At 37.0% G+C, this 576716-nt stretch overlaps 1 protein-coding gene across 1 annotated transcript; it reads left to right on the top strand.

Moving 5' to 3' along the window:
- Nucleotides 1-202094: 202094 nt before the first annotated feature.
- Nucleotides 202095-551887, top strand: LOC139692459 (alkaline phosphatase-like; the record flags this gene model as incomplete). The annotated part of the gene is made up of 7 exons (XM_071590674.1): nt 202095-202274; nt 224160-224334; nt 334467-334645; nt 337065-337272; nt 338696-338836; nt 340843-341037; nt 551339-551887. Coding segments are annotated over 7 exons (1620 nt in total), but the record flags the coding sequence as incomplete, so codon positions are not given.
- Nucleotides 551888-576716: the final 24829 nt, after the last annotated feature.

Here is a 576716-nt window from a genome sequence, read left to right as displayed (position 1 = left end):
ATGGTGTTTGAAATGAGATACAAATATCCATCAAGGGTAGCTCACTCCAGTATTTTCCTCCGTCAGGTCCCTTTTAAGTCTATGTCGGAGGAGCAGTCTAGTGACTGGCCTCCCGCGGTTTATGGTAGCACAGCGTGAGACGCCTACGCAGGAGAGCCACCTGATTGGATCTCATAGACGCTATCATCCCTGTGCTTTCGCGAGCAAAGGTCCGTTCACCAAGATTACTCGCAAGTGAAATTTCCGGGTATGGAGAATCCCATCAAACGGACGTGAATAGGAAGCCGTCCTTACAAAACTGATTCGAGATGGCCGATTGACAGATCGTATGGACGTCGAGTTGGCCACGTCCTAAGTCACTGGAGCGAGTTTTCTGTAGTCATTTGTCGTCGAGATGTTATTTTCCTTCCTCAAACTCACTCCAATTGAACTTTGATCGTTACATACAGAGGTTGAGGCACCAACCTATCGCACATTCTAAAGATCAATTAAGCCTTGTCTGCTGAGTCACAAGTAGTTAGAGTAAATAATGGGGCGTCAATTTTACACGAAAAATGAGATGTCTTCTGCGATAAAGAGATTAGCTCTTAATTTGTTTGACGATGAGTTCAAATTCATGTTAAAAAAAGCGGTGAAATCTGATTTATGATCAAATAATCATATTAAATAATGGTAATAAAATCCTAAATATTTTTTCCTCTGCCGTAGTATTTACTTAACATAGGTGTGTATATTAAAAAATGTAACATAGAACATATGACGTGCCTTTTTGCTCGCTTGTGATTCGCATGGATTGGCAACTAGAAGGTTAATTTTAGCATTTAGATCATATTTACTTACAAACTAGCTCGAATAATTTTATCCTTAACGTCTTGTATGCTTTTGATTTGATTGTCATTTCAAATCAGGAACTTAATACTTAATGTAATGCTTAATGTGTAATCTGATTGTGGTCGGCTGATCCTGGAAAATAAATGCATTGGAGAATGAAATTGTGCATTAAATCGCATGCTATAGGCGTCTTGATGGGTCATCCGAATTATAAATGGTTTCACTTCGCAATCAATACATCGCCTCGTGGTGGCTGCGGGGCCCCACTAAGTGGAGCTCCAGAACCCCGATTCCAATTCTCCGATTCCGGGAAATCAGAGAAGAGGACTTCTCTGCTCCCCAGACTCTCTTAGCTCCCTTCTACAGCGTTCTGCAACGGTGTTTCAACACCCCCACCTCTACTCAGTCTCTCCTACCATGGGCGGCGAGAGTGAATCGACGGTCGTGGGAGGAAAAACGGGAGGAGGGTCGTGGTGCTTTCACCCGATACGTTTCCCCTCAAATGAGCATAGGTCTCTTTCTCCGTCAATGCCATGCTCCCCTCCACATTAACCTCCCTCCGTGGCAACGGGATAAAAATAGATATTTTGTATTCATACAATGGTTGTATCCTAAGCCTTATGTCGAAGCCTGATAATAGAAAACTAAACCTAAACTTGTCACTTCTCATGCAATTTTAGACTTTACTAATTTTCGTTAATATTTGTTTATTCGGAAAATGCTGTGTGCTGCTAAATATATGTAGACTGGAGATGGTGAATGCCCGAAAACCATTGTTATCTCAAAGCAATGGACCTTAATGAACCGTTGGGTGGGATGGTTAAACCGTTTGAGCTGCTATCGTATTTATTTCTATCTCTGGCGAGAACTTCAAAGTTTAGCCGTTGTTTCATTGGTATTGTGGTCCATAATTGGATTTTAGGTGCTTATTGTTGTCTGTAATTGGATTTTCGATGCCTATAACATTACGTGAACTTTGGACTCAGAAAGTTACAATACTATTCAATGAAACTCATGTATTTACGGCAAACCAAGTAAGCGCGAGAGTGTTTTTAGAGGAATCCAACTGCTATGAATATCGAATGTAACCTTAAGTTTATCTTTGTCCTTTATATCTTCTGAAGAAAATATGGCATCAGTAGATGTGTCTCTGCAACAAAATTTTCTTGAGTTATGAGGAACGTATAAGCATCTCGGATTTTTGTCTGATAGAATAAAAATATTTAGGTATCATACTCTCGGGTGCAAAACCAATAAAAAAGGATGGTGAATAGAAATGAAACTCCCAGTAAAATATTCAGTAGTCTGACTTGTATCATTGAAATTTTTACACTAATGAATGTCGATAGTATAATTTCAACTGAAAGTAAAAGCAGAGTATAGTGCATGCACCATGTCGTTGGCCAAATATTTCCAGGTTTATTAAAATACGTTTGGTGATTAAATATTGAATAATCAAAAAATAAGATAGAGCACACAAACGAGTTTATCCATAAGAGAGAGTCGTTTCATTGAGACGTTGTTTTGGATAACGAAACACATATACAAGTATTCTTGTGTTTAGAACACTCTTCTGCCCATCCAACATAAGGGGTTTATACCATGCACTATTCCCGCTTGTGGCCATTTCAATAATTATTTTTATTTATTCAATAATTATTAAGGTCACCAAAAATGCCTTTCCTTTCATCCCTCTTAACACTATCCATTCTTCATCCATAATACTAAGCATTTCAATACATATTAGTATCTTTTCCATTCAGTTTTCTCTCCATTTAGCGAGCAAATAGAGGAGCGCCAAATTCGATCGCTAAAACTCTATTTGTCAGAGATGATATGAATGGACTCTATTTTTGAATAGTTAACGCGAGTTTCGATTTATACCTGACTCTCAAAGGGTCTATGTTTTAAGATATTAAATTAACCATATGTAGGATTAATAACTCATTTTAAAAATCTTTTGTATTGATTATTTCTCAATGTATAAAATTTATTTGTGATAAGCATTTGGAAGGTAAGGTACTGAGAGTAATTCCAAGAGACCAATATGCAGATAAAATAAAGAGAAGGAAGAGCTATCAGGCCGGAAAATGAAGTTTCCTCCTCAGCTCAAGAAATCTTCTATTACGATCTCATGGGCCGGCTAGTTACCTTTGTTTGTTGAGGAAACGTTCGGATTGGTAAGGTTCGGTGACTCGCACCATTTAATTAGCCTCCCAGTTCTCTTCCGTTTACCAGGGGCGGATTGCGTGGAGGACGTCTTGTTTTCTCACACACTTTCTGGTCGAGTGAACGTACTCGGCGAGTCCATAGTTGTCAGAGGTAGTGTTCATGTATCCTAAAATGCACGTGGCAGTGTAGTTTCATATGCTGTGAGCAGCCAGTGGATATAGTATATCATTCCGCAATGTGAGTTTAAGTCTATTGGTAACGTCTCTTTGTGTAAGCATTTTGGAGAAAATGCTTTTTATGTTTTTATCATTAATCTCGTTAGCGATCGTTTGAGGTATTTCACTAGTTTTTCGACTCAATTTTCTCTTGTTTGAATTCCACATGTCAGCGTTTAAAAAAAGGTATAAGAAATATATCTTTCAACGTAATGCTAATCTTTATTGTCAGGTATTAACTAATTACGTGATTTTTAACATTTCAATGCACATTTGTCGAGCATCATGGTTATACTTTTCCAGATAATTAGTGCAGGTTTAAACTTTTAACCATCCGTGAAATTTAATATTCGTCTAAACTCTTGAGCTTATGGGAAAGTGGTAACTAATTATCGTTAATTCTTGTAGGCCGATATTTTGAAAGGAGGCTGTTCAAATCGGTAACCTGCTGACTTACCAACAAACAGTTGGTGAGAATCCCACGTTAGGTTGGATAAAAATGTTAGTCCTACTCGTAAAATATGTGACCCGTAATAGATTGTATGTTGTAGCCGTTGCCCCTAGAGAAACTAATGTTCTGATCTGTTGTCACGTTGTTAGTTCACGTTATCTAATTCCACGCTTAGATGCATTCTTCGTGATTGTTAATACATATTTTTACACTCTAGATAATTTTACAGTGTAAACATCAGAAAACTCACCTGCGCTGGAGACTCACGCATAAAATATTGTTATTTCAGAAGGAACCCTGGCATTAAGTTTTCATGGTTATCGCTATTTTTTTCGATAAGACAGCGCCTTAATGTAGTTTTTTTCCTAAATATCAAAATTAAAAATGTTAGACAATGGAAGTTTTCGTGTTATCCCTATTTTCCTCGGAAATTTTGTGCTTATCCTTAATGAATGTATTTTTGAATTCTCCGTATCCTTATTTTTATCATTTCATTTCTTAAATTCATGAATTTAAGTAATTTCCCATAAAGTCATGCTGAAATGAAAAGGATGGCTTATTTCTTATTTCACCGTCCGGTGACGGGGCACCAGAATGAAGTCGGATAAATAGGTATTGTTTCGACACTGAATTGGTATTGGCATGATTCAATTTTAGCAGCCGAAAACGACCATATGAACATCGTTTAAAAAAGTGTTAAAATTCCCATTTGTTAAAAAAGTTACTAGTTTCAAAATGGGCAAGCGAAGTACATATAAGAGTATTTCATAGGTTGATGTTTCAATATTATATAATTTATATCCTTACATGGTTAGTTATAATACTTTTGAATTTTTCCGTTCCAGCCAAACTTTGATTCATGAAATACTATAAAAGAACAAAGCCGTAAAATCCGTCAAGTTAAGCATGGGCTATGAACCCATGAATGAAACAATACCACTCGACGGTTCTTTGAGTCACAGCCAAGTCTCATGGCTTTTCTTATCTGCAGATCCTTTAAGTGTTGGGCTGTCACTTCTTGCTTTGCTTTCATATTTAGTTCTGAAGTTATGACCCATTTCGTATAAGATATAATTTGAAGTTACCTACTTAAAGCTGAACGTCTATATGAGAAGTTTAAATTGCAATTGCCATAGCCAGGAATCAAAAAGCGTACAGGCCTCTTATGAATCCGCTTGCTAAGATTGAAGTCGACGTTAAGCAATAGTAACTCCTTCGCTGAAGTGTTGAATTCACAACTGTACCTAAAATAGGATTTTGCCTCCACAATGAGGTGTGGTCCAATAAGGTTGGTTGAATCATAAGATTCTATCCAGCTAATTATTTCAGTTTTAGCTTAAATACAAGGTGAGCCATGTATATTTCTTATTCTTTCTTCGATCGAGATAAGGGGAACAGAAAGGTAATGGGATAATATCTTTGTAAATTCATCTCAAAATCTAAGAGCCTCATGAAAAGTCATGTTATCCCTATAAATACTTTTAAAGTATCGTCAAAAATGTCGGAAAAATGACAATATTTTAGATGGACTAACAATAAATTCGTCATGAAAAGTGTTTATGATTAAATTGAAGATTAGAAAAAGATTAAAGGTGCGCATTTAAATGCATATAATAGCCGTCATTATTATTTAGGCCTTTTTTCTGTAACTTGAAAAGATCTTTTCGATCGAATGAAATATTTGTTCTGCGTTTGAATTATTCTGCAGTGCAAGAAGGCATATATTGATGAGAATAGAATTCTTGGTATTTGACCTTTAACTTTCCCAAAATGTTTTCAATTTTTGTCAATTTTCATTTGGTTGGTTGTCAAACAGTATATTAGCATGCAACAAACATTTGGATAAAAGTATGAAAAAGACTGAACGGAAACGAAAGAGGTATGAAAGTCTTCCTTCTCTTTTTTTTATTAAAGTCATCTCTCATATCCCTAGGTGCGGCAGAAATGTTGACTGTCGTTTTCACGTAAAATATATATTATAATTTCAATCAAACTATTTCAATACTCAAGTTAATTTGTTTTTTGAAAATTAACGAATAAGATATATTTTTAACATTAACACCGTAATACTTTCATTTCCTTTTCCGCTAATTCATTCATCGGGTCTTGCACGAAAAGCTAATATCTAATATTTGATTCTGAAATTTGTACAACTAGTACACATGTTCAAATATTGAACGGTTTGTCGTAAAGTTAGTATTTTTGTTATTTCAGGATATGTGTATTAGTTCACAGTATATTAATATGAAACTAAAAAATGCATAAGATTTGGTACACAGAGAACAATCTCAATATTCATGTACATTTTGAAATTACACTGAAAATCAGGGTTCGGTGGCACAAGACGTCATTTATACATTTTCCAAGAATTAACTGAGGGAGATAAAACCTCTATACTTTTCACTCTAAATTTAGATTATTTTGTAAATATTAATCTGAAAATATTGATATTTCTAGGCATCTCTAAAGGCACCCAATATTTTTTAATTTCCGGAACACTTTCCAAAATTATTATTCAAGCAAGCAAAGTTGGGTTTACGTATTATATTTAAAAAATATCAAAAAGAGATTTTGAATGCCCATTATTTTAGGTAATAAAAATTAAATAACCTAAATACTCGTAATGAATGTTGCATCAAACTTTGTGAGTAAATTTTTGACTTATATGCACAATTCTCGCTTATTTTTTTGCGCATAAATGAAAGATTATTTTTTATGAGGGCTTGAAAGCATATTTAATACACATCATCATTATTTTCTTCCTGTGGCACTCTTCAATATAGCCCTCTATTCTTCACAATGTAATCCTATTTACTCTTGACACATTATCTCCCTCAGCTGATTTTGTATCCACCACATTTTTTATACGTATTTCTCCTGGTACACCTCTTCAAATTTGTAATTGTACGCATATATCTCTGTTTTTAGCTTAATGTGTTATGTTTTCAACAAAACTATTGCACTTGAATTTGAGCGCAATACATTTGGTTTTTATTTATTTACCCATTTGTACGCCTCCTAGTTTTTCAATTCATCCACCCATATAATTTTCAGAATTTGTATCATGCACCATAGTTTTGGATCTGATTTTAACTCTGTTTTCGTATAATGGTCCTCAAGCAGTCCATATCAATAATAGATAGAATAACACTTTCTACACGAAACTGGCACGAATTCGTCTCCTTTTTTTAAACGAAATTTTATGCCATTTAGTTTATTTTAATAAATATTAAGTTTCATCTATCAAAATACAAACTCATGATCATCACCTATAATTAACAAACATTTTGCACTCAGTTCTGGCTGCTGCCGAGTGAGGTGAAAGATTCCACCCGTCCTAATTTTCCTCCTCGCAGAGTGGTTTCGTCTTCCTTCCTTGCATCTGTTCCGCTCACAAGGATGTAGCATAACGCGCCGGTGATTTAATTTAAGCCAAGCGATTATCAAAAGAAAGTGCAGCTACTTAGCGCATCTCTTATGGGCCTTTTGTTAGAGTTTTAGACGGGTTTCCCATCTCGCCCACCCACCCACCCCCCTCAGCTGAATACCTTCCTCCCGCCCTCCTACGTAAGATGAGTTGGGATTTTGCCACGGCGGTGTATTCGTGGAATAAAATTATCATAGATCTAGGCTGTCGAAGGGAAATTCGATTACGTCGTTCGGTACTGTTTTGGTCCTTGGGAGAACTCAGTTGCACTCGAAACAGATTAATATAGTGCCAGTGGAACTGTGTTTGCCGAATTATTCAAGAGGAGATTTAAAAAAAACACATTCAATGTTCTCTGCACTTAGCAGGCTAAAAAGGGGATTAGCCAAGGAAACAAAGTGGTATCCTAATATTGTGTAGATATTTATTTTTTATAATGTAACCTTCCCAATATCTGAAAAATAATCCCAAGTAGGGGCAATATTTTTCTGCATGTGATTATATGATATATTAAATATACTAAGATACACACAGACATACACACATGTACACCTTATTTGATGAAAAATCAAGTGGCTACAACACAAAATGCATATTGATTGCATTATCTAAATATTAGAGCCATAGTATTATACCTATTTAACGTTAGGTTTTGTTCGGTCCCCAACGGCTGTTTATTTCTGATAGCTGCGAGAACTTCCCCCTTATTTCCCTTTCAATTTTTTTGTGTGTTAGTTTCGTCCGCTTGACTCTATCCTGTCTAGGAAGCGTACTTTCTTCCTTTCTCAATCCCGCTTCACCAACGTTAAACCCTTTTATCACAGTATTCAACATACACACTACCTTAAGGAATTTCCTCCACCCACTCACTTCTTCTGCCTTTTAAATTACATCCAGTAACTTCTATTATTCGGCAAATCAATTTTAAACCACGGCATTTGTCATTCTTTCTGTGCCGCTTATTACGCTTTTATTACCCTTTACCTCAGCTCATCATTCTATATTATGGCCAAGTCGACATTTCTCGCCCTTCATATTTCTCTGTGTCAAATAATCCTGTAATCCCTGCTTTTCCTCCATCTCACCCTACAGAAACCTAATATTTACTCGTACCCTACTCCATTTCTATTTGAATATTTCCATCTTCTAGGATTTCATTATCCTTACTTTAAATTTACCTATCCTAATCGTTGGGGGTCATCTTTTGGGTTTTTTATTACTTCTGTTAAATTGGTTCAGCAAGGATTACGTGAAGTTAACGACCTCGGGCACATACCTTCCCCGCTTCCGGGAACGGCATCCGACCGAGTGGGCCAAGTCCTACAGTCACCGCGATATATTATCTCAGTGTTTCGGTCTATCACGGGAGATATTCTACAATTGAAACTGTTTCTCAATTTATTCTTGAATGCATTTCAACGTTACACCGTCACTAAAATTGCCCCCTTATTTGGGTCAGACTTCTATTAGAGACACCATACTGAAGGACAGACGCATCCGTTTGTAATTATCTCACCTATCTATTCGGTCTATCTGGCGTGTGTGATCAATCCAGGAGTAATTACCATTGCCTCAACCAATACAGCTTGAGGAATCGACTGAATGCGTAAGCGCTTCCCCTATGTAAATGTTCTAGTTCATGAGAGGGTATTTAAATATAACCGCGAACAGAAATGGGCGATCAAAGATATATTTTGTTCCGACAATCAGATCATCATTGTTGCAGTTAGATGAATGAACTTCCAAAGAAACTGCGGGAGATGCCGCAACAGTAACTTTTGACGGAGTCATCCGCTAATGTGCATTGATTATGAATTAACTTCTTGAGATGAAAGTGAGAAAAGTACGATTTAGGAATGTGAAAAGAGCGAAAGTGGAGGATTGCCTCGGTGGTGATCGGGAGGTACGTGTTGGTGTTTATTGGGTCTTAGTACGCATGGTGTGGACTGTAATATTCAGAAGCCTTTGCATCCAAAAATATTCAAAATCCCAAGTTCATAATTCAATGCTGCTGCCTTGCTCATGAAAGACTTCAACAGTGTTTTAGACGTAACATCGTCACTGAAATGACTCCACTGGGATCGGACGCCTTTCGCATCCACCTCCCTCTGTAACAGATGCTCAATGACATTTGACTGTTTTCTGCCGTTCGATTCCACTGGCATAAGAGATCTTATCAGGAACAAGTGTTATTGCTATAAACAGTACTTTCAACGAAATCTGGAAGCCCCTACACCACAACAAAATCTTATTCCGTTGTCCTATTATTTTACTGTAAAACTACAGTAATCAAAGAATTGCTTGTGGGTAGTGGTGAGGTTAGGAATACAGAACTCGAGAAATGTAGGGGGTTTTGTGGATTGACGGTGATTTTTGATGTGATAGGGAGACAGAGAGTGGTGATGCATTCACCAATGTATTAAAGGGAGGATAGTATATGATACATAATTCTCTACTTGAATTACTTGACGATAAAGCGAAAACCGTATTTCGACATCCGTCCAACAAGCAACGGAAATAAGAGGTATGTCAAGGATACGCCATATGCCATAAATACCGCGTTTTTTCGCTTTTCCGGGTCAACTGTAGTTTAAGTTGGGTGAAAGATAAGATTGCGTCAGTTTGAAATTTTTTTATCAAATTTCAGTTTCATTGGACGTATTTTGGACATTTTGTCGCATTTTTACTTTTCAAAAGTCAACATTCTTATATTGCATATTAGTTTCATGTGAAGTGAACATTTCATAATTACTGGTGAGTTCGCTTCCCCAACGTTCATACTTTTTTTCTACGTAGAGCTTTTAATTTCGATGACACGTATTATATATAAAGTCTTCAATATTTTAATGTCATCTATCAATCTAAATGAATTTTTCATTTTTATTTTAAATGTCTATGTAGCATTGAATTTGTTTGACTTTTAATTAATCATCTTTATCTTATATATGTATCTTTATCAAAAAAAGTTCATTCTTAAAATTTCCATCCTTACACAGTTTTGATGGATTGATAATAATGGATGAACTGTCTCTTCAATCTCGGGGTAGTAGATATGAGAAAATAACTTTAATGTAATTTAGCCTTTCCTAAGTTAAAAATGGAATTCTACAAAGTTAAGGCCTCAACCATTCAGTGCACTTTAATGTAATATTTTAATAATTCCCCACGTTAAGATGTATTTTTTAAATCGTAAGGTATTTCATTATTAAGTGCTCAAAACCTTATTGAAATTGAAAAAGCAAAGTTTTACTGATTTATTTGCAGGAATTTAGCTTATCAACCATAATAATTTGATAAGAAGGAAAATGGTATTGTATTTCATAGGAATACAGAACATTCATCTGTCCCTCCTTGTCGTGCCACGTGTGCAGACATGAGTGAAACGCGTCCTAAGCAAACCGCAACTACCTAAGTGGATAGGTTATTGGATGCATACTATCCCTTAATCCGGTGCCCATCGATTGCTCGTACTACGTACAAGATATTGCCATGGACTGAGTGAGATTATCAAGACTAATGACCCTGGTCATGGCACTCCATTCACGTCTGTACACCCTTAAAATTTCCGTAACGATGGTTCAACTTGGGTCCAAACACTTCAGGGTATATTATTCGTCTGATTTAAAAGTATAATTCTTTCTATGCAGTCTTTAGTTTTCTGGTAAATTACTCTCTTAGGCCACTGGGAATATCTAAGTGATATTATGGCCATCATATGAATGAGTCGTGGATATATCAGAATTTTTTCTATGATTAACCAATCTTCCACTGCTGAATTTACTCAGCAATTAATTATAGCTACCCTACGTTGAGTACCAAACTGATAGATACAAGTTTATTGATGGCTGTAATTATTTATATTCGGGATTTTATCTGCGCATAATATTTTTTGACTCAACTGTTTCACCAAAGTCCCATGCAGATTCCAGTTTTTCGAAAGGAGTAAACCAGGACGCTGGATAAACCTTCATGTTTTCAAGAGCTTCATACCCAGAGGATCCCACAAACATAATTGTTTTCAATTTCATTCTGTGGGAACTTTCACGAAATTATAACTCAAACATTTGAATGAAGCTAATGTTTACCTCTTTATGTGGAGAGTTAGTATTCATCGTATCGGTAAACCGATTCCAGCATATGACTTTCATGCTAAATCGAATGAGAAGAGGAGCTATATGATTTTTCACAGCCACTTCTTTTGAAGAAATTACCCAGCCTGGTTGTGGATAATTTATTATCCAAAAAATATTCTGTCCTCTCCGTACACGATAAAACTACTGCATAACAAAGGTAATGTGATATTTGCGTTATCAGCATTGGTATAATCAGGTGAATTCATCACATTATTTAATGGTTAGTCTTGTTTTGAAAGCAGTCAAAGTACGAAAATTAAGTACATAGCTTAAACGTTTAGGCAGTTACAAATCATTCGATAGCCCATACGGAGGGATAATTGGAGCGCCACATTATACTGATGGTTGAGACCACAGGTGGATGCTAAGGGAAGTTTAGTATCGAACCGGTAGATATGAGGAACTAATTTTTCCTCATACAATTTGTAAGCACAAGAGTTGGAAGCAAAGGGGACAATTTTTCGAACGCTCTTATTCACCAATCAACCTGATGATGGTGAGCTTGCCACTTGCCACTGATAAAAATACACCTAATTAACAGAATATAATAGCGGAATGCTGTCTTTATCCTCTGAATTCCATATATATCTACCAGGTTACTTCACATGAAGATCAAGGATGAACGCCTTTTTGCAAGTCACCTGCATGAAAAGGCCTAAGAATCAATTTGGGAAAAATTCATTTACACAGGGTTTTCTTTCCTAATAATAGCCGTGGAATTGTAATATTGAAGTGAACGACAGATTCAGTTAAAGTAAAAATGGGAAAAAATTCAAATCGCCTTCTCCGTAGGGTTGTTGAAATATTTTCTATCTCCTACGGAGGGAAACCTCTCTGCGCAAGAGTTCTCTGATATGTTTGCCATGGTTGAGCAAACGCAGGGCCATTTTTTCTCTTCGTTTTGTTAATATCTCCTACGGCTACGCAGTGAGAGGTTTATTCCATTGGAGAATGGGCCATTGACTGGAAAGATTGAGTGAATTCCGCTCCGAAGCGAGGTACTTCCGTGAACGCTACCGAGGCTCGTGTCGTGGAGCAGTATTGGTTTAAATTGCGGCAAGAACGTCTCATGAACTCTTTATGTGGCTTAAACGTACGGACCGTGAGTATCAGAACCCTCAATGAGAGGATAGATATCCTTATCCATTCGAAAGAAATATCAATAGTGGAATAAATTCTTTAGAGTTGAAATTTTGAAATAGATATAGTGAAGGCAGTAAGAGTTTCTCACTTTAAATGCACCGTATTACAGCATGTTCCATTACAAATTTTGAATGAAGGACCATGCGTAAATAAATTGGAGTGTTGTGATTCTACGATCACGTACTATCAAGGAGGTTACAAAAAAGAAGCAACTGTATAATCGTAACTGGAATGCTAAATACTAAAATGCTATTTATATGTGGTACAAGTTCTCTCAGAAGTTATTTGTTCAGAAATTCAAGAAAAACATGACTTTTAATTATACTTATTTAGGTTATCTAAAATTTTCTGTATATGTAAAGTACCTTTAAATTGTTGAATATATCAAGATGTAACTGAGAGTTTTAGTATTTTCTATCTTAATTTGTAGCCTGAGTCAACTTCTAAGATTAATTGATTCTAACATCCTCTTCTGAGATTGAGTTTCCAATTAAATTGGTTGAAGAATCATATATCACATCCTTCCACTATCCCGTAACCACAAGTTTCAGTCTACACGTGGAGTAGCTCAGTAAACTTGTGCTATAAGCTGGTAAATATTTTGCGAAACAAGGTGTAAATTTTCTTCTTTCATGAGTCCCCCTCTGTTTTCATGTAAGTAGCGAGTAAATATTGAAGATAAAAATCCCAATTTCTCATTTTAGGAGGAGGAAAACATGTGGTAAATGTGCGATTAATAATTAGGGTTGGCCCTTGCGGGAAATGAATAAACAAATTGTAAAATACTAATGTGATTTATTGCAGCAAGAGCGACCGCTTTGACAGGAAAATTGGTATAAATAAAAAAATAATTGATATAAAAAGATATGAAATTGTGGAAAAAAGTCATTGTTTTCGCAATAAATGTAGTTAAGTATTTAATAAGCATTCCAACCCCTGGACGTGGAAGTGATAATAATAACTTTTTTGCGTTTTTCATTAATTAAACCAAACACAAAAATGACAATTAAATAAGACTACACGCTCAGAAATGTGGGATGAAAGTAAATGCAATTAGAGGCTGTATATTGACGCAAAGCTTTCTGATACTCATGTTGTGGAGACTAAAAAAATACCCTTAAGTATCTTCAACCAGAAATGAATTTATCGTAAAAACCCAAGATTTTTGTGTTTTTTCAGATAAGTTTACATACCTTCTTTGATAGATGATTTCAGAATTTTATTTCAAAATTACAATTGTATCAACTTAAAAGTCAATCCGACGGAGTTACGCCGATAACTGCGGATGCACTTATCACGGAATGCACATTTCATTCGCAAGAATATACCAATCCTGAAAATGTGCCCATAATACCATTAGTGATATCAGGAAAGGAGTAAGAGTAAGTAAACGAGTAAGGCCTGATTATGTATCAATACATAATGAAGCCTCAGCATTTCAGGGGAGAGCGGCTGACGCATGGAGAGATAGAGGAGAGAGCACGTGGGAGGGATAAAATTCATTTTGGTCAAGGGTAAATCCTTGTGGAAAGGAGATGGAGACGAACGGAGGAGGAGTAATGTGATTCAAGCGAGAAGGACGCAAATATGTACAGAGGCTAGGATGGGGGAATGGTCCGATTGTGATACGGCGAAGGCTTTCTTCAGTAAAAGACCCCCCCCCCACACCGGCGTCGGAGGTGAGGGGTGAATGCAAGGTTTTCAAATCCTCGAAGAAGGGAAAAGGAGGAGATGTGAGCGGGGTTTACCCTGGTGAGGGGTAGCGGGTAGGACGGGGATAAGGGAGGAAAAGAACCCAGAGAAGGCGGGCGCACAGGATGGATGAATTTCCACGGTCCCCATGGGATATGGCTGCTAAAAATAAGGAAAAAAGGAAGATTCTTCCTCGGGCCGTTTTCCGAAAAGCGTTACCATGGAGTGGAGGATGAGAAGAGGTCAGGGAGAAGTGATGAGCGGTGGGAGCAAAGGAAGAGGAAAACGGGAAAGGAGTCATGAGGGAAGGATGGGGCGTCGTGTGTTTAAAAGCGGATAAGGGAGTGAGGAAGTGATTAAATGGCAGAGGCAGTTAGCGTGTCGAGGAAAAAAAGGAAAGACTTGAAGGAAGATTGGGAAGAGATGGAATAAGGGTAGGGCCGTAAAGAGGAGTGAGGGGGGACACTATGAAAGGTGTAGGGTGTGGTGGATTGGGGGCAAGGTGGATGACTTCTGCGATAAGGCCAACCACCGTCCTCCTCCCGCGAGTGTCGTGGCTAAAAAATCATAATTTCTGAGGAATGCTTAGACCCGCACACGGCGAAAACTTTCCCCTGATGTGCTGAGCTACGAAAGTCAGCCTCCTACCCATCCTTGCTAGGGCCGCCGCTGAAATTCCACAATTTTTCTGAAAATAGAAGTCTCCTCGTGGGCGTTTCAGTTCCCAGGATAGAAAGGCCGGCGTTCGCTAGCGTTCAAAAAAGTTACATAATTTGGCGTAAAATCCTTGTCGTGCGAAATACCCGTCATTCAACGTATTGGCTAAATTAGAACTGGGCCATTCATTAACCGGTGTACAGTCATCATTCAGCATCAAATTGCTATTATATTAAAAAAAAAAAGACTGACTGGTGGTTGCCGTCACTGGGGAAAGGATGCCAGTGGCACGAGGTCTATCCTGGACGAAATGATTAAAGAGGGAAGATGGAAAATGAGGGAATGAGACGAAATATGTGACTGAATTGTGAATGGATAATCATTGTATATTAAAGAGAAAAAGGTAGGGAGAAATAATTGTGAGAATGAACGGAATATACATACGAGTGTACAACCCTTTTCTTTTCTAAATGTTGTTAAAAAAGGTTTATTTCTTGTGTAAATGTTAAAAACTTCCCTCCATAAAATTTGCATTGCAATGAAAATATAAATGTATGCATTTTTGTAGCTACAGTGTTACAGTATACAACTTATATGTATTTCAAATGAAATCGGGAAAAGTAGACAGAACATTGGATAGAAGAATTACTGCAGCAAATTATGTATTTTCAAAGAATAGTATTAACGATTTTGACATCAAGGGCATTAGAGCAATCATAAGAGCATAAATATGAAGGTATATATACGTAGTATAAACATGTTTGCGCCAAATAATTCCATTTAATAATCTAAAACACAATGCTGATTGACATATATTTGTAAGAACAAGCGTATTAAAAAGTCGTGAATACTTACATAATATAAGGAATTGAGTGAAGAAAGACGTTTTTGGAAATTTTCAATTAAATAAGTAAATGAATATTAAACAAACTGAGACTTACTGTGATGTTTAAGGCTTCTATGACGTGCATTTCTTGATAATTTGCAAAAGATCAGGACATAGTATACATTTTTAAAAGCCCAAAAGTATTGGGTAGAAGAAACGGAAGGAACTTAATGTTAAAAAGATATGAATGATTTTTAAAAGTTTTTTGAAAGTTCTATCTAAAATAGTTTTTACTAATGGAAGACATTTTAAAAGCGGTTTATGAAACAAAAAGACGCATTGGCACTTTGTATCTATTTTCGGTTCGAAATTATTATTTCGTTATAAGAAGATGGCTTTCAAATGGTAGCCTGTTGCTTAAGACGGACTTATTTTTATGGTCATTTATGAAACGCTATTCATAAGGTACCCCGATATTTTACAAAAATGTGGAACAATGGAAGTATTACCTGAGCTTTTCAGATTTCATCCTAACAAAGTACGAGTACTTTATGAAAGCACTAATTAACTTTGTATACGTATCATTTAACAGCAATTCTGTTATGAGTTCCCTGGGGAAAGAAGATACTTCTTCTAATTTCAGAGATCCTTAGGAGACTCAAAGAGCTGAAAAACACATAAAAAGGCATGTAAACACTAGCCTTATTTGCACACAGTGAGGTAATGCAAATTACAAAAAGTGACTACAAACCTTACTTAAGCTGAATTTTATTGACTAGGTAATAGTGACTTTTCACTATTTGAAATTTAGCAATGCCTAATTGCTGAGGGTTTCAGTTCAAAGCAAATTACACAGATATTCTTTCAGAATTGCTGATATTTTTAAGCGCCACATTTGAATTAATCATGCATCAAAGAACTCGAGAAATCATTTCTTTTGAATATCTGTGATTCCACTTGTTCATCTTACATTTTTTCTTTTGCAATTTGCAAGAGTTGATCGAGATTAATTACCCCATCATCACGACACTTACTCTATTATTTAAAAATCTCCACAAACATTATTCAAGGAGAATATTGTATTTTCCAAGGTAAATTTTTTTCGAATAAGTTGCTTGATTAAGTGCGAGATATCTTTTTCATTTCAGTGTAAGTGTAACTCTATACACCCTCAAAATTATCTTAATATTCACTCAAATGGTACACCTAGCTACTATTAACTCTTCCCATTAATCATTAACAAATATATCTCCGACTTTAATCTTGGTTAGACAATATTTTCACTTAAAATATCCATAATAATTGCTTGTGAGCACATCCTTATAGTCTTGCTTAGTTAACCCTCTAAGGACAGTGCATTCATGAGTTTACCAAAACCAGTCCTAGAATTCGATTACCCTCGACGGCTCCAATTTTCCCTGTTGTTTCCCCCTCTGCTTAGGTATCTTCTGGAAAATATTTCAAGTGATTCATGCACATCATCTGCCGCATGGGACTTGCAAACGGAAGAGTAAGTTGAGGATCTCGCGGAAGCATGCCGTAACAAGTTAATGTTCAATACCCTCTTCTCTCCTGTGTAGACTGCTGAACAGTTGTAAGATAGGCTTAGTTGCTATTAAATTCTAATGGTAGCAAAGTTTTCGTCCATCTGGCTCATAAGTTTTGTGCTTATAGCCTTATATTATAACTTTACTAATGTAGTGGTTTTTTCATTGACTTTTAATCTTGACTTGAAACCAATGATAAAATTCAGCATATAATTCAATCAAAGAGTTTTATGACTCAAAGTTTGCAAATAATTAATCGATCATTGAAATTAAGGAAGGATAAAATGGGTTTGGGTGGAAGTCGAAAAAAATTCAAATACCTGCGGGAGATGTGGTGACAGCCGCTTATAGCGGACCCAACCACTTGATATGCATTAAAATGAAGGATTTCAGTGAAAACATCATTCGCGGTCGGACCAGCTCAGGGTAAATGATTTTTAAACTTGTTAAACTGTAAAATTTTAAATTTTAAATTGTTACATTTTAAAGGATATTGTAGGGTTTAGAAAAAAATTCTGTTTTTTTTATATGCATGTGAAAATCTATTAGAGAAGTTTCAACTAATGTTGTTAATATTTTAAATTGTAAATTTTATTTTCTCCTCAAGATAACACTTACGATTTACATGTATTATCTTAATTGCCTTTATTTACCTTAGTCCTTGGCAAAATAATAACACGATGGTCGATGAAATTATTTTTGTGGCGTTATTTTTATAATTGTAAATGAATTATCATTATATATCTGTCCAAGATTTCCACGGAAGTATTTTTCACCATTATTATTATTCGTGATTTTATGCATTTATTTGTATAAAAATGCTTTCGCTTTCATATGAGAGCATTTCGAGCAGATTAAACAAACGCTTGAATCATTATGGTGACTAATTTAAAGTCATGAATATTTTACATTCTTTTGCTGTAGCAAAAACTAAAACTTAGAAAAAATTAGGAAAAATATATTGCTATTAATTATTCATTTATATTTATACCTGATAAGTTAAAAGTGGAAGTGATACTTAAGCTAGGTAAGGAATCTCTACCAAGCTTATTAAATTTAAAGAATATTAGTATGGTATAAAAAAGTAAAATCAAGGAATCTGGTCTATTTGTGTGCATGTGCTAAAATAGCAACCGTTCTAAAGGAAAAATGAAAAATGTAAAGGAGGAATATATAGTGCAGAGTATTTCAAGCATGAAAGGAAAGAGGAAAATGTAAACAACCTATCTCCGGCCTGGAATTATCCTAATAGCTCAATGTTCATCTTACCAATTAATTAGCAAGCAAATGCTTACCTATGTAACGTACTTTACTTTATTTTTAAACTGCCCACTTATTTTGACAGACTCTCTATTTACTCTCTAATTTATCATTAAGCAACATATTTCATCAATTACTCCTTTTACACGAAATATTTTGAAATAATTTAAAACATTATGGCCATTCTTGTTTTGATATCTTTTCAATTATGCTTACAATATGTTTACATAGTCACTCTTATTCTCAGTAAAAATCCGAAGAGAACATTTGATTTTAAGTACAAAGAGTAGTAAATGAAACCTTTATTTTTATCAAATGAACAGAGGTGATAATTGCTCAAAACTGTTATTACCCTTAGTTCAAATAAAAAAGACTTCAGGCATGGAGTAGGACATAGGAGTACATTCCGTTTTTAAGAGAATGAATTTATCTGAACAATTTTTCCTGGTGAATAATTAAAGGAAAATAACTCAAAGGGAAATTGCTACCATGCATTATGTTATCTGTAAGTATTATATACAAGGGAGACAATTTCGCGGGGTCAGAATATTGGTCTTTGGAAAAGCTAATGTCATGCTCGTGTAAGGTAGTGCTCTTAATCCTAAGCTCGTTTGATATTTCGATTGCATTGGTAATTTGGGCAGCAAAATCCGTACCGCGCATTGCAGAACGCTAGGAGAAAGTAATGTACAGATGTATGCGCTCGTAATTAGAGTAATTTTTTAAGAAAATGATATGGATTGGTCGAGAGATTCAGCGTTGATTAAAATACTGAATTTCCATTAATTTTTAAAAGGCTACCCAGACTCTAACTCAATCCGTTTAATCTGAAGTCAAAGAAATTGTCGAATTTTCCAAGTACTCGCATTGTGGGTACTATCAGAAGTGAAAACAGATTTTCTTTTAAAATAAGTTGAATTACTATTAACATAGACATGCATCATAGATTTATATTGCATTTTTCACACAACAGTCGAATACAATGCCATTGTTACTCCGATTATGACACGCGGTTGGATGACGAAAATATATGATCTCGACCCAACGTTAAGTTACTCTACGGTGCACCAAAAGTATTCATTAGCAGGATGCTTTCTGTTCGGCATTGATCTTCGAACGGTAAAGTTCGACTTTTACTTATTTAAATTTGGTTTTGTTTGCAAAGAAACGCCTTTTTACATTTTCTATAGTGGAAATACTCTGCCTGGGTGTTTTCCATTTTTCCTTGCGAAATATAGTCGCACGCATTATTTTGCCTTTTATGCAATTTACATACATATTTTTTAGCAAAAATGTTCTTTCATTAACTTATTCAAAAAATTATTTTTTTAAATCTGCCATATGCTTTATTTTCCATTTCCTAAATGTTATTTCCGCTGTTTTCACAATAACAGAACTCGCGTAATTCTTTCCAGAATTGCATACCGTTATATTGTTTTTCACCTAAAAATATTATGAGTTTTTGGTAGCTGTGGGTTCTGTTTTATATGTTTTAGAGTATTCATTTAGGTGAATTCCAATTTTTGTGTAATATTTTGACTCCAACCCAATTTGCATATGATAATTTTTTTGTGCACGATTATAATAGATGTGATTTTAATACGATATACTATTACCTGTTTCTCCAATTCCTTTCCGATGAATATCATTTTCCACATTATTTCCTCTTCTTTCTATGATTCCATGGAATATTTCCTTATTACTCCCTGCAAAAGATTGAATGTGGTCTTTAATACCTTTTTCTCTTTCCCATTTTTCAGGTTTCCTTCCGGCCCCTTGCCGAGAGGAGGAGAGGCGTAGTCCACGGGTGCTGGCGCCCCAAACACTCCCTTCTTCCACTCACCCACTCTCAGCAACACCACGAGGGATTCCGTCCCCCGCATATTTAAGGAAGTCGTAATCCCTCCTCGATTCCCGACAAGAATGATATAGGCTCTCCCTTTCCGCCGCTCCTTCTTTGCTCCTCTTCACGCTTCTCCCAATCTTACTTCCCCCTTTGCAGAAGCTCTGCGCCACCTCCGACTCCTCCTTTCCGGCGACCGCAAGACTAAACCCCGCGTAATGCAGAAAAACACCTTTGAAGGGGCTAAGGGAGAGATTCATCTTCCGCTCCCCTTTTTCCGGATGCCAATAGCAAGCGCGTTAAGTTGTTTGTGAAGGATGGGAGAAGAAAGATGGCGCTCGAAGTTGAGGCAAGAAAGAAGGAACTCTCCAGGAAGCCGAATAGTCCCGAGAGGGGAGGAACGCCACGCATTAGAAGAACCGACGAAGGCCGAAGGTCGTGGCTTTAATCAAGATTAGGCTCTCTTCTTGGTTACTGGTAGGGTGAGGGAGTGAGACTCGGGCGTGCAGTGAGTGAGTAGTTAAAAATCATGCGCCGTTAAGACCAGTAGCAAACTCATGAGCTGAATTGGTGACACCAGCCTGGGAGGAAAAAGTTTCTCCAGCGTGAGGTGTTCGAATAAAAACTTTAGTGATTCCACTGATTACATTAAACCCGTGGTTCAGCAACTCTTTTCCACCACCCAGGTTAAAGATGAAGTCTTTAGTGCTCCATACTACTTCATGTACCAGGATATCTGTCCACGTACATGAGACTGCGTCTAAAAGGAAGAGAATGGTTTGAGCTCTTCAACCCCATTTGCGTAATTATAAATGAGCGTGATGGTTGAATGGGAATGCGTTTTAATCATCGAAAAATAAAATCTGTTGACAATCATATTTATACTCTTGAGCCTATCGAATGCGAAAAATGCTGTTCCGAAGGAAGACATAACCAGCGGTATAACCATGTAATCATACTGGATTTTTGCGAGAGTGTTATATTATATCTGTTTGCTGTAAATGAAGGATTTAATTTGAATATAACGTAAACTAATAAGAGTTAATTGGTAAAAGTTAAATAGCTTCGTGAATAATTTAATTTAGGTTGGCACTTTACCGACCGGAAGACGATACAATTGTAAATGCAAAAAGGGGGAATGGAAATTGATTCTAAACTAGTAGAGATTGCAATCTCTAGACTCGTATGACTCTTTTAAACCCATCCATTCCTAACGTTTAAAAGTCGATGTTTAAAAAGTGATTCGCATCTTTATAAGCAACGTAACCTGTTTTTTTAATGCCTCTACGTTTGCGTGTGCATCTTTGTGTCTGTCCCGAGCTTTGTATAAAAAGCCAAAGGAAGTTTTCGGGCACCCGTCCTCCCTTATAGAATCCACACAGCCGTGGGGGACACTTGAACCTCCCCTCTCATCACGTATCGCCTCAGCGTTCTGACCCGGATTCTCGAGGACCGGGGTCGAATCAAGGACGGAATGGCTTCTTTCTCCTCACCGCGGGCCAATGCGACTCCAAACCACAGATCACCAGCGATCACCGTCTTGCTTGCCACGCTGATTTTGACGTTCTGCGTTGCCAATGGGGAGCAAGGTAGGTACTCTTTATTCTTTCTTTTTGTTTCTATGCCGATTTTGATTTCACAAAATTGGACTGTGAGAATATCTCTCAAGATATACCTTAATATGCATTCATGTTATCAAACCGGGGTTAATTTAATTTTGTGGTTGAAACTCCATTGTTTTCGGATGTAGATGACTAAGTTTGTACAACCTTCACTTAGGTGTTGACACATATGGCGCTCAGCTGAAGTAACGAGCACCAAGCATTACTGAGTAAAGATGAAATGATCGTCCATCGATTTAGTTGCGAAAGATTTATCATTTTACAATGCTATTTTGAAATAATGTAATAGCAATTCTAAAACCCGTAAAAATAATGATTTAAGAAGAATCGGAACCAAATAAGGCATCATAATTAAAGCATAGGCGATTTATAAGTATTTTTTTTAACATTAGTGTATGTACCTATGAAATGTATTATTATTTACCAGCAAACTTTATTGCGATTGGCATGAAAATACAGGAGTTGCCAGGTAGCGGAGATGTCTTTTCTTAACCTGATGACCCTTTTTCGGAGTCTTTCCAGCACACCCATGTAGTAGGCAGCGTTAACTTATGGACCACACCTTTACAGTCGAAAAAGACAATGAGCATTGCTTTCACTTTTGATACGCTCATTCTTGCCTTTTTGGGCTTGGAGGACTGGTCTGTGTGCCATTTGCAGCATTGACTTTTTGTTTTTGGGTAGAATTCAAAAACCCAGGTTTCATCACCAATGATACGTTTTCCATACAAAAAAGGTTAATTTACAATATGTTGCAAAAGTTCACTTAAATTTCCGCTCGGTTGGTCTTTCGTCAAACGGTCGGCGCACAGAGTTCTACAATAACTAACATCCTGCCGCTTTCATAGATTGGAGAGCACTGAGACTGGTTTTTCGGCAAAGTTCTGCGTTTCCCCCACCAACTTCAAAAGGTTTCATCTCACTCAAACTAATTGGTGGCGACGTGGGAAATTTAATTGCGTTACATTTGGAACGTACTCCATAGTATTAGTCAAATTACTCCTACGTTTCCTTTTAAAGTATTTTAAATTTTCATCCTTTTTCTTTTCGTTTTGATTTTATTTATTTCCTCATTAAAACCTCCATTTCTAGTTTCTCGCTAACCGAAATCGTTATACTTCTATTTATTTCTTTAAGAGTAGGTGTCAATGAAGAATTTGATTTCAATAGAAGTTGCACTAATAAAAACAAAAATGTTGATTTGAAATAGCTAAATAGTTTGGTAGATTTAATTTATCTCTCTATTTGCAAACTTTATGCATCTGAATATTTACACATATTATGATACCCTTAAAAATTTCAAATGCCTTCGAAGGTTTTTTTCTGAAGACAATATCGAACTCAAAAATTCCTCTATTTAAATGAAACTCTAAGGTCTGTTTTTAAGATAAAATTTAACATAATTGCTTGCTTTATAGAGGATATAATAGAATAGGTTCAATTTTTTGATTTACACAATATTATTTTCATACAGGTTGGAATTTCTTAGTTTTATCATATCTACAATCATTTCCTTCCTGTTACCTAACATACTGCTTTTTAGTCGATTTCATAGGTTTTTCAATAACGTTCTCCTCTGTAGATAAGCATTTGTTTTGGTCAAGCGAACACTCCAAGGGTTAAATAAGCATTGGAATATCAAATCTGTCTAATTTAATTAAATTATGAAAAAGCAATGCATTCAGCCATGTTAAAACAAGTAATTGATTGGAAAGGATAAATTGAGCTTCTTACGGTTCTTTCTAAGACTGACTATATTAAATAATATTTCCTTGAGCCATTCAGGGAAGCGCGAAAGTGTGTCCCTTCCGTTAGCATTTAAAATCCTAGGAATATAAAGAAACCAACTTCAGTTTTAGAGGAAACTCTTTAATAAGTTGGCCATAAATGCTGCTCACATATATTTATTTACTCATATTGATTAACGAGTCTAATCACTCTCTAAAATGGTATCTTCCTATGGATATATTTAAGACTCTAACATATTGGTTTAAAAGTGCATTTTAGTTCCACCTTCAAAACGTTACTTCAATGCGTCCGTTTCTTCTCTTAAGAGTATACAGACGTGATACCGCAACATCTGCCTTGGGTGAATTCCACTATAGTATTTATTCAGTATTTTTCTGAAATACATTAAATGTTAAGGTGGTTTATTTTTACGTTTTTTTGGTTACCTGTTTTCTCAGAAATTTTCTATCCTTTTTCCATTCACATTACGGTTCCTAAGCGCCTAAGTAATCGCAGTGAGTCGTTCTTCCTGGCCATTTACTCTGTCTTTGTATGAGCGACAGTTTCATCTCACTTCATGTCATCGGAATGATGCCAAAATGTTTCAGGGTCAAGTCTAGAGAATTAGCGAATCAAACCTGGAAAGGGACGTATCCTAATTATCCTAAAAGGACAGCCACTCATTTATTATTAAATGTAAATTACTTAAATTAAATCCATCTGATAAAAGTTGTAACCATATAAACTTCTTTATTTTCTGTTTACCACTTCATTTAATGGACACGACAAATGTGGCCGGGCTTTAATAATAACTTTTCAAAAACCCATTTGGTGCACATTATGTTACGCCCCAGGATTGTGAAGTTAACACGAGAATATAAGACCATTTATCTATCTTAATGAATGCACGCACTTGTCGCACTTCTAATTGCAAAGCTTAAAGAGTCTACATTGCAGCTTGGAATATCAGGTCAATATATTTTTGCCAATATTGTAACCTTTTTGAATGAAGCACAGGAGTAAAGAAGTTGTCCCTAGCCGCTCATACGGGAAAAAATCATAGCGAAAGATGGAATAACTTTGATGAGATTTTATTCATTATGCAATATATATAAATTTTGAATATAGTAATGGAAAAACTCAATCTTTTAATTTGGTAATATACTAATCGTATTTATTTCCTTGCCAATATCAATTTATGCTAAATAATCACTTAAACGTTTTATCTATTAAAAAAGGGTAATTTTTATTTTATCCCATTGAAAAACTTAATAATGATGAAGATAATGATGATGGGGATAGCTCTTTAAAGCAGCGGATAAATGATTTCATTTTATTATTTTGACAAAAACTTTTATCCCTTCCTTATTTATTTTCATCGCATCAACTGATTTCTTACACCAAAGCCCTACGATCTCAATTGGTATACTACATTGTGTTTGTCTCAGTCCGATGACCTTTAAGATTAATCAAGAGGTCAAACACTGACCCCAGGCGTAACATTTACGACACCGGATGCATGCAAGAGGAGTGAGAATGTTTGTAGAGAATGTTTTGGTAGTGCGACAAATATGCAAGGTCTTGTCTCAGGTAGGAAGTTAGTAGGGAGAGAAGGACATGTAAAGGACTGGAATTCGCCTTTCGGTGGGTGGTTGATGGACTCGGAGGCGTTTGCTACGCTCTGTCCAATGTGCTCAAAGGAGCCTTTGAAATGCTAAGGGGAACTATTAAGTGGAGAATATCTAAGATTCTGCCCTCGGAAAATAAGCTGAACCGTCATAAAGAAGCATTGAAGCTTCAAAAGTAAGGTGAAATTACCATTACCATTCCATTCATAAAATATTTAGCTGGCATCACTAGTGATTTCATCGCAAATAAAGTCCTCAGCGTACATAATATTGAAAATAAACCCTCACCGAAATCCTTAATAAATTAAAGTTGCGTGATCGATTACGGTCCGTGAATCACGATTAAGTACTTGCCACAAAGGCCTAAAAACACATTATTGGAAACGGGCAATTGTATTTGAAATAGATTATCACCTCTCCAACATTTCGTCAAGAATTACGAAAATTTATCTCAATTCCTTGAGTTTATCTTTCCGCGTCATCGGAAAGAGATAAATTACCGTCCATTCGGTGGAGATTCAATCCGCCAAGTCCATTTAAAGCTCTTAATATCCTAACGACAATGGCCCTTTTATTTCTCTTGGAATTCGTCGAACGTCCTTGATTCTCTCTCATTTATTTACCATTAAACATTACATCAGAATATGCCCATCAGTTACATTCTCCCTCTTTAACAGTGTCATTATCAATTCATCCGTGTTTTCGTAATATGCGACCTTGTTACTCTTTATATTTATACTCAAAGTTACTCTTTATATTTAGAAACTTTTAGTACAACAAATATGCGCAAGTATTATATGAATAAGTATTTCTCAAGCAATACTTATTCATCAACGTACTGGCAATAAAATAAACGTGAATTAATTTAAATTAAGTTTTAGGGTCCCACGATGATAGACTATTCTCCAGAGATGCGTTTTATCATCCGGTGAAATTTATATTATTCCTGAGCGAGGACAAAAAATATAAAAAGTTTTTGATCTTTAAATCCATCATATATATGCTATCATATATATCATTTAAGTGCAAAAACCTGCGTTACTTGTCGAATAGTGTTATAATAAGTTGTAACGAGTAATTCTTCTTTTCGTTTCCGGCTTCGAACCTGCTTGCTCAAACTGCAATATGATAATTTTAACCCATTCCACCCGAGGGAGGAATTATTACTGCTTTGCATGAAATACTTAAATGCAAGAAATTGGCAACATTATGTTATAGCGAAGTAAATTGACGATAGGGAAAAAAGTTAACTGAAACAGCATATGGTGACTTGCCAGATCCCAGGCTGCGCATTTGTAATTCGTCTGTACTCTCTGTAGGGACTTCACATTTCACGTTTTGTTGCCCTGTCTCTGCTCGGAATTGAAAGAGGTTTTGGCACTCGGAAACATTGGAGAGAGCATCCTTAGTTTCATGGAGAGTCTTTGTAAGTGAAATGCTCCTCTTCTCTCCTCACAACCTCCTTACCAAATGACGAATCGTTTACCCAGCCGTGATAAACTAGCCGGAACCCCATTTTTTTTATTCCTTTATCAATGGGGTTCTCGTCGGACGGAGGAAAATCCGGAGAGAGAAGCGAAGTGAGTTACAGAAGAGGGAACGAGTTTGCGAGTGATTGAGATTTTGGATTAGAAGCGGGGACGGGGCGGGGATAGGAAAAGAGATGTTGAGGCATTCAAACCGTTGAGAGCAAAATCTTCGTCGAGGCCGAGGCAATGGGCGAGAGGGCAGAAAAATAGACAGCGAAACAACTTTTTATTGGAAACGAGTTGAGATTTTCGGTTTCCTGATTTTGGATTAAATCTTGATTCCAGGGAAACGGAAAGAGTTCTTGTGAAACTGCAAGAAGATATGAGAAAGGAATTAACAAGTAATGATAAAAAATGTCACAAGCAGTGATATTGTTCAACCTTTTATTGGTTTTCTGGCATTATTAGTGAACACACTGTCTTGCTAAGATTAAATCCACATAAGTGAAAGAGAAGGGTACATGAGACATTTTAGGTTAATATAAATCAATGTCTAAATAAGTAGTTATATCAGTTGTCACATAGGTTAATTTAGTTCCTCAGGTATATAAGTTTTTCAAATACAATTTTTAATTTTTAAAGAAATGATGTATATAAGTGCGCAAATTTTCTCTTTCCTCTTCACCTGTTCTACACTGGAGGTTTTGATGTCTTATATCATTGACACTTTCAGTTATTGTGATTATTAATGGCATGGTACTTTTTGTGTCAAATTATGAATGAATGAAATCAGAAATTCAATGGTTTATATAATATTTTTACCATGATGTTAAATTTAAATTGAAAAAAGAATAAAACTGGTTCTTAAAAATATGGGAAAATAGATTGAACGACGATATAAGTAGTAAAACTATTCACAAGTGAAAAACGATGGTTCTTTTTAATTCAAGAACAATGATTCAACTCAATTCAAATCGATTAGTTCATTGAGTTTTCAACTGAGTTTATCTTGGCGAAAATATAAACAACATTAATCAAGCATGAACAAGAGGTTAGTAGACATTATTTTTATTTCATAAATTTCCTGTATTTTCTAATTCAGTTGTCTACACGTCCATTTCTGAGGGTTCAAAAGTGCTAAATTCTCCTTCTTTTGGTTTCTTTTGGAAAATTATTGATGAACGAAATTAAATACTCCAAAAAGCTTCAAATTTGCAATTGAATCCGTTAGCTTCCCATTCTACTTTTAATTAAATAGTTGATAAGAGAAAACTTGCGGAGGGAGGCTGCAAAAGAGATTTTTGATGAATCACGCGGTTAGCGAATATTATTGATTGAAAATAGTGCCATTGAATCAGGAAAAGATAGAAAATCCGGGCAACTTATTGCCTTAACCTCGCTAAAACTGATGGAGTAAATTTTTTATTAAGTTCAAATTGTATTCTGAAATGTAGGAAAGTAGTATCAGAAAACAAAAATACGTACTTTCTCTTATAAATACCTAATTGTATCAGATTCCCTTTTGGGTTTTGCTTCTATCGCATAGAGAATGTGGTTAGTGTAAATAGATTAACGAGTTGAATTTTTCCAATAACTCTAGCGGTTCCTAAGTTCATTTCCGCTACGTTTAATTTACGAAATTCGCTGTTCGGCTCTTAGGAAGAGAGTGAAAGAGAGACAGAGTGAGGAGCATATTTAATGGAGAGTTAAATTGCTGTGGTTCCGGCAAGGCCCTGTCAACGCTTGCTCTCATTCCAGACTCTATTTGAGCAGAAGGAATTCCGTAGCAAAGGGAGCAGCGAAAGTGAGATACACTAGGCAGGAAGGAAGCCGTGAATCACGGAAAATTCCTTCTCTGGCGGTGCACTCAATCAAAAATGACGTCCTCGTGTGGTGGAGTGTGCGGTCACGAAACCCCTTGGGGTTGAACCTTCTCGTCTACTACATTGCCGCTCCGCTGGCTTTTCCTACGCTTTGATCAACCGAAAGAATGTACCATTCCCTAAGTCCTCTTCGCGGACTAAATAACTACCAGAGCTTTAGGCATAGCGCCTGAATTTTCAACTGAAATTGGTTGCCACCGTTCATTTTACCTTTTAAATAACTTTTGACTGAAAGGATGTACTTTGGTTAAAATACTTCGTCTTGATTCTTGTAACTCGTATAATATAATCTTTCAAAATGTTTTGCATAAGTTCCGATGCATGTTAAATGTATGAGTTAAAAATTGCTTCATGTGTAATGCAGCTGGGGGTATCTACTTTAAAATTCATAAAATATATACAATGGCCTATAAAATACTGCCATAGACTGTGCCTTAAGCAAAATGTTTTGTCTTCGTTTATACCTGTTTTGGTTTAGAGTGTTTTTCATTACATTCTGGAATATTTAACTTTGAAAAATGGTTGGATTATTTTGCTTTTTACATTTCATAAAAGAAATTGATTTTTATAAATTGTGGTATAAGTATATTTTGGCATAGGAAATTTTTTGAAGTGGTTAAAAGTTGTCAACTTTATCAAAATATAGTAATTTCACCCAAATGTCGAAATAAAATGGAAATGAAGTCGTTCGGGTCATTCGAACTATCACTTGAATGCTGTTTCTTTTATAGGAAAAGTTAACGTGTCAGTGTTAATTTGACCAAAAACTGCGTTGAACTCTCAATTTATCATGCTTACATTTTCACTGGATAAATAAAATAATGCTGATAAATGTAGATTAAAATAGTCGCATCACTATTGAATTTGCTCAATAAGATTATTTCCTAAACTAATTAGAAACACACGCTAAAATATTTTTGGAAAAAATTGATTTTAATGTTGTACAAAGCCGGGATAAAATATATCCTGGCATTTGTTATTTTTTGAGATACTATTTTGTCATAGCGAAATTAAATATCCTTTGATAACTGCTGCTGGATTCTTTCTTGGTATCATTTCTAATTTTTCATGACCTTAGCGTGTGCTTGTTGAACATTGCGCTCGACCAGGTGCTCGATATTCATGTAACTCGATACCAACCGAGGCCGTCATGGGCAGTAGACAAAACGCTTGTACGAATAGATGGTTCTCAGTCTGACTAGTAAAGGAAAGCGTAGGGAGATGAGTTGACGCTCCACTGAGGCATTGGCCGCTAGAGCGATGAATGAAGGACACGAGACAGAAAGGTTAATTGGGGAGACCTGAAAGGGTTGAGGAGGGAAGAGATGGCAAGAAACTACGGGCTTTTGTCTTTATGAGCATTCTAGGAATGGGAAAGGTATATTGAGTTCAATAGAGGATGGAGGGAAGGGGTGGAGACCGACGGCTTTTCGCGCGTACGCTTGTGCTCGTTCGCGCATCTTCGGGTCCGGGAAGTGTGGATTCAAAAGGGCTTGGGGTTCACTTTATCGCTCTCCGGGATTGATCCAGGGTTGATGGGAACCCATCCATCCCGGAAAATAGGAAGGACCGATCCGGAAGATGATGGGACGATGAAAGAGGCGAGAGGAGAGGAGGAGAGTCTCGTGAGGAGAGACGGCGGTCCGGGTGGGCGGAGGGATTGGCACAGTGATTTAATTACACGCGACTAATTGTGCGACGTGCCGTCAAATATGTCGGTCGGAGCGAGGCTCTTCCCTCCGGAAGGGGGTGAAGGGAAGCGTCGGTGGCTTGGGTCCGGATTTTGCCAGCCTCCGCCCCCGAAACGATGATTGGGTTATTTCATTCGAATTGGGTCAGGCCCAGAGCTCTAGGGGTACTCTTTTTCCAATTCAAACACACGGCTGTTGTTGCTCATTATCAACGCCCCTTTCAGCCCTAACTCTCGCTCTCTGGGGAGTGCATGGTACCGTCGTACTCCTCTGGGAACCTGAGAGAGTAACCTTTGTAAGAATTTGAGCATATATGGCATCCCACGACGACTAAATCGAAATTTTTCTTCAGGAGTAAAACAGCATCTAATTTAACATGGTACGAAAACGTCTTCCCAATCACTATGTAATCTTGGAGCGAATATTAAATAAACCGATTATGATTATTCCTAAAATAATCATTGTTCCTTTAAAGATAATTTTGATGTAATTTTCGAAACAATCTTGTTTTATTGTTGCTGATTACTGTCCGATTCCTATGAATTTCATTGAAAGTGTACACACATTAATAAATAGTCGATATAATTAATTAGGGCACTTAAAAAAACTTCTATATTCGTTTAGGATAAAATACTTTCCAGCCGGCATTTTGTGATACTAATTTGACGCAATTTGATAAATTTCAGCGAATCGGGTAACATATCTCTGACAGAAATACTTCTGCGGTGGCAATCAAATGTTCAGGGTAGTCTACAGTATGGTGCGTTTTACTTTAATCGCAAACAATGCAATTTAGTTGGAAGCATTTACTTTTACTCTTATGCATTCTCTTCAGGTAATTCTTTCTTGTGTTTTATGAGGAGACCACGTTTTAGAGGAAGACGGTACTTGATTCTTCATCACCACGCCTATGCACAAAGTCCAAATCATTCAAAATTGGTCGTAATCCACCTCAGTTATATCATTATGATCTGCTTCTGGTAATTATTGTGTAGATCAATTAGCGCGCCATCAAATTACTTCCTTGAGAGCTGGTAAAAACAATCATTAAATTTGAAGGCACATTGAAGTGTGAAGTTTACAGTCATAATTGTAATTTTTTTCAAGCGGCCAAATATATTGAAGCTTAGTTTTTACGGAAATTCTATCCTCAATGGGAATTGGTTATTTTTAAAATATAGTTTCGCTTCAGGAAAGATTCCAAAAAATAAATAAGACACTGTTTCGAATTAAAATATTCAATAATAAGAAAGAAATTTATCCGACACTCATAATGCTTGAAATTGTTTCTTAATATAAGAGATGATGAAAATATAATTAGCATGAAGATTCGTAAGAGTTAGGAAAATCATTTGCATACCAAATGATGTTTATGCCTCGTTGTTTTGTATACTCACTATTTTAAAACGTTTTTTCCCCTATAAAAACAGAATAACGTATTTTAAATTCATATATCTGATGCGTATTTTTTACTTCAAGTTAAATATTTGTACTTGTATTAATTTATAATTGTGCTCATAAGTAGCGTATCTCTTTGCAGTCACATACAAATCATGGGGAAATATGTACTAATAATTTATGACGCTAGTGTCTCTACTTTATCTTCCTTTCTTATCATAACGTATGATTAAGGAAAACAATATTAATCATTAATTGAAACCGGGTCCTAATTGATTATGATACCATATTGTAAGTGACATTTCCCTATATAGCCATAATATTTATAGAAAGTATATATATATATATATATATATATATATATATATATATATATATATATATATATATATATATATATATATATATATATATTCAGAGATGAAGAGGGACCTGATGTAGAGTAGGAGGCTGGATTTTGTGTTCTTTTAGGAGTCACAAAATATTTATTTAGTACCATAACAAATACCTCAACAACCTTCACCACTCCCTCCTCCAACGAGGAGACCCTGATTCTCTCCTCCATAAAAAAATACTTAAACATTCCTACACCCCCAAGCCTGTCTCAACCACAGACTCCCAGCCTCTCTCAATCTGTACTACCTACTTCCTAGGCATTCTGTCCCTCAAATTCATCCTCAAAGACCTGTCCCCATCCTCAAAAATCACAACGCTTCCTCCACCCTTCTTCCCAAATGCCCCTCTATCACCTTCAAACCCAACCTAGCAGATATCCTCAAATCCACCAAGCCGCTCTCAAAATCCCCTCACCCCCAGAGCCATACCCACTCCATGGCCATCGAGGAAGATGTAAAACCTGCCCTATTTTCACCACTCCACCCCACTTCATCCAATCATTTAAATCTCTCCCACCCTTCCCCCACTCCTCTTGCACTTCCAAGAATGTTGGTTTTCTTCCGACCTGAAAAATCTGCCCGGCCTTTTACATAGGCCAATTTTCCACACCCCTGAATCTTAGGATTAAAAACCACCGCGCTTTGTGCAATCCCTCCTCCCCGTCCGCCGGTCTACCCATCCCTAAACATGCTTCCCATCATAAAACCCCCTTCAACCAGTGCTATAATGTTTCCGTCCTAGCGTCCCCTCCCACATCCGATAACCCTATAGAATTAAAAACTATTGAAATGCATTCATTCGGCTCTGTATGGCCTATCAGCATCCGGGCCTCAATGTTGTTCACTAATGGGAATTGCTTGAATTGTCACTTTGTGGAAGCGATGCATATTGGAGACTTGAATACTTTGTTTTTCCGCATGAGTTTTGGTATGCGTGGCCTTAGTTTCGACATGCAAGGTCTTGATTACGAGTTTGTAAGTTGAAACCTGGGTCTCGGATGTTGCAATAGTTGCTGTGAGCAGATTGTTTTATTTTCTGATTTTGTGCCAATTCCACCTCCTCCCTCACCCTCCTTCCCAATCTCCGCTCCCCTCTAGCCTCTCCTCTCCCTTTCCTCTCCCCCAACCATTCCTCTTACCCCTCCTTCGCCTCCCGTTCTCCCCTTCCCCTAGCCCCCTTCCCTTTCTCTCGCACCCCTCACCTCTACTATTCCTGCAGTCATTACTTCTATATCTTCCGATGAAGACGGAACAGAATTCCGTCGAAATGATCAAGAAACAATGTGTAAGTGATCAAATTTATTATTCAACACTTCCGTGTTATGTCGGCGAAATTATATATATATATATATATATATATATATATATATATATATATATATACACACATATATATACATACATAGATATATATATATATATATACACATATATATACATACATAGATATATATATATATATAAATATATGTATGTATATATATGTATATGTGTGTGTGTATGGTTTCAATATTAGGCACTGATGGCGCAGACCGAGTGGGTCGGCCCTGCATTAGTTGCCACACCTGCGGGTCAGGGTGAAGTGCATGATATCGCCCGCGGTACTGCAATGTGGAAGGCAACGGAAATTCTTACATTATTCTCCCTAGAATCTGCAGCCTTGCATTCAAATGTTACATGATGACTTTCCTCACGGTAAAATATTCCTGAGGTAAACTAGTCCCTCAATCGAATCTCCGGATGGGGACTACTGGGAGGGGAACATCAGCCAAGGTGGATAAATGTAGGATAGGTTTATGGAAAGTGAGACTATTGGGAGTATGAGGGAATTTGGAAAATGCCAAGATGGAGATGAATAGATTGGGAATCGACATCCTAGGAGTGAGCGAGATTAAGTGGGCCGGGGCCGACGACTTCTGGAGCGACGAATACAAGGTTATATATATATACTCAGGAGACGAACCAAGAATTGCAGGAGTGGGCATTATATTCAAAAGTAGTGGGAAAGAAGAGTCAAATCGTGCTTTCAATACAATGAGAGGATCCTGATTATAATGCTGGAGGGAGAGCCTACAAACACAGTGATATGCAGGTGTATATGCCAACACCCAGTCATTCAGAAGAGGAAATAGAAGAAGTATACGAACAACTGGAAGAGGTTCTAGGAAGAGTAAAAGGAAAGAAAACCTTATAGTAATGGGAGATTGGAACGATGTGGTCAGTGAGGGGCGAGATGGAAGTAGCTTGGGATACTTCGGATTGGGAAAACGAACCACGCGGGAGAGTGACAGATATAGTTCTGCAACGAGAAAAACATGGCAGTGGTAAATACCATCTTCGATCAACATACGAGAAAAAGATACACATTGAAAATGCCTGGAGATAAAGCACGATACCAAATTGACTATATCCTTGTCAGGAAGATACAAGAGAACCAATTTAAGAAGTGTAAGAATTACCCCGGCGCAGATATAAATAGCTATCACAACCTTGTGATCATGGATAGCAGACTGCGATACAAGAAGATGAAGGAAGAGACACAACAACCCAGATGGAACACAAAGATACTGGAAGAAAAGAGCGTAAGAGAAAAATTCACCGCGGCCGGTGAATAGGGAAGGGAAGTAGAATGAAATAATGGTAATATCAGCACTCACGGTCGATGGTAAGAAATGAAGAATATAAATAACAAAGCGACAGTTGAGCTCCTTGTGAGTAAGGCGGAAATATCTAAGAAGCCATAATAAAACAGATCAAATAGGAGGTCTCATAGACGGAAAAAGAAAATACAAGAATCCAAGAAATGAGAATGAAAAAGACCCCTATGAACAGTTGCGGAACCAGGTCATACGAGATTGCAAGAAGGCAAAGGAAGAATGGACAGAAAGTTGCCTTGAGGAACTTGAAAAAGGCAAATAACAAGATGGCTTATATACTAGTGAAGAGGCGATTCGGGGAAAGTAAAACAAAATCACAAAACATCCAAGCCGCTAATGGAAAAATACTAATAGATGATGACGACATTCGGAATGGATGGAAAGAATACATTGAAGTACTCTATCAAGCTCCTAAACCCCTAGAAGATGGCTTAGTAAAAGATGAAAACATGAAAGGTGAAGACGATCGGGGTCCGGAGATATTGAGAAGCGAATTCGAGAGAGAGTCATGGCAGACCTAAGAAAGAACAAAACACCAGGAGTTTACATAATAAACCAAGAAATAATGAAGGCACACGGGGTCGAAGCGAATGAAGCCCTCAATGGAATAACTGACTGACGGGAGGGCCAGGATTAAATTTCCAGGCAAGCATCTCCGGGCACCAGCAGCTCCACCCAAGCCATGTGGTTTTTCGGGTACCAGGCCTTCCTGGGAAACCAAAGCCGGCACAGGGAAAGAAACTGGCCCCCCCTACCCTGATGTGTGAATTTCACACGCCGTTGGGCTTAGTACTGAGTGAACTTTATCATCTCCTACCAAACCGACCTTCGGGTTAATTGCTGCGTTTACGGTTTATGTATGTATGTATATATATATATATATATATATATATATATATATATATATATATATATATGTAAGTATTTCTGCTTTAAGCCACATGAACAGTCGAAAATTTGGCGAAATGTATGGAAAAATATTGCTGAATAGAGCTATTAAATATGCAGCCATAAAGTCTGAAATGGTTATTCATAATCTTGGAGATAAAAGTTTAACACTGTTTCCAACTAGGCACCTACGAGTCACAAATTCTTCCAATTGTATCGCCAATCATAATGCGCATTAGGTTTAAATCAAACATGTCGTAGTTGTACCTTCTTAATTAAATAATCAGATATTAGAGAAAGTTACAATAAACACAATTTATATATTCTTACCCAGTTATCGCAATTGATTCCTAGAATACTATAAATTATATATTTAAACTTCAAAACGGAAATTAGGAGGTAAGAATGCAAACTATGAAAAAATAAGAAATTGAGGGGTCAATTAAATGATGCCAAGACCGAAAAAAGCGCGCCAAGTTCGATCGAATGTGAACGTTTTGCTTACGGTTTTCTTCGATTGCAGGGGCGTGGTGCATCATGAGTTCTTGCCACAGGGTAGAACGGTAAATAAGGAATATTACCTGCAAGTTATACGCAATTTGCGCCAAGCAATCCGCCACAAACGCCCGGATTTGTGGAAGAACAAAAATTGGCTTTTGCACCATGACAACGCCCCTGCTCACACATCATTACTTGTGCGCTAAGTTTTGGCCAAAAACAACACATTAATGATGCCGCAGCCACCTTAATCCCTAGATCTAGCCCCCAGTAACTTTTTCTAAATCTCGAATCGTAATAGGCCCATGAAAGGACGACACTACGCTACCATTAACGAGATAAAAGACTGCATCGAAGGAGCTGAACAAGATCACGAAATATGATTTTTTGAAGTGCTTCGAGGATTGGAAAAAAGGAGGATTGGCACAAGTGTATAATATCTAATGGGGATAGCTTTGAAGGGTAAAAATAGACACTCATGAATAAATAAATAATTTTTGAAAAAATATATGTCGTGATAGATTTTTAAAATACCTCGTATAATCTGACACGTTACAAGTTGCTACTCACATGAGATATGATTTAATGTCCTAATTTAAAGCAGTAACCGCTCACATTAACTATATTATTCAAGTTATATCCCATGCATTTGAACGCATGCTAGCGTTTGACAAATAAGTATGAATTAATCAATTCGAAAATACTAAAAATGCCAAGTGTTGTCGCGTGGAATATTGCATCTAACTTTAACGTGAACCTATGAAACGTTGGCGGGTATTGGTCACCTGTCCCAACCGTAAGCTCAACGATCTTTATTCCACTTAAATTCATGAAACTGAAAATGGCCTGCCAAAGTTAAAAATGCGTGCGTAATGTGAAAGAAGAATGTGTATTGAGGCAGCTATAGCCGTTGTCACATTTTTCTATTCAGAGGCCGTACCTTGCGAGCGTAAGAAAGTTAGGTTCGAGTGATGATGTGAGTAGCAACATGCCATGAGTGAAAAAGACTTTTTTAAGAGAGCAAAAAATGGATAAACATAACCTGAATAAGATACATACGGAAGATGCGGGGTAAGAGGTTGATGGGAAACTCATATCCATCTTTAAAGGCAGGTCGGTTGATTTGTTTTAAAATAATACTTGATGTGATTGAAGATCATATGGGCAAAATGTGTTCACATTTCTACAGACAAAAAATGTTTGCTTATTACTATTAATATTTTAGACGATGTATATTTACCTATTATACATATTTTGGTGAATCATGCAAGGACCGCAGGAATGAATCACAAAAACTAATTGGTTAGGTGTTGCATGATGTCACCGAAAATACTGGCCAAAGTATAAGTAAGTACTGAAGCGTCGTTTATCAACAGCATCATCTAATTTGCGAATTTACAATGTTGGAAGTAATTTCCTCGGTAACTTAAATCAATAATATTGGGAAAATATATCGTTAATAAAGCGGATATAAAAGGAAATATAGATACGCTCACAATGCTTAAGTGTTCTGAGGTGAGATACAAATTTGAATTATTTTCTTCGTTTATTTTCAACTACCCTCACCTTGATAGACATTTAGGCAGACATTTCTAGTTGTATATTTTACTGCTGAAATTCCTATGGTGATTTTTCGCGAGCAAATTCAACATTATTTGAACATGAGTGGGAATTCGACCTATAATTTGGGATGAAGAGCATTGATAATAAATGTATAAATGTACGTTAAGTTGTGATTTAAAGGTAACCAACAAAACAGTGGATTCTAGTTGATAAGTATGAGTATTTGACTATGATAATATATATAATTAATATCAATGAACAGTTGTGAATTTTTACAGTATTAATATTATTTTTCGATATAGGTTTTAATAATCATATCAACGTGATACATTCCACTTATTGGTCACTGATCGAACTCCAATTCCTCCACCTGAAGTTTGGCTCTTTAAATTGATTTTCAACTTTCAAGAGTTTTCATGTAACTCTTTCTTTAATTTTTTTATGGATATGCATTTATATTATTTGATATTAGGACTTTTTTATGAGCCAATCCTTCCTGGAGCGTCATTCTAATACTAATTTTCTCTTCATGATTAAAATAGATCAGCAACATTACCAACAAAAAGCGCTAGTATTATTTCCACTCATTGTAATTACTCATCGATTTAAACCTCAATTTGTTTTGACCGTACCCATATTATTTTATCCTTTCAGTAATGCTGCTCTAAGATGTCCTGGAAAATATGCTTAGATTTATGTACAGATGAATGTGACCATATAGGCATTTATGTAGTTTGCAGGTTAAAAGAATTAATTATTTGGAATACATCTACAAGATTTGTGGAAATAGCCTTAAATATTCTATGAATTCCTCGTCCTAAATTTAGAAGCAAAATATATATGACCAATACAAAATGCGCCCCTACTCGTACAGTTTTATTTTATCTTAAAAATTTAGAGCTGATATCTTTGAACAGGTGCTCACAAATCTATTTAGACTGCGCCATATTCCATATTATGTATTTATTAGCCCTCAGGAATAAACATAAATTGTGTTTTGCCTTCGACTTTTCTGTTTAGAACTCCACCTTTCTTGTTATATATTAATGAAATTAAATTCACAAATTTAATTAACGCTGCAAAATTAGATTACTTCTGGTTGATACAAAAATATTTTATCCTGATAGCATCAAAGGTTACAAAACTGTGTATATGTTAGTGCCAGTGTAATAGATGGGGCATGGACAGGGAAGCGTGATGCGGCATATGACTATGTATAGAAAAAACGTGTAGCTGCATGACCCAGTTATAGCTGACGTGTTTAAAGGTGCGACGCACCTCTCAAATATCCACTGCCGTTACTTCAGCCAGCAGCACATTCAATTTAGAAGTAAAATAATCCCTAAAGTATATGTACTTCTGAAGCCATAAACAAAAGTATTTACCTGGCTTAGAATGTTGTGCCAACCGGAAAAATGAGGACGCCATTGCGTGTACATTAACTTAATCAAATGATGATGTATAGCTAAAATTCATGTTAAATATTTGTTGTAAAAAGAGTGAAAATGCATCAATGCTCTTTTTTTGCTTAAGTTATTATTATCTTCAAGCAATGATTTGAAGAACTCCACATGATTTTGACAGAATTATAATTATCTGTGAGAAACGTCCCAGCTATTAAATCAGTAAACTCAGCACAAAAAAAGCATTTATGTGACGGAGAATATTTGCACCTTATAAATTTCTCCGTATGATATCATAATACATTTTTAATAATACCCTTTTGTTAATCATTCGCCCTAACAAATATTTCACACCAAGTCCACAATTAATGAGTGTATTTTATCGCGTGTATAGTGTGACCAACACACGTGAACCGGATTTGGCTTGTGGGCAGTTTTTATGTAACGAGATAGCTAACCATTTCGTGCATACTTTTGTAACTAAATAGCAAATGGGAGTTTAACAATTATTTTCCGATAAAAGACAAGCGTAATTTTGGGGTAAAACAACCATATTATGTTTTATAATTCATCCGATTTTTTATTTATCATTCCGGTGATCACATGTCGATTTATTCTCGAAAAAATCCCGAGTAATACTATTGTCAAAACACTCATTCTGGCCGTAAAAGTCATTCGCATTCATTCAATTCGTAAATTTGTTGTTCTTGGGCATGATCTTACGTCGTTGCTGATTCACCAAAAGGAGAGTAAAAATCATTCCAGCGTACCGCTTCTCAATGCTTTTTCGTCTCAGGATCCAAAGAAAGAGAAAGAGGTAAAAAATATCCGAGAAAACTTCTAGCGCCCATCCAACAATTTCCAGCGTTTCCAAGTCCAAATCCATTTTTCTCCGCTTCTCCTCACTCATTCCCTTTCTTCGTTTTTCACCTCATACTCCTCTTGTATAAAACCCTTAAAACCCCTTTTTTTTAATCCCACCATCCAGCCTCGTTCTCTCCTCTCTCATACCTTCACGCGTCGACCAATTTCGAACCGCTTAACCCTCTCCTCCCGATCTCAACTCGCCGAAAGCCTCCTCCCCCCACCCCCGTCTGAAACGCCCTCTCGTGTGCCTTCCTTCCCACCCCATTCTCCTCGGAATCCTTAACGACCAAAGGGGTAGGGAAAGGATCACGTGAAAGGCTCTGAGTGAGAAAAACAATGTTTGCTGCCGAGTTCAGGGCACTTGCACTTTTTCTCACGTCGCCCATTCGGAAGTGGCGGCACGGTCGTGGAGGCGGCCGGCCACCCCAAGGGAACATTTGGCATGGGGCAAAGGTGGCGAACTTTTCCGTACTGGCGTGCCAAAGTCGAAGGACGGCCGTGCTTATTTGTCAACCGGGAACAAAAATGTTTCACTTCATCCTGATAAAATCACATAAGTCGCTCAGTATTGCATAAAAATTGGCAATTCTATCAATGGTAATGGGCATTATTTTACTTTCTGTAGATAGCAGTTGTAATGATTTTTAAAGAAATAAGAATGATAATTATTTATCCCTTCACGTAGCAAATCAATACAGATTCTCATTTTTGCAAAATTTTGTACACTGCATCTGCCAAGTGTCACGTTATCGATCCCATAAATTGTCAAGGTTCAGAGCCAAAATGCCTATAAGATAGGTAAACGAGCTTAATTTTTGTCTTAGAAACGAAATCCACTGTTCGCATAATAAAAGGAGAGAAAACTAGAAAAGGGCCCCAGAGAGAAAATACTCATGCGCTTTAAGTGCTTCTTTTCTCTGCTGAGTATTACAATGTATATTCAAACAGCGACGTCGAAAAACGACCTTGAAATCTGATTTATAGAGCGAGTACAGTTGTAGGCCAAATAATTATCAGTAGTGGATGGCGTAATCATAGGAATGTTTTTCATTCCCAGTTTTAAACACAAGGATGGGCGGTGGTGTAATACAAATAAGTACTGAAACTAAAATCCACATTTTTCCAATCTTGGCAACAATTGAAAACAGCTGAGAATAGTGCGGCATTAAAGCAGAATATACAAGCGTGGCGGAAACATTTTTACGTGCCATCGGGGTGCATTGAATATTCTGAAAATCGCGATGCTTGGTAATACTATATGTGTGGGAAAAATTGCACGTGAACGAAAATGAGAAATACGGTGACAATGGCTATCCACGACACTTATCGCAGTATGAACTCCGGAACAAGAGTAAAATAATACTGAAGTCAACTTGCATTCAGATTAAAAGAGCTAAAACAACTCTCCACTATTTTCACCAGACATTAAACACATGTTTGCCTTCGTGTACTTTTGTAAATTTTATCCTAATTAATTGCAAAGACCGCGAATATATTTTTTTGCGCGGGCTTCCCGTTAAATGCAGTATTGTATCCCTAACGGTCCCAAGGCTTGGTATCCGTACCATTAATGATTCGGTTTGTTCTAAAAGCTATTACGATGTAGAAATAACAACTCCGATATGGCCGAAAATTCCCTGGTTCCAGATTTACTTTGTTGAACACTATTATGGTTTATCATTAACCAAATAACCAAAGACTTCATTCTTGTCGGCAGATTTATCTTCATGTAACAAATGCGGTTTAGTCCCTACGATTATAAAATAGCATAAAAAGGTAATATTTTTGCGTGCCCTTTACGCTGACCCAGCAGATCTATGCACTCATAACTGGTTAGAATCTATTGATTCCTCGTCGATACATATCTATATCCGACCACTGATATAATGCAAAGTTGGCTTTATTTGAATGTTTGTGGACCGCATCTCTTCGCGGTCAAAAAGAGAAATTAGCTGAAGGCCGAGTGAAAATTTTGTTGACGGAGGGTGGAATCCTATAATTGGGCATCAACACTGGGTCCATCACAATCAATAAGGAATGAAGGAAGTTCACGCTCTCTAGGTTGATATCCTACTCCCTAGCGCGTCTTACATTGAATATGGATCTCTCCATTATTTGGCGAACAGTCCATATGGTTTCAGCTTGGCTCATACCATTTTCTATACATGTTGTTCCGAAACAGAGACCACAAACATAATTTGACATTACTTGGTTATTAATTTAATGACAATACACACAAGGTTGATCACTGAAAGCTCTTTTCGGCTTGGAATCAAGTAATTGATTAGTATTGATTGTGATAAGCTCAACCCTTATTTGGAAAATAGGAAGAAATCGATTTAGGTAATTGGGAGTGATTGCTTTTTTTGTTGAGACTTACTACTAAACTTTCCACGAAAAATTTAGAGGAATAATGGATTCTGATGTAGGTATCTTTATTCTCCACTTGTAGATAGGAATTCAAAAAAATAACAACAATCAACCCAAAAGCTGGTTTGATAAATATCAGGAAAGCTCATAGAGTACCTAAGTCCGTTTGCTTAGCTTGAGACGGGATTAAAAATATCAGATTAGTAATTTTCTTCAAATAACCACAACGCATTACAGAGAAAATTTTTACTCGGTATTATGCTCAATCTACTTGATATTCTGTGTGAGTTCTGAAATTTGTTTTTCTCTCTCGAAACTTCTATGTAGATGCCGATGCAGAACCTACCCCCTCCCGTCCCGATGGAGGCATATAAGCCGATCGGAAATTTATTGAAAATATTTTTTATAGATAGGATGGCCAATATTATACTTTTCACAATTCTAAATCCATACTTATTGAATAGATTAAATATCTTTTAGATATCATACGTTTTTATTGAAAACTGGAAAAGATCGAAGAGGTTACGACAAAATTAAGAGGAATAATGGATTCTGATGTACGTATATTTATTCTCAACTTGTAAAGAGGAATTCAAAAAAATAACATCACTTCCGAAAAAATTGTTCATGACTAATTTCCAAATAACTATATGCGTTCGTACTGTACGGAAAGGACGAATGAGTTTTTATCAGATCGGACTAATAATCATTCTACGGAAGGCCTGTTCGGCTACTGGCCCTTGCTAAACTAGAGTAGAAAGCCACACATTCGGTTTCCTCGATTCACTACTTCGCCGCCTACCCTTCCCATAATTCCTTCAAGGACCCCAAAGCCATGCTGAACTCCCTCGGAAGGAGGGTAGAACGGAGCAGGAGACGGACACATAAAGGAAGGACGGACTGTTAAACCATTTCCACCCCTACAGTTGCCTCCCTAATCTTCTCCCCGTCGCCATTCGTTGTTCTCTCGTTTTTGAGGAAAAGGTAAAATAAATAACGGAATGCTCCGCTTGCTCTCCTCTCTGCCAAGTTCCTACCGCTAAACTGGCAATTAACTTTTTCCCTCATCCCTTCACCCGATTCCCTCCGTGCGAACTCGGGAATGCTGGCAAAAAATCGATTTTATAGGGGCTATAAAGGCTTTTTTGCTGCGCGCATTGGCCCTCTCAGTTTCTTCTCGTGCCTTCCCTTTCGTATCTCTCCTTCCTTCTCTTTCTCTCACTTCGACATCACTCTCTCTCCTCTTCTCTCCTTCCCTCCCTCTTCTCGTCGTCCCTAAACTCGGCTTGGGTCGCCTCCTGCCAATTCCCCTCTACAGCCCACACCCCGTTCATCCGCATGGGATTCGACACCACCTACCAATTTAAACGTCCCATTGTTTACCCGACTTGGGTTAATGGCTCCGTTTAGCGCTGGGAACAAACTTCTCCGCGACGAAATCAATTGATCCTGTTCATCCTCCGGAATTTCATAATATTTTGAGTATTTTTCCTGCATTGCGGCACATATTTTGTCTAGTGATGTGTTTTTTATGCTTTGTACAAATTGCTATTGTACTTAATTTTTTAATTTTCCATCTGCGTGCGTTTCTGATATCAGTAGCCGGATAAATAAGAATCGTAGAATAATATTTGGCTGAGGGATTGCAACTTTAAGATGATACCGGTAGACTTTGGTCATGGATATCCGGAATAGAGGAAACTCTCAAGATCTTTGATAGAAGAAGACATATTGAAAGTATCTGCTTTTCATGTCATCACCATGGGAAAATGCTATTATTACGGCTCCAAAATAAATTTACTTCCATGAAAATCTTACCGTTTAAACTCTTAAACCACGGCATAAAGAGTGTAATGGTTATTTAAATACCAAATGAATATTTAATTAATATATATTTGTTGAGTATAAATGTTTTATGTATGATCTGCAAAATAATGTGGTACTTGATAAATTTTTCATTGAAATAAATGATCTCCTGCACGAGTAACATTTTTCTTGATTTTGTACTTTGATTACAGTAAAGTGAATCCAGCAATTGATACTGTGCATTTTTCGGTCGTTAAATGTCGAATTTAAATTTTAAAATGTGGTTTTTAATTTTTTGGAGTGAAACGTGGCGTAGGAAGTATTTTTAGGAGAATAAAAAATGATCCTTTCTTTGGCCAATCGATATTTATCTCACTTTAAAGTATTATGACTTAAACAAAATACGAACAATGTCCTTCTTGAAGGAAAAAGCTCTCTATCTTCTCAGACGCTATCTATTTTCAAGGTGTTTATCATCCTTGCCTTCTCCTTCTTTGATCATGCCCATTCCCCGCTGCCCGTTATTTTAATGCTCTTACAAGGGTCAGCTCTGCCTCCAGCGAACGAATGGCGGCAGAAGATGGACCCGTCGATACCATTCTTAATTCCCATTTCCTACCTCCCAGTCCCCTGTTGTCCTGCAGTTAATCATCATTACGAATTAGATAAACCGAAGTGCTCTACCTCAGGGACGTATCAACCGCATTGCGTCTCAAACTGCACCAAACCTCTCACTTCTATCCGATACTAAATAGGCATCTCATAATTGATTGCATAAGCTGAAACCTCTACTTGTTGTATTTACAAATGGTTTTTACTTGAAATTTAAGTGATGATAATTTACATTTACTCTTACTCATTCCTGTGTTCATGTTAATGGCTTTGAGTTATTTCTATTGAATGTATTTCTGTACAAAATGAGCACACATAAACATTCGTAAAATGTTTGCTAAACTATAATTTCCATTGCTTTTTTAATGAGCCTCATTTTATTTTAATCAATAATAAAATAATGAATATTTTCCAGGCACAGATGGATAAAAATGTTCACTGATTTGGATTTCAAAATATTTTACGACTGTCCTTGCAGCAACCTGATCAACGGAGTAAAACCAATTCATTCAACCCCATTTTTGTTCGGTAAGAGATGAATGAGGAATTTTCGAATTAGATGCTATGAAGGTAGGTTTTTGATAAGTATTAGTGGAATGAGTTGTTACGTAGATTTTCCCAGAAGCGGATTTCGAATAGATCAATGAATGAGACTTCGATAGAGAGGAAAGTTCAATGAATCACGTGGAAGCAAACATCTGCTACATTTCTGAGGTCATAGCGAGAGCGAAAAATTTTAAGGATGAAGTTTTCCTTGGGCCTTAATTTGGCCGCACGTTTTTAAACTTCATTTAATAAGAGAAAGTCTTTTCATCCCTTGGTTTCATCCCTTGCATTTTCATGCCCCGAATTTGTCTCGTAATTTAATTCATCGTCGAAATAGGATGAAGATATTTTTAATAACGTGCGTCAGATTTTCTCATGCTTGATTATTTTATCCTTGAAGTGTTTCTTCGCTTGGGCGGGTTGCGATCATGTGAGCTTAATGTTCCTCTAAACATCCGAAATATGTGTCAAAGTTTTCTCATTAAATCCTCAGAGATTTTTTTCTGAGCTTTCCATTTTATTTTTTTATTTATTTTTCGAATCATCGGTTTAGTATCAAAAAGCAGAACTTTTTAAAGAATTCTCATTAAATTTTTGCTGTATTTCATCAACAAAAATCGGGCATAGATACTATAAAATCGTAATAATTTGTCAAAAAGTTGCATCCGTGTTGTTAAAATCTGAAATTTACTAGATATTTTACCTCACTCCTATCGCATTCTAATTCAATCACTCAAATAAATCTATTAATTAATAATTCAATGTTATATCGCAGGTATCTTTGTTTTTATAGGCAAAAAATTCCTTTTTAAAAAATTAAATGCTTCTGGTTTCTGAAGATGAAAACTGTTTTTGAGTGTCTCTATATTTTTCCACAACAATATTTGTTAGTTCAACAAATTGACAATGATTGCAACAAATTGAGGTATTACACGTATTAATGCCTCAGTAAAAGATTCATTAAATATAGAATAAATTTCTTAAAATTGCTTCTTGGTAGTTATTGAAATACATGGATATTATACTTTTTTACATATTTAAGTGTGTATCAACAAATAACAGTTTCTGGTGAAAATACAAATTTTCCAATGTGAAATAAAAACTATTCCCGGATTAGAATAAACTTAAATTATTGCGAATAAATATGTAGCCGTAAATTGTGTTTAGCTTATATATTGTAAATCATGAGGTGAGGTCAAGTTTTTGATTGCCCTTATATTATTTGTTTTTAGTGGTTTTTATATTAATGGATTGGAATTTATATTTTAAAAAATAGATTTTACTGGCAAAATCAATCATTTTTATTAGCGAAGCCCATTTTTTCCCCACAGCGATTTTCTTCCCGAACCTAATGGAAAGAAAATCATCCTCTGTGGATTTTGGCTCAGGAAGTCAACATCCCATGATATGAATCGAGGAACACCCGTTCAATATCGGATTTTTGCAGTTTTCCAAGGGGTTTTGCTTGTCGCGGTAATATCTGCGACTATCGGTGATGAAGATAGCAGAGTAGATAAAGATTGGATGGAGCGTGCGAACTACCTTTTGGAAAATTTGCACATAGCACCACAAATTGATTTGTACCATATGCGGATTGCGAAATGTATTTCATGACCATTGCGCTCATTACTAATAGGATTAAAGTCTAGTTTTATGGATTTAAACACATCTCTGCTTCAGTTACCAAACATTATTATTCTGTAATCGCCTTAAAACCTACAAATGCTCTCCTGTTTCCTAATATCCACTTAATCTGCCGAATACAGAATTATTTCGGGTAAAATAAGGAATTATTTATTATAGTTGTGAATTGAAATTTTTGAGTCAGTGGGGTGGATGTATGTTATATTTTTTTCCTTTCATGGCTATAGCAATATCAGATTGCGACAGTATCAATTCTAATTACTAAGAATCAATAACATACAAAACAAAATCTTACTTCGTAATTCCGTACACTGCAGTTGGGAAAAGACCAACCTAAAGAAAGGATTGCTTTTCTGCATGCATTTTTGGTCAGAAGCTTGCCAATGTTATTGTAATCGTTGGATCGTCAAAAGAATTAAGACAAGGAAAACCGGTAGGGTGACGAATTTTAGGCTGGAAACCCTCTACCAAGGACAATTTGGAAAACGACGCGGACTGATGCAGAAAGTTAAAATTGTTTACAAAGTTTCAATTACATTGTCAAGAATACTTTTAAATTAAGGGATTAAAAACTGATTAACCGATTTTTTTATTTGCCTTATCCTCAATGCACTTCTCTATGTCTTCCCGGTTATTCATGAGAGAAGGCTAAATTACATTAGATAAACGGTTTTGATAGGTTTGAATAAAATAAAAAATAGGAGTACATTGCAGTACTAATATTTATATGCAAGAGTCAGTAAATATGATCGATATTTATTCTTTTAGTTTTTCGATTAGAGTGCATTAGCTTGTTCACACTTTAAAGATATGTATTGCTCAAATATTATATGTTAGTCATATAATTTGGGCTACTAGATTCAGAATAAGAAAATGACTTTCCCTTAATACATCAATTTTATTTAATGCACATTTCATTCTATCCATCTCCGCTCAAAATGTTGGCTTATCCTTCAAACTAATGATATAGAAGGATAGAATGGAATAGCGGCTTTGCGAAACAACATAACTGTAGTATTCAAGGTAGATTTATTGCGTAAAACGCAAACTTATCATTACAAGTATTTCACCGTCAGATACACAATACAAGTTTTTAAGTCCAGGGTTTGTAAATGCTGTGCGAATTTGTGTCCGGCCTATACGGTTTTGGTGAGTTTACTAGGGTACTGGAGTGGGTATATGATGTGGTCCGGGATTATGTTATTCTCTGTGAGAGACTGCTGGAACGTAGGGTTATAGAAAACTATAAGAGGCAGGAATGCCTTAAATTCTAAATTTTTACTGATTTTATCTGCTACATGGACTCCAATTGATCCTGCACATCAAATTTACTGTCTCTAAAGTGAAAATGAAATATTTCGACAGCAAACTTGTTTGAATATGTCTCGGTCAAACGCTTTGCGTAGTAATGACGATGCATTTCACCGCATTTATGTGTAAAATTTCCATTAATTAGAAACCGCTACTGTTATTTATTTAGATTAATTACTGTTATCATCCGTACCATCTAATTCTTATGTATAGCATTCAACTGGTTCAAGTTGGTTCGGATGGACATTGGCTTTACCATGTTACAAAGATACATTTCCTTGCTTCTCCTTAAAAAAAAACATTTTTTTTGTTTTCCTCTCCGTCCATTTCATCTTCTCCATGCTTCTCCACACCCAATCTAGTGTCAAGAGTCCAATCTACGCGTATATCCTTGCTTAACGACGACTAGTTTTCCACGCCATACAACCACACGCTTCATATCAAAATGCCTCTAGTCATTTCTTGACGTCTTTATCCGGCGTCCTTGTCATTTATTCTATCCATCATATGGAATCTACCTTGGCTAACGCTTTTTTTCTAAGTCTGTCCGAACTACTTCGAAACTTTAGGTAAATACTTCCAAGATAGTTGAACTGTTCCACCTGCTCTAGTTAATTAATTTATGCGTTAATTGTTAAATTAGATTTCTTCTTTCTCAAAACCCTCATAACCTTTGCTTTCTTATTTCTCATCCCATATATATCGCTCTGAATTTTCAACGAGCTCAGAATTCATTATAACCGCTTGTCTCATTAAGTGACGTAGCTCTCCCCTTTCAAAACCCGTCTGATAACCCAGTAAGTAATGATTTGTTCTCTCCTCCTCTTCTCTATCCCCTTATTGATGATTCTGAGTACCTTTTTAGCTGGGAGTGAAATCAATCTTATTGTTCTATAGTCCTCATATTTCTGCCTTTATCATTTTGGGATGGAAATTAATACTCACTTGATGAATTCTTCCGGCCAAATTTCGCGCTCATAATGGTTTTGTAGTATTACTTAAAAACTCTTCCTTTCAAGTTTTCCTAAACGCTTCAGTACTTTTGTGGGATTGACCATTCTGTATTTCAATTCCTTTGATGTTATTTCTATCTCCCAATTAAGTACGTTTGGACCTCAGCTATTCTTTTCTATGTCAAATATTTTTTCTGTAGCCGAAACTGCTGGCAAATCGTTCTTACCATATATTTTCTCTATATTTTCCTTCCATCTCTCTAACGTGTTCAGTTAAAACGGTATGATTCCTTATCTTCCTATGAATGAAGATATTTTAGATATGTCATTTTTACATGTTGTCCTGCTATCCCCAAACCACTGTCAGAATCCATCACAATAATGGCCGAAAGACTTTTTTTGTTCTACATTAGAGTATTTCTGATCATATCTACAGTTTGTAATATCTCAGGGATTGTAATAAACCTAGTTATATTAAACAAAAGCTTATTGCATGTCTTCGTCGCATCAATAATGAACTGTAACGTAACAAATGCAAAGATCAGGGGAATTGTAATCGCAACAGTACTAAGAATGATTCTACCATCTTAATTATGGAATAGACTTTCGAGCTCGACCGAAGTTGGTGGTGATATTCGTTTGATTATTAAAGAGTTGCTCTCTTACGCTGTTCTTTGCTCATTTATTATTGTTAAGCCGTCTAATTTAGAAGGAATATTTTCCTTGGAATATCTTTCTGACATCAGTAACCTATATAGGGGAGATAAACACGTTGTTTGAAATTTTTCGACAAAATCACTGATCTTTAAAGTTCGCTGTGATTACATATTAACATTCTTTGATAGTCAAAACCTTCCATCCAGAGTGTGGTAGGGTTTCAGGAAGAGCAAATCAAATGAAACAAGGTTCTGCCTTTTTAGAAATTCATATGCGATTTTGTAAAATTGGGGAAAGTGAGTGGAAATTAGATTCCATCTTTATGAATAAAAAAACTGTCAATAAAATCGCGCGCGTCGAATTGAAACAGGAGCCGCAAGAAAATGTACTTAATTATGAAAACTGGGTGTATGGTTTTCTCTCAGATCGTTAAAAAATTTGAACAGATACCTCCATTTGCATTCACGTAAAAATGATTTCAAGTTTGCCTTATGAATGAAGCCGTCAGCCATTCCGTTATAGACTTTCCCTTTTCATACGTGCGTTGTAACCTCTAAAATAAAATGGAAATATAACAGCATTGCAACATAAGAAAATTGCCAACAAAAATGTAATTGAAAGATAAATATCGAGCAATGCGTGGATAAAATGAAATAATTGAAGTTTGGTATTTAACCCTTCGAGGAAAGATATAGACGGAAGTTGTTATGTACGTATATATCACTTAAAATAACTGTATTTTTTAACTCGATTATTTCCAATTTTTTATTTCTCAACGTATACTTGGGTCTTAAAATCTCCTCAGAGCTATCATTGATAAAACAAATATTCGATCTCGTACTGACCATTTTGATTGGTAAAATTGATAATCTTGAAATATACATATAGTAATAAAGTAGGAGAGGTATTCTTTTTTATTAATCAAACTACACATTGGCTAGTATTGCAGTATCAGTATTTGAGTCCCCATGTAAAACTAATTATGACCTGAAGAGATACAGAGAACCACGAAACTACCACGGAAGAGAACAAAATATTAAGCAATACTTTACTATCGTGGATGTGGAACCAATTTAACCACGACGACTGAGATTAAATTAATTTCAAGAATATTAGCCATGCTTTTTTACTGACGTGGATGGAATAATCCCAGCGTTACAAAAGGCCGAGAGGTGAGGTGATGTTGACACACATATACAGATGCAATAACGGATAGGTAAGGATTCAAGTTCAAGGATTGTTGATTCAGTCTAACGCTTCGTGGACCCAATGTCGACAACGACACTAATAATTCAAAGAAAAAATCCATATATATATATATATATATATATATATATATATATATATATATATATATATATATACATATATATATATATACTTTCATAGACGTAACACGGAAGTGCCGAATACATACAATACACAGTAACACATAATATAGAAACACAAACAAAAAAGAGAACACTCACACGTATTTTCTTGATATTTCGACGGATTGTTTCCGTCGAAATATCAAGAAAATACGTGTGAGTGTTCTCTTTTTTGTTTGTGTTTCTATATTATGTGTTACTGTGTATTGTACTATATATATACATATATATATATATATATATATATATATATATATATATACATATATATATATATATACACACACACACATCTAAAATGTCATCTCAATCCGCCGCAGGAAGGTGTGATCTAGGGTATACACTAGCCATGTATACAACATTTTTATTTCACATCTTTATTTGAAAAAAAAATTTGCTTATGAACAAAAAACTGGTACTCATTCACGCATAGATGTCTATATACAGCATAAAATACACGACTAATTCATTAAATATTTGTCTTTAAATAAATATATTTTGATGTTTGGGTTGGATTTTATTCGATTCTGTATCTCGTGAGGGAAGAACGAGTATTTGAGTCTGTCGGTGGTTAGTGTCTCTTATATTTTTCCTCAGTGGCCGAATCTATTGATATATTATGTTGCTATAATAATTTCCAGGGTGACAGTTGATGAAAACCTTATTTCCCAAACACTTCCGTCTAAGCCCTTACCCGTAGCAAATTTCTACTTATCTGTCGGATTCTCTCTGAATCATTTCCGATTCCTTAATGAGCACTTTCCCTCGTGGGCCCAGAAAGCTTTCCGTATTTTCCAAATGAGGTCTAACTGGCTAAAGTAAGGTAATATTTCTCTCGCAACTTTTTATTAAATTTTCCTAAAACCTGTTAAACGAAGCATAGCTCCTTTGAACCTGATATGCATGCTCGTATTCTTATTTTGTAGTCCAGGAAAGTTTTTAATGTTAGTTTTACAACCTAGTGTTAGACTTTTTCTCAGAACTTACTGGGTTCGTCCGGAAAATAAGTGTACTGAGCTCAGGAAAAAAAATTTATTACACTTTTACATATCTTAAGCTAATAAGCTAATATTCCTCAAAATAGGACCCTTGTGAGTCGATACACTTGTTCCAGCGGCGTTCCCATTCCTGGAACGCTCCCGCGAAGGCATCATCGGGAACCTCTCGAAGACTCGTCGTCGACCTCTTCTCTGCCCTCCACGAACATCTTGTGCCACCGAAAGATCATGTTTCTGGACATGGCTGACTCCCCGTAAGCCTGGTTAATCATAGCGACAGTTTCGGTAGACGATTTCCCAAGCTTTACCGCAAATTTGATGGAATAACGCTGCTTCGGCATCGCGTTCCGTGACGTGGGTCGAGCGTGGAGGTTCGCGTTAACAGAGCTCCTCACTACACCACAGCTCAGAGCCGACTGCCTTTTTCAGCGTCGCTTGCAAACATACCCCCCTCCAATAGCAGCCCGTCAGAGCGGTGCTGAGCGCCTGGAGCGGCGGGAAAAAATCAGTACACTTATTTTCCGGACGAACCCTGTAATTCGGTCTTAGCTATTTTAAAATTTACGTCTTATTCCTCTTTTGATTATTCCACTGCATAATGGTGGCACATTTTCTGATATCTAATTTTAACCTCCATTCTCTGCAGCACGCCGATATCTGGTTTACTATAAATCACTAGACAGTAATCCTCAAACTTTCAGTGTCATTTTTTCTCTGTAATTTACTGTGTCGTCGGAAAGGAATATTATTTGGTACTAACATTGACAATTAAGTGATAATGTATCCAGAATAGTATGCGCCTTACATAACTCTTCCCGATGGCACTCCTGAAGTAACGTCGGTATCCAGTGAGCGAACGCCGACTACTGCTCTTTGGTTATGGTTCGATAAGAATTCCCTAATCCAGTTGGTTGCTTTCTCATTAATATGCAATGTATTAATTTCTTGCTTGGGACTTCACCGAAGGCTTTATTGGAAACTAAATATTCAGCATCCACTTCCCCGTTCTCATGATATAATGAGTTAAAGTTCCCAATTTTATTTCGCATGATTTGCTTTTCCTAAATGTTCACCTTTGACGGTAGATTATACTCCTGCACCCAAAAAAGGCCATTATACGACGGTGGTCTAAAAATTTTTCGACCTAACAAAGATACAAGATTTTTTTCTGAAATTTTCTGATGTCGGAAACTTTTCAGACCACCCTCGTATAAAAATGTGTTTCAAGGTTATTCAGAATAAATATGGTGGATAAATTGGTCTATCATTAATGGGGTAATCCCCATCACCGTTTTACAGAGGGACACTTTCGAGTCGCTAGGTAGTGAAAGATATTCTGTAGACTTGTAAAAATATGTTTTTAAATTAATGTACCACGTCTTCCCAAATTTACTGTAATAATCGGGCAAGAATTGTTTTAGCATGTCAGGAATTGTTTTTTTTTATATTTCGGAGATGTTTCTCTATTTCTACCTGGAACAATAAAATATCGCTTACGAGACCTTCAAATGCGTGAGTACCCTCTGAAATCGTATCCTCGTTTTTTACTGATGACTTGTCATTCACTATTTTGAGGAGATTTCGGCATTCTCCTTTCGATATTTCAATATTTTCAGGAACTATAGTCCATCCAAAGTTCTTTTCTACCTTCCAACCTACAGTACCCCTACACACAAAATTAGTAATCTAGTAGAATTTTTGCCCATGTTTTAAACTCATTATCCACTCAAAATTCATTAATATCTAATTTATTAACAACTCAGCAAGGTAAAATCTTAGTTTGACGTCGTCAACAGCGTACGATTCAAGTGAAGCGACAGTGCTCACGATGAACTATAACCCTTACAACCGTCTTAAATTTTCAAAAGTGGCGCCTAACCCTTCGCTGCTCAGCAGGGATCCTTCCCTTACGAGACTTGAAGAATCGGGTTGCGCAGTATTCTCTTAATGAAATGCGAAGGCGGCAAAACTCTTCGGAATAAATGAGCAACGAAGAACTTTGTTGAATAAAATTACGTAATGGAGGCTGGCTTCCGTCCTTTGCATCGTTGGCTCCCCTTCCGCGGCACGAGAAATGACGACCGTTGGTGGGCTGGGTTCTACATAGAGTCACTCAAGGGGGATCGCTCTACCTCCACCTGCACTGCGCGGTGGTGGATAAACCGTCGGCGTTGGGGGGAAAAAATAATGTGAATGTTTGTGCAGTGGAATGGGCTCCGACAAAGCATAGTGCAGCAGTGAAAAGATACTAGAAAATGGAGTGCCGCAGTTGCATGGGAAATCAGAAGGCTTGCGCGGCGTGAGACAAGGAAGTAGTTACCGGAAAAGGAGTCGGGAATTCATCATGGCGCTGCAGCGCAGCGTTTCATCGGGGAAGTGGCGGAAAGCATAGATGGCGGAGGCATTAAAATGCGAAGAGCACTGAGGCATAATATACGCATTCCAATTATTCAATAACTGCTTCGTTTATCCTTTAATTTATGCGTTCTGTTTGGGTTAACGCAGGCCCTAGAGCTGTGAGATTGAGAAGGGGTTGTTGCTTTTGTACTGACTTTTTTTACTGCAGTGGCCGGGGTTAAAATTGTGGGAGCTGAAGTGAATTTTCATGTGACATCACATATTTCTAGATCTATGTTCGAGATCCCGTATTGGCATTTTTTTTGGTTTAAGATGAAGGTTATTCGCCAACCATCAAGGAATTTTTGGTAGTTCCGAATATCATTAATCTACGATTGAAAGCATTTCATCGGTACTCTACATTAATATTAAAACGCTAGTTACCATTACCTTTGGCTTTCTGATAACAGCGAATGATTCTCGAATTCATACAGGGACACCTTTTCCCGAGTTGTTTCAAAATTGATGATACTCCTGAAAATCATGTAAAGGTTTTGCTTTTTTAATATTAAGTATTTTTTAATATATTTTTAATATAAATTTTTTGGTCCAAGGAATTATACGAGTTACCCATTTGGGCGTTATACGTTTTCATAATTTCATTCTTAAGTATCACCAGTGTTGGACTAATTAAGGCAGATATACTGAACAGAAAAGACAAGTGGTATAAGATTTCTTCAAGCAAGATTAGACTATTAAAATTCTGCTGTAGATTTTTCAGAGTAAGGAGAATTTTCTTTAATTGCGTATGAAAGAATGATTTCATGAGAAATTGACGATAGACTCAATATTGAGGATATGAATTGAGGCAATGGAAACTTAAGATCACAGGCTAGAAATGAAGGCTAAAAAAATTATTTCAACCACCAATAAAGAGTTCCATAGATGATATAAGAAACTACGTTTGTTCAAGACGCTGAGCATTAGATGACTCTAACTCATGGGGCGTGCTAATGACGCATGGCGGCCTCTTGATGGCAACAAGAAGGAATGAAGAGCAAGAACTACCGATTATTAAGGATCGTGGGCAGTGAAAAATAGTAATGATGGAAGATGGAAATATAATAAATAAGGAAGGAATGCAATGCTAATTGAAGAATGACTTAATGGGAAATTTCAGTAAATCTTTATTTGGAATGATGACTGCTATTTCTAATAATTTTAAAATTGAAGATCGCGCTGAATTAATGAACTTTGGTCAATCAGTCTTGTAATTTATATTGGTCTTAATACAATAAAGTCCGTTTTGATTGGGATATCTTAATATTTGTCTGTGGAATGCATATTTTTGTCTATTAGTTACAGATAAACCCAGAAAACCTAAAGTAGGACAAGCTGATTCTACGAGTGGCAATTCTTTCCGTAATTCTGCCGTATCTCAAACTCTGATTTGCCCTTATCGATAATATTCAACCGTTTAAAATAAAATTTGTATTCTCAGACTTATTCCGTTGGGGTTTCGAGCATTTCCAAAATTATTGCTAAAATTTAAATCGAGGATTAACTTCATTTAAAAATCATGTCTGGCACTTTACTCACAGCTCTGCATATCATTGATTTATAGCTAGAGAGTTTGCATTTGGAAGAGAGGACTGCGGAACTGTTATTTTCCGACAACATAATAAATAATTGTAAATGTATATCCATCACACATTTTATGATCTTGTTGCTCGAATTAATTAAGGGATCTGTTCTCCCGCTGGAGTACAAAATTCTTTGGTAAAAGATTCCGTCTGCCGCGTACGTTTTCAGCCAAGGAGCCTGCAAAGGTTGGGAGGTCGGGTGTAGGGTAGGAAGGTTTTCTCAATGGGACTTGAGCTTGCAAATTTCAAAATAAATCACAAATATTCATCCTTAATGAATGGCTTGTTATCTGCATCGCACTTTTTATTTTGCCACCGTATGGCTTTTTGACCGGGTGAGCCATTGTTGTGACGCGCCTACAATCGGAACGAGCGAGGGGACCGAGTGCCTATAGAGCCCATTCACCCCACTTGGAGGACATTTTTTTTACCCGCGAGGGGGGGAAGAGGTTTGAGTGTGGAAGGGGATTGACGACAGAAAGAAAGAGACGGCGAGGCTCATTGAATGCCATTTGAATACGCAGGACGCTAATGAGGGAAAAGCAGGTACTGGGGTAGGAGCGGCGCTTCGAGCAGGGTTACAGGCAAAAGTTTCCTTCGCCTTCGTATTTTTTCTAAATGTTTTACTTCACCGGCGCAACTCTCGAACAACCCGGTGACTCTGAGGTGAGCCATCGTCGGTTGAGAGTTGTTCCGTCAATATTTTCTTCTTTCTCCCTCCGTCTCTTCTCTCTCTCTCTCTCTTGATCTCACTTTCCCATCGTCTTGCGTCTCTTGGGAGAATACGGAACAGATTTTCAATGGATGGAAATAGTACCCCTCTTTTGGTTTGAGTTCCTGGAAGGTTTAGTTAAGCCAAGTGAAAGCTAAAACGCATTACTCTTGTAAACCGTTCCGCGAAATTCATTATTTTAACCTTTGCCCCCCCCCAGTCACCGATTCAAAGTTTTTTTAATTAGGAGCGAATCCTCATGAATCTTTTGAGGTTTCCCTAATGATAATTTTGTCTCCCTAAAACCTTCCTTGTTTAGTTCAGGTCTCCTTCCGTTACATGTTCCATGAAAGAAAACTGGTGCGTGTAAATAATCTTTTTCCGAAAGTGAGTAATTTGATTGAAAGTGATGGGAAGAAATAAAGAGGGTATTTTAGAATTTGTCAAATCATCAATGTATTTCCTTGAGAATTTATGCCTAATTCATGTGCCTCCTCATTTAATCCTCTCCGATTACAAATGTAGATGGTAAAAATATTTTTTTAAACAATCTATTCGGATAGGTTACCTTTTAAATATATTTATTTTTCGATACTCAAAGAAGTCATTGGATAAAATCGTTTCGTCTCTTGATATTCCCCAGCTAGAATTAAGGTTGAATATTAAGCGGTGCTTAAATATTACTCAATTCAGACGGAAATAATGTTAAAATATATTTTATACAACATTGCATTTCGGTACAAAATACTTCTATATTCCAGGTTAACTGATATTAAGAGAGAAATATAATGATATAAATATAACGTTATTTCCCCACGCTGGTTTACTTAGCTTATTTTCTGAACGCCGATAACATTTTAGTTAATACGCTATGATTCCTCATCATTCTCACAAATGAAGACATTTCAAATACTACATCTTTATGGTTTATTTTTCTTATCTCATTTTCATGATTTCTTGTGCCGCGAAAAGATGTTTTATTTAATATTTTAAATGAAATCATTACAAATAATGTGCCGGTCTGAATGAAATTATGTAAAAGATTTAATCGGTATTTTAAAATTCTATGATTGGTTGGTTAACAAACCACGAGATATTCCAAAATACACATTTTACAAACTACGTTGTTTTCCCAATAACATGAAGACATACTTGAGATACTTATCTAAACAACGATTAACATAGCCTGCACACAATCTGTTTCGGCAGACAAGCTGACTTTATGATGATCCTATATGTATAACAAGTATAGTATATTCTAATTATGTCTAAATAGTGGACGATAAAATCGCTTTATAACGCATTTTCTTTAGAACGCATTTTATAACGCTGTTTTCTTTCTGCATTACTCTATTGAATAGGGATACTTTTCTGGTGTATTGACTATCTTTTCGCCAGATGGTCTCACAAGAGAGATCAGGAGTAAGAGTAACACCGGAGTATTCATTTGAATTTACAATTGCTTAGTCGGTAATTTTGAGGCACTAAGTGTTCTTGGTCGAAAATCTCAAAGGCAAAAATCATCGATTTTCTTCAGCCAAAGCCAGTGATATAATAAAGAGCTAAATGAAAATTAATGGATATCAACTTAGCCCCCTAATATATAAAATTTAATTAAAAAATTATTATAACTTTTTGTCCAACTTTCTAAAACACTCAATAAAATGAAAACTCAATGAAATTTTGGTGACTTAGTATTCTAGAACTGAAAAACTTTGAAAAATATGGGATTTATGAATTTAAATTTGAATACAGTTGTAAATATAAAGAACGAAGTATTCACCCAATAAGTGCTTGGTTTAGAGCACGCATAGCCTATATTCCAAAATTCTATTACGAAAAATCATTTTTCCTGACATATTTAGGATATGGCCCTAAGGTAGATGTAAGTTAAGGCCCTAAGGAAAATGTACCATACAATTTCAACTTACATTGTGGCACATCCGTCTATATTCTGGGGATGGAGGCTTCTTAATTCCGACATAGCACAAAATGAAGACAGAAGGACTATAACAGTATAATAGGCCAAAAATTGGGTTTGGCATTATACTTTTGAACTCTAAGGGAAGCTCTACCTTGAACCGGCTTCCCGTTTACCCACTCTTGCCCCACTATAATGTTTCAGTTTCAATAAATCATTTAGTCATACCAAACATCTCTGTTTTCGTAATCGTCTGCATCTGCTCAAAAAAGGATCTACTCATTTCTTCTTTGATAATATGGATTACCTTTAAGATGATGTCATAGATTTGAACCGCGCGTAAATACTAAATGTAATTACCAATAAACGTATGCAAATGAAGATCGAAAAAAAGAGGAAGAAACTTGACTCTCCCGCAATTTTGACGGCCTAGAATTAGTTTCTAACCCCCTTTTTGCTTCAGTTCGTAAGTGTTATCATTACATAATCGACCAAGCTTTAAATGGTGGTGTATTTAGTACTATAGTTTTTCTTTATTTAACTACGCAAAAGCTGTGAACTCCAGGAAAGAATATGAAATTGTCCACACCTCACTCAAAAGCAAAATTTTGGGTGATACAACTCCAGATCAAATATCTACATCGCGAAAATTACCAGAGGGGTGTATCTTATCGTTGAAAACCATGTTTAGATTCTAATTAGGTTATATACGGAGCCACGGGGGGTAGCAGTGAGGCGATATACACAGGAACCTTGTTGTTGTTAAATCGATAGATCCCTACTGATCAAATTCCGCTCTGACAGTCGCTGATACCCACAATCAAAAATTCTCTTTGCTCTTTAATTTACTTTAGGCCTTTGGGGGAGAGATTGGGCCATTTCATTTTCCTTGCTTATGGGAGATAGGACACACTTCTGGGGGATCATTACGTAAGTTAGATTGTTGTATTATTTCAGTCATTGGTGCTGAAGAAAGAATTTTAATTATCCTTGATCACCACAGACAAAATGTTGCTGATTCTCGCTGATGAATTTTATGCCCTCGAATTGTTTAAGTAATGACCATCTCGTGAGAAGAGCTTTGAAATATATTTTCAGTCTTATATATGTACTCTAACAGTATAAGAATTTTAAATAGTCACTGTCGTTCAATGTAATGTACTTTTTCCTAAGAATTACTTTTTTTTTTAAAGGGAGTTGTTCATTATACTAACAATATCGCTTTTATTTACGTAAGATGAGTTGTGAAATAATTTAAAATAGGCTTACGTAATTTAAAAATAGGTCCTTTGGTAAATACCTTGCACCAATCATCTAGGTGAGATAAGAACCCTGTTCTCCAATTCGGTATTGCGAATTTTCATCCATCATCGTGCGGAAAATTGTTATATATTTTTAATTTGATCCATACACACGAGTTGCTTAACATTTTATATATACTCCTCCTGTCTTTGCGACTTTTTATTATTTTAGTCGGCGTTATTCAAGAAAATTTTTTTTGGTCACATGTAACTTTGAGTGTATTTTCAACTAATACCTTAGTTTTCCGGTGCACAACTTTAACAAGGCGATCCTATAGTTTTTTCTTTTAAATTGAAATAAAAAACCGAGGAGCAAACTTTTTGCGCCAAAACATTCAGCCCATCTACGCAGTGGCGTGTGGGAGTGAATATTTTGACTGCCGATAGATAAATGTGGCAGTATAACTTGATTCGTTGCTTTTTCGAAGTCGTGACTTCTTGAAAAATACCCTAGTAACCCTTTGACATTGTACGAACCTTTCTAATGTCGTCATTGTTTTTCGTCCTACGGCTGTGTATTGAGACGTTAAAAGTTTCATAGAAAAGTTAACTGATTGTCACAATTAATGCCGCTTTTAATAAATTTAAGCTAGTTTAAAAAGTTGTAATTAATTGTCAATTTGTGTGTTAATTCGTAATTTTTCTCTATTCTGGTACATTTTATTTAGATTTATTTCAATTATTTTTTCTATTCTTTCCTATATTCAATCCCCATCAGTCACATTGTGCGCATAGGGGGGGCCATCTTGAGAACAACAATTTTTCTTTTAAAGTGCCTTACTCATGTTATCCCAAGTAACTGGCAAAACACAGGTATTTTTATGGCCATCAAAGCCCATTTGCACATCTCAGAGTACGTATTGGCCTATTCTTCCGTATTTCATCTTTAGCCCACTCTCTTTAGGATTAACGTTGTCAGTATTCAAATGCAGGGATTCCGCGCTGCATTTGAGAATTCTTTCTCCAAATACTCTTAATTTAATATTAAGATGAGTCAATGAGTCAAATAAAGTTGCACGTGAAGTACCAAAGGGCGCCTTTATACAACCCTTCCCTGGTGTATATTAAAATGAAAAACTCGACAGTTAGGAATGTTTTTAAGAGCTCACTATTTGCTTAATCGCCTGACATATACAATGAGTTAATATCTTCCTCATTAGAACCAGGTAGAGTGGGGCACATAGGATTTTCTTGTAATCTTTTATGCCAATCGGTTGCCTTGACGCTAGCGGCTCTACGACTATTCAACGAGACTTTTGAGTGTCACCATTTCCTTCTCGAGCTGCTCAAATTGTTCCGGCCTCGTAGACATTTTTTATTTTCTATTTCCATTTCCAAGTTTGCTGTGTCTTGCGTAGCTACAGGATTTCCGACCCTCCGCAATAAATCTGTATCAGAAATTCCAGTCGTTCGCGTTTTGTAATACTCTCGTCAAATAGTCGCTACTTATCTATTAGGGTAATAAAACAGGAGAGAGTCACAGATTTTCATATTGTAGTACACTCCGTTCTTGATTATTCGACGCATATTGCTTTGTTCCTCCTCTTTCGTCGGTACTACATTTACGAAGCCCATAAGAATTCCCTTCACCCAGGGCGTACACATAGTGGATTTGATTCGGTCGATATTTTGTCAGTCAGTGGAGTGAGTATATCTCCTAGAGTCAGTCTTTGAGTAAAGATTATACCGTCTTTATTAGAAACTAAATAATTCATATTTTTTTGAAAGTATAATGTGAAATATTGTTACCTCTTCTCTAATAGTTATATCCAAAAATACAAAAAAAAAGTAAAATTTCATTTCTGTGATGGCAAGTATTTGTCATTAATATATAGGTAATTATTCACGCAATTCAAAATGTTTGTATTGATGAGATGAACACACTTATATATTACTAGGGAATTCATTTCACTTTTTGATACATTTTGGGAAAGCTCACTACTTTTAATTAAAATTATTTTAAATTCAATGGGAGGGAGTATAATTTTTCCCCTATAATAAATGAATAGTTATGCTGAAGTCAGTCTAAATGGACTTTGAACATAATCAAGTTTTTTTCTTAATCAATAAACGTCGGTATGTGTACTTAATGTGTAATAATTTTTTCATATAAACTGTTCAATCCCCGAAAATCAGGAAAACATTGAATTGCTCAGTCTTGAAGAGCCGTTATACGACGCTCCCAAACTTTTTATTACTGGCCGTAAACCGCAAATCAGCTTGCAAATTTTGTGTATGCCCTTCTATTTGGCTTTCAAGCGTCTCTTATAAATACACGTTAACGTTTATCCAATGAGGCTCCAACCGATATCGCAGGTCGGAAAACTTTTAATTGCGGGTACACTCAGAGCAATAGGAATATGTGTATATATATATATATATATATATATATATATATATATATATATATATATATATACACACACACACACACCGCAAGCTCCAAATGGTGCATATGGCGTATTTGAATTCGCCACCTGGCATTTGCGGCGAGTAACGTCACGGCGATGATGTTGCGGCCGAACCATACAATGGCCAGAAAACTAGGAAATCCTGGCGTCCCTCAAATCCGTCACGAATGCTCCATCTGCTTGGCGGCAGACAAGAACATGCCAGTTTCAACCATGCGCTGCCTCACATATCCAGATGGAGGGGAGGGGTCTACCGCGCTCGGCTGCGTCGCGAGTTTTATGGCAGAAGTTTTCATGGCTAGTTTTATCCTCCCTTCCGTGCCCCTGGTTTTCATGGTTCCATTCGTTTTTTCTCCATTCCTCATTTTTCGCGTCTTTCTCTCTAAGTAATGGCTTCCTGCGCCATTTGAACACTTATGACTGAAATTAAACATGATTAATCAATTATCCTATGCTCCTGAAGTATCTTTTTATACTTAATTATGTTTATACGACTTTCCTGCGTCTAGATTTCAAATCTTTGGTGCAACATTTACCTGTATTGACGAGGTTTGAAAATAAAGCTCATTTAATCCTAAGACGCAGTATTTTAACTGCATGTTCATGTAATACGTGGTATCTTAAATATGCATTTGTGCATGTATTTCCATTTTTGCTAATCCTGAGTTGGATATAAACTTAACTGGAATTCCATTTCTTTGGAACCAATTTAATAATCATTACGGGAGACATGACGTTTTTTAAGCCTTTTTCGTCTTTAGGAAAATTGAAAAAATCGTTTGCTAAAAAAGGGGTTTAACATGAAAAAACATGTAAAACGTTTGTAGCCGGAGAGAATACATTCTACTAGCGGTATATGCAGGAATTTCAGTATCAGGAGTAGTGAATTTTATTAATATTCGGATTAATTTAATCGTGAATGTTTACAATATTTCTCAAAAATAGTAATGGTACATCGAAGATAAATTTTGACTCACAATTTACCTGTGAACACTATCGGTACTATGCATGCAGTAAGATTATTAATAAAAAATCAAATATTAGAAATCTATCAAAATACTAAATAGAGATTGAATCCATTTCCAACCTTCAATCTCCTCCGCATGTAGAGACCTTCCCATCCCCACTCTACCCCTATAACCGTCCCATGCATAATTTGTCAACAACTCTAAGGGATATTTATTTTGATCAAGTGTATAAGTCTGGCTTTGCTAATTTGAATTCAGGACATATTTGAACTATCAATTGAAAGTATTTCCGCCAACGGTTACGATTGTATTTCATTACATTTTGGTTAGAAGGTAACAAGGGAGTTTTATGATAAGTTTGAGTTACAAATTGTAAGCAAAACATCTAGAAAAGAGCTATGTATTTGGGGGTCTCGTTATGGACCACATAAATAACCTCATACGGTGAAGAAACGGAATTTCTCAGATATCCCACGGCAGGAAGAAGTACTTGTTACGAAACGGGATATTTTTAGTTTGCTTGAAATGGGAATGGTAGAATTATTTACATGTCGATTAATATTTAGTTGAATGTTAGTCATGACACAGAAAAGCATATGCATTAAAAGGTGCATCCTTGATTCCATCAGAGTTTCGAAATAACCTTGTTGGGATATCGATATTATATTCTTCAAAGTTTAATCATTGAATAAGATAATAATTGTACCAATTTTTCCTTTGGAGTTCTCAAATTCTTCATCCATATTTTGGCCTGAATAAAAATAGAAACATTAATAAGCCGGAAGCTACGGAGATACGCACTTGAAATTAACCATCGGAATTGTTCTAATTATAATAACTTACCGCAAAAGATCGCATATGTGTCCGCATCATAAAAAACTTTTTCCAATTGAATCTATGTCCTTCCTATTAAAGCTATTCGAATTGGAGCAGATATTTAAGCGTATTCGCATTCTATTAAGTCAACAAATTTTTTCTCATTTTACGGGCATGTGCACGAGCTTGTAAAAAATAAAACTCGTTTATGTGCATTCTATTTTCGCAAAATCACCATGAGATATTTCACTACATTAGTGATAGGTGAATTAAAGTACTGGCATGAGAAAATCTTAGAAAAATTCATCGGAATGGAAAAATTAAATTAAAACTCAATAGTAAAATTTTTAATGCAAATGATTTTTTTAACCCTGCACCTTGCTAAGCTGCAGGGTTTTCTTCTGCTTTACTCAAGATGTTTTTCAGATATTCCGGCTATCATATCATACTCTTTTAGCTACGTTTTAAAATAGTTTAAACTTAAAAATTTATCCAGCGTAACTTTATGAAATTTATATAATATATTGCAATAACATTATTGAATCTGTATTGCGACACACTTAAAGTGGAAAGACCTTTCCCTCCCTCTCTGCTTTTCGAATTTTATTATTTGAATATAGCCTTTCTCTAGGTATTTCTATCGACACATACGAGTACGGGGTTTTGGAATTATAAAATTGAAGCGTAATGGCTGTCTAAGGAACTCAAGGATATCTCTTCATTTTACATAGTCAAATAAAATATTAACCAAATGTTAAGATTATTATTTGAATAGCTGCTTTAAAAAACGTATCCGCTCTAGCTGGGGTAATATTACACAATCTAGATAACTTTTCAATTAACTTCAAATTTTGACGTTCATATCGCATCTTTGCCACACATTTCATCTTAGACCGTAGGCTTATATGTGGTTTAAAATATTTGGTAATCGATTGAAAAAATAAGTTGCAGCAAGTTTTTGGAGATCACTTGGCGATTATTTCAAACTAAAGGAAAATGTTTTGGCTATACTTTATGTGATTTCCAAACCTGGATATCTTCCATCACACGGAATTAGGCAAGTCATATTTAAGAATTTTTCTCTTTTTTAGATATTTTTTTCATCCAAGCAATGCACGATGACTCGTATTACCAAAGGTCCCGTATTACCGAAGGTCTCGTATTACCAAATGTTTCATATTATTGCCAAAGAACTTTTACTGAGCATGTAAAATTAGGAGTCATAAGTTTGAGGAAACCTGAAAAGGATGATTTTGGTGTCACTTCTATGATAAGCATGCCTTACTTGACCTAGTAGTGAAAATGAATTTGATGATAGGAAATACAACCATCCATCTTCAAATCGCAAATTACTTTCATTCAAATATTTATCAAATTGAGTGGTCCCTCCAGTATCTTTTACACTGCAATTCGTCTTAACATAAATGTAAAAGAGAGATACTATGATTGACAATTGTGATTTCCAATATAGTATGAACATACAAAGTTATTTACTTAAGTTATAAGAAAATTGGGAAGATAAAGATTCTGGAAGAATAGCGTGAAATATGAACTCAATAGGTGTGTTTTTAAGGAATTATGTTGCTATAATAAATGAAAGCATATTGAACCGAAACACCGACGATGTTAACATGTATACCTCGGACTACTAATGATACAATCATGGGTCGGCTTGAATGCTCAGAAGCGCAAACAAGATAGGAAAATAGCAAATAAGGGATTTGGGTGGAAAGTTGCCAATCAAGCTAGTGGTAAGACGGACATGTACGGACGATAATAACGAAGAAGAATAAATAAATCTGAGCGAGACCACCCTCTTCAAGTTAAGTGTGTGTATGTTGTCTGATGGTCTCGCAAAGCAGAGGGAGCAGTTCGTTCCGTTTCAGGAAGGCAGTGCATACCTATATGACTGATATAAATCATAAGCCCTTCAATATGTGGAGCATGACGGTAGCGAAGTCGAGGTGTGCACCGCACATGACCTTACCATTGTGTGAGGAGGAATTGTCTCCGAGGAGGAGGATGGTATCCGGGTCGCCATGACTACGGCTGAACCGAAGTGAGCGATATGAGGAGGAAGGATGGAATGGGATGTGATGTTCGGAATGGGAGCGAGAAGGGGTGGGGGAGAAGGGACATGCACGAGCTGCATCGCTCGGCTCCGCCTCACTCTGCCCATGTGATCTTGGGTAAGTTGAACTCTTTTGTTCCCCGAACAGTACTACAGTTTCGTGCTCCTAAAAGATCGCTGTGAGCCGAGGTGGGAGATATTTTGGAGCTAGCGGAAAACTGGTTTGTCGTCCTTCCTACAGTGCACATCGCCCGCGTTGGCAATTTTAGGAAAGTCTAGTTTTTTCTTCTTACCCACGTCATTATTATTGTTATTATCTACTTTTTATACTCTTTTCCGGGAGTAATCTCCAACGGTAGGCGGGAACATGCACTACCATCCTCGCGAACACACGCTTGGGTCTCCTGGGAGGGGAGGAAAAAATCTCGACCGCGAAATTCGACGATGGAGATTAGGTACAATGGAAAGGCCTTATTTTTTTTCCCACTCATTCTCTGCCATATACACTCACGTGAAGCAAAAATCACGCCCGTTTATGAATTCCCAGGGGCTCAAGAACTTAAGTAGGCTCCGTATTTTTGTCCCTTGGTTTCTTTTTGGCGTAACTTTGCTAGTCTTTTCTCTCTAGTTTGAACGTTTAGTAATACCTTTTTTCCAACAGCATTTTAAAATCTTGAATGTCATTAGTTCCTGGAAAATTTCATCATCCTCCCGTCCAAGTATATTATTTTTCAGTATGCACATAAGTACTTAGTGACAAGTATTCTGTTAAAATAAACCTAATTGCTGGATACCTTGAGTACGGGAATGATTTCTCTGATTTTTACATTGTATTTGCTCTTTTCATAAGCCTCAGATGATTTCCATTTGATTTATCGAAAATATTATACATTTGTATGAAAGCAAAACCTTTTTGTTTTGTTCGTTTGTTTCCTTCCGATATAGGCATATGTATATATATATATATATATATATATATATATATATACATAAATACATACATATATATATATATATATATATATATATATATATACATAAATATATACATATATATTTACATAAATATATATACATATGTACAAATATTATGATATTTTATGTTTAGTAACATTCCCTAGCATTGGTAATCATCTTGATGTGAGCAAAGCTTTGTTTGAATCGCGCAATTTAAAGTTTATTAATTTAATATATACTTGCTAAGGAATATATTTTATGTACTGAAAGAGGATAAACCTGCAACTGTTACCCTTCATAAGTTTTACATGTTGAATGATGAGCATTTTGAAGGCTTTTCATGAACGATATGTATGACATGATACGTTTATGCCGTTTTTGGAACGTAGAATTAAGATTGACATTGTCCTTGTTTGTGGAATGGACTTTTTTCTCAGAGTTTGTCACTCTAAATTGTGAACGGTAACAAATTGCAAGTTTGGGAATGGAACAAGAGCATTTTTTAAATTGTTTCTCTTATATTTTACTTTCATGCAGAAATGTTTTTCTGAAATGTTTAGCAAAATCCTCAAGCACTACCGTGACCCGGCTAATCTTGAGAGTAGACATCTACAAATTACAAATATTGCTAGGCACCTGTTTAAACGCTACTATTTTCTTTTTATTGGTATTAGTTGAACGTTCTGCAACATTGGAATGGGATTCCAAATGGCAATCTCCATTCGCGTTTCGACTTGAAAATGTTTTGTGGCACTTTCGACTAAATAATAAGTTTTGCACTTCTCTTGGACAATTTTCCACATTTTTAGAATTTTGTCAAATTTTCTCATGATTAATTGATTATTTTATAATTAACCTATTGTTGCAAAATATTACAAGAGAAAACACTAGTAAAAAATACATAATTAAATACTTTAAAAAAATGTTTACCAAAAATCAAATAGAACGGAATTTATAAAATTCATGGTAATAGGGAATGAGAAGTATGATGGTGTAACTAAATTTTAAAAAACCCTGACAGAAGGAGGGCAAAGATTTAAGACTCACCGTGAGGGTGAGTTCAAATATTTGAGGGAAAAAATGTCCTATAGGAAAGGTAAATCAATTAAACTGATGAGGGATCAGAGGCAAAGTAAGAGCATTCATCTATATCGTAGCCAAATATCAATGGCGTTTCAACGAAAAAAGCTAAGCGATCAAAATTTTAACTGTCAGTTTCAATAATTTTAAAATTTATTCCAAATGGACTATGGTCACAGTTGCTAATTTCCTATACCAGGCATTACCCATTAGAATAGACTAGAATAGAATAGAATAGAGAACATACCAAACATTTACCCATATCAGTGGCCAGGGTAAAGTATTTTCCAATTGTTAGAGTATTTTTTGTCAGGTAATGTCGTACTTTAACTTCATGTGTTATAAATATCTTAGTGTCAATGCGTATCTCCAGGATTTTTTATCAAGTATAATGTGATTGATAGCTATTTGAAATTCTAGTTTCGTTTTTCAATTAATAATATAGAATAAGTAGTACATATGTTATGATGATTACGTGAAAAATGTAACGACAGAGTAAAATGTTTCTGTCCTTTGACTGTCCCTCAATTTTCCAATACTAATGTGTCCTTGCCTGCTATGCGGCTCGAGTAAAAATGTAATTTATATTTTCTCCAGTTAAAAATATCCATCGAATCTCCGATGCATTAATAAATATTGAAATAGGTAGCAGGTAATTCTTCAGTTGGAGTTCCTTTTAGATTTGTAAGGTTTTAACATATACCACCGATCAGGCTCAAACCTTTTCTGCATTCTATCAAATATTTTGTCCCGAAAGTTTAAAATCGAAAAAAATGTCCACATTTTGAAATTGGGTTAATCATTCAGATGATTAATAAGGAAATATTTTAATGGAATCGTTTTTACCGAAAGTATCCATCTTGCAGTCATGTGAGCATTACTGCAACTTACCATAGCCAAACATACGCTGATTTTTCTCTGTTAAGTATAATACTCACTTGTGTTTTAATTTTTGACGATACGAGATAAATATTTTAAAGCGTAAAGTATAAAATTCAGTGAGGGTAAAAACGTATGCGGTTTTGTTTCATATAAACAGTCATTTTCTGTCTCGAATTTCGAATTCTCTCGTCTTTTATCCACCAGTGTTACGATTCTGCCTTCCACTGAGATAAAATCACCCTGCATTACCCTAGATGCATAGACATTTTCCGACTGCACCCAATTTTTCTTCTCTATTCGCTTTGGAAACGAGAAATACACAGAAATGATGCATCAGACAACGGACGGAGGTGATGTTCTGCTCTTTGGTTCCATTGATGATAAAACGAATCCAGAGCGAGACTCATACAACATGATGGAATATTTGCATATTTTTGTGTTGCATGTATGCATGAACGGGTTTTCTGCTTTCAACCTTTCCACGCGGACTCGCATTGTATTTTAGCATATTTATTGCGTAGTGTGTGCGCTCTCTCTTCGACCGTGTCAAGGGAAATGCTGGAGAATTTGTCAACAGGTTGGCTCCTGTGCTGGGGAATGACCTCGGGAAATCCACCGCGGGATAGCCATTCGAAATACTGCTTAAAATTAGACAGCCTACCCGTGCTTTTAAAAATAAATTTTGTATTTGTCTATGTCTCGGACTTCTGTGCTTGAGAAGTTTTATGTGATAATGAATCATTACACATTTGAACATTTCGATATTATAAATTTCCGTGATGTATAATTGAATATAAATATGTATCGTTTGCATCGATATCGCTCTCTTGTTGTTTCGTATGGTATCTAGGATATGAATATTTAGTCGGTAAAACAATTACGAAGGAAAAAACAGCTTCCTATAAAATTTGTAATGAAACACGGAGAAAACTAGGAAAATTCTCTGTTCTAAAATGAGGAGAATCAATAAACTATGCATAATTTGTTAATTTTTCCACTTAAAAAATGCGAGCAAGAATTGGTTGGTTCAATTAGAAGTTTTATTGACTATTTCTTCATTGGTGGTGGAAGATATATATGAGATAAGAAATACGTTTCCTCAAAATATCATTCTACTGAAGAGATAAGGTTAGAATTAAAACAAAAAACTTCATTCTTTAATGGAATCCTGTCCGTACCGAAACAATTCAGTTTCCAGTCATATAACATTCCACCGGTCCTCTATTTCCGAGACTTCTTGCCCTTTAATATTTAGCTGCAACGCCTGTTCAATTTTTCCTATGACACCACTGTGTAATTTAACGGATGTCTTACCACTATGGTGAAAAATTCCTGAAATTCTATAAAAAATATATTTTCGCCGTGTTCCAAATTTGTTATTTTTATTTCATAAGAAGCGGAAATTTGTAAAATAGTAATTTGAGCTTTTAAAATACTCTTAGCGTTCATACGATTACCCTTAACCTAAACATTCAGTTTTGAACTCCGACTCGATAAACTACAGTCCCATAAATAGAGGATATGCCTACAGAGTTACGTTGATTTTTGTTAAATAACTTATTTCAGGTATCGACTCTTCTTTGAAACAGACTAAGACAGATGTAAGATCATAAGCCCCATGTTTTAAATTCTTGGGTTTGGCGGCGGATATATTTCCTACTAAGACCTGGCTAGGTCCTGCTCTTGGAACGGAAACGCCCTAAAGAGTGGACTAAAACATCTTGGAAATACGGCTTCTCCTCTGAATAACTATTGAGATTCGTGAAATTCTGTTGAGTATTTTGTTTTGAGGTGTATTCCTAACCTTCCGACTTTAAGCGAAATGGGTGAAATTCACAAGTCTCCATAAGGAGCCCCAAGATATAGTTTCCTTCTCTTTCATCTTTTCATTCATTCTCCATTCCGTTTCATCCTTCGGGCTCACTCTTCAGATCCTCTCAATGGTTGAAATTCTGAGAAATCTTACTTATCCCCTCCTTTAACCTCTGGAGTAATCCAAAGCTACGAGGGTCATCCGGAAAGTAGTACCCGTTCGTGAAATAAAGACACAAAAGTAAATATTAACAAACATAAAAAATTTTATTTGAAAGAGGATACTTTAAACTACTTCTCAACATAATCTCCAAGCAAATTAAGGCATTTGTCATAACGTGTGACAAGTTTCTGTATTCCTGCTGCATAGTCCTTCGCCGCCAGCTCATTGAGATACGCGAGGGACCCATCTTGCACAAATTTTTGCATAATGCAGATGGTGTTTAACAATTTCATGAACAATTGTTCGAGAAACATTGGGAAAATGCTCACAGATGTCATCAATTGTGACGCGCCGATCGTTCCTCACGAATTCGTCAACTGAGCTCACCAGTTGGTCTGTAATGACAGACGGTCTCCCCGAACGCTCATCGTCGTGTGTGTTCCCCCTCCCCATGTTGAAGTTGCGACACCACCGCCGAACAGACGACTCGTCCATTACATTGTCTCCATACACCTCCTTTAATTGGCGATGAATATCACATGGGCGAACGTTTCTTGCATTGAGGAATTTAATCACTGCCCTCACTTCACAACTGGCGGCGTTCTCAATTTTTTTAAACATTGTAAACAATCACAGAAACAACACAGGCAATGCTAGCGTCACGCAACTTGGCTCAGAGAAGGCAGACAAGCCACTGAAGCTATCTGACCTCGTCCAGCGGCTACTCGCGTCGTCAGCACTTCATGCGGCACGAACGGGTACTACTTTCCGGATGACCCTCGTACTTCTCTTTCGCCCCTCTCGTCATTTGCACTTCCAACGTCTGAATCGTAGAGCTTCTTCGTGTGATGTTGGACACCTAAGTTATATCCTCTTTTCGTGCTTACTTAATCTTAATCTACCTCAAAAATTTCATGAAAGTAGCCCAAAAATGCTGTAAAGGTCTCTTTACTCTTCATAAAAGCTTATTTACCGAACCATGTATGAAGTTATATATTTTAATGAATAATATTTTCGAATTTTTAATGCACTCCAATAAATACTCATATTCATAAAACTTTGTTGACGTTTGTCCTTTGAGAATATATTATAAAGTGTCAAAATTCTCTTATTGTGCTGACAGAAATTCAAATTGTAACTAATTTAGAAGAATTGGCATATTTGCAATGTTTTGAAAAAAATTTTCCGCAGTTTTCCGGATGTTATTTTGTACGTTGTGACAAATCTCATAGCCAGTACCAACTTAAAATTATTTTTTTTAGTGAATTTAAACGTCTTGTCATTCAACTCATAATTCTACTGAGATTCATATATTATATTGCTACTCTACATGAAAGTATAGATACAGTAAGGTAAACAAAATTTTTAATGTTACTGTTTTATAATCGTCCGTTATTATTTACTGATATTTCGAATGTCGATCGCTATCTGTATGAAATTTTATTGGACTACTAATCTGGAATATTGCGTAAAAAGCTATTTTTCCCGTTAGTGTCAACTGGCAAAATTCCATTTCCCTAAATGACATATGCACAGTTGACAGTAAAATACCTCAGAAGAGCAAAAAGGCGATTGTGATTTTTTACCAAAAGATTACATAATATTCCATTAAATTTATTTCCTGGTTTAATTTTGCAATATCTAATGTTCATGTAGTTTCAGTTTCAGTTCAAAAAGCTACTACTTCTAAAAGATGTTATTTTTTGTTTTTAAAATTTATTACTTGAAAAAATTGATTTTTTAATCATATTTAAAATTATCTCCTCATTTTTTGCTGAACGAAGCTCAAAACGAAATAAATCATACCTCCGACAATGGAACGTTAGATCATGGGTTTTAAACTGGAGTATTTTTTATGTATCCGGAAACTGAAATGGAAAGTGATGTTGTTGAATTCAACCAGCCTGGCGGATTCAGTCATGCTCTTTACATCATCTGTAATAAAAACATTGTCAAAATATTGTTATTTCCAAGTGTATCACCATCTGTAATTTAAAAACAAAGTTGGATCCCAAAAGGAATGGGTGGAATATATTCATAGAATATAAGAATAAATAGTTCTTTTTCAAGATGATGGAGTGTAGTTGGCGAAATTTGAAGTACAAAGAAAAATTACCCGTAAAAATGTTATTTTTATAAGTGATGCCATCAATACAAACACCATGTAAAAATTTGAGGATTTCTCTGAACTCTTTGCCATCTGTCTATATCAATTATGTTTTTCAATTAACCATCTTTCTTCGGGATGTTACCATTAAATTAGTATCTTCTTCTTGCTAGACATAAAGCCTTCCCTTCATCTCCCCCTTCGATGTTATTCATTGGTCGCTCACTCTAACCTTCTCATTTTCAGTACTTTTTCATCACTACATTTTTATCGCCACCAATCATCTTTTCTGTACCTCTCTAGTCACCAAAGTCTCACAGCCATAGAAAATATTAACCATATACATATAACTCTTAACGTATAACTTCCTTATATCTAAGTTAGTAGTACTGTTTGTCATAAGTAGGTGATTCTTCTGATAGAAACTCTTTCTTTTAATCAGCTTCTTCCCTACTTTCATCGCATCGATTCACTTCTACCTTCCACTTTTATTAAGCGTGGATCAATTACCTGTCATTGTATTTCACGATACTTCTCTGCAATAAGTATGACGGCAAAAATACAACCCCCATGTCCCTCAGTTACTTCAAGATCTAACTTAATATTTAAGGTATGTCGTAGCATGAAAAAAACACTTTCAAAAGATAAATGAAAGATCAAGGCGTCAAAAATTTGCCAACAGGAGAGGCTGAAGTCTTTTATCACCCCGAGCGGAAGCGCCATCTTGACCCCTCTCCCATTCTAATGAACAGTGGTATTTTTTTGATGAAGCTGAAATTTTGGCCGGAAAAAAGAGAAGAAAAACTAAAATGAACTCAAGTGTTCTAATATGCACACATTCGTATAACTCTAGGTATGTAATAAATTATTAGAGGCCATTACAACACATTATATTAAAAACCGACCTAGACATTTATGTAAACAAATTTAAGAGAGGCGACACAAAATTTAATATGATATATATTTGTAGTCTCGCATGCAATCACGCATTGTATGCGAGATTGCAGTGATACATTGTAATTTGATGCAGTAATTTTGAACCTAATTTTAAGGAATGTTTCCGTACAGCACTTCAGGCAGAAAAATTATAGAAAATACAACGTTTTATCATTTTTAATGTACTGGAACAATGATAATCATTCACACTCCTACTATCAAATGCAGTTTATCTTATTTCTGTTTAACCTATGAAAATTTCGCATTCATTATATCTAATTTATGATTTTTTTGTAGCATGGTTTAAGAGGGACTTTAACATCTATTACATATCTAATTTCGCATTAGTTTTCATCAGCTTAAACTCGCGCTAATCCGTAGTTTTCTATTCTTAGTTCTTACAAGTTTACACCTGCCTTTATGCTGTAGAAAAGTCCAATATCCTACATGCGGGTTTCCCGCATATCCAACCTTCTTCCTTTCTCAAGACGTTCAACATCCCATTTCTTCCTCATATGTCCTCCATTCAACCATTATCTGACTCCTCAGAATTTTTGGAGGAAGACTTCCTTTTTTCTCTTGTTATGCATATGATTTTCTCTTTTATGGTCTCACTTCTTCTCCAGACAATAATAAAGTATTTTCGTATTCGTAAAGATAAACGTATCTATAATATCGAAAGGTCTTTGCTTTAATGACTTATAAGAGTGAAAAATTACGTGACTTTATCGTAGTTAAAACCAGTGAGCCGAACTTTTTCGAGGACTTGCCATGGACAAGATGAACACTCATTTCTGCTGACGACGACACCGCACGAAGACGCTGAAATTTTGAAGGGTCGATCGTTACCACCTTCGCCCCAAACTTCCTGGAGGAAGGAATAGGTTAGCAGCCACCTCCACTTGAGCGCCTTGAAGCATCCCTGAATTTGTTTGCACTGCTCCCTTTCACCGATCGACCTCTGCCGCCCCAACCTCATACCTTCCCAGTCATCTCTTCCGGCCATGCCCCTCCTTGGTCAATCTTTATCTCGATCATCGTCTCCGAAAATAAAATGCTCATTCATTCCTGACTTCCAACCAAACCTGTAGACTGAAAACACATTTTCGGTATTATTAGATTGACAAAATTGATGATATTATTTGACGTTAAAAATAAAATAAGGCAATTAATATTTCAAAATAATACACATGATTAATATAAAATCAGAGACGGAATCCAGGGATAGAGCTAATTCTCACCCCTCTTTGGAGAACATTTTTGGATAAAATGATATTGAAAATGATATTGTTAATTTTATTGAATACCCGCTGTTACTCATCTATAAGATAATCTACTTAAGATAATCTACTTTCTGCGTGTTTTTCTAATTAATTGCGATAATTTTCAAATTTGCATTATAGGAAATGGGTCTAAAATTATTTTTCTTCAAACAAGAAAATATTCCCATGTAGAGGGTATCTAGTGTACTCTTGTGTTAAAGTGCAATAAAATATTTTGATTGCCAATTTTCTTTGTTACTTTATTAGGAGATGTGGACATGGATAGCCATTTTAACGTTTTAAAGGTTTGTGCTTACGGCTTCAATTCCGCGTATTTTCTTTCTTGTAATTTTCCTTTTATTGCCTGAGGATCTGGATATCCAAGCTTAATTATCTCTGTTGGTGTATGATGTTTCCACGGGTTACAAAGGATCAGGTAAATGAATTCCATTTGCGATAAAATCAGTTCACTCGGAGTAATATTTTCTAGACAATCACGAGCAAAGAAAAACTATTTTAATTAATGACTAATAAATAACAAATCATAACATTTCAAAGTAAATGTCGGGCCCCTTTATAGTATATGGATGAGAATAGCCAATATATGTGTAATTAAAGTACACATTTTAAGGTACACGATTGTTTTAACTAAAGCCAAAATAATGATGACAGTTAAATCTCAATTTTTCAAAGTTCACAAAATATTCATTAAATTTTCATTACTGATTTTTTCTGAAAAATACAATTCCATTGTCAGTAGTAATTAATGTAAAGGTAATAATTTTAATTAATGATTGGTTAATCTTGTTGTAATTGCTTTCTTCAAGCTCAATTATATCGGTAATGAATATTGAAACATTGGAAAAACACTAGCGATTCTCTTAAAAAATATTGAAGTAATAGTTAACCCTCGACATTTCTATCCCTTCATGCATATTTGAACATAAAAAATGCTATATCAAAATGAAATTCTTGAGTATTGAATTTGAATTAAATCACTGCTTGTATTTTTGAAGCTATTTCAATTAATTTTAATTTATTTTAGCATATAATGTGCCCATTCTCTCCGGTTGAATTGAGAGAAACATTACACAAACACCTTGCATTTTTAAACATAATACAAAACTTGGCCAGAATACCTGACATTTAAAAAAAATGTTTTATAGTGCAACATCAAACGTTCATAATAAATTGCCATACCTGGAAGGCGCCACTGCTACTGACATTATCTTCCTGAATTTCTCTGCGGAGGTACATCTGTTTCCTCAAGTAAATCATATATGAACTATCTCATTAACCATTTCCATCTTCTGTTTCTTACTTGAAGTTCTTCACCGAATGCATGCGCTTCTGAATGATTCCAACCGGTTTTCAGCTTTTCTTGTTGGTGGCTTCCTTAGGATGCTACATTAATCCACTTTTAAAAGAGGGAGTAATTATCTATTTGTTCATTCTCTCTACTTTGTTTTTACTCTACTGTCAAAAAATGTTTAAACGTGCGTGACTATCTTTTCCATTCTGATGCTACATTGAGTCACATAGACATATAAAGTACATTGTTAATTTCACTATTATTTGTATCACTACCCGGTGAACAGAGAGATGCAATTTTAGGCTTTTTTTATTTCCGCCATTCAATCACATTCAAAATCAAAACTTGTAAAATGATGTTGCGAAATTTCGACTTAAATCACACCGACACATTTGGTTCCCATATATTTATCTACTCATGTAGGAGCTATGTTAAACTTTCGCGGGCTATCAATTTTTATACATTCCATTCGTCTTAAAGTTAATTTTTAATTTTATATTGAAATTGCCTTAAATAATTTCTCAGGAAAAATAAACGAACTTGTTTTTAAAAATTCCCCAAACATTTGAATAATACGTTTGTATTTTGAATGGTAATCGTTGGTAGTTAAACGATGGCTCGTCTAAAGATATAAGTATTATATCTATATCAAATCATAAACTTTTCTTCAGTTTCTTTTTATTTGTGTAAACTAACCTCATCTCTCAGAACGCTTAAACTTAAATGTAACAGCTATAAATATTCCTATTTACAGTCCTTAACCCTTTCTGTTCCTTCCTATTCCATGTTAATATTTTTCTTGTATTCACACTTCTCGGGTTTCTCTGATTCGTGCCCGTAAATAGTTCTTAAAAATATATTTCCTACGAATGTACTATCTGACATCAATTCCAATCCATGTTATTTATGTATAAATATTTATGTTGAGCTTTCCGCATAGTATTCTATTTTCTGATTTATTCAAATTGTCTATTAATTAAATTGGCTATGACAAATAGTTTCCTTAAGAATACCAAAATAAGTCACTATCTTCTATCATCCGATTTCATATAATTCTATCTTTAATTCATATAGTCTCATTTTCTATGCCTTTCAAATATTTACATTTTAGTTTCTCTAATTATATTTCCTATCTTTCGTCATACTATTTTCATAATGTGCTCTACAAAAACTTATCTGTTATGTTACTCAAAAAAGGAGGGCAATTATATGTTACACATATATATTTGTAATGCAATCATTAAAAATTGGAACATCCATGTAACACTTTCCCGTTTAAAGGTATTTTCCTTATTATTATCTTCATGTCTGAGATATGTTTGCAATTCAGGTAGGCAGATATTGAAAATTTTCATGTATAATATACTTTGTGTATGATTTACTTTAAACGATCGGATAACATGAGAAGAGGAAATAGGTTCCTCTAATTTGCACGAGAGGCACATGGAAGTTTCTCATATATTGGAAAAAATAATTCGGAACATTTGATGGAAAATATTTGCTGTCCTTCAAAACAGGTATTATTTAATTACAGTAATGTAAGAATATAGTTCCTCTATACAATAGTTTGACTCTGGATAACAGTTACGTAGAGCACCGCCGCACAAGAGTTATGTCTCCTAAATAATGATCTACCCGCTTGAGAAGCGCTTGAATCTCGTGCAGGCTTATATGACTTTCAAGATGGCCTCTACCCACCTGACCTTGACTCCCCTCTCTCTCTTTCACTCCCCATATATTATCTCCACTTCTTTCCAACAAATTAGTCCACTTATGATTCTTACATTCATTGTTAAATTCCTTTCGTCTTCAACTGGAGATAACCTTGCCCTTGAGTTATTTTCATAGTGTTGGCATAGCTTTTAGATTATTTATTTGCTTCTGTTTTGCATTATTTGTAAACCATTACTGTTAATGAGTGGAATATTATCATCATTTGAATACAGTCAATTTTAAATTTATTTGATGATATTATTGCATGAGACACGAATTCATTAGACACTACAGGTAAACTACCTAAATTTTTGCTAGTACCTTTTGACATCTACCTTTAATTTGACCCGTTTCCAACGGCTAAATATGTGACAAACCTTTTTTTTCTGACGGAAGAACAATGAAAACCTTAAAAGTAAAGCATATTTAGTCGGTTGTTAATAAAAATAATATTAATAATTTCGTAAAGGTGTTTATTATTATTTATTACAATAGAGTGTACTACATGAATGTACTTCCTTACATCATGTTTTAAACGAAATAAAATGTGTTAGCTATCATTACATATTTCTGCATGTTAATCAAACTCCATATTTTGCAAGCATTACTTATCCCATCTTCCTACTAATCTATCACTATAAATACATTTTTTCAAAAACTTTACCGTATATTTATAAATTTATTCTATGTCTCGCTATGATATTTACCATTCGGAATTCACCTCTATAACACGTAATATTTTAAAAGAGACGAGACCCAAAATATTATCGCAGCAGGTGCAGGTGTTTTCCTAAAATTCTCAAGCTCTGGAGAAGAATGGAATGCGTGACAGCACTCCATCCAATGTAAAATTAATGAAAAACTAGAGCCCGCGGCGTACTCTTTCCATGAAAGTTGCAAGTTTGTCTCTGCTGGAGAATCTATAGCTGAGATTTGAATATTTTCTCTCTCCTTACTTACAGCGAGGTAAAGCGTTATATACTCAAGCAAGCGTCTTTTCGATAAATAAGCTATTATTGCTCTGTAGAAAGTTGCTCTTAAAGGTTTCTTCACGCATTCTACCTGTTTCATAATTTATTTTTGCTTTAAGACTTCTCGACTATAAAGCATATTTTAATTAAATTAAGGACTCAAATAAAATCACCTTCTTAACTTAAAACTACCTATTTCGACCAAATTAACTATATACACGACTGCTCTTTTTTTAGCAGGCACAGAAACAATTAGCTCAAATTTTTCTGTTAAATATCATTAAGTAGTCATCATTTATTGCTTCCCTTCTAATAAATAAAGCAATCCCTTATGCTAACCTAGCAATACTGATGATTTTTCATATAAAAAACTGCTCATAATTAGAATTTGCATGCGATCGAGTAATAATTTCAATCCTATGCGGTAAAGATCGATATTTAATGCTAAGAAATTTATCAAAAAGATTACGACAAAATCGTAAGTTTAAAAAAATATATCGATATAAAAACACGTCTTTAATAAGTTTTCCATCGATTAGGTTCACCGGCAACAATACATATTGTAATATTACAAAGGTATATGATAGACAATAATGTATACTGGCCTTAAAGCTTTGATTGGAATACAGTAAGACTTTACTCATTAAAAATGTAGGGGGTCTTGGAATGGAATCTAAGAACGAAATATATACATGTATATTTACCGCAAGGTCGAGCTGAGAAATATCTGGAAAGAAAAGAATTCACGGGTCATTAAATTATGGAAATTCTTCGAGTCACGTGGGTAAGAAAGGGACGGAGGTCGAATTCAAGAAAGATATCACTACAAAAAAATGATAACTATTCCCTGGAGTATGTATTACACCTTTCGCCGTTTCTTGCGCCGCTTGGTTTCTTTTTACTATCTCCATTCAAAATTTCAGTCCCGCTTCCTCTTCTCTCCGTCACTCTCGTCCATTTTATTATCCGCTTTGTCCGAACACTCCTTCCTCGTATAAATCCAGGAATCCATATCTTAATGAGATGCGAGAATTCCTGGAAGCTTAAAAGAGGAGCAAAAATATATTTTTCACGACTTTTCAGCAGTTATAACCACCTATAGCTCACGGTGTCGAAGAAAGCCTCCCTTTAAATTAAAACTAAGTTTTTGAGGTGTGGTTGGTGGAAAAGTCGACATTTTGGATTTCCAGCTATCATTGTATTTACGCTATTGAATGTTTTTAGTTATATTAATATACCTGCCAATTTTTGAGTTTCTAAAGATTTTTAACTTTTTGCATCTAGTAGTATCAGCAATACTGACGTTTTACTCTGGTCCGTCTCTGGGTACTACTATCAGTGGATAACATGTGTGTTTGTGTATATATATATATATATATATATATATATATATATATATATATATATATATATATATGCATATACATATATATAGATATAGATATATATAATATATATATACATATATATACGTATGTATGTTTATATATTTATGTGTGTGAAAGTATGAATTAACCGAAACTTAATTTAATGAAAAGTATGAATTTAAAAGTATTAGTAGTCTATGAATTTACGCTATTACAATAACGGATTTGTGAGCTGGTGCGTTGTATCTATGAAATAACACTTTCTTATTAGCCAAATGCAGCCGCTTTTCCTTACTTTCTTCGCTCAAACGTTGCAATAAGTTCGCATAATACTCGCCGTTGATAATTTTTCCTTTTTCAAGATAGTCAATGAAAATTATTTCAAACGCATTCCAAAAAACCGGCGTCATACCCTTGTCTGCAGATGAAACGATCTTCGCCTTCTTGCACACAGCTTTCTCATGTCCAGGTTTTCCGTTAATATGCGATGTACCCTTTTGAAATGCAACCTATATCTGATAGCTCGCAAACTTTCATTCGACGGCCAAATCAAATATCACTTCGTGGATTTTCTTCACCGTTTCTCGAGTTGTCACCACATTTGGTCGACCAATGCAATACTCGTGTTGACAGCTCTTGAGACCCCGTTTCTTACTCTGATACCGAATCAATATTTTACGGTTGTAAACGAAGGATCAGATTCACCCAGAGTAGTAGTATTTAGGGGAGGCGACCGACAGCTGAGGTCATTTGCGCCATAGGGGATTGACAGGACAGGATGAAGGGTGGAGAGAAACCCGGCGTCGGCATTAGCCTACTCTTTAAGAAAGGCGCCAAGGGGTCCGTAGCTTAACGTCCCATCCGACGGACGGCGTACTCACTCAAAGTGCCCTCCTAAAAGCACCTCAAGTACGGATCGAGATGCATCTGATAAATATTCAACATCACCGGGATTTCAACCCGGGCTCTCAGAGTGAAGCCAGTACACTAGCCGCCGCACCATCTCGATCCCCCTACCATTTCAGAGTAGAATCCATTTCAGCTTTTATATTCGGTGGGCCGAGGTCTTTCAAATAAAAGTATTGTATCACGTATATATATCCGATTAAATGAATATTTTTTCACCAAACACAAGAGGGTTCTCCCATAAGTACCCGGTCTGGCATAGAGATAGCGATAGTTGTTTGAAAAATATCACTGTACTAGAAAGTACTCAGTATATGTATATATATATATACACATATATATATATATATATATATATATATATATATATATATATATATATATATATATATATATATATATATATATATATATATACATATACTATATATATATACACACACACACATATATATATATACACACACACACATATATATATATACATATATATACATATACATATATATATATATATACATATACATATACATACGAGGGTCATCCGGAAAGTAGTACCCGTTCGTGCCGCATGAAGTGCTGACGACGCGAGTAGCCGCTGGACGAGGTCAGATAGCTTCAGTGGCTTGTCTGCCTTCTCTGAGCCAAGTTGCGTGACGCTAGCATTGCCTGTGTTGTTTCTGTGATTGTTTACAATGTTTAAAAAAATTGAGAACGCCGCCAGTTGTGAAGTGAGGGCAGTGATTAAATTCCTCAATGCAAGAAACGTTCGTTATATATACATATATACATATATACATATATATATATATATATACATATACATATATATATATATACACACATTCAAACACGAAATCCCGCCAAACGGCGAATAAATACTCATATATACAGAAACATATATAAGGAAAAGGGATAGGAACACGTATAAAGGACGAACACAATAGAGGTGGGGAAGGCGGAATCGAACGGATCACAAGAGTAAAAATATCTCCTCAACCGGGACTCGAACACCGGATCTTTCCACTTGCCGGGCGGATGCTCTTAACCACTTGAGGTATCGAGGATATGTAATTTACCCTGAGATCCGTGGGTCTTATATGTCGCCAAGCGCCCCGATTCTTTAGCCAAGAGATGGCGTCAGGGCGTTTCACCCACCAAAGGAGAAATAGACAATACACAAGAGGAAAGGCCAGTGGTTAGAATTCATACAACATCATACAGGAAAAGAACAGTGCGTTTCGTGGCACGCATAGCCAGAAGAAAGAGATGAGCCACATTGGCCAAATACACATTCAAACACGAAATCCCGCCAAACGGCGAATAAATACTCATATATACAGAAACATATATAAGGAAAAGGGATAGGAACACGTATAAAGGACGAATATGTAATTACATATCCTCGATAGCTCAAGTGGTTAAGAGCATCCGCCCGGCAAGTGGAAAGATCCGGTGTTCGAGTCCCGGTTGAGGAGATATTTTTACTCTTGTGATCCGTTCGATTCCGCCTTCCCCACCTCTATTGTGTTCGTCCTTTATACGTGTTCCTATCCCTTTTCCTTATATATGTTTCTGTATATATGAGTATATATATATATATATATATATATATATATATATATATAAAAGGATAAGGGATAGGAACGTGACGAGTAACAGGACGAACACAAGTAGGGAAGGCGGAATCAAGCAGATTACAAGCGCAAAAATATTTCCGAGACTTGACTGGGACTTGAGCATCGGGTCTTTCGACTTGCCGGGCCGATGCTCTAATTGGAACTATTGAAGAAACATCATTTAGTAGGCGTATCTGGCCAAGCGGTAATTGGCTTCTTCACCCCGATATCGCGCCAGCGCATTCATTGAAACTTTTGCAGCAATATTTGGCTAAACACAAGGTTGTACAGCTTTTCAGTCCCGACGTAGCTCCTTGCAACTTTTGGATGTTCCCAAAATTGAAAATGATGCTCAAAAGAAAGCGATTCGACGACATTGCGACGATTCAGAGTAATGCAACGCGCTAGTTGAAGGCCATTCCAAAATTTGCGTTCGAGGACTGCTTTAAAATTTTGAAGAACCGCTGGGAGCGTGTCATTCAGTCAAAAGGGGATTACTTTGAGGGATGCCACGCCCCGGATGACGAAAAATGGCACCACTGCGGAGACATGAACACAAGTCGGATATTTTTTGGACCCGCCTTCAGCATTTTAATCTAGCAAATGAAAAATGGCATTTTGTTCAATAAATGTCGTTTTCAAACAGTCCGGCGTTCATCCTGTTTAACATAGTGGTCGAAACATTGCACATCCGTTTTAACATGCCAATTTCATCGTTAATTCAATGTTAGAAGCTGTAATCCGCGGTCCTAATCACCATTTTTGGTTTTGTACCGAGTTGACTTCTATGTTCAATACCATATTGACCTTTTAAAATATTTTGTAGCAAAAATAATTGCATTATATTTTGCCACACATCACAGGTGCACGCTGAGCGTGTGAATACTTCTATGTGTGGTCTAACGCTTTCATATTCTCGTGTAATGATAATGAAGTGCATTTACTGAAAAGGACAAGAAAATCATCTTTATTTCTGTGCATGACGTTGAGTATTTAAATTTGTAGATGTCCAATTAACTATTAGTGCGCTTTGTGATTCCTTAAAGGTATAAGAGAAATATAATCGGCGTTGGATGTTTTCTTCTGTAACTACGCTGTAATACCTACTTAAAACATGGCGCAGTTGAACACATTCCAACCACCCTCGGTTTTCTTAGTACCTGAATCGTAACCCGTGCTCTTTGCCGTAAGATCGGCATGGTGTTCTGCCCTAGATATGTTTTCATGAGCTATTCCATGATAATGACATTGGATTAATACCAAACCCGCACGAGTTTATCAGTCCATCTGTAACGCAAGCCTTTACTGTGTCTAAATTTTACTTGAAGTTTTGTCATCGTAACCGTAACAATAATCGGGATGGCCGTCGTAAACACAAGTGGAGGCTGAGATGGCTGTCATGAAAGCTGCGTCGTGTTCCTCCTATCGCAATTTGCTCGCGAGTTGCGAACTACGCCTCGTGGCGCACATGAGACCTCTTTTCCCCGGTCGTGCCGGGCCGTCTGTGTTTTGACAACTCGCGATAATTGGGACGAGGAACGCGGCCCGCAAACAGGCCAACCGCATCGTTTTTGAGCAACAACACCGAAATAAAGAGCATTGGGGAGCGTGGAAGAAAAAGCGACTCGCCTTTTTATTGTTATCAATGGCGGACCCAGGAGCGGAACGGACGATAAATGGGAGGAAAATACGAAAGCGTTTCATTGCGAGCGTAGTTGGCACCGGATTGCCCTCTCCCCTTTCTCTCTCCGTCAACCCTTGCATTTTTTCCTGATGTTCCACACTAAGCACTTTTAATGATCGCGATTTATTGTTGGTGAACAAAAAACGATTGGTGGTGTGGGAAAATTACCGGGAGGATTTTGAGAACCCTCTCCATCAAGTTCTTCCCGTGCGGAATGTTTAAAAACAAATCCGTTGGCGGACGTGAATGGATTAAGTGTCATGATGTATTTGCATTTCCGGCCGGATGTGAACAATTTGCCGGGCATTCTGAACGTGAATAAAGAAGGAAATAAAGATTCCTTCTGATTCACCTCTCCCCCAATCCCCCTTTTCCACCTCCGCGGGGCACTAAGCGTTACCACGGACAAGAGGCCATTGGTACTTAATCAACCCTCCTCCGGAATGTAGGAGTACTTTTAATGAATAAACGATCAGTTGATTTTGTTACACTCGCTGCTTCTAGCCAGTCAAAGCCGTACTTTTCTGAAAATCAATGTTTCAGTCACCTGTCCTAATGACATATCTCCTAAAATCTGACTAAGTCATCCGTGTGTTAGGAAGTTATTTTAGCAGGTTTAGAATGAAAATTTATTTTTGACGTTTTAGTATTTTATTACTACAATCTCGAAGAGAAATTATCGGATAAGGCAATTAGTCTATTTATTGAATTGATTTAACTCTATTTAGAGTTGATTTTGAAACTGTCTGTCAAGTCATTTTATGCCAATATGTTAATTTATTAATAATCTTAATGTATGATGCGAAAGATACATATCAGCCGATTTTTCGATACCATCATACTTTTCTTTTTGGTCTAATAATTTTTAATTTGCAAACATTTAATAAAAATATTTGTATGATTCAAAAACGCTTGCATCAACGAGCATGGTAGTTGTCATTTATATTTTTTTTCAATAATTGGCCAAAGATATCCCTAATTCATTCAAACTGTTGTAATCCTAATTTATACATGAGTGTTTATTCTCCACGTATATGTTTGCGTCCCATTTTCAGGAGACTTATTCCCAGAATCCAGTTTCGTATAATAACTTAGATAAATTAAATGTCACTACCTGTTGCTCTTATTTGTCATTCTGAAACAATTTGAAAAACATCTCGAACATATTTTTTAGCAATCGGCATGCAAAATTTACATACGCAGCTTGTGATATACAGGGTTCGTCCGGAAAATACTGTACTGTTCTGTGTACTGACTCCTGGGCTGGGCGTGCCGCTCCAGGCGCGCCCAGCACCGCTCTGACGGGCTGCGATTGGAGGGGGGTATGTTGGCAAGCGACGCTGAAAAAGGCAGTCGGCTCTGAGCTGTGGTGTAGTGAGGAGCTCTGTTAACGCGAACCTCCACGCTCGACCCACGTCACGGAACGCGATGCTGAAGCAGCGTTATTCCATCAAATTTGCGGTAAAGCTTGGGAAATCGTCTACCGAAACTGTCGCTATGATTAACCAGGCTTACGGGGAGTCAGCCATCCAGCCATCCATGTCCAGAAACATGATCTTTCGGTGGCACAAGATGTTCGTGGAGGGCAGAGAAGAGGTCGATGATGAGTCTTCGAGAGGTTCCCGATGATGCCTTCGCGGGAGAGTTCCAGGAATGGGAACGCCGCTGGAACAAGTGTATCGACTCACAAGGGTCCTATTTTGAGGAATATTAGCTTAAGATATGTAAAAGTGTAATAAATGTTTTTTCCTGACCTCAGTACACTTATTTTCCGGACGAACCCTGTATATGTATATATATATATATACATATATATATATATATATATATATATATATATATATATATATATATATATATATATATATATATATAATTTGTGCCCCTGGAGACTGAAAATAATTTTATGTTCGGCAAGAGAAATCAAGCTGTAATGAATGCTATTGACGTCAAATTACTACAGATACTTAATGATTCTGTTAAAATTGTTTTTGTAGATTATTAAGTGAACAACTAATTTATGGTTAATTTCTAGTAAACATTGCTTTAATTGGATTGTATTTAAATACAAACTTAAAGTCTTGATTAAATTAACAAACAGCAAAATTATTCCTGTTATTTATGAGTTTGAATACGTAATTTTTATTGTTATATATTCATATATGGTTTGTAGAGCAGATAAACTGAGTTAATCGGGGTCATATTTTAGTTGAAAAATGTGAGCGTTACTGCGGATTAATCTTATATACAATTATTTAAAACTCCATGGTGGTATTTCATGCACGGGTTTAAGACAAAGTGGGTCTCGTGTCTAAATTATGGCATTTCATTCAATATCAGTGAATTAAAAAAATTGTATATTTCCTAGTAATTAGCTTATTTTAATATTTAATGAAATTTGGCTAAATATTTTGAAATAATTCCATATTTTAGAAAAAAATAATTAAATCATAATAAATTTGAATACATCTTCATCTCACCACCAGTTTGGAGTCATCATAATATTTTAATGATCAATGTACTGTCACATCTATCCTTTTAAATCTGGAATATTATTAAGAAGTAATTATTTAAACCGTTAACAAAGGCTTATTCATGCTTTTGTAATCAAATTTGCTCAATATTTTCAAACGAACTCGAGAGTTATTAAACTTTGGCTACTATATGATGGAACCAATATTTGCTGGCAATGTACTAGTTTTCATGTGTCAGACGTTAATATTGATGACTTCCACGGAGTAACGCTTAAATTTGTTGATTTTCTGGATTTATTTAGGTTATCAGGAGATGGATGGCTCAGAAATATCGCGATTTAACTGAGGCCATCCTCTATTTAACTCGCAAGTGTGAAACAGTGTTTGCCATGAAATAGAACGCATACGACGAGCTTTAGAGTTACTTTTTATGTATTTTTTTTAATTCTCGCATACTAAATGGTGCTGAGTTTAATAAAACTCTTTCGGCCTCGATTTGTAAATAAATTGGTTTTGACCGTCGTAAATAGATAATCCAGTTTTCCTGGTATTTCCTGATTTTTCCGATTTCCCGTTGAAAACCCGTCTTTTCTCTTCCATGCCCCTTTTCCGAAAAGTACGACATTGAAACTTCTGGTGGTCATCTCCGTCAGAAGGGCGTGGAAAATATAATAGATTTTTCACCAGATTACAGCGTGTAATTTGGTATCGACCTTTCTTCTGCTATTTGTGCGCTCAAGTGATAAAAAAACTAGGATTAAGGCTGTTTTCCTTCTTAGAATTACTTTTATAATGTTGCCGATCCCGTGGCATGGACATTGATTATATTATCTTCTGGTATATAGGAAAATAAAAAGTATTGTGTCGAAGAAGTGTCATTCACCAACAACATGTGATGACTTAAAAACTGAGTGATTGCCTTCGCAAGTCCTCAAACATCGTAATTACAGCGGTTAACAAAATCAAAGCCTATACAATTAATGATGGACTCTTTCAAGAGTTGTGTGATGAGAGCGACGAAGGCTTCTATCCTATTCCTATCTATCGAAGGAAGGATCCTTTTGTTGGAAATTCCAGACGGGAAGATAATTCCATTTGTAATCCATATTGAGGAAGTTGGAGTATTACAGGAAAAATTCAATGATCTAAAAAATGGTGCTGAATTGAAACAAAAGTTTAAGATAAATTATCTAGAGCTTTGATTACAGAAGAGGATTTCCGATCGTTATCCTGCATTATGGATGGTGGTTAAAAAACTTTTTCTTTCATTCCGACTTCATTTTTTGGGAAACGTGGTTTCTACTGTAGTAATTAAGCTTATTTTCATGCCTAGAAACAGACTTCAAGTTTGTGGACGCGTTGATTCAAGACTCCTGCTTATTAGCATTAAATAGGGCGTTGGAAAACTGGTATCACATCATCAGGCCCATTAATCCCATTTAAATTATTTTATGGAAATATGTAATTAAATTTGGCAATAGAATCTCCTGAAATAACTTCTAGACCATGAAAAACTATTATCAATAGTCTTTTAAGTGTTTAACTAATTTTAACAAAACATAATTGGTTATTCTATATTCATAATTGGAAAATGTTCATGCTATATAATTTCTTAATTTAAGTCGAAAAGGTACATTTTTTATTTTTTTAATTTTTAAGGTAAAGTTTTTTTTTAATATTTATCGTGATAATTTCTTTTTGCGTAAAAACTATATTCTCACCTAAGTTCCTTTTACAGTTTCTGCATTGTGTATCAAGTCTTTTCCATGAATTTGATATTGGGGGCGGTTGATCGAAAAGGTTTCCGTTAGAGTTCCATTTTTATTAGAAAATGTGGTAGAAAATGTATATTATGATATTGAATGTTACAGAATAGGCTTAAATTACATGTGTGGTCCTTATAAAACCATATCAATCACGATGCTGATTTCCGTGTTCGTTCCCAATGATATTCAAGGCATTCGTTATCTAATCTACTACTTAGGCTACCAGCACACCTTTTCTGTATTGTGGTATGAGTACCGTTAGGGCGAATGTACCGAAAATCATTTTTCGGCCCTTCTTCAAGGGAAACCAACCGTAAGTGCTTTCTTTCTTTCGTTTTTCATTTAATCACAGAATTAAAGCTATTATTATCAGATAGGTTTGTGTAAGGTTCAAATAATGATTATTTTCACGAAATTCTAACATGACGATTGATATACCTTATTAATTAATGCCGTACGGTTGAATGCAATGTGTATATAAAAGTGTTTTCTATAGTGTTCCATATACAGTGTTTTCTAATACTTTAGAATAGAATTTGTAATGTCAAAACTATATCGAATTGTTTTAATTCGCAAACGCTTCCGCAGAGGCTACTGGGTATTCATGGTCCCCGAGATGACATTCGGATACTCCCACAGATCCAGCTCGGCGACCGAGGGAACTGCCCCTCTTCAGGGTGACCTATGTCCCTTCCGTGACGGCAGCAGTAACCACTTTTCGAATATGAGTTCCGTTGCCATCAAGAGCATCTATGTCGATCCATAACCTCATTTCCCACGGTCTTTTGAAGAATGACTGCACCCACATGGTCTCTTTCTGAGCAAGAGCGGTGGTCGTCCTCCCTCACGCGTTCGAGCCACTAAATCAAACTACGGAGGCTTTTGAGGTGGGGGAGATAGGGGAAAAAGGAAGAGGAGAATATTGCATGGGTTTGTTTTGGGGAGGAGCCTAGGGATAAATATAGTTGCGAGCGACGAGGAAATATCGCGGCAGAAAATGAATCCATCCGATAGTTTTGCCATGGAGCCTTATGAACTCTGCACTTACGATAATAACAGGGATGGACTTTCTAACAAGCTCGTTTTTATATTTTGAAAATGCAGAAAATATTCGCTATTCATATGCAAAGGAGAATGAGGCGGAATGTAGGGAACAAATTCATCAGTCATTCGAATTTTTGTGCAATGGTCAAAAGTTTTAAGTAGTTCTTTGGTATTTTAGCTAAGTAAAAATCGGAGTAGAAGATGCTGTCATTTGGAGAATCTTAAAATCCACCAGTCGATTATCTTTTGATGGGAAAATTTTAACCCATTAAAAATTATAATTTTAATCAACTATTTACAAATAGTCTGCGCACATAAATATCTTTGATTTCAGAAGACGCTGTCAATAGACCCAAAATTGTGCAGATTTTTCTTTGGGAAGAATAGGTTTTAAATTACAAAAATCGTTCACATTGATTGAGATATTTACGCTTTAAAATTGTTCCATTATGATACGCATTAGCAAATGCCTCCATTGAAAGTTATTGCTGCGGTATCTCCCATAGTTTCTAAGAACAGCATGCTTGTTCATTTGACTTGATATGAATGTTGATTAAAGTGATTGCATCTACGAGTTATAAACAAATGTAAAAACTCATAGTAATATTAATATTTTGAAATATTTAATTTTTTAGAATTAGTTTTCGATACCGACATTTAAGTTTTTTAACCACTCAAATGAAAAGAGTTCAATAGCACGGATTAGACGTAACTTTCAAACTCGTAATTTATAATTAAATATTTATTGAGTAAGGTAGCTTCTTTTAAAATTAAATTATTAAATTAAAACTATTTACTAAAAAATAACATTTTAGCTCCTGTTTGTAAATTCATGAATCCCGCTTCCCAGTAAATAAGTTAATTAGGATGAAAGTGTATTGCCTAAAGTTCTGCGGGTCTCCATATTTCGATGGCCTTCCGAGACACTTCTTCATCTCGTAATAATTTTGATTATAGCATGGTTGGTAACGGATAGTAAATATGCACTGTTCAGTTATTCTTTTATTATAATAAATATTAACGGTTGAATCATGGTTTAATTTGAGTCGTTTTAATGGGGATTATTCCCATTTCAGTAACCACCTTTACGCTGCTCACAATTCAAAATCTGATGAAAGTCAAACCTGACAAGTTTCCAGTACTCTTTGCCGTATTGTATATCCCCTTGGCATCCAGCCTCTCTTTTGCCCAGCTCAGGATATCTGAGTAGTGTCCTGTCATTAATCCAGCGTCGAGAGAAGTAATGTGATCCTTGTTCCACTGCTCTTATCTCTTTTACTTGTACTGAATAACATATTTTTTTGTTACGGGTCGACGTAAACAATTCGCGTGATAGGAAAATTGCAATTTCAAACAAATACGTTTAATAAATCTAATACACTAAAAATATCTGATAAATGTTTTATAATAAATACCGTAAATTTGAAGGAATATTAAATATTGCACTTAAGATATTTTTATAATATTGTCTACATCTTACAAGTTGGCATGGTTCTTCCATAATATATGTCCTATTCTTTTAGCAATCACTTAACATAGGTATAAAACATTCATCATAATATAAATTTGTAATGATATTCTGTAAAAATGTATCTTGTAACTATATTCTGTAAAATTGATAAAGAAAAGGAGAAATCATTCTTCTTTTGTTCAAGTTTTTGAAAAAAGCCTTTTTACTTTTTCGAGCAATGGTAAAAAATACAAGGGCAATTTTTAATTACACGGACAGCCTAGATCTTAATCGTTGACTTCAAAACAATTTCTTCTGGTTAACCTCGCGTCTCAACAATTTTTCCACGCTAAGATGACAAGTCTTCTTTTATCCGAAGAAAATCGTTCGGCTCCCGTCAATTATAACCACCAGATATTTCGTGGTGCACTTATATATTACGCGGGGCATTTTTTAACGTTTTTGTTTTCTTTTAAAGATTTTTGCGTTCTATCAATGCTTTCACAGACTGATTTTCTGCGTTATTTTCTACTGCTGAATATAAACTTCTGTCTCTAAGGCTTTCCGTAATGGTGCTCGCGGGAGCGCGCAGCCACCGCTAATACGCCACCGACCGCCGTCGACGTATTGCTTCTGGGAGGCTCCGCGCGCAGCAACCCGTTATTCGGGTCAGACAGGATGTGTATAGAGCCCAGGTTACATCCTACGAATGTGGATTATTAAAAGCGTCGCAGTATAAAGGTCATCTACAATCAGAGTAAAACTTTTCACTACTCTTTTTTGGATAATTAAAGGTCGAATTCAGTTTCTTGTGAGAAATAATTATTGGTAGCTGATTATTGCTTCAAACCGATGTTTCTATTTCAGCGTATGATTGACGGCGATGATTTCACCTTTTTAAACAAGTTTTTTCAAAAGTTGTGTGTGTTGCCTTTTGTGTTATATTACCATTTCAATCACTAACATGAGATGGTGAATTTTGCTGGATTAGGTTACCTTCATCCTGAAGTATTGTAAAACTCCAGCACCCGACGTCCTCCGTAGTATGTTACTGCAAGAGCAAGCATTTTCCTTGCTGCAAAAACTCTTTTCTGCTCGGAGCTCTCGTTTGGATACAATTTTTAGCAAATCTTTGACGCCCAGAAGTTCATCATACAAAAATTTAATGTTAACAATAATTTATTCATCGACCTGATAAAACAACATTATTTCTTGAACTTAAAGTTATGATAAACATGAATTTAAGAAGCACGAATGTTTTTGCTGTTGCTTTCTTGATAATTTAGTGAAACTCGAGGAGCAATTCGAATTAAAATAGTTATCTATTTCATTTAAATATTACTTTTAAAGCTAAGCATTAAGGCAAAAATATAATCGTTATTTTATTGCTGTCACACATATATCCAAAGGGTAAACTATAATTGCCATAACAACTATGGTTTGTTAAATAACGTTGAACGTATTTGTGTATCATCCTTTCCATTGTTTTGCATTCTCAGACCAGGGCTTTAAAGCTGAAAATGAATTTGACTATGGGAGAACAGTTTTGAAGAAGATAATTCTATTTCGATTTATAGTTTTCAGGTATTTCTACTATTATACGCTGTAATTTTGATGAAAAAATAAAGCATCAAACTGAAAAAATAATCACAATAATAATCGTGTGCTGTAAAATTGTGATACCTCACAATATAAAGAATAATACCTCCAATATATTCTTTTATGTTATATTGAGCGTATGACATTATATGATATCAAATCTAATAATCAATAATTTTTAGTGGTTTACCAACGGTGACCCGATAAACTTCCATTTGTATTGCATTTTAAAAAAGAGTTAAATTTTCTTCTAATATGTTTGACTATAGTATGTACCCGAATTGTTTCTGATGGCCTCGTCAAGATTATATAGATATATTTGCTATGCGATTATCAAGACTCAATTTTTATTAAAGTATTCATTTTAGACAAAGAACGAGCATCATCCTTCGATGAGAAGGTAATCTGCCATAATTACACTGAAATAGCTCAGTAATACCTTAGAAAACAATCAATTTTTCTCTTTCAGCCGTTAATGAAGCTACATTTGCAAATAAAAGCTAAGATATTTTTACTATTTTGAGTAAATCATATTTATAAAAGTTATTTTGGATTATTTAAGAGTTTCCGAAATCGATTTCTGACCAAAATAACGTCATTCCGACTTTTGGCTGTTAAAAAGACAACAAAACTTATAATGGCTACTGATCAAGAAATTGTTCTCGAGGGGTTAAAATGCGTCCCTCTTCTCCACACCAAACATTTACATGACTCTATATTGAATAGTTAAGTAAATGTATTACACAAAAGTATCTTGTTTCCTTTCTATTCTATTCGTATTTATTCATTTCCCATTGTGATTATTACCATAAGAAGTTTTTTGTGTATCTCTCCTCTAATTTCCAGTTGCCAAGAGAAACAAAGGAATTATGAAAGTTTTTATCTTCAGAGGAATAACAAAGCATATTTTCCCCTTAGGTACCAGTTTTTGAAAATTTAACTAATTATCCCGTAGAACTGAAAGCTATTGTACTGTTAATGAAAATATCATTGTCGCTTTGTGCTGGCATTTATGTTTTTGCTCAATTTTTTACGCGTGACAGATTAAGTTCACCAATTAAACGCAGTTAAAGCAACTTCTTTTTACTTATCTTAAGACTGCTGCACCTTAGTATGTAATGTAAATTTTATTTTAATAGTGAAAACAATTTTGATGGAGCTCTAATATGTTACCAAATATTCGTAAGAAATTAGCTCATGCCATCGGCAATTTTTACAAATGCGAAGAAAGGCCGATCGGGTGCGAACAATTTACAGAGCACTTTTGCCCATCATTTTTATCCTATGCTTTTTTGGCAAATATAACTAAAATTTACAGTTGATATTTCAGGTTTTTAACTAATTAAAATGAAAACATTTTACGCTTTTGATTTTGATCTCTCGAACTCTTTGAAATAACCTTTTAGATTCATTTTGTCCAAATTAACCCGGTATTTACCTCATTCCCATTTGCTTTTGCATCTGATGCATGATTTGATTTCTCTTTTTTTACGAAAAAGATATATTTTTAAAATCCCTTTGATTGATTTTCTCCGATAAACTGAAGGAAAGTTTAAAGTGTTATGTTATCGTATTAAGAAGGCAATAGCGGTATAAATAGTTAAATAATTCCGGGAATAAATATTGGACATTTTTATTAAATTATTGCACTGTCTATGATTATGTCGTAAATATTTTTAATTTTCGTTATATTCAGATGAATCAAATATTCGGAACATTTAGGTATAAAATAATTTAATCAAATAACATTCGAAAGAACTGACTCGAATTGTACTTCACACTATGACGCATTTTCTGTTAGAACCTATGAAAACTATCTGGATTTTTTCACTGGGGGACTTTGAGTCAACAGCTTATGTAATTATATTCATCCGACCATATACTAGGGTAGGAATCCGATAGTCGGTTTGCAGAAAGCAAATTTTAGGATAGGAATGGAAAGGGGACAAATAAGGGAAAGATATTGTTGAGCCGATTGGGAAAGCGTTTTTTTGATTTCATTGCGGGATGTGTTAGGGGAGCACGAACGAAGTGCAATAAAAGGTTTTATACCACAGAGAACATAAAGTTTCTGCGGAAGATTTTTGTGACGCAAAATAAAAAATTTCATGTTTAAGCGAAATATCGAGGAGGAAGAGGGAGAGGAAAATGGGGATGAAAATAAGAGGGGAGAGGGAGAGAAAGTTTCACTATTTGGCATGGAAAATGAAAAATATTGGAAATAAAAATGGGCCATTTATCGGTTTTGTTCGCGTCCGCGACGAAGAGGTTCGGTGGAAGACCGAATTCCCACCCACCCTTTTATTACCACTCATCTTTTGGAGCAATGGAGTGGAAAATAAAATTTTCAGGTCCAAAGGGGAGAGAATATAATATGTAGTATCAAAGATACTTAAGAATATTTCAGGTTCCATAAATTTCTCCGGAAAACATTTCTTCGAATATAAGTGTATCATCAGCATCATTCGTTTATACAAGCATGGTATTATGATGAAATTTATGGCACGTTAATGCTCGGAACTGAACGACCACATGTTTAACTCGATTGACCTTCAAAACGTTGCTCATTTGTGACACATTACATCAGTATGCGATGTAATGCCATGTCAAAGAAACGAAGCGGTACATCGTTCCAGAGCCTACAAAAAGATGTAAAAGAAAAGTTAAATTATTCTTCGGAAAATTAATTTTATTATAATGTACAGAATTGGATATACCCAATAATATAACATATGGTAATGACAATAAAGTGAAGTCAAATTATGGTTAATGGTGTTCTCGCTTGTTAATTAAGTTCAAAAAAGCGTAGAATATTATTGTAAGTGTTACCAATGCCCTATTATAGAACACCATAGTAAAATTTATATCGCGCTGAGGAGACATATTGAGCAAATATATCCATGTAGATAAACTATTACCGTAAATATGTATATTTGGATGCAATGAGCATTGTATGTCATAAAATATTATATGTAGATGATGATGACCGCAGCAAAAGTAATTATTATTTTAGATAAATTGTTTTCTGTACTGCCATTAATTATATTGCGTCTTTGTAATTGATTAGCACCCGACTTTGATACATAATTTGAAATAATTTACTCTGATAAAGCAGCTATATAATTTTTCAAATTTATAGCTAAACTAGGTAATCCAATAATGTCGTGTTTGCTGATTAATAAAGTTTTTGGAATTATCAAAATGACATTAGTTATTTAGAATTTTATTTTCAGTATTTATGGAAAATTTTTAAATTGAACTAACTAAATGGTATCATGACGCAACGGTTCCAATTACCTCCTCAGGTGTTTGTTTATTTATCTGCGCGTATGCGTGATATTAATGGCTGTATTCACGTATATGAAAAATAAACGCTTTTTAATCATTCCGTCTTCATCAGGAGAAACAGAAGTATTGACTGTTTAAATAGGAGTGGTGAGGCCCCCTCCTCACCTCACCTCTCCTATTTAAGTCTTCAGTACTTCTGTTTCTCCTGATGAAGACGGAGCTGAATTCCGGCAAAATTATCAAGAAATAACGTTTAAGTGTTCTTCTTTTGTGTTTTTATATTGGTTGTTGCTGTCAAGAAAGTTTTTCTGAATTTTTTGAGGTAAAAAAAGCTTTTGAAAAGTGCTTGTTTAGGAAAAAACAGTTGTCTTTTGTTAAGAGATTTTTATCGGCACAGAAAATCTTTCATATCTGAAAAACATTCGGGAAAATATAATATTTTTTTAACGTCCACATTTGACATTATTCTTGGGTAATTTCAACATTTCTTCTTGAACGTTCTGGTGACCCATGATTCCTCTATTTTCTCTTAAGCCAGTGATTGTGATATTTCCCACGGACCGAAACGTTAAGACTTCACATCGCACTCGTCCAGGAGAGGGTATCGAAATCGCTCTCAACGGACCAGTGGGCTGTCACAACGCTCGCTAGAACAACCAGATTGCATTGAAATGGGCGCTTATTCGATTTGGGCAACGTAATTCATGCGTAACCTTACTAACAGAACGAGGATGTTGATTTCTTCTATTTCCAAAATGGGTAGGTACCCACGTTCACTTTGAATCGAATTACCGCTGTTGTACCGGCGTAATGGGAACAAGGTCAAAAAGCAATTTGCTCTTCCTTCCTATCGATATTACCCCGAGAGATCGAATATATTAAGACCAGATTCAAGCACATGGTATAGAGTGTGTGAGACAGAACTTGAATTCCTCCCCTACTTCCTAATACGTAAAAGCTCATGAAGGTAAATTCGGCTCATCGAGGCTCTACATGTCCATGTTGCCATGCGGTACAATAATTAGTAGGAAATCGTCTTTGCTTGGAAAAAAGTGATTTCAAACTAACAGAATACAAAGAAAACATAATATCTGTGAACTCCTTCAGAAATCCTTCAGTTTTTATTTCTTCTCATTGGGCAAGAAATTAATGAACGTAGAACTCAACCTGAATATTGGCTTAGTAAATGAAGATAGGGTTCACCCAAAACGAAGCCAAACGGCAAAAGGAACACTAAATGAATTAAAATAATAAAACAAATACAAGGAAATAATATTTTGGAGCTGATTTAACTCTTAAATTAACAATAAAAAGAGACGTTTCAGGCGTGATATGGTGGAATATCATGATTAATTACAAATAGCAATTTTCCACAAAAATAAAATTTAATGCGACCGGTTTCAATGTTACTACATCATCATCAGGTCCTGATGATGATGTAGTAACATTGAAACCGGTCGCATTAAATTTTATTTTTGTGGAAAATTGCTATTTGTAATTAATCATAAATTAACGATCAGGCAATTGGAATTGTAAAGAGTTTATCTGAGAAAACATCTTCAGAGAACGGCAGATCATATTGTTTTTTTTGTTTAAGTAATATATTCTATATTTTATACAGTGCATGAAATAAGTAGCATAAATAAGCAGTAAACAGTACGTGACGGTGCTGCCTTACAACCTGATGTACTGATACCTTGCAACAAAACCATGGTCGTAGGAAAAAAAATTTAATTGGAATCTACAACTTTCAATCCTTAATTTACGCTTAGTAGGAATACTTCCAACAAGCTACGCTAGAAAAAGTGTGTGGGTTCGTAAATTAACTGTAGTATGTATTTTATATAAAGGATAATTTATAAAATTCCGTCATGTTAATTCGGATTGTGGCAGTGAGTACCTGTATGAACTTTTGATAACCTATTATTCCTGGGAGATCACACATATCATCGGGTTTATAGCTGCTTTCCCTTCCTAAAATATGAACTTAACATTTTTTGAAATTCACTTTCAGACATTATACTTAGTATTAAATGAACTTTGCATTCACCTTAAAAATAACCCAAACGTTAAAAGTAACTCACCTTAACATATTCATTGCGTGCTTTGGGGTCAACATTCTTCACCATTAATGAGAACTTTTTTTTTGGAAGAAAGCAGTATATATTTTCATCGAAGTCAAGTTTAATTGTTGTGTCAGAATTCAATAATAAATCATGTATTTGCCATCTTATTAAATCATAAATATAATATTATCTGGAATCAAATAAGCATCATACATCTGTGTTTTAAAACCACGGAATCCATCAACAAGTTCCAAACGTTTTTTAGTCATGACGCCAGTATTTTCCTCACAACTGAATATTCAAAAATATCGGGAATGAAAACAGTGATATCTCATCAAATTATTCTCAAATATATTTCCACAAAAAATTCATTAATTTTATCCAATAATTTTTATGAAGGGAATCTTCATATTTTAAATGATGTATTTATGGCAAGTATCAAACTCGTCCGTATGAATCACTGGTGATAATGGAGAGCCCTGCCTTACAACTCTTCCTAACACTGCCCACCCGGACTCTCCATCCCTCGTTCGCACCTTAGCAGTCTCAGACATATACCGATTGCGGATTTATCCACTGTCCCTGAATGATATAAAAAACTATATTTTTTGGCCTTTTACAGAAAAAGTTACTTCCACCAGCGTTTTTATGAATCGGATCTTTCATTCAAGCCCTTGTTTTGAGTATATTTGAGAGTTAATCGATTGCCAAAGCCAAAAATACAGTAATAATCATATTAGGTTGCGTTTTATGTGTATAAAAGTATTTTTAATTGTAATCAAGATTCAGTTTTCCTATATTAGTCAAATTATTGCTGTTAAGGGCATAAAATATGCCTTGCTTTGGGATGACTTTCATCCAAAATTTCCTCTATACTGGCGTATGCATTGATATGGGAATATTATTTAGATGACTACAGATATGCTGAAAAATTTTTAATATTTTCAAAAAAAATAATGCGTCTTCTACCTTTGCGACCCTTGTTTTTTGTCTTTTTCGATAACGATGAAAAATTATATTCACCAAATATTCAAAGCTTTGCTTAATCCGTGAGCTTCACTCAGTGTGCATCTGAGGTTAAATGCTACCGCTGATTTGTGACTCGTCTATCGGTTCAAGTTTTCTTTATTCTGTTCCCATATAAAAAGCTACGGGGGTGGAAGGGAACGCGTGGTACATTGGGGAGGGCGATAATCAGTCCAAAGTCCGGCGTTAATGGGCTTAACAGTGAACCCACGGGTTTGGGTCGCGAGGTTCTTTGGCGTCTCCGGAAGGACTTTCCGAAAGGAAGTTGCCCCGGTCAACTTGTAAGCCGAACGGCCGAATAAAAATCACCGTAGCGCTGCATCGATCCCCTGCGCCCTTCTCAGAAAGGTGGAAGTTTGGAAAACCCTCGGTACCACTCCACCAGCTAAGCCCCTCCGACGGAGGTCATTTGGGGGGAGCGGAAGAGAGAGAGAGAGGGTTGAATATGGACGAAGGCTGAGATGTCTCATTTATTTAGAGCAAAGTGCTGCCTCCGACTAATAGCCTTTGTGATTAACCTCACACCACGTACTGGGCGTAAAAAAGAAAACAAATGGTTAAATCCCAAGGAATTTATTCGGAACATCCCGGATATCAAAAGAAAACATGTCACTATCAGGTTCCTTCTCCTGATCGTCACACCATTTTCCATGAAGCTGAGTTCATGCCAATTAAGAGTATTACAATTGCAAATACAGTTTTTTCCCTCTTTCCCAAAAAAGAGAGATTTCACTTATAATCTGGTTAATTCAGAAATAATATCGGATACTTTTCAAAGTTTATCAGCCAGAGAGTAGATGCTTGGAAACAATCGTGACATTAGTAAATAAGCCGTCTGGATGGCATAACCCGCAATTTCCTTAACTTTATAGTAGGCAAAAGGAAAAAATACCATGAAATAATACGTGGTATTCATGAGGGAGGAGGATTTCATTATATCAAGTAAAAGCCCTCATTCCAAAAAATTAAAGACAGCCAATGTGGAGGATTATCGAACAATCGAACTAGGTTTGATGCCACCAGCAGCTAAAACGGTGTTCATCCACAAGAGGATGGAGAGGAGGGAATTTGATAACTTAGGAAAAAATAAGTTTTGAGTTCATGAAGGAAAGAGTCACGCGTGATACCATCAAAACAATGCTGTCACAAATAGAAAAGAAAATAGAATACCATGAGGATGTATTTGTTTTTTTTTAATAGAATTTGATGTTTCCCATTGAGTTGATTGGGCTGAAATATAGAGTGAATTTCAGAAAATAGGAATAAATCGGAGGGGTTGTGGAGTTATCCGTAACATGCACATATCTTATAATTAGGTGCAAATGGCGTATGGAGTGATAAAATATGCACTGTTAAGAGAAGGGGTGGGACAGGGGGGTGAAACATATCTATTGCCAGCAGTCATCTTCATTTTTGTAAAGGGAATGGTCATGAAAGATGAGTGGGTAGAACTGGAGTACACTACTATCAAGTAGACCACTTACCAAGGTTTTACTTAAATAAAAATGCTTATTGCTGATTGTTTTTAAGCAGTGAATTCTTCTCGGGATTTCATCCGGGTAATCTCCTCCATCTCCATCGCTGCCGACGTTTCGATGAAATCCTTTTCCATCGTCATCAGGGCCGATGATGTCAGTCTGAAGGTGCCGGTTTATATATCCTCGGTGGTCATGTTGGGTCCCTTCTGATTGGCGGAGGCCGAGCACGTTTTCCCGCCTTTTTCAGGATTGGGTCCCATGTCCTGCTTAGGTCATGTTGGGTCCCTTCTGATTGGCGGAGGCCGAGCACGTTTTCCCGCCATTTTCAGGATCGGGTTCCATGTCCTGCTTAGGCTGAAACCCTCGTCTCTGTTAAAGTTATTCTTAGAGAGTCGTATTTCAATTGCCTCCTTGGTGAGGCGGTCCCAGTAGCCTTTGGAATGGTGGAGCATTTTGGTTTCTTCCCAGCGTATCGCGTGGTCGCAATCAATGGCATGCTCCGCAACCGCCGATTTTGATGGTTGGTAGAGTCGGAGAACATAAGCGTCATCTCCGACTCTACCAACCATCAAAATCGGCGGTTGCGGAGCATGCCATTGATTGCGACCACGCGATACGCTGGGAAGAAACCAAAATGCTCCACCATTCCAAAGGCTACTGGGACCGCCTCACCAAGGAGGCAATTGAAATACGACTCTCTAAGAATAACTTTAACAGAGACGAGGGTTTCAGCCTAAGCAGGACATGGAACCCGATCCTGAAAATGGCGGGAAAACGTGCTCGGCCTCCGCCAATCAGAAGGGACCCAACATGACCTAAGCAGGACAAGGGACCCAATCCTGAAAAAGGCGGGAAAACGTGCTCGGCCTCCGCCAATCAGAAGGGACCCAACATGACCACCGAGGATATATAAACCGGCACCTTCAGACTGACATCATCGGCCCTGATGACGATGGAAAAGGATTTCATCGAAACGTCGGCAGCGATGGAGATGGAGGAGATTACCCGGATGAAATCCCGAGAAGAATTCACTGCCATCATCCGCCGGGAGAAATTGAAGTCCTACATGATTGTTTTTAACTCCAACACTATATAGGAGCCAACAATTGCTGAATTATACTATGTACTTATATCTTTTTAGCGTTAAGACTTTGTAACAGATGGAGAAATATGTTAGGGAGAAAGACGTGAGACTTCTATCTGTTGTTTCTCATTAGCACTTATCTAGTGCCTTGAATATATTGAAGCCACCGCTTGATTTTCAACAAGACATTTCAAAAAGTCAACACCTGGGAATTGATTCCATTATTATTTTGTCAGTATCCTTAAGTTTTTTCAACCAGGACGCAACGCCCAATGCAAATGATTGAAAAGTCTAATCCTTAGTACATAAAATCGACGTCCACAGAGATAACAATAAAAATTACAGATAAATGGAGAGGAATCTTTTCGTGATATAGAAAAGATTCTATGTATTTCTTAATTGGAAATTATTGGATCTTTCCACTTCGTTCTTCTATCAGAAATGTTATTACGACATAAATAAATACATTATCCATATTATATAACTCTAAATAGTAAAAATCCTAAATCAGATGAATCTTTACGAAACAATTCTAATTTTTATGAATGTTTGTTACATAGTGTCATAATAAAACTAAATGTCCGAAATAAATCATACTCCAAAATCACAACGAAATCTCATTATTTTCAGTTGTATTTTCTCAGACGCTATTTTCATTAACGTTGTCTGGATATCTGAATATATAGACAATTTATCTTGACCCCTTTCCAATAATATATTAATACTCCTGAACTCCAAATCATCGGTATTTTAAAGAGAAATCGGCGTTGAATTGGCTCGATTTATACACGGAGTATTTCAATTTACGAATTACTTCAGTAGATATAACAGCTCATGTTCTAATGCTATTATAATAATGTACTCATAATTTGAGGTATTTCTCTCAAACTAATATTGGAAGGACCTTTTCTAAGTAAACCAGAGAAAGGGAAGTCGATTCCTTAACAAAGCAGATCGGAAAAATAAGGATACTTTATTTATTCAAAGCTTCGTTTACGCGTGTCTCTAGACTGAAGGGATTCACAGAAAAATAAATATTTAATTTTGTGATCGGCATAATGGAGGTAACGTTTTTTCGAGTAAAATTAACAGTTTTTGAGAGAACCACTCAATCATTTCGCGAATTACCATAAAGAGTCTATTTTTTCAAGCGTAGGTTGTTCATGGAGCATAATTTTTTTTAAGTAGTTCCCATGCCATTTTTGCTGGAACGATTGCACCAAGATTCGATTAAATTCTCATTTTCTTGGGTGCGTGTCAGAGTTGGCGGCCGCCATCTAAAAAAGCGATCACAATTTCCATTCCTCTTATCTAATTTGAAACGTTATAAACTGCAAATTGAAATCAAATGGATCCAGAAGAAACATTTATCTCAGATATCTGACTCCGTTAAGGTCTTCACAAGAAACAGAAAATATTATATATTTCTCTGGACGCCGCAGTGGCCCGCAAGTCGACTTTCTTTACGAGTAGGAATCGTAGGATATACAATTTTATTTCAGCGCCACAGTTTTGAGCTAATATCCAATTATCTCGTAAGGTGGGAATAAAGAAACTTTTTTTGTAACGCTAAATCCGTTTCAAGTTTTAATTCCTTCTTTAGGAAGTGTTTTACTAGAAAATATCACTCTGATTTTTACAGCCAAAATTATAATGAGAGTAATATTTTGGACGGCGCAATAGAACACAAAAAATAAAGAAGTTTACATTGAAAAGGACAAATATATATGTATAATATACAAACAACAATTTCAGAGTGCAAGAAGCATTCGCATTGACCGGAATTCATACCCGGATTCCTGAATGTCCGGTCGAATGCTGTAGCCAGTTAAGCTATCGAGGCGTCCGATTACACATTGAAGGTATACACAAACATGCATACATACCCACATTCATCCTAGGGGCAGTCAAATTAAAACCGAGCACCCGCCATAACACAGTCTGCATGGAAGATAACAATACTTGATACGGTTCAGTACTACCATTGCTGCGGTAGATGAGCTGTAAAAACTGCATAGGGACAACTAATAGGCGCGCGCAGTTTTTGGGTCCGTGTTGTCCGTGAAGTCCGTGTTGGTGTGCGGACTGTTTGTTTTAGCAGGTGTTCGGAGGTCTTTACTCATATAGTAGGAGACCTTTTAACTCTCCCAATTTCCAAAAGAATTTTCAACCAGAAAAAAAGATGAACGAATAAGTTTGTGTAAAATCCATGGTAGTCGATCGCATTTCTGGTAGGATGAAATTAGCACACGTTAATGATTGGCATGTCTCCATAAAGTACCTTACTAGAATGACAGATGAAATATGTCAGTTTATCTTATACAATACATCAATACCATCTAACACTTTATCTTGGATTTGAATTAATTCGTGCTTGCCAAAGGAATGACACAAATGTAACTATCGCTAGTGCATGATCAAATAATTGTTTTGTCTTATTTTTGATGTATATAGTTTTCCCCATGCAAAGAAGGTCATCAATTTAATTATCTCTGCCTGTTCCGTACTTCACAAAGACTCTCGAAATACCTCTACAAATGAACATTGAATTTTTCAAACAAATATTGTTAATTCGATGTTATTCTTATAATATATGTTGAATTTATTAATGGATTAATTAAATGTTACCGTTAATTGAATATTCCTTCGTTACAAATCTTTTGCGATCAACCTATGTCATCCCGAAAATAAACGATTTTCATCACAATATTTTCCTTTTATAGATATGATCTTACCTTGCGTGTGTATAGTGCAATCTTTACCTTCAGAGGCATCACATTTTTTGCTTCAGACTTGGAATCCTGCGGTAATCTGCAATTGCAGAAAAAAGGAAGCTCGCAGGCGTTGATTAGTAAAGAGAGAAAAATTACTTTTGGTGGTTCTCGGTGCATGAAATGGGGTCACAAGTTGAATTAAGTGTGGAAAAATGCAAGCAATTCCCGCCAGAAGTAAAAATAAAATGACATCTGAATCGGGACGATGAAGTGATACCGTTTAGAGGTGATGAAGTATGTCGGGGAACGACTTCAAAAAACGCTGAGACTGGAAAATTGAATGAAAATTTGAGAGGAAACTGAAGCAGCTAGAATTAATCGCGTGCAATAGAGTTTCCCCCTGCATCCAAATCCTCCGAGATTAAACCCGTGTACGACGTAAGAGCACGTGTGAGTCACGTTCAGGGTTTTTGGAGAGGAAGAGTTCACTATTGAGTGGTAAATGGCTGCGGATAAATTCCTGGTGTCATCCCTAGTGGAAAGGGACCAGTTTTTACTGTGAAAAATCTCTTTTTTTCTAATGAAAATGTCTACGATATTCAAGGAGCTTGACATCCAACCTTCCTTTTATATTTTTAATCAGATTAAAATTTTGATTTCCAAAATGATGTTTCAATTTTTGCCCCTGGAGCTTTTATTTCGATTAGTTTCAGTGAGGATTTTCGAAATTTCCCCGGCCCACGTCTTTTTCATCACATTTAAAAATAATCTCTGCTACCCAAGAAGTTTGCTATTCCGGTGGCAATCAAACATGTAAGTGCATCCTGCTTATCTAAATACGAGGCCGTACTCTGTAATGCGTTCGCCAGGAGGCATTACCTACGGTTTATTAAAGCAGTTCTTGAACGATGATGTGTTTACGAAATATTGGAAGAGTATTCGTTTATATAAGTATATGTGTATATGCATTTACATGCATATATTAACAATTATATAAGCAAACATATTCAAACAGGAACAATCCGCCATATGATGAACAAATATTCATTCACATGGATATAGATAAACATAAAGAAAATAGATAGGAACACTCATAAAAGACAGACAGGAGTGGTGGGGAGGGCGGAGTCGAGGAGATCATAAGAAAAAAAATATTTCCTTGACCAGGGCTTAAACCGCGGATTTTTTTTTAATTCCCTTTAGATGCTCTAACCACTTGTGATCTGCTTGGTTCCACCTTCCCCACCTCTCCTGTGTCTCTCTTTTGCATATGCTCCTATCCCTTTTCCTTATATCTATATCTATGTAAATATATAACATATACATGCATACACACGCACATATATGTATATATATATATATGTGTATATATATACATACACATACAAGGTTAGTCACAGATGTGGTGATATTGTAAAAAATGTAGAAACACAAAATAAAGACTCTCAGGATTTTGGTTTTTGAGTATTTCATTTTCCCAACCATCTTTCTCAACGGAAGGAAAAAAGACATGAAGAATGTTCTCTTGAAAAAGAACCGTTTTCATATTTTTTCACCATTAAATATGGAAAATAATATTCAAATCGTGTTTATTCATTCATAGCAAATGTGCTTTCGTTTCAATATAATCTGCGTCAAATTTGTGCCTACTGCCTATGACGTTAAATATTCATACGTAAGCATGTCGAAATAATCAATTATTACTCATCAGCCCTTGAACAATAATCATGTTGCCTTCATAGCAATACAGTACCACGCGTGAGCGATTACGCTATTACACATAAGATTGAATGACCTTTTCCCACACTTGCCCTCGTTATCTTCAAGGGAGGCGACAAATCGTTCAAGTGTGGATTAAGCGGACCGAACAAAGGTGCCTCGGATCTGTCACCCGGCCCATCCCACGGAGGTTAAATTTTATCTTTCCTTTTTTTGTCAAAGATACTTATCGCCCTCCAAACCCCTTACGTCCGTTTACTGAATCGAGTCCGGCGTATTTATCAAAGTCAAACAAAATATGTCCAACTTAATCTATCGACCTCCATCTCTCGGGGGAGTCATCTCCACGTGGACGAGTATTTTTTTTTCTTCCCACGCTATTCCATCCCTTCTCTCCTTCACGCGATGGATGAAAAAAGCAATCAGCTTTTCTGGGCCGTCACTTTTTTTCGGACATCGTCGTTCAGGGGAGGGACATTGCAATTGAGAGGGAGAGGAGATGGCAAGATAGTGGGAAAGAGGCGGAGGATGGAAGAATGGTTAGGCGAGGAAAAGAATGGAATGGCGAAGGGCGTAAACAGCTTGGAAAGGAAAGCAAAGGATGAGGGGGTTATAGTGGGGTGGGGTAACAAAGGAGATGGATGGAACCTTATTACTCCCATAGAAAATGAGAGATCCTCGTGAGATAGGACCGCGAAAAACCTTGGATTATTATTCACGGAGGCGTGCGTGAGGGGTTTCCAAACGATAGGAAGGGTATTCTCACTTTCCTTCTCTTCTCCCGGGACCCCTTTCCCTCCTAGGGTCTTGGCCGAGGTTGAATTTTCTATCTTTTGTCGCGGGGCCTTTCTTTAGCTTTGACTCCTTTATTTTCGGGCCGCAGCGGCCGGGCCTCGGTGTTTACTCTTGCCGGAGTCTTTTTTTTTCGAAATGGACTCGCGAGTTTCCGCTCCCTCACTTCATTACCCCGGGGCTTCTTTTCGTCCCATCTCGGTCTTTTTTAATCAAATTCTTTAGTGGCGAGTTTCGTTTGTCTTTTTAAAAGTATTTTTCTTTCGTTTGGTGGCGCAGAGGATGGGAGGGGGAATGAGGTCTAGGGACACACGGTCGGATGTGAGATTAGAGTCGGGGTGAGTTTGTTGGTTGTTCTGTTTCCTTAACTTGTACTGGTAGGTTTGGCCCGCAGGTATTCCCAACTTTTCCATTTGTGCCGCATCCTACACTGCTTCCCTTCCCTTTTTCGCTTTTTTTATACTTCGGTTGACAATCATTTTTGTTAAATTCCACGTTTTCCTCCCCATATGTAACGTAGCTTACAAAAATATTAACTTATGGTAATTAAGAGCCTTGGACTTAGTTTTCATTGAATCTCCCTGGATTTTGCCGTTCAATATTGAATTAACCGTTTCTGACCTCAAATAATCATGATTCTTCATCTCCTCTCCTACTTGACCCACTTTAGGAGGTATAAAAATTCAACCTGCTCCACACATATGAACATATTAAATCATTTAAAGGAAGCAACGGACAGCTTGGATTATAAGTGTCTTCTGTTTCACAATGAAGATTTCCATATGACATTTAACTATATACACATGCATAATACCCCGCAAGGGCGTGTGGCGGGGGGTGTTAGGTCACCACACGTAACAAGGAACAATACTACATGCAAAATCAGCACTAACATGCAAGACTACCCCTACAGCGGCGTACACACTCATACAAAATTGTAATGGTTTGAGGCACCACTTTGTGGAAGCGATTCATATCGGAAAAGAAAATACTTTGTTTTTTGTGATGATACCTGACGATGACTATGTAAGCCGAAACCTAAGTTGTGCATAATAAGATATATGTGGAAGAGCAAAGTAATTTCTTTTCCAAAATTAAATTATGTATTAATTTGAAGTTACAAACGACAGATCAATAAAGGTTTCAGAAAAGAAACTGGTAGAAAATCGATCAAAATCTCACAAACCGATGCGGTAATTTGCTATTAACTTTAAAAGTTATTGCGATTAGATTATTTGGAGGCTAACCTGAAATCGATTCGGTCTTACGTCTGGAGAATACAAATACTTAAATTTCTAATGGGTAGGAAATAGCGAAAGGCTTAAAAATAGCGCATAAAAGGTTAATATCATAACATTCTATTTTAGGATTTATGCAATAATAATTTGTGCACAAAAAGAAGTTCCACACATGCCTGACAAGCTTATGAGCGACAAATTATCTTCGAAGAAATTAGAATAAAAACATGTTCTTCGAGGTATAAAAACAAGCAAAGCCTCAGGTATGGAAGAAGTTGCCACTGGAATACTTAAGGCTACAGCCAAAGACATCGCATCTTATTTAAAAAGAGATTTTTTCAAGCCCATACAAGAAGGTTCAACACCTCGCCACTCAAAGGCAGCTCACAAAACCAAACTCTACCAAGGCGGAGGCGGGAAAACTTTTGATAAGATCCCTCACGGGATATTGGGACATATAAGATAAATATACGTGTACAAAAGGTACATTACAATCTAAAAACTGCGTAATAGGTGTGTGGCAGAACTATTATGTCACCAGCCTTCAGTAACTAAACGCATTGTGTAACTAAAGTGTTTAGCTCAATGATTCGTAGATAGAATTATAGAACGTAGGGTTTTCGCCATTAAGGTTTTATTGTTGCGATCGTAAGTTATAATATTTTAATGAAATCGTACTTCAATCTAGTATGCTAAAGACGCTATCATAATACATCGCATCTTATTGAAATAGAGCTTTTCACAAGCCGATAGAAGAAGGATACCACTGAAAAGCTAGCTCACTTAACCTCTCGTTACAAAAGCAGTGATATGCAGGACCTCCAGGGCATAGTATTGATGCTACTCTATACTTACTAAAGAGATCTTTATTATAATCAACTAACCAGATAAAAGTTGTAAGAAATCTACTCACAATATCCCACTAGTCGCCATATGATTGTGCGAAAGGGGAGAGGTTCAGAGCACGCTATCTCAAATGTCCAAGTATTATTTCATAAATGTGTTTGAGTATATATTAGGTCATGTGCACAATTAACTTGTACACATTTATACATACCTATGTAAAGAATGCAATAACTTGCGAAATAATTACACATTAAAAAAATTGTTTCGATTTTGTTCTGCAAACATATCGCACGAGGGAAGAACGAGTGCTTGAATCTGTTGGTATTGCAGTCTCATATCTCTCTCATATTTTACTTCGCTGATGGAATCTATCCATACGATTGTACTATCTTGTACAACTTGGTGTCATTATAATTTCCTTGGCATCGCGAGACATCTCAGGTGTCCTATATTTCTCTAAATCGTTCTATCATCTTCATTAAATATGCTAGAATGCTTCATTAAGAAATCAGGCCCCTTCAAAGATGCCTGGCGTATACTTCTGATGTGCGTGCCCTTCGAAAGTTTTGATGTCAGTGTAGCCTAAGCTCATGTTAAGTAGCCTTGTGTGGCCATCTGGCCTTATTTTATTGGTATTTTCTGCAGTTTTGCGTACCTAATTAGTATACAAATGTATTACGCTTAAACAGCTCAGTTCTCTTATCTGTTTTTGTCATAATAGGCATATTTGAATTATTTCATGCACTTGTTGTTGACTAACAATTAAGACAAACTTAATGTTTGATGTTACATGCCTGGTGTTTAATTATCCCTTACCCCGCATCCCTTAGCGGTAACTTTCAGGATACTGTGTACATATCACACACAAGTATTTGACCTGTTTTAAGATGCTTCATTTTATTCCAAGTTAGAGTGGTGGGTAATGTTTTGGCTATTTCCATACTTTCATAGCAGTTTTTCTCTAACCGGAAAGAGCTTAATATCCATTTTTATAATCAATCTAAGGCTCATAGTGCTCGGAGCATATTTTACAATTATTATAGCTAATATAAAATAGCATTAGCATGCATGTGACCTCCCAAGGGATGAGGTAATAAATAAACTTTGAGGCTATTTTATCGGAGATATACATAAAAAATTAAAATCCACGTGAATAGCCGTAATTAAAGTTAACCATCAATGATTTTTACTCAGTTCACTTGTATTCACACAAGAACATTTTTACCTGCTCCATACATATACCTTTACGCTGCTCGATATTACTTGTTAGTTGCATGTCATTTTCACATGAAGTAAATTCTATTCAGTTTTTTTCTTTGAGCAAATACCCTGAAAATTCTCCCTACTCTTAATCCCCTCGCCAACGTCACAGTGCATGCACATTCCATTTTATTCTTTATTTTACATAGCATCAAATCAATTATAGTCTCCACAAAAGGTGTGTTGCAGGTCTGATTATTCCGGCAGATAACGCATCTATGGGATTGTTCAGATCATTATGCATTCAGATCATCCCTACTGTTATAGGATACGTGGATCGTGAAATGGTCCTTTCCGTCTTCGGAATGAGACATTGTTTAGTATACTATAGATCTTGCGAGACTGACTGACCCAAATGACCCTTTTCGTTCATAATATTTTGGTCTCGGGAGAAATTAACGTTCACGTGGATGTTATATTTCTAGATTTTAAAAAGGCATTCGACAAAGTCCCTCTTAAGAAGATGTGCCAAAAGTGTGGAAGCAACAGGATCAATAAATGTTTAATAGACTGGTGTAATAACTTTTTAACTGGCCGCAAGCAAATGGTCGTAATAGACGAGAGTATTATCCGACACAGAAAGCGTAACATCGGATGTCACACAAGGAAGTGTTATCGGTCCGGTATTGTTACTTTTATGTATTAATGACATTGGTTCTCAGGTTTCCAGGAAACATCGTCCATTTGCCGTGATGTATAGGGAAATATCCAGTCATGAAGATGGATTATCATTATCTGACAATCTAAATGAAATTCAAAAGTGGTGGTAGACATGGGAGCTAGAATAAAATTGAAATAAACGTGTTTCGATAAATTTTTAAAGGAAAATTATTTCACCAGAAAACACACTACAAAAGGAACCAACATAACACACGTAGAATTGGTGAAATACTTGGGTGTAACAAAAACAATGGATATGCCCTCGAGAAAACACATTTGTGGAATATCTAATAAAAATTTAGGATTAATAAAAGTAATGCTTGGAAATTGTAATGAAAGGGTTGAGGAACAGTTTTTTTTCGTGTTAGTTAGACCCCACCCTGAGTGTAGTGTAAGTCTATGGTATCGTCATGACTTAGGCTTAATGTTTGAACGAGATCGAGTGCAACGTAGAGCAGCTAGGTTTGTGAAAAGTTTTTTATGGACAAGGTAGTAGTGTCACGACACTTTTGGAAGAATTAGGATAAGAGTTACTATTTGACTTTAGGCTTCAATACAGATTAAATTTACTAAGCACATTTGAGGTAGGTTACTTCTCTGAGGATGTTAAGACATATTACTGGCTCCAACTTACTATGAAAGATCAGATCACCAACGTAAAATCAGGAAGATTTAATGTAGAACGGATAGATTTAAATTGTCTTTTTTTCTTCGTACTATTAGACATTAAAATACTATATATATGACAGCAGTCGTGTAGGAGATAATTACAATTGGCAGCGTATATATTTGTCGATATTATGCATGTTATTTTTTTATGTATCCATCTTTTTAACAGTTGTACATTATGATTTTAATATACGTATCCTCTTGTTGAATACTGTTTCATATACATACTTTCTTTCGTGTGATTTAGGTTTATCGATTCCATGATCAAACTAATGCTTGTGTAGAGTTAACATGATTTGGTTTTGCGTGTGGTTTTATTCTATTTTACGGGTGGTGACGAAACACCCCCGACACACGCCCCCGCGGTAGCTTGCAGCGTATCATGTAGATTCTGATGGAGATTGTTCCTAATTCCATTTCAATATTGAGTGGAAATAATGATTGCGAGTGAAAGGTTGTGAAATTGCAACGTCCGCTTGTTGCGTAGATTGTAACATCTTCCTCAAAGTTTATTAAATTTCTTAGGTGATTTGAATCCAGTAGGCGATATTTTGCCTGTCGGGATTTTGTAGAAAACAACCTACTGTCTTCATCGGTGGTTACTATTGGAAGAGATTACATATCCACCTTAATTGAATCCTTTTTGTTCTCTTCATCCCCAGGAGTCTGTAGGCAACGACTGGAGAACCTTTCAACTTCTAAATAAGTCTTCACTACCGACCGCGGCAGCTTAAAATGCCTCCGTGGACGTCTCTTAGGAGTAATCCATCCAGAATACTCAGACGTCTGTAGCCATGTGGTTGAGGAATTTGTCTCCTGGTTAGGGGTGGTGAGTGATTGATGCTAGGGATTTCCATATGGAACATGTTTTTTTTGACTCGGCAAAAAATGTCATGAACTGGCTATTCTCTGCACTTAATGTGGCTGAAAAACATCCTACGTCAGCAGTAAATTTTTTGGAATTAAGTAATGGTAAAAAATTGCGTTTCTGTGGTAAATATACGGATTAAAACTCCTGGGGATTACGGCATGTTACCATTCAGCGTAGACTCTTTTACAATCGATAATTTCTGGTGTACCAGAAAAGCATATTTAAAAACAATGAGCACATATTGTGAATATATCACCTCAGCACATAAAAATGGGTGTTTCCTTAATAATATGGAAGGAGTGAGAAGAGCAAAAAATCATTCATATTGCAATGGGGGTAATTCAGCTACCTGATAGCCCTTTTACAAATGTAATTTCATCTAACTTTCTGAAAAAAATGTGGACTCTTCGCACAGGGACGAATAATTTTATTTTTCCATCCTCTGTATAAGTGTGAATCTCATAACTAGAGGCGAAAGAAGCGTAGATTTTTGGAGGATTTACTGCCCGTTTCAGGTTTTAATTTAAAAGACATGGGGACCTTTGATCTCATCCCTTGATACTTCATACACCAGGGTCTCCATTTTAAGAATAACCTGTGGCTGAATTGACGAGTATGGAACCTAAGATAGGCGGCATAATATTAACACCTGCCCTACTGCTAAAATAATCTCGGTTAATGGTTGGCCAGATGGTGAAAACGGGAAGACATATATTTTCTGTGTATAAATATGCATGTGGGTGTGTTTGCATGTATATTTTTATATATATATTATATATATATATATATATATATATATATATATATATATATATTATATCTAAATATATACATACTTTATATTTATGCATATGTAAACATGTGTTTGTATGTGTGCATGTATTTATGCATGGTAATGTAAAAAGGTAAGGTTAGAAACGGAGAGTGCTGCAAGAAGATAGTGTGAAGAGAGATATCCTACGTCCGAATTGATGCACGACCCCTTTTCGCGGTCAGAAAAAGAACTATCGGATCCAGGCCATCGGATAAATGACACAGGCCTCTTTCCCTAAGTCATGCTGGAAGTCAGAGGATCCTTATCGCCGTTCCACATCCCTGTTCCTCTCTCGCTTCTCCCTCCCCAAACTTAAGTCTCCTATTCCTTCAGTCCTATCTGTTCTCCCCTCCCCCTCATCTAACCCCTGCCTTCTGTTCCTCAGCTCTCATCTTTCCCACGGGTGGTTCTATTTCCCGCCGACCTCCCTGAGCACTTTCCCTCCCTCCAACCCCCCAAACCTTCTTTCCCTCTCATCTCTTTTCCTTCCTCTCCCTTTCCCCTTTTCCCAGAAAACAAAACCCGTATCCCCGGACTCACTAATGCACTTCGGTTAACCGCATTTCAACCTTCCTAACTCTCCGCCGTCCTCCTGAACTCTCTCCCGCCATTCCCAACTCAATGACTTGATTACTGCCCTTTCTAGATTGGTATTTTTTTGTCGTGTGAACGAAATATTTTTCCATTGATTAGTTTTTTTTACATATTTGGTGAGTTCATTTCAAGGACCCGTTTTCAGCGTTTTTGAGTCTGAGCACTGTTGTATATTTTACAGCTGTATATTTTACGTTGCGTAGAACTTTGCGGGAGATCAAGCCTTTTGAGTCAAAATTCTACGTTTTTCCAAAATGATGTTTTGTTTGTAGGATCAACTAAGGAAGATCATAGAGTATTTGAATTAAAATACTTACAGAGGTTAACATTATTGTAGGATATCTCTAGTGTTCCATAACCAGGAAACCTTTTAATTTCTTCTCTACTTGAGTAACGTAGTCTTGACTTCAAAGAAAATTAATGACTGCTTTGCTTTATTCAACTAGAAAAACGGACAATCCTTTTTTAAAATGTCCTTTCTTTTAACATAGAGTCTTATAATATTCATTTCTAACAAGTATTTTAATATACCGTAATTCCCTTTCCCCTTCGTGTTCCATATCCTCCCTTATCATCTACCCTTCCCACCTGGTGCACGCACCCCCTGCCAAACACCTTTTTGGTGGATTGCGGGGTATTTATATTGATGCCGATGCCGATTATTTCACTGTGCTCTAATTTTATTGATGAATACTTCAGTAATTGTTTGCCCATCATATCAACTGTTCCATTGACTAGTTAATAAAGATCCCAAATTTAAAAATATACGGATTTTTGAGATAGCTGGATTCTGTCATTTTTGCCCGTTATGAGCTGGAGGCAATGCACAGATATCTAAATCAAAAATGCCTATTTAGGTATTCGAATGGGTGAAGACATATTAAGAATATATCTCGCTTAGGATATTGGTTTCATTCGGCATAATTTATACTTATGCCTTCTAGAATCACTTCGGATAGGTTATAATAATTTGTTATTCTTCATTATTCTAATTTAACTAACACATTAAAGTAAAGACTTGAGCACTTAAATTCAATAAGCGTAAGTATTTAAAGAGCCTGTGATATTTGATATTTCCTGTCTTAAAGTCATCTGCTCTTTGTACAATGGTTTAAAGATCTTTCGAATTAACATAAAGATCTCAATCATTAATTCCTTGAAGAATGATCTCTCACCGCTTTACTCTGTTAAATGTTTCAATTAATATTCGTCTGAGGGTTTTAACAATACCTCCATTGATTGCCTGCTCCGACTTGAATGTGAGTTGCCAGACTCCTTCTCACGAAAGATTCCCCCAATGTTTCGAAATAGGAATTAATATTAAAGTTTGGTAGTCTCCCGTTAACGAAGGCTTTGAATGGACGCTCGCATTACATCCCCAAATATTACTCAGCCTTGACCAAAACACAACTTGGCCCCACATTTCAATAAACAGTTCTTCAATTTCGTATGGCCACATTATTCCTCCGTTCGTTATAATTCCGTCCAGCCTTCCTATTCCTTTCCTCCCACTTCCTCGCTTGCCAAACGCTCTCCCTTTATCGCAGACTTTAGCATCACATTGCCAATCAAAATGCTTTGAATTCACCTTCCGTGTCTCATTTGGGTATCTCCCAAAAACCGTCTGCACTATCCAATTATGCCTAGTATCCATTATTATCCTCTTATTTTGGTTTTCTAATCCACCCATCTTACTTTTCCCGTCATTGTATACACCCAAATTTCAAAAGCTCAACTGCAATCTCTGCCGATTATTTTGCTTCAATGACTAACAGGATTCCGCCCTGTAATCAAACCACGATACAAATGAAGGCAAAAATAATGGCGAAAGCCAGAAGTTCATGAGATAAAGACTTAAGTTGTACATTGATTAAAGGACTGTGATTCGTATTGACGCCCATCCTGATAATAAATTTTTGATTAAAAACGTTATCAGTCTAGGTCATTTTCATTATAAAGATTGTGAGGATTTACAAAGTAACCACTTTCATTGCAATATTTAGAGTAAATTTCCAAAAGTTACACCCGAAACAACAAATTAAAAAAATTAACTCATCAGTGTTTGCAGTGATAGTGGTTTGCATAGACATTGACCGGAATCATTTTTTTGTTTTGATCATAAATTATGCAAGGAAAATCCTTGAATCCCTTGATCGGCCCATCTGCCTTTTGTGATCCTATTGGTTCGAACTGCCGATAAAACGAATGACCTTAACGTATTCTGTGGGGTCATAAGTTAAATCGACTGTCCCGTATCTTTCTAATAGCCTGAATATCGAATTATCCCTTCGTGCTCAGAGATACTGATTACCAAAAATTACCTACTCTTTTACCCGCATTACGCTCGCTTTTTCATTGCAGAAATTCTTTAGAAGCGTATGGACCCTTCTTTTTACCCGTTCTAAGTCCTTGATCAAGTCTTTCTTTGACAATTCCCAAATGCTCAATTCTGTCAATCAATGTTTTTGCCTTCCATACTATGTCTGAATTTAGATTCAAATTTTACCTTTAAATTTAAATTCAAAGTCCCGCTTTAACTATAATATTATTTCCTCGTTGGAATTCTTCAAGATATTGGAGTTACTAAATGATTATTCATAAAAAGAAGTTATTAATAAAAATAATCTTAATTAATCCCATTCTAAATTGTAAATTACGTGTTTTATTGCCCCCAAAATATTTCTTTAACTGCAGTGTATTAAATATCTAATGTATATGCCTTTCTGAGACCGAAATGACCGCTGCATTTCACATTACTCTTCATTTATTTATTTTCGTCTACGTTTGTGTCATGACACGATGAGTACCACTAATGTATTTAAAATATTACATACTGCACAGTAAACTGTGAAAATAGCCTTTTACTTTGTATTTTCTTTTTATCCTTCTCAATGTTCTTACATAAGAACCACGTTTGGAAGTTCTTTGGCAATCCGGCACGGGTTTACAACCCTTTTTCACGGGCGCGCGGGATCTCCTTCACCTCCATACTCTCATCTCCATTTTGAAGTTCGTTTGCTTTTATCTCCTTCCATTCCTCTTTTCCTTCGCCGTTGAAAAGTCGGTGGTATTTCTTCTGGAGGTCCTTACCGTAAGATTCTCCCTTGCGATCCCTTTTGAAGGTACCAAAAGAAGCCGAAAGGAGTCATCTGAGACGTCGAAACCAAATTTGAAGTAATGTTCTGTCGTTAAATTATTCATACCACGTTTGTGGTTACGTATGCTTTTATCATCTATCTCCCACTTCTACGTGCAGGGAGATGTTTTCGGAACAGCTACTGTGGGCACAAGATAGAGAACAGAGTGGATTGAAAATATTTCGAAGAGGTCTGATAGAAAATATTTTAGAAAACTGGAGAATAATAAAATTGAGACGGAGTTTTTTTAAACATTTGCCATCTTTCCCAGAACGTTCTGTTACCTGCGCGGATGCTAGCAACTAGTCTGAGCCGTAATTATCTGCTAAGAGTATATTTACGTATCTTGGATACCTAAAACAAAGTAGCCCAGCAGTGAACATGCTCGGATTTTTATTTAGTTCTTCATTATATCCATAAAGCTTTTAATTAATAATATAACTTCAATTATGATGTTCCTACCATCACTACAAGTTCTAGAACCTATTTGCTCACTTCATTCATAATTGACAAAAATTATTATTAAGACAGCTTAATATCTGATGAATAAATTGTCCATTATAATGGTACTAAGCTTCGGCAAGTGTTGTTGTTTATCACTTAAAGCTTTCAATTTGCTTCAGTTAAAATGTTTTTTGGATAAATATTTATTTTGTGCCTTAGTCTGTCAATTTTTACAAAATTTGGAGCCCTTTTCTCTGAATGGTAGTTCTAATGATTTTTGTATTTCCTAATACTTTTAGAAATAGATATAATGCCTTTTTTCTACCTGTTTTTTAGACATTTCACTACAATTAATAATCATCCAATGGTGTTTTTTGTACCTTAGATACGTTATGAAACTTAATAGAAGAGCTTAAATCGGGTTACTCCAAGTTCAAAACTCACATTAATGTCATTAATGTTTCTATCGTGTTATTCAAAGAAGCTGCCTACCATATTTTCAAATTGAAGACATGTTACTATAGCGAAAAACGTCAATAACGCGTCGAACTCATGCAAAATTTACATTTCCCTGAAATATTGACGCAGACTTCACGAAATGAGGGAACCTTCTTCCTTTACTATTTTGATAATTGCACTTTCTTCCTAAATCATTCGATACTAAGCAACTGTTTAACTGAGTTGTAATTTTATTTTAAAGAAGTAATTGTTTTTTGACTTGCGTAATTAGCAATTATTCCAATTACAAGTTAACTATGTGAATATAAGGAGGAGCGAAGGAAATATCGATCCCTGATTTTTCTCATATTTCCGTAATTTTCCAAACAGTCGCTGGCTTGTTTCCAAATCTCACGTCACAGGTGAATAATCGTGGCCATTTGGGCGTGGAAATGGGTCTCGGCGGAGCACAAGGAAAGAAAGTGGAAGCCACTAATGTATGGGGAAAACCAGTCTTCCTGCATTTAGAGCACAGAAAGAGTCTTTAAGGCTTGGCAATCAAGTCAATGGTACGGCAGTGTGTCTCACGTGGAAACTTTTTGGCTAGAGGGATTAGTTAATAATCAATGCATTTTGAATTACATATAGATCCCCATTTACAAATCATCAACTTTTCTCTCAAAACTACTTTTTCTAAGGATTTTCATACCGTAGCTTACTTTAAAAATTTTGATTTTACACAGGAGGTTAATTAATGTGTGCAGGGGAAATGTGTGACCTATAATGTAATTTTTAATTTTAGTTTAGCGGCTGTCTTGAGTTACAAAACTAGAAATGTAATTATTTATTATCACTGTTTACGTGTAATATGTACTATAAATAATAATAAGTATAACTTATACCTCTAAATTTCATAATTTTGGAAAATGTTTACATAATGTGCAATGAATGTAGAATTATAAACACTAAGTAAATTTTCATGAGTTATCAACGCGTTTATTATGTATAACTTTTGAATTTTAGTTTAGTCGGTGGGAAACCCGAGAGAACTTCCTGAATTTTGAATTTTAGTTTGATGTATTTATTTCTTTAAGCATCACTGTGGAATTACAAAATTAAGTCGTCACCGGTCAACTTTATCATGCGATGATTTCCCTTATTTAGAAAAATATAATAATTAAGAACAATTAATGACATCAGTTCTGACAGTTCACATATTTAATGTCATAATCATGGAATACTTAAATTATGTTATTTTTAACTCACGTGTATAGTTGAATTAAATTTAGGATATTCAGAACTAATTCCTGGATGTTACACCACTTTAACTCGCATGAGTTCACAAAATTGATTAGATATGTATTCCTCGCATAATTATTCAATTATAAAAAAATATTCAATTATTTCTACTGATTTTTGATAGAATTATACACATTTATGGGTCACATCACTAAACAAAGGTTTAGAGTGGCAAATAACCGTAATCTAAAGTTTCAGTCTCAGTGATGTCCTGAATAACTAACATAAAATCCAAAGGGTATGTTTTCCTTGGTTCTAGAATATTGTAGGAAACCGCATGTGGCAGGAAACAGGGAAGTTTCTCTGCTCTAATGGACGGGTGATATTTAACGGGTCGCGGTAGGTGTTCAGTTGCGGAGCGGTACCTTCAAAAGTCAAAATATAGACTTCCATTTGATTACTGTGTCAATGCTTATAAAACTTTGTGCCCAGCGTTCCTTTTGGTGTCATTTATCGATTTATATATGCAGTTTTATCGGAATCATTTGTGTTTTACTCATATTTGAAATGCACATGTCATCATTTTTTCAATAGCCTGACAAGGAGAAAAAATATTGGCAGGCGTGAAGGCCAGTATATTTGCTCTCCTTTGAGTGAAGTGTTTTGGGTAACTCTCTCTTAAGGGTATGAACAATGTACCATGTGGTATGCGCAAAGATAATTGTTCTCTTTTAAAGGTATTTCTTATTTCAAGTAGTTACCCTGTTTTGCCGTCTTCAATTCTTCTCGTTCGCTGCAGTCGTACTCTTCGTCATAACTCTGTCCACTTCTACTCTCCATCTTTTTCTAGGCCGTCTTGTTTCCCTCTTCCTTTTTGTGACCCTTCAATGAGTCCATCGCTATTTTTCCTTCTCCATTCCTCAAAAATTGCCGGCCCCGGTGGCGGCAGGGTAATGATTTTGCCTACCAATCCAGAGGTCGAGGGTTCTAGGCCCGGGTAGGTGGGTTTTCCTCCACCTAGGGTATAGTTATTTGTTCGTCTTTATTGTAACGTGTAAAGCATAGGTGGAAGACGTTATTTTTACGTCTCAATCTCGCCCAAATAAAGTCGTTATATAAATAAAACTTGTAAATGCTATTTATTCATATATACTCGTACTCTGCAAGCCACCACCAAAGTGTGTGTCAGGGGGTGAATACTCACCAGAATAATTTTACCCGAACATCACCCTACCGTGCTCAAACAATGTTATTATGATCCCCTATTGTTCTTGGAACAAATGACATCTTAAATCTACCTGCTCTACGTTTAATCGTTTTAATTTTATTTGCATGATCTTTCCTACCGTACTACGATGGGGGTAATAATACATTTTCAACCTTACTGCTAAAGAGACCTTCCAATTTATGCAAGAGATTCAATCTTTAAATTAACCCTCACTCCGTAAGTGATTCCAAGCCTAGCTGATCTAATATTTTGGATACGCTACTAAGTTTATCATAACAACGTTTTACAAATCTAGCTCCTCGACGCTACACGTGATCCGATTTGGCAATTAACTAACTTCGTGAGTACCCCATATACTTGCAGCATATTCTAAATGAGGCCTAATTAACGGCAGATAACATTTCTCTTTCACCTTTACATTACATTTACCAAGTACTCCTCTAATAAATCCTAAATGTTCGTTAGCTTGTTCATATATTACCTGTATGTGTTTCACCCAGGAGAGGTCTAGGTATTTAATTAAGTCTACAAACTCCATTTCGGTGTTCCCAATGTAGTAGGCGTTCGGGTGGGAATTTATCTTGTTCCAAATATTTATGACTTCGCACTTTTTAAAGTTTAATTCGAATTGCCAAGTAGCACAGCAGCGTTGTATGGCATTCAGGTCATCTAATAAGGCCGCTGTGACCCCAAAATCCCGGATATCACGGTAACTTACTGCATCATCGGCGGACAAACGCAACTTACTTGTGACTTGGGAGTCAATGCTAACGTTAAGTAGGAATAAATCAGGTCCGATGACACTTACCTGGGGAACACCTGAAGTGACCTTTACTGTATTCAAGCTAACTCCTTCTATCACTACTCTTTGTACCCGACCATTCAAAAAGTCGTTAATCCTACCCCGAATATTTTTATGCATGCCATGTGCTTCTAGCTTGGTGAGTAGTTTACTATGAGGTACTTTGTTGAAGGCTTTCTTAAAATCTAGAAATATCGTGACCACTGGAACATTGATCTCTCCCAAAATAAGAATCTCATGAACAAAAATCGCAAGTTTAGTCTCGCAGGATCTGCCTTTTCGGAAACCGTGATGATTTTTCATTTACAACATCTGATCATCGAAGTGTTTCACGATCGAACTAGCAACTATATATTTCATAACCTTGCACAAAATGGATGTGAGGGAAATAGGTCTGGAAATACTTGGTTCCTCCTTGTCTCCATTTTTAAATCTTGGCGTTACGTTAACCGTTTTCCAATCGCTATGAACCTTGTGATTTACCAGCGACTTTTTAAATATGATTTCCTGATACGGCGCAATTTCCGAAGCTTGATTCTTAAATATAGGAGCGGGTATTTCATCGGGATCGGAGGATTTATTACGCATAATATTTTTCAGCAAATTTCTATTCCATTAAATGAGGTTTCAATTATGGGCATTGGTTGACGGGCACAATTTGGTAAGCTATCGGGGGTATTCTGTGAGATATTAGTGAAGATGCTTCGAAAGAAGTAATTTAATAAGTTAGCCTTTTACAAACTACTGATTACTCTTTCGACTTAATAATTTTTGGGTGAATTAACAGACTTGTTTCCCTGTACTTCTCTGGCGTTTGACCAATATGCTTTTGGATTCTCTTTCAAATTTTCCGCTAACCTTTTCCAGTTTAATTCCCTTAACTCTTTCCGAAATCCATTATTTAATTGATTCATGTCCATTATTTATCTAATATCTTAATTTTGTTGTTTCTCACTCAGATCCATTGGTTCTCATCCAATCCTCTCCATATTTAAAGCATGCATTTTACTTTTTAGGCCTTTATTCAAAGTCAAGCTCTCTGCTTCATGGCTGTAAATACCGTCTACTATTGATTTCAGGACTATCTTAATATCACTAATCAATGCATCCAGGAAATTTTATTATTAAATTTGTCACCAAAACTTATATTATATGATATCAATACAATTGTTTTAACTTAAACAAATATGATATATCAATCAAATAAATGGGATATATTTCATTCGTATAATAATGGAAATTAAGGTTATGAGTCACAAACGATTATCTTCCCTGTTCGTTAAATCAATTAATGTGCATAAACATCAATGTAAAAAATAGTAATTGGAAATTCTCTGATGCCAGGAATTTTTTTATTTTTACTCTCCATGCTCTTCACGCTAAGCAAATCGCTACCGAAATCGATATAACGTTATGAATATACGAGGCACTAACAAAAATTTCTGAAATGTAGAAATAAATAATATTACAGAATGCCTGGATCTTATTCATCGCCGTCAGCTTGAAGGTAGTCCCCTAGGGATAGAAATAACGATCCCAGCCTTTTTGCCACGAGCGGAATACATTATGGAGGTCTTGTTTTCTTAATGTGTTCAGCATCGCCTGCGATCAGCTTGAAATCCTCTATCGTGTCAAATCCTTTCCCCTTCAACTTGATTTTCATCTTTGAAAAGAGAAGAAAGTCACTAGGAGGCAAGGTGGGCAAGTGAGCTGGATGATGAATGACGGAAAAATTATTTTTTACCATAAACATATGTATGATGAAAGTGGTATACAGACTCTCATTATCATTCTGACGTATTCAGTCATTTCTGCGTCATTTTTGTGGCGTTTTCCTCTTCACACTCGTCCTTATCCACCTTTAGACACCACGGTGAAGTACTGCATTAATCATCCGGCACGCAGGAACGAACTCTTTGTGAATAATCTCTTCTGCATAAAAAAATCAGATCAGTTACGACTAGGTGTTTCTTTCGACTTAACGGACTTTCTTTGGCCAATATGACAGGCTTTCGTTGTTGACCTTAGACAGAAAACTTGTGCCAGCTCGAAACTTTTTTTTTCAAGCCTCTTGCCGCTATTCATTTAATTTTAAAATCAAACGGTAAAATTCTTTGGCATTTGCGATAATGGGTAATTTCAAAATGTTGCAGATGCCTTTGAAGACCTATATAGTATACGATCATTCATAGCTGCATTCCGAACGGATATGAGATGTTCTGGTGAAATACCGGTTGATGGTGATCCGGAACGTTCATAGTCATCAAAATTAAGTTCGAGCTAAATCTCAAGAATTTGTTGCCTCCGGAGTAACTTAATGAAATTGTCAAAGCATATCTAAATGAAATAAATAACCTTGTAATTGCACACACACTTATTTAGAGCATGCCATAGGTTTCCAAGTTTGACGTCATCATCAGATGGCCCTGACAGAAGCTAACATAGTAACCTTCGCGAACCCAACACCTTCAGAGAGGGGGAGGAGGAGGGACGATCATTGTGGGAGGGAAAGGGAGGAAGGAGGGGTAAAGAGAATGAAATATGGATGGAAGGGAAAGGGAAGCACAGGAGTTAATGGGGGTTTGTTTGAGAGGGTGATACCCTTTCTGGGGAGCACTGAAGGTTTCACGTTACTGTGTTTCTTACTATTATGATTCGTGATTGCCCGGGGAAAGAACAACTATTTGTATCTACCTGTACTGGAATCTATCTCCTTTATCTTATCCACTCGTACATAGCCTATAGCTAGGGCATCACTTATCCATACACAGATAATCATCAATATCCAAATATTCTTCGTTCTTGGCATTTCCGTAACCGCCGATTTGGCTGGCTGGAAAAAGTTCAAAATACTCTTCTATAGTCTAAGATATATCAATATAATTGTTTCAATAATATAGGGTTAATATAAATCCCAGAATTGCACAAAAAATACGAATTCCTACCTCATTACTCGAATTTGTTTCCTCCAAAATTAATTTTCTCTCTCTTTCAATGTGGTAAATGTTATTTCCTCATATTACATTAAATGTAAATTTTTCATTGTAAAGATATTATTAGATAATCTACCAATTAAGGTAGGTTTTGGATGGACACAACTACCAAATAAATAAATTATTTTATCTAGCTAAAAACAACCCAAGCTCTTGCATAAATGGAAAGTCTCTTAAGCAGTGATATTTAAAATGTATTATTACCCCCATCGCTCTACGGCAGGAGAGATCTTGCTAGTAAAATTAGAGAGATTAAGTGAAGACCAGAAGTGACCAAATTAAGATGTAGCTTTTTCCACGAATGATAGGGGATCATAATAACATGGTTCGACTGCGATTGGGTCATGCTTTGGTAAAATGATTCTCATGTGTATTAACTCCCGGACACACACACACTATCGGTGACTTTCAGGGTTTATAAATAAACTAAAAATTAACCCAACATCATACTCTACAACTGGACCCTCTTCATTTCTGTATAGCTCCTTCCTCCCTTCATACCGTCCAGCAATCCTACACTATCCCTGTCCTTTCCTTGTTTGCCTGCCAGTCTCTCTATAATCACGGTCTCCAACATCTCACTACGGATCAATATGCTCGTCATCCATTTTTCCTACCCCCTTATGATTTCTCAAAACAATTCCCTATCCTCGGAGCACCAATGCCCAGAACATTCTCATTTGCTTGCCTTTCAGTCCATTTCGCTTTCCCCTCCTTCTTCACACCCACATTTCCAAAGCCTTCATTCTACTTCCATCAACATATTTCACTGTAATGTTTCCGTGTTGTAGTTAACTACGCTCCATATCAAAGTTTTTACGAGTCTTTTCTCAACACCCTTACTCAATGTTCTTGTCATCAACTCCATCCTCTTTGTGAAAGCTCCTTTGCCCCCTGCAATTCTTCTCCTTACGTCCCTACTACTTCGACTTTTTTGGTCAAAAATACTTCCGAGATACGTAATCTGTTCCACCTACTCTAGTTTTGGCCCTCCGGTTTTAATATTGAGATAAGCTTTTCTTTTTCTGGAAAATTACATAACCTTTGCTTTATTTTTATGGATTCTCATCCAATATCTATTACATTGAATTTTCAATTCAATCAGCGATACTCGCAACCCCTTGGCTGATTGACAAACTAGAGCTTGGCTATCAGCAAGCCTAAATGATTTTACGAATACCTCCTCCCCCAAATTTCCTCCCCAAATACGTTGAACAGCACCGGTGATAATGGGCAACCCCGCTGTACACCTCTTCCTAACAGTGTACATCCGGGATCTTTGTCCCTCAACTCGCACCTGAGAAGTCTTTAGCAAGTACAGGCATCGAATTAGCCTCCTGTCCCTTCAATTTATTCCTTTCTTCTGCAAAGTACTCATTCATTTTTCCCAATTCACCGTATCAAAAGCCTTTTTGAAATCTACGAAACTAGCATACACGTCCTGATGGTATTCTATATTCCTCTCTGTTAGTGATCTCATTACTACAATAGCATCGTCCTAGTCTCTTCCCTTCCTAGACCCAAACTTATCATCCCCTTTTTAATCATTTGCCCTGCTCTGAATCCTTTTGTTGATGATCATGAGAACAACTTAAGCAACGTGGGAAATCAAACTTATGCTTCTGTAGCCCTCACATGATATAGCCTTTACTTTTTTCGGAATAGGAACTAACACTGATCTCACCAAGTCTTCCGGCCAGATTGCTTCCTCATAGATACTAAGAGTCAGACCATATAGCCTCTTCCTCCCAATTTTTCCTAAACCTTTTAGTAGTTCCGCTTGAATGTTGTCAACCCACACGGCCTTATTTGATTTTATCACCCGTAATTCTCATCGTCGAGTATGCCTGGACCTAAGCTATCTTCATCTACGTCATATTCTCTTTCTATGTCTAAGCTTGTTGGCCTACGTTTTTGATCATAATGTTTTCCTCTATATTCCTTCCATCTCGGTTGGATCTTTTCTGTTACAACTATTATCTTACCCGATTTAACTCTTCCAGTCAACACAGATTTTCCCTTATTACTTCTGAGCAGTGTTTTGACCTTCTTGTATAGCGCACTGATTCCACCCTTCCTATGCAAAGTCTCCATACCCTCGCACTGCGTCTTCCACCATGCTTCCTTTGGCCCCATTGTTAACCGTCTCAATTTATTATTTAATTCTAGGACTTCCTTCTGCCTAAATCTGTGTTCATATTTTCCATTTCCTTCTCTCATCTATCTTTCTAATCATCGCATTCGTGGCAGATGATTGCCTTGTCATTTTCCTAAAAACAGTTCCTATAGTTTATTTTGCAACCTTTGATATCCATTTTTCAATATATTTTCATCTTTCCTCGGGGGTACTCAAATCTTTCCTTCACTCATGGTTTTCTCTGCAGCCCGCATCCACTCCCGGAAGCTGTGCGAATTGACTACGCTCTCTCTAAATCTGTGCCTAGCTATAATATAATCTAATTGATGCTTTTCTGAGTCACCTGAGATTTTCCATGCATACATGCGCCTTTTGTGGTGTGTCTAAACCAAGCGTTGGTGATAACTAACCCCTGTCTCCTGCAGAATTCAATTGCTTTCTCCCCGCGGTCATTTATCGTACCTACATAAACCGTATTCCCCAACCTCATCACCATTTCTTCCTTCACCTACCGTCGCATTCCAATACTCCATCACTATCAAATATTTCCATGCAGGAACACACGCAATTATGTTTTCTAACTGATCGCATACCGTAACTTCTTCCTCCTAATAATTGCTTGGTGGCATGCATACCTGAACAATGGCCAAGTTCGTCGGCTATGCTTTGACCTCTACTCTTAATATTCGATCCGTTTCTTGTTTTATGTGGACTACTCCTCCTCCTACCGTTTTATTCAATATAACGGCAACCCCTCGTTGGCTCTCGTCCCCTCCGCTGTATATTTATTTATGAATACCGCTCCATTGATCCCCGCATTCCTTCCATCTCACCTCGCATGGAGCTAAAATATCCATATTTCCTCTTTCCATCTTTCGCTTTATATTTTCTTACCTGCCCCAACATCACGCATGCATTCCAAGACCCTATTCTTACTTATTTTGTCTTCTTCTTCGGCGTCATCTGTGCTGCCGCTCCTGGTTATACTTTGCAAGGTTTTCGTGAGATGACGACCACGAAAGCCTTGCCTCTTTCGCTGCCGGGCACGACATAAGGTCGATTGGGCTGAGTCCCGTAGGTAACAGTATTCATTTTCTCTATCATGTTCATCATAAAAATTATGAGATTATTCATTGAGGTGGCTGCCCGTTGTCTTCTTCAATAGGGGTTTTAACGTGACACCATCACTCCATGACCGCCCCACTGAGGACGGACGCAATTGCAGTCGCTTCACTGTTTCATTCGTTCAATACCATGCGTTTCTTATGCGTAATGTCCTATAAAGGTGGAAGGTCGAAATGTTTATTGTGCCCAAACGGTCACGTATAAACCGTCCTAGTGAGTAGAGTCTCACCTTTACCGGTCATTATAAAGGTGTAACCGGGACGGTTTATACTTGCCTGTTCGGGCAGTCATGAAAGTTTCGGGACTGCCTTACCTCTGGCTCCTAGTCTTCGACCTATCTGGATTGGGGGACACTGCTGGGAGCAATCATCGATGCTCCCGCCAGCTCTGCTCTAGGTGCCATCGGAGCTTACTGGCCCTTCCACCACGTCAAGGTTGTAATGTAGGCGATTAATATATATTAGCTAATATACATTTAAATGGAAATTGATATGAAGGAAAGGAATACGAGCACATTCAAGGCGAACACGGGAAAGGTAGAAAAGGTGTAATTGAACAGATTCTTAAAAAAACTTTCTTGACTGGTACTTGAATCGTGGATTTTCGACTTTCCATGCCGATGCTTGAATCAATGAGCTATCGAGGAAACGTAATAACATTTAACTCTGCGGGGGTGTCATGCAACTCATTACCCCTGTTTTTTGGCCAGAGGATGGCGGTGGGGAGCTATTTCAACCTACAAAGGAGAAAATATGTAAGAATTTTGCTAGTAAGTATTGTTTTCAACTTTCAGTTTTTCAAAGAGTTTTTAAGCGAAAGATAATAAAAAACCAACAATTATGGCTTGTAACAAAACATGGAATTCACAAAAAAATTTTAAAATATTCCGAAATCAAATAACGAAGAATTGAAAGCAAATGAGTAGTCGATTTGACGATGCATCAGTTATATTTAAACATATTGTCAATCATTTTGTCAATCGCACGCTTTCTAACTTGGAAACGTATCACAGATTTATTACGTATAATATAATTAACTCATTTAAAATCATGCGAATATTATTTCACACTTGAGAGAATTCACATGATATCCGTTGCTACAGTAATCAGCCCGAAGATTGGTTTTATAAAATATTCACGGCTCAATGAAAATATATGAATTATTCGGACGTTTTGTGCGAGAAATTGCAGTTTAATTATGTAATAAAAAATTCATCCCATAAATACCCTCAAAATGCATTAGGAATTTTGTGTCAGAATAATGATTGACAATGAATTCGAGGTGGGAAGTCCGAAAAATGCCGGTTATATTTGTTGCTTTCTTTTCAATTAACTTGGATTTTTTCCTTAACATTTGGCTTTTCTTATTTAAGTTTTCATTAGGTATATGTTTGCAGGGAAATGCCACGGAAGTGTAGATAGCGAGCTGAAGATGTGTATTGCAAAGATTTATGTTAATAAATTCGGTATTACTTGATGTACAAGTACCCTGCTTCTACGCGTACTTCAGTTGGAAATCTCATGATTTGGATCACCGATACTGATATGCAAACGCTCTGTGAATTACTGTAATGGATAAATACTGTAATATACTAAAGCTTAAACGAATGCGTGTGACACTCATAGGATATGAATGAAAATTTAGATAAAAATATGAAGGATATTTTATCCGTCAAATTCATAGTTTTTTATATGATTTATCATTAACATTTTTCAGGGTTATTATGTGAAACATAGAAATAAAGAGCTCATGTTATAATATTGCTAGCCAATGTCAAGAATTGCAAACTTAATTTAGGAAATTATTCATTCTCGGAATTTAGTCAATAATTTAACCGTTCATAGCACTGAAGTAACTTTCACACTCTAAATTCCAAAACTTCAAAATTCAAATAGGCATCACGGCGTTTTAACTTTCACTTGTTTTTGAATAAACACACATCTTCCATCACCAACTAAGAAAGGCATAATCGTGGAGTTTCACCGCAAACGTGAGGAGATCGTAGGTCATAAAGTGGAAAAGTCTCATTAGAGACCCCAAGGCTGTTGAATCCGCGGAAAGATTCTCTCCATCCTTTCCCTCTTCCCCTCCTCCTGACTAAAGCATCATAATTCAGCCGCGACTATTTCCCCGAAGCGATGCGAATGACTCGATAAGACTAATAAATTACACGAATTCGCTCGATAATGACTCCATTTGGACCGCGTTAAGTTACGATATGACTTAGGGAATATTTTTTTTTCATCCTTGATATTTTTATCATCAGAGGGATAAGTGCGCAAGGTAATTTTTGGCTTTGGCTTGAGTAAAAAAAAGTATCGCGTCTACGAAAAAAAACCAACATCAAATTTGGAGGTCTTTGTTTCGTTCATCCGATGCGTGGCTAAACACGGTATACCGAAAGAGAAGAGATAGTGAGGGGAGAGACAGAAAAAAATTCGGTAAATCAAAGCGCGAGATATATCTGAGCGGAAAATCAAGAAACGAAATCGGGATGGAGTTGGGGAAATGCGAGAAGTTTTTGGTGGAATGGAGGGGTGGGAAGAAAAGAAAGTGAAAGCTAATAAAATGAGTCGTAAATCTTGCGGACGGAGAGGATATCTTTCCTTCCACCCCAAACCCTCCTTCTCCTCCGACGCCACTTCCTCCCTCCCAACAAACCCAAGACGTTTGCCCAAGGATCGGAAGAGGAGGTTTACCCTCGAGGAGTAGGTGGCTTTCTCACCCACCAACCCTCGCATTTCGGAGAGCGGTGGTGGGAAAGAAGGAGAAAGGAACCATCAGAGAAGGAAGTGTATGAGTGTTCGACAAAAAAAATGAATGGAAAATAAAGGCTTGGAATGGAGGATAGCATGCGATTGAGAAAAAGAAGAACAGAGAAATCCCTTTTAAGCCATTGAAAGCAGAAAAAACGTGCTAGGAGAGGGAGAAGGAATGGGGTGGAAAGGAGAGGGTAGATGGGCGATGGTGGAAGAGAAGGGCAATGGGAAGGAGTCGAAGAGCGAATTGAAATGTATTCGATGGGAGATATAAGGTTACGGCGGATGGAATTCCCTTTCGATGGGCGCAAGCGAGATGCGTGGAAGAGCCTCTCACCGCGAACTCCTCGCTTCGAGCGAGGACGCCTCGAAGGGGGGAGAGGATACTCGAGATGGAATAAGGGAAGAATCCAGCCGTTGTGAATGAGCGTGGGTGGGAAAAATATCTTTAACACTTATCTCTTTCGTTTGAGCGCAAAGAACCGAACGGCATCATTTCCTTGCCTCGTATTTGTAACACGATGGACGAAAGGAGAGGGCCAACGGATAGAAAAGGGATTTGTTGAAAACCTGTAGGTGTATTTGCGTACCATCCATCGTACTGCTAAATAAGATTAGTGCAGAGAAGTCTTCCTTGGTATGCCAATCTATCAATGAAATGAAAAATCTAAGATTTTGGTCGTCTTGCAGAAATAAAAAAAAATAACTCCAAATTTAGTTATGGCAAAATTCCATGTTTATGCGAAGAAACAGGGTTCCGAACCTTAAACGGAGCACGTTCCTTTTTTTCCATTTGCTTATTAATGATATACAAATTAATTAATCGATTTTATGAATGATTTTAAATCTTTCTAAAAATTTTATCTACTAAACGTTGTAGTTCAAGTTTTCCTTTCATAATTCCTTTATAGTGTGTAATACTCGTGTCTATATCGTAGTAGTCCGTAAAAATCTTTATCCTGGACCTAAATTCAATCTATGTCTTCTTTCAACCTCAAATTGATTTTCGTTCAGCTTTACCTTTTCGTGATAATAGCCATTTGCTCAATTCCTAGCATAAAAATTGCATAGGAGACTATAAATACGTAATTAAGTATGAGATTTTAATGCAATATTCAAATTAGGAAAGATACGCACCACAATGAGCTGTTTTAGCAGGGAATCTTGCAATCTTATTTTTAATAATGCAGTAAACGATTCGCAAGAAAGGTGTCCGAGGATTTCTTTCTGTGCACTTGAGCATATATTGACAAGGCTCAATTTTTCGTTTACTTTTGCAATTGAGATCCTCGTCACGAGCTAAATGAACAGTATGCTTTATATGTCCTAACAATTTTCGCTAAAACGGCCGTCAACAGTTTTCGGTCTTGCTGTTTTTTTTAATATAAAATAGCCAGCAGTGATTCAAAACTTCCTCATTGATAGAAATCGCTGTTAGCAAAGCGAAGATGTGATTCTTATTGCGGATTAAAAAAATTGAGTGCCGTGAAAATTTAAAGTCTTCACACATAACTTTCGGACTAAAGTACGCAATTACCTAAACAAACTAGCATTTATTGAAGTACTGTTCATCCAATTATTATTTTCATGTGGCCATTTATTCATAATAATTAGTATTTATTAAAATAAAGCTACCAATTGAAATAAAATATTGGAATCCATATTTTACCTTTGCCAATTTTCTCTTAAAATAAATTTTAAATAAAATTAAAATAGCGTTAAAATGCTCTTATACAATGTTATATTCCTTTGCTTCGATCCAAGAAACCTATAGTACATTAGAAAACAGGCTTTTTTTGATTTACAATATGGTTTGGTGAAATTATTTTGCTTTTTCATTGTAAAATTGAATAATAATACAAAGATGGGAGGAGACTACTCAGCATGATTGCCAATTAAACAACTAAATTCCTTCGTATTTATTTGATTAGTGCTTTACAAAAATTCGTAAAAGCTTTAGAAAACAATTGTAAGTTCTTTATCTACATTTAATTATATTTTTTTAAGCATCGATATTAAAAATTAGTTCTTAAATATTTTGCTCTTATTTACGGGTTTTTAATAGCACTGGCTCACGTAAAAAATAATACCAAAATATTATTTTATGTTATTTTGCAGAAACTGTGTCGAATTCTCTAAGCCATTATATTTATCTATATTATTCAAGGATATGGTTTCTGATGCAAGTAATCGCAGTCAGTTCTCTATAATTGGTAAGTCAAAATTCTGCCGAGAAAAAAATGAACCAGGGGCAGGAATGTAATTTTTACCGTGCTGGGCCCATTCGATGCCATACGAGAAATTTAATTTCCTATATTAGTTTTCAAAGCAAAGTTTATTTTAACGGATTTTTTATTTATTTCTGTTCTAATATATACGTTGTGCCTCCTAAAGGAACCCTTTTATACATTTCGTTTATCAATGTCAGCATGTCTAACTTTTATAGGATCTCAGATGTGCAAGATGGGATGCTTTGTCAACGCCATTTTTATGCACATTTTCTGGTAAATGAAAATGATATGCTCATTTGGGCATTGAAGTCTCATTTAATGAATTGAAAAAGCCATTCCTCGCAGGCTCTAGGAACATGAGGAACTTTTGACGCGAAGTTTTCCCATTACCATTCCCGGAGAAAAGTGCACTAGTTCCTCTTAAATAAGTTCTTCGCCTTAATTGCGATATAATCAAAGTTTGGACCGCAACCAACAGAGTAATCATTTCTGTGATGTTAGCGGGCGAAATATATTCCCACTCCACTACAGACAAACAGCTTCAGAAGAGGCTCTTAGATGGAGAAAGATAAAGTAAAATCCACGTGGGACTTCTTTGAAGCATGCTGGAGATAGGTAGACGAAGGAGGAGCGCAGAAGAGTCGAGATGTGATACCAGACGGGGTCCAAAGTGAGAATGGAGAAATTTTGGATAAGAAAGAGATGAGGATCCAGCATGTGCGACGGAAGATGTTGGCCTCCCGCGATTGTAGGCTTGGAAAACGGCGCCTCAAGTGTTTGAAATTATTTGCGCATTTAGCAACAGCCGGAGTGTATCATTTCCACACGGAGGCATCTCCGTACTACTTACTCTACCTCTCTCTTTCTCCCCTTAGTGCTCATTTTGTCTTTCTCTCTCCACTTAAGTTTTCCGTTTCATTTTAGTTTTTTCATGGTTTTTACAACCAAATGCATTCGAAATCAAAGGTCTGCTCACGCATTCGCCGGCGTCGCTCGTCGACAACCCTAACGGTGAACTGGAAAATGAGAGTACACGTTGCTCAAAGTACGTAAGGCCGGTGGTAATCATATAATATTATTAGTATATGAAAAGGTAACTGGCAGGGGAGAGTCACTGAGAATGTGCCGGGAAATGCCTGTACAAAGAATTCAATTAGGTAACTTATAAAAACATAGTAAAAGCAAATTTTTTTGTTTCAAAAACAGAGAAAACACATGCTTGTATCGTCCGCAGAGTAGTGTTTATTTTGCCTCTTATATTCGCCCATTACAGAATCTTCTGGTACCAAGGCAAAACGTATGACGGTGGCAGGCATATTTAGTGGTCGCTCAATTTTATCAGTGTAAAGAGAGGAAGGGATGATAGGGAAGAAAGCAGTATCTTCGCAGTGGAGGGAGATTATTGAAGGGACGGTTAGATGTCAAGTAGTAGAGTATGAGAAAATAAGGATATTTCATTCGCTTGGATAGCCATGCCAATTTATCAATAAAACTAGTGGATTACCGCTTATTTCCCCTTCCTTATATAGCCTTCCACAACAGTCTTAAACCACCTACTCGTTTTCTGGGAGAGTAGGAAAACTGTGTGATCACAAAATTTACCAGGCTAATTTGATACATAGTGATCCTTTTTACAAATATTAATCCCTTCACTGGGCGGAAACTTTGCACCAAGGCCAAATTTAATTTAAGTTATGAGAAAAATTCAGTACAAGTTACATACATTCTTCGTATACATATTAATACGGAAAAAGCTAGGGAAAAAGGATAGAAAACTCATAAAAGACGAGCATAAGGCTGATGTAATTACGAGCTAATGTACGTATGTGCTAATGTTTGTCGTATATGCATATGTGTGTGTGTGTGCGTTTATGTGTAATGCCCAGTCCTCACAACATACTTATGGAAAAATGAAGTCTTAATCCGTTTCAATCCATAAATATCTTAAATATGAAGAGGAAGGTTTACAAAATATAATTTTTCAGTTGAACTTGAGACCATTTTGTTAAAAACTCTTTCATATTCTGTTTTCACGATTTATCTGTTATGAGATCCTTTTTATGAACGAATTTTTCAACTATCCAAAAGGGGAAAATTACTATAACAACTGCATTTTAAAATTTGCTACTTAACCTTAATTGCTTTAGTTTTCGTTAAGTAAGTAAACGGTGTTTGTTTTGCAATGCACCCTGCCATCAACACAAGCAACCAGTTTACTTTGAAAGGTGTAGCTTCTGGTACACGCTACTTCTCCATAGGCTGCTTACAAAGCGTTATGCGTTACTTTCATGCGTGAAAACAGGCGTATGCAGTTACTGGAGCTGAAAATAGTATCACGGGGAGTTCGCTTAAAGGGAGGAAATATAAGAGCGGTATATGAGCGGAAATGGAGGAGATAATTGCCTAGGGAGAGAGGATCTTGGAGGGTGACACGCATGAAGAGTAAGAGCAGAGCAAAATATATTTCTTTTGAAGGAATGTACTAACCATTTCGTTTATAAGTAGAAAGGTTTAATGCGAATGAAAGATTGGCATCTCCGAAATGTTCGCGCTACTGAAAGAAACAAGTTGACAGGACCCGTTAGCTCGTATCTATTTATAAGCGCGCTAAAATCCAATTTTTGTGTGCATATAAGTATTAATATATACTTTCTTTACTTATTTAAGATGAAAGTAAGGATGCTGCTTGTTTATTTCGAGCGAAAATATATAGATATATGGCTGAAAATCTTGAAGAGGTGATTTGTTGGACATTCCATCGAAGAATAATCGACCCCGAAGATGTTTGAAGAAATGAATCACTAGGGGCAATGTTTTCTAAATATGTATTCATTTAAAATTTCACGAATGGTTTACTGTCTTTCCTCTCAAGATCAGACCTCCGATGTAAAATAAAAATTCGAAATTTTTAAGTCTAACCAAACATATTTGATGCCTCGTCTTCCTATTGAGTTTAAATTGTATTACAAAATTCATCTATTTAAAAAATATTTCTTCCCGCATCAGTAAATTAAAGCATTGCTTCTTTAAAAAAACAATCTATTGAATCAAAATCAGTTAGTACAAGGTTACGTTTTCCTTACACGGAGTTTGAGCGTATAAACTTTATATGTAGTTATTTGTTCCCCAAAATACTTGTTGTGTTTAGGAGCCATATAGATTAGGAATATAAATGATGAAAACATTTATTTTTTTGTTTTTGCACATAGTGACGTGGACTCTGGGACATAAAAATCATTATCGTCTTGTCAGGCACTATTTCTAGTAGAGTCGCTATCGGAAACATACTGGAAGGTTACCGTTGGCGGCACCTTTCCAATATCACCCATTCAAACCTAAATGAGTGGCTTGGAGAACATAAGTGTCCGAAATTAACATATTTTATTGAAACTATAAAACGTTTTCCAGTATCTTTTAATGATGGTTTGCCATGACTGAATGCCTCATTTTGTCGTTTTAAACACGTATATATTTAAACTTTGGGGACTTTCACGGTTCTGTTATGTCCAGCGCTTTTTTGTGCAATAAGATTGGTCAGCATGACTAATTTCGGAGCCAAAATAATTTTTCCCGGGAAATCATATTTTGGACGTGCCAATTTTTTCAACTTATTTAAATTTTTTTGCGACTTATCTGATCCTATTTATTGGTTCTTATGAAAAAAAACTTGAATCAAAGAAATTTCTCTCAGTTTTACTAAAAATTGGGGTACTTACGGGCTTCTTAATAACCCAAGCTGTTAATAAGAAATGAATTCACTCATCCGTGGTCCCTAGTCCTTATATAAAGCTTGGATCGGGGAAATAGTCCGTGTCCGTACTTCGGGACCTTTGCCCTAATTACAACCTTCCTTCCAGATGAGATAATGGGATACTCTGAGTGAAGTAGTTTCAAAGGACGCGTAACAAACGGAGAAACCCTTGTGTATGCGTGCGTACGTGTGTGTGTGACGAAGGGGGCACTCAACGCCTGAGGAGTAGAGTGAGTGGGAAGGGAGAGTGGAGGTTGAAGGGATGAGATAGAAAGGTTAGCGAAGGAAAGGATAGAAAGATGGTAGCTCGCAAGGGAGAAGGGCAAGGAAAAAATGTCTCTCTCGATGTGGAATATTGCTGCTGGATGACGGGGTCCTCTAAGGGTGAAGGGACGTGCGTTTGATGGGGAGTCTGTGTCGGTAAGGTCGCCATCTCTTCAGGATTCGACGGGGATGGTTCGAAGTATGACCTTAATCTACAGATTCTCCTGGCTTTCATTTTGACGTCTGATTTTCCCCCATTCACTGTGTAGTTGATATCAGTATTATTAGACCAAGAAATTGACTTTTTCGGAAGAAACAATAAAATATAGACCGACGAGTGCATTCGTTTTACACGTCAAAATTCATGGCTCTCATTTTGTACGCTACCTCGCCGCACCTTATGCATTAAGGGGAAGCGTTTTGATTAATTATTAAAACTATAATCTTATTTCGTTCAAGTGCTTAACCGCGGGTTTTAGTTCATTTTGATAAATATTTTAATCCACTTTAGTTATGGACTAAAATTACGCTTACGGAGGAAAAAGAGCATAAATATCCTGCAGAATTCATACGAATATAATTATACGATGGAATCTAATTTATTCAGAAAGGCTTAAGATTTATTTATCCAGGAAACTATAACACCAAGTCTTCTATAAATTTTTCCTATGATTTACCTGGAGGCAGAAATATTTTCACCTTACTTTTCATTTTTCAGCCCTCCATACTCAACAACTCCGAACTGACAAACTGTGTCATTTAATTTTCTCTGCTTATCTAGTATTTTCTATTCTCTTATATCTTTTTTATTCCACCATCTATCTATACGATTGGTTCGCGATTGGCTTGGATGTGTATAAATTCTCTATCCATTTTTATGCATCCAAATTTTCCCAAACAAATTTTTCTCTTTCCTTACCACATCAAACAATACTTATGGTGGCTCCCCTTTTTTGCCCAACTTTTTTTTCCCATTTTTCTGCTCAATCGAGAGGGAAAATCCTTCATTCAATAATCTTTGTTCTTTCCCGAAATTCAGAGTAACTATTATGGAACTTTTCCCTGCATGGCTCCTGACTGACGATGCCAATGTTCAGGTTTTAGTTTGTATTTACGCTTATTACAATATTGTCAAGTCGATAGAATCAATTTGAAGTTCTTTATCGGGTCATTAAACGATACGCTAATCATTCTCCCACATTCAGAACTGTGTATTTCCGAATTTGGTTTCAAAATAGTATTTACAATTTCATTGTTTCATAATCTGCATTGAAACTGGGTATTGGAACATTAAGTTTCAATAAGCCAAGATACAAAATGTATTTTCGTAATGGTCGTGCTATACATCAAGAGACATTGAATTCTGTTCATATTAGATGCAATTTGTTCACTTAACCTTTAGCTTTGCCTTCTTCCGGTTATTTTTCACTATGTCGTCTCTCATCATTCCACTCCTTAAAATGAAGCCAAAGTGCGAATAGAGTAAGGTCTTACAGGAGGAGAAACAAAATCCGTCGGAAGGTGTGAGAGGAGAGAGAGAATACGCGGCTTATTACTACGCCACTGTCCACTACAGCTCAATTAAGAATTCATATTTTATTCCTAGTTTTAAGTTTCACTTTCTCGAAAACCGCACTTCCACCTCAGCCATATTTCTTTCTTCAATTCCATGCGTTTCTTATGTACAATGACCGGTAAAGGTGGGACTTCACTCACCGGGACGGTTTATACTTGCCCGCTTGGGCAGTCAATGAACTTTTGTGTGTGTGTACGGGCAATACGTAAATGAGCGATTATTGTCAAATATAAGTGTCATTATAAATTGTTGAAGAAGATTTATACAAAATAATGTGTGATTTAAGTCTTCCACAATGGTAACAGTACATTACTTACTCTCTTTTAATTTTCAAGAGTCTGTCGTCTAATCTGACTATTATAAGAGTAAAACGGTCCGTATATCCGCTCTTAGATAATTATGCGTATCCAAAACCAGTTCATTGATGCAAAAAAAATTATTTATTGATAGAGGAAATAATTTTAAAGAATTTAAATACAGTGGTTGTTACAGGACTAGCAAAATAAACTGTTTTTTGGATTCCTTGATAATAAATTAGCAAACGTGGGAAAATGTAGGGATTTTGTAAGTTATGAGCATCACTTAATAAAGAAAACTAAATAAACTGAGAAAATAGCACTTTAGAAGTATAATTTTATTTTAAATAGATTTATTGATTCTAGGGTATAAATTCCTTTACGACAAGGTCAGATATCATTTTAAATTGGAGAAATACTGTATCCAATGCTTCTCATTTGTGTTTATGAATGAGAAAATTCATCAAGTTGTCTCAGCATTTCATTCTTTTTTGTTAGATCAACGCTATTATCAAACCAAGAATGCTTTGAATGTTATATCCCAGTGCTTATTTACGAATTTATTTGAAAACGAGCTGAAATTCCGCCTTCTGGCAAGTTTTTTTTCAATTCTTAACGTATACCGATATTTGCAATGCACCAGCGTATCTTATGCTATGGATCTGTAATTTCAAAATTCAAAAGGTTACAGAGTAATACCCTCCCCGGACTACAACCTTGACGTGGTGGAAGGGCTTGTGCGTTCCGATGACCCCTAGAGCTGTGCTGGCGGGAGTAATAATTATTGCTCCTGGTAGGGTGCCCATGCCAGATAGGTCGAAGGTTAGGAGCCAGACGATAGGTAGTCCACGCAGCGTCTGTTCCTCAGTGAGGCGGCTGCAATGGCGTCTGACCCCAGTGGGGCGGCCAGTAAGTGATGGTGTCACGTTAAAAACACTATTGAGGAAGGCAACGGGAAACCACCTCAATTATCATTCCCTAGAAAAATATGATGGACAATAGAGATAATTTGAGTCCTGGCAACCACGGGGCTCGGCCCAATCGGCCGTGTGTCGTGCCCGGCAGCGGGGGAGGCAAGGCTTCCGCGGTCGTCATCCCACGAAACCCTTGCAAGGGAAAACCAGCAGCAGCAGGACAGAAGACGCAGGAGAAGAAGACCACATTAGTTAGAATAGGAACGTGGAATGTTAGGACAATGATGAGGACAGGGAAATTGGAGAATGTTAAGCGAGAGATGGAAAGGGGAAATATAGATATTTTAGGTCTATGCGAGGTGAGATGGAAAGATAGCGGGGATTACTGGAGTGATAAGTATAGAATAATATACAGCGGTGGGGACGAGAGCCAACGAGGGGTTGCCATAGTATTAAATGAAGAGGTAGGAAGAAGCGTAGTCAACATAGAGCAGGTAACGGATAGAATACTACTAGTGGAGATAAAAGCAGAACCGACGAACTTAGTTATTATTCAGGTATACATGCCACCGAGCAACCATAAGGAAGAAGAGGTCGATAAGATATACGATCAATTAGAGGACATGATCGCGTGTGTTCCAGCAGGGAAACATTTGATAGTGATGGGGGATATGAATGCGACGGTAGGCGAAGGAAGAGATGGTGATGAGGTGGGCGACTACGGTTTAGGCACGAGGAATGACCGCGGGGAGAGAGCAGTTGAGTTCTGCAGGAGACAGGGGTTAGTCATCACCAACACTTGGTTTAGACACAACAAAAGACGCAGGTATACATGGAAAATGCCAGGTGACTCAGGAAGATATCAGCTAGATTATATCCTGGTTAGACACAGGTTTAGGAATAGTGTGATAAATTCCCACAGCTTTCCGGGAGCGGATGCGGACTCAGACCACAATTTAGTTGTTATGAAATGTAGCGTACGTTTCAAAAAGATAAGGCAGGGGCGGCGAGTTAGAAAATGGAATGTAGAAGCATTAAATGGGTTGAAAAGGAAGGAATACAAACAGGCGGTAGAGAAAATAATGGAGGATGGTAAAGGGCTTATTACTATCGAAGAAAAATGGGAAATGATCAAAAAAGGGTTGTCTAAAGCCGCAAAAGACACTATTGGAACCGTTAACGCTAAAAGGACTAGGAAACCATGGATCACGGATGAGATGATTACAAAGATGGATGAGCGGCGAAAATGGAAGAATATAAATACAGATTTAGGCAAAATGAAGTACAAAGAATTGAACAATAAATTGAGGCGGGCAACAAATAAGGCAAAAGACGCATGGTGGAAGACGCAGTGCGAGGATATGGAAAGTCTCCAGAGGAAGGGCGAAATCGGTGCGCTGTACAGCAAAGTTAAATCGTTATCGGGAAGTAAGAAAGGAAGAGCTATGCTAATAGTTAGAGATAAGGCGGGTAAGGTAATAGTTGACGCAGGAAAGATCCAAGAGAGATGGAAGGAGTATATAGAAGAACTGTATAGTAAAGAACTCAGACCAAAACAGTTAGACATTGAAAAAGAAAATGACGTAGAGGAAGACAGCTTAGGTCCAGGCATACTAGACAATGAGATAGAAAGGGCATTAAGGGAGATGAAACTAAATAAGGCCGTGGGGGTAGATAACATTCCCGTGGAACTTTTAAAATTTTTAGGAAAATGTGGGAGGAAGAGGCTATATGGGCTTATCCGTAGCATTTATGAGGAGGGAATCTGGCCGGAAGACTTTGTGAGAGCAGTTTTAGTTCCGATTCCGAAAAAGGTAAAGGCCACGTCATGTGAGGACTATAGGACAATTAGTTTGATATCCCACGCAGCTAAAGTTGTTCTCAGGATCATAAACAAACGGATAGAGAGTAGGGCAAATGATTACTTAGGGGATGACCAGTTTGGGTTTAGGAAGGGGAGAGGTACGCGTGATGCCATTGCAGTAATGAGATTATTAATCGAGAGGAATATAGAACACAACCAGGAGGTATTTGCCTGTTTCGTAGATTTCGAAAAAGCGTTTGATAGAGTGAATTGGGAAAAACTAATGAGTATATTGCAGAAAATAGGAATAGATTGGAGGGAAAGGAGGCTAATCCGCAACCTGTACATGTCTCAGACTGCTCAGGTGCGGGTGGGAAACGGGGAGTCAGGATGGGCAGTGTTAGGAAGGGGTGTAAGGCAGGGTTGCCCATTATCACCGTTGCTGTTCAACCTGTATGCAGAGGAAATGATCAAAGAGGCATGGGAAGAACTAGAGGTAGGAATGAAAGTGGGCGGGGAATTCGTAAAATCAGTTAGGTTTGCTGATGACCAAGCTTTAGTTTGTCAGTCAGCCAAGGGGCTGCAAGCATTGCTGAGTGAATTGGAAATTCAGTGCGACAGGTATGGGATGAGAATCAACATTAATAAAACAAAGGTCATGCGATTTTCTAGAAAGAAAAAGGCCAAGCTTAACATTAAAATAGGAGGGCAAAAACTAGAGCAGGTAGAACAGTTTACGTATCTCGGTAGTGTTTTGGACCAACACGGTCAAAGTAGTAGGGACGTAAGGAGAAGAATTGCGCTAGGCAAAGAGGCTTTCACGAGGAGGAGGGAGTTGATGACGGGGACTTTGAGTAAGGATGTTAAGAAAAGACTCGTAAAAACTTTGATTTGGAGCGTAGCTATGTACGGCGCGGAAACGTGGTCATTGAAGCAGGAGGATAGACGTAGACTGGAGGCTTTTGAAATGTGGGTGTGGAGAAGAATGGAGAAGGTGAAATGGACAGAGAAGAAAACAAATGAGGAAGTACTTGGTATGGTGGGCGAAGAGAGGGGTTTGTTGGGAGCAATCCTATGGAGGCAGGAAAAGTGGATGAAGGGGGTGTTGACCGGCAGTGGGATGTTGAAGACTGTGATAGAGGGTAGAATGTTGGGCAAAAGAGGAAAGGGAAGGAACAGGATAGGGATGTTGGACGGGATGAAGGGAGGAAGAAAGTACTCAGAGATGAAGAGGGACCTGGTGTAGAGTAGAATTTAGGGTTGTGTTTTGTTAGTAGTCACAAAATATTTGTTTGGTAGTTGTGTCCATCGAAAAACCTACCTTAACCGGTAGATTACCTTAAAAAAACAGAGTAATATTTAACCAGGTTCTGGTCAAAGGTTCAACATTTGGGATACCTACATCGCCCTTATCGCTTACGGTTGGGAACAATTTCTGTCCATACACGTGTGCATAAATTTATCGAAATTTAAAACAACCTTAGCAATTTGAGTCACAAGTATATAAATCCGTGAAAAGTGCTCTTTGAAATTTGAAATGAGAAGCAGATTTAAAGAGAAATGACGGAGTAGGATAGTAGGGTTGCAGGGGAGGAGGAGGCATTACAGTTGGTTGTCGAAGGTGTGAGCGTATAGTGGAAGGCGATGGACGCAAGGGGGAGGCAGATGGAGGGAGACCTGTCCTCCCCCTTCAAAGCCCCTCACTCCCACCCCCGCAGGGAAGGAGGGCGTTAAGTGCTTGATCCGAGAGATTTCACCTTCGGTTCACTCTCGATGGAGCTTAATTGAGACGTATTAACACGCAGAACATCTCTCATTCCCTCTCTTCCTCTCCGCTACGTCTTCTCCGTTTGCCTCCGACAATTTAATGGCTCATTCCTCCTTCTGTCAAGCGAAAACAAAATCGTTGATTTTCTTTGCCTGCGTTTCAATAGACGTCATCTCGTACATTAAATGTACTACCTATATTCTTCCAAATGAGTATATTTTCCAGGTTTTTTTAACGAACTTCCTCCTTTTTTGGCGCGTACTAACAATTAATTATTTTAATTTACATTTTCCCTGCTTTGATATGTCTTCCATCTTTGATTAGTGCTTCATAATTTATTTTAATTGATGACAGCAGTTATATTATTTTCACTCTTTATTTGCTGTGAACTATTTTATTTTGCATCTTGAAGCAAATAAAATAATTGGAATTTATATTGTTGGACCTAGAACTCTAAATTCAATTTAAATCATAACCTGCCAGCTAGATAAAATAGCTCCTTTGTATGGCAAGACGTATAGCTATAAAAAACACGGAAGTCCGAGTAGTGACAATTTCATAGGTAAAGATATTTTCCGCTCTACTCTATTGCGAACTTGTAAGTGTAAATCCTTTAAATGTGAATTATAGCCATATTAATGAATATATATGTAATAAAAAATCACAAACGTATGACATTTTGAAGGGTCCCATTTCCAAATCCACAACCGGGAGATGCCGCAGTACTTCCGTTTTGTTAGGTGCCTGTATCAGTAACTTTTAACAGAGCCATCCACTTATACATGTATGTGTTAAAATGCTGGATAAAGGCGAATGATTTTTACACTTTGAAATTTATACCTTTTAAATTTGGGTGCTATTTATTTGATCACTCCTGAAGATAAAAGAAAACCTCTCAATGTTTGGATATATGTTTCGATAATTTTTAATAAATATTATTTAGCTGTAATTGTCATCAAATCAATGTCACATATTATCATATACTGTATGTGAAGGTAAGTAACTAATGGGCTGCAGGTAACCAATTTTGATGTTTTGGGTGCCAATTCAGTGCAATCGGAGAGTAAAAGTGCATTTTTTATCAAACATTTCAGATTTATTTTTCATATGACGAAGAAATTAGGCATAATTTTTAAATTCACAGACATAATAAATAATTTTCAGGGAAATTTCAGGGAAATCCTAGGGTTTTTAACCCGATTAGAATTAATATCTCTTGAAATATTTCGCATCGCATACTCATTACCTATATGTCACTCTTTGAGATTAGACCGTTGATAGTGCTTTTAATGGTAAACATAGCTGCGTACGAATTTTTACAAAAGTGCGTTTGAATTAAGTTATTTTTCTCATAAAGATTTTTCATTTCCAAGGTAAAAATCATAATAATTTCTTGCCTGACTGATCTGATCTGAGTCTGATCACTTACTAGCTAAAGTAATTTTGGCAGTTATTTGACAGGGATAAATTTTTAGAAAGATTTATATTCACCATTTTTATATATGGTTCCGTGTTTTCCTTTCATTTATTTCCCTGAAATATTCCATATTCTCCCAGATACCCATCTCGTAAGCGCGCGCCCTCATCTGGTTTGATTTCCGCGCAGGATATCAACGGCATCCGCTTGCTAGCCGGCGTCCGGGGCGAGTGATCCATCATCAGCTAGTCCATTGTTATACTAATTCCTTTGGCGCCATCCACGACACAATGAATCTCGCTAGTGCCCAAGTTCACTAGAGAAAATTTGATGCCATTAATCCTCGGCTGTTACGTGCAAAAAGGGGTCGACCTCTGATACTATTACATCCAAGAGCGCACGTTTCAAAAATTATACATGGAATTATTCAAAAGGATTACGGATCGTAGGGTTGACAGCAAAGTTGAATAGGGCCATTAGCATCTTTAGTTTTTTCAGAGGGAGTAAGAGTTTGTTCGCGAGATCACTTTCTTGCGGGTTAAAATTGTCCGCTGGACATTTTCTACGCTATTTCCCGATGAATTTGGAGAAAATAGATCCTATCTGTAAACTTTTAACGCTGGGTAACGCGCAAGCATAGATATTAAAATTAAAGCGAAACATCGGTAAAAACTGCAGCAGTAGTTAGAAAATATAGAAAAATACAGAAGTCTGCTCTTTATAAGTGAATTTTCATTATTTAAGCCTTACGTATCTTCGCCTAGCGTTTTCTTCAACTTAATATAATTTATATTGAATATGTTCGTGACAAATTTAACCGTGCCCAAAGCAATAATCAGAAACGCTGGAGTAAATATCATCGCGTAGAGAGAAAAAGTTAAGTCTATACTGATTCTGAAGCTAACTCTGCGATTAAAAATTTCGTGGTGCTAAAATATTTTTGCCACATCTTAAGCTATCATTTTTTGTTTAACTAAATATTTGAAAATCGACTAAATAGCATTATGACATCCCTGTATTACTTTTCTGAATTTATTTTCTGTTAAATATGGGATATTAAGATTTATTGCCATAATATCGATTACCTGATTTTTGGAACCCCAAATTCTCATCCATTTTAAAAAAGTAATTTTTGTCGACGGCATGCTCTAAACATCGCCATGGGTAAATCGGTGATTAAATTCATTAATTCAAAGATGAGGTAACCCTCGATTTACCCCACATATTTAACCGCGTCTTAACTTTGTTAACGTTGTGTGAGCAACAATTTTGAATGATTACCTGGTAGAGAATCGCCTTAAGTTTGTAGGGATTAATTCGATGGATCACCATGCGATTAGCAATCTAATTGGAACAGGTGAGAGAATATATCTTTGGCAATCTCTGGTGAAATATAACTTTGGGGAAGAATCGTTTTAATCCGGCAAAATAGTACCAAAAGGCATAATCTTGATTAAAGATGAGCAATGACGTTTTTCAAATAGAATAAATTTGCATAGCTATTCCTTGAAATCAAAGTTGCATACGAAAATTCGAACTTTGCTCATATATATATATATATATATATATATATATATATATATATATATATATATATATATATATATATATATGAATATGTATATGTATATATATATGAATATGAATATGTATATGTATATATATATATATATATATATATATATATATATATATATATATATATATATATATATATATATATATGAGATTATTTGAATAATTTTGGCTTGCAGAATATTTCACCGTAGCCAAAACATTTTTATGCATAAAAGATACGTCACATTAATGAGTATATCGAGTATTGAGAAATTATCTCCTCTACTGATCGATGAAATATAATTCTTGAACAATCTAAAGTGTAACGGTGGGATTAAGAAATATTGAATTCCAAATTTAGGAAATTCTGACATTTACGATGCAGGAGTGTACTGCTTCAAAATTGCATCAATTTTTATTTCCCCCCAAAATGATTTACTTAAAAGAATAATGGTATCTTGAGAAATTGTTGTTATTACGGACACGAATCTCAGAATTTTAAGCATTATTTTAGCTTATATTTATTACAGAAACTTATAGTGGAAAAATCTCAAATGCAGCAGCATTTGCGATTAACCAGTTGAATCATTTGACGAAGACTATTTCTTTTGTTATTAACTCATTAATATGATATTTTGAATGCCATGGTTTATTTATAAATTGAATTGTTCTTTTAAAATGATTAAGATTATACTTCATTGTTTTTCAATTGAGTACCTTAAGACGGATAATCAGCTTTATTTAAAAACCTCTGCACTTGAAAATATTTGCTTAAATTTTATATTTAGATTATACTTAAGTTCCGGTATGCATGTTTTATTATTTATTTTAATTGATAGTATTTTACACAATCAGTTATTAATACTGAATTTTATTTTTGTCAACCTTAGGGAGGTAACACTTATCAGATTAGAATAGCCCAAAATAATGACTTGTAATTAACAGGAAGTAAAAACTCTTTATACGACACAATTGAAAACTTCTAAAAAGTGAAAATTTCTCAGAAATAAGTGTTCCAGCGTTAATTCCTCCTCCGTGTACGTTTGGTATAAATTGTAAGAATTGTGCGCGTTGTTACGATACCAATAAATTTTACATTTTAGGTCATATTTCCAAGAAAAGCAATTATTATACCAACCAGACCCGTCTTATTACATCAGTATCCGTCATAGAGTTCATGTTATCAAGGGCTTCAACTTTGGTTAAAATATCGAACCGGAAACTCCGTAAAGGTAATGCAAGGGCCGGCAATAGAAAATTAATAATTTACGAGAAATTAAAACTAGCGAGCTTTGGGTTGCCATATGACTATTAGTATTCAGTTGTACGATAAGCACTATTGGTCGAATGTTTTTATAACTCTCACTGTTTAAAATTGGGTTACAAATGTACATGCAATACCTTCTTACTGCGCCCGTAATGGCACTCGTAATGATATGAATATTTCGTGCAAATCCAATACAGTTAGCAAACATTCATAGCTTAGGAGTTTTCAAAAGGCCCTCTTTCTCTCATTCTCTCCTTTAAAGAGATGATTTATTCCTCCATAATCCCAAAATGCCTCGACTCTCTATCCCCTTGTCATTCTGCCCCTTCGGGGCGGTTCTCGATCTAGAAAAGCTCCGTTCCCCTCGCTTCTACGTACTATCCTTTTTACGCAATATTTTCTCAATTTATTTATCATATTTACAATTCTAAGTAATCTCACTTATGCTTTTAGCTTCAATGTACCTAATTTTTCCAATATTCTGGTTTCTTACGCTTCCATATTTACACTTTCATCTCTAGAACCTTCTGTATTGTCGTGAAGAACATAGATTGTGTTTGTTAGTACAAAACGATCGTCAGTATAATATTTTATACAAGGTAGGATAAAATACTTAAATAACCTTAGATCCTAAATAAATTTAGACTGAGTACACAGAAATTCAGATTGTAAAAGATAAAAATTAATAAAAGTTTAATCAAGGGTATGCTTTTCATTAAGTCTTGACAAATTGAGTTCAAAGAGTGGCCTTAAATTTTCATTATGTATTTTCAAATAGCTTTACTACACCGTGAAAATATTACCGTCAGTTCTCCGCTAAAAATCTTCATGCATTCCTCGTCAGTGTTGGTTTCCGTTATTTCATAACTATTATCCATTATTCACGACCTGAAACTTGATAGAATGAGAGGAATATTAAGAGAACATTCTAATGTCCTACGTTTTTATCACAGAAACTCCTCAAGAGATACCCTGAATTGAGTATAACCTATTCCCCGTCGCCATCATTACTCTAAATATTATGTTAATTGAGCTTCATAGGTGCGTATCTTGTTATTAATAAAGTGCATTATGACTTAAATTTTCTTTTGAGGCATTCAACGCAATCATCTATCCCTTACTTCTTTTGTTCTAAATTACCTTGCGACTTTATCCTCCTAACTTATCTTACTCACTTATCTTCCTCTCATCAAATTTATATTTTTAGAGCTTTCTCATGCTTGCTTTAATCAGTCGTCTTTTATAGCGATCACTGTCAGGTAAACCTATTTAAAATTAAAACTATGGCTTTATATCGTAATTGATACGCATTCAGTCTTCTTCAAATGCCCCTGTAAAATAGAAATTGAATTGAAAATTATAATCATTTGCGTAAAAAACATGTAGAGCTTGAAAAGTTTTCACCGTAAGAAAGATATTTTTTACCCTGAATACCTGATTTTGCGCTTGTATTTGGGTATCTTTTACTATTCCTGTAAACTAAAGAGACTTTCCTCTGCATTGCTAAAATAAAGCATGTAGTATATTACAATGGACGATGTGGTAGTCCAGGGGTAGAGCTTTGAAATATTTGCAGGAGGTCCCGGATTCAAGTCTCAGCCACACCTTCCTGAGTACCCACCGCTTCACCCGAGCTGTGTGATTTTTCGGGTGCCATAACTTCTTGGAAAACCATAGGTAGCCCAGGGAAAGGATCTGGCCCCCCTACCTTGGTGTTTAAATTTTACATGCCATTGTGCTTAATGCTTGGTGGATTCTGACATCACGTATTAAGCCGACTTTTGGGTTGATAAATGCGTTTATATTTTTTATATTAAATTATAAGACTGAAATAGAGGACAAACTTTAGGCAAGCGAGGAAGAGGCAAGAAAAGGTTAGGAATTTGGACGGAATCAGCGGAAGAAGGAATTAAGAGGGATTGAGGAAGGGGTTATTGTAGTGTTGGACGTCATGCAGCATACGGACAGTCAAACCTTTATTGTTATATTCAGCTTAAATAAATAATATCTTCATAAGTTTATTTTTTTCCTTCACAAATGAAGAGAATTTTATAAATATAGTTTCGCACAAGCTCTGAATATATATTCAATGAATTTAATTTTTTTTTTAATTGCTCTCTGGAATCGTATTTTCTCTTTAAAATATGAATAATGACCAAAATAGAACGTAGTCTCTCTCATGACAATAGTGTTATGTAATGGATACAAAATAATTTCTACCCTCCTAGTATGGAAAAGATTTGCTAAAAACATACAGGGTGACCTCTAAACGTCGACTCCGAGTCTTAATACGTAGCCCAAAAGTAGAATAAGCGGTTTGAGTCTCAAATTTCCTTTTTTAACGAGATATCCTATTATTTTTATTGGCGTTGAAATTTCACATTGGAAAACAAACACCGAGGGAATGTTTCGCTCTCATTTTTGTCACCGTGTTTCGCTCTAGCTCATTCTCAATATTTCTGTTTGCCAGCAGCTCTCGGCCCCTCTATTTATTCGGCCACCAAACACTTTCTTCCTCGTATTTCCCTCTCCTCCTCTTTTCTACTCCCTGGCTAATATTCCCCCCAATCCTTTCCGCTCCCACCCCCCCCCCCCACCAGTAAACCTCTTTATTCCTCTCGGCGTCGTTAACGCACGCTTCGGCCCAATCCACTTGTCTTGTTTGCTTCCGAAGTCCCTGGTGGCCGATCTCGACCTCAATTACGTCCGTGTGCCAATCGAAAGCAATATTGATCACGCCATAACAGAGGGCCTTGATCATACATATCTTCACACACACACGCAAATAGGCCGCACACCTCAACGACGATCTGGAATCGAGAATTGCCTCTTTTTTTAGAACAACGACATAAAAAATAACATCTTTGATTTCACCGTAATTATGTGTTTGCGTAAAAAGAAAAGATGAAAGGTGCCGCTTTTGTCTTTAATATCGTGTGAAAATTACCTCTTACATGGTTCACTAAGAATTACGCCCAACCGAATCGAGTCCTTATGTTTTAACCTGGGATTCACTTTAAAGCAGCAGTGTCTATATGTGTGGTGTAAGTCGTTCTTAAATCCCAAACTAGATTATTTTTATCCTAAATTAACTGTTGGTCAGTATCAATTATTTTTTCATTTCATATTAGCGTAGCGCAAACTCTCTGCCACATTCTAGGAATGAACTCGTCACTACAGCGCGTCGAGCATGATTTACGAAGCAGACGATGAGTGAATGGGGCGAAAAGTTATTAAAACTAATTCTTTGTCCATTACTTCAATAAAATGACACAGCCGGAAATAAATCCGTTGAAACTGTACCGCTATCAAAAAAATTAAATTTCAAACTGCATTAAAAAAGAAATTAAGCTCTACGGCCTCGTAAATCAATAAAATGAAATGAAAACTCCTTGAGCCGTAATAAAATTAATACGGCTATAAAGGTTTTCATTTTATTTTATTGAACTTCATTTTTCTTTCTTTTTAAACATGGCCGTAAGCAGGTTGACTTAAGTTTAAGATGCATTTTCAATATTCCAGAAGACAATATATGAATTAATTTTTCGAGTGTTCGTACTGTCAAGTATGATCACCCGAATAATTACTCTTATATGCGAATACTTTTAGAAGTATAAACAAGTAATTACTCGTATGTACTATCGATTTGCGCATAAATGTCACCTAAAGATTTTTGAGAGAAATGCATCAGTTGATGCAATTTATATGTTAGTTTTAACGTGAACTGATGATTTCAGGCTTTATTTGTGAAAATTCAATGTCACTTAATAAGTTGACTTTGTATTTCTTCACCAAAACTTGATTACACTTCTACCAATTCCTATGCATAGGCAACATCATTAGGTTTTTGCCAATGCATCGTAACCGTTAATAGTGTGATAAATTCTTAGTGAGAAGTATGCGAGGTTTATTTATTCAGTGATACTTACCTTTAATGAACTTTTGGAAAATATATGACGATATGGAGTATTCCAATGAGAAGCTTAGCGCCTAAAAGAAATGATCACAAAGGTATCGTCGTCAACGACCTGCTTTATTCTTGTGGAGAGTTTTCTACATAGCTAGAAGTTGAAATGAAGCATTTTACCTATGCTCTTCCAGCGAATTTTTCTTTTATAAGACAAGGTGTTCTTAGAAGTTGTAGGAATATATTTACAATATAAATTATCAATGATGTAATGGACAGAATCAAGTCTGCATAACAAGTGATGGCATTTATTTGTATTTTCAGGTAGAGGTAAAGTGATAGTTTAAGGAAGAGTTGAAGCACCTCTGGTATTTTTTTTCAATGGATTTCTCTTTTATAATATTCATTTTCGCTATGTTACTAATAGTGAATATATATAATAAATGCAAAACTCAATTCTTCTTATGTGCCTTAAAATACAAGTTCAACATTTGTGCGTTAGTCAAACGTTGTTTAGTATGCTTGAGTTTTTAAACTTTATGGTATAATTATCCTTTTAATAACCCACGCCTTCCCCCCTCCGGTCATTGATACGAATACCGGTTAAGGTTTTTGGTAGATGTTACGAGGGCCCAACCCATGCCAAAATTCTCAAAATTGCACAATTAGGGAAAGAGTTCCTTTCCCCATTTAACATTTTAAGTCAGGCGAAGTTCTGGTGAACAGAAAATATCACAATTTGGTTTTAAAAGGCCCTATCTAATAGTCACTCTAAGTTTTGTGCCTGGGATACTCTTGTCCTCAACTTACGTTTTACCTTCTATTATACCACGCCGTCATGTTTTTTGATCTTCCACTCACTTCATTAGTATTTTCTGTGACAAAATTGAGCATCGCCCTCGTGGTAGAAGTCTTCTGGTAATAGTTTTTAACTGCAACAAAGGTAAAATTAACCGCGCAAGAGTGTTAATTGAATCTTCGTTGAAGGAAAGAAACTTTTTTTGAAATTTTGGCATATCCAGTCATGATAAATATTCATTTGAAATAATACTTTAATATTAATAGTATGAAGCATTGATTTACGAGGCGCAGTCTTCATAATTAATAAATTGATCAATTAACCGCAACCACATGTGTTTGAATGTTTTTGCGATAGAAAGGAAAATAATATTTTAATTTTGCAACGCTGTTACTACCTCCTGTGGCTTATTTCAGTTCTTTGAAAAAATGGTCTTATCTTCTAAATTTGATATAGTTATTATCATTGTAGAAGTTTGTAACTTAGCTAAATATTTATAAAATATAGTGTATTTTATTTATTTGAAAATATTTCAAGAAACATTTTGATAAGTCTCAGAGAATGAAAAATACAATATTTTATATTGCTAGTCAGTTTTAAGCTATGTGTATGAATTTGTTCTCTATCCTATTCAAATCAATACGTTTTTCAAATAGTAGTTTCTACAACAAAAATTACAAATAAAATCATATATATCCGAATAGGAATACAGATTGGTAGTAAAAGTTTCTCCAAAATCGATATTTTTGCAATGTGAAATAATCGATGATTGAAAGTTTGGCGATAAAGAATATTCTATTTCATCAAATTACGAGAAAGATCAAGTAAGTTGTGACAACTTTCGTAAATCCAGACTAAATAGTATAAGTACACAATTTATTTATTATGCACCTCGTTGACTTGTCATGTCAACGACAATCATCTACCTTCTGTCTATTAATTCTGTTTATAATATTTGTTCACCACCATCAGATTTCTTGGACTTAATCCCAAATTATTCTTCTTGCTCGGTGTCTTTACTTCTTTCCTGAAGCTTTATATTTTCAAATTACGCAAATTAGTTTGATCCATGACACGTTCAAAAAATTCAGCTTTCCTCAATTATTTTTAGTAGCAGTATCTTTATTAACTATTTTAAAACCTTAAAAGTCCGTTTTGTTTTCAATTCAATGTACTTTTTCCAATCCAGCATTAAGCGTTCGCAGTGTGCCTTTTATATAAAACATCGGTTTATTGTAAAATTGCGTATACTACTTAATATACCCTTTTCTTTAATATTTAGATGTTGAACAAAAGTGTCTATGGTGGTAATTTCTATTTTTTTCATTAGATCAAGTATTCCCTGCCATAGTTCTAAGTAGTCCATTGAAAAGGTATTCTAAATACGTTCTTTGTCGTAAATTCCATATTTTTCTAATCAGATGATTTCTTTCACAATTAAAATTCTATTTATCATATTTCCACCCTCCCTGGAATTTTTTTTACCATATGCGACTGTTAAGCCACTATACACAATTTTTTTCGCATTTCCATTCTCTGCTTATTAATTTTAACGCTTGTTCAAATGTTAATTTATGCATGTGGTTTTCTTATTCATTTTCTACTACCTCGGTGACTCAGATGTAAACTACAACGTACTTCCAATAGATTTATCTTCTTCTGAATATGGCAGTACTCTGATAAACAATTTAGGTGTAAAAGAAATGAAATATCAACATATAGTTGCAAAGATAAGTATTTCAGCAAAAAAGAATACTATTGTAAGGATGTCTAGTTCTGCGGTGTTTGAAAAGCTGACTTGGCACGGCGGAGATTTTGACGGCGCGTCAAGTCCGATTTTTTTTACGCGTAGCAATTTTTTGCTTTGGCAGACGTTTTTTTATACGACTTTTGGCCATACTGCAGACGGTGAGTCCATCGGTATTCGGCGGAGAGGGTGGGCGCAACAGTGCGTCAAAATAAACCAAGCACCATGAAAAATATGGAAAGGGTGCCATTATATCTTCCTTTAACTAAATGTAATGTTTTTTTTATGAAGTGTTTCTTTCTATATTTCTTGGTTGCAATGATTGTGATAAAAATACGATGTCTTGAATATTTCGATGCTACAATTGACCGGTTTTATTTTTCCTATTATGCTGTTTTGCCTATTATACTATCTATTCCGCCTACTATTTCATCTAATCTACCTATTTTTCCATTTATTTTTATACTGTCTTATCTAATGGTAAAGTACCTAATAATTGCTATGACTAGTAAAACTACAGGAATAATAGCTTTAAAGTACGTTTAAAAAAGTGATGATTCTTTGAGACACCAGATCTCCCACTATGGTTATTTTTGTCATTTCATGACGCTATGATTTGCTTTGTGGGTATTTTTAGGGACTTTATGGCCTTTATTCGTGAAAACTGTGGCATGTTTTCATGCATGCATGCGACGCGGAAAGTTGGTCGCTGGATCCCGAACGTTGACTGAGAGTGACTGTCAATGGAATGCCGAATACTGTGATAGAGGAGATAACGTTAGGCAGCAGAGGTAGAGGGAGGAAAAGGATAACATTTTACGTAATGGAGGGAAGCAATGCGAAATTGAGGATATTTATTGCGATATGGGGCGCCAGATCGTGTCTGTTGGTCCAGGCTATATTATATAAAGGTGTTAATTTTTCATCCACTAAAAACCTAGCTTAAACGGTAGACTAGCACGGCACTATAGAATATCATTTAATAGTATTTATCAGTGTACGTTTTGTTCTTATTTTACATAATCATTTCAGAGATACCAAGTACTTAAAAATATTTGACTTGGGAATTTGAGTACCACATCTTCCCAATATCCACTTGATATATTCTTACTTCTTCGAGGAGAATCCGCTTCTTTTCTATAGGTGTTCTATTAATTTAGGTGGAGGGAACATGGTCCAGTGCACATGTAACGCTGGCGTTGGCCACTTAGTTGGCTGTAGAAAGAATTTTTGAGTTTCATCCATAGTATATGGAGTCTTGCGGGAAGAGGAAGTATTTCACTACCGTAGGATGAATTTAAATATCTATAATAAAGGGAACACATGCCATTGGAAAGGGAATTTTGAGGTTAGAGGCATTATTCAACAAAGATTACTTGCAGTAACAAGCCAAATGGGAAAATCAATACATTTTAATATGTTGCTTACCGATGGATATCCATTCGTGGTCATTAATTACTTCTCTGAGGCATCAATCGAGAGGAACATGAAAAACGAGGTAAGTTTATTTCTGACCTTGAACTGGATATTACCAGGAGAAGGAAATATGGATTTGCATCACATGTTTTAGGCAATTAGAATCTGAAACACTGTTGCATATCCTCAGGCGTATTTTTTGAAAACTTTTATCCTGAATACATGGGTTCTACATTGATTCTGGCTATTCTCTTAGTTGCGTTCAACGAATGAAGGAAAGATGATTGCTCCCACTTAAAACTCTGCCGTCTGGGATAGATAACTTCACCTGCTATTCCTTGTTTTTCTTTCAATGATATCTCTTAATGAAAATATTTCTGTAAGTTCTGAAGTGTACGTTCTTTTTCTATCATTTTCCTTCGTATTTCTAATCTTCACCTTACCCATTCCCTTTTTTCACTAATTTCCGCTTTGTTTCTTTGCCATTATGAAGCGTTAACTAGTAGTTTTACTTGTAATCAAAAGACAGCCCCTTCATCTTCAAAACATTCTTTTTAAATTTGAATATGCCGCCTGAAAAGGCTTAAGGTATTACTTGTACTATAATTATATATTTCCAAAATATAAATTAATAATTTTTGTAGACATGAAAGAATTAGTTCGTTTTGTCAGATTTCTTAAGTAGGCTAAAGTCTTCCGTCACCATATCATTTCACTTGTACTGTGTCTGTTCCCGGAAACTTTTTTATTTTTACTGCATTATTTTAAACTAATTTTCACATACCTGCTGGCTTATCTCCGCAGAGTTTCTTAACTAAGCTCTTTTTACGCTTTCAAAATATTTTCTATCAATTTATCCATCATTTACAGAGGAAAACTAGGCTTCCTAGCGATTTAAAGAGGATATTTTACTTATGGATGAGATCACTGACATAATATGGTGAACCCAAGAAAATATCTCGTTCTTCATCGCATCTTGGCTGCACCTATTTGCGAACTGCACGTCTTGAAATCTCACTCTTTTTATCGAAAGAGGTAATTGGACGATGGTCAAATATGAACCTGCTGAAGGCTTGATTTTTTTTAGAAAAAGGAGAATTCACTACTCGGGGGAAACCGCCAAAAAAACTCGAGCTTTATGGAAAGATTAAGTTACAATGGAAATTTTTGGGGAATGAATTGTAAAGCTGCAAGATTGAGGTTCTCGAATTTTACCCAGAATAGGAATCCTGGAGGGAAAAGAGGTTTTTAAGTGGCTAGGCTATTCAACAAAATGCTGTCGTTGCAGTTTCCATCATTTGATGATAATTAGGTTTTCTTTTAGCATAGCATTTTACTGCATTTTTTGTGTTAATTTTCCATTAATTATCTTCGTATACTCCAAGGGTCTTAGGTTTCCGAATTTAACAGCCAACGAAGATTCACCGTGAATGATTGTTGCTAAAAGGTAAGACTTTGATGTATTAGTTACCATCCTCTCATTTTCCTACAGTAGTTTGAGTTTAGATTTCAGAAATTTCTTTTACAAATTAGGTTAAAAATATTGGTCGGTGTTTGTTGAATGGCAGCTAATTCACAGGGTCCGGTGAAAGGCAATTCACCCTCTTGCAAACCGTTATGTGAAGATAAATTCCTTTCTCAAGAGCATGCCAGTTTCATCTCCAATCTTCTTTTTATAAAATGATGAGTAGTTTTTATAGTAAGTAGTAATTCAAATTACCCTCAAAATTCCCTCTTTTCCTCTTGATTTTCGATTAATCCACAAGGCATTTCGCCCTAGACGGGTCCATTATTTTTTATATTAGCAATCATTTTTTTATTACCTAGCACCTTCGAAGACGAGGAAATTGATGACTTAAAATAAAGCCGTGAAATTCCTAAACTCTGTGTTTAAAGATATAAGATTGTGAATTTAAGTCTTTTGATGTATGGGCATGGAGATGTACGTAGAAAGCAAAATGCAAAAAGGGAAGACGGTGTATGAAGTGCTCGGAATATTACGGGAAGGAAGGATAATAAAAGGAAAATTGTAGGGCAGTAAAGTTTTACCTTGGGTAAATATTTTTAGTTAGTGGAAGATTTGCTGAATTCTGCATTAGATCGGATAAGCCCAAGTAATAAAGGCAAGGGGAATGTAAAAAATGAGAAGGAAAGAATGTTAAAACGAAATTCAAGGAATAAGTATTTGTTTAGCGCTTAATTATTGAATCGGCCTTCATATACCAATGTGATATAATTTTTAGGAGTTCACTGAAGTAATACTTCTGTTGGTTGACTACAGACATGATTCCATCATATAATAGTAGAATAAGGTGCGTTCCATTTGTTCACGCAGAATTAGAATTAGTATGTGTATTTAGGGAAAAAATCTCTTTCTGTTAACTGGCCATAGCTATTATTTGCAATATAAGAGAGTTTAATGCATCCTTTATTCTGTATTGACTTTAATGTATTGTCTGTAAGTGAAGGTGCATTATTTTGGGCATAACACCCTGTGAAATTCAGCGAACCAATGAAAATTTACCGAAGTATCATCATGCATAATTTATGAGAACGAAAAAGGAGGATGAATTGCATGCCCTGCCAAATTATTTCTGTACTAAAATTCTTCCTATAAAGTTGAGGCTATTTAATCGTATTACTCGTATGTACGAAGTGGCTAATTTTCTATGCTTGAATTTCGAATAGTTTTCCAGTAATAATAACCGGGATACCAATGCCAATGTAGGTAATGATTTTTTTTGTTTTCATTTCGCGGGGTTAAATTCCCATGGCCTAATTTAATCCCATTAGGCCAACGAAAGAAGTACGCGGAAATTCATCTATCAACTCGCGCTGGTCGTGGAAAAATCGTTCCTTCTCGCTTTGCCATTTGATTAATGAGCTGCTGGCGTTCGCTTGGATACCAGTTAAAAGAGTAATGTCTTAAAATTACCGGAAGCTCATCCGGATTGGTAGACGGTTGATAAAGCTGTTTTGTTTTGTATATTAAAAGTAATATGAATGAAATAATTTGCATAATCTGAAGCATTTAATATTCATCTGATCAATTTGGAATATCTCGAAAAAAAGATTTTTTTAGTCGACAGACCAGATATATGAATCTTTACAATGCGTAGACCTACCGATGGTTAAAATGTTTATGAATATTCACATATTTTCCGTTACATTCAATGTTCTGCTTCTTCTTTTTTATGTGTGAATTATTAAGGGACTCCCTTCGATTTTCTAAAAATTCGATATGAATTTAAACTCATAATTCATCAAGTAATACTAGGAGTGATACGAGTATTGTAAATTTGACCCGAATTACATATTAGAAGGAGTAAACTCCCTAATCAGCGTCTCAATTTTAGATCCCTTTCATCTTCATTCAATATTTTAGGTGAAAGAATCAGAAACTTGAATAATTAACAGGAGTTGTAATATTTCTATGACGTCAAATTGAATTTCATATTTCATTTTTCTGACTCATAAAGAATATCGAGTTTCTTTAATTACTCTTTGGAAGCATAATGTCTTAACAACTGTGAAATCATAGCATGAGCTTTTAAAGATCATTGATAGAAACTATTTTTGAACAAGCAAGGCATTTGGAAACTATAATGCTTCCAGCGACGATCTAAAATAACCAGATAACCCGAACACGGGTTGTAATTGACATTTTATATTAAATTAAAGGTACTGGAAATTGTTTCCACATTTTCTCAATTGCATTAACTAACTTCCCCCGACGCCATATTTGTTAACGAAGTAGTGAATAACCTTGAGCGTGACCTACTACGGTCTCTAAAGCCTTAGCTAAACACCCTCAAGCGCTCACGAGTCAATTTTCTCCATGTTCCCAACCAGAAACCGAAACCATTATGCTCCTACCACTGAGGGTTGTGCGATGGGATGGCTGACAACCCACAAGCGGAGGGCGAAATCCACCACCATCTTCCCCCCCCCTTCCCTCATTCACCTGCCGTGTTCACAAGCAACATGACGGCGCGACTCGACCCCAGGGGTTAAATGGCACCCCTCGCGGGCCAGGGTGTGCACGCGAATGAAGAGAAGGGTAGGAGATGTGTGTGCATGCGAAGCAGGAAAAGGTTAACCAAGGAGGGAGTAGGCAACGTGGGATTGCGCACACCTTGTGAATCTCGTCAAGGGTACACACTTCCCCCATCAGAATTTTATCCCTCTAAAGAGAGGTGATGTGTGCGAGTAACCTCTGGGCATCTGTGTGTGTATGTGCGTGTTTGTGCGCGAATCTTTCAAAATCCGCGATGAAAAAGTTACGGTGAGGAAAATGGACGGGTTTGAGGACGGGATTCATCCCTCCCTTCCGTTTCCATGCTCACGGACGCACGGAACAAGCGCCTTAATGGGGTGTGGATGGTTGCATGCACTGCTCTTCCGTTTGGTCCACCTGATTTCTACGGATCGCCTCTTTACCACCTCCCTCGTCCCTCTCTTCCGTTCTCATTCCCAGTCGCGTGTCAGTCTGCAGATTTTGTACTCTCTCTACCTCTCTCTTTCCGCTCACTCCCTGCCTACCGTTGCAATTTAGTTGCAGGGAATGTTTTCCTACCTGGATGGCAGAACGAAGGGTAACTGAGTTCTTCATCAAACTGTGACGCATGAAAACGGACTCAAATTGGTGATACGTGAGAAAACTCACGTAACATCGATACACGACTCGGAAGCTGTTTTTTTTTTAATCATTCGTCTTCGAAACTGGAAAGAATATGATTAGATCAATTGATTTAATTTTCAGTTTTGTTATCTATCCGGTACTCTCTGCCTTTATGTTGGATCGAGAGCTTAGTCATATGCTGCCAAGTATGTACGGTTGTAGTCTATTCGAAACATTTTACGTTTTTAATGTTTAAACATAGTATTCCCTGTTACGGATACTTGCTTTGTTTTTAAGCCGTGTTTCAGTTTCGATTAGAATGCTTGAAGCACATGTAAAACTAGTTTTACTTTAGATCATATTTTGCATGTTTTAATTACACGCTCATTAATGTATTTCCAGTTTAAATTTCGGTTTTATAAGTCTAAATGAATAGTTGTACATTGCGCGCTATTTAGTCTGGGTAGCCAATCCAAAGATATAACTTCCCGTTTCTTGATTATATATGAACAAATTACTATTGATCCCATCGCTCTCATTTAAACTTAATTCGTTTTACATTGCAGTAGTAAAATGTGATCCTCGGGGTCAATTCTTCCTTGCGATAATTTACATACGCGTGCACGGTAATCAGAAGTTTAAATCTGCGTTACATCCCCCCTCCTCTAATGCAAAGGTGCTTTAAACTCGAATAAAATAGGCCACAATTTTACGCGAATTAATATTTTATTAGCTCACCGCCAGTGTTAATAGTTCTAACGCCATTTAAGTACTTGAAGTACTGTCCTGGTTGTTTTGAAAATCATCCTCGCACGATATAGGAAATTGCTTTAGAGGACGAACTGGTCAAGCGTTTCACTGAAAACTTTAAGAGTTAATTAATAGCCCTCATATCTAAGAATTTCGGATAAAATGTCTGATGCCTTCCGGGCCCTCATTTTAACTGCTAGATGCCCCTAGTTGTTTTGGAGCATAGAGAGCTTGTGGGATCGGAATGATGATTTCGTCTCACAGAGTTTTCATCCACGCACGTTAAACGAAGGGAAGGTAGCCACGAGATAAGAAAGGGCTATTTCAATTTCATCCCATAGGGCCGTTCGTTTCACCACGACCTCCACCTAAACCCGGCTTAAAAGGACTGCATTCCTCCCCCTAGAGACACCTTCACATGTCTAACCCATGGGAGACCACTGACACCACTCAGCACCTATTTACCCCACCTCCAATCCCTTTCTCTCATCCTCAGAACGAAAAATCCCTTTTCCGAGCCCAGTTTCCGCCTTTACAGTAATCAGCCACATTCGCGGCAACGCTAGGAGTGCAAGCCTCCGCACTGGAATAATCCTATCTCTTTTTAAAAAATGGAGTGGATTGCAGAAAGATACTTTTTTTTACATGTTCACTTATCTCCAAAGTTCCCGGCGCACACAAATTCTCTCGGATGTCATGAAGAAAAAGTACATATAGTGAAGGAGTCGCTGCATAATCCAGAGATCCAGTTCTTCTGGTAGCAGGACACTAATACTCCGTAAGCTGCATGTAAAATTTAATTTGAGAGCGGTCGTATTTCTCTGGTAATTCCTAGCGTAATGGGTAGTTACAACTCCGCAAGAAATGGACGTAAACGATAACTAAATTTTCTTTTGAAAAATTTTTTTTCTTTTAAAAATAGCATAACTAAAAGTCTTGCGGAGTTTTCATAATGCTCGGAGTAAACTAAAGAGGATGCATGGCTGGCACAATTTCTAACTCATTTTATGCGAAACTGTAAATTTGAGAGAGAGTTGATGTCAGGTTGAAACTGCCCACGAGGTTTAACAAAACTAATAACATTGCTCGAGCTCATCTTACTACGGAAAATATCACTGAAAAAGATTTACAATTCCGTGAGCTGAAATTAATTTCACGTCCTACAATATCTGATTCTTAAATTTCAAAGGCCTGGGCTAAAATACCTAATATTATTATTATGATTATTAGGTGTCCCCAAAGTCTGCTAAGCCATGAGATTACTAGTTGGTAGAATATTCTTAATTGAGGGTATGGGAAATCTTAAAGCAAAATATTCTCAATTGTAAAAAATAATAGGGCAATATAGCAAAATGTGAGAAATAGAATCAAATTAATTTGGTCCTGAGAAGAAGTGCTGGGAAATTATTATAGGGAATACCTTTAGATTAGAGTGCAGATGCAAAATTAACACGTATTAAGGGAAGGGAATTGATGGTTTTGAAACTCAATGGTGCCGTAAAGAAACGATAAACAAAAATTCTAAATCGTGAAAAACTTGGATAATTGATAAGAGGAGTGTAAATTCAGACTATTGAACAATCGATGGAGAAGATTATGTATTGCGTGGAAAACGAAGCGTTTATTTAATGGAAGGAAGGAGGTAATTCAAGGAAATTAGCTATCATAGAGGTTGTTGATTAAGACAACTCAAGTTTGTTTAACGTCGTTGAATATGAAAGAGAGTTTAGTCGCGGAGATAAAGATTATAAATCAATTATTAGCAACTTATATATATTCAGTATACTTACGCTTCATCATCCTTAGTCAAAGGTCAATATGATTAGTCGTATACTCTGACTGGAATCTGTGGAAGAATATTCATAAACTCCAAATGGAAAACATTGCTAGTGATCGGGAGTGATAACGGATCCATTACTTAGAAAACTTTTAAAATTAGCCATCATTTTGTGAATTTTATCACCAAAAATGTTTATATTCAAGTCAGAGAGATGGAGATACTATTTTGAGGTAGGTATACGAGATAAAGATACATACTCGTAAATAAGATAAAGGTACTCGTTTTTGGTGATAGCCATGCTTATAACAGAAAAATATTATACATTAAAATCTGCTCCTCATCATATAATATTTTTTATAAGGTTTTCCTCTGCGGTATTAGCAATTGATTAAAAATAGCCATTTCATTCGAAATGCAGGCATTAATGCTGAAAAAAACCGTAATTTCCTTACTTCTTGGTAAGGAAAGGATATAGCATTCACTTTTAGAATCTTTGGTGTAGGGATCCAAATGACTTTTCAAAAGTATTTTATTAATAAAATTCAATTTTGATAACGAGTTTCGGATATTCCGTTTGTCGACCGAATTATACTGCACTTATTCCCTATGCTTGAAGGGATGTCATGGGCCGTCAATTTACAGAATAAGCAGTAAGTTTCTAGGCCGACTTTTACAATGAATTCAATTTATTTTGCCATGAGATAATTTTAGAGAAGTCAGCTTTTTGGTAGGAGTAGTGATATATACCAAAGATAAAAATTTAGCTAAGTATTTTTTTATAGGAAACACTTCAAAGAGTTTTACGATTTTTTTCCATTTTTGGCAAAGTTCCTTTCATCCTTCAATGCCATAAACTCCTTTGAGTGTCCCGAGAGGAAGAATTCTAATATGAATATAAAAATGTTTTAATATTTTGCGGAAATCCCTACAGAAAACAAAAACTTCAGTTATAGGTGACGTGCCCGTGAAAAAATGTTTGAAATATATTATACTGCATTTTTATTATTGAAGGTAGTTTTTAAAATACCCTATTAAATTTTCATTTTTATATAAACAAACGGGGGGACTCTAGGAAACTCCTAAGTGGATCCTTTTTTAATTAGACATTTTTCATTTTTATTTAGATAAACCAGAAAACCACCCTTTAACTTGTTATGTATTTTTTTTATTTTTTTTTACTTTTTGTGGGAAAGAAGTTTAAATAGATGCTATGAAGTGTTTATTAGATTCATTTAATAATAAATAAGAGAATAAATTAATCACTCAATACATACTCAAATTATTTTAGTTTGAATTGAAGAAAACCTCTTGTTAGATATACAGTATATGATGCGCATGAATAGAATGGTTTCAGGCGTCAACTTGTGGAAGCGATTCATATCGGAAAAGAAAAACTTCGTTCGTCCACATATATTTAATTATACATGATCTTGGTTTTGACTTGCAAAGATGATGAACCTAATGATGACATTGTAAGTCGAAACCTAGGTTTTTAAATAATAAAATATATGTGGAAGAACAAAGTTTTTCTTTTCCGAGATGCGCATGAAGTTAAGGGTTAGTTGATAAAAACTCTTTACCAGGGGGTAAGTAGGTGCTTCATTTCAATATTTCAAAATAAACAAACCACTCTGAGGAAAACAATGATCCTTTAATTTCCTCCAATAGTAGACTACGCAATCCAATCAGATAGCCAGCTCAGTGCAAAGACCAATCTGAACTTCATCAATAGGCATTCAGATAAAAAATATTGCTCTCAAACTACAAGATAAAAATCAACAAACAAACAAATTTGGGAGTGCCATTTTTAAAATTGACTTCTTATCGGAGTTAATTTAGGATTGAAATACCGAAATACCTGCAATTTCTTTTTAAATATAAAACGAATCCTTTTGAAGCTCTTTAAAACAAGTTCTTTAAAGAATAATTGAAAATATTTCTGAAGGATTTCTGTAATAACTGTTATGAGACATTTATTTGCAGTTATTTTCTCATTAATGAAATTTTAATTAAATTATCTGTTTAAGGAGGCGTATTTTTCACTCCGTTTCATGAATTTCTTTCGGTTATGTGACCGCCTCGTTGGTACGGGTCGTAGTAGGGAAATATCTTTGCTGTCCCAGGCGGTACGCGTTCCGTGCGACAGTGAAAGATGTTTCCGACGATGCCAGAGACTCGTGCGACATAGAGACAAGATCGCCCCAGCGCGCCCCAAGTGATCCGTCACTTAAATCCCCCCTCCCGATGTATCTCCAATCGCCCTCGAAGACGTTTCCTCGCGTGTTACGCGGTGACTCTGCGCAGGAGCCACCACGCCCGTCTTACCCCATCTTAACACCCATCGACCTTATCTCTTACGTTTTCCTTATCGCTGTCGCTCCCTACCTCTCTTCGCTCGTTTTCTCTCTTTCTCTTTCCAAGTATGCTGCAGGAAATGTTGTATGACATGCTTTAATAATGGTAAACATGCGAAGTAAACATCGGGTTTTGATTTATTTGCGAGAGTTATTAACCGTGCATCTACATTTCATTTTCTCGTGCGCATAGGCAAATGTCTAAAAGTAGAAAGAAATAGAAAGTCATTGATCAACTTATAACCATAAATGTTTATATAATATACACATATAATATATATATATATATTTATATATATATATATATATATATATATAATAATATAATCATAAATGTTAATAAAATCCTATTAAAAAATGTTAACGTTCAACAAATACATCGAAGGGTAGTGTTTCTGTGTTGCGTTAAGTGTGTATTTTTCTTTAAAACCTATACTTACGTAAGAATTGAAGTAACTTCCTTGAGGAAATTCATTTGTACATCTTTCTACATTATGTGGCTTATTTATGGGCTTGTTTCAGAATATTTATTATTGTCGCTTATGGCTAAAATACCAGATTTATTGTATTTATGCCTAACTACTTTACAGCAATATTCGTATAGAGATAAGGTACTTATCATTCATCTCTTCCAATAAAAATTTCTGCGGTTTCGCCTTTTTTCCGCCATTATTGGAAAAATAATTTTTAAACATTTTCTTTTGTTTAATTATTATAAAGTATGCTGCGTTAAAAAAGGAATGAAAAACATTCATTCAAGTATTTTCTCTCACGCTCTCCTGTTTCAGTCTCTTAATTTTCTGTCTTACTTTTCGATCTCTTCACTCTAAAATTAGGAACTCACTGAACAAAGGCGAAAGTTCTAACCCTATCACATGGCCGCCTACCCTTTGTCTGGCGGCCATGGCGAGAACGATTCTACTGGATAGCATCGTGGTCATTTGGTAACATTATTCCACATGCATTGGATGGTTGATACCGCATTAGCTATGTCATTATCTCTCGGATTTTTTTCAAAGTTAAAGGTAGAGGAGCTTCCAACATTGATAGTACATATCATCATTTATACGCAACCTGAAGATTGCCCGTAGTTGACCGGATCACTCGCTTTACGTAAGTGCGTGAATTTACCATGTTTTAGGACGGAGTACAAGCATTATTAATAATAATAAATGATGTTACGGGCACTAGTTTTCCGTGTTCAGAACACAGGTATAAAAGCTTGAGTTATTCCATAACTAATGTTTTTTTGCGTTTGCATAAAAAAATAATATGTCGCCGAACTAGGAAGTATGATTTTACTCAGTATCTATTGTCTAGTAGAGTGCGGAGATATATCAGGAAAATATCAACTGTTAACTATACGCAGCGTAGAATCATTTGTGCTCTAATTATTTCATTTAGCTGATTGGTTAGTTATGCTGATCATTGTTTCGAGAAAAAAGGATGGCACTTGTATCCCCTGATTACCATTAGAAGGGCATGGTAGTTAGGTGGCTAGCCGTTGGTTTATTTGACCGAAGGGTCTCAAATCAAATCCAGGTGAACTTGCGTACCATAACCTTTGCCCAAGCTTTCAGTTTCGTTACACTTTTCGTCCTGGGGAACTGCAGAAAGGTACTGGTCACCCACTCTGATATGTGAATTTCACACGGCGGTTGAGTTCGGAAGATAAATAGGTATACACGTATGAAAAAGGATACTCGGATCATCCACTGGACTCCTAGGCGTCATCGATGGAAGACCCGGTGGTAGACCCGAGTATCCTTTTCCACAGCAAATCGCCGGGATCATAGGTACACTTACATATCCAACCGACCTTCTGATTGATTTTTGTGGTATTGTGATTATATTTCAAGGTTCAATTGTCATTTACTGTTAAAAGAGTACTTATTTATTATCTATTTGTTGGACAATATAACCGAACTCTTCACAGTTACTGCCGTACACAGGTGTGTAATTCAGCTAATGGTCACTTTATATGTGGTCTAAATTTCATTAAGGGCGTAATATTTTGTTTTATTTACATAGTACCCTGAAAGTCACCGCTTCGATGTGTGGCAATGTTAGGTAAAACCAGAATAAACTCATCTCTTTCTGGAAAATTAACTTCTCATTCTTTTCCTCTCGCTCTTTTTAAGAAAATTCATTTTTGTCCTTGGATGTGTCGTTTCAAAAACCTTCGGAATAATGGAATGACATTTGTTAATGCAATTCTGATAATTTCAAGTTACTCGATTATAGATCACATTTATTTCACATTTTTGATTATTATTTGAATCAACATTAACATAAGATTAACTTGAAGATCAACCTTCTGGAAAAGACTTTTCCTGAGCCTTTCTCGACCCGTTCAGGGGATTTTCTGTACAAAAATGTACAGAAAGACCAACTACCAAACAGAATCGAGTGGTGACTTTCAAAATTAAATGATGTCTAGAGATTTATTCTAAGAAAATATTTAAAAGATGATATAAATGTGGAAAATTTTTAAAAATAAATCGTGAAAATGACTAAACGAAAGAATAAATTCTTTCTCACGATGATCTCGACGATGTCCGGCAAATAGGGAAATATTAATCCAATTTTTCAGCTCTACCACGATAATACTGAGGAAAACACCAAATAGCCAACCAGCTCGATTTCTAGGACAATTCTGCGGGTGCGTCGATTTCGGGAACGTTCTTCACCCAAGGAGTAACATTATGATGAAATGGATTACCCTCGTACAAATACAAGAACGTTTATACTACTGGAAAAAGCGTTTCACAATAATGTTTTAAACAAAAGATTATATTTACGTTAATTTAGGTTCACCCCTTTTTTATCAATGTTTTAAATACCAATAAGGAAAAACCAACTTCAAATTCCTTCTCTGTCTATTTTCACAATAATTACCAATTATCTAAGTATTTACTAAATACGGTGGAGTTGTGGTAACAAAGAGTTCTTCTCCTTTATTATGCGTTCACTAATACTCATTCAGTCCAACATTGACAAGCATACTAAAGCAGCATATTCACTTTGAATTTGCTTTCAAAAATAATCCCACGGTTACTCCATCGATGCTTCTTTTGTTTAACAAAATATTCATTTCTACACTGTTATTTGAATTATCTATTGTTTACCCTGACTATTCGCTACGTAAATTTAAAACGTTATCTGACTAGCTTCACGTGTTTTTCCCCCTCATTCAATGTTGCCCATTTTTTCAGTTCTCTTTAAAATGGAACGAAAAACATTTCATTCATTGTTCTATAGTCGAGCGTTTTCCGTGCTTTGTGCATAATTCAATAGCGGTTGGCACTACGTTTGGCAACCAAGGACAAATTTCCAATGGTGTTTTAATTTAATTCATTCCATTAATAGGTAAATATTTCATCTTGATGTTATTTTTACTAAAACGATCTAACGTGGTCAAAAATTATTTATCCTTTACGATGATAATGTTTATAAAAGTTTACACATATTACTACACGTGAGAGAGTATGAATACGTGTATATGCTAAATGTAAATTAATGAAACTAATGAAATTAGGTAATTTGTAATTGAATATATTTTCAAGAGTAGCATTTGTTAGTTATGTACAATATAACTTATTTGGATAAGTAACTTGTGATGAATTAATAATTTCAGAGTTCAGACAAAATTAAGTCAGCCGCATGTTTGTTGAAATTAACGATTTTTTGTTAAAATGAATAATATTCAAAATAAAATATAGTACTTTGACGAATTGTGATTTTTATGGTCCTGGTAGTTTAAACGGCAAGAATGTAATATAGTTTTGAGTAAAGAAAACGTGAAGACGAAACAAAAAGTGCTGAGGGCATGCCAATGAATAATACAATCGTATTCGTTTCTCAAATATATCGTTGCAAATAATAAAAGAAAAATTTTAAACTATTAGCCGGAAATTAGAGTGAAAAACATGTTCTCTTTCCACAATGTACCTAAAGACGTAAATATTTGGTGAATAAATTGCGGGAGAGGAAAAGTAAAGTAAGGAAATCTACGAAAAATGCATCATCTTGTAGTAAATTTCATTGGTCATTTACATGTATATATTATTATTCCTGGAACGTACAAGGAGCTAAAAGGCAATTCATAATAATGCATGTAGTTTGAATCGTTTATTTTAAAGTTTATTTAAGTCAATCCACATTGATTACATTATAAGAAAAAATGAAAGTGTGCAACGCTAAGCTTAGACACATTATTTCACTTAAAATTTTAGCCATATCTTATGGATTCGTTTTATAATTTTTCAGTAATTTAAACACATTTTTAACATAATTAAGTGGGTTTTTCACGCGGTATTTAAGGATTAATACTTGTTGTTACTAGCTTTTGCGGAAGACACAAGTTTCGTCTTCCAAAATAGTATCCATCCATTATGTACTTAGCAATTTAAACTCCTTTGAACATTGAATAAATATGGCTTAATTTTCAAAGCTTCGTGATAACTGCCACAGTGAATGGAACTGCATGTTATATTTCTTTACTAAGTATAGGTCAAATCCATGTGGAAATTCATTAAATTAGATCCATGATTGAATGCCTCGTGAAAGAATACCTGACCGTAAAGTAAATTTGTTAAATGTCGTTCATCACCAATAACCCTAAATTCAGGAGGTAAATTAAAAAAAGCGTATTTATTGGCACATAATAGGAGTCCTTGAATAAAGTTATTTCTCAGTTAATATGATTGATCCCATTACTTTCATTGCATTAAAGACGGCGAAAATTAAAGAAAAATTATTTAATCAATTTTGTTCATTGCTTACAGGGATAAGCGGACGATAACTTTATCGCTGAAAAAATTTAAAGTTCACATTTTGTTACACGCCGTACCTGTATGTCTGTGAAGTCCGCCTTACCTTGATCCCGAAAACCCTATGGCTTATCATATGGATTTTGCAGCAGCCGAATTGGGATTCAAACCCGGGACTTTTGAGTTAGCAAGCGAGCACCTTAACCACCTGACTAACCCCGGCGGTCGGGATTATTATCGCGTTTCGAGTCATTATTTACATAATGGCAGCGTCTCTATCTAATGCATTAATGACGTGCTCCAAATCTGCATGATTATATTGAATAAAAAACCTTGGTTTACTTTGCGGATTTGTGTCCATTTGAGCAGGAGTTCAATAGAGCCTGAAAAGTTGTTATAAAAATTAGCTAGTTTGGAGCTATTAAATTATTATTATTTTTAAAGCCTATAACTCGATATTTTTAGTGCTACCTTCCCATTGAAGATTCCCTTCAAATTAGTGTGAGTTTAGACGCACACATATTTAGACACACTCATACACACTTACGAGGTAAATGAGAACGAACATGATTAAATGCCTACAAAAACATTAGTATACAAAAATGATAATACAGGAAGATTTTGGCTAACAGGTAAGGATTTATTCACCTGAAAAACCGATATTGCTTGCAGAGAAGCTTTTCATAATTTACATTTGAAATATAAAATGTATCAATTTTACCCCTCTCAAGCGGCTACATCGTTGAGTTAGTCAAAGGGTTTGTGTGTTATGATGGCCCCTATAGTATTATTGCTGGTGGTAGCAATTACAATTGCTCCCGCCGCACCCATGGGGATCACTAATGCCAAATAGATCTAAGGGTAGGAGCCAGACGAAAGGTGATCCGTACAGGGTTAATTCCTTGGTAAGATGGTTGGAAAGTTTCTATCAATATAGAGAGTAAATCGTAAATCAATAGAATTATAAGAATAAGTATAAATGAAAATCAATTCAAAAATCTGTGTAAAATGCATATAGTGTTAAATATGTATTCTTAACTAGAGCCAATAAACGGAAGTGTGGATTGATGAGTAAGAATACTCGTACGAAATCCTCAAAAAATCAAAGGTTTTCCTGAAAGGAAACATTTGATAGTGATGGGGAATCGGGGGTTTGGAATACAACGGTGGGCAAATGAAGAGATGGGTGAGATTGTGGACTACAGTTTAGTAACAGGGAAATACTGGTCTGAACAAGGAATGAGAGTTCTGGAGGGGACAGGGTTTAATCATAAGGAACATTTGGTTGAAACACAACAATAAGCGCTGGTCTACGTGGAAAGCACGGAGGGATTCAGAAATATCAGGGAGCAGTTGCGGACTCGGGTCATAATTTAGGTCTAAATATTCAAATTCAGATTCAAGAGGATAAAACAAGAATGTTGGCTGCTGAAAAAGAATTTTAAAGCGTAAATCTGAAAAACAATAAAATATAATACTATCTGAATCGATTTATTTATTTCGTAGAATTCGATAAGGTGTTTTGAGAAGTTAAATGGGGAGAAATATGCAATGTATTGTAGATAATAGGAGTAGATTGGAGGTATAGGATACTTAACAGCAACCTGTTCATATCTTAGACTTTTTAGATGCAAGTGGTGGATACGGGGTTGGTAGTATAAGGAATAGGATTAAGACTTCGGTGTATATAAATAACCGTACTCGTCCACGTATGCGTGGAGGATATAGTAAAAGAACTTTGCGAAAAAATGAAGATAAATGGAAGGTGCTTTGTAATCAGTCAGTTTTTCAAATGATCAAGTTTCATCCATAACTAAAAAAGAAAGAAAGACTCGTACTTTCGTCAATCAAGCAGCTACTATCATTCCTGAAGCAATATAAAATCTTTGTGATAGATTTGGGGTGGGACAAAATAACAGTGTAAACAAAAAAAAGTTGAAGTGAAATGAAATTTCATTGAAGGGGAATGTCTGAATTTTAGCATAGTTGGTCATTAACTAAATAAGATAGAGCATATATCTATCTTGGAAATGTTTTTACCAAAATGGTCAAAGTAGCAGAAACATAGAATAACCACGTGGGACAAAAAGGTTTCATAAGAAGAAACATCTTTGCGACAAGGACACTCTAGATTAGGGGTCAAGAGTTGTTACCAAAAACTTTTATTTGTATCACGGCTTTTGTATGACGTGGAAAAATGGTCGTTGAAAGAAAATGATGGACGTATATTGGAGGCTTTTGATATGTTGGTGTTGACAGAGATGGAAACAGGGAAATGGACAGAAAAGAAAATTAACTGAGATTATCAAGTCAAGGTGAGGGAGGAGGGGGAATTCATAGCAGAGAGAATATATAGAGGAGAATCTTGATTAGCGATGTAATGCTGAAGACTGAAAACCCTACCAGCTGCTGATAAGAGTTCCGTCCAGACAATTTTTGTGTGTCAAGAGCCTTCCAACTGTTTTTTACCCCTTAATGAAGAGAAAAACTGGAGGAAGACGAGAAATTTGGGGAAGGCCAAACTTCTATCGTCCTTGGGTTTTTTCTGTCGATGCAGAGACACGGAGCCAAGTCCATCTTGTATCATGGTGATACACCGCTTATATATTACAGGAGCAAGAAGGAACTTTTACCGCACCATCGAGGCTCCCCTAAAAGAGATAATGCAAAGCACTTGACTTGCTCTCAGTCGCTGTAAAGAGGCCCTATATTATTGAACTAAATGTATTTGGAATAAATCAGCATACTGGATTCTTTCAATTTGGATACCATGGACAAGATAATAAATCTTCTCAAACAGCCTTCTTGTCTACAAGTGTAGACATCAACCTTACGGATTGTGACTTCATCGAAGCCACACTGTCCATTTTCACCAAAGGGCTTAACTTTTCTTTAGCTCCCGTAGGCATATCCATAAAGAAACGATCGACACAGGAGTAGAAGAAGCCATCCGCAGCCTCCCTAGGAATTTTGGTGATGAGATTAGAAAATATGTTAAGCGGGTCCAAAATACGCTGCCTATTTGACTGAATACCACAGAGGCTTAAAGAAAAGTACTTAATGATTTAAAGAACGACAAATATCTACATATAATCCCGGTAGACAAGGAGAACGTAAAGTTTTCATCTCAAAGCCTAACTAGTGACAAGCTTGATGCTATTATCAGCGTACACAACCATTCCTGACGTAGCAGGACACAAAGGAGAAAATCGACAAAGTACTCCAGCAAGATGAATTTGCGGCAAGTTTTAATTGTGCCAATCCGACAGACGATATCGCACAGATACCGAAGTACCCATCTCTCACTCTGTCAGTGAAACAGTCAGCCAGATATAGGGCAGCTGTGGGTAGTCCTAGATAGAACAAACCGGCAGATAAATTAAGTGAGACCTACAGGAACACCAGAAAGTCCTGAACACAAACAATTTAGCCGTGGTGAAACATGTCTGATTTGGAGCCTAGACAGAAGATAAACTTGGATTAAGTCAACTTGATCTCTTAAGAGCAACGTAACAGCCGCAAGCCTATCCGTGAGGCAAAACATCCTGATATTTCAATTGTGAAGACTGTTACCACAGCTCTCCAGCACGTGTAAACGGTTGTTCCAAAATTCGACCAATCGGACGGAGGGAACGTCATCAAGCCGCTTGACTAATTAGAGACATGCCAAGAAGACGTCTATATTAGGGTGTTCAAAATAACAGCATCATTTCAACATGAACATGCCAGCTGTAACGTTGGGGACACTGCTGTTAGCAGATAGCAACTGCCACAGTGAAATCCAAAGGATGTAGCCTTCTGAAAACATTATGCCGATAATGATAGCCCAGGATTAGGAATAATTGACTGCAAGATAGTGAAATTATTAATGGAGATTAAATTGATCATTGCTGTTAGAATAGAATTGCCAACACTATTTTTTCTTCCGAAACCACTCAAGACTATAGGAGAGAAAGGAAAAAGAGTTTTTATCGGAACATTTGTAGCATGTTTTAAGATTGAGTTTGGCCGGATGAATTCGTTAGATACTATTCCAAAAAAGGTGAAAGCAGTAGTTTTTAAGAATATTGTGAAATAAACTAGATTCTCGAATCGGTAATTATATTGCTTGAGACTATCAGCAAAATAAAGGGAAACTCGTAAAATCAAACGAGCAATTAAAAGAAGAATCGCTAGAAATTAGAAACAGGATGGTTACGCGTGATGCCATAATTACGTACTGGTAGAAAGTAGCATCCTAAAATGTTATCATAGTGTATTTTATGTTACGTATGTGTTAAGAAGGCGGAGTAAACTGGACACAATTAGTGAACATTTGGCCGAAGGAATAGTTAGAATGCAGAGTTATTTGATTTATATGGCAGCCGCATAGTTCTCAGACTGAAGTGGGAATAGCGTAGGTAGAGTCGGAATTTGCAGTGGTATACAAGAAGGTAAGACAGGAATCTGTATAATTACCTGTTTTTTTATTTTCTTGCTGAGAAAATAGTAATTGAGGCTTGGGAAGGGCTGAAAGTCCTATTAAAAGTGGATGGGAACTATTCAAATCATTAGGATGTGCAGATAATTAAAACATCTATTTAATAAGCAAATGAAAGATTCAGTGTGATTGGTATGAAATAAAATTTAATCAACAAAAAACAAATTTCACCATACTGTCAATAAAAAAGAAAAAAAGTAAACATTAAACTTAGAAATGAAGGATCTCAGGCTTTCCCGGCGAATAGTATTCAGGAATTTTTCTCGGGTTTCCAACCGGGTCAGGTTTCGGAGTACCTCAGGAATTTTTCTCGGGTTTCCAACCGGGTCAGGTTTCGGAAACCTGACCCGGTTGGAAACCCGAGAAAAATTCCTGAATTAAACTTAGAACACCAACTAGAACTAGAAAAACATTTCATCTACTTGGTAAGTGTTTTAGATTAAGGTTAGCTGAATAGTGCGGACATTGAAAGAAGAACTGTAGAGGGAAAAGAAGCGTTCACAAAGAGTTAGAAGTTTACTAAAGGTACCCTGAGCATGTATGTAAGGAAAAGACGAGCAAAAACTTAAGTGTAGAGGAAAGGTTTACAGGGTTCTGAAATTCTTTAGTTAAGGTAGGAGGAGAAGTGTAAATTGGATTCCTTTCAGATTTCGATATGGAGGAGAAAGGAAAACGTTAAAAGAACGGTAAGCAATCCCAACGATGAAGTTTCAGTCATGGCAAGGGAAAAGAGATTGGGAGAATTGCGAGCAATTGGCTGCACGAGATACTTAGACGCAATGGAATGCTGAGTATGATAATGGAAAAGTTTAGACATTTTTGATCAAAATAAGAGTACAGTGATGTTTGACTCTAGGGTTCACCACAAGCCTACACAAATCTGGTAGACCACTCCTAATAATTTTCATTAATTTTGTGATAATACTTCCTTTGTGTCAATGAAGAGGAATATGAAAATCCTATAATCATTATTTTCTTGCGAGGAGTGGCTGTTGAGAGTACTCTTAGATGAATTGGTTGATTTAAAATGGAAGAGGTAATTGATGAAGATAAGATTGGAAAAAAGCAAAAATTACCTCTCAAACACGCTTCCATGAGCTGTCCTTTGAGTTTATTTTTCAGGATACATCAAATCCCAACCAACTATTTGAATATCAAATTTCGTAATTAATAATATTTCCTCCCCTATAAAACTTAAAGAATCAAAGAAAAAATTTTATAATTTAAAAACCGAACCGAAATATTTTGTATAATGTGACAAAGGTATCGCTGCTATGAATATATTATTTTAGGCCAACTCTAAATAAATAATTTAAAGCTGTATGCTTATTGATAACATTTTTTCACTGTCGAATGCCCTAGGAATCTCAATAGTTTCAATGTTCAAATGTTCTCCTAAAATGCTATCACAACCTCTTTCAGATACTATCAAATTAGATACATTGCATTTACATCTACATAATACCCCAAAAGCCATCACAAGAGCGTGTGGCGGGGTGTGCTAGGTCACCACCCGTAAAATTGATCCAAATCGCAGGCTATATCAACACATCCATGCAAATATACACCCACACTGGCGTATACATTCATGTAAAAACCCTTACAACTACATGCATGCCAATACATATGCTATCAACCGAAAAACAAATGAACTTTAGAATGTAGCAAAAATTTATCCAACAACCCGCTGGCTAGAATTTGAAAAGTAAGAAGTCGAAATTCCACGACCACATGGACATGTAATAATGGTCTCCTCCCACAAGGACATAAGTAGCGAAAACGCTGCAGCCAGCGGGAGGGTCCCCTCCAGAGAGAGACGAGGCATGTAAGGGGAAACTTTAAAACAAACAAAGCAGATCTAGAAATACTGTAACGAGCTCCGCATTTTAATGGTATTCTAATACGGTCGTGCGGGAAGGGTTTTGGCAACAAAATCCCAGAGGTTAGTGTATTATAAAATCCGGCCAGTATTAATAATACTATTCGATTATTAATGAAGATCCCTTAGGTCTTTATTTATATATATTTGAAAATGTGAAATTTCGGTATTATACATAATAAATTATTTTGTTACCCATTTGAAAGGCAAGTGAATTCATTTGAAAATGAAGTAAATACATGCAATAAATGCGTAACTTTTAGTAGTCCCCATACATAAATGGAACAAAATAATACGAATGTCCTGAAATTGTTTATGGAACTTACTGAAAAGAACTTAAGTTGTAGATGATTTCAATTTTCAGGAAATCTCATGATGGTGAAAATAAAAAATATTGAGAAAATTATTGGAAGGAAAAAGTTAACGAAAATGTATCTATTAGGGGGGTTGTATATAATAAAGAATTGCATTAGTCAAAAGCTTCTATTTTCAGTGATAAGGTTTAGTTTTTAGTTAGTGAATTGAAAAATTATTAAATATGCTAAACTTTTCTAAAATGTTTTAAAATATTCTTATAAAATAAAAAAAACTATTTATCCATGCGAGAAACTGCTATAAGATTAATAATTTTTTGGTAGTACAGTATAAATACAAGAGTATGGTAAAGTTATCATGTTGAAATTTACTATTTATCAATTTTTCCATACTTTATTGATTGACATAATAAAAGGGGAATCTTTAGATGCGTAAATTTTGGGAAGAAACTGCGTTGTTCTTCATATTTGCTCTCGTATCTGCTTATTCTAACCATTTCTTTAGAAACTCTACCAACAACCATTTTTCGAGAGATTAAGTTTGGGAGGATATATTTATCATGATTGCAAAATAAAAAACCGAACTATGATTAATGATAAAATATATAAATGTACTATGCTAGTAAAGATGAATTAATCCAGTTATTTGTGTAAAATTATCCTATGTGAAAGTGAAAGTAAGAGGCACCTGGTGCGTGTAAGCTTTGACATTACGGTACGCATGGCATATTTCCCTCTGTGACGCAGTTTGTGATCAATGACCTGACTGAGCTCAAATGATTCGTGACAATGCCAAACTTGGGTTATGCACTGAAATGTGAATAATGGTGTTTGCCTTATCGCGATGCATTCCGTGTGTCTGTGTTTGAAGATCCATGAGCGTAAGAAAAGAAAGCCTTCTAGAAAAATGCACAGGCTTTCAATAATGTTTTTGGCGGAACTTCCTCAAGATACAGATTTAGAATATGAATAAGTCCAGGGTTTGACTAATAGATGAATATTTTTATGGATGTTTGAAGTTAAAAATTAAATAAAAGTGAACTTTTAATGATGATGATATAGTGAGAAAATATGTGGAATATTTTTCTGATGTTAAAGTCATGTTGGGTGTCAGTGTAAATGCCTATACGAGACCTACCTACCTACGTAGTACGGTGGAAGCTGCCGTCAAGGTCTTAATAAGAGGTACATCCAAACAATTCATTTATAGCACTGAATTATATATATATATATATATATATATTATATTGAATTATATATATATATATATATATATATATTATATATATATATATATATATATATATTATATATATATATATATATATATATATATATATATATATATATATGATGAGTTAAATGAGAGTAAATGGATGCATGAAACAAAAAATTACGGCCGTTGAAGCAAAGAGTTTAGGAGGGGAGAGAAGAACAGTAGACATGAGGAATCGACGAAGTGAGCTCTTAAAAATTGATCCTAGAATTTTTTATTAATGATGTGAAAAATATTTGGTGGCCCTTTTTTAAGAGGCACTTAGTCAGGTGAACAAAAAGTCTCAGGCACCTTTTCATCCTCCGATCGTCTCAATACTATTTCGGTACACCTGCCCTTTTTCTCATTTTTTGAAAATGCGTCCCATTATCCAACGCGGGTGAGAGTTGAACTAACCCTTAGTCATGGCGGACGGCGTTTTCCAGGGTGAGACAAAAGGACTTAGTCAAATGGGGAACGGATTATCCCCCCCCCCGCTCCAAAAAGTTCCCTTTCGCCGCGTGCCCTTTTATCACCGTTCGGAGCGGATGAAGGTGTTTCGACCTCTCTGAATACCCGGCTGAATGGACGCCACCACCACCATCTGGCCTCCCCTTCCTGTACTCTTTTGCGAGACAGAAGGACAGGGAAAGAGACAAATAGGCTCCAATTTCTCCCCCCTTTGGCCCGAATCCGTTCGATTTCAAAGCTTTCAGCCGCGATTTAATCGCAAGAGGATGAAGCTAAAGGGAAGCGGGTCCACTGGGAATACCGCGCGCTCAGTCAGGCAACAGAAGAGCAAGGGGCGCTCAGCGCTGAGCCTGTTGGCGATCCCATGGACCAGAGGTGCACCTCTCGACCTCGATCGACGCTGGTCGCGATGTGATTTTAGGTCGTGTCATGAAAAAGTACATTTTCTCTTCCTCCCAATGAAACCTCTACTTTGCTGGCACGCTATATTTTTACTCGCCTACTTGTTACCAAACGCGACCAAAATACCTAATCATTCTATTTAAATTATCTCTGGCACACCATAAATAATCATATCGTAGAAAATATATCGGAGCAAATAAATCAATGAAATCGTTTTCGTGAAGGATATTACCCGAATTACCAGATAATTAAATTTAGTGAATTTCTTGGGGTAATACGAAATAGAATTATGAAAAACTGTAGGCAAATATTTGATTAAAATTAGTATATATTGTTGGCATTTGAATTAAATGGTTTAAGTTGTTAAACACTTCCTACAAAACATCTGACGTAGTCAACGTATGATTGTCAATTATTATCTATTTAAAGCGAGAATTCGGTAATATTTTATATAAAAAGCAACTAATCGGCAATAACTTGCCAGTCTACTCCAGAAAAGAGTCATGAATTGCAATGTTTTCAATGATGCTTCGCAGATGGAAGTATATATGATAATAATATTTTTTTGATTTTATCTATTGTTATTTTTATCAATTTTTATCCATCATTCTGCAGTCGCTGAAAAAAGCGACCACATAATATTCTTTTTTCGTAATAGCGTTTCATAATTCTGAGATAAATCTTTTTAATAATTTCGCCACGTCATTTTTTCTAAATTAGTTATGCTTGCTTTGACTAGCAAACTGGACGGTCCACTGCCGCTTTTTAAAATATTTTCATGTACCAACTCCAACATTTTGAATCATTTTTTTACTTGATTTTGTCTAGAAATACTACTTCAATTGCAAACGGATTCTTTACATTTTTAATTTATAATGATTTCCAGTAATTGAGATTTTATTGATTTTTATTAAGCAAGTGGAGCCAACAAGTAGGAGATATACTTTGAATTACTTTTTGCTAGATTTTTGCGGGAAGTGTAAACCAAGTCATCAGTAGTTTGGTATTAGATCATCAATTTATTATAAAATTCCAAGTAAATATTTATAATAAATATACTTTTCCATGCAAAAGTTTTTTAATACGTTTTCACACGAAAATATTCTAATTTTTGCATATTTTTTTCTAAATACGTTTGTCAAACTTAAGGCATTTTTTTATCCTATATGAGGTACAAATTTTATATTGTCCGTTTAAAAATAACACTGTCATCTTGCCAGTTACTTTTTAAAACGATTACGACGTGACACGATATTCTCGTAAAATGCCTATAAATATTTTCCATGAGTTTTCAAGACCTCCGCACACACTTATTAGAGATGAAGTGGTAATTAGTGCCCGATTGAAAAAACTTGGTATTTCACGGTTATATTGTTAAAGCATCTTATAACGGAAATTAAAGGCCACGAAATATTTCTTCGAACGGACGTGTTTCCAAAGAGTTGAATGCAAAGAATGTACTCCTATTCCACGACATTTAGGGAATTACATGCATGTGGTGTTCTTTTGTCGACCAATCAAAGCAAAACTAATAAGGCAAGTAATTATTACAGTATTTTTATTTTTTTCTAATAAAATACCTTAAAATATTATAACGATAGTTTGCACGTCTTATGTAATTTCTTGAACTTGCCCATTTCGTGCTGCTTGAGGATGCGAGGATATTAGGACGTGCTCAGTTGTCAATTCTCAATGTGCGCGCATATTAATAACGGAAATTCATCGACAGATATCGGGCCCATATGTCTCATACGGTCTTAAGCGCGAAGGTACTTTCGAGCATTTGGCCGAAGGGATGGTTGTTTCGGCGCGGCCATGGAAGGCGTATTGAATGGCAGAGGGTAGGTGGCGGCAAAGGGTGCTTCAGCCGTGGGTCGTGGCGCTTCCTTGTGGTGAAGAGGATTTATATCGGGGATATGGCTTTAAACCTCACTAATGGAACGGCGAAATAGGGTTTGCTCCCGAAATGACAGAAACCTGATACGCGTAAGAGGGGTGAATGGGAGGGGCGGAGCCAGGGAGGTGAATGCCTGTTGTGTGTGCACGAGAGGGAGAGAGACGGATTAATAATACATAATAGGCGATGGATATGACGGGGGATCGGATCTGTCTCTTGCGATAGCTTCTTTCACCAAAGGGTAGGGTTCGATCCCATGATCTAGCGGGATTCACTCCGTTTGGAACCGTTCTCCGGCCCCAAAACTTGGATAAAAAAGAAGAGCAGATTTTCTCAAATGCGGGCATCGTGACCTCATTTGGGCATCGGATTATTTTGTTCCCGGTAGTCTATTATCTCCGTTTCTTTTAGTTCTTCTTCCTCAATGATCAAGATTGCAGGGAGGAACAGTGAATTTCAGCCAACCTGAAAATAAATAGGAAAAATGAGTAGACATAATGGTCATATGTATTCAGTTTGATTAAAATGGGATGCTATTTTTCTAATCAAATGATTTTAACGACGAAAGATATTCGTGATCTTTGCAGGGAACCAACATACCTGATTATCTGTTTATATCAAAATCTTAGGTCACTTTACCTCAAGATGTTGATTCCTGTAATAAAATCCAATCCACGTCAATCCCAGAGTAAAATGTAGCAATTTTTTTTCAGCATAAAAAATGGATTTACTTCTCTTGAGTATATTGAAAACGATGAAAATTAAATGATAACCGAACAAAGTATGTTTGGATACTCATGGACCTGATTACTGTGATCGTGGAGGGAAACTTGAACGATAAAAATTAGGGCAAGTCCCTGGTAGAGATTTTTGAACAAAATTGATGTGTTGAATAGGAAAATTTTGGGTATGAAATACCCTCCTGAAAGTATATTTCAATGCACAGTCTCGTGCACTCTGTCAACGAAATTTACTATATTTGATTATTGTTTAATATAGCATATATTTTATGATTATTCATATGGAGATGATGTATAGATCAATAACGATGGCGGATGATGGTAGAGTTCAGCCAGTACTAAGGCAAAAGACGTGTGATTTTCACACATCAGGGCAGGATCACCAGATCCCTTCTCTGTGCCGGTTATGATTCCCTAGGAGGTTCTGATAACCGAAAAATCATGCATCTTGGGTGAAACTGAGGGTACCGAAAGGTGTGCCCGCGCCCTATATATTTTTATAAATATCTTTTAAAAAGAGCGCTCTTCAGCGACGACACCAACATATAAAAACTGATGTTGAAACATTTAACCACAGAAATTCTGAGAAAGGACACTCACATTTTTAATTTTAGTTTCGACGTTTGATAGACATTCAGATGATGATGGCCGTGCTGCCGAAACGTCAAAACTAAACATATGAGTGCCCTATCCCTGTATTTCATCTACATCTACTTAATACCCCGCAAGCCGCCGCAAAGGCGGCGGGGTGTAAGCACACTACCCGTAATTAAGAAAGAAAAAACCTCAAGCAAAAGCCACAAATGTACTATATACAGTCCCCAAACAAAACATGGTATACTTTCATGCAAGAACACCTACACCCCACACACATGCAAATACACAGACTACTAACTAACATACAAAACCATTTAATTTATAAATGCCATGCCATTTGTTTTTTTTTCATGTAGAAATAACTACAGGGCACTGAAATAAGGTTTGGGCCCCAAAGGCTAAAATGCTCGATGGTTAATTATGAAGTACAACTGGTAAATTTAAATTGCTGAAATTTATTGCCTAAATATTATTATTTTATATACTTTGTCTATATTTAATTCGATATGCTAAAAATGTGCCTTAAATTGCGGATAAACACCGCAGTAAATAATTCACGCAATGGTGATTACTTTTGGCGGATTAGCTCGAGACATCTTTTTTTGCATGATGATGTACTCGGATGAATAGTCTCTAAACCAGAGTAATTCATCCGCTCCGAGCCGCTCCACTTTCAACCTGCAATACTCAACTCCAATTATTGGAATGAGGCAGTCGGACGAGTTCCATCAGTCCAGCAGCCGGTTTGCGGAGATGCAATCTTTGCAGCCCTCTGCCGGCCGGTTTTCATTATGGGAGGCGAGGTGTTACGCTCCATGTCTTGTTAATTCGGACATTGCTGGCGGTAGAGTTTCCTTGATGAACAGTGATTTCACCTGGCCATCTCGAAGGTATCTACATTTCAAATGGATATGCCTGAGGTATGCATGTCGTGCGGATGCGTTAAAGCGTAATTCTATCCATAGATGAATCTGGTGTTGAAATATTCTCATCCCTTCTTCAACGGGGACAATTTGAAATCACAAATATTATCATCCTGATCATCATGAGTACCAGTAAGGATTGGCTAGGGTAGGCTCATGAAACATTTTACACATTTAAGTGCTACCTGTTTTACCTGGAAATATATAGGAGCAGAACATCATTAGTTAGATTCGGTTTAATAATTAAAGTTTTTTGTTAATACTTGTATTTTTTGTGAATCTAACTGTACTAAACTATTTCAGATAAATCAGACTGATTCATTAGAGTGACGGTTTATTTTTTGTTCATTTTAGTTTAATTTTCCCACATGTTTTTTTAATTCTCTCAGAAAAGTCATAATATACGAAACATTTTCTTTGAAATAGATGGTTATCTTTTTGTTTTCATCATTTCTCGGCAGGTGGTGATGATATATCTATTCTCCATGAATTACACTTCTAATTAATCATTGACTCAAGATTTTTTTGAAATTACCACTGCATCAAATTCGGTACGTGACCGTGACACTTTTCGTACCATAAATGCCTGGCTTGTATGCAGTCCTTGCCAAACACCATACTGGTGGTTTTCAGGGTATCATATATCTGCATTTGTCAATCAATGTCATTATCCATTCCTTCATATTGCTTACTGGGTGAGTTCATCGTCTAGAGTTTCTTTCTGTAATGAATTAATTCGCAACACTGAAATTCGGGTTTCAATGCGTATATTTATTTCGGTTACCGTTTGCATTCATCCTTGTCATCAGTTAGTTCGTTCATGCCAAATTTTTTGTGAAAATGTTTTCATTTAACTATCCCTAAATTTGATAATCACTCTTCTCGTATATTATTGAATTTAATTGCTGGAATTTTATGCTCTCTTATCTCTCTGACAATGATTTGTTTGAACTTGAGTACGTTTTGGAGCACTAAATATAGAGAACTCTAATGAAATACGTGGCACAAATCTACATGTTGCAAAATTGAGTTTATCCAAAAACTCGAACGAAGTTACAATGAGTGGTTCGCTATAAAATTGCGTCGGCGATCGGGTGAATATGATCAATGCCCTTTGGAATTGAGGGACAGGATGGTAATCTACTTCCGTAGTATTTTCCGAGGGTATAAAAAGCGTCGTATTGCTTCCATTAGCATTCTGTCTGTTTTTGGCAACCTAGGAAAATATTGGCACTTCCAATAGACCTGATTAAATCCCTACGCAAGATAGACTGAAGTGCGCACATATTTTTCAAAAGGTAGATAGGAAATGACAAAGTATTTTCACTTATTTATTTTCATTTAGTGAAACTTGATACCCATTAGAGCAATAAAATTCACGATATAAATCATATATACCATATGTTGCAGAACTCTCTCCCAGAGAGATTACGCTGAAAATTAATTCCAAAACCGTTATAATATTTTTATGATAACCATAAAACCATAACCAACCAGGTGATGATAGAGTTCACCCAGTTTTAAGACCGGCGGTGTGTGAAATTCACACATCAGGGTTAGGGGGGCAGTTCCTTTCCCTCTGGCGGTTATGGTTTCCCAGGAAGATCAGGTGCCCGAAAAATCCCATAGCTTGGGTGGAGCTGCAGGTGCTCAGAGAGGCTTTCGCAGAAATCGAACCCGGGCTCTCTGGTCAGTAGTCCCACGCTCTACCCCCTGGACTACCACGACCCATATTCTAACAATATGTATTTTATTTTTGAGCACTCCAAGATTTACGTTTAAAAAATTCAGTATCAAAATACGAAATAGAATATTATAGTTTCTGATGCAATTTTGAAATGGCTTGTGGTAACTAAAAAGCAGTGAGTAAAGTTGGAAAAAATACAAAATTACAAGCACACAATGAAAGTACAAAACAAGAATACCAAGGGAATTTGTCAAGAGGTAAAAACTAAATTCAAAAGTTATAGCTTTTGCTTCAATTTCTTGATACTTTTTGAAGTTTTTAATTCGACAATTAGGTCAAAAATAGGGATGGTATATACAAGGAAATGAAATGGTTACATGCATTCTTAGTTCAGTCTTTCTTTTCATCAAACAAAATTGTAGAATTTACACGTAGATCCATGTAATCTGGAGGAGAGGAGGTGAGAAACCTACCGCGGTCACAAGCCTACTTTTAACTACTGACCCCAAGGGGTGCAAAATCAAACGGTGGACTTCGGTTAAATTTGTCTCTATCTGACACTCTAGTAGGGATGCCATAAAGCTGGGATTTTAACACGGTCCATCGGAATGAGGATATAAACAGCAAACCAAGTCGATACACCCATTCCGATTCTGGGTACTAATTTTGACTAATGGCGCAACCTTCCACTTCGAGCCAAGTGCAGAAAATGTTAACGGATCAGGCAACCGGGTTGTCCTCTTGCATAATTACAGAGACGAAGGGAAAGAGGAGGGAGGGAAGAGAGGGATGGCAGTGTTACATAAGCGTGAGAGGGTTTGGCTTTGGGGTGGAGGAAGACAGATGCATTAACATTTGGCTCAAGAGTTGAGTGCGGGTGTGGGGGTGGAAGAGGTCGAAAGGGAGAGGAGAGGGGAATGTATCCACGGAGGGGGGGCAAGGGGATGAGTCGGCGACGCAATGTGAGAGGGTGGTGTAGGGAGGTGTGGAGGAGGATGGAAGAGGATCGAGTGGTTGAATCGCGCGGGGGAGGGATTACGATTCTGAGCGAGAGACGGCGGGGTTTGGTTGGCAATACCGGGGAGGGGGGGAGATGAGTAGGTTGGTGGAGTCAGTGCTGAGAGGGGGACGTTGGTCGGACGTGGAAGCATAACAGGATTACACTTGCAATCGCACAAAGGCTCTCGGCCCCTCCCTGGAGTTGAGAGGGATGGAGTGTTATTAAGTGGTTTGCCGGTATCCAGGAATCCGTTCACACACACACGGTGGGGCAAAGATTAAGAAGTGCCAAAGAGGGTGTGTCCTTACGATGCCTCTTAACTATAAAGAAATAAGCAGCTAGTGCAGTGGTGGTATATCTCACTTCCCATTAGGCCTTATGGTCGAAGGAAATGAGAAGTGTCCTCCGTTTAATTGAAAGAGGGGGATTGAAACACAACGTAGGTAGTTCTATAAAAATTTAAGGTGTTTACCGCAATGTGCGTGTTACCCTTAACTGTACCTACAATACATTACCGATCAGTATATAGTTTGGTGTCAGATAAAGCACGATAATCCTGTAACAGCTAAAATGTAATCGGTTAAATTGGTATCTCGCCTTATGACTCGAACAGTATAGGTGAATCCAGTAAGCATATGCGGAAAATCCTTTAACCCCAAGCTTCTTTTCAAGCTTAAAATGTATATGTGTGTTCTCATGTTCCTTTGTCACATATTTCAGCGTCCATACACAACAATAAGAGGGATGGAGGGGATTAATAAATACCTTCACGTAGGTCAACTTTCTTGTATCCCGTTTATGACAAGTCATGCACTTGAAAAGAAGCCAATGGCCAGTGGGAGTAGACCGCGAGGTGCATAAGTTTTCGTCACGACTAGTGCACGTCAGTAGCTGCAATTATACAGATAAATTCAAACTTATTGGCTCCTAAAAGTTTTAGCCTAAGGCCTCGGTTAACGCGCGGGAAAATAATTGCTTTCGAAACAGTGTGCTGTTTATAAGTTGAAAACGGCATGAAAATAGTTCATTGGAGAACTGGTGATTGGAGTGCCATGCAGTGATGAGTTGGAGGAAACAAAGGAGTATATATCGCCATTGTGATAAAAAAAGAAGAAAGTAGATTTTGTCTGCTAAATGAGCATATTTGAAGTAAAGAAACACCAATAACAATATCCAAATATCTAATTGTATATATTGACCGCTATTTTTCCAACAATTGGCCTTTGCTCTTCTACGTTAACGATAATGATAATATGAAAATGTTCACTTCATTCCTTCAGTTTTTGACATGAAAATCGGTGGATAAAATATATGACGATTGACTAAAACTTGAAGAGTAATTTGAAAATATCTCCAAATGGAATATAAATAAACGACTTACCTCGGTGAAACTTTTTTATTTTTCAATGTTGTCTCCCTGTACACTAATTCACTTGTTCCAGCGATGTTCCAATGTCTGGATCCGATCTCCAAAACTAGATTTCTTCGGGCCCCCAGAATACCTGTCTACTCCGGCAGTTAGTTCGTTGTTTGAGGAGAATCTACATCTACCGAAGAAAATTGTGAGCTTAGAGAAGAGATGGAAATGAGATGGAGCCAAATCAGGCGAACAAGGCGGGTGTGGCAACACTTCCTATCTTAGTTCACATATTTTTGTAATGGCAACGACACTAGTGTCCATAGACAACGACGCGTGTATTGTTTAGATTAAAGATGACCTTCTTTCTTGCCAAACCTGTTCTTTTTTCGTGTATCTTTTTCTTTCGCTGGTCCAGGAGGTTAACATAGCATTGTCTAATAACTTTTTGACCTGTTGGAAGATAATTATATGCAGAACTCCTTTCGCATCCCATAAAACTGAAGCCATCACGTTTCCGTATTGCCTTTGCTCTTTTTGATGGAGGTGAATCAACATATTACCACTAATTTGACTGCTGTTTAGGCTCTGGGATAAAGTGCTGGACTTAAATTTCATCCGCGGTCAAAAACGGGTGCGAATATCTTGTTGGTCGCTTTTTTTTGGAAAAAATTTTTGGAAATTTCCATTCTGATACGTTTGTGATCCTGCGTCAAAAGCCACGGCACTAATCTAGCAAATAATTATCTCATATTCAATGCCAGTGATAAAATGTGATTTGCCCGTTCCGAACACGCCTATAGATTCAGCGATTTCTCGTACTTTCTATCGGCGATCCTCCATGACCATTTTAGTGCACTTTTGCAATAACTTCTGGGGTAGTGGCACATTTTGGCCGACCATTAAGTGGATCGTCATCAACCTGTTCCGACCAACTTAAACTCGTTTCTCTACTGAGCAACTGTTGAATATGAAGGAGCAGAGTTTTCCAGAGTGTTGTGAAAGTTGGCATACGTTTTCTATGTTTTACCTTTGATATATACCTTCCATTACGAAGTGTTTAATCACTATTCGAATCTCAAATTTTTTCATCTTCACAAATCACTAGACGGGAACAAAAACAGAGAGGCGTCCACACCACAGATCGCGTCCCAAAGCACTGTCGCGTTACGTGTTTACTCATAAAGGATACCTAATACTACGCGGGAGACTCATTGCGTTAGCGCTGATATCTGGTGGTGATTTCGAGAACCTGTGAAACTACCCGTGTATCAAATTAACTTTAAATAGATCTGTTACTGAAGTGTAAATAAAATTGGTAAATGAAACTTATAATTATTAATTGAAGGACTTTTTCAGTAAAATGCGTTACATTATGCTTAATTCTTAATTTTTTAACCCAATCCATCTAATTCAAGTCATTTTTCAAGCATTCAGTCGATGCTCTCATCTCTCTTACAACGTATTGTGCTTGAACTCACCTTGCAGTGCATTCATCCTGTTTTGCTCACCTCCGTGTAACATCTGCGAGTTAAATGCTACCAAGTATCGTTCCTTCGAATGCGCGAATAGATCAGGATGGACTAGCAGAAAGTGATTGGAAGTATTTTATAAATCCAATAAATGGAAACCACTTAATATATTCATTTTATAGATTGAACACACATGACATCAAATATGTTTTCAAAGAATTTTAAGCGTGAGTTGGATTTTTATGATAATGGGAAAAGAAATTATTGAAACAAAGCTGAAGTAAAGTATTTATCCATGACGGCAATTTATAAAATAATAGGAGGATGCTACATATATGGAAATGAAATTAAACTTCTGAAAGTACTCTCTTTTTTATTTCGCTTACTAGGCGGAGAATTCCGGAGTTAATTTCAGGTATTGAGTAATTATAATGGGATGAAAAGAGAAATGGAGGATTCATGGTTTCAAAGTAAATGCTCGACGTCAATGTGCTTTAATTGTCAGTGAGGTTTATGCTCATGACTTAGGTGAACCCGGAGGCCTGTGCTTATTTACGATTCCAGAAGGTTGTTTTGCCACATACTACACCTGTACCCTACGTTGAACAAAGGGTCTATAAAGTAGAGCTAGAACGACGTTAATTTGCTTTTGAAGACTTTTGAAAACCGAAAATTAATTCTTCCTGTTTAAAATAAAGTGAAAAATGAAATGAAGTGAGTATTCTAAGTGTGCTAAAAGTTATGCTTCGAACTCAATCATTATTTTAATTTAAATACCTATATATTTCATTATTTTGAGTGTTTGATTCATACATACGCTTTTCGTAGAGCTATTTAAAAATTCGTTTATATTTAATGAATTATTAAAACTCTCCCCTTACTTAACCTTACTTCTACGCTGCTACTACCAACTACCAAAGCTACATAAATTTATACGTTATATGATCTGGTTTTTAGGTAACTCATGACAATAATGGCAGGACCATATAAAAGGGTGTCTATAAATAAATAATGTGATTGGGGGTCGTACAATTATACGCACAAAAACAAGTACAGATAACATTACTCCCGAACCTCAAAGAGCTGCTCTACCCCACGGTATTAATATGGCCGCCTGTTTCATTGCTGTTTAATGGTCTACAATGCCGAAATAAGAATACGGATGTGATGAGAATGAATAAGGCTGGATACAGCGTTTGTAGACCCTTTGGAACATGTGTGTATGTGTGTCATTGTACGAGAGATCCTCCTTGATTAGGGTTTCCTTCCTTGAGGGATCCGAAGAGTTGACAAAGTCGTGAGAAGGCTTTCTCCCAGAGAAGAGCTTTCGACAGAACAGGTTTTTATCAGGTATCAATCCCCGACTCCCTCTCACTCCAATCTCAATATGCTAATCTGTTGTGACGGAGGATCTGTACAAATGAAGAGATCCTTTCCTAGGGTCCCTCCCCAAATACGGGAGGGGGTATCCTTTTATGCGCCTCCAACCAATTTACTCTGGGAGCAGTCTCCGTGGATGGAGTGTACTTAAGCTTTTAGATTTCGGATGGAAGTGCCTCGTGAAATGAGGGTTTGACTCTCATGGATATCCTCCCGCTAGTTTATCAAGGCTCAGTGAGAAGAGGTTTTTCTTTGCTTTGAAGGTTTTAATTTCGTCCTCTGAAGGTCAGGCTGTTCTATGTTAATAGAAGGACTCGTTTCCTAGATTGTGAAATAAATGTTTTCATTGCAAGAGAGTACTAATTCAGGTGTATGTATTTCCTTCATCGATTGGTGGTGATATTAATGTTCAATTGATATTTAGGAAGTTTTGGTTAGATTTATCCTTACTTTTTGATTCTCTGTATTAAAAAACCAATTATCAATATCTATTTATGACATTTCATCATGGATAATCAAGGGTTAGGTAGAACTTCCGTCGGTTAGGAGAAACTCCAAGTGAGACAACCAAACTCCAAAGCTAACATGCCCGTTTTTAATGAAAATGAATCAGATACTCCATCCTTCTATCTAATATGGAGGTTAACTTAATGTGCTGTGCTGGAAGTAGGTTTTGAGAGCAGTGGGTTTTGACCTGCTTCTTTTTCTCACGTAATATTATAGTTATTAACTCTTTTATTGTTAACATAACTCTCAGCTATGCCTAATGTTATCCTTATCTCTCTGCGGACTATATTCCCTCGCATTTCACATTGTTCCTCTTTATCTAAAAATTATCTTTGTTTCGACAATTCTATTTCTAAATAACCTCTTGAATGATATCTACGATTGTTCCCAAGAAATTTCTGGTTATTGTTATGTTTGTCATGTATAATCACTATAGTAATTCTTCAAAATGTATCCACCATCTGTCTGATGAAATCAAAATTGTTTGAGGCAGACTACTAGTAGATACTAATACATCCACCATGAAAGGTGGCTCTTCTGAAATATATGATCCAATGTGCCAATTTTATATGCAATATTTTATTTTTCATTTGATATCCAATGGGTTCATTATGAATTAATTCTAATTACCGTTTCCCAAATAATTTCTCAAATGTGTGAGGTATTTTCTATCTGCATGATTTATTTCTTCTCTGCCGGAGGTCTTTCGGTGTAGTCGGAAAATATTTATGTTTTTCCATGAAATACATTAGGCATAGATCTATAAAATTTCTTCTTGGCATACGAACTTTGGCTTCTATTTCCCTTAAACTTGTGCTATAAATGACTTCTTCAGTAATATTTTAGTTTAAATTATTTTGAATGACTATTGTCGAAAAATTTCCTGAAACCTAAAAAAAAAACTATTCAAGTTTGTGTTTCTGTCATATTATCTTGAAATGCCATGAGTAAAACGATCAAAATCTTCCCCCAGCGGTAATTTTTTTTTACCCGTCTTAACTTCAGTTTAACATGCTCCTGATGATCTAAAAGGACACAGCAATGTCAACAATCATGTTGATACTTTGCTTAAACATCGTTTCGCAAAAATTCTGTCGATATTACTTCATTTTAAGATTGGAGAGCAGCAAGTAATATTTCAATTGCTTAGCACAAAACTATGGTTATTGATTAAATAATGCACTTCCTATGTGCACCCTCCTCATCAAGCTCGTTCAATCATTTATTTTTCAAGCCTTTTGAGAATTTTTTCCATTTTTGCAAGAGCATCATTTTTTGATGTTTTGACGTTCTCTTATTATCCTTTCTGCAAAACAATCCGAGAAAAAGGAAAGTGTCACACATTCCCGTAATGCTTTAGATGGAGATCCCTTTGGACGCTATTGTATTCGGTGTAGATCCTCGGGAATAATTGACCCAGATTTTCGGTCATGTATAACACATCTATTTGCAAAAATGTTTCGTTATTACTCATAAAATAAACCACAGTTGGCCGCGTCTCTCACATTCCCATAACAAAAAGATTGATCCCGTCCGACCGAGAAATACCATTACACTGGCCAACACCGAATTTATTCTCACACACCCTCCCCCTCCCCCGTGGAACGCTTGGTAAATGGGCGTGCGGAATGGGGTTGGGGACGGGGGTGGTTTGAAGGGGTGAGGGAGGTGGTGAATGAAGGAGGGGGAGGGATTTTCCGTGCGTCCGGAATGCCGGTCGCGCGCACTCTCGGAAGTGTTTGCCGACGAGTCAACTGTCAGAACTCGTTTGAAGTTTTGATGAACGGCGTAAACACGCCCTCGATGCCTCCTTTCTTCCCTCTTTGAGGAGAGCCCTTTCCCTTCGTACCCTTCGTTCCCTCCTTCCCCCCTTCCCCACCATTCCTCTTGCCGTTACCCGCAAACCCTGCCCATGGGGCCCCTGAAAAGGGAATATGGAGGAGAGGTGTCGGGGTAGGAGGATGGCGGGTTTAATTGTTTACGGGAAAGGGAAGGAAAATTTCGCTGAAAGGAGGAAGAGGTGGGAAGCTGATGGATGAAGTAAAAAGGGAAGGGAGAATGGTGAGGGGGAGAGGAGGGAGCGGTCGTGGCTGATGAGCGGGGAATTGTGGGAAGCTGGGGGGAAGAAGAAGCGAGCAGCAATAGACAATGCCAACCCCGCGGTGCTAAATTTTTCAACCGGAAGATGTGTTATTCCCTACCTGTCTGAGGTGTGATTTATGCCAAGTGTTGGGGAATCCATCGATTCCAGGATTAATTAAGGCCGTTTCTGATATAGGCAGCAATATTTCAAGGGTAAGAAATAAGGAAATAGGCTATGCCATAGGTTCCTGAATGCTTGCTTTTCAAAATAAGCAAACATTATTTATCATTATGAATCCGTGACATTATTAACATTATTTTATATTATTACACACGAAGGAATAGAGATAAGTGATGCTATGAATATATGAAATGAGCACAGTAGGTGAGGAACATACAACTAACGGACCAATCATATATTTTTAAAAACGTTATCATTGAATTATTTGTTGGAGATACCGACCTGGTAACAAGTTTCACAATATCCCATGATATCTTCCTAAGTTTTTGTAAATAATCTTTCATGCGCTCTGCGTAATTGCACTTTGATCTCGTATTTTCACAAAAACGCATTCAGAAGAGGGCAACGTTTTATGTTGTATTCAATGTCGTTGTTCTCAATCATTGTACTTGATCTCATTACCATCTCTGAGGTATGTATAATCACAAGGGCATGCCTACACATGCGATTTCTCATAGTTGGTAACTTGAATTTGTAGGCATGTCCTCGGATAAAGAATAACCTATGCACAAAGTATTCCTTCGCAGGGACTAAAGGCGGTAAAAAGAATAGGTGTGCCAATATTTTCTGAGCTTATTAGAAGATAAGGTGTGAATACTTAATGTAAAATTTGCGGGGCTATACCTGTGCAGGATCCCTGGAATTAACTTGCACAAACACGGATTATATGGTTTTCTGGACATAAGGTTTATCATATAAACAAGAAAGGGGTCACAGGGAAAGGAATACCACGCACGCACCATTTGTCCTTAAGCTTGATTGCACTCACTGATGGAAGGGCTTAATGCGACGCGTCCTCTCCCCTCTTACTTTCCCCGGAACAATTCTGGCGCTAAAGGGATGAATACTTCGTAGAATTCCTTGCTAGTGTATCGAAACATTTTCTCATTATTATGAACCATTAAGCAATATTGAAAGCCTGCCAGGCATTTTTCATCCCAACAGCTAATATGTACATATCAATATATATTTGTTTTTGTTTTGTTCGTAACTCAATTCAATGGTCGAAACGTTTTATAATCGTTTCAAAATGATTAACGCACGGAAAAGAGTTATTTAAGCGTCCATTTATAGCTATATATACTATATATATATATATATATATATATATATGTACGAGGGTCATCCGGAAAGTAGTACCCGTTCGTGAAATAAAAACACAAAAGTAAATATTAACAAACATAAAAAATTTTATTTGAAAGAGGATACTTTAAACTACTTCTCAACATAATCTCCAAGCAAATTAAGGCATTTGTCATAACGTGTGACAAGTTTCTGTATTCCTGCTGCATAGTCCTTCGCCGCCAGCTCATTGAGATACGCGAGGGACCCATCTTGCACAAATTTTTGCATAATGCAGATGGTGTTTAACAATTTCATGAACAATTGTTCGAGAAACATTGGGAAAATGCTCACAGATGTCATCAATTGTGACGCGCCGATCGTTCCTCACGAATTCGTCAACTGAGCTCACCAGTTGGTCTGTAATGACAGACGGTCTCCCCGAACGCTCATCGTCGTGTGTGTTCCCCCTCCCCATGTTGAAGTTGCGACACCACCGCCGAACAGACGACTCGTCCATTACATTGTCTCCATACACCTCCTTTAATTGGCGATGAATATCACATGGGCGAACGTTTCTTGCATTGAGGAATTTAATCACTGCCCTCACTTCACAACTGGCGGCGTTCTCAATTTTTTTAAACATTGTAAACAATCACAGAAACAACACAGGCAATGCTAGCGTCACGCAACTTGGCTCAGAGAAGGCAGACAAGCCACTGAAGCTATCTGACCTCGTCCAGCGGCTACTCGCGTCGTCAGCACTTCATGCGGCACGAACGGGTACTACTTTCCGGATGACCCTCGTATATATACAGATAAGTCATGAATGCATTTCCTTTTAGGAGGTTTGCCGTTTCATTTAAAATAATAGTTTTTACAGGGTGTTTCAGGACCGTGAACAACTGGGCAGGCCAATCGGCTGACGATTTCACCGAATTAATGCAAAGAATTTTGTTGTAATCCATTGGGACGAGGCAGATTAAGAATGGATGTAGTCAAAATGCTGATTCAGTTAGAGATGTTGGTGATAAATATATATATTTAGCCACTCAGCCTTTCAGGGGTTTCAGGATTTATGGACCCAATCTAAGATCAATTTACAATATATATATAGCTACTGCAGCTTTTATATATATATATATATATATATATATATATATATATATATATATAGCTACCGCAAGGACATGCATGTAATGGTGGTGTTAGATCACCTGCCATACACGCAGAACAATTGGTTTATTATTATTATGAGGTAGTCTACGGTTTTGTAAGGTAGGTTTTGTATGAGCAGAGACTGGAAAAGGATACAGTCATTTGCTTATCCTTGCGAAATAATGTCCAACGTCCCATATTGTAATAACCTTTTAGTGCACGCGTTTATTATAATGCATATTACTGATATAAAAACACTGGTGCTAATACGCGCATACGTCACCCGAAATACACATCAAAGAGTTATTAGTTTTTGGAATGGATATTAAATTTTGGGGTTTCGGTTATTATTAGATTGAGTCAGATTATGATATGATGAAATATTAAGTCGAGATAACCCATAAAAAATAATGAGATTATAATGAAGTAGGAGATTAGAATTTGAACGTAAAAGTTCATAAATTAGAGGAAACGGAAAAATTATCAACAATTACAAGATGAATAAAATACCTCGGAAAAGCCGTCAGCACCGTCCTTTTCAATTAACTAGCAAGTGTTTTGGTCATATCCTACATCTACTCACCTACCTCTACTTAATACTCCGCAAACCGCCGCAAGGGCGTTTGGCGGGGGGTGCTAGGGCATACCCTATATCATTAAGATATAAATCGCATGCAAAAGCCACTAATTTACATAATCCGCGAACAAAACATAGTATACATTCATGCAAAAACTATTGCAACCCACACACACGCAAATATGCAAAATACCAACTAACATACACATGCACCTTCGAATATATCTGATGTTTTTGCAATGTTTAATGCTGTTCCGACTTGTAAATTCAATGTTATTTAATTTTTCTAGAGTGACTTCGGTCTCTTACTATTATATACTATTGTTACAGAGGTTTCCTTCGGTTGAGATTTGCAACTGACACATAGTAGCTAGGTTTATATCGAAAAGAAGTTAATGAAACAGAATGACTTGAAGCCATTTATATGTTTTATTTCCCATTCCAATTGATCACTAATGCAAAATTTTTCGTTTTCAACGTGGACGTTTGAGTGCTTTCCGTGACTCTTCACTGTTGGTTAAAGAGAAAATATAGGAAAAAAATATAAAGTTATTTTCGTTAGTCAAAGTAAATTCAAAACGCGTTGCGGCCAATTGTTTTTGTCCACCGACCGATTACGTTGACCTAGTGCAGTGAATACACTTAGTGAATTAAATTCTGTTTTATTTACTGGCATAATAGGTCGAGCGAGATGGATTGCATCCGTCTCATTGTCAACGAGGCAGCGGGCGAGAAAATAAGTTAATTTGCGACTTCCCGGGCTCACTAAAGGGGGCCTCCTCCCACTCGCCCCCGAAACATTTCGTCCTTCGACTGCCAAAATAAAAAGAAAAAGACAGAATGGGTGGGGGTGGAGCAATGTTCTCCCCCGCAGGGTTGGCAGCCTTTGTGCAAGGAAGAGGGTGAGAGTGGATTGTGGAGAGCCACGTCGTGGAGAAGTATCCTAGAGAGAGAGGAAGAGTGAGGAAGGGGGGTGGGACCTGAGACGTAGGATGCACAGGGCATATGAGATGAGAAGGAAGGACGTGGGAAAATGGAGGCCGGAGGGAAAGTCGGACGTAAGGATTGGGGAGGCGGCTGGCGGGGAGTGAGTGGGTGGAAATGGAAGCAAGAGAAAGTAGAAGGCGGGCTTTTGACGGGAGAGTAAATTCAAGGGAAGAGGAATGAGTAAAATGGGGTCCTCTCACAAACAAAGAACCATCAGTTTATCGCTCGAAAAAAAATTGGTGCAGCGCGAATTTCTCCGGATTAAGATTTATGTCAGGATGCCCATGACTGAGTAAGGAAATGTATGAGAGGGTCAGGATGTGCTAAAATGATTCAGTTTGCATTCAGAGAGAGAAAAGAAACCTCGAAGCCGAATGTGTATGTTATTTGAATATGTCAAGTTCAGATTAACTAAATCGGTGCTCAATGATATAGATAAATAGCATTTTATGCATCACACATGACTTCTTTGTGTTACTCCATGCCTTCCGTTCACTAGGACTTTTTTCAGCATACAAATTAAGACTCATGAATAAACGATAATATGATAGGTGCATAATTTCGAGCATTATGTGATATGAGTAATTTGCATCTATTAGTTCCATCAAACTTATATTATTGATATATATATAAATATATATTTATGTATAATATTTGGACGGCACAATAGAACACAAATAAAATAGTAACAATTAAAAGGGTCTTACTTGAAGAAGGCCTCCGAGAAGGCCGAAAGCTCAAATAATCTACAATGTGAGTGTCCTTTTAAGTGTTACTCTTATATTTGTTTTCTGTTGTGCCGTCCAAATGTTATACAAATGTTATAAATATATATATATACAAACACACGTACATATATATATATATATATATATATATATACACGCCCACACAAATACGCGATTTAGCGATATATAGGCCCCTACCTATATTCTGATGTACATCTATCTTCTCCACACTTGTCCCATGTAGGCTAGCTAGTGACGTAAAATGAAATTAATTTCTCCTCAAAACTCTAAATGTACGCTATGTGTTATCTCCAGAAAAATATTATCTTCAAAAAATTTTTAATTAACACTATTGACAAATTTAAAAAAAGTATGATGGTGATTTTATAAAAGTGTAATGGACGGAATTATGTCAATATCCCGGCTCTTCTATAGTTCAATGGATTTTTTTTAATCCCGTAGTATGAGCGGTCAAAGAACATTATCCCAAATTTTTCCCCCCACTGACACTTGCGATGACATTTCCTTAAAAGGCTGCTGAAGAAGGTGGGGGGAAGGCGAGGGACCATGAAGTGGGTGGGCGGGGAAGGAACTGGTTGGAGAGGTCGGAAGGAGAGGCAGCTCATAAAACTGCACACAACTTCCGAAAGTTTCTCTCCGAAAAAAGTCCCACTCGTCCCTTCTCCACCAGGCCTCCGGGAACCGGGCGCGCGGAGAGAAAACCGGGAGACAACTGGGCAATGTGGGTAAGGTCTGCGGGAGTGAGCGGAAAGAAAAACACAGAACTCCATTAAGCGAAAGCATAAACCCAAGTTTCGGAATCAGATTCCTATTTGGTGGCTACCACGGGAGGACAAGGGGTATGGGAGGGAGGAGTATAGGTAATAGGGAGAAGAAAGAGTTAGAGTAAGAGAGAGAGAAATGGAGAGATTCGACCGGAGAAAGGACCCCTGGGGTTCTCCCCGTACGTTTGGGGGCGTATCCAGTGTATCCGCCGCGCCACCCCGATGAATTTTCACTGTTATGTTGCACTCGACGTAGCGTGACTGACTTCCGAGTTCACCTCTTGTGCCCTCCCTTCTCTCTAACTGCCCTCCCCGTCCCAACACTCACATTTCACTAAGCATCCCCTTTCATCCGAGATGGCTTATGTCCTCCAACAGAACATTTTACGACGCTGGCGATGGCCGATTCGGTCATAGTCAAGTTCTTGGATAAATACCATAAATCTCGTCTGCAGCCTTCGTCAAGTCGTCGACCTCGAGGGAGAGATTACTCCCAATAGCCGATATACTCTCTATATTTTATCGGTTTGAAAGCAAAAGGCAATAAGGTAGGAAACATTAAAATTTCCGCATAGAACATTCTAAACCACATCTCAAAACACCGTCAGCTGAGAAACAATTTGAGGAAATCCTCTCTTCTATCGTCCACTGATCGCGCCGCGCTGGAAAATGGCATGAAGCTATTTAAAAAACGTCCTGCAAAAAAATTGAATGATTTCCCTTGCCCTCAACTCACAGCTGTTACAGCTGACTTCTTTAAGCGCAAAAGCGCGTGTTTAAGTTAATAGTTTGGCCTGGGTCAAAGAATATGATCAAATTTAACCCGGGTTTCCACTTTGAATCCCAATTTGTAAGAGGTTGCGTTTTCAAAACCTACCGTATTGCTATATTGTGAACTACCTTCGTTAATAGTCTTTGGCAAAAGGTAAAATCATCAGCCTATGTAATTGGCACATAATTAGTGGAGATGAGGAGCCCTGCTATTTTCGGATGGATTATTTTCAAAGAGTTCTGGAACCTCTTCGTGTGATTTGGCCCTCCCAAATACTGGAGGCCCTGTTAAATAATGTTCATCATTATTCGCCACCTGCTGTGTACGAGTCGTACTTCAGTGCCTTTTTCGCTGAGTCCTTGTTTCAACTAAACCGCGTTCTTCCAGAAAAATATGAATAAAACAATATTCTAACTTTTCATCACTAAATCAGGTCAAGGCTAGAAGCATTATGTATTATTTGAATCAGTATTTAGCGGTGCCTCTTGCAAATCCATTATTTCAGCTGTGTTAAAAACTTTGTTACTCCAAGCGGAAGAGCTGCAGACAGAAATAAGCAAAACTTACACCAAGCTCCAACATTTAGGTATTTTCGACATGACGTTCACTCGTATCGGTGAACCAGTAAAAATTTACTACACAACCTGGTGTTTGTCGTTAAAATATTCGCAGATATTTTTCAATTCTCAGATAGTGCTGAAATTTGGTATTGTTATTTAAGCACATATTGTTTCGTTCCTGGATCTCTGTAAGTATTGACCCATCTGTTAAAAAGTGATACAACGCGAAATCCTGTCATTAAGAATTTTATTTTATTATTATTATTGAACAGCGGTTACATTTCAATAAACCACTAAGTCAAATTTTATTTTGCATACTCGAATAAAAAGATAACTTGCACTTTCAAGTATGTATTATGAAAACTTAATTAATAAAGCATTGATCACAAATTGGGATTACTCTACCTTGTATACACATTTATAAATATTTTTGTCATTTTTCAAACGTTGAAATGAATTCCGCTCAAAATTTTTCTGTTAATGTGTTCATAACAGAGGTTATTATATATGTCCTCCCACGGGAAAAGTATCGCTGAATTAATCAGCATCCAACAAATTAATCTTTATCTTTGAGTAATAAGTAGTGACGAATTTTCTTTTCTCATGTTTTGGTGTGCTTACAATTTAAACAAATTTAGTTATTCTAGATAAATTCGTAGTTTCTCTTTTAATTTAGTGAAAAGTACTTACATGAAGTACAAAAGAAAATCTATGAGCCTCCTCTCTTATTGTTCTCCATTTTGATAAAGTTTTCATGTAAGAGCATACCTCACTATCACTTGTGGAATAAAAAAGCTCTCTTTTAATTAAAACTGGAGCAATATTTTACATTCCTGAAAGGTTTAATCTTTCGAATTTGCTTTGAGAGAAATGATGGTGGACGAATGACAAAAAACAAGACTTAGCTTGGGGACCTGCATTAAAAATATTCCGCTCGTTAACGTACACGAAACACCTTTTTGCCCACACTTTTGAGTCAGCTTTCTCAAGTCACCCCGAAACGCTTTTAATTTGGAAAGATTGTGAAGCACATAGGAGTGCACTTGAAAGAAAGAGTTGGCAACTGTTCAGAAATGTCTTTTAGAAGTCAAGAGGTTCTCTTTAAATTTCCTTTCAAGTGGAGTCAGAGGTGTAAAGCGCTTAAATGCAAAAGAAAACCAAGGTGAGGAAAAAGTTGAAAGCTAATGCGGGGATGGTAAAAGAGGTTAATTGTCCTCTTTATAGACGAGCGGCTAGATCTGTCATAGTTGCATCGTGCCTCTGCGACTTCGTCGTCATAATCAGCTGGCGGCGCTTAAGGCAAGGGGATATAAAACGCATTACATTCCTTTCGTAAAACAACGGAGAACTATCCCTGGAGGCGTCCCATTCAGGTTGTTAATTCAATTTAACGCTAATTTTTTCTCCTGAAACGATTCCCGGCTAGACCTTACCACGATTCCGAGCGTTGAGGCGACGCTAATTTTTTTTTCTCTTCTCGCCGCAAACGACAAGAAGGGAATGTCCTCTGAGCACCTACTCCATCCTTCTCCCCATGAGACTTTTTTTCGTGAGGTAAATGGTATTTAGTTTATATTGAGACGTTAATAGGGCAAATTTATTATTTTTATTGCTTTTCCTAACAATTCTAAGTAATCCTCAGTTTTAGCTGAATTTTAAACATCAGAGCAAATTTAATAGCGGTAGGGTGAAAGCATAAGAAGAGTAGAAAGTTAATGGGGAGAGTATTTCGATTTAAATGAAAAAATACGTCTTTTAACCAGATTGCGTGATTTTATCTCAGTTCTAGGGTAACCAACGACATAATATTTACTTAATGTATGAAAGTAGACGCTGCTCTCTTTCTATTCTTTTATCCAGTCAGAAAACCTAATATCCTCGCCTAAGGAGATTCTGAATCATAAGATAGACCTAACTAGAGCTAACCATGAGGTAGAACAAAACTGCAATAAATATGAAAACGCAGATACCTCATAATAATCTGAAAAAATATTCTCTTAGGCCTATTAATGTGAACAACAGGCTAAGTAATGGGAACAAAAATTTTATTTGGTATAACACAAAATTATGACCAAGAACATTTTTCATATAATGAGAAAATTAATTGATCCAACAAGTACTCATTATTATGTTTGAATTGGATGCGTATGTGCCCATGAATACACGTTCGTAAGGTTACGTGTGTTTATTTTGTGGTGAAATATAATTTCACAACTATGTAAAAGTTCATGTATTTGGTGAATGGCCGATTCCCTAATAGCCCCCATGGGACTAGCTGAACTTTGCTAGTTGTAACTACGTAGATGAACAATGGTTTAAACTAATACTCATTAAGAAGTAGATACGATGGTTGCAAACTCATTTCGTATGGTACTATATATTTTCTCTATTAAAAAGTGAATGAAGTTAGGCATAATTTAAATGCAATATTTACAAATAGTCTTGGATATTTCCTGTTTAATAATATTTTTTTCAGAAACTTGTAGGGTTGTTTTATTTTCTACTCTTTTACGGCAAAATCTAACCTTCTACTGATGATTGACTGTTTCTTTTTATTCTTTCATGGATTCTTAGATTATATGGCTATCTCTTGAACCATACATGAAATCTTGGAAGATTTTAGGTAATGTTGTCAATCTTCGTTCGAAATGGCGACGAAAATATTGTAGAATATTACCAAAACGGGATACAGTGAATTAAATGCACGGCAAATGTATGTTGGTCATAGTGAAAACCGTATTAGCGAAACTCCGTCCCTTCCACGTAGCATGAGTGCGTCCAATTAATTGTTTTGGAAATTATCATAACTATGTTCAGACGAATGGTGATTTTTTTCCACCTTCAGGACGAGACTATTGGTACCAGGAGGCTAAGACCACCCTGGAAGACATCCTCGCCATGGGTTCCGGAGAGAGAGTCCCGGGAAGCAGCAAATCTGGTGGTCCAACCTGGGAGGTGGGCGTGGCGCGAAACGTGGTTTTGTTCGTTGGCGACGGGATGGGGGTGTCCACGGTGACCGCCGCTCGGATACTCAGAGGTCAGCAGCTTGGGGGATCAGGAGAAGACCACAGGCTCGCCTTCGAAAAGTTCCCGCACTTGGCCCTGGCTAAGGTAATTACAAAAAAACATTCACCTGAACAATATTACTCTTAGTTCACATGTGACCATTCCGATGACTTGCGAATCCTAGTTTTTGGAGATATCATATTTGAACAAAGCCTATACTTAACCATATTTCTGGTTTTGAAGCTTATTGCTAGTAATAGCTTAAGCATAGGTTCAATACCTAACTAATAGCACTGACGTAGTAACGGCTGTAAGTCATGAAATACTCAGGTAATATTCATTTTGATGCGTAGTCTGAACATCAATACAAATTTTTAAGAAAAGTAATCAGCATATACATCATAAGAAGTGGAAATAAGCTTGAATACAAAATTTTAATGCCGATGAAATCACTGGCGTTATAAATAACTAACTTAAATGAAAAATGGTAATCACACGTTAAAATGGGGTAATATATTTACAGCACTTAAATATCATGTTCAACTGTACTCCATTATACCCATTTTCAATTAATAAAATTTCCTTATCTGTGAGCCTGCAGTACAAAAAATCTGATGTATCAGTAATAATGAATTAACAAATACCTTTTAGTTTCTCTTTAAATGATAACTTGCAATATACAGCTATAAATGTTAAATTATTAGTCAGCTTGGACACATTACCTTCATACAATCGTAAACCAACAAGTTCGTATGCCAAATGAATTGTACAGCTTGATAATGCTTGCAAAAAATAACATCTGTTTTAACAATCGGATTTGTAATTCTCTCCGAAATTGTGCTCTATTCATCATAATGTCGGAGAATATCCATGTTTGTTTTTTCCCTTAAACCTAAATAAGAGATTTTTCCTTCCACTTACTCTTTCGTCTCATCTCCTTTAGCTCGCTTTATGAAATGATTTTCCACATGGCTACATTTTCCAAGAAAAAGTAGTCAGTAACATATTTTCCTTTCAAACAAATAAGCAATAAATTGACATGTAAAAGAATTCAAGCGTATTAATCAGGTATCTAATTTTAATAGTTTATTTATTCCATAAATAGGAAGGTGGATTTAATGTTTATAAAATAGAATGAGATAAAATTAATCATATTTTAATCAGGTTTTATGAAAGTTTATCTGTAGGAAAAGGAAAAGTTAATTGCATTCTTACAAATGCTTTTACAAAATCGTCAGTCAACTAGAAGCTTAAAAAGATATTGCATCTCAAGCCAAGCTAATAATAAATCTCCCCGAAAGGTTACCTTAATTTGAAAAAATAAAATCAAGCACCTACGGTAAAATGATGTCTTCTTTGTTCCAGAGCGTTGAAGTTTCATTTATACATAATAATTATAATGCATGCATGCTTGTAAAAATGATGCACAGTTATTTTGTACTTTCATTATAATCGAAATCTCAATTTTTTTCTACTCTCAATAGGGCTATATCCTATATTAAATATTATATTCCAACTATCCTAGACTTTTTGTTGTAGTTTTGAAATCACATGAATTATGCATGCGTAAACATGCACGGACTTTGGCGTCCCCAATTCAAACTAAAAAATGTACTCCCATTGGAATTTTAATTTATAATTTAATCATGTGCACATTTTCCACTTTATTACTTGAAATAGTGAAAATCTCCATTTAGCTAAAGCCCCGGAAGCCTTTAGCAGAAAAATACATGATTTTTGAGGGAAATGTGTCCTCTTCAGCATGGTATAGGCTAGTTCTCTCCCATGAATTTGAGACTAAGAGTGCTACAGTCATTGATTCATTCAATAAGTCAACTCTCTCTAACCCACTTGTAACCTAATTATCACTGGTTGACTCCAACAACGTTAAGCTCTCTGACGTTTTTTTGGTATAAAAGCGAAGAATTTCCCGGAGAGTAATTTAGAAAATCAATCTAGAAGTGTTAGTTAATAACTTAATGTATACCTGTTCTATTCATATAATAAATCTTTGATATTGGAGATTTATTGCTTAGTGAAGAAGGAAAACCCCAATTAAATGCTTTATTTTTTCAATCAATGAAAACCTTTGAAAGTTATATTTGTCATTTGTAATTGAGTCCTACAAATCTCAGTTTAATCTCGGTTACCGGTCCCAAAGACACGAGTATCGCATTCGCCGGTTTTCAAGTGCTCACGGCGCTGTTTTCTACTTGATTTTCCTTAACATTGAGATTCGGTTTTTTCCTCTGATAATTGCTGTTTTATCTTGTTTAAAAATTGCATAGTAAAAAACTCAGATTTATCATATTTTATTACTTCTCGAGGTAATGAATAAATATGCTTATTTCATGATTTTCGAGTATTTTGTATACGAGGGTCATCCGGAAAGTAGTACCCGTTCGTGAAATAAAGACACAAAAGTAAATATTAACAAACATAAAAAATTTTATTTGAAAGAGGATACTTTAAACTACTTCTCAACATAATCTCCAAGCAAATTAAGGCATTTGTCATAACGTGTGACAAGTTTCTGTATTCCTGCTGCATAGTCCTTCGCCGCCAGCTCATTGAGATACAGGGTCACTCCTTCTTTAAGTTCTTCATCGCTGTCAAATCTTTTTCCTGCCAAAAAGTCTTTAAGCTTTGTAAAGAGATGAAAATCTGAAGGGGCCAAGTCCGGGCTATACGGTGGATGGTCGAAAGTTTCCCATTTGAATTCCTGCAAAAGTTTTTGTGTTATCCCAGCTGCATGAGGCCTGGCATTGTCATGAACGAGAATGACACCAGTAGACAATAGACCTCGCCGCTGATTTTGTATTGCCCGCCGTAATTTCTTTAATGTTTCACAATACGCATTGGCATTAATAGTGTCTCCACGGGCCATAAAATCAATAAGCAATACACCTCGTCGATCCCAGAAAATGGTTGCCATGAGTTTCCTGGTGGACAGAACTGTCTTGAATTTTTTTGGTTTGTTTGGTGAATGAGCATGATGCCACTCCATTGACTGTCGTTTACTCTCAGGTGATGCATAACAAACCCATGTTTCGTCACCAGTAATTATGCGAGTCAAGAAAGAGTCTCCTTCATCAGAATAACGTCCCAAAAACGTCAGTGCTGCAGCCATACGCTTGGTTTTGTGCTCATCTGTAAGCTTGCGAGGGACCCATATTGCACAAATTTTTGCATAATGCAGATGGTGTTTAACAATTTCATGAACAATTGTTCGAGAAACATTGGGAAAATGCTCACAGATGTCATCAATTGTGACGCGCCGATCGTTCCTCACGAATTCGTCAACTGAGCTCACCAGTTGGTCTGTAATGACAGACGGTCTCCCCGAACGCTCATCGTCGTGTGTGTTCCCCCTCCCCATGTTGAAGTTGCGACACCACCGCCGAACAGACGACTCGTCCATTACATTGTCTCCATACACCTCCTTTAATTGGCGATGAATATCACATGGGCGAACGTTTCTTGCATTGAGGAATTTAATCACTGCCCTCACTTCACAACTGGCGGCGTTCTCAATTTTTTTAAACATTGTAAACAATCACAGAAACAACACAGGCAATGCTAGCGTCACGCAACTTGGCTCAGAGAAGGCAGACAAGCCACTGAAGCTATCTGACCTCGTCCAGCGGCTACTCGCGTCGTCAGCACTTCATGCGGCACGAACGGATACTACTTTCCGGATGACCCTCGTAGTTGTGTAAACATCTACCGTTTAGAAACAAACAAGCACCGAAGTTTTGACCGTAATCATTTGTTTCTTAATGGCAGTTACTGAAGCATTCTTAAACGGCTAAAGGATGTACGTTCGCAGTTTTGAAAGTCAGAAAATAAATAATCTTATTCTATTTATTAAACTACTGTCGTTACATCAAAGTGAATACCTATAATTAGCCACAGGGACAGTAGGAAATAAGTAGCATTCCGTTTGATCGTACAATATAGTATTTACTTTGCTTTAATAATCGCTTTTTGATGACTTGTGAAAAGAATTCGATCAGAATACCAAGGGGGTTTGTAAAAAAATGCATGTGGTATGAATCCTCCTTCCTATGTCGTTACTAAGGCACCCCTATATTCGTTACTTAAAACTTATTCATTGTAACCACGGAACATCTTGCATATCCTTGAGCGCTTAAGTAGCTTTAATTGAAGTCCTGGTGTCCTCAAAACACAAAAAGGTCTCCAATTGTAGAATGCTCTGAAAAATTTTCGTTCCCAATTATTAAAATTGCACGCTACTCTATAATTAAGAAAAACGAAAGTTAGTGACGAAGAAAATGAAAAAAAAACAGTTTTGATCCAATAAAAACGTCTGGAAAATATTCAGTGTACCATTTTATACTAATGGCGTACAATTTATACTTTACAAATTACATTCTATACAGATCAAGTTCAATATTTCTCTTATAGAACGAGTGATTTATATCGCATAGAACTAATTCGTGATAATTATGGTCGCATTAGGGACTAGTGAGAATTTAGAAACAGTAAAAATGAGGTAATGTCGCAAATTAATCAAAAATATAGTTAAGTGTCTATGAAGACAACAGTAAAAATGGGATTTACACCATATGCATAGGTGAAAATGCCCTAATATTAATTATTTTATCATAATTACTAAAAGGAACTCAAAGCAGAGAAGGATAGGGTTTCGAGTGTTTTAAGCCATTGTATACATGTTGCCTAAAACGAATAAATTAATGATTCATATCTGTAGATGTAAAACTTGACATATATTTAGTGGCATCTGGTTTAAGTGCAGCCGTTCAATTAAAATACGACGTAGGTTGAATTAAAGCTCAATTCTAAGCCAACTTATTATGTGGCTTGAGTTTTAATTGAAGGCGGTGTTTGTTCGGTTTTATATGGCAATCTGGACTTATATCCTAAGGAAGGTGGAAATCGGCTTTCGAAAATAGACAATATTTTTGGAGTATTCCTACAGAAGCAAGTATGCTTAATATACGGATCCGAGTTTCTGTATTGAGTCAACGAGTTGCTGCAATGAATAGAATTATTAGATTTCGCTGAAATACTAATCTTAAAGCCGTAACAGATGTACCGGTAAGAGAATGAGAAATCAGTTCGGTTGGCATAAAAGCAGTCAGGTCGATGGTTGAGGAGAAAATTCATTTAATAACTTAAATGGAAGTAGCACCATAAGTTCAAGAGAGTAGTTAATACGCATCTTTCATCTGTAAGTTTATTTAGTACGCTATTTCCCTATGAAAATTATTCTTCCCGCATGACTCACGATTAGCAATGTTATGCATGATAATGAGAAAACTCAGATTCCGTCATAGATTTTAGTATTCACTTATTGTCTCTGTTAAATAATAAATAAGTTCATTTGAAAAGGCACACTCTAGCGGTCATCGTGGTCTAGCGAGCCTTGCCTAACTAATTTCCACCATGGGTGGAAGGAAGGGATGATCGTGTCACCCATGGCGAGGAAAGGATTCGCGAATATGGCGTTTTGGATATCATTTATGTGTACTTTATGTGCGGAAGATAAGAATACGGATTCTTAAGGAAAACTGAGAATGGGACGCATTCTTGATTGAGCTTTCTTATCGGGGATTTAATTTAGCATATAATTAATAAACACATTGTAGTTATGTCAAATACAATGAGGGCGACCCTTTATCATCTAAATTTTGCGCAATATTAAATTATTTTTTAGCTTCTATTTGAGGTTTAATATTGCGGCGCCTTTGAAAATGGATTTAATTCAATTGGTATGTATAAAGAATGCATGGCTTTGTGGTGAAAGCAAATTTTCATCAAAAAGAAATGGTGTAAAGCGTTTAATCCAGCTAATAACATAGAGCATTATGAAAATAATATATATTTGGTTCACTCAAAAAGAAATAAAGTAGGTCCGACGAGTGTTTCATCCTTAATGGTTTTTGTGGTATATAAATTCCTTTAAATTTAATGCATTAGGTCCCACCGTTCTATGATTAAGAGTTACATGGACGTATTTTCAAAATTTTTGAACGAAATCTGAATTATTTAGAGCTGAATTAGTAGATATTGCGTTATGTAATGTTTCTGCAAAAGACTTGCCTCCGGATGTGGAAGATGTAACTAGAGAATCTTTGATGCCTTCAGTAGCGAATGAGTTCCTTTTTTTTATTTTCGAATTTTTCTGGCTGGCATCCAGAAGGAATTGTCCTTCGGCAAATGTGTTTTAAGTATTGCCTCCCAGCAGTTGCTCTGATATATGGCACCTTCATTTTTCAGTTCATGACCTAAGACATTGGATATGAATTAATGGCGAGATGGTCTACCTTGGGAAAATAGTCTACGTACTGAATATAATTTTAATCAATCGATATAAGTGACTCAGGTCAGTGTGTGTAGGCAGATTCAAGAGGATTAAAGGGTAATTAGCTTCACTGTTTGTGGATATAATTATAATGGAGTTAAGGTTTACCAAGGCGGCAACAATAAGATTGAGATAAAATTAACTCTCTGACGTTTGATCATAGCCATTTGATATATATTGTTTCGATTTCTTGCCACTCCTATACTCCTACGTAGTCACTTCTAGTATACGACGAACTTATTTTCCTTGCCAGTGCGAAATTTTTCCATTGACATGATTGGCTGAATATCATGAGAGTAAAAAAAAACTTAACACTTCCAAGTAAAGATTTAATACTTAACAAGGCTATGGTTTCGATGCTGCCCATCATCATCAGGTGACATGTATGAAAAATTCTCCAACTTATATATTCTGGCTCCAAGAGGGGAGGAAGGTAGGAGTAAGGGAAAGAGGGTAAGTTACTCAATTGGTACAGCAACCTATTACGGGGCTAGGGGAGGGAGAGGGTATGTATTAGCTCAATATTATCCGCGAACAAAATATTTTCAAGGATCGTGCGTAAATTTCCGTAAAGACATGTGTGAAAGATTTGTTTCCAATTCAGAGCGCCGGTGAATATACGACTTCAAAATTGAGATATAAAATTTACCCTTTTTAAACATACATTTTTGGATAAACCAGGGTTAATATTGTGACATGATTAGAGATTGATGGAATTAAAGCGTTGAAAATTAAGAAGTATACACGAGAAATGATTTTAAAATGGCCTATTTTCGCCTCCGTACAAAGTGATTGTTCTTGCCTAACTTATTAGGTCATATTTCCGGGGAAATTTTATCTGTTTGAAAACCTGGATGATGATCAAGGATATATTTTACGTAATGTTTTCCATGTAATTGTGGAGAAATGAAATGAGATATTTCCTTCTTTAAACTTTTAGAGCCACTCAGACTTCTTGAATGATACAAAAATTTATCATACAGTCAAAAAATAACTTCAATACTTAAAAATTCAGTCAATAGTAATTTTGGTGTTGAACTCCTTTAGGCAAAAATATTAGTTTTGAGTGTGCTGGCCCTCCCATTGGCGGTTGCCACGTTGTTTCTAGGTTACTTTGGTGACCGCAAATGGATTAGTACGAGAATACTTCAAATTGGTAGATGTTGGCGTGCGTGACTTGTTTAGAAGACGGTGATAGGGCTGGCGCATAAATTGATAGTTAACTGTAAGACTGCCATAGAGATGAAGATTGAAAGGGGTCGAGTATGGTGGGCATCTAGGGTCGCAGACGTGTCACTCGGGCTATTGACAGAAATAGCACGTGGGTCTAAAGAGGGTCCGGGTCTTGGAGAAGGAGAGGCTTTGGATTGAGGGACACCGTTGGGAGTAAGCGGAGGTGGTGAAAGACGGGGTGGGGGTTTGGGAGAGGAAGCTGTCACAAGGTGAGGTGTTGATCTTGAAGTAATTCTCGAGAGCCGGGTGAACCGTAAAGGGTGACATGAGGGTTTTTTTTTCTTTGCGAAGGCACGCAGAGTATTTCAGGAGTCAGGTAATTTACGAATTCTTGAGGTGGAATGGTTTTCATGTGGGTTGTTAGAAAGATGGAGAAGGTTGAGCGGGAAAAAGGTCGGCTTTTTGGTAGAATTAAATTCCCTTTCGATCCCGCAGTGGGGATTACGGGTGAAATGGAATGGATAAGAAAAGAAAGGAAAAATGAAGACTATGCATCTCAAAGACATTAGTTATAAAATCGCTTTAAATTTCATAGTACCAATTTATTTACTGCATGTACTTACTTTTAAATAATGCGATAGTGGAAATAATGATAGCATTATTTCTGTAATATTTATATTGGTAAAAGTGATTTGTCATATAAACTTACTATATATATATATATATATATATATATATATATATATATATATATATATATATATATATATATACTCATATATACAGAAACAGATATAAGGAAAAGGGATAGGAACACACATAAAGGACGAACACAATAGTGGTAAGGTTTCTGTATATATGAGTTGTGTTGGTTGGTTGGATGGTTTGTGTATATATATATATATATAAATATATATATGTATGTATGTATGTATGTATATATATATATATATAAATATATATATATATATATATATATATATATATATATATATATATATATATATATATATATATATATATAAGGCTTAAATATATGTTAGCCTAAAAACTGGTTTATAATACTAAAATATGTAATATTCTACCTCAAGGGGCACCCCAGATTACTCATAAGATGAGGAGAAAATGAATAGCTCTTTTCACACAGAAATCCGAATATTTGGATTATATAACTCTGCCGCCGTTAACCTAGTGCCAGAAGTATTAACATAGTAAATATATCTTCAATTTTCATATAAATATTTAATGATGTTGGTATGTACAATATTCAATTCTAAAACGGCCATAATTAATTCAAACGTAGAGATATTTGTAAGCATTTAATGGGAGATTTGAGTCCAAAAAGAAATACCAAAAATAATACCTAATCCGGAATTTCACAACCTTTGAAGTTCAAGATAATGCCCCTGTACGAGATAAGAATAAGCAACTGTACAGTAATTAATATGAGCGAGAAATGAATATTTCCCCAGCTTCTGTTGCAAAAGTCTAGGGTATTCAGTGCCCGAAGGATAGAGTAGAGGAAATAAACAAAAAGAGAGAGAAAGTTTTCAACTATTAAAAAAATGCAATACTCGAGAATTTTCTAATTGCCTCTCTTTGTATTCAACAATGTTTATCGTGCCCGTTCCTTGGGAAGAGAATTACTTGAAATTATAAGGTGCGGGAGATCTGCAGCAGTTGAGTAGCAAATCAAAATAGTTTTTCCACATAGAAGTCTAGAGAAATTGAATGAGGCCATAAGACATATTAAAGAGTTCAAATTAAAGTTTCTGTTAACCATCGAAAAGTCACGGTTTTTGATTTTAATAAGACTTTCAATAAAATAATTTATAAAGAATGGGGTGGGACTCTCGTTTGAAGCCGAGACTTAATTATTAATAAAATTCTGTTACCGGAGCAACAAATTCCATTGAAAAACCGTATTTAGACATATTGCACGTAATTATTTCTCCTGGAATGCCCTTGTTCACTTATACAGTTGATTAATTGCCTTTTGTTACTAATTGGAAGCCGTCAGTTTCAAAAGGAATATTTTATTCATGTTGACCAACTTATCCAGAGGTGTATTTCGCTTCTATTGGATTCTTGATTATTAATGATTAAATTTAGAATAATTAACCTTTGATCGACCTTGGGAAAAGGTATCAAATCTGAAATCGTAAATTAGGGATTATTAATAAATTTTTCTATCCGTATGAATAAAGTGGAAACATTTCATTTTTGAAATAGCTTTTTTCTGCGGCTGCATTAATGTTGACGAAGGGAGACGAAAAGATAATTGAAAAATCTAAAGCAAAATTGAAACCCAAGGGCAGAGGGAACGGATAGTATTAGTAAGTGAAACAATTTTGCATACGTGAGAAGAATAGGGAATTGCCGTAGGATTATCAGATTGAAGTAACAGAAGATAAATACAGGGCCAGATCTACAGGGTTCGTCCGGAAAATAAGTGTACTGATTTTTTCCCGCCGCTCCAGGCGCGCCCAGCACCGCTCTGATGGGCTGCGATTGGAGGGGGGTATGTTGGCAAGCGACGCTGAAAAAGGCAGTCGGCTCTGAGCTGTGGTGTAGTGAGGAGCTCTGTTAACGCGAACCTCCACGCTCGACCCACGTCACGGAACGCGATGCCGAAGCAGCGTTATTCCATCAAATTTGCGGTAAAGCTTGGGAAATCGTCTACCGAAACTGTCGGTATGATTAACCAGGCTTACGGGGAGTCAGCCATGTCCAGAAACATGATCTTGCGGTGGCACAAGATGTTCGTGGAGGGCAGAGAAGAGGTCGACGACGAACCACGGCCTGGACGCCCATCAACCACACTCACCGACGAAAATGTGCGAAAAGTTCGCGATGTACTGAACTCTGATCGTCGTCTTAGTGTTCGGATGATAGCGGAGCAGTGTAATGTGCCAGCCAGCCAGGGCGTCCGGCCAGCGATCAAAAACATCTGGCGGCGGCCGACACGACAAGCGCGGTGTGAGACGGCGCATTGTCGTGTCGGACTTCTTGGCCAAGCACGGCGTGGCAACGCTGCCGCACCCGCCCTACAGCCCGGACTTGGCACCACCGGACTTCTTTCTGTTCCCGAAGATAAAGAGGAGTTTGAAAGGAACGCGATACGGGACTTTGGACGCCGTCAAAGAGGCCGTGACGACGTGTCTTCGAGAGGTTCCCGATGATGCCTTCGCGGGAGCGTTCCAGGAATGGGAACGCCGCTGGAACAAGTTTATCGACTCACAAGGGTCCTATTTTGAGGAATTTTAGCTTAAGATATGTAAAAGTGTAATACATTTTTTTTTCCTGAGCTCAGTACACTTATTTTCCGGACGAACCCTGTAGATCTAGCCATTTGGATCGATTGTGGACAGATGGGTCAAAGGGGCACCACCAAGACGAGATTGGTAGATTTCACTATCTGGGGCCAGTAGCTACAATTTAGTAATGTTTTTAAAAATCATTGTTGACTGAGACAGAATTCCGGACTGTCTGCCAAAAATCATGACCGGATGCCAAAACCCAGAACTATGTTTCACGGCTCAGGATCTGTTATGGTAGCAAGGGCTAATTTTTCGGATGGAGAAGCCAAGTGATGAACATTGTGGCTGTAAATAGCTTTGCAATTGTTTAAGGTAGCTCGCGTGAATAAATCAACTTTTTAATACCTTTTGAAAGAAACGCATTGTTGAATATGGATATATGTAGATATATATACATATATATATATATATATATATATATATATATATATATATATATATATATATATATATATATATATATATATATATATATATATATATATATATATATATATATATATTTCCGTATATACTATATATCGTATGTCCAGTAGGTGTGATCACCTTTCGAAGTGCCTTCAATGCAGGTGAATCTATAAATTGTACAAAAGTAATAGATATGTAATCCCCAAAAAATATTTTACTTTCCGTTTTTAAAAATAAGGTTCGAAAATTATATGACTAATCTTTTAAGGAGAATTATGAAGAAAATAAACCCAACAAAAATTCACTTTCCATTCACGTCCTTACTTGAATGAACGTTAATTTTTAATTCACAAAAAAGATACGATATACTACCTTGATCAAAAAGTTCCCGGAATAACCACCGTGTGGCGCTCCCATCGTTCCGATTTGAGTTCTGTTTTTTTTGTTAAATTGGTACATCTGTTGTTGATATTACGTTTGTTTATTTTGTACCACTACCTTCCTCTAACCCTAGCAAGTGGATCAAGTAGATAAGTTAAGTAATGTGCTGATGTACAAGTTGAAGAACCATGCTCAAATTACTGAAGGGGCTCATTTTCATTTAAGTTCAGATCACTAATAGGAGCTTAATGGATAAAACCTTAATTGCAGTCTTCGAAATGGGACCTTAAATTGCGAGCCATTTGATGTTTTTTTGTTTTTTGTCCAACAGTGATAACACTAATTTAAATTTCATCACTTTTCATCTCTATTCTTCTTCTAAATTCATTTTAAGAAATTCATCTACGACTATACTACCTTGATCAAAAAGTTCCCGGAATAACCACCGTGTGGCGCTCCCATCGTTCCGATTTGAGTTCTGTTTTTTTTGTTAAATTGGTACATCTGTTGTTGATATTCCCTTTAAATCTTAGTGTCATAACTTGACATTTGCAAAAGTTACGTAGCCAAGAGTACATCTATCTCTGTGTGTGTTGGCGATTTTTTACAATTGCAGAAATGGATTTAAATTTGCAACAACGAACTTGTATTAAATTTTGCGTAAAAAACGGATTTAGTGGCGCACGGACGTTGGAAATGTTGGAAAAGTGTTTCGGCAACGATTCTCTAAAAAAAACGGTCGTTTACCAGTGGCACGAGCGGTTCAGAAGTGGTCGTGAGTCAATCGAAGATGATGAACGCAGTGGCAGACCATCGACATCGAAAGTCGGTGAAAAAATTGATAAAGTAAAAGAAATGTTGGTCAATAACCGCAAATTAACCATCAGAGAAATAGCGGAGGACTTGAACATTGCCTATGGATCCGCCCAAGACATTGTGGTTAATGATTTGGGTTTCCGTCGTGTAGCAGCAAAGTTGGTGCCAAAAGACCTCAATTTCATGCAAAAAAGAGACCGTGTTGACGTCGCAAAAGACATGATTTGCGAGGCTGAATCCGATCCCACATTCATCAAAAGGATCATTACTGGAGACGAGACGTGGGTTTATGAGTACGACACGCAATCCAGACATCAGGCAAGTGAATGGCGTTCACCAAATGAGCCGAGACCAAAAAAACCACGTCGTTTTCAGTCAAAAAAGAAGGCAATGCTGACGGTTTTCATGGATTACAACGGTGTAGTGCATCATGAATTTTTGCCAGAAGGCGGTAGACAGTAAACAAAGAGTATTATTTGGGCGTTATGAGACGTTTGCGTGAAGCAATTCGCCGAAAGAGACCAGAAATGTGGGCAGAAAACTCGTGGATTTTGCACCATGATAACGCACCGTCGCACAGTGCTATCATTATTCGTAATTTTTTGACGAAAAATGCAACAAATACCATCCAACAGCCACCGAATTCACCTGATTTGGCTCCCTGTGACTTCTTTCTGTTCAATCGAGTTAAAAAACCATTACGGGGAACGCGTTTTAGCAGCCGAGAGGAAGTAATGGAAAAATCGCAGGAAGCACTGATGGACATACCGAAAACCGAATATAAAAAATGTTTCGAGGATTTGATCAAGCGCTGGCATAAGTGTGTTGCAGTCGATGGGGATTACTTTGAAGGGGACAATATAGATTTAGATGAATAAACTTGTATTTTTAATTTTCTGAATAAATTCCGGGAACTTTTTGATCAAGGTAGTAGTTATCACCGCTAGTTTGAACGGTAAAAACGCAGTACAATAAAATTTACGTATCCCACGGACAACTGAGGAAATCGATATCATTCCACCGCGCATAGACCGAGCGGCTGCTTTAGTCGACTCCACGTCTACCTTGGCAATGGTCTCCCAATAATAGTGTCTAAAGCATGAGCACTCTTCCTTTATATTTCGTCATTAATTATGATTTACTTCTCATGATATAAAGAGCTGTTCGATTGAAAACTAATTATATAAATTTTTTGATAGAAAAAGCCTAATGTAGTGTATATTTTTATAATATTACTATGTGTAATTAATTGCTAAATTTTTAATTAATTGTTGAAAGAAAAATTATTTTCCATCAAGAAAAAACTCTTTTAAACTTATTTAATCCCCCGATTTAATTTGGTTTCAATGGCTTTTCGAATCTATTTGGGCAATACACCCATTTCAAACGATGATGTATTATTAATTATAGCTGAATACCCCTTGTTGAAACACGAATTTAATAATTATTAAAAAATGTGTTTAGTTCATTAATTTAGCTTGTGGCGAATTATTTATTTCCTATAAATTCTTACCCCATGGAATTTTGAAATATTGTAGGTAAATAGAAGATTTTTGATGGATGTCCTAGAACGTAAAAAACGTTTTTTGTGGATCAATAAATATGTAATATTCAAATACGTCACTTAATTATCTACGCTTAAAGATCTCGTTAAGAATACTTTAAACTACTAGTGACATGAGATCTCTTGTGTTTTAATCAAATCTATACAATCTTTTTAAGTTTAGTGTTTGGCTAAAACTATTTTTTTAAATTATGTTTAAGTAAAGCAAGTACGTATTTCAATTGGATGCAGTAATACTAAAAGAACTTAACTTGTTAAACCTGAGTCTGAGTTTGTTATTTCTATCTTCTGATTAGTTTACACATACACTCTATATTCAATATTAATATTTAAATGTACTCAATTCAATTGTCTAGATTACTTTTTTTATTTGGATCCATGGCCATATCTGACCGTCTCTGTGCTCTTTGCGATAATAATTTAATTAGACGAATTGGATTTGGAATCACACGTACCAAAAAAATCGTCCTAATACCTAGTCTCCTCTGTACATAATCATGATTTGAGTCACACCTTTAAAATTCAACTTCGAGACAAGAAGAGGGTCTGAACAATTGACTGTGAGTTTCTAAGGTGTCAATCCTACAGCCAATATTGATTTTTAAGAACTTTAAACCTATATTTATGTATCAACCTTAAGAGACCGGGGAATCCATTAAGTTCATGGAAAGTTTAGTTTTGCTTATATTTAAATGCATTTTTCTATCTCCAAAAACTTATGTGAGGAATCTTGTCGAAATTAGGTCGGCATTATTTCCTTGAACACTTATGTTTTACGGTGCTCCAGAGGGAGCTGACGCTTTTCTTATTCCATGATTCTAAATATGATTAATTATTGTAATGGGGCGCTTTTCAAATTTAGGATATGAACGAAAATGATACACGTCTTGAGTTGTGATTCTCATTTCACTCTAGCATGTCCCTGGTTTAACTTCACTGCCCAAATATATGCAACATTAATCCGTTAACATGAAATTTTTGATTCTCATAAACGTTATTTTCAAACCTAATTAAGGTAAATTTCCTCTTAGTACGCAGAGACTAGTCTCCAGATTTTGAGAATAACTTGATCATCCCTTCTAATTTGTAACAATAACAACACTAATGTCTTTAAACATTCATTATTAAAATCATTTATACGTGAAAGTAAATTATAAGTTACTATAGTCAAAAGGAAGTACCAAATAAATTATTGAATAGTTTGTTATTGTAATGCATATTATGATTTGATGTATTAAAAATAATTCATAAGGCGTAATAAAATTCGCGCACTCCGTAATATCTTTTGGAGCTGATACACTAATTTCCATATTTCTGGCTATGCGTGGGTCATTCTCTCGAATATAGAATAGTTTAAGACTTAGTCTTATTTTCAATGACAGCATTTCCTAAGGCTGAAGTCTGAATTGGAGAATATTTCCACCTCGCCGCAATCGGTAGTGTGCTCGCCAGCAAAGTCGACGGTCACGAGTTCAAATACACACCTTGGGCATTCACATGGAGCGGGTAAGTGTTTGTGTGAGTTGAAGCGTTTCCATGGTGACCTCGGCATGACCTCATAAGCCGTAGCCACTGAAATCCTCCACGACAGATTCTCGTGAGATGGGCAATTTGTTTCCAGTTTCGACCTTGCGAAAACCGCAGCAATAAAGTCGGGACATTGGCCTATTGTGATTACCCATCTATTTTTATTGTTCCAACTCGATGATGATCCCGTTTCGGGAACTCGTTAAATGCCGCCCAATTGAATGGAACGAGCGAAAAGCCTCTCCTAGAAGGAGCGATTCAGCGAGGAGAGTAGGCGGGGATGGTGCAGATTGAAAAGAAATAATTGAAACATTCCGTGCAGGTCAGAGAGATCCGAGTAGTTCCAAGTACAGAGGATGCAACGAACAAACGTGCAAGCGTGTGTAAAAAATAATTTGGGACTCCCCATTGCTTAAGAGGCTAATGGTGTTTTGCTTGCATAGTTTTGATTGCGTTACTGATATAAATATTTAAGGTATATATATATATATATATATATATATATATAGCCCTAGCCCTACACACACACACACATATATATATATATATATATATATATATATATATATATATATATATATATATGTAGGGCTAGCTTTAAATGTTCGGCAAATGCCTCTTTTCGAATTAAAAAACTGAATGACTGCATTAATTTGTAAATAATTTCTATAATTTAGCCTTAAGGCTCAATGTCCGTGAAGGATAGTGATTGCTGTCCTTTTTGTCATACTTGAATAGATAGTTTGATAATGTATACCTTTTATTTGTAGGACAGATGGATTGATAAAAATGTTTTTAGATTTGGTCAATGAGTCATTTCGTCAAAGAAAAGTTTAAGAATTTATTTTGTTTCAATTCGATTCATAATAGTCTCTAGCTTTTTACGCTTTTTTATATAATACGACGGAAATTCGAGACCACATATAGGCCCAGGCTTCAATAAAAATGAATTGGAGACTAAATATGAAAAATGCTGTTGATGTAGCGACAGAAAAATCGGAAATTCGGGATAAAATGTAATCCAGAAGAGCCATAGAAAATTTTCCTTGGTACTTTTCCAAACCTTATATTTAACGTTAACAGATTCTTGTCCTCATGCAAAATTCGGTTACGGTATCCTGGCTAATGTTTAGGCCGAGAAATGGGTCTCTTCCGCTTACCCGTACGAGGGATGGAAGGAGGATGAAAAAAAATTGTTTCCGAGTGCGCTCATGCACATCTTCACCCGACCCGTGCGGCCTCGTCTGTGAGCGGCGTCGAAAAGGGAAGAGACGTGCGCGCGCGCGTGTGAATAATAGTCCTCTCGCGCGGCACCGTCCTTCGCCGTCGCAGTGCGAGTTGATCACCGCTCTCGGTTCTCGCCTCCCATTTCGACGATCTCCGCATTGCGCCAGCACATCATCGGTCGCGCACTCGTGGGAGAGCACGCAAAACCTTTTGAGTCCGTCTGTCTAGGAAGGATGGAGTGGAAGGAGAGCTCACGCGAGAAAAAAATTACGTCGGCTCAGGATTTTGGCAAGTGAGGGTGGGGGGTGAAAAGGGTTTTCGGGGTTGGAACAAGCTCTCGTGGCGGTCGTTTCTTCTTGAACGCGCGGAGTTATTTGTCTTGAATTCCGGTCAGTCGATTCTCTTAGCTAAATGGATTGAGAATGGGCCTATGGAGAATGGGGAGTGGGGGTGGAGGATGCGGGAGAAATGTTTTACGTCGAGGGGGGTCTCGCGTGGTCGATAAGACAGCCGAATGGGACGAGCGAGTGAGAGGGTCCCGTCCTTAGGCCTTTCCTTTCGCCCTCCAGCTGCCTTACCCGCTCTCCTCCTTCTTTCAGCTTCCGCAAAAAATATTTTCTCTGGGGTAATTATTTATTTAAGTACCCTTCACGTTCGCCTCCATCTCCTCCTCCCAACCACCTCCTATTTCACCAGGCAAGCTTTTTTATCTTCTCGAATGCCTCAACTTTTTTTCTTTTTTTTTCTTCATTCCCCCATCTTTTTTTTCTGAACCGAGATTTGATTATAAACTCAAGAGAATTCTCCGTGTCGTGTTTTTAACGTAGCCATTGTGACAATCTTCGAAATAAGTTTTTACTTCCTCGCCGTTTTTTATCGTAGACTTATTTCTGTTATTATTATATTGGTTCCACGTTTAATTCATTGACATTCCATAGTCTCTTTCGCGATCTGTGTATGAGCTAGCCAAGTGCTCTCGACCAGGTTTTTTTCAGGGTATTTTTTTTTTGTTCGGGGGAATTCGAAAGTAGCCAAGATCCTGTAAATGCTGGAGCAGGCACACAATATAACTGATACAAATCAGCCAGTTGGCTCCAAGGATTGTAGGTAAAAATTCCTTGCTCTATATGCATTTTGTATCACTTGATTTTTTAATGAAGTACTGGAAAATTAGTGTCGTTAAAATAACAGTGACCGACATAAGTTAATTACAAAAATAATATAGATCATAATTTAAAATGAATGCATGGCGCACTCTTATTACATTAATGCCCTTTTATTTGTAATTGATTGATTAATTTTGATTTGATATTTAACTTAGTATTTGTTTTTCAAATGCCAACTTATAACGCTTTTATGCTTCATTTTGCACTCAAGATATCCCAATCTTAAATACAGGTCAGGCGTGAATGGTCGAAACTTATGATTAAATCCGCCTAATTGCGTAACTATCAGAGTTCAGATGCATTTGTTCCAATAACAAAGTTTGAATACACCTGCACTTTATATCGAGCTCAAATTTTATTATTTAATAGGATTATTTCAAATATTTTGATGGTTTATATTTTGTTGTCACCAAGCTCGCAGATAACTCCACACGCGGCAGTTTGTTCAATGATAGTAAATTAAATGTTCGATGGTTTCTGTCTCAATTTTTCATTAAATGAAAAATACATTGTGTTTTTCGTGGGATGAATTAAATATATAACTGATGTGAATTCCAAGTGCTTCCTTGGAAGAAGTCAAATGATAGATAGATAGAGGTCTTTATTTGGGCGAAATTGAGACCAAATGGTCCCTTCTTCCATTTATTTATATATAACGATAGGATTTATACATTTATAATGATGGGAGAGAAAGGAGGAGGATTCATGAGGGCAGAGCAAAATTAAATAATGAACAGTGTCCCGATAGGGTATAATTTGATATTTCAGCGGACCGAGTAAGGATATGAGTGAAAAACGAATACCAAAACAAACACAAGAACAAAAACGTTCGAGGAAAAACTTCGAAGGGGTGCAAAGGATGGGTCCTGACTAAACAAATGGACTTTGGAAACCGGCCCTTAGTCCGCACTAAATCCTTCGAATCCAGTCTTATGGAACTTGGATTGAACATGGTTGTGAAAATATCGGAAACGTTTTCAAACCAAAAAGAAGTCCCCCATAAAAAGACTGGCCATTTAATGAAAACATGGGGTGCTAGAATACCGGAATTAAAGGAAATTCAAGAAACTCTAATTTTTCGTCTGTTTTACAAATATTTTGCAGGTAAATTGGAGCCATAAATACATTATTAAATCAAAAGCTAAAAAAGAATTGCAAATGGTTTCCTTCATAAAATTAAATTACAAACTTTTATACTTTAATATTTTCAATTTTAACGTGCCGCCCACTTCTGTGATAAGTACAGTTGGGCGAAAACTAAGCCTTAATCACTTATTTCAAATTTTTATTGAAAAGATTGTGTTACGATAAATTGGTAAATTTGTATGGCCATGAAATGATATTAGAGAGTAAAAAGAGCTAATAAAATCACATGTACCTAATTTCAAGTGAAGAGAAATGAATCATTTTGCTTGTTTCAGCATTAATAATTCCAGAGATAATTTATGTTTCCATTCATCTCTTAAACAAGACTTTATTTTTAGTTTCCATTTTTAATAGCCCTGAAGCCTTGCTCACAAAATAAATCAAACAAACTTTATCAAAATACCCTTGGGAAGGAAAATGAAATCCTGATCGCTAATCGTCGTATATCGACAGAGGAATTTCAGGCCCTATTTTTTATTTGATTATAGATTATATGGATCACAAATTGAATGCTGGTATAGTATCATGGAATGAATCTATTACGTTTGAAAACATTTGCAACAATAAGATGAAAGTGAAAACAGGAGCGTGATAATTATGCTTATCATAATATTTTTATGTTATCCATCTCTCCGTCCTAATTTAAAAGCAAGATATACTGAATAATGATTAAACACAGCTCTTATTTTAATTCAGAGATTTACGTAAAGCTTTTGATGAAAAGTACCTATTTTTTATGGTGAAAAAATGGCATAATGGTAAAACTTCAAAATCATACATGTTTTGAAATTTTGAGCCAGAGAATGCAACTATGCATGTAAAAGTAAATGAATTTCTTGTAAAAGTCTGTTTATTGGTTTAAATCATGTGATGTAAAATTTCAGTATTTAATTACAATTATTAAAATTATAATTTTAAAATGTACAAAATAAGTTTTTTAACGACATACATGTGTTTGTAATATGCCTCTCATATACATTCATTATCAAAGTTTTACTCGGAATCCGACTGGAGGGGGTTAATTATAATTTACCTTAATTTATAACAGCTAAATTTTTTCAACATGTTCACAAACACAATATCATGGACCCACATTAATTAGCTTCCGATCTTTGGTTACGTTTAACGAAAAACAAACATTTCCATGGAATAAGAAAAAGTTATCTTAAATGGTTTAAAAAATACTCCAGGGAAAATAGAAGATAATGGAGTGACCTCGATGTCTGGTGCCTAAGTTTTCTCTTCCCGTGAAGGCTTCGGTGGTTAGTCGGGAGGTTTATTGACTCCTAAATGTCATCGTTTTATCGCCGTGATTGTAAAGCGGACGCCGAAACCAATGCCATCAATCGCTGGACGCGATACCAAAATGACCAGCGCTACGAGATTACTCGAAATAAGCCATCGAGACCGCCGTCTGGCGTCCTTTTTTATAGTCGCTTTGCGCCTCTTCCGCTTCTACCGTGGATGATTTACGCTAGATATAACGACGAGAATTTAATTTTGTGTGGGAAATGCTCATGTAATATGCTGGTCGTCGTTCCTGAACCCATTTAAGCCAGTAGAATCATTCGCTTCTGTTTAAGAATTGATATTCTGGGGATAATATAGTATGTGATTCTTTGCCTGTCATAAGGGCGCGGGCGTCAGTTTGTCTTACAGAACATTGAGACACATTTGTTGACAATTTGGTCGGTTTTTTGACTCGTTGCTAAAACGATTTCATTTAGTGTGGCTATATATATATATATATATATATATATATATATATATATATATATATATATATAATTATTTAATTCTTTTTAATAATTTTGATCAGCTCCATTTCTTGAGAGTGAGAAAAACATCGTGGTAGTTAAGATTATGGGCATACAGGTTTACTTGTAGTAAAAATATGCACTGAACAATCTAATTACGCTGTTCGAGTCGTGACAGATTTGGACCATAACGGTTATTCTTCCGTATAATGTTGAGCTTTGGTAAAAACAAATGTTATCATGAAGCACAACTTTATATTAATAACATCTCAGTTAGTAAGGCACTAAAATTATAATGGAGTAATGAGATGGTGAAGGTTTTATGTGTTCTCTGTGCAAATAGGACAGCTAATTTTCCTCTTACAGACTAGTACACTCTCAAACGTAAAATGTATCTCTTTAAATCTTTATGAGTATTTTCAGAAGTACAACTTTGTTTTGTAAATGATCTACAATGTTGAGCTTTGAGATTTCTTGCGAAAACTTCTAAAGAAAGGAAGGCTCGGCACTTAGCAGCATACGATTACCTAAAACTTCTAGATTATAAAGTAAGCTAACATACAGGCTAACCGATATATGTTTTTTGGTAACTGTAGGAAATTGCGTGCAAAAAATCCTATTAGATAAATTTTACTGTCCAATATAATGTTTTTAAATTTCCATGATTGATAAATGTGTGTAATATTATTGTCAGGAATACATTAAACTTTATATGATATTATCATGACAAGTGACGAGAAATCGTTACAGATAGACTAAAATTAATCATACCATAGCGTAATACGTTCATTACATAACTATTATGACGTGGAAAGTTTAGTATAATGGACTTTTACGATAATGGTCTCTCCATTAAGTGCAAAAGGTTTCATATTCAGTGACCATGGGAATACATTGAAATTCGTAAAAGGTTTAGGGAAGAGTCTCGAGTTGCAAATACAGTTTTAATATTTTCAGTCGTGCAGTCATCACGTTGAGCATAATGATTTGCAGACTCTTTCGTCGAAACAAGGGGGAGCGGCAGTGTGGGGAGAGATAAGGGTCGGACCCCTTTGGCGATTATTTTTATGTGCATGGGTGGAGCGGTGACAGTTGTTCCGCTCCGCTGCCACCGCTCACTGATCCACGGACATCCCTTCCCTTTCTACTTCCCCAGACGTACAACGCGGACGCGCAGATCGGTGAGTCGTCGGCGTGTGCCACCGCCCTGCTATGCGGCGTCCGCGCCAACGCTGAGACGGTTGGCGTGGACTCGTCCGCACGCTTCGAGGACTGCCACTCCAGTCACTCTTCCAGGGTGCCCTCCCTCCTCGACTGGGCTCACCACGAAGGTAAGTAAAGAAATATGCATAACCTGGGTGATAGGAACGACCCTATAGCGTCATGATCAACGTGACAATTTATATCGTTCTCCGCGACACGCCAATATTACGAAGCGTAAATGTGCGTATATGTGTGTGTTTATACGCACACGCACACCAGCACAAATGCCCATTTACAAATTGTCCAATTCTTACGACAAAGACGGTTATCGTGTCAGTGAAATATTTAACAAACAAAAGTCAGGTTTTTATATCTGTGTAGTTTCACCGTCTTACATTTACCACGCGCGCGCACGCACATTTAAACCTCCTTTTCAAAGTCTGTCTGATCAGAACAGGTGAGAGTAGGCTATCCAAATAGACGCGACAAAAACACTAAAAAACACAAAAGTATTTCTGCGGAAACTTAGATTTGTCACGTATGCTGGTATGGCAAGTGAAAGGTTGCGGGTTCAAATCATGAACACTTTAATTTTTCTCCGCGGAAATTAATTCCCCTTTCTTTCGCCCATATACATATGTGTCCTGAACAGATTTACTTCACTCTTCCCTCAATATTTCAAGTATGGATATTTCAAGGTATAAGTATTTGTTAGCATACGAGGTTTGTTCAAAAATTATCACGCATTTTGTGTTTTTTCAAAAATTATGAATTTATTCATGAATGTCTATTTTGTCCCCTTCAAAGTAATTCACATTAGATATTATACACTTGTGCCAACGTTTTTTCCAATCCTCGTAGCACTTCAAAGAATCATTTTTTGTGATCTTGTTCAGTTCCTTCTTCGATGGAGTCTTTATCTCGTCAATCATAGCGTAGCGTCACCTTTCATGTGCCTCTTCAGTTTAGGGGACAAGAAAAAGTTACTTGGGGCCAGAACTGGGGAATTGAGTGGCTTCGGCATCATTAGTGTGTTGTTTTTGGCCAAAAATTTGCGCACAAGGAACGATGTGTGAGCAGGGGCGTTGTCATTGTGTAAAAGCCAATTTTTGTTCTCCCACAAATCGGCGTTTGTGGCGGATTGTGTCGCGCAAATTGCGTTTAACTTGCAGTTAATATTCCTTATTTACTGTTCTACCCAGTGGCAAGAACTTATGTTGCGCCGCCCCTGAACTGTAAGCAAAAGTTTCACACTGGGGATTCTTCACGTCATCAATGTTCTCGTCTGTCGTTGACGTGCTCGGACATCCTGCACGCTCTTCGTCGTTCACATCTTCTCGGCCCTTTGAGAACATTTTGTACCACCGATAAAGGTTGCTTCGGCCCAAGGTAGCTTCTCCATATACCTTGGTCAGCATTCGGAATGCGTCCGCGCACTTAATTTGGTTTTTCACGAAAAATTTGATACAGATTATTTGATCTATTTTTTGGAACAGGTAAAAATCGAAGACAAGCCAAAACATGTCTAAGCAAAACAGCTTCCAGTATTTCATTGAGCATTCAAAATGGCCGAAATTTTTGGCATAACTGAGAGACATAAGTAGCAACATAACGCCACAAAAAAAATGGAAAATCAAATATATTTAACCCGCGAAAATTCAAAATTCGTGACAATTTTTGAACAGACCTCTCATAGTTTTCCGGCTTCGGATAGTTTTTAAATAATCCATGAAGACTACTAGGAATAGAGATGTTCTACTGAAGCAAACGCTAACCTCTACGCTGATTAGTTCCTTATCTCTTTACATTGTTTTACTGCATTCCTTACAAATTATCTTTTCTCTCCTGCCCAACATTCAGTTTCCCTACTTAATTCCTTTTGTAACAACTATAATTATTCACTGCCTCTGAATATCTCTTTCATTCATATCTTCCGCCTCTTTCATTTTCTTAACTTCTATCCTACAGCATCTTCCCTTCGCCAGTAAGGTATATTTCAAAAAATATTCTTAATTTAGTCTATTGGCATTAGGTAGGGTATAGGTTTTTTCCAGAGTTCGATGGATTATTACAACTAAAAGCTGGAAAAATTTTCCAAATGGCCCAAGGAGAGTATATATCGGAGAACCTAACTGCTTTTATAATGAAGGCCTGGAATAAGGGGTTTTATGCTCTAACTCAACTCTCCACATTTAATTGGGAAACACCAATACCTTACAAATTTACCCATAACCCAGATTACCGAGGGCCAGACTTGCAAACTAGAGGCAAAACTAGTTACGGTGGACTTAACTGTGCGCGTCATTGTTATGCCCCTACTATCCCTGTAGACTTCGAGTAAAGTTGTTTCGTGCGATAGTTTTGTGCACGATCATGAGATATTTTGTAGGCCGTCAACTATGAATACGTAGTGCTGGTGAGTTTGAAGCCGGTTTGTCCTATTGTAATAAAGTCCATGTTCCACATTGGGCCTAGATCGTCTAAAGGAGAATCTTCTACTAAGTGGTAAATATGGTCGCCCATTGGCTGGCCATTACACTCCTCAACTGACTTAAAAAACTTTTATATTGTTTTGCTCCATGAATTAATTCCTTTCAGGTCACAGAATATTTATACTAATCAGTATATACACTCAAGAATCGTAAATTAACTCCATGAGGTTTCTATTGCGCTAAGTAGGTTCCTATGAAGTATATGTATGTACCATATACTTAGGTTTTGTTTATCTACTGAATTAAATTTTCATTTGGGTTGATATTTTATCAAATATATTTTATAGCTATTACTGAAGGTAATTAAATCAACATTTAAATTATATATTATCATACTTCCCTAACATAAGAGTGTAAGAGACCGCCTCGATAGCTTAACCGGCTAAGGCACTTGTCCGGACATCGGGTGATCTGGGTTCGAATCTCGGCCAAGGCGAATGATTTGTACACTGAAATTATTGCATTTTAATGCACACTTAACTCAATTAAAAGTTACTGTAGCGGCATCTCCCACAGGTTCTTGGAATTTCTCTAACGTCAACTTCCACTATAAGAGTGAAATTTTATATTCCACGAGGTCAATCTTTACAGGCAATCCAGTTTTATATATAATTGCAATGAGTATTGATACATGAAATATTGTGTGGAAAATTTGAGAGATAACTCTGAGTTTTGAATGAAGCCCGGTTTTAGGAAATCATTATTTGAAAATATATTCTCCATTTGTGAAAGGGAAATGACCTCAATGTGATGAGTAAGGCAGGAGAGATGTAGAAAAATTAGGAGAAAGTATTCCAAAAAATCAAATCCGTGACAAGCAAATTTGGAGAAAAAATGTTACGTGGAGACCCCAAAGTGGAATTAAAATTTACTTGCATTTATTACAATAACTTGGGAGGGCCTAAGACAGAATAGTACAAGGAACTACTGGGCTTAATATCATTGTTAGTTTTTCATTCAGGACCCTGAATTTATTTTATTAATGCTTTAAGAAGTTTCAAAATTTCTCCTTAGAAGTAAGGAGCCAGAAACATATTCAACAAAATGATCTTTTTCGTCCTTCAATGCAGCAATCTTTAATAGAATCAGGAAATTAAACAGTACCCCTGTGGATCACCTGTGATTAACATTTTCGAATTGAACACTTGTCCGCTTGACAACACTTACCTTCCTTAGACTTGACTATCACGAAAATTCATTGACAATCCAAATAATTTCAGAGAATATCGCATATTCATACTAAATAATCCGTAGCATTTCTCATTAAACTAAAATGTGCGAGTAAAAGTGAAATACTTTGGTCATAAAATCATGATGCATTCAAAAATCTCCTGCCTAAGTTAAAGTTAAAGTTAAGTTAAGGAATCCTAGATAAAGAAACAGGCAAAGAGAAAAGAGACAATCGTGTGGCAATCAGACCCCATCTTAGTTTAAGAACCGATGTTGTTGATTATATTACGTCGGTGCAACATTTGAATTTAAAGGTGGCATTCCCCGGAATTTTTCACTTATTTGTCAATTTAAGGATTGTATCCTGTACAATCGGTGTGCCTAAAAGAAAACCGAAATTCAAGTCTGAGTCTACATACGGTATTATTTTCATTCAGTCCTTCATTCCCTTACAGAAGTATTTTTTATCTTCTAAGTTCTATTCTATTATTATATTCTAAGTTCAATTCTGTTATGTAAATAAAACTAGAATAATACGTCATCTGATCTGGTAACTCAAATTCTGAATCGTGGCCAAAAATCATTTTATGAATCTGAAATATAATAATTATGGTATGCATGGTGGGAAAACCTTTCTTCTGTACCGGTCCTCTGTTGTTCTGCTCGCTAAATAGCTAATCTTGATCTATTCCATCATATTCAACTGGATTACGACCGAATCGTAATTTTCTCTAAAAATCTCATTTTCCCTTATCATTAATTTTAAAGTTCCTACTTAATATAAAAAGATAAGTGTTTCTGGATTAAATTGGTGGAATTTTTTTAATATAATTTTTGGAAGATAAAAATTAATATTTTCTCATCTTAGTTTTTATGCTTTGCATAATCATCAGATCAAGCACTTTGAATATAATTACTGCATACATGAACGTTGACTGCAGTTAAAACATGAGGAACTTCTGTTTTTCCAACTTTAATCAGTATTTAATGCTTTGCGTAACGAATAAGAAAACAAAAGGAATACTATAGTAAGTGTTTTCAAATCTCTGAAATTTACTTTCATCGTTCTGATGAGACACGAATGCTAAGGAAGATATCGATAAAGCATATAGATTAATATGCATTTTTATTGTCAATCATAAAACATTTATAGAGTCAAAAACCTGGCTAGTTCATTTGAAATTTTAGTTTAGTTTCAAAAATGTTTTTCTTAATTTCTAATATATTTTTAAGACTTAAGATTACGACTTACTTATACGAGACTTACTCGTATTTCATTTTTAAAACCAGTATTTTCACACTATATTTCAAAAACAGTTTTCAAATATGAATATTACTGCGCAGATTAACATTATAAATAACACCTTCCATCCTTTCTCGGTTGGTTTGAGCGAACTTCTAAAATCAAGTAAACGATTTTATATTCATTTGGTTATTTTCGGTAATTAATTTTTATTTTTATTTTATACATTTTTATGATCCTTCTAGTCTTATTATTTTCACTCCGTCTTTACTACTCAATTACTTGTTTTGAATTTAACTGGCACGTTAGTTCATTTAGAGATCATTAAATTGAAATTGATAGTTATTGACTCACAGCTAAGGCATTTTAATCTGAATTCATTCAGAAAATAATTTATAAATGAGGGCGTTTGTAATTTTAATATGTATTGTTAGGTTCATATATGATAGCAAACTGAAGGTGGTAGTTTTTTCAAACTTTGATTTTCTTTTTTTATGATGTGATTTGGTTGAAATGTTATTTTAATTAATATAAATAATGAACCACGTGGTTTTAGGCTAAAGTGTGTACACTGCTGAAGTAATATCCAATCATAATATTTAACTGAGAGAATAAAGTTTCTCTTTTTAATGAACTAAAGAGAATAAATGAACATTTTGACCACTTAATTAACTACTTTGTGTTTCTCGCACTCTGCAATTCTTTAGTTTTTTCAATTCTGATACAATAATTATATGACGCATTTCATTAGCGGTTGGAAGTTTGCAGCACACATTTTTGTGACATGTATACGTACAGGGTGTATAGAAAATTGAGTTAGATAAGGGATTCTATAAACGTTTTGTTTAACAATGTGTTTGCACATTAGGGCACCAACGGGAGATTGTATGCAATCCATCACAAATTTCAAACAGCTCATACAGAAGTAATTAGATTGCGCTACCATCAAATTTCCATTTTTTATGGTAGTTGGAACGAACTGAACTTTGAAGGTATTTTAATTAAGGCGTTCATTTAATACACTTTCAATCTCTCGTATTTCTGAAATTCTAATTTAGGAAACAGGTACTACACGTCAATTGATTGTTTAGTTGTTCAAACAATGCTGAGTCAATTCAGTGGTCAGTGGTCATTGACTTTAGTTGGGCTTAACCTTACTGACCAAAAATGTTTACATTTTCAATAACGCTGTCCTTATGGACAAACAAAATACTTCTATTAAAAATCTTACCGAGTCTAATGGTAATATTTATCGTTGATGTTTTAACCCCGTAGTACATAAGCTCTTTTTAAAGTTTTGCAAGAAAAAATTTAATTATAAGTCTCGCATACTTGTATGTTGATTTACACATTTCGTTTTTCCTGGATAATTACCGCGCAATAGAAACTATATTCCTCATACTAGGGACATTGTTTTCCATATTTTAATGCCATACTAAAATATCATTTTGAAAATTATATCTCCATTTTTAATTGAGACATGCTATCAATGCATCTGTAATATGTTTTCTGATTATATTTTGGACAGTTTTAAAACATTTAGTAAATATATAAAATATCATTCAGAGCAGGAGAAAATTTTTCTTGTACTCGCGTATGATTTTTCGTTTTACTATTGTATAACTATTCCGAAAGGTTAATATTGATGTGATAGACACATTTCTATTCATTATTATTTCTTCAAGGGCCTTTGCGATGTACTATTGGTATCCTATTATTTAAACAATTTCAAATAATGCAGGAAATCACTGTCATCCTATGAATTACTAAATTAACACGCTCTTAGGTGCCATGAAAGTAGAATTTTTATTTCTCAATCCAGCATTATATGATATAAAATTATCATATATTTGTCCATTTTTTCAAGGGAATAGTTTTTTCTCGTTATTATTTTCATCAAAATATCAATAGTATATTCCCATTAGTTTTATGAAAACTACTCTTGCTTCCCTACGATACTCATTTTGCTCCCATTCTATATTCTCTTAATCTTTGCGTTAAGTTATTTTCATAATATTCCCACGTCTTAGGGCTAAAAAGGTATGGTGAATGCATTTGTCTAAAAAGTTATATGGTATTCCATTAAGCTATCCTAGTGAAACAATTTAATTGTACCGTCATTGTATTTTTATAGTGTTTCAATGTTGGGAAATTCTTATTAAGATTCAGGGAATTAGTCCGCCGAAAAAAATTTTTTCCTTTGCTTAATGTTTCTATTCACAATTCGATATGAAACATTTAATGAACGAACTATTTTTTTAATACGTAGTTTGAATTTGCTTCGTGTGGGCGACGTCCGACCTGAAATTGCTTTCCTTAGGGCGAAAAAAAATACGGTCTGTTTCATCTACCGGCGTCATGATGACGCGGGGAGGCAAGCGACGATAATTATGGATTGATGGCGTCCGGATGCCATCCAATTGGCATTCGCAGCGTTCAATTACTCCCCGGGTCGCTTCACGCCACACCCGCCCACAGCCCCGTTTCCACGCCCTCGTCGATTCTGCTGTGGCGTTTCGGTAAACCTCCCAGCTATCCCCTCCTTTCGGCCGCGCTCTCGCCGCGCTTTGTCGAAAGCCTTCACGCCCAAACTCCAGGGAAGGAATCAGACACAGTAGCTCCAAAGATCTCGGCAGACAGTGGAAAAGCAGTAATAGCTTTTGGGTCCTTGATGTATGTATGTATATATATGCACCAAGCAGGCACCAGGGGTTGACAAAATAAACGGAGCAATAATCAAGGCACTCGGGGTCAAAGGGAAGGATGCCCTCTGTGGAATAATCAAAGATAGTTACGACAGCGGAAAGATACCAGAAGACTTCGAGTTAAGTGTAATGATTGCAATACCAAAGAAACCGAAAACAGATGAATGCGAAGAACACAAAACAATGAGCCTGGTTAATCAAGCTTCAAAAATCCTTAATCCGATAATTTGTCCAAGAATACGATAGAAGGAAAACTCTCAGAAATTCAATTCGGATTCAGGAAAACCGAGGAACAAGAGAGACAATTCTCAGCTCGAGAATTTGGTCGAAAAAGTAAGACACGTAAACACGAGTGTAAATACAATTGGAATTCGTGTGTGGGTATATAAATAAACATACATATGTATATATATATATGTATGTATATATATATATATATATATATATATATATATATACATACATATATATATATATAAAACACAGATGTAGATTTTAGACCATAGAGACACAAAGAAAGCTACCTCTCCCCCGCACATGTTATATCCGCTTTTCCGCGAGAACGCCATTCTGAAGACGACGGCTGAGCCGTCGAAACGTCGAATAACATATTGTGAATGTCCTTTCTTTGTCTCTCTATGGTTTAAAAATCTACATCTGTTTTTTTATATATTTGTGCGTCGCCGAAGAGCGTTCCATTTCGAAGATATATATATATATATATATATATATATATATATATATATATATATATATATATATATATATATATATACATATATGTATACACACATATATATATACATTATATAAGCCAATGTGTTTATATACACAGAATAAATTGAAAGATATTACCAGAAGATTCACGTAAAAATGTTTGCCTGAAAACTCATAAATATTAACAATTCACATAAGAGATGAATTAATGATAACAGTTTACAGAGATGGATATTGCGAGAAAATAAAGCCAGCTACGCTTTATGAACGCAAAATTCGAGGTGTGAATAATTAACAGGAGTTTGTAATTGATTTCCATTGAAGTGATTGTGTAAAATACAAAGGGGGTTTAACAATTTCAATATAAAAGGATATTGTGATATTTTAGGGGTCGTTTTGTATTTATCAATGTATTACCTTTCCATTTCGTAATTATTAATGTCCCTAATACTCTTCAAAAGTTGAATGTAATTATAATCATTTATTAAAAAACCAGCATATCGTGAAGGGCATAGAAACCAAGTTGTAGGATCAATCAATCTAATGGTTATCAAAATCAGTCATTTGACGGGAGGGCAAAGAGTGGGAGATTGATAGAACTAAAATTACTTATACATGCCGAAAATCATGAAATAAAAGGCATGCAATTTTTAATTAGTATTGCATTGAATATCTCAAAGAATATTCTGGCAAAGTGTAGACAAATAAAAACCTCAGGAACTGAATACCAAGATATGGAAATAGCAAAATAAAATGAAGTTAGCTTTCGAACCTATTCCCAGTAATGGAAGCAAAATGAATTTAAATGGACAATTTTGTAATCCTTTACGCCAATTAGTTTTGCATATTGATTATTTTCTTCTCTAATGATGCAGTAAAGCGTTCTCTGTAAGGTAATTTGCCTCATTATATCAGCATGTTATGCCTTGGTGAGGAGAATAACATTTGTAACGGTCGATTCAAAATTCATTTAGGAATAAGACGTGATGAAAAAGTGTCAAATATTGAAGCTAATATTTACTTTGGAATTAAAATGGTCAACAATCCACGGCATCTCATTTCGTCTTCTTCCTAAAATATATCCGTATAACCTAAGGTAAAATTTTACTTAGAGGGCAGAGATGATTTTTTGATGGGGGCAGAGAAGTAGTGATCCTCGACGGACGCTTAAGCATACAGTACACCTGCCTTGCACCTCTTACCCCTCCAAGGTATACAATGGTTTTCATGTGGAACAAATCTAACGGCACTTATAAGGGACGTGTGGAGGTCAGGGTGTTGGATGTATGCAAGCGGGATTGTAGTCGCGTCAGGCAGATCATTCATTGGGCAGCACCTGCAGGATAGGGCATACCGCGGAGCATCTGGCCGCAAAACTCTTCGTGCCCTTTAATCATTGAAAACTCGCAGGTGTAGCAAGCATCACTTCGGGAAGAGTAAGGAGGCGTTTTGAAAGGGGAAGGGGGTTTTTCGGAAGGTTTGGGGCTTTGAGTCAAGTTCAACGGCAGCGGCGCGGAAGGCGAAAGAAGAAGTGGAGGTGGGCGTGGAAGGGAGGGGCGAAGCGGGCAACCCGCGGATTATTGCACAGCCGCACCGCGTCGTATTCCCCTTAAGCGCCTCCTCCTCCCCCCCCCACTCTCCCACCTTCTTCCTCTTACCCTTCTGCCGTTTTTTTATGAGAGAGAGAGAGAAGACAGTGAAAGATGACAGTACACATGTTCCTCAGAGGATGAAGGTAGCATCGCGGCAAAGCAGAGGGTTAGATGATGCATTATCAGTGCGAATATTGTCAGCTTATTTTGGCATGATATTATATGAGATACATTCAGTATTTAGATTTTGATTCCTGTGTTCAAAATCTAAGTTGGACTTTAGCAAAATTCTAAATAATAAACCATGTTCCGAAAAAATTATAATGTTTCAACAAAAAATGACAGTAGTTTTAGACGTAACTATTTTCATGAGTACTGAAAAATGTTTGGGAGGTTTCTATTTTGTATACTGCGAGAAAAATATAATTTCCTGCTCGGTGAGACTCAGTTATTTTCATAGCTATTAATTGTTTCTTTCTCATCTTCGCAAAGAACTCGCCGCTATTACTCATACAAAAGTAATTTCTAATCACATTTCTTCAGTTATTCTAATTGAATAAATTCTCGATTAAAATTAATGTTTTCAGACTCACATTTATCAGGCATTGAAAAAGCAAGTTCTTTTAAGTAAATATGAGCTCAACGATTCGGCGGATCAATTTTCTAAATGCAATCTTTCCTGCCGTATAAATATAGGAAAAGTAACTCATTACAATAAAATATAAATTCAGAATTTCAATGACTAAAATGGTATTACTTTAAGAGAATTTATTATCTTTAATTCGAATGAAATTGTTTGGAATTCCTTTTGATATATTCGCTTTAATTACAACTACTTTTGGCTAAAATTTCGGGTTATTTCCCATTTTTCAAAACTGGATCCCACAGAAAATAACCGAGTCATCGCCAAATGAATGCGTAAATAATGGGGATTTTTAATGGTCTTCTTCATTACAAGGGAATGCTAAGAATCCAATGGACAGGCCGAATAACTAATGGAGTTCGAGGATTGTGGGGAAAACGGAGGGAACAAGACTCCAGCCTAAAATATCGAGCATATGTTGAAACTCATTGTTTCACTGCGAACCAAAGGGAAACGAAGGTGAGCCTAAATTATGTAAAACGACTATTGGAAAACTTTATGCTACTAATATTCATCACATAAAAAAGTAGAATTGAAAAATTATGAATTTAAGGGTCCTTTAAACAAATAACACACTGCCATGGGCTAAGGGATTAAATACCTTAAACAAGAGAGAAAGTGAAGGACTCATGAAAGGAAAGAAAAAAGGAATGTCAGAGCAAAGAACAATCGATCCGTATTACTTTTTATAAGAAAGTATATGCATATATTATGGAGCGACAGCTGAGGTCATTTGCGCCTTAGGGGATGGACAGGAAAGGATGAAGGGTGGAGAGAAACCCGGCGTCAGCATTAGCCTGATCTTCACGAAAGGCGCCAAGGGGTCCGCAGCTTAACGTCCCATCCGACGGACGGCGTACTCACTCAAAGTGCCCTCCACAAAACACCTCAAGTAGGGATCGAGATACCTCTGAAAAATATTCTACGCCGCTGGGATTGAATTTCAAATTGGTTTGAATAATATTTCATTAAGTCCAGATTAAATAGTTTAAATAGGTTTTCATTGCAATAATAAATTAGTTTGTCCTCTCTACTGAGTATGCATTTGACTGGGAATGCTATTTTTTAGTGATAGTCCCATTTCCAACACTCGGATGGTGAGGGTGAATTTTCTCATTTTTTATGCGTAAGAAAAACTGGTTTACGTAAGATTCGTTCAGAAGGGACGACGGATTGTGACAGACCTCTTATCCTAGTTTAAATCAAATACGTACAAAGGACACGGAATTAAAAGTCCCATCCGAAGGAGTGGGTATTGGCAGTTGCTGGAAATACTCTCCAGATGGAGCCTATAATTAGGGAAATAGAGAACACTAAGAGTAATCCGTCCCCTGAGATTGGAGACCACTCCCTTAGGACGATACTTTAACCACCAAACCAAACCGATCCCCAGGGTACGATGTTTTTAAAATGACAACGATGAAGTTTTGTGACCAAGAGATCTACATGAGCTCAAAACTGAGAGCTTCCGTCCTTGAGACAGCCATCTCCCGCTCACTTCGCTCCCACGCCTTTGTCAGATTCCTCTTCGTCCCCCTATTGTTTCTCCTAGTCTCCTTCACTCTCTCTCCCTCCATCAAATCCCCTTCTCATCTCCCGCCCAGCCCCATCTTATGGCTCCCTTGCGCCCTCTTGAATGTTGCAAGGGAAACACAACGGTCGGGCACTCCTCGTTCCCTACCACTCACACAAACACACCCGCAAACTCCCGCCCACTCTTTCCCTATGCCTCGGGGAGGATGTTGAGCGATGCAAACTCTTCCAAATCCCTCTTTGTATTACTTTCCTGCCATCATTTTCTCAGAGATTAGAGCACACATTATTTGGCACGCCCTGGAGGTCATGCATAGGCAGAACTCCTCCCTTGCCTAGAATGGAAGAATACTTTGAGGGAACCACACCCATGCCGAGAAATCAATTTACGGGTTTTCGCCCATATGACTGTCTGCAATTTCCCCCTGAAGAAGTTCAATATTCGTTTTCGTCAAATCCATCCTCTCCCTTGTCGTGTGTTACGGAACGACCTTTAACTTCTAAGTTTTTTTCTTTTGCAATACGCATAATTTCTAACTGAATAGATTATGTCTAAGAATGTGGATAAAAGGAAAACACTGCGGTAAAAAGTCTCTCGGTTTGGTTGTATTAGTTTATCAGGAGAAAGAAAGATGAAAATTTCCTTTTCCGGCTGGCATCTCGTAGCAAATATTTTCGCATTATAGTTTCGCGAAGTTCGTGATTGGATTGTGTTCATATGAATTTCAAGGCATTTCTGGTAGACCTTAAAACGTGTTTGACCCTCGCATTCTAGACAAATTACATACACTCGCAAATACATGATTGGTAAAACAGATTAAAGTCGAGAATTGGTTATTTTAAAAAGAAATTTTCACGTTTTACTCCTGAAGTGAATTCATTGGAAAATAATCATCAGACCTAATTATGGAAAAAATATTTTATAAATCCTGGTATGGGCAGCGTGTAGTTCTTATTCAGTATGTTGAGGGAAGATAAGACGAAAGAGAAGAGAAATAAAGTTCCTGAGAAGCGCGTAACTTGACTAATTCATGCTATATATAAACCAAGTTGACAGGAATATGTGTATATTTGCGATTCCTATCGAAGAATAAATGAGTGCCGTAATGAGAATCTAACGTAAAATAGGTCACTTAAATAGGGATTTGTTTAAATTATATTTCATGACGTAACATTGAATAGTTGTTAAATATGTACCTATTGTTTTTTCTCGTAATTGACTCATCTTTGTATTCCAAGACACTAAATTATATGATAGTTTGAGTTTTATGTTCTTGTCTTCATTATTCATAATATATTATCATAAAAAATGCTAAAAAATAAAGGAAAATAATAAATGGGTTGATTGAAAATGAAATTTCACTGTAAAGACTAATGGTGCCCTCAGCTGTGCATTAGTACGTCTTCACGTAATTTTAAGCGTTCCCATAGTCTATCCCTTAGTTTGAGGTTTTCATTTTTGCAGTCAATATGCGTTTTTCTTAGCGCTAAGAATTTTTCTAACTTCTTAAATATCATGTTAAAAGACTATAGTTTTATTATGACTTGAAGTGATACTGTTATTACTACCTTTGAGCAATGTTGTATAGATCGACGTTGACTTCAAAATACAGCATTACACGTAAGTATCTAGGAAATTCAACCTTTTTCAGCAAACTATTGTTCAACATTGGTATTTGTTTGCAATTGTGATCGTTTATATTGAATTTAATCAGGCAACCATGGAAAAAAAGGAATAAAGTTGTATCAGATAAAATAGTATATTAATTTGCAGTTTATAAATAAAGTGTTTAACTAAAAGAAATGAGTACCCAAAGCCGAACCGGTTATGTCATTAAATATAGTTTTTTGGTCCAATTTTTGCTTTATCCACCAACTTTAGGTAGCCAACATCAACGTTTTAAGCTATGTATTCTCCCGTTTAAAAATTGCGAATATTCTGGATCGTTCATTGGTCAAGATTAAAACTTCAGTTGCCCATATCAAAGGAGTACGAGATATCATCATGCCTGCTGATGCGAAATACCAGCATTAGTTTCGTCTCAACGATATGTCTCAAATTTAAAGGGAATATACTGCTTAATCTCTCTCTTTTATGAATTTATTTTCTTCTCTTCCAAAATTTTGAAAGTCTTGTTTTTTCCCCATTAGTGTCCACCTCAACCCTCAGTTTTCTCTCCCTCTGCCTTAACGATTACCCTTCCATTTCCTTTGCCCCTTAGAGAACCGACCACCGAAACCCCCGGGCCCCATTGCGACCCTCCCCGCTGGATGAGGCACTCTCAAAAGAATTTTCACCTCAAATAAAAACCTCGCTCTAAGGGTGAGAGGACCCTTCTCTTTCCTGATCGTGCTTATTGTAGGGGGTAGGTTGGTGCAATTAGGATGAGACTGGCGCCACGAGTTCAGAGACGGGCGTCATCAAACGAATTTCTCCCCCCAAGGCGTCGTCATGGTTGGAACTTCTGGTATCTTCTTAACTGGGATTCCTAAAACGCCACCTTGAGGAGGGCCATCTCCGTCAATCACTAAACCGCGGTGCGGAATCCTAGAAATATTTTGGTAGAAATCTGTACTAGACGTTATCCTACATGACGAACATTCAGCCGTAATTTTCCCATACGAAGATCCATGCATAATTAATGTGTGTGCTACATTTATTTATTTTTCTCTCTCTCTCCCTCTTTCAATCGTTTTCGTGGGTACGTATTTAAGGCAGACGCAAACAGATAAGAAAAGTGAAAGTAGTAGTAGTAGTTTTGAAATTTTAAAATTATTTGCGTGATATTAGTTTTTATGTTCGACTAAATTTCAAGTTAATCTGTGAAATTTCTTTTAATTTTGGAATTTAATGCTTATATTTTTCAGATGAGGGGAAAGTGATTCATTTTTCATAGTAGTAGTTTTGAGGGGAGGCGACCGACAGCTAAGGTCATTTGCGCCATAGGGGATGGACAGGAAAGGATGAAGGGTGGAGAGAAACCCGGCGTCGGAATTAGCCTACTCTTTACGAAAGGCACCAAGGGGTCCGCAGTTTAACGTCCCATCCGACGGACGGCGTACTCCCTCAAAGTGCCCTCCACAAAGCACCTCAAGTAGGGATCGAGATACCTCTGAAAAATATTCAACATCGCCGGGATTCGCCGGGTGGGAAGCCAGTACGTTAGCCACCTCACCATCTCGATCCCCGAAAAGTGAAAGTATTAGAATATTTTCCGAACAGAGTATTAGTTCACCTGAACCGGGATTATAGTAGCGGACCATCTTTTTGACTGGGGAAAGGAATAATAGATAAGTAAGGGATTAATAGATTAACAGAGTTCGACGGTTTGTTTAAGACACGCATGTGTGGAAGAAACAAATTATTCAAAATGATCAAAATTCAGAAATCATACCTGATGTTACTCCCAATTGCTACAACATGTAACTATATTTAAACAAATTAAAGAGTGGAATCGAGATCTAGCTAAGAAAAGCAAGGAAAAGTTCAGGAAGATACAACACACGATTGTGGTCAATTAATATGACCAGTCTTTCATGAACATCTACGGGTCAACCCTAATCAAACGTTATATATTGAAAAACAGATACAAATCCTCTTTTAACCCTTTCTGTTTGATACAATTATGATTATATTATGCGTATTAGCGGATGACTCCGTCAAAAAAAGTTACTGTCGCGGCATTTCCCGCAGTAACTTGTATTTTTTCTGAAATATTTCATTAATTTTGATTAATACCAAAATAAAACTTCACTAAAATTCACTCTTAAAGTAGTGTGGTAAATTAAAAAAGTAAAAATTTAAACGCATTTGCGAAAATATGAGGACTTTTTTTGCATACATGTACTCTGAATGGATGGCTCATTTCCTGGACCAATTCTTCAACTGACACGGATACTATTGCATGTTTTTTTGTCCTTATCCGAGGAATTAACGGATAATTCTCCGTCATAACTGCGGTTTGAGGCACGAATCTCATATAATTTGTTATTTCAGACTTCCCAGACTGGGAACTTGATAATTATTAAGAGTAGCCAACGAGGGAGTAGGTATAACTTTGCGTTAATGCAATCATGACGCTACAGTGATCAATGAAGATACTAACGAAACAGGTTGGAACTAGCGAACAAGTAGTAACCACTCGAGTGGAGGACTTAGCTGCTCAGGATCCCGTTTATCTGACTCGAGCACCGCAGTAGTATCTGAAGTGTTCTCAAATGACTCTCAAGGTGAGGTATGACTGCCTTCTTACCCTTCCGATGAGGTGCGTCACCTCCTCTCTTTTCTTTCAACTTTCCTCTCATATGATTAATGCCTCACATCGCCTTAGAGTTCACCTTCCCTCGATAAGCTATTTTGTTTTTTTCCTCTACAACCTACCCACATAATTACATTCACATAAGTCTGATACAAGCCTTATCTCATCTAATTTATCTTAACTTTATGAGTTTCACGGTAAAAATCGAACTAATTTTTCTTTGAGTGGATTAAACACTCTCTGCCTTGGTTATTTTTTATATTCATTATACCATTGCTGTTCGTTATTACCAGTAACCCAAGCACAATATATTCATATCCTCGCTGGGGACAAAAAACGGTATCCATAGTTAGGTTTTTTTTAAATTTAGCATTAATATTCTATTCATGAGTAACAAATGTCGTGTTGTTTCGGTATAGTCAGCATTTTCTAGTACTTATATTTAATGTCACATGCAAGAAAGGCTGCCAACTACGCTACCCATTCACAGTATTCCATTGCTGGAACTGGCTAAAACAATTATGATTCCTCATCATACGTGACTAAAATGAGTGTATAAATATTTATCTCAATTGTATTTTATTTATGATCAAAACAATCAGTCTTGATGGTGTTAATAAAGTATCATATTTACCACTAGATATTAACATTTACGCAACTCTGAGACCTGAGTGAGAATTCCGATGTGGAATCACTGACACAACCCGGCCTTGGGCGAGGTAGACGCCGATGACTACAGTGTGTCATGAATAGTTAGATATAGAAATTCACAATGAAAAATAGTGGATTCTAAAATAATTCCTATTGACAAAATTCATTTTCTATTTAATACTTAGTACCTTTTGTAATATTAAACGTAAGTAATGGTCAGCCTTTTTCAGTGCCCCGGTGGGGAAATGTACTTTTCGTATCAATTTATTCAATTAAAATCTTCAAATTTAACCGCTTTCAATGAGTTTAAAGGCTGATTTTTTACTCAGAAGAAAGATGTATTGAAGCTTACACTATTTTCTTTTAACTACTATAGGGAAGCGATATTTTGCCGCAGCAGCGAAAATGCTTGATTGTAACTCTACACTGTAACATTATAAAGTAAAATGTGTTTCTGGAGCTTAAATTTTGGAGCTCGAAGTTCAATTTTCTTTCTTTTTAAAAATAAAAGCATTTGTCAAAATCTCAGGATAAATGTGTGATTTACCAAATTATAACCCATGTCCCGGGATGTTTATACAATGTCTATAATTCTCCCTTGAATCCTGAAATACTTTAAAATAAGTAAATCCAAAATTGTAATGAACCGTGTGCAAGCGAATAATGGCATCATTAAAATCAAGAAGTAAATTATAGAGTTGACATTTTTGTTTCCCATTTATTGATTCCCCAAGGTCTCCCCGTTTAAAACAGTGAATTGGTAGTGTGATTCAAATGCTTCCATTGCATGTTTTCACGATGCATAATGACCTTACCCACGGGAACCTATTAAATAGAAGGACTTGTCTACTTGTGTAATATTTGGACCTTTAGTGATAACATTTTGTTCCAATTACTTCATTGGAAAATCATTATAAACCAAGATAGTGTGGTGCTTTGATTGTTTAACAAACCTGACCGACGGTGTTGTCGAGGGCGCTCAATTCGCAGAACAATAAAATGAATACTTCAATTAGATCAACAACACCGTAACGTGGTGTTTATCATTATTTCAACTTCTGCAAACGTTTGTTACACCCTTACATTTAATCATAGATGCTCGTCAATTGAAATCTACTACGCGTGGTGACGCCAGCCGTATACTATATATCATGTCAGAGGAAAAGGAATAGAACAGAAAGATGGGCGACATTTTGTGACCCTTTACTGTGACCTTTCACACATTCCCCTGAGTGGTCTCACTCTGGGGATGGGATTTCAAGAGCTCACCCGGAATTGAGGCTCGCAGTGACAATTAATCATTTTTCTTTCTTGCAATTCTCTACGGTTCCGTTTTATTTTACCTATATGAGAAGGCATTAATGAAAATATTCGATATAAACATAAAGTGCTGCATTTGTGATTGATTTTTTCTAAATTTTATGCTTAACTTTTTATAAAAAATGTAGATTTGACACTTTACCTCAGCGTGAGGAAATCTTTCTAAAATAGTGTCCTGGGAACATACAAGTAAAATGTCGATACGAGGAATAGGAGTGAGAAAATGACGCCCTGAATTATTTCAATGCTTAAATAATGAAATCATCTCATATTCATGGCCAATTATTATATTGCTGTTGAATTAAGTTTGGTGTTCCACCTCGTCAGACAATAGATGTAATCTTATTAAAGACTGGAATATACAAGAGATTATAGTGGGCGCTTTACGAAATCATTTTAACCACGACATAAAATTTGAATTAAACTGCTAAATGTTTATCAGATATAATATGATAGCCTTACTTAATACTTCACATTACTCAGTCAGGTGGACCGCAAAAATTAAAACAGTTTCGCAAAGGTGAGTCCAAAAGCGGCGAGTTGTGCCATATTATTATTCTAAGAGCGAACCTTGAGGGATAGCCTAATGAGTCATCCTGCACTGATTGAAAAGGGTTGAATTCCAAGGTCGACGAAACTTTCACCGTTCTGTGCTCTCTCCCTTTCTCCTTTTACTTTTTAATCTCTTCCTCATTGCTAGCCAACCTCTTTCAATATCTCTCTCTCCGTAATGACCTCTAAAGTTTACTCAGGTTACAGAATGTGGTCAATATCACGTATTTTGTTCATTATTTATTGTCCAATGTACCTTCAAATTGACTTGCTATCCAATTTTTCAGTTTTCAATAATTATTCAGGATATGTGCCCTCCTTTTGACATGGTTCCTATGCATAATGATTCCTAATTTGAATCGTTCTTTTAATGCTGCGAGATAGTGAAAACATAGCACAATGCTGATACAAACTCTTTAATCAAGAACTCATATCGCACCGCAGGGTTATAGTAAGTTTTTCTGTGAGTATCTACTTTCGTTTTTAAAAGGCAAATTAGTGTACAAGTGCATTAAAATATCCTGTATGTGAATATATATATATATATATATATATATATATATATATATATATATATATATATATATATATATATATATATATATATATATATATATATATATATGTATATATATATATGTATGTATATATATATATATATATATATATATATATATATATATATATATATATATATATATATATATATATATGTATGTGTATATATATATATATATATATATATATATATATATATGTATATATATATATGTATGTATATATATATATATATATATATATATATATGTATGTATGTATATATATATATATATATATATATATATATATATATATATATATATAGATAACAGGGTCGTTGGCAAAGCATCTTATGGTGTTTTTTAATTTACTGGTGATACCATTAATGTATATATAAAATGGAAGTGGTCCTATGACGCTACTCTGTGGGACGCCGGAATTTACTCACACATAATTAGAGCTTGAGCCAAATATCACTTACCTTTGCTTGCATTCAGTAAGGAAATCCCGAATCCAGTATATATATATATATATATATATATATATATATATATATATATATATATATATATATATATATATATATATATATATATATATAGCAATATGTATATAGCAATAAACTGGATTCGGGATTTCCTTACTGAATGCAAGCAAAGGTAAGTGATATTTGGCTCAAGCTCTAATTATGTGTGAGTAAATTCCAGCGTCCCACAGAGTAGCGTCATAGGACCACTTCCATTTTATATATACATTAATGGTATCACCAGTAAATTAAAAAACACCATAAGATGCTTTGCCAACGAACCTGTTATCTACAGGGAAATAGCGAATGATGCAGATCGTGAATCATTACAAACTGACCTAAAAAACATTCAAAAATGATGAGAATAATGGGGGCTTGAATTAAACCCGAAAAAATGTACCGTCATGCATTCCTCAAACAATAGAAAATACGATCAAACTTTACCAACTTACACGCTGCTCGGATGAGCGTCGTGGATGAAGTAAAATACTTGGGGGTCACCATGGCATCGGATCTTTCTTGGGGAAAACATATTCCCACGATTTGTGGAAGGGCGCTAAGAAAGCTGGCATTCGTCAAACCTATAGTCGGAAGGTGCAGTGAAGAAAAAGTGAAGGAAATGTGCTATTTATCTTTAGTAAGGCCTCACATTGAGTATGCGGCGAGCGATTGGGATCCTTTTCAAAAAACATTAATTACAGAATTGAATGGGTACAGAGAAAAGCGCTAGGTTCGTGAAAAACTCGTATCAAAGAACACAAAGCGTCACACATTTAATACAGAATCTGGGGTGGGAACCTTTAGATATGCGAAGACTAAGGGCTAGATTAATTTTTTTACAAAGATATAAAGCGTGTGGTTTTTCATCTGATATTGGAGATATAATTAGGCCTGCAAATTACATCGGAAGGGCCGATCATCGCTACAAAATTTGAGAGTTAGATTGCCGAACTGATAGATTCAAGTGTTCCTTTTTTCCGCGCACTATTCGTGACAATAATAAAAGGGGGGGACATAAGAAAATAATACGTACAAATTTTCGAAAATAGGGGTTTTTCAAGATTAAATTTCCACAAAACAATGTACCAATAAGTACACTATATAAATTCAAATCTGTCATTCTAACGCCTCCCGCCGTATACCCTTTAGCTAAGTGGGGTGTAGGTGAATATATATAAGGCCTATTGTATTTGTGAATTGCCCGTTCAGAATGCGTAGAATGCTAACCGGTAATAAGTGTCTGAATTGTATGTTTGCTTGCCTTCTTTTAACGTACTTTCTTGTCCTCTTTGTGCAGGCATAGGAATAGCTGCTAACTATGTAACACCCGTAATATATGCAGGCGTTTTACATGATTGGTGTTCAGTCGCCCCCTTTCCACGCAGTTTTTGATGCATCGCCAAGTATCAGGTGTATTAAGAAATGAATTGAATTTACATATGTAGAAAGACTGGTGACCTGCCACCCCCTACCACACGTCCTTGTGACGGCTTGCGGGGTGTGTGTAAATGTAGATGTACGAGGGTCATCCGGAAAGTAGTACCCGTTCGTGAAATAAAGACACAAAAGTAAATATTAACAAACATAAAAAATTTTATTTGAAAGAGGATACTTTAAACTACTTCTCAACATAATCTCCAAGCAAATTAAGGCATTTGTCATAACGTGTGACAAGTTTCTGTATTCCTGCTGCATAGTCCTTCGCCGCCAGCTCATTGAGATACGCGAGGGACCCATCTTGCACAAATTTTTGCATAATGCAGATGGTGTTTAACAATTTCATGAACAATTGTTCGAGAAACATTGGGAAAATGCTCACAGATGTCATCAATTGTGACGCGCCGATCGTTCCTCACGAATTCGTCAACTGAGCTCACCAGTTGGTCTGTAATGACAGACGGTCTCTCCGAACGCTCATCGTCGTGTGTGTTCCCCCTCCCCATGTTGAAGTTGCGACACCACCGCCGAACAGACGACTCGTCCATTACATTGTCTCCATACACCTCCTTTAATTGGCGATGAATATCACATGGGCGAACGTTTCTTGCATTGAGGAATTTAATCACTGCCCTCACTTCACAACTGGCGGCGTTCTCAATTTTTTTAAACATTGTAAACAATCACAGAAACAACACAGGCAATGCTAGCGTCACGCAACTTGGCTCAGAGAAGGCAGACAAGATCCTCTTTCAGATAAAATTTTTTATGTTTGTTAATATTTACTTTTGTGTCTTTATTTCACGAACGGGTACTACTTTCCGGATGACCCTCGTAGATGAAAGTTTCAATCGTGGCATTTCCCGCAGTTCTTACAGCCTTTAACTTCAGAGATAGTGTAATTCGATATTGGTTGATCACTATCTGACACTATGGGATGTCGGTTTGTCTTTTTAACTATCTTGCAAAGTATTGGCTTGCCAAATATTTGTGTGAATAAATTTTTTCAAGGGGAAGGATAATTAGATTTTATATATGGAACTATATTTCTCTGGTCATATATCAGCATATTTGGAGTAGCTTTAGAGAGGGAAGTCAGTCCCTTAATTCGCTACGCTTCGTAGTTTTGTAAACTGCTTGCAATTACTACTACAATACATTATCATGGAATCATCAAAAGCTAATTATCAAAGGTTGTTAATTTTGCAATTCCTTCTTTATCTAAACTTCTATTTTTTCATATTTTGAAGCGCTTGAGAGGGACATATTTCATTGTCTCTATATATTCCCTTTCTGGTCTTCTTATTGCTAATCTAATATCCTTCTGAAAATGATTTGCCTCGCTAGACACCCAAAGGGTTATTTTCCTCATTTCTGCTTAATTGATTCCGCCTCAAAAATTTCCTGTGAGTCCCTCCGACGATAAATAATGACTGCATGAAAAAATTATCGAGATGCGTGAGCATGATCATCAAAGAAGTTTATTAATTCGGTAATTTCGGAGAATTATTTTAATGAACTGCAGGAATTCCAGTAATGAATTCTCCATAACATGATTCTACCGGTAGCCTTAGGTGATTTATAAAACTGAAATTTTGAATTAGCGATGAATTGAATAGTAATCGCTCAATTACCACTTAAATATAATTTACCTGCGTACAGTGTTATTTTTCATTATTATTTATGGTGAAATAAATTCAGAATCTAAGGGTTTTCAAGCATATTTAAGGAAATATGCATAATGAATATGCTAGAACGATACCGTTATTTACGTGATGGATGAAAAATATTCTACCATTGTTCTTTGAATTCATTATTCTGAAACCCAGGTTATGCGTCTCCCCGGTGCTACTACAAAACATAGAAGCTGGGCCGCGAGATCTATGAGCACCAACTAAGGAGAAAAGCCGAGTTCTTAATAGCAAATACCATTACGCCCAAAGGAAGATTTAAAATCTTACTTCAAATACCTCTCTTTTCATCATATTTATCAGTGCTTATATTAATGAAAGACTTAATTACGAAGTCATCACCCCGATTAACCCAATTAATTTATGAAAGTATACAATTGTAATATTATTTATCAGAATTTGGAAATGTCAGTATTTGCCATTTTATATATTGGAAAGTATGTTAATATGATCGCTATACATTCATTACACTTTACTGGTATCATAATATTGAAAAGCGTTTGAATATGAAATCATTAGCAGGGTTTTTAAACACCAGGGTCCTAGGGGATTTAAAAATAAATAATAAAATTAATTGAATCAGAAAACAATAAAAAGTAATCTATGGACTATTCGTTTGCATTCAGGCAACCGCAGAAGTAATCAGACTGAAGTTAATCTATTCACGGATTTATAATGTACAATTCCCAAACTGTTGGCTTCAGTGCAAGCAGAAATAGGTTTATGGTTCTTTCCATTCGAATACTTTTACTCCAATCCCCCCATCTCTCTTGACTTGTCAACGATTTCAATTTGGAATAAAGGACACGGGTCGGAAGACTCAAGTGCTCCGCTGTCGGTCGTTTTCCTCCAACCCTTAATGGACACCCGGGTCGGACCTTTGGCAGCGAGGGCAGCGACGCATCTCGGCCACGCTCTATGGCTCGCCAATCGTTGGCACCAGATCCTCCGATGCCGATACCCCATCTATCCGCTCCGGTAATCACGCGACGCGTCGGCGGCGGTTCGCCATGTTCGCGTCGTTCCCCTACTCCCGGAGGCGTCCCCCCTAATTAGTAGTCCCGGGATCTAAACCCTCCTATCTGTCCACCCACTCCCTCCCTGTCTCTCTCTCCCATTTCAATCTTCCCACCACCTCCCCTACCTCCTCTCCCCGACTCGAGTGTCGCCGTGGACCATGTGCTTGTCCCCCTTGGGCGAGGGAGAATGAGATTGCACCCCGTCGAAGGGAACCTCGGAAACTCCCTGGGGGACACTCGACGTGGTGCATTCTATTTTCCAAGCTTGTAAAGTGAGCTCTAGGGGGTTCCAGCACGGATGGCATTGGGGGGGCATTAAATAGCATGCATATGGTTGGGGCGCAAGGGGACCTCGGACGATGGCGACGTAACGGGCCCTGAGTGAGTAAAGTGTGTGGAGGGTCCTCTATGGACAGACGCAAGAATTAATATGCATAGGCGAAATTGAGATCACCACGACCCGTCGCGTAATAGAAACGCCCCTCCATTCTGCAAGAAACACTGCCCAGGGAGTAGATGTAGATGCATGGACAAACGACTTCTTTACTAGAGACCAAGACCATCGCCTTCTGTCCAAAAAGAAAATAGCGGTTGCATTAAGCAAGGAATAAGGGTTTCTAAGGAAGGGAAATATTATAATTATTGGTTGAGAATTCTACATTTTCAAATCTGGTAAGAATTCACCGCAGGGAACTATGTTTGGGCGATTAGGCATTGGGCGTATATCATTCCGTGGGCGAGAAACGCATTATATATAATATGCATAAAAATGACGCACATTTTGTGGATCTTTATCCCCGTAAAATTGTACTAACGGCCATATCCGCTGATAATATCGGGCAGTTAAATTAAAATTGCGATAATATTGAACCCGATGGAAACGGTTATGTTGAAATTTTAAAATTATTTGCGTGATATTAGTTTTTATGTTCGACTAAATTTCAAGTTAATCTGTGAAATTTCTTTTAATTTTGGAATTTAATGCTTATATTTTTCAGATGAGGGGAAAGTGATTCATTTTTCATCCTTAACACAGATGGATAACAGTAGAATATTGATGGAGCATTCTTCAAATGCCATAATTAATAAGAAATTCGTTCTTTGGCAATCTTGCCTTGCTTCAGTCAGTAAACAAAGCCACTGTGCATGAAAACAATATTTCAGATTATTTTTTTTAATTTGACCACCCTATTCTATAAACAAATCGCTATTATGCCCTTGTTGCATTCATTCCTGCTTACAGCTAAATATGTTAACCATAAAGATACGTTCTTTCTAAATGTGAACACTTATCCATAGTCTTGAAACATTATATTTGAATATCAATCCTGAATTCATGTTTAGAATAATGTCTTAAATGTAATTACAATCATCAATTATTTTAGCAATTTCCATCAATCCATTCTTATAATGAATGTTTTATCGGCTATTTTACTGGATATAGGGAGATCACTTACGTTTCTATAACAACATCAAAGTGGATCAGGTTCAAATTGGCGTAAATTAAAGTTTAATTCATTTTGAATGCTTAGATGTACTTAAAGATTACGAAGATATTTTGATTTATGGTTAATTCACTCTATCTGGCCATTACAATTAAGCATGCGAGCGGAAGGGAGCATGTAAATTAATCAAATTGCAGTTAAAACAAACCTTCCTGTTAATTAAATTCAAATAATATTTATTTGCCTAAAATATTGAAAAACGTCCTGCTCAACTCCAAATTAACGGGATTATTTAATGAAGTGAATTTTGAAAAAATATAAGGCTGTTGTGTTTAACGGTAAGAGTAACTAAAAGCGAAAAAATAAGCATAAAAAACAGTAAATAAACTCAGCTACATGTGGCCATTAAGATTACTCCAAACGGAGCTTATTGGTTTTCAAGCGATTTTGCAGTATTTCCTCATTGCATGTTGTTAGCATTTGTTAAATGGGACTCCTAGGAATACCTATCAAAACTTCGTGGAGTTATAGTTAATTTTATACAATTTGATGGACGAATATTATTGGAGCTATTTGTTTGGGTTACGGAAAGATAAATTTCAGAATAAACTGTTGAAAACACCAACAGATTATAATTTCTTCAAATGCTCAAAAATTAAAAGAGAAGTTTGAATTCTGGAATTTTTTATATATACCTGTGTGTGTGTATATATATATATATATATATATATATATATATATATATATATATATATATATATATATATATATATATATATATATATTTTTTTTTTTTTTAAGTGAGTTGGGAAAAAAGGCGGTAATTCCATGTTTGAAATAAATGATTGGGACTGGCGTGCTGAGATTCGCATCTAGTGCAAAATAATCTAATAAATCGAAGAGGGAAGTGTAGGAGGTATTTTAAGTGATCTATAAACGGTGAGGGATGTCATCAATTGAGGACTCCTTTAAAGTGGGAGATCAGTGATGTTGGACCTTATTACCTCACTCAGTATTTTCGAGTAGAATTGAATAGTGCGGGATCCATGGGAGTCCTCGCTCAAATTGGCGAAGCGTTTAAGTAAGTCGGGAAAGGCATTTTCAGGGTACATTGGCCGGGGAGTAGTGCATTGTGGGAACTGTGGGAGTTTAGTGATAGGGGTACGGCTGAGCCCTCACAAATTGAGCCCCGAATAGCTGTTGGAGATGGCGAAAAGAAATGGAATTGATGTGGGAGAGGAAAATAATTCATGACGGTTAGTGGCGGGGAAAGATTATGGAATGATAATAGTTGGGAGAGTAAAGGCGTTATCGCATATGGAAGGATGACACTGGGTGGGGTCGTATGAGCGGCGAGCGAAAGAGAGAGTTTGGGTAGGGAGGGAATGAGGGTTTTTATGGGACAGTGCCCCAGGGTATAGACAAGGCAAGGGATGGGAGGATAGGGAACTGGAGAACAATGGGTTTAGGAACAATCCAAGGATGATGAAACTCTTCAGTCGGGGATGGTGGGGTAAGTTTTAATGGCAGCAGAGTTAAATATTTCAGCAATTAGATCGATTATTCAGAGGATTGGAAAGTGTGAAATAAAGACGAAATGTTTATGATATACCAAGCTTAAATACTCTCTCATGTGTCGAGCAATTATTGAATTACTTGGTTACTCGATAGAGAGGTTATTCGTATTAAGTAGCTTATGATACATGGTTTGTATATAAAGTGTCGGGAAACATCGTAAAAATAGATTTATTTCAGAAATTGCTTGAATTGCTCAAATTCCTCTTAATTCTGCAAATTACTTCCCTTGAGCGTCGGCACACATTTTCCAGTGGCTTTTCTATGACTCGAAGGCTCTGTGATAGGCAGATTCCGCAAGGTCCTTAAAGGGTACGCATTCAAGCTTCTTTGACAGTAATTAGGGATCCATGGTTGTGTCTTTGAGGGTTGATTTCACTTAAGGGAATTGAAAATAGTCTGCTGGTGAGAAGTTGGGACAGCAAGGGTGTCGGGGAATCGTTACGATGACGTTTCAGATCTTCTCAAGAAGGCACTCGACTCTGTTTTTGGTCGTCCGACAAGACTTACGGGACGAGTTCAGCGCAAATCTTTCATAACGCCAAATTTTCGGTGATAATGATGCGCACTATCAACTTATCAATGCCATTACGATCTGCTATCATTCGCACACTTAACCGACGGTCTGAATTCAGCACTTTACGCATATGACTGGAAAAACTTGTCATCGATACTTTTTATACATACCTGGAATATGTAGTATAAACAATAACTCCGTCTTAAATATATATTTTTCGGCTTAGAAAAGATTTGGGTGTGAAGTGACGATAAGGGGAGGTAATTCAATTGTTGCGCCCCCTTTTTATTAAGCTGAGTATATTTATTAATGGGAATCAATGGCTGAACTTCTTCCTTTTCTTGACCTCCTTTTTAGTTTCTTTGCAAATCAAGGAAGTGAATACGTTTATGAGATATGAACAACTAAAGGTAGTAAATTAGTTTAAAAAACATCTCTTTCAATAAAAGGCAGCAATTAGGTCATACAGAAACGTCATCTTCTAATCGAGAAAGGGCTATGCGTAATATTTTATTTCTGTGCTGCTTTGAATGAATTAGACTTCGACCTTTGAAACTGAAAAAATAAAAGAAGATATATTTTTTACTCATAAGCTCTTTGATTATAGTGTCCAAATTGTCTAATTTTTCCCTCGAAGTAATCAAAGATGAGTTGAACCCATCTCCTTTAGTTATTAATACACATTGTATGTAGTATGTACATGAAAAGAATTGCCTTTCATTCGGCGGTTTTCATATATCAGATTTAAACAAATTAACCATTCATTTCATACTAATCCCCATCTGTTAACTATTAAGAGGTCATAAAACCATTGTATTTGAACGAAATTTGATTTCTTTGGTCTAAATGTGAACCCATCGCGTTATAAAATCTGAGCTATTGCTTTGCATATCAATGACGCTAAATCTGATAAAATGTTCCAGGAGTGCATTAAAATTCATTCCGGGTGGGCTTCATTCGATATAGAAAGAGTTTGATGTGCACAGGTAAATTGCTTCAATTCGTGACGTGAGACAAAATGATCAAAAAGAATTTCTTCATGAAACCTCGAGTTTATTGAACGAAATGGCAAATACATATCGGTAATACCATTGAATTTATTACCAACACCGCAGATTAATTTGGGAATAATTAAAATGAGAACGATCAACTTTATTTTTATTAGGTGTATAATTCTGCGTGAAGAAGCTTATAAACGGAGTGGCAAATGAAGTTTTAATTCAAGCTATATGAAGTGAATTTACCCAAGGTAGCAAGTTGTGAACAAACAATTAAAAGCTCTTTATAATTAAAACAAGGAAGCAGGGTGTTCAATTAATGAATAGAGATAGCATAGTCGGTCCCTTGGACCAAAGACTTTGCAATGCTTTCTATAAATTTAGAAAACTGATAAATATCGTAAGATTATCACCACGAATCATCAGCCCTTTGTTCTGCCGAAGCTTTTCTTTCGATACTCCTATAGACTAATGCCCACAAGTAGTAAATATCTTCTCTTAAACGTCTGTCATTTATTTGTCATAGTGTCTCTTTCGGGTCTTCGTTGGGAGATCCTACCCTTCACTTTCCTTTTGATAGCTGTCCTTAGCAAGTCATCTTGTCTCAAATTGTGTCCGATAAGATTATCCCATTTCATTTTCTTTCTCAGGTTCCATCTAATGTTTTCCTTCCTTTGTTCATCTTAAAGCATCTCCATGAGTTACACGAACCCTCCATTTGATCTTCATCACGCTCTTTTAGTCCACATCTCTAACAGTCCTAATCGTCTCTTTTTTCTACTTCTGTTAATGTTCATGCTGCATCTGCAGTTATTTAAGATACCATAATTATGCTTGCAGTTAACTTATGCTACGTTAACCGGTTACTACAAATATGTCGAATCACTTACACTAGAGAAGGTTATGAAATGAAAGCTAGGAACCGGGGAGCCGAACAGGCGTTTTACACCTCGAAACAATGCCGGTAAATAGGCCATATTTCTTTTTATTTTAACAATTTTTTTCTAAATATATGTCAGCTATATAATTTGTATAATGACTATACTTTTCCTATTAAAAAAATTCATTTCAAAAACCGAAAAAATTGAACTCATCCGTGATGATTAAATTAAAATTTGATTTCGCTGAAGGGAAGATAAATTCGAAAAATTATTTCTTAACAAATAATCAGTATTTGAAATCAAGTACAAGAAATGATAAATATGTATTAATGTCTGGAAGAATTGGAATTGCGATGGTTTAGCAATCGATTTTCAAAAAAGGGTGGCAATGTTATTGTGTGTTTTACGGCGTCTATCCTCACTGCATTTGCCGCGATAACCTTCAGTTTTTTATCAATCGGGTATTTTTTTATGTAGAACTCAAGTAGATGAGCAGATTGAAAAGACATCTTATTCCACCAAGAGGATTTCTTAAGTCTACTGTCGCCTGCACAGAAAGCAGCGGGACCAAGGCGCGGGTAGAATAAAGAATGACAAATTCAACAAAGCCAAATTTAGTCTCACCCGCTTTTCACTCAGCCTTTTTTCGGCTACGCTATTTGCTGTGTGCTTTGCTTCGAGATTTTCCCCACTCTTGTTAGCTTCATAAAAGAAGATATAAAAACAAAATCGAATCAGTTATCTGCTAGGATTTCATTCGAAAATTTAGCGAGCGCAGTCGTCAGTGGAACTCATGGTAAGCATGTAAAGGATTTACAAAATGCCATTTGCGCAATTCATTATACTGAATAAAAAAGAATACAGGGATACAGGAAGGAAATTTTATAATTTTAATATTGACGATTACAACGATTTGCGGGTAAATTTGCAGGATATTTACCATTTTCACAATTAATAGCCATAAACGTTTTATTGTTTTCAAACCTTAAGTCTACACAATAAAGGGTATTAAATGAAGTACAATAGTTTTCCCCATAGGAGCGCAATAGAACATTGGGCACGCTTTCAATTGATTTTTATTTCTCAATTTTTAAAGGCTAGGAGAATTCTTTGGATTATATTATTAATTAAATTGTTTTCTTTGGACGTAGAGGTTGCCTCCTGCTTTCCCTTACTAAATTTTTAGGCTAAGGGCTTGTCAAGGTTTTATATGCGCTTTCTGAGGCACCCTATCGTTCCCCTATAGTGCAACGCGTCGTAGGAGTTGTGGGTTGAAGGGTCCACTGATCTGATGCAGTTTCGTAAGGGTTTGATAATACTGACATCAATATGTCATACCATAGTTCCCTCTAATATTCCTCCTCATTATAAAATATCATCTATTCTTAAAGCATAATATCGGAATATCATTTACGTGTGCGTTGTCGAATACTCGGACAATACCCATGAAATGTAGAATCCCCAAGTAATTACACCTACTATTGATGTATTTTTGTGTATATGTATATATATACATACATATATATATATATATATATATATATATATATATATATATATATATATATATGTGCGTGTGTGTGTGTGTGTACCCATATATATATATATATACTATATATATTAATGCACATATAAAAACACAGATGTAGATTTTAAAACATAAGAACACAAAGAAAGGACTTTGTGTTTCCATGTTTTAAAATCAACATCTTGTGTTTTTATATATTTGTGCGTCGCCGAAGAGCGTTCCATTTATACCACCTTATGTACTCTCTACCATTGATATTTTTGGGTAATTGTGTCGCATTAAGTCTGTAAGCCTGGTGGTTAAAGGCACGAGTAAGTAAGAGTTTTTAATACACATTACTTTTCAAAAGTAGCATTTTGAAATTATCCTCCATTTGGATCAAATTTTGTAAATTTTCCTGTATTATATGAACAATTCCTGACGTTAGGCGTTAATTATTTACGTTTCAAGTTGGAGTATATTTCTAAGTTTGGTACTTTGTTTTTGCTTCTGAGAAGAAACATAATTTATAACCCTTGGCAATCTCCTACCAATCTTTGTAAAAGCTCCAAGAATGCATTTCAAATATTAATAATGCTGCTCGGTTTAGACATACTATATAAATTGAGGATAACGTTTAATTCGAACGAAATTTTGACACATTTCCCATCGATATGGAATGAATCCGTAGGATAAAGATGGCTTTAGAGAAGATTCCATATCTATTTTACTAATTATATTTTTTTAGTCCTAAACAGTCCGTTTTTTCTTCACTCAATCCTGAATTCAAGAAATGCTGTTCTCAAATTTGTGTTGAATTTATTAACTCTGGCGTTGGATATAAAAGTAATTACGCAAAAGAAAACGGCAAAACCCAGTTAGCTTAGCACTAAAATCCAGTAAAAAGTCAGTTTTATTCTTTGTCCCAAAAAAAGAGGAATATAAAACTACATGACAGCTATTCGTACGTTAGTTTGATTGGGGATCGAAATGGTGCGGTGGCTAATATACTGGCCTCCCAAACGAATGCCCGAGTTTTAATACAAAAGTTGGTAGAATTGTTCTGAAGGTGGAGCAGTATGCAGACCGGAGATGATGGAGCAGTTCTCGCGTGTATATAGTGCTTTGGAAGATAATGGAAGAAAAAGTATGTACATTAAAAGAATTAATTGACAATAAAGGGCATTTTGGCGAATTATGCTCAACACATACGTATGTAACGCGCATCCAGATTTGTGAAGAGTTTTATGTAATAAATGTAAATTTGTTTTTGAGGTAAGAAGAGCTTAGATAAGAGACTGTTGAAACGTACGTATGAGAAAAATGGAGAAGATATATAAGGTGGCGGAAAAGAGGAAGGAAGAAAATTTGTTTTTTTGGAGACCATTTAGACAGGCAGGACTTTGAAGAATTTAAATCGGCGAGCATTTGTATTAAATAACAAATAAGAGGAAGGCTGTATAATTATTGTGACTTGTAAGAAATGGGCCATAAATCTCAGTTAAATAGTAGGTTAACTTTAAAATTGATAATAAGTCGTTGAGACTATTAGACGACGTAGAACAATATGTAGATTTGGATCACTGGCACTGTTGTGCTGTCCAATTAATTAATTCGGTCGATCCTGTCTCTCCCAGTTCCCGGTAATTGATAGATGATTCTCCGTTTAGAATTTTTTCACGAAATTTTGTAAGACCTGTGAAGGTACTTCGAATAGGTCTACACATTTTTCATTAATGACGCTTGCCAAAGGGTTACTGAAGAGGAAAGAGTGATATGTGTCGAAAGGAAAGAGCTAAAATTTAGCAAGGGGTATTAATAGTGTAGATTTGGCCCTTGTTAGTTGGAATTACATGGTTTCAAGGAATCTCTTGTTATTTTTAACTCAATTCGCATTAATAGAATCTTCTCATGGACACGCAATAACACAATCATTTTGTGAGAGCATTCCGTTCCCTCTCAGTTTGTGTATAAACGAAACACCAATAAGAGATAACAAAAAATGGAAAATACCATAGATTAAATATTTATTACGACCTTGCTTTTGCTCATTAAAGCATTATAAGGTGATGTTATAAGAAAAAACTAGGTCATACTAAATATTTAATTTGTTGTATTTTCCATTTTTATCATCCTAAGTTTCTCATTTTTAATCATTTGAATAAGAAATAAAATTATTCATACCCAAATAATTGACACGACTATTACTTTCTATGACATTTTTCTGTATTTATGGAAATGTGAATATAATAATGGGACAAGAAAAATGCACACGCTAATGTGCACACATAAGCGTGTACATTTGTGAGGTTCGTTTACCTTTAATGAACAGAAACGAGCAGAATATTTTAGTCCACTTCTGGGCGGAACGCTAAAAGGTGACATACTCTACGGGCAAGATAAGCCCCATAGACACAGCAAGTAGTCACGTATCTAACAAATATAATTACTTTTTTACATCATATGGTTCATGATCAGATTAAGATTAACGTTATCCACTCCAGAGTTATCCACCTCTGTATTAGCTAGAAAATGTAATTAATTACAATTAGTCTACATTGGCACATTCATTTTCGTGCTCTCCGTGAATTAAATGTTTCTCTATTAATTGCTACCGCAATCACAATCAACTCCATCTCTTAATCAATAGCTGCGGACGAACGCCTCTTCCCACACGCGCACAAACACACACAAATGACAATTTGCGGAACACGCTGTTATGTACATGTACTCGTACATCCGTGGTGGCTAAAGCTCTCTCGCCTAAATGAAATATGTGTCAGTGGAGTTACAACATTAGTTCCGTTTTAAGTCCTAGCGGGCTGTTGAGAATCATCCGGTTAATGTAAGGGCAGATATATTTTTTTAATCAATAGTATGTACGCATGTATCTTTGGATAGGCATTTTAATCAATTTCGAGGTTTGGCTGATGTGTATTTGATGGTAAAGTAGCCTTTTGCCTTGCCCTACGATGGGTTAGCACTCAGCTCTTGGATGGATAGATTCCATTGCCTGCGATCCATGACACAATTCAACAAAATAAATGAGGATGCTTCTATGAAAGTTCAGATCCCGTTTTCGTCTTCAATAAGCAGACGTACCGCACGGATTCGTGCAAATTACTCCCCCCGATCACCAACTGAATTCTCCACTGGCACTAACCTCGTCAAGCTATCCGCTTGAAATGTTTGTCAAAAAACACTGACTGAAGATAAATAACTAGATCAATAATAAGATATCCAAACGTGATTCTTTCAGGAGCGACCATTGGGATAAACCGTTCGCGATTGAGATATTGATACCAGCCTCACCATATTGAGATGTATATTTCCGATATAGCCCGCTGCCACGTAGCGGCGTTGTGTGAGGGGAATGGGGAATGAGAAAGTTTCCTTAGCGCGGAAGATATTCGCGGTTAGGAGAGGAAGAAAGGGTGAGAGGGGGTTGAAGGGAGGAGATTGGATTGACGCGTTGGAGGGAGGTGAGGGTCGGCAAAGGGTGAAAGAGGGAAAGGCGGGAAGGGATGTGCCTGGGAGATGGAACGTCAGGGGTCTGCTTGAAGGATGCTGGCTCGTTTAAGCAGCCCGTGGGGGGAGGGGGTACCTATTCGGAAGGAGGAAGGGTTATGGAGAAGCCAGAGGGGTGAAAAGGTGGTGGAGAGGCGAGGGAGCGTGAGGGTGGAAGAGGGCAAAGAGGCAAGTGTTTTGAGGGGGGTTTGGGGGTGGGTAAGGATGGGTGAAGGAGATTTGTGAGGAGCCGTATTGCGTGGCGGGGCGGATATTGGATGCCCGTATGTGTGCGTGGGCGTGTGGGCCGATAGAGTTACGGCACTGAGGCGAACAAACTCTTCCAGCAGTGAGCGCGTAGGGGCCTTTATTTCATCAGGGGTTGTGGGGGAGGGTGGATGTTCGGCGAAGGTACCCCATTGCAAAATCACTTTTTTTCTACCCCCTCCTACGAGAACCAACCACCAATGAGTTTCAGGCGATTACTATTTCTTAAATGGGGTTGCAGCTGACCAAACATATCTCGGATAAAATATCCCCGGATGGACAAGGCATTGATTAAATTAATGGTGAATACTCAAGAGATTAGTGATAAAAATTCCAAGGTAAGAGTTTGGGCATTATCTTTTTATTCTAACCTCAATAGTTTGGAAAAACGATAGCTGTTGAGATATGCCTTACGGGAGTACCCTTAGAACTGGGAAGTTTCAGACGGACAGGTGCCAAGCCACCGAGGTTAATTGAGATGCCCAGTTATTTCGATCTAACTTCGTAAAAAATTTCTACAATTCGAAATAATGCTAGAAATAATTAGAAGTTAGCTAGAATAGCATATACTGTGTATAAATACATTTATTCACATGCTACAAACATAAGGAAAATGGATAGGAACACTTTAAAGAAATACTCAGAAGTAGTCCCTCTCCCACAGAGCATCAGCGCTGTAAGTCGAAAGATCTTTGGTTCGAGTACCGGTCAATAAAATATTTTCGCAATTGTGATCTGCTCGATTCCGCCTTCCCCACCTCCTTGCGTTTTTCTTTAATGCGTGTTCCTATTCCTTATCCTTCTGTCTGTATCCATGTGAATGAAAATACATGTGGCCGGTTTTTACTGTTTGATGTATATGTATATATATATATATATATATATATATATATATATATATATATATATATATATATATATATATATATATATATATATATATATATATATATATATATAAAACCATAAACACAGTAATTAACCCGAAGGTCAGTTTGGTAGGTGATGGTAGAGTTCACCCAGTACTAAGCCCGACGGCGTGTGAAATTCACACATCAGGGTAGGGGGCCAGTTCCTTTCCCTGTGCCGGTTATGGTTTCCTAGGAAGACCTGGTACCCGAAAAATCACATAGCTTGCGTGGAGCTGCAGGTGCCAAGAGTGCCTTGCCCGGGAGTCGAACCCAGGCCCCTCCGGTCAGCCAGGTCACCCCTGAACTGCCGCGACCCACGTTTTTATATTTTATTATTAGGTAATCTACCGGTTAAGGTAAGTTTTTGGATATGGACAGCTACTAAATAAATATTTTGTGATTCCTGACAAAATACAAAATCCAGTATCCTACTCTACATTAGACCCCTCTTCATCTCTGAGTACTTTCTTCTTCCTTTCCTCCCGTCTAACATCCCCATCCTGCTCCTTCCCTTTCCTCGTTTGCCTAACATTCTCCCCTCAATTACAGTCTTCAACATCCCGCTGCCGGTCAATACTCCCTTCAGCTACTTTTCCTGCCTCCATAGGATTGCTCCCAACAAACCCCTCTCTTCGCCCACCATACCAAGTACTTCCTCGTTTGTTTTCATCTCTGCCCATTTCACCTTCTCCATTCTTCTCCACACCCACATTTCAAAAGCCTCCAATCTACGTCTATCTTCCTTCTTCAATGGCCATGTTTCCGGCCGTACATAGCTACGCTCAATATCAAAGTTTTTACGAGTATTTTTATATAAGCGGATAAGGTTATAAAAGCATTGGCATCATATATATAAAAAAAATGATGCATATATATGAATATATATATATATACATATACACTTATATATAAACCTATATACATTTGAATGAAGATTTTATAAGTGTTAATGGATTTTTGTTTGGAGTATGTTGGAAAAAGTGGGATGTAAAGCATTCAAGTGGACGTGTATTCGGTATGCGGGAAAGGATTAATTTGGTGGAACAAATATGAAATACGATTAAGCAGTGACTTACTATAGAGGCTCTTTGGAGAATACAAATTAAGGCAATAAAATTAATAACTAGAATCATGTATCAGGGGTTAACGAAATCCTATATTTGGGTGATTTGAATTTAGCTGACCAGATAGTATTAATATTGATGATATCTATCCCTTGGTTGTGATTTGGCTTGGAGAGTATTTCATTATCTATTTTTTCTGTCCATTTGAAACAGAGAACAGAGTTTTGCTTCTTTGTAATAAAATCTAGATGATTCTCAGTATTCTCGAATTTAACTCATGGTGTCACTGAATACTTACATAACTTTTGCCCCGTTCTTTTTCGGGAAAAGGTCAAAGAGGTTAATAATGAATTATATCAGGGACACTTAGCCATTTCAGCCATTTTTCCCATACGGATACGCCCTTTCCTGAATTTTTAATCTCTTTCAGTGTTTAGGATAAATGGGAAACAGGGTCACTTCTATCGGGATTGAGAAAAAAATGATCAACCGGGGTAGTGATGCTGGATGCGCAGAATGATAGCCCCTCGGAAACATCTGTTCGAGACTCTTGTTTACGGGATTCCTCCGAGGAAAAGAAGGTCATGTACGCATCGTAAAACCCGTCTAAGAATTTGGAGGAGAAATTCGGACTAGACGCGACAGAACTTTATATCCGAAGCATTGAAATAAAGGCAAGGATGGAGAAAAATCCTTTTTACAAAATGCATTTTTTTATAGCTTACAGGCTCTATGTTTAGGAATTCTTGAAATCTAGGTTTGAAATTGATAAATCATAAAAGTAAATTATTGATCAAGATCAGGAAGGAGTGCAAAAAACTATTGAATGATGTATGTTGGCAAAATTTCAGATTTTTTTTGGTGGAAAAAGTACTTCACTATTACATACCCAAGAATAATTTAGATTTCTTATTTTTTAGGCATACTTAGATTAGCCTTATTTATATTGATCTTATTTAAAAGTATATCACTTGTAACTGTAAACCTTGTTTGAAAAATTTAATTTTCTATACAGTGATTCCAAACTGCGTAGTATTATTGATTACCAGACCATACCGGTAGTAGCTAACGGTCAAATAATGAGAGCGGCAATTATAATTAGTTTAATATTATGCATCATTAATGGAATCAGGCAATTTTAGTTAGTGAATCTATTATTCGAAGTATTCCGTAATTGAGTTTCTATTTTTATCATTGAATAGGCAAACTTTAAATCCGTTCCTGGAGTCCCCACTAACCACGTTATAATTTTTATGCTCAATATTGATTTATATCAAGAATAATTCGGAATCATTTAGCTAGCTCAAACGAATGAGCTGGTGATTCAAGCGAACTGAAACTGGTTCACTCCTGTTCCCAAAAACATGTGAGTATAAGTAAAATTTATGAAATAAAGCGAAAAAGGTACCTTAATAAAATTACTGATAATAGGGAAATGTATGGTTTTTATTCCATTTACTCCATTGCATAAACAATTAAAACTTCTACACACGCGCTCGACGGAAAAGAAATTTGAAATCGAGTAGCCCAAGAGGTAAGAAGTTCTATATCTTCCCGGACTCAATGGTACTAAGTGTAAAGAAATTCACTTTGATCATGTGCTAATTGCTAAGTGATACAGCGGCTTGGTATAGAGCTGTCAAATGGTCCGCGGACTACTTCTCTATAGCTGCTACTTATTTCGTTCATTATATATGTCCCGCTTCGATTATGGCTGCTCAGCCGTAGGAGACTCTGCTTAAACTCTCGAAATATCTAGAGGATTATTTATTTGCTATTATTCCTCAAAATTCAATATATTAATAGTAACAAATCCACACTCATTAAGGAAGAGGTCATCGTAACTTCTTTAATTAGAGTTTTAATGTCGGTTGAAAGAATTGTATAAAGTCCAGCCTTGTTACTTTTCTTACGAAATGATTCATACTTACATCACTTACCATTGCATCATCTTTAACTGTGAATTACTTGTACCGCTGGAGTTTTTTTTTCAGAAAAATCTTTGGTGAATCAGGAATTTTTCAAGAATCTCTGTCGGAATCGGGCAATTAATCTCCGGTTAGAAGTACAGATACTCATCAAATGGTCAGATTAATTTATTCTCATTTAGTCTAATTATGATAAGGAAATAAGAATAAAATACATTACTTTTTATATATTTCTTAGGCTACGTTACTCATATTACCTCTTTAAGTGAAACTCTTTGACCCATATATATACTGAAGTAGAATAAGATAATGCGAGATATTACCATTATCTTATTCTATTTCATTCTATGTGACGCATTGAAGTTAGTTTTTAGCAAGTTTAGTTTGCATATATTTCCTTGTACCCCCGGCTATCATTACATCTCAATAGCCCACGTAATGTGCTTTATATGTTTTAAACTCATTTTTGTAAATGATAGTGCACGAGCTGCTAATTGTCGAAGATATTGAAGACTGGTCTTCCTTTAAAATTATCTCAGATGCTTTTCAATTACCAGTTGGCTGCTAACTTAACTCGGCTACTGTTTACATAGAGCAGTTATCCCTTTCCACCAGGATCGTGACCTACTAAGGCTCACACTACAAGGTGGAAAGAGTATAGAGAGGAGACGTATTTGAGCGAGCTATACTGCTGCACGTGGGAGTGAAATGTTTTAGCCAAATGCACCAAATGAGCTCCAGGGTCCCAAATTAATGCTCTTCGCTCGGCGTTCAGTGAAAATCCACCCTTGAAAGCACCAGATTGGGGCATTTTCTTTTAATTTGAGACATTTCACCCTGTGACTTGTCCTTTTTTCTCCTTTCCTCCTCTTTACTCCCACTTGAATCGTATAAGGAATGAATGGCTGACTTCACTTTCAGTGAGGCCATAGCTCTTAATGTGTCCTCACGAAAAGAGCATGTGATTGTGTAACTATGCATTGAATGCCTGTGACTGTTCCTCGTGTATATATAGGATATGCAAAAAATAAATACATTCTTCTCAATGGGGCGCCAATTTTCGGTGGAAAATCCTCGACCTGAAAATCCTTATTAAAATTAAGACTTCAGAGATAGATTACTGCAAATTTTCTCCACAGCTTAACTTAATATCGTTATGACCATTTCTAGATTTCATATTAATGTGTATGTGCATTAAGAGTATTTTTCCATCACTGAAGTAGTGATATCTTGTGAAATCAAAAATATTTGATTAGGATTACATCAGAATTACTTTCGTAATTATTTACCATTATTTTCACAATTTTAGGAAAAGTTTTATTTACTTTATTTGGTTGACGAGAACTTAATTAGAATTACTTTATAATATTGTAGAATTGTTAACATGTATGTTTCCCTCGAAGTCAAGAGGGGCATTTATCGAGATTACATTACTCCCGAGCTTCCAGTTGGTAATACTTCTTCAGTTTTAAGTCCCAAACCTCTGCAATGTACAGGCTATTGACTCTTAAAGTTATAAGTCAATTAAATTTATAAATGAATTCAAATTAAAAGAAAACATTCAAAACCGTCTGTTCAACAAAATGTACCCTTGGATGTAAAAATTGTGTTGTAACGAATCGATACCCTGAGAAGTTTACTTGTTAGGCTCTAGCAAAGAGCTCGGAGGACTGGTGATAATTTAATGAGACTTTCTGCCCACTAAATATTCTAAATACTCGACTAAATAATTAGAAAACGACTCATCCTTTATACTGTTGCTGTCGACGTTAGGTTCCGAAGATGAAGAAAAAGCCTTGGCCAAAGTATAAGGTAGTAAATTGTTAATCTTTTGAATTAATTAAGTTGACATTTATTATTTTTAGTTATCACGATTCAAATGATGTGAAAGGTCTTCTCTAAACTTGGAATTAGCTACATGGCATTGGACTACGAAAAGAGATGTCGTAATAAGCTTAGCCAACCCGCTCCCCACTTTGAGAGGAAAATAACCTATTCGTCTGTTAAATAGGAAAATAATATAATTGCCAATAATCATCGCAAAACGAACTGAAGTAACTAAATTAATTTTAATCGATCTTATTTACATAGTAATTACACCATTAAAATCAATTGTTAATTCCAAATTCTAGGATGTTCTGCCAAAATACTGAAATTTATTTTCTCTGTGGCAGGCATTATAGAGTGTACTTCTGTGGCTTAAATTTTGCAAAAATCAACCAGACATCAAAAATAATATATTAAATTTCAAATTTTTTTAACCACCTTACCCCATTTGTCCCGACGTTTATAGCTTCTACAACGAGTTAATAACCTCGCCAATTTGTGGTATTTTATCGCTTGTGGTATCAATGTAATTCGTATCCTTCACTCAGTTTCATTTTTTATTGTATAAACTTCCTATGAACCCCTTTTAGGGTGTAAAATCAAATAACTCGGGATAAAAATCATATAAACGTGGCTCCAAATTTAATATTTTTGTGGATCAACGGAAAACTGAGTTTTATTCGTGATAATTTTTTTATCAGTTTATTATTAAAAGTAACTTTCAAACTTATTTTTTCGTTCGAGCCTAATACAGAATTACGTTAATTTCATTAATCACAGGGATAATCATTCGGTTTGGCTTGAATATTTTTCACTTTTAAATCATATTCTGTCAACTAAAAACTTATAATGCTGCTCTTGATTATTTTCTAAATTTGGAATATTTTGTTAGAAGAGAAATAATTTTGACATACTCTGAAAACCATTCAGCATCCTTATTGTCTTCTTACCTACCCTATTATTGTGTAATGGAGTTAATTTGACTCTTTTAACATTAGCAGGACCGTGTTGGTATAATGATATTATTAACAGCCAATCACTTCGGGAAGAATATTGCCGAGTGATATGGCATCGCAACTCTGAGAGCCTTGTGTTCAACTAGTAGTTTATCGTAATTGCTTAGGAATCCTTGGGTAAATTGGATGGCTCTGTAGTTGTGCGTTGGCGTTAGTTACGGATTCACAATCTAGGAACTCAGTATCCCACGCAATTATTGCGAGCCACTTGCCTTGTAGTGTGCTAAGTATCTTCTTAACGGAAGTATCTTCTATGTTAAAAGTATTAATATTTAACAATATTCTGAGTAGTAGATTCTAATTAAAATTTACAATCGAAAGGTTTCCGTTATAACTTAAGATTAAATTCCTCACTACTCCTATTCATTGTTTTTTGTTTGAAAAAAATGCGCATATATGAGCGTGACTTTGTGGACGTTCATGATGTTCGAGATAAAAATAAATGTTTGATTTTCTTGGCTTATATTTGGCTGCGGCAGCGTACATGAGAATACCAACTGTGCAAAGAAATGTATCGCGCAGGCACTAAGTAAATGTGTGGGAAACAAACAATTGCTCCTTAGTATTATGGAATTTTTTAAAGGTTGTATTTCGCTCCGATGTCTGTAAGGCTTAAATTTCATCTAGATTCTTAACAATCTGGCTAGTGTGGAACAAAATGGAATCCATAGCAGTAACATCTGCAAAGTGAAAATATTAAAAAATAAGGAAAGGTATTGACACCCAAGTTGGTCTTTCTTTTTCTCTACTTTTTTTCAATATTCTATCACCTGGAAAAAATCGAAACAGTTCGATGGTAATAAATAATTGGGTTAACAGGGTTGCCAACAAAATACAGTAGCGTATGTTTTTTTTGTTGGTTCGACCCGTGCAGTTTCATACAGGAGAATTTTTTACTTCTTCAGAATAGTTGAGGCTGACTAGGAGCGACGGGAGACATTCTGAAATTGAAGCTTTGTGACATAGGTCTAGGATACTAACTCCTAGGGGAAGCAACGTCAATAAGGGCTTTCACCCCCGCCTCAATCCAGTTTTTCCATCGTGCCCTACCCCGCTGAAGCATAACGCCGCCGGGAGATGCCACCCAGAGGCCCTTTTAAGGGATCTCTGGGAGGAGGAACGGAAGCCGCTCTCGAGCGTCGAGGGTTTAGACGTGATGCGAGCTTCGACGACGGATTATTTCGAAGGTTTTGGTGAGGAAGGGAGATGGGAGTGAGTTAGGAGAGAAGTTGAGCGGGGTCGGCGGTGAGGGCGAGTGGAGTGTGGTGGGAGGGGTCGGTTGTGAGATAACGGATGAGAGGTTTTGATGGGGGAGGGGGGTGGGGGATGACGGGCGAATGGAAGCTTGGGAAGAACAGAGTCGGGGGTCGAGGAGCAGGGCGGATACATTGGTGCACGAATTCAGGGTCACGAGGAGTGAGGAATCTGAAAATATTGGACACCGGGAGACTTTTAATGTTTCTGCTACCAAGTGGGACGTGGAAACCTGGGAAGAATGTTTTCAAACCCAATCTCTTCTTCCGCAGCTTTGGACAAAGTAAATGTCGTATATCGGTATCTCAGGAGGCCAGAGGGTAACAAGTGCTGTCTTGCGAACGGGAATAGGTCATATCAGTCTCATTATTGTCTCCAACCACCCAATTTTATGTAACACTAAGAACCGAGCAGCCCCATATTTATTAAATGTGATCCCATGCTATGAAGCGAGCATTTCTTGTGAATTAAATCCGAAATATGGGCGATCTCATTGATGAGGAGTGAGTCCATAGTTTTCAGATAAGGGAAAGTGATTTAGATTAGGATGGCTCTTGGAAAAATTCTCGTTAGAATTCGCTAAAATAGTCTTACGTTTTTCAAGTGCTAAAATAAGTTAATAGAGGAATGATATTATTATTATTCTGATAAATGATTACATTTTTTATATTTGCACAAAAGGAAGTAAGAATATGCTAACCGAATTTTTTTACGCATGTAAAACCATTTTGAATGTCCAGTCTTATCTTTTCTCTGATTCTCCTGACATTATCAATCCAGATGAATATTTATTGTTACCATCAGCAAATAAACTAATTTAAATTTTTTTATTGTTGAATTTCGCATGTAGCCACCCCTTTTTGTGAAAATCTCGATTTTCGAGATAGATACTTACGTTATTGTACGAATATGTAAAATTATTATTAATCTATGGTGGGATTAATTTATCATGATTCCTAATTTTACATTCAGTTTGTTATAAAGGTCATTTTTTATTTTCCTCGGACTTTTAGGTATGAGATCCTTGTTTCTACACTACATTTGTAAAGAAGAATACATGTTTTTCTTATTTTATACCTCGATTGTAATAATTGTTTGGGTCTCTCATAAGTTGAACTCGTTGAAAGTTGATAGTTGGTTTCAAGGTCTAGTAAACCGATGGACTATACGTTCAGCTAATATAAAATATCCCATATTTATATTCATGGTGCACATATCAATTTCACGAACCAAAACAAATGTACGATCTCCAAAGGATTGTTTTAAATACTACATTTATATGCAAAATCGCAAATGGCTATAACCATACTTGGGTGAATAGAATTTAATGCGACCCATTTCGTTATTTATTGTAATATTATCCTTGAATATAAACATATGTGGAGAATAAATAGCGCTAAATTTCCATACTCATACTCATTAAAATACTAATAACCACTTTATTACTTGCATGAATTTCAATGAAGAGTTCTTCTGAGCATTGGTTATATGTCATTCATTAATAGTTCAAGCAAGTGATAAAATTATTTCAGAAAACACGATTAAAAAATGAATGGATACCTCATTTGTTCTCCTCCTTGAATTAAGTTTTCTTTCGGGGATGTATCGTTCCGCTCCGTTCCATTTATTAGAAGTGTACCCTCTATATTTCGCGAAATTCTCAACCGTTCCAACCAGTACCACCACTTCCTATTGGGTGGGGCCCTTCCCTCCCTCCGTTAAAAAATATGTGCGATTGGATGCGCTCGCTGAAGATTCGGCTTTGCGGAAAATGCGAAAAAAAACCGCGAACGTGTATGTAGAGCGACTATACCAAAGATTTGTCCCCGAGGGGAGCATAAGATGATGATGGGCGATGATTGGCGAGACTTCGACACCTCCGCGCAGTTTGAATTTTCACGGAGTTATTGGTGAGGAACGAAAGGGTGTCCCTCACCCCACGGCAAAAATTCAGGATCGTTCTCCCGGAAGTGGGCGAGCGAGAATACATGGTTCTCTCCGCTGCATAAAGAGGAATTTTTTGACTCCTTGGCACCATCCTAAACTTAGTGAACCAAAGATGACTGCCTTTGCACCGCAGAAACGTGAGGAGAATAATGAGGGCACGTTGAAGTCATCATATATCTTCGATCTTGAGTCATTGAAGGCATCATTCATGTGTCATCCAGGCGCGCGCGAAAAATACCTTCCTATCTGCTTTATTTTCAATGTTGCGAGGATCTGAACTAAAACACATTTCATGGTGTGCTGAATTCAATTTTACGGTAAACGTAATGTATACAAATATGTAATGTAAACAAGAGTGTGCCGGGTTTATCATAAAATATTTCTTTACTACGCCTTCAATTCCGATTTTACGTTTGTTTATTTTGTACCACTACCTTCCTCTAACCCTAGCAAGTGGATCAAGTAGATAAGTTAAGTAATGTGCTGATGTACAAGTTGAAGAACCATGCTCAAATTACTGAAGGGGCTCATTTTCATTTAAGTTCAGATCACTAATAGGAGCTTAATGGATAAAACCTTAATTGCAGTCTTCGAAATGGGACCTTAAATTGCGAGCCATTTGATGTTTTTTTGTTTTTTGTCCAACAGTGATAACACTAATTTAAATTTCATCACTTTTCATCTCTATTCTTCTTCTAAATTCATTTTAAGAAATTCATCTACGACTATATCGTTACCTGCAAGTCACTAAAAGGGTGTGTGGTTGGGTTGATTTAACATCAGGCATACAAAATACAAAATTAGGTTGTTCTTTATTTTTAGATTCCAATAAACATATATAACCCATTAAAATAAATGGCATAATGATGACTACAGGTGCAAGCACTAAAGTATCGAAGGGTGAAATCTTTCTCTGCGTATGCGACTAGTTGCCAGCAGTAAGAGGGGCAATGAATTTACGTTAGACGGAACAATGACATACTAAGCAATTTAGCATGGATAAACGAAACACATTTTTTTACAGTTGGCGGGCCTTTTAACATTTATTCTGATCCATTACTTTTTACGGGAAAAATGAGATGTTAAATACATCGATTCTGCACTTGATCTCTGTAATCCTACTGCCCCGATCTCACCTACAGTAGTGCAATTGGACCTTTAATAAATTTTCAACATTATAGCCAAACAGTTCGTTGTTCGTGATCTTTAGGTGACATGATTCGAATGAGCGTCGTAAGGTAGGGATTGTCGTTGTTTAAATGTCTTGTGAAAAGGTAATGTTGGTATGCTCATGTGTCTACTGAATTTTTACCTTCATTTATTCACCGTTTTCATATTTCGTGTACAAATCACCTCAGTTGTCTAATTTTGGTTTAAATAAGCTCGGTAATCTAAAATAAACTTGAAATTCCCATTAAATTCTCCGTTTTTAATTATAAGCATCGTGGTAAGACGAAGAAATAGGGAACATTATTGAATTCTATGCGTCTGTCGTGTACATTTTTTCCGTAAGCCAGAGCAACGCTTGTTATTAAGGGTTTGCCAAGTGTTTGTACTACGTTTTTGGCACGAGATCGCTATGAACGTCTGGCATCGAGGGTAGAGAAAGGGAGACTATCATTGTCCAAATAGGGGACCGAAAAACTCCGTTATTGGCGAGTGCATTGTTGTCGCCATTCAAGTCATGCGAGTATAACCAATTGATCATTGAAAAGTGATTGTCGTGGTCACTTAACCGAGAACCTATTGTCACACGTTCTTCTGATTGGCATTTAATAAATCAAATTAGGAAAATGTGAAAACTCTTTCATGTCAATTTCCTAAAATGGTCTTGAAGTACTGGGATAAAATCAATTCACGGATCAGAAAGGAACTTAAAACCATTTAAATCAGTTCGTGTTTTAAGATGTATCTGAATTATTTTCAAATATCCCCTGGTAAAAAAATATTGTCGAGCATCGAAACAATTTGAAAAAGGGTTACAAATGAAAACTTTTCAAGGTAGGTATTCTTATGTGACGATATACATTGCAGTGAGATGCGGGAGCATATATCTCAGCCTAAGGAAATAACCATAGGCTAGAGGTTTAAACAATTTTTAACACAAGTTAACGTATAGCATTATTTCATGTTTCAAAAATTAATTTTTAAAAATCCTAAGCATTTGCATTTGATGCCCCATTATCTTGCTCACTGAATATATTTGGAGATACATTTTCAAGTTGAAATCAGGCGTGACATTTGCTTGCATAGCGTGTTTCCTGACGATAAAAACTGGGTCTCTTATCACAAAATATTTATTGCTGGATAACCTTTTAATTTAATTTGTACGGTGATGGATATAGTTGGAAGTATTTTGTCCTCCGCTGCCACATTGAACGAGTGTCTAACAACTTTCGAATTGAAAACGTAAACTGCTAGGAGAGAGAAACTCTCAAAGGTGGTATTACTCATTAAAACGCACTTGTTTAAAGCCCGTCGTGAGCTGCTGGGGTCCATAAAAGGCTTCGTTTTTCTTTGAGCGAGAAGTGAAATGAAAGAGAAACAAACAAACAAAAAAAGCGAAAGAGAAAAGATAAAGCTAACCTGGATTCAGCAAATTGGACAAATGTTACATTTCAGAATTACCTACTGTTGATGAGAACATCGAATTAATTCCATCATCACGTTTTCCATTTGAGCGGTAGGGAAAGAAGGAAACAGTGGGTTGCGGAAATGAAACTGGGTTTTCTCGTGGAGCACGCAAAAGTCAAAAAGAAAAGGGGACCGCTCAAGTCTTTCATTATTACTATCCGTTTGATATTCCCTCGTTCTCCGGTTTGACTTCTTCAGTCTGCTACTCCCCTCCGAAAGGCCTGCTGACATCCTCCCCTCCCCTTCTCCCAACCACACCCTCTTTTCCTACCCGGCGAGGTGTTTGTTGTGAGCAATATTACACCCAGAGATACCCGAAATTTTCATGCGCCATTTATGCTTCGGGGTGCGACTCGCTTACGAGCCAACAAGGCCATAAATGCCACCCCATGCCTTATGCAAAGCGAAGGAGGTACGACTTTCCAAACACCCCGCTATGGAATTCAGTGTCCCAAAAATCAACAGTTTGAGCTAATATCAATGCAAATGGATTCTTAAAGAAACATCCCCCCGTGCAAATATGAACACCACAAGACATATTTAAATGAATACGCAATCATGAACGCAAGATTAGTAGACACTGCAACATCCAGCACTATTGAATTTCTAGTCATCACAAGTGCATTCTATTCCAATTCATTAAATTTCTTAACTATACTCTCCATAACAGCTTTATATCCAAATTACTTTATTAGATCTATTGACCTAAGAATCCCATCTAAACTTTGTGTGACTGATGGAAGAGTTAATTTAAAGTGATTACTAATTTACCGACAAAATGGAAGATTTTTCTCAATTTTCGAGAGCTCTTCAAAAATAAGTGATCATAAATTTGCATTATTTATTGTGAAATAATTTAATTTTGTTAAATTTTGAGCTTAGGACGTGATGTCTATTTGATTTTTTCATTTGACCATAATGCTTTATCACCTGTAGCCATTGTAAGTTGTAACACGTTCCGTTTGCATATGTTCCGCCTTCTGATGATGAAATTTCTCCCACCAAGTTAGGTTTCTTCAAGTTAGGATATAGAAAAATGCCGCATTGGGCAACGCTAAAAATATGAAAAGGATGAGAAATACAATCTAAAATGATTGTGATGAGAAAATAGTGAAGATATTCGCAATGTGCAGCCATGAATTATCGTTATTCAGTACCCTTTAAGTTTTGCGGTAGGTGTTGAGGGATTTACCACTCACATGGACGATTCAAGTGCAATTTTTGTAAACAACCAGCGGGTAGCACCTAATTAAATTTTCAATGTTTCTGATAATCCTTATAACATTATTTGATATTTTCTTTCACGATGGTAGAAGATGTGTTGACGTTTTCTCCTCTTTACAGCAATGTCTGGAGCAGTTGAATGCAGTCCGAAACTCGAGTTATATCAATGAATCTAACACCGCATATAAATTATATAGTATAATATCAATATAACTTTAAATTCATTTATCCACAAAAACTTATTCGAGTAACAATTTAATGATAATTATTTCTTGAAAAGCTACTGCACACCTCTTTATTTAACAGCTTTAGTTCCGTCTCCCACTCGTGTATATTACTGGGTCAATGTATTTTTCATTTGATCAAGAGTATGATAGAATTAAACTTTTTGCTCTACAAAATCTAGAAACATTTCATTGCAGTTAACGTAGGGTAAACCAATCTTTATTGTTAATGGAAGTTTACTACAGTAAAAATATTTAATCGTCATCATTTTTTAATGTAACGAATTTTTTTCCAATTAATATTCCTTTAACGTTTGTGTGGGACTATTTAACACTGGAAATACCAAGATGAAATGATTCTCAAATTTTCCGCACAACATTTTTGAACATTTGATGATATGTTTTATTGTAGATATTTGATTACATTTGGCGGATACATTGTCATTATTGTAAACCAATCAATAAGTATTATATGGCTAACATTATGCGGCTGTAATACAACGGCCTTTAGAATACTTATATGTTGCTTACAACTGAGAATTAACGTCAGGCACCATAGGATACTCATGATTATTGCGGTCTTAGGGTTATATTCTGTTCAATAGCAGCAAGACAAAATTTGATTACAAGATTAGTATAAAAAGTATCAGTAAGTTTTTCTTAACCTTATTGTACGTCGCAGAGCACTCGCACCCGCGCGGGCTCGATTCTGGGGGGTCTGACCGTTAACATGCGCTAATCGCCAATCGCCTGCGAGCGTTTTTTCAGGCTAAATCGGGTTTTTAGCGGATCCCTGTCAAGTGACTAGGTGCAAGCACAAAATACAGCGAACAATTGAACAGCAGTACGCCATCAAATTTTGAAGATACCACTAAGTGTCCTCAAAGAAGCTTGCTAGCGTACCCTTAAGGAACTCTGGAATCCGCCTCCTAAGGAGCCTTTGAATCGTTAAAAAGCTGCTAGCAAAATTGTGTTGACGCTCAAGGGATTTAGCTTGCATAATTTTGAGATATTTTATTAATATCTGAAATAAATATATTTCCTACTGCTTTTTATTCGAACCTTGTTTATAGTATCCCATAAAGTGTTTAAAAGTTAAATAAGCCTAACACTGGATTAGTTGTAATAATAAGTTTTTTAGGAAAAACTCTACTTTACATGAACAAATTATACAGTAATAGCACACTAATTGAGAACACAGATTTCCTAACTTAATCAGATGTACAAGCTAAAGATTTATTACATTGCCTAGGTTCCATCCGATTGAGTGAAAATTTTACTAATACTCTTCACTCAAAAAATCGCCAATAGTGTCCATTTCTGGTACTTTTGTTATTAGTATTTTCATTTTTAAATTTACATTAGCAATGCTGCTGGATGAAAACGTACTTTTGCACGGAGTATTGTAAAGCAGAATTTATCTAATCAGAATTTGCGCGACGCAAAAATAATACGCGAGTTCATAAACTTGACATATTTTGTAAGAGAAATGGTACGATCTGGAATAAAACTCATAAAATGCTAGCCCGAGAGTAATTACGCTTAATTTATAACTTGTTTTGATTCAGGTTCGATGATTGTAACTAAACCCCGTAAGTACAATAAAAGGAATAATATTTTTAATTGATGTATTTATTTCAAAATGCAAAACACCTTATTAAAAGAAATTAAATAATTAAACGAAATTCCTTTAACATATTGGTTCAAGAAAAATTTTACAATAGGAAAAGAAAAATATATAACCCCGCAATCTCTGTCCGTGAATCTCCAGACAGCTCGCCATTAACCTTGACGGGCCCGAGAGTCTAAACGTGAACTGCTGAAAAATATGTGAAAATTTAAAACTGTCCAGGCGTGGTGTAATTTATGAATAGCAAAAGGCTACCCGCAATATGTGCCGCCAACCCGTAGAAAACGCTTTAGTGTTTTTCATTTAAATAACATCAGAAATTTGATTTAAAATTTTAACAAATTCGACTGAAGGTAATTATACGCCCTTTGGTTTGCGAGAGTAATGGTTAGCTGTCTTATTGACCCACCATATTGCCGAGGCTATACTAAAACGCTATCGATTTGAATTTCCACTTACTAAACTTTCTGGGAATCCACAGGCCGCTTAGGGAGAGTAAAATGAGTGAATGCGTCAATTCCACACGCGGCCATAGGAATTCTCACCACCTGGAATCTACCTTCGCTCATCCCTCGAGGAGATGACGAACTACGTGAAGAGGAGGAAAGGAAACGGAAAAGAAAAATTTTGGGTTGCCTAGAATAGGATAGATGCGGGATTAAACGCAATCGCGAGCAGAAAGTGAGACGGATTCGAGAGAAGAGTCCGTACGGGAGAGAGGTTTAGACTAAAGGGTTATGAGGGAGGAATGGGACGACGGCAGGAGAATCGGTGTTGGCGCTGGGGAAGGCCGCGCGGGGATATGACAACGGGGGAGGAGTGAGAGAGAGGTGGGGTCGACGAGTAAGAAGGGTGTATTATGGTAGCTACACGAGAAAGATTAAGGGAATGAGGTAGGGCTGCGAAGGAATTTGGAATGAGAGGATGAGTTGATGATGGTGACGGAATGCGGGGTAGGGAAAGGTTGAGGAGGGCGGGAGGCAGGAGGAGTCACGGAGGAATGTGTTGGAGGCTAGGAGGGGGAAGCGTTTTCAGAGATCTGACCAGGGAGTGGGGCGGAATAAGCGAAAGAAGCGGTAGGGGTGATGAGGGAGGGGGGAAAGAAAGGAAGACTGGTATCCAATGGGGCTGTGGTGTGGGAAACAAAAATCCTTAAGGGAAGGAAGGAAAGGGTGTTAGATGAGCCTCAGCGAACCATCTTGAAACGCTCCTGGGCCCCATCAATTTATTACGCGGAGCTGTGTTTGACGATTTTCGGTCCCTCTCTTCCATAGCCTTGTCGCATTCCATCACGATCGAAGCCACTCCTCCCTCCCACAAAATCCCTTCCTCTCCTCCTCCTCCTCCTCCTCTTAACGCCCTTCATTGTCCTGAAAAAAATGAAATTGAACCACACCCGAGCGAGTAACCCATCATTTCATTGCTAAAATTTTCATATTCAAAAGGGAAGGGGGCATCCAAATGATCCTATAACCCTGAGTTGAATCTAAATAAACTACCATCCCAAAAAAAATAAGGATTTTTTTCCGATGGAGCCGAACTCCGCCCCGAAAAAAAAACCTTGGCAAGGCGAAACGTACACCGTAATTTGTCAATTTCTCGAGTCCATTTACTTCGGTTCTACTTAATAATGAAAACGAAATTCTCAATTAACTGGATAGCCAATAATATATTAATTATCAATATCACCATCGCCCACATCATTACAAATCGCATCAAGGTCTTTAGAACGAACTCTGTTTGCACGAAGTTATTTTTACCCTTTTTTGCGGTGCATATGCCTGCCCGCTTCGTTTTAAAATATGCTTATCAAATCAAATAGTTGCATTCATTCTGATTAATTTGCTGCTATTTATAGTTAGCGCTTTGACTGACATAAAAGTAATATTAATAAATTAATTATACTTTCGTGTAAATATTGTAAATAAATAATGAATGCCAGGTAGGAAATGTTTGAATAATTAAATTTCATTTATTGGTTATTTATTTTTATATGACATTGTTGCTTTAATAAAAGCGATTTGATTAAGCCTAACGTTTACAAAATGGCTAATTGGTTAATGAAATATATTGGAATTTTACGAAAGGGCCGAAAAGAAGTTCTAAGGTTTAACGGGTGGACCAGTGATTCCCTTTAAACTATTTTAAACGAAAGTAATTACGTACAGTCAAATTACACCACTGTTTGTAATAGTGGCGATAAAGTCCAACAGCCCTATATTTCATAAGCAATGATAACACGTGAGAAAGATCAATTTTCATGATGAAAATCATAAAAATATTTTTCGTTACTCTCTCTTTTTACCGCACACTATGCTACAGTAACCTACTAATTGTAGTGCAGCTCACTGTACCAAGCTTGCTTTTACCAACACAATCATGTATTCAAGTAAAAGCGTAGCCAATAAATTTGGTTAATGTTCAGGTATACATTTCCCTGCTACCAGGGAATAATATAAAGGAAGAAGTCGATATAGTTTACTATCAAATAGATCATATAATCGCGGGTGTATCTTGAGGGAAAGATTTTGTATGTATTGGGGATCGAATTGCGACAATAGGCAAGCTATGAGATGGGGGACTACTTTTTAGGAACAAGGACTGACCGTGGGGAGAAATTAATAGAGTTCTGCCGGAGACGGGGTTTAACCACACCAGCACTTGGTTCCAACAACACAAAAGGGGTAGGTACACATGGGGAATTCAAGAGAATTCCGTAAGTTATTAGTTAGAATAAATTAAGGTTAGACATAAATGTAGAGAGAGCATGCTCAATCCGCAAAGATTCCTTGGAGCGGATGCAGGCTCTGATCACAATTTAGTAGTTATGAAGTGTAGCATCTGATTCAGAAAGAAAAAACAAGTAAAATGGTTTAGGAACTAGAAAGTAGAAGCACTGATCGGATTGCCTAGGAAAAGGAAGGTTGTAAAGGAATGCATGAGTGAGGAAAGGGAGCTGGGTATTATAGAGGAAAAATTGGGAATATATCGAAAAGGGATATCGAAAGCCGCTAAAGATATATGGAATATAAATGGATAAAAGGAATGGTACAGTATTCCTATACTTAAGAAAAATGGCAATGAAGCCATGGATCAAAGCACGAGATGGCTAAAAAGATCGACGAGAGAAGGAAATGGGAAAATAAAAATGCTTATCAGGTATAAGTATAAAGAGTTCAATAATGAGCTAATATGTTGAACAAATATGGCGAATAAAGAGTAGTTGGAAGACACAGTGCGAGGATATGGAAAGTTTACTGTTCTGGAGGGGTCCAATGAATGTGCAGTACAGAAGGTGAAAGCACTTTCAGGGATTAAATAGGAAAAATTGTTGCAAGTAATTGAAGATAAGTCAGAAAAAACATATTTTAACTAGGGAATATCAAAGCGAAATGGAAGGAATAGTATACATACGAACTACATATGCTTGTACAGTAAAGGTTAACCAGGTTAGATGAACGAACTTTTTCCTTTTAAAACTACGGCATAAAATGAATTGATTGTTCGACACATATTCTTCAGTCTTATTTGAATGATAGAAATGAAAATTTCAGACTAATAGGATATTTATTCTGTATTTTTTGGTCGGTGATAATGCTTCCTTTTTTCGTACACCTCATCAGCAACTATCAATTTGCAAGTCGGTTTGCCACTGATCTCCACCTCATTTCATACTCCATTTCGAAATTCCTCTTCATTCCTTCTAAAGCCCTCATCTTCAAACCTCAAATCACCATATTCATGAAGTACAATCTTTTCCATCCTCTATTTTTCTCCCCATTCAGACATCCTATCTCATTGTCTCTTTGCATACCGTGAGCCATTTTCCTTCGGAAGGTGCTGGATGAATATGGCCCTCCTTTTAGATATACTAGTATTCTTCAAAAATTTTCATCTGTACTTTTTCTTTTTGTGAATTTTATTATACTATCGCTATCTTCATTGAAATTTCCTTCGAAAATAACTACTTTTTAAATTATTAATGCTTGTTCACTTGCTCGAAAATAAATTTTCCCCTCCTAGGACACTCAGGACCTTTTCTAGCTCTAGGTTTCATTACAGAAAACGATTAAAAGCTCACACAATTTAATAGGTCCTTTCATAGTTCTTACATAATTATGACTAGTAAAACTATTTAGATATAGTGCCATAAAGCCGTAAGTACCAAGCGTATATATAAAAATAATATATATATATATATATATATATATATATATATATATATATATATATATATATATATATATATATATAGGTAGGTAGGTAAGGTAATCTACCGGTTAAGGTAGGTTTTATTTTTATATATACATATATATTCAATTACAAAAAGGGTTTTTTCATGAGCTTGATTAATGACTAATGTACATGTAGCGTAATAAAACTTTCGGTGATGGAATTCACCCACTTGTCCTCTTATGCATGTACAATAGTCATTACGATTTTAATTTTGAACCATGCCTCGTTGTAAATATGGTTTTAGGTAAAAATTAATTGCTTGAGTATTGCATAAATGAAAGGCTATAATGATATTGTTTGCATTTGTTTAACAAATGCGTAGCAGTTCCAAAATTTTAATTTGATTTTGGTGTTTTTATGAAAATATTTAACCTGTGGAAGTCAACGAATTTTTTCGTCCGTGGCTGTATAAATAACTCTTTCTTTCCAAGCAAGATCAAATACACTTCCTCAGGAAACTTCAGTAAGAGAGAAACCTCTGCTGGACCCGAAACGGTAGCTTCATTCGTCAGGCTCTTGATCGCATCATTCTGGGTTAAGGAAATGTAGTTTAAACTTTACGATTGTGAATGACGTGGACCTTGAAACTTCAGCCATGCCGATGAAGCCCTAATTTGGCTTCTGCTCAAATTCCAAGAACGACTTAGCAACGAAATTCTTGGCTGCATAATTTAAATTAGACTCGAAAGACACTTTCATAAATACTACTGAGATTCCTGATAGTCAACGCTATTCCAAACGGATGTCATCCAGAAGTAAGTAGGACTCCAGTAAGAAGTTTCCTTTGTACATTTCTAATGCCATCATGTGCGCATAATGAAGAGAGAAAAAATCAAGTGAAACTAGATGTGAAACTAATAGATGTATAATAGCATGGCTCAGAAGTCATTCATATTGAGTTAGCCTATTAAAGTCGAAAGACTGACTATGAATCGAAATCTTAAAAAATTCATGTTAATGACCCATTCTCTCAAGTTGGCGTCTCACAAAAAACGTAGCAATGAAGGAAATATTCATTATTTAAATTGAAAGTTATCAATTATTTCTTAATTTACATTCACATGCATCATTCAGTAGTCACATATCCGCTGATTTTTGCTTCATATTTAGCATGAAAGCATAAAGGAGTTAGGTCCATTTAGTACAATATATGTGTCGTTGCTTTTATGCACGCTTATTGAATTTCCAAAAAAATCTAGTTGAGCCTCGATATGCTTATTCCAATAAAGTTTCAACTGAAATTTCATCTTGGTTTTTTTTTGAGAAATTTATGAAAATTGATTAAGGTATTTTCCTAGAATGATCTAAAGTAAAGAGATAGCATTGACAATATCTTTTCTTCTCTTGAAGAGATAATATGCCAGATTTGCGACAGTACCGTTTATAGATACATTTCTAATGGAAAAGACTAGGAAGAAATTTTAAATGGGAAAGAAAATGGGAAGAGGAGAAAGATATAGAGGAGCAGTATGATTTTTTAATTGGCTGAACTAAGAATACAAGTAAATCAGAAACCCTTGTTAATATTATTATTTTCCTAGAATGTTCATGGTCCAAAGTGTCTATTTTTCTCCCACATCTTAACCACCTACATCACAGTTATACTTTTCTAATCCCATTACTTTCTCTTATCCCTCTCCCTTCTCGTCCTCTAAAGTCCCTTTGCATACCTTCCTCAAATTCCACACAAGGTCTTCCTCTATTGGCCGAGAAGGCACTAGAACTAAAAATGTTAGCTTGAATTACACAAAATAACAGGAAACAGAGAAATCGGTTTCCCCGAATATTTTTGAACTTGTATTTTCCAAATAATATCTTTAATCATTGATTCTGACCTTCTCTTTAATATAATTTATTTCTCGATTTCTGACCCTGGTTTGCATTTTGTCATACATTCAATTTTAACTTCGATAAGATACATTATTAAGTCAGCTGAAGACAATCTGTTTTAGTCTTTTTTCAAATTATTTATAGCAATCTTTATTATGTAAAGCGGTTTAACATTATCCATGGAAAGTTTTGAGAGAGTTTGGCTCCTTTGAATTATTCACATGCTCTAGTTATGTAAGCATGAGCGTTTCCATCCGGATTCCCTTGGAGTTGTGCAACAATTTTGGCCCAATACTACTTCGGTAGTTTACATTAACACTCCTAATGGTCATTCAAGGCTCTATTCTCCTACGCTTTTCCTATCTAAACGGCTTGTTCGAAAGTGTACAACTGTGACTCTGTCCATTAGCTGCTAATAACTAGAAGAGAATATTTTCTGGGTTCTTCTATGATTATGCGTAAAATATGCATGGCCAAAACCATAGCCTGAAGAGAACTTACCAAGGCGGAAATATGGTTTCCTTTAACTTGAATCGTTGATAAACAAATGGGCTCCCTGCGGTGAATGGACTATATAGTTAACTTGGGGATTATTAAAAATTCAAAATACCTCCACTGTCAAATATCTCATTCAAAATTCATCCAAACACGTTTGAAGTTTCAGGAGACTTCTGCTTAACCATCAATTCATCTAGGCAATTCAATAGTTCAATTTGATCGGCCTCGGTTGCAACTCAAAGTTACTGGGAGTTTGTTTAGCTAATCATGGGAATTAATCAGTTTCAAAAGTAATGAAATAAGGACAATTTGCACTTTTCCACAGTTTATTTAACGTACGACGCGTTTCAACTCACAGAGTCATCATCAGGTACAAGACAAACTAAATAGTAAGGAGACCTTATTTATATGTACAGCAGATGTGGTTGGGGAGGGAGAGTCGTGTAGGGGAGAGGAGGAGGGGGGGTGGAGAGGCGGAGAGGTTATAAAGAGCGAAAAATGGGGGGTTAATGACAGGAAAAACCGCAAAGTGGGGGACAAGGGGCTGGAGTATCGGGAGCGGGTTGTTGTATAGCAGGGGGTTAAAGGACATAGGGAAGGAATTATCAGTAGGAGATAGTGGGGGGGGGGGGAAGATGAGTTGAACAGGTAACTTTCTGGGAAGCAGAGCCCACTGCTGGTTTTAGTGGAAGGGGATGAGCCACGTGCTGCGAGGGGGGGGAAGGGGGGGGGGAAGTGCACTAGTTAATTCTTGGAAAATATGATGACCGGTGGTAGTGGGCAGTGAGAGACCCTGACAGGGGGGGGGGAGAGGAGAAGGTAGGAGGGTGAAGTCATGAAAGAGGAGGGGCAGTAGGATTTTGATTCTTGAGTTTATTAATCGTGAAAGGGATCTTGAGGAGGGGTGAATGGTTCACAAAAATTTGTTCATTTAGGAGAACATTGTGGTCCTCCTGCAGTATTTCCAATTGTTCCAATGTGTCCAGTTTCATCCCCTTATTCTCCAGGTGGAGGATTTCCGGAACAAACTTGCATTCATGTGATGTCCTTATTAGATGTTTGGCTAGGAGAGACGTTTCATCCCCTGATGTCCAGCATCTCTTATGTTCTTTCACTCTCGTGATGAAACCTCTCCCAGTCTGGTCTATGTAGCACTTTTCACAGGAATCACATTTCACTTTGTACACACCGGATTGAAGGAGGGGGTCCAACTTGTCTTTATTTCTGCATAATATCCTCCCTAGTGTGGAGGGGTTGTAAAGGGAAATGTTATATGTATCTTATGATCGTATACGTGGATGAACTTCCACGACCTCAAGCCTGAATCTGTTGAAGTTTCAAAAGTATTCTGCACCAGTTGAATCAATACTATGCTCTTTAAATATTTTATATATCGTTACTCATCCTTCAACGGAAGAAACAAAACAAGAAACTATCACTTTCAGTGAATGAAGATGGGTCTTACGTGAAATCTTAAATATTTAATCGCATAAAAAAGTCGTTCCTGTAGTCAAAATCCTTTAAGTCAAGCCGAATTATTTCTATTTTAGCAGAAATTGTAAATTCCAAACTATGCGTCTCTTACTAATTCCAGCAACATCGATTCAAATCCATTTCCTTACCACAAGCTTTCTTCCTACCCCTTCACCTTACCACCACCCACGACGAATAATTTATATTAGCATTATAGGGGGCGCAGAACTCCCTCCCAGCACTTCAATAATTAAACTTCTTTAAAGCTGGTGTACCCAAACTTTTTTAGAAAATGACGTCAGAGTTTCAGAGGTTTTGAAACCAATCATGTTGTGTTAATATTGATGTAAGACGCCTTACGTTTCTAAAGTTTGGCCATTTAGATATTGATTTTAATTTTGTTTATTTTTTAATAAAATGCAACATTTTCTGCATGCTTCTATATGTAATTTTGTATGCATTTATTTCATTTTCCTTATACAATTTATTGTAGATTTATATTAAATTTGGCATATCTGTACGTACCTTCCTCTCTAAAAAGATTATCTTGCTTTAAACCCAATTATTAAGGTAATCTTTCAATATCTCAAAGTTCTATTTCTCAGAAGACTAAGTATATGAGGTACATTGCTTAAACGTACAGTTAAGATTCAAATCAAAACTATTCCTTGTTATTAGCAGAAAAAGACTAACTGTTTCGCCTTCACCAATGAATATCTGAACTGATTGGCGTTTATCTTGATCATCCTCTAATTACTACCTAAGTTAGCCCTCCGACTACATTCGTTTATACTGACAGCCCATTCTCATGTCTCCTACCATTTCATAGGTGTTTACAAAGTATCGAAAATATATCACTGGAGTGCCACGCACTATCCAACATCAAAGATAATTGGAGTAAGACTTTTTTAAGTTAATTTGAAAAATACTCCTCGTTAAATATGCTGAAATAACGGGCTACAAGGAACAACTCTCTCACTAAACTGCCAATCATTACCAAGCTAATTCTCCGTCTGCACTCTTGCTTATAAAGAAATATTCATATTGTGCCTTGGATCAAGATACCGATCCCTGTAGTCAACTCATATCATGCAATACCTGCTTCGACTTTGTCCATTCATTTTCAACCTTCTCAAAAAACTCTCCTCTAGATCCAGAAAGCAACCAAAGAAATCGTAGCGTTATTCCATATATAGCATCTTATTATTGTCGGTACTTCCTGTTCATTCCTTTTTCCTTACAAGTTACCTCACCATCCCTTCGCTGTTCTTCTCCTATTCACGTGTTATTCACTTTTACATCCGATTTTTAACTATCAAAAATTATCTCATTCGGAAATCGATACTGCATTTGATAGTTTGCCCAGGATTCCATTGAAAAAATCAACTACTCAGTATATTACTTGTTAACCTAAAAATCTTTGACAGAAATATGATTCGAACAAAGCAATATTTTCGAGGCAAATAGAACGTCAAGCCAGAGAAGTTCCTGCCGAAAATAACTACTAAGGTAATTTAAAACTGATATCTGCAATAAAAAATGTACAGGGAAAATATCTCATCCAAACGTACCTGCCCTAGTTGTTAAAAACTCAGATATGACCAGTTTAGAATTTTTTTCATTCGTAATTTTATTGATATGTATTCGTAGACTCATTCTTAAGGGATGTCACAAAGAGCAAAACATCTCTGCACCTTCTGCGGGGAAGTTGTAATAATAGTCAGAGTGTAATGGTTCCATCCGAACATTTAATCCTCTGGCATATCCCTCCTGTGTGAATGCCCACGTCCGTAGTGGACGAAGGGAAAACAAAAACGCTGCCCATTAGAATGGATATTCAAAGCATAAAAGCCAATGGGTCGCTCAGAGGGTATGACAGGAGTTACTGTGAATAAAAGCTAAACACTTCCCCAACCTCCCGAACCGCGCTCAGGAATCCAGTTTGTCTTCTAGTGACCCCGCCCCTCCCCACTTCCTCTCTCGCCGTAATCCTCCGATCCATTTCCCATAGGCCTTGGCTGAATTTGCGTCATTTCGAAATGGGGTGGCAGAGAGGAGATAGTGAAGTGAGTGGAAGGGGCTGGGAGAGGTCAGGAGCGAGTGTCCTTGATGATTGCTCATAGCTGCCTCTGTCTGCTGCAAGAGGCGTTTGTAAAAAAAATGTACAACGGGAGTCCGTTTAACCAAAGAGTAGAGACCTGCATGTTAGCAATTAAAATCCTCAATGGGCTTTTCACCTTCCCATATCTCGGAAAATAGGCCATAAAATCAATTTTTTATTGTGCTGGGAACCTTGTGCTAGTATTTTCAGGTGCAGAATGTAAGGTGAGTGTCCTTGGTAGCCATTGCATAGCCTCTTGCTTGAGCGAGTACGTTCGTAAAGTGAGTTACAGTAAGGTATGAGAAGTAATGTGTTTTTGGCCATTGTTTAATTCTAAGATAATGATGAAATCTTAAAAGAAAAGGAATATGTTGAAGTGTTAAGAATTGGTTTTGAGTGGGTAGTCAAACACGGCGTTGAAAACCATGTTTTATTTTATAAAGAAAGTCCCCAGAGTTCCACAATGCCTACCAGTCCTGAAATTTCCTTGATGCATTTGTCAATCTTACTGTTTTCCTTTTACTTTTGTATTATTTTATTTCTAGCAATATCCTTATTTCACTTAATTTGCACTAATGATGGAATAAAACAGTTATAATTTAAATATATTTTTTAAAGATTTTAGTTGGTTATTCTTTATTCGTGTCACAAAATATATGTACAGATGTAATTTAAATGCTCCATTTATAAATCTTTCTAAATGAAAAAAACAAAATTGGCGACTCATTTTAGGGTCCTAACAATAAAAGGTATTTCATTTGGCATTTTTTAGTCCGTAAATATCTTCGTAGCGTTAAACTCCAAAGATGATTAAATATCGGTTAGGAATTTAATTATTATTTTTATCATTTTCAATTCATTTATTCGATAAAATAAATCGGCTTTTCTAAATCCATATGTTTCCTATTAAATGAATATTTATCTGGAATCTGTCAACACTAGGATTGCGTTGATTTAGGGTGTTGATTTGTATTCTTGAGCGCTCATTTGTATTCTGCCATTTCGAATGCAGCAGATGCCGAATTGCATTCATCCACGAATCGATTAAATATTATTATCAGAATATAAAACTTTGAATTTGATGGGTTCTTGTATGTTTCTTTATAATTAGTGCTTTATTTCTTTCAACCTTTCAATTAGCGTCGAGGCGTTAGAATACTGGATTAAAACATAATCCAGCCGGAAAATATATGCAAAAACATTAACGCTTCCCTACGTAAATTTACTCTTTACTCATGATTTTTCGTTCAAAACAACTCCTCTATAATAACACGCAATAAATATTATCATTTGAAATATACATGTTACACGTATAATATTTGTCGGGAAAAGCGCTTAAACATCCATAGAGTTAGCATAAAGCCCCAAAGAATAAATTGATCTTGAAACAAATACATTACGAGAAAGTGAGTGCAGGGAAGGATTGGTGGCTATAGATTTTTAGGTTGACCAGTTTTCATTGCATATATTTATATATATATATATATATATATATATATATATATATATATATATATATATTATATATATATATATGCAATGAAAAATAAGAAATCAAATTTAGAAAGTATTAAATTAGAGATTTTGGTTACGGAATGCAATAAATGCATTCCATTATGCTCATTATGGTGTCATCTCGGACACTGCATCCTTTCCCTCATTATTTAGACGAAAAGAATATTTTAGATTATTAGACTCAACTGCTACTGCTAATGTGCATATTAAAGTCTTATTTATCATGCCCTTATAAACCACCAAATAGCTTGACCTATGATTAGAGAACTTTGAATATTCTAATTAAAACGCACGATATTAAGATAAATTGATGGATCATCAAGCTAATAATAAGTCTTTCTTTGGGTTTACTTTGCATTCCATGGACAAAGTTCTCTTATTCAGTAAACAGATATAAGCTAACCACTCGCGGAATCCAGCAACCTACACCATTTAAAACTATCGTTCCATCGTTCTAACTGCGGTCTAGATGTATTTTACGTTCCCCCGAGAACCGATTGTTGGAGGCTCCTGATAAAGACGGCAAGAGGTGATCCCCGGTTACACTAGAGATGAATCTCCCGGGATAAATTCTAGACCATCCCCTTTAAATGCCCGGCGCTGGCCGCATGATCCATCACCCCCTCCCCATAGCCCGCCCAAACCCTTCCCCTTCCCCAACGTAGTTCCTCCTATCGTTCTATTTTTCTTCCAAACCCCACCTTTTGGGAAACCTAAGGGCTTCCTCTCGTCAACCTATCACCTCGAACCATTCCATATCTGCTTAATCCGTTCTCCTCCCATCCGTTTTCTCATCTTGAATCACTGCCTTTCTGTTGCTGGATAAGATCATTATTTTTTATTCCTGATGGCGTATGTCTCGTGCACGGGGAAAGGGTATGATTTTTAGCGGATGTAATATTTAAAATCGTCCCGGAACGGCCGAGTGCATAGAAAAATTAATAAATTTCCCGAGTCAGTGCTTTTTGGAAAAAGGATTTTTTGGTGTTTAATAAAGTAAAAATGTCATGGGTTAAAAAAATATGAATTCAAAATCGAGTTCGGTGGAATGAAATTTTGAGAAATTCAAGTAATTGAGTTGTTGCTTTCCTTATATGAACTACATATATATATGATTTAATTTTCAAATTATGAAACATTCTTGTGAAGAAATTTGGTTATCACAAACTTTTTATTGTGAAAAAGTGTCTGTAATTGAATCAGTAAGAAATCGTCTTTTATTCACATTATATCGTGTGCATATTTTACTTTTTCTCTGGATATTGGCTGCAAAATTGATAATGATTGGTTTGGAATTTTAAATAGTTTGTAAGAAATTGGCCCTTTTTTCCAATCTTTCGGACCATTGCCGTTTTTCCGAGTAGTCTATTTCATAATACTCGAAATTTCTTCCCTAGCTCCCTTGTTGGAATGTTCCGTATTAAAATTAACTTCCCTTTCGTATGCATGTGTATACACTGGAGCCCCAGGGATCTATAAATAAAACATTTAGCAAGTAAGCCAGAGGAAGGAGTATATTAGGGTTTTTAGATGGAATCAAGGAAGCAGTTGTTATCAGGAGTTGAATAATTGTTTTCTTCTGTGAGGGGCGACGGTTTTTCCTGTCGTCTCTGGTAGCACTTAAAAGTATAGCAGTGGCTAATCTCTCTCTTCAAGTATCTGACGACCATAACGGGTAAACTGCAATTATAATAATTATTTCTAATACCGCAATTGAACATGATTTTTTAAAATTATTTTATTAGTGATCGGCTATCACAAAAGGCCATTACAACTATCTGTCTGAAATAATCCTATTATTATACTTGTTGCCCTTGATATACCTGCGGGCAAAAGTTTGAAATTTTAATACTTGACTTGCGCAACGGATCACTGTCCATATATGTGTACAATACCCTCCATCTTATTTGAACTGTAGGGCACGTTTAGGATTATTTTTTCTCTGTTCTTCTAATTACGATTGCCGTTTGGTTTAGTAATATGAATCTAAGATATTCATTTACCATTACCTAACGTGAAGCCCCGGATAGCTATGGCTGACCGCCATAATAGCATTAGATAGGCTTATTATCATTGCCTCCATCTCCTTCCTGCACGTATGCATCAAACGATCACATTTGAGACATCGTCCTATTAAAGCGCTATTAATTCTCTTGATGCTCCAATGGCCACCGTGGTCTTTGTTCCATTTACTTGCTCTGCTCCCTTGAGCATCTACAAAGGGGTCGAGACTCGAAAGGTTTTCTCTGTCAATGAAGGCATATCAGTGATTTCCCATTAACTTCTGTACATGCGGAAACTCTGGAACAATCAGCTATAAAATCTCCATTGAAGCATGTGAAATCTAATTACAGCTAAGATTGAAAAAAATGATAAAAAACTTCATAGAATTAAATGCTAAAGGATTATTCTCAATTAGTCTTGCTCGAAAAGTAAATACAACCATCAATGTACGCGTCGGAAGAAGTTTTGATTATTTTTTTTGTCATGACATTTTCTTCTTTCTCATTATACCTGTCAACCAATTATCACACCCAAAATATGAATATTATGTACTTAAGTAAAAATCTCTCAGTATTTTCATCTTAATATCCCGTTTTCAGTACAGTTGTCATTTGATACCATCAATTTTATAATTATGTACAGGTATTTAACTATGTCTACTGTTGTTTACTAATAATTTTAATTTTTATTCCATGTTTTACCGGTCATAAATATCCTCAGGTACGGCTTTCGTTGGTCTTTACACATTTATTAAAACTTAATTGTATATCTCATAAAGCCATTTTTCTTCCACAGGCACTAGAGATGACTTACTCTCAGTTTCCTAACCTTCTTATGTTTTCGTGCGTTACAGTGATAATATTGGCTAAAATATTTTTGCCAAACCCGGAGAGTAGGACTCCATTTGCTCATCTAAAGAAGCATTACACACTCATCTGGTGTATTGCTGCGTATTGGAATGAGGTGGTATCTCTTTACTGACATAATGCTTAAAGTCATATTGAGCGTCTTCATTCCTCAAAAAATTCTCTCGAATCAAAACGCGTTTTAATGTCATTAATCTATCGCTCATGCATGCAGTTATTCACTCAATGTTGATTCTTCAATTCATTCCGCGGAAGTTTACCATCAACCTTGGATGCAGGTGGTGGCTTTTAAGTGCACCAGCTTTAACTCATTAATTAGGAATATGTCGGGTTTTAATTTTGCCAAGCATAGGATCGTGCATAACCATTAATAATGTACAATCGTATAATGAAATATATTTTTGTACATATTGATGGTAAATATCTTAGCTAAGAGCAAAACGGTTGATTAATAGGGTATGAAAATTACGACCTTTTTAATAAAAGATAATGCTACTCTGTGTTCCCATAGAAAGACAATTCTCAAAAAGCTTCTCGTCGACCTTCCTCTGTGTTAATGTTCTTATAAGTAAGACCTACGTATTAATCCTTCTTCAAACATGTGATGGTACGGCTGATAAGAATCACTTAAAAAAAACAAAGGGACAACCAGCTCTCACCCGAGGCAGTGCCAGTAGGGGTAAACGATGTTAATTTAAAGGCCGCGGGGTCGATCTCCAACGGGGGTATCAAGAGCTTGTTCGGATGACCAAGTTTACGTTAGCCTTGCCGAATCGTGGTTGCCTACTGTGCGAGGCCTTAAGGGTATCTGAGCTCCCTCAATTCAATTACGGATACCTTCACCAAAGGAATGTTTGATTTGCAATTCATATCGGTTGGTTACGTTTTTGATGGTTCCTATGATATTGTACAATGTGAAGCAATTTTATCAATCACAAATTTTGTTGTTAATATTGGCTGGCTGACGTGAAATCGACCTCTACTGCAACATGGTAGTAGCTTGCATACTGCCATGTAGGTGCAGCCGACAAGTTTCCTTTCCCGTGGCATCAATCTGCTTTTTGACTAAGTTTCCAGTATCACGAAAACCTCTCCAATTTGATTTTGAAATGGGACATCTAAGCGCATAGTCGGGTTTCGGACCCTAGACCCTTCTTCGGCTTTCTACTCTGTGTCCTCTGATTTACCATTACGTAGCGCTTTGCTATATATATATATATATATATATATATATATATATATATATATATATATATATATATATATATATATATATATATATATATTTTATATATATATATATATATATATATTTTATATATATATATATATATATATATTTCACTTCTATTTCTTCCAATGAAGACGGAGCTGAATTCCGTCGAGGAACAACGTGTGAGTGATCTTTTTATGTGTTCTTATATTGTATGCTGCTGTCAAAGTTTGTTATATATATATATATATATATATATATATATATATATATATATATATATATATATATATATATATCTTACTTCATGAATTTTTTGCTTATTAATAGCGTAGTTATGGATATATGGGTAAGCGATGTCTCGATATTTTCGTTTATAAGATTTCGGCAATAACTTTATTTCATAACTGGTAGGCCATGAATACCAAAATCGTGCGCTGCTTAAAAATTATACCAATTCTTACGGTGACGAGTATTTACACCTCAATTAGCGAAATACGGAAAATACCGGAATTATTTTAAAATCTCGAATATGGGATTTTAAATTTAAAATCTGCCTCGAGGGGCCAGTCGTTCTACCACTTTTAGTGATGTTTGGATACACGGAAATTATCAATCCACGAAATGATTTGTTCACAGAAAGATGGACCTTATGTCTTCGTTTATTTTAGTGTGCATTGAAAAAGGGTTAAATGTAGTATTTTTTCATTTAGTTGGCTCTGAGATACAGGGTGCGTTCCAAAAGTAATACAATCATTTTTTTAAAGTAATTGATGAAACAGGTTTGCGCAAACACTTGAAATCCTTCAAAGCACTGTCCTTGGGTCTCTAAACATTTTTCCAGTCACTCTGCTATTACCGGTACGTGCCCTGGAAGACTTCTTCGGGGACCTCTCGCAAGGTCTTTGAAATTGCTGCTTGGATCTCTTCTATAGACAAAAAACGGGTTAATTTCAGGGCAGCCTTAATCCGAGGGCACAAAAAACGTCTGCTGCGGTGACGTCAGAACCATAGATGGGGTGGGGCAGCGTTGGCACCTGGTGTTTGACCAGGAACTCGCGGAGTCTTAGCGCCTTGTGGCAAGGCGCGTTGTCGTGATGCAGTGGCCAGGTAGCGGAGATGTCTTTTCTCGTCCTGTTGACTCTTTTTCGGAGTATTTCCACGTAGTAGGTAGCGTTAAATGTCTGGTCTAGAGGAACAAACCCCTTGTGGACCACTCGTTTACGGTCGAAAAAGACAATAGACAGTGTTTTCATATGGCTGCGTAGGTTTTCGCGGCGGTGGTTTGAAGTACTCTGAGCGTTCATCTTCGACCAGAAGACGCCGAATGCAACTTCGGCGAAACTGTTGTCTGAATCAAACAACGACGCGGTGAAACCCGACAATGCAGAGTACTTCGGACAGTGTTTTCACTTTTGATTGGCCCATTCTTACTTTTATGGTCTTTGGGGACTGGTCTGTGTGCCACTTAGAGCTTTGGCGTTTTTTTCTGAGTCGTGTTAAAAAACCGAGGTTTCATCACCAGTGGTTACGTTGTCCAAGTAATCAGGTTCATTTTCAATTAGTTGCAAAAGTTCACTTGAAATTTCCGCACGGTTGGTCTTTCGTGATACGGTCGGCGCGCAGAGGTTTACAACAATTGATGTCTTGCCACTTTCACAGATTGGAGAGCACTGAGACCGGTTTCCCGGCAAAGCTCTGCGTTTCCCCCACCAACATTAAGTAATTTGTTCCCACTCCAAACAATACGAGCGGCGCGGGAAATTCAATTGCATTTCCTATGGAACGTACCCTGTATAAACCTTTTTATGTCTATATTTCCTATTTTTTTATACTGAACCTGGAATTTGTCTAAAAAATATCACTGTTTTTATAATTATCCCTATATTATTTATGGAAAATACAAGGTTTTATTACATCGTTAAACGAGACAACAAAATAAAGGGTATAAATTGCATTAGAGATCAAAAACAAAGAACAAATATAAATATATTCGCCAAAAGTTTAAAAGAAGTTGCAAACTATAAGAAATGAAAATATTTTGGTTGAACTTATATATAAGTTTTCAAGTGTATGATATTATGAAATACATAATGACCAATGCTGCATCCTCTCGTTAAAGTTATGTGTAGGTCAACATTGATTTAATACAAAGTCTTAATCTCTAAAAGAATAACTAAGTTCAAGATGAAAAAAAGTAATTCTGTTTTCTTTAAATTGATTTAAGTAGTTTAGTAAAAATTATTGTTTCTTTTAATTCCTCCACCACATTGAATATGCATCACAAAATATTCTCAAAGTTTTGTGCCTTGCTACTGGATGCGATAGAAGACTATCACTCATATTTCCTTTGAATTTCTCAGGTCATTATGAGTGTTTAGCTCCAGTTCCCCGAGACTTCATTTCCTTCGTGTTCTCATAACTTGATAAGATAAACGATTAAAGTTCCCTTTCTCATTTGAGTGCTTGTTGAAATCTCTATGACCTATGAACTACTCTCTTCCTAACTTTTTATGTTTTCAATTTCCAGTTTTTATAGCCGGCATTGACCATACTATTCATCGAATTTTATTCAAGGATCTGTTACGTGACTATATAAAGGTATAGGTCTAAGATGTTCTTATGAATGTCTCGTTATAACTTACGGTACTTAAAAAATAAAAAATGCAATGGAAAAATAATTTGATGGTTCTGGAATCATTATATCGTAATCATAAAATTGCTATACCGACCTTCAATATTTTTTCCTTGGTCGTCATCGTGGGGTCTATCTATACCTTCTATAATTCCTAACAATTTACCAATCCATAGAAATGTTCCGAATTAATTCAGTTATATCCATGTTAAAGACTTAAAACCCCTCTGAAAAACGAGTAGCAATTAGTTTTTAAATATTCATTATTTTTTCAAGATAAGTCAAATGGACATTCTTATCATCTCTTGGTAGGTTAAACTAAGCGGATTTCATTTAAAGTTAGGAAATAATATCCACTAGAGCGAAATATCTTTGAGTATTTTTTATGGTATCATTATGCTTTTCACAATTTGGCGGAATAGTTTCATATTTAACTGTTTCTTGATGTAAACCATTGTAAATCTAGCAAAATATAAGAATATGTCAATGAAAGCCTCGGACAAATCCTCATTGTACTTGATCTGCCGTTCCCTCAAATCCAATCTCCCCCGTAACTTGCCTCCCCTAACCTGACTACGTACATCGTTCGCTCGGTGTAAAGGAAACGCCCATTAAATTTGGACTGAAGTGTGCATTGAGAAAGAATCTGGCCTCCGTTCCATTGCCGGGCTGAAAGGTTATAAGTGATTGCATTACCTATTGCACTGTCAAAGAAGTCCTCCGCTCTCCCTATCTCCTGCCTTATCTCTCTTCATTTCCTCGTATCTGTTTGAAGTAGCCTCAGGATATTTATTCAATTGAAGACTCCTTCCTCGATCCCTCATATTGATCTAATTCGATTCGAAGGTAACGCCTTTACCAGAATAATGTGTATTGCACATCGATATCCTTTAAAACGTTCCGTCGTGTCAAGGTCTATTCGGAATCATTTAAAGATACAGGGATATACCTATTTGAAAAATAATTAAGTAAATTGAACAAACACAGACTCAATGGGAAATTGGAATTCAGTATACACAGATTTATATATATATATATATATATATATATATATATATATATATATATATATATATATATATATACACACACACACAGATGTAGATTTTTAGACCACAGAGACAAAGAAAGGACACTCACACTATGTTATTTGACGTTTCGACGGCTCGGCCGTCGTCTTCAGAATGGCGTTCTCGGGGAAGAGCGGAGAGGACATATGTGCGAGGGAGAGGTGAGAGGTGGGGGAAAGAGAGGTAAGGGACCAATTGGTATTATTTATATAATACAGTGATACCTGTGTATAGTGAATTTCAAGTTTAATTGACCGTTTAGTCTGTTTTTCGATATCCATCACATGTCCACTGATCACTCCATATTCATACCAGTAATGTTCAAAAAATGCCATCGTTTCAGCAAGTCAAGATATTTTATCATCTTCGCCTTTAAATCTTTAGGCACTACTTTCCAACCCATCTGTATCGGCCAATCCCTTTACGCCGACAGGTACTTTATTGTCGTCCTATTTTTCCTGTACGTCATCCTAGGCAATTCTTTTTATTTCTTCCTCTTCATTTTAACTCGATAACTTTCTTCATTAAGCTCTAAATTTAACTGTAACAGTTATTCCTTCACCGGTAAGAGTTTTAGCGCAAATTCCGATAAATTTAAGAGTTTTCAAATTTCTAAAAGAGCAAATATGAGAGTTAATTTTTGCGTGTCCTTGTTTGTCATCGTACAACTGAAGTAATTTGTATCTTGCTTGAAAAAAACGAACTCAGGCTGTTGCAGACCATGAATGTCTTCATTACATATGAGAGTTGAAACTATTCGTCTGATCATCGATCTCCTTTAGCTGTTCTGTTGCATTGTAGATCCTCCTGCTCCAAATGCACACATTTTCGTAGGAGAGTAAAGAATAATTTGCGCGGGATATTTCAACACCTATGTAAGCAACAACCATCAACTAAATTAATCGATCCCACCAAATAGCGCAAAAAGTGGTCAGTCCTATTTTTTTACAATTGCATATCCCTTTGATCATGATATAAGTATAGGGTGGACGATAATATAACGCATAACGTTGTGATTTTGGTAATTATTGCTCTATCTGCATAGAAAATAAATTCTCATCACAATGGCTTATAAGTATGTTTATTTCAGTAATTCTTAAATTATCAAAATAACTTAACAACTATCGAATCTAATTGCTTGATCCAACACTGGTTTTAATGACTTCATGTATAACTTTTAATTTGGTGTCCGTTCTTTGCTGTCTAGTCTCTATTCTTGCTTTGGGCACTATTTTCATCTTTGTTTCTTTTCGTTGAATATCCAAATGGACGGCTACATTGTTCCCAGCAGACAATTATTTGAATCGGTTTTATTCATACATAAGGATTAAATATACTGAAGTACGATACTGAGTTTATACTTATAAATTAAAATACGCATGTTAGTTTACCAAGTGATAATAAATTCATTTTTCCTCTTTCCTTTTAATGTTTATCTTATGCAAGCAATCCAAGAATATTTAACTTAGAAAACGTTTTCTTCCTAATTCCTGAAACACTGACCGATCCCATTCAAATAACGACTTGGTTGGTGATAAAATCGCCCTGACCTAAACATAGAAAAGGCAACGTTTCCTGAAGTGAAATATGGTATTGTCATCGGATTTCCACCCATTCATGAAATACGTGGAGGTGACGCCAGCATCAACGGAGGGTATTGCACCCCGGGGTAATGGAGTGGAATTTGGACCGAGAACGGATGAGGGTGGACGGAGGATGGGGTGGCTGAGAGGCGCCATCAGTTATTGTACCGTGAGGAGAAGTGAAACACGAGGAAAATATCGATGTATTTGACTTCGATATTTAATCAACACCGCTCCGAACTGGTGCTCAATCATTCAAAGCTTCGGCTGAAACAGCGTAGTGAATTTCTGCGGATTCAATTACACTCGAGGATTTAGTTAACGAAACGCGTTATGCTTTTATGGGTCATGGAAATAGCTCACTGAATTACGTCTTAACTTTGAACGTCTTAAAGGTTGAAATATATTTTATGTGACATACGTTGTATCTATACAGTGTCTAAAATCAATAATTCTATAGTTTTGAAGATAATATGAGTTTTTCTAGTAAATATTCAACACCGTTTTTGGACTTTTGCAAAGTTTCATATAATTATTTTTGCAAGCTTTTTCTTTTCTAACATCTTTTCCCTGGTTTTTGGGGCTAACTCACTCATGGCTCTTTATCGGATACCTAGGACTCAAGGGCCAGGGTTTAAACAACATCCATCTTCGAGAGAAGACCTGGGTTCTTTAATGCCTGAAGTCTAGCTTGGTTACTCTAGCGAATGAAGCGCAATGAAACCCAGTGTTGAAAATAGATTGTAAAAAGTGAGACTGGGCTACAGACGGGTATCAAATAATAGTCACCCTTTATATGTTCACCCATCACTCGATAACTTAGCCTTAATACGGTATATTTATTAAATCAATTGTGATATTTTTCTGAATATTCAAAATGATTTTCTAGGAAAAATCTCCTAAAAACAATGCATGTCAGAGCAAAGGATATTACATGTAATCTGTTGAAAGTCACCAAATAATTTCATGAAAGCAAGAGAAGAATATTGATATTAAATATGCTTTAGGCGCCATATATGCAAATAGAAGTACGGACAAAAAATTGGTAATTTTTTTAACACTTACGTTTTAGCGCCTACGACCATAAATATTAATGCCGCTGGCAGTTACTGGTGTCCATGTGCAGAGAACTGTTACAGTAATAAGTTAGCTAAATTTTTAAAAAAATTCGCTTCCGTTACCTACCACAGAATTTCATGTTCACATTAATTTTCTTTTCTCCTTAATCGTTTGCGTTCCTTCCTTTCCTCACTTTTCCTTTCTCTCTCCTTCTCTCTGCCCTTGTGCTTTAAAGTACTTGATCGTGGAAGTTATGAATAAGAGATATATACTACCGTTTCCCTCCGTATACCCCACCACAATCATAAGAGATTGCCTATGAAGAATCCCAGATTATATCCTTTCAGTACAATTTTCACTAAATTTTTCATTGTACTCAGAATTTATTGTTTTATTATTTTCAGAAACGTTTTTCTTCTCCTTTAATATATGCTCCAAGCCTTTCCCCCGGTTTACTCCCATCGATTTGGTTATTCCCGCAATTAATTCCTCAGCTCCCAGCCATTCTGACATAAGTCATCTTATTTCACCCTCACACTTAAAGACATATTTCCATCACGAAACCTTCTTAGATTTTTTCACTTCTTCTTTTGTTATCTTCCAATTACGGACGAACTCATTGCAAAATCCTCTGGTGTTTTTATTTCATGTGACACACGTTTCTAATCGTTACAGCTCGATTATGATGTTGTAAGGTTTTTTTTAATAGCCATTAAACAGGAATAAAAAATTTGCTAATTACCCGTGACGAAGCTCCAAGATGCAAATTATAGGATTAATTTTTTTAAAACACGGTTATTACTGCTCACGCATCTGTATTATCAAAGCTTGGATTGAGTTTCATTCGTAGATGAATGTTTATTACGTCGAGATAAATATTCCCAAATTACATGAATTTATGGAAGCTTTTCTCTCATTGGTTGACTTTAGGTTATTTAAGACTTTTATTTCAGGTGAGATAGTTCTGAATGGGAGTATACACCAGTATACCTGTAGTTGTAACATATTTCCAAATCTAAACATTTTTGAAAAACTGTACTCTTGCGGAAATTTATCGGTTGTAGTAGTAGTGAAATACATTTTGCCAGCGTAAAAACGCTAAAATATATCCAAAAATTATTGTAGTTGAAAGGATTGTCACTCTGAGGCAGCAAAATATCTCCCATCCGTACCCATTTTACCCGTAATTAATTCTTCAATCTCGAGAACAGATATATAGAGTAAAAAATTAATTTCTCTTGTATTTAATAACGTTAGCACACCTATTTTACGTAGCCTGTGGAAAAAGGAATCGACCTTGAATTTCCCAGGGCAAATTATTGATGCTAGGGTCTAAGCTGTCTCCTTTCAGTGAGTACAGTGGATGGAGACAGCTTAATGTGAATGTTTCAATTTTTTCTCCACCTTTAAGTGACGTGCTGTCATATGTATTCATCTCTTTTTGATTCAAATTGACTGAACCAGTGCTTTTGTTAGGTCGTACCAGTATATCCAACTCTAGTATGACAAACTTCTCCCTGACGAAGTAAAATAGCTATGTATGTCTCTAATGTCGATATTTAATAATACTCAATCTCAATTCTCAAGTCTTAATTCAGCAAACCTTTGCTCAAATGTTATGAATGGTGCAAAAAAATCTTCCTGTGATTGATCAAACAATTGTAGTCGAATTAGACATGTCATTTGATTTTGAATTTGTAGTTACATGTAGTTACATATTTTTGAAACATTAGCAACGTGTTTATGAACACTTTTAGTAACTATAAATACGCAGAATGTTATGTTATCAGATGAAAATCACCTCGAATAAGACCTGATTCCATTTTTTCAAAAATAAATTACTGTTTAGAATCGTCGATGAAAAGAGTAAACCTGATTTCGAAAGACAGATTTAAAAAGTTGATTTTAAAGCTAAACATTTCAACTTTTGATTTAACTAACGTAAAAATAATTATTAAATCTCAGTTAGTTTTAAGCCTTAGAGCAAACATTTCACATAGGTTAATTGCCTTAATTTAAAAGTGAAAAACAAGCTCTCTCTATCAAATACAGGATTTTACAATGCTATATAGTCGACATTGTGGGTGCATTTCAGGATTGTGTTCTTTGCTAAAGGAATACGAAATTTAAATGATGGGCATTTATAGATTACATCTGGGTTACCGGAGGGTAACCTAGATAAAAGTATCAAAAAAGGACACAGCCTTTATTTTACCGAAATGTGCCCCATGCAATTCGTTACCATGATATAAACTGTATCATAATTTGAATTTGTTATAACTTAGTAAAACTAAGTCTTATACCATAAGTATCCATCGCAACAATTGCTCCAAATTTATTATGTATCTCGGTTTATGTTTTGTATTTAACCCGTCAATTTCAAATTATTCATGAACTTCCGGATTTTTACCAGACGACGACGGACCTTTCCTGATAAAATTTTGACGCTTTAATTTGTCATGCCAGAAAAAGTAGAGGATTTATTGAATACAATTACCAATATGTCTAATAGGAGAGGTGCAAAAGAAAAATATGCGTCACTTATAGGTTATCGTTTATAATGGATAATAGTTGCTAAGCTGTGCTGCACTAACATTATTTTGTGTTAAAACAATATTTTTACTGAATGCTACTATGAAATAGGATCGAACCAATAGGACGCTGTATACCGGATTTTTTTCAGTTCTGGCTAATATCCTTTTGAACGGCAAGGTGTGCTAAGGTTCAGTAAGTTCGAAATTTAACAGAAAATGTAAAATTAATAATAATATGATGATAACTATATCATTATAAATTGTAATTCAATAGCTATTGAAACTAACTTTAAAATATACACGTGATAAAAAATTGTACTTCTTCACAACAATCATTAGTCATATGTAAAATAAAGCTTCTGGTCTAGCTTTGGAGAATATCTTAAAAAGATTGCTTTTTGAAAAAGATATTGTCAAATTTCTAAAACTAGTGTTAAGCTCAGAAATAAAGTGTTGGTTTTAAAATGTTATGATAACCGTTTAATTCCCTCTGGCAGATGGAGAAAAAAATTAAAGACTATTTCCAGGATGCTGATTGTTACAGTAGAATTCGATCAATATTTTTGTCAAAGTTTAGACTGGTGACAGAAATGACCAAGTCTTCCAGTCAGATTTCTTTCTAATAAATACTTCGAATCATTCCAAACAAACCCTTTCTCCCTTATTTTCCTAAACCTTTAAATAGTTCCGCTGGAATGTTGTATACCCCCACGGTCCTAATTGATTCCATTTCCCTAAATGCCCTTTCTATCTAACCGCCAGGTAAGCCTGGACCTAAACTATCTTCATCTACCACAAATTCTCTTTCTATGTCAAACCTTGCTGGCCTAAGCTCTTTACCATACAGTTCTTCTGTTTACAACACAGTTCCATGACCCTTGGATTTTTTCTCGTTCAACTCATTTCTAATTGTTAACGAGGATTTCCCCTTCATACTTCCTGATAGAAAACATTCTTTTAAGGCGCACCATATTTCACCCTTCTTCTGTAAACTTAACATAGTTCAATTTGAATGCTCCGCCATATTGTAGTTCAACTGGAGGTCACGATTGACGTTCTTGAAAGTTATTGGCGTCTAGTAAACAGTCATATCCACAAAATGACCGAGATGTTACGCATAAGTACAATCGAAGAGCCACTATTATCGAAAGTGTTAGAGCTGGGCGTTTTATTTCAAAATAGTTCAATTATTCTGGTATCCAAGATCAACTTTTTACGATATTTTGGCATAGTATAATGCTTTGCAGAAGTCTGGGGAAGGTTTCACTAACCTGGCGAGGAAATTTCATTCGAGGAAACGCAAGTGTGTCCGGATTTAAACGCCGCCCTCTGTATGGTTTCCTTGTCCTTTTCCTATAAACAGTTCTCTTGCGGGTTTCGATATTCCATTTTTTATTTATAACCATTTTTCCTCGATAGTACTCGAATCTTTTCCCTCACTTATTGTTTTCTCTACAGCCTGCTGATATTCTTTCCTTTTCAATCCAGTTAATGCTTCTACATTCCATTTCCGAACCAGCCTGTCCTGCCTCACCTTTTTGAATCGCACGCTACACGTCATAATTACTAAATTGTGATCAGAGTCCACATTCAATGCCGATATACTACCTTGATCAAAAATTTCCCGGAATTTATTCAGAAAAGTAAAAATACAAGTTTATTCATCTAAATCTATATTGTCCCCTTCAAAGTAATCCCCATCGACTGCAACACACTTATGCCGGCGCTTGATCCAATCCTCGAAACATTTTTTTATATTCGGTTTTCGGTATGTCCATCAGTGCTTCCTGCGATTTTTCCATTACTTCCTCTCGGCTGCTAAAACGCGTTCCCCGTAATGGTTTTTTAACTCGATTGAACAGAAAGAAGTCACAGGGAGCCAAATCAGGTGAATTCGGTGGCTGTTGGATGGTATTTGTTGCATTTTTCGTCAAAAAATTACGAATAATGATAGCACTGTGCGACGGTGCGTTATCATGGTGCAAAATCCACGAGTTTTCTGCCCACATTTCTGGTCTCTTTCGGCGAATTGCTTCACGCAAACGTCTCATAACGCCCAAATAATACTCTTTGTTTACTGTCTGGCCTTCTGGCAAAAATTCATGATGCACTACACCGTTGTAATCCATGAAAACCGTCAGCATTGCCTTCTTTTTTGACTGAAAACGACGTGGTTTTTTTGGTCTCGGCTCATTTGGTGAACGCCATTCACTTGCCTGATGTCTGGATTGCGTGTCGTACTCATAAACCCACGTCTCCTCTCCAGTAATGATCCTTTTGATGAATGTGGGATCGGATTCAGCCTCGCAAATCATGTCTTTTGCGACGTCAACACGGTCTCTTTTTTGCATGAAATTGAGGTCTTTTGGAACCAACTTTGCTGCCACACGACGGAAACCCAAATCATTAACCACAATGTCTTGGGCGGATCCATAGGCAATGTTCAAGTCCTCCGCTATTTCTCTGATGGTTAATTTGCGGTTATTGACCAACATTTCTTTTACTTTATCAATTTTTTCACCGACTTTCGATGTCGATGGTCTGCCACTGCGTTCATCATCTTCGATTGACTCACGACCACTTCTGAACCGCTCGTGCCACTGGTAAACGACCGTTTTTTTTAGAGAATCGTTGCCGAAACACTTTTCCAACATTTCCAACGTCCGTGCGCCACTAAATCCGTTTTTTACGCAAAATTTAATACAAGTTCGTTGTTGCAAATTTAAATCCATTTCTGAAATTGTAAAAAATCGCCAACACACACAGAGATAGATGTACTCTTGGCTACGTAACTTTTGCAAATGTCAAGTTATGACACTAAGATTTAAAGGGAATATCAACAACAGATGTACCAATTTAACAAAAAAAACAGAACTCAAATCGAAACGATGGGAGCGCCACACGGTGGTTATTCCGGGAACTTTTTGATCAAGGTAGTATATGCGTGCGTTTATTTATTCTAATGTATTTAATAAATATATATATATATATATATATATATATATATATATATATATATATATATATATATATATATATATATATATTTGTGGGTCGCGTCAGTCCAGTGGGTAGAGCGTTGGACCGCAGATCGGAGGGTCCCGGGTTCGATTCCCGGGTAAGGCACTCTGGGCACCTGCAGCTCCACCCAAGCTAAAGTGATTTTTCGGGTACCATGTCTTTCTGGGAAACCATAACCGGCACAGGGAAAGGGACTGGCCCCCCTACCGTGGATGTGTGGATTTTCACACGCCATATAGGGCTTATAGTACTGGGTGATCTCAACTATCGCCTACTAAACCGACCTTCAGGTTGATTACTGTGTTTATGGTTTTTTTATTTATATTTATAACAGAGAAGATTAATCATTGCCTAGAATTCATGAAATAGCTTAAAACATATATATTTAGCTTTTTTATTCGAATGTTACTTTAAAAGGATCAAGGTAGGATAAATTAATCTATCACCAGGACATATATTATATATAAAACTGCGTATCATTACAAAACTTGGAAGAAATCCACAAAAAATAGGTATGTTAAAGGAAACTCGGCATTGACAAAATTGTTCAGCAAATTTATCACTGCTAAATTTTAAGACGGCTGGGCGTCTGAATGCTACAAAAATCTAGACATATATTTCGGAATTAGCTTAATCTGTCACCGAGGTTATTTAATGAGTCGTCATTTCCATTCTTTCTTTTGGAACAAATTTATCTGTCCTTCCTTTTCAAGTAGTCATCTTTGTGCTCATTTAATGGATATCTTCTTTCCCGACAGATTACTTGACAATTTGTGAGCATTCATATTTTTCCTAGAAAGGTATCATTGATTAAAAAAAACAATTCAATTGATTCCAAAAAGCAGGTGCAGCGGATTTTTAGACATAAAATAATCTTTATCTGAGCGGATGGGAGTGTCATTACGAATGCGCAGGGAACGCAAAGATAGATAGTTCCTGATGCGGCGAAGCCTGGGACCTTATTCTCCTGCCGCGTAATCTTTGTCCAAAGGAGCGAATAAAATATTCTTTCAGCAGATGCAAAGAAGCCTTGACCCCATCTCTCAAGGCGAAAATGTTCCGGGACGCATCTGAAGAAGTAAAAAAGGAGTAAGGAGGTGCACTTTGGCTCTTCGTACTTGAGATATTCTCTGCGTTCTCGTCTCTTTCGATTCTCATTCATTCGTCAGTATTTTTCTACGACTTTTCCCTCATATCCTGCGCGAGATCGGAGAGGCGTATGGTAATTGATGCGTCTTTCTGAAGAGGCAGACGTCCCAAAACTCATACTGCATAATTTTGGCACTTCTTTCGAATAAATTAAAAGAAACCCTAGGAATTAGAGTCCGCACCGTTTTCAATAATGGTATCATTCAAATATGGAAAATTATTTTTAAAAGTGAGCTTACATTAAATTTTGAGCCCATATGTCTCACTCTTCCATTTTCAAATAGATTCCTTCTTAAGGGAGGCTTTTATCACTTCGCAAATTTTTTCAACCACCCAGAGCTATGAAAATATTGAGTAAGTGCAGCTCGTGGTAAATAACCTTATGTATTACATGTTAGCAGAAAAATTCATCGAACACTCTTATAATTCTTATCGACTGGTGGTTCAACGAACGTGACATAATTATTAAGTAAAATAGCTGAAATCAAATGTTAGCTCATTGCACCGTGGAGGTATTATGGTTATTGGCTTATTCTAATATTGTGAGAAAATATTTGATACAGAAATGTTAACTTGCTTTAATATACGGTTTGTTACACACTGGAAATTATATCCTTTAATAACATTTGAATTAAGTTTAGAATATCTATTTTTCTTTCGTGTCTTTCCTCCGCCAATCTCTCCATTTTGGCGACTCGGCTCTCGCAGGATTAATACAGGTAGATTTTTTTTCAATCTTCATAATTTCTTCCAAATATTTACAGCGTCTAGGATTCATTTCTCTTCTCATAGGTTGTCAAATTCCTTCTCCATGTTCATAATACTACGTGCAATGGCTTTTTGATATGCATATTTTTCCAAGCATTATTATTTGATAGTTCAGCCTAAATATTCCTCTATTCCAACCCAATTTAAATTAGTTTGCAAACAAGTAATCTGTAATTAATTTGTATTTATTGCGTCATCACAATCAATTAACGTTAACAATTATTAATCCATCATTTCTTCTTTAACTGCTTCCTGTGTTGAGAGGACGATTAGGTAATTAATTTGTATTTCTTCCGTCACCGCACTCAATTTATTTTAACAATTATTAATCAATTATTTCTTCTTTAACTACTTCCTTTGTTGAGATGACGCAATTTCTGCTTTCAAAAGTCTTCACAGTTTGATTGGCTGCAAATTTTAATCAATAAAAACATTGTTTCCATCTGAATAGTATACGTACTTTGTTAACTTTTTCCAGTTTGATGAAAAACTTTAGGGAAGTAAGAGTAATTGTGACTTTTTGAATGATATCACATTTATATATGTATTATCGTGCCTGTATTTTTCCCTCAGTCTGTATCGAACAAGTGCAGAAAACATTTTCCTTGGCAACAGTTAACAAGATAGTTATTAAAAAATTTCATTTTTAATAAGCTCGGGAAGAATGTCTTTTACTTGCACATTACGAAGCTCTGTGACGCTAAAAATGCTTGCGGGAGCTTCAAGACCTTCAAAAAGTCTAATAGATCGCACCAAACAATAATTGCTCGCTGTTGAAAAACTAGTGGTGTTTTTCATACGCTTGCATAGAGGCAGACATCTGGTAATTGAGTAAAATGTCTCATGCACAATTCGTCGTTTTGTCAATTCAAAGGCTACAAAAACGTTGTTAATCAACGTTGAAGTTTTTTTCAAATTGTAAAATTGAGTCTTGGAATTTATTACGATTCATAAAAAATTACTTTTCCCTTCGTGTGGAAGCAGGTACTCTTAAAAAAAAGTGGAAGCACAATCTTGAGCTTTTCAAATAATCGTCAAAATTTAGATTTTTCATGACTACCTGCTAGATAAATTTACGCACGTAGTAAAAGAGCACTTGGGCATGGTTTCATGTCTACTTCGACTCTCCGGCACAGACGTCATTCCAACTTGTCCGCATTTGGGGTTTTACTTCTCAATAAGAGGTTTTCTTCGCTCATTTACGAGAAATATCAACATATTTTACAATTAATAAAATTAGCTATTTGTAAAACTTCTTTCTCCTTTATCATGTATACGTTACTCAAAAGATGCAAACTTACAAAGCTGAAATGGATGAGTCTTCATATAGATATAAATTTGTTTGCCATGGCTTGTAATATAAAATAACCATTTAATTTCTAAATATGCCGGCAACTAAGTCATCAATTACCTAATCTAGCCTTTGGGATCGTTTTAATCATAAGAAGGAAAAGAAAGGGACACTGACTTCTTAGAAATAATTGGGTTTTAGTGTAGGTATTAAACATTGAAAATATTTATGGACTCACCAGGGTTCAATTTCAAAATAAAAGTATATCTAACTTTACATTGTTGTTAAAGATACCGAAGCATAAACTTTCCAATGGAACTTTTAAATTACACCTTTGAGTTGAATTTTTTTGGGTAATAAGTACAATTTTGCAAATCTGACACTAATTCGAAATTTGTTTCCACAAAAATATTTGTATATTCCATTGAAACTTTTCCAATATATCCTTCCTTTTATTCCCTAAAACTCCCTTTCTAATGGCAAACCATCCCTTAAGTAACATTTATTGCGTGGAATAATATTAAAAACAATTGGTAAAATATATTTTGATAAGCATGAAGTCATTACTACATCTCCCATCACCAACAGTATCATGGACTCCTGAGCTGAAAAGGCATATTATCTATTGCTTAAATTAACGTAATAGTTATCTGCCCCGTAATCACTGAACTAATCGATAGGAGTTTGCTTTTATCCTTAATATCTGACCATCCTCCTGACTAGTAGGGACAAATATACACGTGGTTTTCCAGTAAATGGATTAATAAATGAGATATCATATTGGGTTTTCCGCGCGGGAGTGAAACTTTGAGTCTGCAGAGAGACCTTACGAGAAGAGGTTTTAAAGGTTGCTGGGGAAAATAAATCCTGCTGTTTTCGTGGATGGAGCTATTTGAAGTTTGATTGACGGGCCCGGCCGTGATGGCTGGACATTCGGTGTCAAAGGTGGAGAAAGAGAGAGAAATGTTTTTCCGTTCAAAATTCCGAAGGCACCGGAAAGAAACCCCGCAACCCCCGCCCTTTCTCCATTCTCCACCCCCGTCCCACCTTCTCTTTCCACCAAAGGTCTAAGTTCGGCCGCGGTTAGCAACCAGACTGTAGTGAGTGCGGTCGAGGGGGGAGGAGAGGAGGAAAGTGAGAGAAGCTGGTGGTCTTGGTAGTTACGGTCGCGTGGCCGGAGAGGTTGGGAACGAAGCTGTTTGGCTTTCGTGGCGAATCGTTACCGCGGCGAAATACGATTGGCAGTAGGACTTAGGTAGGAGTGGTTCGGGAGGTGAGGGAAAAGTGCTCTCCAAGTGGCATGGTGCGAATGACGAGATAGTGGTCCATGAAATATTTTTGGTATTTTTCGATAACCAATGAAAAGGTGTAAAAGTCTTCTGAGAACTTCCCCTTCGTGGGGCGGTGCCTCAGATTGAATCGATTTTGGATAGCAACCGGATCTTTGTAAGTGCGTATCCTCGTAACCAGAGTGATTTTTATCCATAAAAGCAGTACGTGTTGCCTATAAATTGATTTTAATTTGATTTTTGGCGTCATATATACTACATATATGTATAAAATATTGAAAGAATAACTACAATGATTAAGTGTTTAAGTTTAATTTTTACAGTTCGATGCCTGAACCCTCTTCTATGCATAGCATAATTGCTAGTTATCCTTCTGAAAAGAGCGATGTCAATCCTAAACCCTTTTGCTTGTTTGGGTTTTTCCCATGTTCATTTCATTTGTGATCGTGATCATACGTGAGCATAATTTTAGTTACGCATTAGGCAGAAGTTATCTTTTTATAGCTGGGCAATGGTTCCACTCTCAATACCTAGGAATAAGCCCTTGTCAGAGTAGAATAATCAGATATATTATCACAATTAAAAATAAAATTAGATATCCTTCATGCATCGCTAATCAGCGTTAGTTATTTCATTTATGGTTTTGGATATCAATGCTTCATTAATTTCCAGTCAAGTGATTTCTTCTTGAAGGTACATTATGTATTTTCCATTCAGCTGAGTTTATCACGTGATTTTAAAATTTGGACTGTTGGTTTCCTCCTCATATCCCGGCCTTTCTTTGAATAGCAATTTTATCTTCACAGTCGATCTGTATCATGTTTCCACCGCTTATAGATTCTCTTTTCGATTAGCAATTGCCCGTGAAACACTCCGAAAAAAAATCAATGTATTAGAGGGGTGCGGAAAATGTTATCATTAGATTAAAATAACTTGTCTGAGGCATTTTACGACTTAATGTTTGCCTAAGTGTAACATCATAAGCAAGCATAAGTTAATGAATCGATTGATATGAAAAAAGCAGATTTCAATTTTGTATACCAAGAGCTCCGCATCGCTTTGAAAAATAAATAGCCACGAATAGAAATGTATTTTTAATATTCCAACCTATTGGAAAATTCAAAACGCCGAAGTCATAAACACGAAAAGCCTTAGGTTGTCCACGAACGTTCTAGTTTAAAAACGATTCCAATGCTGCGTATATTTCGTGCAAGAAAAATTATGGGACTATTAGATGCAGGGGAATATCGTTTGGTAATTCATTGGTATTTCCTATTCCCACTAATGACAAAATTTTCCTGGTTAGCAAATTGCCTCATTTTGCAATAATCATTTACAGTTCCGTGGAAAATGCAAAATGATAATGAATATACAAGTAACAGAATTGTAATTTCTGTGGAAGAAGAGATTAGATTCATTGACTCGATACTAATTAACATTGGATTCATGAATTTCGAAACTTCGATTAATGTGGGGAATGAAATTTTAGATCTGATAGCTGGTTTAGCCACCGGCATTGGATATGCAGCGTCATTTATAAAAGAAATTTAAGTCACATCCGCAGTGGTGTGGCGTTTTTAATACCTTGTTTAATACATAATCTTTTGTGATTGCACCATGGTGAATATGAACATTTTATCTAGATGCCCTAACTAACTGTGCATTATTTACGATTTTTTTAGGGAATCTTAATTGCATTTAGTCCTAAATTAGTTAAGCCATTTAACAATAATTGAGCATTTCACGGATAATTTTACAAAGTAAAATTTTATAATGAGGGAATGAGTGCCAAATTTTAGAATCAGAAATCCAAATTATACGCGTTAATGGAATTTAGATATTCATTATAAATAGCAGTTTTCTTCTATGGCAATTAGACAAACAACCTAAGGAAAAATCATTCTTTATTTAGCAAAATAAAGCAATTAATTACAATGTATACAGCGCACTGCACGTGAAAACTTGGGACATGGAATTTTTCAATGTGGGTTATAAGGAATAAAAATATTTTTTTGAAGTTTACTATTTTTGGTACAGCAAAAATATTTCATGTCTAATTTTGAGAAAGAAAGCCATTTCTCTACAAGATGTCCCTTTCGAGTTGTCGAGGGGCGTATTATGAAAAAAGGGTCTCCCTTTTCCCACCCACGTAGTGAGACACTGCTTTCAATTCTGAAGAGAGAAAAACAATTCCGAGATCCAAATAATTGAGCCATTTCACGGTCGATCGTTCTCTCACTCTACCTCTTTTCTAGTCCCCACATCCCCTGCTTTATCCCCTTAAGCACCTCATCTTCCACTTGGACATTATCTCCCGGGCAATGAAAAAGGATCTCGATATCACGAACTAGTTGTTCTCCTCCCCCATTTTTTTTTGCACCCACTTTAACGGTGAAGCGTCGTTACGCTTTCCCCGTCCCTCAGTAGCCGTCCGTCGTCTCTCCGCCTTCGATTAATAGGCGCGGACGGTATCCCCTCATTTGGAAGGGATCCGAAGTGAGAGGTGATTTCAAGTGCCTCGACCTTGGGGCGATCACATAACTCAGGGGCGGAATAAGGGGGTAGCGGTGAAGTGGGAGGAAGTGAAGGGCTAGGTAGCTGCAGAAGAGAAAATGACTTTTTTTTAGAAGAATAAAGGATATGGCGATCGAGTGGAGCTTGCTTTCAAGGAGAGGGGGTATTTTTACGAAGCGGAGGTCCTGAGCCTCGGATGAGAGGGCACTGTCCCTATACTGCATCGCTCACTCTTTAGTCTGTCTCTCTTCCTAACAATTCCCCCGCGTCACCATTTTTTTTAACCATTTCGGCCGTTACTTGATTCTTTACGATTCCCCATCATACTTCATGACTGCTAATGGGAGTTTAAACGCATTTATCACAATTCTCTGCATACTGTACTGTTTAGTCTACACTTTTTTACTTAGTAAATATCTAACTTGCATTACTTATATCTTAGATCCGAATCGCTCAATTAATAATGGTCATTTAGTATTTTATTCGTATCGTTTATTGAAAAAACTTTAAATTTGTATTTTTACGGCATCTGTGCCAAATATAAATCAAAGAAATTCAGGAATAAAGTTATCGTAGATTTTAGTAAAAATTACTAAAATTCTTCATAGCAACCTTGTGCATCGATACAACAATGTTAGCGCCCCGGCCATTCGCGGTACGATTCCTGGGAGGTGTTGACGGGAACTTTGTTTAGGCACCTCGTCACAGCCTCTATGACGGTATCCAGCGTTCCAAAATGGTGATCTTTCAAGTTCCTTTTTATTCTTGGGCACAAAACGAAATCCGTTGGTGGCACATCTGAGCTGTATGCCGGCCCGGGAAGCTTTGTCAAGAGTAAAACGGTGTTGGACGGCGAAATGTCGTCATGCAGTCTCCAGTTGGCAAAAATCTCCTTCCTGACGAATTTGTATTTTTTTCACAGAATTTATAAGAAAACCACGTAAAACTTTTTCTGCGTTGGAAAAAGTTCGAACCTCTTCAAGGCTTCACCTCAATGTTCTGTGCATGAATTCTTTTAAACTCGAGTCCGATGTGATAGCAACACTAACATTTTACACGATTAGCAACGCTATTTTTGGCTCTTGCATTTAAGAACGTTTACTTCCATCACCCCGCAACTATCTCTTTTATTTGGAGTAATACTTTTCCGTCAATCCTCTCCACTTTTCTTGGCACATTATCTTTCACAACTTCTCTCTATCCCTACACTACATAACCAGATGAAGTAGGCAGAACATCGTTCGGTTTAATTCACATAAAACGCAAGATATAGTGATTGGATATCCTAAACTGCTTAAATCTGTCGTCCTATTTCAGCCACTCCATTTAAATCTTCAAGGAACTCTTATTCCATATTAGAAAGTTTTTATAAATCTAGGTCTCTTTTAGGATGGAAATTTCTCATGGCCTTCGTAATTTTTCAAACCTAGCAGAACTGTCACTCGATCCCTCCACTCCGTTAGGAAATATCAGTTTGTTATACCCATCACATTAAAAAATTAGATAGTTGTTTCGGTAACTTCCCTCAGTTTAATTATGATGACTTAGCGAAGACCTTTTCAAAAGGACTGAAGGTAAAACTCCAAAGGGCATTTAACTCATGCGTACGCTTCATTTACAATTCGAATATTGCAGATCACATTACAAAATATTTTAACAAACTCAACTGGCTATTTCTAGAATATCCCACGTGCTATCCTTACATTATCAAATACTGTGATTTGAAACCCCATAGTATGCCTACTAATGACTTCAATAGCCTTGATAGAGTACATAAACTAAATACCAGAGATCATCACAAACTCGTTATCCCTCATCACAGAACAACTACGTACAAACAGTCATTTACAGTTACAGCATGTTGTTAGTGGGATGAAATATCATCCGTTATAACGTATGCACCTTGTCTCCCATCAATCAAGTGCGCACTTCATAACTCACATAATAAAATAAATAATTTCACAGCAAGCCAACCAGTAAAAATCCAGCTGTTAACAGACTTCGAGATACTTCCTTTTTTCTTCCGTAAGAGCGTAAGACGTTGTATTGACGTTTGTAAATATAACAAGGAATTTTTAAAGTATTATTTCCATTATTTTTATGTGTATGTATAGTATGTGTATGCATTGTATGGGTAAGTATTGTATATGTATGTTGTATATATTGTGTTATAGTTATTAATTGTCCTAGGCAACTAAAGTATTATGTTCCTGAATACTAGTCCTCAGATATGCGTGCATTCATTTATTTGCTATTTATGTATGATATGCGAAATTTATCTTCAAGTTTAGTCTTATAAATATGTGGTGAGGGGTTACGTGGAAGAAGAGACTCCACAGTCTCAAACTCGCCCCAAAAGAAAGACGAATATTTAACTATCTATTCCATGTTTTTTCCGACGTAACCTTGTCATCTTGGGCCTACCTCTACTTCTTTGGTATACAGGTGATCCTGTATATGTGCAGTAATCTTATACTTTCTCCTGCCTTGCCTGAATATAACTTAAAGACACTCCATATGTCTAAGCTAACACTTTTTCTCTAGTTAGTATTCACCCCGTTTACATCTGACATTTTGGAAATTGTAGGATGACTCCTATATATTGCCCTAATGTCACATTCCTTATTCTACCGGTCATCGTAATATTATACCTCTATTTAAGCCCTATCAATTACCTTATAAACTTGATTCGGAAACCTTGGTCGCTCAATTCAAAAACAATTCTGCCTGAAAAAAGGTCGATATAAAATTATGGAAAACTTTTAAATTCTGCACTTTAGCTTGATTCATCATTCACAGGTCACTTTCGTAACTTGACACCGTTTCAGGAAAATTCATATATCCTAATTAAAATTTGGCATATTTCTATTTTGGATTATTTTTACTTTTTATTGTTACCCCTTTAATATCTCTGACTTGACTGCAATTCACAAAGAGTTCCCGGTATTTTTATTCTTTGATTGTATATCCTATTGAGAGTGTGCTTCTTGAAAATATTTCTTCTTATTTATCTAATTATTTCCATGTAATTTAAGGTTTTTTAGGCTGAATCCACGGTTTGAAATGTATACGCGAATGTTGGTGCCATTTAAAGCTACCCTATAAGGAATAGAAAAAGCCTTTGCACGCTTCTCAGAGGGACGATAAAATTCATTCACACCTAATTAGGTATAAATTCTTGTAATTATTACCCTCAGCCTGTAGGTAATGTAGTTAATTCAGTTTATCATCTATTCATTTATTCCACGTTATCGGATCCTTTTTATCAACTTTCACGTATGAGTGTAGAGGAAGGACTGCTTGTGCCGTTCTTATGTTAAAATACCAATTGTAAAAGATTGATCTCTGTATTACAAAGTCCCTTTGTGTCTTTAAAGTCGGTAGGGTTGCTACTTCTAATGTCGTTTCAAGGATTACCAAAAACGTTGTAATAGCTATATTTTTTTAAATTTTACTGATAGAAAACTTATTGAAAATGTTCTAGAATATTGAATCACCGTCAACTTGGTCCAGGGATCTAAGTTCTAGAAACTAGACGTTTTAAAATCGTTCAAGGAATTTGAAAATCCTAATATATTTTTTAGGTTTAATGGGAGAGTGTCAGGAATTCTATCTCTTTAAAAACTCTTGCCAGGATCTCCTATGGGTTGTAAAATTTGCTTATGCAAGAAGAAATATGCGTTGAATTTTTTCTCGTCGCAATATATCGCAATAACCTATTTGCGTGTTAACCCGCCAATCAACATGGGTCTCATTACTTTGCGTGAGTCATTCACGATAACGTTGGAATAATGTCCTGTATTCATCTTTAAATGGCCAACTGATTTGATGATTTTTCTGAGTAAAATGCATGTTTGTTACGATTTCATTGAATATTTAGCAATTTATCGACTTCATGATTATTTCGACTTTTGTTGAATCCCGAACTGAGCCAGACGTTTCGAAGGAAGAGCTCTGTTTTTCTGCAACAACCGCAAGCGTCAGTTAGGTTGCTAATCCAAATAGAAATTTTAATTAAAAATATATCCAACTTGAATTTTGGTGCAGGTAATCATGTCCACATTGCATTTTATAGCTCTAGGGTCTATTGCTCAGAAACTTGAGATTTTCCTTTTTCCAAACTAAATTAATATCATGGTATTTAACTAAAACATTTGATGTTGTTGGAAATGATTATTTTCATATGTTTAACATAGGTAAATTGGCTATTGCAAATCGATGAAAATGATCTAATCTGTAATTACTCCCTGATATATATATAGTTCTCCGAGAGCATTTAGATCATTTAAAGTTTGAGCGTTTGAAGTTCTACGTGTATATTCTTTCCACTGATCATCAGGTAAAATCACTCATAAGCAAAATGTAATTTTATAAAGATGACAATTTTCTGATAAATTCTTACAAAGTGTCTGAATTGCGTGTTGCACTGCAGAAAATGACTAGGCTATAAAGTTACAACAAAAACAAAGAGTTTCACTGGACAAGTATGGAATAAATTAATAAAATGTAGGAAGTTTCACTCAAATAAATGTAAACATTAGTCTTTTGAATTTATATACCCTAAAAAAGAATGTTGTAAAGGAAGTGTATGGATGGTATTGGCTGGTACAACAAGTGGTTGATCAGTATTTGGGTGTAATTACCCAGGAATCGAGTCCTCTGGCGGTAGCATCACATAATATATTTCTAATCTCTTGATGAAAGATTTATTTAGCCTCCGGCAATTGCAACACTTTTATTATTCTTTCCGCAAGCGTTAAAAATTAAGTTAGCTAGGTTATAAATTGAATCTGCACCGCAGTTCTTTGGAACGAGGAAAAGTGCGTATGTTTTATTTATTTATTAAGTAGTCATTTATTTATTAGTTATTTATTTAGTAATTATTTTTGTCGAATACTCTAAGAAAGGAGTGAATGTTTCGCATCCGATAATATTACTATGTGCATCCAAAAAATTCACATCCATTTTGATAATCAAGTAGGTAGCTGTCCTCACGCAAAACTGGAGTTATGACAGTTCTTTGTAACGTTTGGGAATAATCGTATCCATTGTTTTCTCAATCTTACACAGATATTCCATCATAATTATTCAAATATAGCATTTCAAAACTTAGAATTTCGTGTTTCTTGACACGCTGCCACGATTTGTTAAATCTGGTTCACAAGATCCATTAAGGGTCTAAGGAGGAAAATTTGCGTTGTAGGTTGCGATGACGATAACCGGAAAATAAGATCCTTGATTACACCCTAGGTTAGCTTCTAAAGTTCGAAAAATGTGCTTGAATTAATTCCTTTTGTATTCATTACTACGGAATTTAAGTTAGTTATGCAGGGTCAGTCATCTTCCAACTTCTTTACTATATGTTTCTTTCAGTTTTCCTACTCTTAGCATTTTGAGTATTTTCGCCTATTTGGTACACTATCAGCATTTTAGGTCCCTAAATTTTAGTACCAAATCGCTATAGGTGAGTATGTTTTTCTAATTATCTAATACACCCATTTTTTTTGTGTTCTTAACCCAAACTAGCCCAATCACCGTCCTAAAAAATACCTGCTTTGCACGGAGATCCCGTGATCCACCCGAATCGATGTTTTCGAAATGCAACGTAGGCACATGAGTGGTGGAGGGGAGCTCGGCATCGTCCGAGCAGTGGTCTGAAGAACGGTCCATGGCGTTGTAAGGGTCGGGGGAAGGTTGCAAGGGGGTGGAGATCTTTTCGAGGATGCCGAAGGATAAAAGTCGGTCGTGAGGAGAGCTTACGGGAACGAAGGGAGTTTTATTTTTGGGAGGGCAGACACGAGGTGCGGAAAAAGGCGAAGGGAATCGCGGCTAAGTACTCGCATGTCAATGGTCCTTTTAAAGTACGGTTGGAAGGGTTTATGGAAGGAAAAAGTCCAATCTTTCCTTGCAACGGGGCGCGTAGAGTCCCGGATGAAGGTGGCCGCTGTGATTCCTCCACGGCCTTCCCGTTGCTGTAATACTCAAGTTGCCCTTCGATTTTTACTCGTCTACACTTCGCACTGCCCAATAGAAAAACGAATTTTTGAAATTGCCTCGTTACCGAAAGCCAAATATAACGAAATTATCCATAATTCTGATCCAAAGCTTTGACACCTTTGAGTAGAAGTAACGCACATTTTTGTCCATAAATAAAAAACATATGTTGACCATTTTGTATTATATTACCACTGTCCGTTTTCAATAAACTTCTTTGGAATTGACATTTTTAAGTCCAAATTTTAAATCCTAACCATTCGCTTTCCAATGACTTTGTAAAAGAACTTTGAATAATAATTGTAGGATCAGTAATATGCGCATTAACAATGGCGCTGTTATTTATAAAATGTTTGGGATGCGAACTATTTTTTTAAGGCATTGAAAATTTGTTCGTGTTATGTAGCCACTGATGTAGAAAGAGAATATGGATGTATTATTAGGGTGATAGCAAGGAAAATGGAATTCTGTGACTCACTAGTGAAAAAAATCTGTATAAGGCAATGGTTACAACATGTAGAAAATCTCGGTCACATGAATAAATATCCTGGCCTCAATCAGGTGTCCAAGTGGCACGACTTATCACCTAAACAACTAAATATAAGCGTGTGAAGATACATCCCTTTCGAGATGGCAGGTTGTCTTACCAAAGGTACATGCAAAGATGTGACCTCTTGGGAAGTATTGTTTTACTTTACGCTTCCTTAGAGCCAATAGTGGATTAATTTTACGAAATGGGAAATACAAAGTCGACTGAAGATATATTAATTGTACCGTTAGCTGGGTAGGAACAGCGTGAATAAGGTGATTGGTAAGTGTTAAACATTGTTTTACCTGCTAAGTGCCACATTTGGGTGGATCTAACGGTCAAGAGTTTCTGTCTACAGATACATGCAAAATAATTACCTCCAGAAACCAAGCATTCATAAAAAGTGTCTTATATTACCCTAATATCCTTTTAATGGGAATTAGCTGATGTCTTTCTAACTCGGTACTTGAGGCGATCCTGCATTGTGAATGACCAACAGTGTCAGTAACATACAAACTGGGTTACTGCAAACTTTGCTACAATTTATACAATCTCTGTATAAATTGTAACAAAGCACGATAACAATAAAGCAAGTAAAAAGTTGAACCTATCTGTATTCAAAATAAAAACATAAAAAGAATGATAAAAGGGGTTCGCCGGGACTAACAGGGTGAATGAAAAGCGGTCGTTTCACGTTTTGTAGTATACTCTAATAATGATTTGTACCATTTACGGCTGAGTATAGCACCAAACAAGAAGTTCCAAGCCATCAAATGTTTTGTAATACAGTTACAATGTGTCACCTTTTCAGGGACCCTTATTTTTATATTATACGGAATGCCATCTCAATTGGGTGATCAGAATGGCATGGGTTGTTGACTGGAATAGGACAGTTTTCACACTTAATTTCTGCTTCACGTCACTCATTTCCCTATTTGTCTCCTTTTGATTGCCCGTTAATATTTACTACATTTCCATTGTTCTAAATATTTTCTTGCTTAAAAATTTAAAGAGAGCAAGCGTTCATTTTTATCCACCCTTACTAGCGGATCGGATGGAGAAAATTCCCCCTTACGCCTTCACATCTCTCAAGTTGCTCCTCAACAATGATTAAATAAACTTTAAAAGAAAGAGAAGGAGAGAGTGTTCGAATGTTTTCCCTAGAGTTTCTTTATCGTCCGCCCAATCTTCTTCGTCGATAGATCTTAAATATCTTCCTCTATCATTAAAAGTATGTCGATTCAAATTTTTTTTCATCTTGCTCAAAAACGTGTATTGCATACACGTTTAATAGTATATTTAATTCGATAAATTTACGCTGTGGTTTGATGTTTTATTTTTAATTTCATATACTTTATGTTGATAATCGGACATTTTTGCATCATTTAGTCCCTCTTAATCTTTGCTATTACGGCCCGCGACAGTAAGCAATTATTGGATAAGTTCCTCATTTTGTGGTTTAGGAACACACACTCGCGGTTTTGTATGTTGTTTCGTGTATTTATTTTCATATTCATTGTCGTAAATCAGAGTTTCCTACGATATTATCAGTCTTCAGGTCCTTGAGAGCTATCTCTTCAGCCTATGTAAGAGTAATTCATTGTTTTAAACGCTGTTCAGTATTTTTACAAGAATGCAAAATTGTTATCTATATTCGTGTGAACGTTTAATTTACAATTTGAAAGAAATTTGGCGGAAATAATGCTGTATTTTACTTTCATTTCTTTCCATTACGATGGTAGAGTTTTTTGTGAATCAATCAATTTGCAAAACTTCTCGGCCAATAATCGAATAGGATAACTAAATGCATTCCTCCTCCATTAAAACTTCTGCTATTGAGGTGCTTATGTTGGACCGGATGCGATGGGACCTGCACTAACTTCTCCGTCATTTTAATGGATTTGATGTGGAGAGTTTAATGGATAAAGGGAGTGCAAAGGGTATTTGAAAGCTAGATTATGCCAAAGGATCACATAGGAGTTGTGTTGGCGAAAGGTCAAAAATTAGTATAGAAGAAACAAATGAAGGGACTTCGAAGGAGCTCCAACTGTTAGGGAAAGTGTTACCTTCTCTTTTTGTGCAATTCAACTATCACGTCCAAGTACGACTGACCTGTTCTACTCAAAAGTACGATTTTTCAAGAGTTGGAAATTCAACTTTTTCTGTCAACTGAAAAAAATGTGCAAATGCAAACATACTGAAGGTATAGAAAGAAATAACAACCGTCAAAAGTTTTTAAAATGTACTCCGATAATGGATTACTGTGCAAGTTCTGAAGGAAAATGAATATTTTGCGCCCCCAAAATTTAATCACGCCATTCTATACTCATACCTTAAGTGTTAGAGTTACACTTCCGTCAGAATTTAATCCACAGGTGGGAACGTTTTATTTGCTGTATAATTTAGTTTGGTTCTCAAATCCAATTGATAGGATGCATCAAGAGTCACCTGAAATTTCTCCAGCGAACTCTTTTGAGTTCTCCAGCATCAGTCCTTCAGCTGAGTATGGTTAATATGTCTGCAAGGAGGATTTATCTTTTGGCTCTCTCAAAGCCAGCTCGTTTAACAGACTCTCTCCTGCAATTTTGTTACATGTATAGTTGCATGCGCTTATTAATAGTACCATTCACTTCCCATGTAAGTAAGCTCTCCTGGACGACTATCCTCTTCTGCCTTATCACATTGCCGTCCCTGTCTATTCCCATATTCCAATACGAAGCGGCCTAAAGACAGATAACATTACTGCATGTTGCTGTGATTTCTTTCAGATATCTAGAACTTGTATATTCTAGAGACTTAAAAAAGTTTTTATGTCGATGCTTGATTAGCTATTCGTAAAGGCATCTTCGTTCAGTCCACTTTGAATAATACTTATAAGGTTCCTGTGCAGTTTTAATGATAATTATCTTCGAAAGAAACTCAAAAGGAATTTTCCCTTATATTTCCACTGCCCCATCCGTAATGTAGCTACGATAGAAAAGCAATGTATCGTTGAAATTTGGTGTGCATTTAACTTTCACCAACTTAAAAATCTTCGCTATTTTGGACAGCGTTCCAAGTCTTTCAGAATAAAAATAACCTAATTGTAAATTTTTATTTGTTTATCCGAAATTGCAAATACAACTTGATAGACCTATTCGATGACGCTTTTATTTCATCGTCATTGTGGAGTAAAGTTCAGAAAAAATATTATGTATCAATAATCCAATACTGTCACATAGATATTTAAACATATTGATAATGGCACCTAAGAATGTTTAAATATAAAATCCTAAATGTGAATCAGAAATTCGCTAAGGAAAATGGTTTAACTGAGACAAGTAGGTATCATCTAAAAGTTACTCTTCAAGGTAGACTAAATTGGCAAAACAGAGCATAAATTTTTGAATAATCCTAATAATTTTACCATTTCAATAATGCACTTTAATGAATAAAAAAACTTAATTCAATGAATAAAAAATATATTTAACCTTAATTAAATTAAAAGCCTTTTTACGAGTAGATAAATCCTATTATTATTGCCGATACGTTTGAATATTACGGGTATAGGAGTTTTAATTTTATTTTATTAATTTACGAGGCCGTAGATCTCAATTTCTAATATTTTATATGAAAACCCCTCGATGTTTGTTCACCGGGATCCAAAGTTTTCTAATGCATTTCTAGATTGTAAAGCCATGAAAATTATACAATTTATAATTATTTTTAACAAAACCTGATGCTCTATAAAGTATGTTAAAATATTTTGTAACAAGGATGTATTCATGAATTCAAAAACTAATTGGTGGGGAAACATTAGCATTGGAGCTTGTCTAAAATGAAACACCTCTGGGCCGATAGCAAAATAAGACTTGTTCATAAAAGAATACACGGCGGATTTATAATGCATTGAAAGTATATATTATATTTCCAGTACGATTTTCCAAGAATGTATGTTCATCATTTAAAATAAGAATCAGGAAACAAGTATTTATTTGAAGAAAAAACTATCATTCCAGGTTTAGCCCTGCAGCAATATTGCTTGGAAAAATCGAAAGGCAAGGAGCTCTTTTTCCAGGGTTAGTTCAACTCAAAAACACGGAATTTTGAAAATAATTTTCTCTCTCGAATAAACATCAAGTTCTTTTATTACGCGGTGACTATGAAAGTAGCCGTATGTGAAGAACATGAACTCTTTACATTTTCCTGCAACAGTCGAAAATAATTCTATCCAGTTCTTCGAATAGAATAGAAACAAGAAAAAATAGAATACATTAATTTAAAAATAATCCTTTAAAAGAGGAAAATTTAGACTTCGTATATTATGAAAGGAAATAAATTACTAGACATATAGTATAAAAATAATGAGCTTAAAATATTAATAACAATAGATTTTGCAGTTCTTGAAATTAAATCCTTAACATCATAGTCAAGTGAAACCGAAAAATTTTGGCTTCTTATTATATTTAAAAAAATATTATAGCCATCGATATTTTTATAATATAGCAGAAGCCTATGCGTTGGATAAACTCGTGTATACATATATATGTATATAATACCATGTACTGACAAATATAGATATTTGATATATATAGGAGCCACGGTGTTCCAGAGATAGAGCGTTGAACTACTAACCGGAGGGCCCGGGTTTGATTCCCGGGCAATCCTCTCTGAGCACCCAAGCTTTGTGATTTTTAGGGTACCAGGTCTCCATGGGAAACCATAGGAAGTGGCCCCTCTACCCTGATGTGTGAATTTCACACGCCATAGGGCTGTAGTGTATATGTATATATATATATATATATCTATATATGCAAGTATATACGTATGTATATATATAGATATACACGTATATATATTATATATATAGAATATATATATATATATATATATATATATATATATATATATATATATATATATATACTCATATATACAGAAACAGATATAAGGAAAAGGGATAGGAACACATATAAAGGACGAACACAATAGAGGTGGGGAAGGCGGAATCGAACGGATCACAAGAGTAAAAATATTTCCTCAACCGGGACTCGAACACCGGATCTTTCCACTTGCCGGGCGGATGCTCTTAACCACTTGAGCTATCGAGGATAGTCAATTTACCCTGAGATCCGTGGGTCTAATATGTCGCCAAGCGCCCCGATTCTTTCAGCCAAGAGATGGCGTCAGGGGGCAGTTTCACCCACCAAAGGAGAAATAGACAATACACAAGGAAAGGAAAGGACAGTGGGTTAGAATTCATACAACATCATACAGGAAAGGAACAGTGCGTTTCGTGGCACGCATAGCCAGAAGAAAGAGATGAGCCACATTGGCCGAATACACATTCAAACACGAAATCCCGCCAAACGGCGAATAAATACTCATATATACAGAAACAGATATAAGGAAAAGGGATAGGAACACATATAAAGGACGAACACAATAGAGGTGGGGAAGGCGGAATCGAACGGATCACAAGAGTAAAAATATTTCCTCAACCGGGACTCGAACACCGGATCTTTCCACTTGCCGGGCGGATGCTCTTAACCACTTGAGCTATCGAGGATAGTCAATTTACCCTGAGATCCGTGGGTCTAATATGTCGCCAAGCGCCCCGATTCTTTCAGCCAAGAGATGGTTAAGAGCATCCGCCCGGCAAGTGGAAAGATCCGGTGTTCGAGTCCCGGTTGAGGAAATATTTTTACTCTTGTGATCCGTTCGATTCCGCCTTCCCCACCTCTATTGTGTTCGTCCTTTATATGTGTTCCTATCCCTTTTCCTTATATCTGTTTCTGTATATATGAGTATTTATTCGCCGTTTGGCGGGATTTCGTGTTTGAATGTGTATTCGGCCAATGTGGCTCATCTCTTTCTTCTGGCTATGCGTGCCACGAAACGCACTGTTCCTTTCCTGTATGATGTTGTATGAATTCTAACCCACTGTCCTTTCCTTTCCTTGTGTATTGTCTATTTCTCCTTTGGTGGGTGAAACTGCCCCCTGACGCCATCTCTTGGCTGAAAGAATCGGGGCGCTTGGCGACATATTAGACCCACGGATCTCAGGGTAAATTGACTATCCTCGATAGCTCAAGTGGTTAAGAGCATCCGCCCGGCAAGTGGAAAGATCCGGTGTTCGAGTCCCGGTTGAGGAAATATTTTTACTCTTGTGATCCGTTCGATTCCGCCTTCCCCACCTCTATTGTGTTCGTCCTTTATATGTGTTCCTATCCCTTTTCCTTATATCTGTTTCTGTATATATGAGTATTTATTCGCCGTTTGGCGGGATTTCGTGTTTGAATGTGTATTCGGCCAATGTGGCTCATCTCTTTCTTCTGGCTATGCGTGCCACGAAACGCACTGTTCCTTTCCTGTATGATGTTGTATGAATTCTAACCCACTGTCCTTTCCTTTCCTTGTGTATTGTCTATTTCTCCTTTGGTGGGTGAAACTGCCCCCTGACGCCATCTCTTGGCTGAAAGAATCGGGGCGCTTGGCGACATATTAGACCCACGGATCTCAGGGTAAATTGACTATCCTCGATAGCTCAAGTGGTTAAGAGCATCCGCCCGGCAAGTGGAAAGATCCGGTGTTCGAGTCCCGGTTGAGGAAATATTTTTACTCTTGTGATCCGTTCGATTCCGCCTTCCCCACCTCTATTGTGTTCGTCCTTTATATGTGTTCCTATCCCTTTTCCTTATATCTGTTTCTGTATATATGAGTATTTATTCGCCGTTTGGCGGGATTTCGTGTTTGAATATATATATATATATATATATATATATATATATATGTAAATATACACACACATTAATAGTGTGATTGTATCTTATATATAAATTTAGCATAAAAAATGTTTTATATTTATTTAAAGTTCATGTTGATTAACACTTGAAATGTAAAATAATATTAATCGTCATTCAAAACATTCCTTATATAAAATATGCCATGATTAAATATGCTCTTCGGCATCGTTCATAGTGTAATAATCTTTAATAAACTACTAGCGTAATTTCTTTCATATTCAATTCCAAACCATGGCTGTAATTAGTCAGCCAAGTAAAATTTAAGGGAAGGATAAATCAATGCAACAATGTCAAGGCGAATGATTTTTACACTCTGAAATTGTTGCATTGAAATGCACATTAGCGGATGACTCCGTTAAAAGTTACTGTTGCGGCATCTCCCGCAGTTTCTATGGAATTTGGGAAGGATAAAGCTAAATGATTGTTGTTTAACGCCAGTCCTTTCCAAAAACTAAAATAAATGACAACAATTACGTCCAAAATTGACCCCTTTCTAAAATGTTTGCATCTGCTCTTCGACGATGGTCAACTATTTTTAAAGTTCTGACTTTCCCTATCATCAAATGGAAGAGACATGTGGGAAGCCATTAAACGAGTGTTAAAGTCTCCATCTTTACCGTCCGGGAAGAAGATGGATCTGGAGAACCGTTTCATTGACCTTTTGACTCCATTCTGGAGTTAACAAAGTTCGATCGAATCAAACGCGACCGCAGTTTAAAACCCACCGGCGCCGATGATAGTGCCGTGTGTTCTCGAATGAGGTCCGGGGCAGGGGTGCGGTCAATCTTGCTAGTGGGGAGGGAGCTCTGGAGGTAAATTGGAAGGAGAGGTCAGGGAAGGTGTGTTGGTGGACGAGGAGAATCTAAGGTGGTAGGAAATTCGAAGGAGATAAGCGAATGGAGGAAGTGTGGGGCACGGCGTGGAATGGATTGCGAGAAGGGGAGAGATTGATGAGCGGGCTGGAATAGGAGGAAAGGGTGTAACGGTAACAGGAACCGCTTCCAATGAATTCTGAAACGGCGCGGTTTCTCTGCCAAGAAATTCAGGAAATTGAATGGTCGCAATGGGAGAAGTTATTTGGGTTGACTGAATAAAAAATATGCGTGTAAGTTCTTGCATGTACTACGACCGTGACAAAATTGAGTTAGTCTACTCACCAGAGATTTCTCTCTCTTTCGCTTATCACTTAATTAGGCGCCAATATAAGTAAGGGATATAAATCTGCCAATTAACTTAAAATAAACGATTAAAATATAAACGGGAATAAAAACAACAAAAAATAAGTAAAATGATCGTTCAATACATATTGATTTTAAATTAATTAAAGAGAGTCACATTTAAAAAGTATTTTCCGTTATCTACGGATTTTAAAGAAAACAATTTTTTCTAATGTGCCAAAAAGTTACAGATGTAGTATAATTGAAGGTGACAAGTAAACGGATCACTAATTTAATTATCATCCTATGATAACATTTTCTGAAACATCATTCAACACGCCATGGTTTATTTTCAATCATTTAATTCCTTGATAAGGGTGTTGAAATATTTTGAACTTAAATTCCAACACCTTATCTTACAACATATATTCCCATCCTCAGATTCATTTTGTGGATCCTTTGTCTCATTAGTCCTTCTATAAAATTGTTGATGTGGTTTGAAATTGGTGACCGTTAGAGTGATTGTCATATGTGATTCCAATAAATTGCAATGAGTATATTTAAATCACCTAATTTTATATGGTTCTCACTTTTCAGAATTCACGTGAAGGTATTTTGTAGTCTTTGGTTTGTGAATATGTTGGGGAGGTGTCAATGGAAACAAATTCAATCCAAGTACCATCACTGCGTCGTCTCAAAGAATTTATTTTTTTCGGAAACTGGCGTGATACAGCTGGTACTCACCTTAAACTTTTAACTTTCCTCTTCACCAAAGTAAAATGCAAAATTATGGGCTTTTAAAATCTATGAAGGACGAATTGAGAAACCTTTCCGCTCTTTCTACCTGCGTTTCATTCTGTGTTATACATTTCAGGGTTAACCTCATGCAAACTACTTTCATCATTGGTCCCCTTTAATGAATGCAAATGACTATTTCCTTCAAACGGGTTGCTTCCTTACTTTTTAGTTGGCAAGATTCCGACACTGCCTTTGTGAGTATCAGCCGCCATCCTGTCCGTCCCAATAAGCATCGCATCAATACTTTATCTCTAGGTATCCCTTGTCCCATATTACGCCGTAGCACCAAAGTCGTGGAATTGTGATCTTGACGTAGCTATGCTATAGAATATACCTAAGCTTCAGTATTTTTACATGAGAAAAAATTAAAGTTAAATCGTTGGTGTACTGAATGGAATTTTCTCCCTTTTCAACTTTATTTCTCAGTAAATACTCTATTCAAGAGGAATTAATGCCATAGGTTGATTTGGCCATCACATTTTCTTACTATATTTACTTTGCACTGTATTAGGGAGTAGATGAAAATACTGTTTAAGAATAAATTATATTATTAATATGCAATGTTTTATACTCTAGGATAAAAACAAAGAATGGGTATCGGCATGAATATTCATGATTTATAACGCAATGGCTTCTTTTTAATTTGTAAGCAAAATTGTTACCACGGCCATAATTTATGACATAACACAATGTGGGAAACTTAAATGTACTCGGATAAAAATTTCGTATAGAACAGATAAATGCATAATGTCAGAGTCCCATTTTGCTCGAGTGAGCCAGGTCAGAGTCAAGAGTTAAAGCCTCCTAGAGGATTTTTCAAGCATTTTGTTGGATAATCAACCTTTTCTTAAAGAGTTTCTGCATGAAAAACAATTTTTTAAATATTTTCTATATCTACTGTCTACCTTTTTACTACAGCAAACTTACGAATTTTCCTATCATCGGTAGAATAGCAGGGCGAAGTTTTGCATGTGTAGGCAGAAAACAGCAAACTGAAACGAACTCAATGGCTCCCTTTACTTCTCTGAAACAGTAGCAAATTTTCAACTGCGGAAACAGAAATTCTATTAAGCTCTAAGTTAATATTACATTTGTAGATTGATTAAAATTGCAAGAGGACCATTTTTCAGCGTGTATATATATATATATATATATATATATATATATATATATATATATATATATATATATATATATATATATATAATTTAGACGCTAAATTATAATTTAAGGAACAAATAATTAACATGATCAATTTAGCATACATTCATGTATGTACTCGTAATATGAATACGCACCTTCACCAGGTATTCTTGTGCGTTTGGCAATGTGAAGAAATTTATGGAAATGGGTTAAAAAGGGTAAACTGTTTTTACTTTCTAACTTTTTGCATACTATCCTCTACTTAAATTCATCTTACGCCTCTACTACGTACATATTTGTCTCCATACCCGATTTTTAGTTCGTGAGACTTATTTAATTCCTTTACATGACATTTTCCACCACCAAATTCACCTTTCATCTTACAGGTTCTCCATTCTCTAACCAAGCCAGCGTATCACAGTTTTTTCATCTTTTTCCAATAACGATAGTCAATTCTCATTTTTTCGTAACTCACTAATTTCTCACTCCAGCATACCTTTTTTTCATGAAAAACTCTTCAAAGAGTCAACAGGGCCGATATACTTGTCCAATTCAAAATACATCCAAGCAGAAAGATATGTCATGGATGTAAAATAAAATTGAAAATAGCTTCAATTATCAAACATAATAGCTATAGATAAAAAATTAAGGTGTTTTTTGTACCGAAGCTAACATATCCTGTAACTATCGTCAAGTTACAATAAGACCAATAAGACGTTGCCTTCTCGCTAAGCATCATGACGTTAATTCAAAGTTTATTCCTAAAGGTGAGCCATTTTCCCTTTTGAATGTAGTAATTGAAATGTTTTTGTCTTGAAAAAATGTGATTCAAAGCTCCGTATAATAATGCAAAATTTAATATGCATACTTTTTCTCAGAAATCTCACTTCATGATTAATGTCCCACTGTTAATTCTACAGGGTAATCAACCACCGTAGATTTAAAACACGGTGAAACATATCATTTTATTTCAAGAGCTTATTTTGCCTTTAAAAAAATGGACTACATTTATATGCAGTAAATTCCCATGTACAACACTGAATTTTTGCTCATAAAGTTTTGAAAAGTTATTTTCAATAATCAGATGATTGAAGTGCACTGTAATATCAAACATTGAAATATATGAGGAAGGTTTCCCTGATTTCTGAATTAACTATCATGCGACCCGTCAATTTTAGAATATATTGCCAATATTTTCATTTTTGCTTTCTTTGGGACACGTAAATGAAAATAAATTGATGTTGATTGTTTCTAGAAAAAAACGTGAGAGTAATTCCTCCAATCCCTCCTCTTTATTTTAAGTTGAAGTAGACGCTTCGCATTGGCATATGTCGCAGGGATGGGTAAGGGAGTGGTGTGAGAGAAGTAGAAAGCTGGGGTGGGGTAGGCGACGTATCGCCCCGCACCCCTACTATTGATCCAACGCCACTGATACAACTCTTCCGAGGAAATTCTTACAAAGACGGGAACGTGGCGGAATCTTCCTGGGACAGAGCCCTGGAGCTAAACTTTAGTTCACAGGCTTAGACGTGGTGTCTCTTTGGCTCGCACACATCTTCGTCGTGACGAGAACTTCTCGGGTATTTGGTTCCGGGAAACAAAGTTTAAGCATAAAAGTTATGTCATGATAAGGTTGAAATTCCACAAGTGCGTGAATAGTGAGCGGAAACGCGTTTTTCATTTAAACTTTCTCTGATATTTACTTTTACAGCAGATGGCCTTTCGGCGTAACACAGTTGAGGGATTGTTTTGAGGCAACCACTGATGCTGTTCAGCTTTCACTATATGTCTAGTAGCATACTATATTTTAACCTATTACTCGTATATGCTTGATGCGGAGATTTTTGGACGACTTAACAATTGGTATCCTCCATTTCATATGACTAGTCATTCACCATAATTACTTGCTCCGGTATGTGTTCCGGACATTCTTCATGACTAGAGAAAGAATTCCAAGCGCCAATATAGCAGTAAGTAATTACATTCGTATATATATTTCATAATGAAAGTAATGCGAATAATTTTATTGTGACGCGACTATCCATGGAAGCGTGGTAAAACCGGCCGAAAAATGTGGAGAAGGGTCTGTCCTTCCAAAGCAGCCGCTTGCTAGTTTTATCCGAGCCTTCTGAGTGGGAAGACGTGCCTCCGCGTGAAGTGTATGTTTCGACGGCGCTGGAGCGCCGGCACGGATGGAGCATCCAGCCTCACGTCACATAACCCCAGCCACACGTCTTTCATCGTTACCAAATAACTGGCTCGGAGCACCCAGTGGTCCCCCAGCCCCCTTACAGTCCCGACTTGGCTCCGTCGGACTTTTTCCTCCCCGACTGAAGAGAAATCTGAAAGGAAATAATTTGGAGACGGTGAAAGACATCCTTAAGCATGTTACAACGTTCCTGAGTGACATTCACATCGAGGAGTTTCAGGGTGCCTTCCGGGCGTGGTAAACACGTCTACGCAAGTGAATTCATATGCAGGGGGAGAGTATTTTGAGGACCTTTCAGCATTTCTACTACCACGATCAATAAATCTATTTTTCCCAGAGAATGCGCATTACTTTTATAGTGGTCCCTATATTATATAAATAAATAAATATATATATAGGAACCTTGAATATATATATATATATATGTATTCAAGGTTCCTATATATGACTCTTCCTAAATATGACTTACAATGGTCCCTGCAATTTCTATATATATATATATATATATATATATATATATATATATATATATATATATATATATATTTATTTATTTATTTATTTATTTATTTATTTATTTATTTATTTATTTATATACATACATATTATTAGGTAATCTACCGGTTAATATTAGATTTAGACGGACACAACTACCAAATAAATATTTTTTTCTTGTAACATAATGCAACCCACCATCTTACTCTACAACAGGCCCCTCCTTATCTCTGTGTACTTACTTCCTCCCTTCATTTCGTCCAAAATCCCTATCCTTCTCCTGCCCTTTCTTCGTTTGCATAACATTCTCTCCTCTATCACAGTCTTAAAAATTACACTCGCCTTCCAATTCCATTCTCGCCTCGAAAAGGCAGGAATAGGATAGGGATGCTTGACGAAATGAAGGGAGGAAGGAAATATAAAGAGATGAAGAGGGGCCTGTTGAGTTGTGTTTTGTTGGGAGAAATAAAATATGTTTGGTAGTTAGTCCATCCAAAACCTAACTTAACCGGTAGATTTCCATGTATATATATATATATATATATATATATATATATATATATACAGTAACACATAATATAGAAACACAAAAAAAGAGAACACTCACACGTATTTTCTTGATATTTCGACGGAAACAATCCGTCTTCCTCTGAAGATATAGAAGTATATATATATATATATATATATATATTACACAGTAACAAACAATATAGAAACACAAAAAAAAGATCACTCACACGTTATTTCTTGATAATTTCGACGTAATTCTAATCCGTCTTCATCGGAAGATAGATAAGTAATGACTGCTGGAATAGTAGAGGTGAATGAGTGATCCTTTTTTTGTGTTTCTATATTGTTTGTTACTGTGTAATGTACTATATATATAAATAAATATATATATACATATATTATATACATATGTATATTAATCTGTTTAAATAAAAAATTAAGGCAGTTAATTATAGCTAATTAACAAGTAAGGAAATGTAATGTGATATGCTGGAAAACGAAAAATCCTCTGATATCTAGTGTAGAAGAGAAGTTAAATCACAGTTGGTAGTAACTACGCGAAGCGCTGTTGGTACGGAAAGAAGAATGTCCACTGCAAAAGAATGCAATTAAAACGGATGTGAATCCCCGCTCACCCGTGTTCAAGATAAAAGAAACTTAAAACATCACGGAAAGGGAGCTCGTATTTTGTAGTAATTGGAAACCTTATAGAACTGACGGAGTCAGGATTGGGTCCGGGTGGAGAATGAGAGGTGGGGAATCGGGAAGAATTGAAATTGGAATCCCCTGAAAAGCACCTCATTTTCCTCTTTTATGCTGAGTGGGATAGGGTGGGGATAATGGGACGGGGTGTAAATGTGGAAGGTTGTGGACCCTGCACTGCAAGGTCTTTAGTCGAGGCCTTGGGGTTTGACGCGCGAGGACCTTCATTTGCAAATGAAACACGCTTGAAACTGATTCACCGCCACGTTGATTATTACGGGGAAGGTTTTAGGGAGGAAGGTTTGGTTGAAGCGAATGAGAGGAAGTTAGTCTTTAACTAGTGTGTGGAATGAGGTTCGATTTATATATGAAGGCTGAACTGGTTTAGGGGGCCGTCGAGGTCCGTTCAAAAATAAAGTCAACTCTTCGTGGGAGTATGTTCCAATCAGATGGCAAAGACGAAAGAATCAACTGCCGAATTTACTTAGGAGGTACAGCACGGGCGATGGAAAAAGATTGAAATTAGCCGAGAGATTGATATTAAATATACTTGGCAGAAAATAGATCGAGGAATGAGATTAAAGGGACGGAAGGATGTAAACGGGGAAACTAGACGAAACTGTAAAGTGGCGGTTGTAGTTTGAAAGGAAAACTTTAAAAGGAGTCGTTTAAGTGTTCACACCAGAGAGAGAAATCAGACATGCTTTACATGACATCCTTGTGGACCATAAACAGTCAATTTTAAAACCCGTCACATAATTATAAAATAATTTCGGAACCATTTTTCAGGAAGGGAAAAATCTTATCAAATATTCTCCTAGAATGTGTTAATCACTCGTACTTTTTCTTCCATTAGCTAGAGGAACACCCATCGTTTTATTTATTAGGGGTTTCTGTGTCATATTTTTGTTTCGGTGAAAGCCTCCCACCCAGAAAAGTTTTATTATTTCAGCATCGTTCAAAGGGTTCAAGTTCAGTGAAGCGCCGTAAGTGTGCTCGCAGGTCCAATGACGTGCAAGAAGCTCTCGATTGCTTTTGCTCCGTGAGCAGGAAAAATATCCCACTGGAGTATATATGTTTATGAGTACACAAACTCGCACGCAAACACATGTATATATTTGTAAATATGTGTGGGCGCATACATATATACACATATCTTTTTATACCTGTATATGTTTGTATGGGTGTTTATGTACCCAACCATAAACATATATATGGTTGTGTGTGTAAACTACCGTATAGACATACTAATCCAAGCATACCATATAAATACACATACAAGCATATAATATATTATTGCTTGGTTAATATATTACTTTATTTTGCATTATCTTCTACCCTTCATTTCCATAAACATAAAAAATGAAATTGGAGATACTTAGACCTAAAACCCGCTGTGAGATGTAATTTTATTGATGAGCCTGGAATTTGACGGCATAAAAATGCTATTATTCGTAGTTTTAAGTTATTACTGCTGATTTGTTTAAAACTAATTAAATGGAAGGTTAATACTATAATTGCTCAAATTATCCTTTCACAATACGATGGAATAGTATATGAGAGTCTCCTAAGGGTTCAATGTTTTTTTCAACAGCTTATGATTCCGACTAATTTTCAATTACGGCCTTATATTCTAAATTAAGATATGAATAGGTTCATTCATGTTGCCTTAGAAACGTCTTTCGATCTTAAAATGCTTTCCTCAATAATGGAGTAGGTCTAATATGAAATAAGGTTATTTAATTTTGATAATTTAAGATGTGAATTAGTATTTACATATAGCTAGCATTTTGACGGTTTTACCATTTTCACCGAGAATACATTTTCCACTTGCAGGCCTAAGACGCGATATTTTTTTACCATCGATAATTGGCTCTGACATAGGAGTTGTAAAGAAAGCCTGCGTGAATTCGCATCGTTATAAAAACATGAATCCTTAAGTAGCAGTTCCGAAGCCAGTGTGTTTCTACCCCGGTTGGTAATATCAGTAAACGACGAGGAAAATGTTTCTTCCGTGGTTGGAATTTTTGTTCCGCCGAGAAAAAATATTCCCCTTACTTAAGAAATGCAACGATGAGAGCATGTGCCTTTTTGTAACGCCCCTGTTGCTTTTTTTTACGCGGCCGTTTGTAACAGCTTTCCGATCATTTGTTCTTGTTTTGTGACCTTTTTCGGGAAGCATCTGATGAGTGCTACACGAGCGGGAAAACGACTCTCTTTTTTTCCCTAAATGGCTCGGGGAAATACGGCGATTGCGATGTCTCTTGCAAAACTTATGCCAAAGCCAATGAATGAAATGCCCCCAGGGGGGAGCAGCGCGGGAGTTGAGGAGTGTCCAGCGCGTTGCCGTTTCGTTCCTCATTTTTTTTGCGTCCATCTGAATTTAGTGTTCAAAAGAAGTATTTGATGTCCTTAATACTGTTTCCCCCACGAACACATTAATTTCAATTGGAATGTCTCTATATTTGCTCTCCTTTATTTCGTTGGTTGACAGCATTCCATGCCGATTGATGAAATGAAGTAGATGAAAACTAAATTTTTTTTACAAATACGTCATTTTCTGTCATGTTTCTTGATGAAAATTTCATAGCCATCAATGTTTAGTCAATATTTTCTGAAGTGTTTTTATCCATTACCATTAAAATATTTCAATTTCCTTACACATACCGGCTTTTCAATTTCAAATGGCTTAAAGCTCACCCGCTGTCTCGGATGAAATGGCTATGAGGTTAATTGAACGCTTTCAAAAACACTGACTGTGGTTTTTTATCTCTTATGTCTTTGATGATTTTGTTCTCAGTCTTACCGTGGATTTCTGCTTATGACTTTCAGCTTGATTTGTCTTTAAGAATATATCGCCAACTTAAAGCTCTGATTTTTAAGCTGCAAATTAACTTTCTATGATTTTTTTAAACAAAGGCAATTTTACAGCAATATGGGCTGCAAAATATGATCTAAATGTGTTTTCCTAAAATTTATTAATATTGAATCCAAAATATCTGTGGGAATAAGCACTATTGTTAAAAAGTATTTTCAGGATACAATAAAGTCTTGGAGTGCTAAGCTTGGACTGCTTTTCAATTCTAAATTTTAATTTAATATGGGAAGTTTTTCTGCTTCGAATGCGAGTTCTCCATTTCAGCTTGTCAGAAGAGTCAATTATTGGAGAAGGAGCAATATATCCATACAGTCCCATTGATATTTTATTAGTTTACTCTGGTCTACTTAAAAAACAATTTCGAATGTTTTGATCGACTTCTCCACTAAATGGTGTCTCAGTATTAATGTTTTGCAGTGACAATCTCTCTCGTCCTCGTCAATTTCGTCCGCGGAGCCATATGCTCTACAAGAGCCGTTTGAATCCTCTCCCTCGCATAGGAAAACTCGTGGCTGAATTAATTAATTTGTCCCCGGAGATGGACTTGTCCGACTCCTTTCCAGGGCAAAGCACGGACATTTTGCCCCAACCTCGCATAATTATTATGCAAATGGGCGCCATAATAGTAACCTACAATAACAGGTTTAGCTCTGAAATGCGACTTTGTTTTCGAAATAGATTAAGCAAATTACCATGTTGGGTTTAGTACTAGTTCCCAACAAAGTCGCTTTTCGTCGAGCGTAATTTGAAGCCTTCAAAAATTATTTTGCACAATGGTCATTGCAAATTTTGCCATTAAAGGACTCTTTTTATATCTAGTTACAGTCAGTGGCTGAGTTCTAAGTCAATAGAGGAGCTAGAGGAGAAACGTAACGAGCAGTAAAAAACAACTCCTATATAACATAAAAAAAGGATTGCATATGAAGTTAACAATGAATTTGTTGGTGGATATATTTTTCTAATAATTGCTTTAAATGGGATGCAACTGACGGTATTAAGGTGTGGTTGGATAGTCACATTTCCCAGGTAAATCATTGTTAAAGGACACAGCAAAAACTCAATGTCTTATTTTGGCCTGTACTTACAAAAGCGTGGAAGCTTAACCCCTCATCGTCAATCGCTTAACTTTTAACGTTATCATTTTAACTTTTGACTATTCAGCTTCTCCACGTTCTAATTTTACTCATTCATTATTTTCGAAGAAAATCACAACTGAGGTTCATTTTCTCCTCTTAGAGATGTACTAGATTTTATTTAGGTATGGAGAATTAATAAATTGGTCTTTTCTCGGTCCGGAAGTTCTTTTTATCTCCCCAGTAGCAAATCGTGCCATGGTAAACATAGAAACATAAAGAGTGATTCCATGAAAAACTGCTAAAATAATTTGATTTTCAGATTAAGTGAGAGAGTCTACTTGTCTGATAAAAAAGGAAATAAAAACTTCTTGTGAACATTCAGTAAAATTTAACACAACAGGTACTTCATTTCAAACTGCATGAGAAAAGCATGCATAATTAATTGCACCCTTTACCTTTCGCCGACTCCTCATTTCCCCACTCCTTCCGCAGCGTCATTTTCCACTCGCTCACCTTCATCCCCAGAGACCCCCCAATTTACTCTTTTCTAACTTGTCTGTACTTTTGACTCTTCTGTTCCACACCACGATGAACACTGCGTTACACACATCTTAATACTTTCCAACGCATGGTCTCCCTCTAGTATTCGGCTCGAATAATGTTAAGGGTGAGAGGATCTCTCTCGAACTTTCATGAAATAAATTGCACTCAAATTTCTATATTTTATGGATCTTGTTAATAGGGTTAACCCCTTAAGGGTAGTATCAACTTGCGTACTAATTCAATGAGCGATTATATCTGTATTTTGTATAGGTTATTCTACATGTTTTATCATTTACTTTTCAAAACTTGAATTCAATATTCTTCTTCTCTCTTCCTGACCGGATAGGCAAGGCGACTGGAATCGTGACAACGACGCGCGTGACACATGGTACGCCGGCCGCCCTCTACGGTCATGCGGCCAGCAGGTACTGGGAGGACGACGGTAAGGTTCCCCCTAAGGCGCGGAACGCATGCAAGGACATCGCCCGTCAACTGGTTGAGGACGACCCGGGGCGGCACATCAACGTGAGTTATGGATGGATTTCATCACTGCGCGGTCGATCTATTCCATGATTAATAGCGCGCGCAACTAGCTTTGTGCACCGATAACCACGTTAGATTCCGCATTCGAGAGTTTTTAATCTGAATTTTCATTCCCTTAATTCTGACTCTATCAAGATAGTTCAGTCGATGCGTTTGAAAAATTATGGAAATCAAACCATCATATCTAGTGGTATAATTCAGTTCAAATTTATGATAGGCATAGTATGAAATATTTTGTTACTCATAAAAGAGTTATTCTTTTATACATACTGTCTTATTGATTTTCATGCAAACCTTGGCATTGTACGGATATGTTTGCTTTCACGTAAAACCGATAAAGGGTCGTAAATTTACTCTTATTCATCTTTTTTCACATCAACAACATTTTAATTGAAAACACAGACATTTAAATCAAGAATAACTGTGCCTGCATCATATAAATAGATTTTTTGGCATAAAATCCATTATGGGGTGTTCATTCAAACTTTTTTGTTATTATTTGCTTTCTAAAAAGATGTTAATAAGAAATTTTAAGCATGTAAATTAAGACGTGATCGCATGTTACTCGAAAGATAATTTTGTAGAAATATAGCAGTTCAAATATGGGTTATTGTACATAGTAACTCAGTTATATTTGGGATGAAACAAATTATGATCAATCAGTCTATTTGCGTGAGTCCCACATTATAGTTGCTCATGAAAGATAGTAATATACTCAAAGTAATCTCAAAAATATTTCCTTTTTTAAGAGACGAATATAAAAAATGTTATGAGCTTAATACTTTTGATGTATGACAGCAATGGGACAACGTTAAGGAGGAAAATGAAACATCTGAAATCTTGAGAATTGTTGTCTAAGAAAGTGAAAATAGAAAAAAGTTGAAAAGAAAAACGTTCTTTTTTCCAATTTTTCCTAGAAACATTTTTTTCCAAAGTTTATAATAATAAATTCAAGTCAATGGCTTTTCTCTTCTTCACTTCGTTTTCATAGATCATTTCAGAGCAAATTTATATTTTTTTATTTTAACAATAATTATGCATAAATTTAGCAAACATTGGAAAAATATAGTGCACGCAATATTTTATCTGTTATCACATGAGAATTACAGCATATTCATATTGACGAGGATATTATGACAAGGCCGGTTTAGTAGGTGACGCACCCGTGGATACATGCTATCCGCATTACACGAAAACATGACAGACGGTATCAACTGATATTCAGGCGTTAACCTCACGTTGCTGAAAGCTCCATTTACATGGATGACTTCAGGTGACGGCACATTAATCCCTGTGAGTAGATCGAGTGTATTGCCGCTGACTAGAAGGGCCCAGCGTCAAATCCAGATGATTTTTCCATGTATCCATAAGTAAACTGACGCTATTTAGTGTTTAAAATACTAGAACCTGCCGAAGAAACTGAGATATGATCGCTCAAACCTCTGTTGTGCGGTTCATTAATTGAACATAAGTCATTAGTTAGAAGAGCAAACAATACACAAATCGGTCATAGAACACGCTACTTAACTTTTAGCGTCATAGTTATTGAAAATATTTCAAGTAACAAGACTTTTCTACGCAATATGGTACTTTTTAGTATGCACAAGAGATTCTTTGATAAACTGGGTGCTAATCACTACTAATATCTCTTGGCAATCCTCCCTGTACATGTAAAGTTTTACTCAATTGAAGAAGATATCGATAATTTCATGTTTTCAAAAATCGATGGAATGATAAACAGCGTAAATCTGCCGATTTTTCCTAATATTTTCATATTTCGATAGCTTATTTCTTGACCGTTTTTGTCAAACCTATGCTGTCAGATACTTTCACGAATTCCAAAATGGGAGTTTCAATCTTGAATTTGTTAACAGTAATTCACACACTTCAACTTTAATTTTGAGGGTATAGAGGCTATTCCAATTTTTTTTATAAGACTCATTAGTGCAATAGTAGATAATGGAATAAATATAATGCTCCCCAGAAGGCAATTCACAATTAAGTGGGTATAGCATAACATATATTTTCTTAATGTTAATTAATGGCGGATCGACTAAAATCAGTTCTGCTGAGGATTTTAATCTAATATAAGCAGATATCAAGAGAATAATACTCGTATCAAGAGAAGGGAGGTCTCATAAGGAATATAATTATTTCGTTAATGTGAATCGTTCTATTAAATTCAATTGCATTGGCTTGTGGGTTATTTATATTTATTATTCCATGACGATCAAATATGTATCTAAAGTGAAAATTTCTCGACGAATTTTTTTAGAACAGCCATTGTGTATCATATGTCATGAAAAAGATAGCTTGTGGAATTGTTTTCGACTTTGGTCCTCACTTTGAGGCAACCCTTTAAGTTATCAAGAAAGCCTTCAAACTTTTAACTTCTTTGCAGGTTGTACTAGGTGGTGGTCGGCGTCACTTCCTGCCGAAAGTGGCTCACGATCCGGAGTCGGAAAACGAAGAAGGGCGGAGACTTGACGGTCGAAACCTTGTGGAAGACTGGTTGCGTGACAAGAAGAACCGCGGATTAAGGGGTCACTACGTGTGGAACAAGGGACAATTCGAAGCCGTTAACCCAAAATACATCGACCACTTATTGGGTGAGTAGAAATGGAAGCCTTTCAATGCATTGAATTCCTTTAATGTGGATGCATAGGGGGTGTAAAAGTAGAAGTTGCTTCAACTGGTATTCATTGAAATGAGGCAGCTGGAGGCGATCAAAGTAATCACCCTTAGAATTATTTTCAGTCACTTCGAAAGAATCCTGTAAGAAGAATTGTTAAGATGCAAGAATTTCAATCGATTACGGCTACTAGATGAAAGTTTTTCGATAATTTCGTTTGATCAACCAACAGTATGAACTTAAGTTACTCTGCCGTACGCCAGTTGCTCTGTGCTAGTCTTTCAGCAGTGCCTTTAATCCTTGACAGAGCTCAAGAAACTTTATGCATTAGCAAATGTCCAATGTAATTAATCTGAAATGTCGATAATTCTATCGATATGTGAAACTATCAAGATTGCCACTACGTCCATATTTTTAAATCTCTAGTAAAATTTTGCAAAGTTAATGAAATATTTTCAAAACTCATTTATCTATAGAAATTTTCCTGGCCTTTATTATTGATTGCAACTTTTAAATATTATTTTATATCGATCGAACTTGATAAAATTTCTGCAATCTGACTTTAAAATCTATTAAATATATTCAATATTGCATATTTCTGCATTCCATGATTGTTTGGATGATATACTATATATTGTCTTAAATAATTTGCTTCGCCAGGATTTTTAACATAATTCTAACCTTTGCAACACTAATTGAGTATATGAATAATCCACATTCCTAAATGTTCACTAATGTGTGAATATGTGAGGTATTGATAGAAAACAATATTTCAAGGCCATAAATTTTGCGCGTGAATAAATGATAAAGATTGAACACAAAACATTCCCATGATAATTCTATTATATTTCTGAAATGATGTACAGCAGTGCACATATAATTCTTATAATTTTTACTCAACTTCAAATATATAATCCTTAGTGCAATTATATGAATGCACCTTTGCTTATTTTGAGAAAATTAATTTTTCTGTTATCAAATGTAATTTCTATGAGATTTAAAGGTAATAATTTAGTGAATTACATTGATAAAACGGTTTTAATGTTCGACAGTGTACAGTCCGCATACGGGCAATGAGTTTTATAATACGTGAGTATTCCAAAATTCGGCACTACTAGGAAAAATTTTGAAAAGCCATGATTTTACATTGATTCCAAATTTTACTTAAGTACATGAAAAATATTTAATGTTTTTATTCTTGTCACCTGGTATATCATTCTTTGTCTTCCCATTCTCAAGGAAATTAGTGCGTGAGGATATACTTCGGTGCATGTTTTCAGTTTTTCTTACAAATTTTATTTCATTCATTCTGTTGGATTACCACATTGAAATAGAATAAAACTTAATTTAAAAATAATTCTATTAGTCAATATCAGAGTTTTTTCAATGTTTTATTCCAGGTTTGTTCGCCTATTCGCATATGGACTTCGAGGCCGACCGCGACAAGACCTCGGATGGTGACCCATCTTTAGCTGAGATGACAAAGAAGGCGATTCAAATCTTGCAAAAAAACCCGCACGGTTTCTTTCTATTCGTCGAAGGTGAGCTCTCATAGTTATAATTTCTACCGATAAAATAGTTTATCTTGTAATTTTCTTTAAATCTCCCAATCACTTTAATATCACGGAAAAACTTTTCCCAATAGTCTCCGCAAAGTCTATCAGAGGTATTATTAAAATGTGTCACCAGTTAGCAGTACATAAACTCATCCTTGCCATTTAAAAGTTCATAGTACTGTTGGTATTTTCTCTGGCGCAAATTTTTTAACCAATAAAAAAATCAAATATTTCAAAAATACGATTTTCAGTCAGTGAAGCCATTGCTATTTTTTGTTGTTGTTTTACTTTTCAAATTGCTTTAAACCCACGTGTGACGTCTCATTTTGTCAAAGTTCTATAAAAGTATAATTCGAAAAAATACAGTCATAGCCGCGGGACCTCAATTACGATAGTTCACCTTCCGCGACTCTTTTTACAATCAACGATGTGATTTGAAAACCTGTGGGCAGTCGAGGCTCCGCGACTTTCGGTCCCGTCTGAGGCAATCAGCTTCATCTCAAATGAACCTAATGAAATGGTTTAATCGACCGAAAATATTCTTCAAAGTTTTTACTTTAGCATCCTGCGGAATCGTTTAGAACCCCCAGCGTCTATTAGATGTTGTTCGTGGGAGCCGTAACTTACTAGCTTTAACTCAGGGGATGTGGAGTGCTGTTACATTTCTTTTACCTTAAAAATCTATCGGAGTTTAAAAAACAAGGTGAAAAAAATTAGGTCGCGTGAAAAGCCCGTTGCCTTCGTAAGTCGGAAGTGCGTTGAATTTACGGCCCTGCGGTAATTCGCCTTAGTGCCCTCCCCTCCGCAGGTTCGTTGCCAAGAGCGAGTCCAGTCAGTCCCGCGGGATGAAGGTTGGGGGGGGGGGGGGGGGGTTAGAGGACTAATTCAAGTCGAACGAGCTGCGTTCATTGCTTTTTCCGCGACTTTCTGGAGGGTCATTTTTACGAAGATGCCCACCTCTAATCGCTACGTCCCTTTCTCGGCATGAAAATATATGTACATCGCTAGTTCAAAAAGTTTTCTTGACAGTAATGTTTCTTTCTTGAATCATTGCTTTTTGAAAACGTATCCGTTTATTTCTTATGGCCCGTCGTTCTCTTGGTGGATAGGAGAAGCAACAGAAGCAAAGCTGCTTTCAGAATTTTTCGCGCCAAGATAAATGACGGTATATGTGTGACTGTCTCTTAAAGAATACCCCCGAAAGCTACTTTAAAGCAAAATACGATTGAATTTAAGATTTAATTTAGGAGAACCCGAATAATTTATCAGTTACTGGAGAAAAAACATTCGGGCTAGACGCTTTACTAACTAAGTGTTCTTTATTTCATTCCCTACAAACGTTCTTTCTTTGCGACGTGTATAATCATTCAAAAACTTAATTTCTACATATCTGGCCTTAATTTATTAATATTTAAATTATTATGCACAAATCTCTTCCTAATGAGTAGCCTGAGGGTCAAAATTAGCTTTACAATCGATAGATCCTGTAAGTGTGCTTGTCCTTCTACTGTTAAGGAGGTAACAAAGCAACACTATCATGTGCATCTAAATCAAAGTTACAAACGTCCATTTGTGAGAAATGCCATTAACTGGAAGTGAAAAGAGGTGAGAAAAATAGGTTACAAAAAATATCTGAAAGAAACGTCTAAATCAATAACCTTTGCCGGTACAAATAAACTGAAGTGGATCACGCCTGTGCGTCCACGCATGGGACGGCCTCCCCAAAACATTTCGTTTCCACATCCATTTCCTTTTAAGGGAAGGGCCTTCGACCATGATTTTCGGACGCATACGTGATCAAACGCTGAATAAATTCGAACTCCTCCCCTCCCTTGGGGCTTAGGTGTTCAACGATGGAACGAGAGAGAGCTGACCTCGTAAAAATCAAAGAACTACGTTCGTGTGTGTGTGCGTGTGTGTGTGCGAATGTGCGTGTGTGTGTGTACCTTGTGGGCAATGCATTTGGATTCCTCTCTCTCCCTGTATCCCAGGGGGGCGGATAGACCACGCCCACCACTACAACAACGCATACCGTGCGCTGGAGGAGACGCTGGCTTTGGAGGCGGCCCTGGAGGCTGCCCTGCCTCTCCTCGACCCCGAGAGGACGCTCGTGGTACTCACGGCCGACCACTCACACGTGTTGACGCTGGGAGGGACGGCCACCAAGCGGGGGAATCCCATTCTAGGTCAGATACCGCTCTCTTTTCTATATCTCTTCGTCTCTCTATAACGCTTCTTCTCCCTCCCCCCTTCAAAGTCCACACCATTCTTTCCCTCCCATCTTTCCCTTTCTGCCCCTCGTTCTCTTCCGTTTGACATGGCGGCCAATGCGGATGCTGAGGTCATTCATCATCCTCTTCGAAGCCTTCTGGGCGAGGCTATTTGTTTTTGTTTTCGCCTGGGGTCCCGGGGTTTTATTCCGTACTCTCCGCACTATGGACTTTCGTGCTGGAGACAGATAAGTGCCATCTAACGAGTTTAATCACGGCCATGACCAATCCGTGTTGTCATTTTGTTTCTTTGAGTGACCTTTGACCGCGATCTTTCACTGAAAAAGTGCCAGAGGAGAAGCTTTGTTAATTTTTGGCATCATCATTTCGTTAAGCTTCAGTGGTAGTTTATTTCCATAACCGTTCTCTGTAGTACTCTTGCGAAGTAATGTTCTCCCCCAGAGAACGTAAATTTCCAACTTAAAATCGTCTCGAAAATAAATATAGAGCTTAATTCACGTGAACCTCATCTGAACCCAACGAATGTCTTATCCAAAATGTTGATAACTCTGTACTTCATTACGCTTTACAATTTTTTCGTGGTGACAATCTAATCCATCGAACTCCTACTTTACTCGTCGTAAAGTAGTTCATTATTATATAACATTAGTGAACTAATTCCGTTACGCACAGTTTCAATGAAAACTTCATGAACTAAAGTAGCGATTGGTAATATCGTGAGACTAAAACGAAAATTAAAATAGGTGTAAAATGAAACTTATGCAAAAAAGCAATATATTTTGTAATCCCAACTCGTTTTGATCAAATATTTTTTGTTTCTTATAAATACTATTACTTATTGGAGATCTTTGAAAGTATTGAAAACCCTTCGTTTCCCACTTCATCGCGCCGTCTCCACTTTGATTTGAAATTTTGATGCGTTTAATTTTTTTTGGTTCAGAATACTTTGATCAGATTGGCATAGACAGCTCCTCGACCAAACCTCTCTCTTCCAAGTGTCATGTCTCAGTCTCATAATATCTCCTTCTCTCTCATCAGGTATGCTTTGTTTCCAGAACACGTATTTGAAATACTATTTTAGAAAGAAGCACAAAATAATTAAAACATAGGAAAACAGTTGTGGTTCTTAAAATTACATAAGCCGTGAAATACTGAATTTGATAAGAGTAAATAATAAATAAGAATTTTATGATCTCATTAAAAGCTCATTTGTACAACGAAACAGGGTTTCCTCCGTAAGAAAACCTGAAATCTGATTGATATATTTTATTGATATTCATTGATTACTGCAATATTTTACCAGCCAAAGAAGAAAATTACACATGCACTCGTATTTGTGAAATATTTTATGTGATTATGCTGTAATTATTGTTAGATTTGTTTTCGAATTTAACCATTTCTACATTTTATTGCTCTAGCTTTAATCTTCGAAAATATTTAATGTAGATTTACATCATCCGTATACCTTTATATAAGTATTAAACAAATGAATTATCGTGAAATTAATTTAATTGGTACCAATACTATTTTGTTACTCGTATGTATTGTAGAAGCATGATGGTATCAGAATTTTATTATAATTAGAGTGTGGTTCTTTTTTTGAAGAATCAAACCGTTTTCTAAAGTTCCGCATGAAGATATGTAAATTCTTGTGTGCTTTTTGGTTTTTGCACAGTGCACAAATGACGTTTTTCGTTGTTCTGTTGGCAATATTGATATTTCATTGGTGTGGTTCTAGGCACTAACATTATATTAGGTAAATGAAAGGCGCAATTGATAAATGATAGAAAGGAATGAATTTAAAATGAACATAGATTAAATCTGGAATCAAAGTACTTTTACACTAGTCTTTGTATTGTCTTTGAATTTTTCATTGCAGTCCAAAATTGATGCTGTATCTATTGCTTTCCATAGCTATGTACTCATCAATTTAAATAGGTCAAAAGCGCAAAGTGACTTCGTTGTTTACGTTTGCGACCGATACTAATTATTCATGCTGTGGATTATCGTTGGAAACCTTATTCTCTATTACCTCGCTGATCAAATATCATCTCCAACAACACATTGTAACAATAATGTCAAAGCTTTGTCAGTTCTAGCTATTTGAAACACTTAATGGAGTAAAAAAATAATAATAATAAAGTAAAAATAAATAATAAATATGTCCTTTAACGTCTTTGTAAATTTCTATGCGAGTGAGTAATTAGAGAAGTAAAAAGAAAGAGTTTCGATGAGAAGTCAGATCAGTAATAGTCTAATTCTTTAGTACAAACCAAACAATATCTTCCTGAAAACTAATTACACATGGTTTGATCTTTTTTTCATTACAAATATATTTTGATCAGGTTGGAAATCAGTATGTTTGAATGATTTCTCCTCTGCATTGAAAGGAAAAAAGACATTTGTGGCTGAAAATAGCTCTAAAGGTGGATTAACTGCGTCCTCATTCAGAATGTAATCACTGGCCTAATTTTTCCAGTAGTCAAATAGTTCATTTTTACAGCTGTTGTCTATTTGTAAAGCTTGAAAGTTCTTTGGCTATTTAATGAAAATCCGTAATTTTGGAGAACTCTGTCCTGTGCACCCAAAAGCTGACGGTTTAGGCTTTCTGCTCTCAGTGAGGCACTTACAGATGCTTAATTTTGGACCCAGCCAATTCCCCTTTTCGATTTTTCAACGTGTTTGCTATGGGCGGCGACTCATTGATGTTTCATTTCAAGCGCAGCCTCGCCTTTAATGAGCCCCGAGCACTTCTGCACACGAAGCGGCTAGTACTCTTATTTTAAATTCAAAACGAATGGGCGAGGTAGGGGAGAGAGCTTTGGATCCCTTAATTATGGCCGAGGGCCTAAGGGTTGTTTTCTTGCCATTGGTTATTGGCCCAACTTCCGCTTGTTTCGTTCTTTGCGTCGAGCCATTGGAGCTTTTTTGAAGTTGCAAGTCACCCTGCTGCACTCGCTCTTTTGGCTTCCATGATGGCGTTTCTATTCAAGTTGGTCCTTTTATTCGGCCGTTTTTCATCATATACAAAGGCTATTTAAGGTTAATTTCCCTACGGCGTCCCATGTCTTCGTACAAAACTCAATATACTGATAATTGTATCTGTGGATGAGAGTGTTGCCTTAGACACATTATTACGGTGTCTAAAATACTTTTCAGGCGAAATAATAAATTTAAAATTAGCTTCCTTTGTTTCCATATTGACCGTTAATATCTTCAATTTGAAGTGAACCTCGAAAAAATATTTTTGAAGGACAATGAAACGGGATCGTATCTTGGAACTCTTAGGCGTAGTGCACTCAATAGGAATTCTCAGGCACAATTCTTCATTTAAGATAATACCTCGGCATACCATCTACCTAATCATTGTAATGATTGATTAAATAAAAAAATGTTCTGTCATGAAAAGGTATTTGTATAGATTACACATAAAATTACTCCACTAGGTGTAATAAGCTGGCTATAAGCATCTGATGGGTGAGATTTTAACTTGCCCTTCCATCCTTCAGAGTAATGCCATATTGCCTGTTGCACCAAATACATTTGCCACCCGCGAGTGAGATCCGAAAGTGTACCTGCTCATTTACTCTTGGTCTATTATGTATTGTGCAACGTATAAGTTATGTCAATTCAGTAATTGTCTCTATAAACAATCGGTTCGAATGAATCGTTATGCTCGTTATGTGGTGCGCCTTTATTATCTTGATATATAAGTATTTCGTATTCTAAATCGACGGTCTCTCAAAACTTTAGTGTCTATTGCCACTAATAATATCCATACCCACTAAGCAGTTGATTTAGGGTATTCAGGGCTTTTATTTGTGGCTAACGGATCTATTCATCACAGGCAGAAATCAGATTGTGGAAACAGTATTTATATGAATTTAAGATTTCATAGTCATAACTACGAATATGATAAACTGTTAATTCACGCTGAATTTCTAAATTTTTCTGAAGGCTTCATATTTCAGAAACCTTTGTCTTTTATCAAAGTATGTACTTTTAGTCCACTAGTCTCTCAATAGATCATTAAACGCAGTGGAATTGTGTGTAATTCAGCTATCCAAATGAACTCAAGCGCACCATTTCTTTGTTTTTGCTCCTCAGGTAGTTAACAAATATTTCCTATTTCAACTGACAATAGGTACGCTTTATTGTGAGTCAGCTGCGGAAAGATTAACAGAGCATGTTTTGAAACATGGAAACTATCCCAGCTGCAAAAGGCACGGCTACGACTTACGAGTTCGCGGAGCAAGGAACAATTTCCTGGAATCGGGATGGGTTGGCATATATATGTAAGTCTCTAGGTTTCTGTTCCCTTTCTTCCATAATCAATACTTATCTTCCGCGGAGTTCTTCCTTTGTTTTCCACCTGGTTATTTTATCCCAAGTAGAGAGCGTCTGGGCGTCTGAGTTTACCATGAATGCAGAGACTGCTCATTAATATGGCAAGAGTTATACGAAAGATTTTAAATCATGTTCAAATCTAATATTCTTGAATTCCGCCGTAAAAGACGGGCATAGTGAATCTGAAAGAAAAAATCTCGCGTATTGCATTATGAGTGGCATTTGAGGAAATCATCTGAATAAATTTGTTCCTTGATTAAATTGAAAGCGTTATAACATTAAATTATCTGGTCTACTCTTAATTGAACACAATGTCGGTGAGTAAATCAGGGTAGTAATCATTCAAGAATCGCTGCCACAAAAAAACCTTTTTCCGTATATGTTTAATGTTGAATTGCATAGCAGTGATGAAGCATTGAGGCACCAACGCCAGAAATTATTCTTGGCCTAAAGTATATAGATAGCGTTAACCCTCGTATCGTACATAGTCTAGAATTGTGTGAAATTGGGAGCATATGAAAAGTCTATAATAGATATATATTTTTGTAAGAATGAAAAGAGACGTTTAAGGTGCGATATGGTGAAATATTAGAATTAATTAAGAATTGGCAATTTTTAATTAATTTGTAAGAATGGTTTACACTTCACCTAAGTGCCACACACACTATGAGTTGAGGAATGGGGCATTTTTAGTAGAGTTTTGCAAGTCAAATAAAAAATGTTTTGCAATTATTATAAAAAGTTATCCGTATGTATACGCCTTTGATAAATCCACCAATGCTTTGATATGCCTCCCTCTTCCGGTCATCCCATGGTAATAGAGACCAACAGACACGAGCCACTCTGACGAGGAAATTTAGGGAAAAACTCCAAGAATTTTGAGTTAAAACCACTTCAATGATGCGTAAGACCCAGCATTATTTTAAAGGTAACTTGTTTGGTGAATACTTCAAGGAAAACTCGCAAATATTGAGTCCTACGTTGGAGAAATTCAGGGGAGGGGGTCAGTACACATTCTCTGAAGGGAGCAAATGGTGAAGTTGCAAGTGAAGGTGTAAATCCGGCAATTGTGCTATATCAATATTATTAAAGGGTCAACTGAAACAATAAAAATAAAGCCCTATCATCATATGTAGAACTTAGCTACCTTTTGTTGGACAATAATTTCACAGAAAGCAGAGTGAAACAGCTTCAAAGCGCGAAGAAAAATGAAACCCTGGACCAGGAAAAAAAACCCTGCTAGTATCCTGGAGGGCATTTCCAATGAAGTTGCACCTTACTTACATAGCTTTTTCTCATAATCCGTGAATGAAGGATCAATCCTTGCGGGCTGTCATTTGGCTCTCATTATAACAATCTACAAAAGCAGCGATCGTGAGGATCCGAGAAATTGCAGGGAAATATTCCCAGCCTTGATATGCTGCAAACTCTAAGAACATATATAAGGTAATAACTTGATCATTTTCCTTGAAATTAGAGGTATGCTTTGATTTATCAACAAAAAGATAAAGAAGGAGTAGATTACACGAATCATAGCTGGGTCTTTTCGTATGCGGCATTCTATAATCAGGAGAACAGAATACTCAATTGCTCAATCCGGTGCTCTTCCGCCAGACTTCAAGAAAACTTTCTACAAGGTCCTGTAAAAATTATTATTAGGTAAACGAGTGCATAACGGTAGTAACAAGAAGTAAAGTAGCAGATGAGGAAATCCCTATTTCTTCGCAAATAAAAGGCAGTAGTAGATGGCATGAGACCAGAAGAGGTAGTTTTAATATATGGCGTGCCTCAGAAAAATGTTATAGGTCCCCTACTTTCCCTAATCTTTGTCAACAATATAATCATCTTCGTGAAGAGTAGCATAAGGTGATTTGGAGACGACACGATGGTGGCCAGTAGAGAGGTGAAGCCCCTAGTCGATCACGGACTGCTTTCTTACGGTTTAGAAAGTATTTCAAATCGGTGCATGAAATGGAGCTTAAAATTAAATCTTAAAAAAGTACAGAGGTAAATTTTTTGAGAAGAAGAAATGCGATAATCCGAATGCAAAACAGATCAGGTCAAAATGCAATAATCGTATTAAGTAAGGTACTTTGGCGTCACTTTCGCGATAAAAGCCTTATGGAGTGAAGACTTAATGACGATTTGTGGAGCGGCTTTAAAGAAGCGTGATTCATTCGACGATTTGTAGGAAAATGTAATGAGAACTGAAGGAGTTACTAGACACTGATGAAGCCGTACTTTGAATACATGGAAAGTATTTGGAACACGTCGGAAAAAGATCCGATGAATGAGAAAATTAAGTTGTAAAAAAAGAGTGGCTAGGCGAGACGAAGATAGGAAGCGAATATAAGGCTATCAGAAAGGTACAGGGCACTCGATTTAACTTACGATACCGAAATATTTATGAAATACTCTTCGTATTGGTTCATTCTGATTAAATAAGGGGGGTACCTATATATTACAGCAGAAATATAAGAAGGGACTCTTTCTTTCCTCGTATGATCCGCGATCACAACAAGAAATGATAAACGAAAAAAACTGCGGCTTATAAGCCCATCTGATAACCAGTAACTTCAAACATTTAGTTATTTAGTTCCTAAAACCTAGTGACCCCTACCACATGCATCACTGCGTTTTGCAGGGTACGTCTTAGATGTACTCGTAGATGAAGAATAAGTCCCTGCTGTAAAGCATATCCCTCTATTCTCTCCTCTCTTTCACTTCCAATTTCCAACCCCTCAAACCTTCACGCTAGGAGCTAAATCCGCTCCAAAACCTAGTGTGCCTTGAAACATTTGCCTTCCTTCTCACTTGCATCCTTTGCCCCTTTTTCTATATTGGTTGAATCTACATCTGCGTGGTATTCTGCAAAGTATCCACTAGAGTATGGCTGGGGGATAATGAACAATCCCTCTTTCCTCTCGTATAAATAAACACCACCAAAACCGCATTCCGGTACACTCTTCCAGTCGCGATGCCTTCCGCTTCCCTTATCCTGACGTTTGACAACTGCCATTCCTTCTCTTTATCCCTTTTAGCACAGCACTATAATCCCTCCTTAAATCTGCAACAGGCAGGACTTGTCAGTCAGCTCACATTTGGACTCTCAAGGCTTTTGAACTTCCGGGACTTACCTCCACTAAATCGCCTCTCCCATAAACTGCGGCCTCTTCTATCATTCCCTTCCTTATTCGTCCCAATTCCTTTGTTTTTTTAACTTCTATTGACCAATCCGGGAATTCAACTGCGAGACCTTCCAGTTACCACATAGATTTTGTATATTACTGTTTCTCCAGTAATGTGTGGCAGTGACTCTAAGTTCATATACCTTTTGGGTCCTTTTTAAGTGTGTATTTATAATGTATTTATTTTTTCTCACACAAACTCGTACATTTCATTTTTATCAAATGGATTTGCGACGAACGGCGCAAAACATATGCGTGCATAATAAACGAAAAGAAACGAACTCAAAATGTGAAATATTAGGTTATAGACTATGGATGTGCACCTACACACAAACACAAACTAACCAGAGAAAAACTTTGCTATCAAAGGTACGGGATCACAGATACTCTTTAAAAAACAGAAGGTGGGAAAGGAAAGGTTACAGATGAAAGTTAACTTTCGGACACGACAGGGCTTTAAGGCGGAGAGTACACTTCATCTTTCTGTCTTGGGATAACTAAACTACAAAGGTTTCGAACCCTAAGATTTCTCTCTCCTGGCTTTAACCTAATCTTCTCTGACCTAGGCTCATGGTAACTTTGCTCGTTTTCCTTTCCATTGTTCTCATGTCCTACTTTCATCGTCATCCTCTTAGCCTTGACCAAGATTTAAACTAACAATACCCTCCATCATTTCTATGGGAATATCTCTGGAATCTCGGTTCACCTCGGTCGTGAGTGTGATGCATAATGGATCGTGGACGGGTATATATTTATGATGGTCTCCAATCCCACTCATTGGCCACCAGATGTAGAAACTCACAGAATAAAATGTATTTGTAGTTATACATTTTTAAGTAAGTGTCTATGCTCCCGTCATATTCCTCCACGTTTAAAGTCTCTAGATTATCAAAAGTCGCTTATCGTCACTAGTTGTCTAGTTTTTTTTCATGTTATAGACGAGGGAGGTCTTAATTAGGGAATAGTTTTTTTTAAACATACGGAACGACAGAGCTTAACTGCAAAGTACATTTTTGTAGTATTTTACGGAGAACGTCTCCCCTTAATCTTCTTTTAAGAAATATTTAAGGATTAATTGTTTGGGAAGAAATTCGATAGATATGTAAGAACGAATTTCCGTAAAAATTTTCATTCCATATATATTTTTGATAATTCAGTACATGCTAACAAAATAGCAGGTAGGAAATTGCTCTAGTGGATGATGGATTTAATCTGACCGGACGATGATTGAAATTTCATTCCTATGATATTTTTCTTGATCACAATTTTTTACTATATAAGTTTCCACATTTTTTAAATATTGTTTCATTCTTCCGACTCAATAGTAGATGAGCTTATATGAAAACTTTGTGCAAAGCTTTTATCGTATAATTTCAATATCAAAATAGTGAGTGATACATGGCATAAGGCTTGAAGCAAAATTACTTCTCATATTCTATATATGCGTCTGAAAATGGTCACGCAAGCTGCCACTAAATCATCTTGCTAGGGAAGGGAGGATATTATATAAGAACATGTAGAAAGAAAAATATAAAGAGATGCTATGTTTTATAATAATAGGGTTCCTCTTTGCATGCAGAAAATGAAGAAAAAAGTTATTCTAAGTTGAAAGGTGAAACTCAACTGCAATAAATTGCAATTCTGAGTCATTTAGTAGTCTTTTTAGTTTATCAACAGAGAACATTAAATACCTTGCAAATTCTTTACCACCAAAAAAAAATTTTTAATGATAAAAACTAGAAATAAACCAGTGAGAAACCTAGAATTAACACATTTCCTCTGGCAAAAGAAATTACTGGAGAGGAAAAAAGATCTACACTACCGTATTCTCCATTGTAAATCCCACTTCTAAGCCCTCACTCCTGTTATAGTTCCAACTACGTCACCCTCGAGTATAAAAAACTTATAATCTACATTGTTCCTTGCAGTCCAGATTTAATCACTTTAAGTAATCTTAGTTGATGTGTATGCTTATATGCATGTATATACTACGTATGTGTATACTTTTGCGCTTACAAATCAGGTATTTAAACTTGATAATCGACTTTTTTTCACTTGAAGCAAGGGAATGAGATGGGATTTCAAAATATCCATTTTGTGGCCATATTCTAGATTCAGATGAAAAGATAACCACCGCACCAATCCACTTAGACTCAATTGATTCTCTATGGCTTATGAGATGGAATACCAGAGGCCACTGTGAGGAGAGGAGTTTTTAGGTATTTATATTCTCACAATAAGTACGAAGAAACTTCCTCCGTGGTTTTGGTGACGGAATATCCTCTCTTAACTCAAAACGGTTCTTCTTTATAAGCCTACTGTTGAGTTAAGACCTCACTTAAAGGTTGCGCCTTTATCCCATTCGGGATCGCCGCCGCGACAGGGAACAAAGCGCGCGGCTTACGGGGTGGGACTGTAAGACGCGAAGGCGGAGCAAAACACCGAGAAGGTAGGAGTCCTTTGTCGGCGGAAAGTGTTTAAGACGGGAGCCTTAGGAGGAGGAGAGTGGGAGAGAAAGAAGAAATAGGGGAAAGTCTCAGGGCAGAGAAGGACCGGGATGGCATAGAGGGATGAAGGAGGGATACCCTGCCCTCCCCCGTCTCTCGCCCTGCCCTCCATAAATCGCCGTAAGGGAGGCTAGTCATCTAAAGCCGCTTAGCAACCACGAGTCGTCAGGGAGATCCACCCACTCCACCTGCCTCTCTCCCCCTCCTTTTAGCACTCGCTTTGCTCCTCACAGACACACCCCTACCCGCTGCTTCTACTTCTTTCCTTCCCCCGTCCTCCAAATTTTTCTTTCATTCCTCATCCGTAAGGATTCAGTCTTTTCTTCGCATTTTTCTATGGTAATGAGTTTATGCTACCATTTAAAACAAAAACCTTCCCGCTTGCAGTTGAAATGTGACGGTGCCATTCCGTACAAAGCGTTCCCCTCTTTTTTTTAAGTTGCCGCACCTGCTCACATTTGTCACCCAATCCAGCATATAAAAACCCGCTCCATGTTTCCATGAGCAAAAGTGAGCGAAGTATTTTTTTTATTGTACTATCCAGCATGCGTTCTATGTCCCATCTCGTAATCGGTGAACTGAGCATCGTGCTGAGGTTGTTAAAAAAGGTGACAGAAGTTATATTATGAGGAAAGTTGTTTTTTTCACCGCGATAAATCAAGTTTAGATGATGCGATTTAAATGTTGCGATAATGTTTGCCAAAGTCCTCGTTTTAGTCATTTTAAAAATAAACCGTAAAATCCTCAATTCCCATGTTGGCTATGTCTGCATGAAGATTGAAACTCTCAAAATTCCAAAAATGGGGAAATAAGTTAATGAAACCTAAGACGGCGATTGATTTTGTAAGTTTAAATGGGTTCAACTAAGCATTTCTGAGCCCACTGTTTGACAAGTCTAGTTTAATTATTTGCCGTAGTTATATTGCATCTACCGTTTTGTGCATCTATGCCTCTCCATCCCGAATTCCTATGACGAACAATTTGTTTTGTTTTAGTTCGGTGCATCCATTCAAGGTGTTTGCTTTTATCTAGACCCCTTCCTCCTTTTTTTTAAATCCATCACAATTTAAAATAGGTACGCAAACCCTTCTTGACACGTATTTTTACTGGCTTACCTTTCACCTTCCGCTATATTTACCTGTATTTTTCCAAACATTTATTTAGCCGAAATCCTCGATATTTAGCTGGTATTCCTTCTCAGTAACATCAAAAAGCATATGCATCTTTCCAGGTTTTATACCCAAAATAGAATATATTTTCATAGCCCAGTCTTCCCTCCTATGGTATATTCCTTTTTCACTGCTTTCTAACTTCTCATTTTGGCACAAAAAGAGTTTAAAACTAATCTCCTCTATTAATTCTAACACGCCCATAAAGTTTATGAATATTTCACTAAATCTGAAGAAATTCATAATAATATCTAATATTTTCTGCTCAGCATTTGAGATTTATCATTTATTTATTATTAAATTCTACTCTCTTTTCCACATGTCATTCAGTTAAAAGGGCTGGATCTGTCATTTAAATGTTTATTTATTTTCTTCTAATTGTAGGTTAACTATCTCAAGCACATTTTCTCTCTTCTAATTGTAGATTACTAACTTAAACACATGTTTTAAAACCATTAGCAATAAAAGTTCAAACTCTTTCCAGCAGCCGCGTTGTTTTTTTTCAAGTCTGAGATACATTCAATATTATGAGAACTCGGACTCATGATTCCGAGAAAACTTTTTCTAGCATGTAGAATTGTTAATGACATTATGCTGTTAAAATGCTGAGAAGAATAGGAGAAAGTAAATTTGCAGCAGGTAAATAATGCAGCTGAATAGCGTGTATTGTATATCCGTTCAAAAGTAATGATGAAAATGAATATTTGAAAACTCTAGAGTGATATATTTAAGATAATTATCTTAACAGTTATTATTGTTAGATAATAATGTCCTTAGCTTTTATTTAATGTCGTTTCTTTTCTTTTTTCTGGTATTCAAAATACCATATTCTCATCAACTCTTTCCCCCAACAGCTCGTTCTTAAAATATTTCGTTGTTCTGCCGGTTGGTGAATTTCATAACCTTGGATTACTGTAAATAAATCGCAATTAGAAAACCAGAAACCAAAGAAAGACGTAATCATGCCAAAGAGTGAACAACTAACAGAAAAATGTAATGAAAACAAATCATTTTTCTGTAATATCTCAATTAAAGGAAAATTTTAATATTATGGTGGTAATATTTGTCTTCTAGCATGCGAGGGCTAGCTAGAGGGCTGTAACCTACATTATGCTATAAAAATGCACTGAAATAGATACATAAATTATTATTTTCATATCAAAACTACATATCTACTATTTCATACATATTTGCTAAACATTTTTAAACATAAGTGACATCTCTGAATAAGTTTTCAAATTCCTTCAGGATAAAATTCTTTCTCCTGAGATCGCAGCCAACCGATGACGGCATCTTGAAGATCCTCTTCGAGACGAACACAAAACATGCAGTAACCTAACTTTTCACTCATGTTTCCATGCAACAGAGTCGTAGAAATCCGTGGAAAACTTTGTAAAGATATCAGATATCCTATCGTTTTGATAGACATTTCGTCAATTTTCACAAATTTCCTGATAGATATCTGAGGCTTTGAAGTTTTTTTAACATTAAACGCCTTATTGCTGTACTAACTTCATATTTTACTGGAATTTAAATTGTATTGTTCATCTTGACTCACTTTTGTAAACAAATCACAAGAGGCGTGAACTTACAACCACAACAACTTGCAACATTCACCCCCCAATAATTCTCACGCTATACGAAAACGGAAGTTACTTTCTAGACAGCCCGCGTGAAATCGTTATAAATAATTGATTTTTTTAAATATTATTTTACTTGGTGCATTCCTTCCTGTTAAAAGAGTGTCGGTACTCTTAAATATCTCAGTTACCGAATCTAATATGTTTTCAGTAAATCGTTCATTCTTTCATCACTTTCACTGTTTATGATATCAGTTCTGTGTTCACATATATTGTTTTATCAAAATATATGAAGAAGTAGACGTCGAGCTTTAGCTACTCCTTGAAAGAGTTGAAGCTTTTTTCCCTCTGCTAATTTTCCCTTTGCATTGCCTTCAAGTCTGCCCTTGCATTCTATTCCCCGGCAGGATCCCTTCCCTCCTCCTCCTTCCCTCTGCGATCCACTTAGCTACCTCACTTTCTCCACCGAACTACTCCCTTACTTTTTCTCACCCTCTCTTGACTCTCCTTCCTTACCCATTCCCCCTCCCATGCCTCTATCCCACCCCGCGATCCGCCCCCGGATCGCAAAAACTCCCGCCAAAGCATTAACTCCAGGAGTGGGCGGTTCGGACGCCCATCTTACCCGAATTCTGCCGGCAATATTCAGCACACGCATCCCCCGCTATTGCCTGGCGGCGGAGAGGCCAAACGGTGGGAGAGTTTTAAAGATGCGTGCGCAATTACATCACCACCCTTGTGTTTGTGTGTGTGTGTGTGTGTGTGTGTGTATGCGGGTAGAGGAGAGAGCGGGAGGGTTAGGCTATATTTTCTCCTCTCACTTTCTCTTCGTCGGTCTGATCCAAGACTCCCCGTAGTCAGCGGTTTCGACGCCGACAAAGATGGGATCACTTGGGGTGGAAAGTTTGTTCACCCTGGTGCAATTGCGTGTCGCACCAAAGTTATTGGATTTCACGAAGTCGTGCATAGAAGGAAGTGCAACTTTATTTTCTAATGAAAATGGTGAATTTTCGGAAGCTGGTTCAGATCTAGTGGGCAAATTGCTAAAGAATGGAGAATATACTGACGTTCATGAAACATTGCCGAATCTAAAGGACACAAGCGACAGCATATTATCAATTTCACTTTATAGAATTGCGCATTAGAGCGTATCGGTTACATCCTTGATAATGATAGTCACAGATTAAGTATTTTTAATCAAGGGATGATTTAATTATTAAAAATGTATGAAGATTTTTCTCAATTCGTTGAATTATTTCACCCTGTGTACCTCAAAATTCGAGAAGTTAAAATACGAGGAATACTCTTAAGTATAATGGAAAACAAAAGGTGAAGTTATAGACATGGGAGGAGAAGAGCAACGACTCTTGAGAGAAATCAAACGAAGGCAGGATAATTTAATTGGGAAAATACGGAGAGGTAATGAGATTTTTAAGACGTTAATAGAGGATATATTGTTAGGGAAACGATAGTGGGGAAGGGATTTTAATATTTAGGAAATTTTTCCTCATTAATTGACTTGACCTTATGTGGGAGTTTGAAAATAAATTAGTATTAGTTTCTTCAAATTTGGGCGCAAATTAGAGGTAATTTTCAGTTTCTTTTCATTAATGTTTGCGAACAATATTTTTGTGTTTTGATTCCAAAATATCGAATTCCGTAAAAAAAACCTGTGTTTGTTCAATATAGTCTTTGATTTATATTTACACTCCAAAGTAGCAACGTGAGAAAGTGAAAACAAATTATACTGAATTTCGAAAAGAAGTTCTTATTTTCAAGCATTAAATATTAAGATGATTGGCAAACAAGGTTATTTAATTTGTTTTTCACGATTGGTAGAGGCAAATTTATACCATGATCGCCAAACATCTCATCAATTGTAAACTTAGACAGTTTGTACAACTTTAGTTCTCAACCCTTTAAGGGAGAGGTGTTACTGTTAGTAAACTTTCTTTCATAAATACAGTAGCATTTCGGATAACATTTCACAAAAACTATCTCCTCTCTCATTTGCAGGCTTAAAGTTTGTAATCCGATTTTTCTTTTACTCAGTAGCTGTCAACACTTTCGTTAGTTTGACGGTTCTTAATGAAGAACTCATTTCGTACCAGTGAACAATGAAGATGCATTTAAATTACATGAGGTCGTCGCTAAAAATTACATGATGTAAAATAATCTATAGAAATGGCATCGATTCAGAAATAGAACCAAGAGACCATTCATATTACTTTAATCGAGAGGATGTCTAAATTAGGTACTAGTTAAATACTGCATTCAATAGGTATTTAATATTTAGAAGCATAAGGAAGGGAAAATAGAAAGTAAGAAGATCAATGGAGGCATTTAGAGGCCAGAAGAAGAGATTGTACGAAAAAAGAACTAGCAATCTTCAAACCAGTTCAATGGTTTCCTTTCGGTCAAAAGAGCGACTAAAATTTTTGGGTTACCTTAAATTGGTCGATAGCGTCTGATTAACATACACCATCAATCGACGATAATATGTATAATATGTTTAATGAGTAAGCATAATACTCTGGCGGGGTATCATTATTCATTTGTCATAATATACGTCCATCTGCGTGAAACATGTGACGAAAATCTCACAAGAACTAGGAAAAAACGTGACGATTTTACGTTTCGGATAATCGATCCGGCCACATCACGGACGTAATGAGACGAAGGCATCAACCAGTACCTACTTCTTAGTCACCCGAACATCTTCATCACAACCCCCTTTCGAAAACTAGAGTTTCCCGTGGGAGGAGGAGAATCCCCCCCCCCGGCGGCGGCCAACCCCTTGTGTGCTACCCTACTTGGGAAATGAATAATGAAAGCGTTTGTCTCAGGAGGGGGGGCAGCCCAGGCCCGCCACAGGCAGGGAACGAGGGGGGTGAGTGGTCGGGAGTCCGGAAGATGGTTGGATGGGTCCAAGGCAGGATCCTCAGTCCCTTTCGACTATTCTCTTGCCTCTTTCCCTCCCTTCCGCCTCGCCCGCGGAGCCATCGGAACGACAAGGAGGAAGGAAAGGGAATGACATAACACGACGTTCTTGCGCAACGTAAAGGGGACGTGTGCGGCAGAGTAGAAGGGCTTGAACAGGTGAATTTGACGGTGCCCAAGGAGGGGCAGATGACAGGAGGCCGAGGAGCCACATGCGGCGAGGGCGTGGGCCCTCTGCCCATCAGCCTTCTCATACTCACTAATCCAGGGGGGTTCGTATCCTTTGACCGTTCCTCTGTCTCTGGTGGCGAATACGCCAGCATTCTTCAGGTGTTCAAAATATTTTCTGCTCTGATTCGGCTGTGTTTAAGTGGCCAAGGCAGATTTTTTATTTAAATTCGGCTGGGCCCATTAATGTATTTTGAATGTAATTTCTGTGGCGTAACTGGTAATATCACGAAATAGTTGACGGATTAAATACATAAAATGCGCGTAGGCAATCATTTCCAATTTCTGAAGCGGATAAAAATTGGTTTTCTGAAAAGTTTTTTTTTTAATTAAATTGATTACTTTCTGTCGACCGATGCAAAAGTCTTTATTACCAGGGTAAATTTTGTATGGATAACCGAGCTATCTGTTAAACTCCCATTGTGCGAGTTTATAGAGTGAGATGCGTAGATACAGGCAAAACTGCAGGGATGGCCTGATGAGTTAATTATAGTCAATGCATCCTAAATAAGTCCATTCGTCCATTGAAGTTCACGTACCTGATGCTAAATAATTATGTAGGTAACCGGACCTAAAGCCTTGTGTTTGTTCATTAGATGATGGAAGGACATATGTTTACAAAACAGACCAGCGCCATTACAGAATGCATTATGTGGTATATATGGTCGCTTAGAGCACACTGCCGTAAAAATCAGGCATAGTGACTTCGAGCGAGAAGTCCTCACAATTCATATGAGAGCGAGGTTTGCATATAAATCGCGAAACGTTCATGATCAATTGATTGCGATATTGAGAATCCGAGTGCACGAGCGTATCGGTAATCAGAGACTAACCATGTCTGAATAATTAATTTGACCATTCTTTCTTCCTTCAACAGCAATTGGTATACTCATTTGTAAGTCTTTGGGTATTGTTTTTCCCTTTACTTTATTTCCTAATGCTAAAAAGGTTTAACTATTAAGTCGTTTTGCATGGGAACCATGTTTTCGTATACATGTCTTCATAGTGACCGTGGGAGAGTTAACTATGACATCCCTTCGAGAATACCCCGTGATAACTCTTTGAACATAAAGTAAGATGCAAAACAGTGAAAACCGTGTTGAGTAAATTATATATTTGTCTACCATTGATGCCCTTTGGCCGATGGTCAACGAAATCAATAACAAATGGGAAATATCTATGGAAATGTAAAGAAGTTTTAAATTTGCGTTAACTAAACCTCGTCTTAGATGCGCCTAGAGTGACCGTGCGAGGAAGCTGACTATGGTGTATGAGTGAAGCTATTTGTAGCCGATGTGTATTTGTAGCAGATGTAGCGCCATTATTATTGAAAATTTTGGTCTGGATGCCACCGAAAGTCAAATGGCCTTAAGCAATTGCACGCAAAAGTTATTAAACTGATAAAAATTGTATGGCTTAACACAGACATTGAAGGAATTATTCTTCCGCATAACGTAATGAGAAGATTAGGAAAACTAAATTCTAAACAGACCAATATAAGGAATTGTGAATCCTTCGAAAATCCTTGGACTACAAGAATATTTAGCACAGCGTATATGGTTATCCGAATTAGTTGAAAAGTAATTGATATGGAATCCTTATAACCACTAATTATGCTGACTACAGCTGATGACTTAAGTTCCCATAACAATACGCCCTTATGGCAGCTCGTGAGGTAAAGTGTAGATGAGTTTACCTCATCAATTGTCATCAATAAGTACACGTCAGTACATTTTCAAAAAAATACTTTTGTGGGAGAGGGATAAATGATTTAAGAGGAAGAAATGGGCTGAGAATGCAACGAGTGAATGTGGTTGAAGAAACGCTCATGGCAGAGAGCAGGTATTCAAAGTTTCAAGAAGAGAGAAGCAAGCATTAAATAATTTATTTGGGTGTCAGAGACGAAAGAAGCAGTCTATGGTAGAATGGAAGGAATTGGTTAGAGATAGTAGATTTCCTTTCGTATCCCAAGGTAAGGTCCTTAAACAGCGCCTACCCCGAAGGAGAACGTGGGTTGAAGGGTATGTATGATAGCAATCCATCGATTTAGAAGTTTACATCGACTGTCGGATAAAGATTTCCTACCAATGGTCCCTGGTCCTTCTGCGCTTGAGAGCCAATAAAGTGGTACCCTTGAACAGAGAGCATGAAGGTGAAGAGAGGGAGAGTAAATTCGGCTGAATATCCCCTCTCCTCCTAAACCCTCCTAGAGTCACGCATTCGGTTCCTTCACAAGCCACCACTCATAGACACCACTTTCATCGTCCCCTTGAATCCAGGCTGAGGAAACAGCTGTATCCCTCTCTCTTCCCAGATTTTAAGATTCCCCATGGGAGATTTTAAGTTTCCTGAAAGACTTATGATCTTAGTTCCACCTTATCCAAGAAGTCTCTGGTGCCAACATGAGGTTTTCTCTGAGCATTTGGGTATGCAAAAGGGTTTTGGGTCTTGTTTTAAGCATGAGCCATAGAATTCTGGAAGGAGCAAGCGTCGTAGCAATGCTCTTGCACCGCAAGCTTGTAGTATTTGTAAAAATGTTGTAGTATTTTTATTCATGTATTAATTTTTAAATGTAGTTTTTTTTATTAATCCTTAACACTGGGTACGATACAGGAAGCCCCTTACTCTCTCTTATGTCAATTATGAGCACGAGCCCACGCAGAGGTTCTAAGCAGAATGCTTGCAGACGATCATGGGGTTTTTTCATGAGTGATAGAAGATTCAGTCAAATTCCTGGGCAATCAATGAAATTTTTTTAAACTTTAAATGTTAAAGGGTGTGAGTACTTTTCCCAAACTCATATTACAGAGCTGTTATTGAACAGTAATCCGCAAAAGAACATATATATACGGAAGCATTCAGCGTAGTATCTAGTTGTTTGCTTAAAATACTACTTCAATATTGTAGCCAGCTATTAGAGACAAAATTAAGTATTTAACATTATTGTGATATTTAAAAAATAAAATAAAATGGTTTCATAAGCGAATGAGTTTAGATCAGAAAACCTTTCTACACCGTGAAACAATAATTTTGATGGCAGTGCAATAGGATAAGTGTAGCTTTATAAACGGCATTAAGGTATCGCGATGGTTATTTAACAGAAGGATTGCTTATTATAAGATGGCGTGCATTGGAGACTTCACATGAAATTCAAATTAAATCAATAATTAGCATTTAATAGCGGATATTCAATGGCGTAAATTGTCAGAGATATTTTTAGAGAGAAGCATTTCTTTTACATTAAGGATAGGGAATAATTAACTCGGCTCTATATTCCTTTTTTTAGGAAAATGTAGCTTTAAGAGTATATTTTATATATTTTTGACACTTTCTGGCGAAGTATAGCTCGAAAATTAAGAACGAAGACGATTGTTTCCCCATATATGTGCCATAGATGCTGGGTGACTACCAAAGAAAACATAGAAAGAATTAAATGTGGAGAATGAGAAAAGACCTAGAAAACCTATATTAGTTTGCTTATTGGTGGTGAAAGTGGTGTTTACTAATAAGACCCAAAAATCCTCACAATTCACATAAGAGAAGTTGAATGAAATGGATGTTGGTCTTCATCTTTGGTATTTGAGCCATTCTTCTCAAGGAACTTCTTCCTTAAGGCCAGGGTATCAGCGGAGCTTTTACTACGATGTCAAAGTCAATGAGAAGAGCGCATAAGAGGGAAACGTCCCGCGAAGTTATAAATAAACAAATTTGTCTAACATTACTGCATAACCAATGAACCAACTCCCACAGCAATGGTATCACGGCAATTGCTTGCCTCAAAAAACGCCTCTCGTTCTCCTCAATTTCTAGATTTGTTTCTCTACGACTTATTCTTCTGTCTGAAAACGAAAGTGAAGCTGAAAGGATTTCACACCAAAGTAAAGATCCAGGTCGAATCTGAGCGGGTGGGAGAGCTGTCCCAGGAGGATTTTCCATCATGGCGAGAGAACCGAGCGTTTTCGTTGCATCGGGGAGTACTTGAAGGGGATGGTGGCGAATAAAACGTGACATAAGGCTCCACTTTTATTTAAATAGACTTTGCGGCCTCTCTGATGAAAATATCTGGTGTTGCAATAAATGGCGTTGACTCAAAATCTTCGAGGTGTTGGTTGTTGGAGTCGTAGTGTAATAACGCTGACATTGGAACGCGTTTTCCGCACCTTGTTGCTATGAAATTTAGGAATTCAACCATTCGCAACGAGCGAATTCTGTCTCTACTCGCGATTAAATTATGCTAAACCTTTATCAATAACATTTCTGGATACCCACACGTGTACAATGCTGTTAAGAAGGATTTGAACATACTCATCCTCATGTGTTTGAGAGCACGGGCATAACACGGAAGCACTGCAACAAACCCAAATGATATATATTCCACTAAAGTTAACTTCGAAATTTTTTAGTAAAATTAGTCTCATACCTAACTTTATTTAAATACATTAGGAATTTCCCAAATTTACTGGAATAAAATATAATTAATTAATGTTTAAAATTGTTGTAGTATTTTTATTCTTGTATTAATTTTTAAATATAGTTCTTTTTATTAATCCTTAACACTGCATATTATTGGTTAATACAAAAAGAACATTATGACCAAATCATCTTTAATCAGTCATTAGAAGTATAAGGGGAAAGGTTCTCGGCCTGATAATGAACGACTGCTATTTTAAGTTAAAATATTATTTCATTTTTTTACATAACCTCTCTTGACTTAAACAAACTTGGTCCAACGTTTCTCCAACATCAGTATTCTTTCCCGGAAGTGAGAGTCTGGAGGACGAAGAAATTATCCATCCACCGCCCTCACATATTCTCCATCGGACGAGAAGCGCTTCCCAAGAACAAGTTGTTTCAAGTTGAGGAACAGATAGAAGTCTGAGGGTGATCAATCATGAGAACACGGAGGATGACCTATGGAATCGTACTCAAAATCTCGTAGTTTTCCCATCGCCAACGTACCTTTATGAACAATTGCGTTGTCGATGTCAAACATGATCTTTTGCTTCTTCAAGCCAGGCCTCTAGTAGTAGAAGTTTATAGAGAAGGCTACCCACAGCTGAGGTCATTTGTGCTATTAGGGATGGATGGTAAAGGATGAAAGGTGGAGAGAAACCCGGTGTTGGCATTAGCCTGCTCTTTACGCAAAGCACCAAAGGGTCCGCAGCTTAACGTCCCATCCGACGGACGGTGTACTCACTCCATATTCCCTCCACCTCAAGTAGGGATCGGGATACCACTGAAAAATATCTTCCTCCTCCAGGATTCGAACCCTAGCCCATAGGATGGGAAACCGGTACGTTAGTCACCGTACCGTCCCGATCCCCGCCAAGTCTCTTCTCGCGAATTTTCGCATCCAGCTGATCAAAAAATTGGCGTAATTTTTGCCTGTAATTATAGTCTTTTTCAAGGTAATCAATTAACAGGTGCCCTTTCGCACCCCAAATACAATGGACATGACCTTTCCGGCAGATGCAATCGACTTCGCTTTCTTTGGTGCTGAACCACCGGCTTCCACTCACTGCTTCGACTGCTGTTTCGTTTCTGGCGTGTAGTGGTGGAACCATGTCTCATCCATGGTGACAAATCGCCGCAGAAAATCGGTCGGTTCCTTCTCGCATTGGTACAAAGATTGCGGCGAAAATCATTTGCGCATTTGCTTTTAATCAGCATTCAGCAAATGTGACACCCACCTTGCACAGAGCTTTCGTATCTCTAATTCTTTGAGCAAGATGCTTCGCACCCTTTCTTCCGATATCCCCACGGCCTTATCTATCTCACTCACCTTCGCTCGCCTATCGTTCAACACGATATCGAGTTCCTTTTCGATGGTTTCCAATTTGGTTGCAGTTTTTGACCGTCCTTGACTAGGGTTTGCGACCACGTTTAAATTCAGCTGCCCACTGTATAACCGTTAGCATTGAAGGAGTAGAGCTCCCGTATACTTTTGTCAACTTAGCATGAATTTCATTCAAATGCAATCCAAGGTCAATCCATCGATAAGGAAGAATTTTATGACCGCAGGAAATTCAAGTTTTGCCATTTTAAAGAAAAACACGAAATGCGTCTACTACAATAATTCGTGTGAACAATTCAATCTTCACCCTGAAGACGATGGCAGAGTCAGCCTTCGAAACGTCAGTGTACTGTAACCTGACCCGGTGGGAAACCCGAGAGAACTTCTTGAATACCATACGCCGGGGAAACCTGAGATCCTTGAATAAATTTTTGCTGATTGAACGCCATCTCTGTGTCAAGCCGAGAACGTTTCATCTTGTCCTAGTACAATCAAAGATAAACTTTACTAACTCTGAAGTCCGAATTTGTCAATATAATTCTACAGTCTGTCAATCCTTCAAAATACGTGAACATTACTGTAAATTATGATGGCATAATATCAAAGGCAAGGAACGAGCAACCTTATTAGAGATTTTTACCCTTGTCGATAAAGAAAGCTCATTGAAAGAGTTTTTTCTTTGTCTTCTTATGGGAAAATAATAAATCTTAAGAATAAATATTATATCATATGGATTAATATTATTTCTATGGAATAAGATAATCTCTTATGGATTAATATTAATGTTATTAATAAACAATGCATCGTATAAAACGTCAAAATTGCGTCAAAAAACGACATTGCAAAATGATTATGCGAGTTTGAAATAAAACGTTTATATGATTATTTATATCGTGACCGAAAGACATTCTGTTGCGCTGTATGAAAATCCAATATAACATTGAACACCTTAACCTCAATAATATCATTGAAATTATAAACAAAGGTAGGAAGGGAAAACCAATCATTTTTGTTACATCGTTCCAGAATGTTTTCAATACCAAGATTGGAAACGAAATATTGTCACATACTGTAGATAGTGGAAATTGTATAATGATTCCACAGCTGCATGCTAGCTTATTGAGGTTAAGGAGATGGAGAAAATGCTAATGAAGGTACTTAAATAACTAGCTGTTTAGAAATTTCCTTGCCTATAAATAATTACAAACCATAATTTGTAGTCGAGGCCAGAATGCCTATGATTTGCAAGATTTCAAATGTCGCCACCATTGTTAAAACCAGCATTAAGGAAGGTTCATGTAACTGGAGGCCCATTTATTTTATTCCGCTATCTTCTAAAATCTTGGAATATATTTTCTACAGGTCTACTATGGGATATCTCGATGGAATAAATTTCACAAGTTTCTGAACCATGGATTTAGGAGAGCCATGTAGTTTGAAAGAAACGACTTTTTGCTCGTAGGCTATTAAACTTTCTCGAAGTTTAAAAAAGGTTTTTGGAAGGTTCCCCATACTTTAAGTATATTAACATGAAGCTCGTGGGTCATAATAAAGTTTTTACACACTAGGTAAAATATTTTCCGAGCAAACAAAACTTTATATGGTAATAACCTTATGTAATATACGTAACTTTAGGTATTTCAGCCAAATTTAGTTACTATTACGTTTAAGAGTATACTACTGTACATCTATTTAGATGCAAAAAACCTCTTTCATTTTTAAAATAAAGAAAAGTTTGGATGTTTGGTAAATAATCAATGGAGAAATATTTTATGGTAATCATCATATTTTGTGCTTGAATTATTTTACTACTAGCCTTATTTAGGGTGAGCTGTTGCATCAAGAATTAAATATTATAATGAATATATATATATATATATATATATATATATATATATATATATATGTATATATATATGTATGTATATATATATGTATATGTATGTATATGTGTGTATATATATATATATATATATATATATATATATACATATATATGCATGCTCATTCATATGAAACAATATATAAGGAAAAAGGATGGGAATACATTTAAGGCTGAACACAAGAGAGGTGGAGAAGGCGAAATAGAGCAGATCACAGATGCAAAAATACTTTCTTGACTCGGAATTGAATCGCGGAGCTTTCAACTTGCCTGACCGATGCCCCTGCGGGGGGTTATACAACTATATGCCCCGATTCTTTGGCCAGGAGATGGCGTTAGGGAACTGTTTCACTCACGTAAGGAGAAGTAGAAGACAAAAAAGGAAAGGGCAGTAGGCAAATGAGAAAGGAGACACGCCCTTTTCTTTTTACTAGTTTTATCACCACATGGCGAGTTTACGTGTTTGAATGTATATACGTGGATATATATATAAATAAATATATATATACACGTATATGTATTGAATTATATATATACATGTATTGAATATATATATAAGTTTTATGTATATATATATATATACATATATATATATACGTCAAATAGCATATTATGAGTGTCCTTTCTTTGTCTCTCTATGGTCAAAAAATCTACATTTGTGTTTTTATATATTTTTGCGTCGCCGAAGAGCGTTCCATTTCATACCCGAAAAATGACAACGCTTGGGTAAAGTTGAGTTTGGCAGCGGCGTCATAGAAGCCCAATATTGAAATGCTGTTAGCAAATGGTACATTTCTCTGACTGCTGAGGTGCGAGTCGGGGACGGAGAATCTGGATGGGCTCTATTAGGAAGAGGCAAGGCAGGATTGCCCATTATAACCGGTGCTGTTCAACGTATTCGTAGAGGAAATGATTAAAGAGGAATGAGGAGAACTGGTTTCGGAGGGCTATGAAAGTCGGAGGGAAATTCGTAAAATCAGTTAGGTTTGCTGACTTGTCAGTTAGCCAAGGATTTGCCAGCATTACTGAGTGAATTAGTAATTCAGTGCGATAGGTATGGAATGAGAATTAATATAAATAAAACAAAGGTTATGCGATTTTCTAGGAAGAAAAAGGCTAAGCTAAACATTAAAATGCGATAGTAAAACCTAGACCACGTGGAACAGTTTATGCATCTAGGAAGTGTTTTGGACCAAAATGGTCAAAGTAGTACGGACATAAAGAGAAGCATTGCGCTAAGGAAAGAGGCTTTCACGAGGAGGAAGGAGTTAATGACAGGGACTTTGAGTAAGGATGTTAAGAAAAGACTTGTTAAAACTTTGATATGGAGCGTAGCTGTGTACGGCGCGGAAAAGTGGTCACTGAATAGAAGTAGATAGGAGGCTTTTGTAATGTTGGTGTAGAGAAGAATGGAGAAGGTGAAATGGAAAACAAATGAGGAAGTAATAGGGACGGTGGGCGAGAAGAGGGGATTGTTGGGATAAATCCTAAGGAGGCAGGAAAAATGGATAAAGGGCGTATTGATCGACAATGGGATGATGAAAACTGTAATAGAGGGGAGAATGTAAAGTAAACGATGAAAGGGTAGGGACATTATAGGGATATTGGACAGTATGAAGGTAGCAAGGAAGTACACAGAGATGAAGAGGTATTTGGCCCAGAGAAGGTTGCTGGACTGTGTTTTGTTAGGAGTCACGAAATATTTATTTGGTAGTTGCGTTCATCCAAAACCTACCTTAACCGATATATTATTCAATAATATATAAACATGTGTTTATAAATATCAAGAATACATATATTTATATAGGCATATCATATTATCAACATATGGATGTATAAATACGTCCAGGAGTGTTATATAGATACCTGATTGAATTCGTTTATGAAAGTTGTTAAGCGCTTTTAACTAGGATCTCCGTGCACATCTAATCTAAGGAAGTCAGCTAATAAATACGTAAGAGTTCGCTTGTTATATGGCTAGTATTATTATGTAAGGTCCAGATGCAATCTTTCCATAACATACCTCCATTATTTATTATTCTAAGTATGATATGACACGTTTCATTCGGGAGTTTTAGGGATTCAAAGTGGTTTACCCGAGTTGTTCCAAATTTCCAGGAAGTAGAAATAAGTCATGAAAAATTATTTAGAGGAGCAATAACATTTGAAAAAAAAAATATTATAGTAACTAAAGTCACTTTGGAGATCAATTAATTAATGCCCATAATGGCTTAATGCCTACGTATGCTTTCTTGAAATGTTTTGTGTATAGCAGGATATGACTGTTAAGTGAGAATCATCACACACGTATTCTATTTGGCAGATACCATTAACTTCGCAAAATTTCAGTTCATATCTTTTACTCGCATTTCCAGCGTATGAATTTGTCATTTTCATCCAATACCCTCTAACCAATTTAGGGTATTGCAAACAAAAGTTGCAGGTTAGTTATAATTGCTATAATGAATCGAAGTTGTAGTTCTTTAGCAGATTCTTTAAGAATTATCTGTATAATTTTAAATCGTGTATATCGTCTGCGGTCATTAATTATTGGGTTACTTGTACAGGAATATTCACTCAAATTCAAAAAACTTCGTCTTAACTCGTCATCTTCGCACATTTCATCACTCTCTTGTCTCCAGCCTGATAAACTCTCGTCTGGAGAATTTTCTGACGTCATTCCTATTGGCCTACGCATGCATTCTCAACTGTCATCAATACAGTTTCCAGGCGTAAAATCCGTCTAAACATTTGGTGCTCCTTCTCATTTTTTGTTTTAGAAAATTTCTTTCTTCCGCGGCATTCCTACTGCCTCAGTGGTTATGCAACCCCGGCCATTGAACTTGATCATTCTCCTTTAGCAGTGCATTTCTATTGCATCCAGTATTTCTTTTTCCCATAGCTTTATCTTACATCTCTAGCCTCTTAATTTATATCCATACCCTATGTGCATTTCTTGCTATAGTATTCTCTGATATTAGTATGTTACCTTTTGTGCTTCGGGCAGATGTTTCCGTCTTTTAGTGCACTTTATTCTGATTGTAGTTATTCTAATGCGTGTGATTGGGTCAAATAATTAGAATCATTTTTCCTTCCTTAAATTATAATCATTCATTTTAATGTGACTTAAAAAGGTAATGCAGAATAAGTGTAATTTTTATTCCGTAAAAAATATATGCGCGATAAAATTTATTTATGATGGAATTTAGAATCGATTTTTTTTTCATTTAATCCCTGAGTAAAAACCCCAAGGCGAATTAAAATGCCCAACCTATGCACAATTGTATCACAATCTGCCACCTTTATCGTTTTATGCATCTCCTTCAGTGCTACAATTCATGTATATCGGTAAATCTTGGAGAACTTAGTGAAGTCGGAGATTGTTTCGATTATAAATTGCTGGAAAGTCAAGAAATATAGGAAATATTATCAAGCAATATTGTTATTATCTTTTTTTCTTTATACTCTCTACCATAATGTGGTGTAAAATGTATCCATTCATATACTTTTGCAGATTTTGTAAATTATTTCTTAGGAAATTAACAAGAAAATGTATTATCATTTTTCCAAGGTAATTATTTGTTCGGTTTAGTCTCTATCCGGTGAGATGGCATCTTAAAGAATTGAAAAACATTTTTAGATTCCACCAAACTAAAGTAGTATGACCAGTCTCAACGCTTATGTGATGTCTTGATATTTTACCTAAAGTTGTCACGTAGGTGCTGAAACCAGTGCTGGAATATGTTTGAGAAAATATACAAATTGTTTCCAATTTCTAATCGTTTTCATTAGCTACTGTAATTATTCTACAAAACTAGCTATAAACATTTCGTGTATAAACGTAGAAAATAAAAGATAACAATAATTGGAAGTAGCGCATGAATGGTTGGTTGGTTGGTTTAGTTATTTTATAAGAAAAGGTAAGAGTGAAAAAAACGATCTTCGGTCCAGAAAACTTGAAAATTTAGGGCTTATATAAATCAAAATCAAAAGAAGCAACCTTTTCTTCTTATTATAGAACCTTCAAATACGATACCTGTTTCAAACTTCCTATTTTTACTGTAACATATCACGTTAAGCTGGCGTCCACGTTCAGGAACTCACTCGAATCCCTATAATCCAATCCTTAAACGTTTTGCTTCTCTCATTGTTGCGCACCATGTATAAAATTAGCAGAAATCAAAATTGCTGATTAATAGAAATTACATTGAAGCGTAATAGTTTTAGGAATGCTTTGATAATATTTGTTAACTCTACGTTATGTTTCTAGACAAGCACGAATCGAGACAATTTTCCTTGAATCGAAATTGCAAATGATCACATCTGGAGTTCCCTGCTTATGATGTTTAAGCAGGAAAATAAATGATTTTTAATGCATATTCCCAATATATTAAAAACGTTATAAGGAAATGGATTAAAACTTACTGTTTTTTGTTCTCACTTTTTCCCGATTTATATTTTCCTTCGCGTTCCCCCACAAGTGTTTGAAGAAAAAAGGGAATCTGGAGCTATCAAAAGAGAAATCTGAGGGAAACTAGTTCGTGAAAGAAAAACAAGACATAAGAAGGATTAAACTTGAAGATTGAAATTTTCGAACTGTGACTATGGGAAATTTTTAGAAGGTTTAAGTTTACATTAGCCAAAGCAGCTGAAAGAGTCTCATTAAACGAAAATGAGAGGGCTGGAGACAAATATCTATAACTCGAGCTCAAAAAGTAAGGTAAATGAGGAGTGGCGTATTGTGTGTTGTACATAATAATAATAGATACTTTTAATCTATTAGAGATAGGCTTTAGAAGTTAATTAAGTAATACATTTAGCATTTTATTTACCACCTTTCATTTATTTCATCCTCTCCAAACCTCTTTTCCTGCATTATTTCTTTCTAAAGTTTGGTTATAGTGTGGTCAGAAATATCTATGTTCTTCCTTTCTTACCCAAGTTACCCAAACATCTTCGTTTGATCATACTCTGTAATATTCCTCTTCCAACCAGTTACTCTTTTAACTCTCTCTGGATTCTTCGAATTTAATCTAGTAATTTATTCCATCCCCTAATATAGGTATCTCTGTGTTTTTCTTCTTTTTCATCCAATTCATTTTGTCTTAAACTCGTATCTTGATACCTATAATCTGTGTTCATCCCTCGCCTAAAATGCCAAGTTTCGGATCATTCAGCATTATCCGATGCATTTAATTCTTCACAAACCTCTTCTTTTCGTCTTTTATAAGGGTACTTGGCATGATAGGTTTGCCCTTTACAAATTCATTTACCTCCAGGATATTGCCCAAATAAATAAACTCTTCCACTAGCTGTATTTAATACTTTCCTTCACTAATATAAACGCAGCCTTCCTAGTGCTTAAGAATCCTTTTACTTTCATTTTCTTGTGATTGACTTCTATCATATATTTGATTTTGTAAGTAAAAACTTGATCAAATGCATGTTGTTACCGTGAAGTACTGAACAGTTATTGCAATCCGTTGGACATCTCGTCAGCTTTTGCTTGACCGTCTGCAAACTTGCCTGACCTAGCTCCCCACTAGTCTTAATTTCGTGCTTCAACTCCTCCATCCGCCCTTTAACATTTCCTCGTTTATGAAGGCACTTGCTAGCTGTTAAAACCGTATCTGACTCCTCTACCTGCCGTACTCATTGAGATCCTTAGCTGATTTTATATCAATACCGTCTTGTTAAAGAATAGCTTTTGACTAAGTCGCCTATAGCTCTAGTATTTTCACATATTCTCCATTACTTTCAAGGAGTACTGCAGGGAATTACGTCGCACTGTTATTTGTAGCGCAAGCGATACCATATAGAAGATGGGGAAAAGGAAATTATTCCGTATAACATAAGCGTGACATGGAGGCAAGATAGTACAAAGGGTTGTGCTGGGTTACTGATCGGAGACCCCAAGTAGATATATCTGGGAAACCTAGGCACACTTATCTTTTCACTATCTGTGAAATGTTTCGGGTACCAGATCTTCCTGAAAAATGAACTTTCCCACCCCCCCCCCCCGCCCTAATGTGTGAATTTCACGCACCGTATAATGGTTAGTACGAGGTGATCTCCACCCTCACCTATCACATCAAACTTCGAGTTGAATGATCTAACTGCAGCGGGACATAGGAGATAGTAAAGAAAATCTGTCAAAACGTTTCAGATTTTTCCGTAGGTAAACGTTAGTATCTTGTCCATTAGCATACCACAGCCACGTTCGGTCCATTTCAATTAAAAGTATACTTTCCAACCGATAAAAAAGAGGGAGCTCATTGAAGGGAACTGAAAATTGAAAGATCGTATTTTTCAGGAAGCAAAGCAATTCTGTACATAAGATTAAATATCCTTGGGCCTTTCGTGAATTTTCTTTCATTTTTGAAGGCAGGTCGACCTCGCTCACCTTTCCCGAGCTAACAATGCTTCGTATATGCGACTTAAAATTTCTTAGAAGAAGAGATACCTGCAGCCTCCTGCTTCACGTACTTTCTACTTTTTAATTGAATAAAGTTATGATAATATCAATTATTATTGATTAAATATTGTCTTTGATTCTTCAAGGCTATATTTATTTTTAAAACGTTCTAAAACTGCTGTCTTTTTTGTCTGTTTTTAGTCGTACACCTAGTATTTACGCTATTTTATCTAACTTCCCTGTGGTTTCTCCAGATGGCTAGTTCGCTTATTCTTATTTCAAATTTAAATTAGGTTTTGACTTCAAAACGTCTAATATAAAGCATGCGTACATGATATAATTCAGAGTTACTTCGGGTATAAATGTTCCACTCAATTGAAATAAAAGTGTCAATATAATTCTGTGATTTGTTTCCACTAGAGTTCCATCCCGAAAATTTTCTCATGCCTGGTTAATTCCATTAACTTGAATTTACGTATTGACGATAGTTTGTGTTGGCTCTTCTACTTTTTTCTCTCTCGAAAGTTTGCCGATCGACGATGTTTCATGCTTGAAATCCGCAAAAAGGTACACCATTTGAATACTCAGTAAAAGCCACCGGGGTAAAAGAAAAATCCAGACACTCCTCCCAGCGCGTCACTAGTTTAACAACTAATTAAAACAAGATACTAACGGTGCGATTTTGAAATATGGGAAACAATCTCTCATTCAGGGCTCCCTCCGCCTTCATGCTTAACGTGATGGCAAACTTCCTTTCTCATCATGTAGGGCATCGCACGGGGCATCTTTATTAACCCACTCATACCCTCCCCATCACCCTTTACCCTCAAGTCCTGCCTGCTAATGACTATCCGCAGCAAAGGTTTTCCACACCACAATAAATTCACCCCGCTCCCTCTCGCGGGGTGTAATGACCTCATTTCAGTTTTGTCCGGCTGCAAAGAGTTTAGCTAAGCTAAGGGGAGAGTTCATTGCCGTGTATCGCCCCGGAGGGAGTTCATGAGTCAAATTTTAATAACCCCATGTATTCTGGGGCATCAAAGGAACCTCAATTACCTCACCTCCGGTTGGACTTATCAAAGTGGGTTTTCCTTAGCATAATTCTCTTCCCCCTTGGCCGAGAAACCTTCTCCCTTGTTCTTAATGATAAGAGTTCAGCGAACTGGAAAAGGTCAAGCTACCTCCCACAGGACTACGTGAAAACTAGATATTTTCTTCCATCGTTTTTCTGTTCTGTTAAGTCTAGTTTTCTTGTGAGAGAAAAGTTAGATGCTACTCTTCTAATTGCGAACTAATGGTTGGCAATATTTTCACTTTGAAGAGTTAAAATATCCTCCCAATTTGCTAAAATAGATTTTTGATACCTTATATGGATGCCAGACTTTAAAATAGGATAAAACTTATCCTAAATCACTTTAGATATTTTTCCGTTATGACGAAAATGCTTCGAATTTTTCAAACATTTTTAAGGTTTGCAAGTTAAACATTCGACAATTTTTTTATGCATAGCAATATCAGTATGATCTGTAATACTTGAAATTTTTTAGGTACTTTTCTCTAATTAACTGAATTTATTTTTGCTGAAATCTGGGTTAATAAGTGGCAATTCCTATAATAAAATTTAAATAATAAATATTTATTTCCATATAGAGTTTTTCGATTATATCTAATTTGGTAAAACAGAGTACGTATTCGACACCAGCGGTAGCACTACATTATTTCCCAAATAAACAAAATTCTTCACACTGCTTTCAAATTTGTGGTGCAAGACCAAAATTTAATTCACAATAAATTTAATGTGAGTTAAAGAGTTTTGCACTGAAGGAAGCTGCGCTTACAGTTTTAGGAAGGAAATCATCGCCCTTTAATTTATTAAGTCTCATGGTCAGGAAGGGGCTTATCCTCAGCATATATTCCTGTCAGTAACATTCCTTGAATGTTGAATTAGATGTCGTAAACTTGGCGAGGCTATTTAAAATGTCATCTCATTTCATTAACTATGTGCAATTTTTTTCTTGCTAAATTTAGTTTTATGAATTCGAATCTCTTAGCGAAAACCCTTGAAAATGGGTTAATCTAAATATGTGAGAACAACTAATAATTATGCAACCCACCTTTTAATGACTTCCCTGGAAGTCGCTTTTGCGATTGTTTCGATGATGTATGAATATTAAATAATTTGAATAAGTATATGAATCGAAAATATTTGGGAATCACTAAAACGATGGTATCAGAGTTTTTAAGAGAATTCTGTGTCTCAATTTCATCATTTTTCCGATAATTAGCGCAGAGTCGTGGTACGAATATCTCTTATAATTGATGACATAACTTTTTTTCAATATGCCCGTTCCCTTAGGCTAAAATCATTCACACATAATGGTACGCCTTTTAGTATTCAAATAGGGTTATGAGCATACCTGCTATTGAATCACTTTACTTTCTGGATGCCAAACCACTTTATCGTGTTGCTTTCCACAAAGGTTTTAAGCAATGTGACTATATTATTAAAATCACGTAAATTCCTTTCACGCCATTTCTTTTCGAGATAGGCACTGTTATCCTAGTTATTCTATTAATCAAGCATACAACGATAATTCCAAATTATTGCTTTTATTTACTATGGCCAAATCTTTGGTGGGTAGTTAAAGAAATGTTGCATAATAATATGTTTAAGATTAAACCCATAGAATAAATTAATTCACTATGGAAGAGTATCTACATATTTGTATTTGTTTTCTACAGCACTAAGGTACCGTAAATATATTTTGACTGAATATTAATACTTAAGACAGTGCAGGGGCCCATGTCATCTTCAAAGAGACTCGGAGAACCTTGAAAATGCATCGTGAATGATGTTCCATGAAGGAATTTTATTTGAAAATTATTATAATAAAGCAAGTAAATGGATATGAGAAAGACCGGTTTATACGTTGACACCACAATTCAAGGAACTATTTATCTTCATCGAACTAAAACTCAACTCCTCTCTCAGAACGAGTACTTAGTGGAAGATACTACCATATCTTCATACATAGCTCCTGGCTACCCGCAAGGATTGGTACGATGGCCGCTCTCATTTCTTATATTTGCACATCCCTGAAAACTAATTTTAGGGTCATTCTGTTGTTTATTCAAAAAATAATCAATTAGAACCACAAATTATTAACGAACGGACCATAGAGGTATAAATAGTAATATCCATCTGGGTTAAGGTGCAACCAGAGTGACTTAATTGATTGAAGTAAAATATTATCTCAGAATACTTTTCCTCATTCACCGTACTCGCAAATAACTCGTCTCTAAACTTATGAATTCTAATATAGTAGTTAAGTGCTTGAGAGTAAGTTATCGTTTATATTTTATGCATACGCACAAAGTTATTTATTAACCTATTTGAATGGATCATTTTTGAAGCTGGGAAAAAACAACTTTTATGGAGGATATAATGATTCATGATAACTCGTTTCATTTCACTTTTGTGAAAAGGCATAAGACCTCTAACACAGTTCTAACTAGCATCATTCACAAAGCAGTAGACTGGATTATTTTCCTTTTAAAATTTACCTGTATTCCATTTTATACCAATGAGACCTTGTTAGCAATCAAGTCTTTCAGTAGGCGAATCACAGCCATTACCGCAACATCCAAGCTAGAGACGGGACTCGAAGTTGCGACCTTCGATTTATCAGACGTGAGTATGCTCGGCAGAATAATGAGAAGATAAAAATTTAGAAGCCGCAGATACACTAAATTCACATGGAACAGGTCTTACGGGTGGTGGTAATTAACCCGTACATCAATGACAATCCTTAATTAATTTCCCTACTTTGGAAGTAACTCAGAATTGGTTGCAAAGAAGCTCGATTGACCTCAAGCTGAGAATACCTCAATTCGGAAAGATATTTACGAAGAAGCAAATTCTACACTTAAGTAAAATACGGACGTAAATGAGAGAGTAGCAGTAGGAAACGTTGACGTTAGAGTAAGCACAAAGACACAGCCCTTTGGAGAATGATAGATGTAAAGAAAACAGCGCCATGATGCTGGGTAAGAATGGATTCCTTATGAATATAATAGAAGGGAAAATATAATTAAATATAAAAGGAGAGATGCGAAATCCTTAGGCATGGACCAACATGATATCAGGGAATCAGTGAATAATCATGAGATAGGAGAGAATAGAAGGACTTTACCCAGACAACGTTACGATTGAAATATTAATGAATGAATTAGTCCTGAAATTTAAGTGTCACTTAAATCAACGTTTCCATGCTTATTGATCCTGCTCTCTCTCGGGAACAGTTCTGTTCGCAGTGACACGTGTATGCCTCCTTAACTCTTCTCTATTCCCCTTACACTTTACTTCATATCCCCACTTCCATCATTATTGCATTAACGAAGTCACTTCCCAGAGGAGAGCTCTGCTTTATATTTCCTCGGAGAATAGTAGAGGTGGAGGGATATTTGGGATGGAAGGAGAAGGGAAGGTGTGTGCACATGTGGGGTTTTAAGTGACATGCGATGGCGTACTTAGCGTCACACCTGTTACGTCGCAGTTCCGAGGCGAGCTAATTGGGAGAGTTGTGTAATACTCGGGGAGGTCGCTCCTTCTCTGGAGTTTTCTCTCTTTCGGAGTTATTTGCATCATCTGGGTTAGTGGGATAAACTTCCCGGCGTGTTCCAAAAAAAAATTATCATTCCGAGGAAAATTATTTTGAATTTCTGTACCTCTGAACTCCCTGAATTCTACCCATGCATAACCCTTCCAGATACCCTCAAATTACACAATTCGAAGATGACTCCATTGAGCAAGAATTAGAACATTTCATTGAAGACCTTCTGAATACTTTTGCAATGGAAAACATTAATCAACTAAAATGCTAGAGTCATAAAACATTGTGAAATAAAACATTGGCAGGTATCTTTCTATTTTCATTCCACACGTTTAAGCAATATAATAATAGTCACTGTTCCAAGAATACACGATATTTCTCTACATCTCTAAAACTCATCGTATGTATTTTCTTTTTTGACTGGAATTGACATACTATATTTAAAGGTATTTATATAAAAATGTTTATGAATAGTTCGTCCTCATTTTTAAAGTCCTCACTCTCAGGACTTGAAAATGATTGCCTGATATGATATGAATCAAGCACGAACCCACCTTTCTTTAGCTTTCTTCTGGAATCACTTAAGTGAATATACATAGGCATTATAAAATGTATTTGAAAGAAGTCTGCTTTATTAAATTAATTGCATATTTTGATTGCCTGCCTTCCAGTGCTAATAAGTAGTGCCATTACTGGACCATTTTTTTGTGATAAAAAAATGGTTCACTCTTTTACCTTGTCTACCTCCTAAGGTAGTGCGGAAACTACTCGTAAAAGAAATAGCGTTCGATGAATTTGATTCATAACGAAGAAACTAACGTAATTTATAATTGAAGATGAAATGATCGTGTTGACCAGATACATACAACTTATATGTTGACCATTAGAAAGTATGTGTCTATGCATGGCTTAAATAGCCACTTTACTTCACTTAAAACTTACACTCCAAGATATCCAGCTCATTAGCAAGCTATACTTATGACGAGGAGTAATTATTCTACTGGTAGGAAAACGTCAGTAACAGTTGTCAACAGTATTCCTTCGTGTTGATATGGCTTAAAATTCAATGCCTATAATGAGAGAGAACTTTGAAATTCACGCTGGAGCGTCATCATCTGAATTTTTAGGATAGTGAAACGCGTCGTCCAGCAATCAAATAAGTTGTAGAATAAACTAGGCTCTATTTTGCTATGGGTATCAATATCGTTCAAGAACTCACATCTGAATCTTTTCATGCATGAAATGTAAAAGTTAAGTAAATAAATGTTCCTCTAAAAGTTTTAATGAGCTAATCCACACTTGAAATTAATCTATTTATTTTACTAGAGTTTTCTATCTGTACGTATTTTTTAAAGTGATTGGAAACTTTTTAACTTAATTCTCATATATAAATACATATGCATGTATGTATGTATGTATATACATATATATAATAAATTGGACAGCAACAAACAATATAGAAACACATAAAAAGATCACTCACACATGTGTTACTATATTGTTTGTTGCTGTCCAATTTATTATTCCACACTTCCGTGTTACTTCGACGAAATCATCCATATATATGTATGAGAATACAGTGAAACAAAACATATATATGAAAATCATTTTAATGTGAGTTATCAACAATTACTTGATCAGATTGAGGAAGTGAGTGAGAATTTGCCTTGCTTTCAGCTCGCATTTGATTCATAACTTTTTTACAATGCACGGCCGTGATTCCGAATGAATGGTGACCAGTCAAGGCACTCGTTCAGAATTAATTCGATTACATTACTGGGCTATCCGAAATCCACGTTTCGGTGATATGTTATCATGGCGCATATGTTGCTGATTGAGAATATACCAATTTCGCGGCCAAACACGGCCCGCTGACCAAATATCACGCTATACTTCTTTGTTGAAAGCGTTATTTGGCAAAATTTACTACTTTAGCGTGGTTGCATCCCACACATGCACTAATTACACGACTGCAAATATGGGTGCAAATTTCCTCTGTTTAAGAGATACATTTTATGCATAAAAATTGATTAGAGCACGTACCGATGCTTCCAACGCGTATACTATTCTCTTCGTCACACATGGCTGATTAAAAAGTATAGGAATCTCATGAACAGAGCATTCCAGCTGGTGTGCTTAATTTTAAGGCCAGTGTAGTACCTAGTTCCGATTCAAATCTGGTTAGTGCCTCCAGACACTCATGGCTAGCCGCAATCTCCATGGTTTTACGTTTACCCAAACATTTAAGAAAACTACCAAAATAATACCAACACACCTAGGCTGAACGCATCTCAAATTTTAAAGGATTTATATTGGTTACACTTGTTTAATTTAAGTATTTTGGGCCTAGGTACGTGAGGCTATAGCAGTATTAATAGTCATTAAATTTGCTTGATTTATGCTCTTCATATTTAATGTGACTTATCAATACTAAAACTTACTCTAGGATATTTTCAATGTCCCTCATCTGCGCTGATACATGTTCCTGTAAAACAATTTATAAAATATGATGGTGCAAATGTTGCATTTTTTTAATTCTACCCGAAGCCGCGGAGGAAGTTAGCAGTGCAATGGATAAAAAATATTTATTGCTGGTTAAAATAAACTGCAAAACTCTTATTTACTTAATGGGTATAACTACTAAAGTAAACTCCTTTATTCGTTAATCCACGATTAAATATTTGTGATGGTGGTTTAGATCTAATAATCTGAACAGAAAGAGAGATTACTTTTACTTAAAATTATAAAACATCTCAGCAAAAGTCAAGTGTACTCGAATTTTAATCAAGGCTCCTTTGCCTCTTCATGAAAATAATATTCATTCTAATACACTGAGCGTCAAGCACTAAAATCTCCCAAGGTGACATGGCAAGACGTATATGAATTTTGCACAAACTTGAATATATTGAATTGACATTAGATTTTAACCGAGATGTTTCCTGGATGTATACAGTTTTAAGACAGATGCACCCTTATGAATTCTGTTTATATCGTGGCAACTATTTCCTTTTTAATTTGATCGCTTTTTTTACATTCATACACACGTATTACTATTCTAAAACATAATTATTCGTACATTACTATAAACAGGCTATTAGCATAATTGAAAACTTCATTGTATCAGTGAGATATTCCAGGGTGGTTGTGAGAACCATCGTTTATCCACGTAGGTATGCTGCATATTGTATGTTTTGTTTTCTAAATATTCAAATGCCAGTTTCAATATCTTCGATTGCTTAATTAGTGTGCATATTTTTGTTTTCAATTAGATACGGCGCATTCATTCATTAAACGAAAAAACGATGCATTATATGTTAACTTATGTGCATAAAGGACTGTTACAAAAAAAAGCCAATACAGATGGTTTTTGAACCGCTTGGTAACTGCAATTCATTATTTTACAATTGAATCAAGGTTATTGAGATTATTTTATTTATAGTTAATGCACATTTTTATTAATTCAATATGCTCGAATTAATCACACCACGTATGATTTTACCCAATCCGCTTGTTTTATATTTCCATTTAAACTAAGAGGATCAACTTCAACGTGGATTTATGGAGCTGAAAATTTTAAAATGCAATTACTTCTATCGGAATACATGAAGATTTCCTTTATTTTGAATCAAAAACAATATTAAATGGATTATCACCGCTATAGCCTGGTATTCATTGGAAATTGTAAAATTTGTGGATAGAACATTGGCGATTGGCTACATTAAATGTTGGAAACAGATCTCGTGCCGCAGTATCAATTGCTTAGTCAACTAAATCAAGTCCGTAATGATCTTACATAGCCACGGAATTTCATGTAACTTAGAAGCACATTGCACCCCGATGCCAACTACGACCTCCTTCCGGGCCAAATTGCACTCAAGATCCGCCAGTTGGTTCGCCTTAAATAAGAAGACGGCCAAAGGACTCAAGCCAAAGCATTCTTCCGAGTATTAAGCATACGACACTGTATATTCGGAGTACTATGTAACACTCCTACGCGATCCAATTAATTATGAATATTGGATGGCAACCTAAGAGTAATTATTCATCCTTTCAAATTCTTCATCTCTTGTAAGAAAGACAAAAACCGATTATCATCCAACTTTACGACTTCCCCAAAAGACTATTACCCAGATAAATGGCTAGATTGTTCATTATCATGTAAAATTTAATCCAGCAGATTGCCTAAGAATATTTTCCACTCAACAGCAAGAGGAGGGGTGTTAACAAATATTCGGAAAAATATCTGTTTCACTTCATAAAGATTTCTGAAGCATCGGAACTATATTTTTGCTTTGTTAAATTAATACTGTAGTAATCAATTCATTATTAGTTTTTACTGTATTTTAAGGCATTTTCTTTATTATACGTTTGGTTGTTGTAAAAGTTGAGGTTATTAACGTTGTCGGAGGGAAACTAATGGTATTTCCTTGGAGAATAACTTGTCGGTCTAATCTCCACATTTTCCTGTTCTCACCCCAAACAGCTTATATTTTCTTGCTCATGCAAGTATATTTTCGATTTACCTACAAAATGAAAATAAAATGTTCAATAATGTGATAAATGTTATTTAAAGATACTCTGCAGTTTTCCGTCTCGTATATTTTAGTTAGCAAAGCGCTGAAATTGCGAACCACAAAGCTTTACGTTCTTTCATCTCTATAAGGTCTACTCCTTTTGAGCATCGTGCAGTAATTTTCCCGATATTTTTCCGAAACGAGGAAAACTAGTTACGGAAGGAAAATAACTATTCAGCTTAAAAACTCCATTTCATAAAATTTTGTAGTCTGAACTTTGCATCACTGCGGTCGTAGATACGACATCGTCTGACAACTTTTTTTTTCCTCCTCGAATACAGCAACGCGTCATTCATATACTTTCCCATTTGATTGCATCCTAACCAATTCATTTTCCCTGGGCCGGAACAACGCGATATTACGGGAATTGAGAAGTGATGACGTTGCATAATATTCCTCAAACCGACGACCTAATGCAAGGAGGAGAAAAAAAGGCTTGCCATGCATTATTACTGAATTCCTTGTCCCCTTCTGTCGTAATCTGGCTTTCGGCTCCAAGCATCCGTATCGAAATTGGATATATAAATGGAACTGGAAACGTGGCACCAAGTGACTTTCCTTCAGGAAAATGCCCGAATGAGCGAATCCGGCTTCCAAACTCACCCGAAATGAGCTTTCCGCCGCATTGAACAATATTGCCCTTCGATATCCGCTGGGACGGTCTCCGAATTGAAGTTCTCCTGTCATTGAACCAAATTTCTCTGCTACAGAGTGCATTCAACTAAGAAGTCTTGGTTTTTTAATGGAAACCGGACTTCCTTAATAAATTTACAGGAAATAATTATCTTCAATGTTTGTGAAAATATCTATCGAGTGATAAATCGATTGCTCGTGAAAATTGTTCTGCTCGACGGTATTAGATTTTATGGTTTTGACTATATTTATCATTTAAAATATAAGATAGTCAATTTTTCCTCAATGGCCATTAAAAAGCTACATATTCTCCCTCCGATTGCCCTTGAAAGTAGTCCATTACTATTGGGAATTGAACCAAAGATTTTGCAGTCCGACATAATACGTAAACCACTACACTATTCACGACCACCAAGGTATAGCGTAATCAGTCATATTATTTGGCATAAGATCAGAGTGAGAGGAGAATTAAATGCGTATGAGTAAGCAAAGCAGTAACATATTGAAAGCCGCGCGTCGAAAGAACGTAATGTAACATGGCAGTTGTGTGAGATTCTCTCGCGGGCCCTCTTCTCCGAAGGAAAGAGAATGCTTTGGAAGTTCACGCGAATTATTATTACCATCAGAGTAATCAATGTAAAGATTGAATGTTAATAATGAGCATAGATTTAACCTAGACCAGCTGTATGCATTGCACGACCCTTGAAATTTATTCTTTCGGGATAAAGAGGACAATTCGCTTTCTTTCCATCTAGTATTTTCAGTATCAAAAACCGCTTGGATTTTAATAAGACGTAGCCCAATAGCAGTCGAACCCACCACCGCTTCAGCTTGGCCGAAAGCTCTATTTACGAGGCTAACACATTAATCCAATAGGACAATTGCCAATTACCTATTTGGTCCTTTCTTACCTAGGGTAAGTACAGTATTTACGGCAGTGGTGGTTCATGGACCGTGTGAAGAGAGAGATGAAAAATAACGGAGAGTGCTTTTGTTTACTCTTAGTGCAGAGTATCAAAGAATGACTCATTGTGAGTTCTTCTGGCTGACGGTTTGTTGTACGATGTCTGCAGTAAGAACCTACGCAAGGATATTGTATACTAATTACTTTGTAACAGTAATTACAGTCAAACGTCCTAAAGGTGAGCGACGTTTGGATGTTTTTGTTTTGAAGGAAAGCAATTTCCTGCTTGTTGCCATGAAAAAAGTCTTTAGCTAGCGGAAAATAAAAAGAGAACTCAATGATGCATTAGATGAAAAGCAGCATCTGAAAAGACGTGGGCACAGTTAAGAAGCCTAGTACCAGTCCCCTTGTGATGATATTTTCCTTCTTAACTAAGTCAGATTTTACTTAAGAAAGAGGACTAAAAAAAATGATGATCATCTTAAGTCACGGGTTGTAATAAATTCTTTGAAAGTGATGTTTTGTGGTTATACCAATTAATTGAGGATGTACATTATTGATCTTGAACCACCCAAAATCCCAATATCCGCTACCGCTACTGAAGCGTAGGAAGGGTGATACCTGGTGTACCAGATAAATCCACATAGCATTTTAATTCAGGATAGCGTCAATAAAGTGTTATTGAAAACCGAGAGAAAATAAATATCATTACACACAGTTTAGTTTTTATAACTTTTCCTTATATTTGGTGTTTTTAACGCTCTACAACAGAGACACAATTAATACATTCATAAATGAATTTTCATGAGATCAATCAAACAATCAATCGATAAAGAGGTTTCGATCGGAATTTAAATCATAATAACATGAAAGTACACTAAAATAATATTTAAAGGAAGTTAATTCTGAATATAATTCTGAACTTAACAACATATTGTTTTTTGAAAAATTTCGATGGTCAACGTTTGTCCTAATCTGTTAAAGCGTGAGCCAACTGAGGGCAGTTTTTGAATAACCTCGTACAGCACAGTCAAATTTATCAACAAATAGAACAAGTATATAGTTATAGTAATTTCTGCTCGTACTTTTGGCATTTTTATAATAATATTTCCATGTTACTACATCTATGAAGTATTTTATCCACCCTACCGATTCGGAGATGTTTATATTAGAGATTTTCTATCTCGTTTCTTTTTTTCATTTCGTTAAATGTATCTTAATATTTCATTAGATTAATTAGATTTACATGTCTGGTCCCTTCCTTGCCATTGTAATTTTTTTCCATACGTTTTTATAAATTGTTCAAATGAGAAGAACCTTTAATCTCCCTCTGTCAAAAATGAAATTCAACTATCATAATTTTCCTTCATTTTGGATTTTATTGAAAATTCTAAATTTTTAATAATCCTGTGTTTGGTTTCTTTCTTGCATCCTTAGCTCTTTATATAACTCCCATTGAATTAAATAAGTAGAATTCATCATACCACGCGAGGCCCTCTGGCTCTCTCCCACCGTCCCACCGCACATTAGCGTTGACCGAGGTGCGTGGGAGCCCCGTGTGAAGGAACGGGCGTGCTCTCGCTCTGCTGGTGATCGCCTCCCTATGCTTGATTGTCTCGCCGCAGTAAATTCTTAAACAAAGCCCCCCGCTTGCTCTTTATGGTTCAATTGCGTTGCCGTAATCATAAAGAAACTCAATTTAGGCCAATCTACCAACGGAGGTTGCAGGATTTCGTTTTCAAACAACGTAGAGTGAAAGCGTTCGGGGAATAATGAGCAGTTTCCCACTCCTGCCCATGTATCTAAACGAACTAATTGTTTTGTGGTCACATCGTTTACAGCACATTTTAGTAGTCCGTTAAAGGATTTGCGTAAGCTTGGGGACAATCTTTATTTTAAAGGTTTATTTAAACGCCCGTTTCTATAGGGATCACGTTGAGATACCCATTGTCTACGCAACATCAGTTGTTTATAGTCGCAGAGGAGCGACCGTTGGACTGGGCTATTATCCACATCGATTGGAGCATAAATATTTGCTACGACGTGACCCAAAATCCTACCAAATTCCGTGGGCGATGGGTTTTTCACAAAAAAACAGCCCTTCTTTATATGATGCTTTATGTGATAAAAATGTAAGGAAATATCTCACGTATTCAGTATTAATGCTTGTTTATGTTTCCGTAATCTTCGAAATTTTACATTTGAGTGGACGAATTGTGGACTCCGGAATCCGAATTTTTATAAAACTTCTAAAGGGAGGAATGAGGGTGTTTAGTGGTTAGTGTAAAGTGGTTAATTCTGAGATCCTGTATATTCGCTGTCACCACCAGCTCTACGAGAAGTTGGTTGGTTCACCATAACCCGGCGTCCGGTTGTGATTTGTAAAGCGAGGTGAATGTGGCCAAGAACTTGGTGTTTGGGTAGGGCAACAGGAACGGCAGGGTGCATGGAGGGAAAACCACACAGTAAACAAGAGAGAGGACCATTGATAAAAACGGGCAAATATTCTCGGACGTTAGGAGGTGGGAAGTACGAGTATTTAATTTAAGCAGAGGTGACTTAAAGGGCGAACTCCCGGGAGGAAAGAGTAGGTTTGACCATTTTTCTATTATCGCCGTGCGTACGCCCCCTTTTTCAGAACTTTTCGGTTTCTGATTATCACATACCTGTAGTTCCTCTTTCATTCATTCTTTCGCTAGCTCTTTCCAATGGATCCCTACTGTGTTTTTTCCCAGGTAATTTAGCGACGGCTGGGTATCCTACAACATTTACACGAGTGTAGGCACGTCGTCGTTAGCCCTGGGGTTCTCTATCGAATGAGTAAGCAACTCACTTGATTCAATCAGTGGCCTTTAGTAGTAAAAGCTCTGACAATCGAGTGACAGATCCGCTGAGTAATTTAAGTTTTGCCAGAAAATGTATGGAACCGGCGAACCAATTAAATTTTTATTTCTCGGCCACCTAACACTCGTGCATCAACCCGAATCTCGTCGATTCGGCGTTAAAAGCCGTGTGGGTGGAGGGGCAAAACCTGATTTGTGCGGAAGTGGGCGTCTATGGGAGGAATATTGTTGATGGGAGAGAGGGAAGATGAATGGGTTGAGAGAGAGAGGGCAGTGGCCGCGATGGTGACTGTGAGGAACGTCAGGGAGTGGCAGGTGGAGGGCTGGGGAGGATTGGGGGTCGATTTCGGAAAGTGCGCCAGATAAAAGTTCCGGATCAGAATTAAAGCGACGACGGCGACGTTTTTAGAGCCGGGAATATAGGTCGTTCTTGCGGGTTAACGCGTCGTTTTTGTTTGCCCGTCGGAGGAAGGAAGGAAGGAAGAAAGGGAAGAAGATAGAGCCGTTGAGGAAGGGGGTTTTAAAAGCCTTCCCCGCTCTTTGGAATTAAAGATGAAAAATGCGATCTTTGTCTGCGGGTGAGGGATTACGAGGGGTGGACCAACTTCTTTTACATCCGATACGGCTCCGCGGCGGAGGATTGAAGACCCGGAGGAAGGACGGAACGAGAAGAGTGCTGGGAGGTTGAAATGCACCCGCGGATAAATGCATTTTTCCACCATCCTCCGCAGTTATGCGGAGGTGCGGAAGATTGGCCGAGCTCCCCCCCCCCATTTCCTTCGTCCCGCTAACCCGCTCCTCGCCAGAGCGTGGGAACGCGAGCCGAGGCCCAAACGTTGGAAATTCCCAATCCTCGCCATCCCCACCGAAGCTCAGCCGTCTCTCGTTTCGAAATTGATACTAATATTTTTTCCTTACCTCCTCCCCCGAAGTGGCGAAAATAAAAGAGGAGGGTGGAATAGAAATCAAGGGGAACGGGAAGGAAGGAGATTAATGCGTTTTACAGGCTCCATATCGGAGAAAAGTGCTCCTTTTGAAATTTTTTTCCCTTCCAATTTTTCTCCCAACTTCCCCCGCGAACCCTCCGCCGTTTACTTTTCTGTGGATCCGCTTGTCCCTCCCATCTCTTGGGAGTCTCCATAGAGTTTCCACGGGAGGGCACGGTTCGTAAGCGCCAAGGAAACGCTGCCCCTGGAACGGAAATAATTTTGTTCAACCAGTGGATCGTTAGTTTCGTCGAAATCCGGATGGCTTCTTGCTGTCAGTCGAATCTTAAAAATTTCATTTGTTTACAAGGATAATCGATGCTTACCAGTGATCAACTTTCATCGTTCAAGATAACGATGACAATATAGAATTACTTCGTTTTACTTTAGCTAACCCGAACCTCAACTAGTTAATGAAACTAAATGTGCATATTATTAAGTCAAAACATCATGAATATAATTTCATTCAAATATCTCTGAAAGAAAGTTCTCCTATATATTTTTTCGAAAGCCACTGTTCCTGAATATAAAATGACAAATGTAACGATTCTCATCAGTGCTTTAATTTGGCGTTATTTTGATATTTTTACATACACTACATATTCACTTGTATTGAAAATTTAAAATATGTATTTACAAAATCCATTATTCCTCTGCGTCTCGGTGATTTGATTTCTATGGTTATAATTTTCACATTCTGCGATTCCGATTTTCACATTCCGATTTGTATTGTTAAGTTCTATAACGATTGGGTTAATTAAAGGAAACCATTTTTCTCTTAAGTTGTGTTCTCATTTGCTCTAACGAAATCTCAAACTTCATTTTCATTAGAATCCATTTAAAAAAAAAGAGAAAATCTGAACTCCGATTGAATGCGTCAAGGTTACCTACGCTCTTTCTCGTAAATATTGAAGCTGTTCGTGAATGACCTACAAAAATTAATAATAAAACGATAAGTCTAGAGTTAAATTTCATTCGCATGAGGTTTAAAGTCTCACACTGCCTGAAGTATCTTCACTAGGTTGGCTGGTGAAGTACTTTTTTGATGATGTTTCCGGAATATATTTTCCCTGATTCGCCAATAAACTCCTTTTTAATTTCCGAGCACAGATTTAAAAAAAATTTTTTTTAAACGAGAGATCGAGAGCAGAGATATCCTCGACCGGAATCATTAGCTCAGAAAGCGTCAGGAGAGACGTATTTCCGTCCATCCCAGTTGCTCGCCCCGTCAAGCTCTTTCAGGATGGCATCTTCTCCTCCATGCACTTACTACACACTTGTACAACTAAAAGATCCAATCCACACGGATGCCATTTCCTCAATAATTCCCTCTCTGGGACGTTCACACCCCCACCCACCCACACTCACAGAGCCTGTGCCAAATCAGGCACTCTCTTGACATGATCCTCCAAAACCTTCGGTTTAATTAGCCGACATATATTCTCGAAGAGATGCAAAAAAAATTATACTTATCAACTCGTCGAAGGAGATTTAACAACATTCGTATGATATTTTTTTTCTTGAGGCGCTTAACCCAATAAGAAAGGTTTTTTTTCCTCGCTCCAAAGCCAAATGAGCGGTAGATTTATTTTATCGCAGCACTAATCCTATCTTTGATATTAATCTTTAAAGGTCGCGGTCATAGCGGGTGGTGTGGAATCAGCCGGGCGATTTATCCCCGTGTGTGTGAGTGTGTGGGTGCGGCGCAAAGAAATGGCAATTTCCCGCTCACAAATATATTCATCGGTCGCACTCATTGCTCTTCAGTGGTGAGCGACAAACGACAGAAGCAATTTCCCACCGGACCCTCCCCCGAGTGCTATGGTAATCAAACTCTCTCGAGGTACTTTAGACAAAATCCATTCTCACGCAATCCAAACTTCCAGCTTACGAAGGCGTCATTGCATTAGTAAAGAGGCTTATTGCTGCTGCAAAATCGAGAATATTCATTTTCAATTCCATGCTCTCCCTCTGTGCTTGAGTGTGCTTTCGTCCGGCTTCATCGTGCGTTGTTGACTCGTTGCTCCGTGCTCGATGCGCTTTTGCCGCAGCGGGATGTCATTTACATATGCATGCGCAAGCTAAGCGAAACTTAAATTATTGATGAGAATAGCAAGTTTTTTGGAAGTCAAATAACAAAATTTAAGAGATTAAATTGACAAAATTTTAAAGCCCAACGACTGATTTTTAGATATTTCATTGAACAAGACGATAGATAATGGTCTCATTCATCAGTTTGTGCCATAAAAAATATAATTTAAATACATTTAACTTCCAACGCTCAGTAAATTCTCTATTTTCTTCGTTTGAGAGGAAGAGATTTTACCATTAAGTTTTTCGTTGCCTGGGCTCAGCATTCAGGTTATAAATTTCAATAATTACAGCACCTTATAGATTTTATGAGAATACATGTGAGACATCAACAAAAAGCTGTTATTTCCGATTGTAAAATTTCATTGATTAAAAGAACCAAATTTGTGTAACAATCTTGTATATGCTGAAGACAGTGAGCGTTAAATGTGAAGTGGACGAAAAAAAATGCCATAATATTTCCTTCAATATAGTGTTTCAAAATATTTTTCATTGAGAGATTAGTGAAATTCTAAAGATTTATTTTCTTAAATGAATTCCTCTCCACTTAGAGGAACTCCAATGTCTGTCTCCTGAGGTATGCAGTGAAATCTTAGGCACATTGCGGCTCCAATTTCTCTTCATTCTCATGGCATTGACTGTACACTGACGCTTCAAATGTTTGTGAGACTCCATGGATATGGCAGAAGGCATTAATACATTTCAATTAGCTATAAATCTGTAAGATTCTTTTCTTTCTAAATGTCATTATATCAATATCTTTCATTTACATTCCTAAGGTGGATGTGCATAAGTGGATCTCTCTTCCTTTTGAGGGGAAACAACCGCTCTAACAAAATTAGTCTTCAAATGATTCTGTAGCCACGAGAAGCTTGGGTAACTTTATATTACTCTTATGGCACTCATGTGGTTATGAATAAATGAGGCGTTTATCATAATTAAGTAATTAAAATTTTGGCCACATTTAGTTCTATTGAATATCGATTTTCAATTTTAAAAGTCACAACAAAATATGGTATCATATTTCAAAAACATTTGTGGTTAACGGACGGGAAGAGTTTTCTATTGCCAATATTTTTCATATACCGTTAAAGTTGGTTCTGAAATATACCATTGCGTATTAAAATTTCTCCAGGAGCATATTCTTTCAATCCCATTCTATAAATTAATTTGACGGAATAGTTCTCCCTAACGTATTTCACCTTTTTTGTGACCATATTTTTAAAATATTCGATCTCCCCCCACAGCAACAAATCTTTTCTGAACCATATTATTATTATGCCAATTGAGGCCATAAGGATTGAGTGCATATTTTTTCACTAAGATGAACATGCTAATGTCCTTACGCTTTTAATTAATTGGACAAGTCGATATGTCTTATATATGTATGATCATAGCAAGGTTTAGGAAAAGCATATCATGCGAAACACAATAGATTGTTGATTAGTAGTTTAATTCGTGTTACCTTGAAATCGAGGAAAGTGTATATAAAAGTAGATGTCATGCTTTTAAATTCCAAAATAGCCTTCGGCAAGATCCCTCACGAGAAACTAATGCAAAACCTAAGATATTAGTATATTAATGGGCACGTAACCAACTGAATAATAATCTTCTGGTATAATCGTTAACTTACGAGTTTGTATTTTTTCATAGATGAGTCGAATTTATTAGGGACAGACCTAGCTTAAGGAGTGTCACAGGGAAGAGTGATAGGTCCCCTATTTTTCTTGTACATTAACGACCTACGTGTATATTTCCACGCTAGTAACAACCTTAGGGTATTTGCAGACAAAATATAATTTACTGAGGAATAAGTACACCGGCAGATTGAAGTCTGCTCTTTGGCGATTTAGGCCAGATTTTGAAGTGGTTTTGTTAAAGGGATAATTAAATATCTATAAATGTATAGCACTGGAGTTTTGGAATAGAATTAAAGAGGAAAAATATCTAAATTATGAAATATGTGGGATCGCTTTAGGATTCTCAGAACATTCCGTATGCACAGGCTACTACGCTGGCATCAAACCTTAAGTGGACAACTCACATCAAAAGAATACCTCTTTACCTCTGAATTCGAATGCATCCAAAATGCCTATTCCTTACAACTCTCCACCTCGAATACTCATTCTCCCCTCTTGTACCGATTTCTGCATCCCATTTCACTTTCACTTTGTCCCATTTTCCGCCTCACTTAATACCTTTGGGAACGTACATACTGAGCGTGATAATCCTCCAAATTATTTAAAATACCAAATCATAAGTAAGTTATAAGACCGTATGGTACTAATCCATCATGTCATACCAGTCCGTACATTTTGCGACACGTCTGTCTGAAACCCACCTCCAGTTTCCACGTTTTCTCTGCTATTCTCGCCAATGTTGAATTAACTATAAAACACTACGCATTTATGCGTAGCATCTTTCTCGTCCACATTCGCTTTGCCTACCCCACTTTCTCCGACTTTCCCATTTTGCTGTCCCTCCTTATCAATATACGAGTTTGTCACATGATGTTGTTGGAAGTAGTCATGTTTTAAATTCGAAACCAAGTTTTAATTAATATGCATGAAAATATTTTTATTTAACATTCCTTCAATAGGTAAATGGTGGTCTCCAAACATTTACCTATAAAATAACTAATAATGCTTCGAATAATTTTGTAAGATCGAATCTTTTCTAGATGTGTTCATCGTTGATAATTGCAACCATGGTATTTCGTTCAACTCAAACCGAAGTCTGTTTCTTGTGAACTACAGGGAATTCCTGTATTACTACTTAAGAATACGTCGGGTTGATTAAGTATCTTTATATACTCTACGGTTTCAAAATTTACTTTATGGAAGAATATAGTATCCATACATATTGAAGACTTGGTACTTTTTCACAGAATTGAATCTGGAACATTTGAAAATTCGTCAAACCGTCGGCGTCAATGATTGTAAATCTGAGGCAAAGTAAGGTAATTTAATTTGAATCATGAAGTATCCACTATTTTAATTTGTTCCGACCACATTCTTGGGGTATCCCGTGTATTCTATCCACTTTTGACCCACTCTAGAGGTCAATTTTGCTATTGGTCCGGAGTAAATATTTTGAAGATACGAAGGGAAGCGGGAAGAAACTCAGCAAGGGCGTGAAGCTTCTCTTACCAAAAGAAGACAGTCAATTTAATACCCTAACCAACAGCGAGAGTAATTGCTTCAATCGCTTTTTACAGGTTGGTACACCTTGGCCAACAGAATTCCACTTGTCGCTTGAAAATCCGCTATCACTGTCTAACTCAGGTTCAATTCCCATGTCAAATAAGATATAATTAATTTCATATTTAATTAATTTTCACTGATAGTGTATACATTAGGTTAAATTTTGCCTTTAATAAGGCATTAAAAGCTAAAATATAATATCGGAAGTCAATTTCAATAAAGCTGTAATGATTGTTTTCGGTACAGACCTTAAAATGAAACAAATGAGTGGAGAATTAGTAACTTTGCAGTCTAAATTGAAGATATCGTTTGGTCCATTCAGTAAGGATCTGAAAAATTGAATTTCTCAAAGAAAAAAATACCGTTAGGGTGATAAAAATTTCAAGCCGGTATAGCTTTGCAATAGTATTCCATCACCGGAGGCGGGATGAGCGAATTTTATTAGAATAAAACATCAGTTTAACTAAGTAAGATCTTACCGCGATTCGACACCCACTCACCCGCCCGAATGTCCCCTTCAGTCACTCGCTCACTCAACCTTTTGAATCATTTAAAACAACGAAAATGTCGCGTGCGCATTTCCCAAACGTCGTCCCAGCACATTGCAAAGCTCGCCGATGAGAGGCAGCACCGACAGCATGCATTGAGTAAATGTCGCCAGCATCCCGCAACCGCGGAGCTATGGCCCCTGCCTCCGCCGCCCCATCAATCCGCCGCCCGTCCTCCACCCGGGCCCAACTCACGACAGGGCCTTTCATCGTGACTGACCGTTAAATAATCGAGGGGCGAATGAATGGATTTGCACTCGCCGACCCGGCAGGCTATCTCGCAGCCGGGCAGCCAGCTAACTCTGGCCTCAACACACGCCACCGCCACTCCGCTCTTGAAATCTGCGACCGCGTACACACTCGCGCACTTCAGTCCTTAAAATTCAAACCCCATCCCCTCTCTCTCTCTCTCCCACACTCCTCCTCCTCGGCCCCTCTTCACACGCCGTCAATGTCTTTCCACACTGTCGCCTCAACCCACGAGCAAAGCTCGGCCGGGTGCAGCATTCCGCTCGCTACCTTCACCCATAAACCCGCTCCCCCCCTTGACCACCACCGTCCCATTATTCCGTCGAGTCAGCCTTCCGCAAGTTTCTGCTCTCTTCCGCACTTATTTCAGGGAAAGCACAGCAGCACGACAGCTTGGATAGTAAATGCGAAACCTAGGATTTTCCTCCTCCCCTCTCACTTTGCTTTGTTTCCCCGTAAACCCCAACGCTACGGGCGCTCGAGATAGTGCAAAATGTATTGATACCGATTCCAATCTATGCCCCTCCATTGCTCCAGTACTAATTCTCCTAATTAGGCCATCGCAGCCTTTCAACCTCTGCTTGTTCTACTATCTCTTGCATGAAATTTTGTTTGTCACGGATAATTTGTGTTTACAAACATTGGTTGACGTGAATATGCATTCGCGTCCAGCCTTAAGTAATTGCCTTCATTCAAGAGTAGGATGTAATGAGAGTTCTTATTTCACCTTGGTTAGGTCACAGTTAGGACATAAGGAATTTATTTTGGATTCATCGAGGAAAATTTAATGGATTGGAGCTCAGGTGAGATCCGCTGAATTTGTGAAAACATTCCATATACAGAAAGGAAGTTAGGAGCGAAAATATTGCACGAGTCTCTCCTCTCAATAGAGAGAAAGCAAAGTTTCTCACTATTTATATTTTTCGTAACTTTTCACTTCACATAATTTTTAACTTCACATAAAATTGCAGAGCATTGGGCTTTACTTATGAGACTAGGAAACTTTGTATTATGATGTATTGGTAGATCATTCAACCATAATTAAGTAAAAGAAACTAGATACCAGCACGAACAAAATTCATTTTCATTTCGCATCGAAAAATCCAATCGTAATCTGCCACTCCCATTAAATACCACTTGGACATAGATGCATTAGAAAATCTGGTATACTGACGCAACTTCCCACACGCCGTATTTGAGTATAATTTTAATGCATGTTTAAAAAATTAATTTGAGCATTTTTCCTGGTAAGTAAATATAAAATAAATTTTCATTTCACGAGCGTTACTTCAGATGCTCGGATTGATTAAATCTCCTTGCTTACTTTCAATAAAGATCTTTCTCTTGGAATTTTTTTTCTGTCTCTTTACGAGACATTCCAAATCGGACTTTCTTGCTGTAATCCATTGTTTTTTTAGCCCCTACCGTCCTGATTTCGATGAAATTTTCAGCTTTATTTTTTTAATAATTAATAAGTCATTAGTGAGTCAAAAGTTTTCTATGATTACATACAGAATTGACGAATTTCCGTAATAAATAAATTTCTTAATAAATACAACGTTGAAGCATTACCTCGACCGATTGTTTTGGCATTAATAAATAGTATGTAGTTATTTATAACTTAAATTTATCTAACATTAAGGTACTTTTATGATATGTGATAATAACAATCGTAAAATAGTTTTCGCTTCAACCAAAGAGCAACACCAATCCTGCATGTACAGAAATTCGAACCAATTTTTTTCATGAAATACACTGCGATCAAATTACTCCCTTTTTAGATACCCGGGAAACATTAAACAATATATGTGAAAGCCTTCAGGCTTATTTTTATGTAATGCATGCATAATCGCTTGGCCTCCTTTGTTTCCTTTTTTCTTCTGCCTAATTTCCCGTGAAAGGTTAACTCTGATCATTAAATCATTTTCTTATTTTTTTCGTTCCGCGTGACGTTACTGCTCTCCATCCTCCTCCAGGTCTTAAGGGATTCAGGGTGTGTCCCGGGAAACGAGAACCCTCGCCAATTTGGGGCACTGGGGCGCTGCGTAGAAGAAAAGAAAACCGAAAAAATAAATAACAGAGGGTGAAAGGGTTGAAAGCTTTAAGGGTAAACTGTATTAGGAATGTGCAGAGTGCGTTTCGTTCGCGAAAAGGGTGGTACATACTTTTGTGGCCTATTCAATCACGTAATTATCTTCCTTGTACTTATCTTTTACATTTTTTTAGAGTACATCCTATTGTATGAACTTCATTCTTCACTTAATAACAATAGTCGTTCATTTTAATATCCACTTTGATACAAAAAAGCCTATAGCAAAAACGACCCTGCGTACAAACGAGAGACAACTAATGTACATAATTATCAGTTCAATGACAATGCAATCAATCAAGTAACAGGTAAGTGATGAAAATCAGAATATTTAAATGTTTATTCAACTGTGAAAGAAAAACAAATGTGGTGCATTCATAATACTATATTATTAATTTAAATATGTGTTTTCAAAAGAGTCATTGTATGGTATTGCTCAAAATGATTGCCAATTACCACATTTTTGCATTTATTCGGACAAAATATTCCACTGTTTGGGTAGATTTCACGGAGAAAAGTGTGACGTATTTTTTATGCAGAGAAAAGTGTAAGTTTGAGGAGATTAACGGATATTCTGAAAGGTTTGAGGAAGTTTAACGAGATCCAGAGCGATTCTTTAACTCTTTGTGGCATCAGAAGTGCCACTAGTCGCAAACCGACTAAGATTTCGTGCTGATAGTCAATACCGGAAATATTATTCACGATAGCCCCCATGTCTCAGCTTAGCAAAGAATGAACAACTGCTCTGACTCCATATCCGAATGGCAAATTAAATCTCTGGATTATGGTGTAAATTTGTAGTTGGTGTATCAATAATCTCTCGCCTAAATATAGGCGCTCAATTTCATTCCAAAAGAGTAATTATTGAAAAACTCGATATGAATCTTTGATTTCACTTCAACTGGGATCCGTATGGGGAGTTAAATAATACAGGGAGATTGAGAGAATAAAAAAGGTGATACCACTTTAGACAAATTTATTTCAAAATATGTAATTACGTGTACCGGCACCAATGGTTATTGTATATTCAATAATTTTGTTATTAATAATATGTTAATTATGTTATTGTATATCCAATAATATATTGATACTCAAAAGCATGATGCAGAAAAATATAAATTGCCATAAAGTAATGGATAAGTGTCCTTCTCCAATATTTTATTCTATCTCGTGTTGATTAAGGCATAGCTTCAATCATATTTTATTTTGCTTTAAAGAGCAAAATTTACGATGTTCTCGCACATGTGGACGAATATCTTTAAGTAGTCTTAATTCAACGAAGAAAACCGGAACTTGCTTTTTGTAGAGTTTTTGATAATGAAGGGTTAGGATTTTTTTTAATAATTTCATCACCGGGTTAAAAAAGGGGTGAAAATTAAAAATATATTTTCCTTTGAAAGTGCAATCTGCGAATTCTGTTCCCATTTCCTGCCTTGTTCATTCAGCCTGAACACGTCATATACAGCAAGGTCTTTTACAGTTTTCCACTGCGAAAATCACGGGGAAAAAATGCAAGGGTGCCATAAATAGATGATTTCTGCAATCATTTCCCCTGCTCCCATTTGTCCGCGCAGCCAGAAGTGGCAATATTTCCAAGCCCTTATCTAGTTGAAGCAAGCTAAAGCCTTTTTTCTCGTGGCCACAGATATTTCTAAGTGGTCTTTAATATTTGACTTATTTAAGTTACAACGTTATAATGGGATAGAACTATCATATCTCAAGTCTAACTGAATACATTACTTTGCCGAAGACATAAGTTTGCTTCCCGAAATTAACATTTTAGTACTCTTCCGATTCCCACACCAGAGATATCTGGTGGCGTACCCCTTCTGACGAATCGTGACCGACTGCCTTCTCAGGCTTAGTCCCACCAGTATATCAACCCGGTCGCTGAAGAAACATAGGCCCAGCAAGCATGGGGAGGTTGTACGGTCCGGGAAGGACGGTCGGCCGGATTCTCAGCCGAACGGATGTACCACCAGGTCGTATTGCGCGACGATTCCTTTATTAACGACACGTAAAATGTTTTCATATCAGGCAAGTGGATTAACAGACCCCGGCCTTTTGATAATGCGTATGTTACCAATCGGTGGTCACAATAGACTTAATTTATGTAAAATCTACTGCAGTTACCATGGCGTGGGTAGCCGTCATGAGAGCCGTCAGCGCCTCGGCTTCATATATAGGCTTCTCCTCCTGAAGGGCCCAAATCTCAGTTGCGTCCTTTGCGGGGATGACCCATGCCGCTTGAAATGGAGAAATATCGAAATATACTTCTAGGACAAAGGAAAGAGGAGAGAAATACCGGGGACGATGCTCGTTCCAAAGATCTCGGACCCATCTGGTTCGGCGCATAACCATTTCTTAAATAATGAAGTACGGTAAACACATTATATAGACGCACCAGGAAATAAAACCAACGGCCTAGGGTATATTTTAATGTCGCACAGATTAAATAATTTAAATAATATAATGTATTCTAAAACAGTTATAGTAATGCCTAAAATATCAGTCAAAATACAGGAATTTCACTGATATAACACACATTCATTAGGGAATACGAACAACCAGTCGTCTATCATCTATATCTGAAATTGAAATAACACTTCCTTACTCAGAACCCACGGATGACTTTACGATTCTGATACTCCTTCGACCAACGGGTAGAATTCATAAATGAGGATTTTCTAGGCTAGATTAACTCTCTCCCTTTGGGGGGAGTAAAATGGAATTCTCTATACCCTTCTTTTCTCTATAGTTTTTCTCTATAGCTTCTCTGTCCATGGGCTTCAGCTATCATTCACTTCACTAAAATAGCACTTCCTTTTTGCAAAGAAATATCCGGAAAGGAAGAAAAGTTAAGAGACTCTACGATCAAACTTCCGTACTGCTATCCTTTAAATGATATCTCAAATAGCATGCCTAATTCTATCGATGAATAGAATCGTCTTTTAAACGATTAATAATATTATTAATCTCTCTTATAGAATAGTTTCCCAACCGCCATGGCAAGAGCTTGCGGATTTTCTGAATGGAGATACTAGTATGAATACGCAAATTCATCACCTATACAACATCATTCTTCTCCAATGTCTCTTTGTCGGCGCAGATATTGATGGATTGTTTGGTCTGGGCTCAGCTGGTATCGTTTATCTCGCCTTGGAAATAATCAGCGTTTACGTGGCCTCCATTGGGTTCCACCTCTAGTCACGGTGAGCATCAGGTTCGAGAGGTAAAATGAAAAAAATTAAAGGACTAGTGGTGATTGATTTTCAGCACGAGCAATAGAATTCACGTGGGAAGTCAACCGGCTCGAATGTGGGTCGCAGTTCCACCAGCGTTTCTGAAAGAGGGCGTAATGACGTCCACTTCAGCGCGAGAAGCCACCGAGGAACTCAGTGGTGACCTTGTACTCCTCACGTCTCTTCATTTTGGATTTCACTCTACGTACTGGTAAAACTACATAATTCCAAACCCTTGCTTACAAATATATACAGAGAGAACTAATCCTAAAAATGTGCCGCTAATTTTAATGGTATGTTTTTCGACAGATTTTGATTGCTAAGGATAAACATTTGCTACTGCTCAATAGACTGCTATTTGCAACTGATAATAGTATTAAAACGCAGATGTGCAGATAGACAATGTCAGGTGGCACACAAGTCCCAAGTATTAAAATAAAACTTGCCTTATAAATATAACATGACATCTCAAATATAATCAATATTACAAAAAATAGTAAATAAAATCCGTCAGAAACAATAACAATACATTTAAAGGAAACTTCCAAGCACCAATCTCTGACACACAAAAAAGAGAATCCCCATCTCATTAACATCAGTTTACCAATCAACAAGAAAAAATAAAATGCAAGCTGTTTTATACTATTTTACAGAACACATCAATCAAATTATTATATATTTTGTTTACATCTTCTCTTAAAAGTATTTAACCTGTTAGGAAAGGGCTCGAATAGTTTTACAGGCATACTGATCCAATCAACAATTGTTTGATTAAGAAATGAATTTTTTTTATTTGTTCTTTGTGCCGGCATTTTAGTCGTACGTTGAATTTGTGTTCATTCCTCCATAAAAAGTTTGGATTTACCGCCTCTTTCCTTAATTCTACTCAAGCTTTTTCTCCCTTTAGAATGCGGAACATTTCACTAAGCCTGCTTAATTTTCTTCTACTTTGTAAAGGTTCCCAGCCCAGAGTTTTTATCATTTCAGTCACACTCTCCATCCTCCTATGCTTCCCTAGGACATGTATGGCAGCCTTTCTTTGTACCCTATCCAGTTTTGTAACATGTGTTTCTTCGTACGGGTCTTATACAAGTGATGAGTACTCTAAAACGGGTCTTACCAGGGTCTTATACGGCTTTTACTTAGTTCTCTAATGCTCCCTTTGAGGTTTCTCATCACTCAAAGTAGAGTTTTGAAAGCTTTCTTAACAATATATTCCACTTTTAGCCCCCGCCCTAAATCCTTGGTTAAATATACACCTACGTATTTACAGCTACAATTCTAGGAATGACATTTTCTGAGAATTCTATTGGTTCCATTAACCTTGTAACTAAATGTGAGGGATTTGCATTTGGTAACATTAATACCCATCCCATTATTTGTCATCAAATCCGCCATTTTATTAATGTTTGCAGTACATCGCGGTCGCTGTCATTCTCGACTTCCCTGTAAATAATGCAGTCGTCCGCAAAAAGTCTTATCTGAGATTTAATATTTTCAGGGAGATCATTTACATAGATTAAAAATAAGAGCGGGCCAAGTACACTACCTTGTGGAACACCCGATGTTACCCTCATTTTTTTAGAACACACTTCCCCCAATTTAACCCTTTGTGTTCGACTTTCTATGACCCAAGAGATTACCCTTCCATCTGAACGCACACATTCATATACATACGCAAATAGATATAAGGAAATGCAAACTAATGAAAGCGGAGGGGTGATTGAAAGAAGCTGAATGCCAAATATATGTTGGTCTTTAGAGATGTTTTATGCATGAGGTAGCCCTAAGAAGACTAAGCGATAATGCTGAATAAAATTGTGGTACAATGCCCGCGAATATTCTATACACCCTGGTCACTGGCGTACCGTAATCGACACGCAAGTAGCCAATTGCTCTTCAATATATTTGACCACATGGGAACCTCTGAAGAAGGATTACAAGGACCCCGCGTAATATTTTGGAGTTATTTCCTCGAATATCGATGGGTGCACAACAGGAATTATGCCAAAATCCACATCCAAATATTGATGTAATAAAATTTCATTCCCTGTCTTCGAAAAAGAATATAACTTTGGGAGGTAAATAGTAGAAAATAGAAGGTAAAATAAAGATAAACACTTTTCCAAAAAACTTTTATTTTGTCCAAGCCTATAGAGTATAGACCAAAGCTCATGGAGTAAAGCTTAGAGTTGAATATTTGTGGTGAAACCCGAATCAAAGGAAAAATTATTAATGGAGGCGTTTTTTCATATTTGGGGTTCATTGATGTCTATTCATTCTGTTTAAATCCCTAGCTTTTTATCCTTTTCTCGGGCAAGTCGGTTCTAACATGCGCATAAATTTCATTCCTAAGGTCGTTAAAGGGGTCAGGGAGTTGCTCAAGCCTACCATATTGCTGATTCAATTCAATGACTTTCATAGGCATCCAGTGAGAAAAACACTTAAACCCACGGAATTAAGTGTCAAAAAAAGGAGTTTTTATAATCGGCGGCTTAGAAAAACTCTTCCAATCACGCTTTTCGACCTAAGGCGCCTTTTTTTATTTATATTTTATCTGGTAAGGTATATTTTATGAATGGAGGTGTGTTTGATATTGAGCATTCATTTCTTCGTCCAGGCTGGCCTATGCGTCGGCCAGCATTAGTCTTACACAAAATCTCTCTTTGAACCCAGCGTTCTGAGAACTTTCGGGTGGCCAGGGTTCACACGGCAATGGTTTCAGAAGTTCTCAGATCTTAACACCGTCTGGGGAAGAAGTTTTGGTTGAATTTTTTCAATCCGCGAGAAATGGCTCTGTGAAACAAAGTGGCTCGCTTTGGCCGATCTTTGAACCGAAATTCTTTCGCCGTATCCGTCACCATTTTAGCTCCTCACTCGTCCACTTTTTTATGCACAATTTTTAAAAATCGAATGGGCCGATGGAAAATCAATGCGATAGTTCTGTTTTGGAGGAGAACTGCTCTTCTAACTCATAGGATTCTAGTTTTCTTTATCGTTCCTATGCTACTTCCCTTTTAAAAGCTTTCACATTCGCAGTCATTGCTCAATTGTTGTTTTCCATTAAAAATAGAATTAATCCATTTCCTGATTTTTGTAGCCTCTGACTCAAGGTCTTGGTGGGTTTGTGGATTCTACTGGCTGAAAATAAAAACCACCAAAGTGAAAATTAAAGATACCATGCTCTCATAAACTTATCCCTAATAATTCCTGCATTCACTGCCTAACTTTATTTAGATGATCTAAAAATGAATGCACCTCACAGAAAAATCTGCGTTATATTTTTAAGTGCAGAAAGAGCTAATGCTATGTCATTTTTTGGACATTATCGAGAGCGAGTTCTCTAAAACGGAGATATAAATAAATAATTTGGGTAAAATTGATTTCGCAAATGAGACCTATCTAATCAGGAGGGATTCGATCATCAATGCGTGGAATAAAGTAGTGAAATAAAGAACTAATAAAAAACCGATTAGAGATAATGAGGTGAATAATTATAATTAATTGAAGGGAAATAGGGATGTTTTGGGAAATATGAAGTGAGAAAATGTGTACACATGAAAGAAATAATAAATTGCTGAAGATTGTCCATTAAGGGAAAATTTGGGAATGTGTTTTCAGGCGACATGAAAAATAAAGGCAGTTTACACAGCATGAAAGAGACGGAAAAAATATAGCAGTATGAAATTACGGGCAAAAGAAATATATGCTCTAAGGAAGTGCACTTATAATATCCAAATGTTTAATAACTTTCAAGGACTATTTAAAAATTCCCTTTTTTGGATGACATTTGGAATATTATTACGGAACTTAAATCAACCGTTTATCAATCTCACGTAAAGATTCGTTTCTCTCAACCTCTCATTAACAATATACTTTTTCTTTAGAACACTTTTTACAATGCATGCCTTATTAAAATTTGAATATTTTATATATCTCTCTGCTTTTAAAAATTATTTTTCACCTTTAAGATCTTTGAATATTATTCATTTTCTGTTCTCATAATTGAATATTATGACTGTCTTTATTTTCAATTTTTTTAGTTTTATTTAAGCTAGTTCAAATCTATAGTCTTAGCTGAAAGTTTAGCTATGAAACATAATCTGCCGTTAACGTAGCTGTCAGCTTTTTTCCTCTCAAAACATACATATCACTTAAATTATTTGACTGATCGTTTAGGTACTAGGCTATTACTGTATGCCTATGCAAGTATATTTCATTTCCTGCTTTTTTTGAAGCATTCATTAATAAAATTTTCCATTAATTTTAACTATTTCCTATCATTTTTTCAAGACTTTGGATTAATATTTCAGAACTATTGCGCTAACAAGTGCGATAGTCCAATTTTTATCCAAAACATTTCAGGTTACTTTGTTACCAGTGTTTTTAACCGTAAATAATCTTCCCTCTGGTTATATCAATTTGTACACGCCACGGAAGTGTTTGAAAAAAATCACGCCGAGTAGCCTTTCCATGTGGACTGGGATATTAGGCAACCCTTACGTGTAGACGCCACTTTTGTGACAGATTGTCATAGTGTCCTGATACGTGGATGCTCAACGTAGCGACATAAATTTTGGGGAAACAGACGGTGATGGAGTGGAAAAAAGAGAGAGAAGGTGGTGTAACTTTTTTGGCAAAAATCTACGGATTCGTGAGTGGTAAGCAACGTGGACCTCGAGCTGAAACCATTCCGTCCTTAGAGAGAGAGAGAGAGATGGTCGTCCATAACATCGAAAGCAGTTAGACATCGTTATGCGCCTTTGATCCTGGAAAATTGAAGGGGAGTAATAATGCGTACTTGACAAAATCCGATAGATAAAGTCATGATTTTCTTAGTGAACGTTCTCAAATTTGCAAGTTGTTTCCCTAAAAATTTTCTGTAAGATTTCAAACCGATATTGATAAATATTTGAAATATCAAACAAAATAAACGCACGGTATTGCAGTGCAGCGTATGATAATATTGCATATGTTATGGATATATTATGTGAATGTTTTAAAATAGTAGGTAAATAAAGTAATATGCAAGTTTTAGAGATGATATAAAATTAGTGATTATTTTTTTGAAAAAATAAATTTTTAAAGTATTTTGGAGCATTAAAATGGTAAATATTTTAAAGCAATATTTACCGTTTGAGAATATGTAGCTTGACGCATTTGTTTGGAGTTCGTTCAAAAACTAAATTTCATGCAGCATTACAACAGTTAATCTTATATTAAATCTTCTCCAAATAGCGTGTGTGAATCTTTACTCATACGACGTATCTGCAATCTTCTGTATTCATTTAAAAAAATCTGCGGATGAATCAGTATCCTCGCGGAGAACACCACAACCAACTTCTTCTAAATCTTCCTCTGAATTCCTATCTAATCGGGTTTTTTTTTCTTTTTCATTATCTTAACTATCCTGTATTCAAAATTAGTGTTGTAGCAAAGAATGGTATCTCATTTAGTTTGATCGACGAGAAAAAGACACTCTAAATCAAATGAGGGATTGATAATGAAGCTTAGCAATGAGATAAATGACTGAGCATTCTTTTTTCGAAATAATTCAATCTGTGATTTATTTTTCCCAACTAAAATAACTTTGAAATGGTGAAACATATTTTGTTTTTTCAACTCCTTCTGGGTTAGCAGTTAAAAAAAATCCCGTCCAATCGTAGTTTCATGCGCTCGGTGCCACGGCAGTAGTTTGCCAGGCCCGTTGACGAGGCTCTCATTAGGATCAAACACGAAAAATAAGTAAGTTTGAAACCACGAGGACACTGCTATCTTTATTATCATCACATTGTAAAAAGCTCGTCTGTCTTTTCCCATTTTTTTTCGCGATTCTGGGTTTTTTGAATCCAAATTTCTGTCACCGGACCGCGAAGACCCTTAATAACGTCTCAGTGTCCCACGGCCCACACATTTTGCAGAAGCCTGTTCTAGGGCAACATGCAGAAGGAGGGGGAGTGAGGGGTCGGGCGTCGGGGCTGGGGGATAGTCGGAAGAATTGCAGCGGATAGAGGAGGGAGGGACGAGATAGAACGGAATGCGATTCGACGGCGGGGGTCTTGTCGGAGGGAGTAACGCCCCCTAGCATCGAAGGGAATCGAGGTGTGGGGGGAGGGGGAAAAGGGTTGGGGGGAGATTCGGCTGGCTTGTCAGCGTGCATAATTAACGACTCCGTTCTCTGGGACCGATGATATCCCGACGCCGACACGGGTGAGTGCCGGAGCTAGGCCGCCCAGGCTGCAAGGGAAAAACCCTCCCTCCGACTCTCTCCTCTCTTTCCCTCCAGTGCTCTTCTTAATTCCATTAGTACATTTAAAGGTCTCATAGCTTGCCGTCACTCTTCCGCGAAACGTGCCTACGGTTGGGTTGTTTACGGCGAGCTTACATTGAATATAATTATTATTTTCTCTGCTTTCCACTAAAGCTTATATAATTTAATCTTATTTTTGTTTTATGTTTAAAAAGACGCCAAGAAGATCTCGCTTTATTTAACGTACATTTAATGCTCTAGGGGAAAATCGTTCTCTGGAGAAAAAGAATCAATCTTCCTCTTCTCTTTCTCTTTTTCCTTCTCATTTTCCTGTATCCCGTCTTACAATTCCTTTAAAAAAATCTCAGATATAACAAAGGCTCTTTCATCTCGTTACTTATTCATTTATAATTTTTATTTGCTGACATTTATTATTTTATATTACTCTTTCAGTCTTAATCAACTATATTCCTATAGAAAACACCCCGTTCTGTTGAATCGGTTTATTTCATCCTTAATAATGTGTGCTTAGTTCTTATTGCTTAGTTATGAATCATATCCTAACAGAGAATCGATTCCAGTATTTTTCGCTAGCAGTCAAGATTTTTTTCTAAAGATATTTTTATAAGGATATTTTTTCTAAAGAATTAATTGATTCCATAAGGTCTTTTCCTGGAGTTGGACTTTCCTCTTTTGGAGTAATTATTTTTATGGTTTATATAGCCTCCTAAAAAAATCCTTTTTTTTTGTTTAGATAGTAACAGAGTGGAAGAAGGGTCCCAAACGTATCAGTTTCCGCCGAGTATTACCAAATATCCACCAGTTTACCTTCACCCTACTCCCTTTTCTCATTCTTCTCTCTTCCAGCCACATCTATTGTTTTTCCCTCCATCTACCTCCCTCGTTAAAACCTTAGGGCTTCTACCCTTATCCGGCCAACCCCTACTATCAAGTTCAAACCCTTTTTTATTCCCAGCCGCTATGGCTGTCTCGCATTGTTCCGCGAAGCATGCAAACTTTGTGTGCCAGACTCCCTACACACGCTACATGGTTTCAGTGCCTTTTATCCATTTAATTGCAAGCGTACTTAATTATGACGGCTGGGCATTGTTTCTTTTCCGGGACAGGTAGAAAATGCACATACATGCAAATGCATGAATGTGTTCTGACATGGGTGGAAGCAATGGTTTCAATCCGAGGCCTGTTTAGTTACATGCCTGACTCCTTCAAATGATTCTTTATTTCGTGATTGAGATCATCCCGCAATTATTTCAAAATGAATCCTTGTCATTTTATGTCACTTTTACTCATTGAAATTGCTATATTTTGGTACTTTAAATTGATTATTGACGTGAAATAATAATTACATTTATCAACACCCAAGCCTCATGTAAAGGAAAACCCCCTTGCACGAGGAAATCTTAGAGGGCTATGTACGGGTGTTTCACAGGAATACTTGATTATCTAAACATTTTCACACTGTCAAATGCAAATCTCACAACCCATGGAAAAACTTAAAAAACTTTCATAAAATTTCATAAATTCATAATGGAAGCTAAAATCTCATTGGTGAATTAATAAAGAAGGTTTCATTGCGTGCGAAATGGTCACAAATTTATTATGTGATAATATTAACCTAATTAATATATCCTTAGCATTTTCCACAGATTTTTATTGTAAGGTACAACGCGTTTCACCGACTTGCGGCATCATCAGGTACCTACGGCATCGTCACCTGATGATGCCGTAAGTCGGTGAAACGCGTTGTACCTTACAATAAAAATCTGTGGAAAAGTACAAAGTCTTTGTAATATGCATATGAAATACTTCCAGGAAGTGAAGCCTGAAACAGTAGAATACACTCATTTATATATGTACATTAGCACCTTTTTTGGCGGCTATTCAAGAAATGCTTTGAGAGAAAACGTTATTCCAATGGCGGCCTGATATTTAAGCTATGGAAATTTTCTCAAATCGGAGAATACCAATCAAAATAATAACATCGATATTTTATCTTCTGAATGCTATCCAGTAAAGATTTTAGCATTCGACAATTTCAATTTTTTTAATGATTTTTCCGTGCACTTTCCTTATATCTTTAAAAACTATCATACATGAACGGAACTTATCCAAATCATATCTAAAATCTCCTCTGAATGAATCTTTTCTAAAATTTCCTTTTTCAAGATTCTTTTTACTGTTTACTGTCGAAATGATACTAAAACCTGACAATTTACCAGCATATTATAACACAAAATCATCTGGATATTATATGAATACTTTCTTTAGTAAAAAGGTAATTAATTAACCTCGTGTTTTAAAGTTTATTTAAACAACAATAAGGCATTGTCCAATGTTTGTTTAAGTATGCGCTTTGAAGTATTTTTTTCCCTGCAATCGTTAAAAACTTATATTAGAAATTATTGAAATAATTTTTCATTTCAATACACTATCACCATTACTTAATAGACATGTGGGTATGTATATACATATATATATATATATATATATATATATATATATATATATATATATATATATATATATACGCATATATATACACATATATATACATATTGAATACACATATATATGTATACATATTGATATATATGTATATAAAAACCATAAACACAGTAATCAACCCGAAGGTCGGTTTAGTAGGTGATGCTAGAGTTCACCCAGTACTAAACCCAGTTCCTTTCCCTGTGCCGGTTATGGTTTCCCAGGAAGACCTGGTACCCAAAGAATCACATAGCTTGGGTGGAGCTGCAGGTACCCAGAGTGCCTAGCCCGGGAGTCGAACCCGTGACCCTCCGGTCAGCAGTCCAACGCTCTACCCACTGGACTACCGCGACCCACATATATGTATATATATGTGTGTGTGTGGGTGTGTGTGTGTGTCCTTTCCTGGGTCCCTGTAAGGGCACCTCTTCTGAGTAAAATCTACACAAATTCTAAGTTTTGTGTTTCTCTACACGGTTAAAATTGTTTACCACCCTTTTTCTGTTTCAGTATTGCTTTATGAATGTATATTATGTATTATCAGCCTACCTTATCAAATAATGAGTTAAGTATCGTGCCATATATACACTAGTCATCTAAAATCAAAATAGACCATTTTTCCTTAAAGTAAAAAACCCTCACAGTAAATACCTTAGTAAATAATCGAAGCGTAGTAGTAGTTACTAGGTAATACGACTGGCAGTTATGGTCATTTTTGCCATTGTAGTTAGGTTGGTAATATGGTCGGGGCTCGGCAATAGATGAATTAGCTGAAGGGTGGAGAGAAACCGAGGGTCAGCAGTTTTAGTCCTTTAGCCTAGTCTTCACAAAAGACACCAAGGGGTGCATAAACCCTCGATGTGAGGAGCCAGTATATTAGCCACCCTAACAAAACCGATCATCATCAGAGTTATGGCGATTGATTTTCAATACGCATAAATTGATGAATCAGATGATAATATACTCCCTGAACTGTCCAATGTGCATTGCTACTAAATTATAATGATCGTATCAAAAATTGCAAAATCTATTGATTTGATCCATATAATTGAGAAAATCCTTGAAACTGGTCGGAAAACTGGTCATAATTTTAAGGGAAAAAAAGGCATTTGATGAAAGCACACTTCTATTGATGTGTCTGTGTGTGTGCCCGCGCGCGCTTCCATTGGTAGCTGGATTATCTCTTTTCCTCGTGTAGTATGACACGAGGACATTTACTAGAATTGATTAGACTGACCTGTAAAGTGAGGTAGGCAAATCCACTTTGGTGAAAAAAATATATCGAATTTCATTTCGGGATGATCGGAATGTCCCAGCCCTTCGGCTCACCCGGCAGATCCTAATCGCTGATCGTTCCGATCCCGTCCCTGTCGTTGACGATATGAACTGAGATTGTTTATTTTCGAAGTGCTGTGGGAAATGGCTTAAACTTTCCGGTGGACGTAAAAATTAAAATAGACCGCATACTGGGCTGCGGTCGTCGGCGCGTAGCGTCCGTGGTTGCGCATTGGGCAATCGAGCGATTTTAGTTGGAGCGAAATAAAAAGAAGAAGAGTCAGGTACAGTCAAGCACCCCGATGCCCACCAGCGCCACAGACCTACCTATTCACACCGTAATCGCGCACCCTGATTTCTCAAATCAGCGCTCAATCACGGCAATTATGCCCGGAGCATGATTCGCGAGCCCTTAACGCCGAGGTTAGCAGGTCACTCGGAAAACAACCTTTTTGCCCCGACAGTTAGCTTTAATTTATTTCTATTTGCCCCATGCCCCATGTTTGCGCTCAAGCATCAATTTTGTGTTGTTACCGTTCACTATCAGTTTACTGACATGAAAATACAATATTTTCATTACCCAAACATTGCATGCAAACACACCAAACCTTAACGCCGCGGTGCGCCGTTCAATTTCGATATGGAAAAGGAAAAAAAAGACCAGATTTTTAGATATTTTTAAGAAAACTTACACCATATCTGTACTTTCTTTCCTCCCATTTTACTCTGTCTCACTGCCCTCTCTTTTGTGGTAGATGAAAATACAAAATGGCTTGGGATCAAAGAGGTAGATGAATAAATTATTATGCGTAACACCAATAATTTTATTTTTATGTTATTTATCCCTGTTTTTGTTTCTTAAAGATGTCCATAAATGGCGGAGAGAAATTTTTTAAACCTCCAAGTTCATTTTCAAACTTATTTTTGGCGCACTCGTTACCGAAGTTTGAGCTGGAATTTTGTGTTTCCTAATTAAACGAGGTGAAATTTTGTAATTTTCCTTTATTTGGCCAATGAAAATCTTGGTGAAAACTTGCTCTTTCAAATAACAATAGTACAAGATGAATTGAAAAAGTAGATCCAAGCTTAAAATGAATCATTATATTAAGCATAGTCATTATCTTTCCAATAATTTACCTTACTTGCCTTTATAGCGTATCAAAATTCAGGAAAAAAATCGATGAGGGTAAAGGAATGGTAAGGTAATCATAAGTGAAAAATGTGTATTTTGATAATTGACTACAAAATCAAGAACATTGTGCAGCAAGAGAATATTTTTGGCATATTTTTAAATAATATTACTTGGAAGCAAACCTACGGGTCATACTCGATCAATATGGGATCATTTAGTGAAGTTGATTTCACTAAATGACGCGGAACGGTTTTTTAAAATCGCAAACATTTGTTGCCTAAAACAGCTCTTTTCCATTTGAAAGTAATGATTAAATAGGTATTTATTCGAATTCTTGTGTCCTACCTTTGGAATGGGTTTTTATTTGTAGATATTTATCCAACGATAAACATTGATTTGATTTAATAAGTTGCTTTGTATTAGTTCTCCTAAGTCAAATGATAATTTTGATTTCAGGAGCCCATTGTTCCTAGGTTAACAAAGATTAATTTTCTGAAAAAAATCTCGTAGCCGTTTCTGTACATTTTTACAAAATAATTTTATTCAAATATTTTAAAAGCTCAGGTCAATAATATTTATTGGAACAGTTTTTGCGAAAGCTGGTCCTCCGCTAATTAATGAGAAATGTAAATAACGCTATCGTCAAATTTTCCCTTTAAATTACAACAGTCTTCCCACAGCTGCTGCACCCAGCCCCGAGTGCCTGATGAAGGCGCAAAAGGATAGCTCTTGTAATGTGTGCGGAGCTGATTTAAATGAGTGGACTTGGAGCGTTCCTGCCTCAATATTACCAAAAATGTGGAAAAATCCTCAAATTTAAAATGCCAGACATAAGTAAGAGATTGAAATATAAATTAAACTAGGCATTTATTCCGGGCGTTCGTAATGAAGTATGTGCGCATAACCTTGGATAACGCTTCAAATAATTCACCCGAAATTAAAAACGCAGCTTTGCATATAGACGAGGTAAATAATATAATAAATACAATAAAGTTTTTATGGCCTCTGTCCGCGTATTTTTCGGAGAGACCTCGTAGAAATTCGCTCGATGGGAAAATAAAGAAGATTGAGTCATCGGGTGTCCAAATGCCTGTATTTCACTGCCCCAACTTACTGTTTCCTCATATAGGAACGACGCGAGGGGGTAGTTGAGACACTTCCACGTCGGCTTAATCAAGGCACACTACATGTTGGTAACTTAAAAGGAAAATTCACTATTTTACATGTGACGAGTGGTGCTCTTATTTTATGACCAATAAAATAGTGACCCGGTTTTAACATTCCTGAGAGAACTTAATATTAATTCCAATTTGTAGAAATATTTTAGGCATTTTTTTCGTGTATGCACAGAATATTTAACCGTAGTTATAAATTCAAACCGTTTTAACAGTTTTCCTTACTAACTACTAATGTAATGACAATGAAATGCCAATTGACAGGGCGTTTTTCATATAAGCACCAGTATAATTAAACAAAATTTAGTTCCTTAGGTGAGGATTGAGCTCACCTCAGTAGAGCTTGGTAGACAAAAAACTCTTTTATATATAATGTCCTTTAGCGTCTAACTATTTCATTTCTAACCTTAATCCTCTACTTCTTTGAATTCCGTCCAACAAACTCTACTCTTCGTAAACCTTAATCGCCTGTCTTTGGTGGGATCAAGAGCAAATTCTTTCGCTTCAATTCCATTAAGCTTATTTCTTCCTTTCCTCTGCGAAATCACACCTCAAAATACTCTAATCTTCGTCAGTCCAACGATCTCAAAGACCCAACTAATCGTATGTTCTTGGAAGTTATCCACCTGAGTGAGCTATAATTTAAAGGAGAGAAGTGGAGGAGCTTCATGAGGGATTGGAACGAAAGAACTTTTATAATCATGGAATTAATGAGTCCACAGTGAAGGTAAACGGCAAAATGCTTGTAATAGATCAACTAGATAATTTTGTGTATCTTAGTAGAGAGTTTGTAAAAGACAGTCAAGTAGAATATATCGAAAGACGTATGAATTCTGGCTGAATGCTTGCTGTTGCTAGTATGTTAAGCACCTATGTGAAACATTGTATAAATTAAAAACAGCTGTTCATTATAGTGCATCACTTTTACCCACATTAGATGGAAGCGCCGCTTTGGTATGACAGAATAAGCATGAATATTGGGATGGGTTCAAAGAGCGGTTGTGGTAAAAATAAAATACATGCGGTTATTAGAGGGTTATAATTTTAGCCGGATTGGATGAAGGCGATGTCGACACGTATTGAGATGTGTTGCGAAGACTACGGTTAACAATAAACAAACAAATACATTTATTTATTTATTAAATGCCCTGCATTCCACCGCTAGGGTGTGTGGCAGGGGGTGATTGCACATCAGAATAATTTTACCCGAACATGGCTCTACCGTAGTCGAACAATGTTATTACGATCCCTTATCGTTAGTGGAAAAAATAAAATTATAAATATATTTGTTCTACTTTTAATCCCTCTAATTTTATTAACATGATCGCTCTTACTTTAGTACGATGGGGGTAATAATACATTTTCAACATTACTGCTAAAGAGACCTCCTTCCAAATTATACAAGAGCTTCAATCTGTAATATAACCTTCGCTCCTTGAGTGATTCCCAGCCAAACCCCTCCAATATTTTGGTTACGCTACTAAGGTTATCATAACAACGTTTTACAATTCTACCTCCTCTATGCTGCACGCAATCCAATTCGGCAATTAATCCAACTTCGAGAGGATCCCATATACTTGCAGCATAATCTATATGAGGCCTAACCAACGACGGATAACATTTCTCTTGACCTTTTCATCACATTTACCCAGTACTCTTATAATAAATCCTAATTTTTTGTTCGCTTATCCATGTATTCCCCGTATGTGTTTCACTCAGGAGAGATTACGACTGAGGGTAACGCCTAGGTATTTAATTGAATCCGCACATTCCATTTCGGTGTTCCCAATGCAGTAGGCGTGCGGTTGGGAATTGCTCTTTTTCCAAAAATGTATTATCACTTCGCACTTTTTTAAGTTTAATTCTAATTGCCAAGGGTCGCACCAGCGTTTTATAGCATGAAGGTCATCTGAAAAAGCAGCTGTGTCCTCAAGATCACAGATGTCACCATACATGAAAGAATAGTAAATATTTAACAATAAGGAGTGAGCTAAGAAAATAATGATAAAACTTTTTTATAGATACTAAAAATTCCCGTGATATATAGTGTCAGGAACAGAATATGTGCAAAACATTGTATTATAGCAATAGAAACATTGTATATTGAAGCCATTTTTCGAGAGTGTAGCTTTCCGTTCAGAAAGTTATACCATACTTTTCTTGGAAGTGCCTAGTCCAATAGGGTGCGGCATGATAGATGTGTAAACATTAAGTTGATATGTAAACAATTTCTACTGTCAGGAAAATGACTTGAAGCAGGCGGAACATAACTGCAATCCGAGAGACTTCCGTATCCCCCGTCGTCACGCCGATGCACCATATACATATGGTGATCCTCCAGACCCGCCCCAGTGGTTCACCCTTGTGGCTGGGGGGTGTCCTCTCACACCCCCCACTCCCACGCGCTCCTGTATACATATCCCAGCTCTGCAGCAACGGAGAAGAGTCTCTCGTCCTCCTCTTGCTTTAAACCCCTTTCCATTCCACCCTTCTGCGACGTGCCTTCCATCACTCTCCCCGTATTAACCCCCTTTTTTCGGGTACTCCTCAATCGTCTCCCCCTCTTCCATGCTCCAACAATGGCAAGAGGACGGATATTTCATCCCCGTCCAACCGCCAAGCATCCTTCCCCCATTTCTCTCTTTCTCTCACACACTCACGCATACACGCACATACGCATGCACACCATTGACTGGAAATTATGTTAACTTCTCCAAGCGGTGCGGCCGTAGTTGGTTACGCGTTTCCTAGAGCGGAATTATGGCCGTGATGCGAGAGATCTGGCGAAGAATTGTAACCGTCTCGTAGGGCGTGAGCCGAGGCTCTCGGGGCTAATGTTCGTGGTGGTTCGTAGTGATCCTCCGAGTAGATTTATATGCACGTATTTGCGGAATTCACTTTCGGGAAGCAACGGGTGTCCTCGCCAACAAAGGACGATATGATTCGTCACGACATTTGTCACGTGCGTGCATCTTGCGTAAAAATCAACCCACCTCACCCCGAGGCACGTTCACCATTGAAGTGTCAAAGGTCAAAACTTCATTCCTAAAAAGCGAGGCGGACTCTGAATTCCAAATTAACATAACTCGAGGTAATCTTCTTTTTGTTTGTTATTCTTTCTCGCGTACCGTAGCCTGCGAAAACGGATACTTTTCAAAAATTTCGATATGAAATACGTATGCACTTTTAAATGCGAAACGTTGAGTCGGAACGAAAAATGTGCTTTTTTCTATGGAGATCATTTATGATTCCGTTATTTATCACTTAGGTTAACGTTATTTTTGGTATTACATCTGTATTTAAATATGAACAAGAGTTCCTCTAAAGTTGATTGACCCAAGAGGATCCGTGGAGAACATTCAAATGTTATCCCGATTGCTCTGATCCGTATCCCACTCGTCACCAGAATGCCTTTTGGCCAGCCTTCCCACCGCCTGCGGTCTACTTGCACTGGGAGTTGGCTAATGGATTGGCCAAAGGACGCGCGTTCCTGTCCCCTGTGGAAGAATGGCATTCCTCTGGCGAGCAGGTGGACTTCCGCCCCGGTTTTGCTTAGCAAGTCTCTCTTACGCATTCGCTGAGTAACCCATTCGGCATGTTCCTGTGTTAGTAGTGTAACTACTAACCTTCCGCACCCATCATCCGGCTAACCGACGACACTAATGTCCGGCAGATGCGGAATAGTATTATCCTTCCTCTGCATGATGAGAAAAGATCATTAGCTTCCGCAGGTTTACTTAAGTGAGATTTGAATGCACAGGATTGAATTACACATTTCAAATTATTAAAAACACGTTGTACTAATTATTTTGGCTTAAACTTAAAATCATGAGAGATATTTGAGTTTAAAATTGAGTGAATGTGCAGTTTCTTTCGTCTAGGATTTTGAGGTTATTCCTATCATAAAAGGACTCCGTAACTATGAGGATTATGACTAAGTCACTCAACTTTTTCCTTTAAAAAAGATGCAAATTTAACCCTCTCAAAAGGGCAAATTTTCGCGTGAATATATTTACGGATTAAATATTTTTGTATTGTATCAAACGGTGGCTAATCTCTTACCACAGAAACACGATGCAAAATATTTCATTATTATTTTTTATGGTTAAAAATATAAGGGAAACTTTGTAATGCTATGCTATTTTCTTGATTTATTTTTCTTTGTGAATGCAACAGGGGATTTAAAAAAAGGATAAAAATAAAAGTAATATCAATTTCATCAACTAAAACGCAAACAAACATTTTTTAAATTGAATATTGGCAGTGATATAAGTCGCTACAACAAGTTCTCATAACAGAGAAATAACAACATTTTAATTAAAACCCTTAAATAAATGAAAAAGTAATTTTTTGAGAAATTTCAATTTTGTATTTTTTTAGGGTTTTGCGGATTTTCAGTTAAATAATCTGTATTCGTTCACTTGAAGAATTTTAGCTTTGTCCCTGTTTCAGTCAAAGAGGCCTAAAATAATGATTTCATTCCCTGAAGAACTAATTGGAGCTGGCCATGAACTTAAGAACAACCTTATTATTACTGCGAGCTTTATTGTGTGTAGTTAGCCATTTTCGAATATATAAATATCTTCATTGTTTCAGGTCTTCTAAGCTCATTGGATTTTCTTCTTGCTATTTCAACTGCTTCCATACTGAACTAGTATATATGTAGTTTCTCTACACATGGCTATAAAGAAAATCCCATTTTTTGCAAAGAAAACAAAATTTTCCGATAGTTCTTGCAATATTATACGAGACATTTGAATATTGAGATACTGTTTTATTCGAAGCGCTGTTTATGAAGTTTTGTTGAATTAAAAATATTTCTCATAACAGTGCTTTTTAAAAAAATATCCCCTTTATAAAACGAACGGCGGTGTTATCCTAGTAAGTTCGAGAGCTCGGACGCAAACCATAAATCCTTTAGTTTTTAAAGTCCCGCTTTCTTGGAAATATCAGATGTTCTTGGAAACCCGTGGTGGTTGAAAGAAAGGATGTTTCCCCATTGTCATAAATGTGTGAAGGTCACCCGCGGTAGTGCGTAGTACTAAGTGAGCTGAACCATCGTCTATTACTCTCCTCTCATCTCTAACGCCTATGTTTTTTTATTAGAACTGAGATATATTTTAATTTACAAGAGTTATCTAATTCGTACTCATTCACCATCGTTGATTTCATTCTTCAATATTCCTGGAACGATCTATCTCCATTTTGCGCGAGTGTCATTAATATCCGATAAGGTTTTGGTTAGCGAACAGTGGTCCTTCAAATTTCACGTGATATCGTCAATTACCATCAAAGAAACATTTAAAGCATTGCCGAGAGACCCTGAAGATCTTTTGGGCACTCTCTCGCCTTTACAACGAACGTCTATCACAACTATTTGTAAATTAAATAAAAATTCTGAATTTTCATGAGTTCTCATGAAAATGCAGAAATTGCATGGTCCTATGCCTAATTTATGTAAATACGGGAATTAACGACCAAAGTTTTAAAATAAAAATAAGAACGCAAAAAATAGGAAAAAAACACTTTTTTCAAAACAGGAGTATTGTTGAACTGAACCAGCTGTCTGGAGGTTTGATTGAGCCCTTTCCATCCAATTTTATGAGTTTTAAGAATAAATTTAAAGTAACCACACGGTGATAAACTTCATTGATCAGTGATTATTAAAATATTGCTCTTATTAAAATATTGTTTGTATGTAATTTGGACGGCGTGAGAAATTGTTTTGCAAAAGTGAATGATGTTTAAACGGTGCATGATTATGAACGGTATATGAAATGGATGAGTGCGTGATTATGGACGGAGTACGGCAATGAACGGAGCGCTGTAGGTATGGTGTGAACCCAGCCCTCGTGTGATGGTGAAGGTGGGGTTGGTAAACTTAAAGTGTCATTATATATTAGAGCATCTTGTCTCATATTTATTCTTCATGTGTATGTATGTGCATTGTAAGAGTGACCGTTGACCAGACTTGACCGTTGCTACCAGGGCAAATGCCTGATTGCAACGAGATTTATATATTATGTATATATATATATATATATATATATATATATATATATATATATATATATATATATATATATTCATATCTATATATATTTATTTATATATATATATATATATTCATATATATATATATATATATATATATATATATATATATTCATATCTATATATATTTATATATATATATATATTCATATCTATATATATTTATATATATATATATATTCATATCTATATATATATTCATATATATATATATATATATATATATATATATATATATATATTCTATTTCTTATCTATATCTATCTTCTATTTCTTCCGATGAAGACGGAGCTGAATTCCGTCGAAATGATCTGATCAAGAAATAACGTGTGAGTGATCATTTTATGTGTTCTTATAGTGTGTGTTGCTGTCCAAGTTTGTTATTCAACACTTCCATGTTACTGCTACGAAATCTTTTATATATACATTCATACATATAAATATCTATAAATACATACGTATATACCCGAGATCGTATCTATATACATAATAAAGCGATGGATACGAAGTTTACGGGGAATAGATGTAAAATATTTTTCCCTTTTGTGTTGCATTGTGAGGCTTTATTGCAAAATTCTGCTTAGCAAAAAGTTTACTTTGTTTTAAAACATAAGGAATTTGGACATTAGGCCTGGAAAACTATTTTCTTAAACACCCTCTGACAACAATGGGTGCTTATAATTAATGATTTTACTTCCGTGAATGGACTCTCCCAAGTCGTAACTTGGCTCGAAAGAGAACGGCGTATTTATATAACCATCCATCACTAGTCTTTCCCTTTCGCCCCTCGCCCTCGCTCTCTCTCTGCTCCCTCCAACCCCCAATCCCGACCCCCCAATCCATTCATAATGCGAAGGGGCCCCTTACGCCGCCAACCAAGAAGTCCTTGTCGTCCCAAATACCTCTCCCCCAACCTCAACTCTCTCTCTCTATCTCTCCACAGCCATAGCGAGCGAGACCCGGGTTTCCACGCGTGCATTTTGGCCGCGGCCGCAGCCGTGATTGCCGCGGCCGCGAATGAATCTTGAGCCTCCCAACCTCCTCACTCCTACCATTCGCGGGGGATAGTGGGGCGAGGCGTAGGAGGAACGACCGCAGACGACCCAGGACGCAGAACGACTACAAAGACTTTCTACCCCACATCCCTCCCCAACCTTTCCCCTCTCCCTCCCTCAGTTTCTCGATCCCTTCCCCCCGCTCTCCATCCCTCTACGCAACCCGACCTTCTCCCTACTACTCCTTTTCCCCGGCAGTTTCCATCTCCTCTCCCTAAATCGCCCTCCATTCTCGTTTTCCTCCTTCTCACTCACCCGCCACGAGGGTCAAAAACTTTCTCTCGGAAATGTTTCTGTCTAGTCGCAGAAGTTAATGAATTAGCTATCGAGGACGACTCATTGTATGTAAGTTACTCAGCACTCTGAAATTGAAATGTGGTGTAATGTCTCATCATAGCCTCGTGCTTGCTGAATTACTTTTAAACCAATGATGTTTCGGTTAATAGCATGAAAGTAGCTCTATTTGATTTACGCGTACCCCATCCTCAGTAATTAACCAGAAGTAGTGGTCGACTCCGAGTCACGTTGGGAAATATCTTACTCTGTGTGAGATACACAAATTTAGAATGTGGAGGCCAGATCCTTTTCCATGTCATCTGCGGGGTCCAGCAAGGTTCTGGCTCTTTGCAAATGACACGTAATGGCTTCCAGTTGAGTACGTGCGAAGTTATGAGCTAGGTTTAAAGCCGCGACCATCCGGATATCATTCGATTACTCTAATTACATTTATTAGATAAACGTATCGTATATCAAATATAGCTGATCAATTTTTGCACCAATAGTTACGTATTTACTAAATGATTGATGTACATTTCTTACTACGCAATCAATGCGATAGGCGTCAATGCATGTTGTTTATGTTTATGTGTTTCATTTCTATGTTTCACCTCCTCATGCGTAGTTTAAACTATGCTGAATACCTACCAGCGTACATGACGATATTTATAACTCTTAAATTCCGTGTGATGGATTTTTATTTTGCATTATTGCATATTTTATTTACTTTGCTATATTCTAAGCCTCGAGTATCATCCTATTTTAATTCTCGTTGGCTCTTATTTTTCTGTTAAAATTCAGTCCTATTCTTTATGATTAATTCCTTCCTTTCCTTTGAAGCGTTGTTTTTCTCCCTTTCAATGCCCGTATTAGTTCTCATCTCGTTGAACGTGAATCGATTTTTCTCTCCACCGCTCTTATTTCGTCAATTTCTGTTTGCAATTTTTGCTCCATTAGATTCGTCCCCGGGCCCTTGCCTCCCTTCATGAGCGTACGTGTACACATGCTTTTGGTAGATATCTTCCCTTCTATTCTCCCGTGTTTTCACGTTTAATTTTTTTTATCTCCGAGGCTACATGTTCATTTTTTTCAATTTTTTGTTTCCTCTACGTTTATAATGAAAAATAAAGGCACATGTACTACCCCGTCTTCTTTCGTGACCTCGAAATTTTATTTTTTTTCTCTTTGGGAAAGACTTGCGAGTTTCCTGCTGCCATCAAGTTCGCCGGGAAGAGTTCCTCCGGGCATTGTGTTAACGACCGACGGATTTACTTACGAGCGTGAACCCGATCACCCGAAAATCTTAAATTTTCCTCAGCTTCATCTCGGAGTTAGGTCAGAAAAGGTCCTTGGAAAATGCACCTTAGAGCTATCACAACCATTTCTGTATACCCGTACATTTTATTCTCCTATAATACAACCAATTTTGAAACGGCCATATTATAAACTGGTATGCTCAGTGTTTAATTCATTATATTGTTGTGTTTTATTGGTGTACTTGAATCGAGATTGACACTTTCGGAGCACAAGAAAAAATAAGATCTAAACCTTGGAAATTCTTGTCGGTGTTAGGAAAAAAGTTGGAACAAACATCGAAACAAATTTATGCACTTTAGAAAACTGTGAAAAAATGACACGAATCACTACCAAGTTAAGTAAAAATAAATAAAAGGATAGATTTCCGTGAAATTATGACATTCCTTACGCGCTAAATCATGTTAAAAAAGAGTGCTTTTGTCAGTTTTTACATATGCGAGATGAGTGATAATTATCAAATTTTGTCAAGCCCTCATTCTAGTTTTGCTATTTGTAGTAATTCAATTTAAATTCTTGATTCCTTAAAATGTTTGAATTTTTCTGTTCGTAGGAAAATACCACCCGCATATATTGGCACGGCAGCCCGCACGCTTAAGTTTAGTGTACCTTGTCTAGTAGAATTACGCGTGGGCCAGACAAGCCAATCAAGAATACATGTTTATGAACAAGGAAAGAGATTGTGTGATGATGTCATGTCACGAACAACATGCAAAAAAATTTTAAAATGCATTTAGAGTTTTTTTGTAATGCCAGCATTCAATGTGGCTTGAATGATGACAGCATTCTGAATTAATATTTAAAAACGCTGTATCTCACAAATATCTGTATCTATACGTTTTTATGCTTTGTTTAATTTTTTTATGGCATTTATCTTCTATTTACTTATTTGGCAACCTCATTTTAAGATAACTGGTTGCCTAGGTGGTAGAGTGTTATTCTACTTTTTGGGAAGTCCCGACTCCATATCCGGGTAATTCCTATAAATATCCCCAGCGAAAGCCAATATAGATGATTTTCTGTGTGCCAGAGCTTAACTGGGAAACTGCAAATGGCTCGAGGAAAGCCAATCCTCCCCATATCCAAACCTAATATATGGATTTTACCCGACATGCGGAGTGCGGTACCAGCTCAATTCTTCCCCGAGTCCTCTAACCTTGTCAGCCTGGGCTTTTTTGTAAAGAGAATTTGCATAATACACGTACTTTAATGTAATAGAGTCATTTCTAATAATTTTTGTTTTTGCCGAATACTTTGATGGTGATAACTTCAATGCATATTAAGCAGGAACGGCATTGGCTTTCAGCAATTATTTTGATTCAATATTCGTCTTTCACTCATTTGAATCATTCATTCAATTTATTTTCTCTGAGATAAACTATGATCTATTGTAAGCGATGCATATATAACGATATTTTCAACTTGACTCTTGTCGTTATTTCAGATAAAATGTATTAAATTGATTGTTCATGGGGTGCTAAAATGGTCACGATAATAATGCCATTTGCTTTGTCTTTTTATCAAATATTTTGCGTTTAACAACCAATTAGAGTCATGCATATATTCGTAGAATATGTTTCGATGTTTCGTTTTAATGTCATTGATTATAAACGGCTTTTCGGCTACAGTTTTCAAATCTGAAGGTACAATAGCATTTGGCTCAGTATATATCCCATCGTCCTATCCACTACTATAAGGATAAAGTCCGCAAATGTCAATGATTTGACACGAAAGCCATCCCATAAGATTTCCCAAGTTTCTCCCAAGCCAAACAGAATTAGGTCCCTTCAAAAATAGTTTGGCCGTTTCCAGTCTAAACTTGATTCCGCTATCTTGGATGCCTTTTAATAATATAAGAAGACGACTAAAATGAGATGGGGTGTGGGTTTCTGACAAAATCGTGTCAAATGAAGAAAATTACATTTAAATTCAATCTGATTACTTCTTATATTATAAAATTAAGTGTATTTTTTGTTAGTTATCGTTATATTTTATGTGATCCTCATAAATTAATACAAAGCTTTGCGTGAGAAACACTTAAATTATACTGTGAATATCGTGACATAAGGGAATGGGCGTCAGTCCTTGCTAAATTTTCCACCTCGGGTATTATATACAATAGGATATCATTTTTACGCCGCCAGCCAGTGCTCACTTTTGAAACTGCTTGCGACAGTCGCGGGTGATATCAGGGTTCAAGTTAAACAGTGGATGAAGTCTCCCAACCTCGCTAATAGACGGTGAGTTTTGTCCTCCTCGGATCATATCTTCCTATCTAACATAGGCGCGGCTCTTAGTAACAGTAGCATCTGTTTGCTGCTGTCATTTTTTCATTTTTCACATAACTCTATATTTTATCCCGAAAGCCATCCAGAAGGTGTGTAGCATGTTAGTCCCTATGGTCGTGTGGAGATGCTAGTCCCTATGGACGGGCCGCGTACTAATGAAGCGTAAAAAACGCCCGTGTCCGATACGAATGTGACACGTGTACGTATATGAAATACCACCGTCCCCCTGCAGTGTTTGAATGCAATATGGGCGGCATTTTTTCCTAGATATTTCAGATTGTGTTTTTTGAAGAAACAAGGTCGTTGATCATTGTTTAGGTTCTGTCCATCCAACGCCTACCGGGAACGGCAGAATACCAATAATAACTTAGAAACTTAGGTTCATGGTAACGTGATGAAAATACCTTGACAAGGCATCTACATCTGGACTTAAAAATGATTTAAAATAACGTTTCGTCGCAGTGTAAGGTAAACCAGTAAGTTCTCATTGCAATTTTTACCGAGAGTAGAATTTTCATTTATCATGCGTGTTGCCTTGCCACCATTAAGTGATCGAAATCATAATATCAGCCTTATACAATAAATAATTGAATCAGTACTGATTTCGTCATTGTATTGCTAAGGGCACTTTACATTATGAAAACAATGAATCAGAATAACGGTGCGAAGGGTCTCGCAGCGTGAAGTTTGCGAAGGCTGCAGGCTTCCGGGTTTTTTCGCATGCATTGCTTTCTGCTAGCAACAGTTTCGCATCGTCACTTCTTCCTGAAGATGCCAGCTGTAACGTTGGTGAAACTGTTGTCCGTAGAAGGTAACACACGCGGTCAAGTACAAAGCATACAGTTTCCGCAATAAAACAAGGTTTAAATCCAGTATTCATTCTTTTGATTAGCCTAGGATACAAAAAGGGGTTAGTACAAAGTTCAATCAGTCCGCAATATTCTAAATACAACTTTAATAACAATACAAAAATATTGAGAAAGAAACATTATCTTTCATTTTCAACCCTATTTTAAATACTAACTCAGTATTATTGTTCATTACATAATATGTTATAAAACACCGATAAATACTAATGATCTAACAAGTGTAGGTTTTTGCGGCACGAGCGGTCGATGGAATAGGTAATCAAAATTCGAGACATTTAGGGAAATACGAGTCTGGAAAATAATGAGAAATAGCTCCGGCGAAATCGTGTAGAGATTACACTGGAGTCGATGTCCCAACGGCTTTTTTGTGAATATCTCCTCATCTCACCAAAGACGCATAACAAATGTAGTACAATTTCGTAGAAAGGGCGTAGTAGAGTTTTTACGGGAATCCCCGCTTCTTTCTGGTTCAATATTTCTTGGATGAGATTCTTAACTACTGTCGTGAAACATTTAGAATCTTCCCAAAAATGTGCGGAATTCGCTCAAGCTAATTACTTTTAAGTCGACATGAAACGCGAACGATTAATGAATAAATATGCATAATTGGTGCGTGAATAAATTACGACCTAGCAACTTCATTTTAACTGTCGCTCTGAATCGTTTCCCGATCGGAAATTCCTGGAAGACTCACTGAGACTCTCAATAACTCTGGTAAGCTAAATATCGTTGGTTGCTCTTCATAGATTTTATAGGACGTCATCAGAGGATATTGAAGCAACCCCAGAAAAAATTGTCCACTCACTGCTGTGTTTTCCCGTCATACTTAGATATATGGGAGGTAATAATGTACGTACATTCAGCTGTCGGTCCACTTTCTTTATTTCCCATTCCTGTCCTACTTGTATCGGAGTGCGGGCGTCGCCGCCGCACCGCCCCGTAAGGGAACGTCCCGTGCAGTTTCCCTGGATACCCCAATATCCACCTGTTCTTCATTTCCGGGTTTATACCTTATTCATGGAAACAGTTTCCGTCAAGGGGTCCATCTGACACTAATGCGGCAGACCATTTGTTACCGAGCGTAAGATCCCCAACTCTCAGGAGAGGGGGATTTTGTTTCCCAGAGTCCTTCATTATACCCTCGGGGCACTTAATCGGCTGCCTATTACGAAGCACGCCCGGAATTGAATTAATGGAGAAAATAGGCATGAGAAATTAGTGACTGTATTGTATTTCGCACAAGGACTCTTAATGATCATTTGAATTCTATTCCTAGCATAACTCTTGATGGAGGCATCATTTTGTCGTCACGGTGAAGTACTCAGCGAACGTAGTTTTGCAAAATTATGTCTAGTTGAAGCATCCTCCCAGCATTCATGAGTCTCTTGGGAAGAAACTGTGTCGGAAATAGAAGGGTATAATTGGAGGAAAGGAGGAAATGTAAATGCAGACTTCATGGAGGTTTCATTGATGACAATATCAAAATCTGATTCCTCTTGTTTTGCAAAATATTTGTAGGCTTAAATGAAAACCCTGGATAGAAGACAGATTGTGTGGGAGAGGATGAGAAATTAATATACAGTATTGTGCAACTTAATAATACATAGTCATTGTAATTTCAGTAATTAGGATACTATGATAGATATTTTAAAATATTTTTACCAATCAAAATATTATGTGTAAAGAAAGGAATTAAATATTCTTGACATATAAACTAATATATTATTCAAGTCGTGAACTTCTTGAAGGAGGACAATAACGCTATGGAAACATGAAATCCTCTTGAAAAAAATGGATTTCTTGTTTGTAGTGGTATGGTGTACTAAGATTTGTTTGTCCTTTGGTCTCTTTAAATATGGCTTCAGGAAAAGATTCCTTGTAAAAAAAATGGGATCTAAAATCTGTTCGTTTCCTTAAAATGCATAAAATAGGATACTTATATAGAAGATGAAAGAGAAGAAAAGAGGATCGCTTTCACAATGTTTCTCCTTTCTATTGTTTTCATTTAATTTTCCGGTGCAGTATATGCATCTAATGAACGTAACAACTCTCGTCAGAAGGATTTAATATTAAGAATTATTGAACAACGCAACACAGCGAAAACATCTCTTCGCTTTAATAAATATGGGCTGCGCTCAAATTCAAGTATTAAGAAAATTGCGGGAATATTTTTATCGCCTCGTACCATAATTACAGTTCTCTAGCTTAATAAAAGCTCACTCTTGTCTTATTAGGATTTCCTTAAGGTCACATTGTGAGATTTTTTTATTCATTTGATTCATTTGGTACACTACCTTCCTCCATGTGTTTTTAATATTATTTTCCCAAAGGTGCCTTACATCGAGATTGATATTCCGTTTAACTAAAAAGTTCTGTCCGCAAGGGTACATCTTACCATAAAGGGTGGGCTCATATACATGCACAAAAAGATCTTTCCCTGTTCTTGTTAAAATATTTTTGCCTACGCTTGTATTCCCTCTCAAAAATTAATAGGGAAATTTGGCATCGTTTTAGATATCTGATCGAAGTTTCGCATTGGCCTCTGACTAAGCGTTTGGATACCAGCATTTTGTTCTCATTACACCAGCTTCTGTAGAAACCTTGCATGTTACATTTCCCAGAAGTGAATTACCCTCATTCCAAATCAATTTTGAGGGAGCTCCCGTCGATTAATGAAATAGCCACTGGTATCTCTTCACTAAGCAATAATTTCCTTTTATATTTTTAGTTTCCCATGTGATAGCGGTTGCATGGTGGGTCCGACACGGGGGAATTTTTCCATAATGAAGAGGAACGAGCATTTCAGATTCCCACGCAATAACTTTTTTAAAAGCATAAAGACAATTTTGAATTTGAAAGAATCCCTCTATGGTTTATAGTATTTTTTTCAATAGTTTATCGTCTATAGTAAACTATAGTTTTTGGATGTTTATTCGCTTTTCAGGTTAGTTAAAGTAGAATCTCAAGCTTTTTTTTCATTACTAGAGAAATATCCTTCCTTAAGAAAGTATAATTAGAATAAAATAATATAGTATAATAAAAATAGCATCTGTCGTAAACTAATTGGAAGAATTGGTCTTCTGTATTTCTCCACCTACTCGAATATTCTACGTACTCTTCGTTTCTCATCTTATGTTGCAGCAACTGTTGCCTAAAAATCAGCAGATCATCGACAAAGAGAGATTACATCCTATGTCACGGTTGCATTCGCGCTGGGAGCACCAGTATGAACTAAATGGAGAGAATTACCGCAGTAAATAAGTTTTCAGCTGAAAAAACATGTCCTTCCTTGTCAATGGCATGCTATCCGATAGGTAAACGATTGCTTTCAGACGTAGTTGATTTCTTCACATAATGCCTTCGAATTAAAGTTCATTTAGGGGTAAATTTTGGCCTTTGATATTATATCCTTAACAAAACATCAGTTCTCACGTGCGAAAATAATATTAGATTTTTTTCTCGATCAAACCATATTTACCACCGCAGATCATTGATTAGATTCTCAGTTATCTTCGATCAATGTGTTTATACTTACTATATAAAGTGATATAATTATTTAAATATGCATGAAGATATGAGCTAAATGCCTTTTTCTACAAGTGCACATTTGATTTTTAGGCGCAAAAATAATCTTGGGCATGTTAAAAGAAAATGAAACTTCTCGCAGCAGATTGTAAGGTTTTTTCCAGAGCATTAGTAAAGACGCAGCATACTAAAAGTAGTTAAGTAATGAATGTGGTATTATATTGTTTTATTCTTTCATATAGCCTTGATATCAAATTTCACCAGTCGAACGGTAGTTACTTGTGAAATACAATATACTAAAAAGCTGAAATTACAGAACGACTATCCTATCAATTTTCGGAATTATACCTGTAGATTACAAAAGAAGATTCAAAAAATGTCATCAATAACTCTACCGAATTCCGGTAAAATACCTCCGCGGCATATTCTCAAAAAACTCTGCGCGTATTATGAAACAAAAATGTCCACGTAAGACTCCTTCATTTTTTTTCTAAAAACCATTGTAAACGTCGAAAATGTAAATATTCTCTGGCCACATTATGCTAAGCGTTAACAGATGATCGGTACTCAACAGATATACTGGTGTATGCAATTTTGGATGGCCTTAGATTTTGGAACTCCTTAATTATGAGTGGATAAGAAAACACTGCTAACCCATCCAATATAAATTCACTCGCATCGGTCAATTATATTTACTGGAATCGGAAGGGTCTCCATGAGGAAACTAATATCACAAGCGGAAAGGTATGACTTAGCTTACGATTCCCACAAAACACGATTTTTTCATCTCATCGAAGGAATACAATATAAAACCACATGTTTGTGCATTTCTAGTGTTATGGCCTTAAATATACCATCGCTACAACATTAATGGTACAAAGGCGAATCAGATTTCAATGCAGCAAATTTTCCCTATAGTCAAATTTCATGACATCACTCGTTTGTCTGATGTTTTATGTCAGAGTCACCGCCACTCGAGACGCTCGCTGCAAATTCACTTGGGCTAATTCGTGCGGTTGATGGGTGACCTTCGACCGCGGGGCGAAATAACTTTCAAACATTCCGCTTCACCACCTTTGACAGATATTGACGGGCGGCGAGAGGGTACGGGTGAGTGAGGCTGTGGGGAAGATGAGGGTGGAGGGAGCAGGTATGGAAAGCACCAAAGTTTTACATTATGAGCCGACCGCGAGAAAGCGAAGCGATTTTTTATTCGGGAGCCGCCGTCCCCCCTTCCGCTTCCCATTTTGTCTTAAAATTGCCGACGAGAAACAAGAAAAAAGTGAAAGGAGAAGTGAAGATATGGCCTCCCCCTCCCCTGCAAGCTCTTTCTCCTCTTTCCACGCTGATAGGCCGGGCGATAGATGCGAATCGCCGTTATGTTTTTCACTCTTCCCTTCCCCCCCCACCTATCTATCGAAGAACCACACGTCCACTTTCCTCTTCCCGGGAAGTTTTTCCTATCGCTAACCGGAAACTTTTTTTTTCCTTTTTTTTGATATCCACGCCCTCCTCTCACTCACTCACTCACTTCTCTACGGTTCCCTTTTCTCGTCGCCCCCTCCTCTCTCTCGCTCTCTCTCTTTCGACGATTTTCCTTCCCACTTCTCGTTCCCCTCCTCCAGCACCCGATATTTCCTATTGCCTCACCCCATCTCCTTCCCTTCCATTCTCCGCCCCCATCCTCACCGCCGCGTCGGGAGGAAAGGCGAGGAAATTTTTGATGCGGATATCTTTTGTTTTTTTCCCGCAATCCAAGAGGTCTTATTCGGTTCAAAGTCTTCCGGTCTCATAGCGTATCTATGCTTTTTTTCCTCTTCCCCCCCCCCTGGCCACTTTCAAACTTGTCAATTTGGCTTTCCCATTCAGCGCTGTGCAGAAAATGTTTATCAATCACCCTGCGGTGAAAAATTCAGTTACGTGCGTCGTTGAGCATGCCGAATTGTCAGAAAAAATATATCATGATCTTAATTTAAAGGATTCGTTTTGTTTTTTTTACATTTTAGTGACTATAAATTGAGAAATGCTTTCACTCACGTACTTTTATAGCAGAATATCATTTTTCATGATTATTTCCAACTCCTTTTTCATCAATCCGGTAAATAAAAAATTATAAAAATAGGATCATTAGTAAACTTGCTCTATCCGTCTGCAGAGGAGCAGGTTAATGACTACTCCTAACGCAGTTTTTTTTTCTTTATTCTATTTCCTTTTGGGCGATCTGATTAATTTCTCTTCTTCATTAATCTTTGATTCCTATTAGCCTTGCGGATGCTTTTATTAGACACGTATTTCCCTAATGTCCCTGATTCTTCATCCAAAATGAGCACTAATCCGTTTTTGGTGATGAGAATCGCTAATTTTTTAAACGAAGGATTGTTCAAATTAATGGCCGTAATGAAAATATCTTTCAATACCCAGGCGCCTTGACTTCAAGCCCGGACCCATAAGGGCCCCCCATTGACGTTCCTTTGACGTTCCATTGAACGGAAGCGACGTAATATGGCTCGTCAATTAGGGCCGAGTTGCTGATATTTTTTGACGTCGACGGTTGTTTCGGAGATCAAAGTTAGCGGACGTGACACTGAGCAGGTTGCACAGTACTTACCACAGAGGAGATGGGAAGAGGGCCCTTGAATGTCGTGTCTAGTGGATGGATTCTAAGGCAGAGTGTTTGAAAAGGTAAAATCGTGGGCGTACATCGACGTCGTTCTTGACCCAAGACTTCAAACAAAACAAGAGCTGCGTTGCGGATCTAACGCACTCGATCCCCGTTACCCATACACTTAGATCCTGATTTCATTTTAGTAGATTCTGAGCTGATGGTAAGGTGATTTGCATAGTTAAAGCAGAGAGGCGTAAATTGGCCGGGCTAAATTTTCTGTTGAAACCCAAGCATTTTGCATATTTGTCCATTGCTTCCGGAAAATAACACGAAGGTATCTCTCTTCATCAGTAATGTTCGCTATTTTGAGTATTTTTTTCTTTTCAAAACTTTGAATGATGCTCTCTTATATCTATTTATTACTTTCTCAGTCTCAAAAACAGTTGTACTTTGTACTGTCATTTTTTATCAATTTAAACGAGGAAAATGTGCGTTATCGTATTCGCGACGCAATTCATACTTATTCCTGTCCGCGGGCAATTAAAGGGCTTCATCACCTGCAAGTATGCTATGGAATACTGTGAGCCAATAAGGAAATGTACTGCTAATTTTTATTTTTCACTTCCTCAAATGGTTACAAAAAGAAAAGACGAAATGGATTAATGGAAAAAAGTAACTTTCACTTTTCAAAGGAAATAGATATATTAAGGTACCTTAACCAAATTTTTGCCCCCTTTACGATTTTGGAAAGTGTTTTTTTTTAATGCTTCTGTATGTAAGACTCTGAGTTTTTAAGTATACGTAGAAATTTTGAGGGGGATATTTACATTAAAATTTCAGCAACTTTTTAAATATTTATAAATATTGGAGCAAATGCTGGATTTTGACCCGCATCTGCGTTCACGGATTGCCTATTACTTGTTTCTTACAGTTTCATTTTGTTTTTAATTACCCAGTAAAAGTTAAAGTTGTAAACTATCGAAATAATTGCGATGTTTTTTTTACATTTAAAGTATGATTTTGCCAAAAATTAATCTTTAAAAAATCCCGTTGTCCCCCATTTTGTCATACTTTTAAATAATTGTCATCTAGAATATTACTTTGAGACACACTTCGTAAAATCAGTATTTTTGGAATCATTTTTAGTGGTGATTTGGCTTTGAGTGACGGCCTTATTTTCAAAAGGAGATGCCATGAAATTGGCAAGCAGTAAATATGCGAAGCAGTAGCAAAATGTTTCCATTGGTTCATTACTTTTACCTTCATCGAAGTATATAATGCGTTCATGTTTAATGATAATTTATTGTTAAATGTTACCCTATACTACTACTTGAAACTGTGATGCCATAAATGTGGAGAAAATAATCATTAAGGCATGCACATATTTCATTGTTGAAACCGATATTTCTCCTTTAAAGCTGGTTTTAAGAGCATTGGTAGCAAAATTTAGATATTGATCTTAGAGTTAGCGTTCTTAGAGTTATTTTTTCGTCAATAGGAGATACTGTCATTCATTATAAACATTTCTCAACGCCTTAAGGTTTTATTATGGTAGTATAAGAACTATAATATTTATTGAAAATGCAGGTATTAATAAAAATGACTAATTTAACAAGCCAATTGTATTAAGTAAATCAAAATGTTAAGTTTAAGAATCAGATGGATGCTGACTCAAAGGGTTTAACTAGATGATGAATTCAAATGAGGACAAAATAAATTGGTATGGCTGTAATCATACAGTAGTACATTAAAGGATTGGAGGGATTGCAACTAAGGGCGATCAAGGTGACCAAATTTTGGGAATGCACACACGAAAGAGATATTATACTTCGATCAGTGTGAAAAATGAGATGATGATCATTATTAGTTATAAAGATACCTGATGATGTGAAAATATTATGTTGCACATACCTATTTGTGAACCTTCGCCCTAAAGAAACGCGGTGACAATAAATGTAACCGAGTGCTTCGTGGTTGACGGTAACTTCTTTTCTTCTTTTTATAACTTCAAATTCGTTTTTTTTGTTTCTGTAGAGTGAGATAGACGTGCTTGATACATTTGCGGAATAAGCATTCACGGATGGGTGTGCATAACAGGCTTTGAATGGAGGGAAGTCCAAATATCGTCATCGGAGATTCGCGGTATTGAAATTACGAGGAGAATGAACGAAATTTAATCGCAAATCGATGACCCAATTTTCCGTCCCCCTCGAAATGCATTCTCATCACCAATCTCACGTTTTTATGACGGCCCCCATCCTTACGAAGCTCATTCATGATACCCTTCGTCCCTTCTTCCGCCATCCTCCGCGCATCCCAGGGCCTGTAACAATTGCGGGTCCCTGGGTACGTTTCCCAAATGTTCCCGAGTTTGTGAGATGAGTGGAATTCGCCCCGGTGCGCCCGTTTGCCCACGGATTACCACGTCCTTTCCCGCATCTCGGTTCCCGCATTTAATCAAATATTACGCTTTTATGCTTGCCATTTGCCTCAAGCTCACGCAGGAATCTTTTACACATCATGGTTTACAAGATTACTTAAAATGTATACTTTCTACTTAAAATGGAAAGGATCTAAGTAGTGCAAAGCGTTCTAATATTGGACTACTTTCAACGAGAAAATTAACTTTATTTATTTAGGAATATGAAAATCCACTGATATTTCCAGGGGTTAGTATTAAAAAAATCTCCTTAATAACGAAGAGAAAACATACTTAACGGATGACAAATCTACTATTAACGTTTGTATTATGAACTATATTTATTAACTGCAACATATTTTGATATATATATATATATATATATATTTTTTATAATATATATATAATATATATATATATATATATATTTTATAATATATATATAATATATATATATATATATTTTATAATATATATATAATATATATATATATATATATATTTTTTTTAATATATATAATATATATATAATATATATATAATATATATATATATATATATATATATATATATATATATATATATATATATATATATACAGGGTCGCACCCAAAAGTGGTAGGACTGATTTTTTTACAAGAATTTTATTGACGATATACTTACATTGACTTAATAATCTTCTAAGTATGCTCCGTGAGCTGCTACACACTTAGTATAACGTTGCTCCCATTCCCCGTACGCCCGCTGGAAATTTTCTTTTGGGATGCCGTTGGTGACCCTCGTCGAAGCCTCTTGAACGGCCTTTATCGAGTCAAAACGTCGTCCCTTGAGCTGTCTTTTCATCAGGGGGAAGAAGAAGTCCGGTGGTGCCAGATCGGGAGAATAGGGCGGGTGCGGCAACGTGGCAACGCCGTATTTGGCCAGGAGCTGTCTGACGACGAGCGCACCATGGCGTGTTGTCATGGTGAAGCACCCAGCAGTTTGCGATGGCCGGTCGGACTCTTTTCACGCGTTCTCGGAGGCGGGTGAGCAACTGCACGTAAAAGTTCGCATTCACAGTCTCCCCTGGTGGGACAAACTCCTTGTGAACCACCCCATGACGGTCGAAAAACACAATCAACATCGTTTTGATTTTTGATTTGCTCATGCGAGCCTTTTTTGGACGTGGGGACGCGGAAGTGTGCCATTCCGTGGATTGTCTTTTCGTTTCGGGGTCATATTGAAAAACCCATGTTTCATCACCAGTTATCACATTGTCCAAACAAGTTTCATCTCGGTGCAAATTGGCTAACACTTCTTCGGAAATGCGCACACGCGTTGCCTGTTGGTCGACACTCAGAATTTTCGGCACCATCTTGGCGCACACCTTGCGCATGGCCAAATCCTGTGAAATAATGCGTTGGACGTTGGATGCAGACAGACCCAACCGGTCTGCAATTTCTTCACTAGTTAAGCGTCGGTCTGTTTTCAGCAGTGTCCTCACTCTGTCCACATTCGTGTCGGTTCTTGCCGTCGACGGCCGTCCGGAGCGATGGTCGTCTTCAACGAGCTCCCTACCCTCTTTAAACAACTTGTGCCACTCAAATACCGCGTAACGGCTTAAGGCAGTGTCCCCATTAGCCTGCTTGATCATATCGAGGGTCTCAGTTGCCGTCTTCCCGAGTTTCACACAAAAATTCACGGAAAAACGTTGCTCTAAATTCAGATTCATTTTGTTTTTCGACGCGGACAAAAAACTTGCTTCACTAAAACTGTCCTCACTCAACGAATGCCCGCAGGCGACTGAGGTCGGTGTTGCTCTGTTGCTAAGAGCCCCCTCCACCTTACCCTGCCAGGCAGATTCCCTCCACCGCTCCGTTCGCGCCAGGGAAAATCAGTCCTACCGCTTTTGGGTGCGACCTGTATATATATATATATATATATATATATATATATATATATATATATATATATATATATATATATATATATATACAGCGACAGGGACGAGAGCCAGCCAGGGGTTACCATAGTATTACATAAATAGGTGGGAAGAAGCGTAGTCAACATAGAACAGGTAACGGATAGAATATTACAAGTAGAGATAAAAGCAGAACCGACGGACATGGTTATTATTCGGGTATACATATCACCGAGCAACCATAGAGAGGAAGAGGTCGATAGGATATACGATCAATTAGAGGACATAATCGCGTGTGTTCCTGCAGGGAAACATTTGATAGTGATGGGGGATTGGAATGCGACGGTAGGTGAAGGAAGAGATGGTGATGAGGTGAGGGACTACGGTTTAGGCACGAGGAATGACCGCGGGGAGAAAGCAGTTGAGTTCTGTAGTAGACAGGGGTTAGTCATCACCAACACTTGGTTTAGACACCACAAACGACGCAGGTATACATGGAAAATTCCAGGTGACTCAGGAAGGCATCAGCTAGATTATATCCTGGTAAGACACAGGTTAAGGAATAGTGTGATAAATTCGCACAGCTTCCCGGGAGAGAATGCGGACTCTGACCAAAATTTGGTTGTTATGAGCTGTAGCGGCCGTTACAAAAAGATAAGGGAGGGGTGGCGGGCTAGAAAATGGAGCGTAGAAGCATTAAATGGATTAAAAAGGAAGGAGTATCAACAGGCTGCAACGAAAATTATGGAGAATGGTGAAAGGCTAAGTAATATCGAAGAAAAATGGGAAAGTATCAAGAACGGTACATCTAAAGCCGCAAAAGATACTGTTGGAATCGTTAACGCCAAAAGGACTAGGAAACTCTGGATCACGGATGAGATGATTACAAAGATGGATGAGAGGAGAAAATGTAAGAATGTAAATACAGGGATAGGTAAAATAAACTACAAAGAGTTAAACAATAAATTGAGGCGGGCAACAAATAAAGCAAAAGAAGTATGGGGAAGTATGAGGAAGACGCAGTGTGAGGATATGGAAAGTCTGCAGGGGAAGGGTCAAATCGGTGCGCTGTATAGCAAAGTTAAATCTTTATCGGGAATTAAGAAAGGAAGATTGCTAACAGTTAGAGATGAGGCGGGTAAAATAATAGTTGACACACGAAAGATCCAAGAGAGATGGAAGGAATATATAGAATAACTGTACAGTAAAGAACTAAGACCAACTAATTTACACATAGAAAAGGGTCATGACGTTGAGAAAGATAGCTTAGGTCCAGGCATATTCGACGATGAGAGAGAAAGGGCATTAAGAGAGATGAAGCTAAATAAGACCGTGGGGGTGGATAACATTCCTGCGGGACTACTGAAATGTTTAGGCTAATGTGGGAGGAAGAGGCTATATGGGCTGATCCGTAATATTAATGAGGAAGGAATCTGGCCGGAAGACTTTGTGAGATCAGTTTTAGTTCCTATTCCGAAAAAAATAAAGGCTAAATCATGTTAGGATTACAGGACAATAAGTTTGATATCCCACGCAGTTAAAGTTGTTCTCAGAATCGTAAACAAAAGGATAGAGAGTAGGGCAAATGATTGCTTAGGGGAAGATCAGTTTGGGTTTAGGAAGGGGGGGGAACGCGTGATGCCATTGCAGTAATGAGATTATTAATCGAGAGGAATATAGAGCACAATCAGGAGGTATTTGCCTGTTTCGTAGATTTCGAAAAAGCGTTTAACAGAGTGAATTGGGGAAAACTAATGAGTATATTGCAGAAAATAGGAATAGATTGAAGAGATAGGAGGCTAATCCGCAACCTGGACATGTCTCAGACTGCTCAGGTGCGAGTGGGGAACGGGGAGTCCGGTTGGGCAGTGTTAGGAAGAGGTGTAAGGCAGGGTTGCCCATTATCACCGTTGCTGCTCAACCTGTATGTAGAGGAAATGATCAAAGAGGCATGGGAAGAACTCGAGGTAGGAATGAAAGTGGGCGGGGAATTCGTAAATCAGTTAAGTTTACTGATGGCCAAGCTTTAGTTTGTCAGTTAGCCAAGGGGTTGCAAGCATTGCTGAGTGAATTGGAAATTCAGTGCGACAGGTATGGGATGAGAATCAATATTAATAAAACAAAGGTTATGCGATTTTCTAGAAAGAAAAAGGCTAAGCTAAACATTAAAATAGGAGGGCAAAAACTAGAGCAGGTAGAACAGTTTACGTATCTGGGAAGTGTTTTGGACAAACACGGTCAATGTAGTAGGGACGTAAGGAGAAGAGTTGCGCTAGGCAAAGAGGCTTTTACAAGGAGGAGGGAGTTGATGAGAGGGACGTTGAGTAAGGATATTAAGAAAAGACTCGTAAAAACTTTTATATGGAGCGTAGCTATGTACGGCGCGGAAACGTGATCATTGAAGCGTGAGGATAGACGTAGATTGGAGGCTTTTGAAATGTGGGTGTGGAGAAGAATGGAGAAGGTGAAACGGACAGAGAAGAACACAAATGAGGAAGTACTTGGTATGGTGGGCGAAGAGAGGGGTTTGCTGGGAGCAATCCTATGGAGGCAGGAAAAGTGGCTGAAGGGTTATTGACCGGCAGTGGGATGTTGAAGACTGTGATAGAGGGGAGAATGTTGGGCAAAAGAGGAAAGGGAAGGAACAGGATAGGGATGTTGGACGGGATGAAGGGAGGAAGAAAGTACTCAGAGATGAAGAGGGACCTGATGTGGAGGGATATTGTGTTTTGCTAGGGGTCACAAATTATTTAATTAGTAATTATGTCCATCCAAATATCTACCTTAACCGATAGATTACCTAATAATATATATACACACACACACACATTCAATCACGAATTCCCGCCAAACGGCGAAAAAATACTCATTTATATACAAACATATAAGGAAAAGGGATAGGATAAGGGATGTTCCTATCCCTTTTTATATCTGTTTCTATCATTTATATATATATATATATATATATATATATATATATATATATTTTTTAAGGTAATCTACCGGTTAAGGTAGGTTTTTGGATGGTTTGAAACTAAAGCATGGTCATCAGCAAACCTAACTGATTTTACGACTTCCCCGCCCACTTTCATTCCTACCTCGAGTCCTTCCCATGCCTCTTTGATCATTTCCTCTGCATACAGGTTGAACAGCAATGGTGATAATGGGCAACCCTGCCTTACACCCCGTCCTAACACTGTCCATTCTGACTCCCCGTTTCCCACCCGCACCTGAGCAGTCTGAGACATGTACAGGTTGCGGATTAGTCTCCTTTCCCTCCAGTCTATACCTGTTTTTTGCAATATACTCATTAGTTTTTCCCAATTCACTCTATCAAACGCTTTTTCGAAATCTACGAAACAGGCAAACACCTCCTGGTTGTGTTCTATATTCCTCTCGATTAATAATCTCATTACTGCAATGGCATCACGCGTCCCTCTCCCCTTCCTAAACCCAAACTGATCATCCCCTAAGTAATCTTTTGCCCTACTCTCTATCCTTTTGTTTATGATCCTAAGAACAACTTCAGCTGCGTGGGATATCAAACTAATTGTCCTGTAGTCCTCACATGACGTGGCCTTTACGTTTTTCGGAATAGGAACTAAAACTGATCTCACAAAGTCTTCCGGCCAGATTCCCTCCTCATAAATACTACGGATCAGCCCATATAGACTCTTCCTCCCACATTTTCCTAAGCATTTTAAAAGTTCCACGGGAATGTTACCTACCCCCACGGCCTTATTTAGTTTCATATCCCTTAATGCCCTTTCTATCTCATTGTCTAGTATGCCTGGGCCTAAGCTGTCTTCCTCTACGTCATTTTCTTTTTCAATGTCTAACTTTGTTGGTCTAAGCTCCTTACTATACAGTTCTTCTATATACTCCTTCCATCTCTCTTGGATCTTTCTTGCGTCAACTATTACCTTACCCGCCTTATCTCTAACTGTTAGCAGAGCTCTTCCTTTCTTACTTTCCGATAACGATTTAACTTTGCTGTACAGCGCACCGATTTCACCCTTCCTCTGGAGACTCTCCATATCCTCGCACTGCGTCTTCCACCAGGCTTCTTTTGCTTTATTTGTTGCCCGCCTCAATTTATTGTTCAATTCTTTGTACTTCATTTTGCCTAATTCTGTATTCATATTCTTCCATTTTCTCCGCTCATCCATCTTTGTAATCATCTCATCCGTGATCCATGGTTTCCTAGTCCTTTTAGCGTTAACGGTTCCAATAGTGTCTTTTGCGGCTTTAGACAACCCCTTCTTGATCATTTCCCATTTTTCTTCAATAGTACTAAGCCCTTTACCATCCTCCATGATTTTCTCTACCGCCTGTTTGTATTCCTTCCTTTTCAACCCATTTAATGCTTCTACATTCCATTTTCTAACTCGCCGCCCCTGCCTTATCTTTTAGAAACGTACGCTACATTTCATAACAACTAAATTGTGGTCTGAGTCCGCATCCGCTCCCGGGAAGCTGTGGGAATTTATCACGCTGTTCCTTAACCTGTGTCTAACCAGGATATAATCTAGCTGATATATTCCTGAGTCACCTGGCATTTTCCATGTATACCTGCGTCTTTTGTGGTGTCTAAACCAAGTGTTGGAGATGACTAACCCCTGTCTCCTGCAGAACTCAACTGCTTTCTCCCCGCGGTCATTCCTCGTGCCTAAACCGTAGTCCCCCACCTCATCACCATCTCTTCCTTCGCCTACCGTCGCATTCCAATCCCCCATCACTATCAAATGTTTCCCTGCAGGAACACACGCGATCATGTCCTCTAACTGATCGTATATCCTATCGACCTCTTCTTCCTTATGGTTGCTCGGTGGCATGTATACCTGAATAACAAATAAAAAGAACTCCTTCATATATTCACAAAACACTCCTTAGAACAAATAGTTAAATCACCAACACGGGGCCAAAGCATACTAGACATCTTTGCGACTTCTATGCCCGAAATCATTACTAACATTGAAATAATAGACGGAATCAGTGACCATAAGGCTATTCTTGTGGAGTTAAAAACTAAGTTCGTCAAAATAAACAAAGAAAAGCGTAAAATATACCTATACAACAAGGCAAATTTTAACGGACTAAGAGAATATTTAAAGATAAAATTACCGGAATACAAGACAAAAACACTGACAACCAATACAGAGAACACTTGGAATTATTTCTTAAATATTTTACGCGAAGGAATAAAGACGTACATCCCGTCCAAACTCAAATGCGACAGTAAGGAACCTAGATGGTACAACGGGGAAGTCAGATCGGCATTAAGAAGGCAAAGAAAGCTACAGTCAAATTTCAAAAAGAGTTTAAAAAGTGACGATATAAGTTTTGTGAATACAACCAAACAGCTACTAAAAGAATGTCGTAGTAAGACGAAAAGTATTATGCGCACAGCACTACACTCTTTTAAATCTAAAATGCTAAGCGAATATCTTGAGGAAAATCCAAAGTCATTCTGGTCCTATGTTAGGGAAATACAGGGTAAACGTCCCACTGTTCACTCTTTGAAGACGGAAAATGGAGAAATCATTACAGATAGCGTGAAAAAGGCAAATATTTTAAACCATTTTTTCCAGAGCGTCTACAACAAAAACACAAACGCACCAAACGATCCTCCACACCCACCCGGGGAACACATGAGCGATCTTACACTGACCAAGCAGGGAATAGTACATCTGCTCCGTAGTATCAAAGCACACAAGGCACCTGGTCCGGAAGAAATACCTGCTAGAATATTAAAGGAATTAGCTGACGACATTGCCCCATTTTTACATATTGTTTTTCTAAAATCGATAGAAGAAGGCTCAGTGCCTCGCGACTGGAAGCTAGCCCATATAACTCCCATCTATAAAGGCGGCGATAGGGATAAACCAACCAATTACCGACCCATTTCTTTAACATCGATCTCTTGTAAAATATTGGAACACGTTATTGTCACTAACATTATGAAATTTCTTGATAGTAGGAAAATACTAATCCACAACCAGCACGGATTTAGGAAAAGCAGATCTTGCGAAACACAACTTGGTCTCTTCATTCACGATATACTTAGATCGGGAGAAAACAACACCCAAGTCGATGCAGTATTCCTGGATTTCAAAAAAGCCTTCGACAAAGTCCCACACAATAAATTGTTACACAAACTTAAATACTATGGGATCAATGAGAAAATAATTAATTGGATTAGGGACTTCTTGTCAAACCGCAAACAAATAGTAGTCATAGATGGGTTGTGCTCAACGGAGAGAGATGTTACTTCGGGCGTCCCCCAGGGAAGTGTAATAGGGCCTCTTCTGTTCTTAATATACATAAATGACTTAAGCACACACGTTAGTAGCAATCTAAGGTTATTTGCTGACGACACGGTGATATACAGGGAAATAAGGAGCCAACTAGATCGCGAGCTACTCTCTAGAGACTTAGACAATATCTCGGGATGGTGCAATAAATGGGGATTAACACTTAATATAGATAAATGTGCAGTTTTGAAATTTTGGAATAAAGGAAGCGAGGAACAGGATATAAACTACAAAGTAGAGGGTTCAGTATTGACTACGGCAAATCAAGTTAAATATTTGGGGGTTGTTCTAACACCACGCCTTTCATGGGGAGCACATATCAGGACAATATGCGGATCAGCTTTAAAGAAACTTGGCTTCATAAAACGGGTGGTGGGGAAATGTAATGAAAAAGTTAAAGAGAGGTGTTATTTTGCTCTAGTTAGACCTCATTTGGAATATGCCGCAAGTATTTGGGATCCGTGGGAGAAAATTTGGCAAAAAGAATTAGATAAAGTCCAGAGAAAATCCGCTAGATTCGTTAAAAATTGTTATGATAAAAACACAAGTGTGACAGGTCTCTTAGGGGATTTAGGCTGGGAACCACTTGAAGTGCGGAGAGAACAAGCGAGGCTTAGACTTTTAGAAAGGTTCAGAACAAACGAGTTTAAATATGACACTGAAGGAATTATAATGGCCCCACACTACTTAGGTAGATCAGACCACAAAGATAAACTAAGGGAGATAGATTCCAAGACAGATAGGTACAAATACTCATTCTTTCCCCGAACAATCAGTAATCATAATAGCAAGAAACCGAAGTCACTTTAGAAATATTAAAAACTTTGAATTTACAAGTCGGAACAAAATTAAACACTATAGAGATGTTAGGTATACTTTCAGGTGCATGTGTATGTTAGTTGGTAGTTTGAGTGTTTGCATGTGTGTGGGGTGTAAGTGTTCATGCATGAATGTATGCCATGTTTTTTTTTTTTTTTTATATATGATTTTGTCGTTATTGCATGCGATTTTTTTTTTTTTTAATTATTTTTCTTTTCTAAATTATGGGTGGTGTCCTAGCACCCCCCGCCACACGCCCTTGCGGCGGCTTGCGGGGTATTGAGTAGATGTAGATGTAGATGTAGAATAATAACTAAGTTCGTCGGTTCTGCTTTTATCTCCACTAGTAGTATTCTATCCGTTACCTGCTCTATGTTGACTTCGCTTCTCCCTACCTCTTCATTTAATACAATGGCAACCCCTCGTTGGCTCTCGTCCCCACCGCTGTATATTATTCTATACTTATCACTCCAGTAATCCCCGCTATCTTTCCATCTCACCTCGCATAGACCTAAAATATCTATATTTCCCCTTTCCATCTCTCGCTTAACATTCTCCAATTTCCCTGTCCTCATCATTGTCCTAACATTCCACGTTCATATTCTAACTAATTTGGTCTTCTTCTCCTGCGTCTTCTGTCCTGCTGCTGCTGGTTTTCCCTTGCAAGGGTTTCGTGGGATGACGACCACGGAAGCCTTGCCTCCCCCGCTGCCGGGCACGACACACGGCCGATTGGGCCGTGCCCCGTGGTTGCCAGGACTCAAAATATCTCTATTGTCCATCATATTTTTCTAGGGAATGATAATTGAGGTGGTTTCCCGTTGCCTTCCTCAATAGTGTTTTTAACGTGACACCATCACTTACTGGCCGCCCCACTGGGGTCAGACGCCATTGCAGCCGCCTCACTGAGGAACAGACGCTGCGTGGACTACCTTTCGTCTGGCTCCTAACCTTCGACCTATCTGGCATGGGTGACCCTACCAGGAGCAATTTTTATTACTCCCGCCAGCACAGCTCTAGGGGTCATCGGAACACACAAGCCCTTCCACCACGTCAAGGTTGTAGTCCGGGGAGGGATATATATATATATATATGTATATATATATATATATGTATATATATATGGATGTATATATATATATATATATATATATATATATATATATATATATGTATGTATATATATATATATATATATATATATATATATAATGCATTATGCAGGGTGTGTTCCAAAGGTAAGGGAAATGAATTTCCCGTGTCGGAGTGGGATGAAACTACTTGGGGTAGGTGAGTACGCGCTAAGTTTTGCCACGAAATCAGTCTCAGCGCTCTCCAAGCTGTGGAAGCGGCACGATGTCTGTTATTGTAAACCTCTGCGCGCTAACCGTATCACGAAAAAAATGGAATCGACGGTCGAGCAACGTTACGCGATCAAGTTTTGTGCTAAACTAAAAAATCTCTTGAAAAGACGAACAAAATGATTCGTAAGGCTTACGGTTACTCCGCTGTGTCCTACGCACAAGTTTTGTGGTGGTTAAACGCTTTCAAGGAGGGCCGGGAAGAGGTTTACGACGAGCAATGCTCTGTGCAGCCGCCAACCAGCAAAACCGACAACAATGTGGCTCGTGTTCGACAATTGTTGAACTCTGACATTCGATTGAGTATCAAAATGGTAGTTAAAAGGGTCATCGGGACGAGAAAAGAAATCTCCGCAACCTGGCAACTCCATTATGACAACGCGCCTTACCACATCGCACTACGAGTCCGCGAGTTCCTGGCCAAACACCAGGTGCTAACGCTGCCTCACCCCCCTATAGTCCTGACGTCGCCCCAGCAGACTTCTTTTTGTTCCCTCGGATTGAGGCAGCCCTGAAAGGAACTCGTTTTCTGTCCATAGAAAAGAGATCCAATCAGCCGTGACCAAGACTGCGAGAGGTCCCCGAAGACGCTTTCCAGGGCTTTCAGCGGTACGGTCATAGTAGAGTCAATGGAAAACATGTGCAGATGCCCAAAAACAGTACTTAGAATTTTTAAGTGTTTGTGCGTATTTGTTCATTAAATTACTTTTTAAAAATAATTGCATAACTTTAGGAATGCACCCTGTCATACTACAAACATGTTTATTCTAAATGGAAAATAACACTGCAAGTATAATTGCCATCGGTTAAGTATATTTTTTCTTCGTCATAACTGTTCCAGAATATATGTATTCCTGTTATAAACATGTCGTTCTTTTTCATGGGAAATTGACTTTAGATGAGTTCGAAATCATGTTTGAAAGAACAAAAGATAATTTTTTAACTCAGTAGTTCGGGTCAACATTATAAAAAAAAGAGAACTCTGTCATCACCAGAGTGAGGAATATTTCATGCGAAAAATTCATATTGTCATGTTATTCCCCAGTGCCATGATATAATATTTGCATGAGATTTTTGAAAAGGTCAATTTTATATGGTCCTCCTGAGGCGTTCTATTAAAATGGCACTGGATCCTCTTTATTGCATGTCGACTCTAATTAAACGCAGAGTATTTCGACCTATTTTAATACATTAATCCTCATAAAGAAAAAAAAAACCAAGAACAAGTGCTAGGCATGCGTAGTAAAGAAGAGAAGAGGGTTCCTAAGTGAAATCTGGAGGAGGCTAAAAAATTAAATGAACAGTTTCGTTTGTTGGTGGGTTGTTTAAGATTGTGATATGAAGGAAAACTTTAGGTAGGAGAGGTACGAAAGAAAAGGGTAAGCACCTTACACGAATCTAAGATACTATGTGAGGCGGCTCTAATTGGTGTAAATCCATGAATAACTGCTTTTCCACTTTTAATTCAATGTACAATGCCATCTGACGTCACTACATATAGCATTTCGAACACCATTCAGTTTCCGAATTTTAAGTCTAAATTGTCGGTGAAATTTTCTTACTGCTTTGATACTGTTCATTGCTTCTCTCCAAGAGAATATATGCACATTTTTATTGGTATTTAGGTCATTATCTGTTACATCCATAAGAATACACGTTCAACATTAAAAAGTTGCATAAACCCTTATCTCTGAGTTATAAATAGTGCATCATATAAAAGAGTCGTTTCGTCATATGTCCGTTAAAATTTGAAACCTGGGATGGTATTCCCTTTCCTTGGTAACATCTTTTCAAGAGTAATATATTTAGAAGTCTAAGTTAAGCTGGTCGGGCTGTGATACATAAGTGTAAAAATACATACATAAGTGTAAAAATATGAGAATCCAAAACCACGAATCTAAATTCATAATCAGTAATGATAATGATCAACAATATAAAAAGCTTTTGGATCTTCCAACAAGTCTAAATCGTTTCCGCGACCCACTCTCTGGCAATTTAGAGATAATTTATTTTTAATGGACTAAAATAAATGTATCCTGCTTCATTGGTCGAAAACCGCATTAAGAATCATTTTGATTAAGCTAAATATCGAGAGCATTCGAGTATACGATACGTATTATGCGGATATCTACCGATTTTCATTTAAATGATGGGAAAAGGATAGGTAGCGCATTAAGAATGGGCACAGTTAAGGTCGAAAGATAAGCGGCCCCAAGCAGAATCATCTCAATCCTAAGGGACACCAATCATGGGTGACATCTTCCCACTTTCCTCAACTCCCCACCTTTATCGCATGCGTCACCAATGCATTTATTTTCAGTCGTATCTCAATCTTTGAAACTTGATGCCGTTGGGCTTATTCTCATGGACGAATTTAATTTTTGGTTAGTTTGATAATTTTTTCCTCCGGATGTTTGTGCATTTATATGGTATAACCGATTTTTACGCTTTATGTACGCTCACCCTCGTATCCCTACCCTCTATTCGCATGCGTCCATCACATCCGTCAGTGGATGAAACAACGCCGTTTCCTGACGGAACCTATGGTTACGGGGTATCGAGTCCAACCTCAGCCCAGCTGATCCCAACTTAGACATTTTCTGGATGGTTCAATGATCTGATCAAAAGTTCGACAAACTGAAGTTGTTTCTCGGCTGAGGGGGAACTTTGTTCTCTCTGGTTTTGCGTATTCCTACCAACTTTAATCCGTTCTTTATATGCTGAGAATTCTTTTTCTTTCATAAAAAATTATTACACCCTAAGAAAGCTGACCGCTGCTTGCGGATTTTTGTTTACTCACCATTTTCCACTACTAAGGTCCAATCTCACAACAATTGGAGCATATTGATCTAATTTAATAAATCTAAAACCCCCTTAAAGGACACAAACGTAGGAATACAAGGCATGGTAGCGGAGGAGAAAAGGTTCTTTGAAGAAATACAAAGGGGACAGAAAAGAATGGAAACCGTGTTATTCTTGGTGATGGAATTTTGAAGATGGTGATAGAAGTAGAGACCGCTAGGTAGGGGAAAGAACGGCCATGTTGGGCGGAGTTTAGAATCTTGAGTCAGTGGAAGGTTCTTTTTTGTGCTAATTCATGATAAATAGCATAGATTAACGCATATATACTATACTTTTATTCTACGTTTACGCTTTATTACGTAATCTTCATGTGTCGAATGGAATGGAGAAAGGTAGAAAAAGTATGCATCTTTGAAGAAAGATTTAGTTAGTCTGTTTGGTTATGTTCTGTAAGAAGGAGCTTTGACGTGTAGCATTAATTAGCTTGTGTCTATTCAAAACCAACCTCGAACGTAAGACTACTATTTTAATAATCCACTTAAATTTTTGATCGTGCTTAGCTTTATTTTCAAAAATAAGCAAATGTTCTGTAGTGTGGTATCTATAAGTTTCCGAACGTTTTGGTTCACATGTGTGAACCAAATCGTGAACGTTTGGCTCACATTTCTATCCCTTAAACCCAGGTGAAGAAAAGGAAAGAAACAAGTGACTTGAGTCTTGTCATCTTTCTACTGTTTCCTATATCAAGTTTGTCAATTTTTCGTACATTCCCATATCGTCCTTGGACTTAAAATGTCTCTGGTATTTAGACTTTTCAACTATATTAACCCATGATATTCTCGGTCTATTCTTCCCATGAAAGCATTTACTCTTCTCCCATACAATATTTTGGTGGTTCAATTCCCATTAATTCCCTCAACATGGTTAAATAAATGTAGCACAATTCCTCCATAGCTACATTAAGCAATCTTGATGGCCAACTCATTCCTCGCCCAATTCCTCTTGTGTGTACCCCAAATACCCTTCTCAAGTACCAGGATTAAATCCATGAATGCTTGAAAACCGATAAAAAGGTAAAGACTGTGAAGACACTCGAAAAACTCCTAGTCCTTACTGCTTTGGGTGAAAAAATACGGTAGATAAAGACTCGGCTGTGGGAATGATATTTTCAGAAACACCAAGTGCCATTTGATATTCTGCTGTATTATCATCTATTTCCAAATTTTTAATTTCTAAAATTTTTAGCAATAAAGAATGCGAAAAGGTGTCATTGGCACGATTATAAATCATCTTGACGTTTAAAAAAGTCTTAACGCTCCAATGAAGGACTTTTAACTTAAAGCGAGGTAATCTTTTAATCGTGAGAGGGATTTTTATGTAGGTAAGCTGTCAAATTTTAAAAACTATTTTAATTATTTCTTTACTCACCCATGAATGTACATGGTACATGAGAAAATGCTTAAATATTTGGGCATGTATACGCAAATTATACTTTTGCAAATCCTAGCGCACTTAAGTTTCGCTTCAATACAGTAATGTAGTGATGGTACACTTTCATACACTGCCATTTGTGTTGGCTTAAACCAACTGTTCTCTATACTCTACTGCTTACCTGACTTTCTAATGTTATTCAGGTGATTTTTAATGACTTAATTCATCCCAGCATCTTTTTGAAACATTTTAGCAAGGCACATTAATCAGTACTCTCGTCAAAATATTTCATTTGTGCAAAATGTTGCATAAATTTTTAATGCTGATAAGTGGCAAGAGCAAATAGAATTTTGCTAAGGATTGTTTGTCCATTTATTATATCTATATGTACCCTCGATTACTCTCCCTTAAAGATAGATTTTTCGGATATATTCGGGCGACTATGTTTTAATCGACGGCGTCGTATGCTAGTGAGTAAAGATTATGTCAAATGCCCGGAGATTTCTGTCTCAGTCATCAATTATTTAAGCATGCTAAATGTTCAAGTATTTAGATCGGAAGACTTCTTCTGGGTTTTTGTTTATTTCACCAGGGTCATTCACCTCGTGCGTTTGGCTCTCTCACTGAGAAATCTTCTATTATGATTGAATAAAGAGTGGCTTCCAATCAGTGTTTCTCATTTGAAGCGTTTCGATGACGCTGCTTTAATGCTAACACCACCAATAAGATAGTCTATCATGGAATCGATACCGTTGTTATTCTTTATCTTTTTACATACATACACTTCATGCCTTTCCCTTTCCGTTTAATCAAAACCAAAACAGTCTCGTTTTAAGTAAATCATGACGGTAAACCCTATCTCTTTCATTAATATTATCCATTCCGCTATGCTATGAAATACAACGTACTTCTTTTGACTACGTATCATTCATGCATTGTTTCCTACACGCTCTTCTCTTCCTTGGAGTTCTGAAATCTTTTTCTTCCTGGTCTAGGGAGTTATATCGTCCGTATTCATACATGACTTTTTCATTTTGCCCTTTCCTATGAAACTGTTCACTATCCTCTCTTATATATACGCGGGATGACTTGACCCTTAGCCATTCCTTCAATTTGATCCAAATAGTGTAGCAAATTTTTTTCTTACGTGTCTTATTACCCTTGCATGTCATTCATTTTTCTTAAGTAGTTACTGGCGGCTTATTTTTGTTTATTTGATACAGAAAACGATTCATTGTTAGTGATATATTATTTCAGCCACACTGCACAATTGTCCCAAATCACGATCAAAATTGTCCAAGTCGACAGAGTTGAATTTACCACCACGTGTTACGAATTGCTCATATCATTGCAATGGTAATTGTTCGTTCCTAGATATTAAGTACATTGAATACAAAGTATCTACAAGCTATTTCACAAATGACTCTGATCATTTTGCTACCAATGGCAGTCAAAAAATTTGAATTATTATTATCTCAATTAGTACATATACATTTTTCTTTTCGAAAATATGTATGTTGGTGCATATCATGGATCATTGTCCATAGTAATATTCTTTTATTGATTATTTCCTTTATAACCTGCGTTAATAACTCCGTAGGGCACTGTACAAGGGCATCAGTAAGAAAATTTAATCCATTGAGAACCCCTAAAACCGTCGTCATACAAAAAAAATGTTGTTAAATCGCATTCTCCTGTCTGGAAGGTTCCCTGAAATATCGATTTGACCTTTCCCTCCAGGAAAAAAGAATCATCTTCTGAGAACTTTGTAGCTCAATTCAGGCAAATTTTAAAATTTCTTGGAAATAGCTTTCAAAAATCTTTGTGGATCCAAATTGGATACCATCCCTTACATTGTTGGGTTCTGCGCCATTGCTTTACCTTCGACAATGATTCATTTCTGGAATACGTACAGTTGCCCTAAGAAATTCTAAGGATTGATATGTATCCATCATATAAAAATGTTAAACGTGATAAATATTGAGAAATATGACGATTGATACGAACTATATACTTTATCACCATGTTGTCTAACGTGTAAAGATAGATTGATAACGTGTAAAGAAAGATAGATAGGCATAAACTTGTGGGCACTTACAGATATTTGCACAAAATAATAATCCCGTTTTGTATTGTGTTATACAGTTAATTATGATTTCAATCACTCTTCAATCGGTCTGCTTGTAAATTACGAATTCTATACCCCCCTCTATCCTACCTTTTGTCCTACCTACCTGTTTACCTATTGTAATTCTTACAACTTCAATTAATTTTATTCCTCCTCACAGTACCCCCGCCATATAGAGACTCTCACATTCTTTTCGTCTAGTTCCCACATCCTTTACCCCTCAGTACTGTACGACACGTATTCTTATTCCTTGTTCAACATGTCAACTATGCAAGAATAATTAGGAAAACTTACCCAAGAAAAAATTCTTTCTACAGCGTAAAGCGCTTTTAAGGATTAAATCAGATTTATCAAATCTACTAACGACAAAAATGATTTCGAAACCGAAATATAATAAACTCTTCCAAGAGTGATACTTTTTCAATTCGATCGTGCACAGTCGGTTGTAGCGTTCTGCGGCCATCCTCAAAATGCAAAAACCTGTAGTCAGACTTGTCTCCATTCAACCTAAGAACTAATGGTGAAATGTAGACGTATATGCATGTAGATCAACCGGACTTGGACAATAGATAACCTGACCCGATAGTAGGACCGAGAAAATCCAGAAAATAAATTCACCGAGTAAGGCTCTGGATCCTCCTTCAGCCTCGAACACACTCTTTAACCGTACATATATTATATTCTTTCATCCTTTCCCTCGATTTCTTTTCATTTTGCTCTCCGCCACCACCCCGCCTTTCTTCCACCCATCTCCTCCCGCTGCCCCTCCCTCCCAGGGCTTCCATCCATCTCCTCCTTGAACGGAGCGCCTCAGGGCATCCGAAACCAAACCGGGAATTAAGGGAGGGGACCCATCGCCGGAGCCTTTGCCTACTCATCCCTCTTGCCCCCTAACCCCAGCATCCCCACCCCAAAGAAAACACACGCCCCCTTCGCCATGCTATTCCAATCCTTATCCCCCGTCGGGGGCGTCCACTAATAAGAAGCGACGAAGGGATGCGAGGGAAGGAAAGAAAGGGAAGAAAAGGATGTTGAGGGATAGAGGAAGAGGAGAATGGCAGAGACGGAATGCGGGGTCGAGGGAAGAGCCCCCGCCGTGGGAGGAGGGAAAAAGAAGACCGAGACGGAGATGAGTTTGGGAGGGCGATGCGGGGCCCGAAGGAGAAGGCAGCGGAAAGGAAGGGGGGTTGTTGTCGGGGCATACCTGAGGGATGGAGGAGGTGGGGAGAGAGCTGTGTTTCGCGTCGGAAGTTTGTATCCGGAGATAGGGGGAGTGATAGAGAGAGTGAGAGACAAAAAGAGTGGTCAGAGCGGATTAGGAGTAGGGCAGGGGAGTCAATAAATGTAGGAGAAGAGGCTGGATTAAGAATTGGAGGGAAACAAATAACAACTCCTCTCTAAAGTTGCTTATCTTCTCTTTTCCTCTTTATTTATGTGTATAATATATATAATACACACATTTATATATATACATAAATTTATTTATATATATATGTATGTGTGTGTGTATATATATATATATATATATATATATATATATATATATATATATATATATATATATATATATATATATATATATTTTGTGAGTAATAGTTGAATGATACAGTCATGAGATACAAAAGAAAAGGAATGAAATAGAGCTCACAAATAATGAGAGAAACTCACACGAGAATAAATATATATATGTAATACTCTATTTATTTATAATTTATTTCTGCCACGTATTCAAAACAAATTCAAACTTTTGACCGGGAAGTTTGAGGTTCCGAAACCGAAATACGCCCCCCATTAAAGTGGTGGAAAAAAAGGTCAGGCAAGTCCTCATCTCCTATTGACCTTATCCATCGTTCCCGCTCCACTGCTCAAAAAACCTTAGCTGATTCATGATTGGCCTTTCCCAATAAACATTTTGAGTAACCGTGTTCACAGATTCAAACTTAAATAAAACTTTTAAGAGTTGGTTTTAATTGATAGTTCTTTGAAAACAGAAAAGGTTAAGTAATTGCCTACAGGAATTGATTTTTTTCATTAAATTCTCTCTTTGGATTGGAACAAGACATAAAATAGTATAAAAACGCATAATTCTCTGATGGTGAATATCTATTATCTGACTTTTACTAATAATTTTGTGCATTTTGGTTTAAGATTGAATAAAATAATCTTTCAGAAACATTTTGCATGCTTTACGTGTATGGTCTACAATTGTCTTAGATTGAAATTACAGCTTAACAATCAAATTTTAGGCATAAATTAGTTCGTAAAATAAATATGCAAAAAGATCTTTGACATTACATTGGTCCTGTAAATCGTGGCAGCAAGCAGAGGTCGTTTTACATCTGAGTGGAGGACAGCACCTTATACTAAATGAGTAAACATTCTAATTCGAAACCTGTCTCTTCGGATAGCTGCTCAAGAGGGTGAAAAGTTAATTTAGGATGAGTTTGAAAGTCTAATTCGCTTATTTGCACTCGTCTCTCTCCTTGTACCTTTCACATTTTCCCTCCTCGTGGTCTGTTTCCCTATTATCCAGAGCGAAGTCTATGAATTTCATCACCCTACCATAATGAGAGCGATGGGCTATTCTTCTACCATATTTTGCCTCACAAAAGAGCTGTTTTGATTAGTATTGTAATTATTACTTTTTAAAGCGTTTGTTCGCAAATTTTACGCGATACTTTGATCACGTCCTCAGGTTATTGATTTATGTAGACAGTTTAACATCAGTAAACTCTACTTTTAAAAAATAACTATTATTTGTTGACAAACATGCGAACAATTTGTGTAAGAGCGAAAGGATGTGCCTTTTCTACGGAAATATTCATTCCCTCAAATTTATTCAAATTGTCTCGGATTAGGCATCTTCCAATATTGTATTTTTTAATTTAATGTTGTATGAGATGTAGTTATGTTTCCACTTGAAAGTAATATTACACCCTTCACATTTCAAGCAGTATATTATGAACAAATTTTACACACTTGTAGCTATGAATTCTGCCTCTTGTCTTTAAATACGGCGAAATATTTAGTATGACTAATGTTTCCCATACCATAGTCAAAACAACCTTCATATGCTTCTTTGGATTTATTTCAATGACTCAGTGAGTTCAGAGGATCCACGGATAAATTATATTTTCAGCATAAAAGATTGTCTTCTCTCCGACCACGAGCTATTTCGCGTTCTTCTCCAAAATGTTGACTTTTAGCGAGAAACAGTGAATTTTAAATGCATATAGCATCATAATTTATTAGATATTTTGAAAAATTAATACACGTGCAAATTAATTTTAGGTTATATTTTTTTACCCTCTCCAACTGCGGCATAACTCTGCTAAAAGAAAAATGGACACTTCTAAGCTGCTCCGTCTTCTACAAAAGATTAAAACTTGAGAAAACTTAGAAGTCGCAATAATTATATCTGGCATTTTGTCACGTCAAAGAGATTTTCTCTATTTTTTCACGTTAAAATTTTCCCGGGCGGCATTTTCATCCATGAATTTTGTCATTGATTAGATTGATTATGACATTTGGGCAAAAAATAATTACCCTCTACTAAGCTTTCACAACTTTTGACGTAGACTACTATTCAATACTTTGGATACACTTGGTTAGGGCCAAAGTGATTCAGAAACATTGCATCCCTACCCAGAGGCATAACACAAAATACCTCCAAACTAATTTGTCCTGCTTTTTGAGCTTTCTAAAATTTCATTTTTCTCTTCGTAGCATATAGTTTTTTTCTTGAGACGTATGAACCTCTAACCCTTTCACCTTGAGATACACCTGGTTACTCTTTTCAGTCTTCCGTTGTAGTTCATGCATTTTTTCAGGCACAAACACTCATAATATTTTCCCCTCCAATTCTAATCTCGGATTTTAAGTATTCCAGTCATAAAACTCTCCTGAAAGACGAGCCATCAACCCTGAAATGAGTTTTAAAGGAGAGAGTACAACCCGACGGTGCGTCGCGGTGTGCGAAATTCACAAACGCAGATGATAGAGATATTACTTACTGTTGCCAACAGCGGCTAACCCCAGGAAGTTACGATAGTTTTAAAACCACACTTCCTATTTTTAGTTTCTAATGTTGAGAGAGAACAGTCAGATTTGAACCCGAGACCATGACATCAATACTCAAGCTGTTTTACGACCAGGCCACCACGTCGCATGTTTTCCTTACTCTCTTCTTTGGTGAAAATAATCATTTCATGGTCTTTCTACTTTTATTTTTAATCCTTTTTGCTTATTTTTTACATATCATTCATAGTTGATGTATATCCAGCGTAGCAATAATTATCGAGATTTCCAGCGTACTGAATAAAATACAGTATCTCGCCAAAGGGTATCCTATCAAACATTTCTTGACTTTGAGGATGAGTAAGTTTTTATTCTAGCTTGTTTGCATGCTCAGAGCGAAGCATTGAGCCTTGATCTTTACTGTAATGCCCTCCAGCTATCAACGATTTAATAATTTCTGCCGACTTATCAGATCCAATTACCCCTCATGTGCACATATACACACATATGCATATATAGTGTATATAAATAAATATATACATATACATATATATATATATATATATATATGCATGAGAGGTATCGGATCTGGAATTTATATACCATACACACATTCGCATATGTATGGGAAAGATACAAGAAATTTTTTCTGAACTTTTCTGAGGTCGGAAAGTTTTCAGACCACCCTCGTGTGTATATACATATATATATGTATATATATATATATATACATATATATATATATATATACATATACACATTCAAACACGAAATCCCGCCAAACGGCGAATAATTACTCATACTATATATACAGAAAAAGATATATAAGGAAAAGGGGTAGGAACACACATAAAGGACGAACACAATAGAGGTGGGGAAGGCGGAATCGATATATATATATATATATATATATATATATATATATATATATATATATATATATATATATATATATATATATATATATATATGTATGTATGTATAAAGGGACTTTGAATGTTAGCAAAATGTTGAGGGCAGGAAAATTATAGAATATTAAGCGAGAGATTGAATGAATAAATATAAATATTTCATGCCTATACGAGGTGACATGGAAGGATAGTAGGCATTACTTGAGTGATAATTATGGAGTAATATGCAGCGGATGGTACGAAAGCCATCGAGGGGTTTCCATAATATTGTATGAAAAGGTAGAAAGAAGCGTGGTCAACAAAGAGCAAGCAACGGATGGAATATGACTTATTGAGGTAAAAGCAAAACCGATGATATTGGTCATTGTTCAGGTGTACATCCCACCAAGCTATCATTACAAGGAAGAAGTCGGTAGGTTATAATCGTTATGGGATATTATCTATAAATACAAATATAAATATATATTAAGAAATAAATATATAAATAAAACATAAATATATATCTGTTAGGGGATATAATCGCGTGTTTCTGCAGTAAAACATTTGATAATGTGGGCGGATTGGATCTGACGGTAGGCGAAGGAAGAGATGGTGATGTGATGGGGGACTAACGTTCGGGTACGAGGAATGACCGCGGGGAGAAAGTAATTGAATTTTGCAGGAGACAGGGGTTAGTCATCACAAACACTTGGATTAGACAAGGCGTAGGTATACATGGAAACTTCCAGGTGACTCAGAAAGGTATCAGTTAGCTTATATTATGCTGAGGCATAGATTTAGGAACAGCGTGACCAATTCGTAGTTTCCCGGGAGCGGATTCGGCCCCTATCATAATTTAGTAGTCGTGTAGCGTATGTTTAGTAAGTGCAGCGTCCGATTCAAAACGATTATGGGCTTTGGAGTTAGTAAATGGCATTTAAAAGAATTAACTGGTAAGATAATGAAGGAGTATCAGCAGGCTATTGAGAAAATCATTAGTGAGGGATAGGAGCTGAGTACTATCAAAGAAAAATGGAAATAAATCAAAAAAGGTATATCGAAAGCCGCAAAAGAAACTAAAGAAACTCTAAATAGCAAAAGGACATGGAAATCATGGATTACGGATGAGACGATTAAAAAGATAGATGAAAGATAAAAATTGAAGAATGTAAACACGGAGATACGTAACAAATTTAGCAAAAGAACCGAGGTGGATGAGGAAGTGCGAGGATATGGAAAGTTTGCAGAGGAAGGGTGAAATTGGTGCGGAAAATAAGAGGGTTAGAACACTATCGGGAAGTGAGAAGGGAAGAACTATGTTAACATTGAGAGATAAGTCGGGTAAGATAATAGTTGAAATAGAAAATACCAAAGAGATATGAAAGGAATAAATAGACAAACTGTGTGGTGAAGAACTTAGACCAACAAGTTTAGACTTGGAAAGAGAATGTGACGTAGATGAAGATAGCTCATGTCCAGCCATACTCGACGGTGAGAAGGGAGGGCATTAAGGGAAATGGCATTTATGAGGAAGGAATTTGACCGGAAGACTTCGTGAGGTCAGTGTTCGTTCCCATTCCGAAAAAGGTAAAGGGTATTGGAAATTAAAAATAGTAACTTTGTGATTCAACTGAATATTTATCAGTGGCATCACAACATTACTATTTTTTATTTCCAATATAAATCGATTCCATAAAGTTACGCCGGAAACCATCAATTATATCAAGTGCGCGAGTAACGCAGTTTAGGCCAGCCTCTGCAGAAGACTCTCCATCAAATACTAGATCGCAGCATTGAACATTTTCTTCAACAGCAAATGCATTTCCTTAAACGTCATTCAGTAGCAGTATATCAACCTTCAGTGGAAGAAAACCCGGTCATCAGCAGCCATCTTCGCTGTCAAGGTCGCCCAGAAAGCATAAGAAAGCATGGCTCAGGAGAGAACTTCACGAGTGGTATGTAAAAAGGGATGCCATGTCCAATTATCTATTACTAGGTAAAGGCTAATTCATTTCAGGACTATAGAACAACACATTTGATTTCCTACGCAGCAAAACGGTTCTCAGGATCATAAACAAACAAATGTAGGGCTGAGATCACTAATCGAGAGGAATAGAGAATAAAATCAATAATTATTATTTTATTATTATTTTTTTTTCTTTTCTAAATTATGGGTGGTGTCCTAAAACCCCCGCCACACGCCCTTGCGGCGGCTTGCGGGGTATTAAGTAGATGTAGATTATTGGCCTCTTTCTTAGATTTCAAAAAGTTATTTGGTAGATTTTTAAAACGCTCCAGATAGAGTGCATTAGGAAACACTGATGAGTATATTGCAGAAAATAGGAATAAATTGGAGAGACAGGAGACTAATCCTTAACCTGTACATGTCTCAGACTGCTCAGGTGCGAGTGGGGGACGGAGAGTACGGATGGGCAGCAGGAAGAGGTGTAAGGCAGGGTTGCCCATTGTCACTGGTGCTGTTCAACGTCTAGAGGTCTGTATGAGTAGGAAATGATTACAGAGGCATGGGAAGAATTAGAGATAGCCATGAAAATCGGAGGTCAATTCATAAAATCATTTAGGTTGCTGATGACCAAGCTCTGATTTGTCAGTCAGCCAAGGGGTTGCAAGCATTGCTGAGGGAATTGGAAATTCAGTGCGACAGGTATGGGATGAGAATTAATATTTTTAAAACAAAGATTATGCGATTTCCCAGTATAAAAAGGCTAAGCTAAACATTAAAATACAAAGGTAAAAACTAGAGCAGGCGGAATAGTTTACGTATCTCGGACAAGTTTTGGACCAAAATGGTCAAAGTAGTATGGACGTAAGGAGAAGTATTGCACTAAGCAAAGAGGCTTTCATAAGGAGGGAATTGATGACAGGGTCGTTGAGTATTGACGTTAAGAAATGGCACGTTTAAACTTTGATATGGACCGTAGTTATGTACTGCAGTCACCGGAACCGTGGTCACGCAGGCAGAATGATAGACGTAGATTGGAGGCTTTAGAAATGAGGATATGGAGAAGGATCTTAGTTATTCATAAGTTATCTGCCTGTTTCTTTATTTATTTCATTAAAGGAATTCCGAAAATTTGACGGATCAGCTCGGATTTAAATGAAAACTGAACTGCTTCAACAGTTTCACCAGATGCATTCGATATTTAGTTATAAATCGTATCTTGTATTATATTTATTAATCATATTCATTTATAATCCACATGGGTTATGATCTAATTTTAGAGATTATTACTTGCTCCTTCCCAATCTTTAAAAGGTGTGAAAAATGCTCTGGTGTACTAGGATGTGCATAATTTGTAAAATGCATAGTTCTTTATTCAGTGTTATAAATAAAAGTGCATATTTCAAAAATTTCTCTGCGAATATTTTTGTCCCTAAACTACTGCCGTAAAAAGGAGAAATAACGAAAGGTGCAACCGGGATAGTACTTGAGCAACGCTCTGGCCTTAAAGAATATTTTGTCTTCTTATAACTTGTAGTTTAGGCTCCCCGAGCTCCATTAGGTTCGTAATGCTCCCCAATAATTTAAAGAAAAGGTCTTTCGTGCTACTCCACCGAGTTTTGTTCGGAATCTATCGAGGTGGGGGGAGTGTGGAAGGTCATGCCTTTCGGCGAAGGCATTTATGCCCGGGTGTTCTCCTCATTTCCTCCCTCCCCCCATCAATCCCATTCAACCCTCGCCCTCCCTTTATGTATCCCATTGTAGCCTCTTGACCCCCATTGCCCTCCTGTGCCCCTTGGACCCCCCAAATCCTCCCCTTCCCCTCCACCCCACTCATTCTCGGAAGACACTCCTCTGAGAGCCCAAGCCAATTACGTGGCAGCCGATCCCCTCCAAACCCCTTTCCGTATACCCCCCGATCACCCGTCTCCTCTCCCCAGGACGCGACTATTCCACCTCTCGGCGTCAACCGACCTCTCGGCGACACCGCGCACTCCCCCCACCCCACCCCCGGAACCTCCTCTCACCTTTTGTGCTCGAGTCCCCCAAGCTCTTTGGTGCCCCTCCAAATTGTCCTCGCCCCCACAATTAGGGCGGAAGTTGGAGTTGGGTCACGTTCCATTCACTAGGCGGTCACGGCTCGATCACGATACAAGCGTGGAGGCATTCACAATAGAGGGTCTGCAGCACCTCGATCAGTGCCTCGAGCGTTTGCTCTCCGTCACTTCAGGTTCAATTTTGTGAACCGGGGAGGAAATTACCATCGGATTGCGAGTTCGTCAAAATGTGAGATAAGAAACGACTTAGCACGAAGTGTGTTGACCATCGTAATGGCGGATATCTGTATTTAAGTACCCCGCTAATGGAGTTAATGCGACTGAGGGTTGAAATCAAACCATGGAAAATATACCTGGATTCAGTTATTTCGGTAGCAAAAACTAAAACACGTCGCAAGAAAATCACTCATAACTATCCTTATCCCACTCATACTGAGATAGTAAATAAAATATATTATTTGATTACGTTAATTTAAAGCAATAGCTAATTTACGTAAATATGTCGTTTAAGTGCCTTAATCTATTGATTAATTATTTCAAATTGACAGTGTACTTGTACCCATAATTTGCTATTTTAAAAATTTATTTATGTTAATCATAATTAGAGGCCTGCGGCAGAGGCGACTTTTTTTGGTGATGCACGAAATTTATTTCTTTCATGATGTCATAGCCTACGTGTGTACTATTGTAGATATGAAAAATCCCAAGGTTTTCTGTTTAAAATAATGTTTTCATATAATCTATTTTAAGTTTCATGTATCATACTAATTTCATCCGACGTCTCCTCCGTTTTCTAAAACATGCTACTCACAGTTTACATCCTGAGTAATAATAATTGGTTTACCATAACCATTTGCATAAAATAAATTTAATCCTAATAAATGTTGCCTACAGCTTAAGGACTAGTTTCATTAGTGAGATCGGTATGCACTTGTTATAACTAATGTAATTCATTCCACCTTTCACGTTGCGGTTCATGTGAGAGACGGGTTTTCAGAATCGGTTACTTCCTCTCCCTGCTACGCTCATCCTTCCCCAGGAAATCATACAGCCTTGGTTTGTTATCCAATCGTATGACACGGCTTTTATCCAAACGTTCTACAGTTAATAGAAAAACGTTCTGATTAGTGGGCTCCACGCTATTCATTAACTGCTGTAAACAAAAGGAAAGATTTACAATATTATAAATAAGCCTCAAGTAAAAATCTTTAGGTTCACAAATATTGAATACTAGATTTATTTGAATAATCGGAATCTCTCAATTTTGTGACACAGTGAGGCAGGAGCCAGTTTCCTCCCAAAAAGCCCCTGCTGATTATTAGATAATTATTATTTCGTGAGAAATCAAGACCAACGTCATGAAGGGGCTCCGTAGGTACACACGTAGACAAGGAATCTTTTTTCATCAAAAAATTTGCGTTCAAAAGAATTTCGCCATTAGGATCCAAGGAGATGCTTCTACTGCCTGTTACTGTTTACTAAACTAAGTAAACAATTCCTTCGAATGGTAAGATAAGAAAAATATTTAGAGTAACTACCACTGGGAGGAGACTATAACTAGATGTACACCTTTGTAGGCAAAATAATTATATTAAGATCATAATGTACCCAAAAAGGAAAGAACTTAATCATTCCAAGGATGCATTATTTGTAGTATGTGAGGGAAGATATCACTGAAAATGAATTAAGATATTGCCAATTAATAGGAAAGCTTGAAGGCCTACCTTAAATCTAATTCGCTAATTGATAGCCCTTAGGATATCATTCATCGAAACATACATTCTCGAGGCGCGATTTGAACCCGCGACCTTGGGATTTGTTTGGGTGAATAACGTTTACGTAAGAGGTCTACTCCAAGCCCATCTTCCACCACCGTTCGTCCAACTTTCTATATACGTTTTCCGAAGTCTTCCTTTTCTTTTCCCAACCCCTACTCACTTTTAAAAGATATGAAAGAGAGCCAATCGTATCTGATTGAAGGGCGGAGGTTAAGTAATATTTTAGCTACCTCTTTTCTCTCATTTTGAACGTCGTTCAGCCACGGACGGAAGCAAGTTTCTTCCATATAGGTCGACCGCGCACCAAATTACTGCTTTGGAAGTTTGTTTGTGGAAGGGAATTAAATTCTGGATAGTTCGCGTTGTTGGAAACTCAATATCAACGCGAAGAAGTCCTCGAATCAGTGGCATTTCGGAATCGAACCTTGAATTAACCCAAAGTTGACCCTAAAAATTTGGTTAGGATACACTGATGATAGACAGGTATGGAAGAATCGTACTCCGTGTACTTGTGTGTTGTCTGTTGTCAGATTAACAGAATTATGGAATAATAAACGATATTTTTTCCCCGTACTCTTGCCCGGTGGTACTGTGGGGTGTATTCAACGACATGCAAGCAGTAGGTTTACCAACTCCATTTTGAAACGTCAATATTTCCGTTTTAATTGGAGCGTATATATAATTATTCAGAACCTGTGAATAAAGTTTCTGTCTTTCACTTTCTCTTGATGGTAATTATTTCATTTGCCCGTTTTTCATACTTCGTAGAAATCCCCGCCGTTGAATCTGAGAGGAAGGAGAAAACCCTTCCGAAGAGCCATATTTTCTAGGTGTTACCCCGTCATCGCTTTCCCTCCCTGTTGCAGAAGTAGGGTAAGAAAGTATTCCCCTGACTCATTTGCATGCGGGCCCATATGCAAACCTCACATCATTTTTCTCCCCTGCTGTCGTCTCGTCTACGCTCCTAAGCTTCAAGACTTGGATTTATGGCCTTTTTCCTTCCTTCGCATACTTTTCGTGAGTAAAGTATTGTTTTTGAAAAAACAGCTCGAATTTCAGATTTCTACTTAAATTTTTATGCAAGATTTGATGGCTCAGGCACGCATTTTTTAATGTTGCGCCTTTTTGTATGCGTGCGGCCCATATTGTAGCATTCCTGAATTAGTGCTCGCGTGAGGATATTTCATTGGGATCAAGCGTGTGAAATAAGAGATATTGCCAGCCTAATTAATGAAAGAAATTGCAGAGTGCGATGGAAGGGTAGCCGTTACATATTTCACGTTATGGCGCACGAAAAAATGGATGGACTACGCATCGGATCGACCGGAGAGGGTTTTGATTATAGAATGAGATGAAGTCTTAACGAGATGGGAAGTTGATGCATCAGCACCTGGACGACTCGTTTCCCTCAGGTATTTATTTAACTGTGTAACAGTCCAGAATAGATTAGCAATGTTTTTCCTACTGCAGTTGTGTGTATTTAATTTTAAATATTATTATTTATTATGCGTGATGCGAATTACTGTTTCTTCTTCTTTTGACAAATAAGATTTTAATTTCCAAATTATATCAAACGAAATTTTAAGTAGTGAGTAACATTAACAAGACAGTTCGCCCAATTCTGCCAGATGTTGAAATAATATCTTCCGTACCGCAGAGATACACATTTGCTGACTATTCATACTAATTAATTGCTTACAGTTTTATGAAAGTTATTTAATTTGTACTTATTAATGCTTTTGCGTCTAGTGAAGCCTTTCTTCATGTTTAGACGTTTTTCTTCCCATTTTTTATACTTAGAACTAGAAATATTCGCCTCATACGTACACTTAACATCTTTGAATCCTGCGCCTCTCCTAATTTATTTTTTTTACGACAGATTATGAACAATTAATAAATAATTTAGATTCATTAAATAAAGCAACACGTTGCATGCAAATAAAATATTATATTTGGAAGTCCCCACTCATGCGAACGCCCATATTTGTACTTAAAACAAAATCACGTTATATTAGGCATCATATTTCTTATATATAGGTTTTTATGGTCCCTAGAAACCATTATATATCGCCGAAAAGCTCATGAACACGTTTGCATGATACGAAAACTTCCCCCGCATTTTTTCTATAGAACCCTTCTTCTTTCAAACTCCATTTAACAGTTCCATTTGACTATACCCTCTTCTCTGTTTGGCTTGGCATTTTGTCTTCGTTCACGAAATTCAGCTCGCCGCTACATCTCAATATCTTCTTGAATCTTTCTCCTTTTCACTTTCTCTTTCTCCGGAAAACTTCCTCTTCCTCACATTCTCGTGTGTCCTCCTCTATATCCAGATGAATTTCTCAATGCCTAAGGAGTCCCACGAACAGACGCCCCCAATTTATCTTCATCCTCTTCCCTCAAATACTACCATAATTTTCTAAATCGTACAACGACACCGCCATGAAAATTTTTCTTCTCATCGTTATTTAATCTGATGGCATTTCTACATATTTACTTACACTTCTGTTTTCTCTATTTCAGTGAATAATTTGTAATTTACCTCATACTTATACCCTTAATACTACATGTATTTACATTTAACTCGGTAAAACACTGATTTGGTACGATAATTGTTCCGATTACTCTTCAACAGCTACTTGCCTACAGTTAACTTATTTCGAGAATATGATTACATTAAAATTTGTTGTCTCAGGCGTAACTTTGTGGAATTTGCATAACATATTGAAATGTAATGAAATAATTGACTTTGTAATTCCACACACTTTTTTTTTTGTGTGGAATTACAAAGTCAATTATTTCATTACATTTCAATATGATTACATTAATTATTTTTATGATTCTTTTTTATGTCAAGTTTTCATATTATATTTTAATGAGCTCTAGGCCTTGATTGACCAAAGAAACTTTAATGTCAGTTTACGTGAATTAATCAGCACCTTAATCTTAACTTCAGTTATACTACTAGTCGATACGATTCTCTTCTTACTATTTTTTAAATGTTATTAATTAAACGAACACAAAAAACGTGGACCGCTTAAAAAGATCCTTTTAGTTGCCCATTCTACCTTTTCTCTTCCATTCAGCTGGTAGCAGTAGCTTTAGGGGAGGCGACCGACATCTGAGGTAATTTGCGTCCATCCTGCTTGCTCATACTCCAGCATTACCTATGAAGTGCATTGGTTTCGAATGCCCATCTCTCCCGTCTCTAACCGAGTACCGTAATAATTTCATTAACTCCAATCTCTGTAGAAGGCAAAAAATTCCATTTTAGGTTCTTTAACCCTTTACGTTAATGCTCTTATCACTACTTTTCCGTCTCTTTGGAAAACCTCTTTCCTTCCTTTGCCCAAATTTAACTTCAACGTGAGAGCCGTCTGGCTTTCTCTACACACTTCTGTTCACGATACCTAGTATACTGTTTCCATTTGCGAAATTAAACCAATGCTCTAATCGTTCTCACATCCTGTCTCTCTTTTCCGAGATGAGGATAAACTCAAAGCGTTCTGATTAAACTTTTGTCGTACATAATATGCCCACAATAATTAATTCCACTTTTATTTTATGACTAAATTAATGTTGTTGTAAATGTATACCTTCCTCCATTTTCTTTCGCTTTTTGTAGCGCTTTCCCCGGTGAATCTAGTGTCCATAGATCCAACCTATTTTAGCCATTTGGTTATCTTTACGCATATACATAAGTGGGGTGTTTGCCCTTCAGAGGCTCACCCTTTTGACAATTAAATCGGAAAATACTAGGAATTAGTGTAATATGTGAAAGAAAATAATGTAACAAAGAGAAAAAAATATTTTACGTAGGTTTATTTACTTACCTAATGGAATCATTGGGTTGAGACGCACTATTCAAGCACAGAATAAAAGGTGAAGTTCCTAATGCTGACGGTCATAAATTTTGTGGACCCGGCACAATGCAAAAAAGTCATTAAAACTAGGATTCATAAAGTATCTCGCGACCAAATTAATGGTAGTTTTCATGGTGTACCGCGATTATCGCCGCGTATGACTCAAGGGACAGTGCGATACGTACGTACAAAGTTTATATCCATCACTCAAATGTTCATCCCGCTGCTCCCGAAATCTTGAAAAGCACTACTAAAGGATTCGGTAATCAGAAAATCACAAAAAAAGCTCGCGATCGCTCTCCTTATCCGAGGAATGGAGATTGCGGCTGATACAATAAAAGTGGGATGAGGCAAGAATGGGAGAAGAGTGTTTGCCATGGCGACAGAACGTTAAATGAATGGATGGATGGTGCGCGTGGGCGGAGAATTAAGGGAAAAGAGGAGAGGGAAGGGGTTTCATGGAGAGTGCCCGGACCATTGTGCGGATGCTTGCTCGTGGTGGTTGTGAAAGGATTCGGGGGAATAAGAGGATGAGGGGGGGTGGGTAAGAGAAAGGAGGAGCCTAAGTTTCAGGGAATGCGCGGAATCCGAGAATTCGACGGCGGCCGAAGAAAGCGAGGCCAGGGAGGAACGGGGGGAATTTAGGTTTTTCCCCTTTTTCCTTTCTCTTGGAGTGCAGTCTTTTCTTCTTTCGAGGCACACAATAGGGTGGAGTTAGTTAAGGAAGAAGAGGTAGGATTGGTGGGAGCGTGGGTGGGAATTGAAAATTGGATTGGAATGAAATTAGAGATTAACACTTCCCGTTTTCCCCTCCCATCTCTTGGTGCCAGAGAATTGAGATTTGTTTTATTATTTTTATTGAACGAGCGTGGAAAGGAGATGTTTGGGTCAAAATCTCCCTCCAAATTCACATCGACGTACTCGTCGTTATGAATCCAATTTCCTATATGTAAATCCATATCTCAGTATTATTTAGTTTACTCATATATTTATGATTTTACCTGAAGCTACTTTTCAAGCAATGTACGTACCTGTAAGTTCTTCGATTCCGACCGAATACATCCACTTATTCATAAGTTGACGCTTGTAATCATTCCCCTGTTTCTTTTTATTCCATTTATTCCCTGAAATTCGCAGTATTAGTAGTTTTTATGGAAGGTGACCGACAGCTAATGTCATTTGCGCCATTAGGGATGGATGGGTGCCAGGAAAAGGAAGGGTGGAGAGAAACCCGGCGTCGGAATCAGCCAATTAGAAACGTCCCATCCGTCGGACGTCGCACTTAAGTGATCTCCATGAAGTACCTCAAGTAGGGATCGGGATGTCACTGAAAAATATTTGTCTCCAGGATTTGAACCCGGACCCTCTCGGTGGGAAGCCTGTCTGTACGTTAGCCACCGCAACATCCCATGAGTGGTGATGTTTTAGGGATCTACTTTGAATAATTTTTAGGCATTGTAGAAATATCTGAAATAGACCTATTATTCCGAAACTTTTCCCGATATCTTTTATGCAGACTATGTATAAATAAATAGGAAAATAAAATTTCATATCAATATAAAACCGTACGAAACCCTGTAAGTGTTTGTACATTCGTAGATCTGATTTCAATATAAGTTCATGCAGTTATTTTGGCAATGTATAACCAATTCCCGAGTTTTTTTGAAGAGCAAATAATATGCTAAAAATTTTCGATTTGAAAGAGAATTTATACCATCAACGCAAAAAAATGAAGTTTTACCTCTGCATGAATAAGACAGAAATATAAAATACCCTCCCGAATTCCACATTACTCTTTAAACCTCGGAAGTGAATTACAAGGGACTCAGTAGGTCCTGCGTCAATACGGAAAGGGTGAAATATCGAGTGATCAAATGTTCGGGGCATGAAAACTCTGGATACGTGATTAATGCACGTGCCGCCACCACAGTTCCATTGGTTTCCATAGTAATTTTGAGATTTCGTTTGAAAGTAAACGGAGATTTCCTCTGGGATTGCAGTAGTATAGCGAACAAACTATTAATACAGCCTCGCTCCATTTGATACTCCATTAAAATTCTTACCCGTGATCTTACTTCACCGCTATTTTTCTTCAAGCAAATCCACATTTCTCTTAGATGGTCCCAGTCGTCTCCTAGTAGTTCAGCAGGAAGGATGAAAATTCTGGCCGTGTCAGATGGCTTGCACACATTTCGTCGCTTCTTATGCGCACATTTTATTTGTCCAGCCGTGAGCTTTCATTAATCGTTTCCTTGCCCGGATTATGATAGATTAAAGTTAATCCAAACATATGTTGACGACATGTTTTGCAAAGAGTGAAAAATCTAGAACTACGAGTGAGTAGTTTCATAGATTCTTTTTCGTGAACTAAAGGCTATGAAAGGGTGAAAGTTTATTAGTAAGGGCGCTAAATTTAGTTTAGTTTGATATGTTACATGTTTTATTTTAATATAACCTTTATCCGAGATGCGCAAACTAAGTAAATATTTGAGAACAACTAGGAGTACATTCAAATCAAATGGCGAATATATTCAAATCGAGTATCCCGAGGCCAAAAGGTTTTAACTGAAATCCTTTAACTCCTGTAATGTCCTGCCGACTCAAACATTATTTTTTACCTTGCTCACATGCTGCAATTGTGTATTATTAGATTGTGTGTGTTACGGTCAACAGAAATCCTTTAATATGCCTTTAACAACCCAACATAAATGTTGAACTCGCCGCCATGTACTTAAACTTAAGGTTTCATTTATCTTCCTAAACTCGGGAGACAGATGTAGAAAAGGTGGTGAGCAGCACTGCCACCCTCACTCTTTCCAAGACGGAATATATAAACACTGCAGCAAAGAGCAGGACGCACAGCAGACCATTAATCAGCTTAGAGTGACAGTAGAAGGCACAAGAAGAGAGGCTGCGCGCTAATGTATATATGTGCACAAATAGTTATGCGTTGGCGAGCGTATATGTGTGTGTGTATGTCGATGCACACACATACGTATAAACCCACACACATATACTCTCTCTCTAATATATATATATATATATATATATATATATATATATATATATATATACGGCCGTGCCGTCGAAACGCCAAAACAGCATATGCGAGTGTCCTTTCTTTGTGTTTCTATGGTTCTATGGTTTAAAAATCTACATCTGTGTGTGTATATAATATATATATATATATATATATATATATATATATATATATATATATGTCTCATATATTTGGAATAGCTGGTTTGTTCCTTCCAGCTGAACTCTGTTATATCCCTCTCTACATGTATGTCTTGTATATCTTCCAAGGAGTCCACTGCTTTCCCTCCCTTCCCATTATCCATTTCCAAAGAGTTGCGCCCCATCCTACTTCCTTTCTTCCCACTTTGCGCGTGATTACTGCAGGCTGGGGATCGTTCATCGTCTGAGTTAACGAGGCAAACAAATCGTCTCCCAGTTGCCGATCTGCGTTGACAGCGACGGGTTTTAGAATCGGGTGGTTTTCGACCGTGCAGAAGGCAGCGTACCATTCACTGCTTTGCTTTGATTGTTAAAGCCTCTAATAACAGGATATGCATACCTTGTTTTTCTTATTCTTACATTATTTATTCATTTTAAAACACTATTCACATATAGCAGTAGCGCCAATTTACAGGGAAAAATTTAACAAAAACATGAAAGAGGACAAAATACAATAACAGCATAGCAATAAACAACGAGAACCAAGCATAGACAGGGGAAATATTTAATTTTTGACAGGCGGGATTAAGCTTGCGTGGTGAAATTACTGCAGGATAAATAAAAAGAATTGCCAGTGCGTGGGAGTGAATTTAGAAGGGAGGAGAGGCGAAATAAAGGTGAGCGCTCAGTGAGAGATATCGTAGGAATAGGAAGATGGAGTGCGGAGTGGGTGTATTTTCTGCATCTAAATCTACGTAATAACCCGCAAGCCGCCGCAAAGGCGTGTGGCGGAAGTTGTTAGGCCACCACCCGTAAAAAGAAACACAACCACATGCAGAATCAACACATACATGCGAAACTTTAACCACAGTGGTATATATACATAGCCCCCCTGCCCCAAGACCCAAACCCTTCATACCAAAAGGATATTCTCTCTTTCCTTTCCAATTTCGGTCCCGAAGAAGGTCTCTCCCCCAAAGACATATCCATTCTTTCACCACCTAATCCTAAGACCCCCCCCATTTCTATTTGCTACCCAAAATGCACAAAACGAATAACCTCGGACGCCCTATTGTCTCCAGCATCAAGTCACCCACTGAACGAATCTCCGCATTGATAGACCACCACCTTCAACCAATAGCCACTTCACTCCCTTCATACATCAAAGACTCGCACCACTTTCTGGAACGTCTACACTCTATCCCAATTCCGCTCAACACGACAATTCTCATGGCCACGATAGACGTCACATCTCTGTACACCTCCATTCCCCACAAAGAAGGCTTAGAAGCCCTGAAACATTACCTCTCCCTACGATTCACACCACACACCCCATCCACAGATTTCCTCATCAAACTGAGCCAAATCGTTCTCACCAAAAATGCCTTTCAATTCAATGACAAAATATATTTAAAAATAAAAGGCACTGCAATGGGCACGCGTACGGCTCCTACATACGCCAATATTTTCATGGGTAAACTAGAACACGACTTTCTGCAACAAAAAACCCTCAAAATACTCTTCTGGGCCAGCTATAACGATGATATTTTCCTCCTTTGGTCCCACGGACGTGAAACTTCATCCTCTTTTATTTCCTCTCTCAACTCCTCCTCCGCAATATCGTTCACTTCTTCTATATCCGACTCGAATATCACTTTCCTAGATATCGACATTCACCTCCAAAACAATACGTTTCACACCTCAGTCCACATTAAACCAAGTAATAAGCTACAATATCTTCATTTCGACAGCTGTCACCCACCTCATACAAAGCGCTCCATCCCATTCTCACTCTCAATCCGTGGCTTCCGTCTCTGCAACAACACCCCCTCCCAACAGAAATACTTGGACCATGACTCTCTCAGAAGATGTGGGTACCGTGAAAGACTACTAAATAATAAAATCCTCAAACCGTCAACCCAATACTCTCCCCTCCCCAAACCAAATCGCCCAAAATGCCCTAATCTTATCACCACTTTCTTCCTCGGAACACACAAAATTAAACATTAAATACGTGACCTCTTCCCAATTATTAACAACACTCAGTCCACATCACTTTGATTCCCACATTGTCTCTCTGTTTCGTTTAAACGCCCGTGGAACTTGCGAGACATCTTCAAGTCCAAAAAACCAGCTGCGAGCACCCCCGTCTCTCCCCAACCCCTATCTGCACCCTGCAACCGCCCACAATGCAAATGCTGTCATTTTCTAAGCCCTTCCCCTCCCTCAGTACCAACTCCCAACCGCTCGCCACCTGTACCTCAAAAAATATTATATATCGCCTCTCCTGTAACTTCTGCCCTGCCTTCTACGTGGGCGAATGCACGACCGCACTCTCCCTCCGCATGAATAACCACCGATATTCCACCAAATCTCCCACATTTCTTAATTATCCCATTCCTACTCATACTGCTTCCCACAATCAATCTTTTGACGATTGCTTCTCCGTTTCCGTGATCGAAATCCCTCCCAAATCCGCTAGTATAATAGAGGTGAGAACCCGTGAGATGGCGCATATCTGGGTGGCCCAATCATTTAAACCCCCCTGGCTGAACCAAGCCCACTGAATGCATCATATGGCTGCCTACATATCCCCCCCGCCCCTTGTTCATTTCCTATTGGTCCCTTACCTCTCCCTCCCCCACCTCTCCCCGCACATCCTCTCCGCTCTTCCCCGAGAACGCCATTCTGAAAACAACGGCCGAACTGTCGAAACCTCAAATAACATACTGTGAGTGTTCTTTCTTTGTCTCTCTATATTCTACAAATCTGCATCCATTTTTTTATATATTTGTGCGTCGCCGAAGAGCGTTCCATTTCGAAGATATATATATATATATATATATATATATATATATATATATATATATATATATATATATATACATGCAAAAATCCTTTCATTCTACACGCATGCAAATACATACACTATTATCTAACACAAAATGGCTCCTTAGGATGCAGTAAGAAATTTATCCAATAATGTGCAATTAGAAAAGTAGGAAGGTGAAATTTCACTACCACATGGACATGCAACATGAAATGGTCTCCTGCCGAAGGACACAGGTGGGGAATGTGACCAAACATTGCAGGTAGCAGGGGGGTTCCCGCGGAGAAAAACGAGGGATGGAAGGGAAATCTTAAAAAGATAAAAGGTAGAACAAATTATATTGTAAAGAGGACTACATTATGTATCGATTTGGTATCCTGAAGTGGAAGAGAGAGCAGGTCAAGGCAATCAGCAGTGGAGTTTAGAATGTTGTGTAGGAGTTTTAACTGAGCTCTAAGTCTACGGTTTTGGGGGCTAGAAATGGAAAAACAAGACGGAACAGCATTTGAGGGCATATTGCGGAAATGTGGGACTCGGTGTTTGCCTATTTTGGCAAAGAAGTGAAAGATACAATTGAGGGATTTTAGATTAGTTGGAGCTGATGTGGAACAAATTGGGGAGCAATATGATACCATGGGAAGGATGATTGTTTTAGAAGAACGAATGGAGTGCTATTGGATCTTTAATTTCTTTGAAGTGGTAAAAAAAGGCCCAATAGAGACATTGCTTTATATTTTACAGTCTGAATGTGGTCTGAGTAATGTAGTTTATGACCGACTAAAACGCCTTGGTTTTTCATTGTGGTTAATCTATGTAGGGAGTTGAGTTAATGATGAATTTGAATGTCAGGGTTTTTTTCAGAGATAGAGTCATGATGCTACATTTTCCAGGGTTTAGTTAAACTTCCAGGTATCACACCATAGGGAAATTTGATTTGAGGCAAGTTGAGGGTGAATATACTGAGAAGTATGATTAATTTTCTTGTAAATCTTGCAATCATCAGCATAGAGAAGCTTATGAACTTGGGAGGAAAGGAGATGGGAGGGAAGATCATTAATGAATAAATTGAAAAGATATGGCCCAAGAACACTTCCCTGGAGAACTCCAGACGTCACAGGAGACCAAGAGGAAGAAGCACCCAAGAGTATCACACGCTAGGTTCTGTAGGTGAGAAAGCTAGAAAGAAGGCTGAGGAACATACCTTGTATGCCAAACTGTTGGCTGAGTTTATGAAGGAGAAGTTGATGATCGAGGGCGTCCAAAGCCTTGGAGAAGTCAAGGTAGATGGCATCAAGTTGACTTATTTTGTCTATTGCCATGAGGGCGTGGTGCTAAAAGACAGCAATATTTGTAAGTCATTATCTTCCTGGGAGGAAACCATGTAGCTGGTAAGATAGAAAGGGAGAGGTGAAATAATAAATCCTTTTAAGAATAATACGCACAGAAACGAAAGATAGGATTGGAAGCAATGAGATAGGACGATGCGAAATATGCGCGTAAGTGAAAGTAGCTGTGAAAATTTTAAAAATCACATACTACCTTGATCAAAAATTTCCCGGAATTTATTCAGAAAATTAAAAATACAAGTTTATTCATCTAAATCTATATTGTCCCCTTCAAAGTAATCCCCATCGACTGCAACACACTTATGCCAGCGCTTGATCCAATCCTCGAAACATTTTTTATATTCGGTTTTCGGTATGTCCATCAGTGCTTCCTGCGATTTTTCCATTACTTCCTCTCGGCTGCTAAAACGCGTTCCCCGTAATGGTTTTTTAACTCGATTGAACAGAAAGAAGTCACAGGGAGCCAAATCAGGTAAATTCGGTGGCTGTTGGATGGTATTTGTTGCATTTTTCGTCAAAAAATTACGAATAATGATAGCACTGTGCGACGGTGCGTTATCATGGTGCAAAATCCACGAGTTTTCTGCCCACATTTCTGGTCTCTTTCGGCGAATTGCTTCACGCAAACGTCTCATAACGCCCAAATAATACTCTTTTTTTACTGTCTGGCCTTCTGGCAAAAATTCATGATGCACTACACCGTTGTAATCCATGAAAACCGTCAGCATTGCCTTCTTTTTTGACTGAAAACGACGTGGTTTTTTTGGTCTCGGCTCATTTGGTGAACGCCATTCACTTGCCTGATGTCTGGATTGCGTGTCGTACTCATAAACCCACGTCTCGTCTCCAGTAATGATCCTTTTGATGAATGTGGGATCGGATTCAGCCTCGCAAATCATGTCTTTTGCGACGTCAACACGGTCTCTTTTTTGCATGAAATTGAGGTCTTTCGGCACCAACTTTGCTGCTACACGACGGAAACCCACAATGTCTTGGGCGGATCCATAGGCAATGTTCAAGTCCTCCGCTATTTCTCTGATGGTTAATTTGCGGTTATTGACCAACATTTCTTTTACTTTATCAATTTTTTCACCGACTTTCGATGTCGATGGTCTGCCACTGCGTTCATCATCTTCGATTGACTCACGACCACTTCTGAACCGCTCGTGCCACTGGTAAACGACCGTTTTTTTTTTAGAGAATCGTTGCCGAAACACTTTTCCAACATTTCCAACGTCCGTGCGCCACTAAATCCGTTTTTTACGCAAAATTTAATACAAGTTCGTTGTTGCAAATTTAAATCCATTTCTGAAATTGTAAAAAATCGCCAACACACACAGAGATAGATGTACTCTTGGCTACGTAACTTTTGCAAATGTCAAGTTATGACACTAAGATTTAAAGGGAATATCAACAACAGATGTACCAATTTAACAAAAAAAACAGAACTCAAATCGGAACGATGGGAGCGCCACACGGTGGTTATTCCGTGTACTTTTTGATCAAGGTAGTATTTCGCCTAATTTGAATGAACTATAATTTGGAAGATCCTGCGCAGCGAGTTGATGTTTATATATCTTGAAGACACAAATTTTGAGCGGCAGTTCAAATAAAAGGTTTTATTTTTCTGAAAAAATTTCTCTTTTTCTTTCTGTATGTATATTTCTGCTCAATCAAGTACGGACCGATATACACGGCGAGCAGAAACCATCAGACATTTCCTATTACGTACTAAACATTCAAAATCATGATTGGTATAATAAATGGTATATTGCATATTGGCATATTGAAAGTGGCTTCCCAAATTCATAACCTAAAACCTTTTTTATAGAAACTTTTGGAACATTTTTTTACAATTTTATTTCCTAGAGTTATCTATTTATATTCACAGGAAATTTCTCTTATCGCAAACGGTCACGTGTATTTTACATGGATTTTAATGAAATGACTCCGCCTTCTTATAGGTTGATAACTAGAAAAATGCAACTGCAGCACGTCGAACAATATTGGCAGCTATCAAAGTGAACGCCATTCACCGAGATCACACAAATATGCTCCAATAAACATTCACCTTTTAGCTTGTCATGGATCTCTCTTTTTATAATTTGGGGCAGAAATATTTTGTAAAATTGACATTAAGAAGCCTACTAAATGAGAAAAAGATGAAAGGTTCTTCAGGGCTTATTCGTCAGATTTATGAAAACGGGTCATCTCAATTTAAATACTTACAGTTCACCAAGAGAGAATATTTATGAAAATTGGAAATTCGTGGGACGGTGTAGGATTTCTGTTGAGCTCTCTAGGTCAAATGTAATTCCCTATTAGTGATGAATCATGTTTTACTTTACTCATTCTTCAAGGGCCATAATTTATTCAGTTCATTTACATGCTAATAGCCCTTACCCTTGTTTCTGTGTCCTATGACGCCTGGGGTCATTTCACATGCAGCCTAATATTATCAAATGTTTATGTTGGTGCTAATGATGCTAATGAAAATGATGTTAATATTTGGCAAAGGCTAGTTCTTCAAATATTTAAATATATGTGTCAATTATATACAACTATAATAACATACACCAGTTACTTTTAAAAATGATATTATTCATATATTATTAATACTCAGACAATCAGGATGGTTGTCTGGAACGCGTTCCACGTCCCTCCTGATGCCTTGCATCCTGGAGGAATCCTAGTATCTGCAGCACTCCGTTAGAAAATGTCAGGTATTAAGAAGGCAGTGGCACTCATAAAAGAGAGGTCGTGTTTCATCTTGCGAGAAGAGGTAGGAGTGGGTCAGGGTTGTGTGCCCCATTTCTTAGTCGTGCGGCGACGGCGTCATCACTCCCAACTTCTCCTGACGGAAAGGGTTCACGCCGATGCCATGGGATTAACGGCTCGGAGTTTATTACCAGTTGCATCATTCCAGAGTTCCTTCTACCCCTCAAAGGTTACGTTTCGCAACGTATCCTTTATAATTTCCGTCGCCCCTTGCACTTACTCAGAAGGCGGTCCTGGAAGTGTTCCCAACCAAAGTAACGCACCAAATATTGATCCATTGCAGCCAAATAAAGAAATGGTCAAGTTATTATGTGGCGCTATGCTCATTAAACACACACACACACACACATATATATATATATATATATATATATATATATATATATATATATATATATATATATATATATATATATATATAGTTATTTCTATATGCATAAAATATACTTTGCAAGATACTTAAATAACACCAATTTTTGGATGGGACGGATAAATTTTGTGATAGTTGGCACAAGAATATTTTCTTATTCAAAAATTACGTCGAATTTTCAGAAAAATTCGTTTGCGAATTAAATAGGATTCATTTTTCCATTTAATGAGAAATATCAAAATCTACGGATTTAGGTTGTTTTTGTCGTCCCAAAAACTTGGATTGTCTAATAGATATTTGACGATCATTTTCCAATATTCTATAAGAGTTTTAGTATAGCCGAATTAACTCGTAGTAAACATTTTCTTCCCCAACCTGACTTATTTTCGAAACACAGAACAACCCTCTCATTCATCCACAGTTTCATTTAATATTCACGCTCCTTGTCGTAAATATTCAATTTCTTAAATGTTTTCCGCTCGCACCGACTTCTCTTTCTCCATGTTGGACTAGCTGGCTTCCATTCGTATCCCTCCATATCGAACCGAATTTTAATTCGTTTTCTACTCCATGGTTTCATGTCATCAAGGTGCCCTCGGAATTAAAATTTTCAAACCCCTGATCCAAGCGTATTCTCCTTTCTTTACGGCGATGTTTAATGTCCTTTCATTTCTCCAAATCATATATTTTACGATCTTTTCTTTGGAAACCATGCTCTGCGGGCCTAATTCGTTCAGAATTCCAATGCTCTTTTATTTTTTTTGATTTTGATTGATTTCTGCAATAGCTCTCAATTTTAATTATAGTCATTACCAAGGAAAATGATTCTACATTTTGGGCAGCCTGAGTGTAGGAGCTCGGAATTGGATCAAGGGAATGGCTTCATCCTGTACCCTCTTGGATAAATTTCCTTGGATCACCATTTTTATCCAGAATAACTCTTAACGAGTAAAACGAAGCCAAAATATATGCTCCAGTGTTCAGCCTTGATCTTATCTACGTAGTTAAGGTCTGTATGACTTCCGATCTTCGTACCTGTCATAAATACGTTTATTCAGTCTGACACTTGGTTCCTTTGTCCTTAACCATTCGCTTTCGGTTATTTTTTATCAAATAATTTCCAGGTTGCAATACTATTTTATTGACACTAAGTAATTTGAGATTCGTATTAATTTATCACGGAATAGGAAATCATTCAAGATACTGACTACCCTAGCTTCTCGAACACACAGGTTAGAAGCGGGTTTTACTCTCCCATTTTCAGTTATTACAAATAATTGGGTTCATAAAATTCATTGAAATTTTGTCTGCGGCGTTTTTATGATTTAAAAAACACTTTGATGCCGACGTTTGTGAACTATCTTTTAATTTAAGGAGGGCCAATGAAAGTTTTCTCCACTGCCAGTAGAACAGTTTTTACATTTTTCATTTTAATGTGCCCCATGCGATATCCTGGTTCTTTACGTCCTTGTGGTTTATAAAATACTGCTGGTAGAGTACCTTGGTTCAAAAAACAACAATTCTGATTAATAAGTAAATTAGTTTTTAATGATGATAATTCTAGATCCAACGTGATGGGCATCAACCTTCGATTACATTATTAGAACCTTAAATACAACATGCGTAACCCTAAAACACGTCATTAGTGACGCTGATGGTTATTGGCACAAGGAATATAAGTTTTGCAACCGTGATGGAAAAAATCTTCATATCAAATCATACCTGCTGCGATTTTTTTGAAAACTTTTTAATAATTACCTCAGTCCTCGTTTATAATTGTTTTTCGAGTTGATATCGCTTTTAATATATTGCTTGTACTTCCTTTCATGTACTTTAAGTATTAGGCACATCGCTTAATTGTACATCCGCTATATACGGACCTAGTAAATTAGTCCAGATATTTCCTAAATAATCAGATTCCACTCAATTTCGTCTGTATGAAAGGGTGTTAATAGTCCTTCCTTTGTTTAATTCCATTACGGACGGATTGAAAAAGTAGGCTTGGAAAATAGGTGTATGAATCCGTTAGCTGTTATTATTTAGTTCTGCATCCGGAAAACATTTTCAGGAAATGAAAAGGATTTTGATCTTAGTAGTAGATCAAAGTAAAAAAAACGCATATATATATACATATATATACACATATATATACATATGTATATATTTTTCTATATATACACATATATATACATAAATATATATTTTTCTATATATACATATATATATACATATGTATATATATATATATATATATATATATATATATATATATATATATATATATACATATGTATGTGTGTGTGTTACATATCTAATGAATGAAATAAAGAAATTAGCTGCTTTCTGCATCAATTATTTAAAATACCATGGTCATTTTTATGTATAATGTGACATATAAATAAATAATTTACGTAAACTACACGCGTTCCCCACCTAGTCTCGTGAATATTATTTTAAAAGTTTATAGAATACTGGGAATAAAATGTTTTCTCACAACCTGTAGGTAAACTTCTCATTTTACCTGTTTAAATATATGCATAATCTCCCTTAGAGTATGCATGACAAGGTTTTTATTGCCATCGGCTTTCCATCACACCATATTTTTAATAATCCTGCTGGTGGAGGAACAAATTTTTTCTGAAATATATCTCCGCATAACTTAGTGGTACTTCACCCATTTAAGGGTTGTTAAATTTTTAGGCAATTTATTTGTCTGCTCTCTTTTTGTTTATAAGCCAATATTTCCAGCATAAACGTTATTTTGCAACGAACGATGGGCGTGGGAATCAATATTCGAATTTTTAATAAATGGACAAATAGTAATTCAATTAAAAATAACCTTAGGAGAAATTATTTTTTACACGGGGAATTTTTTAATGAAAATATTTGTTGCACATATTGTGTTTCCCATGAAGGTTCTCTTGTGAATTTTATGTTCGGTATAATAATCTCTTTTATTAAATTCTCTATGAGGAATAGTGGTGGCCACATTTCGTAGTCCTCTACAAAAAATCTTGCTTACATTCACTTCTTGGTATTTTTAAAAGTACCATATGTGTATCACCCTGATGACAAATTTTTGCATGCCGACCGTAAATGCCAAATTTCGTGGACTTATGAATTCTCCTCGTCAACAATTTCGAAGAAAGCAACATGTTAGTAGCAACATCTCCTAGCCACAGACCATAATAATAATTGACTTAAATTTGCTCGTAACAATTAAAAATTCATCATTACCTACTCTGTTCCAGCTTTTTCATGCTCTACGTCAACGAGTTCCCATCAAAGTAGGTTAAGTTGACTCTTTAAACTTTTTTTAAAATCATTTCTGACAACGCGTTTTATCTCCGCAATTTCGTTTTCGAGCTCTTTTGAGCTGAGCGAGGAGCGTAGTTATCTTTGGTTACCTCAAGAAAAATGACGAAAGGGTTGGGTACTTTTCGGTGAGGGGAAATGATTAAATTGCTTCGTGCATGCGCTGGAAATAATTTCGGGAACAAAAGCGCATTCGTCATCCCCCGACCAAAAGACGAAGGAAATGCTCCCGTGCTTAATTCATCTGCCACAGAGAAATGCTGATTTTTTTATGCGACCGGGCGGAAAAAGGCTTAAATTAGTTGCGGAATGGGTTAGAATTCCGATATTAGCGCACCAATCCGTTTTCAAAAGAAAAAAAATTGAAATAAAGAAAGTAGAGATTCGGATCATAGGTCGCGTGCTTGCTCTCGGTCCTTATCCAGGATTCCTCCATGAGAATAACTAATGATTCCTCTTATTTTGTGGCATTGGGGCGAGAAGAAAAATATCAAGAGTCAGTTGGGGAGGGGGGCAAAAAAAAGATAAAGGAAAAAAAATCAGGTCTGAAGAATTCATGTAAGCACATCGAGTAAGGAGAACACGATTTAAGTTCACAATGTATCTTTTTTAATTTCTGAAAAAATAAATAAAAATGTCTCTCGCCGCGGTTGGTCCTTTAACCTTTTCCGAGCAAGTATGGAATCTCGTGTGGGTGATAAGGGAAAGGGGGCGGGGTTAGGAAGAGAATGATGACGATGGCGTAGTATTTTTCCTCCGAAACTTTAAAAAAAAAAAAAATCCGCCAAGACAAGATGGTTCATTTCCCCTTTCAGAGTTAATGAAGGAGGAATATTCGGAGAGATGGATGAAAAATAAAATTTGTCCTTAATGAGAACGGATGAAGAACGTTTCAACTTCCTGTCGATGGCACTTAGAAAGGGTAGAGAACGTCAGGTTTTTTTTTAATTTCTACATGATAATAATTTTTAGTCGGTAGCTCACCGATCCGGGGAAATTCGATGCTCCATTTCTCCACTCTTCGTCCCTCTCGTCGATTGGGGAGGGGAAGGGTATGGTAGGAGAGAGAGAGAGAGATATGATGTGGCATGTTCGCGGGGGATGTAGTGGGAGATGGAGTTTGAGACGACGCATACTGGTAGACGAATCCATTCCGGATCACCGCGGGGATTCATCCGCGCTTTCTCCAAGGTCTCACACGGAGCCTTATCCCGGCTTCATCCGAAATCTCGCAGCGCACTTCTGAATTGGATTCCTTAATTCCCCGTTCACCTCACAGCCGTCGTAACTTGAGCTTTTCGTGCGAGCATAAAAACTTGGTTTCTTCCGCGTGGAATCCACGTAAATTGTAGGCATAGAAAAAGGAGAAACGTAAAATGTGCATCAACATTCTCGGATTACTTTCCGTAAAAATTCCTACTGTAATTTTAGAATTCGATGAATATTTTCCATCAGTATCATCCTAAGTTATCAAATCTATTATTGCCTTGAATAAATTCTAAAAACCCTCTCTATTACCAACCGGTCTTCGTAGATATTCATAGTTACTACTGCTCAGTAGATATTTATAGCTATTGTAATTTTAGAATTCGATGAATATTTCCCATTAGCATCATCTTAAGTTATCAAATCTATTATTGCCTTGGATAAGCTCTACTCTATTACCTACCGGTCTCTGTAGATGTTTATAATTTCTTACGATGTCGCCTCTTACCAATAGATTCTCATAAATCATTCTTCATCGCCCTCTATATCACGTCCCTTCGACGGTAATGCTCATAAAAGAAATAATAAATAATGTTTTTGGCGCTAGATTGTTACGTAAATAAATAGCCCTTTCTTTCAACTAACCTGTTAATTGTGATGCTTACAAAACAACGGTTCCGCATGATTTGAACAAATCGTTTTTTTATTCTCCTTGTAGGTATTTTTCATTAATTCATCTCAGCACCTCTTTGCCAGCCACTAGGTCTATTATAGTTTCATTATTCCTCTGTCGTGCTATATTTAAATCGAAAACTATCTTTCCTCTACTACTGCTATGTCATGTACCTCATAGACTCAGAAGAAATAAACTTATTCATGGATTTTTATGAGACATTTCCTTGCAACTAGGCGATACTATCGTATTAGTTTTACTTTCTTCCGAATGGTAGTAAGCGGAGTTGTCTAATAAGCTATGTCTCTCTCTTGCCTCTATTGTCGCTGGAAACTTACTGTCTACATAGAAAAATTGTTCTGAAATGTACTCTTTCCTAACATTATTTCAGAATATTGTACCTAGCTCAGCTAAAGACTGCTACTTTCATTTTGATTTCCTGGTTATTATTTCTAATGCCAGTGAAAATTCATCAGATTTTGTCATCTTGTGTCTTGTTTCTATTAGAGTAGCAGGCTGCAACCAGACGCTTATAATTCTCAATCGGAAAATAACAATTGTAATCCTATAATCAAAATCATTAATTGCAATGTAAAATATTTTCATGAGCGCATGCATGAAGCAGTTTTAATTCTAATGGAGAAGGATAAAGACCAGTAAAGCTTCCTATCCTAACTTTATCTTTTCTTTACTCTCACAACGAATTTCCCGAGGATATCACATTTTTCCGGTATGTATTCCCTGCAGATTGAAAGCTTAGGTTAACAAAATATTTCACAAGGCGTAAGGAATTCGTGAGGGCCGAAAATAAAGGAGGGCGTGGACTCTCCTTGATACGTTTTCTCATGATTATGTCATAAGTATTACTTTCAGTAAAATGTATCCTAAATGAGCGTTGAAATATACTATATTTCTTGTGATTAGAAATTCGTAAATGAAACACTGTAATATATTTAAAATTGATTTCTACTTCTATATAAAAACAAGCGTTTTTAACTTACTTCCTAACGTTATGTGTTTTTAACAATTTCTTATTGCCTAGTTGGTCCAAATATTCTGGGCGTAATCTAGAAATAATAATCCTTCAATTCAAATCGAAACTTTGTAGAAAATTTCACAAAAACTTTTACTCAATTACAAAATTTACAAATAATGCTAATTGCCTTCTGGTTTCCATCCCTGAATTAATCTGCAGTATTCTGCAGTCAATGCCCGCGGAGAGTCGTATAAGCAGCTGCGGTAAAACACTCGTATTCCTGTGACAAAAGCGTTGATTTTTCGCAAACGCGGTGAAAACTTCCTTTTCAAGCTTTTTAATTTGGTGTTAAGTGTACTCAAGTGACTTTAGTGAAAAAATTTCGAATAAGTAAAACTTAGGCTCTCTTCTCCTTTAAACTTCCGCAACATCATTCGCATGGATTCAATAATCGCGCATTTTCCGTCTGAGAGAGATTCCAGTATTAACAGAAACAAGGAGTTTTTTTTTCAATTTCAGGTCCATAATTATCAGAGCATTGAAAATAAATCAAGTTAGTAGGTGCTCAAATCCGTACACGCGATGCTTTTGGTGAGCACAAATTAACTCCCACCACGCGGGAGTCAAGAGTCTTTCGTGAAAGGGCAATTATTTCTCATCATTACAGCGCCAAAGACTCCTATTCTATATTAATATCGTAATATACACCCCAGCTATCTGAAAGTGAGGCTAAATATTTAGTTTTAGTTTACTATATCAGTAGACATAGTTTACTATATCTATGATATTTTTATTTATACTGATGAAGAACGGGATCGAGATGGGTGGTTAACGTAGTGAATTTTCATTCAGAGGGCCCATCGGCGGCAGATATTTTTCACTGGTATCCCAAACCCTACTTGAGGTGATTTGTGGAGGGTATTTTGACTGAGTACGCCGTCCGTTAGATGGGACGTTAAGCTGCGAACCCCTTGGCGCCTTTCGTTAACATTAGGCTAATGCCGACGCCGGTTTTCTCTCCAAATTTTATCCTTTCCTGTCCATCCCTATTGGCGTAAATAGCCCCAGCCTATCGTCTCCTATAAAACTTCTACTTCTGAAAAAACAATTACATAATTTGGCCACATGTTAGTTTTTTTATCATTAATTACCAGTTTCCTTGAAATGAAAGCATTGTATTGCTCAGTCACTTTTCAAAAAGTTTGAAAAATACTTGACGTCAAAGAATTTGTTCATAAAAGTTGTCTTGTTTTGTTTGTCTTCGTTGCTTGAATGAAATCAGTTAAGCTCATTATTCAATAGCTCACGTAAGAGATGACTTACGGGATGAATAGTTTGGATCAGGGAATGTGAGGTTTTGTAAGGTGTGGAAACTTATCGGTCACTAAAGAAATATGACTGGAGATTTTTGCAATTTGGGTGAGAAGGAGGATGAAAAGGTAAAATGGAAAACAAACGATGAAGTGCTAGATATGGTGGTGGAAGTTAAAAGGGAAAATTTCATAGGAAGAGGCAAGAAAGATGGATGCAGAATATTTTTTGAAGTTGAAACTTGAGGACGAAGGAAAGTTGAACACTGTGATAAAGGGGAGGAGTTAGGCAATTGAGATGGAGGAGGATAATAATAAGCATGTTAGAGGAATGAAGGGAGGTAGGGGGTATGAATGAAAATTTATTTTTTAGAGTTGCAGGTTGTATGCTTTTAGTTGAAGCGTAGAGATGTAGCGGTAGTTATTCTTTATCCACTTTAAACCTATCTTAAATGGTAGACTACAAAAGAATACCATAAATAGCTGGCTAAAATACGAGGGTACTACTTTCCGGATGACCCTCGTAGCTACGAGTAAAACCTCGCTCGTAAATACGTCATCTACCTATTCTCCCTATTACTGTGCCCTTTACCTTCAAGTATACTCTTTACACAAATTAATATTCTTGTACTTAAATAACGAAACAACTACTCTGTAAATTAAAATTGTAAACCACAGTAATCACCCTGAAGGTTGATTCGATAATGGAGCTCACCTCGGGCTGAGCTTGTGATAGTCATATATCAGGGTGTCGGAAGGGAGGGGGAAAGTTTCTTCTCCCCTGCCAACTTCCAAGGAGGTCTTGTTACCCAAAAATTGCATTGCATTTGTATGTTTTCTGGGGAGGGGAATATAAAGTAACAGGGACAGTCCAATCAGTAAGCAAAAGCTCTACTGACTACGATTCCACTCTCCCTGCTTAAAGCATTTTCAAAACAAACATATCGAACCTCGCCATAATTTATCAAAATATACTCTTCGGTAGCAGCTTTGAATCTCTTTCTCGGATAAATCATTAATTTCAAGAGGAAGGAAAGTTATAACTTTCTGAATTTCGTGGTAGAGCGACCACAGAAATAATCATCGGTCCTTGAACTTTCGACATTCTTTCATATTATCATACGAGAGTCATCCGGAAAGTAGTACCCGTTCGTGCCGCATGAAGTGCTGACGACGCGAGTAGCCGCTGGACGAGGTCAGATAGCTTCAGTGGCTTGTCTGCCTTCTCTGAGCCAAGTTGCGTGACGCTAGCATTGCCTGTGTTGTTTCTGTGATTGTTTACAATGTTTAAAAAAATTGAGAACGCCGCCAGTTGTGAAGTGAGGGCAGTGATTAAATTCCTCAATGCAAGAAACGTTCGCCCATGTGATATTCATCGCCAATTAAAGGAGGTGTATGGAGACAATGTAATGGACGAGTCGTCTGTTCGGCGGTGGTGTCGCAACTTCAACATGGGGAGGGGGAACACACACGACGATGAGCGTTCGGGGAGACCGTCTGTCATTACAGACCAACTGGTGAGCTCAGTTGACGAATTCGTGAGGAACGATCGGCGCGTCACAATTGATGACATCTGTGAGCATTTTCCCAATGTTTCTCGAACAATTGTTCATGAAATTGTTAAACACCATCTGCATTATGCAAAAATTTGTGCAAGATGGGTCCCTCGCAAGCTTACAGATGAGCACAAAACCAAGCGTATGGCTGCAGCACTGACGTTTTTGGGACGTTATTCTGATGTAGGAGACTCTTTCTTGACTCGCATAATTACTGGTGACGAAACATGGGTTTGTTATGCATCACCTGAGAGTAAACGACAGTCAATGGAGTGGCATCATGCTCATTCACCAAACAAACCAAAAAAATTCAAGACAGTTCTGTCCACCAGGAAACTCATGGCAACCATTTTCTGGGATCGACGAGGTGTATTGCTTATTGATTTTATGGCCCGTGGAGACACTATTAATGCCAATGCGTATTGTGAAACATTAAAGAAATTACGGCGGGCAATACAAAATCGGCGGCGAGGTCTATTGTCTACTGGTGTCATTCTCGTTCATGACAATGCCAGGCCTCATGCAGCTGGGATAACACAAAAACTTTTGCAGCAATTCAAATGGGAAACTTTCGACCATCCACCGTATAGCCCGGACTTGGCCCCTTCAGATTTTCATCTCTTTACAAAGCTTAAAGACTTTTTGGCAGGAAAAAGATTTGACAGCGATGAAGAACTTAAAGAAGGAGTGACCCTGTATCTCAATGAGCTGGCGGCGAAGGACTATGCAGCAGGAATACAGAAACTTGTCACACGTTATGACAAATGCCTTAATTTGCTTGGAGATTATGTTGAGAAGTAGTTTAAAGTATCCTCTTTCAAATAAAATTTTTTATGTTTGTTAATATTTACTTTTGTCTCTTTATTTCACGAACGGGTACTACTTTCCGGATGACCCTCGTAAATTATGTGCCGTGCGTTTAATGGAGCTCATCAATATCCTCATTTGGTTCTTTAAAATTGACTCTTAAGTCTTCAGAGCAGGAGAAAAGAAATGGACCGCTTTAAGATGATTAAGAAACGTTATATACTCGATATTTGACAAAATTTTTTGATGAAAAAGCCAAAGTGCCATTCTTGTGGAAATAAATCGATGGTTTATGTGTCCAACTAATAGCAGTAATGATTATTCACCATAATACAATAGATATTGATATTGCTGATAATATGGGTAATACTGCGTATGATTATCTCTTTACAAAGTAACAGTATTTACATTTATAAAGTTAAATAGCCGAGGAGAAAAGACCTGTCAATTGCACCAGTAATCAGTTCACGGCATTCAGGTAGGTAATTTTTCGGACTTGAGAAACCAATAATGTCATTCCAATGACGTTCGTCACATGGGACATTAGTTTTGTAAATGAAAAGAGATGACTTACTCCGATCAGATGCTATCATCTTTCCTAAGCTTTTGGAGTAAATGCGAAATCGAAATCGAACTATGACCCCACTGAATAACTGAACACAACTCAATATCTGGCCGACAATTACAACCGCTTCAATAGTTGAGTTATTATCGCCAATATGACTTGTCTATTTTAATTTATATTGAATAGGTAGAAGATCGTAGCATTGAAATATTCAATGATGTTAAAACCCAAAACGGCTTTACCACGAGGTGGCGTTAAGAAGAAATGCCCATGAAGTTTTCAGGCTTATTGTCATGCCACTGACTTCTTACTATCGGATATCCTCGTAAAAACTAGAAGCTATAATATAAGCCAACACTTTAATTTCCTCCTGCTTTCCATTATCTCTGATACATTTTATGAGATACAATGATCAAAAGACAATTCACACTCATCAATACTTAGAGAGGAACGTCTCACACGGAATTTTTCACATTGAATTCACAGTGTATTTCATTGCTCTTAATTCTTCTGCTGTTGTTTCAAGGGAGAGCATTTACGGTTGGTTAAAATAACTGTTGATTCCACGATAGATTTGTCTTTTATCTGCGGGTACCAAAAAGGTAACCTATGCTGCAAAACCGTCTGCACCGAATACGTTTTAAGTGAAACCACATTTTTTTTATTCATTCTCCAAGGCTGGATCTCAAGAAGCTGACCCTGGAGCCATTGATCGTATGGGAATAGAATTTCCATCATGCTCTTTCATCTACTCCTAATCCTTGTCCCGTCTGCTGTTATTGCTCTTACGTATAACACATGCATATAGTGCTTAACCCAAAGGTCGATTCGATAAGTGAACTCACCTGAAATTAATCCCAATAGGGTGGTTTTTTTTATACATACGAAGTGGGAGGGCGTGTGATATTCCTGCACCACCTACGTTTTCCCGTGAAGTTCTGTAAACAATTAAAATCCCACATTGAGAGTGAATTTTAGGTTACCCAGAGGCATCATCTGGATTTAAATATACAACACTTGGTAGCCCATCTCCCTAGTCTGCCCCGCCGACACCTTGAACAATTATTCCGCTAAAAGCTTTATGGATTAACTTTGAACTCCTAAAAATACAACTATCTATAACAACTAAACTCATCCAGTGATGGGGCCGAATGTTCATAAACGCCGTTAATATGATACCTGGTAAAATTTTCGCGAACCAGCACTTAAGTTGAACCTTTGAAATTCGCAATGACTATTTAACACGTAGTTTTAAATGTCTATTAATATCCTGAGGAATGAATCGCATTTAATTTTACTACAATTTTTCCTGCATGTTCATGTTCCTTCTACCATCCTGTCAACATGTAGCATGGGTGGAGCATCTACATACACAGGTAAAGGCGTCTTTCGCTCGAGAGAATCGGTCCCGGAAAACAGATATTCTCTCTTTACACATCATTCACCCATTTTCTGACGTATTTGCACTATTTCTTTGCGTTCAGCCAACATTTTAATTAGTGTTTACCTTGAAAATTATATCCCCTCCCTTTCAAGCACGTCGAATCATTTGCCACAATGCCCCCGCAGCGAGATGAATACATGAACGAACGGTAAATGGGAAATAGAAAGCCTTTTGTGATATTATGGCGGATCCGCAAAGTTTTTCCAGGCAAGAGAAAAGGAAGTCATCGTGATAGAATTAGCGGTCAAAGGCTTAGAGCTTCCGGGGGAGTGCCCAGGCATTGGAGATGAGGGAGGTTAAAGGGAGGTGGGTAACATGGCCTGCTGGGTCACAATGAATCTGAAAAAGAAAACTGCAACCTGCATAAAAAATATATAAAAAATACAAAAGAGTCCCTCCACAGAATTAAGTGATGGTGTAGAATATCTAGATGGGCGTTGTTTTCAATTCCTTGCGTCCATAGGATTGCTCTAACAGCGAATCCAGCGCACTCACATCGCTCGGGAGAGTTTTCCCATAACAGGGACAGATAACGCCCTCAAAATTCTAACTAAAAAGCAACTCCGCTCCCTTTGCCTCCCTTTCCTATCCGCTTCCCCTATCCACATCGCTCCCTTAGGGCTGTTTTATAAATACCTCGAGTTTGATTAAAGACCTCCCTCCTCCATCCCTACTACACCCAACTCCTCCATTCCCTACACCAACACGCACTGTGCGCGAGCCGGAGCCTAAAGGATAACCAAATTAATTTTTAATTACGGTAAATAGAATTTCCTATTATTTTTTCCCACTGGAAGAGTTTTGTGTGTTTTATTCGCTCAAATGGGGCAATAAATCAACAGAATTCTGGACAAATATTATTTCTCGCCCGCTTCACATTGCATCAATTTAAATGATTCGTACAACGACGTCATTACTGGGAATTTTCGAATAAGAAAAAACTGTTGGATATATTATATAAAGTTGTTTACCGTAAAAATTCCGGAATTTAGGCTAAAGTTAGTTGTCACGAAAACTCTCCACTGGGGACAGAAGTTTGAAAACGTGATCTCCCGAACGTTTGAGCGTTATCCGAAGCAGATGAGCTCTAAGGTTTGTTTTATAACTAGTTTCAGTCCCGGAAGAATATGTAGGAATTTATCAATTTAAAATTAAATGAAGAAACTGTAAAATTTACAAAGTCATCTAGCACACACGTATAGATACATCCATTAAGCATGAACGCTATTTTTTGTGTGAGTGAGTGTTCGTCTGTATGTGTATATATATATATATATATATATATATATATATATATATATATATATATATATATATATATATATATATATATATATGCATTCAAACACGAAATCCCGCCATATGGTGAATAAATAGTAATTCACATGGAAAAAGATATAAGGAAAAGGGATAGGAACACATATAAAGGACGAACACAGGAGAGGTGGGGAAGGCGGAATCGAGCAAATTACAAGCGCAAAAATATTTCCTTGACCGGGACTTGGACACCTTAACCTTCCACTTGCCGGGCGGATGCTCTAACCACTTCAACTATGATATAAATTATTTTATTCGGTCAAGAATGTTACAGAATCTGTTTGCATCATGTATAATATCAGGTCACAGATTTTGTGTACACCATTTTTTTCCTTTGTATAAGTATATGCATGTACGTAAATGTATATGCGTACATACATAATATATATACCATATACGTATACACATACATAGACACACATACATATTTTCACGCACACACACATATAAACATATGCATACAGATGCATACACATACATTTGGCCATTGACTCTGTGAAAACATTGAAAGGAAGGCAAGGTCCACAGATATTCGGTGGAAGATTTTAACTAGCAATGGAAAATGATGTATTGTAAAATATCATCCATGGTAGGGCTGAAAATTATCGATGGTAGCTCAGACATCCTGCAAAAAAACTCTTCAAAGATGGACGAAGTGTGTCCGGCACCGGGTGGGTACCAGACGTCACTTACCAGAGTTCCGATCGTGGCCTAGCGTCGCTCCGGTCGCGACTTGATCCCAGGCAACGAGTGCTTCGCCGCTTCCGGGGAAGCCTCGTCCGACGGGTCGACGAGCGAGGGCACGGCATTTCGCCGCATCCCTCCTCCCCAACCTCGTCCCAAGAGTAAGAGACAGCCATGGTTCCACGAAAAGCGGGTAATTCGGCAGCATTCCACAGGGCGCTTTCTTCGACCTAGCACGGGGGACGCCACGGGGTAGGAGGTGGCCTCGGGGAGGGTCGGAGTGGTGGACTGAAGGTAATCAGCCGAAGGAGTGTAGTCGGGAAAAATCAAGGGAGATATTTCGATGTGGTCCGTCTCTAGAGGAGCGCAGGGAGGATCGTCGACACCTTGGCTGTCCTCAATGGGGAAAGGCGATGGGGTATCTGGGATTTTTGACTCGGGGAAACTTGAATGTGTGTCAACTTCCGGGGTCGGTGACGCTTCCTTTATAGCCAATAATAAAGGGGTCGAGGGGCGAGCTGCTGGGGACGGGAAACAATCGCAAGCATATGCATCCTCCTCACCTATCACCAGAGGTTCTCGGGGTGTTTGAAGCCCGTGATGCAAGGATTGCGAGGTGAGGGCGTCGATTACGTGAGCGGAGGAAGGGGGAACCGAAAGACGATCCCTCCTCATTTGACGAGGTCACGGAGACAAGGAATAGAGATCGTGTGAGACTAGGCGAGGTGGTGGGTACGTGAGCTACTTGTAGATCGGACTTCGAGACCAGGAGCTTGGGGTCGTCCGTTCTCTTCTTTTTCGGATCCGTTTCCTCTGTTAACGATTTTCGCTCCAGCTGACATTGCGGGGGACCGACGGGAGCTGTCGGGGCTGCACCTTCGATGAGTAGCAGCAACCGCGCTCTCTCCTCCGCAGCCACTTCGGGCTCGTCCATCTCTACGGTGGTGTTAGCGTTGGAGGCAATCGCCATTGCCTCGGCATATCTCTTCCCTCCCTGATTCCGAGGGCAGGTCTTCTTGGTTGCAGCGGGCGTAAGTCTCGTGGCCTTCTTGGTTGCAGCGGGCGCAAGAGCAGCGCTTATAGATGGTGATGGCCCGGTTACCGCCGATGTGGAGGTACGAGGGGATATTTCTCTCCACCGCCATCCGTACCACTCTGATGCCAATAAGCACCCGCGCAATTCTTCCTCCCTCCCACCTGTCCCCCCGAGAGTGATGGATTTTACCAAAACGTTGGCGCTCACTTGTTATGTCTTCCAACGGGGTCTCCCCGGGGAGACAAAGAACCCTGACATTACACGGGCAACCGGAAGTCTCTTCAATAGTTATTGTCGTCCTCTGGTCACTTAAAGACGAAAACGGTAGTTTCCGCGGAGTATTGTCTAAAATCATAGTCATTGTAGCTTCGGGAATATCAAATGGCGATTGTATCCAAATTTGATAGCCACTATCTCTTCGGGTTTGAGGCCCAGCGGGGGATCGAGATGGTGCGGGGGCTAACGTACTGGCTTCCCACCCTGAGGGCGCGGGTTCAAATCCCGGCGGTGTTGAATATTTTTCAGAGGTATCTCGATCCCTACTTGAGGTGCTTTGTGGAGGGCACTTTGAGTGAGTACGCCGTCCGTCGGATGGGACGTTAAGCCGCGGACCCCTTGGCGCCTTTCGTAAAGAGTAGGCTAATGCCGACGCCGGGTTTCTCTCCACCCTTCATCCTTTCCTGTCCTTCCCCTATGGCGCAAATGACCTTAGCTGTCGGTCGCCTCCCCTCAAAACTACTACTACTTGAGGCCCAGCGACTCTAACATGAAGAGTTGGACCTCCAACGGGGTAGGAGGCTTCGCCTCCTCGTCAACTTGGAAGGCAAGTGTGTTTAAACGGCGCACAGCCATTTAAAGGGAAGGGAAACAAAAGAACGAGCACTCCAAAGGGAAAAAAACACTAATGTACGCTCCCTCCCCACTACTACACGCACTCGGCGGTAGCAAACCAGGAGTCAAGGTCAGTCTTGAACCAGTAAACAAAACGAAAGCATGGCCTTCCCTGCAGAAAAAAGTTAAGAGTCGAACTCCACGCTTGTGGAAGAACTAGTAGGTTATCCACCGCTTGAAACAAAACACGATCGGAACCTCGATTTCCGAGAGAGTCCGGAAGTGCCGCTCTACAAATCCCGATGGCAGATGCCTCGGACGCCGGCGAAATCAGACACTCGGTAAACGCAAGCAGGTCCTACTATCGAGGAAACGTAATTTACCCTGAGATTTGCTTATCTTTTATATTAACCAACATCCCCGATTCTTTGGCCATCTCTTGGCCAATTGGAATAGATGAGAAGAGCGGGGGTAGCTCCTGATGAGCAAGGCTAAAATCTGGGTCCGAACACACTACCATGAGCCAAATTCCCGCCACTTCAAGGATTTTTAGTCGTAATAGTGTTTCTTAGAGGGAGAGATATTTGAAACGTTAAAACAGCCATAGAAGAAATCCATATGAAGCGATACTTGCTCATAAACTGGAAGAGAGGTTGATGCCGAGGAAAGCTTGCAGATGTATTGAAAAATGTCTTTATTCGGGTAAAATTGAGGTCATAAGGTCCCTTCTTCATTTAATCCTTCGTAAAGTACATAAAAATAATACTAGGAAATATAAAAAGTGATGCATAAAAAAGAAAAAATCATATATATATATATATATATATATAATAAAAGAAATAAGCACAATATATAATTTTGTGGGAACAACTTAGTAAGTTCAAACGTGAAGACCCTAGTAAAAACCCACGCAGGAAAACACCAACAAAGAAGAGGGGTGTGAAAAACATGTGAAAACCCTGGAAGGTAATATAAAAAACTGCAGGAGGTGCGGTTATTCTTTATGCGGATTTTGAGATATGTAATTCAAAGCCCAACGGTGAAGAAGGGGCAGAACTTTCAATTCACTGGGTAAATTATATGACGGGGGTACATGTGGGAGTAGAGTGGGGTGGGAGAGGATCGGTGAGTTGTGTAGGGGGGAAAGGAGTGGTGAAGATGGGACTTGTTTTACATCCGGGTCGATTGCAAGGTATCAGTGAGGATTTGTGGATAGCGGAGGATTTAGATAAGGCTCTAAGGATTTAGAACATGCTCGGACAAGAACCTTGCGCACTAGGGGCTACCCTAACACTTCCCGTCGACTATCCTTCCTGAGGATTGCTCCCCTCTTCCCTCGCCTCCACTGTTCTTACTACTGCCCTCGCCTCCTTCCGAATACCCTCGCTCTCAGTCCTCTCTCTTCCGGTGAAAATAGTGGTTTTTTACCGAAATATTAAAAAAAGTCGTGATTGTCCTCTTATGTGACTAATACCATCGTCGCCTCGATGGTTATACTTATATTCATTTCGTACATAAATATATGTGCCAGGAAAAGGTTCACGAAATTGAATATAAGTATAGCCACCGAGGTGACGATGGCATAAGTCACAAAAGAGGATAAACACACACACACATGCACACATACACATACACACACACACATGCACACATACACATACACACACACACATATATATATACATATATATATATATATATATATATTTATATTTATATTTATATATGTGTGTGGTAATCTTCCGTGTAAGGTAGGATTCGGATGAAGAGCAATTATAAATTTCTTTGCCACTCCTTCCAAACCACAATCAGTCATCATCCACTATTGTTTTTCAAAACCTGCATTCATTTCAACTCCCTTCTTTCATTCTCCAACATGCTCTTCCTTTTCCTACCTTTTTCTTACTTATTTAATTTCTTTATTAAATTCTTCAGAATCCCGTCGCAATCAAATTTCTATCTATGGGTACTCCTTTCCATTTCTCCCGACAATCCTCCGTCATCTCCCACCATGCCCACCATTTCCTAATTAATTTTCTTTTTTGACCATTTCACTTTTCTCGTCCTTCTACACATCCATATTACATGATACGTCAATCCATTCTTATCGTCATGCTTCAACAACCATGTTACCGCGCTGTACAAAACCGTGTTCTATATTTAAGTTTTAATCAGTCTCTTGATAACACCTTACTCAACATTACCATCACAAATGGCCTCTTTACGGCTTCCTCTTTCTTGAAAATTTCACAACCTTTTTTGTTCACACTGATTCCTATGCTATACCTCCTACCTATTTAATTGATTTTCTAGTACATTCAGCAATACTTTTAACTCTTTAGGTGACTGGCTTATTAGAGTTTGATCATCCGCAAGCTTTATTTCACAAATTTCCCACCGCCTTTCATTTACATCTCCAGTTATTCCCCTGCCTTTTTTTTGCCATTTCTTCGAAAATATTTGGAAAACCGCGGTTGATAACGTACCCCCTTCTCTAAATCCCCTCTTTCAAATTTCCCACACCGACTCTCCATCTGCCACTCTATGATAAATTCTAAAAAAAGTAATCTGACTAGTTTCAGTCGCAACGGAATATTTGGGTATTTCACCATAGAAATGTATTGTTAAAGCCCTGAGGTTCAACACGTCCTACGTCATCTTACACACACACGCATGTATAAATACATTAATTATACGCATGAGAAGGTCTTAAATCATAAAATTTAACTTTTATTAAAATTAATAAAAATGTACTCATTATTCTGTTCAGAAACGATTTTTCAATCAATGAGCAACCGGTTTTTTATGCAAAAAGTAAAAATTGTATGCGTTCTCACATAATATCTGGTTACATTTTGCTCTTGAATGTTAGTCACATGAGATTAAGTAGAAATAATGATGAACATATCGATGAGTAATCGTTTAACGAATAAATCTCATTTGAGTGAATCTGGAGTCATATGATAATGCTCCAGTATGGGAGCATTATCATATGGCCCTAAACAACTTTCAAATTTCATATGTGAATATTCGCGTAGATATGAGCTATGGAGTTAAAATGATCGATTAAATATTGTCATTTTTTTAATTTAATTTTATCTCATAACTGAGACTCTTTGAATGCTAGAATGGCTTAATAAATGGAATTACAATTGCATTACTTGATATATTTTATTATACATGCACGTGCATGCATACGTTTATTTAGTGTTTAGTTTATTTGGGATCGTTAGGATTTCCCACATGATTCAACACGTTTTTGTTAGAGCAATTCATAACCATTGTTCTATTGGGATTATATTTGCAATTATTGTATGCCCACACGCGCAATTAAACAAAGTCACTGATGAAGGAACAAGAGGCTTAGTTTCGCCTAGGTCCTTCTTTCCACGCATCTTCTTGCTGTTGATGGTATAGGAAGGAGTCGCCACTCTTCGTTCATATTCAGGAAAGGTAGTGCGTGGAAGATACAGTAAGAAAAGGTTTTTGCCTTGCGGTAAGTAACTGCAATCCCGTTGTCCTAGTCGCTCCTAGAATAGTTCGGAAAACTTAGGGATCAGAAGAAAAAGGAGCAAAAGTAAGGTCAGATGAAACTAAGTATTTAGCTTAAGATAATCTCCGTTTGGTTCGGTGAGAATGTTCGTCATGGGAAGGACGTAGGGGAGAGTATTGGAGATAACTAGTAGTCGGATAGTGTAAAAGAAAACAGGCGCAGTGGATTGGAAACTTCTGGGAAGAGGTTTTAGAAGAGAAAACTGCTCTACCTTTGCCTCCGTCCTCCTTCCCCACTTTCACATAGTTATTTCCGAAACGGAGAAACTTTTAGTTCTCCAAGTTAATTGAGTTGAGAGAGGTCATTTAAGAAGGGAGCAGAAAGAATTAGGTGCCCACACATTGAATTTTTTTTTAAGTCCCTAATCCATGGGACCAGCCAGGAATGAGAGCGAAAGTTCAGGGGCTAATTTATATGGATGGCTGGGTATAATCGTGATAGTTCCTACAAAGTCGCTCTGAGAAATAGGGGAGAGGGAAAGTTACTCTAATGAGGAATTGATCGATCTTGATTGGACAAGATGTTGCCCGGAAGACTATTATTTCTTTGAAAATATTGATTGTTTAATGCGAGAGCTTCAGAGATTGTTTCACCGCAGCATTAACTCTTTGACTCCTGGTCTATTCCCGATGTATGCCTTTTCGTTTGGCCACCAGATATAAGTGAAAATATATAATGAATTGTTCGTTAAGCAAATAAAACTAATGAAGAAAGACAAGAAACAATGTGACTTCGTTCAAAACAAGTAGCCAATAGCTTTGCGTTAATCCAACGGTTTTCCAGCCAATGGAATTGCGTTCAAGGCGTAGGCCTTCATTCTCCGCTTCGTAAATGAGATTTCATTGGCTGCGTAAACACAACGGTTCACAAGCCAATGAAATTGCGTTTGAGAAATATGGGATGCATGTTAGCATTTCCTAAAACGCAGTTTCATTGGCGACTCGTGTGTTAACGCAACGACCAGTGGGGGCAAGCCTATATCTGGTTTTCGCAAGCGTTATCTCTGATTAATATCCGATTCGATGATTCCATTTCCACTGAGGAATAACGAGAGTAATCAATGGCCCGACCTCAACTTTACAGTCCATAAGTATAGGAAATATGAATAGAATATGTCAAGTCAAATCATTAACAATAAGTAATTAATGTCTAGGAGTGATTTTTGGTCAAATGATTCTGAAAATCTGTATTTTGTCGGTATCGGTTGCAAATAGTTTAAATTCTAGTTACGTCACTGGAAAAATATACTTCAATTAAGTCACAATTCTAACCTATCAAAGTGAAATCTAATTTGATAGATAAAATGAATTTTGTTTGGTTTATTTTTCTTCCGTCGGTTATACAACCGTATTCCATACAGTTCAATGAATGGCTACTATCTCGTATAGCCATTCGTTCATTTTTAGGTTTGCGATTCTTCAAGACGTTTTGTGAATAAATTTACATATTTCCCTTCTTATAAAACCTAGATTCACTTAAAATCTCAAGAAATATAGTAGCGGAGTAAAAGAGAATGGATGAAATTCTTTAATGCATCGTGCCGAGTAGTGAATGTAAGGGCGGATAGAAAAATGAGTGGAAAGGTGGGATATAACGCCAGGCAGAGAAATGGGTGAATATTAAAACTATCTATCAGATATGATGACGTTCTCTGTAAAAATAAATAAGGCATGTAATAACTGAAATTTAAAAAATTAGCAACAACATCGTATCCTATTTGATCTTTGCACTCTTATTAAAATGTACAGTATTATCTTGAATTTAGTATCTATGATATCAAATGAGGTTTGTAACTAAAGCAAAATTTATCAACTAAGTTTTTAATAAAGATGAATTTTTCATATTTCAACGATAAAATTGAAAGTAAAATGGCATGTTTTATTAGTCAGTCATCTGGCACTAATCAAGTACTGCGTAATACAAGTTGAATGACATTTTCATGCACTCAATGACAACTTTCCAGTCTCCTTCCAATGGTTCTCATAGCTGTGAATGTAGAATCTGCTCATTGGTTTAAGGGTCTAAAACCTCGGATATGAGTAGAAGGTCAACGGCAAAGGTAAAACTCAAGGCATAGGGAAGATTCCTTTGTGTAATCTTGTATTAGAGTGCTCAAAGAACTTATGCCCTGCGTACATAAGAGGTGTCGATTATATGAGCGGAATAATATCATTTGCAAACGATACTGATGCATATTGAATGTAAATAATATGCACTGTTAACTACTCACCTCCATCACCTACATTGAATCCATTGATCATAATTCTACATATTTTCTTGATGAGTCAAATTTTTATTTTTTTTGCGTTCTTTGAAGTTCATATATTTTTTATTCTTGCGAAATGAGCTTTTTTCTCTTCTGCTGTTCTATATTCTACGAGTATCTCATGTGTCCCTCTTGTCTCTCGATCGCTCCATCTCGAACAAACTCTTTCCCTTTCATTTCCGAGATATAAACGAATGCTTCCTTTTGTTTTTCTGCCATGGACCACTTATTTGGAGCAGATTTTATTTCCTTGTTTTCATTTTGCATCAGCTTCTCCTACTTAACTAGTCTACTCTTAATCTTCCGGTATGGTTTTTCCGTCTGCTGTTTTTATCCTACGTGTTTTAGTAATCTCGTTCCTAATTTTGGACGTCATCTATTTCCTCGCTTGTAAACATTTTTAAATTGAAAACTAAAAATGCAGACCTTTTCCAATTCTTCTTTTATAATTTTTTTCCACTTCACCTCCGAGTCCAGAATTAAATGTAACATTTCTATCCTTATTCGGACTATCAGTAGCACTGAAAATGTAATTAGGCATCGATTATTTATTTTTTTCAGCTATGTGTTTCACAGTTATTTCCCATTTTGAAGCCTTTCAAATGACTCTTTCCATGCCTTCAATTCATCATCGTTTTTAGTCAGAATTTCATTCTACTTATCTTAACTGTACGAGACGCGTTATGAAATGGATTTGCATTCTCGGATTAACCGCTTCAAAGTTTTCGATACGAGATTATTTAACACTTTCTCCAATGAGTAATTCGTCTATACTTCCATAGTTCTTCTCGCCTGCGGGGAAAACTCATGTATTATTATTTTTCTCATTTATTATTCTTTGATTTTGTGCAATTAATTCTATAACCAACGATTGTATCCAATTCATAGTAGAGAATCCCATTAATGAAATCAGCACAATTTATTCTCCTGTGGTTTTCAGACAAAAATAGGTTCTCCATTGATCTGTACTGCTGGTAGAGTGTCTTTTTCAATTATGTTGTAACTTCAAAAATGCGCGAATTGTAACATTATATGGGAAAATGAATCCACTCTGTGTTGCTGGCTAAAATTACAAAAACAATATTCCACGAAGCCAGAAACAAGTCTGGTGTCAGGAAGCCATTACAATTTCCCGCACTCCACTTACAACTCGGAGTAATGTGAAGAATTTGGGGATTTAAGGACTGCTGCACGCGAAATTTTCTCTTAAATTAAATGGCACGTCTCCGTGAATCTCTCATTACTTTTTTCCAGTGGCAATTCTGAATACTCGACCTGTGGATTTTCTAATTACCCAAAATACCTCAAAAATTCAAAATAACCGTATTTTTTCTCTCAAGTGATAGAAACTGTGCGTGGATTTTCTCGCTCTGTGAAACATTTTTTCATTGAGAACTTTAATTACTTCAACTTTAATTGCAACTTAGCACTTATAAATGGAGTTTTCTTCTGGGAACCATGCGGCTAATTTCGTTGAGAAATTCCGATATTAATTCACTGCGCTGTTTACTCATCTAGAAGGTATTTTCTTTTCCGCTGGATTTGATTGGATTGGACTGAATTGCTCTCTCCGAAAGCTAATACACTAAAAATTACCTTTCAAATTTCATATTCAATTTAGAGCTCAAATTTATTCACCAATAACGATATTATGGCGGTTGTAATTTTGGGAAGTATTCGTATATTAATCTTCCCAAGAACATTAAGAACAGAATATTAAGAACAAGAAGAGGTAAGGATAGAGTAAGGCATAGAAGCATTTACATGCATGGACTATATATAACAAGGGACTTTGAGATATGATTTGCATTAAATATTGGCTTAACCTTTAATATGGAGTGTAGCTTTATATCATCAGAAATCGGTTTTTGAGACTCAGGAATAGATTGGACGTTTGTGAGTTGAGTGTTGAGGATATAGAGAAATAAATGGAAAAAAGCAATGTGTGCTAGACCTGTTAAGAGGAGAAAGGTGGATGCTGGGAAAATTTTGAGTAAGTTCGGAAAAAAGGAAGAAATTAATTTGGAAAATATTGGCGGGAAATGGAACGTTAATAACTGTTACAGGGGGATAGAGTAGTCGGGGTTAGCTAGAGGGAGGAAAATCATTGGTATATTATAATTATATAAGGATGTAACGTAATTCCCTAATAATGAAGTAAGGAGGGAAAAGTAGAAGTTTTAAAGGTATGATTACTTACGGGATTAATCTGGATAATATGCCGATTAAGGGCCTCTACAGGACTAGTTTGAGTTTGCACTCATTTTCAAGACTATTATTTCTGAGCAGTGCAAGGTGGTCACCAGGATAGGGATGCGACCCAGAGGTTGACAATAGTAGGGGGATGGAATTGTGTACGTGTGAGCGATAATACCCGTCCAAGGGAAAAATCTAAAAGGGTGGGAAAAAGGAAACAGACAAATAGGTAGCCGGAATGCTATACAATTTTGTTCGCAGGTTTTACTCCGTCAGGCAAGATGTGATGACGATATAACTGCAAATCTGATCGCGAGGAAATAGAGCAGATGGTAAAGGGAGGATTAGAAGCAAGGTAAAGGACGGAGGTTTGCGAGTAGGTTGAGCGTATGAGGATAATTGGAAATGGGGCCCAGGTCAGGCATTTCAGGTGGAATAAAGAAGGGTAACAAGTATGAAGTTGAAGGATGCTTTATTGTCCCGTAGTATGACACGGTATTTAGTGCCGTTATAGACAATGCCTAGAATTAGAGCAATACTTCATGAGTTAATCAGAAGCTTACGTTGATCAATAGGCTACTACTTATAATAAATTATTATTCTTTATGGCAACGCAAATGGTTATTGATTTCTCGGAGAGATCGACCTTATCACATGCATCACCTTGAAATTTAATTATGTTATTACCGTTCCGACCTTAACATTCTCATTTCCTTACAGTTTCATCTGTTTTCAACATGCTGGAAGATTTCATGGGTGGACAAACACTGGAGTATAATTCCTGTAAACAGTACACGTTGAGTTCCATTTTCAAAAACTTTAGCGTGCCTAGTTATTAGAATTCAACCGGATTCTTTATTTCTAATTTTTGTATGATATTACAAGCGATCATATTTCTATAATAGCAGGTGCAACTCAAGCAAATTATTAAGTTTCAAAAATCTATTTTTAACCCAATTTTTTGGGAAAATCAATAAATCATCCGCAATTTACATTAAAATATTAATCGAAAGAAACTGCGGGAGTTGCCGCAGCAGTAAATTTTAACGCAGTCATCCACTAATATGCATTTCAATGCAATAATTGCAGAGTGTAAAAATCATTCGCCTTGATGCCGGGATCCCGGTCAAGGCAAATGATTTTCACCCTGAAATTATTGCATTGAAATTTTAATATTAAAAAATAAAAATATTTTAACTTTTCCTACGGCAACTTCGATAAATATAACGCTTCAATAAGAAATTTCAAAGGCCGAATCGACACCAACTAAATTTTACACGGAAAATATATTAGCAAATTGCATTTATATTTACACCTGTTGTTAAGCCAAGAGTAAGGTACACATTGATGCGTGTGAAGAGAAATTATAAAACACATGTCGCAAAACAACTACCAGATATTATAACCTCTTTGTTGTTGCTAAGGACAGCGTTCCTTTCCCAATGAATTCCCAGGACCGGGAAATAATGTTCCATTAAACTGCATTCAAAAGAAACTAATATCAACCAGCTACGGTACATACTCGTAAAGTTGTTACGCAGCGTTTTGATTAAATTCTTTCCCTTATAAAGTTGAAAACTTTCAGGAGGCCCATCTTGTTCAGATAAATAATTAGCAATGCCAAAAAAGATCAATAGCTATCGTTTTTTCTGCTTGAAATTCCCTCCTTCGACTCATTTGATTTTATTGGACATTGAATAGAGCGGACTTTTTGTTATATTACTCATTTTCGTCTTCATAGCGTGTTATTTCTTCGAATGGCAATGTATAACATAATGGGAGTGAAAGGAGGGCGAATTCATTTCAATAGGAGTGAAATTATCTCAGAGGCGCGGGTTCTAAAAATTCCGCTCCACTATCAACAAAGTCACTGGAGAGTCCCCGAGCAAATTTTAACAGTTAAGTTCTAAGGCGAGATAATTTTGTCTTTTCTACCGTGTTTGCTACGGCGCGAAATAAAAATTTAAGACCGAATGTCTTTTCTCTCCCTCCTCCGTTTAAAGCTTTTTGAAAAGGAAGGGAAAGGGAGAAGAAAAAAGAAAAGTTTCGCCGGGAAGTACAGCCACGAAACAGTGGGTTAATTTTTTGCACGCAAACAAGCAAGATGCTCCGTTTGCGTTCACTGAGGCGGATGCGCGTCTATGGGTCTGAGTTGGGAATGGCGGATGGCGGGGGAATTTCCGAATATATATATATAAAGGAGCGGGCCGTCGTGGAACTGTATGAAAATAAAGCTAACGGGATAATGACATGCTGGAAGAGAAGAGAAAAACATGGAAGTCAAATGGGACGAAACAACCGTAATTATTTACCTGGAGAGGATGAGTTGAATTTAACAGACTGATGGCTTTAATGAAAACCTTTCCATTTTTTTCAATTGCGTTGCTCAGTCCAATCAACAGTATTTTAATTGTTTGTAATTGAAAATGTTTCCACAGAATTTAGGAATAATCTATAAGAATGGTAATGCATCGTTTAAAAATAGAATCCTATCCTAGTTCTTTGTTCTCTCAAGCCATACAGTATAAATGACGTTTAAAATTGTAAATAGCATGTAGCGGCTTGTTTCCGGCAACTTTGGTCATATTCCGTCACGCTACATTGGTACCAATTGCGGAAGTTATACGCGTATCGCGTTACTCCTTTACTGTTGAGTAAAGCATTCCTTGAATTTGGACGCAAAGCATTTCTGAGTCACACCTCGAAAATGAAAAATTTACGAACCAATCCTATGAAGGTAAGCAATTTTAATGCATCTCTTTCTACGAAACTGAGATAAATAATTTGCACGTTCTGTAAAAAAAACGAGGGAATGAATTTTTGTTCGAGGTTATTTATTTCATTTTGTCGTAAAAATTTAGTCTGGTACTTATTTTTTGGTGACCTCACGATATAGCCACACTCCAACCCCACCCGCCTCATGACGGAACATCTTGTTTGGCTAAACTAGACCTTTCCCGACATGGTTGACACCATTTGTGGACGGCGTGTTTGGAACCCAGCCCGCTCTCATTGGGTGCCGGTCTCCATTTGGCCTGCTGTGATGCGGTTATCTTTTCCGCCACAACACCGATAATAGTAAGAATTGCAACAATTAAAGACCAGTCTAATGATTCTCTACTGGTGTCACTGTTAAGCTGTAACTACCAGATAGACATAAAAGGTGCATTTTGACTCTCTTTTACGACCATAGATGCCTCTTAACACGCAATATATTTAGTTTCAGAATGAATCATCTAACAAGGACATTGAATTGATTTGCTTGTCGACATGACATTTGTTTACACAGTAATAACTTCTTTATGTTTTTGAGTAAATTATTTCATTTCTGCTATTAAAATTGTAAATTTTGGACTTAAATAGTTGACGATATAGTTAATTATTCTTGTAAATTAGCTTGGTGAATAATCAAGTCGAGCAATTACCGATCTTTTCACTTTCACCAAAGCTGAATACTATTTCAGTCACTGCTGTTGCCGGGTTACTTTGAAGTGTACATTCAGGAGAGCGAAATTGATTATCAACGAAATTAAAACTTAGACTCGGCTTGTTCTTTCAGAATTATTATAATTCCGTTTGTAACAAGGCAGTCTTTCTTTTCATAATAATTATATATTCAATATTTCCTACCTTAAGTAAATATGGTCATAATTCAATATTGCATTATTTGGCTTGTATATTAATTATAGAATTTTATTTAATATTGAGTTTGTAATGATCGGTATGCGTTGATGTTAAACAATTCAGAGGTAATTTTGTTTATTTTACCTACCAATACAGCGTTTTTCAGATTTTGCGAATAATTTTGCCTCTTATTTATAAGATAAATCTTTAATTCTATGCTTTTATTTCAGTGCAATAAAGGTGATATTACTAAACGTGTTGTTAATGCAGTGAGTTACAAAGTGTCGCCCCTTCCAAAGCTATGAAGTTACAAGTAATTATACATCATTGGATATTAAGTAATCACGAGATAATTATGTGATGTAAAATTTAATAATAATCTATGGCCTAAAAACGTTGGTTTATAGAGTGAAGTGCACAGATTAGAGTGACGTAACATACATATAGGTGTAACATAGCTCTAATAACGCCAATGAAGGATCCATCCTGCTTCCGGGAATTACCGCCACGTAGGTGTTGACGGACAACTGTTTCGCCGTTAAGTCTGGTTACGCCATTATCAAATATGTTATTCCAGTGCAATTGAACTTATCATGCAACGAATTAATATCATAACTATAAATTATTCAAGCTTCTTCTCTTCCTGAAGTAATAAAGTTTGATTGTATTCCACCTCAAAACTATTTTACACACCATAATTTAAATATTTTTCAATGATTTCAAGAGAAATGAATATTTTATCGATCGATTTGTGCTATCGCCCTATGATTTTTAGACTTTTTGGGATCACGGCAATTTTCTCCTGCATACTTAGCTATTTTTTTATATTTTATATTCCTCAAATATTTTTTTCAATTGTCAAGAGTAAACATAAACTCGGTGTTATAAAATACTGTCGAGATGCCGATATAAGAATATAAATGTTGTTAGCAGTGTAAAATCGTAATTTGAACTTTTTGCGCCCTTCAGCCAAAATTGGATCTACTATAGTTTTGCATTTAATTGTTTGTAAATTTCTGTAATCCGGTCTCTTAATTAAACTGTGAGCTTACCTGATGTACTACGTATAGGAAACTGAGAAATTTGACAATTAATCATAATACCGGTCATTGAAGATTCAATTGAAGGGAATAATTTATATCTCCTACTTCAAATAAGATGATCACAAAAGGTCACCATCCACTACCAATGTCATTAATGGCAGTTAGTGGACGAAATAAAAGGGAGACAGTATGAAGAATAATTTATTATAGTGTTATGAGTTTAGTGCTGTGTTTGGCGTGGGATGATGTCGAAGTGTAGCAGTGGCCTCTTATCTCATAGATTGCCATTAATAAATGGAATGGAATCATAGTAAGTGGCTATAAGTAATACCATATGAGGAATTGTTCTTCAATTCTGCTCATGGTGTATTCGTCTATTATATGCTCAAAATACTTCTATAACGGTCAAATTTAATGTAATTTCCAGACCGGAACAAGGGATAATTTATAAAATCTCCCCTTTAGGACCATTATTTTACGAGCTGTAGATAAAGAATAATCCATTACAATATAAATAGGGCCTGTTGGAATTTGCAGCGTGGTAGAAAATGGTAGAAGAGCACCGAACATTTGTTTTTTTCTTTCTTTATTTTTGAAAGACACGCAAGAAATTGCTGTGAGTCAGCGTTATGGTCAGGTTTGGATGAACCACGGGAACGAGGAGGGTGAGGAGTCGAGGGAGGGAAGATATGCTGATGGTGGCAGCCCGAGGGATAGGGCGTCCAATAGGTGGGGGAGCTTGCGGCTGGCGAAGCATCGAGTGGATTCCGGGTGGACACCGTCCGACCGATGTCCTTTGCGGCTAGGAGCCCTTGCACTCGAGGCTCCTCTATTTATGCCAAGGGGTCGTTCGACTTACGAGTGTGGGTTTCCCGTTCAGTGTTGGATCAGAAGCAAAGGATTACATTACCCCTCACCCGACTTTCCCTCTCCAGCTCCCTCCTCCTCAACGTCTCTATCCATCGACCCGATATATTCAAAGTCCGTTAGCTCTTTTGGTAAACGCACTCAATGAATAACTTTTATGGTGACAAAAATTTGTATCGATGATTAGAACATTGATATGTTCTTCATGATGAAGACATCAAAACAAGGTATCTCCACAAATACCAATGCATCGGTTTACTTAGTGGTTCCCAAAGTGGGCGCTACCGCCCCCCGTGGGGCGGTGCTCTAGTTTATGGGGGCGTAAAGAGGCAAGGGGGCGGAAGGGGGGCGCCGGGTAGTCCTAGCAATGCGATATTTGTGAAGGCTCGCTAACCTTCCTTTTCTGTCCTTTTTTAAGCTTCGTTTTTAAATTTTACATTGTTTCCCGTATCTGGAAGTAATTTAAACCACGAGCTCACTTACAGTTTAAAGTAGGAACGGTTGAAAAATATGTCCAAGTCTTTCTCGCACAAGGGAAACTTTTGAAGGGGTTTAATCTCATTTGGTTTATCGTTGGCATAACTTCATGACACTGAGCAATTTAGCAGAAAGGTTTAGTGGGAATAAAACGGGTGTGAGTCCGGAGAGGAATCAGCTCATCTGATAATTAGATTCGGTGTTTTTGCATTAAATAATTATCAAGATTATCATTTTTCAAACACTTCGGTTACAAGGCCGTTTTTGTACGTTATTGTTCATTCATTGCATGATATAATTTTTGTTAAAGTACTATTATGTAATTTTTTTGTATTAAATTATTGATGGCCAAGTATATTACGAAACGGCCAGTGTTTATATTTTCATCAAATGGTAATATCTAGTTCAAAATAGGACTTTTTATCTAATACTTCGTATATATAGGATTGAATTTTCCCTTTGCCGGCTAAATATCATTTAAAATGCGGTGGCTCGAAAAAGTTTGGGAAACACTGAGTTAACATTACATAGATTAAAGTCTTTCTTTTGGCGAAATTGAGACCATACGGTCCCTTCTTCCATTTAACCCTTAGTCAAGTACATAGCAACATTAATAATAAGAAAAAATGTAAAGCGATATTAAAATTAAGAAAAAAATGCCATAGTTCTACAAACATAATAAAATAAATAAGCACAGGGAATAATTTTGTGGGAAAAACTTAGGGAGTCCTGACATGAAGACCCTACTATAAACCTACGCAGGAAAATACCCACATAGAAGGAAAACCAGCGTGAACCATGAAAGATAGTAAAATATTAATAATAATAAAATAATGATAACTTAATACGGAAATAAAAAATAAATGAAGTACAATAAATGCATGTATAACAGTGTGAGGTACAGTACAAAACAATATGGCAATACATATATAATGAGATATATCGTACAACGGAGTACAGTACAATAAATACATATGGATATAAAGACATTCACAATAAAGTAAACTTCCTTTTCCGAATTTACAATCTTTTACTAATCATTTTTAATTATTCTGTTTATTTTATATTAATTATACTTAATGCAATGGTCAAAATCTTTAAAAGGGATGTTAGATGTCCGTTTACTCATCCGATATCTTTCACTATTTCCTAATATATATGAGTCATTCTTCGCCTAATTCGGTGTCCCACGGTATGTTTTTCTTAATTTATTTTTATTATGATATCTGGACGTCTCTTTTGTCCGTACGCGTCTGGGATCACGATCAATCATCATTGTTTTACCATCTAGGTTTTCGGGCCTCTGTAGTTTTCACAGCACCCGTACCCTAGGCAGGGCTCGAACATGAAGCCTTGCGTCACTAGTAGGACGTGTTGCTTCGAATAATCCGTTCAGATATAATTTGATAACGAATAACCCGTTCATATAGAAATTGTTGATACACGTTCGTTTATAATATATAAAATTCCCCAGAGTGGAAATGCTATTGCGTCTTCCGCAACTACGACTTTTTAATCTTCCATTAAAACGATCTGTAAATGTTTGACAAGATTCATCACCTAATTGAAGTTTTCCTCCCATGGACACTAATCCTTCCTCTGTCGAGGAAGCTTCTCAGTGACCCACGGATGCGATACTAAAACTTGAAAAGAGTGATCACATAAGTAAGATACGTATTTATAGTGCATATACCCATAAGGTGTACGAATGATCACGGCTGTCTTTGTCTTTCACCGTAGAGCAGAATTAGGTCTGATTGCTAACGAACACGATTTTCATTCATTCATTAGTCCCTGAGTTGAAATTCGATGTTCTCGTAGGTGAAGTTATATTTTCTATCGGAACTCAATATAGTCCTTCTCTTAAAGACCTACGATTAAATCCGAACTCATTAATGCATTCGTTCTCATCACACCGCGACATCTTGTCTTGTGAAACCGGTTAATGAATCTGGATTTGACGAATAAATTCACTGAAATATTTGCCGCGAGGTACCGGCTCGCCGACTAGGTCTTCTTCGATAAAATCTCCCTTTTTCATGCCGTCGCCCTTTTATTCATTCATTCAAAAGGTTTTTACCTTCAGCAATCCTATTGGAATTACGCAAAAGAGTCCGAAGTATTGACTTCCTCTATCCCCCCTTATTACACCGACCACTTCACCGAAACCAGGCTCTCTTTTTCGTACGATGCTTAATTGGACCGGGAAACTCAAAACCCGGAATTTTTAGCTGACCTTAATGAGTCACAGGAATAGAGGTAATGATCAATAGTGTTTTTTGAGAAACTCAAACCTCGAAGGGGAAATGGCATTCCCTACCTGAGGAGATAATTGAAGCAAGGAGCTAATGAACCACCTACGCTCAGTTCAAAACAGTGGTCGTATTCAGATAATTTTGACTCGCGTTTTTGTCATGCGCCCACCAGAAATTACCTAGTCATCATCATCATATCGGTCTCAGTGAATATAATTTGTAATAAGGGTAGTCATTTAATTCCATATTCCTATTTTTATGTTCCCAATTTTCGTCTGTTGTACCCAGATCCCTATCCCTACTCAATAAATTTCATAAAAGCCTACTGATAATCCATTCTTATCGTTGCGATCGATGCTTCCTTATTCCAATGCCAAAACCATCCATCGGGTAAGCTGGCCGAGTCCCGTGGTTTCCAGAACTTAGTCTAATTATTCCCTCCTTCATTTTTTCATGGGGTAATGATTGAGGTAGTTTCTCGTTCATTTCTTCAAAGGGTTTTTAACGTGCCACCATCACTCAATGGCCACCTTTACCTTCCTAACGGAGGAACAGATACTACGCGGACTTCCTTTTGTCTGGTTGGTTCCTAATTATCAACCTGCCTGGCATGGATAGGAGCAAATATGAATGCCCCTCCAACACAGATCTGGGATCATCAGAAGGCAAAAGCTATTCCACCATGTAAAGGTTATTTTCCATTAGGAGGGATAAAAACAATATTTCCATATTTTTATTTTCCAATTAAAAATAGCATTCAATCTTAAATTTGGATAGAAAGATTTTACTTTTACCGTTTTACTAGGCTATAAAGTAATGAATTACTCTAGAACAAAAGAGTTTAATTTTTAACAGCACACGAGAAACAAAAATTTTTGAAAATGTGAAATAATAAAATAATTATAACTTGTGTGCGTATAGAGGTTTTACTCATTGTACATAACATCTTATTTAGAACTTCAAATTGAAGTAAGTTCTTTTTAACATGAATAATTTCGTCATTTTCTTTTAATCTTTGGTTGGAAAAATGACTGATATCCCTTTTATTTTTATAATCTATTTATTTTGAGAAATAAAAGGGATATTAGTCATTGCACACAACACAAAGATATATATATATATATATGAATCTGTAGGCATTTCTGTCCATCTCTACCTTGAGGAAGGTGGCTGCGGCCACCGAAAATTCGAAATTTAGTGAGTCTCTTTTTTGTGTGTTACTGTCTTTTTTTCTGTGTCCACTAGTGCTAAATTTTATACTATATATATATATATATATAATTATATATATATATATACATACATATATATATATATACATATATATATACATATACATATATATATATACATATATATATATACATATACATATATACATATATATATATATATATATATATATATATATATACACACGAGGGTCATCCGGAATGTAGTACCCGTTCGTGCCGCATGAAGTGCTGACGACGCGAGTAGCCGCTGGACGAGGTCAGATAGCTTCAGTGGCTTGTCTGCCTTCTCTGAGCCAAGTTGCGTGACGCTAGCATTGCCTGTGTTGTTTCTGTGATTGTTTACAATGTTTAAAAAAATTGAGAACGCCGCCAGTTGTGAAGTGAGGGCAGTGATTAAATTCCTCAATGCAAGAAACGTTCGCCCATGTGATATTCATCGCCAATTAAAGGAGGTGTATGGAGACAATGTAATGGACGAGTCGTCTGTTCGGCGGTGGTGTCGCAACTTCAACATGGGGAGGGGGAACACACACGACGATGAGCGTTCGGAGAGACCGTCTGTCATTACAGACCAACTGGTGAGCTCAGTTGACGAATTCGTGAGGAACGATCGGCGCGTCACAATTGATGACATCTGTGAGCATTTTCCCAATGTTTCTCGAACAATTGTTCATGAAATTGTTAAACACCATCTGCATTATGCAAAAATTTGTGCAAGATGGGTCCCTCGCGTATCTCAATGAGCTGGCGGCGAAGGACTATGCAGCAGGAATACAGAAACTTGTCACACGTTATGACAAATGCCTTAATTTGCTTGGAGATTATGTTGAGAAGTAGTTTAAAGTATCCTCTTTCAAATAAAATTTTTTATGTTTGTTAATATTTACTTTTGTGTCTTTAATTCACGAACGGGTACTACTTTCCGGATGACCCTCGTGTGTGTGTATATATATATACATATATACATATATATATATATATATATATATATATATATATATATATATATATATATATATATATATATATATATATATATATATATACACATATATATATATACATATATATATATATATATATATATATATACCTGTACATATATGTGTGTGTTTGTATATACAAGTCGCGGTAGTCTAGGGGTTGAGGTTATTTGGATTACTGACCGAAGAGTTCGGGTTCTATCCCCGGGCAAGTCTCTCTGGGCACCCTCAGCTCTACCCAGGCTATGTGATTTTTCGGGTACCAGATCTTCCTGGGAAACCATGACTGGTACAGAGAAAGGTACTGGCCTCCCTACCCTGATGTGTGAATTTCACACGCCGTCGGGCCTAGTACTGGGTGAACTCTGTCATTACCTACCAAACCGACATTCGGGTTGATTAATGTGTTTATGGTTTCAAGCATATGTTCAAAATAAATAATATTCATTTATTTTGAAAATTACTTGTAATTTTTTTATATTTTCTGAGTTGAAAGAAACAAAGTACTAGTTTACGTTATTATTCGTACAGTTTATTATAGAGAGATTGGAAAACTTAACATCGTATTTGGTGATGTTTATTTTTAATCAAGTTTTATTTTTTCATAAGTTAGTCTTATTAAACGATGAGGGTCGTATGAGTCCAAACTTTCAATGTGTATGAGAAACGACTTATTGACTCCTTTACTAAATATACTAGTGTGATAAAATTATCAGAATCTCGCTGAGAATTGAGCATATTCTTAATTCTATAACTACGTGTATTTAGTAGATTTCCTCTGCGTAACATTTTAAAGCTTTGAATATCTTTATCGTCTACTTTCATTCTCTTAAATCATGGCCATTGACTTCTGAACTGTTATGAATGACTTTTTCCGCAAGCGTTGTTTCTCTTCAAAATCCTTTATACTACCGTCGCATTGCGAAAAAGAGAGAGATATGTATGGAAACGGAGCATTGTGGTATTCTTAAATTTTTCCAATGTCTCCTTCTGCTTCCTTCGGTCAATGAGATAGACATTTTCAGAATTTGCACTATTTCGCCATTGATTAAGGAAACGCTACATTCGTGAATGCAGTGGTCTATCACGAGTTGGGAGCATAAAGAGGCCTCAATTATGATATTATATAAAACGTATGAGTTTCAAAATACTGAATTTCCTTATGAAATAACCAACAAATATTTACTATCACTGAATGAGAAAGAATATTTCGTTAGTAACTAGGCTTCTTTCTTTCGCCGTTCCGAATCCAGTAAAAATAGTACGGAGATCTCCTCTTTTCCTCTCTTCTCCCAATTTCTGCATACCCAGTCTTCTCTCCTTATTTCATAAGTCCCATACTTGTTTCTTTCCCATTCCACTCTTCCATTCTCACTCCCTCCAATTTCACATTTCAAAAGCTCTCTCGGGCTGGAATAAATGAAAGTAGGCAAATATCATTCAGAATTTCCGTAAACCCTAAGAAAGAATCTCGAGAAACTTAAACTCAAGAATCCCATCACCCAACAGAGCACGGCCGAATTTTGCCAACTGAAGGTCACAGAGTTATTTGAATATTAAAAAATCGATTTAGGGCCACTTGCTTAAGAGAAAATGGTATAAGGGCTCGAAACAGCTTGGAAAAGTGTTTAATAACTTGAAGCAACAATTCCTGTATTGCTTTATGCTCACTGGGTGATAAATAACATCTGCCGAAATGAAATTATATCCAATTTTGAGACATTTTTCTGTTATATTTATCTCAGGTTTCAAAAACTTTTTCTCATTCTCAAATTCAGCACGAGTCATCTCCCTGCGCTGAGCCCGAAAAATTTCACTGGCGCATTTATGACTACTGCATGAGTTATTTTTCAACTACTGCAATGCATGGCTTGTCTTGTACGCACACATCACCACTCGGCAGCAGATCCCAATTTGAAAGAGGAAGATATCTCGCGAAAAAAGGGCTACTTATTTTGAATGCAGTGCGGCAAAATCTAAGAGAATCGTTTAAGAAAGACTTCCGTTTTCGGTGCAAAAGAAATGTAACGGCTCATAACGTGACTAAATGTATGCCTTTATACTCAAACTCTTTGAGGAAAAATAATAATTTATTTTACCTTGCAATCTTCCAAACTATTTTTTGTCGATAAAACCCTCTCTATTTGAGATGATTCATTTCATTCCAACCGCACACTAATTACTGACTGTTTGCATTTTCAAAGACTACAGCTCAAGTAAATTTAATCATTTTACTGCGGGAGAATTTGGATGTATTTACTCGTTCAGATTTTAACTTAGGGCCTGCAAACATGCGCATACCTTGTGTATCATTTATATATAACCGAATAAAAGCGGAAAGTAATTGATAACTACTGATAGTCGACGTTTCCTCTACTTATGATACGGAATAATAATTGCAAACTTTGAGAAAATGGCGGAAGAATGTATTAAGGAGACTTTAAGATTCTGAGATAACGTATTATCTGAAATGTTGAAAAGGATCGCAGAATTATTCGTTAAATGATAAAAATTTAATCTTACTCCAATTGTGACTTCTGAATATTCGCCGGCATTGCTCATAGCAAAAGCAGAGATTGTCGTCGTTAGAATTCCTCTTTTGAGATAAATTATATATCAACTTTTATATCTAAGGTTTATTAGTGTCCTCAGTCGTTGGAATACTTAGACAACCTCCGCATCTAGACGATTTCAGTTTGATGGTCTTCAAACACAGATTAGCTTAGGTCTTGCAATGGATGAATGAAGCCAACCAGTCTTCGGAATGAACACAAATGATTATGACGGAAACATTAATTTTCCGTAAGCGTCTTCTGAATGCCCAAACCATGGTATCTAAGGTGCCAAAAACGTACCAAAAAGTGATATCCTATCACTTTTCTTTCTAATATCCGAGCACATTGATTCTATTTCAAAGAACATATGTTATTATTTTGAATGGAAAGCTTTTGATCTGAATTCTGTGATTACATCATGGCTAATTTATTTCAATAGACGGTTTAATATTCATGGGATCTGTGTATTTTATTTCTTCCAAATTTATTTTTAATTGATAAACATGCGTGGTGGTGGAGAATTTTTAAAAGACTTTTGTTGACCAAAGATCTTGAACTTAAATGGGAAAATTCTATTCCTTAGCATGGAAGTTATTTTTTCAAGTATGTTTCACATTCCTTTAATGTTAATTAACTATTAATCATAACATCACTATTAGAGATTAATGAAACTATATTATTAATAGCTGATGATTTTCAGTGAGCATTCAATTATATTTAAACTAATATAAAATGTTGCTTCTGTCGTCACATATTTACTTTGACAGTTAATGGTATTAGCCTACCATCTTATTATTTTAATTTTTCAGTCTAACGTGGGCTGGAAGGCTTTGGTCGGTCCTGAGAATCAGTATTGCTCATTTTTTGAGGATTTATAACACATATCTGCGATCTATCTACCACTTTAGATTGTAATATGTCATGATGATAAATGTCAATGGTAATTTCAAGAATTTTTCTGTGCAAGTGTTTAAATACACATGCACCACCTTCAGATACATAATAACTTTTCTAAAGAAACTACAGGAGATGCCGCAACAGTAACTTTTAACGGAATCATCCGCTAATGTGCATTTCAATGCAACAATTTCAGAGTGTAAAAATCATTCGCCTTGACTGGGATCCCAGTCAAGGCGAATGATTTTTACGCTCTGAAATTGTTGTATTAAAATAACTTTTACCTAAAGAGGATTCATGTGCATTGAAAAACTTCTAGTACGTCTATTCTCTAGTCGTCTACTTTTAGGAAGAACTCTATGGAAAATTACAACTAACTTTTATCATCACCACAAATTTGGAAAATATGAAGTGTTTTAATTGCATTGTCATATGTCAAATCTCCACATAGACTCATACCCTCCTTTCTGGTCGATCGACAATACAATTCTCTCTCTCTCCATGTTCTCCACTTAAGATTCAAAATAAACAACTGTCAACAGTATAATAAAAACCAAACTGATGCATCCTACAAAAAAGTTCTTTTTTCTTGGCATTACTCCCATAGCTGTCTTTCTATCTCTTATCTCTCTCCAAAGTACTTCGTTAAATCGAATCCCAAAGCTTATTTTCTCCAAACTCAAATATCTAGAGCCCCCGCTCATACTCTTTTCTGAAATACCCAAATATATTGTAATTTTTCATTCTAAAAGCTATGAAATAACGATTTTTCTCTTATTGGAGTTTGGATGCTCATTTTTTGATGCTATTCACTAATCCATCTATTGTTCTTCCCATTTACATCCAAAATTATGCGCGAATAGGTAAAGCTATCAAAATACTTGAATTTATGATCTTATTCTCTTATGCTCAACTTCTACATCGTGGGAGAATTGTAAGTGGATCTGCATGAATAATAATTGATAACACTATTGATAGGAAACTAATTTTAGCATAATAAACCACTAAGATAACCGATCTTACTACCAATACCCTTCTCTCATTTTTAACTTATCCTAATCAATTCGTCCCATATACCTTCCTCTCGATCGTAGACGTTCTTCGACTTGGATATTTCTACCATTTCATAAATCACTCCGTCTTCCAGCATACTTCGACCAATAATAATCAAGGTCTCCATCCACGTCAATATGTCGCGTAGGAGAACCGAAAGACAAGGATTAAAATCGATTGAAGTCACGAAGTCAGGAGGAAAAATGGAACTGCCAGCGTTTTTTCGATTCAAATTTCTTTCTACGTGCTGGGACCAAATGATCGATCGGATATGTGACCTGACAGCCAGATGCGGATTCTTCGATCGGAAGAAAAAAAGAGCATCTAGTTCCGAAGTCCGCAAGGAATTTATAGTTGTGAACTTTTTTATACGTTTGACAAATCGCTGCTCTAAAAATGGGCATAGATAAGGAGAAAGTTTTTTGGTTTATTTTCCAGAGCAAAACACAGCATAGCGCCAGACGTCTTTAGCGTTGAGATTTATGGGGGGACATTTTCTCCACGACTGCTTTTCTTTTCATATGCACAAAACTGGAAAGTGCAAAACATTAAATAATTAATAAGAGAGAACACCTACAAGAAAGGTAAGTAATAGAGATGGGGAGTAAATAAGCATTTTCAAAAATATGTTAACACAAATATTACACACGCCATAAATTTTGAACAGGACCTCTTATTTCAAACGTTTAAAAATAAATTGCATCATGCTTTGTTTCTGGTAGTCTCTATTTTCTGAATAAGAACTTAAACGTTAAAAATTAACCTCCTTACGCTTGAAACAAATCATACAGCAATATAAATTATCAATATTATTTTAATTGACCTCTACTTCTACCTCTTACTCCATCGATTTTTAATCTAGATAATATATTTCTGATTCACGTAAATATTTTGTGAAACTTTTACTTCATATTCATCCGAGTTTTACATTTATGGCAAATGTGTAGTGTTCCAGCAGGGCATGGCGTTTGTAGAGATGTGTAAACAGGCTACACTAACCTATTGATTCAAGTTGCTGGTACTTCTTTATGTCAAACTTTCAACTGGAAACTAAATGCATATTATTATTATTAAAAATATACATGTTCTGATAGACAGTGTCAGGTGACACACAAGTCCCAAATAATAGCAAAAGATAATAGATAAAATCAGACTTTATCTCATCTTCCATGTATTTAATCTCAGGAAATTAAATATTTTGGCTTTGAATAAAATATGCCTCAAAGCTCGAAAGTTTACCATTTATTTTGAATTAGCATTTTTAGAATTTTTTGAATTCATGGAAAATTTTAGGTGACATGAATCATATAAGTAGGCTAAAACAATATTCAGGGGCGTCATGGTTTTGGTCGTTCATGGTTAAGTGGTCGCTAAAACTCCGATAAAGCCATCTAAACTTTCATGCAATTAGCATACTAACTTTCCAGGAGCTTTCTCCTGTTTTTCCGCTCAAATCAGAGTAATATATATATAAATATATATATATATATATATATATATATATATATATCGCTCAAATCAGAGTAATATATATATATATATATATATATATATACACACACACACGAGGGTCATCCGGAAAGTAGTACCCGTTCGTGCCGCATGAAGTGCTGACGACGCGAGTAGCCGCTGGACGAGGTCAGATAGCTTCAGTGGCTTGTCTGCCTTCTCTGAGCCAAGTTGCGTGACGCTAGCATTGCCTGTGTTGTTTCTGTGATTGTTTACAATGTTTAAAAAAATTGAGAACGCCGCCAGTTGTGAAGTGAGGGCAGTGATTAAATTCCTCAATGCAAGAAACGTTCGCCCATGTGATATTCATCGCCAATTAAAGGAGGTGTATGGAGACAATGTAATGGACGAGTCGTCTGTTCGGCGGTGGTGTCGCAACTTCAACATGGGGAGGGGGAACACACACGACGATGAGCGTTCGGAGAGACCGTCTGTCATTACAGACCAACTGGTGAGCTCAGTTGACGAATTCGTGAGGAACGATCGGCGCGTCACAATTGATGACATCTGTGAGCATTTTCCCAATGTTTCTCGAACAATTGTTCATGAAATTGTTAAACACCATCTGCATTATGCAAAAATTTGTGCAAGATGGGTCCCTCGCGTATCTCAATGAGCTGGCGGCGAAGGACTATGCAGCAGGAATACAGAAACTTGTCACACGTTATGACAAATGCCTTAATTTGCTTGGAGATTATGTTGAGAAGTAGTTTAAAGTATCCTCTTTCAAATAAAATTTTTTATGTTTGTTAATATTTACTTTTGTGTCTTTATTTCACGAACGGGTACTACTTTCCGGATGACCCTCGTATGTGTATATATATATAATATATATATATCGCTCAAATCAGAGTTATATATATATATATACATACATATAAATATACATATATGATGTCGAAACGTCAACTAGATATGTGTATCCTTTCTCTGTGTTCCTGGGTATAAATATTTATCAAAGTTTTTATATACTTATGTTGTCGCTGTAGAGCATTCTTTTTCAAATATATATATATATATATATATATATATATATATATATATATATATATATAAACTGAAATTTAATTCAGTCAGTAGAGAAAATATAGATACTAGCATTCATGAGCCAATTTAACGTGCAATTTTCCTATAAGGCGGCGTGTGGGAGTAATATTTACCAAGATGGGTTTCTTCGTTGTTATTGTCAACTTTTTAAACATTTTAATGCTATATGATTCGAGTCTTTCCAAGTCAGATATCAAATGAAAATAATTATATTTCCCAAAAAGTAATACAGAGATCTCACTGTTAGCAATGACGACAGATACTGCTTGGGAGTTTTTTTTTATCATCATCAGATACTGGCTGCAATATGCATCACGTTCATTGAATCCCGACGTTCTTTGTCATCTGTGACTGGTTACGAATTGAATTCCCTTCAATATGAATTTTTAATCACCCGCTTGCGAAAATATTCACCATTTGAGTAGCCTCCACTTCCATTTCATGTCATCTTCACACTTCGATTTCCCCACCATACATTCCTACCCGTAGAAATCAGTGCTTCCCCTTTAACTTTCCCTCCCATAGCCGATCTCAAAGAATAATTAAATATGTAGGCATTCGTAGAAGGTTTCCTTTATTTTCATGCTATCCTTTCGGGTGACTGTAGAGGCTCTCTTATGAGTTCGTCTCATCGAAGGGAGGCGCATTGAAGACCGTCGTTTACATTAGCCATTGAGGAAAAGTAAGAGGTCCCAACATTCCCCGAGCCTCCGCACCCTGGCAGAATATATAAGGAGATTCAAGAGCGGAGAGCAGGCTTCGAGATACCGCTCAGAGAGGGAAAGGACACGGGAGAAGTAAAAGGGAGTAGATAGGAAGGGGGCAAGGGAAAAATTACCCTATTTTCGTCTTCATGGAAGAGAGACAGCGAATTGGTTCAATCCGTCTATTTCTTCATCGGATCCGGTGTGTGCTCTGTGGCTTAATAGGAAATCGGTGAGGGATTCACCAGCCAACCATCATCTTTTTCACTCACCTTTTCCAAACAGGGCAACCAACCCGGCTTTTTTTGAGGGTAGGATAAGCTATCTGGAAAGAGACAGAAAAAGGGAGAGAAACGGATTTTATTTTGCTCAGAGACCCAAATCCGCTAAGAGGGTATAAGAGACATTTTTCATCTAGTGAACAAAATCTTTCATTCATAAAATGTATATTTCGAAAAACTTACGGTGGAAAAGTAATATACACAATATATATATATTCGAACAACTAAAAAAAATTAACCTATAAACACACGGTTTTTTCTTATATATATATATATATATATATATATATATATATATATATATATATATATATATATATATATTTGTATTTACCAAGTAGTCTAATTATATTAATAATATATTAATAAAATCGTTCACTGAAGAAAATGTACCGTAATCACAATTTTCATACAAGTATGCTTTTTAAACATGAAAAATTATTTAATAAATATAATATATTGCATGAGGTTAAACAGAATAAAATAAAATACGATAGACTAATAGACGCTATTGATTACAAGAGAGTTCAAGCAAGCATTTTGTCCGTTGGGTAGAAGAATAGAGATGCACAAGATTTATTTATTAGATTAAATTATTATGCATTGAGATTTTTTGAGGTTGTAGAAAACTATATTAGGATGCAGGTTTTACCTTTAAGCATCTTGGTACCGAGAGACCTAAATATATTTACTCTCGATTCAGCATTACGCTATCATAATAATGCATGTTTATAGTTAATTATTTATTGAATATTAAGATATATTTGATTGTTGGGTTAATTTAAACCTTTAAACAGGAAACTGCCTATTTTCGAAGTGTTTTGGAACCAAATATTCAGAGTAGTTGGGACATAGGAAGAAGAATTGCGTTAGACAAAGAGGTTTTCACGAGAAGGAGAGAATCGATAGTGAGGACGAGACGTTGGATAATGATGTTAAGAAAATAAGCATAAAACCTTTGATTTGGAGCGTAGTTTTGTACGGAAAGCGGAAGGAGGTATTCCTCGGCAATGATCTTCTACCCGTATTGTAGTTTTTGGGGCTTCTTTTCGTCTTCAGCCGAGAACTGTTTTGTCCATTTCACGAAAACTACCTCCCTCCGCCTTGATTTTGGACTAACGTACACGTGAGATGGACTTAGACCTGGGCCATAATGACCTTCTAAAACACCGGATTAAGCCACTTCCAGTTGTCGATTAACAACCAAAATGACCAACCAACGGACGGTCACTTTGGACCATTTTGGCCAACGAACCACGGTCATCATACTCTTATATCCTTGCTGAAGGGGGAATCTAGATCCATAGGTTTCATATTATCTATTTTGATCTCTTTTATGTGTTCCCGGTTGAAATACTCTCCTCAAGTCGTCGATGATAAAATAACTTCATTTATTTGACATAAAAATAAACATATTTACTACTACATTAGTCAAAAAAAGGTTTGTTTGATATGTGAGGGTAGAACTCTTCTAATTTCACGCCTAAACTCTGTACAGTGTAGTAAATTCAAGAGTGGGCAGTTCCATTATTTGCACCGACTGAAGTTTTCCAGAATGATCAGGTGTCCAGAGAATTGCACAGCTCGCGTAAATCTAACGTCTTAAATAGACTTACAACTGGGATATCCAGTCGGCACTGCACGAACACGGCACTCTAATCATTCCACAACCAAAATCCAATTTATCACAAATATAAGTTGTGAGTGTAACTTATCTATTACATAAGTTAACAGTTAAACGTATAAAGTTAGTTTAAAGTTTAACAAAAAAGTTTTAGTTTAAGTTTAAATAAACATTGCCGCTTAAATTAGGTCCGCACATTTCGCACTTAATTTCTCCTGTTGTATCCATTAAATCTAAGCTAGAACTATCAGTCGTCGCAGTTTTAAAAATCGGATTCATTGGTGTGGAATCAATAAAAATAAGATTTAGCGTAGAATCGATAACAATAAGATTTAGCGGGGTTCCTCTTGGGTTTGTAATCAAAATTGGATTCGGATAAATCAAATATTACGAATGATGAGCTAATCAAAGGCGAGTTTAATGCATCCATCTCATATATTCCTCAATACGGTCGCAGCAATATATTTTTAAATGATCCGGAATGACTATCGAGGTACATTTTAAATGTGATACCAATGGATATTGGAGTTACGGGGAGTCTAATTTAGAGACTCGTTTAACTGATTTTGGAATCTGATTAATAGTTTACTACCTAATGACGCACGGAAAGGGCTTATCTCTTCCACATCATCCCTCCGATATCGATAATTAAATGTCTCCCCTATTGATGTTGGAATTACACGCAGTAAAGTATATACGGGTTAGATACTATCCACTACGTTGTGCAGAAAAATTACAGTAATTATTAAGAAATTCCTTCTTTTCAAAATCTTTATTAAATTAATAATTTCTGATCAAAATTAAGTTAGTACGGCAAGCTCATAGGATTGAAATAACAAATAGCGAATATTTTCACCCTTATGTGTATTTATTTCAGTGATGTTGGGCGTCACAGTATATCGTTGGGAAAAATAAGTGTATTATGCCACCATACTTAAGGTTTGCTTCGCAGGTCTGGCTTCAAGGTGAATAACATCAACTACTCATAAAATCTCACTAAAGCAACTCTAAATCGAATGATAGGCTATGAAAGTTCAGAAGCCGCGCGTTCCACGTTATCTTTCCCATAATTCTATCTTAAAATGTTTATCTTAAATATGGGATTTTTATACGATACTAATAGATCAGAATCGCACATATGCATCGTCCAGATACATGAATATCTACAGTATAAAATATTATTCAAAATATGATGGTAGAACTAAATTTTTAAAACTAATATTTTAAAATTCAATGTAATATTCCTTTTTCTTTAAACATCTGTGCCTTCTCTCATTCCTTGAGTGAAACTTTTCTAATGGTCTAAATGTTTTCTAAGTACGTTAAGCAAGAAAAATTGGAGGCTTTATTAACATATGCTTGGCATTTGTTGATGCGTTTCTCAGTTCTTTTACAGTATCTCCATAGGAACCACCCACTACTTTGCACAGCAACTCTAGGTCTGTGGTCTCAGTGGTCAAAACGTAATTTATAGGCTGGGATAAAGCATTTGGCGTGAAATTTGGGGGGATAGGGTCCAATCTCGTTGTAGGAGAATGATTTATATCCCTGAAAAATATCCTAAATTTCCTTTAAGCTAAATGAGGACTACTACCAGTCATCATTCCATTTTGTCATTTTAAAACTAAATGAGAAAGGTTACATGATTCTAATTTCCTAAGTGGGCAATTTTAGGATTGAATTGGTTCCGTTGTGTGAAAACTGTTGTCATTCCGTGATTTTTGTTTTTATTATTGTTAATTTATTTGTAACTACATGCATATAAAGCCAATTAAAAAAGTATGCACTCATCTATAGTCTAGTGTAGTCGAGCCCAACACGCTCTAATATTAAACTTACTTGAGCGTGAAATACTGCTGGCATTGCATTATTATTCGTTCCGATTCGTGCATATTTTTAGCATTGAGTGATTATTTCCTGTGGTAATTGTGATTCATTTATAATTAGACGCGGTAAAAGCCAATGAAAATAGTATGTACAAGTGTATAGTCCAGTGTAGTCAAGCCCCATACAACTTCACCTCGATAATAATTACGCACGAGGAAAAAAGTTTTTGAGAGGTCTTTTATTGCAATTTGCGACATATTTGCCGGAAAAGTATGTGATTATTGACAATTATAATTCCCCGGGGCATGCCGACCGGGAAACTCTTCCTGAGCGGATTGCCAACATTGGAAAAGTGGCTGAAACAAGTGTTTTTGTCTTTCCTATTTTATAGTAGACCATCCGTCATCTTATCAAAGAGAAATTTAATGACATGAGGCGCACGCAAAAGTTTCATCGCATCGGATATATCATCATGATGAGATACATCAGTCGACATTTGCGTTCCGTGTCTCGGCCACCGCCCTTTTGACCCTCCCGCCTGGACGCTCTTTTCTCTCAATTTCCGGATGATCATGTAGAGGCACACGGAGTGGGTGCGACGGTCCCCCTTGCGTGTGAAGAGGGCGTCAAGGGGAGTGGACGGTTGGTACCGCATGCGCGAGGTCGGTGGACAAATAGGTTCTTGAGGAACCGAAAGGAAGGGTGGGAGACGAATGTGGCGAGGGAGAAAATTGAAAAGAGGTGGGAGGGGAAGGAGAAAGGGAGTGGAAGACCTGCTGACGAAATGAAGGAGACGACAGGGTCCTCCCCTATGAAGGGATAGTAGAAAGGGAGCCATAGAATAAATAAAATGGAAGGTGGTCGAGGAGGACGTGGGAGAGGGGAGACGCACACAGCGGAGGAGAAAAGAAGGTAAGAAAAGCGCACGCAGAGACGCAGACGAGAATGTAATAAAAAATAAAATAAAAGACGGTCGAAAAGAGGAAGTTACGTGTGCTTTAAAGGGAATAGGATACTCCTCTGTTCCCGATACGGGAGAAAATAAAAGCAACTTTTTATTTCAACGGAAGAGGTTTCGAGTCTTCACCATATACGACCCGCAATTCGATGAGAGTTTGGTTACCTTCGGAAGTGCTTCATTCAAGCAATACTAAATAGCGGCCCATCTGTCCTGCTACATGAGGCTCAGTTCTTTTTATGGAGATGAAGGAATGACGGACATGTGGCATATTATTGATGCGTGCCATTATAACTGGCGGTATTAAAACGCAAATGTGATGAAGTCCGTTCAGGTGATTTAATAGCTTAGTTGAAATATATATGGCAAGACAACAAAGCATGAAAAGCTAATAGAAAGCATGTTCGGGTACAAAATGACAGAATGCATGGTAGTGAAGCCTTTATCAGCGATAATAAATAATGAAATTAGCGATATAATACAGGGCTGTCCCAGAAGTAGTAGAACTGAGTTGATTTAAAGTATTGCCAGAATTGATATATCCTCTCAAAAGTTTTCGAAGCAGCACACATAGGGTTTTTCAAGGCTTGTACACCTTCTGGAAGGTGGCGCCGGGAATCCTGCCCAGTTCCCTCGTCATGGCCTGTTGTAATGCTATCACTGAGACGTGGTGACGTCCTTTCAGCACGAATTGGAGGCGGGGGAAGTGGAATAAGTCAAGTGGGGCATTGCCTAAAATATTTGGATCCTCACTCACATGGTCGAGAAGCTCTTGACAGATCCTTTTGTTCTTCCGGGAGCACTCGCGGTACCAACTTCGCACACACCTCTCTCATGCTCATGTTTTCAGTCACAAGTCAATGCACATCACTTTTAGGGATACCAAGTTCATCAGAAACCATATGAACATTTAGTCTGCGATCCATGGCCAACAAAGTCTTCACTCTTGCAATATTTTCGTCACTTTAAAAGGTCGAAGGGCGTTCTGAACTTTCGGCGTCTTCAACATCTTCTTTAACCTCCCGAAACTCAAGAACACTCAATCTATCCATTGCGTTATCACCATAAGCTGCCTTAGGCATTTCATGAGTCTCTTTCCCGGTTTTGCCCAGTTTCACGCAAAATTTGATGGCGTAGTGCTGTTCCAATGACCGGTTCGCGACGGAGCGTAACTATGTCACGTTATAGAGGTTTCGCAAACGAACGATCCGCACTCCGAAAGTGCTGGGAGCCAACTGCCACTGGCCTCCAGAATTCCCCTCCCTCGAACCCAGCCAGAGAAACCGCCTTCCGTCAGTCCGTCTATCCTGGAAAAAATAAGTCATACTACCTTTGGAGCAGACCTTGTAAAGTTTATGTTTACTTATAAGCAGTTATTTACTTCATTTTAATGATACATTTATCAAAATATTCCAACTGAAGGCTTAAATTTTTGTACGAATCATTACACTCAAAGTTGTAATGAAAAATTTTGGGTGAAACACATAGAGACAATGTAATTAAATTCATAAATACTCGTATTAAGTATAGAAAAGATAGATTTAAGATTCCATTTTGCCCACGAACGATAAGGGATCAGAATAACGTTGTCCGACCACGCTATTGGGGAAAAGTATGTTGCGTCGAAATTAGTATGGAGTGTAATCACCCCCTGCCAAACACCCTAGTGGTGACTTGCGGGGACACATGCGTATTGTTTGTATGTTACAGTGCTAGATTAGCATTCAGTAATAAAACGTACCTGCTCAATTTGTGGCTAACTACATAACAGGAAGGTCTAAATATCAAACCAAAAATATCGAGAATAACTTCAAAACAGACTAATTTTCTATTCATCCTTGACAAAATTCATTCAGTTTTAGCTTCTCTAGTAGTGTAGATTGAAGTTGTTTCGGGCGTGACTTAATGGAATACGAACATAATGAAGAACGGGCAGTTTCAATTTTCCACTGGATATGATTTATTGTACACCGAGTTTCGATGTATTACATGATCTTCAGGATAAGGCCTGAAGATGATGTAATACATCGAAATCCGTCCGTACATTAAATCTCAACAAGTGGAAAATTGCTACTATCCGTTCATTTATTCTTTGGTTTTATTTGAACTGAGAGCCCAAATGCGCAATTTTTATGAAAGTTTTGCGTATATATATATATATATATATATATATATATATATATATATATATATATATACACACACACACATACTAACACTGTCTAATCGCTCGCTATAATTGCAGATGAAACATATGTTGCTAGTTCGGTTGAATATGTTATTCAATTTTAGTAAATTAATGTTTTCATCATTAAGGAGAAACCCCAGAAAATTCAAGTGAATTTGACATTTGCAACTTTTTTCTTGTTAGAAAAACAAAACCATAGTGTCGATATATTTTTCTAAATATTTTCCTACGGAAATCATGGTGCAAATAATAATCTAGAAAGTTATATAATACTGTAGAGAGAAAAGGCTAGTGCAAAAAATACTCCGTAAGCTTCATCTATTTACTGTCAGCAATTAGACGGCCAATGTTAGAACGCCAACGTTACCAATCGGACGGCCAACGTTAAACAGTTTGATTTCTACGACTTCTGTTACAACTGGCGCCACTATCTACATTTTCACAGGCGCCATATTCTGCCCTAATATGCAATTCACGCCCTTCAGCGGAGGAGACAATAACAAGACACGTGTCAGTAAATAAACGCTTTTTCACGATAGAGGATTTGAGAGCTGCACTTAAGGTCCTGTGTTTTGTCTACTAGGCGAATGTGTCTCTCGCGCCATTATCTTTTAACACGGCCGACTTAGCAAATATGCATTCGTGGAGTGAAGGAGTTGTACTCCAGCCCATAATGCCTTTAGAGTAACTTCCAGGAAAGTAAAATTTGAGGACCGGAGACAGCTGTGCATCTACCCAAGTGGATTACCTCTGGTGCCTCTTTTCCCAATCTTACTCCCCATCTCTTACACTGTGGCGGGACAATGTGTACGAGCACCGAAGGCTTGTCTTGGATATCTTATTTCACGAAAAACATCTTTGTGAGATTACAAGAATAGTCTTACTTTCAAGGCTTCAATTTAATCTTTCAAAAACGAATAAATTCATATTAGTGTACTTATCATTGTTTTTTTTGGTAATATAGTTCCATTGTTTTTAACAGTTTTACTGTGCGTAGTAGAAAATTTCAAAGCATGATTAAGTTTCCCTTCGTGATATTTTTTAAAATTAGCTCCCTCCTGTTGTAGTGGATGATAATTTTGAGCATAGTTTTCTCAAACCTGTCCAACCGAATATACCTGGTCAATCAGATTCTCCCGTGGAGACTATTGATCAAGCAAAACAATTTAAATGAATGTGCTGCATACTAGACTGCATTGTGAAACGTGAAGTTTCACTGCAACATCTTGCATCCGTCTAGATAATAATTCGACAAAAAATTATTCCCAGAGGCTCCGCTGTTTTTTCGCTCGCGAAAGCGGCTCCGCGATTGTAGCAACCCATTGCGAAAAGCACGCCTCTTCAAAGACCTTCCTCCTTATAGGCGTTTTCATAATATTCCCGTTGGAAAACCCAAGAGTTGCGCACATGCCTTTGACCAATACTGATTTTCTGCCATTTTCTTATTTTAAGGACGATCCTATTCATTTCTTTCGCGGGAATGTGGGTGATTTGGTCCAGAGTACCAGTTGCGTGCGGTAGGACAAAGGGAAATGATGGGCCTCTATTTCAATTTTCGGGTCATCATAGTGCAGGGACCAAGATCAATGAATGAAGGAAATGCGCTCAAAAGACTTATGACGAGCGCTCTAAAAGGCTTCATTCATAATGATCTCATTAATGATGAAATTGGGGCGAAATATCAGGATGCGAACAACTTTATCCTATTTTAAATGGTAAAGCTACATCCATCATCAAGGTGTGCTATTCTTGAGGAGAACACGAGTCAAATGCTTCATTTACAAACGTGATTACGCACCCTTTGGATGTTAGGTGGTTTAATTAAGTTATTGTCCAACTCGCACTTGACAAAGATATGTATCAACGTGTCATTTAAATTAATTGGTTGCAAAATGTGTTGACTGCCACGTTCTTCATTCCTTTAATCTCAGAGCCGTCTAAATTCCAATAAGCCAAGTCATGAGCAATTACTGTGCTGGGAAATGGACAACGATGAGATCGCTTTTGCGCTTTTAATTTGATTTGCTGTCAAAGTCCGTTATTGGGTGCGGTCTGCCGAGACTTACTACGGCTGCAGGATTAGTCCCACCGTTACTATCATAAACAAGCTCACTCAAATTCACCCTGACGAAACGAAAATCACGAACTCTAAGCCAGTAATTATCTTCTTGATGTGTTGTGATTTCGTGAGTTAGTTTTCCTTGCATAGTTGATTTAGTCATCCTCGTTGAAATGGTATTCTGATGAGTATATTGTTTTCAACGGTGTAGACGGAAACATTTCAAATTCACATGCAAGCCTTAACATAATGCCCCAAGTTAGTTATTTTTTCTGGATTATACGGGATTCAAATAGTCAAAATTTACTTAAAACATTACAAGTAGGCAGGATAAGGTTTTATTCTACCGTAAAATATCATTCGTACTAGAATTTTCACTAGAATGTATTCCTTAGTGATTTGGTAAGAGAGACAATTTGTCATATACCTTGAAATCATTACGTCGAAAAATAACTTCATATGAACTAATTTCTGCTACCGGAGACTCAAGAGCCTCTTATTCTTATTAGATATATTGGAGTAAATGAGAAAATAATTTTTTCAGTACATAAAAATGTATAATGACAATTTATAAGTTGCTCATTTGAATTCAAATCAGCAAATTATGCTACCGTTGCCTCTTTAACTATGTAAATATATGTATTAACGTGGAATACCACTCACTGAAATTGAAAGAGGCTGTAAGCATAGATTATCCTTGCAGAATTACTCAAGGATTCAGTTAATTTTATTATTGATCTGTAAAAAAGTAGATGACCAAAGTTTTTTTCGTGTTACAATGTAAAATAATGGGGCTTAGGGATATTTTGGCGTTGCAGTTAGAGCTTAGAAGTACAATAGTGTGCCAGCTCCGTCAAAGATCTATCCTAAGCCAACAGACAACAACTTATTAAATATAAAAGAAAAAGAGGATTTAATTAACTAGTTGTGGATTGAGGCTTTTAACATTAATGTAGATGGATTTGTAGTTTTAACGCAAAGTTCTTCGACTTGAAAAAATTAAGACTATTTTTCTCGGTCCAACTTGGTGGCCAACAAATATCGGCATTGATTCGTGGTTTCTGAAAGAAATAGTTTCCTTTTTCTAGCTTTTTAGCTGAACTGTCATCCAAGTCCGAAACAAGTTGTGATGATTTATTTTATTTCCGAGCGACATACCGTGCACACCTATGTCCAAGATAAGCCACATTTGACTTTTCAACAGGATTCCCATAGAAATAGAATTACACATGACCTAAGCCATACGTGGGACTATTAAATTGGCGGGTTTAGCGTTACAGATACTCGTAGTCCACTGTAACAATCTCCCCGGCGATTATTCGCTCGTAATTTTTAAATGCAGATTAAACCTGTTATTTTCTATTATTTAGAATCGTCTTAGATTGATTTGTTTAATATTGAGAAAAACTATTCAACCAGCCCTTTTTTTAAAGCTAATGATTCCACTATAAAGATTGTTTGATAGTTCTGTTTTATACAAATGAAAAACTTAATTTTTTATTACAATTAAAATTAGTCAAAAACTTGGCAATATGTCAATCTAAATCCCTTTTTTCATAATTTATGACTTCGTCCGGGATTACGCGTAGGGGTGGAGTCGGACGAAAATAAGGCAGAGGGGAAGAGACGAAGACGTGAGGAAATACTTATTATTGAACAAGTTTGAAAGAGTCTTAGGTTGAGATATTTCAAAGTTTATACACTATGGCTTTGGGAATCTGGGTTAGAGTGACAGTGGAGTGAGGAAGATTGGTTTTTGGGATACTCATGGTAGGGGGCGGAGAGGAATGAGAGAGATAGAGGTTGAAGTGAGAGTTGGGTAAGGGTGTGAGTGGAAGGTGGGCAAAGCAAACATTATAAAAAAAGGGGAGTGTTTTCGGAGGAAAGAGAAATGAGGATGGAATGTTGGGGTATAAAGCGATGGGGAAAGGGCGTGGAAGGTCGACCGATCAAAAGGAACGGGGGGTGCGGGTGAGGGGTGGGAGGGTTCCGCCGCGAAAAACACGGGAGGTGGGCCGACGGGAAACAAACGCTATTTTCCTCTCCTCCCTTTTTCTGTTTTATTTCCCCCAACATCTTTTTTCCCCCCTCTCGTGTCGATGAACTCTATAGCAGAGGGCGGAAGAGCATCCAGGTCGTCAGATGTGGTTTTTTTTCAGCGCTAATTATTTCGCGCTGTTCCCCATCTCTCGCACAGGAGGGAACATTAAAGGAAATGGGAGAACGTGGAGGGATGGGGGAATCAAGCGAACAAAGAAAGAAACTGAAGCACAAAAGAGGGGCAAGGAAGAGAGAGATGCGTGGGAGGGAGGGAGTAATGGGGAGGGGACAGTGTGAGGAGGCGGAGATGAAAAGAAAGTGCCGGAGAATGAATTATAACGGGGCGGCATAGAGGTGTGATTTTCGGTTGGCTCGGCATAGAACGGAATGATTTTATCGCGCGGGGAATTTTAAAAGGGCCGGCGTTGTTTTGTCACTTAAAATGGACACCGTAGCATCATTTTTTTTACTCACCTCTTTTGTATGTCCTTCAATATTTTCGTTTCAATTTCACCCCTCTCGTCCCGTCATCTTCTTCATTTCAGCTCAGACTTATTTTCTGAAGCAAGTTTCCGTACTCGCCTGGGCGTAAAGTTTGAAACACCGGAATCATCTTCCTAATTTTCGGCGGAGATTTTATACACCTTTTAGTCTCTTTGAAAAAAAAACTGATACTTCGTCGGGTGATGGATTACTCGTTTTTTCAAAGCCAAAACTTTTGATTGATCTTTAATTTTTTTAGCAAATTTTTATAAACGGGGAAAATGAAGCGGTTAGTAATTTTGCTTGCTAATAAAATTATTACGGATTATTAGATGTATTTTGCATATGACTAAAATTAACTAACTCCACATCTACTATGTATGATCTATGTAAAATGATCAAAGTATTTTGGTCAGTCATTCCAAATTTAACGGTACTCAATAAGTATCCATGTATATATTTAAAAGGCTTCCTATTATTCTTAATCCAACGAATCACGAGAGAACAAGGAACAGGGTTTTATTGTAGTATTTTGTCAATACAGTTCCCCTAATCCTAGGGTTGTTCTTTACTATCCAATATTGAAATGGCCAATAAAAGAAATATCGAAGTACCGATTATCGATGACATGGCGATACTTGTACAGGATATCGACAAATATTGAACATTTAGTGTATCGATAAATTGCATAAATGTTGACTTATCACCAATATTGTAATATTGACGGTAATTTTCGGTATTCAATGTATCATTCGCTTCCAAGTTTCCATGTAGGTATGAAAATATCGATATAAAATATCGAAATGGTTTCGATACCTATCCTGTGTGATGTCTTAATGTCATCATCATTGGAATGGAATATAATAGAGTTTCATTCTGCAGTTTATCTTTTTGATTACACATCAGGGCTTTCAGGGGGGAAGACAGTATGCTGTAGAGGGAAAAGATGTAGGTATATTTTGTGTACACCAAAGGCTAATGATTACTTGGCCTAATTACGGGAGTTCAACTGACGAGAACGACACACAAAAGCTATACCTACGACGGGCGTAGATGGGAAAAAGAGTAGTAATAAAGGGTACGGTCTCGGGGTCCCAAAGTGATAATTGTCGGGCGGCTAAAGGTGAATAAGGGGAGTGTTATTTTTTCTGCACACACGTCGAGAATTCGGAAGATTATTTTGTTCACGGGCGGCGAAAGGTGAGGCCGGTCTCCCGCGGCGATGCAGCGGCAGGAAGTTAATTTTTCCTCCCCGAGTGTAGGGATGAGTGCAAACAAGAGCTGTCCCCCTTTTGCGGTCCCCGAAAGCTGCCCCATAAAACACCACTCGCCCGAGTGGACACACCGTACATACACATACACACACACACACACATACACACGTAGGCATTCGGGCTCACGAGCGATTCGGGGGGACGAAGAGAGCTCGTTTGCCCATCGCTCCTTTGGCGATTAACCCTTCTAAGTACGGAGGTAATGTGAAAAGGAGCACCGGGGCGATAATGTGAGTGAATTGCGAGCCGTGGCACGCCGCTCATGCCGTACACTGTACGCACGCCCGCAAATAAGGGATGACGCCCTGGGAGTATTCCAGTCGCCGAGGCATGAAGAGACCCTTGCGTTCACATTCGCGCGGGTGGGAAAGAATGGCATGCTCAGGGGAAATGATTATTGAAGGTAGAAAACTTTTTTTTGTATTGAAATGTTGGCCTGGCATGTGATATAATCTTGACCTTTGGTAAATTCGCGTTACGATGGCTGCGAATCGAATAACATTTGTCCAAATATGTGTGCGCTTGATGGGAACCAGAGAGAAGCTGTTTTAATAAAAATTTGTTTTCATGCTTCGTAACCGTGATATGGCCAGTTGCGTTACTTGAAATTAAATAAAATAAATAACAGAGTAACAAGAGAGTTTTAACGGTAGCAATATTGAGTAATTTGGAATATTTTTTTGCATTTAATTATATAAATTAGGGCATATTTCTTTAGAATTATGATAAGTGTTCTGAAATCACATTTATGAGTGTACCATAAACCGTTTATGGTTACCTTATTGTAGCGTACTTCTAGTCTAAGAGTAATACTACTTAAATCCACACACACACACCAGGGTAAACAGGCATAGATACAAACATAGATGGAGATATACGTAGTAAGCTAGAGGAGATTTGGAACATTTCATCTTCTCTTGCCTAACCATTACGAATATTAAATTTACCGTATCGAACTGGCTATAAAAGTGCCCGAAAACCTGCTGATAAATATTCAAAGTCATGAAACGTTTGGTACTGTGAAGTCATTACCGAGAAACTAAGTAAGAAGACAGCTCGCTAACTAACTAACTAAGAAGACTGCTCGCCAAACTGTACTAGTGATGAGGCGAAATACTAAGGATAATGATAATTAGCTAGTATTTTCCTTGCAATATGAGCGTTTTTCTGCAGTTATTTTTTTACTGCCATCCAATGCAGGCGTGGAGTTTACTTAGGATGGCTTAAAAAAAACTTAAAAATTTTCCAGTTTTGTGGTTTGGAATAAGATGGTAAATTTCAGCACCGGTTATTTTATGAAAAATTACCAAGTGTTTTCTATAACACAACAAAAAGGGTAAAAATTGAAGTATTTTATTGTCAATAGTTTCCCATTTTGATATTTTTTCTTTTTACTGTTTAAGCTATTTATAGTTATTCTGTTTTCACGGAGAATGTACAGCATTAAAGCGGCTAAATAGTGCGATACTGTTGGATATAAAAAAGTGTTTACCAAATAAAGCTGAATAGTAAAAATAATAAACCCAGAGCATTAATAGACGAAATATTTCAGACAATTCTGGGAGAGTCCTGGAGTGTTTTTTTTCTCCTTCTAGCTATCAATTGGCGATAGTCACTCTTGATGTATTGCTGACTGATAGCATATCTTGATTATGAGAAAGAATAATGTTTTCTTGTAAAGAATAAAAATTTAGTATAATTTTTTTAACCATGGTAAAGACATTTATGGTTGAGTATCAGTGTTCAGCGTTTAATCGTGTGAAGGGATATTTTTCAACATACGAGGGTCATCCGGAAAGTAGTACCCGTTCGTGAAATAAAGACACAAAAGTAAATATTAACAAACATAAAAAATTTTATTTGAAAGAGGATACTTTAAACTACTTCTCAACATAATCTCCAAGCAAATTAAGGCATTTGTCATAACGTGTGACAAGTTTCTGTATTCCTGCTGCATAGTCCTTCGCCGCCAGCTCATTGAGATACGCGAGGGACCCATCTTGCACAAATTTTTGCATAATGCAGATGGTGTTTAACAATTTCATGAACAATTGTTCGAGAAACATTGGGAAAATGCTCACAGATGTCATCAATTGTGACGCGCCGATCGTTCCTCACGAATTCGTCAACTGAGCTCACCAGTTGGTCTGTAATGACAGACGGTCTCTCCGAACGCTCATCGTCGTGTGTGTTCCCCCTCCCCATGTTGAAGTTGCGACACCACCGCCGAACAGACGACTCGTCCATTACATTGTCTCCATACACCTCCTTTAATTGGCGATGAATATCACATGGGCGAACGTTTCTTGCATTGAGGAATTTAATCACTGCCCTCACTTCACAACTGGCGGCGTTCTCAATTTTTTTAAACATTGTAAACAATCACAGAAACAACACAGGCAATGCTAGCGTCACGCAACTTGGCTCAGAGAAGGCAGACAAACCACTGAAGCTATCTGACCTCGTCCAGCGGCTACTCGCGTCGTCAGCACTTCATGCGGCACGAACGGGTACTACTTTCCGGATGACCCTCGTAGTTTCAGAATATGTAATATTTTTCCATTGAAGTTTTAGAGTTAGGATAGCAAGAATGACGGTAGTCAACTAATCATTTTCATATAAATATGAATGATGGTCAATTAACGTGTGCAGATATTTTAAGCAATTAAACAAAATACTGGGAATTCTCGTCGTAAAACACAATGGTTGGCGAAAAAACAAACAAGTATATCATTTTTTAGCGAAAAAACCGCTTTGTCGTGGTCCAATTTATCAGAGGGAAGGTTTAAAAATTTTGAATCTCTCGACTAATTTATTGAATATCCGAATTCTGGTCAATATTTACGCTTGCATTTGGACAAAGAGGGAAGAAAATGCATCGTCGCATATGCTTTTGTCCAACTCCACGTTTTGTGAAATCGGATCCGGTTTTTTATCTTTCCTTTCTGTTGGACATAAATGTATAGGAACAATGATAACCTTTTATCCTTATGCATTTTTGACCCATACACGTTTAATATTTTGGACGCTTCGATTTACCATAGAATGGTTTAATACGATAGTTGGGGAAAAAACCTTTAAATAACGCAAAATGTAGGCTCACCCAAATGATTCGGGTGTTACGTAACGGTTCTAATACACGCACGCTTGTCTTCTCTTTTGCTCCAACCTTTTCATAGGGGAAAAAAGAGGAAATGCAAACGTAAAAATAAATGCTACGCACTATCAAATGAATTACACCCCCATTGTAATCCCGTAAGCATAATCATCCGCACGGAGTCCGCCTCCTATTGCGGAAAAAAGGCGTGTATTTGGAGGATTGCGAGCAGGCGTAACTTCATTGGGAGTGACTTCATTTCCCCCTCCCCCAAAGGATCGGTGGTCTGGATGGAGAGACGACGGTGGGGTGCGAGTGAATACCCTACGGTTGTGTGTCATAAGGTTGGATCAAGTAAGAAGTGTGGCGAAGAGCGGAGAAGGCATGATAAACATATTAAAGCTGCATACCAATAACGTAACATCCAATCCGCTTGGTTCAAAGGAGCCACAGAGGACTCCTGTTTGGTCCCCTGTGTCTGAAGTTCACTAAAATTCAAATATATTTTCCTCAAGAGTGGAGTTTAAAAGCTAGTGGGCAAGGATGAAATTACCATATTTTAATTATCAGTTTCATTGAACTCTATTAGCTATCCTGAACATGGACTGTTCCATTTATCATTTTCCATACCAAGACGAGAAATTAGGTAGGCTAATGCTCGATTGGTTTCCTCATGCCTTCGCGGTAGAAGACAATAAAAAGTTCGTTTTTAGAACCATACTTTTTATTCTAAGGCAAAGTGATAGGTATATCTGGTTGACTTTTGAGGTTTTCAGCTGGAAAGGTATAGAAAAAAAACTGAATTGACGGAAAAGAAAGCAAATGAATTGCTGGGAATAGGAGGGAAAGAGAGTAAATAGCTGGGAGGAATTCTAATAAGGTAGAAGTGGATGCAAGAAATGCTGAGAGGAATTGGGATGTTCGAAACGTTAATAAAATGGAGAATATAGGGAATGTGTGGGAGGGAGGAAAATAATAAGCGCGTAGGATGGAATGAAAGAAAGTTTGCAGAGCTAATAAACGAGTTAATGTAATGTACAAGTATAGTATGGATTTTACGGTTATTTTTCGTCATATTAGCCAGTGCTTAGATGTACAGTAGTTTTTATCTCCTGGGGCTTTGATAAACATGCCATAACCTCGTACTTAGTCGCTAAAAATAATTATGTTCAGCAACAGTAGAATTTTATTAGGAGCAACAGTCTTTTTTCGAAGTGTCAACTTTCAGGTTTACCAAAATCTAAATTAAGGAAACATTTAAAATTCAGCTTACACACGTGATTTAAATAAGTGTGTGTACGGGGAAAAACGTAGTGAGTTCACTTGAGCCTGATGTGTTTGTTATATCCAAGAGCAGGAAATAATTTTTTTTTGAAGCTGCCATATCTGAATGACCATCCTTTTGGCAGATAGTCATACTTAACGTTTCGAGGAAAGAGGAAGAAGAATATTTAATAGATTAAAATGCCCGTTAGTTAAATTATTTTTACGTTTGAACGGGTGGCACGTGGAGAATTTTATAGATTGTCGAAAAAATATCGTGATTCCGTATTTATTGATTGCTTAGAAATATTTCTATCTAGTACCACATCTCAGTTGCTCAAAGACTTGAGCCAGTAAGCTAGTGGAATCCATCATAAAAATGACCATGGTTTTGCGATTCGACATGCTAACCTTTGGGCGAACCGTTTCCGGCAGTTAAATGGATCCTGAGAAAGAATAATTTTATTTATTTTTTAATGACTCTATTGGAACGAGGTTGAGACCTATAGTCCCTTCCTCCACCTTCTTCCACCCAATATAGGACTAGGCAAAAATAAATTCACTTTCAGGCAATAACATACAGATCGTTTCGCGAGTAACCAGTGTTGACAAAGTAGAATATTGTTTTCTGTTTTACTTTTTGAGCCCAACCTTATCCTAAACTTACTTACCAAATCTAATTAAATACAACTTGCTTCTGCTCCAAGTATTTCAATGGTTCACTTATTCGATTCAAAGTATTCTCCTCTGCCAGTCGCCTAATAGGTGATTTTATATGTGAAGTTCATACTTTGCCGTAGGCGCTCCTTGCTTTTAACATGCATCTGTCCCACATCAAGCTCAGGAAACAAATACGCGAGATTTATTCTGACGGATCATTTTTCAGTAGCCGCCATCTCTGATTCAAAATTATTCACGCACCAGCTGCGAGATGTTTTCATATGTGAAGCACGCAAAAAGTGGGACGTGAAGCGCAACCACCCAGAGTTGGAAAATTTAGTCATCATTGGCTCTAACAGCTTGTTTTTCAGTATTCGCTTGCAAGAATCGTAAATATGTGCATATATATTTTCGAAGTTTGTAAACCATGCTGAAAAACTAGCTGTCAGAGCTGTCTGTGCGTCCATATATATATATATATATATATATATATATATATATATATATATATATATATATATATATATATATATATATATATATATATATATATATATATATATATATATATATATATATATATATATATATATTATATTATATTATTTATTATATAATATATATATTTATTATTTAATATATATATTAATATATATTTATATATTTATATATATATATATAAAATATCTTCGAAATGGAACGCTCTTCGGCGACGCACAAATATATAAAAACACAGATGTAGATTTTTAGAATATAGAGACACAAAGAAAGGACACTCACAATTTGTTATTTGACGTTTCGTCGAAACGTCAAATAACAAATTTCTATATATTCTAAAAATCTACATCTCTGTTTATATATATATATATATATATATATATATATATATATATATATATATATATATGTGTGTGTGTGTGTGTGCGTGTGTTTGTGTGTATACATATACATTCAAACACGAAATCCCGCCAAACGACAAACAAATACTCATTTACATAGAAACAGATATAAGGAAAAGGGGTAGGAACACACATTAAGGAAAAACACAGGCCTTTTACAGATATATATATATATATATATATATATATATATATATATATATATATATATATCTGTAAAAATATCTTCGAAATGGAACGCTCTTCGGCGGCGCACAAATATGTAAAAACACAGATGTAGATTTTTAAACCAGGGAGACACAAAGAAAGGACACTCACAATATGTTGTTTTGGCGTTTCGACGGCTCAGAATCAGGTTCTGAAGACGACGGGTGAGCCGTCGAAACGTCAAAACAACATATTGTGAGTGTCCTTTCTTTGTCTCTCTATTGTTTAAAAATATATACATATACATATGCATATAAATATACATATGTATATTTATATGCATATATATATATATATATACATAATTATATGCCTATATACAGGGTCGCACCCAAAAGTGGTAGGACTGATTTTTTTACAAGAATTTTATTGACAATATACTTACATCGACTTAATAATCTTCAAAGTATGCTCCGTGAGCTGCTACACACTTAGTATAACGTTGCTCCCATTCCCCGTACGCCCGCTGAAAATTTTCTTTGTGGATGCCGTTGATGACCCTCGTCGAAGCCTCTTGAACGGCCTTTATCGAGTCAAAACGTCGTCCCTTGAGCTGTCTTTTCATCAGGGGGAAGAAGAAGAAGTCCGGTGGTGCCAGATCGGGAGAATAGGGTGGGTGCGGCAACGTGGCAACGCCGTATTTGGCCAGGAGCTGTCTGACGACGAGCGCGCCATGGCAGAATTTCCGGCACCATCTTGGCGCACACCTTACGCATGGCCAAATCCTGTGAAATAATGCGTTGGACGTTGGATGCAGACAGACCCAACTGGTCTGCAATTTCTTCACTGGTTAAGCGTCGGTCTGTGTTCAGCAGTGTCCTCACTCTGTCCACATTCGAGTCGGGTCTTGCCGTCGACGGCCGTCCGGAACGATGGTCGTCTTCAACGAGCTCCCTACCCTCTTTAAACAACTTGTGCCACTCAAATACTGTGGAACGGCTTAAGGCAGTGTCCCCATAAGCCTGCTTGATCATATCTAGGGTCTCAGTTGCCGTCTTCCCGAGTTTCGCACAAAACTTCACGGAATAGCGTTGCTCTAAATTCAGATTCATTTTGTTTTTCGACGCGGAAAAAAAACTTGCTTCACTAAAAACGGTGTCCTCACTCAACGACAGCCCGCAGGCGACTGAGGTTGGTTTCGGTCTGTTGCTAAGAGCTAAGAGCTGTTGCTCTACCTTACCCTGCCAGGCAGACCCCCCTCCACCGCTCCGTTCACGCCAGAGAAAATCAGTCCTACCACTTTTGGGTGCGCCCTGTATATATACATATATATATGCATATATACATAAATATATATGCATATATGTACATATATATGTGTGTGTGTATGTATATAATTAGACGGCACAATAGAGCATAACAAATATGATTAGAAAACACGCAAAAGGACAAACACATTTAAGAAAGTCTGAGCTTTTGGCCTCCTCTTAGGATTTTTTCAGGTCAGACTCTGAGTTGAGCCTACAGTCTTTAATCTTAATACAGGAAGGGAAAGAATAAACTCCCTGATTTGACGGGTGAATTGTAAAAAAAACCAACAAAGATAATTAAAATAAAGTTTTTATTACTGAAAGTTATATTCAATTTTCAGTTTTTTAATTAGGCTTTGGGAATTATTTCATCCAGGTGACGACCTTGGTGAGCGATGCACATGTTGAGTCGTTCAAAAAAGTTTTCGAAAACTCTTCTCGGCATATTTTGCGTCATTACAGCGATGAAATCTGTAATTGCCTCCTTAAGAGCATCCAAGGTCCCTGGTCGAACTTTGTAAACCCTCAGCTTTAAGATATCCCAAAAGGAAAAAATTACATGCGCTCAAATCCAGGGAGCGATGGGGCCAGGAAACACCTCCTCGTAAGGAGATCACGCGGCCGGGAAATTGTTTGTGAAGGATTTTACATTGACTACGGGCGGCATGAGACGTGGCACCATCCTGTTGAAACCGAAAGGCTTCTGTGTTATAGTCATCACCATATTTTCCCTTTTTTTGGTAGTAAAAAGTTCTTCTGCATCTCACAATAGCGCACAGAGTTCATAGTAACAGTTGAACCTCGATATTCAAAAAAGTACGGTCCAATAGTATCTATGGAGGACAGCGCACCAAACAGTCACTTTGGGACTATGAAGAGGTCTTGGGTGAAGTTTGCGAGGGATTTCAGTCGCCCAGTGACGAAAATGTTGCTTATTTACTGAGCCGGAGAGGGGAAACTGTCCTTCATTGCTAGACCACAGAATAGTGTCGGTTTGCACAGCGGTTAAGATTGCATTGTTAGCATCTCTACGTTTCACCCAGTCTTCTGAACTATATTCTTGAACAACCATCATCTTGTAGGCGTGTAAGTGAAGGTCAGAGTGTAAAATTGGCCTTACCGTTCTGGGCGTTATTCCAAGAGCAGCAGCATGTTTCCGCAGATAGCGGAGACTGTTCTATGGACGCTCTCACTACCGCGATGTTTTCAGGTGTCCGCACACTTTTAGGTCGCCCCTCTGATTTTCTAGGAATTGCAGATCCTGTCGCTCGTACACTATTAATCCACTTCCGAGTTGTTTTAGTATTCGGAACTCTGTCATGACTAGTCAAACCAAACCGCCTACGAAAAGACCTCTGTGTCGCCACCACACTATCATTGTTTTTAAAGAACGTTTCTACGACAAAGCCTTGATGCTCATCATATCAGAGCATGGTATGCACAAAAAATGTCGTTGTTTTTTCCAGCTAACGCTACTTCTACTTTCACTCCGCTAATTTACCTGCGCGCTCTTCAGTGATTTTTTTAAACTAGAGTCTATTCTGCTCCACCCTGTAAATACGAGTATACTAGCATAATCATCAGTATTATCATCACTATCATTAATCACCACTAGTATAAACATCTTAAAATATACATTTATGCTAATATTCTCTTCTCTACCTGCTGCTGCAATAACCAAGATTTTTTATTCGCAAACAGTATCACAAGGATATGTATAATTTGCACTTCTCATAAGATTAACGATGCAGTAATGTTAGGGCTAACATTTTCCTCCAATTTTGAATTAATCACTCCCGGTTTAAGAGACACGTATGGAAAAATCTTGTAGGTTTGACTTGCGGAATAGGCTTAATAGCAAATTCTACTAAGGCAGAGGGAGCTAAGTGCAGACTTATGGTTAGCTTTTACATTAAAGTCCAAATATTTTAAAACAAAACCGGTTTACTATGATTTTTTCGCTGCACAAAAATATAAAATTTGGCGAACTAACAGTATAAAGGGAATACCAGGTGAATCTTGTAGTGGCACACGTCGAATTAGAAGCTAATTGGAATATACCCGAGCTATAAGGTGACCGTTTATTTGTTATAAGTTTACACAAATTTAAGCCAGAGGTGAATTTTGGCATGCATTTTTATAAAATCATGCGGTATCTTGCTGAATATTAATAGCAATGAGATCCGCTATTACAGAATCACATAAAAATTCGTATTTAGAGCTGAATTTGAGGAAGTACATTTCCCAAAAAAAATATAAAAGTGAACCAAATATTCCTCAAAAGCAATACAATGATACCTACTTCTCTGCCTCTTTTCCTTAATTGTGTAAGGAAACCATTCTCGAATGTAATTTGAGGTGAGGAAAATGGAGAACCCGTCGAAAGAATGTCTCTGGACTTCAAATGAATAGGAAGACCTAGAAGCGTTACCTTGTCCTTTTGGCGTCAAAGTCTCAGGGCTATGACTCTCTGGTTAGACTCATTCTCGGGGTTGGGTCGAAGGTAAAGGAAACATCAAGGTAATTTTCGCTGTCGACTAGTATTCTAATTGATGGAGAGTTATCTAAATTCGGAAAGGAGTCGCACACAATTTACACTCTGGCACACGTTCTCAAAGTTCGCTCGCTACTTTATCGGCCAATTTAACGCTGAATTAAAGCGCGCTTATTGGCAGTGATATCATTTTACAGGCGTTTCATTCAGCCAATTTCTTTAACTCTTGGACTTTACAGTCTGAAAAAATATCTTTTCCCGTTTATAAATTAGCGTCCTCACCAAAAAAGATGCAAAACAAATATTTTATTTCCACCGGTGTTTTCCCTTAATGTTTGTGGTTAAACAAATTGAAGAAATTATGTATGATATCAACTAGTTCGGAGATTTAGATAGAAAACTTATTTTTCTAGATCATGGCAAAAGAATTTCTTTTATCCCCAGTGTTTCTTAATCGAAAACACAATTCATACAAAATGAAGAGAGGATTTACATGAGATTAAAAAATCCTAGATTTCTACGGATATTAAGTACACCCTCAATTTTGGCTTCGTCATTTGATAGAGTAACTGCCAGATCACCGCTTCTAAAAAATATTACTGTCCACATTACACTATTTCCTACAGTAGGGCACCTGAATCAGAAGTTTTTAATCAAATCCTTTTATTTTTAGGGTAAGAGATTTTTAAGCGTTTGAGCCTTGTGTCCTATCCTTAGGCGTGTCACTAAATCTCTCTTCTATTCTTATTTTCCGAGTAGACGTAGGCGAATGTACCATGTACGTAAGATTTACTATCCCTTTACCATGCATGTATTGTGTTCTTATATCGCCAAAAAAAGACCAAACAAAGATGATGCAGCGTATAACCTGATAACTTTTAAAATGTCAACATTTTAAGGAATTAAAAAATTTGCACCTTTAAAAATATCATTAAAAACATGGACTGCCACAATATATATGCATACGAGTATAGTATGTAGACGAAATACTTGTAGAAAGGATTAAATACTTATCACCTTGAAATTAAATTTCCTTAATTCTTCCTTTGCATAGTTAAAAATGTCTATACTGCGAAAAATAATGGTTTTTATGACCAAGGATTCCAATCGTAGGAGACAAACGTGTTCTATATTTTGTGGTTATCAAGTGTGTAAACAGTGTAAAATGCTGGAGTCGATTTACTTCTTTAGAACCGAAATCGAAATAAAGCCATTTAAATCGATAGCTTTAGGGTTAACAATCTTATGGAGGAATAGAAAGTCAGTGATTAGTCTACGGTCGTAATGCATGGTTAATTAGGTCATTCAAGTGATTAAATCATGCATTTGCATCAATATTTACCATTTAATTGTAAGATTTCTCGAGAATTTATTGTGCAGTTTTTCGTGTGCCTTGGTGTGCCAGGCGTAGCGAGTTGTCCAAATCACTAAGACCAAGCTAGCGAGAAATATTTACTCTGCAGAGTTATAGTCTCTTACACCTTACAAGTTCAACAATTTGGCATATTTGTACATATATGTTGCAGATTTAAGCATATTTTTAAATTATGAATGCACGTTACACTCTAATTTTGATTGCCATATACTTTTGCAGTGGCATATTTAAATTATCCTCCGAGTTTAGTTTCTGGCATTTATATGCTTGGTTTTGCGCATGCTCCAAGGATATTTTGAAAATTTAATTAAATTCATTGAAATTCAAGCTTAATAATTTAATCCGCTTCAGTTGACTCCTTACCTCTTTTTGATAGACCCCACTATTAAACTTCAGATTACAGACCACCTTCCCTGAAGTCCTAATTGAGAACGGACGTTGCTTACTTAACAATGTTATGATGGGATCTTATCGATCCCTTAATACCATAGTTTCTCGGTCTCCCAGAGTTTACTTAGGGGAGAGGATGCTTTTATTAGCAAATGGTATCCCAAGTTCACCCGCAAAACCTTTCGAAGAGTAAATGGGAGAAGACGGAGGAGTTCTTTGAGGGCGTATACTCTGTGGATTTCCACTGGGAGGTATTGGAATGAATGGGTGAATGCATTTATCATCCCGCTGTGAGTCTATATCCATCCACTCGACCTATCGAATATTCGTATGCGATTCTCTGAGGAATGATTCAACGGCCACGTGCAGAAATATGCAAAACGATATATGCATACGCATACAGGGCAAAAGGGTCCCTTGTCGGGTGGGAGAAGAGAGCGATGGAGGAAATACTGCGAGCCGAATACAGCTAATAATTTCTGTTTTTAAGGAATGAGTTATGATCAGTCGACAGGAAGGGGAAACCGTTTTCTTTGGGGTTGGGGGGGGGGGGCGTTTGACGTCAAAATAATATATAGTATGGGGCACAAATGTGTAACCGGTGCAGGGGTGTGCCAATTTCTTTAAAATCGCATCTCAGATCCGGAAGTATTCTTTTCGATTCCGTATTTAAAATTGAAATTCTCTGTTACTTTACCTTCCATGCTGTTCTATATTGCTAACAATAAGACACTTGTTTTTTTTTAACCCGTGTTTCAAAAATCCCCCCGCATATTATTTCCTTGGGAAGTTGCAAACTGTAATGGTATTTCACTGTCGAAGGGACGAAATGGTTTACGTGTGTGGTTTTTATGAATCCACTTTCATGAAAAGTTTGTTTTCCAAACGTAAAAATCATTTAATTGCACTACTTTTCCTAAAATTCCCTTCATTCCATGGTCCTACTATTATTAAGAAATCCAAAATTCTTGTTCTCCGCTTAATTCTTCTTTCCTCTAACCTGCTCAGTGTTTCGTTCCCTCTCTTTGGCATTGTCATTATTTTTCTGCATACGTCATTCGGAGTTTTACTTTTAAAGATCTTTCCGTCCAATTTCCAAGGTAGCCTTCTATTTTAAATTTTTATTGTCCATTATTTATCAGTGGAGATACGGATGCGAGTAGTAAGATACGGATGGAAGTACTTTCAATACCACCGTGGATTTAAGTGGTGCTTCCTAATGTTAGAGAGCGTTTTGAGTGCAGCCTTTTAATGCACCCCACTATTGCCTAGAAGCTATACGTCAGCGTCATATATTTTCGCTAAGTTCCTATTTTATTATCCCTGATTGAAAGCGCTGTCATCTGCGTTGTTGACACAGTGAGAGTTTGAGAGTCATCAGTCAACGTAGGAGCCAGCATACCATCGCCTTTACAGCTGTCTGTTCTCGTCACAACACACCGTCAGCTGTCTCGCGTCTTATTTTCCATGGACTAGCTTTTTTTAAGAAAATGATGAATTACTTCTGTTTGATTTATGTTTTCCTCTGTTGAATTGAGCGAAAAAAAATAGTTAATGTTGGTGAATGATCACAATTTAGTCACAATTTGGCAATCTCAATTGCTGAGGATATCATGAAATTTCAGAAACAAGTTTTTTTTTCAAACATTTCTAACAGGCTCATCGATCTTCCGTTTGAAATTATTTAGTTGCTTATTATAATCCTAGCTCATCCTAATTACTCTTTTTTAATTATATTTTCAAAAGAAAGATAATCCCAAAAGAGAGAGTGTTAGTACCCTCCATATTTCAGTTTATATGATCAGGAAAGATATAAAGAAAGACAGAAGCAGAGTATCTACGGCTTATTTGCCCTACGATACTCAGTGAATGCGTTGAGTAAGAAGTACTTGGACCCTAATTCTGAAATAAGTTAGGATTTCGGTTGCGAAGAGCCGTTATAGGAGGCGTAACGAAGTAAATAAACTCCTTTTAGCCATCTCCAATCAAAATTCGACACGTTGATCCTAGAGCTTTGATGAGATCTACAGTGCCCAGCGCACGACATTCCCGTTTGTTTTTTTTATTAATGTTAATCTCTAAGTTTGTCAGTAAATTCAAGCAGTGAGAGGTGATCACAATGATCAACAAAGAGCCTTAATTACAGACACAAATAAAAATCTGAAATATGACTTGAAACGATAACTGAGTTATTTATAAGTAAATTTAACCAGCTCGTGGTCGAACTCTTTTTTCAATAGGTCATTCGTAGAAATTTGAGATGATTAGGGTTGAATGAATAACTCTGGAATGAATTTTTATTATTTTCCAATTTCATAACTATTATTTCATGTGTTTTTTTGTTTTTAGTCATTAAAACAATATATTTTGGTACAGAAATCCACCCCGATAGCAATTCACATATCCAAAAATACAGTCAAGGGTGAACTGTTTTAATTACATCCAAATGATTCTTTATTTCCAACAACAATTCACGCCAAGTACTGTTAGCCATGGGTACACCATGAGATTGTACATCAGCTTTAATCCCACCAAATAGCTCATGAAAATTGTCATGAAATGTTTCTTAGCATAAATATTATTTATCAAAAAGTCTATTTTTAGGTTCCATTTCTGAATATATTGCTTTATGAAGCATGTACTTACTGTATTTTAGATGTTTTCTTGCTTTAATTACAGTTATTTGTGCATAAAAATTTAAACTGTATGTGTTTCCAAAAACTTCCGCTAATTAAAACTTAAATTTTATGAGAACATTCAGTAAGTAGAAAAGTATCTGGTTGAATGTATTATCATTTTTAAAGCCATGAATAAAGTGCCTAGGTAGAGTTTTGTTTCATACGAGTGAGTATATTTCTAATAACTGTGTTGCAATTGTTATAATAACAATACTTAGGGTAGGGACCTCTCTATAAATAAAATTTACTAGAAAATCGAGGGTGGTGTTATCCGACTCAGCTTTGTATTTTTTATTGCTGGTATATTTATTTTTCTTTCAACTAAGACCTTTCATCTGCTCCTATTTGTCGAGATTTTTTTCGATAACGGCAGATTGAAGTTTCGCAACCAATGAGGAACTCCCCCTTTTGGAGAAATATCAGGTTTTTAGGGTAAATTGAGCCACAAATTGAGAGGTCCAAAATTAAATAGACATATATTTTCCTGAAGGTTAATTTAATCAATTTTCCACAATGAGCAGACATCAAAGTATCGTATTGCCAAAATAATAAATATTACGTAAACAATATTTTGAATTAACCTTTTTAGGCAAAGAATCTGAAGAGGGAATGGAGAATAATATAATGGTTCATGGGAATAAAAAAACGAGACGTCCATCAGAATGTATTTTTTATTTATTTTTTGAAGAGCCTTCGCAAATAATTTTCGACCGTCTATCGAATATCCTTGGGTGGCACTGTCAGTCACATTTACGCTACTGAATAAGGAATACGAACTTTCACTAACCTTTTCTTCTTTCCCGCTCAACGTTGTCACATGCAGGGACTGCTTTCTTTGTCAATCCTAAAGGCCATTTCTCTGAATATTCTACTTTTTAGTTATTTTCCCATTACTAAGCTTATATTTGAACTACAAAATAAATAGGGGGCAAGAGAAAATTGATATTTCCTGACTTTCCTCCTCTATCGCTGTTTTGATTCTCATCCTAACTCCCCGGTACCGGAAAAACTTATTTTATGTCACCCTAACATATTTAAACAAAGGTTTGATCATGAAATATTTTAGGACATTATGTTTTCCTAATTCAGTGATCCCCAAAATTGTGCACCGCGGTCAGTTGCGGAGGAACTTGATTGCAATAGGTAAGGTGTCAAAAATATTCTTAAATTAACAAAGGAAACCTTCTCAATTCATCTTTTTATTATTGAATTTTTTTAATTTAAAATTTTAATTGAAAATACTTTTTATTTATAAATCATTCTTTCGATATTTTTTTATATTGTTACACCAAATAATTCGTACATTTGTCAAATATACATACACTTAAAGATTTTCATATTTTCGTAATTCTTTTTTCATAGCATTCTTCCCTCTCGGCTGGAAACATTCTGCACCAATTCGTGGGATGTTTGAGATCAATGAATATTAATGGTAGCTCTTAGCTGGATAAAATTTACGTAAACATATTATTATTATCAGGTAATCTACCGGTTATGGTAGCTTTTTGGATTGACACAGCTACTAAATAAATATTTTTTAATTCCTAACAAAATACAAAATCCAGTATCCCACTCTACATTAGACCTCTCTTCATCTCTGAGTACTTTCTTCTTCCCTTCATCCCGTCCAACATCCCTATCCTGCTCCTTCCCTTTCCTCGTTTGCCTAACGTACATAAACAGATATATACATTTAATTATCTATGTACCTCGTGCATTGCAAATTTAGTTTGTGATTATTGACGAAAAATAATAGTTGCATGATTTTTGGTCTATACCATGTTATTTCGATCCTAATTAGTTATGCATAGCATTATGTGCATAATTATGCACTGATTATTCGTAATCAAAACATCAGTTGTGGTAGAAGTCAACTGGTTATGACAGAAATGGAAAGTGCTGCGACAAGCGTCTCTGTAAAACTGCAGTCATAACTTCCAATTGTAGCTCTCCTTACTCTTTTCATAGGGCTAAAACGCTTGAAGGTGTTCTAACGTCATGATTGGCATTGATTGAATGAAAATCAAAAATTTATTTTGTCGTTGAAAGAGAAATGGTTTGCAATTGCTGGCTGTCGAAGAGGTTGCTGAGGTGGGACCCTCATGAAGAAGGACATATCAAAAGACTAGAAAAGGTACATAGAAAGGCTGCCCGATATGTACTGGGGATAGGAGGATGGAGAGTGTGACTGACATGCTAAAAACGCTGGGCTGGGAACCTCTACAAACTAGAAGGAAAGTAAGCAGACTTTGTGGAATGTTCCGAATTCTGAAGGGGGAGAAAGCTTGGGTAGATCTTAGGAAACAGGCGGGGAACCCAAATTTTATAGGGAGAAATGATCACAAATTCAAGATCAAACGCCGGGCACAAAGGACGAATAAAAAAATGTTCTTTTCTAAATAAAACAATTTTTCATTGGAACACGTTACCAGCAAAAATATTCGAGCCCTTTCCTAACAAAGTGAATACTTTTATGCAAAGATGTAGGGAATATATGCAATAATTAGATTAATATGTGGAGTAAAATTATATGTAACAGCTTAATATTTTTTAATTTATCTTTTTTTTTCTTGCTGATCGATTGATGTTAATGAGATGGGGATTTTCTTGCTTTATGAAAGAGATTTGTGTTTTGAAGTTTCCTTTGAGTGTACTTTTGTTTAATGACTGATTTTACCATTGTGATTATTTGGGAATTGTGTGACACCTGACACTGTCTATCAGCACACGTGGATTTTTAATAATAATAAATTTGAAGTAGACATGGCAGCTTCCAGAGGAAAGGAAGGATGAATTTGGAGGTTGGATTACCTCCACGAATGTTGTTAACCATGTAATCTTACAACGTTTTCTCAATCTCATGGATCCAATCTCTGCCCGAAAATGGATTGTCTCATTAAAAGATTGTGGTTGTCAACGAATTTTTTTGTGGAGGACTTCCGCGTATTCCTCTGTGAAGAGAAAGGGGCGAGGAGTGGTGAACTGAGCCTTTACTCGTCCCTTGTACGTAGCTGCTCAATGACACAATGTACAAGTTTCATATTCGTCATTGGCAAACCCGAGGAGAATATGTGCTATTTGCATTTTGCGGAAAAAAAGTACTCGTAATTAGGTACGAACTCATCGCTAATCATTAAAATACGCTGGCAAAAGGCCCATAAGTTTTATTTCATTTGTATTGCGAAGTTGTCTAGAGCCATGAGACACATTACCACAACCCAGCGTCTCTTAAAACACAAGTTTAATACAATTTTGCACCATTTATTTTGTCTTCAATTTTTATTGCCAATAAGCACGCAGGTTTCGTTCGTAAAATTAAAAATTATGAATGCCGATATGTAAACTAACAAAGTTTTATTGCATTATATTATGAAGGAAATTGACAAATATTAGCCTATTTCTATTTATGTCACCCCCTTACGTTTCTCCGTCTAAATGGTGTATTTTTCCATTTAACGCGTAGTTTTTTAGATGCGATTTACAATATCGCCACTTCAAAGAAGGTGGGAGAGTAACAGAGGATTAAAAGTTCAATACATTTGCTTCAAGCAATATCTCTCCCCAAAGCATTAGCTACGTGTATTTCATGGTTTAAGTCTGTCGACTTTAGAAATAATAAAAGATTCTGCTTTAATGCCTTTTTACCTAAGAGGTAGAGGAGATCCAATCTTCTAAATAAGAAGTATGCTCAGAAACTCGTATATATGAGAGGAAGAGGAGGATCCACTTGGAGAATCGGGTTTGGAAGGTAGCAGGGAGAGGGCTTGCTCAGCAGGCAGGTTAAAAAGGAAGTGTATGTTGTGTATAGCAGAGAAATTTTCAAATTTATCTCGTGAAAACACAGGTGCTTGTCATGATGTGTGTGAATTTTATTCAAAAAATTACGCTTACTAATTGACGAAAATAATTCTATCAAAAAATCAATGCTTACTTTCTTTTTATACTCACTTATTTTATGCTTCCGAAAATAAATGTGACTCATCTTTCATCTCTTTCAAATTAGCCAAATAATAATTATTATAACCATAGATGTTATTTAGATAAATTATTGCTGAATTTTCTGTAACTCAGTCATTGTATGTGCGAAATGTCGCATTATATTCTGTAATTTTCCTGATTCAAATAAAGCTATCGGTTCGCAACAGTAAACGGATGATATTAATTTAAAGGGTCTACTTTCGGAAAATGGCTGTAAAATCAAAGGATCCAGGAAGCTATCACATTTACTTCGGCTTCTCAAAGAATTGAACACAGGAAATCAACGTCCTGCGTCTTTTAGATTGTCTTTTTTTTCGGTCCCCGCGGGCGGAGGGATGAGAGCAATCAAAGCGCCCGCTAAAGGAATCGAGCGAACCGTTCACAATGAATTCCCTCGGACGCTTTTGTATAACCTGCGGGAAGTCCCCCATCTCACGGAAAATTCCCATCCGATATCTCCCGATGCCTCTCGCACGTGTGATGGCACTTTCTCCCATAAATAACTCTCGCCGCGGGAATGGATCCCTTTTTATTTACCCTGGCTGTCCCGGGTTGCGCGCGAGGGTCCGACAAGACAGTCCTGATGGACGTCGGCAGGAAACCCTTCATATCCAAAACTGTAAATTATTATATCAGTCAGAGCGACTACCAGATATCGAGAGGTAGGGAGAGAGAGAGAGAGAGAAAAAGAGAGATAGAAAGAGTAGACGTCGCATTTTGTCCCGTTGTAAATTCAGGTTTGGGAAAGATCTCTATGGGATGGCAATCATCCACCATCTGAAGGACGTAAAAATTACGTGTTGCGCTGATTTCGGCTCTTAACTCCTGCTGGAGTATCTTTTTTTTCCCTGGGAGTGTATGCGTTTGTGTGTGTGTGTGTGTGTGTGTGTTTGTGTGTGTGTTGTTCCATATCCCTCTACTATCTATCTTTCCACAATGATTTATGGCGCTAGCGTGATTTATGATCAATGCATTCACTTGAACGCTTATTTCTCACTAAATAACCCGTGGGATCGTGAGTCGATCCGATTCCTGGCAACTTTTAATCGCACGCAGAGGAAATTTCAGTAATATTCCTGAGGGTCCTTTTAAAAATATTTTATTTGATTGTGAGGGAGGAAGAATTTCCTAGTCGAAGACCAGATTAGGTTTGTAATAAAACAGAATCACGAGAGAAATCGCTCTAGTCCTTAAAGTGCCCAACAAGGGGATGATGCGAAAGGGCCAATCAATATTAATTGCATCCATTGATTTTCATAAATCTTTTAACAATGTAGGCTGGCTTATTAGGTTGATTGTTCTAAGAAAATATGAGCGACCTACTGTAAGGAAATACCTATTTTCAGTTCGTAGGAAGTGTGGTTTACAGAGTATAAATTCATCTGCAGTACCGGCCTAGTTATAGACAAGAGTACGACGTGAATGATATTTTCTCCCAGGAATATGACTATTATAGGTAATATACGAGATAAGGTAAATTTTAGATGGACACCAACTACCAATTAATTCTCTTATTTTTCTTAACAAAACACAACCAAACATCCTCCTCTACAACAAGCCCCTCTTCATCTCCATATTTCCTTCCTACCTTCATTCCGTCCAACATCCTTACCTTGTATTTCTTCCTCTTCCTCGTTTGCCTAACATTCTCCCCTCTATCACAGTTTTCAACATTCCACTGTCAATCAATATGTTTTGCATCCATTTTTCCTGTCTCCTTAGGATTCTTCCCAGTAATTTCATCTCCTCCCCCACCATACCCAGCACTTCCTCATCCGTTTTCTGTCCACTTCACCATCTCCATCCTTCTCCACACCAATATTTCAAAAGATCAATCCTCCAATCAATAATTTCTGGAGCAGTGGCGCATTTTGGCCGGCCACTTCGCGGATGGTCATCTAACCCGCCCCGACCAAACTTGTTAATCCCCTTGGAAACAGTTGAATATGAAGGAGCAGAGTCCCCTAGAGTATTCTGATAGTCGACATGAATTTCCTTTGCTTTGATATCTTATTTTAAGAAGTATTTAATCACTGTTCGAATGTCATTTGTTTCCAATTTCACGAATCACTCTACGGAAACGACAACAGAGAGGCGTCCACACCACAGATATCATCCCAGAGCACTGACGCGTTAGTGTTTACTCACAAAGGATTACCTATTGTTACGGGAAACTCGTTGTGCTAGGTATGGCATCTGGTGGTGCTCATTCTGGTGGTGGTATGTAAACTATCTACTAGCCACTAGCTCTAGTTTTTGCCCTCCTATTTTAACGTTTAACTTAACCTTTCTCTTTCTGGAAAACCGCGAAACCGTTGTTTCATTTACATTTCTTCTCATTCCATATCTTTCGCACTGAATGTTCTATTCACTCAGCAGTGCTTGCCCCTTGGCTGACTGAGAAACTAAAGCTTCGTCATCAGCAAACCTAACTGATTTTATAAATTCCCCATCGGCTTTCATTCCTATCTCCTGTTCTTCCCATGCCTCTCTAATCATTTCCTCCACACGTACGTTGAATAGTTCCGGTGATAATGGACAACCCTGTCTTACACCTCTTCCTAGCACTGCCCATCCGGACTCTCCGACCACTTGATCAGTCTGAGACATGCACTGTTTGCAGATTAGTCTCCCATTGCATTATTATGCACATTTAGCGGATGACTCCGTTAAAATTTACTGTCACGCTATCTCCCGTAGTCTCTTAGAATTTGTCATTAATCTCCTATTTTCCCCATATATTCCTATTTTCTGCAATATATTCATTGGTTTTTCCCAATTCACTCTATCGAACGCCTTTTCGAAATGTACAAAATAGGCAAATATATCTTGATTGTATTCTATGTTCCTCTCTATTAGTACCCTAATTACCGCAATGGCATCACGCTTGACTCAACCCTTTCTGAACCCAAATTGATCATCCCCCAATTAATCATTTTCTCTACTCTCCATCCTCTTGTTGATGATCCCGAGCACCACTTTAGCTGCGAGCGAAATCAAACTTATTGGTCTGTAGTCCTCACATGATGTAGGCTTTACCTTTTTCGGAACAGGAACTAACATTGACGAAGTTTTCTGGCCAAATTCGATTCTCATAAATGCTACGAATTAGTCCACAAAGACTCTTCCTCCCTAAATTCAATATATCTTTATTATTATTAGAGGCAATAAATGAAATAAAGGAAAATTAAAATCAGGAATTTTTTTTAACCGGAAAATAACTTGCAAATTTTCTAATGACATTGTAATTTAATGTGAGAAAAATATCTGGTAAGGATATCCTCCTCTTTATCGAGGAGGTAATGAAAGCATTCATTGTAAAGCGATGCAGTCAATACGGAAACAACGGTTTGTGTAAGAAGAGGTTGAAGGAGACAGGAGACTATAGATAAAAAGGATTAGAACAAGCGGAAGAATCTTGGGACCAAGAAATTGAGTGTTCAAGATTACCCCGAAAAGAACGAACTCTACTAGAATAAAATTCCAATGACATGCTACACGAGTTTGAGAGCAAGGCAGAACTGAGTTGAGACAGACAGACAGAACATATAGCATGTATATTTCATAGCAGTGAGGCATGAGCAATGGCAGCAGCAGAAAAGATAAGAAAAGAAGCAATTTAAGTGTGATGTAACAGAAGTATGATGAAGATTAAATGGACAAAGGGAGCAACCAATGAAGAACCGCATAAAGGGTAGGGGAACAAAAGTTTTTGAAACTGTGGAGAAGAAGAGACAAACTCATTGGACATAACTCAAGCCACAAAAGCCGCCTGGAGATTGTAGCAGAAGGAAAAATGGATGGGAAGAACTACAAAGAAAGGCCACGGGTGCTATACGTCACGCAGATAATGGGAGGAAGAAATTCAAGGAGTTATTCAAAAATGGAGAGACAAGTTAAGAAGGTGAAAGACGAAATTTATTTTGTTTTTGGTAAATGGCAGGTGATAAGTAGTGAGTGAATGAATATAAACAAACACACTTAAACGAGTTAAACTACTGTCAAAAACGTATGTAGCCCATATTTACGTTCTAATGCCAATCAAATGACCAGTTAAAATTATAAGAAAGCCGTTTAATGCTATTCATATTTTTTTTCTACGTCTTATTGAGATATTTTCATTTCCTATCTCTACATCCGTTCTTTGCATGCCAGAAAATCCTTCCCCCTTGTATAATTCACCAATATAAATATTGTTTTATAATTAAAATTATTTTCTGTATGGGAATTAAGCCCTCGTTATGAATCAGGAGATCCCTCTTCTGTCTTCTTCCTTTGTAGGTTGGTGAAGCATTAGCATGGCCTTGGTGGCCTGGGAAGGTCACGCAGCTCCAGATCATACGGTTCCGAGGTCATATCTGGGTCATGTGCCCTATTTCTCGGTCTTTCGGTTTTGCAGGCTTAAAAATTATTTGGTAAACCATACGCTAAAAAATGTGCACGCCAATGAGAGCTCGAGCACAGCCTCCAAAGAGGCATGGGGAGAGGTTTACTTTGATGAATCTTCGCTCCGCTTCTATGCTCAACTGTTTCCTGGTGTAATTATGGGTAATTTCGTTATATCTGTAAAATTAATTGGTTTTTCGTCTTTTGTGCAAGTAATACTTGGATGACGAACAATTTTCACCGGAATATGGTATTTTTTCCATGCGTGTAGCTGATTATGAATGAAAATTAATAGGGTTCTGGCTATGGTTTATCATTATAAACACTACTAGGACACCGTAAAGTTATGTGCGGGTTGGCGAGCGGTTTTATCCCAGGACCGAAATGAGAAAGAGTAACACAAACGATCACCACATCGCGACAAATAAAATGAACTATTTCATTCCTGTAATGGAAATAACAAATTTATTAAAATTGTTTTGATTTTGCGATATTTAAAATATTTTTAGAGATAGACCCATAATTTTGAACAATATTCTCTACCTGTTGTGCATACAAGTTATTACTGCGGTGGTTTGTTTTTTAAAATGAAAGGTAACAATAGCTATTTCAATTAATTTTCTCCCCAACATGCACGAGAACTGCCGTCAATTCCTTTGGAAATAAATTCTCGCGGTATAGCGAACAAAGTGGCTCATACCTTTTACTTTTAATTTATTACCATTTTATGTGTTCCACCAGTCCTAATAAGGAATCTGTTTTTTCTTTCGTGTTACACAGAACACGGTTAATATTTAATACGATTACTTTGGGTGTTGTTTTCACATATGTTAATCCTACTGTCCTAATATCTCTCTAGTATAAGTATTTCGAAAAGAAAGTTAGAACAAAATTTGTGGTTAGGGCTGGGGAAAAATTATTAAGTCATCCTTCGTAAGAAAAGGGGGAAGCGAAAAAGAGATAAAGACGCGCGAGAAGCTTGCTTGAACATTCAGATCGCTGTAATTCCAAGATATATTGACGTGAGGGAAGAACTCGGTCCTCCCGTTAAGATCCTAGCTTTTTTATCCGAATTCTTCTCCCTTTCTCCTCTACGGGTCCCTGGAACTTGGGAAATCAATCTCCGTGAGGACATATGCGTAGCATTCCTTGGATCACTGGAACGCCGGAGAGGAAAAGAAAATTTGCCCCCAATGGATGGAACGCGCCGAAATTTGATCATAAAAAAACAACGAACCAATGTAAAAATATATGTCGAGACAGGGACTAATGCTAATCCTTACCGAATATATATATATATATATATATATATATATATATATATATATATATATATATATATATATATATAAGGTTCTTCTGGATGTTATACAATGAAAAAATTCTCTTCGGGTGCGAAAGACGAGAGATTTTGGCCAGAATTTGAGTCTTTTCTAGTCCTTGAGGAATATTAACGTCTTGATCCGTTAAAATAAAAACGTCTGAATCCGAATTTGTTAAACGTTTCACCGCATTTGCTAACTAAGTAGTCTCTGAACCAAAATTTTATCAGGTGATTAATCAAAACACAGTGTAATGTTGTTTGATTTACCCGTGAGAATAAATCATAATATTCTGTAAACCTGTCCGATATTGATGAAAGACCTTCTTACCAATTTTTTTATAGATAAAAGGGAGTTACAAAATTTGATTTTCAAATCGCTTTAAAACTGAAAAATGGATTTCCACAACACAACGAGTTGAACTAAGATTTGCAAAATTTTTAATAATATTTCCAAGTTATTCCTGACTTTTCGAAAATTATTGGACCTACGATTAAAATAATGCATTTATTCACTCATGAAGTATCATCAAAGAATCATGAACATTCCTTACATCCAGAACTCAAACACTTCTCCTTAGAAGGTTTCGAATACCTACGAAAGTGCGCGAGTGCTACGACACTAGCGATGCTATCGTATTATGAATAAAACCTATTTCTTTGAAGAACATTGAAATATGGATCCTGTTATGGTGAAATTCACCTGTGAGCGTGGTAAGAGGGCAAGATGTTTTCCTGTTCTACCTGCTGTTTCTCAGAGGAATCGGATACAATAATAAACCGCAGAGCTTGAGTGAGGATTAGTGGGCCCTATATGTCACAAGGAATGCCAGTGGCCCCTCTGGTCAGTAGCTGAGTGTTTTGTCCTCTGAATTAACCATCACACGCCCTTATAATTGTGTCCACGTGTCTCATTTCCGTTTCCCCGTTTATCTTTCTCCTCCAGGTGTCGACGCCAAGGTCTCGGACGTGGACGGACTGCCCTACACGACCCTTCTGTACGGCAACGGACCCGGCTACGGCCGCGAGAACCTCTCGGCCGTTGACACGAGCACCAAGAACGTGGTGCAGCAGTCGGCCGTGCCGCGGCAGTGGGCGACTCACGGCGGGGAGGACGTGCCCGTTTACGCGAAGGGCCCGGGCTCCTCACTCTTCCGTGGCTCCGTCGACCAGACGTACATCCCGCACGCGATCGCGTACGCGGCTTGCATTGGGGAGCACAAGGATCGGTGCCGACGGAAGCCGACACCTTCGCCGCCGCCATCCCTCTTGCCCCTTGCCACCGGTGGCAAGACTCACCGTGAGGGAACCTTCATGCGGGACCCGGAGGACTGCGCGGAGCCGCTGTCGGCTCACCCCGGCCCGCCGCCGGCCTCCGGCGCCTCGAGCGGCCCCCACCCCGCTTCGACCCTCCCCGACGGCTGGCGTTGGCTGGAGCGGGCCTCGCTGGCGGCCCTCGTCCTCCGATCCGCGAGACTCCTTTGCTGAGGGTTCTCACCCCCTCCCCCGCTCGGGGAGGCGGATTCCGCCGCTCTCTTATTCTCCTTCGCCGAGATTCTGACATATCACGAGGAGGGAGGGGGGAAGAGTGCCGAGGGATCCTTGACGAGGTGACTGTTTCCCCCGCACACAGTTTTTTTTTGTTTTCAGAGAGAGCGTAAGGTGAGTGGGGCGCTGGAAACGCTTGGGAAGGGTGGGAGGGGTGAGATATGAGGCGGCAGTGACAAGGGAAGGCCATTCGTTTGTTTAAAGAATAACATTTTGCTCAAATATCAACTTAGCAATGATACTTAGTCACCCGCAGGGTTTGAAGGGTCCCTTCCATTCCGAGTACGGTTGCGTGGATCAGCTTAGGTTGACTACAATAAATTCTCCGTACCAGGAAGCAATTTCAGGTCAGTGAAATCAGAGCAACCATCTTGACACCAGGGAAGAATAGAAAGAGAACAAGCCTTTGGAATATACAACCACTCCGTCCATGTCGGTAGCATTGGAGGAAATAGAAGATACTGTGAAAGGACAATGTTAACACGAGGCTCACGCCATTGAAGAATATCGGAGATATTTTCAAAATATAAATCTGTATGATACCCTCTGACTACATCCACCACAGATGCATGTAGGCGTAAAGGAGGTGACGTGTTGACGTGGGAACGTATAAATCAGCCAAAATGATGGGGCATTGCACTCCAGAATGCGAGAACACAAAAGAGCATTAACGAAGAAGCAGTTTCGGGTATCTCTCTTTGTAGAGCCCGGCTAGTTCAGGAAATTATCCACCTGGAATCGATTACGAAGGTATATTCTGATTAATTCGACACTTCCTTCAAGAAACCCAGCAACTTCAAACTATAGTACGCATACGCACTAGCTAAGCCATAGAAGAGGATGTTGAACCCAACAGACTAATTCGAGATCTCGGCCAATTGGATATCGCCGCTCAACTCTGGAGATAGTGAGTAAATCGGCCAAAAATCATCTACGTAGGCCGACGCTTGCTTTCAGTTGTCATCGTTCAGCCCGCTCCGAAGAGGTGTTTACATGAGGCGGTAGGTCCAGGACTTTGTTATATCATTGTTTTTATGTTCTATTTCGGCTGCGTAACGTTTGGATCGACGGTAACAAACCTTCATGAACCGAATGACGAGTTCTCCAACGTATCCGCCATAGAAGGAACCCAAAAGAAGAGTTGAACCCTAGAGCATGATTTCGTGTTTTACAGTTCTATTGCTATTATCTAGTATTTTTTTATCTTGAAATCATGGATAAATAAATTTTAAACCAAACGTCTATCGTAAGCGACCTGCGACGGTTTTATGACTTTTCCCTTTGCTTCGGGTAAATGTCAGACCGATACCCCTCCCGCGGAAAAGATGGTTTATACGAATGCTGACGTAAATATTTATTCAATCAAAATTGAGTTCACTCCCAAGAAGGATCTCCGTTCTACACCTTGGTTGCCATGGGTTTGTCGTTTTTATTACTACTTTTTTCTTCTTAAATTTTGTTTACTCGTGTTAAATTAACACATTTGCATAGATCTGAACGACAACCGCCCAGTGAAGATGCCTCTTGAGCTAAATAAACACAATATTTTAATCACTTCTAAAACAATTTTTCGAAAAATATCTTATTTACCAGGATATGATCTTCGTAATCGTTTCTGGGTCGATTTCTTGGTCTAGTCTGACCAACCAGGAGCCCCCTCAGAAGGAGATAGGCGCCACAGCTTCTTCTATACTACCCTTTGGTGTTCTTGCATTCTTAATTGATCTGTCTTGCCACATTGGTCAACGTATACCTTTCTACGTCAACAGGTAACTTCATTTGCAACTTCAAGCAACAGTGGAAACATTTTTTCTTTAGATTTCGATAAAACAACTATCAGTCTTTCATGTATGGTATTTGACCGCAACTCTTCCTGTACTATGCATGCTTATTTCCCCCCAGCCACACACCATGCCGGCGACTCGAGAGAGTATAATGTTAAATGCCTCCGTGATTTTTTTATGTTGTAAACCTCGGCCTGATGTTGTTTTCTGACGATACTGTTTTCTCACACTTTAATCGATCTTAGCTGGCCAACGCTATTAAATCAAATTGAAAGATGTTATTAACCCAACAATAATCGCAAACTATGCCTCCAATTATTTTTTAATTTCAATAGCCAATAATGAAGAAGATTTGTGGAATAAGGAACGGGAGAGGACTATGTAGTGAACTGGTAACTAACGGAACTCATTATTACGACTTGAGAATGTTTCGACGATTGGCGCCTCCTGGAATAGCCGGATTTTGGTGGTACGATCTCCTCAAGAGAAGTCTTTTCAAGTTTCAACTTCACAGTTTCGCAATATTCTCAAGAAAAAACACATCTTTCAGGAAGTCGGTCCCTCTCTCTTCATCCATCTGTGTGTGAATGAATGTACCTTTGGTTTTCCGGATCGATACCTGGTCCAATGGGCATCAGCTCCGTGATTAAATTCCCAGTTCAAGGATGTTTTTCTGCTTGGGATCATCTTCCTTCCAACTTCCCCCAATAAACTCGTATAAAATATGGATATATGTGTGTGTGTGTGTGTGTGTGTGTGTGTGTGTGTGTGTGTGTGTGTGTGTGTGTGTGTGTGTGTGTGTGTGTGTGTTTGTTTTTTTTTAAAGAGTTCAGGGGAAATGCTTTATGCACTGATAGACAAGAAACCCTCATGTTTCCTGTCCCTCGTGTCGGACTCCCACCGACTAAAACCCCTCGTCTCTTCCTCTATGGTCTTTGTTTTCTCCTGCGGTACTGCTGGTGGCTTATTACTTCACAGGAGAGACCATTAGCCGTAGCTTTTTCTCTAGTTCTATGCTTCCGTTTCCATTGTTGCGCTCCTGGCGCGCTCTTCTCTTCGTAGCTCCTTCATGATGGCGGTAATGAAGTCGCAAATTACGCTCCAGGTTGATTCCGACGAAATCATATGTTCCACCAAGGTATCTGGCGTGAGTTGAGTGTTTAACTTTAATACAAGGGTATCTCGCGATACACTGAACCGTGGGCACTCAAAAATCACGTGTTCAGCATTCTCCTCGACTCCTTGGCACGTTGGGCAATACGGCGAGTGTGTGTGTGTGTGTGTGTGTGTGTGTGTGTGTGTGTGTGTGTGTGTGTGTGTGTGTGTGTGTGTGTGTGTGTGTGTGTGTGTGTGTGTGTGTGTGTGTGTGTGTGTGTGTGTGTGTGTGTGTGTGTGTGTGTGTGTGTGTGTGTGTGTGTGTGTGTGTGTGTGTGTGTGTGTGTGTGTGTGTGTGTGTGTGTGTGTGTGTGTGTGTGTGTGTGTGTGTGTGTGTGTGTGTGTGTGTGTGTGTGTGTGTGTGTGTGTGTGTGTGTGTGTGTGTGTGTGTGTGTGTGTGTGTGTGTGTGTGTGTGTGTGTGTGTGTGTGTGTGTGTGTGTGTGTGTGTGTGTGTGTGTGTGTGTGTGTGTGTGTGTGTGTGTGTGTGTGTGTGTGTGTGTGTGTGTGTGTGTGTGTGTGTGTGTGTGTGTGTGTGTGTGTGTGTGTGTGTGTGTGTGTGTGTGTGTGTGTGTGTGTGTGTGTGTGTGTGTGTGTGTGTGTGTGTGTGTGTGTGTGTGTGTGTGTGTGTGTGTGTGTGTGTGTGTGTGTGTGTGTGTGTGTGTGTGTGTGTGTGTGTGTGTGTGTGTGTGTGTGTGTGTGTGTGTGTGTGTGTGTGTGTGTGTGTGTGTGTGTGTGTGTGTGTGTGTGTGTGTGTGTGTGTGTGTGTGTGTGTGTGTGTGTGTGTGTGTGTGTGTGTGTGTGTGTGTGTGTGTGTGTGTGTGTGTGTGTGTGTGTGTGTGTGTGTGTGTGTGTGTGTGTGTGTGTGTGTGTGTGTGTGTGTGTGTGTGTGTGTGTGTGTGTGTGTGTGTGTGTGTGTGTGTGTGTGTGTGTGTGTGTGTGTGTGTGTGTGTGTGTGTGTGTGTGTGTGTGTGTGTGTGTGTGTGTGTGTGTGTGTGTGTGTGTGTGTGTGTGTGTGTGTGTGTGTGTGTGTGTGTGTGTGTGTGTGTGTGTGTGTGTGTGTGTGTGTGTGTGTGTGTGTGTGTGTGTGTGTGTGTGTGTGTGTGTGTGTGTGTGTGTGTGTGTGTGTGTGTGTGTGTGTGTGTGTGTGTGTGTGTGTGTGTGTGTGTGTGTGTGTGTGTGTGTGTGTGTGTGTGTGTGTGTGTGTGTGTGTGTGTGTGTGTGTGTGTGTGTGTGTGTGTGTGTGTGTGTGTGTGTGTGTGTGTGTGTGTGTGTGTGTGTGTGTGTGTGTGTGTGTGTGTGTGTGTGTGTGTGTGTGTGTGTGTGTGTGTGTGTGTGTGTGTGTGTGTGTGTGTGTGTGTGTGTGTGTGTGTGTGTGTGTGTGTGTGTGTGTGTGTGTGTGTGTGTGTGTGTGTGTGTGTGTGTGTGTGTGTGTGTGTGTGTGTGTGTGTGTGTGTGTGTGTGTGTGTGTGTGTGTGTGTGTGTGTGTGTGTGTGTGTGTGTGTGTGTGTGTGTGTGTGTGTGTGTGTGTGTGTGTGTGTGTGTGTGTGTGTGTGTGTGTGTGTGTGTGTGTGTGTGTGTGTGTGTGTGTGTGTGTGTGTGTGTGTGTGTGTGTGTGTGTGTGTGTGTGTGTGTGTGTGTGTGTGTGTGTGTGTGTGTGTGTGTGTGTGTGTGTGTGTGTGTGTGTGTGTGTGTGTGTGTGTGTGTGTGTGTGTGTGTGTGTGTGTGTGTGTGTGTGTGTGTGTGTGTGTGTGTGTGTGTGTGTGTGTGTGTGTGTGTGTGTGTGTGTGTGTGTGTGTGTGTGTGTGTGTGTGTGTGTGTGTGTGTGTGTGTGTGTGTGTGTGTGTGTGTGTGTGTGTGTGTGTGTGTGTGTGTGTGTGTGTGTGTGTGTGTGTGTGTGTGTGTGTGTGTGTGTGTGTGTGTGTGTGTGTGTGTGTGTGTGTGTGTGTGTGTGTGTGTGTGTGTGTGTGTGTGTGTGTGTGTGTGTGTGTGTGTGTGTGTGTGTGTGTGTGTGTGTGTGTGTGTGTGTGTGTGTGTGTGTGTGTGTGTGTGTGTGTGTGTGTGTGTGTGTGTGTGTGTGTGTGTGTGTGTGTGTGTGTGTGTGTGTGTGTGTGTGTGTGTGTGTGTGTGTGTGTGTGTGTGTGTGTGTGTGTGTGTGTGTGTGTGTGTGTGTGTGTGTGTGTGTGTGTGTGTGTGTGTGTGTGTGTGTGTGTGTGTGTGTGTGTGTGTGTGTGTGTGTGTGTGTGTGTGTGTGTGTGTGTGTGTGTGTGTGTGTGTGTGTGTGTGTGTGTGTGTGTGTGTGTGTGTGTGTGTGTGTGTGTGTGTGTGTGTGTGTGTGTGTGTGTGTGTGTGTGTGTGTGTGTGTGTGTGTGTGTGTGTGTGTGTGTGTGTGTGTGTGTGTGTGTGTGTGTGTGTGTGTGTGTGTGTGTGTGTGTGTGTGTGTGTGTGTGTGTGTGTGTGTGTGTGTGTGTGTGTGTGTGTGTGTGTGTGTGTGTGTGTGTGTGTGTGTGTGTGTGTGTGTGTGTGTGTGTGTGTGTGTGTGTGTGTGTGTGTGTGTGTGTGTGTGTGTGTGTGTGTGTGTGTGTGTGTGTGTGTGTGTGTGTGTGTGTGTGTGTGTGTGTGTGTGTGTGTGTGTGTGTGTGTGTGTGTGTGTGTGTGTGTGTGTGTGTGTGTGTGTGTGTGTGTGTGTGTGTGTGTGTGTGTGTGTGTGTGTGTGTGTGTGTGTGTGTGTGTGTGTGTGTGTGTGTGTGTGTGTGTGTGTGTGTGTGTGTGTGTGTGTGTGTGTGTGTGTGTGTGTGTGTGTGTGTGTGTGTGTGTGTGTGTGTGTGTGTGTGTGTGTGTGTGTGTGTGTGTGTGTGTGTGTGTGTGTGTGTGTGTGTGTGTGTGTGTGTGTGTGTGTGTGTGTGTGTGTGTGTGTGTGTGTGTGTGTGTGTGTGTGTGTGTGTGTGTGTGTGTGTGTGTGTGTGTGTGTGTGTGTGTGTGTGTGTGTGTGTGTGTGTGTGTGTGTGTGTGTGTGTGTGTGTGTGTGTGTGTGTGTGTGTGTGTGTGTGTGTGTGTGTGTGTGTGTGTGTGTGTGTGTGTGTGTGTGTGTGTGTGTGTGTGTGTGTGTGTGTGTGTGTGTGTGTGTGTGTGTGTGTGTGTGTGTGTGTGTGTGTGTGTGTGTGTGTGTGTGTGTGTGTGTGTGTGTGTGTGTGTGTGTGTGTGTGTGTGTGTGTGTGTGTGTGTGTGTGTGTGTGTGTGTGTGTGTGTGTGTGTGTGTGTGTGTGTGTGTGTGTGTGTGTGTGTGTGTGTGTGTGTGTGTGTGTGTGTGTGTGTGTGTGTGTGTGTGTGTGTGTGTGTGTGTGTGTGTGTGTGTGTGTGTGTGTGTGTGTGTGTGTGTGTGTGTGTGTGTGTGTGTGTGTGTGTGTGTGTGTGTGTGTGTGTGTGTGTGTGTGTGTGTGTGTGTGTGTGTGTGTGTGTGTGTGTGTGTGTGTGTGTGTGTGTGTGTGTGTGTGTGTGTGTGTGTGTGTGTGTGTGTGTGTGTGTGTGTGTGTGTGTGTGTGTGTGTGTGTGTGTGTGTGTGTGTGTGTGTGTGTGTGTGTGTGTGTGTGTGTGTGTGTGTGTGTGTGTGTGTGTGTGTGTGTGTGTGTGTGTGTGTGTGTGTGTGTGTGTGTGTGTGTGTGTGTGTGTGTGTGTGTGTGTGTGTGTGTGTGTGTGTGTGTGTGTGTGTGTGTGTGTGTGTGTGTGTGTGTGTGTGTGTGTGTGTGTGTGTGTGTGTGTGTGTGTGTGTGTGTGTGTGTGTGTGTGTGTGTGTGTGTGTGTGTGTGTGTGTGTGTGTGTGTGTGTGTGTGTGTGTGTGTGTGTGTGTGTGTGTGTGTGTGTGTGTGTGTGTGTGTGTGTGTGTGTGTGTGTGTGTGTGTGTGTGTGTGTGTGTGTGTGTGTGTGTGTGTGTGTGTGTGTGTGTGTGTGTGTGTGTGTGTGTGTGTGTGTGTGTGTGTGTGTGTGTGTGTGTGTGTGTGTGTGTGTGTGCGTGCGCGTGCGCGTGCGCGTGCGCGTGCGCGTGCGCGTGCGCGTGCGCGTGCGCGTGCGCGTGCGCGTGCGCGTGCGCGTGCGCGTGCGCGTGCGCGTGCGCGTGCGCGTGCGCGTGCGCGTGCGCGTGCGCGTGCGCGTGCGCGTGCGCGTGCGCGTGCGCGTGCGCGTGCGCGTGCGCGTGCGCGTGCGCGTGCGCGTGCGCGTGCGCGTGCGCGTGCGCGTGCGCGTGCGCGTGCGCGTGCGCGTGTGCGCGCGTGCGCGCGTGCGCGCGTGCGCGCGTGCGCGCGTGCGCGCGTGCGCGCGTGCGCGCGTGCGCGCGTGCGCGCGTGCGCGCGTGCGCGCGTGCGTGCGTGTGTGCGTGTGTGCGTGTGTGCGTGTGTGCGTGTGTGCGTGTGTGTGTGTGTGTATATTCCTCCGTCATCCTACCGGAGCGGCGTACCAAAAGAACCCTTTCGCCCCCTTGTCGATAGCTAAGAATTTCAACCTCCATTTGCTTCTTAACACTCGGGCTTGGAGGTCAGAGCTGCTTCAGGGCAAGGCAGAATGGAGGGGGGGAATCGCCTGGGAACGCTGATTAGAATTTCCGACTCCACCGGCTCCGACAAGAAGAAAATTGGATTTCAATCTTTTGAAAATATAATGGAGAATGGTGGATTAAGTTAAAGCTAACAGTATTTAATTTCGAGATTATTTTATGAATCATCCACAATTGTAATGTTAATTCAATTGAATCAATTTAACTAGTCTTAAAATCTAATTAATTGAAGTAATAATTGTGTTAATGATGTTAACCGAATTAAAAATGATCAAAATTCTCAAGATGAGTCTGTCACATGTGTCTCAGGATTTTCATTAACAAAGGCATTTCAATAAGAATATAAATTTCAATAACTATATTACTGGATATTTATCCATAATAATTTATGATTTTACGCATAAATGCTAGTACATACCTTTTATGAAAAGGCCTACGGTGGAATAATTTATTTTTTCTATATCTCTGAATAATTTTTCGAGGATCCTTTATAATTGTTTTATGTTTTTCTTACAGGTGACAGAAGGGACTGGAAGTGAAAATTTTGTGATGAACCTTATAAAAAAAAGGATGTTAATTGTGTGAAAGTGTTGCAAGTCTTTCATTACTGTACTCTAAATGTGAACATTGGTGAACTTCAGCGGAGCCGGATTTTCTATAGAAAAGAATCTCATTTCGGAACAATTTCATTGATATTGTACTGCTAGCAAACGGTTTCCAGTAAGCACTAATTTTTTTTTCTTTTTGAAAAACGTAACAGAGATAAAATATAGACGGATAAAAATTTTATTGACCATGAAATTTTTTCGAATTAAAGGAGTGTTGAAGTGATGCATTTAACAGCAATTGTGAATTTTTCTAATAATCGACGAGAAAAAATTGTGCACCCAATGAATTCTTAACTAAAGCTTTCAATGTTTCCAGATCCCCAAAATACATGTGAGCACCTTTAACGACCAAATATTTTCACCTTTAAATTCAAAATGAATACAGATATTTTTGCAAAAACATTGGACAAAATGTTTTCAGTTTAAAAAAAATGTCTAATGAGAATGTAGATCTTATGTTTATCGTCTTATTTTTTTTGTTTTGAATATTCACATTGACACTTTGGTGAAACATTTTCACGCCGAAAACGTTGATGAAACAGATCAACTAGCATTGTTTTGATCGCATTGTTTAGTACAGTTCAAATGTATTTTCTTTAGTGGAGATTTTAAGTAACTGTAATTATAAGAATAATCATCCTGTTGGGTCATTCTTATTTAAAAATTTTCTTTCGCATTAGCAATCCATGGAAACAGTACACAAGCTTTACAGAGAAAGGAGAAAATGCAGGCACTGATACCAAATTGAGCGTAAGATCGCAATTTACCGTAACTGCATGCAAACCTGTTATTCGTTTGGCAGTCCATTCAGTATACTGTTATGAAAATTCAATGGAGAGACGGAGGCACTACTATAGATCATCAAAATCAGGTAAGTTTTACATTACACTTTTAGGGTTGGAATAATATATATTCAGTTTCAAAATAAACAAATCCAATAATCAATATGTTACTAACAGCATGACTTTTCATATGGAGTTTGAGGCAGCAGGTTATTTTCAATATTCTCTCATTTCCATTCCTTCTATTTTAATTAAATACTTAATATGAAATATAAATTCATTTATTTAGTAAACATTCATATATCCCAAATCATGTAACCACATCAAAAAAAACCAAAGCTATACAAATCGTGTTTGGATATAGGAAGAGAGTAGTTTTGACATAATATATCTATTCAATGTTGTTGGAAAATAACATGATCATACTTACTCGTGTCTTCTTCGGATTTGAATCACAAAAAAAACCGTGGGTTTTTCCTTTCCTCTGCTTAACACATTAGTTTACCAGAAACTGTATCAGCTATTAACGTTTCTGAACCCAACCAGAAATATTTTCATATCTTGAAACAAACAAGCCATCAGCAGTAAAAATATATTTAATCTGAATTCGCAAGCATCAAACTTATTTACAAAGAGTATTAAAGTTCTTCCAACATTGATAAATGCATTTCTTTGAATAGTGCAATAATTTATAGTTCTTGATGTTTCTTCGGGTGAATATAATTGGGTGTTGGGACCGAGAAAAATTCTTGACACCCGCTTGAAGATGGACGAATCCGGTTAACGGCTAGGAAAAAATGCGTTGAAAAAACAAACATTTCCATGGTGATCATCCATTAACGGATGAGACGGGAGAGAGGGTGGTAGGCGGCGACGGAGTTCCTCCGGCTCGAAAACAAAAGTTTTAAGCAGCGAAGATTAGTTTTGATGCATGTTCGTGACAGGCATTCAAGAGAAAACGTTTGAATTTTTCAAAAAAATATATGCATGCATAAATGGGCGAGGAGGAATAAAGGAGGAAAGTGTCCCAAATCGTATTTGCTCTCCGAATGTCGGGAAATTTATGTCTGAGTGCGGGCGAGCGACGGGAAATGCGATAGTGTCGGTCGTTTTCGGTCACCTTGGTGGTTGGATGTGACCGCACCGTCCCAAGGTCAGAGTGCCCACCATATCTAGAGTGCTCCACGATAGCCGCTCAAAGGGAAAAGGTACGTCGGGATAAGGTATCGATGCGGCATTGCGATTCGCCAGCCCCTTTGGATGATTGGCGATTGTAATCTCCCATTGGTGTCGCGTGGCTGTGGACAAATTTGTGGCGATGATTTCCACCTGGTATCAATTTTGTTTATGGAACCCTTCAAGCTTATCTGACGCCGATAAGGATAAATATCACTTTCAGATTTCACTTGTGTGACGAGGACGTGAATAGGATTTGCGAATTATCGTTACGGCTGCAACGCACGGAGGCTACATTCGAATCGGGCTCACATGTCGGGAATGTGAAAGAGAACTTTCAATAATTTAACGGCCTCATAATTTTTGCAAAATCTCAATTCATTAAAAGTCAAGTTTTAAATGTAGAAGTTTGCTATCGCGAATTATTCACGCAGATAACTATATTTATCTTAAAACTTTCACAGGGCTTATCAGTGAGAACTTTCACGATTTCAAATGAGTCATTTGATGACTTCTAAGATAAAATAGAAATATTAATATTTTCATGCTTGTGACATTTTTAATAATTGGTCATATTTTTTCATCACGAATTCTTAATTGCATATTGACATATATATCACCCTTGCTCTCTTCCTGAAAACCTGAGCTAATATACCACCGATGACGTCACCTTGAGATATAATAGGTTGTATATGTATACAATTCTTTATTTTGAAAATATACGCGTAAATGTAATTAAGAGTTTGATTATTTTTAACTATTGCCTAAAATACAAAATATGTTGGAGGGAGAGGAAGAATAACGTTGGAGTTTCAAGTATGGCTGGGAATAAGAGTGCCATGCGAGATGAAATTCGAAGAAGGCAAGTGGCTGGATGACGGGTTGCAGGGAGCTGGATTCTGTGGTAGATGGGAGAATATTGGGCACACTGTAAAATAATAAGCTTAATTAAAACAATGAAGGGCACGCAAAGAATTCCGGTAATGGACGCGTAATTTTAATAGCTATTACTTACTGCCAAAAACTGACTTTATTGGGTAGACTGTCGGTGGTCTGGTATCAAAAAGTGACGGCGAAAATAAAGTTGAGCAGATGAAACGAAAAGACAGCTTTATATTTAATTAATCCCAAAATTGATTACTTATAACGGTAAAATATATTACTCCATAAATGAATGGATATGCGAGCAAAAAATTATGTAAATTATCCTTATAATATAAGGTTTTCCCATTAAAAATTATCAATTCGTTATAATTTAACTGTGAAATCGTTAAGCGTAGATAAATACCCTTGTTATTAAATATTAAACTTATAATTTAATGCCTTTATAATGCTCAATTTTTCCTTCGATTAGACAATCAAAATTGCATTAAAGGAATACTTCTCTTCGAGCCTGAAACCTCTATTGCGATTCAACTACTTCATTTTAACACTAATATAAACTTTCTATTTACGTCACTGTACAGGTAATTACCCCCGTCATGCTTTAAATCAACCACGTATCTCATTTAAAAATAAAATTAAATAAATTTATGGTGTAATATTTTTTATCTTTTTCCTTTTTCACACATTTGCAGCAGAAATTATAAGCTGTTATTTACATTAAGAATCATTGCCGCAAATGTGCATTAATACACATTCTTTTAATGTTATGCCGTATTTTTATGGCTAAAACAAACCGCTGTGTTCATGTGCTGAAATTCAAACTTTTTTTTTTCAATTAGTTATGGAATATAAAATAATTTTACTGGTGATATTGATGAGCAGATTACTTTCTCGGGCGGTATTAACCCTTTGAGATGTCATAAAGATAAGCAGAATGCTTTTGACTTGCTTAATTATGAAGAAATGTTTTTAATAACGTCGACATGGCTGTATGTGTTATCAAAAATGTAAGTAACGATGTGAGTACAAAAATGTGAGTAAAAACAGTGCTTTAAGAAACTTGCGCATTAATGCTTAAGATGTGCTATGGTGAAACTACTCGCAGTGTTTTGGTGTAATAAGTAATAATGCTTTCAGTGACAAAGTATAAGGTGTGAGTAATGAGCAGACCATGCGTCCTAGCAGATGCTTAGAATAATTTTACGGAACAAGCGTGATGCGAGATTAAATTTACGGAGCCTTAAATAGTATTTTCCGCCAAACGAACCGTTTCGTGACACTGGCGCGAGCCGGAGGTAAGTGTTTCATCAACTGAAGTTTTCCCCGTCTCTGCTCCACGTAATGGCTCCTCAAGTTTCAAGATTTGTTTATTTGCGTCATGTATTCGGGCAGTTAGTGGGAAGGGCTAATTTGCTTTACCCCCTTGAGAAATTTGCTTAAAGGGACGATGGTGTCACTGGCAGACTTGATAGTGTCACAGGCAGAGGCGACTCCAAAGGGGGGTGGCATACACACTCACGGTAAATACTTTTAGTTTTATTCAAATTAAAAATAAATATTATTCAAGTCTGCGTAACTAATTTTGGTTGTCTGCTCATACTTTGAGCGTAAAACGATAGTGCAGGGTTCATTATGTTTTCTCAGTTAGTCCGAAAATTTTTAAATATAACATGATTTTCAAGTTTCTTTAAAATTATTTTGGCTTATGCATTAGTTGTATACCCGGCCGGTAATTGCTCGGAATCATTACCTCCCAATAAAAAATCATTTTCTTCTCGATGAATCTCCACCTTCTTTTAATTTTCAATTATCACTTGAAGATAGGTAAAATTCTGGCTAGGCTGGAAATTTTGTGGCCCGCCGACCAATAATAAATAAGTTTCGAGTATTGTACCAATGAATAAGGAAGAATCCCGAAATCCAGAAATATATTTATTTAATCAGTGCTTAGATTATGAAAACGTGTGGTGAATTTTGCAATGGAGAGGAATATACTTAGATCCGTTTTATGTTTTACTTTGTTCTTCGACTTCTGCGGTCACTTTGCAACGTTTACATAAGGGTTAACATTGAAAAGTAGTAGTCGTAAGTGGGCGGAAATCCGCTGATTGGCCTCTTTTGAGTGTTTTGAGGACTCCAGAAGCCATTTCGTGGAGAGTTTAAGTATTAACCGGTATTCAGTTCCGTTACCCCGAGTAACCCGCCAAGCATTCATTCACGATTTGTATCCCTTGGATTTTTTGGCGCCAATACAATTTTTAAGACGTGCACAATAACATTTCTGAAACATGAAAAGTGAAGGAGAATGCGAATGCCATTGGTGCGTGCATTCACTTAACCGACTGGGCAGAACAAGTGTCGCCTGCTGGTGATATGTGCAATCATGTCATCTCACTATTTTCAGCATAAAAATTACCACTTCAAAGACTAATTGTTTTGTCCCAAAATCTTTTTGTTATGATACTGGCTTTTCAATTTTTATGGATGTGTTGTATACACCTTTGATGTGGAATCTGTTTGGACCTTCTAAGTCGCCATGAGGCTGATTAGTGTCAAGTTTTTTATTAAATTCTACATCACCAGAGCTCAGCGAAACTTTGTCAAAGTCATATTCATTGCAAAAAGTATAGCCAGAGGTGGTATACCTGTATGTGTTCCAATTATAATTGAGACTCCAGTAATTCTGATTATGCCGAAATCGTATGCTCCTATTTTCCCTATAAAGCTAACACTTTTGGCCATGATGTGGAGGTCACAAACAACGGCTTACAGTTATTTTAGTTTTAATAAGACAGTATTTAAATTTTCTTTTAACCTCAGTCCCTGATTCTCAGGAATGTTTGAGTTTCCGAGGGCAGAGTAATTCAGTAAGGTGTATTCCTGAAACAAATGGCTAGGTGTTCAACTGCAACTAAAGCCGAAACAAAGAATCATAATACACTTCTTATGTCTATCTGGTAGTTAAAGCTAAACATTTTCTTTAATGGAGAGTCATCATACCAACCCTAAAAGAAAGAGAAGGCGTAGTGCTTCACATTTTCCCTGCTATCAAGATTTTCTTATGGCACAGAGACCTTATTTGTCTAAAATCCAGTAACCATAAAAGTTGATGAAATATAAGAATCATTATTATTTAGTTCAGTTATTTTTAGTAGTTTGTTAATTTGATTATGGGTTAGTTTAATAAAATCTCATTGTTTGATAAATTAATATAAAATTAAAGTTGCATTTATTTAATGAGCATATGCATAGCATACAATAATTAGATAACAAAATAAAATTAAATTTTTTGGAAGGCCTAATGAAAAAAAAACTTTATACTCGTATTTCCTCAGTTTTACCATATTATCATGTGGAACAACGCGTTTCACTCCACAGTAGCATATTCGTGTGGGATATGATTGGTGGAAACCATCGTTTACCCTTGGGAGAGAGAGGGTAATGATGAACAGGGGGAGAAGGATATGTGGGAAATGAGGGTGAGGACTTGCGGGATGGTCTACTCGTTGCAACAAAGTGCCCAGAGTTGTGAGCGTAGAGAACCAGGGAAAGAGGGACAAAAGGAGTATTCTTAAAGCGTAAGAAGGGTACAGGAATAGTGGTTTAAATAATGCTTAGGGACAATAAGAGTGATAAGTTTTTAAAAACAAAGTGGCGACATGTTTTAGGAATGGTAATGGGACAACCATTTCAACTATGGATATCCATAATTTCCATTAAATCAAGCCATTTTTTTTGAATAATTGATAATTTTGTTGACTGTCACGAAAATCTGATGCCCTAGTACATCAGAATATTTAGTTCTGCAACAATAGGACTCGGTACACTGTGGCGGGGAGGAGCATTATTTTTGAGTCCAAGGATACAAAAACTGTTCAAAAAGTATCGTGACTTTTGTGTTTTTTCAAAAATTATTTGCTTATTCATGAATATCTATTTTGTTCCCTTCAAAGTAATCCCCATTAGATATTATACACTTGTGCCAACGTATTTTTCAATCCTCGAAGCACTTCAAAAAATCATTTTTTGTGATCTTGCTCAGCTCCTCCTTCGATGCAGTCTTTATCTCGTCAATTGTAGCGTAGCGTCGTCCTTTCATGGGCCTCTTCAGTTTCGGGAACAAGAAGAAGTCATTGGGGGCCAGATGTGGGGAATATAACGGCATCATTACTGTGTTGTTTTTGGCCGCGCACAAGTAACGATGTGTGAGCAGGGGCGTTGCCAAAGTGCAAAAGCCAATTTTGGTTCTTCCACAAGTACGGGCGTTTGTGGCGGATTGATTCGCGCAAATTGCTCACAACTTGCAGGTGATATTCCTTATTTACTGTTATACCCTGTGCCAAGAACTCATGATGCACCACGCCCCTGCAATCGAAGGAAACTGTGAGGAAAACGTTCACATTCGACCAAACATGGCGCGCTTTTTTCGGTCTTGGCTCGTGCTGCAGCTTCCATTGGGATGATTGGGAGTTTCCACGTCATAACCATAAACCCATGATTTGTCACCAGTTATGACCATCTGGAGCAGATTTGGGTCGTCGCGGATAGAGTCCAACACCTCATTAGCAATTTTTTCATAGCGTTGCTGTTTTTGATCGAAATTGAGCAATTTTGGTACGGATTTCGCGGCGACCCGTGTCATGCCCAAATCATTGGTAAAAATCGAATGGCTCGATCCATGTTTAGATCCTCAGGACCTTCTCTAACGGTGATCCGACGATTGGCCAATACTATTTTCATCACTTCATCAATGTTTTCGTCTGTTTTTGACGTGCTCGGGCGTCCGGCACGCTCTTCGTTGTTCACATCTTCTCGGCCCTCGGAGAACATTTTGTACCACCGATAAACGCTGCTTCTGCCCAAGGTAGCTTCTCCACATGCCACAGTCAAAATTCGGAATGCGTCCGCGCACTTAATTTCGTTTTTCACAAAACTTTTGATACAGATTCTTTGATTCATTTTTTGCAACAGGCAAAAATCGAAGGGAAGCCAAAACACGTCCAAGCAAAACAGCTGTCAACTTTGACTGAACATTCAAAATGGCCGAACTTTTCGGCATAAGAGAGAGACATATGTGCCAACATAACGCCACAAAAAATTCGAAAATCAAATTTATGTAATCCGCGAGATGATCGTAGAGAATCTGCGGTGATATGTGAATAGCGGTCAATGACAGCCGGGATCCAAATATTATGTTCAATTCAGCATTCACTGATATTATGACCTAGAATATTTGGATCATGGACCAGGTATGAAATCTGAGTTCATAAAAAAAACACCCTTCATTTCGTGATCACTGTAGGTCTCTCTTCATCGGATATTTTCATTTAATTTGAACTGCTGACCCGATTTTCGCACATATATTCATGAAATACTCTTTTATATGAAAGGGTAACTCCCTTATTCCCTGTAGGGAGTCAGAATCATAATTTTTCCTAGTTATTCTACCGGTTAAGGTAGGTTCCGTATGGATACAAATGCCAAATAACTATCTTCGAACAAAACACCATACAGTATCCTACACTACAACAAGTCCCTCTTCATATCTGTGTGCTTCGTCCCGTTCAACGTCCCTATCCTATTCCTGTCCTTTCCTCGCTTGCCTAACATTCTTCCCTTATTACAGCCTTCAACATCTCACTGCCGATCAATAGGCTTTTCGTCCATTTTTCCTGGCTCCTTAGGATTTCTCCCAACACACCCCTCTCTTCGCCCACCATACCAAGTACTTCCTCATTTGTTTTCTTCTCGGTCCATTTCACCTTCTCCATTCTTCTCCACACCCACATTTCAAAAGCCTCCAATCTACTTCTACCCTCCTGCTTCAGTGATCATGCTTCCGCGCCGTACATAGAGCTACACTCTATATCAAAGTTTTCACGAGCCTTTCCTGAAAGTTCTTACTCAATGCCCCTGTCATTAACTCCTTCCTCTTTGAGAAACCCCCTTTGCCTAGCGCAATTCTTCTCCTGACGTCCCTACTACTTTGACCATTTTGGTCCAAAACACTTCCGAGGTAGGTAAATTATTCCACCAAGCTTAGTTTTTGCCCTCCTATTTTAATGTTTAACTCGGCCTTTCTCTTTCTGAAAAAACGCAAAAATTTTATTTTATTTACATTTATTCTCATTCCATATCTATCGCAATGAACTTCCAATTCACTCCCATGATAACAGGGACACTGAGTAAGAACTTTAAGAAAAGGCTCGTGCAAACTTTGATAAGGAGCGTAGTTATGAATAGGTACTACGAATCAGTCCATATAGTCTCTTCCTACCACATTTTCCTAAACCTTTTAGTAGTTCCACAGGAATGTTGGCTACCCCCACGGCCTTATTTGATTTTATTTACTGTACCTTAATGCCCTTTCTATCTCATTATCGAGTATGCCTGGACCCAAGCCAAATTCATCAATGTCTAAGCTTGTTGGCCTAAGTTCTTTGTAATCACAATTATAAATCAGAAAAAGAAAAACCTAAAAATCAAACAATCTAGATTTAATGTAACAGCAGACCATAGTTTAACCTAAAGGAGCATGATATTTTTCAACGTCTGAGAGACTCGTTATTTTTCAAATAACTACTTGATGTGTCACGACAGTTCATTAAACGACCGATGTTCATCGAAATGCAGGAATTTCACGGTGTACAAATTATTCTCCATACCACCATCTGCATTGACTCGATGGATATTTTTCACGGATTGGCTCGGTTTCAGTTTTTATGTTCACTAGAGCTCTGTGTCCGCATTTCCTTTGCCCGTTTACGAGAATGATTAAACGTAGAATACTTAAATAACATAAAATTATTGGGAATCGTCGCAGAGAGGAATGTCAGGAAAAAACTGTCGACTTCAAGTGCTTTTATATAGTCATTGAATATAGGAAGAAAGTATGCCCACTGCTCTTATGCATTAAAAGCTAAAACCATGACATCACGAGATCATAACAATTATTTTGATATAGTATGCCGAGCAATTCTCAAAAAATCCACATTGACCAAGAATTATATTAATATCTTTTAATATCTTAGTATTCTCGTTTTAAAATGGAAAAATAATACCAGCTCCTATTTAAATCCACGAATATGGAATTCAACTTTTTAAAATCATATTTGCCTGTTCAGGTCTGTTCAGGAAAGCAAATTCACAGTCTTCAATTAATTGAGAAACGTGTATGAAATACTACAGTTCTTTATTTAATGGCAAAGATACAATCATAAAATTTCAGTTAACATAAGTAAATGTAGATATGTAGACATTGTATCATTTATACGTTGAAACCTGCAATTTACGTTTAAAATCCTGGGTGTCTTTATTAGCTTTCCTATGAAATAAGATGGCGCATTTGCTATTTCAATAAGATGATGTCTTCTACTGCCAAGTCTCAGGATTCTTCAAAAGTGAATGGGTACATAATAGCCAGAAAAATATTGAGTAATTTTTAAAAAAAATCAGAAATACTGTCATATTTAATTATTTTGTTGGTGAACCGAGTAATAGGGGGCCGATGACTTTAAAATTGATATGATAATCTATATCAGGGGCTTTTTAATCATAAAAATCATTCAAATTAACTTCTTAATCTTCCTCCAATGCCAAACATGCCGGTGGCTCCATAGAGATTATAAAAATGATAGCGCATGAAGGATTGATACAGATAATTAAGAATCAGGGATCGAGCAATCATGCACGTCAATCATGCTCCAAATCAACGGTCAATAATTTCAAAATGAGGAACTATAAGAGTTGACTAAACTGTAAGTGTAATACCTATTCGTATTTTTTAGGGCAAGTGACTCCTGATAAGTAAAAAATGCTCGAAACCAAATCTGAAGGCAATTGGAACATGCCTCAGCCCAATCCCGAAGCACAAATGTCTCACTTGATTGTTTAACGAAAGCGGCGTCAACCTTCCGTTTCTAATCCATCTCGAATGCGAAAAACGGTTTCAAATTGTGGAACCTCGAATACACCAATAAAAGGCTCCAGGAATGTTCATAGCAAATGAAATGTTCCAATAGAAACGCCATATAAAGTTTGTTTTCCATTAATTCTGAAACAACCAGCTACCAGTCGAGTATCGGCATTCCTTCATAGTCCCTTACACTGATAAGTTCCATTTTCTGCTACTCCTTCAGTCATATTTAGCATTCTAGCCAGTTGATTAGAGAAATAAAAAGTTAAGGGAGAATGGCTTCGGCCTCTGCATTATGTTCGAGAAATTAGCCTTCGAGTATTCATGGTTTCATGTTACGGAAAATGTTAACCGTAAATATCTTCTCCCATATCGAAGTACTCTCTGGTACTTACATAAGTAACGCGAAAGCTTTTGCTCAAACATTCCACGACGGTCGTGCACGTGTTATACCCTCCCCTGCTAACCTAATTATGGGTCGGAAGAAATTAAATAAAGGACATCAATAGAAGGTTTGGCTTTAGTGTCCCTCCAAACCATCCTTAACCCGTCAAATCTTTTGATTCCTTCACAGCTCCTCAACTACTCTCACTCCAGCCCTCACCTTAGATACAGTGCGCTTATAATGGGCATTCCTATGCAACTCCCATGCCTAATACTGCGCATTCCGACCCCTATTCTCTATTCTCACTTCAGCAGTCTTGAACCTGTACATGTTCCAGACCGCACAGATGAGGATGGCGAATTGAGCGTCGGCAGAGGAGCGTGAAATTAATATCAAACACATTTTTTAATAAATAAATTCTTTAGAGCCTATATATATATATATATATATATATATATATATATATATATATATATATATATATATATATATATATATAGGCATATAGGCTTGTCTGTTGGTAGTAGAGCGAACGATGACCCAGGTGCATTCGGGCGAAGATACAGTCGACTATCGACTTCATACTACTACACCGTTATTTTACAACAAGACTCCATTATATCTCCGTGCACGCTGTATTCTTTTGGCAAGTTTCCCCGCTGGCCTGAGGCAAGGCTCGCTGGGCTTCTACCTCTTATCTGTCTCTCTTCGTAAGTACCCCGTATAGATTTTTGTTCAATGGCGTTTCCTTCTCCATTTATACTGAGGTCTTGAAAACAAGTCTTTTCCTTAAACCTCTCTGATTGCTTTCTATTCCAACAGTGAAGACCACAGAAGTGACGCCCCCAGTGGCCTACCCAGGGCAAACTCACCACTTGGGCACTTCTACAGTACTACGGGTCTTAGCCTGGCGCGTGAAGGAGGAGAGAGCTGGAAGGTAAAAAACATTTAAAATTCCATATCTATATATTCAAACTAAGAAATTTAAACTTCCATTTTCACAGAATACTATTATACGTTGTAATTGCAGGCAAACGTATATGAAATTAACTTAATATTATTCACACTAAGCCAGTCTCATGCTTCTGCTAGAAGCTGGGAACACCTTGACCACAACCCCAATTCTTTGGACTTTGAAAGATAAGGGATTAGTTTTCAAGTACGTCTCTCCGACTTTTTAGTCACCTCTTACGACAGGCAGGGATACTGCGGGAGAATTCTCAATAACCCTACCCGCATGAGGTTAGGGGAATCGAGAATCTCTGCTCTGACCTTCCATCAAACCCACCCTCCCCATTATCTGCAAGGTGCTATGCCCTTATGTAATAAAATGCAAGAAAACTAAGGAAATATTCAGGTTCATACTACCTACTGAGGAATAGTAATCGCCAATACATTTATTTTACCGAGTTCCTGATTAAATTTTCCTTACAGCAATTTATCGCTAATTTAATTGGAACTCCCAAGTTATTTTCCGGGTCGCAAGGCGTTAGCATCATAATTGGGCTCATTTACTTGCATGTGTGTTTCGGCGTGTATTTATATAGTCATGGACTAACAATGAGACCAAAGTCTGGATTCACTGAATAGTCGCACGACGGCTCGCTTAATGACGCGCGCGTATTTCTGGAGGGGCACGCTATTGCATCGTTGGCTGGTGGTCTTGGAGGAAGGTATACGTGCACTCGGCACTCAAGCTATCAGCGAGGAAAGGAGCGGTTAACTGCAGAACTCCAGTTCGCTCCGGTGCAAAGCCCTGCGAAGATACGCGAAATGCACACTTTCGGAATTGAAATGGGCTAACAATTCCCTCCGCCTCCTTTTCCATCGTCCCAATTCGACTTCACTCTCTCTTTTGCGAAGTCTCCCCGCTAGCGAATAAACCCCCAAGCCTCCCCGCCTTCCCCTCAAAGTCCCCACCTTACTTTCTGAGGGGCATTTGGTCTATCCAGTTCGTTTTGAGAACCGCGATGAGCCAGCCTATCGAAGCGGATGGACTCATCGCCATACCAGTTTGTGAAACCAGCGAGGGCATATCGTCGAGGTACTCTGGAGAAGACTAGGCGGTCGACATCACGGACAGCTGTATATCATTGGTGAGTGGTGATTTAATACAAGCCCACATGCAACACACTGTGGTAGATTAGGTTTCTTCATAAACGTGTTCAGCGTATCAATTTTCTAAAGGTAAGGTTTAGATTATCTAGATATTAGGGCCACTTTCCAAAATTGACAGTTGCATGTTGGTGCGTATGTAGTCAGCCTGCAAAATTATTTTGAAATGGCCTTTGTCTTGCGAGCATCCGTATATGCATACACTGAGCAATCTGTGAAAGTGCGCGGCAAATCCGATCTTCAGCTTGGCTCAATTGTCGTTGGTTACTGTCCTGGGGATGTATTAAAGATGGTACTGTAATCGTCTTCACTGGGGATGATAATTTGGCGCCTGCCGTTAAGATTGGATTTCTGCCGACGTCCGGTCTTCACCCTTCCACCTTTCTCATCCACCTCTAATTGCGCCAATGTCCTCCGCTTTCGGCCACCTCTCCCAAAATTACAAATATTGTCATTCCTCTGTAATACTGAGGTTGCAATCATGGCCGAGGTAGATTTAAATTCTCGTGTGTGCGCACACATTGAAATTTCGATTGGCGTCGTCCAATTCTTCGTCGTTGTCGACGCCCCACAATTTATAATCTGATTACTTTCTGGTCTAACCCTCGCTTGGTAAGTGATTCAAAATGGGGAGGTCTGAAATTTCGTAAGGGAAAATCAGTGGATAAAAATTTCACCTGAAATTCGTAGCATAATTCCTTCGTATGCGACAGTGATGCCCTAATTAGTATCGCGCTCGCAAGCAAAGCACAGAGGCTGTACGCCCAAATCTAGCGTCGGCCTCGCGAGCGACTGCAATGCATTTCCCAGGAATCCTTATAAAAAACAAAGCGCTCAAGCTCAGTGAAATTAGCCACAAATTCCTTAATTTTGTCAGCCTTAAAGAAATACTATTTGGAAATTGCCTTCTCTGCAGATAAGTTTCAGGTGAGGTCTCTCCTAGGCTGAAACATGTCAGTTCCCCACGTCTTTTCATCTTGGGCCTATTGCAGGAAAGTCACCTGAAAAAATCTCCACCTGCTGCCGAGAGCAGAAAATATGGGTAAAATCTTACAATTTAAGATTGCTCTGGCTCTACTGAGACAATTTGCCAAATATTTTCACTCACTTTCCAAGCCGAGAATAAATGATTACTCTGTATTTTCCACAAAACTTTATATTTGCGACAACTAGTTTCAATGCCAAGTAGTAATCCCTGGGTACCTTCAGATGACACCAGTGTGTTGAAATTAGATGTTGCAAATAAATGTTTTGTGGGACATGCATCGCATCCTCCCTTCATTAAAAAATGAATTCACACTCCGTTAAGCCTGATATTGAATGTATATAAGTGGAGAACGTTAGTCAAGGCAGGGTACTGTAGGCATATATTAGAGATGTTGGGTGGAGTGAAGGGAGGTAGAATGAATGTGGAACGGAAGGATTTATTGTAGTGTGTGGTACCAGGTATTCTTTTTTTGGGAAGGTTGAGAAGTGGTCGCTGTATTTTAGTCTTGCCAATACCAACTTTAAACTTTTATTCACCAATGAACTAATATATTATTTGCAAGTTAGTTTTATTTTTTAATAATACTAGTTCATATTATGTTTTACCTTTTTTGTGAAATATTTAACCTAATTATAAAATAATTCCACAATGAAAACTTATAAAATTGGCACCAATTTCTTGTGGTGGCTAAAGATTTAGAGATTACTCCTTAAATATGTAGTGTCTGCTAAATCAAGTGAGTTTATGTAGATTTTTTGTATTAACATGACTAGGAAATTTGTTTTATGACACCCAAGAGGCAATTACAGATTCAAATTAGCTTTTTTTTTGAGAGTAAAGTAGCGCATGTTGAAAGCATCAAATCTTTGGTAAAACAATCCAAAGAGTAATCAAAGAAACCCTATTTTTAATCATCCCAATGATGCAGGATTGTTGATATCTTATTATTTATTCAAAAAATTTATTTTTCAGATTTCACCATTAAATTTTCATAATCTTATGATGGAAATTTAGTATGCAATTATTTATTTTGGGAGCTGTGGTACCCAAGGGTTTATAGAATTCAGTTGAACTCTGAAAGGCCAGGCATCATTCCTGGTGACTTTGAAAAATTCCCAGCTTGACCTTAATTCTATTATTTTTAGGGTGCTCAACATACAAACCACAGGCAGCCCAAGGAAATGAATCTCTTCTCCATTCCTTAATGTTGGCATGATGCCCTAATTTTCCTTACACCTTTGCAACTGGGTGTGAGGTATTCTGTCTAACTATTAAACCCCACGTGCCTTAGGTCTTTGTGAGGTGAGCTGCACTCTCATATTTATTAACACTCAATCTTTGTACTGATCACTGGGCTTAATCTTGTGTAATCATTTGGTTAGTTTGCTTTTCAAATTGTTTTCAAATTTGACATTAAGTATAAAGGATTTGGGTGAAAACATAGTAAATACTAAGCTATTACTGACTGGGATGTTATTTTTATTTTATCCATCAGCATCATTCAACTTTTATATTGGCTTTGATTTACTTCACCTAGTAATAAGCAGAATTGTATGTGGCATTCACTAATCAACAGGGTAATAATGGTGCCCAGTACCTTTTCTTGGACTACTTGGTGGTTTCCCAGATAGATCTGGTTCCAGAAAAATCTCACGGCATGGATGAAGGGCAGAGGGTCTCAAGAGGCATCACTCTGAATCAAATCCAGGCCCCCAGGGCAGGTAAACAATAAGCTACCCATTGGACTACCACACCCCCTGCTTAGTTAGTGTAATATATTTTTAAATGAGTTCAGTTAACCAATTTAAAATTTCAGTAAAATCAGAATTAGCTATAATTCCTCACCTTAATTTAACAAAAGTATTTTGACCCACTGTAAATGTTATGTCAAGAACTTGATCAATTTTTCTAGGAGATAAATAAATCATTATGAAAGCTAATGAAAATTTAATATTTTTTTAAATATTTAATATTTAACACTATCTGGTTATTGCATAAGTGTCTAGAGGTATTAAAACTCGTGTATCATGCTACTTTTTCTCCAGGCGAATCATATGGAATAGTGTTCTGGGGATCATCTGTATACTTAAAGCACAAATGTATCTTCAGTATTTCTCTTCGGTCATTCAGGGCCTTGTTCAAAAAATTTAAATTTTCTTACCATTCCTTCTATGTAACATTTACATGTGGCATGTGTCTTAATCACAAATAATATCCATATATTGCATGAAAATAGCAACATTCATTCATATTCTAATAGAAATCATAACATCCACATTATTTATCATAAATCAGCAATTTCATATAAAAACCCCATGATTATGGGCATAATAATTTATTACACTATACCAAACTCATTGCAAATGAGGGAGAAATTATGTAGTTTCAAATTGAAACTCAGGAAATTGCTTCTAATGGAGTATTATTTTTCATTGAATG

Source organism: Hetaerina americana, unplaced genomic scaffold, assembly GCF_022747635.1.
Source record: "Hetaerina americana unplaced genomic scaffold, ioHetAmer1.1.p SCAF_4, whole genome shotgun sequence".
NCBI classification, from domain to species: domain Eukaryota; kingdom Metazoa; phylum Arthropoda; class Insecta; order Odonata; family Calopterygidae; genus Hetaerina; species Hetaerina americana.
Note: the sequence above shows the minus strand (reverse complement) of the source record. Positions and strands in the feature narration are given on the sequence as shown.